General features: G+C 40.0%; 1 non-coding gene across 1 annotated transcript; it reads left to right on the top strand.

Moving 5' to 3' along the window:
• The first annotated feature begins 332,405 nt into the window (after nucleotides 1–332,405).
• On the top strand, nucleotides 332,406–332,477 carry TRNAR-ACG (transfer RNA arginine (anticodon ACG)). The gene has a single exon. It is a non-coding gene; the product is annotated as a tRNA-Arg (tRNA).
• The last annotated feature ends 244,239 nt before the right edge of the window (nucleotides 332,478–576,716 follow it).

The raw sequence follows: 576,716 nt of genomic DNA, 5'->3' as shown, positions 1-576,716 counted from the left end.
TTTAGTGAATGTTGGTCGTCTAAATACTTTTTGAGGCCGTATAAAAGAACAGGAGTTGGCCAGGCCAGATGTACATAGATGGCACTAGGAGTGATAGGGCAAGCTGAACATTAGGATTAGAATATTATAGAATTGCAGGAATCCAGCATCCAATAAATGATACAATCGAACTGTTCAGGATGCATCTTGGGAAAACCACAGCAGAGAGGTGGCATTAAATGAGTCGAGTACATGCTTACATGGGGCTACATAAGACTTGTTAAGAAAAGTGCCCTGTGGAATACAGACACTGAAGGGAATTTCAGTAACAGCATGCAACAAATAAAAGAGGTGGTAAAACTTAATTAGTTTTCCTGGAGAACCATCACAGACCACAGCGAATGAGGAATATTAATGGGACAGAGTTGATTAGAGATGTGCATTTAGATGACAGTAAACTCTGGGTACTGAAAACTGTTTAGAGGGAAGAAAAAAAATGAACAATTTTCTTGCCCTTCTGATGAGTGCTATCTTTCAGGGTAACTGAATAGTCTTTGTCAAAAGGGAAAGATCTATTTGACCAAGGTTCAGATAGAAATACAGTATGACTATTATGAGTTGAAAAGCAAAAACATACTTTGCCATCACTGGCATACAGTGTTAAAACCCTTTGTGGATGGACAGTTATGTGATACCAAAATAAAATCCACCAAAAATCACCTTATGGTTGAAAAAGAGAACTATAATTTTACCATGGAGGAATCAAGCTGCCATTACCTCTATTCAGGGATCAAATTTAGTTTTGGTAATAGTGGGTTGATTATATATTTATTTCAGGTGTCATACAATACAAAGAGTAAACCATTATCCTTCCTATATTTGTGTTAAAGATATTTGTCACCAATCTAATTAAGTTTCTACATTTAACTTTCATTTTACAAGGACTACCAGTGATAAAGTAGTCAGTTCTCAATATCTGCACTTCCTGGTGTCCATATCTTACTTCATTCCCTTCCCTTGAGTATGGCCTGGATTCAGTGACACAGTTCTGTTGAATGGAACTCAACAAAGTGTTGTCATTTCTGAGACTAGTTTACAAAAAGCATCCAGCTTCTCAAGGACCTACTGTATAGTGCAGGGAAATATACTGAGTACTTTATGATAACTTATAAAGGAAGATGATCTAAAGAAGAAGAGATGAATGCTCAAATAAATAATTGAGTCGCTGTACTATACCCACAGAACTAACCCAATATTGAGAATCAAATATATCTAACTAAGGAAAAAGCATCTAGGACCTCCCTGTTGGTCCAGTAGTTAGCAAGCCATCTGCCAATGCTGGGGACATGGGTTCAGTCCTTGGTCTGGGAAGATCCCACAAGCCTTGGAGCAACAAAGCTGTGCATCACAACGATTGAGTCCACGCTCTAGGGCCTGTGCTCAGAAAGAGAAACCTGAGACCCGCAGGAAGAATAGTCCCCACCGCAACTAGAGAAAGCCTGCACGTGGCGATGAAGACCCAGCACAGCCAAAACTAAATAGATACATAAAAATTAAAAAAAAAATCTAGCTGGCTTTTTGCTTGTCCTCTGTTCCTTGCTCTCTCTCACTTTCTCACTCTCATGGAAACAGGTGCCACGGTGCAAGCTGTCATGTAAGGAAGACTACACAATGAGGAACTGAGGCATCTCTCCTGCCAGCAGCCATCCAGGACCTGAGACTCTAAGCCCCGATAGCCCAGGAGGAACTGGATCCCGTCAGCATTCAAGCGTGTGAACTTGAAAGGGATTCCTCCCCCAGTCTAGGCCTGAAGTGACTGCAGTCCCAGATGATAACTCAATTGTAGTCCAATGTGAGACTCTGAGTCAGAAGCAAAGAACCCATAAAAAGAAGTAATACATGTTTGTCATTGGAAAGGCTGAGTCTGGGGATAATTTGTTACACAGCAGCAGATAATTATTACATAAACCAAATAGCATCATGAAGAGGCATTCAGGTAAGTTTAGAAGGTGGGGCATTCTACAAAACAACGGTCATGCTTTCTTCATCAAGGCAGATGCCATCGCCAAAGGGACTGTTGAATACTGGAAGAAGTGTGAGATTCTATTTTCACAGAATAGAAACAAAGACATTCTTGGGACAGAAAAATGTGAATAAGGGTTGGGCATTGAAATATACTGAGGAATTATTAATGGTGTTGTTAATAGTAAGTATACTGTTGTTTTGGCTCTATAAGAAGACATTGTCTTAAACATGTAGGTATAAACATGTAAAGGTGAAATATTGTATTTCCCATTTTGTCCTTTGTACTTCTATATCAAGAGTGGGATACACAGGGATATGTTTCAGTTAACTTGGTTCTTTTCCTTAGAGGGAGTCAGGAAGCACTTGAAACACCCAGTTCCTGGGGAGCCACACATAGTTTTTATCGGCTCATAGTTGCCTTAGTGTTGTGTTAGTCTCTGTTACACAACCAGGTGAATCAGCCACCGTTGTTATCGTTCAGTCGTTCAGTCATGTCTGACTCTGTGCAGCCCCAGGGACTACAGCACGCCCGGCTCCTCTGTCCTCCACTGTCTTCCCAGTTTGCTCAAATTCATGTCCACTGAGTCAGTGATGCTCTCTAACCATCTCATCCTCTGCTGCCCCCGTCTCCTTTTGCCTGCAGTCTTTCCCAGCATCAGCATCTGTTTACACATATCCCCTCCCTCTTGGACTTCCCTTCCACTTCAGCCCAATCTGGGTCACCACAGAGCACCTCACTGAGCTCCCTGTACTGTACAGAAGATTCCCACTAGCTACTGGATTTGCACATGGTGATGTATAAATGCTTAAAGAAATCAACAGATGAAGACATACTTAGCTTAAAGCATCCTTAAAACAATTTAATTCATGAAGTGTAAGTGAGGTGAAAGACATGGCTTTGGTCAGGATAATTAAATGCAGTTCACCACTCTTGGGCTTCCCAGGTGGCTCAGCTGGTAACGAATCCGCCTGCAGTGCGGGAGACTTGGGTTCCACCCCTGGATTGGAAAGATGCCCTGGAGAAGGGGGAGGCTACCCACTCCAGTACTGTGGCATGGAGAATTTCGTGAACTGTATAGTCCATGGAGTCACAGAGTTGGAGCAACTTTCACTTCACTTCGCTTCACCACCCTTGTGTGAAAATGAAGTGTAAGTGTTCAGGTATTCCATCAGCCACACACCTGGACAGCAGCCCCTCTGGTCCAGAGCTCCAGGGTGCCAACGGTCTCAATAACCTGACCCAACAATAGCAGTGACTATTTCCCTAGTGGACTCATCACAACATCTGTCTTGAAGTGAAATTTCCATTCTCGGCACTCACTTGTCAGGATGTCTGAAGCCAGAGAACAGGATTTTCCCAAACTTACCAAGCAATGTTTTTTTTTGACAGTTTGAGGGCCTGTTTGCCAATACATATCATTTGTTAGAATTTAGTTGAAGACTTGCTTTTATTGTTAAAAGTCACCCCATATCCAGGTTTCAGAGGCAGGAACATATGGTTCCCACCTTGCTCTAACATTCCTGGAGGTTACCAGCTGTGAGTGTCTGTGTCACTCCTTGCCCCGTGTATGACTTTCTCTTCTGGTGGGAAAATCGCACTTGCTCAGCTTGTAGAAATCAGGAAGGGCGTGATGGCTTGTACGGCAGATCAAGTGAACTGGAGGTGTGCGTATCAAATCTACAGGGAAACTTCCGGAGCCAGGGTAGGCCTCACATGACATGCTCTATTTTCTCTCCTCTACAAGTGTGCAAGTATGTGACAAGGTGGCGTTTCTATCTGCCTGGGTGCGTCACGAACGAGGAGGAGCAGAGATTCCCTGACAACGCCCAATGGACCTGCGACATGAATGAGACGTAAGCTGTTGTTCTTAGGCACTGAGACTTTAAGTCCACTGCACGACCTGCTGACTCAGCAAACTTTATCTGCCAGGCCTGATGGCTGGTCATGGGTAGAAAAAGTCTTGCAAAACCAGCTCACTGGAAATGGACAGTGAAACTTGGGAATGAATAAACCTGGAATACATGGAAGGACTGGAAGAGCAGAAGACAGGAAGAGTGATCAGCAATGGCTTGTGTCAGATAAACCGCCTCATTCTAATGCTTTAGACACTTTGACTTCCTCTGAAGTTAATTCCACTTGACTAAGAAAATTTGAAGAAATTAACAAGACACACAGACTTCCGTCATCACCTTTATTTGTCGCTAGCCTCTTTGCACATACTTGACTGTCTCTTTTTCCACTATCATGAACTGGCAAGCTAACCTGTGTTGTGCACTAAATCCCACTCTTTTCAGCTTCCTCAAGAACACTCCTCCCAGCTTTGTCCTCTGCCCAGTTTCTCCCATTACAGCTTCATTCTCATCATCGTTTAACATAATTCCTGAATCATATTCTGATACTCCTATAATAGCAAGCCAAATGGGCATTCTTACTGTCTCCTAAGGATGCAAAGCATTGGCATAGTTCTATGCTTTCCATGAGCTGTTAGTCTTCTCTTTGAAAGGTTCAGTAACATCCACCAGCCTCCCACAATACAAATAGCTTGATTCACAAACTACTCACCCTTGAAAAATATGCTCAAATGTCACTATGAAGCTTTCTCTGATTCCCCCAAGTAGAATTAATAACTTTGTTCTTTATTTTCCCAATTTCTCCTTTCATTCAATTATTCACCATCTATTGATTCCCTACTATGTGCCTATCACTGTACAAGATGATAAAGATATGTGGGATTATTTGGGAAGCTAGACACACTAACCACACAACACGGTTATCTTAGTTAAGTTTTGGATCAGATTCCAGATGTAAACTTTTATGGATAATCATGAGAAGTAACATTTGAGCTCTTTTAATATTTATTTTAATTACCTCATTTATCCCCCTTGCCTTCTAGCCTATAAGATAGTGCTAGATAAGAGCCATATAGCCCCTTACACTTTCTTTTGTCAATAGTGTTTTACTGAGTATTGGTTAGGACCAATACTCAGAGTCAAGCAAATGTGATTTCAAATCCTGCTCTCTGACCATTATCTGGCTCTTAATCTCATTAAAACTTGGATTTCTTAGTTATCCAAAGGATTCATAATAGGTGTAAGGATCAAATGCTTATAACACTTTTAACATAGTGCCTGACAAATAGCAGGTCCTCTATAAACATTAGACACTGCTGATGCTAGTATTGTTTTATTGTTAGTATCACCTTTATTTTCCCAATATTAATGTAGTACCTCACATACAGTGGGCTTTCCTGGTGGCTCAGTGGTAAATAATTCACCTGCCAATGCAGGAGATGTGGGTTCAGTCCCTGGGTTGAGAAGATCCCCTGGAGAAGAAAATGGCAACCCACTCCAGGATTCTTGCCTGGGAGATCCCATGGACAGAGGATCCTGGCGGGCTCTAGTCCATGGAGTCTCAAAGAATTGGACACGATTAAATGACTAAACAACCAAACAACAGCAAACCTGGCATACAGCAGGTATTCAGTAAACACGCGGTGAATACATGAATGAATGAGTTCATAAAGGAATGTGCTTACCTGACTCTAGCTATTCTCCACTGCCCCCCTCCCCCACAGAAGGTTATGTTTTAGGCTCCCTTATCAGAAAAAAAAATTAATTTAAAACATGAAAAAAAAATAAGAGGACACCATCCAGGGAGGGAAGCAAAGCAAAGACAGACTTAATGGCCAGTTCTAGCCTTTTCCTAGGGAAAACAACTAGGGGACAGTTTTGATCAGTCCCACATGGCTGTAAGGTATTCATAAAAGCTGTGAAATTCACTCTTTTCTCTTAGAGTTCCTGGAACACAGTTTTCAGAGGAGTTTCCATTGCAGCCACCTTGCAGTTTCTGTTCATGCCTGTTCATTACTCTGAAAACTTCTGATAATAGGGCTTGCTCCAGCCTTTGTTCCTAGACTCTTATTGTGAGTTTTATCAGACTTAGACACTCTGGGATAAACTCAGCGGTTAACTGGCCTGTGACGATGAAGCATCCTCTCAGCGTCAGCTGGAAGGCAGCAAACAGCCAGTCCCACAACTTTAGCAGAAAGGAAAACACTTGCTGATGCCTGGTCAACTCCTGTGAACCCACTCGGCGGGTTCCGTCCACCTTCTCTGACCTTTCTTGACTTGCGATAGAATGAGGGTGGGCCGATTGAATGATCGCTTGAAACTTATTTTCTTCTTTACATTCCAAACACATTGCTAGCCTGTGGCACAGAAAGCTAGCTCTGCAGTTAAGAGGCTGTGTTTCACAGGGTAGAGTTGGAAGCTGGGCTTTCTATTCCCAGCGGTGGGGCCGTGTAATTGGCTCACGCCAGCAGAATTCAAGTGCAAGTGATCTGCTTTCACTTCTAGGAGGAGAGAGTAAGAGGGACCCAGCTGATGAGTTTCAGACATCAGGACGTTCTGGGAAGCCACCTACTTAAGATGACAGAGTCTCCTTCTCTGGCCTGGGTTCCTGAGTGTGTGCTGTGTGCTAAGTCACTTCAGTCTTGTGAGTCCATGGACTATAGCCCACCAGACTGCTTAATCCATGGGATTCTCCAGGCAAGAAGTGCATTGCCATGCCCTGGGCTCCTGAATAACTCCACAACTTCACAGAGTAAACACAGGCAACCCTACCCTCAGAAACCACAGGAACTCATATTTACCTATCACAACAGAAACAGACTACTATGCTAAGTGGGCTTGGGGGAGAGTTGACTGTTCTAAACTATTTCCTTAACTTTAATACAGCCCACCTTGCTATGTTGCAGCATTAAAAATAAAGTTTCAAGGAATCCAAGAAACCAGGGGTTTGATTGTTCCGAAATCCAGCCTTGAGTTGATTAGCAGACAAAACATTTCAGTGGAGTCACTTGGACCAGCGTTTGATGATGACTTCTACTAGTCTTTACTCTGACATTGTACTAGCTAGGGCAGATAACTCTGCTGTTGTTGTTTAGTTGCTAAGTAGCATCTGACACTTCTGCAACCCCATGGACTGTATGTAGCCCACCAGGTTCCTCTGTCCATGAGATTCTCCAAGCATGAATACTGGAGTGGGTTGCTGTGTCCTCCTCCAGGGGATCTTCTCACCCCAGGGATCCAACCCACATCCTTCACCTCTCCTTCATTGGCAGGTGAGTTCTGTACCCCTAGCACCATCTGGGAAGCCCTCAATATCAGCAGCAGTCATCATCAATTATTTTTGCTACCCATTTTACAGATTTCCTTGTTTAATCCCTACACAACCATCTTTTGTGACTTCAGTATCCTCATGTAACTGGAAAGCAAACTGAAAAGTAGGCTCTTTGCCAGGATCACATCACTAGGAGTTAGCAAAGATCGGATCTGTCTCCAGATTTTCCTTCAGGAGTCCATGCTCTTGACTGCCACTATTCATGAAAATCAGCTTATCTGGGAAAGAAAAGCTTAAAACAGATACTTAGGAATTGTCTCTTTCACCTATGACACTATGTGCAATTCTTTTCTTGGTGTCAAACCTGCATTACACTAAGATGAGCTTAAGCTTCAAACATTCCTTCAACCCTGGTTCAGAAATAGCCAATACGGAATAAAGAAGGCTTTTCCAGTGGCTCAGATGGTAAAGAATCTGCCTGCAATATGGGAGACCCAGGTTCAATCTCTGGGTTGGGAAGGTCCCTTGGAGGAGGAAATGGCAACCTATTTAAGTATTCTTGCCTGGAAAATTCCATGGACAGAGGAGCATGGCAGGTTACAGTCCACGGTGTTGCAAAGAGTCAAACAACTAGCACTTTCACACACGTTTCCTCATGGAATAAGGGCCCATTCCTATCTAATCTCAGAAGTTCTGTCTTTAAAAGATATAGCATGAAAATACATAAATAACTCATGTTCCTACTGGAAACAGTTTGCGTGTTGTTTCAGCTATTGCCTGCTCCAGGTGGGGTCATGAAAACTCCAATTTGAGCTCGTCAGCTCTTGAGGAGATGATAGCTTTTGAAGGTACTGATGCTTCAAAGTTTTGTGATTGTTATAAAAACGACAACCATTTAAAAGCAGACTGGAAACAAAATACTGCCATAATTCTCCCACTACCAGCCCCGCAAAAGAAAATAACTCAAGGGAAAAGACATAAACTTTCCATTTTAATCTTGCATTTTGAAAATATTGATTATAAAAAATAGACACTGATGGTGCTAGATGGTAAGTCATTTCATAAACAGCAATGTGGTGAACATATGTTACTTCTTTTATATTCCAATAACTTGACTATTCTTTATTCATTTAAGGTCATAAAAATCTGCTTACCCTTCCCTATTGTCACATTTTACACCTTTCTTTTCTTACTTAAAAATTAAGCAATATTCTATAAAAATAATATGCTGGTCTTTAAAAAATTATATTTCCATGAACTTAAATCTTTCAATTATTTTTAAAGCATATTTTGATAAATGTAATTACCTAATTTAAAAAGTAATTAAAGAAAGAAGGAGAACCTCCTTTCATGATTAAGTAACATGGGAACTTGGAACTTTTTTTTTCTATTTAAAGTATAGTTGACCTATAATACTATGTTAGTTCTCAGTGAACAACATAGGGATTAGATATATTTCATCATGTGGCTCAGTGGTAAAGAAAATCCACCTGCCAGGGGAAGAAATGTGGGTTCGATCCCTGGGTCGGGAAGATCCCCTAGAGAAGGAAATGGCAACCCACTCCAGTATTCTTGCCTGGGAAATCCCATGGACAGAGGAGCTTGGAGGCTATAGACCATAGGGTTGCGAAAGGGCTGTATACAGTTGCCTCTGGTCTCCAGAGCTGTATGCTCTCTGGGTGTCGCCTGTGTGGGCTTTGTGGACCTTTCTGCTGTGGCAGGGCTGACTTCTGGGGGTGCATTGGTAGGCAGGTCTTCCCCCGACTCTGGCCTTGTTGTTTGCCAGACCCTGCCATGTGATGATGGTGCCAGCCATGGGTGGGTGGGCCCTGGCCCTGATGTAATTGGTTATACAGCCCCAGGGCTCCCTGGGCTGGTTCTTGCCTGCTGATGCAGGAGGCTGGGTCATAGTGCAACTAGAAGTGAGTCCTAGGAGTTCCGTGGCTGGTACCACTCATTTGGTCTACAAAGCCAGGTCCTGGGATGGTTGGCTCTGGGCTCCTGGGGTGCTGGGGCTGGTTTGGGCCCATTGGTGGCTGTGGGTGTGTGCTATGTGGCTAGATGCTTGGTCTGGAGGTGGGGGTCCTAGGTTTGGTGCCAGTGAGCCGGTGTGTGGGTTAGCCCATAGCAAGCAGGTTCAAGGGAGGATTCCAGAAGGCTTCTTTTCAGCACCAGCGTCCTCATTGCAAATAAGATCCTGACAATGGTTCCTGCTGGCAGCTATCCCCCCAGGGTTAGTCCAAGTTGCCTCCTGCCTCTCTGGGAGGCTCTCCAAGTTCAGCAAGTGGGTCTGATTCAGGCTTCTTTCAAAAGACTTTCTCTGCAATGGGTTGAGTCTTGAAGCATGAAATTCTGTGTTTATCCTTTAAGTGCAGAGTCCCTGTTTCGTATGGCCCTCTAAGCGCTCCCATACACAAGCCCCACTGACCTTTGAAGCCATATGTTCTGGGGGCTCATCTTCCAGGTACAAGATCCTTGGGCTGGGGAGCCCGATCTGGGGCTTGGACCACTCGGTCCTTGTACAGAACCTCGACAATTGTGATTATCCTCCTGTTTGCGGGAGATCTACCAAGTAGAAAATGGCATCCACTCGAGTATTCTTGCCTGGAAAATTCCACAGACAGAGGAGCCTGGCGGGCTACAGTCCATGGGGCTGCAGAGAGTCAGACATGACTGCATGCATGTTACCACAGAACACGCGTCTTGACTATACGGGCCTCTGTCCTTTTTACTGATCTCACTGTGCTTCCTGCTTCATGTTTTTATTGGTGGGAACACAATTTTCGCTAGTCTTCAAGTCTCATCAATAGTTGCTCTGTGAATAGTTGTGTTTGGTGTGCTTGTGGGAGGCAGTGAACTCCGTGTCTTTTTAAAAAATATTTAATTATTTGTTTGACTGCATTGGGTCAGGGTTGTGGCTCTTGGGATCTTCACTGTGGTGTGAGCTTCTCTGGTTGTGGTGTGCAGGCTCCAGAGAGTGTGGGCTCAGCAGTTACGGTGGGTAAGCTTAGTTGTCCTGCTGCATGTGGGATCTTAGTTCCCTGATCAGGGATGGAACCCACGTTCCTTTCATTGGAAGGCAGATTGTTGACCACTGGATCACCAGGGAAGTCTTTGTTTTTTTCCCTTCCTCCAGAAAAATAGACATAAAGAAGTTTGGAAAGTCTGGGAAGGATATACATGAATATAGCAGCAGGACGTCTCTGAGACGGTGGGAGTAGGTGTAGGCACTCCACCAAGATGACAATGCACAGAAATCCACCTGGGAATGACCGTCCTGGGAAAGCTGCGGTGGGGAGGGAGAGGAAGCAGAGTCAGATCAACTCACAGCCCTGGCGCTTATAACTCTCAAGGGTTTGGGGCATCCCCAAAACTCTCAGAGTTTTACTTCCTTGGCCATCAGGAACCATAAGGAACCACACATGACCTTCTGAGCAGCCCAAAGCGTATCTCTTAAGATTTATTAGACTCCAGTAGCCTTGTTGGATTTAATGTTTAAATTAAATTAAATTTAATTTAATGTTAAAACTCAACATTCAGAAAACTAAAATCATGGCATCCAGTCCCATCACTTCATGGCAAATAGATGGGGAAACAATGGAAACAGTGGTTGACTTTATTTTTTCGGGCTTCAGCATCACTGCAGGTAGTGATTGCAGCCATGAAATTAAAAGACGCTTACTCCTTGGAAGGAAAGTTATGACCAACCTAGCTGCTGCTGCTGCTGTTGTTAAGTCGTGTCAGATGTGTCCGACTCTGTGCGACCCCACAGACAGCAGCCGACCAAGCTCCTCTGTCCCTGGGATTCTCCACGGAAAGATACTGGAGTGGGCCAACCTAGACAACATATTAAAAAGCAGAGAGATTACTTTGCCAACAAAGTTCCATCTAGTCAAGGCTATGGTTTTTCCAGTGGTCATGTATGGATGTGAGAGTTGGGCTGTAAAGAAAGCTAAGCACCAAAGAATTGATGCTTTTGAACTGTAGTGTTGGAGAAGATTCTTGAGAGTCCCTTGGACTGCAAAGAGATCCAACCAGTCCATCCTAAAGGAAATCAGTCCTGGGTGTTCATTGGAAGGACTGATGTTGAAGCTGAAACTCTAATACTTTGGCCACCTGATGCGAAGAGCTGACTCATTGGAAAAGACCCTGATGCTCGGAAAGATTGAGGGCAGGAGGAGAAGGGGACGACAGAAGATGAGATGGTTGGATGGCATCACCGACTCGATGGACATGGGTTTGGGTGGACTCTGGCAGTTAATGATGGACAGGGAGACCTGGCGTGCTGTGGTTCATGGCGTCACAAAGAGTCGGACACGACTGAGGGACTGAACTGAACTGAACTGAGCCTTGTTGGGCTTCCCTAGTGACTCAGATGTAGAGAATCTGCCTGCAATGCAGGAGACCTGGGTTCAATCCTCGGGCAGGGAAGATCCCCTGGAGAAGGAAATGACTACGTGCTCCAGTATTCTTGTTTATAGAATCCCATGGACAGTGGAACCTGGTGAACTCAGTCCATGGGCTCACAAAGAGTGGGACATGACTGAGTGACCAGCACACACACACACACACACACACACACACACGCACACGCACCACACACACACACACACCATACACACACACACACACAATAGCCTTGTTTTATTCAAATAACCCTTGAGTAACAACAACTAGCTGATTCAAGATGCCATTCAAGAAACATTCACAATGTTTCTGTTTCCTCATTCAAAGGATCCTCTTATATTTGTGTTTTGGGCATTTGAGGATTGGGTCTTTCTCATGTTTTTTCTTTTTGGCTTCTTTTTTTCTTTTTGAAAAAGAGAAATGTGTTTGGAACTTGGAAATATGTGTTTGCCCCTCTGTGAACTTCTGACATATTTTAAACAAGAAACAAATGGCATTTTTTTTCAGAGAACTAAATGGGTCTGGATAGCTAAAAATTTATTCTGTAAAATTTTCATTGGTTCCTTAATTTTATCAGATACATAGAGAATCTCCTACTTTAGAGCCTTTAGGGAAGAATGATAATTCTTGAAAAATGATATAAAATTAAAAAGTAATGAAACACAAAGTACGCTAGAAAAAGTGGGTGTGCTGTCATTGCTCTTAAAGGGGCAAGAAAAGAATTAACTTTGACTGTATGGATCACAAAAAAACTCTGGAAAATTCTTCAAGAGATGGGCATACCAGACCATCTGACCTGCCTCCTGAGAAATCTGTATGCAGGTCAAGAAGCAACAGTTAGAGCCAAACATGGAACAGCAGACTGGTTTCAAATTGGGAAAGGAGTATGTCAAGGCTGTATATTGTCATCTTGCTTTTTAAACTTATATGCAGAGTATATCATGTGAAATGCTGGGTTGAATGAAGCACAAGCTGGAATCAAGATTTAAGGGAGAAATATCAATAACCTCAGATATGCAGATGACACCACCATTATGGCAGAAAGCAAAGAACCTCTTTGCTTTCTTGACGAAAGAGAAAGAGGAGAGTGAAAAAACTGGCTTAAAACTCAACATTCAGAAAACTAAGATCTTGGCATCCAGTCCCATCACTTCATGGCAAATAGATGGGGAAATAATGGAAACATGGAGAGACTTTATTTTGGGGGGGCTTCAAAATCACTGCAGATGGTGACTGCAGCCATGAAATTAAAAGATGCTTGTTCCTCAGAAGAAAAGCTATGACCAACCTATGTATGTATGTTAGTCGCTCAGTCGTGTCCGACTCTTTGTGACTCCATGGGCTGTAGCCCCGGGCTTCTCTGTCCATGGAATTCTCTAGGCAAGAATACTGGAGTGGACTGCCATTCCCTTCCCCAGAGGAACTTCCCAACCCAGGAATCAAACCCTGGTTACCTACATCCTAGGTTTCCAACCTAGCCAGCATATTAAAAAGCAGAAAGATTACTTTGCCAACAAAGGTGTGTCTAGTAAAAGCTATGGTTTTTCCAGTAGTCAGTATGGATGTGAGAGCTGGACTCTAAAGAAAGCTGAGCTCTGAAGAATTGATGCTTTTGAACTGCTATGCTGGAGAAGAACTTGAGAGTCCTTTGGACTGCAAGCAGATCCAACCAGTCCATCCTAAAGGACATAAGTCCTGAATATTCATTGGAAGGACAGATGCTGAAGCTGAACCTGCAATACTTTGGCCACCTGATGCGAAGAACTGACTCACTGGAAAAGACCCTGATGCAGGGAAAGATGGAGAGCAGGAGGAGAAGGGGGTGACAGAGGATGAGATGGCTGGATGGCATCACCGACTCGATGGACACGAGGTTGAGTAAGCTCTGGGAGTTGGTGATGGACAGGGAATCCTGGCGTGCTGCAGTCCAAGGGTTCCAGAGTCGGACATGACTGAGCAACTAAACTGAATTGAAGAATTAAAATGAGGTGTAATGTGGTGGGTCTCACCCCTGTAGTGCACTAGTCTAAGACAATAAGGACATAATGTAGCGTTACCCTAAAGCCAACACCTATCTGTGCAGTTTCTTAAGCTACAGCAATCCTTTCAGGATTGTGGCATGCCAAGAAATCTATTTTCAGTGTAGGATTTTCAGTATATCACAGATCCAAGTGTCCTTCCAAGATGGCTCAACCAATCTGCTATCACATGTTAATCGTAGCTCAGAGATTTGAAATATTACTTCCCTTCTGAAATCCCTATCGACACGAATTTCTTGCCATTAGTCTAATAGTAAAAATTGTTAAGGACTGAGTAGAGACAGCTAATGACAAAGACCCGAGGGAGGCTAGCCTAAACCAAAGGTTTCCCTGGTGGCTCAGACAGTAAAGAATCTGCCTGCAATGCAGGAGACCCGGGTTCGATCTGGCTCTGGGTCCAAAAGATCCCCTGGAGAAGGGAATGGCAACCCACTCCAGTAGTCTTGCCTCAACTAAGCACTAAAGTGAGTGTTCGTGTCTCAGCTGTGTCTGACTCTTTGTGATCCCATGGACTGTAGCCTTCCAGGCTGTGTCCATGAAATCCCCAGGCAAGAATATCGGAGTGGGTTGCCATTCCCTTCACCAAGGGATCTTCTTGATCCAGGAATTGAACCTGGGTCTCCCTCATTTGCAGGAGAATTCTTTCCTGTCTGACCCACCAAGAAGGCCCAAGGAGTGACTAGCACTAAGCTAAAGCCAAACAAAGGAATTCATGGCTCCAAATACGCCAAGCTGTCTTCCAATAGGACTGGAGTTCTGCGTTTACTGTTTCTTTTTCTTTTCTTTGCTCTAGGTGGGCTGGGTAGGAAGGCTTTCTCCAGGATGCAGCAAAGCAGCCTCTGGAACCTCAGGCCTAATGGCTTTTGCATCCAGGACCTAGAAGGAGAAAGGGCCTCTTTACTGATTGTTCAACTAACAGATTAGTAGTTGGCTGATTGGCTAGACTTGGTTCAAACACACACCCATGGGCCCCCAGACTTCAGTAGGGATGATGACTCAGGAGGTGAAGTCATCCTTTGTTGCTGACCCTCAAGGTTACTGATGAGAAAAGTTTCCCCAAATGAAGAGAGGTTGTGTTACAGAAAGAATAGTAACAGTGCAGCCAATAAATTACTACTAAGCCTTTACTTGATTCAGGATAAACACTGTAATATACACTTGACGTGCATTATTTCGCAAGGTTCCCAACATTGCAAACATGATTGATATTATCATTATTATTGCTAATATCTTCATTTTGCAAATAAGGGACCTGAAGCTAAGTGGTAGCAGAATTGGAAATTGATTTTATGTCTCTTTTGTTCCTGAGCCCAGATGAAGCTCTATGCTATACAAAATTGCTTGAGCTTTTAATTTCAAAAGTATATCTGGAATTTTTTTTTTCGCTTTCTTCTGAATCAGGAGTTATTCCAAAGACCATTCATCTGGATTCTGCTATTTTGTTCCTCTTTATCTTTCAAAAGATATTTTCCCAAGATCACTAGAAACAAAAGTATAACTTAGCATTTAATTACTATGAAATCTCTTTTTCATTTACTTACTTTGAGTTCTGGGATCTTGTAATAACTTTTCTTTTACTTTCAGGCATAGGAGTAAGCATTAGTTTGCTTTAATCCGGGGATCTGAAAAAGAGTGTCCCGGACTATTGGTTAATTTCCTCTACCAAGATTTTTCTCACTTAGCTGAGAAGACTTGTATAAAATTAAAACCTGCACATTCCACCTCTCCCTGAGCTTTGTAAGTTTCTACAATTAAGCAGTTGTCTTAACACCTGAATAATATCACATGGTCTGCAACTGAAAACTAGTTATATAGACTATGAAGAAAAAAATATAAAAGTTCATTGAACAGAATTTTTTAGGACATGAAACTACAATTATAAATACATGGAATTAAAAGATTAAAATGTATTTTCCCCTGAGAATGGAGACCCATTAAATGAAAGTTTCATGTGTCACTGGGTTTTGTTAGAAAATTTGAATTGCTGGAATGACGTTCGGCCTTCTTTCCCCTAAATATGAAATGAAAACTGATACATTGAAATTTCTCTATTACTCTAGCCATTGACCTGTCAAAAATATTATAGGTTGGTTTACTTCAGAAATTGGCATTAATAGGAAAACAACAAGAAACTTGCTGCTCAAATGCTACTATTTCTGGAGCTAAAATTGCTTCAGCGTTTATTTCGATTTCTAATTTAGAGTATCAGGGGAGAGAGGATTGAAATCAAGCACATCCTCTGGTTCGTAAATGGATTTGCATTCACACTGCTTGGTTCTGGGAGATGTGTGGACACCAGGGTGCCCATTCTGAGCCTATGTTATTTGCATCTTGCAATTCTTCCAGGTGCTTCAGTTCTGTTTTGAGATATATTCTTAACAAGAGAATACTGAGGTGATTTTCATATTTTTTCAAACAACTATCATTATATAGCTCATGATTATGCAATTATTCCATCTCCTAATTTTCTAGCCTTTGAGGAACTGCTTACTTAATTAATAAAGTCCAGTAAAAGTAGCTCAAAAGCAATATTTTCCCAAGTAGCATTTTGACAAAAAAAGAAGGAAAAGGGAGAACAGTTTCTAGTTAACAAAGAAGAAAGAGTACCTTCCAATTTATGAAGGACTTCTGTGTATTTTATCCCATTTTCATATGAATCCTTCCAATATCTTCATGAGGTTGATGATTACATTACTATCTACAGAGATGTTTTTTTTCAACTATAAATGAATGTGAAATACATTGATTTTTCAATAAGTTTTAATTATTAGTAGTAACATGCCAGTTTTTCAGAGAAGGAGACAGATTTTTCAGAAAAAAAAACAAAAATTATCAAGGACATGCAGTAGGGAAGAGACAGAGATGGGTTCAAATGACCTCACATGGGCCTCTGATTCCTCACATCCTTGCTGTTTTCACTGTTAAAAGTGAATCCTGCCTCACAGTGTATAAAATGCTCAGCAGTTTTGTCACATTTATACCTAGCCTCAGTTGAATGATTTTCATAATGTAGGCTGTTTTGGAAACGTTGGGCTGTAGCTCTCAGTTCTAAATACCCATGGGCCTTTCATTCGATACCACACAGTTTACACAGGACCAGTCTAGATGTGTATTCAAATTCGTTCTAGCCAGCTTACTTCCTTTGGCTTGGTCACATCGCTTCTGGTAAACTCTATGCTTGTTGATCTCCTTAAGTTTATCTTGCTCCTTCTGCATTCTCCCACAGCGCTGAGGACGAAGTTAGCCAAAGGGACAAAAGTATGTGTGCTTCAATCCATGCTGCTGCAGTGCATTTTATCTTACTGAAATCAAACAAACTATTAACATAATCCTAGAATGTAACTGTTTTCCTATTTGTAGAGAAAGAAAAAGCAAAAGTGTATTCACTGGTGTTTCAAATGTTCTAGCCGTGTTCATGATACCAAGTCCTAATTATTTTAAATGCAGCAACTGAAAATTCCTATGAAAAGATAGTACAGGTTAATAAAAATGCAACATAAATGTCTAACAGAAATAAATATTGCCCTAAAATGCAAACCATGTATTTCAAGCACAATTTAATCAGAAGAGTAAAACTTATATTGTTTTCAATTAAAAAAAAATTTTACTGTCTCTTTGAAAGGTACCGCTCAGCCTCTAATTAAAACGCACGTTTACCTACATTTTAATATAGCACCTTTTATGAATTTCTTTACTCTGTACAAATTCCAGAGCACTGGTCACAGCTGGCATTGGATTCAGACTCTACATATCAGGCAGACCTGCTCATTGTACCCACTCCTGATGGCTTCCCTCTGTGCCCATCAGAGTAAGAGTCTTGGAAGGAGATGCTCCATCACCTCTCACTTCCTCTTCCTGCTGTCTCTTCTTTTAGAAACATTACCTCCATTCAGGTCTGCGATAATAACAACCAGACAGTATTCTTTAAAATCCTCTCAATTCCAAGCTATTAACGTTTCATTGTCACAAAGGGGGTAAATTGTTTTATAAACCTTTATGAGCCATGCAAATTTAAAGAATAAATTGGAAGATAATCTTTTGGTGATACTCTGGACTTCTGAGTAATAAGACTCTCCAAGTTAAAGCAGGTTGAGATATGTGTGTGTTTGTGAGTGTGTAATTAAATCTGCGGAATCAGATATCAAAATAAAAACAAAGTAATATCCTGACATTCCATGATGTAATAACATTGGATTTCGATGTATACATGTGTCTCAGTGGGCCTCCCAGGTGGTGTCAGTGGTAAAGAACTGGCCTACAATGCAAGACTCATAAGAGACATGGGTTCTATCCTTGGGTTGGGAAGATCCCCTGGAGGAGGAAATGGCAACATGCTCCAGTATTCTTGCCAGGAATATCCCATGCACAGAGGAGCCTCTTGGGCTGCAGTCTCCAAGGAGTCATATGACAGAGTGACTGAACACACATGTTAATTTAAAAAAAAGAAAACCAAACAAAAACAAAAGCACCCAATAACAATTCAAAAAACACATAGGTAAATTCTCTACTTGGAGATCAGAAGAATTCCCAGAAGCAATGGATGAAATCAAACATGATTTATTTGTTGATAAAAGCTTTTTCAGCACATAAGATATGTTGCAGATATGTTAATTTGCAAACTTAGACAACTACTTGGGCTAAAAGGATATTTCTTAAATGAACAAATGAAGGATGGCCATTCCGGTCCAGGCAGGAATGGGACACAGGGAAGGTGACCCCCAAAGAAGGAAGAGGATGAAAGACTGTGATCATCATAGCAGGAAAGGAATGGATTTTGTTTCTGAAACAAAATAGGGAAAGATACACATTTACCCCTTTCTATTTTTGAGGCAGCTTGCAACCTGCCGGTATTATTTTCATTTTGCATATGGTGAAAAGTAAAGCTAACAGATGCCAGCAGGCTTTCCTGACCAGCAAGCTCCAAAGCCTTCTTTCTCTCCACTATATAATCCTGCCTTTGCGTTGATCACTGCCATGCTTGTACCAGTGGTAATTTTATTTGTAATAAATCTACCGCTGCTCAAGCATACATTTTATGCCTTTTAGAAAGTTTTGTCTCAAAGAACTCTGGCTGACAAAAGGGGGCTCCCACAGAGCTTATTCCTGTCTGTGAGCGTGGGTGGCGCCGGTGACCATTGTAATTTATTTTTAAAAGATTTGAGAGAGGCAGGTGTGTGTGTGCTCAGTTGCTCAGTTTGTGTCAGGCTCTTGGAGACCCTGTAGACTCTAGCCTACCAGGCTTCTCCATCCATGGGATTTTTCAGGCAAGAATACTGGAGTGGGTTACCATTTCCACTTCCAGGAGATCTTCCCAACCCAGGGATTGAACCTGTGTCTCCTGCATCGCCTTCATTGGTAGGCGGATTCTTTACCATTGTGCCACCCGGGAAGCCTCCACACTATACTTCATCTTAGGCAAAAGGGTGAGAATGTGTTTTTCAAAAGACTTGGGAGTGGTAGGATGAGCCATTAACACTGTCTCCCCTCTACGTCTTGTCCCTTCCCTATCATCCTGTTCCTCAAAATCCACATGCAGGGCTAAACCCAGTCTCTCTGTTTCTTTTAGGAAATGTGTTAGCTAGATTATTAGACCCCCTCACCTTAGAGATGGAGAACTCCAGATTCTATACAGCCAGGAGACCCCCATTTTATAGCTGAGTAACTGAGGCTGATTGGCAGAGAGCCGCAAAACTAGATTCTAGACTCATTTGAAGGTAAGAATAAGTTATGCAGCCACTCTGGGGAGGCCCAACTTCTGTGATTACCAAACACTCCTCTGGATGCCTCAAAATCCTCTGGGGAGCTTTGGAAAATGCAGATTTTCAGGAAACAACACCTGGAGACTTTGGGGTGGTGTCTTGAAATCAGTTTTGAAAACAGACCAAACCAAAGCAACTCTCCAAATGACTGTGGTTCTTTCCAGGTGATGAACCAATTTCCTAAAGCTACATGGCCACATGGTTTAAAAACTCACAACTAGACCAGCATTTTCCCACTGTGTCCTTACCTCTGAGGCCTCTGATGTGGAAAGGTGCGCTGGACTCTGTTCCATGGGAGGCGGCCTGAAGGACAAGTGCTGGCTCAGCTTGAGGGTAAGGGGCCTGCATGCAGGGCTGGGGCACCTTCTAGCTCTGTGACTTTAGCTCTGGGACTAAACACTTAAAGACTTGGTTTCCTCATCTGTCTTCCCTGGTGGCTCAGATGTTAAAGGGTCTGCCTGCAATGCGGGAGACCCAGGTTCAATCCCTGGGGTGGGAGGATTCCCTGGAGAAGGAAATGGCAACCCACTCCAGTCTTCTTGCCTGGAGAATCCCAAGGACAGAGGAGCCTGATGGGCTACAGGCCACAGAGTCGCAAAGAGCTGGACACGACTGGGCGACTAGCATTCCATTTCAGGTTTTCATTGTAGAGACAGCACTGAGGTCCATCAGAGGCCTCCCTCCCCCAGTGGGCTTGCGGTTTGCATCGATGAGTCTAGGGCCGCACCCGTCACTGGAAGTTCGTCTGCTGTCTTTTTCATGCCAGCTTTGTGATACTCTGGGAAACTGAATCAACAAAATGCTACCACATCAGGAATTTGATTGAGGTCTTAGATTTCGAACATAGGGTCTTCTTAATACTCTTGTCCCAGTGTAATAAAACGCTAATACTCAGAGAGGACTTGGCTGCATTGTTTTAGGGCCTCAGATGGTTTATCACTGATCTTCCATCAGTGACACACACGAAGCCTCTGAAACAACGTCAGCTGGTGGGCTGAGCCCACCTAGTAGAAAACGGCCGTGTGCATCTCATGCTTTTCTGCTCTGTGGAGGGTGTTTAAATACAATCCACTCATTCAGATTCAGTGAGAAGAAATTAAAACCCCCAAATAAAATCAATACTTATCTCCTTTGTGCCTACTCAGTGACTGTAGGCTCTGCTTTTCATGGGTAATAGATTCAAGCACCACTGCTACTGAATGCTGAAATTTATGGACTTCTCCATAGTCATTAATTAATTGTATGCACACACACAAAAATAACCAGGCGGAACACTTAGAAATGAAATTATTGCTGAAGCACTGACTACATCGTTTTTAAGTGATCAGTCATGTGAATAAAATGAATAATTGAATATGCTTTACAAGCAGGCAGTAAGGACAAGCAACCCAACAGGGTTTTAATTCTCTCTGATGAACATGCGTCTTATACAGGGATCTATATCCCTGTATTTTATTCTTATCTACTTTCTAAGCCCTCTCTGTAGCTGCGCATTCTCTGCAAGGGTTTAGAAGAACCCTGTATCATTGTGTGCAGTTTCATAAAGGTTGCTTTCAGATGTCCTTTGCAGTATGTAGCTGGAAATGTAAGTCTGTCTGAAAATCTGCTTAAAATAACAAAAGAAGATGGGTTTAACCATGATGGAAAATATGTTATGTTGTATCTTAGCCTTCCTTATACATGTAAAATAATTTCCATGGAGAACTTTTCCTGAAAAAGGCATGTTTTGTTGGGAATATTATCAGTTGGACCTTTATTGATTTCTGAGAATAATTCTTGAGGGTATTTTGTTACATGTCTGAAACTATGGGAAAAAAAGGGGGGCTGGCCAGATGAAAGAGAGCTGAAATTATATTGCACTTTGAAACCAGCTTTATCTCTGGCTTTCTGTAGTCTTTCCTCTTTCAGCAAACTTCCTATAAAGATCCAGTTAGCACAGAACTGTGGCTTGGCAGACCACACAGCCCTAGTTTTCAACTACTCAACTCTGCCACCATTGCTTGAAAATAGCCATCAGTTCAGTTCAGTTGCTCAGTCGTGTCCGATTCTTTGCGACGCTGTGAACTGCAGCACGCCAGGCCTCCCTATCCATCACCAACTCCTGGAGTCTACCCAAACTCATGTCCATGGAGTTGGTGATGCCATCCAACCATCTCATCCTCTGTCATCCCCTTCTCCTCCTGCCTTCAGTCTTTCCCAGCATCAGGGCCTTTTCCACTGTCTATGAAACCAGTCACAGACAGAGTGTAAACAAATGAGTGTGGCTATGTCCGAATAAAGCTTCATTTATAAAAAATAAATACTGTGCTAGGTTTGATCCATGGGCTGTAGTTTGCTAAGCTCCAACCTCCAGGACTTGGTGATGGACAGGGAAGCCTGCTGTGCTGCTGTCCATGGGGTCTCAAAGAGTCGGACATGACTGAGCAACTGAACTGAACTGAGCCTCTAACCTACAGGCTCCACAGCCTCAGCGAGGCACAGCCAAGGCTGGTAGTGGTTGGCATCCTGGAAGAGCACAGCTGAAGACCTGATGAGGGCCACAGAGAGCTGGAGAGCAGCGTTCTCCAGCTCCTCCTTTTCTATCCTCAGCGTGGTTGTTTTCTTCCAGCTGTGCAGAGTTCAGCTTCAGGGCTGCACAGCTTGTGCTGCCCAGGGGAGGGCATTGGAGAGTTACTTTACATGGCTTGTCATTTGGATTGGGAAATGCTTATCCTAACTCAAGAGCTACAGAGGAACTCCCAATGGAGATGAAGCCAGAGCTCCTATTCCCCAACGTTTTGAAGGTGTTGTTTCTCTTTTATTTCCCTTAAAGTTCAAAATCATTAACTTCAAGGCTGGACCCTCGGGACGAAAAAGACTTAGTTGCCTAACTTATTTTTGTCAAATCTCAAAGAAAAGATAGGGAGGAGCGGGGAGAAGGGCTGATATTCCCCAGGCAAAACCTGACAGGAACAGAAGGAAATGTTTTCTTCAGATGATGATCCAAGGATGTGGTAAGTCCAGATCCGAGGGTAGCTGAGAAAGCATGCCAGAGGCTGAAGCAGAGTGCTTCTGGATTGCACAGATTTGCCAGACCCAAAGCTAATTAGGACCAGACAGAAAGAAGCCTGGCATTCCACAGCCTGGCTAGTCCCCTTAAGGTAATACTTCTTTGAAGTCTGAGAATACCCTGTTGTTTATTTAAGCTTCAGCTTTTTCCAAAGGAATTTGATTGAGCTTAAGCATTAATCAAAATACAAACCACGACTATTAGTAATGAGCCAAAGCCAAGCTTATCCAGATTTTAAAGCATGGAATAAATGTTGCCAGAGGTAGAAGATAAGCCGATTGCTTCACTGGGTACCAGGTTTGGCACAAGTGGAAAACTATTACCTGGCATGTTCCTAGATGAGGACTGAATCCCAGAACAGCTACCAGAAGACACTTGGCCAAATTCCAGCCTTGATCACCCTCTCCCCTATCTAGATTCAAATAAGCATCCTTTCCAGGGACTGGTGATTGTAGGAAAGGCAGATATAACTCCCGATGGTGGATGTGGAAAGAGAGAGCCAGTCTTAAATCTCTGTCCTTAGTGAGACTTGGGGCAGATGGATATGTAACGGAATGAGCTTTAGCAACTCCTTTCCACCCAGAAGTAGCGAAAAAGAGCACAGCGCCCTTCTTCTCTTCTGGGAGCCACCTCCCTCAGTCAGTGACGCCCCCAGTGGCCTCTGTGATTCCAGCCCTGTGCTCCTCTCTCCACCTTCACTTGAACGAGATGCGAGGCAGGCAATCTTTTTCACCCCACCGCAGGCATCGAGAAGGAGATCCTGGAGGGGGGTCATTTAGGACAGAAGAAAATGTGTACTAAATGTGTGTGTATGTGTTGAATGTTTGCAGATATTTCTAAACTTTGGCGCCAGATTTGGGCAATTTCTCAAGTCACTTTTCTCTTGGTTGTAGCCTTCAGGGGAAATTGGATGGGGAAATTTCAAATACTATATACTGTGTGTGTATCCTAAGTCACTTCTGTCGTGTCTGACTCTTTATGACCCTATGAAGTGCAGTCTGCCAAGCTCCTCTGTCCATGGAATTCTCCAGACAAGAGTACTGGAGTGGGTAGCCATTCCTTTCTCCAGAGTATCTTCTGGCCTCAGGGATCAAAGGCTGGTCTCCGGCATTGCAGGCACATTCTTTACCATCTGAGCCACCAGGGAAGCCCGAGTTTACGAGGGAGGCAGCTAACTTATTGATCCGGATCAGATCATGAGACTGAACCAAGCTTTTAGAGTTGTTTATTACCAAACTAGAAAATAAGATGTCAAGGAGGAAGCAGTTTTCCTCTGCCTTCCTAGGTTCTTCCAGCTAGTCTAGGCTCCTCTGTCCATGGAACTCTCCAGGCAAGAATACTGGACTGGATTGCCATTCCCTTCTCCAGAGGATCTTCCTGGCTCAAAGATTGAAACTGGTTCTCTTGCACTGGCAGATTCTTTACCCTCTGAGCCCCAAGGAAAGCCAAAGAATTACATTGATATGAGACAAATTAATTAAAGAAAATCAAACAAAGTTTAAATATCATGTATACATGGGAGAGACCTAGGAAAATTGAGTAACTTTCCAAAATAAAACATCACCTTAAAAACAATCTTCCGCTACAGACAAAAGGGGATTTGGGGGTAGTGGTTTGGGACTTCAAAGGGAAAGAAGGCAGGCGCTCCCATCAATCCAAAGCCATTATACCATAAATTCTGCCTTAAAATCATCCAATCTCAGCCCTTTTATAAACATTTTCTTTTATTTTCCCTCTTGACCCTATCAAGGTAGTGCTTTTTTTTTCTTATTGCAACAAATCTGTAAACATTTGAGGTCTTTAGGGAAGTCATTACCCTGCAAAACAAAAAAAGTTTATATTTGTAAAACTGTTAGGGAACTCGGGTTCAGCTCCTGGCTGCCCAGAAACCAATCCTCAAGAGACAAGTGTTGGTAGAAAGGAAAGTTTGCTTTAATCAGAGGGCTGGCAGTCTGGGGAGGAGGGAGGCTCATGTCACCAAAACCAGCTCTGAAGATTCTGCTCGGTCATGACAGTTTTCAAAGGGAAAAAGAGGAGAGCATCACACTGAGTCACTAAGGCAGGAGGTCAAACTCGGCGTCACTTACCGTTGAATGCAGGCTGGAGGACTCCCCACAGTCCGTCTTCCAATGAGACCTGTCTGCTTTGTCTGCCTGCGGGATTGCTGAGGGAGACCCTGGGGGTAGACAGCACCAGTCCTTTAACCACCGGATTCTTTACTCCTCTTCTCTTAACCTAGGGAAAGAATGAACAGGCTAGGGAAAGTGCTGTGTGCATTTAGCAGAACATAAGTCAAGAATTAGGTGAAATGCTCCCTAGTGACCTTATTTTTATAACGAATATCTAGGGGGGAGAGAAATAGGCAAACAGGAAGAAGGCAAAGGAGTTGCTTACACATCCCTACTCTTAGACATCCTCCTATTTCTATGTGATTAGCAACAAACGCCCATCTTCTGTAGCTTCCTCACGCTGACATAGGGCCCCTTACTCTTAGAGAGGAAGATGTCAACATGAGTGCGTCAGATCTCTTTGCTGATAATTTTGATTGCTCGCTTATGTATAGGGACAGTCTTTATCTGGTAAGTCACGTTGACACTTTGCGACCCCGTGGACTGAAGCCCACCAGGCTCCTCTGTCTGTGGGATTTCCCAGGCAACTGTGGATTTACATTCCCTTCTTTAGGGGATCTTCCCGACCCAGGAATGGAACCCACATCTCCTGCTTTGGCGGGTGGATTCGTTACCACTGAACTGTTAGGAAAGCCCTAGAGGGACAGAACAAGCTACGCTTATTCTGATGCCCACAAAGATGCAGATTATTATGAGAAATGATGCTGATCCCACTCTCTGGAGGCTGGTTCCTGGAACTGCGCTGCTCATAGATCCAGTTCTACTCAAGGTGGCGCAGCTTGCGCCATGATGTAGTCTGGCCATCATGCAGTGAGCCTTTCTCCTCTGGTGGCTGTTAAAGGGTCTGGAAAACAACTCAGGAACTTGCATCAGCCACTGAAAGATTCTGGGACTCTATTGTCCTAATCATTAACTGCTTGAGCTGCTCTTTCATGACTTAGGGAGGCTTGGAAAATATCATATTTTCTATAAACAAGAGTAGACATGGAAGGGCCTTGTACTGAGGGCTCCAGGCAGGATTCTGTCTGGCTTCAAAACCAGCCATTGTTTTGGACATTTATATGGAAGAACGGAACGCACTCTAGCCATAACTGAAAATCCCACCAGTTCTAGGTTTGTCAAATACGTCAGTCATCTTGGGCTTTTCATAGGAAAAGTAAAAGAAAATATAACTACTGAAAAAGAACAAAAATATGTGGTTATTAAGAACGAGTACTGCTATATTTGTATAACTAGGTAGTTAGCTTGAAATGTTTTAACCTAAAAAGGCAGAATGAGAAATCTGAAACAAGGATTTCTCCTTTAATGCTTTCAGTTGAAGAGCAAAGTTACCAACTGCATATATGATGAATCTGCCTCTTCCCTCTGAGGGAATCATTTGGGTAGCTATATTTTCGCTCTACACTTCTTTACATGCCTCTGCCTTCATGCATTAAATTCAGCAATAGAACCTGTGCAACTTTATTGTCGTATGACTTATTACCTGAACTGCCAACTCTTCGGGGGCTGGAAAGATAACAGTGTTGACATCTGCACGGTGGTCTTCATGTTTGGGGTGATAGCAGCTTTAGGGAAGACTAGAGCCAGATGACCTGATTAGCAGGTAATGAGACTATCCAAAGCCTCTCACCTTCTTTTTCAACATGACTTTTTAGAGGTGTGGCGTCGTTGTTTCTATCACTGGCTTCATTTCAAGAATGGCCCCCACACTGCTATTCCCTGAACTGTTGTTCTGCATTGATCATTTCAGCCGGATGCACTGTGAGAATCCTTCCTGTATGTGCTCCTTATTAATGATAATTTTTGTGTTGCAGTTTCCACCTTCCCATCTAACTAATGTCTAACTGTCAAAGTTCTGTTGTTAGGGAGGAAAAATGTTCTCCTGTCCTTCCTGTTTCTTCTGGCTGGTCTAATAATCAAATCACCACATAGCAGATTAACAGAAGAAAAAGAAAAGTTAAACCTGGTAGAAAAAAGCGCTCCAGAAAGAGGCCCAAGAGAGTTGAGCAGTTGAGGCTTAAATGCCATTCTGAGCCGAAAAGAAAATGGTAGGGGCCTTTCCATCAACTTGTGTATAAATCAATAAAAGGGCATAAACACTGGTCTGCAAAATATTCACTTTTTTTTTTTTTTGCCCCTGAACTCAAGTGAAGCTCACATGTATTCTCTTTTTCTTTGCTTTGGGGTTTTCTTTCTTTTTTAAATTTTATGTCAGAGTATAGTTGATTTATAACGTGCCAGTTGTACAACAAAGTGATTTAGTTATACATATATATATATGTATTTTTTCAGATTCTTTTCCCATGTAGGTTACTACAGAGTGTTGAGTAGAGTTCCGTGTGCTATGCAGTAAGTCCTTACCTATTTTACATATAGTAGTTTGCATATGTTAATTACAACCTCCTAATTTATCACTCCCCTTTCACCTTTCCTCTTTGGTAAACACAAATTTGTATTTAAGTCTGTGAGTCTGTTTCAGTTTTTTTTTTTTTTTTTTCTTGTTTTATAATCAAGAGCATTTGTGTCACTCTTTTAGATTCATATATAAGTGATATCATATATTCATCTTTGTCTGTCTGACTGGTAATCTCTAGGTCATTTCATGTTGCTGCAAATGGTGTTATTTCATTTTTTTATATGGCTGTTATTCCATCGTATATATGTACCACATCTCTATCCATTCTTCTGTCGATGAACATTTAGGTTACTTCCAGGTCTTGGTTATTGTAAAATGTTACAATAAACATTGGGGTGTATGTATCTTTTTGAATTATGGCTTTCTCTAGATATATGCCCAGCAGTGGAACTGCTCAATCATATAGTAGATTTATTTTTAGATTTTTGAAGAATCTCCATACTGCCTGTATCAATTTACATTCTTACCAACAGTGCAGAAAGGTTACCTTTTCTCCACACCTTCTCCATCATTCATAGTTTTCAGAGTTTTTGATAATGGCCATTCTGACCAATGTGAGGTGATACCTTAGTGATTTGGACATATTTTCGTGTGATTTTTGACCATCCATGTGTCTCCCTTGGAGAAATGTCTATTTAGATCTTCTGCCTTTTTTTTTTTTTTCTCCTGATTGGGTTTCTTTTTTTGGCATTTATCTCTAACATTGTACATAAAAATAAACGGAAAATGGATTAGCAATCTAAATGTAAGATCAGATACTATAAAACTCTTAGCGTAAAACATAGGCAGAAGGTTCTTAGATATAAATCCCAGCAATATCTTTCTGGATCCACTTCTTAGAGTAATGAAAATAAAATTAGAAAGGGGACAATTAAATATAAAGCTTTTGTACAGCAAAGAAAACCATAAACAGAACAAAACAATAACCCACAGATTGAGAGAGGTTATTTGCAAATGACTCGACTGACAAGGGTTGCTGCTGTTCAGTGCTAAGTCCTGTCCCAACTCTCTGCGACCCCATGGACCACACCACGCCAGGGTTTCCTGTCCTTCACCATCTCCCAGAGTTTGTTCAAACTCATCTCCATTGAGCCGCTGATGCCATCCAACCATCTCATCCTCTGTCGTCCTTTCTCCTCCTGCCCTCAATCTTTCCCAGGATCAGAGTCTTTTCCATTGAGTCAGCTCTTCTCATCAAGTAGCCAAAGTATTGGAGCTTCAGCTTAAGCATCAGTTCTTCCAATGAATATTCAGGGTTGATTTCCTTTAGGATTGACTCGTTTGATCTCTTTGCTGTTGAAGGGACTCTCAAGCATTTTCTCCAATACTACAGTTCAAAAGCATCAATTCTTCAGACTTCTTTATGATCCAACTCTCACATCCATACATGACTGCTGGAAAAACTGTAGCTTTGACTATACCAACCTTTGTTGACAAAGTGATGTCTCTGCTTTTTAACATGCTGTCTAGGTTTGCTATAGCTTTTCTTCCAAGGAGCAAGTGTCTTAATTTCATGGCTGCAGTCACCACCAACCATGATTTTGGAACCCAAGGAAATAAAGCCTATTATTGTTTTCATTGTTTCTCCATCTATTTTCCATGAAGTGATGGGACCAGATGCCATGATCTTCATTTTCTGAATGTTGAGTTTTAAGCCAGTATTATCTCTCTCTTCTTTCACCTTCTTCAAGAGGGCCCTCAGTTTCTTTTTGCTTTCTTCCAGTAAGGTGGTGCCTCTGCATATCTGAGGTTATTGATATTTTTTCCCAGCAATCTTGATTCCAGCTTGAGATTTATCCACCCCAACATTTTGCATGATGTACTCTGTATAGATAAGAAAAATAAACAGGGTGACAATATACAACCTTGACAGTTTATGCAGCTCAACGGCATTGAAACATGTATAATATCATATATGAAACGAATCACCAGTCCAGGTTCAATGCATGATATTGGATGCTTGGGGCTGGTGCACTGAGATGATCCAGAGGGATGGTACTGGGAGGGAGGAGGGGGGAGCTTCAGGATGGGGAACACGTGTATACCTGTGGCAGTTTCATGTTGATGTATGGCAAAACCAATACAATACAATATTGTAAAGTAATTAACCTCCAATTAAAATGAATAAATTTATATTAAAAAAAGAATTTAAATTAAAAAAAAGGAATTTTCTTAACAAAATAGCATGCAGAAATAAGCGATAGTCCAAGGTGTGTCATCTGAATGGAAGAGGGAAGCTGGGCAGTGGGGAGAAAGATCTAACAGTGGAACAATTTGTGAATCATTCAAGAAATATGTATTCATAGGTCAGTTTATCCTTTCATTTTTCATGATGAACATCTAGATATCTTATTGGTGATTATATTATTGGGTTTTGGTCACCAGTGTCTTCCCTTTCTTCTGTTCATGCCATGTATTCATCGATTCCTGGCCCACAGAATATTCTGCTCTCTTCAAAGCAACACTGTTAACAACAAGGAGGCTCAGATGTTCCAGGAGCTGTAAAGGGGGGAGCTGGTCAACCAAAGAAGCAGGACGCCCCAGACAAGGCAGTGGGTGTGTCATCACAGAAGTGGCTGACAGCCCGGGGGCCTGCCCTCCCCTCGTAATGATGTCTCCCTCCTTATCATCTCCATCAGCCCCATCTTCAGCGTGTTTCTATATCAACACCTGCACAGGCCATAGGATAGTAAATGTGTGATGATGAGGTTTCTGTTGTTGTAGTATGTGCTGTGCCATGCTTAGTCACGCAGTCCTGTTTGACTCTTTGCGACCCTGCAGGCTTCTCTACTTATGGGGACTCTCCAGGCAAGAATACTGGAGCTGGTTGTCATGACCTCCTCCAGGGGGTAATACGTGCTATATATGATCAATTTTATGAATGAATTTAAGTTGAAGGTTTTATTAGCTGTTTTATAACAATCCAGAGTAGACCCTATAGCTGTCGTTTCTGTGCAAGAAATAAACACATAGAAGAGGGCGGAACTCAGAGGTCATTGGAAATGGAGTGAAATAAAGCAGAAGACCAGTTTCTTTTGTTAAGCATCACTTGATGTGTTTGTTGGAGAAGGAAATGGCAACCCACTCCAGTGTTCTTGCCTGGAGAATTCCATAGCATAGGAGCCTGGTGGGCTATAGTCCATGGGGCCACACAGAGTCGGACACAACTGAGCGACTGAACAACAGCAATTTGTTTGTATTTGATATTGTGTGTGTGAGAGCATGCAAACACTTAGCCATGACGAGTGGGGTGTAGACTGCAGTTAGCGATTTGGGGAGACACTTGCTCTTCTAGTTGTTAGGGCTTCATAAGAGAGTACCATGGAAATTTATTCTCTCCCAGTTCTGAAGTCTAGGATTCTGAAATCTAGGTGCTAGCAAACCCGTGCACTGTCTGACTGCTTGAGGGGGTAGTCTTTCCCTGCTTTCTGTAGCTTCAGGCGTTTGCCAGCCATCCTCAGCATCCCCGGCGTGTACATTCATCACTCCAGTCACCTAGCTGTTTTCTCCCCGTGTCTCTTCACCTGTGTGTGACTGTCTTTCTGTCCAAGCTTCTTGTTTTATAACACGAGTCATATTAGATTACAGTTCACACTAATAACCTCATTTCTACTCTCTACAGTCCTTCCAAACAAAGTCACGTACTGAGGTATTGGCAATTAGAACTACAATTTATTTTCAAGTGGACACAGGTCAATCTATATCACTTGCATATTGTCTTTTGGAAAGGAAGTCTAGTCTAGAGATAAACTCCCAGTTTTACTGGTTTCACCACTCACTGTCATTTCTTTAGTACCAAATATGCATGCATGCACGCTACATTCTCAAATTCTGCCTGTTTTGTTTCTGGCTGTAGCAAGTAGTATTTTAGGAAGGATAATATGTGGTGGTATTATAGCCAAATTCTTTTCTTGTTTGAATTTTATAAATTTTCCACACACACACACACAAAGCCAGATAATTTTGAGGAATAAATTAGGGTGTCAGCATGATATTTGCTGCCAAAATCATAGCAGGAGAACTTAAAAAAAATCAGAATAGAAAACAGTAGGTTTTTTTAAATTTCTTCATATGATGAAAAGGTTGATACCCTCTAAGGTTAAGTGACTAGATCAAGGTCACACATAGAGAGTCAGAGACAGAAATAAAAGAGAGATTAATGTAGATGAAGAAAATGCCATTGCTTGCAGCCTCCAAGTTCAGTTCAATGATAGGATGCAGGCTCATTTTAAAAATCCTGTTAGAGCTAGACACCACACTCTCCTAAGTGCTGAGTTTAGAAGTCAAGCCCTTCTCCATCCGCACTGTCTCACTGATCAAAGGCTCTTCTCTTCCAGTGTCCTTTGCAAACACCCTGTGCTTCCATTTCAAAACCAAAACCCAAAGCAAAACAAAATATAAACAAAAGCCGGGAGCCTTACCAGGATCAAGAAATAGAAATATCAAAACATGGTTTGAGAAGATTGCTGCTTTCATGTAAAGCATACTTCTTGGCAGATATTTGACTTAGGCTTCCACTAAAACTGGGAGCTCTGAGTAAAGTCATGTGGAGTGTACTACATTCCGTTGGAACATATGAAGCTATGTGGAAACCCTTGCATTTAAGACTTTCTTTGTCCTCATGCTACTCGTGTGATTTTGGAAACACTACTGAGCTTGTCCAAGGTAAAATTAGGGGAAAAAAAAATCATCAATATAATGTGACATTCAGCAAGCATTCAGTAAATGTTTCTGTCTTAATTCATGTTTCTGGAACTACTCCAAGAAATAATTATTTCATAATGATATTTCTCTATGTAGACAGTGTTCAAATAGAACACAGTTAAATTCCAGATTTTGTTGTTATTAGCTGTGTGACCCTAGGCATGTTTCTTTACTCTTTTCATGCCTTTTGGCCTGAAAAAATGGGAAGAAAAATAATCCCTACCTTGCAGAGATATTATGAATGTTATATGTAATAGTCCATGTAAGTGCTTGGTGTGAAATCCCACCATTTAGCATATGTTTCATTTGTGACAGTTACTAATTTCATTGTTATTCTTTTTTTTAATAAAACCTCATTCATTTATTTATTTTTAATGCAATTAAAAATTTTTTAAAAAGAATAAATTTATTTATTTTAATTGGAGGTTAATTGCTTTACAATATTGTATTGGTTTTGCCATACCTCAACATGTATTAACCACAGGTATTTGTTATTCTTATCTACTAATAACACTATATTTAGGGCTTGTCTACTTGGGTTTAAAAATTTTACTTGAGGTGTTATTTATTAAAGCTGTGAATTATTCCAATCACTTTCTTATATTCCATTGACAAAAGACTGAAAGTAGAATCTTAGGAAGTTTCATGATTAAAATTCCAAATAGCTCCTGATTACTTTGAGAAATATTTTGCCTCTATCCTTTACCTTACTTGTATTATCAGGCATCAAGCAGAAATTGGAGAGTGGATTTTTCGATGAATGATGAAGAAGTTTCTATGTCATGTGTATTATTATCCTTGACCTGAGGTGTCCATCTGTTAATTACTATACTGAAGATCCTCAGGGCCTCTCTTTTCCGTCTTTAAAGGAATAAGAATAAATAAGAACAAGGAGAAGGAGAAGAAAGAGATGAAGAAGAATGAGAAGAACTATTACTGTTATCTTATAGGATAATTAAATAATAATATTCTTGCAAATGAATCGCTTACAGTGCAATAAAAACATTAACACTGAGTTGTCTATTCAAAGTACCAAAACTATCCCTCCTTGGTTGGGTAGAAGTGAACCACAGTTAGGACGGAGGAGAAATCAAAGAGAGGAGAAGACAACACACACACACACACACACACACACACACACACACACACGCACACGCATATAAAGGTGTTTAACAATGTGCCAGATACAGTGCTTTCAATCATGTACGCGTTTATTAGTCTGCATACCAGATATTGAGTGTTATGATTACCAGCATTTCACAGCTGGGCAAAATGAAGCACAGGTTAGGGAAAATCAGCGAAGATTACACGGCTGTTCAATAGAGGCTTGAGTCCTGTCTACTTCTTTCAAGATGGTAGGCTCAGCACAAAACTACTTCATCACTTTCCCAACATGTCAAAAGCAAATTCAAGGTAAAAATGAGAAATCACTTTTTTGGTTTTCATATGTTGACAAAATAAAGGCATTTTCTTAGATTGTAGCTCAATATGTAGGTTTGAATGTGTAATTTGGTAATCATTATTAGAATTAAAATGTGTAAATTATTTGATCCAATAGTCTTACCTTTAAGAATATCTATTTTAAAAAAAATTTATGAGCATATATTAATTTAGTTATTTTGATTATAACAAATTTAATTTTATATGACTCAATTATCTCTATTCTTTTTTTCTAATCCATTCTATCTCGTTATCTATTTGATTATGCACTCTACTGTGTCTCTCTACAATTTTTACAAATGAACCAATTAAGCTTAATAGTGAATTAATTATATTATAACTTTCTTCATTTTAATCAAGGATCTTGCAAATTTAATCATCTCTTCAGGTTATTTTGTCTACCTGAGGCAAAAAATGTAGTTTTCTCCCAGTTTACCTTCATTTTCTTTTCTTTTTTTAAAAAAATATCATTGACATTCAGTATTATGTTAGTTTCAGGTATACTATGTAATGATTTAACATTTCAATACACTATAAAATAATCACCACAATAAATCTAGTTACTATCTATCCCTACCCAAAAGTATTACAGTATTATTGATCAGATTCTTTATGTTTTGTATTTTACAGCATTGCTTATTTATTTTATAACTGGAAATTTGTGCCTCTTAATTCTCTTTAACTATTTTACCCTAACCCCCCTGTTCCACTTCCCTTTGGCAACCACCCATTCTCTGTATCTATGAGTCTTTTTATTTTTCTTTTGTGTTTATTTTGTTTTTTAGATTCCACATATAAGTAAGATCATAGAGGTTTCTCCTTCTCTGTCTGTTTCACTAAACATAATATCCTCTTGATCTTTCCATTTTGCTTCAAATGGCAAATTTTGTTTTAAATGGCTGATAATTGTTTTAAATGTCTGTATTTAATATATATTTATAAATTTTATATTATTATATTATATTTATAAATATATATATAGTTAATCAGTCGCTTAAAACATTTTGCCATATATATAGAGAGAGGGAGACAGCATCTTCTCTTTATTCATTCACCTCTTGATGGAGTCCAGGTTTGTGATTACTGTAGCTTTGTAGTATAGTTTCAAATCAGGGAGTATGATATCTCTGGCTTTGTTCTTTTTAAAGATTATTGTGGCTCTTTGTGGTCTTTTGTGGTTTTAGAGTTATATATTCTAGTTCTGTGAAAAATGCATTTATATTTTGATAGGAGTTGCATTGAATCTGTAGATTGCCTTGAGTTATAGCATTTTAACCTTATTAATTCTTTCAGTTCATGAACACAGCATATTTTTTCATCTGTTTGTGCTGTCTGACATTTCTTTCATCACTGTATAACAGTTGTCCGAGAAAAAGTCCTTTATCTCTTTGGTTAAATGTATTCCCAAGACTCTCATTCTTTTTGGTTCAGTTGTAGATGAGGCTGTTTTCTTAATTTCTCTGATAGTTTTTATTAGTGTATAGAAACAACATAGATTTCAGTATATTAATTTTGTATCCTGAAACTTTGTTGATTTACTTCTTATTTCCAATAGTATTATGGTAGTGTCTTTGGGATTTTCTATGTAATAGTATTTGATAACTTGTCACCTGCAAATAGGGACAATTTCACCTCTTCCTTTCCAATTCGAATTCCTTTTATTCCTTTTTCTTATCTAATTGGTGTGACTAGGGCTTCCAACACTGTGTTGAATAGAAGTGAGAGTGGGCATCCTTATCTTTTTCCTCATATTAGAGACAATGCTTTTAGCTTTTCCCCATTAAGTGTGATGTTGGCTGGGTGTTCATATATGTTCTTTATTACTAGTATGTTGAGATATGCTTCTTCTATACCCACTTTGTTGAAAGCTTTTATAGTAAATGGATGTTGAGTTTAGTCAAAAGCTTTTTCTGCATCTATTGAGATGAGTAAACACTTTCAATTCTTCAGTTTGCTAATATAACGTATCATGTTAATAGACGTGTGGCTATTGAATCATCCTTGCAATAGTTGGGCAATTCTTATTCGATCATGATGTAGGGTATAGAAGAATTCAGTGTGCTAATATTTTGTTGAGAATTTTTGCATCTTTATTCATTAGTGTGACATTGGCCTGTTCCATTCTTTTCTGTGTTATCTTTGTCCAGTTTTTGTGAAGATGCAGGACACTCAGGTTCAGTTCCTGAGTCAGGAAGATCCCCTGGAGGAGAACTTGACAACATATTCCAGTATCCTTGCCTGGAAATTCCCATGGACAGAGGTGCCTGCTGGGTTACACTCCATAGCATTGAAACAGTCTTACATGACTGAGCAACTAAGCACACACACATAGCTATATATACATGTGTATATTTACATACATAGGTATAGTTTGTTTCAACGTGAGATTTATTTGAAGAAATGATTCCAGTGTTTTCTAAAAAAATCTTGTTGTTACAGAAATTTTCAAAGCTATCTGAAAGTAGCAAAAATAATACGATTATTTTGTCTTTATTTCATCTCTCCTCTGATCATTTTTCTTTATAAAATTTAATTACAGTTAACTTACAATGTTATGCCAATCTCTGCTGTATAGCAAAATGACTTCATTATAGATATATATACATTTTAAAAATATTCTTTTTCATTACGGTTTATCTCAGATAGATTCCATGCTATATAGTAGGATATGGTTGTTTACACATTCTATTTTTTTAAAATATAAATTTATTTATTTTAATTGGAGGCTATTTACTTTACAATATTGCATTGGTTTTGCCATACATCAACATGAATCCAACATGGGTGTACATGTGTTCCCCATCCTGAACCCCTCTTCTACCTCCCTCCCCATCCCATCCTTCTGGGTCATCCCAGTGCACCAGCCCCGAGCATCCTGTATCATGCATCGAACCTGGACTGGCAATTCGTTTCACAAATTATATTATACACGTTTCAATGCCATTCTCCCAAATCATCCCGCCCTCACCCTCTCCCACAGAGTCCACAAGACTGTTCTATACATCTGTGTCTCTTTTGCTGTCTCTCATACGGGGTGGTTTACGCATTCTAAATGTGATAGTTTTCATCTATACCAAACCTTTCCATACCAAAACTTGACTTTCCTGGAAAAAATTCAAACCTTGTGGCAGAAGCACCCTCAAACTTCGTAAATAAAAGGGTATTACTTAGGATTCTTGGTTTCAATCAAAAATCAACTCTAATTTGAAAACAAGATGATCTATGAAAAAGTTACCAGGAAATTCATGAAATCGATATACCAAATTTGAAAGTGAAAATCACAACATGATTCTTCAACAAGAACTGGGAATCAGGAAACATAGCAGCCTTTTATATCTGAAAGACCCTGGTCAATTGCTATAGCCAATGTGGCATCGGCCTGCGCTGTAAGTGGCTCTCCAGGTGGCTCACTGGTAAAGAATCTGCCTGTCAGTACGGGAGACCCATGAGATGTGTGTTCAGTCCCTGGGTTGCAAAGATTCTCTGGAGGAGGAAATGGCAACTCACTCCAGTATTCTTCCCTGGGAAATTCCATGGACAGAGGAGCCTGGAGGGCTACAATCCATGGGATCGCAAAGAGTCAGACACGACTGAGCACACATACTCTGCCTGGAACACCGGAGCATAAATGACTCCAGTCCTTGTTCCCTCCATCAGAGACTCAGGAATCGAATGTCCCCAGAAAGCTGCCTGCTAGGCCAAGGTTAGGTCATGCCCCAACTGTCTACCTGTATTGGAAAAGAGTGGACGTTCTGAACTTAGTGTCTGAAACTGGAATTTCCATCTCTCATATACAATGGGAAAGGGAAGGTTCTGCAGTAGAAATCAGGGGAGGAGAAAGGATGTTTGGTGGAAAAAAAAAAAATCAGCAACTAAGCATGTAAAGCCTCTGTCGACTACAATTGGTGCTTGCCAAGGGCATTTGCCAGTGACCGAACAATCACAGCAAGAGCATTTGCCATCCGTCTCCTCAAACGAGGGTTTCTCAGGTGGCGCTCGTGGTAAAGAACCTGCTTGCCAATGCAGGTGATGTAAGAGACACGGGTTCCATCCCTGGGTCTGGAGGATCCCCGGGAGGAGAGCATGGCAGCCCACTCCAGTATTCTTGCTTGGAGAATCCCATGGACAGAGGAGCCTGGCAGGCTGCAGTGCATGGGGTCACACAGGACTGAAGTGACAGCGCACCCAAGCATGCATGCATCCTCAGTTGAATCCTATGCAGCTGTAGCTGTTGACTTTTGAAACATGTTGAAGGGAGCTCAGAGTGGAGAATTAGTCACTCTTTGCTCTAGAGGAACTGATGGAAGAGGTCTTTAAAATAGTTGGATATTTTCAGGGACTGATGATGCTATGAAAGTGCTGCACTCAATATGCCAGAAAATTTGGAAAACTCAGCAGTGGCCACAGGACTGGAAAAGGTTGGTGTTCATTCCAATCCCAAAGAAAGGCAATGCCAAAGAATGCTCAAACGACCGCACATGGCACTCATCTCACACGCTAGCAAAGAAATGCTCAAAATTCTTCACATGAGGCTTCAACAGTACGTGAACTGTGAACTTCCAGATGTTCAAGCTGGATTTAGGAAAGGCAAAGGAACCAGAGATCAAATTGCCTACATCTGTTGGATCATAGAAAAAGAGAGTTTTAAAAAACCAACCACTTCTGCTTTATTGACCAAAGCCTTTGACTGTGTGGATCACAACAAACTGTGGGAAATTCTTAAAGAGATAGGAATGCCAGACCACTTTATCTGCCTCCTGAGAAATCTGTATGCAGGTCAAGAACTGTTAGAAACGGACATGGAACAACAGACTGCATCCATATTGGGAAAGGAGTATGTCAAGGCTGTATATTGTCACCCTGCTTATTTAACTTATATGCAGAATGCATCATGCAAAAATGTGGGCTGGATTAAGCACAAGATGGAATCAAGATTTCTGGTAGAAATATCAGTAACCTCAGATATACAGATGATACCACCCTTGTGGCAGAAAGTGAAGAGGGACTGAGGAGTCTCTTGATGAAAGTGAAAGAGGAGACTGAAAAAGCTGGCCTAAAACTCAACATTCAAAAAACAAAGATTATGGCATCCAGTCCCATCACGTCATGACAAATAGATGGGAAAACAATGGAAACAGCTAGAGACTATCTTCTTGGGCTCCAAAATCACTGCAGATGGTGACTGCAGCCACGAAATTAAAAGACGCTTGTTCCTTGGGAAAAAAGTTATGACCAACCTAGACAGCATATTAAAAAGCAGAGACACTACTTTGCCAACAAAGGTCCATCTAGTCAAAGCTATGGTTTTTCCAGTAGTCATATATGGATGTGAGAGTTGGACTGTAAAGAAAGCTGAGCGCCAAAGAATTGATATTTTGAACTGTGGTGTTGGAGAAGACTCTTGAGAGTCCCTTGGACTGCAAGGAGATCTAACCAGTCCATCCTAAAGGAGATAAGCCCTGGGTGTTCATTGGAAGGACTGATGTAGAAGCTGAAACTCCAATACTTTGGCCACCTGATATGAAAACTGACTCATTGGAAAAGATCCTGATGTTGGGATAGATTGAAGGTGGGAGGAGAAGGGACGACACAGGATGAGATGCTGGATTGCATCACTGACTCGATGGACTTGAGCTTGAGTAAGCTCTAGTAGTTGGTGATGGACAGAGAAGCCTGAGACGCTGCAGTCCTTGGTGTCTCAAAGAGTCGGACACTACTGAGTGACTGAACTGAACTGAATCCTTGCACCTCCTCATGTCTAGAAGAGCACTAAGTCCCTGCATGATGACATCAGCTCCTGTAACTAGCAGTAAAATGAGTACTTGATTGCATGGAACTCCCCCTTCACCCAAATCTTATATATTGAACTTCTTCCACTACGTCTCTGAAGCAGTTTCTCAGAGGTATCCAAGGTGCTGTCTCCTGGGCTAGAGTCTTCATGTTATCCTGAATAAAACTCAACTTGCAACTCTCATGTTATGCAATTTTTTAAAATATAAATTTATTTATTTTAATTGGAGGTTAATTACTTTACAATATTATATTGGTTTTGCCATACATCAACGTGAATCCACCACAGGTATACACGTGTTCCCCATCCTGAACCCCACTCCCTCCTCCCTCCCTGTATGCATTTTTTTTTAAGTCAACAACCCTGTTATATTTTTCCCTTCCCTGATTTTCAATTTTCTTATCAACAAGAGACAACCCCCTGCAGAACAGAGGGAGCAATCACAACCTTGGGAACTGAAGCACTATATCCATCTCTGAGAAGTCCACTTGAGTATAACTCATCCTCTCTGTTAGAGTCTTTCTGTGTATCTGGTTTGTGCTTTGCCTTCAGGAACTTAACTTTTCTTCCATCCCCTCCCTGCCTTTCTGAATAACATCTTACTGCCTTTCTTGCTGCACATTTATAATCAATGCCACCTAGATTAGGGGTTTTTAGCTTGGAACGCATGAGTGGATTAAAAGAAGCTGGAAAAAAAAATTGGATAAGATTTTGTGTGCATATTCCTGTAGAGGGGATCCACAGTTCAGAAAAGTTATATTCTCAAAGGGGCGTGTTATGGAAAACAAGGTTCAATGACAAATGAAGCGAGGGCTATTAAAGGCATTGCAATTGCAAATTGCTTGCTAGTAGCAGAATCGAAATATCTAGTTCCCAATATAGTTCAGAAAATTATTTTATATTTGTACCAATTACACATGCATTTTTAAAAGCAAAAACCAAGTCCCATTTCTTTAATTAATCCATCCTTCCTTCTGGCAGTCCCACTGTAAGTCTCAGTTTGACCTCAGTCTCCTTGTTCTAGTGATCCTGGGAGAAAACCAATTGGCCAAGTAGATAACTGGGGCCAAGCCTTCTCTGTGCTCACATACTATGTGGAAAGAGCCTTATACTTATTCTTTCTAGTGTGTTAGCAGCAGGTTTTCAGAAATGCTTGAAGGATTTAAAGGCTTTTATCTTTTAAACACTATTCTAGATTTAAAACATGACTCAGAATATATCTTGAAGTCTAACTGGTGGTGACTTTACCAAGGTTGTCTAGAAAACAGAACCTAAGGCAAGGATGAATGGAGTAATGCTTTATCAGGGAAATGCAAACACAGGGAAGTCAAGTTCAAGAGGAAGGGAAGTGAGCTGCGAAGGGTGTGATGTAAGGTGAAACGCGGTCACGCTGGCCACCACTCCACGGCAAGCTGCGATGAGGAACAGCAAGTCCTTCAGCAGGGGTGCTCTCTGGGCAGACTGGACTTCTCCAAGTATGCTGAAAGTACAAACCATGACACAGTCCGTGGGTGAGAGGAACGTAGGAATGCATTTACCCAGACCCATCCTAGCTCCCATTTCTCAGTGATTAAAGCATGCCACTCGGAGAGGTCGTGCCTCACACCACCATCTGGCCTTCCTGGCAGCTGCTCTCCAGATGACAGCCCCGAGCTCTGCATTTTGGAATGCAGCTTTCATCCCCATCTAGAAGCGATGGGAGGGAACAAACACACACTGTTGGCTGTGTCTTGGCCACACAGCATGGGCCAGCAGGAGGCAATGGCATTCTCAGGGCCAGCCTGGAAGACTCACCCAGGCAGGAAAATGGCTAAGTCCAAGAGGTGATCACAGGCGAGCGGGTCTGATGAAGTGTACTGTCGTGCTTGATAGAAGCAGAATTGCAAGGTTTGTTATTACCCTGAGCTGTCTGTGGGATGTTGAGAAAGGCATTTATTCTCCCTGAGTCTCAGAATTTTCGATAAAATGAGAGACTGGAGGAAATCTTTATGGTTCAAAATTCTATGATTGCATACATCAACAGTGAAACCTTTGAATTTGGAATTTATCACTCATCAAAAAACAAAGTTCCCAGGGTGGATCTGGTGGAAACAACCATTCATATCTTCTGGATTAGACATTTATCTTTAATGTAACCCCTAATATTGGCCTGCTAATTATTAATGAAATATTTTCACAACTTCAAGATTTAAAGAAAAGAAAAAGCACGAAAACATTTAGAAGAGTTGGAAACAATGAACACAGATGTTTCTTTGGCTCTGGAGAAAGATATATAATAGAATATTCAGCTCTTTAGAATACTCTGAGTCAGTTAATTAAATTTTTTAATATTTAGAGTGAAGAATCTAAGCTACTCCATTTTGTTAACAGAAAAACGCCATTTTGTAAGGTTCCGGGAAAAGAGCCTTTGGAAATCCCCTGACCTCACCCCACCACCCACGAGCCAATCGGACCCCAGACCAGAATCTCCTGACTTAACGTTCAGGAACTTGTGGTCTACCTAGGAAATAGGGACCAATCAAAAACCAAACACAACCCTTCAAAAGAAAGTGACCAATCAGATGTTCCCCTACCTAGAAATTCTTTTTTTCATGAACACTCCCTATATGAGCAATGTAACCCAAAACCCGGGGCTCCTCCCTATAGCTGCTGTGTCGGTAACGGTGGGAGCCCCAGCTCGAGCTTGGTAATAAAAACTCTCTTGCTTTTGCATCGGATATCGGCTCCCTGGTGGTCATTGGGAGATTTCTCGACTTGGGCATAACAAGAGGAAGTACATCCAATCATGTTGGATGGAATTTGACACGGAGACAAAAACTAATATCCCCATGGCTTGTCGTAATACATCCATGCTGAAGGGAACTCTGGGCGTGAGGTGCCTAATCTTTACAAAAGTGACTGCTCATATCTTTTGATATTATCAGACATTTATTTCCTGAGGCACTTCCCTGGTGACTCGGCAATAAAGAATCCGCCTCCAATGCAGCAACCACAGGAGACAGGGGTTTGATCCCTGGGTCAGGAAGATACCCTGGAAGAGGGCATGGTGTCAACTACAAATTGGCACATACCAAGAGCTTTGCCAATGACTGAACATCAAAGGCATTTGCCATCTGTCTCTATGGAGACTGAAACCTATTCTGCTATAGCTGTTGACCTTCAACAACCCCTGAGGGAGTTCAGGGTGGAGGGAGGCACTCTGTGCTCCAGGGAATCTGGTAGGACACGTCTTTAGATAAGTTGGATGTTTTTAGGAACAGATTTTATTATCTCAACCCTTGTATCTCCTCATATCTAGAGAAGCACTAAGTCCCTTCCTGGTGACATCAGACCCTCATGACTATCAAAAAATCTTTTGTAAAATGAGTGCTTCAAGGTATTGAACTCCTCCTTCACCAAGACCTTATGTATTGACCTCCCCCCACTGTCACTTTGGAGCAGTCTCTCAGAGCTCTCTGAGTTCCTGCCTCTCGGGCTGCAGTCCTCATTTTGGCCCAAGTAAAACTTAACTCACAACTCTCAAGTTGTATATCTTTTTTGAGTCCGCAATGGCAATCCACTCCAGTATTTTGCCTGGAGAATCCCCAGGGACAGAGGAGCCTGGAGGGCTACAGTCCAAAGGGTCACAAAGAGTTGGACAGGACTGAAGTGACTTAGCATGTGTGCAGATATTTCATGAGAAATGCAAACCAGAGAGGTAACTTAGGAGAAGAATCTTTTATCTTAAATAATCTCATAGGTGGAGAATTTTTAGGTGGGACATAGACAGGGAGGATTTGTCCTCAACAGAATCTCTCACACAAGCTCATGATTCTTAAGAATTCTGGGAGTACACTCAGTCCATGGAATTGTGTTGCTTCCATTTTTTACTTTCCTGTTGCTAGCTTCTTTTTCATGGTAGTGCCTCCCTTTTAATTGGGCTTCATCTGTTGCTATATATCTGCCAGATCTCAAATGCTGTCCCATAATTCTTAGACACCAGTTAAATGGTAACCAATTCATCATTATCTTGGAGGCAATTTAAAGCCTTACAAGTTGGATTTTTGTTCACTGTACACCTGGGGATGGGGTTTCTGTGATGGAGGGTGTATGTCTCCCTCAGAAAGGGAGTACATTGTTATGGTGGAAGGCATAGACTCTGGAATAGGAGGAGGGAATTCCCTGGGGGTTCAGTGGTTAAGGACTCTGTGTTCTCATTGCTGAAGTCCAGGCTCAATCCCTGGTCATGAGATGGGCCTGCAACCAGGGACCCTTTGCTGCAGTGCTGCAGAGCTTGCACCTGGACACACCTCTCCTCGAGCAACAAAATGCAAAGAAACTATATGGTACTAAAAATAACTCCATGCATGCAGCAGTTGGGATAAATTTTGGACCAAAAATACAAAGACAAAAAAAAAAAAAAAATCCAACAAAACCAGTTGCCATTTCTGAAGATCTGGAGCATAAAAGAGTGCTAGAAGCGGAAGCAATGCACTGGGCATGTACCCCCGCCCTCAGCACCATAGAGGGGTGGGCAAAACACCTAAGCCACGCCTCCAGCCTGGCCCCTGGACACACCTCTATCCTCCCGCGTATAAAGACAGCTCTCCATGCACTGGGGGCAGCACACAAGCAAGGATGCCTGTTGTGTGTTCTCTCCCCCTCCTCACCCCAGCTGCAGCAGGGGCCCCTGAAAATCCTTGCCTGAATTTCTTGTCTGGCCTCTAGTCAATCTCTATTGATTGGGGAAGGCTAAGAACCCTGGTTGGTATCAGTTGGGGAACTAAGATCCCACAAGACATATGGCACAGCCAAAATAAAAAGTAGAGAGTCCTTTGGACAGCGAGGAGATCAAACCCATTAATCCTAAAGGAAATCAACCCTGGACATTCATTGGAAGGATTGATACTGAGGCTCCAATACTTTGGCCATCTGATGAGAAGAGCCAACTCATTGGAAAAGACTCTGATGCCAGGAAAGATTGAGGGCAGGAGAAGAGGGTGACAGAGGATGAGATGGTTGGATGGCATCACCGACTCAATGGATGTGAGTTTCAGCAAACTTCAGGAGATAGTGAAGGACAGTGGAACAGTCCATGGGGTTATAAAGAGTTGGACACAACTTAGCAACTGAACAACAACAATTTGTTCATTTACTCATTCATCCAAGAAATGTTTATTGAATTGCTTCTATGTTCTGGGCACTGTTCCAGGTGCTTGGATGCAACAGAAAAAAAAAAAAAAAGACAAAAAAACCTGCTCTTTGAAATTTGCCATTTCAATGGAGGAACTTGCAAAAACAAAGCAAATTGATAAAATTATAGTATGTTAGATTGTATCAAGTGCTAAGGAGACAAAAATATCAAAAAAAAAAAAGGCATAGGAAGGTTGAAACTATAGAGTAGTTTTGGGATGTCAGGAGAAGACCCACATTTTGTGTTATCTAGAATTTATGCAATCCTTTTGCAAATTTTACAGTAACTGACATATCACCATGGGAACTCTGCTGGGGCTTTTGCCAGTTTCTGGAAGGACACTGTGAAAGTGAGGCATCTTAAGCTTTATTCCCTTTGTGGTAAATTGCACATCTGTACCTGACACTTATTACCTGGATGATCTTGGCCAGGTAACTTAACCTCTATAAGAAGTTTTCCCAACTGTGAAATGGAGATAATAAAAGAATTTGTCTGCTTTATTGGAATGTTATAAGGTTCAGACAAGGTAATGCACATAAAGCATTTATCACGGTGTTCAGCAAATAATCAATGCCAAATTCCTAAAATCTTTAACAAATAAATGTGTCCTGTTGGTTTTGCTTGCTTGCTTATTTTGTTTATGTGGCAAGTTTATTAGTGTTCATCTTTTTCTTTTTTTAAGCAACATTCATGTTAGATTAAAATATCTTGATTTAGATAAACTTTTTATTGTTTTCAAGCGTGGTAAGGTGGAAAGAAATGACACGTATTGGACACCTATCTTTCATAGGTATTTCTTTTAACTTCTTGTTTATTGTAGAGCAGAAGCTCAATTTGCTTTTTATTATTATTATTATTTAAATTAATTAAAAAAGTTTTTTAGCCATAGGAAAAAAAATTGGATTCTTTAATTCTCATTCAGTTCCCTGTAAAACAGTAAGTTGCAGAAAATTTCTTCCTCATGAACAGAAAATCACTATGTTTTTAGTCCAAAATATGTTGGGATTCTTTCCTTCTTCAGATGACAGACAGATGGATGTAGCCGAATCTATGAACGAGTGCAACATAAATACAGAAATGATGAACAGAAGACTCATAACCAATACTGGAACAGGGCCCACTTTGAGCCCTGGTAAATCCTCTGTGTAGAATCGCCACATCCCCCCAGTGCCCGCTGAGGTTGCACGGCCTGCGCTCCTTCTTCCACAGCTGGCATTCTTCCTCTGCCAGATCCCGCCACCTGGGCCGCCACTGCTTTGCTGGGAGAGTGCCCTGAGGAGCCTACGTTAGGGCCACTGGGGGTCGGGCCAGGCCTGTTGATGACAGGAGGGTGCAGGGAGCTGAAGTGAACTGTAGAGGAACAGTAGAGACTCGCAGCCAGGGAGTATTATTATCATTATTTTTAATTGGAGTGTGATTGTATTTATTTTTTAAAACTTCCTACAAGCTACGGGAATGTGAAGTACACTTTTTAAAACTCATCTTTTAAACAGAGGCATAGAAGCTCAGAAAGATTAGGTAAATTACTCAGAGTCACTCAGTTCATAAAGGCAGAACTGGGACAGGATCACAGAGAGTATACTTAAAAGTTTGTGCAATTCCCAGGAAGTTTGAACAAATATAGATTTTAGAAGAAATGAATTATTTATAAAGTGAAGGTAGCATTCTTATCAGTCAGTCTTGACCTTAAGGAAATTAATTACCAATACAAGGCATGATGTTTACATATCCATACCTGGCCCATTAAGGGCTCACGAGAAGAGGAAATTGGCAAAGATAAGAGAAGAGCAAAAATTGATTTTCAGCCAGAATTATTGTTTAGCAGGTTTGTAAGTGCAGATAGGCTAAGAGCATTCACTGAAAAGCACTTAGGAAGGAAAGCCATATAATGCCACCCAGGGCTTTTTACAAAATCACCATTCTCCCTTTAGTCTGCAGATCAGTCTGGCAATCTTGCCTTGGGGTCTACAAGCTTTGTGAGGAGACTGTACTCATAGGATCAGCCTGCCCATTGCAAAAAGGCTACACCGCTTACGGCAGCTGGTCCAGTTCTCCTGATTCCCACTGGGGATCCATCTGTCCAATCTCTAATGCCAGCCTTGTCCTGTGGGCGCCACTGGAGCTGGTGCTGACCTTGCTGAGTCCTGGTCTTCCTAATTTGATTGATTAGGCTTGATGTGGAAGGTTGCTCTTCTGAAGTTTGACGGGAGAACACAAGTACAAAATAATATCTCTGAATGGACGCTATCAACACACACTTGGCTGGCAAATCAGATTATTTTGCTTGAATTGTGACCAAAGGGTAAGAAAATATTGACTAAGATTTTCTTGTTTTAAACTAATAAATAAATTTCATTCAAAATTATGAAATAAACTATTCATTTATTTTTAAACTCAACTCTTCCCCATAATTTGCTTTTATGACTTCGTGTCTCTCAAATTCTCGAATCTAACCCAGAACCTGAAATAAATGAGTTAAAACATCATGCCAACAAAAAGGACAAACCATATGGGCTTTGGTTTTATCAATAATAAAATGAGGACAAAAGTGCCCTTACAGTAGCATTGTAATGAAAAACAGATGCTACTCTGTTACAGTGAAGGCATGTTCTGATAATTCCTTTCTTCTCCCTATTCTCTCCATTGCTCCAGCTACTGGGGTTCTTTAAGCTGACTCTCAGGCTTCCCAAGTGGTGCTAGTGATAAAGAACCCACCTGTCAATGCAGGAGACACCAGAGACATGAGTTCTATCCCTGGGTCAGGAAGATCCCCTGGAGGAGGGCATGGCAACCCACTCCAGTATTCTTGCCTGGAGAATCCCATGGACAGAGGAGCCTGGGAAGATACCATCCATAGGGTCACACAGAGTTGGACACCATTGAAGTGACTTACATGCACACACGCAATCTGATTCTTAGACAGACAGATGGCAGTGCCCTCTGCCTTTCATGCTCCTGCACATTCTGGACTGAGAGTTTCATGATTCTGCTAGAAGAGGTTTTTTTGTTTTTGTTTTTAATTTTTATTGGAGTACTGTTGCTTTATAATGTTGTGTTAGTTACCACTGTACAGCAAAGTAAATCAGCTCTGCAAGAGACTTTTTTATTATTATCTTTTTTAGGGGGAAGAGGAAAAAGTCTTGTTTGTTTTCACTCAACAATCCATTAACTGTTGTTCCACGGCTCTCATATAGTCAGTTCTGGATTCTACTCCTTTGCTTTGGTAGGTCTTCTGGGTAAATGACATGCCTAGAAGATTAACCACAGACGCATAAGTATTTGCATAGGGGAAAAGTGGACCGCCTTCTATCATTTAAAAAGAACCTGACCTGGAAGTAGAGTGTGGTGGTTGAGAAATTGGGATACTGGCCAATCAACTAAAATCTAACTCAGAAAATGATCAGTTTGTAGGATGAGTTAACCACATTAGAGATGATATCCAGTATTTGAGTTCACTCGGGTGTTGCTGCTGACAAGACTCTTTTCAAACCAGCATGGCTGACTTCTGCAATGCCCTTCACTTTTGAGAATGGACGGGCTATTTCTTAAAGGTTGTGTGCGCTCTTGCAGATTTACACCTTTTCTGAAAGCTGTCTGCTCTAGTGCTAACCACATAAGTCCTGTGTTTGATAGTTTTTTGGCAAATTAGTCATTGTTTAATTAATATTTGGCAAATTGACTCTCAGTGAAGTAGGTTTTGATGAACTGATGACAATCCAAGAGTTTGCCTTTGACATTGACTTCTGGGTTTTGATAACTAGCAGGACCCTGTGGGGCTCCTGGGCACAAAAGTCTTTCTTTGTCTATTTCTTTAATTATAGGAAATAAGCTTCATTCAGCTTCCATGACCTTCTGTGAGGTCCAACAAGCAGGTTTAAGCAGTTATTAATTAGGGAAGGAAGGGGATGCAAGACTGGGAGGAATAGTCAACAGAAACAGTAGTGCAGCCTTGGGGCAAAGTCCTGGCTTCCCATCAAGGAATCAGGTCAGTTCAGTCGCTCAGTTTATGTCTGACTCTTTGCAACCCCATGAACTGCAGCATGCCAGGTTTCCCTGTCCATCACCAACTCCCAGAGTTTACTTAAACTCATGCCATCCAACAATCTCATCCCCTGTCATCCCCTTCTCCTCCTGCCTTCAATCTTTCCCAGCATCAGGGTCTTTTCAAATGACTCAGTTCTTCACATCAGGTGGCCAAAGTATTGGAGCTTCAGCTTCATCATCAGTCCTTCCAATGAGTATTCAGGACTGATTTCCTTTAGGATGGACTGGTTGGATCTCCTTGCTGTTCAAGGGACTCTCAAGAGTCTTCTCCAACACCACAGTTCAAAAGCATCAATTCTTCGCACTCAATTTTCTTTATAGTCCAACTCTCACATCCATACATGACTACTGGAAAAACCATAGCTTTTACTAGACATACCTTTGTTGGCAAAGTAATGTCTCTGCTTTTCAATATGCTGTCTAGGTTGGTCATAACTTTTCTTTGAGCTATTTGACAGATATTGAAACACCCACCAAGTGGGAGAAGTTAATGGTTAATAACAGCTTGCTGCCCATAGACACATAGACCCCAGACTGGTTGGAACCCAAAGGTTGACTATGCTGACTTTCATTTACCTCATTACCACCTTGTCAGAAGGATGTCCAGGAGCTGATCACAGCTTCTTTGAACCATTATTATTAAGTTTATTACTACCCCATTTCAGGTTGGAATACACAGTTTTAAGAACATTAACCTATTGTGGCTGGATTCAGCTTCCGTTTTGCTCTTTAGGTTCACTATTTGGCAGCTGGGTAACCCTGGCAAGTGAACCTTTATGACTTTTAATCTTTGCATCCATAAAATTGTAATGAAGGAATTATCTGCACACAAATTGCATGAATCAATGAGGTAGCTCATGCAATGGGCTTAACACAGTGAAATACAGAGTACATGCTCACAGTACTGTGAAATATAATTATCTTGCAAGTGTGGCTTCCCAGGTGGTGCTAGTGGTAAAGAATCTGCCTGCTAATGCAGGAGACATAAGAGATATGGGTTCTATCCCTGGGTTGGGAAGATACCCTGGAGAAGGGAATGGTAACCCACTCTATTATTCTTGCCTTGAGAATCAGACAGACAGAGGATCCAGGTGGGCTACAGTCTTTGAGGTTGCAAAGAGTTGGACATGACTGAAGCAACTTAGCACACACATGCAAGTATCAGATCACCACGATCTACTCTCCCCTCCTATTACTGGGGCTAGAGGAAAGTAGGGGTTATATTCCCATTTTTTTGTGCTAACTATGCGCAAGACACTGTAATTAGGAGTTATAAATAGATTACATCACTTTATTTTTTAAAGAATCCTTAACATGGTTGCCATTAAAAATGGGAAAATTCAGTCTGATAAATCTATAAAATTGCTCAAGATTTCACAGATATTTCATGGAGGAGTTGAGATTGGAACTCTTGTCCAATTCTTAAACTCTATTAATGTACCATGTTCTGATTACTATTTATAGGCTCTTGTTTGTTTGCCTTTTAGCAAGTAAACCTGCCCGCTTCATCAGGATCTTTTCCTATGAGTTTTCTCTTCTTCGTTTCAGGTGGCCAGCGTATTGGAGCTTTAGCTTCAGCATCGGTTCTTCCAAAGCATATTCAGGGTTGATTTCCTTTGGAATTGACCCATTTGGTCTTGCAGTCCAAGGGACTCCCAAGAGTCGTCTTCAGTACCACAATTTCAAAGACTGAAGGCCAAAGGAAAAGGGAGTGTCAGAGGATGAGATGGTTAGATAGCATCACTGACTCAAAGGACATGAATCTGAGCAAACTCTGGGAGGTACCGAAGCACAGGGAAGCCTGGAGTGGTGTAGTCCATGGGGTCACAAAGAATTGGACACGACTTAGCAACTGAACAACAACAACAAATAAACCTATCCCCTTACTTTCTATCAATTATTTTTGGTATTTAAACACTGACACTCATTAACCATATCATGTTCTTTTTTTTTTTAAATTAGAGTGAGTTTATTAAATAATACAAATATTTCTCATGTTTGAAAATGTTATTGATATAAAAATGCTTTAGAGTCAAGGTTGTATATGCTTGGAAACAAGTATTCACAGATTAGTATGTGCATGTTGGAAGGAAGGTGTGTGGATGGGGGCATCTATTTGAGACAGCTACAAAGATGACGACGTGGCATCGTCCTATATTTGTGCAGCACAGTCACTGACAGCTCATAGGGCATTTTACTGTATACTTATCTAATTAAATCCTTTGAGGAAGAAAGAGGATAAATTATCAGCCTCACTTTACACATGAGAAAACTGCATCTCAAAGAGGTTAAATGCCTTAATGAAGGTCACACACAAGGTCACACACTTACTTACTACATAGGAACCCTGAGAATAGAACTTATCTTCCCAGGACAATGCTGTAATGCTGGAAGTTAATGAGATTAAGTATCAAGTAGAAAACTTGCTTTTGTGATAGAGGGACCTAGGTGTCTCCCAATATCAATTCTCCCCTTTTCTCTTAGAATTAGAACCTCTGTTGCCTAAGTTTGTGACCCCCAGGACAGTGAAAACATCTCCCAGCTTCCCCTCAGCTGCAGTGTCTTCTTAGAATTTGTCTAATAAGGTAGCTGACACAAACCCCTTGTTGCATTTCTTCCTGGTTTCTTCTTTCTTCCTGAAATAAGAAACTCCATCTTGAACCATGTCCTTGAAGATCACATACGGCAACGTTGGGGAAAAATGATTGAAAGATCCTGAATCCCAGACAACTGGAAAGGCATCATACCAGACATGGAGAGTTCACTTCTGAAGTTCTCTATTAGAAAAATTATAAATTTCCACCACTTTTGTGCTGTTGCTTGGATGAGGTCTCTACCATAACCAAACCTCACCCTGGGTAATATAGCACCTATTAGAGGTTTTGTCCCTGAGGTGACACAAAATAAATCTGAAGATTGGCAGAGAGAGACTGGCAAAAGGAATCAAGACCAGAAGGCCACTCACACTGGTAAGGAAGCACGTGTTAGACAGCTTCCCAGAGTGAGGGGGCACGTGAGAGCTATCGAAACTGCGTTAGAGTGGAGGAGCTGTAGTCAGCAGACAGCTAACGGGCAGATTTCCCACACTGAGGAGATATTTAGAGACTCAAAAAGACACCCCACATCGACTGTGGGACCCTTTCTGCGTAGGGTTCTGTGGCTCTATTCACCCTGGGAAGAAGAGATGCGGAAGTTAGATGGGTTTGGGGAAAGATGCTGCTCATTGTTTACTACTCTCTCTTTCCCTCTTCCCGGGAGTTGCTTGCCTCATTTAAAGAGAGATTTCACATCAGGACACCTGACCTAGAGGCACTACCGTCAGCACTATTTTTAGCTTAGATTTCATGGTTTTCAGAACAACTTTCTGAACCAGCTTAGCTATAGAACATGTCTGCTCTGTTAGGAAACACCCTCTGTTATCTACTTGCACTGAGATACAGAAAACACATTTTTGTTGCACTTCACAGCTTGCAAAACCCTATAAGATACAGTGTCACACTCAAATTTAAAATAATTTTAGATTTACAGAAAAGTTATGACAATAGTTTACATACAGCCCACCCTGAGTTTCCCGTTATTATTATCCTACATGACAACCGTTTGCTATAATCGATGCATCCCTATTAATTCTTATTAACTAAAACCCATATTTTATTCATATTTCCCTAGCTTTTACTTACTGCTGTTTCTCTTTTCCAGGATCTCATCCAGGATACCACATTATATTTAGTCATCAAGTCTTTTTAAACTCCTCTTGGCCGTGACACTTTCTCAGGCTTCCCTCGCTTTTAATGTTCTTCCCAGTCAGGTATGTTGCAGAATGTCCCACAGTTTGGTTTGTCTGTGTAAAGAGACTATTGTGACTATTAAGTCGACTCAGTCTACCATGTCTACATAAGGAGACTGAAGTTATGGATTCGGGGGCAAAGGACCACAGAAGTAAAATGCCATTCTCATCACGTCATATTGTGAGGGAATATACATTCAATCGGAGAAGGCAATGGCACCCCACTCCAGTACTCTTGCTTGCAAAATCTCATGGATGGAGGAGCCTGGTAGGCTGCAGTCTATGGGGTCGCTAAGAGTTGAACATGACTGAGCGACTTCACTTTCCCTTTTCACTTTCATACACTGGAGAAGGAAATGGAAACCCGCTCCAGTGTTCTTGCCTGGAGAATCCCAAGGAAGGGGGAGCCTGATGGGCTGCCGTCTATGGGGTCGCACAGAGTCGGACATGACTGAAGTGACTTAGCAGCAGCAGCAGCATGCATTCAATAGGATGTATCACTGATATGGTTCCCTGGTCACCTGGATGAGGCTGATTTTGTCAAGCTTCTCTACTGTAGTTTTACTCAGATATGACATTTTAATGGTTCTTTTTATAAATTGCTGAAATAAGCTGAGGTACTTATATTGGTAATATGATAGGATAAAGTAGGCAAGGAAAGGAGGTAGAATCTGAAAATGGGTATAAGAATGTAAGAAGAAGCAAGGCAGAGTAAATACACAGACATGCCCACCAGTGCAAGCTGTACCATCACCAGACCTAGATTGTAAATTAACTCTTGGAACAAGAGCATAAAAGTGGAAATATGATGCATTAGGGCATTCGTATTTTCCACAAATTACTGTCCGTAAGTTTGTCCTAGTGCTCAGCTGCCAAAATTTCTGATACTGGTTCCCTCAGAAGGGTAACATGATGCAACAGTCAACATTTTAGCATTCTATATTTCTACCTTGGAGAAAGAAATGACAACTCACTCCAGTACTCTTGCCTGGGAAATCCCACGGACAGAGGAGCCTGGTCACAGGATCGCAAAGAATTAGACACGACTTAGTGGCTGAATAGTAGCAACAATTTCTACCTATCTATATAGCTATTTATCATCGTCATCTATCTAAATATCATTTTCTTGTAAGCTAAATAAATGATAATTAAGCAGAGTGCAATACAAAACATTGGATTCATTCATGTAGCTCTTTACATCTGGCTGATTCAAGGTCAAAATTTGTATTTTTAGTAATGAATAAACTTCTTGTGTTTCAGACAATATACATTACTACTATTCTTTAAATGAGTTTTTGATGGTGATTAGGTATGGCAGAAAGTGAAGAAGAACTAAAGAGCCTCTTGATGAAAGTGAAAGAAGAGAGTGAAAAAGTTGGCTTACAACTCAACATTCAGAAAACGAAGATCATGGCACCCAGTCCCATTACTTCAGGACAAATAGATGGGGAAACAGTGGAAACAGTTACAGACTATTTTGGGGGGGCTCCAAAATCACTGCAGATGGTAACTGAAGCCATGAATTTAAAAGATGCTTTTTCCTTAGAAGAAAAGCTATGACCAACCTAGACAGCATATTAAAAAGCAGAGACATTACTTTACCAACAAAGGTCTGTCTGGTCAAAGCTATGGTTTTTCCATGGTTTTTCCATATGGTTTTCCATGACCCAAATGGTCATGTATGGATGTGAGCGTTGGACTATAAAGAAAGCTGAGGGCCAAAGAACTGATGCTTTTGAACTGTGGTGTTGGAGAAGACTCTTGAGAGGCCCTTGGACTGCAAGGAGATCCAACTAGTCCATCCTAAAGGAGATCAGTCCTGGGTATTCATTGGAAGGACTGATGCTGAAGCTGAAACTCCAATACTTTGGCCACCTGATGTGAAGAATTGACTCATTGGAAAAGACCCGGATGCTGGGAAAGACTGAAGGTGGGAGAAGAAGGGGACAACAGAGGATGAGATGGTTGGATGGCATCACTGACTCAATGGACATGAGTTTGAGCAAGCTCTGGGGGTTGATGATGGACTGGCGTGCTGTAGTCCATGGGGTTGCAAAGAGTTGGACACATCTGAGCGACTGAACTGACTAAACGAGGCATCCAGAAACTCAGGCTATATTTTCTGCAGAGAAGAAATAAACAGAAAAAAAAAAAAGGAAACAAAAACAGAGTGAAGTTATTTCTGTGATACCTTTACATTCTAAAAAGGAAGGCAGCACCTACACTCTCTTATGAAAAGCAGTGGCCCTAACTGGAAGACATGACCATCAGGTGATTTTATAGATTGGAACAGTATCTTAGAAAGGTATATGGATACACCCAGCATTTGGTAAACAGTGCAGCAAGGCCAGGGCTGAAAAACTGATTGTCTTCAGATTTCTCTTGGAGGGATAATGGCATACCATACCAAATCAGCAGATATTATCCTCCTGATTATTTTATTGGTGAATGTCTCATATACACCCTCATTTAAACTTGGTTCTAAAGATAGCATGGCTTCAGAGCCTGTGCTTTGGATCAGCCAGAAACAGGTTTGAATCTGCGACCATTACTTTTCACCATTCTCTTTACTGTCTTAGCTTAGTGGTTAGCCCATAATGAACACTTGGTGTTCATTCATGAGTGAACATTTATGTTCATGAACATTCATGTTTTATCAGTGTCATTATTGTTGTTATTTACATTTCAAGCACTGAAAACAGATGTAGGTTGATTACATCAACAAATTAATAATGAATGAATCAATGAATGAATGAATTCAGACTTTAACATTTTCCAGTCCTTTGCTATTCAGCCAAGTGAAGATGATAATAATAACCATCCATTTGTGGGGAAGACTATATGAGACCCGTCATGTGAAAGCACAGGATACCTCATTTGATGTATACTAAGGTTTATAATGACAAGAACAAACTGTCCAGCTTATCATACCAGCTCCATGGAGTTGAAGCATTATATATAAAATTTTTATCTCTAAGATCTAATCCATTTTAGCATACTTCCATCTTTTAGCCAAATCCTTTGACGAGGCAGAAATGGAGACTGTAAGAGGCATTCCAATTTTGGAAATAGTAGAACATGAAAAAAAACACAAAACAAAACAAGGCAGTTTTCTCAGGGACAAATTTTCCTTGAACAAACAGACCTTGAGGTTTAAGCCCTGAGGTGAAAATCTAATTTTTGCTCTTCCGAGAAGTAGTGGTGTCCTTAAGATCTTGCCCAGTTATCAGCCCACCCCCGGTTACAGCATCAGGCACCAGGGGCACAAAAGTGAAGAACCCCTGAAATTTCTTGTAACAATCACTCCCAAGGGCACCCGAGCACAATACGGCCTGTTTGTGCCAAGCACACGCAAAAGTCGTGCCAAATCTGCAGTTTACATAATGACGGAATAAAGACCACTTAAATCAATGGATATTTGAAATCCACCCTTCCAGTACAATTATTGGAGCAAGCGATGTTAATTATCCCCATTACTTTGCTTCACACCTCCCCACAGTCTGCTCCTTTGACTCCTGAATGCCACTATCTGCTTTGTTCCAAGTGAGCGTGGAGTTCACGTAGTTCATCAGGTGGGTCTGCTCCCCAGCTCTTAGCACCTCACATATAACACTCCAATTAAACTGAGATGAGTAATTACTTAAAGTGACAAACGTAAGAATGCTAATTAACTAAAAAGTTCATTTCAGGGCACTCAGCCTAGAGTCGTGCAAAGTAGAAGGTCATGATTTAATGTATTTGCTTGACTTGTTTTTGTAAAACACTGCTCTTCATTATAATAATGCCAAAAGAGCAAAAGTGTGTTGCATTAACAGAGAAGGAATGATTCTTGGTTACTGAGGAGATCTGTGCTTTTTATGTACAAAGTATGCTAGATCTATAATAGAGAATAAAGCTAATGATCTCACATTTTCCTCCTGTTATAAATATTTCAAATTCATCTTAATGCTACTAATGTACAGGCTTGAAAATCAAGTCAACTGTATTAAAAGAATTCCCTAAAATCTAATTGATTAAAACTCAATAATATAAATACTTATACAATTTTTGTTAAGGTTATACATTTGGAATGAACATATAACCTTATGAATAAAGGTTCTATAAACATCTGTTTTTGTGTGGACATAAGTTTTCAACTCTTCTAAGAAATACTACAGAGCACAGTTGCTGGATGGTGTGGTAACAGTATGTTTAGTTTAGCAAGAAACCTGCATATAGCCTTCCAAAGTTGCTGTACCATTTTATATTCCCACGAGAAATGAATGATACTTTCTGTTGTACCTTATCCTTGTGAATTTAACTCATTATTTCCCATCCTAATTTTGTTCTTCCAGATGGGTTTCGTTCCTGTGGAAATTTGCTTCTCTATCATAACCAGGAAAATTCCGTGGACAGAGGAGCTTGGTGGTCTACAGTCCATGAGGTCACAAAGAGTCGGACAGGACTGAGTGGCTGAGCACAGAAGAGTCATAACCAGATATGCAGGCAGGAAGCCCGGAGTTCAAACTCAGTATCTCTCTTTCCTTTATCCATATGGGCTGAGTCTAAGTTCTAAATAGTTATTGAATTCATGGTCTTTTCTTCGTTCTTACTACCTGAGTTATGGTTCTCACAACAGCTCTGAAGTGGACTGTCTTCCTTCAGATCTACGTCGCCATTCAGTCCTCTGAGAGCCACTAGAATTATAATGGAAATATTTAAATAATATTATGGAGATTTTTAGGCTTCCCAGGAGGCTAGGTGGGTAAAGAACCTGCCTGCAAGGCAGGAGACACCAGAGATAAGGCATCAGTTCCTTGGTCTGGAAGATCCCCTGGAGCAGGGCACAGCAACCGTCTCCAGTATTCTTGCCTGGAAACTCTCATGGACAGAGGATCCTGGCGGGCCACAGTCCATAGGTTGCAGTCAGACACACCTGAAGTGACTGAGCATAGAATGGCACAATATGGAGATTTTACTTCTTTTTAAAGATCAGTTCAGTTGAGTTACTCAGTTGTGTCTGACTGTAGCTCACCAGGCTTCCCTGTCCATCACCAACTCCTGGAGCTTGCTCAAACTCATGTTCATTGAATTGGTGATGCCATCCAGCCATCTCATCTTCTGTCATCCCCTTCTCCTCCCGCCCTCAATCTTTCCCAGCATCAGGGTCTTTTCACGAGTCAGTTCTTTACACCAGGTGGCCAAAGTACTGGAGTTTCGGCTTCAGCATCAGTCCTTTCAATGAATGTTCAGGACTGATTTCCTTTAGGATTGACTAGTTGTATCCCCTTGCTGTCCAGAAGTCCTCTCCAACACCACAGTTCAAAAGAATCAATTCAAAAGCATCAATTCTTCCATGCTCAGTTTTCTTTATAGTCCAACATTCACATCCACACTTGACTACTGGACAAACCATAGCTTTGACTAGATGGACAGTGTGGGCAAAGTAATGTCTTTGCTTTATAATGTGCTATCTAAGTTGGTCATAGCTTTTCTTCCAAGAAGTAGGCATCTTTTAATTTCATGGCTGCAGTCAGCTTCTGCAGTGATTTTGGAGCCCCCCAAAATATAGTCTGCCGTGGTTTCCACTGTTTCCCCATCTATTTCCCATGAAGTGATGGGACTGGATGCCATGATCTTAGTTTTCTGGATGTTGAGCTTTAAGCCAACTTTCTCACTCTTCTCTTTCACTTTCATGGAGAGACTCTTTAGTTCTTCTTTGTTTTCTGCCATAAGGGTGATGTCATCTGCATATCTGAGGTTATTGATATTTCCTGGCAATCTGGATTCCAGCTTGTGATTCATCCAGTCCGGCATTTCACATGATGTACTCTGTATGTAAGTTAAATAGGCAGGCTGACAATATGCAGCTTTGATGTACTCCTTTCCCAACTTGGAATCAGTCTAGGTTCCATGTTCAGTGTTAACTGTTGCTTCTTGACCTGCATAAAGATTTCGCAGAAGGCAGGTCAGGTGGTCTGGTATTCCCATCTCTTCAAGAATTTTCCAGAGTTTCTTGTGGTCCACATAGTCAAAGGCTTTGGCATAGTCAATAAAGCAGAAATAGATGTTTCTGTGGAGCTCTTGTGCTTTTTCAATGATCCAGCGGATGTTGGCAATTTTATCTCTGGTTCCTCTGCCTTTTCTAAATTCAGCTTGAACAACTGGAAGTTCACAGTTCATGTACTATTGAAGCCTGGCTTGGAGAATTTTGAGCATTACTTTTCTAGCATCTGAGATGAGTTCAGTTGTGTAGCAGTTTGAGCATTCTTTGGCGTTGCCTTTCTTTGGGATTGGAATGAAAACAGACCTTTTCCAGTCCTGTGGACACTGCTGAGTTTTCCAAATTTGCTGGCATATTGAGTTTAGCACCTTCACAGTATCATCTTTTAGGATTTGAAATAGCTCAGCTGGAATTCCATCTCCTCCACTAGCTTTGTTTGTAGTGATGCTTCCTAAGGCCCACTTGACTTCACATTCCAGGATGTCTGGCTCTAGGTGAGTGATCACACCATTGTGGTTATCTGGTTCGTGAAGATCTTTTTTATATAGTTCTGTGTATTATTGCTACCTCATCTTAATATATTCTGCTTCTGTTAGGTCCATACCATTTCTGTCCTTTATCGAGCCCATCTTAGCATGAAATGTTCCCTTGGTGTCTCTAATTTTCTTGAAGATATCTCTAGTCTTTCCCATTCTATTGTTTTCCCTCTGCTTCTTTGCACTGATCACTGAGGAAGGCTTTCTTATTTCTCCTTGCTATTCTTTGGAACTCTGCATTCAAATGGCTATATCTTTCCTTTTCTCCTTTGCCTTTTGCTTCTTTAAAAGGAAATACTGCTAAAACAAAACGAAACAAGACATCAAAAACCAAAAAAACCACTGGGCTGGATAACCAAGCATTCTTCTTAGGATTCCAGAATGCGAATCCATATCAGAAATAAAGACAATGACAACATAGTGTATAACGTAATGATGGATTCTCTCTAGAGTCAAACTTCAGTCTATACAGTCACACCTGTTCCTTTTCCTCCCTTTTGTGGTTTTCATGCCTATCAAGAAACTTTCTGGCTTGACATTAAAATTCAATGCCATTACCATTCAGTTATCACGTTAGAATCACTAGTTCTTATGTAGGTGGCAATGCGCCAGATCTTTTTCGGGTATACACACATTTATCTAAAATGGTCTTTAGCTAAAGTAGCTATATTCTTGTATAACTTGAGTCATTGCCTCCCTTACTGGTAATAATAACAATGTTTTTGTGATATTTCAAGAAGTTACCTTGGAGCCATGCTTTAACAGTGCCTCTTCTGTTCTTAGAATACATCTATAATGAATTCCTCCTACAAGAGTGGGTGGCCTTGAAGTGCTTATTATGTAACTGAAAGGATTATGCAAGTTTTTGTTGTTAAATGGGCTATTTTCTTTCTAACACAAGTCAAATACTTTTTGAATCCCTTGCTTGGTATGTGAGCAGTTATGGACATCTAAGTATTATACTAGACAATACCTCATCTCTAGCATATAATGTATCTAAAATTCTACCATTAATAAATATTGCATTTAGATCTTTGGGAGTGATTATCCCTTTCTAGATCTCTTGATATATTTTGTGCTAAGGGATTACATACCTTGAAGCCTAGAATTCTGCAAACCAGCGAAGCTGAGGAAATATTAGTTAAGATAGATGACAATCATTTTAATCAAGAAAGTCGAAGTGTACACACACACAGTGCATATTTGTATATATACACATACATTCATATATATTTAACATCTTTCCTCTCAAGCATATGATTTCACTTACTCTGAATGGAACAAATTTTTAGAGACCATCTTCTAAGGAGAAATTATTCATCTGGACTTCATTTTTGCTTTTTGAAAAAGACCATCTTGGTGAATTTCACATGGGCCAGCTGATAGCATGGTAGTTGTGGTGTCTGTAATCTACTTTAAAATACTTTCACATGGAAAGAGTGATAAAAACCTCTGTGTCAGTTTCAACCTACCTCCTAGGGTCAGTCAGTTGCCTTTATTCAGTATTCATACCCCACTAAAGACCCTCTCCCATGAATTGGAATTAATCTCCCATGCCCAGGAGTAGCTACTTAAAATTCCTTTACATCAGCTAATTCAAAGAGACTTTAATAACTAGCACATGAATGTTAGAAATAAGTCACCTAAGTGAAAATTAGTATTGTTAAAAATATATGGGGGCTTCCCCGATGTCTCGGGCGGTAAAGAAACTGCCTGCGGGAGAAACAGGAGATGCGAGAACGATCCCTGGGTCAGGAAGACCCCCTGGAGAAGGACATGGCAATCCACTCCAGTGTTCTTGCTGGGAAAATTCCGTGGACAGAGGGCCTGGTGGGCTACAGTCCATAAGTCTCAGAGAGTCAGACATGACTGAAGTGACTGAGCATGCGTGCAAAAATATGTGGATTGATAAAACTATATTAGTAAAAGTTCAGGCCTTACATGAACAGATGGGGTATAGAATCTAGCAGACATTTTACTTTTGTCATTGGGAATTGTTCCCTGGCTTGTCCCCTGGATGATCCTGAGTCCTGTCATAGGAGTGGGAGGATCATAGTTGCCTCACTCCAAAAATTGTTAGCTGAATTCTGTGTTTGACCCGGTGATTCGCCATGTATGCAAAGTATTTTGACATCTATAAAGAGAACAGAGAGGTGAAACTTCATCAAGCTACCAAAAGAGATTATATGACCATTTCTGCCTACTAAAAAAAAAAAATGTTGAGATGCTTTGCAGGCTATGGTCTAAGGCTGTATTTCATTGAAACCTAGTAATAGGTTTTGTGAAGAAGTAATTAGCCTATAATTATTGGTGGCTACTAAGATTTACCACACAGAACCTAATAGATGGGTGCAGTCAAATTGGTTCAAACTGGTTCGTGATAAGTCTTTTTAGTGTTGATTATGTGACGTTCTTTAAACAATAACACTCTTGGCCTAAATAGTATTTATTAAATACTTCATTCATTTAATTGTTCAGTTAAAATATTTGATTTAACACTTGAAATTAAACCATACACAAATGTGCTTCCCAGGTGGGGCTAAGGGTAAAGGATCTGCCTGCCAGTGCAGGAGACACATGAGGCTTGGAACAGGAAGATCCCCTGGAGTAGGAAGTGGCAACCCACTCCAGTATCCCTGCCTGGAAAATTCCATGGACAGAGGAGCCTGGCAGGCTACTGTCCATGTGGCCACAAAGAGTCAGACATTACTGAGAAATACACAAATATACAAAGAGACTTTAGTAATTGAAATAGAGTGGTCTTCATTTTCAATTCACAAAATGTCAGAGACATTCTCTTTATCTTTTTGGTGTGGCTGGGTGGAATTCAGACTTTAGTGGACATTTGTGAAGTTGGTTCTTAAAAGGAATTACATGATATAGTGAAGGAAAAGAAAATTGAATTTTGAGTCTGGATACCTAAGCTTTTATACAGGTTCCATCTCCCAAAACTTGGGCAGGGAACATTGCTTACTTTTAATTTCCTCCTTTGTTAATGAAAGAGTAAAACTGACTATTGATTGATTGATTGATTCTTTCTCTTATTCAATTCATCACTGATTCAATAAATTATAACATTAATAATGGTAAATAGTACTCACCAGGTGTTTGTTTTGCACACTTCATATTCATCAATAGATTTCATCATTAAAAGAATCTTAACAAGTAGATAATTTATAACCCACAAAGACATTGAGCCATAAAGACAGTAGGTGGATTTCCCAAGGATTGTGATGGATTTTCCAAGAACTGGCCCAAGCCAACTTAAATGTGCACAGCTCTTAAAGTGGAATCACTCAGTCATGCCCAGCTCTTTGCAACCCCATGGACTGTAGCCTACCGGGCTCCTTTGTTATGGGATTTTCCGGGCAAGAATACCGGAGTGGGTTGCCATTTCCTTCTCCAGGAGATCTTCCTGACCCAGGGTCTGAACCTGGGTTTCTTGTATTATAGGCAGACGCTTTACTCTCTGGGCCACCAGGGAAGTCCTTCAGTTCAGTTCAGTTGCTCAGTCGTGTCCGACTCTTTGCGACCCCATGAACTGCAGCACGCCAGGCCTCCCTGTCCATCACCAACTCCCGGAGTTCATTCAAACTCACGTCCATTGAGTCAGTGATGCCATCCAGCCATCTCATCCTTGGTCGTCCCCTTCTCCTCCTGCCCCCAATCCTTCCCAGCATCAGAGTCTTTTCCAATGAGTCAACTCTTCGCATGAGGTGGCCAAAGTACTGGAGTTTCAGCTTTAGCATCATTCCTTCCAAAGAAATCCCAGGGCTGATCTCCTTCAGAATGGACTGGTTGGATCTCCTTGCAGTCCAACGGACTCTCAGGAGTCTTCTCCAACACCACAGTTCAAAAGCATCAATTCTTCAGTGCTCAGCCTTCTTCACAGTCCAACTCTCACATCCACACATGACTACTGGAAAAACCATAGCCTTGACCAGACGGAGCTTTGTTGGCAAAATAATGTCTCTGCTTTTCAATATGCTGTCTAGGCTGGTCATAACTTTCCTTCCAAGGAGTAAGCATCTTTTAATTTCAGGTTTTTGTTAAATTGTAGTACTGGCCAAAAAGTTCAAGAACTAAAATTTACTTATTCTCTTAATCTCCCTAGTGGTATGTAATGAAAACAGGTTGCTGTGGGCTGAGCTTTGTCTTCTGAAAATTCATCTCAAAAATTCCTACCTCAAGTCCCTCACAATGTAACTGTATGTTGAGATAGGGACTACAAATAAGTCAGCTAGTTAAAATGAGGTCATTAGGGTGGAGTCTATCCCAGCGTGACTGGTGTTCTTATTAGTGGTGGTGGTTTAGTTGCTAAGTCATGTCAGACACTTATGACCCCATGCACTATATCCCACAAAGCTCCTCTGTCCATGGGTTTTCTCAGGCAAGAATGTTGGAGTGGGTTGCTATTTCCTTCTCCAAGCGGTCTTCCCAATCCAGAGACTGAACCCAGGTATCCTGCATTGCAGGTGGTTTCCTGCATTGAAGGCAGATTCTTTACCAACTGAGCCACCAGGGAAACCCAGTGTTCTTATTAGAAGAGGAAATTTGGAAGCAGGTATGTACAGAAGGAAGACAACAAGAGGATGCAGGAGGTGACAGCCACCTTCAAGCCAAGGAGTGAGGACTCAAGAAGAAACCAACCCTGTTAATATCTTGATCTCACACTTCTAGACTCCAGAATTACAGAAAAGTGGGTTGTTCCTTAAGCCATCCAATCTGTAGGACTTTGTTATAGCAGCTCCAGCAAACTAATGCACAAGTCTCAGATCATAGTTTGTTATATATATGTCATAGTTCGGTTCAGTCACTCAGTCGTGTCCGACTCTTTGTGACCTCATGAATCACAGCACGCCAGGCCTCCCTGTCCATCACCAACTCCTGGAGTCCACACAAACCCATGTCCATCGAGTCGGTGATGCCATCCAACCATCTCATCCTCTGTCGTCCCCTTCTCCTCCTGCCCTCAATCTTTACCAGCATCAGGGTCTTTTCCAATGAGTCAACTCTCCTCATCAGGCGGCCAAAGTATTGGAGTTTCAGCTTTAGCATCATTCCTTTCAATGAACACCCAGGACTGATCTCCTTTAGGATGGACTGGTTGTATCCCCTTGCAGTCCAAAGGACTCTCAAGAGTCTTCTTCAACACCACAGTTCAAAAGCATCAATTTTTCGGCGCTCAGCTTTCTTCACAGTCCAAATCTCACATCCATACATGACCACAGGAAAAATCATAGCCTTGACGAGATGGACCTTTGTTGGCAAGGTAATGTATCTGCTTTTTCATATGCTGTCTAGGTTGGTCATAACTTTCCTTCCAAGGAGCAAGTGTCTTTTAATTTCACAAGTCAATTCAATATTTCTTCACATACATTAAAATAATTAATTCCTATGATCTTTCCTATTGACTCAAGCATGTCCCAATCCTTTTACGTTTCCCCACTGTTACTTTTCAGGAATGGTTTCCTGAAGCAAACACCGAAAGAGCACAGAAAGGCTGTATCACACATACAGCCCCAAACTCCAGAGTCTGTAGCTGGCGACCACATGGCCGGGGTGGGGGAGTGGGTTTAGTCGCTCAGTTGTGTCCGACTCTTGTGGCCCCATGGACTGTAGCCCACCAGGCTCCTGTGTCCATGGGATTCTCCAGGCAAGAATACTGGAGTGGGCTGCCATTTCCTTCTCCAGGGGATCTTTCCACCCCAGGGATGGAACCGGGGTCTCCTGTATTCGAGGCAGATTCTTTACCAACTGAGCCTCAAGGGAAGCCCTACCATACGGCTAAGGGATGTAGCCTAATGTTCCATCTCTGAGTATGTGGGTTGCACTGGGTTTTTATATCCTGATCATCAAGAGTGGTGAGTATTCCTAAATTTTTTTTAAGGCAATCTGACTATCCTGAGTGCATTTAATTTCACCCGAGAGGCCATATCTAATTTTCATCATGTTGATTAGCATGTCATTATTTTTAATAATTAAATTGACATACAGTATCAGTAGTCAGCAAAGCATTAGCTATTAATAGAAAATGGGCATAAGAGGAATGTTTCTAGTGGCCACTAGGAAAAGGGTTTTTTCTGAAACAAAGCTAGCTGACTTCTGGACTGTGCATTCATAATAATGTGATGGCTGACTATTTCTCAAATGCACCTTTTTGGATAGCACCTGGGCATTGGTTTAATTTGACTAACATATGCATATGCTGTCTTGTTATATAGGCCAAAGTCTGTAATTTAAAATAAATGAAGCAATTTAAAGTATATGGCAAGTGTCATAGTCTCGTTTCCCTAACTAGCAAGAACCAGAATTGGGATTTGAATTTGTACTCATAACCACTGACACATCAAGCACTTATTATGAGTGGTAATTCACAACAGATATAAAAAATTACAAACATAATTTAACTCTACAGCAAAATTGTGAGGGATGTCTCATAAGATGGATCCTTAGTAGATGTTTGTCCCAAGAGTAGACATGCAGTGCTGATAGTGAAGAGGCAAGGTTATCTTCAGCAAACTAGTGCAATCCCACAGGACCCTCTGTTCAGAAGCAGGTACCATGTTTGTAGTTAAATGCTTAGTGTTGCCATCTTGAAGCCCTTGGTAATTGTATATTGGAAGTTGTGTTTTTTAAGTGAAGGGAGACTAATGGGGTAATGGAGTGTGGCAGGGCACTTGGAGCCTCTGCTTATGTGTGATCCCACCTCTTACCTTTTTTTCAGCTCTTGAGGACCGATTCTCAGTTATGGCTTCCCCAATTTTACCCAATAACCACCGCAGCCCTTAGTCCCTGGCAGAGGTCTGACCATAGGTACTGGGGACCCGGGCTGGGTGTATGCCATCAGTGCCATCTGTAAGACTCTGCAGTCACTCTGAGAGTGGCCTTAGACCTTAGGTGGTATGGCACCGAATAGATCTTCCTTTGGTGGGCTGAGATCATGGGAAAAAAGGAAAAGCTTTTTCCCTGTGTTTTGATCAAAGGGTAAAATTATTTCACTTGCAGTTTTCATTGGTCCTTGAAATTATGTAGCCAATTCTGTGAAGAGGAACAAAAATCAGGTCTTCTAAACTAAAAGAAAGGTCAGTATTCTTTCCAATATTCCCCGCTATAAAATTTCCTAACAAAGAGAGATACTGTCAAATTGTACATCCAGCTCATATCATCCCACTTGGAAAAGGAAAAAAAAAATTAGGTGGGACCAGAGTAGGTTACTAGGTTAATGGTGAATGGATCATCTAGGCAAGAGAATGGAGGCTACAAGGCAGAGGGCATGTCTGGTCATTGTGAGCAGAATTAAAGTACTCTAAAAAGGTTTTAAAATGTTATGAAAACATAAAATATTATGAAGATAAGGTCAGAATAAGCTGTTGTTAGAAATTAACTAAAGTAAATTGGAAAAGAAGAAAGGGCCAAAGAATCACTGCCATTTTCACTCATTCCTTAATTCAATAGGTAGCTGTGGAAACCCTATGATATGTGTTCATAAAAAGATTCACTGGAGCTTTGTTTGGAGTTTGAGGGAGTCAAAGAGGAAAGAGTGCGATTGGATGGCAGGTGCCACCTGTATCCACAGCATTTCCTCTGTGCTGCAGGCAGCAGCAGGTAATTGTGGGTAGCGTGTCCATTCATACAGCAAACACTAAGTATTTCATGCCAGTTCATTCCTGACCAATAGCACTACCCAGAGAGAAAAGACTCATATTATGTTTTGTGACTTTGCATGGAAAGCAGTCAGAAATAAATAATGAGAATTCAAGTGCTATGTTGGGGGCATCCTGCTGGCTGGAGAATTGGAGGAAGGAATCACCAGCACTGCTTGAGAAGGATAAACTCATTGGTCAAGGATTCACCAAGTTTTTCAAGGTACTCGAGGAGTAGCAATGAGCACATGGTTGAGAAGCCACTGAGGGTTTTGCCAGGGTTGTTTGTAATCACTTCCTGATCACTTTCGCTTGGTTGATGGAATACTCACATTCTCTCTAACTTGCTAGCAGTTGGACTGGGCAGTGGAAAATCTTTAGACGTGTTTTAAGAAAGAGAATATTGTGACCAGAATTGCAACCAGGTGGAGGTCAGACAGACTTCAAGTGTTGGAACACTAGAGACAGGGAACCTCGGAAGCACCATTGCAAATGATAATGAAGTCTAACACCCACAATGGCTGCTCAGAAAGGGACTTTATTTGAGACTTCACTAAAGTCAATCATCAATGACAACTTTAGTTTTTAATATAGTATCAATATAACTTCATCAACAACAGAATTCCATTCTTCTACAGCATATTATTCTTTATTAAGCGGCATCCTGCATTGTTCCATTTGATTCCTACAAGCCCTTGGGATAACTGGTAGATGAAATAGCCATTATCATGGTCATTGAGTTCAGGGGATGAAGCTAAGTTAAAGTCTTTCCTGGGTCAGAACCTTAAACTTCTTGATTGTCATGAGACTTTAAAACTTAAGTTTTCACACTTTGTGTGCTAATAATCTGTGAACTATATTATTCTACATTCTGTGTACTATTAAATATTTCAGTATTGTATTCTTGTATGTCTCTCCAAATTCTCAAAAGACACGTTATCTGAAGAAGTCTTTGGGAATTGCGCCTCCTAGTTTCAGTGGTAAAAATTCAAAGATATGATGAGGTATTCCCAATGCCATGAACTCGGCCCTTAACCCAGATTAGATTTTAAAATTAAGTATGAGTATGTTCTTATTAATACTATAGCTATTTTGAGTTTCTCATAGGTAAAATCTTTGTGTTATTTTCTTTTTGGCTGAATAAAGTTTCTCAAGGAATGATTTTTAACTTGATCAGTATTTTAAGCCACTCCCATATACAATAACTTAGGAACAGTACAAGTCTGCGAAAGGAAAAACAACATTGCCCACAGTAGTTCTGTGTGTGAGCAAAAACCATAACTGCAAGGAAAGGGGATTGAGATTGAACCACAAATCCTTGTTCAGAATCCAAATTGTAATTGTTGTTTAGTCGTTAAGTCATGTCCAATTCTTTTATGGCCCCATAGACTGTAGCCCACCAGCCCATGGGGGTTCTCTAGCCAAGAATACCGATGTGGGTTGCCATTCCCTTCCTCAGGAGATCTTCTCCACCCAGGGCTCAAACCCTGGTCTCCTGCTTGACAGGCAGATTCCCTACCACTGAGTCACCTGGGAAGCCACTAAGTATACAAATAGTCTTCCCTAAAACCTCAGCTTAAATGAATTTGGACAAGTTAAGCGAGTCTCCATTTTTCCTTCCTAAAGGAAGTTCATTTCTTTATGTAGTTATCATAAGGCGGTGCACATGGAATTACAGAGCTCCTCACTCTGCTAATTGTTAGTGTGTGTAATGATGCACCTGTTAGTCAAGAAATCCCTTGGATACAAAACTGCTCAGCGAAACAGACACCCTCAAACAGACAGAAAGGCCTTCAGAATATTCTTGGTGAATTGTGCAGGATTTCCTGATTCCTGGTCATTGAAGGCAGTAATAAAGCAGCTGTCACTGACTAGGATGTTGTCAAATAGCCCCACAAAGAACAGAGATGATTACCTGAGTGCTTTGTGCTCGTCTTCCTCTTATAAATCCCTCTTTTGATAAGATTATAATTTGCCTGACTAAATATTTGCTCCAGGCATCAGCTTGACATTAAAGATCTAAAATAGGATAAAAGTGTAATAGGTGTCCAGGAATTCTAGTTTTCTTTCTTCTTCTTCTTTTTTTTTTTTTTTAATGGAGTTTCAGAAGGAAAGCCCTGAAAGAAATGCTGCAAATTCTAGGTTGATTTTTCAATGAACAAAGAAGAATGGAATTGACCTGCTTCTTACAAATGAGTTTATTCTATTTCTATTTAATCTACTTAACAAGTGAACTGGTTTGAACTGGTTTGCAAGGGGTGGGGAAAGAAACTAAAATAACTGAATATTGAGATGATTCACATCTTTTCTGTTTCAGTAATGACACTAGCCTGGGCTTTCAACGATTCTTTGTGTTGTGTGACGTAGGACCGTTGGGAGCGGGAACTGGGTTTGAACGCAGGGAGCCGCGTCACCAGCTGGGAGGCAGGCCGGGTGCTGGTGGGCGCCGGGCAGGGACGGGGCAGCGCGCTCAATAAATAACGATTACGGGCAACGACGGCAGAACAAATATTTGAACACTTCTGAGGGGAAAACCACACACAGAGGTAAATGTTTATTGATACAAAAGAAAAAAAGATAAAATCCAAAGGACGGATTTTAGCACCACAGAAAACAGTGGCGAGCCGAAGACTGAATACTACAACCTCACAAACTGGCCATCACCTCTAATAGGTAGCAGCGAGCGCATTTGACTGACGTTTTGTCTGAGTGAACTGAGGTTTTGTCTTTGCGGACATCAGTGAACTTTGTCGTATTGGGGGATAATGAAAGAATATCCCTAGAGACCAACTCTATTATGTTGTTGTTCCGTCTCTAAGTCGTGTCCGACTCCCTCCGACCCCGAGGACTGCAGCACACCAGGTTTCCCGCTCCTTCACTGTCTCCTGGAGTTTGCCCAACTTTATGTCCACTGAATTGGTGATGCCATCCAACCATCTCATCCTCTGTCATCCCCTCTCTTCCTGCCCTCAATCTTTCCCAGCACCAGGGTCTTTCTCAATGAGTCAACTCTTTGCATCAGGTGGCATTATGAAGGTCCAAATGATAGGAACATTCTCTCCTTTTAGAGGGTATGGAGATTTAAAGGGTTTCCCAATGTTAATAAAGTTCAGTGTCAGACTCACGCTTCCAGGGACATTGACTCTTAGGCCAATAAAAGGTAAAAATGCAAGAATTTTAAAACAAAATTTGTTTATTTATTCGTCTATCTTTAGTTATGGCTACATAGCATGCAGGATCTTAGTTTCCCAGCCAGGAGCTGAACCTGTGCCTCTTACAGTGGAAGCGTGGAGTCTTAACCACTGCATCACAAGGGAATCCTTTCTTATTTTTAAGTTTGCAAGTAATTTAATAGGTAATATTTTTTACTTGTTAAAGCACAGAAGCCTAGAGACATCATAAAATGAATCTTTGAGAGCATAGCATTTTAAAAGAAGCAACTGTCTGCAGTTTTGTGACAAGTATTTAGTACTTATTTATGAATAAGACTATGCTATTTCCAAAATGGCTTTGTCTTGTCTAAGCATATAATGGGGGGAGAAAAAGAGAGACATGTGGAAAAATTCACCTATTTCTAGCAGACTAACTATGTAGAATATTTTAATTCTTTCAACACTTTTATTCGTTTCTGTCTCTCAGATAGTAAATCGTGTTTTTTGCTACTGTGTTCCTCCTGTGGTTTGTATTCTGCACTGTATACTGTAGGTGCTCAATCAATGTTTACGTATGGACTAGGTGGAAGATCTGGGTAAAGAAAGGGGAATTTTCTGGTGGAGCAGTAGTATATGCAAACGCAAAGACCTGGTTCTGCCTCATGAGCATCTCAAGAAATATAGGAGGGGAAAAGGGGGTTTAGGAAGAAGAGTCATCTCCTTCAAGGCCAGCTGTGTTACAGTGAGAACCCTGTGTCCTGGAGGTCTTGGAAATTCAGTTCCAAAGTTCATTTTCTGCAACTCAGGAGTACAAAGAGACTGCAGACATAGGGACAAGCTTTTTCGGTGGTAAAGCCTGCTCAGATTCCTCTGAATTCATTTTAAAATTTATTCCATCTCTTATAAGTATTCCAGAAATTTTCAGTAGATATGTTTATGTGTTTGACTACTAAGTACTATACTAGTCCCCAACTGGGGATATTATTAATATTAAAATACACTGTACATATATATGCCTTACTCTATTTCTAAAGTAAAAATGATTTTGAATTTTTAAACACTTTCTCACTCCGTTTCAGATACGGAATTGTGGACATATTGAAGTTCACAACAGGATCTAGACTTTAAGTAGATTTGGAGAGTTGATTAAAAGACTTGCTCAGGTCAAGCAACTCTTCATCTGGGAACCCAAGGTTTGCATCTAAATCTTTCTGTCTCCAGCCTTGTGAGAATTCCCTCTCTTCAAAGAATTATAGTAACAAAAAAGAAAGAAGTCAACGTATCTCTGATTACATGTTTAGTGTTTGTTAGCCATTGCTCTAATTTCAATTATTCATTTGATCCTTTATAGTCTTATGATATAGATATTATTTTTATCTGAATTTTACAGATGAACAAAAATCCAAAGAAATTAAGCAACTTGTGCACAATCACAAAGTTGGTAATTGGGAGAGTTGAACTGTAAACCCAGGTAGATTTTCTCCATACCAGTGGTCATAGCCCTCATACAGTACACTTAAGACAGGAATATGTCTAGGGTAATAAGCATAAAACAATGCAAAGCTTCTTGAATATATATATATATATAATAAAGAGAATGAGAAGAACACATGTGAAAACAACAAGGATGAGAAATAGCAGAATTTTTTTTTTTTGAACAGAAGGCTGAAGAGACCTTAACTGAATTCCTAAAAAAAGAAAGGCTTAGTGGTTAAAGCCCAGTGAAAGCTGTGTGGATTAGATACACATAACTTTGAAAAGCTTGAAGGTATCTGTTTTGCATAATTGTTTTATACATTATCAAGGGCATGAGTTAGCCGTTCTTTTTTTTCCCCAAAAACCTTATATTAAAAGTTTCAATGAAATATTATTCTGAAAGTACTTTTATAAATTATAAAACCATAAAAACACCAAATAGATATAATTAATACAACATGGAAATGTCTCAGTTAGCCTCGATTTCCCAGAAAACAGAGCCTGAAGCAAGTGTTATGTTCTATTGCTTGGTTAGGGAGTAGGCCTGAGGACAAAGAAAATGAGGCCAGGAATGAGTGAGGGCAGAGGAGGTAGCTGGTTGCTGGATGCTGAGGACTGTCTTCTGGACAGACATCTCAGGGTAGTGGAGTGGGTGGGTGAAGCAGTAATCCGTTGACAACTTCCGGTGGTTACACTTTTACCCTTTGGGAGGTCAAGTGGCTACCATTTCTAGGCTGAGTTTGTGTGGCTGCCAACAGTCTTGTTTGTTGATGCCCACACCTTGGAATCAACAGGAGGGCAGGAGGTTATGCAGCTTGAGCGGGAAGCGAGGTGGGGTCAGTCCTGACGCTAGTTGGAGCTCACGCAGAGCAGGGCGCCCAGCGGGAGCTGGGGCCATGGATGGACGGGAGGCACACAGGATCTGAAGCGGCTGGCGCACGAGACAGGACTGAGTCACGCTTTCATGGGCTACTGCAGCATTTTAAGTGGTGCTTTCCAGACTATGGCCTTTAAAATTACACAGGGTACAAAGTTAGGCCACTTGTCAATGCAGCTGGGAAGGTATTTTGAGACAGAATCATTACCTTCTCTCTTTCAAATAAGTAGCTGCTTGTTCTGTACAACTTTTAACTTTAGGTAAACAACCTTTTTTATTTTCCCCTAAACAAACATGAACTAATAAAACTTTAATAATAAACATTATAAATAAAATGCTTTTAAAAAGATGGATTTTTATTAATCTATCTTTTATTCTTTCTATTCCTTGTTTATTTTCCCTTAAACTTTGTTTCCTTATAGTTTATGAAGTGACTGTTATAAACAAAGGAAAATATATTTTGAAAAGATAAAAAGTACATAAATGGCTACTAATTAGTCCCTTTTTGTTTCAGCACTCTGACATACCAGATTATATCTTTTAAAAGGGCTTATTTTATTTCCTCTGGACCTTAATTTCTTTTATGATCATTTTTCTGTTTGTCACCACATCAAGGGCATTTGAATTAAAGAACAAGGGTCATTTGAGTGCCTGAAAGTAAATATTTAAAATACATCTTATTTCTCCTCCAAAAGAAATTAGAAATTATGGTGAGCGCCAGGAAGTCACTTCCAATCTTTACCATATCTGGATTTCACTGATTCTCTTTGCTTGCCTTTCCCCAGCCTTTCTGGTTCAGTTCAATTCAGTCATTTAGTCATGTCCATCTCTTCACAACCCCATGGACTGCAGCATGCCAGGCCTCCCTGTCCATCACCAACTCTCAGAACTTGCTCAAACTCATGTCCATTGAGTCAGTGATGCCATCCAACCATCTCATCTTCTGTCGTCCCCTTCTCTTCCTGCCCTCAATTTTCCCCAACATCAGGGTCTTTTCCAGTGAGTCAGTTCTTTGCATGAAGTGGTCAAACTATTGGAGTTTCAGCTTCAGCATCAGTCCTTCCAATGAATATTCAGGACTGATTTCCTTTAGGATGGACTGGTTGGATCTCCTTGCAGTCCAAGGGACTCTCAAGAGTCTTCTCCAGCACCACAGTTCAAAAGCATCAATTCTTCAGCGCTCAGCTTTCTTTATAGTCCAAATCTCTCATCCATACATGACCACTGGAAAAACCATAGCTTTGAATTTTGTGGGCAAAGTAATGTCTCTGCTTTTAATATGCTGTCTAGGTTTGTCATAGCATTTCTTCCAAGGAGCAAGCGTGTTTTAATTTCAGGCTATAGTCATCTTCTGCAGAGATTTTTTTTTTTCATCTTTTTTTTCCTACTTTATTTATTTTTAAAAATTTATTCATTTATTTTTTACTTTACAATATTGTATTGGTTTTGCTGTACTTCTACATGAATCCGCCACGGGTATACATGTGTTTCCAATCCTGAACCCCACTCCCACCTCCCTCCCCATTAATTATATAAATAGAAAATAATAGGAGTACATTACTCTGCTAAGGGTAATTCCTTTTTTCCTGCCTTTTGTTATATATAGAAGAAGAAGTGAAGTTGCTCAGTCATGTCTGACTCTTTGTGACCCCATGGACTGTAGCCTACCAGGTTCTTCTGTCCATGGGATTCTCCAGGCAAGAATACCGGAGTGGGTTTCCATTTCCTTCTCCAGGAGATCTTCCCGACCTAGGTATTGAACCCGTGTCTCTCACATTGTAGGCAGATGCTTTACCATCTGAGCCACCAGGGAAGTTTGTTATATATAAGCAAAGTTAAATCATTAGGATACATTTTAAAAATTTATTAATGCTAAGATAGTTTAAAGAATCAAAGTATACACTTCTTGATAAAATTTTCTTAGGAGATTAGAACTCCTATTTTGTAAAGTAATTAACCTCCAATTAAAATAAATGAATTTAAAAAAAAAACTCAGATTGACTAAGAAAAATAAAAAAGAACTCATATTTGGAATCAGATCTAGAAAGGCAGTCCAATGTATATACCACTGCATTAGGTTTGCAATCATTCTGATCACCTTTCCTTATCTGTGCAGCAAGGAAAAATGATTTCTACCTGACTTGGTTGTGGTGAGCATGAGATATTCTTCGTAAAGTGGTTATCACAAGATATATATGATTTATAAAGTTTGAGAATTGGAGAGATTGCCTAGAAAGAAAAGGGCAGAGAGAGAACATCAAGCTCAGGATGGAATCCTGAAGAATAAACATTTTGAGGTAACATGAGAAGCCTTCAGAGATAACACAGGAGGAAAGCCAAGCCAAGAGAGGATATTTCTTGAAAGAGGGAATGGTTAATTGTGTCTCGTGTTGCTGACTGGCATAGCAAGAGGAGTACATTGTAAGAAGTGAAGGGAGATGTTAGGAGGGGTTTCAGTGGAGTATTGAGAACAGAAGGAAGAATGAGAGTTAACTGAAGAGTGAATTGGAGTCAAGTACAGCCTGTGAGCATTGACAAGTTGTTTGAGAGCTTCTGCTATGAAGCGAATGCTGAATAAGTGTGGGAATGAAGACCTAGGGGTTTGATGAGCCTTAAGAGGGTGAGGTGATTGAGGGAGGCAAGAAGGGATGGGATACAGCATAAGTGGAGGTTTTTTTTTTTTTTTTCTCCTTTAAATAGCTGAGATATTTCATCTATTTTAACTGGAGACAGGGAGATAGATTTCTGCATTGTAGTAGAATGAGATGGGAGGATATTGCATCTAACTGCTTCTGTTTTCTCAACAAAATATGAATGATAATCATCAACTGTGTATTACAGGCTGGAATGGGAGTATTATATATAAGATGAGAAAGGTTTGTGGGAACAGAAGAGTAAGACAGTTACATTGGGGAATGAAAATTTGAACTGATAGGGAGGTACCAGTTGATATTTGTTGTACACAAAGTGAAATTCTTCAGATTGATTATGTGATATTTTTCCCCATAACTTCTTTGACCCAACATTGTTATTTATTTACTTTTTGTGATGCTAAAGTAAATGATTTAAGCCTGGATTTATTGTATTGTAAATACAACATACTACTCGTACAACTTTTTGAGATGACATGAATTTTAATGACGTTGTATCAATGATATTGAAGATGCAAACTTTCATGAATATCTATGATATCTATTCTTTTTAATTTGTAGATTGTTAGCTCACATTATTTTGTTCTTTCATCTTGACACTGATCTATTAAAATATCCCATTCAGTGTTCTTCATATGAATGCCCCTTTTTATTCCTAGCACTTTTAAACTATAAGTGGAACAAGATAGTCACTGCACAAAACTTTGGTGCTTTTGTTTAGTGTGGTAAGATTTAAGAAATAAAATATATTTAATTTTTTTGTGAAATACCATGTGATGCAATATATGTAAACAGTGATCAAATTATTTTGCACTCACATTTTATCTCATATTAATATTGTGTGGTTTGTTTCATTTAAAGAAAAATCATTTTCTTTTTGGCTGTGCTGAGTCTTTGTTGCTGCATGGGTTTTTTCTAGGTGTGGTGAGCGGGGGTACTCTGCAGCTGGAGTAGGGGGGCTTCTCACTGAAGGTGGTGTCTTGTTGGGAACACAGGCCTCAGTAGCTTCAGCCCCCAGGCTCTGGAGCACAGGCTCAGTAGGTGTGGAACAAGGACTGAGTTGTTCTGCAGTCCTAGTGAACAGAGCCTGTTCATCTGTGTGGAAGGGACCGTAGCTCATACAGGAAGCTAGACGATGCTTTCAAAGGCTCAAATGACAGGCCATGCTTGACACTGGGAAGAACCAGTGAAATTAAATATTGCAAGAGTGGGGTGGCCCAAAACTGTGCTATGTCCTAACAGATGCCCTCAGTGTTTTCTGAATTGTGCTAGACGATTCCCAGCTGTGAGGTTTTCTGTTTGTTTGTTTTTTTTGAATGATGGAATATGTGGTGTACAGAGCAGTGCCAGGAATGGGGGAGAAGGTCTGACTCTATGACATGGTAGTTAAGAGTCTGGGTTTTGGTGTCAGGCTGAGCTGGGTTAGTACTCCTCCAAATTCACCTACTAAGTAGCTCTTCATCTTGGGCAGCCTATTTAACTCTCCTGAAGCTTTATAACAAGTTGTTGTTTGGGACTTCCCAGGTTGCTCAGTGGTAAAGAATCCACCTAGCCAGTGCAGGAGACACAGGCAACGTGGGTTTGATCCCGAGTCGGGAGTGTCCTCCGGAGTAGGAAATGTTCTTGTGTTCTTGTCTGGGAAATCCTGTGGACAGAGGAGCCTGATAGGCTGCAGTCCATGGGATCAGAGAGAGTATAAATGACTGAGCAACCGAGCACGTACCTGCGCCACCCATCCATGTAGTTGCAAATGTGGTAATGCATTTAAAGTTTTTCATGATCCTCAGCAAGTGGTTATGAGTATAAGGTTGTTATAACTCCCAACTTTATTTAGATGCCTCAAAAGCAAACCTCAAAATTCATCTTAAGTGGTTTTCAAGATTTTGATTCAATTCCTCCCTTCTTATAAGAAATAAAAAAACAACATTATAGCAAAAAGGCAATAATCAGTTTCACAGCATTGAGGGATGATTTTTAATTTACCTTTTCCCACTTGGACTGAGAATGTGTAACATAATGAAAAAGCCTGTAGAACAATTCATTTCCTTTTTGGAAAATAGCAACTACAATGATGCTATTGCTATCCATCCCAGCTTCAACTCTCCTGAAAAATACTTTAAAATGTATTATGAATCCACAGTTTACAGAACATGTATATGAAATCGAGAAATACAAAATTCTTTTAAGTAAACCTCTGCCTTACCATCTGCTATCAATATTTTCTTCTTCCCCAATGAACCTCAGATTTTATTCTAGATGACACTTATATGAAAATATAAAATTATTTTGAAACACAAGCATCCCCCTCCCCCACCTCCACCCTCCTCAAACGTATCCTGAAACCACTCAGTGGATCCCTACTCCACCTAGGGTGGAATCTGAACTTCTTTACCTGGATCCCAAGACTGCACATGGTGACATCCTGTCCACTTTATCAGCCTCTACAGCAGAGGACTGGATACCTAGGAGGTGTTCAGTAGATACCTCAGTTCAATTCAGTCGCTCAGTCATATCTGACTATTTGTGACCCCATGGACAGCAGCACGCCAGTCCCCCCTGTCCATCACCAAATTCTGGAGCTTACCTAAACCCATGTCCATTGAGTCGGTAATACCATCCAGCCATCTCATCCTCTGCCGTCCCCTTCTCCTCCTGCCCTCAATCTTTCCCAGCATCAGGGTCTTTTCTAATGAGTCAGTTCTTCACACCAGGTGGCCAAAGTATTGGAGTTTCAGCCTCAGCATCAGTCCTTCCAATGAACACCCAGGACTGGTCTCCTTTAAGGTGGACTGGTTGGATCTCCTTGCAGTCCAAGGGACTCTCAAGAATCTTCCCCAACACCACAGTTCAAAAGCACCAATTCTTTGGTGCTCAGCTTTCTTTATAGTCCAACTCTCACATCCATATATGACTCTGGAAAAACCATAGCTTTGACAAGATGGACCTTTGTCAGCAAAGTAATGTTTCTGCTTTTTAATATGCTGTCTAGGTTGGTTATAACTTTCCTTCCAAGGAGTAAGCATCTTTTAATTTCATGTCTGCAATCACCATCTGCAGTGATTTTGGAGCCAAAGAAAATAAAGTCTGTCACTGTTTCCATTGTTTCTCCATCTATTTGACATGGAGTGATGGGACTGGATACCATGATCTTAGTTTTCTGAATGTTGAGTTTTAAGCCAGCTTTTTCACTCTCATCTTTCACTTTCATCAAGAGGCTCCTCAGTTCCTCTTTGCTTTCTGCCATAAGGGTGGTGTCATCTGAGTATCCGAGGTTATGGATATTTCTCCTGGCAATCTTGTTTCCATCTTGTGTTTACCCAGAGCAGCATTTCACATGATGTACTCTGCACATAAGTTAAATAAGCAGGGTGACAATATACAGCCTTGACGTACTCCTTTCCCAGTTAGGAACCAGTCTGCTGTTCCATGTCCAGTTCTAACTGTTGTTTCTTGAACTGCATACCGATTTCCCAGGAGGCAGGTAAGGTGGTCTGGTCTTCCCATCTCTTGAAGAATTTTCCACAATTGTGATCCACACAGTCAAAGACTTTGGCGTAATCAACAAAGCAGAAGTAGATGCTTTTTCTATGATCCAATGGATGCTGGCCATTTGATCTCTTCTTCCTCTGTCTTTTCTACATCTGGCTAGAACATTTGGAAGTTCGTGGTTTACATACTACGGAAGCCTGGCTTGGAGAATTTTGAGCTTAGCTTTACTGGCATGTGAGATGAGTGCAATTGGGTGGTAGTCTGAACATTCTTTGGCATTGCCCTTCTTTGGGATTGGAATAAAATATCAGTAGATATCTGGTGTCTGTCCAGTTGTCTTTCTCTTCAAACCCTTCCATGCTGTGCACCCCATTCATAACAAACCCCCTTTGACACTGAACTTCTCAGACATATTTTTGAATCTAAGTTGCAACACGTGCTGTGAGCGCTGCCTTCCCCTCTATTCATTCCCTATTCTACCTTTGGCTCTTTCAACTCTTGGGACTCAGTTTATACGGTATTTCAAGGAAGCGTTCTGCTTTCTGGTCTAGATTAGGTCTTCTATAAATTCCATATAGAATTCCCTACCATTCTCACTGCTGTATTTTATGGCAATTACTGGCTTATCTATCCTCTGACTCTGTTATGCAGCAAAATCCTTGCAAATAGATGTGTAAATTATGTCTTTTTTATTTTGTATTCCTTCCTGCTTTGATATTTAGTCCTTTGCCAACAATGAAGGCTGCCTCTCTTAAGGGTTATTGTTGTTCAGTGGGTCAGGCGTGTGTGGCTCTTTGCGACCCCATGGACTGCAGCACACCAGGCTTCCCTGTCCATCACCAACTCCCAGAGCTTGCTCAAACTCTTGTCCATTGAGTCAGTGATGCCATCCAACCATCTCATCCTCTGTCATCCCCTTTTCCTGCCTCTAGGCAGCTGCTAGAGATAGTAGACAATTCCTGTGAGTGTGCCTTTTATTTGCAAACCCACCATTCCAGGGTCAGTCCCTCACTACTTCCATCAGGCTCTCAAACTCAGGGCAACTATTCCTCTGCACTCACCACCCAAGACTAGGTACCAGAGAGCTAGGATTTGTTCTCATAGTCTGCTGAATATATTTCAACTAACCAATCCTAAACCTACTTACTCTACCTCATCCATTCTGTTTCATGGAAACTATAAACAAAAGTTTGCATCTCTGTTTTCTTCCCAATTCCTCTGCTTCCTGACGGACTCCAATGCTTTCCCTTGTGGCCCTGCATAGCATGGCATGCCCCCTTCTCCTGGGATATGCGAGTATAACAATCTGTCTTTTCAATTGCACTTGTCTCCAGGTCTGTTGGCCTTGTTATGCCCATATATTAATAAAACATATATTAAAACAATAGAGACCAAATTTTTTTGTTCACATCAAATTTTCAGCTCCTATCACGGTATGTGGAATGCACTAAATGCTATATATACCTATTAGTGGGTGAAATGTGAATATTGACAGTGATTTAGTACTATCTTATTGGAATCTGATTCCTGCTGCTTCATTTCTATTAAGTATCTTAAAAAAAAAAAAACAGTGCCTAAGATATTTTGTTTGACAGTAGAATTAAGTTTTTGAGTTTTCTTCAAACTTACCAACATCAAATATTATAACTTGCTTTTAATAAAAATTGTTCCCTAGTTAAAAACTTATTTTTTTCTATTTAGTTTGATGTCTCCTAAGAGCTTCATCCTGTAACAAAACACTTGGTTGTGAATAAAATGTATTTCCTGCTGACATATCTTTCTAAATCCCGCTCATTGTGATTATATCTATATATAATTAAATGTAACTTCAACTGTCTTGTGATCTGACATAGTTGTGGGTGATTTACATGCTCAAATATTTTAGGAGATGAGAAAAAGCAGGGGTGTCTATTTTGGACTTTGGGTTGGCAACACTCACATCTCTGCTGGTCACACCTGCCATATGTTGCCTTCTCTTTCCCAGCAACTGTTCTCAGAAAATGACTTCAAGGCAAGAGACATCACTCCCAACTTCTAGATCAGAGAAGTGCTTGTGTTTGCATATCAATCAGTTTGCTTTTTCCTGAAGCATCTCAATGCTCTGTTTTGGATCAGGGTGTTTTCTTGAGGAAGGTGAAGTGTTCATCCTCCAAGACACGTTTCCAAGTATCCCCAAACAAGTCTCTTTGTTCCTGAGAAAGGTTGGCATGAGAGAAGAGGAGGATTGGTGCTGCTTTGGAAAGCAAAATGAAACTCTGGAAGCCATATTGTAAACAAAATGAAAGCTCCATAGCAACAACCCAATACGATGAGCTAGCTTTGTTTCTACAGGACCAGACACAGAACAGAGGTGAGTGATTAAGGCAGTTAGAAGCAAGGAGAAAAGAGTGATATTAGAGTTACTTTCTCTGCCTTTTTTTTTTTTTTTTGGTTCAAACATTGTCAGTGACCTGATTTTTCACAAACTCAAAGTAAAGCTTTAGTTACAGACTAAGATTTTCCTCAGAATGATTTTCCTTGATCCTTTTCATTTTCTGTATAGCTCTCATTTTCCCATTCTTGTGACTTCTCTTTCGACTCTCTGCTTGGTACTTGTCAATAAGTACAATATAATTTCCCCTAACACTTTGGCTACTCTGAGTAACAATGAGATTGATGTTGTCTGTGCTTTGCACAGTTGACTGTGAAAGAGCTCATACCATGTAACTGAAATCTCAGTTCATTTACCTATAAGATAATAATATTGCACCTCACACATACTCAATGAATCAGGACTATTACTGAGTACTAATAATAATGCAAAAAAAAATCACACCTTGATAGAAACTGATAGTGATCCAGATAAGGTCTTCCACACATTGAGCATTCAGGAGTACTGGAGTGGGGTGCCATTGCCTTCTCCAATTCATTGGTATAAGCAACGTTAAAGAATGAAACATATAAGAATGTAAACATTTTAATAAATCTTTGGAAAGCTAGATGGAAAACTGGAAATTCAAGCTCAAGTTAGAATTTAAGAATCATAAACTTTTCTCCATTTGCTTTCCTTACATATAGCTTTTAAGATTGATATATATAATGTTGGAGGGAAAATGGTTTAGGGAAACTTTTTAAGGGCAGCAAATAGAACAGATCGATAGACTTAGAGATATACAAGATGATTAAAAGGATATAAAAATGTAGTGGAAATGATATGAACTTGAATTATTAAGGAGAAAAAAGAACATTATGGTTTTGTCTGACTTATTAAAACAAAATGAAGCTAGGGGAAGGGGCTGACTGCACTACCACAACTTCTAGGAGATGTAACAAAAATCTTCATACTACAAAAAGGATCAGTAAGTCAAATAGATATAGGTGGTCTAAAGTGGCTTTAAAGTTGAGTAGTCAACGTTCCAAAGAAAAGATGCGGGAAGGACTTTTTAAAAATAAAATTAACGATTTTATTTTTATTTACTTTTTATATGTAACTTTTTTTATTTTTTGGCTGTACTGTGTGACGTTTGGGGTCTTAAGTTTCCTGACCAGGGGTCAATAACATGCTCCCTGAAATGAAAGCATGGACCCTTCACCACTGGACCAGCAGGGAAGGCCCAGAAAGGATTTTTCAAAACCTCTTTTAAATACCTGCTAAAAAGAAGATCAAATAAAAATATCCTAAATATTTTACCCAAAGAGAAACATTCAGAAAGGAAGACCTCTAGTTGTAAAATTGATGCGGATTTTGGATTCCCTAGTAGCACAGCAGTCTGTCAGGACAGCCTCTCAGAACCTACTGATGCTCTTGGATAAAAGGATCTTGTTTGAATTGTTGGGATGGTGGGGATCTGATTGTTGCTGGTGGTGAAGATGTGGCCTCAGTTCAAGATGTTCCAACTCATTTCTACATTGAGAACAGTTGCAGGTGAAATGTTGTTAAACATCTTGGCAGAGTTTGAAGAGCAAACAGATACTAAACAGAGACAATGACAGGAGGAATCTGTCCACTTACTGAACTTGTTTCTTATACTTCTTGAACTTCTTTCATGCGATTATTGTTGAAGAAATTGGGTAAGTGTCCTTTGCTTTAAGGTGTGTGTTCTTGATATTGTTGAATTAGTTCCTCTTGTCTATATGCTTTGTAGCCTGGTGTTTACATATAAACTTGCTTTTAGAAAAAATAAATAAATAAGATATTGTGACTTTATATTCATAACTCATTACTTTCAGAAACACATAATGGTTGAAATTTAAATATCAATGGGCCCAGGTGGATAACAGCCAATAAAAAGTCTCTATTATCATAGAGGTCCCTATTAACTTTGACCTAATTGTTTTGCCATCTGTTTATGACTGTTGACTGAATTAGTTATTTCACCAAGGATGAAAGCAGGATTGTCTCTTTTTTTCTAATTCTAAAATTTTGTTGTGTTATTAGCTGGAATTCTATACAGAAGTTTATTTTTTAATACACTGAAGATTCCTTAGAGTAGAAAGTGGCAACCCACTCCAGTATTCTAGCTTGGAAAATTCCATGGAGAGAGCAAGTTGGTGGCCTAAAGTCCATGGGGTTGCAAAAATCTTTGGACACAACTTAGCAACTGAGCACATGTGCAGACATACATTTAGTTGCCTTGAAATACAGTTCAAACCAGAAAGTAAAAATAAATATCTGTATTATTTTCCTTTAATTCATCAAATTTCAGAGTATTAAGCAGGTACCCTAGCAATCTCCAATAATCAGAGTTTTGTTTCTTTTTCTTCTCTAAAAGAATTTTTTATGAATTTATGAGTTTTAATAAATCACATGTATTTAAATGTTTCCATCATTATTCTTTAATCATGAAAGTTTTAAATGTATAAAAATATGTAGAGAAGACTACAAAGGATATACATTGCCCAGAATCTAGTTTCAACAGTTGACTCATGTTTGACTTTATGTCATTTCTGTAATCCTCACTGCCTCCCCACTGCTCCATTTTAGCAGTTCAGAGGACCACAGCATTTTAACCTACAAATATTTTTATTAGATAAGGCCTCCAACAAAAAATACAACAGTAGCATTATTATCCTACCTAAAACTTAGCTATTGTTCTTTAATAACATCAGATAATTAAATTAGTCTTACATTTCCTAAATTGTCTCATCAGTTCAGTTCAGTTCAGTCTCTCAGCCATGTCTGACTCTTTGCGACCCTGTGAACCACAGCACACCAGGCATCCCTGTCCATCACCAAGTCCCAGAGTTTACTCAAACTTATGTCCATTGAGTCGGTGATGCCATCCAACCATCTCATCCTCTGTCGTCCCCTTCTCCTCCTGCCCTCAATCTTTCCCAGCATCAGGGTCTTTTCCAATGAGTCAGCTCTTTGCATCAGGTGGCCAAGTATTGGAGTTTCAGCTTCAGCAACAGTCCTTCCAATGAACACCCAGGATTGATCTCCTTTAGGATGGACTGGTTGGATCTCCTTGCAGTCCAAGGGACACTCAAAAAAATAAATAAATAAAATAAATAAAAAATAAAAGATCTCAAAAAAAAAAAAAAAAAAGAGTCTTCTCCAACATCACAGTTCAAAAGCATTAATTCTTCTGCACTCAGCTTTCATTATAGTTCAACTCTCACATCCATACATGACCACTGGAAAAACCATAGCCTTGACTAGATGGACCTTTGCTGACAAAGTAATGTCTCTGCTTTTGAATATGCTGTCTAGGTTGGTCATAACTTTCCTTCCAAGGAGAACGCGTCTTTTAATTTCATGGCTGCAATCACGATCTGCAGTGATTTTGGAACCCAGAAAAATAAAGTCAGCCACTGTTTCCCCATCTGTTTCCCATGAAGTGGTGGGACCAGATGCCATGATCTTAGTTTTGTGAATGTTGAGCTTTAAGCCAAATTTTTCACTCTCCTGTTTCACTTTCATCAATAGGCTTTTTAGTTCTCCTTCACTTTCTGCCATAAGGGTGGTGTCATCTGTATACAATGACACCACCCTTATGGCACAAAGTGAAGGAGAACTAAAAAATCAACAATTTCACAATAACTTTAAAATATCTGATGCATATTCAAATTATCCCAATTGTTCCCCAAATATTTACTTAAATCAGTGTGTTTGAACCAGAGTCTTACTAAAATTGACACAATTTGATTTTGTGTTCCTTTTGTCACTTTAAAAAAATTAATTTATTCATTTTAATTGGAGGCTAATTACTTTAAAATATTGTAATTCTTTTTACCATACATTGACATGAATCAGCCATGGGTGTACATGTGTTCCCCCTCCTGAACCCCCCTCCAACCTCCATCCCCATCCCACCTCTCAGGGTTGTCCCAGGTCACCAGCTTTGCATGCCCTGTTTTCTATATTGAACTTGAGCTGGCGATCTATTTCAGATATGGTAAAACGCATGTTTCAATGATGTTCTCTCAAATCATCCCACCCTCGCCTTCTCCCACAGAGTCCAAAAGTCTGTTCTTTATATCTGTGTCTCTTTTGCTGTCTCATATATAGGGTCATCATTACCATCTTTCTAAATTCCACATTATGCATTAATATATTGTATTGGTGTTTTTCTTTCTGACTTACTTCACTCTGTATAATCGGCTCCAGTTTCATCCACCTCATTAGAACTGATTCAAATGCATTCTTTTTTTTTTTTTTTTTAATTTAGTGTCTTTTTTCCTGTCTTGCATACAGGGTCATCATTGCCATCTTTCTAAATTCCTTATATATGTGTTAGTATACTGTATTGGTGTTTTTCTTTCTGGCTTACTTCACTCTGTATAATCGGCTCCAGTTTCATCCATCTCATCAGAACTGATTCAAATGAATTCTTTTTAATGGCTGAGTAATACTCCATTGTGTATATGTACCACAGCTTTCTTATCCATTCATCTGCTGATGGACATCTAGGTTGTTTCCATGTCCTGGCTATTATAAACAGTGCTGCGATGAACATTGGGGTACATGTGTCTCTTTCAATTCTGGTTTCCTCGGTGTGTATGCCCAGCAGTGGGATTGCTGGGTCATAAGGCAGCTCTATTTGCAATTTTTTAAGGAATCTCCACACTGTTCTCCATAGTGGCTGTACTAGTTTGCATTCCCACCAACAGTGTAGGAGGGTTCCCTTTTCTCCACACCCTCTCCAGCATTTATTGCTTGCAGATTTTTGGATCGCAGCCATTCTGACTGGTGTGAAGTGGTACCTCATTGTGGTTTTGATTTGCATTTCTCTGATAATGAGTGATGTTGAGCATCTTTTCATGTGTTTGTAAGCCATCCGTATGTCTTCTTTGGAGAAATGTCTATTTAGTTCTTTGGCCCATTTTTTGATTGGGTCGTTTATTTTTCTGGAATTGAGCTGCATAAGTTGCTTGTATATTTTTGAGATTATTTGTTTGTCAGTTGCTTCATTTGCTATTATTTTCTCCCATTCAGAAGGCTGTCTTTTCACCTTGCTTATATTTTTCTTTGTTGTGCAGAAGCTTTTAATTTTAACTAGATCCCATTTGTTTATTTTTGCTTTTATTTCCAGAATTCTGGGAGGTGGATCATAGAGGATCCTGCTGTGATTTATGTCTGAGAGTGTTTTGCCTATGTTCTCCTCTAGGAGTTTTATAGTTTCTGGTCTTACATTTAGATCTTTAATCCATTTTGAGTTTATTTTTGTGTGCGGTGTTAGAAAGTGATCTAGTTTCATTCTTTTACAAGTGGTTGACCAGTTTTCCCAGCACCACTTGTTAAAGAGATTGTCTTTACTCCATTGTATATTCTTGCCTCCTTTGTCAAAGATCAGGTGTCCATATGTGTGTGGATTTATCTCTGGGCTTTCTATTTTGTTCCATTGATCTATATGTCTGTCTTTGTGCCAGTACCATACTGTTTTGATGACTGTGGCTTTGTAGTAGAGCCTGAAGTCAGGCAAGTTGATTCCTCCAGTTCCATTCTTCTTTCTCAAGATTGCTTTGGCAATTCGAGGTTTTTTGTATTTCCATACAAATCTTGAAATTATTTGTTCTAGTTCTGTGAAAAATATGGCTGGTAGCTTGACAGGGATTGCATTGAATTTGTAAATTGCTTTGTGTAGTATACTCATTTTCACTATATTGATTCTTCCAATCCATGAACATGGTATATTTCTCCATCTATTAGTGTCCTCTTTGATTTCTTTCATCAGTGTTTTATAGTTTTTTATATATAGGTCTTTAGTTTCTTTGGGTAGATATATTCCTAAGTATTTTATTCTTTTCATTGCAATGGTGAATGGAATTGTTTCCTTAATTTCTTTTTCTACTTTCTCATTATTGGTGTATAGGAATGCAAGGGATTTCTGTGTGTTGATTTTATATCCTGCAACTTTACTATATTCATTGATGAGCTCTAGTAATTTTCTGGTGGAGTCTTTAGGGTTTTCCATGTAGAGGATCATGTTATCTGCAAACAGTGAAAGTTTTACTTCTTTTCCAATTTGGATTCCTTTTATTTCTTTTTCTGCTCTGATTGCTGTGGCCAAAACTTCCAGAACTATGTTGAATAGTAGCGGTGAAAGTGGACACCCTTGTCTTGTTCCTGACTTTAGGGGAAATGCTTTCAATTTTTCACCATTGAGGATAATGTTTGCTGTGGGTTTGTCATATATAGCCTTTATTATGTTGAGGTATGTTCCTTCTATTCCTGCTTTCTGGAGAATTTTAATCATAAATGGATGTTGAATTTTGTCAAAGGCCTTCTCTGCATCTATTGAGATAATCATATGGTTTTTATTTTTCAATTTGTTAATGTGGTGAATTACATTGATTGATTTGCGGATATTGAAGAATCCTTGCATCCCTGGGATAAAGCCCACTTGGTCATGGTGTATGATCTTTTTAATGTGTTGTTGGATTCTGATTGCTAGAATTTTGTTGAGGATTTTGGCATCTATGTTCATCAGTGATATTGGCCTGTATTTTTTTTTTTTTGTGACATCTTTGTCAGGTTTTGGTATTAGGGTGACGGTGGCCTCATAGAATGAGTTTGGAAGTTTACCTTCCTCTGCAATTTTCTGGAAGAGTTTGAGTAGGATAGGTGTTAGCTCTTCTCGAAATTTTTGGTAGAATTCAGCTGTGAAGCCGTCTGGACCTGGGCTTTTGTTTCCTGGAAGATTTCTGATTACAGTTTCAATTTCCGTGCTTGTGATGGGTCTGTTAAGATTTTCTATTTCTTCCTGGTTCAGTTTGGGAAAATTGTACTTTTCTTAGAATTTGTCCATTTTTTCCACGTTGTCCATTTTATTGGCATATAATTGCTGATAGTAGTCTCTTATGATCCTTTGTATTTCTGTGTTGTCTGTTGTGATCTCTCCATTTTCATTTCTAATTTTATTGATTTGATTTTTCTCTCTTTGCTTCCTGATGAATCTGGCTAGCGGTTTGTCAATTTTATTTATCCTTTCAAAGAACCAGCTTTTGGCTTTGTTGATTTTTGCTATGGTCTCTTTTGTTTCTTTTGCATTTATTTCTGCCCTAATTTTTAAGATTTCTTTCCTTCTACTAACTCTGGGGTTCTCCAATTCTTCCTTTTCTAGTTGCTTTAGTTGTAGAGTTAGGTTATTTATTTGACTTTTTTCTTGTTTCTTGAGGTATGCCTGTATTGCTATGAACCTTCCTCTTAGCACTGCTTTTATAGTGTCCCACAGGTTTTGGGTTGTTGTGTTTTTATTTTCATTAGTTTCTATGCATATTTTGATTTCTTTTTTGATTTCTTCTGTGACTTGTTGGTTATTCAGAAGTGTGTTGTTCAACCTCCATATGTTGGAATTTTTAATAGTTTTTCTCCTGTAATTGAGATCTAATCTTAATGCATTATGGTCAGAAAAGATGCTTGGAATGATTTAGATTTTTTTGAATTTATCAAGTTTAGATTTATGGCCCAGGATGTGATCTATCCTGGAGAAGGTTCCATAAGCACTTGAAAAAAAGGTGAAATTCATTGTTTTGGGGTGTAATGACCTATAGATATCAATTAGGTCTAATTGATCTAATGTATCATTTAAAGTTTGCGTTTCTTTGTTAATTTTCTGTTTAGTTGATCTGTCCATAGGTGTGAGTGGGGTATTAAAGTCTCCCACTATTATTGTGTTATTGTTGATTTCCCCTTTCATACTTGTTAGCATTTGTCTTACATATTGCGGTGCTCCTATGTTGGGTGCATATATATTTATAATTGCTATATCTTCTTCTTGGATTGATCCTTTGATCATTATGTAGTGGCCTTCTTTGTCTCTTTTCACAGCCTTTGTTTTAAAGTCTATTTTATCGGATATGAGTATTGCCACTCTTGCTTTCTTTTGGTCTCTATTTGCGTGGTATATCTTTTTCCAGCCCTTCACTTTCAGTCTGTATGTGTCTCTTGTTTTGAGGTGGGTCTCTTGTAAGCAGCATATAGAGGCGTCTTGTTTTTGTATCCATTCGGCCAGTCTTTGCCTTTTGGTTGGGGCGTTCAACCCATTTACGTTTAAGGTAATTATTGATAAGTATGATCCCGTTACCATTTACTTTATTGTTTTGGGTTCGGGTTTATACCCCCTTTTTGTGTTTCCTGTCTAGAGAATATCCTTTAGAATTTGTTGGAGAGCTGGTTTGGTGGTACTGAATTCTCTCAGCTTTTGCTTGTCTGTAAAGCTTTTGATTTCTCCTTTGTATTTGAATGAGATCCTTGCTGGGTACAGTAATCTGGGCTGTAGGTTATTGTCTTTCATCACTTTAAGTATGTCTTGCCATTCCCTCCTGGCCTGAAGAGTTTCTATTGAAAGATCAGCTGTTATCCTTATGGGAATCCCCTTGTGTATTATTTGTTGTTTTTCCCTTGCTGCTTTTAATATTTCTTCTTTGTGTTTGATCTTTGTTAATTTGATTAATATGTGTCTTGGGGTGTTTCGCCTTGGGTTTATCCTATTTGGAACTCTCTGTGTTTCTTGGACTTGGGTGATTATTTCCTTCCCCATTTTAGGGAAGTTTTCAACTATTATCTCCTCAAGGATTTTCTCATGATCTTTCTTTCTGTCTTCTTCTTCTGGGACTCCTATAATTCGAATGTTGGAGCGTTTCATATTGTCCTGGAGGTCTCTGAGATTGTCCTCGTTTCTTTTAATTCATTTTTCTTGTTTCCTCTCTGATTCATTTATTTCTACCATTCTATCTTCTATTTCACTAATCCTATCTTCTGCCTCCATTATTCTACTATTTGTTGCCTCCAGAGTGTTTCCGATCTCATTTATTGTGTTATTCATTATATTTTGACTCTTTTTTATTTCTTCTAGGTCCTTGTTAAACCTTTCTTGCATCTTCTCAATCCTTGTCTCTAGGCTATTAATCTGTGATTCCATTTTGATTTCAAGATTTTGGATCATTTTCACTATCAATATTCGGAATTCCTTCTCAGGTAGATTCCCTACTTCTTCCTCTTTTGTTTGGTTTGGTGGGCAACTCTCCTGTTCCTTTACCTGCTGAGTATTCCTCTGTCTCTTCATCTTGGTTATATTGCTGCGTTTGGGGTGGTCTTTTTATATTCTGGTAATTTGTGGAGTTCTCTTTATTATGGAGCTTCCTCACTGTGGGTGGGGTTGTATCAGTGGCTTGTCAAGGTTTCCTGGTTAGGGAGGCTTGTGTTGGAGTTCTGGTGGGTGGAGCTGGGTTTCTTCTCTCTGGAGTGCAGTGGAGTGACCAGTAATGGGTTATGAGACATCAAATGTTTTGGAATAATTTTGAGCTGCCTGTATATTGAAGCTCAGGGGTGTGTTCCTGTGTTGCTGGAGAATTTGCGTGGTATGTCTTGTTTTGGAACTTGTTGGCCCTTGGGTGGAGCTTGGTTTCAGTGTAGGTATGAAGGCATTTGATGAGTTCCTATTGCTTAATGTCCCCTGAATTCAAGAGTTCTCTAATGTTTTCAGGCTTTGGATTTAAGCCTCCTGCTTCTGGTTTTCAGTTTTATTTTTACAGTAGCCTCTAGACTTCTCCATCTATACAGCACCGATGATAAAACATCTAGGTTAAAGATGAAAAGTTTCTCCACATTGAGGGACACTCAGAGAGGTTCACTGAGTTACAAGGAGAAGAGAAGATGGAGGGGGTAGTTAGAGGTAACTGGAATGAGATGCAGTGAGATCAAAAGAGGAGAGAGCAAGCTAGCCAGTAGTCACTTCCTTATGTGCGCTCTATAGTCTGGACCACTCAGAGGTATTTACGGAGTTATACGGGGAAGAGGAGAGGGAGGAAGTAGACAGAGGTGACCAGGAGGATAAGAGAGAGGAATGAGAAGGAGAGAGACAAATCCTGCCAGTAACCAGTTCCTTAGGTGTTCTCCACCGTCTGGAACACACAGAGATTCACAGAGTTGGATAGAGAAGAGATGGGGGAGAAAAGAGACAGAGGCCACCTGGTGGAGAAAAAGGAGAGTCCAAAGGAGGAGATAGTGGTCAAGCCAGTAATCTCGCTCTCAGGTAAACTTGGGTAGTGAAGTTTGGGTTTTTAAATGTACAAGATTGACAACAAAAACCTAAGAGCAAAGATTAAAAATCTAGAGTAGAGGTTGGGTTTTCAAAAATACAATATTAAAGAAAAGAAGCAGAAGGAAAAAGGAAGAAAGAAAAAAAAACAAGAATTATTAAAAAAACAAACAAACAAACAAAACAAAACAAAACAAAAAACCACCAACAACCATCCAAAGGCTATATATGGTGTTTGCCTTAAAAAAAAAAAAAAAAAAAAAGGTCTCTTTTTTTTTTAAATAGTAATAGTAGCTTATAGAAATAAAATTTAGAGGAGAAATAGAAGACTTAACAATTTTAAAAAAAGTTAGAGAAAAAAGAAAAAAAAAGAAGAAAAAAAAAGAAAAAAAAAAAATGAATGATTTTAAAAATAGTAAAAATATATCTGGCCCTTCTCTGATGTTTTGGGCCGTGTGGGATCACTTCCAAGGTGGTTCCCTCTGTTTAACTTCTTCTGTTTGCTGGTTTTTTAGGCTCACTAGTTCAGTCGCGCTGTGGGGAGGGGGAATGCTGCAAACAAATAGCACTGTCGTGTGCACAGTGTCTCAGCCCCGCTTGACCTGTCCCTTCTCTCGGTGCACAAACCGCTCCGGCTCTACGATGCTCAGCCGGGAACCGTCTGGGGCCGGCCCTAGGCTGCGTGCACTTCCCCGGTCCAAGCCGCTCAGGTTTGGCGCTCAGGCAGCCCTCAGAGGCACAGATTCGGCTGAGACTGCGCTTCGTGCCCTTCCCAGGTCCGAGTAGCTCAGGAGTTCGGCAAGCACGATCGCTGTGGCTTGTCACCTTTTCTGCCGCTGCTGCTCAGCTTTCTGGGTGGACCACTGGCGTCCCCTGTGAGGCAGATTGTGAGTGTCCAGCACCCCCAGAAGTCTTAGCAAAGAGGCCTGCTTGCAGTTAGGTAAGTAAAGTCTCTCCGGGTCTGCAATTGCCCCTTTCCAGTCCTTACGGCTCTGGCTGCCTGTCCCCTGTGGGGGATGGTCTGCAGCCGGCTTTTTCCGTTCCGTCCTTTGTTCTGTGCTCGGTCCTGGCGGTGTCTTATGTTCGAGCTTTTCGTGCGGTAGCTATCCCACAGTCTGGTTTGCTAGCACAAGTTCCAAATGCATTCTTTTTAATGGCTGAGTAATATTCCATTGTGTATGTGTACCACAGCTTTCTTATCCATTCATCTGCTGATGGACATCTAGGTTGCTTCCATGTCCTACTATTGTAAGTAGTGCTGTGATGAACATGGGGGTACCTGTATGTCTTTCAATTCTGGTTTCCTCAGTGTGTATGCCCAGCAGTGGGATTGCTGGGTTGTATGGCAGTTCTCTTTCCAATTTTTTAAGGAATCTCCACACTGTTCTCTATAGTGGCTGTACTAGTTTGCATTCCCACCAACAGCGTAAGTGTTGCTTTTCTCCACACCCTCTCCAGCATTTATTGTTTGTATACTTTTTTATAGTCTTTTCTTAATTATTTTTTCCCTTGCAGTCTATTTGTTCAAAAAACTGAGTCATTTGTCCTGAAAAGTTTTCTTGTATAAGGATTTTGGGGTCTATGTCTTCATTGTCTGTTTTTAAATCACCTGTAAATATTTCACTATATAACTTTATATGAGTATTTCTCTTCAAGGTTAAGCTCCAGTAACACAACCACACCTAAGAAAATGTATGGTAATTCTAAAATATCATCAAATATTTAGACATTGCACATATCTTCTTAGTTGTTTATAATCTGTACATTTAAAAAAGCAGACTCCAAATAAGTTATATAAATTACAATACATGATGTGTTTCTCCTTCACATTTTGTCCTGGCATTTATCTTGTTGGAGATTCAAGATTGCTGTCCTTTGAAGTTTCCCATAGTCTCTAAATGGGTCACTGCGTGTCTGTGGTGTTGGTCAACATGTAAACTTGTCGCCTGTATTTCTTATTAATTTCAAGTAGGAATTACGGGTTTGACCAGATTCAAGTGTAATTTTAGTGCTTTTCTTCCTTGCAATAAAGATTCATTGGTAGGATTTTGTACTTATGTTTGGAAGCATATAATGCCTTCTTTCCTCAAGTGCTTAGAGTAAGACTAGAAAAATATCCATAAACAAACCTAAAAGGCAGGAGGAAAATGAGGGCGCAATAAAGTTGACAAGTAATATGTGACCAGACAGAAGACAGGGGTGTCCTAGAATATAAGGGAATGAAAGGAGTGTGCCCAAAAGAGAGGGGAATGGTAGATGCATTTATTTTTATCTTTTTATTCTATCTTATTTTTTTGAAAGTGGCAGAATTTCTTTAATTACTTTCAAAATTTTATTTATTTATTTAGCCACCCTGTGCGGCAGCATGCAGGATCTTAGTTTCCCAATCAGGGACTGAACCTATGCACCCTGCACTAGAAGCATGGGGTCTTAACAACTGGACCAAATCAGGGAAGACCTAGGCAGATAACTTTTAAATGCTTCGGGAAATGCAGGTCATTTGCGACCTTCTGCTTGTACAGGGAAGATGGTTTAACTGCGGTTTTCTTCCTGTGCTCTCTGGGTGTAGAAATCTAATTGGGGATGATTTCAGTTTATCATATCACTGCACATGTTTTAGAAAAGTGGATCCCCTCATGACTGAAATTTTAGTTTAGTCTTTTTAAGTAACTAGCTACGTGGCCTTTGAGAAGATTCTTAGCCCCTCTATGTTTTCTTTATATAAAGAGGGAGTTGGTCAAATTACCTCTCAACTTCTTGGCTCTAAAAGCCTGAAAATCTAAAGTATATTTCTCAAAACAAATGGAAGAAGCATGTCACTGTCCTAGTACCAGATTGCTTGTTCATCCCTTTCTTTCCTGTTTCCTAAATTAAGGGCACTGCTATGTCAGTAAAAGTAAAATGACAAAAACATTTATAGAATGCCAACTGTATGTTCAGAAGCATACTAGTTTTATGGAATTAAATCCATTTTCCAGGCCTGTGCATCCTGATATCTTTAAATACAGATTTAAGAACAAGATATTTAATTAGAAAATGCATTGCAACAAAGTCATCCTATGTATATTCATAGAATGTACATCAGGTTCAATCATACCATGTGTCACTTCCTAACCTTTTGTCATTTGTATTCTTCCCTTTGGCTTTTTTCCTTATCTTCATACTAATATGTTATATCATATTGGTTTCATGATTTCTTTTGACAAGATGTCTTTCTATACTTACATTTATTTTGAAGGAAATCTTTCCTCACTTTAATAAATATACATCAGTGCCACTTTCCCTAATGCATTGTTGTTGTATTACAACAAAGTCATAATACATACCATGCATATATTCATATATAAAATATCTAGAACTTTATGAAAATAAAGCAATATAATTAAATTCTAAACAGATCCTCTTTACCTACTCTCTCTCTCTCTTTTTTTACCAAAGAGATCAGAGCTGAGCCTGATTTTAGCAAGAATCCTCTTAGGCCAGTTTAGAGGGAATTCATCCACCCTTCATAGCCAGTCAAGTTTCCCTTCCTCCACTCTTGATATGTAGCCAAGTTCCCCTTAAGAGGAACAGCTCTCTCTGTTATATTCAAATTTGAGTTCAAGTCTCTCCCTTATTGCAGTAGTTTTGAACTAAATCTTTCTTGTCTATTAAAAAAAATAAGATGAGTAAGTGTTGGAAAAGTAGTGCTTCTAAAAATAATGGTACTATATTTTATCATGACACCAGCTGAGACTTTCTAATATCTTGAGAAGGACTGTGAAGGGAAAATGTACTCACTATGTTCAGTATTAACTAATGCCTGCTCATGTATCACAAAGCACCACCTTTTCTGAATGGTATCTATCCCACGTGTGCTGGGTCCAGTTCATGTACTACCGCAGGTCCACTCAACCCTCTCTTCCCATGGTAGTAAATCCCCAGCACCCTTTGCCTTGAGTTCAGGGACCAGCAATGGCAGAACCTCCCTATGAGGCCAAATTGAAAGTCTGTCAGTGTGCCTGACTCTTTGCAACCCCATGGGCTGTAGCCTGCCAGATTCCTCTGTCCATGGATTTCTCCAGGAGAGAATACTGGAGTGAGTAGCCGTTCTCTTCTCTAGGGGATCTTCCCAACTCAGGGGTGGAACCCAGGTCTCCCACATTGCAGGCGGATTCTTTTCCATCTGAGCCACCAGGGAAGCCCAAGAATACTGGTGTGAGAAGCCTAGCCTTCCTCTGGGGATCTTCCTGACCCAGGGATCGAACCTGGGTCTTTTGCACTTCAGGCAGATCCTTTACCAGCTGAGCAACCCGGGAAGGCCAAAGACTGGGCTAACTAGACCTACAGTAGCCCTGCTTCCCCAGAGTCTGCCGTAAGGGGGCTGACTGCACCATGAGAAAACCGTGAGAGCTAATATCCCATGAGGAAGACTGAATATCAAGAGGCAGCTGGGAAAAAAGAGAAGAATAAGAAGAAAAAAGAAAGATAAAAAGAGAGAAAAAAGGAAGGTAAAGAAGAAAGAAAGGTTTGTTACCAGGTATAGGAGGAAGTTCTGGGTGGTCTGTCTCATAGAGCCAAATAATGTGTTCTGTTTGATTTTGCTGAAAGGTAGAGACCAGCGTGAGAATGTGCCACCTCTGCTTGCTTTTCTTCATGTCTATTCTCAGCTTTTTGCTTTTTTGCCTCACTCTGGCTGCCTTGGGTTCGTACCCCTAAATGGACTGTTTACTCGTTAGATTTGCATCAGCTCTGTTTCAATCTGGAGGAAGACATGGCAACCCACTCCAGTATTCTTTCCCTACATTATTTCCTACTCTTTGGGACTCAAGGAGATTCCATTCAGCTTTGTGAAACTTAATTCAGAGTTTGTGTTGTAGAGATGTCTCCAGTGAATATTTGTTGGTCAATACAATGAAAAGAAAATCAGCATATTTTTCCCTAAAGGTGATTTATGGTCAGTTATGTGCTCCCAATTCTCCATACTACACAGTGAATTCTATAGGAAGAGTCTCTTCACACTCATAACCCTAAAGATTGACACAGTCCCTACCACACAGTGACCACAAATATTTTGAATTAAAAAAATGTTTGTTGAATGAATGGACTCTCAGAGGACTGTCTACCTAAAGCAGTGGAATGTTTCACTCTACGTGTACACATAGATTTGTACACTGTCACTGTGTCGCCACTGTCTTCAGGCACACAGCCATATACCAGAAGAATGACTTGTCTGTAATTTCTTTTAATGCATGTTTGCATAATTTTCATTTTTTTCCTTCAATTGAATTGTTATTGGGGCTGATGAGTAACACGATAGAGATCTATTTATCTGTGCTTCTCTCTAAGAGACAATGTTCTTTCCCCTCAATTCTAATACTAGTCAACTGTCTCCCTTTACAACTTAGTGAACAGATTTGTCCAAGCATCCCCTCTCCCTTCTCCACACCTCTAACACTGGTGTGGAACCTGCTGTAGGGCACCAGGCTTATATGACATTTTTTACAATATTTCAAATGCAAACCCAAGTTTTCACATGATTCATCATGCTATTTGTTTGACAAGAATCTCAAATGCTTGGATAATTTCAACATGTTAGCAATTTGCAGAAACTCTGACTAGGAGATACATCTTTGTATTGAAATAAAAAGTAGAGGCATCATAAACCATTATGAAACTCCGTTAGATTGTCTTTTTACTAAAAATATGGAGTCTGTCCAATGCATGATCTCAGATGATTTGAACCCTGTAAAGATAACATTCATTTTAAAAATGTACTACAGAGAGCTTAGAATAAGCCAAGCATTATTGCATTAGAATATTTTGTTAGAAACCAGGAATGTGAAGATGAGTCAGCCCTGCCCTCATGTAGTTTTCATTATCATAAGGGAAATAGACTTGAAATTTCAATATAGTGAAGCAATCTTTCTCTTATCCATCTGGACTAGGTGTTATGGGAATGCAGGAAGAGAAAATAAGTCAGACTACAGAAGAAGATGAGAGAAGCTTCCTGGAGGTCAACATGATTATGTTAGCCAAGTGAAGAATGGGGTAGATTGGAAACTCAGGCAGAAGGAAAACATGAATAAAGGCCCAGTGGAATGAAATAGCATAATGATAGGGAAACCAGCAGGTGTTTGTCATGGCTGGAGGATAAACACTGAAGAATAAAAATGAGTTAAAGAGAAATTAATTAAAATTAAAATTGCAGGTAAATAATTTGCTTGCAATGCAGGAGACCTGGGTTTGATCCCTGGGTCAGGAAGATCCTCTGGAGAAAGGAATGGCAATCCACTCCAGGGTTCTTGCCTGGAGAATCCCATGGACAGAGGAGACTGGAGGGCTACAGTCTGTGGGGTCACAAAGAGTTGGAAATGACTGAGCAACTAAAACTACATTAAAGAGAAATTTGAGAATCAGTTCATCATGGAAATCCCTGCTTTTCAGGATAAGCAGCATGGACTTTATTTTGAAGGAAAAAGCTGAAATTGTATAAATGTAAGGAGCTATAGATGATAAAGTCAGAAAAGAAGCAAATACACTATGATGGGCCTCTTTTCCCTGCTGAAAATTCTAAACTTCATCCTATGGGAAACACTTAGACATTGAAGGCTTTTAAATAGGTAAACAAGATATGCTTTGTTTTTTATATAGGCAACTCTGATCACATTTTAAAGGAGTGATTTCAGGGAAAAAAAGAGCAGAAATAGGAACACTAGTTAGAAGACTGCTTTAAAAATTCACATGAATTATAGTTTGATTGGGTCCAAATAACATACGGTAGAGATTTAAAAAATGTAACACTAATTATTATTTTAAAAATTATTCTTTACTAAGGAGGTGTGAAAGTGAAAGTCACTCAGTCGTGTCTGACTCTTTGCCACCCCATGGGCTATATAGTACGTGGAATTCTCCAGGCTAGAACACTGGAGTGGGTAGCCTTTCCCTTCTTTAGGGGATCCTCCCAACTAGATATCAAACCCAGGTCTCCGGCATTGCAGGCGGATCCTTTACCAGCTGAGCCACAAGGGAAGCCCAAGAATACTGGAGTGGGTAACCTACCCCTTCTCCAGCGGATCTTCTCGACCCAGGAATTGAACCAGGGTCTCCTGCATTGCAGGTGGATTATTTACTAACTGAGCTATCAGGGAAACTGTGCATCAATTTAATATTATTCACATTATTTTGTTCTCTATAAAATAGATCATCACTCCCCATGCCTCTGTTCCAATATATTTCATCAAAATATAGTTTTTTCATCAAAAAATTCTGCAGTATATCATTTGTTTCCACTAAATAAAATTTAGAATTACGATTCATTTGCATCAGATGAAATTCAGGTGTATTGGGAAATAGTTTTGGATGGAGCTTTGTTTATAATGGCACAATTTATATTGATTGTTTTAAACCATACCTCAGTCTAGGATTCCTCTTAGCATATTTTGAAATTCAATCCATTTCTTAATGGTACTGAGTTTATAATGCAATCAATTATTCCTTAATAAATTCTTCCCTCTGTTATTTTTAAATTAAGAATATTTCTGATAGTGTCAAAAATGAGCAATCCTTTTTGGTATAAGTCAACCAAAGCTTATTTCCATTTTTAATTTGTTAAAATTGATTTCTCTTTCTACAGTTTTTTGGCAGATTAATGGGGAAGCAAAGGGCCCATAACTTCAGTTTTGTTCTTCAGATGATTATTTCAAAGACTCACACTGCTTGGGGACAAAATCTAACTTTCCTAAAATAGGATGTTTTCAAGTGTTACCTTGAATTCCTCTGTAGTTTATAATCTCAGCTTTTGAGAACTGTGTGGCCTCATTCCAGAGACTAACTTACTGTCCCAGCTGAAAACTGTGTGTAGCAATACTGTACCATGGTTGCCAATCATCCGTGCTTTGGCATCAATGTTATTTATTAAGATAAAAATCGTTCTATGAGTCTGTCATTGCATTTTCTGTGAAGATCTCTTGTCATGTACATTAAGCCAGAAAGAAAAGTGTCCAAAAATAGCCTACTGACCTACTTTGAGTAAAGGTATCTAAAAATATGACAAATCCTTGTCAGCCAGATATATGTTCACAGTTGAACCCAGGAAGCTCTTATAAACAATCTGAATAGTTTCAGAATAAATTTTCTCAAGATATTCCAAGGCCAAATCATTGCTATTGTAATTAGAAAAAAACTGTGAAACTCTTGTATATAAGAAGTTAGCCTTCATTTCTAACTATGATATAACAGGCACAATTCTTTTTAAGATGAGGGGAAGCAATCGTTGTTTGCTTCTTATAGGAATACCTCAGCTCTCCCAAAAGATGGCACACATCTTCATCACAGTGTAGAAGCTACGAACCAGTCATGGAAAGGGAAAGGAAATATACTATTCTAAGGAAACAGCTCTAAAAGTATGTACATTAGGGAGGAACAAAATGAATTCTGTTGTATGAATTTTCCTAATTCATAATGGGAATTCCTCATGTCAAAAGCAGTTGCCAAGAAAAGAATTTCCAAAAGAAACTCTTGCCTTGTCACAAATCAATTTCTCAAATGCTTAACTTAGAATGTCTGCTTTGTTCAGTCAGCATAACTGGCAAATGAGGCATGAGCATAAGCCTGATGTCTCATTTGACTTGTGATTCCCATTCCATGAAAGTATCTGGTTATGCCTTTCTGCTTCTGGTGAGAGAAAACTTCATGGAACAGGTGTCATATCATATGCACTTTTGGAGATCCCCACAGCTCCCTTCACAGTTGGGGGAAGGCCATCAAAGTCACAGATCACAAATGCTATCGGATGAATATGTAAATGAATGAATGGGCACTTGTGATATTTACAAATCGAAAAAAAAAAAAAAAAAAAAAAAAACCAACCACACCATAGTTTCAGCATTTTTCTCAGTCATTGTACCTATTAAAACTAAAATTCTTTGATGGGACCTCTTCCTAAATTTTCATAATTATGAATCAAATTCATGAACTATGCAAAATCTAAAATTTTCTGTCTGCTACCATTGTCCTCTCCCGCCACCACCACTCAAAAGTGGCATTTGCCGACTTAACCCTGTGCTATGTTTATGCATAGACAGTAGGAAAAAAAAGAGCAGGAAAATAGATGCTGAGTCTCTGCTGAGGTTCTCCAAGGTTGGATAGAGAGAAAGAAAAATGTAAGGCTTAGGGTTAGCACCAGGGCCTTCCCTGGTGGCTCAGAGGTTAAAGCGTCTGACTCCAATGCAGGAGACCTGGGTTCGACCCCTGGGCCGGGAAGATCCCCTGGAGAAGGAAATGGCAACCCACTCCAGTATTCTTGCCTGGAGAATCTCATGGACAGAGGAGCCTGGTAGGCTACAGTCCACTAGGTCACAAAGAGTTGGACACGACTGAGCAACTTCACTTTCACTTTCACTTAGGGTTAGCAACTTATTACTAATAGTTATAACACCAAATCACATGATTAGTGAATGATATATCTCTAATTTAACTATCTTGCTTTTCAATAATGAAAAGAATGGAAATTGCATACTACCAGGGAAAAAGAGGTGGAGAATGATTATGAAACAGAAGTCACGAATCTGTCTTTATTTAGAGATATCAGAACACATTGTTGTTGTTGTTGTTTTTTTCAAAAGAAAAAATCATACTCTACCCTTACCATGTGCAGGGCATTGAGGTGTCATTTCTACCAACAAACACAGTGACATAATTTGAGAGTATATTTGACTAAGGTTATCTTTTCAATTCAGTCCAGTCACTCAGTTGTGTCTGACTCTTTGTGACCCCATGGACAGCAGCACACCAGGCTTCCCTGTCCATTACCAACACCCAGAGCTTGCTCAAACTTAGGTTCATCTTGGTGATGCCATCCAACCATCTAATCCTCTGTTGTCCCCTTCTCCTGCCTTCAATCTTTCCCAGCATCAGGGTCTTTTCTAATGAGTCAGTTCTTCGCATCAGGTGGCCAAAGTATTGGGAGTTTCAGCTTCAGCATCAGTCCTTCCAATGAACACTCAAGACTGATTTCTTTTAGGATGGACTAGTTGGATCTCCTTGCAGTCCAAGGGACTCTCAAGAGTCTTCTCCAACACCACAGTTCAAAAGCATCAATTGTTTGGTGCTCAGCTTTCTTTATAGTCCAGCTCTCACATCGATACATGACTACTGGAAAAGCCGTAGCTTTGACTAGATGGACCTTTGTTGGCAAGATGATGTCTCTGCTTTTTAATATGCTGTATAGATTGATCATAGCTTTTCTCCCAAGGAGCGTGCATCTTTTAATTGCATGGCTGCAGTCACCATCTGCAGTGATTTTGGAGCCCAAGAAAACAAAGTTTCTCACTGTTTTCATTGTTTCCCCATATATTTGCTGTGAAGTGATGGGACCAGATTCTTCAAGAGATGGGAATATCAGGCCACCTGACCTGCCTCTTGAGAAACCTATATGCAGGTCAGGAAGCAACAGTTAGAACTGGACATGGAACAACAGACTGGTGCCAAATAGGAAAAGGAGGACGTCAAGGCTGTATATTGTCACCCTGCTCATTTAACTTACATGCAGAGTACATCATGAAAAATGCTGGGCTGGAAGAAGCACAAGCTGTAATCAATATTGCCAGGAGAAATATCAATAACCTCAGTATGCAGATGACACCACCCTTATGGCAGAAAGTGAAGAGGAACTAAAAAGCCTCTTGAAGAAAGAGAAAAAGGAGAGTGAAAAAGTTGGCTTAAAGCTCAACATTCAGAAAACAAAGATCATGGCATCCAGTCCCATCACTTCATGGGAAATAGATGGGTAAACAGTGGAAATAATGTTAGACTTTATGTTTTGGGCTTCAAAATCACTGCAGATGGTGACTGCAGCCATGAAATTAAAAGACGCTTACTCCTTTGAGGAAAAGTTATGACCAATGTAGACAGCATATTGAAAAGCAGAGATGTTACTTTGCCAACAAAGGTCTGTCTAGTCAAGGCTATGGTTTTTCCAGTGGTCATGTATGGATGTGACAGTTGGACTGTGAAGAAAGCTAAGTGCTGGAGAATTGATGCTTTTTTAAAAAAATTTAAATTTATTTATTTTAATTGGAGGCTAATTACTTTATAATATTGTATTGGTTTTGCCATACATCAACATGAATCCACCACGGGTGTACACGTGTTCCCGATCCTGAACCCCCCTCCCACCTCCCTCCCCGTACAATCCCTCTGGGTTGGACAATGTGGAAGAACTGATGCTTTTGAACTGTGGTGTTGGAAAAGACTCTTGAGAGTCCCTTGGACTTCAAGGAGATCCAACCAGCCCATTCTAAAGGAGATCAACCCTGGGTGTTTCTTTGGAAGGAATGATGCTAAAGCTGAAACTCCAGTACTTTGGCCCCTCATGCGAAGAGTTGACTCACTGGAAAAGACTCGGATGCTGGGAGGGATTGGGGGAAGGAGGAGAAGGGGACAACAGAGGATGAGATGGCTGGATGGCATCACCAACTCAATGGACGTGAGTCTGAGTGAACTCCGGGAGATGGTGATGGACAGGGAGGCCTGGCGTGCTGCGATTCATGGGGTTGCAGAGTCGGACACGACTGAGCGACTAAACTGAACTGACTGAACTGAACTTATGGGACCAGATGCCATGATCTTAGTTTTATAAATACTGAGTTTTAAGTGAACTTTTTCACTCTCCTCTTTCAACAAGACGCTATTTAGTTCTTCTTTGCTTTCTGCCATAAGGGTGGTGTCATCTGTGTATCTGAGGTTATTGATACTTCTCCTGGCAATCTTGATTCCAGCTTGTGCTTCGTCTATCTTGGCGTTTTGTGTGATGTACTCTGCATATAAGTTAAATAAGCAGGGTGACAATATACAGTCTTGACATGCTCCTTTCCCGATTTGGAACCAGTCTGTTGTCCTTTCAATTCACCTGTGATCTGAATACCTTGTGAGTAACTAGACACTTGGTGAGGGTCATAAGCACCTTGGGAAGATTAATAAACACAGTACAATTAAGAGACTATACCTTACATTAAACCACTACAGTATTGTAATTAGCCTCCAATTAAAATAAATAAATTAATTTAGTTAAGAGAAAGAAAAGAAGTACAAAGTCTATATATAGTACAGACAGTATGAGCAATAGGCAATCAGAAGATTGCCGAGATTACTTGAAGGCCTAAGGAGTGGGAGGAAATTTGGTAATAGATCTCTTTACTTAGATTTGTAAGGATGAGTAGGATATAGTGGGTAGAAAGGCTGTGATGGAGAACATCATAGAAAAAGCTATCAATAGCTTTCACAGACTCAGAGAGGATGGAATGCCACTGAGAATTTGGGGGAGTAAGCAACTGATTACCTGAGGCAGTAATTTCACGTGGTAAATGGGGCCTCAAATCCGTGGAATAGATTTCCAAAATATACCTACTTTAGAAAAAATATTTTAGAAAAGTTCTTTCTCTGTGTGTCTCTTTATCTATCATCTATCTACCCATCCAAGAGTACACTAATATTCCAAGTCTAATGACAGACAGAAAAGGGTTTAAGAAGGAAATGTGAAGGCAGTGGCCTTTAAGGTGTCCTTGAGGGCAAATATTTGTAATTTCTTCTACAAGGTCAGTCATTCAGTCCTGAGATTTCTGTACCCAGGATTTATTCTTAGTCACAGAGAAAGTCCAAGAGGAAGCTGGGTGAAAATAAACACCTCCAAAAAGACATAGATGAATTCTAGTGAAAGCCACATGGTAAAACCAACAGAAAAGCAGCCAAAATTCTAACCCCATGAGGTTGAAAAGCATGTGTGCTTGAGCTCTATTCTAAAAAGCATCCCATGAGAATGCTCTGAATGAAATGATATCCCGTGAAATCATTTCCTGTAGATTAGTTTAGCAAAGTTATAAAAATGATTAAATTTGTTGTCTTTGCCAAGTTAGAAGAAAATTAATGAAGAATTTCGTGTATATACTTTAAAAATTCCCACTTTACCATTAATAAGTAAAAGGAAACCAATGTGAGGACTTTCAACTAAAGGTCCATTAAGAAGACTTCATGTGTTATAACAAGGAGAATCTTGACATCTCCTGACTTATTCCACCAAATCAATGCCAGAAGAAAAGTTCCAGAGCAAGATGGATTATGCAGCCCTCGTGAGCAAAAGCAGCCATCTCAGGGAGGGTGCAGTTTTTGGACTCGAGCTCTCCTGTAGCCCTACTGGCACACCAAGGTGGAAACCTGATGGCCCATGAGAGGAATGCCCAAGTCTCTCTCTCCTCCAGTGAATCAGGGAAATGAGCTCTCTGGCTCAAAAATGAGGACTGAAACCTTTACCTGGAATATTTTTCCTTCTTGTAGAATTCCAACTTGTCAGCAAAATTGACTGAATGAGGACCGACAGGAAAGAAAAGCTCACTCTGTGGTCAAATGAACTGGGGAATAATTTCAGCTCCCCTTGCATTTGACATTGACCAGAGGGATAGGTTACTATTGCTGCCTATGCTTCTTGTTTCCCATTTTGTTTTGGTAGGGGATAACAAAAGATTCAGTGCTTTTTAATTGTGGTTCTGGAGAAGACTCTTGAGAGTCCATTGGACAGCAAGGAGATCAAACCAGTCCATCCTAAAGGAAATCAGTCCTGAATATTCGTTGGAAGGACTGATGCTGAAACTGAAACTCCCATACTTTGGCCACCTGATGCAGAGAGCTGACTCGTTGGAAAAGACCCTGATGCTGGGAAAGATCGAAGGCGGGAGGAGAGAGGGTGGGAGAGGATGACATTGTGAGATGCCGTCACTTGACTCGATGCACATGCAACTGGGCAAAATCCGGGAGAGAGTGAAGGACAGGGAAGCCTAGCGTGCTGCAGTCCATGGGGTCACGAAGAGTCAGACATGACTCAACAGCTGAACAACAACAACAAAAAAGAGAGTCCAAATCTTGAATGCAATGACTGACATATTAAATAACCAAATCTACCTGTATGAGTAAATCTATGTGTGTGTGTGGCGGTGGGTAATATGTGTGTGTGTATGTGTGTGAATAATATTAAAAACCATCATGAAAATCTGTTGGAATTTGCTCTTTGGATTCATCTGGTCATTTTTCAATGAAGATAAATAGAACAACACACATCCAATCTCTGGCCTTACTTTCCACGTAAAGTGTCAGTGTGAAACTGTGGGTCTGGGAGCTCTCTGTCCAGAAGAGATCTCACGATGAACACAATTCAATGAGCAGTCTCATGCGCTGTTACCGAGAATGATGGTTAAGTGTACACGCTGACTTGGCCAAGCCACAATAGCCAGATGTTTGATTATAGTGTAGATGTCATTGTGAGATTATTTTTTGAATACAATTAATGTTTACATCAGTATTCTTTGTGTAAAGCTGATTATCTTCCCTAATATTGGTGGAGTTCATCCAATCAGTTGCAGGTCTTTAAGAAAAGACTGACTTTGCCAGAGGAAGAAGAAATTCTGTGTACAGACCGCCTTTATACTTATGCTGCATCATCAACTTTTCCCTCAGTCTCCAGCCTCCTGGCCTGCCAAGCAGATTTTTGACTTGCCAGCCCCCACAATGGCATAAGCCAGTTCCTTGAAATAAACCTCTCTCTCTATTTTTCCCTTCCTCTTTCTCTCTATGCATGCATCCTGTTTCTTCTGCTTCTGTGGAGAACCCTGACTAATACGCTGAAGGTGGACAGACATTGGTATATGTTTCTGTGTCTGTTGTGCGGTGCAGGGGGAAAAATAGGGCCTGAAGTTTTACTCTTGTCCCTGGATAGTTTGGGCACAGCTATTTTAGACTATAGTAATCATCCCAACTTGAAAGTAGGGTACAAAGTGCTTTTCTGAGCCTCACGTCCATAGATTCCACTTTAATAGTTCGGAGGTGAGGCCTCTGCCCTTCCTATCAAAGACCCTGAGATTGTTCCAATACATTTCTTTCACACAATTTAGTTAGAAACAATGTCCATAAGAGTGTCACTTCCCAAGACAGGTGCTATGGTCTGAATGTTTGGGTCCTCTCAAAATCAACAAGTTGGAATCCTAGTCCCCAGGGTGATATATCAGGAGGTGGGGCTTTGGGTTATGAGTGTGGACAATCTTGAAAGGGTTAGTGCTTTATAGCAGTGTATGCTAAGTCACTCAGTCATGTCCAACTCTTTGCGACCCTGTGGACTATAGCCCACCAGCCTCCTCTGACCATGGGATTTTTCAGGCAGGAATACTGGAGAGGGTTGCTATTTCCTCCTCCGGGGGATCTTCCTGACCCAGGGAATGAACTCGCGTCTCCTGTGTGTCCTGCATTGGCAAGTGAATTCTTTACTACTGAACCAGTCTTATAGAAGAGGCCTCACCAAGTTCCAGCCCCTCCCACCGCTTGAGGATAAAGTGAAAAGTTAGGAATTTATAACCCAGAAGACAGCCTTCACCAGAATCTGAGCATTCTGGCACCCTGATCATGGACTTCTGTTGTTTATAAGCCATCCAGTCTGTGGTATTTTGTTATAGCAGCTCAAACAAACTAAAACAACAAGGTGGGAGATTATACTTTGTTGGAGTAGGGTTTTTGGAACAGAAAAAGATTCTCTGAAGTTTGAAAGAGTAATGGGATGATAGCATGGATTTTTCTTTTTCTCTCAGATTCATATTTATACTTTTTAGGGTTAGAAAAGTTACTTGAGGATAACACAAGTAACATTCTAAATCTCTTGACGCTTGTAGAAACAAGTTGACAATAATTTCATCTGCACAAATTGCTTACATCGTCATCCAGGACAAATTTTCCCATGATTTAGTAATTCTTTCCAAATCATCCATGACAGGTGACCACACAGCTTCAGCCTGAGCAGTTCTAAGAGGGAGAGACTGAGATTTCACAAGCAGCATGTTCTTGTTATGTATTTCTTCTGGAATCATACACTCACTATCTCACCAAATATCTATCAAACAGAATTTCTATCTCAAGCAGTGGGGAAAAAATTAGGATATATGAATTAAACAGTTCTCATTCTTACGGAGTTTGTCACTAAATAAAAATATAAAGTACTTTACACAAACTCATCTAAATCATGATAGAATTCTTGTAATCAGGGCTGTAAAAGTACTGATGCTTTTAAAGTGGTGAACATGCTTAATTTAGTAGTAAAACACTAGCATAGATTTTGAGATAAGACAGACATGGATTACTTGTTATGATCCTGGATGAGTGACTTACTTCTGTAAACTAAAAAATGGGGAGACTCATGGTCCCTGTCTCACATGGAATGGATGGGGATTAACCGGAATAATGCCTGTAAAGCACTCAGACAATGTAGGAGATAAATTGAGTGCTTCATAAATAACTATTAAAATTCATAAGCATATTATCATTTTTAAGTGTTATGGGGAGGAAAGAAATGGGCTTCTATCAAGAGTTTACTACATTCCAAGCAATATGTGCAAGGCATTTTACATCCATAACACAATCAAAGTAAAGCTTCAATAAGACTTTAGAAATAATCAGACACTCTTTTTCCTAGAGTGAAAATGCAATAAATGCATTAGGCTTCCTAGCAGAGTTTCATGAAGGCTAAAACATAACAAAAGTTTTTAACTTACCACAGTTATTTTATCATACAGAATAAAATAGTACTGTCCTTAAATTCATCTTTACAGCATTGATTTCCTACATGTCAGGGTAGCAATGAACAAAGAGCTGTCCCCAGGCTGTGATAAAGCTTTTCATGTTCCCTTTCACTTTTCACTTTCATGCATTGGAGAAGGCAATGGCACCCCACCCTAATACTCTCGACTGGAAAATCCCACGGACGGAGGAGCCTGGTAGGCTGCAGTCCATGGGGTCGGGAAGAGTCAGACACGACTGAGAGACTTGACTTTCACTTTTCACTTTCCTGCATTGGAGAAGGAAATGGCAACCCACTCCAGTGTTCTTGCCTGGAGAATCCCAGGGACAGGGGAGCCTGGTGGGCTGCCGTCTATGGGGTCGCACAGAGCTGAACACAACTGAAGCGACTCAGCAGCAGAAGCAGCAGCCTGCCCCTCCTAGTACTGCTTGTAGCAAAAATATCTCAATTTTGTGTGAACAACGTAGATAGAATATGGACCTATGGAGCTGACTGATGTTAACTGGGTTAAAAAATTCCAGCCTTCACTTTCAACATTAGAGAAACCATCTGCTTGTTAAATTCCCAGCCAGAGACTCTACTCCCTATCTAATAAATATTAATTAAACCGTGCCATATTCAGAGCAAGATCATTTTCATACTTGCACTTTGGTTATTTGATACATAGCCCAAAGAAAATCCCTTGATTCTGTGCATTATTATATAACTCTTAATTTTACATTCATTTATGTAATCATCTAATCATTCAAATATCTATGCAATAAATAATACCAATAGCTTGTTATCTAAAACAGTGTACTGTGTGATGCTGAAAAATGGAGTTGTTCCTTGGATAGCAATACTCATGAAGTTACATAAATAGCAAAACACTTCTGCCATTCATTTGCATGTGTAATGCAAAAATCAAGAGAACCAGACTACTTGGCTCAAAGTCAGATTCCTAAGATCCCTTTGGATCTACTTTTTCTTTGTGTACAAAGGAAAGAAAAGACCTATGTGATATCTACTAATATCTGTTTGAGGGCTTCAAAAGAAAACTTCAGGAAATATTTCAAATCCTCATTTGTTTGTTCAATTTTTAGGTGTTTTCTATTGGTCAGTTCTCGGATGACGCAGTGGCAAATGAAGGAGACTTTTGAAATTAACAGCCTGGAAAGACAGGCAGGAAATAAACAAGGAGATAAGTAAATGAATGCAAATATTTGGTAAGCATTTTGGGCTTCACAGGTGGCTCAGTGGTGAAGAATCTGCCTACAGTGTTGGAAACATTTGGATTTGATCCCTGAGTTGGGAAGATCCCCTGAAGAAGGAAATGATAACCCACTCTAGTATTCTTGCCTGGAAAATCCCATGGATAGAGGAGCCTGGCAAGTTACAGTCCACAGGGTCACAAAAGAGTTGGACACTGCTGAGCAATTAAATAGTAAACAACAAGAAAATTTTTCTAGGGGAAATAAGATTCTATGATAGAAAAATCCAACCTGTATTAGCTGGACAGGTCAGGGAAGCGTCTTTCAGAAGGTGCCATTAAAATCAAGACTTTAAAACTAGAAAGAAGCTAGCATTGTGGGGGACTACTGAGAGAGCTGTACCCGGGGAGGGATGAAGGGTGGTACAGACTGTGGGGTGGAGGGCAGCGGTGAGCAGTGGATACCTGCATGATACTAAAGCAGAGAATGTGTGCAAATGGAAGGAGAAGTTAATGTTGTCTGAAATTTACTGCTGTTGACCCTCCTTTCAACAAGCTCATATTACTTTGCAACTGTGCAGCCCAGCAGCAAAGGACTTCTGATAAGTGAGGATATTTATGTTTAGTTAATTATAAAGGAATGAAAGCTTTCCCTATAGAAGATGTAGGGAATTCAATACTCCTGCCAGCGTGATTGGTCCAACAAGGCATGTCCTTTACCAGGTGACCTCCTGATGTCTTTAGATTTGAATTACTGTCCACGTTTCTAAGATTCAGCCTTGGTTGAGAATTTGTGTTACAGCTCTTTATTGAAACATCATTCTTGGCTTTACTTCATTTTGCTCCAAGGCCACTCACATTGTTTTCATAAGGTCAAAGCCAGTGTAAATGGAACTCTAGCCTGAAGCAACAAAACACAGGGTTTAGATGTGTTTATATTCCAGACCTGTCACAAGTGACTTTCACCCAAAGCCGCCCATTCTCTTTTGTCAGTCAACAACCTCCTCTCTGGGTCGATAACAAGAGCATATCTTGGCTGGAGATACAGCTTCCCATTTTCCTCATGGGTATTTATAGTCACCGCAGGCTTGCATTCAATTCTTGTTTCCTCCAGAAAGAGGATCCCTTCAAACTGAAAAACTTGGCAGTTAGCTCCTGACTTCCTATAAGCCTATCTGTTATTCTGATGACTGGGTTTTGGTTTATAGGTAAAGAGCAGCAGCTACAATGATTAGCTCTTTTATTTCCTTAATGGCATCATGCATTTAATCCAGAAAGTTCTGCATTTCAATCTGATGGATTTGTGCCTACAAACACTGTTGCATAAGCAAATCCTCCCTTGCCCAAAATATTATCCCCTGTATATCTGGATCCCAGCCATCCTCCCTGTAACTTTTCTGGAGTATCTCTTCTCACACAATTATCTCCCAAACTTTAACGACCATAGCTCTTTCAGCCCTGACACTCACTGGGCAATGAGTACTCTTTTTTTCTTCTAAGCATGATTTCTAATAGACCATAAATTCTAAGAATATAAGAGTGCAATCCCCTAGTCTATCTTGCTTAGCATCTTCTTATACTGTATAGATGTTCAATGGGAGACCTACTCAGACCATGTTGCTCTAAAAATTATACACTTCTATAATGAAACTTTCTGTAGAATGTATTGCCACTGACTGAGATCCATGTAAAGATTGTGTAGCTTTGATTCAGACAAGACCTGAGCCTGAAAAGCCTCTGTTTACTAGACCTGACATCTTGACAATGACGTCCATTCCCATGCTCATGACCATCTGAAATCTTTTCTAAACTGGGGTGGATATGCAATTCTTGAGAGTCTATGTGGGAGGCATGAAGCTTCTTCCTACTGGAGAGCTGAAGAAGAGCTAATACTCTCTTCCTCCTGACTCTGGGCCAACAGCCCATGGATTATCAAACACCCTCACCTATCACTCTGGATCCTCAGTAGGTGTCAGTGAGATGAAGGAACAGTTGATGATGATTTCCTTGTCTAGTGTTCAGGGGCAGCTGGGGTGATTGTCCAGAGCTTAGGGGCATGAAAGTGAAAGAAAAGAAAGAAAGTGAAGTCGCTCAGTCGTGTCCGACTCTTTGTGATCCCATGGACTGTAGCCTACTAGGCTCCTCTGTCTATGGGGTTTTCCTGCCAGAGTACTGGAGTGGGTTGCCATTTCCTTCTCCAGAACATCTTCCCAACCCAGGGATTGAACCAGGGTCTCCTGCATTGTAGGCAGACGCTTTACTGTCTGAGCCACCAGGGAAGTTTGGAAAGGTCTCTAGGGGCCTGAGTGCTGAGCAAAGGGGCACGCTTACCCTGTGGGGTAAACTTTGCTTTGGGTCTTACATCTAGACATTTTTGATTTCCATCCACTTTTTAGAGTAAGTTCTCCCAGCTTTCTTGCCAACTGCTTTGCTGTTTAAGTTAACCAGATTTGGCTTCCTGGGCTGGCACTGAAAACATGCCTGTATATCCATTTAGTAAAATGAGATGATCACATCTACCTCCTTTCCATCTAAATGAAATTCTATTTATAAAATACCTAGCAGGCCCCTGCATCACAACAACAAATCAGTTTTGTTATTATTTGCCAGTTTTCATGTCCTTATTCAAAATAGCTACTTTCTAAGCATCAAACTGCTCCTTCAGGAGTCAGCAGATAATTTTCCTTATTGTTTAATCATTTCCTTATAACGCTGCCACCAGCCCTGCTCACGTTTGGCTCGAGCCAGCTCATTTTACGGGAGCCGTTTGGCTGCACTCGCTGCTGGCCAAACACACCTCCTCAGCCCGGTGGGCCTGGGGCTTCACTTCCAGGGCACTGTTGCCACAGTTCTGGCCATGAATATTCATCGTAGCCTAGAAGCAATGCTAATGAAACAGTGAGATCTGGATTACGTGTGACTACCGCAGGAAGTCAGATCAAAGAATTCCCCAAACCCTCATCTGACAGTTACCCGTCTTCCTGCCAATGTTCATGCTGCTTTCTCTGTGCCCCTCAGAGATCATGAGGCGTCTTCTACTTTAAATTTTAGTTATTTGAAATTATTTGTTAATCTGTTTTTAATTGAACTCTAATCTCTTTAGGGTTGAATCTTTAGCTGTATCACATTATAATACATACAGTGATTATAATAAATGATATATTTGCTTGGCTGAATATGTTAATAGTTACTTACAAATTAATGTTGTTGGAAATTACAGAGGATTATGTTGAAATATTGCTGCAATGCTCAGCAGATTTCCTATTATTTCCCTTAATATTATATTGGTCACAAATCTGAATATGTCTCTTTGTGGCCAATAAACAAAATTTAAAGGAAATATTCAAATTCCTAGAAAAATGTATCATATGAAAATTGAATCAAGTTAAAAAAAAAGAATGCCTGGATTCTGGACCTAATCTATGAAGAATAGGCTATATAATAAAGCCAATTAAAGTGCTTAAAAAAGCTAACAAAATATGTGTTTTTGCAGCAAATTAACTGCAAAAGGTAAAAATGACATAAACAAATGAGAGCTTTAATCATGATCGTGTGTAAACATGGACTGATAAAATACATGAATAATTGTCCTTTCTCCCTCAATAACTTCATAGATTTCATTCGATTTCAATAGAAATCGATCATGGTTTTGAGGATAAGCTGAATATAAAAGACATTGAAAAGAACAAACCCCAAGAATCAGTTCAGTTCAGTTGCTCAATTGTGTCCAGCTGTTTGTGACCCCGTGGACTGCAGCACGCCAGGTTTCTCTGTCAATCACCAACTCCCAGAGCTTATTCAAACTCATGTCCACTGAGCTGGTGATGTCATCCAACCATCTCATCCTTTGTTGTCCCCTTCTCCTCCTGCCTTCAGTCTTGCCCAGCATCGTGTCTTCTCCAAAGAGTCAATTCTTCGCATCAGGTAGCCAAAGTATCAGAGCTTCAGCTTCAACATCATTCCTTCCAATGAATATTCAGGACTGATTTACTTTAGGATGGACTGGCTACATCTCCTTGCAGTCCAAACTCTCAAGAGTCTTCTGACACCACAGTTCAAAAGCGTCAATTCTGTGGCAATCAGCTTTCTTTATAGTCCAACTCTCATATCCATACATGACTACTGGAAAAACCATACCTTTGACTAGATGGACCTTTGTTGGCAAAGTCATGTCTCTGCTTTTTAATGTGTTGTCTAGGTTTGTCATAGCTTTTCTTCCAAGGAGCAAGCATCTTTTAATTTTTCATGGCTGCAGTCACCATCTGTTGTGATTTTGGAGCCCAAGAAAATAAAGTCTATCTCTGTTCCCATTGTCAGGGAAAAATAAGATTATCCGTTGCTTAGCCTGAGTTTCTTAAAAATACTGATGACCTAATGTTTTATTAGTGGGTATAGTCCCAGATAAACAAGGGTGAGGGAATAGTAGAAGTGTGGCAGGGAAGAAGTAAAAACATTTAACAAGATCAAGATCAAGATTACTGCATGAGCTACCACTGTCTGGAATGAAACAGCAGGTAAGGGCAAGCCAACATTTGTCCCAGCTTCCCTGATGTATTAATAGCTGATACCACCCAGCATTTGCAGGTGGACACAAAGAAATCTCAAGGTCCCAAGAGCTGGCATGAATAGGAACCTTTACACAGTACCAGAAGGATTATGATTTGGTGTAACCACTTTGGAAAATAATTTTCTGCTATCTTGCAAAGTTGAACATTTGCATATTCCTTTGTGTATCCCTTGACTCCATATGTAGGTATAGAAACACTTATTCTTGGGCATCTAGAACCATGCCAAAGGTTGCTCTTAACAGACACCAACTAAAGCTATAATGAAGAAAATAAGCAGGTTTTTGTTGTTGTTCAGTTGCTCAGTCATGTCTGACTCTTTGAGACCCCATGGGCTGTAGCACGCCAGGCTTCCCTGTCCTTCACCATCTCCCAGACTTTGCTCAAACTCATGTCCGTTGAGTCAGGGATACCATCCAACCATCTCGTCCTCTGTTGTCCCCTTCTTCTGCCTTCAATTTTTCCCAGCATCAGAGTCTTTTCAAATCAATCAGCCTTTCTCATCAGGTGGCCAAAGTATTGGAGCTTGAACTTCAGCATCAGTCCTTCTAATGAATATTCAGAATTGATTTCCTTTAGGACTGACTGGTTTTATCTCTTTGTAGTTCAAGGGACTCTAAGGAGTCTTTTCCAACACCACAGCTCAAAAGCAACAGTTCTTCAGTGTTCAGTTTTGTTTATGGCCCAACTCTCATATCCACACATCAGTTCAGTTTAGTTCAGTCACTCAGTCATGTCCGAATCTTTGCAACCCCATGAATCGCAGCACGCTAGGCCTCCCTGTTCATCACCATCTCCCAGAGTTCACTCAGACTCATGTCCATCGAGTCCATGATGCCATCCAGTCATCTCATCCTTGGTCACATGACTACTAGAAAAACCATAGCTTTGACTATATGGACCGTTGTTAGCAAAGTAATGTCTTTACATTTTAATACATGTCTAGGTTTGTCATAGCTTTTCTTCCAAGGAGCAAGGTTTTTTTAATTTCATGGCTGCAGTCATCATCTGCAGTGATATTGGAGCCCAAGAAAATTAAGTCTGTCACTGTTTCCATTGTTAGGTTGCTTATAATATGGTACCCGTATTATAAGTCTCAAAACAAGGCTGTCATGAGATATATATGGAAATACTATGAACATAAAACAAGTGAATGGCAGATTCTTATTAAGTTTTTTCTCCTCAAGAAAATGAAAAGTGGTGGGATATGGACGTAGCACTCTAGTCTGTATACATGAAAGTAACTGATAGCAGTCTAATTCCACAGAAGAGTGTTGCTTATATGACATTCATTTTGTCACTGTGACTTAATATTGACAAACAGATGTATACACACACACACACACATAGTGTACAAAACACAAACTATTATTATTTTTTAAACAAGAACGTTTCACGATTGTAATGTAGACAATTTGGGTTGTTTGGCAAAGCCCTGCAATGTGCATTAATGATGCTTTATTAAAAATGCAAAACTGAAAACAAACAAACAAAAAACCCCCAAAAACAGTCCCCACAGGGGTACATGTGTCCCCCGTCCTGAGCCCCCTCCCACCTCCCTCCCCATCCCATCCCTCTGGGTCATCCCAGTGAAGCACAAATTATTTAAAAAAAAAAAAAAAAAAACAACTAAAAATAAGAATTGCTTTTCTGAAAGACACTGAAGTGGGCATCTTGTGAAGCATACGATGACATTTTGGTTGTGTCTTTCTAATCCTCCCTGGCCTCCTCCCAGTGTAGACTGCTAAGCCAGGTGTACAATTTGGGCATCACACTTTGAAAAAGATCCCCAGAAAAGGGAAAGACAACTCTTCTCCAGTATTATTGCCTGGAGAATTCCTTGCTACAGTCCTTGGGGTTGCAAAGAGTTGGACATAACTGAACCATTAAAACTAGTGTGATGATAGCTTTTGTATGCTTTGAACTGGTTACTTGGGAAGTCTATATAATAATGCAATTTTATGCCTCTTGTGTTCCCTATCTCAACAGAGTGCAAAAACTCTCCAAGTTGCATGAGGGAGAAACATGGATATTATCCATAACTCTCAAGACACCCTCCCTATGTCACTTGTACTAAATGACAAACTGCTCTAAGACCTATTCAATATGCACTGAATATATTCATTTTTCTCCATCCTCCACGTTACTATTTAAGACAAGATAGCCGTCATAGTTATTCTTCTGTATTATTATAACATAATTGCTCTCATCACCTGGCCCCCCCCTTATGCTACAAACAGAGTAGCAGATGCATATTCCAAAAATCACAAATCTAATCACGTTGCTCTTTTACTGCAAATCTTTCCCGCTGGTCTCAGGATACAATACGACTTCCACAAAGCATAGCACACACGCTTGATTATTTATCTGGCCCTGTGCACTCTCTGGTCTCATATGTCAATATTACTATTTTATTACTGCCCAGATATTAAAAGCTTAGGACTTTCCTCATCTTTCTTTTGCTTGTCAATGTTGTACTCCCTAGAACGCCCTTTTACAAATTTTTGACTGACTGCTCTCTTTCTCTCTTTTCCTTAGAATAACATAACTTCTATTTATCTCCTAACAGTGGCCTTTTTATAGTGGTTAGTATCCTCATCTGTCAGGCGGGAGACTGGGGTTCAATTTCATGGTGGGGAGGTTGGCAGCTTCTTTGAGCTTCCCTGTTGACTCAGAGGGTAAAGCATCTGCCTGCAATGTGGGAGACCTGGGTTTGATCCCTGGGTTGGGAAGATCCTCTGGAGAAGGAAATGGCAACCCACTCCAGTACCCTTGCCCAGAAAATCCCATGGATCGAGGACCCCGGTAGGCTACAGTCCATGTGGTCGCAAAGTGTCGGACGCGACTGAATGACTTCACTTTCACTTCTTATACATCTTTGCTCCATGCAGTGTGTACTTATTCTGATCACATACTTATTTCTGGATTTGGATCTTAGAAGCCCCAAGCACTAGAAAGTGTACAGTTCCATGCTAAATCATCATGTATAATTTAAAAATGAAAATGATGTTGAATCATACCGTAAGTGTATGGGAGTCTAAAAGAGGGTTGATTTCTCCTAGTATGATTATGTCTTGCTTATGTTGAAACATCAACTGCACAATCTAAAAAATTCATGTCCCTCGATTGCTGTGACTCTAATGAAAACTGGTCTTTATATTGAGTAGTTCACTGTGGCATGTATTTACTGTGGTGTTTCAAAATTGCCTTTCTGTATCTCTCCACCTTGAGGATAAGGATTATGCCTTGTTAACTACTAGACCCTCAGTGTCAGCTCCAAGATAGTGTGTCACACTCATCCATTAACAGAAAGGACCAAATGAGTCAATGAGGGGCCGCAGAGCCACTCTTGTTGCCCTGCTTCTGATTACAAAAAGTGGCCTCTTGCACGCCTCTATTCCACTTTACTCTTCTTGGCTACATACTTAATTTACTGGACTGGGTCACCAAACTAAATGAATAGACCATTATTCCGTGGCTGCTTTTTAAATAGTCCTGAGATAGAAGTCTCCTAAATGGCATTTATTTCAGCCATTAATTCAAAAGTGAGTTTGAGTTCTCCAAAACTCACAAGAAGCCATCAGAGATGGGAAAACATCAGATGGCAAATACATCTCACCTTTCCGTTTTGTTTTCCAAATAGAAAATCTAAAGCCATTATTTTTCCATTTGCTAGAAATTAGTTATCTACTGATGCATAATAAATTGCTCCAAACATTAGCAGCTTAAGAAGCTTAAAACAATAGGTACTTTTTCTTTTCTGATCTCCCAGTTGAGTCATGAATCAGGGCAGTTATTTAGATGGTCTTCTCTCAGGATCTCTCATGTAGCAGCAATCAAAGTTTCAGCCAGGGGTGCAGTCATCTGAGATTTAACTGGATCTAGATGATCAATCTCTGAACTCACATGGCTGTTAAGAGAAGGTTATGACTCCTCAGTATCTGTGCCTCTGCCTAGGACTTCTGTCTATGGCCTGGCTCCCCTCAGACGGGTGATGTGAGAGAGGTGAAGGGAAGTGGGGAGCAGGAGGAAAAAGAGAGAATCCATCGCCTTTTATCAATATAATCTTATTTTGGATGTGATGTACCATCACTAATGGTCACATGAACCAGACCTTGATGCAACATGAGAAGGAATCCTACAAAGGGGCGAAGACTAGGGTGTGACATTATTGGGGACCACTGCAGGGGTGCACAGGAAGAATTTTGAGCAAGTATATACGGTGAGCTGACTTACATACACATAATAACCCTACTGGTTGCTTTGTAAAAAATAAAATGGGGACGATCAAGAGTGCAAACAAGTAGATCAAATCCAAGGCTGCTGAAATTGGAGAAGTAGATAATAAATTGTTACTTGAACAAGGGCTGTAGAAATTATGGTGTTAATAAGTGATCAAAGAAAATGAAGTCGTTCAGTCATGTCCGACTCTTTGCAACCCCATGGACTATAGCTTACCAGGCTCCTCCGTCCATGGAATTTTCCAGGCAAGAATACTGGAGTGGGTTGTCATTTCCTTCTCCAGGGGATCTTTCCAACCCAGGGATAAAACCTAGGTCTCCTGCATTGCAGGCAGATGCTTTATCATCTGAGCCACCAGGGAAGTGATAAGTGATCAAGCTATATGCATATTTTGAAGGTATAACCTGATGGAGCAGAAGTGAACTGTGAGAATTAGAGGAATTAAAGGCAGGCTTAAGTTTGGCCTAAGAAACCAAATAGATGGTGGTAACACCAAGAAAGAGAAGACTGGTAGAGGGGCCAATTTGGAGCAAGAGGAATCTAGTATTCTGGATGAAATATATAAAGTTTATGCATCCAAGTAGAGAAGTCAGAGAGGTTGTTGAATTACAAGTGTGGGTTTTAGGAGAAGGGTTGAGGCTGTAGATATAAAAATAGGAGTCATAAAATTATAAATGCAGTCATCGTAGTGAAAACAGCATTTAGAATCATGAGTTGGCTGATATAATCTAGGACAAGAGTGTAGAGAGAGAAAAAGATGAAGATCGAAGAAGTGCAGTACCTATATTTGGAGATAAGGAAAACGTGAAAGATACAATGATGTAGAAGAATTGCACGGGACAGTATTGTTTTAAAAGCCAATGAAAGTGAAAGTCACTCAGTCCGACTGTATGTGACCCCAGGTACTATGCAGTCCATGGAATTCACCAGGCCAGAATAGTGGGGTGGGTAGCAGTTCGTTCCCTTCTCCAGGCGATCTTCCCAACTCAGGGATTGAACCCAGGTCTCCTGCAATGCAGGCAGATTCTTCACAAGCAGAGCCAGCAGGGAAGCCCAAGTAGACTGGAGTGGGTAGCCTATCCCTTCTCCATCATATTTTCCCAAGCCAGGAACTGAACCTAGGTCTTCCACATTGCGGGTGGATTCTTTACCAGCTGAGCTACCAGGGAAGTCCAAGAGAAGACATATTCTCTAAAAGGAGGATGATCAGGTAAGTCACTCACAGCTGATGAGTCCCATAAGATGAAGATGAAATGGACCGCTGGATTTGGGAATGCTGAGGTCACTGCCGAGCTTGTAGTGCAATGAAAGTGGAGTGGTAAGGGCAAAGCCAAAATGGTATGAATTTCAGAGATATTGGTAAGAAAGGAAGAGAAAACAATGAGTGTAGAAACACTGTTGAAACGTTTGTGAAAAATATTGTAATAAGGAAACAAAGCATTTGGGTGGAAACTGAAGGAGGTTGTGTAGGCGAGGAAGAATATCTAAAGGCTGGCGAATATTGTAGCACATTTGAATCTCAATCTAACCAGCTAATTGGGAAACAGATGATGAATAACCAAATCCAACTGTTGTTGTCTGATCTCACAGGTTATATGCAGCTTTCTTTCTTTATTCCTTTCCTGACAACATTATATCTACTTGGAGTGAATTTCTTCATTTTTTTCTACATGAAAAGCATCCATTCCTCAAGATCCAATTCAAAATTTCTATCCAAAAAGAAATGGGCCTGATGTTGTTCTGAAAAATGGGTCTTCAAATATGTTTACATCTTAATCTCCAGAACCTGGAAATGTTACGACAGTGACTTTGCAGAAGTCAAGGATCTTGGGATGAAGAGATTACCCCAGGTGGGTCTAATGTGATTGAAGCCGTCCTGATAAGAAAGTTGCAGAAAGAGTCAGAGAGAAGGAGATATAATGAGGGAAGCAGATGTTGGTGATGCAACTTGAAGAAGGATGTAGGGGCCACCTTCTAAAGAATAGAGTCAGTCACTAGAAGCTGGAAAAGGCACGGAAGTCGGTTCTCCCCTCAGAGCCTCTGGAGGGAATCAACTCTACCAATATCTTGACTTGAGGGCAATGACACTGATTTCAGGTTCTGAACACCAGCAGTGGAAATGAATACATTAATGTTGTCTAATGAAGCCAAATTTGCGTTAATCTGTTCCCACAGTGCTATGAACATGATGCAGATGCCCTCTAGAAGCTCTTCCTCCTTCTGTCCTCCCCATTTCCCCCTATCTCGTGTGGAAATTTACTTTACAACAGCTTTCAGTTCAGCTCAGCTCAGTCGCTCAGTCGTGTCCGACTCTTTGTGACCCCATGGACCACAGCACGGCAGGCCTCCCTGTCCATCACCAATTCCCGGGGTTTACTCAAACTCACGTCCATCAAGTTGGTGATGCCATCCAGCCATCTTATCCTCTGTAATCCCCTTCTCCTCCTGCCCCAATCCCTCCCAGCATCAGGCTCTTTTCCAGTGAGTCAGCTCTTTGCATCAGGTGGCCAAAGTATTGGAGTTTCAGCTCCAGCATTAGTCCTTCCAATGAACACCCAGGACTGATCTCCTTTAGGATAGACTGGTTGGATCTCCTTGCAGTCCAAGGGACTCTCAAAAGTCTTCTCCAACACCACAGTTTGAAAGCATTAATTCTTCAGTGTTCAGCTTTCTTTATAGTCCAACTCTCACGTCCATACATGACTACTGGAAAAACCATAGCCTTGACTAGACAGACCTTTGTTGGCAAGGTAATGTCTACAACAGCTTTACTGACATGCAATTTATATATTATAAAAATGAGCATGTGCAATTAAATGACTATTAGTAAATCTACCAAGTTATGCAATATCACTGTAAACTGGTTTTGGATAATTCTGATCACTCCCAGGTTATTCCCACTCCCAGCCTCAGCCACAGACAATTTCCTGTTCCTGTGGGTTTGCCTTTTCTGGACACTTCATGTACGTGAAATCACACTCTACATTGTCTTCTGTGTCTGGCTTCTTTCACTTACCACAATGGTTCTGAGGTTCATCCATGCTGTGGTATGCATTAGAACTTTGTTCCTTTTTATCACTGAATATTATCCCATTGGGTGGATATGTCACATTTCGTTTGTGCAATTAAATGTGTATGGGCATTTGGGTTGTCTTTCATAATATCTTAATATTCATCTTTTTCATATAACACTTACACCTACTTTACAGCATGTGACATAGTCGTGAATCGTGAACAGGGAAAGACGTGCGTCTGATTCACTTTTATATGCCCGTAGCCTAGTTCTGCCAGATCATCAGTAATTACAGTCTGTGTGTGTGTGCATGCTCAGTCACTCGGTTGTGTCAGACTCTTTATAACCCCATGGGCTGTAGACCGCTAGGATCCTCTGTCCAAGGAATTTTTAGGCAAGAATATTGAGTGGGTTGCCATTTCCTCCTCTAGGAATTGAACCTGTGTCTCTTTCTGTTCCTGCACTGGCAGGTGGATTCTTTACCTGTACACCACCTGTGAAGCCACCAAACTTCTAAACAGGCTCTTTGCATTTTTTGCACTGATTCTAGCCACTTGCACTTTTTTAATGCTGCGCTTACTACTGGCAGATTGTTTAAGTCACAGTCTGCTCAAAACTCACCCTTTAGAATTCCTAGTGCAAAGGCCACATGCTTTGCAGAGGTGAGGTCTAGATATGGATTTTGGGGGGGTTCGGAGAAAGAGCAGTTATTTGAGTAAAATTTTACCTATGTTTATCTTGTTCTTTTGCCAGACAACATTGTATTAATACGTAAAAGTAAAGACGAATGACAGTGAGGACATAAACCTAAATGGAAACCCCTCAGTCTCAATAACTCTAAGCATTTAAGGAAAGGAAAATAAAAGTCTTTGTGAGGTACAGTTAAATTCCTTTGGATGTTTCCAATGTTCTGTTTTGAATCCCAATAATCAGCAGAGAATATTGGCGTATGATTCCTAGGAGCCTTCGATGAATGCCTCTTTTTAAGGATTTAGTTTCTCTTTCATAGCATGTTAGTAATCACTCATGCAGCTATGAAAATCGGATAATGGCCCACAATACATCCTGGAATGAAAAAGAATGCAAAGGGAAATAAAGCGAGAAAACCCACAACACGCAGGCATTATCAATTCAGGCTCAATCAGGCTTCGCAGGTGGAATCAGTCTTAATTCAAAGGGCCGTCTCCTCAGAGATGGAGGCAAGTGATACTTTTCTTTGTGGCCTTTCAGAGCTTTTCATTCCACACAATCATAGCATACACCAACTTTGAAAGGCAGGCTTTCAGAAATATGTAACAGGACGTTGAAATGAGAAAAGGGAAAGAGGCAGAGAGACATTTTATTGAAAAGCATAGTGTAGAGCTTAGCTTAAAACTGGACACTTGGCTTTGATGGGTCTGCTTTTAAAATAGGAAATTGATTTTCAGTTAACCAACTGAAAGAAAAATGCACAGCTACACTCTTTTCTTAATTCTGCAGGCAGTCCTTCCTTCCTAACTGACTTTCCTGGTAAAGGCATTTGAATACTTTGCAAATAGAAAGTGCATAGGGTTTAACATGCTGTGTCCTAAGCAGTTCAGGCTAAGTTTACGTTGGTGTGCCTTCTGTTTTCTCCAGGACTGAAAAAAGAGCACTTTCATTAAGACGGGGTACAGCTCAGTGGAAACTGCATGTGCAGGCAGCTCTTTGAATCGTGACAACGAGTAATAAGTGAATTACATTCTAGTATATGAAATGTGACACGTATGAATTAATTACTGTTACTAAATTGATTTACATTAAATTGCCAGTGATTTGTCATTTTAAATTATCTATGGAAAAAAATTATTTTGGTTTATGGTCCATTTCAAATGAGGAACTTTAAGTAGGCAAGATAAGATAGTATTGTGGAGTGGAAATACCCAGGGGAGGTTCAGCCCTCTCCCTCATCCTGCCACTATGAGGTTTATGACCACAGGGACAACATCTTCCTTCTCAACTTCTTCAGCACCTAGCAGAGTGCCTTACACATACTAGGCCCTCAAAAAATATTTGCTGAGTGTAATTGAATGAACGCTCAGCAGTGTCTGAGTCTTTGCGACCCCATGGAATATAGCCTACCAGTCTCCTCTGTTCACGGGATTTTCCAGGCAATAGTACTGGAGTGGGTTGCCATTTCCTTCTCCAGGGGATCTTCCCGATCCAGGGACTGAACCCAGGTCTCCCGAATTGTAGACAGATGCTTTACCATCTGAGCCACCAGGGAAGTCTAATTGAATGAGCAGTACGTATTAAGTGGTATTTGCTTTCACAAGACCTTTGTTTCTAAATACGTAAAAACAAAGCAAAATAGAACAAAGCTGGGTATGCTTGTTGTTGCTGTCCGCTCTCCCAGTCGCGTCCGACTCATTGTGACCCCTTGGACTGCAGCACACCAGGTCTCCCTGTCCCCCTCACCATCTCCCAAAGCTTGCCCAAGCTCATATTCATTGCATCGATGATGCCATCCAGCCATCTCATCCTCTGATGCCCTCTTCTCCTCCTGCTTTCAATTTTTCCCAGCATCAGGGACTTTTCCAATGAGTCACCTGTTCTCACCAGATGACCAAAATACTGGAGCTTCAGTCTCAGCATCAGTCCTTCTAACAAATATGCAGGGTTCATTTCCTTAAAGATTTACTGGTTTGGCCCCCTTGGTGTCCAAGGGACTCTCACGAGTCTTCTCCGCCATCACAGTTTGAAGGCATCAGTGTTTGAATGCATCACAGTTTGAAGGTGGTACTCCACCTTCTTTACGATACAGGTCTTACAACCATATGTACCACTGGGAAGACCACAGCCTTGACTGTATGGACCTTTGCTGGGTGTGCTATCTAACCCCAATACTCATAACATATAGGGTGGGAAGTCAACTTATTCAATGAACATTTAATAATATTTGAATAAATAGTCATTTTGTCTCTGCTTAAACATTACAATTTACAGGAGATCTATCATCTCATGAGGAAGCCTATGTCATATTTGGTTAGCTTTCTTCCTTTAAAACATCATATCTCATATTGAGCTCAAACATAGCTGCCTTCCCAGGTGGCACTAGTAGTAAAGAACCCACCTACCAGGGCAGGAGATATAAGAGACAAGGGTTTGATCGCTGGGTTGGGAAGATCCCCTAGAGAAGGAAAGGGAACTCACTGCAGTATTCATGCCTGAGAAATTCCATGGACAGAGGAGGCTGGTGGGCTATACAGTCCACGGGGTCCTACAGAGTCAGACAGGACTGAGGCAACTTAGCACGCATAGCTTCCTAACACACACCATCGTCTTTGTGGATAATATATGTAACAAGCTGTTAGATGTAACTCTTCATGTTGTATTGGTATTTTAACAAACACTTCAACAGTCAAGAACAAAATAGTTGGTATACTCTTATCCTAACATGAGATTACCTAGATCATCTATTCAGGACTTTTAGTGGAACTGGCTGCAGACTAGCTCCTCATTCACAACCTAGCAGCACAAACAAGTATTACTAGTGCACTGGCAGAGAGTGAAGAGATTGGACTGAGGATGCATTACTGCACGTTTGCAAAAAATTATGCTTTTTTTTTTTTTTTGCCACTTCAAGTCAAGTTAGTGGGGTTTTCAAAAGAACTGAATGCTTGACATGCTTTCCCTGGAGATTGAAAGACAGAGAATCTGGCATCTACCATTTGTCCGAGAAGTCTAACGGTAGGAAGGTGTGGCTAAAGAACCCGATTTGGAAACAGCAGAGAAAAGGGCTTGCGTTGAGAATGGTACTAGGATTCTGAATGCTGCACTGGCCTCCAGGAAGGCAGATGTGGCCATCACAGCGAAGGGTTTGTTTGTCTCCTGAGAGGGTCTCTTCCTTAGAATAACATCTAGGAATTAGGATGCCTCTAAAATAAAAGGAAACTTCTGGAAACCAAGAACTGGAGAGGACAAAAGAGGCAAGGTGGAAGTGACAAGACCCCCATCACAAGATGCGAAATTGCAATGCATCATGCCCACAACTTTCCAACACCTGATTCCAGTTCTTATCAGTCAGGTGCACTTCTTCTTCCTTGAGCTTCCTTGCCTTCAACACCCAAAGCATCACCTACCAAATACAAGAGAAAGAGGAGCAGAAAATAGAGGTAAAACTGATCACTTTCTGTTTCTCTTCCAGAGATTTCCAACTGAAAATCAGGCCTGATACAGGAAAGGGAAAAACATTTCATTTTGATGACATTTAGAGGTTTTGTGATGTCTGAATCTAGATTTTATTACCAGAAGAAGAAAGAGTCTTCGCAGATTGTCTAACAGTCATTGGTAAAGCTGCCATCCATAGTTAGGAAGGAAGAAGGATAGATTTTAAAAGTGAACTAAAATAAGTAGTAGTGGAAAAGAATAGCTGTTTCCTGATAACATAATAGTAAAGCCAACTCACTCAAAAATATGTTTACACATGGAATATAAAATTCCTTTTCTAGGTCGCCAAAGTTCAAATATTTATTTGTACATAAGACTCTTTTGCTATATGTAAATTTTTATTTCCTTTTGTGAAAGAGGTGACTCACGGAGGCAAGAGTTTAATTAACTGTGCATCAGGAATAAATGTGGAAGACTTCGAAGCGGGCGAAAGAGATTCTTGCACCTTCCTTTGCTTCAGTGCTGGGTGTTGTCTAGTGGGCAGTGCTGGAAATATCTGATTCTACAGCTCTCTTTGCCTTTGATTGTGTGACCAGGTTATTCCACCACTCTGTCAAGAGAAAAGGTAACTACTGAAAACTGGCAGCTATGCAAGTGTTTGCTGTCCATAGTTATTTACAAATAACTGCTACTCATAGAAGTACAGAAAGATCTTTTCTGGTCGGCAAGATAAAACTCTGTAAGTCAGATCCTCATTTGGATGGTTCTAACGTTTACCAGTGCCCTCATTAGTGAGTGGGTTATGCAAAATCTTTGACAACAGTTCATTTTATATTTGTGTGAAAAGCATGCTCATACTCTCGTTTAAAAAATTCCCTCTGACAGAAGGCTGGGGGAGTTGGCAGAAGGTATGCTACTCAGAGGTCTGGATTCTCTGAAAATTGCCCAAAGTAATGAAGTCTACCTAGCTGGGAGCTGAGTAGGGAAACAAAGTTGCTAATTCAGAGTGCAGTCCAGTGACCTACACAAATGCAGTGTTCAGGGCCAGAGGCACTGGGCAGAAGGCTAGCATATCCAAGACAATATTATGGGCACAAGAGTAGGCAGCGGAGAGCAAGCTTTTGTAAAATTCTGGTAAAATTTATGAGAGAGAACCTATCTATCTGTGGCTGGTCCTTATATTCTTACCATGGTATGGCGCTCAAGGAAGCCGACTGTATTAAAGGCAAGTTAATTGGATAGACAGACCCAATGAAAGCTGGTGGATTGCACCGGTTATATCTCATTCATCTTTATAGCCTCAGCTTTTATCTCTTAGACATTTTCATATGATAAATGCTTGCTGTATACAGACATATATATGTATATACATATATATACACACATCATATTGTATGGGAAAACATATATGTATATATATGTATTCCATTTGATAGAATAAAACAAAATAACAAATAACACACACACATACTCGAGAAGTTCTGTTTCCTAATCTCTTACCTTGAAACTGCGGGTTCCTGAGGCGTTTGCTTCTCAAGTTGCTGCAGGCCACACTTTTTTCATGCTTTGCCAAGGCACTACACGGATCATCATTATTCCAGCACGCGTTTCCTGTCAGTTTCCTCTCCAGGTCCACCATGCCAACACTGCATATTTTAATGTTTGTTGTGGTTGCGTGTCTTTCTCTTTTGGCTGATTTCTATATTCATCAGGAGAGACTAGTCATGTTGCAGTTACTAACAAAATGCCAGCGACCACGTGAAACTGTATTTCATTCACATCAATTTAGGGCGGCTCTCTACAGCAACTGACCAATAGGAAGGGGTTCAACATTTGATGCTTTTGAACTGTGGTGCTGGAGAAGACTCTTCACTGATGCTTTTGAACTGTGGTGTTGGAGAAGACTCTTCAGAGTCCCTTGGACTGCAAGGAGATCCAACCAGTCCATTCTAAAGGAGTTCAGCCCTGGGATTTCTTTGGAAGTAATGATGCTAAAGCTGAAACTCCAGTACTTTGGCCATCTCATGAGAAGAGTTGACTGATTGGAAAAAAACTCTGATGCTTGGCGGGATTGGGGGCAGGAGGAGAAGGGGACGACAGAGGATGAGATGGCTGGATGGCATCACTGACTCGATGGACATGAGTCTGAGTGAACTCCGGGAGTTGGTGATGGACAGGGAGGCCTGGTGTGCTGTGATTCATGGGGTCGCAAAGAGTCAGACACGGCTGAGTGACTGAGCTGAACTGGACTGGATCTCGCGTCTCTCCTGTTGCTGCGTGGAGCATTGTCAATGTCACTGCAGCAAGGAGTAAGACTGGAGAATCCTGTTCCATTAAGTCACTCAGTTATGTTCAACTCTGCGATCCCATGGGATGCAGCACACTAGTCTTCCCTGTCCATCACCAACTTCCAGAGTTTACTCAAACTCATGTCCATCAGGTCAGTGATGCCATCCAACCATCTCATCCTCTGCCACGCTCTGCTCCGGCCTTCAGTCTCACCCAGCATCAGGAGCTTTTCCAGTCAGTCAGCTCTTCGCATCAGGAGGCCAAAGTATTGGAGTTTCAGCTTCAACATCAGCCCTTCCAGTGAAAATTCAGGACTGATTTCCTTTAGGATGGATTGGTTTGATGTTGCAGTCCAAGGGACTCTCAAGAGTCTTCTCTAACATCACAGTTCAAAAGCATCGATTCTTCGGTACTCAGCTTTCTTTAGAGTCCAACTCTCATATCTTTACATGACTACTGGAAAAACCATAGCTTTGACTAGATGGACCTTTGTTGGCAAAGTAATGTCCCTGCTTTTGAATATGCTATCTAGATTGGTCATAACTTTCCTTCCAAGGAGCGAGCGGCTTTTAATTTCATGGCTACAGTACCTTGGAGCCCCCCAAAATAAATGTTCTCACTGTTTCCATTGTTTCCCCATTTATTTGCCATGAAGTGATGGAAACAGATGCCATGATCTTAGTTTTCTGAATGTTGAGTTTTAAGCCAATGTTTTTACTCTCCTCTTTCACTTTCATCATGAGGCTCTTTAATTCTTCTTTGCTGTCTGCCATAAGGGTGGTGTTATCTGCATATCTGAGGTTATTGATATTTCTCCCAGCAATCTTGATTCTAGCTTGTGTTTCTTCCAGTCCAGTGTTTCTCATGATGTACTCTGCATATAAGTTAAATAAGCAGGGTGACAATATACTGCCTTGACGTACTCCTTTTCCTATTTGGAACCAGTCTGTTGTTTCATGTCCAGTTCTAACTGTTGCTTTTTGACTTGCATACAGACTTCTCAGAAGGCAGGGCAGGTCGTCTGGTATTCCCATCTCTTGCAGAATTTTCCACAGTTTGTTGTGAGCCACATAGTCAAAGGCTTTGGCATAGTCAATAAAGCAGAAGTAGATGTTTTTCTGGAACTCTCTTGCTTTTTCGATGATCCAGCAGATGTTGGCAATTTGATCTCTGGTTCCTCTGCCTTTTCTACATCCAGCTTGAATGTCTGGAATTTCATGATTCACGTACTGTTGAAGCCTGGCTTGGAGAATTTTGAGCATTATTTGCTAGTGTGTGAGATGAGTGCAATTGTGCGGTAGTTTGAGTATTCTTTGGCATTGCCTTTTTTGGGATTGGAATGAAAATTGACCTTTTCCAGTCCTGTGGCCACTGCTGAGTTTTCCACATTTGCTAGCCTATTGAGTACAGCACTTTCACAGCATCATTTTTTAGGATTTGAAATAGCTCAACTGGAATTCCATCACCTCCACTAGCTTTGTTCATAGTGATGCTTTCTAAGGCCCACTTGACTTCACATTCCAGGATGTCTGGCTCTAGGTGAGTGATCACACCATCGTGATTATCTGGGTCATGAAGCTCTTTTTTGTACAGTTCTTCTGTGTATTCTTGCCACCTCTTCTTAATATCTTCTGCTTCTGTTAGGTCCATACCATTTCTGTCCTTGAGTCCATCTTTGCATGAAACGTTCCCTTGGTATCTCTAATTTTCTCGAGGAGATTTCTAGTCTTTCCCATTCTGTTGTTTTCCTGTATTTCTTTGCATTGACCACCGAGGAAGGCTTTCTTATTTCTCCTTGCTGTTCTTTGGAACTCTGCATTCAAATGGGTATATCTTTCATTTTCTCCTTTGCCTTTTGCTTCACTTCTTTTCTCAGCTATTGTAAGCCCTCCTCAGACAACCATTTTGTTTTTTTGCACTTCTTTTTCTTGGGAATGGTCTTGATCAATGTCTCTTGTAGTGTCATGAACTTCTTTCCATATTTCTTCAGGCACTCTGTCTATCATATCTAATCCCTTGAATCTATTTGTCACTTCCACTGTTTAATCATAAAGGATTTGTTTTAGGTCTAGTGATTTTTCCCTACTTTCTTCAATTTAAGTCTGAGTTTGTCAATAAGGAGTTCATGATCTGAGCCACAGTCAGCTCCTGGTCTTGTGTTTTCTGACTGTATAGAGTTTTCCATTTTTGGCTGCCAAGAATATAATCAATCTGATTTCAGTATTGACCATCTGGTGATGTCCATGTGTAGAGTCTTCTCCTGTGTTGTTGGAAGTGGGTGTTTGCTATGACCAGTGTGTCTCTTGGCTAAAGTCTGTTAGCCTGCTTCATTCTGTACTCCATAGCCAAATTTGCCTATTACTCCAGGTATCTCTTGACTTCCTACTTTCACATTCCAGTCCCCATCATGAAAACGACATCTTTCTGGGGTGTTAGTTCTAGAAGGTTTTGTAGGTCTTTATAGAACCATTGAACTTCAGCTTCTTCAACATTACTGGTCAGGGCATAGACTTGGATTACTGTGATATTGAATGATTTTCCTTGGAAATGAACAGAGATCATTCTGTCTCTTTTGAGATTGCATCCAAGTACTGCATTTCTGTACTGCCAATTATAAGGTATGTCTCATGACTGATTTGAGTAACTTCTTTTATGAGCCCATTACCTCAACTAGACACTTGTTCCACCAAATGGGGAGTCACTAGGACCTATATGTTTAGACTAAAATTTCTTGAGTTTTCAGACCTCTGGGAAGGAGGTGCTACTTATCTCTAGGTGGTATTTTAGGATCTGAATAGAGGGCCTTACAAGGCATGTTATCGAGTTTTGAGGAGGGAGCTCTGTCTGACTTTTTTGGTATGACTTGAGACACAGTGAGGCTGGTTACAGAAGCACCAGAAGAAGCTGGAAGTTGAAGCCAGTGGCCACTAATGGAGCATCACTGATGGAAATGACAAATGCAAAATACATGTACATGTGTACACATTAACAAGGGTGTCCTTTCCCCCCACTTTTCTCCTATATTCTGTTCTTCTGCTGGAAAAATCTAAAAGTAAACCAGTTAGCAACCATGTCTGGCATGCATAGCTTACAGAATTCTAGTTTTAGTTTTGTAAAGGAGAGTCAGTCCAGTTCAGTCGCTCAAGTCATTTTCAACTCTTTGTGACCCCATGGACTGTGGCTAACCAAGCTTCCCTGTCCACAACCAACTTCTGGAGCTTGTTTCAAGTCATGTCCATTGAGTTGGTGAATTTGGGCATCAGAGGCAATAGGTAAGTATACCAGCACAGTCTATACCTTCTTGGCTGCTCAGAAAACTTACATGTCATACTATACATATTTGACTCTTCATACAACAAGATAAACCAGTCAAGTCCTAAAGGAAATCAGTCCTAAATATTCACTGGAAGGACTGATGCTGAAGCTAAAGCTCCAACACTTTGGCCACTTGATATGAAGCCCCAACTCACTGGAAAAGACCCCGATGCTGGGAAAGATTCAAGGCAGGAGAAGAAGGGGACGACTGAGGATGAGATGGTTGGATGGCATCACCGACTCAATGGACATGAGTTTGAGCAAACTCTGCGTGTTGGTGATGGACAGGGAGACCTGGTGCGCTGCAGTCCATGGGACTGCAAAGAGTCGGATGTGACTGAGCAACTGAACTGAACTGAATAACAAAATAAGAGACTTCCTCTGCCAAACAAGATGCAAATCTCTTTGGATACATGGAGACGCTCTCATCACACCTCTAACCAAGGTAGGAACCAAGTCACAAAGTGAGGTCAGTTCAGTTCAGTTCAGTTCAGTCGCTCAGTTGTGTCCGACTCTTTGCGACCCCATGAATCGCAGCACAATTTTTCTTTTAATTCAGTCACAGAATTATTTGGATATTCTTTATCACAAACATTCAATTATGAAGGTATCAGCAACTATTCTTATATAAAATAATATGCAAAAAAATTGAAAAGAGAGGAATTATATTATCTGTGTCAATCAATATAAGGCACCCCCCACAATTTCTATGACAATTATATGCATATAATTGCTATAATTGTCATATTTTTATCATTTCTGTATCTAATTGTCAGGCTATTATGTGTTTATTTCTATTTTTATTGGATACTGTACCCAGTAAATTTACTGGCTTTTACTATACAGTAAAATAGGTACATCACCTTTGTCCTTTGTTTTCAGCTTCCATTTTTGTTGACTTTATATGTGGTAAAATGGCCAAAGCATCAGTCCTAGAGTGTCTAATTCTTATTAGTTTAGTTTTTTATTGGGTTTCTCCAGTTTTTCACTAGCTTTCACTATGGAGACATTGGGATACTAAGAGGCACCCTAGGGAATCCTCTGGACTCTAGACACATATTTTCCCAACCTTTCAGAGTGGTAACAACCCAGCTGTCTCTTGCTAAAAAGGGTCAATCCTTCAGCAAATACTGTAACCTTATTGGTGCCGTGGCATAAGAAACACAAAATTATCAACTGTCAAATTCAATTTTCAACTCAAATGAACTGTTATATCACCTGTTGGCAGCATTCTGCCCTTGAGGACTAAGTGAAGTCAATCCATAGAATCCAAAGATTCTAGAAAAAAAAAAAAAATTTGTAAGGGGATCATTGCTGTATGTGTGTGTTTTGCTTTCCACCACCATCAAGCAATTCTCCAATACTCAGTGGAACTGGCTGCTGCTGCTGCTGCTGCTGCTGCTGCTGCTGCTGCTGCTGCTGCTGCTGCTAAGTTGCTCGGTCGTGTCCGACTCTTAGCGACCCCATGGACTGCAGTCTACCAGGCTCCTCCACCCATGGGATTTTCCAGGCAAGAGTACTGGAGTGGGGTGCCATTGCCTTCTCCGGGAACTGACTGGGTATCCTATAATTTAACAGATAGACCTGGAGATAGTGTCAGATGCTACAGGTAAAGGGTTCAGTCTTACAAGAATATTCTCCACACCCAAACTGAGACACCGGTTGCAAGTCCAGATGGTCACCTGTGCTTCTGATCAGGTGGCTATTGTTGGGGTTTCCATGACCTCCTCCTTAGGTTTGATTAATTTGATTGAGTGTCTCACAGAACTCAGAGCAACATTTCACTTTCTCCATTACCATCTTATTTTCAAAGGCTGTAGTCAAGGAACAGCGAGATGAAAGAGAAGCATAGGGCAAGGTATGTGAGGATGAGCCTTGCTCTCCTGCTTGCTCTGGGCCGACAGCTCTCAGCTCATCTTCATGGCTTCACTAACTCAGAATGTGGAGGTTTCATTACTTAGATGGTAATGTTTAAACCACTGGCAACTAATTCAACTCAAGCCCCTCTCTGGGGATGGAACTGAAAATTCCAACCTTCTAAGCACATGATTAGTTCTCCTGGAAAACCAGTTTCCACCCTTAAATATTATCAAGCTCATTTTCATAAACTCAGTTGTAGTTGAAAAGGGTTTAGAATGAATATCAAGACATATGTATTGCTCTTATCACTTGGGAAATCCCAAGATATTAAGAACTCTGTGCCAAGAATGGGATAAAAACATGTATTTCTTATTGTAAAATCACAGTTATTAAGTAAAAGAGTGAAAGAAGTCACTCCTATTTCCATCCGTTGTTTCTGCTACTTATGAATTCTGGCTGAGAGAGAAATAGCACCATTATTGAGCTTGTTGTTCAGTCACTCATTTGTGTCCGACTCTTTGTGACCCCACGGACTGCAGCACACCAGGCTTCCCTGTCCAACACCAACTCCCAGAGCTTACTCAAACTCATGTCCATCGAGTCGGTGATGCCATCCAACCATCTCATCCTCTGTCATCCCCTTCTCCTCCTGTCTTCAATCTTTCCCAGCATCAGGGTCTTTTCCAATGAGTCAGCTCTTTGTATCAGGCGGCAAAGGATTGGAACTTCAGCTTCAGCATCAGTCCTTCCAACGAATATTCAGGACTGATTTCCTTTAGGATGGACTGGTTTGATCCCCTTATTGTGGTGGTTTATGCAAAAACAAACCTAGATAGCATATTCAACAGCAGAGACATTACTTTGCCGACTAAGGTCCGTCTAGTCAAGGCTATGGTTTTCCAGTGGTCATGAATGGATATGAGAGTTGGACTGTGAAGAAGGCTGAGCATCGAAAAATTGATGCTTTTGAACTGTGGTGTTGGAGAAGACTCTTGAGAGTCCCTTGGACTGCAAGGAGATCCAACCAGTCCATTCTGAAGGAGATCCGCCCTGGGATTTCTTTGGAAGTAATGATGCTAAAGCTGAAACTCCAGTACTTTGGCCACCTCATGTGAAGAGTTTCCTCATTGGAAAAGACTCTGATGCTTGGCGGGATTGGGGGCAGGAGGAGAAGGGGACGACAGAGGATGAGATGGCTGGATGGCATCACTGACTCGATGGACATGAGTCTGAGTGAACTCCGGGAGTTGGTGATGGACAGGGAGGCCTGGTGTGCTGTGATTCATGGGGTCGCAAAGAGTCGGACACGACTGAGCGACTGAACTGAACTGATGCAAACACATAACCCATTCTTTAAAATATTCTGCTAATATTTCAGGGCTTTTTATCCCCATTAGCACTGCATCTAAATCTTCACAAGGCTCTTTCACTATTGTGCCAGTCCAGCTGCTTCTGTGCAAGGAGATACCTTATAGGTAATTAGAATAAACTCTTTGGGCATGAGCCTATTGTCATGCTTCTTTGTTGATGTGAATCCTTATGCTAGAGGCAATGTTGATGGGAATGGCCTGATAATGAGTAAAATAACCTTAGAAGTCTACAGGACAGCAGAAACATTCTAGGCATGGAAAGCAAATGCTTATCCAGAATGCGTGTCTGTGCTCGGTCACGCTCAACTCTGCGACCTCATGAACTGTAGCCCACTGTTCTCCTCTGTCCATGGAGTTTTCTGGGCAAGAATACTGAAACAGGTTGCTATTTTCTCCTCTAGGGGATCTTCCTGATTCGGATTGAGGCCACGTCTCCTGCATATCCTGATTTGGCAGGCAGATTCTTGACTACTGAGTCATTCACTAAAACTCATGGCTAAATTAGCCTTGATGAAGATATGTCAAGATTTCTGATCCTATTATATCCTTATTATTCACTTACTGATATATTGTGGACAATTTTTTTTTCCTTCTGTGTCTTAATTCTATAAATGGGCTTCTCTGGTGGCTCAGATGGTAAAGAAGCTGCCTGCAATGCAGGAGACCTGGCTTGTATCCCTGGGTTGGGAAGATCCCCTGGAGAAAGAAATGGCAACCCACTCCAGTGTTCTTGCTTGGAGAATTCCATGGACAGAGGAGCCTGGTAGGCTACAGTCCTTGGGGTGGCAAAGAGTCAGACACAACTGAGTGACTAACACACACAATTCTATAAAATTTATTGAAAATTTTATTTTTAATGAGCACTTAACTTTTTTCTTTGACATGCTTTCTTTGTGACTAGAGAGCAACATCTTTTTGAGTAAGTTGTAAACTTGCGTCCCAATCAAATGAGTTTTATTTTTGAATTTAGTATAAGACTAAATTATTCTCTTTTTATAGTCTGGGCTTCTAGAGAAACAATAGCCCTGGTAGTCTTAATTATTGGCTGCTGTGTGCCTTTACCTCTTACAGTTTTATTCACTTGTATTGAATTGGGTTTGCAATTTTTATTCTATTTTGCCCCTTTCTTTAGAAACACTATGACTGAGGTTTAACTAAAGTAGCTTCAGGCTGTACTAGGCAAAGTCGAATTAACTTTGCACAGCTTGGAATCTTCAAGTCTTTGGATAATTAGCTATGAACAGCTAGTTCCTGGGGCCTGTGGTCCATGCTATTTTTAAAGGTATTCACGTGTCAAAAGAAAACTCACAGGGTAGATAGAGCCCATGCGTTGCCTTCCACCATTTCATTTTTCCTCAGGCCTTTAAAATAAACTCTGAATCCATCGTCTATGAAAACATTCCCTAAGGAAACTTCTACTAGCAATGGCATTTTGTGTTCTTACATGTAACCAATTTAGACATTTGTATTGATCCACTGGGTATATTTGCTCTGTTTTATTTAGTTTTTCATTGCTGTTGCTATGTTTATTTGCTCCTCCTACTCTTCTCCTAATTTTGGATTCTTTATTTATTCATTTGACTCTTTATTATTATATGAACACTTACATGCTGGGTTTGGCTTAGTAAAAGTGGTATCGGAGCAAAAAACCACTAGCTTCAAAATCATTCCTATTTTCATTGTAGACCTTCATTTACATTATATCAGATGACTAAATGTTTATCAGAAGAAATAAACCTTCAAGAGTGGGCTGTCATATATTAGCAATTTTTATGTAGAAGGGGTATACATTTTGTAAAGGGGAGCCTTCAGTAATTTATCACAGCAGATTTGTAGCTATCTATGTAATGAATAGGCTTTCCTGTCACTCATGTTTGACCTTTATATTTCTCTTCTTATTCATTGTCCTCCTCAATGTATCAGATGGACTTTTTTTTTCATAGTAGTCACTCATACAAAACTTCTCAAATATACACTAACTTATAAAATTTTCTAAAGCTCTTTTTTATTAAAACATACATTGATAGACATTACATTCTTCCTAACTGATTTCCCAGTCTCAAAGCAAGCAAACAAGCAAGATAAGAAAGAAACACAATGTCTTTTAAGTGAATTCTTCCTATATAAGAAGGGAAGGAACAAAACATTATCAGGGCAATTTCAAGACAAGATTATATCTAGAAACAAAGAATGCATGCTATCTGGTGCTGATTTAACAACACAAAAGAAAATTTAAGTGGGAGCGAAGTGTCTGCCCAGATTTCGAACTCATATCTTTAAGGTATTTGCCAACAAAATGTTGATATGCTTTTGGAGGGATAATCTCACTTAGGCAGACTCCCAAGAACCTTGCCTGGCTCATATAGTATGGAATAGAAATGCCTGGCTAAGGCAGACTCTAGAGAGTCCCTTGGACTATAAGGAGATACAACCAGTTCATCCTAAAGGAAATCGGTCCTGAATATTCATTGGAAGGACTGATGCTGAAACAAGCTCCAATCCTTTGGCCACCTAATGCTAAGAGTCAACTCATTGGAAAAGACCCTGATGCTAGGAAAGATTGAGGGTAGGAGAAGAAAGGGATGACAGAGAATGAGATGGTTGGATGGCATCACCGACTCAATAGCCATGAATTTGAGCAAACTCCAGGAGATAGTGAAGGACATGGGAGCCCGTTGTGCTGCAGTCCATGGGGTCACGAGTAGTTGGACATTACTTAGAGACTTAACAGCAACAAAGGCAGTCTAGTAAACCTCTCAAGGAATCTTAGAAGATCAGCTGTCACAGGTTTCCAGCTTAAAGCAGATGACTACCATCCCAGCTACTCTTGAAATCTCTTTCCCTCTCAACGCTGCCAATGGTTATTTCAGGTGGACCTGGAAATTAGACAAAAAGTTTTCTAATGACAGAGAAGAGAAGTCTGAATTATCATATAGATTACTGTGAATTTTCCTATAGATTTTATTTCAGCATTTTGTCACATACTGCTGTATTTCTTTCACTCTTATCGATAGAACTGCAAGCTGATTGGACATACAGCACTTGATTTATGTATCTTTTGACAGCTTCTTCTTTCTCTGCCTTCGATATCTGAGTTATTATGAACTGGTTTGAACTGTTATTGTGGAAAAAAATGGCATTTCAGTTCATTTTCTTCAGTCTAAATAAATGCTCTAAGTGAAGTCGCTCAGTCGTGTCCGACTCTTTGTGACCCCATGGACTGTAGCCTATCAGGCTCCTCCGTCCATGGGATTTTCCAGGCAAGAGTGCTGGAGTGGATTGCCATTTCCTTCTCCAGGGGATCCCAACCCAGGAATCGAACCCAGGTCTCCCACATTGCAGGCAGATGCTTTACCATCTGAGCCACCAGGGAAGCCGAAATGCTCTAAGGGAAGATGTAATTTATCTTTCTCTCTCAAGAACCCATCAGGGACCTCCTGCATATTAAGTACTCAACACACACTCTTTAAATGAAAGGAAAAAACTAAACAAGTGGCTAGATGGATGTACACAGGGATGATAAATAAGTCTAAAACAATACTATTTTGGATTATCAAAGACAGTGATGAAAATAAACTTATGGCAGTGACAATTACAGGGGGCCTAGCCTTCCAGGACCCTGCTATCACTTCTCTTGAATCTTGTCTCCTCTACTTGGAATACAGGCAATTGATGATGGGCTGTGTTTCTCTTAATGTCTGGTTATAATCTTGGCCTTGGTCTATTGGGATTAGAGAAGAGTAGGAAGGATTTAGGTCTTTGCCTCCAACAAAAGGCTCAAGATGAACAGAGAAATACACGTCCATGCTTAAACTGAAACTGTGGAACAGGCAAGGAGCTGCCTCTTTTTGCACAGAGGTGTGGGCTTGGGCAGTTCAGGACGATTTGTAGGAAATAGTGAGTGGGCTTTATCATCAGAATTAGCTGCCATAGCATTGAGCTAGTGGCTTTGCTGCTCTCATTTGGACTTTTTCTTGTAAGTCATGGAGATCCTTTCAGCGTATGTGTGTCTGTGTTACAGGGGGATGGTTACCAATGAATGTTTTGGTCACACGCATGATAGTAGTAGGGTTCACTGATTTTTTTCATGCCATATTTTAAGACAATATATTCACCTTTTAAGACAATATATTCAGAATGCCTAAGCAATTCTGAGATATTGTTAACCCTGGCCAAGTGGCCATGTTAATAAGACTAGAATATTAACCATGATTTTGGCTGCTTATTCATATTAGGTGGCATGCTCAGAGTCACCCTAGAGTCTGGAAAAACTACAAGTTCCATTCTGACTTTGACACACCAAGATGTAGTATTTAATGGATGCATACAGAAAATTTTATGCCAGTGGGCAATACTATAAAATGCCTTTGACAACAATTTTAGTATACACCACCTATTTTCAGCTTTCCTCATTTGTTTTGCTGCTATTTATATAGAGCTGTAATCTCCAACAAGCAGTACTGGCCTCCTACATTATTTATTGTTTCAATATAGGGGACAATTACATATAATTAGCTGGATGACATTACTTGTTTGCTGGTGGAATTTGCTATGAGTGTATTTGCTTCTTCTGGGAGTTGCTTTCCATTTCCTGCGCCACTGCTCTGATGCTGTTTAGAGAGACCTACTTTTTTTTTTTTTTTTTTCCTGTTTATTTATTGCTTCACTGGTCCAAGGCAGGAAGAAAGCATATGAAAACCAGTATGGAACAGCCTGTGAATAAGCATCATGGGAAGCAGAGAGAGTTGAATACCAATTAGGAAACACCCAGATAGGCACAAGGTAAGTTTTCAACACCAGGTTTATTGTAGGTGAAGAAATCAAGATGAATGTGTCAATTCTTTGTGAAATTTATGGAAACCGTCATTTGGTGCCATGGAAGATGTAATTCACCTAGTATCTTCTTTCTCCCCCATGATATGTTCTGCATAACTTGATTTTCTGAATGCTGAAGGTCACTCCCTTGGTATGAAACCTTAAAGTAATTAGCATTCTTTTAAAAGACAGTTTTCTCAACTATATTAATCTCCTTCCTATCTTCTTAGAGTTTACAGAATATAACTGAACCTACTGAAAGTTCTGCAATACATGACCTTAAGCTAGACTATCTCACATGGCCCACTGAAGACGGAGGAACTGTGATAAATGATGCGGTCTTTCTGAGTCCTATTCATATGACAGGCTCCGAGTGCAAGGAAAGCTCTTTAAAAAGTTAGAGCTTAGACATCTGCTGTCAGTGGTCTACTTCAGGCCACAGCTGTCCATCTTGCCATCCTACACGTGCATGCGAGAAATCTTACTTATGTTGAACTCTCCAAAGCGCTTGTCTTGGTTCCCTTTCCATCCTACCCAGATTCCAACCTTTGCTTTTCCTTATCAAAGTTCCTTTAGATTGTAGTCATATTCATTTTTGGCCTCCTGAACTGACTTCTTGACTCAGACACAGTAGTCTCACTGGCCGTCTTTATAAATTGGGGCTCTAGTGCACGTTAAAGGAGCTTATTCCGGTTGCTGATCTTCCTCGTGGCGCTAGAGGTAAGGAACCTGCCTGCCAATGCAGAAAAAATAAGAGACACAGGTTCAGTTCCTGGGCAGATGCCCTAAAGGAGGAAATGGCAGCCCACTGAACAGAGGAGCCTGGTGGGCTACAGTTCCTAGGGTCACAATCAGACATGACTAAAGCAATTTAGTCATCAGCAGCAGCATTCCAATTGCTTAAGATTAGGGTATGATGACTTACCATCCATTCCATGCTTATATAAGCGAGGAGATAGCTTTTTAAAAGATCACAAGGAGCTTATTCCTACTTAAGTGAGTGTGCTTCTTTCTCTTTTCCTCCATTAGGACATTTAGTGCTCTTGATCCCTCCTACTCACAAGATGTCATTTATGAAAGAGTTGGAAGAAGTCACAGAAATTATGCAATCTTACAATCCCATTTTACTCACAGAAAATGTATCCCAGGGAAATAGTCAGCCCAGAGATACAACAAGTATCTGGGATTAGATCCCATAGTTCCTAATTCATGTGGATGCTCTTTCCTCATTTCGTCTTTTTTAAGCCTTTGTCCCCTGATTTCTTGGTTCCTGCTCTTAGACCTCTCCTGCGATGCCTTTGCAGTCTCTCTTCTGAGTCTTACCATTCACACGTACATACACCCATGCACTCATGTCTCTGAGAACCATTCACAAGCAGAGAATCTGCGATGTAGGCTTTGGTGTTAACAAATCTGTTTTTACAGGTTCACTCACTTTTTGCGTCTCCTCTCTTGAACTGGGGGTTTCCCAGTTTTCATGAGTGGGAGAGAAATGTGGATTGCCAGTGCGGAAGAATAAGAGAGGCTGGTTCAATGCCTGGGTTGGGAAGACCCCCAGAAGAGAGCATGGTGACCCACTCCAAGATTCTCACTTGGAGAACACCACAGACAGAGAAGTCTGGTGGGCTACAGTCCATAGGGTGGCAAAGAGTCAGACACAAGTGAAGCAACTTAGCACACACTCCTGCATTGACTACTAGGACTTTACTCAAATGTCCCTGAGATTTAAACACGAATTGTAAGGGAATTCGTTCTTCCACTCTGGTTTTCCCAGGATTCGTCATTGGTAGAACAGTGTGGAGATTCCTTAAAAAATTGCAAATAGAACTACCTTATGACCCAGCAATCCCACTGCTGGGGATACACACCGAGGAAACCAGAATTGAAAGAGACACATGTACCCCAATGTTCATCACAGCACTGTTTATAATAGCCAGGACATGGAAACAACCTAGATGTCCATCAGCAGATGAATGGATAAGAAAGCTGTGGTACATATACACAATGGAGTATTACTCAGCCGTTAAGAAGAATTCATTTGATTCAGTTCTGATGAGATGGATGAAACTGGAGCCGATTATACAGAGTGAAGTAAGCCAGAAAGAAAAACACCAATACAGTATACTAACACATATATATGGAATTTAGAAAGATGGCAATGACGACCCTGTATGCAAGACAGGAAAAAAGACACAGCTGTGTATAATGGACTTTTGGACTCAGAGAGAGAGGGAGAGGGTGGGATGATTTGGGAGAATGGCATTCTATCATGTATACTATCATGTAAGAATTGAATCGCCAGTCTATGTCTGACGCAGGATACAGCATGCTTGGGGCTGGTGCATGGGGATGACCCACAGAGATGTTATGGGGAGGGAGGTGGGAGGGGGGTTCATGTTTGGGAACACATGTAAGAATTAAAGATTTTAAAATTAAAAAAAATTAAAAAAAATAAATAAAAGCCAAAAATAAAATAAAATAAAATAAAAGCTATACATATTGCACAAGTTTAACAAATACCTAATGATAATTGTGGGTTTGCTGTTTTTATCTGCATTGTTTAAATTGTAGCTGCATAGGTGACTATAGGAAATAAGAATGAGTAAGTTGGTTAGTTGTTTGTGACTCTTCCAGTGTTTTAGATCTATTCCTATTTAGGCAGATTAATATTTCCTGGGTGAATTCTTTTTTTTTCCCCCAAAATGTAGAAAAAGGATACACTAAATTCCATCCACTATTCTACTATATTAATTTAATATCTATAATGTCAGTTGGCTAGATATTAAATGGCTAGACATGCTTTTTAAACGTATCAACATATATATTCTGCTAAGTGATCTCCTCAACTTTTCACATCATGAACAAGAAACTCCAAACTACTCAGCATATTTTGATAACCCTCTCAACTACAGAGTTAAAGACAGCTGACTCAAATCCCAGCTTTGCCCGTCGCTAGTTGTATAACCTCAAAAATCTAAATAATGTCTTAGTGACTTCTATTTGTAAAATGTGGGCAGTATTGGTACCTAATTTATTGTGGGATTAACTGAGGAGATGTTGGTAAAACCCTTAGAACAATTTTTGCTTACACATGAGAAAGAACAGCTTTTTATTTCCTTTAATGTTAGACTTCTTTAAGAAGTATGCAATTCTTAACAATAATAAGCTCTGATTAAATTTGATATAAATATGACAAAATGTGCAAAGCACTGTGGGGAGAAAAACACCAAAAATGTGGCCTGGATCTTTAAGAAACTTAAAAGCAAAACTATTTCTATATTTTCCTAATGATTTTGCTTTTTTAAATAGACCTCAGAAAGAGTTGGTTTTATTATTTTGATTTCAGCTTCTCACTAGGACAATATTATTTTTCATCATTAACTTATTACTTTTTCCTTCTTGTTTCTCTTCCAGTTCATGGCCACTTGGCACCATCACAAAATCACTTCTCACAGACACGGCTTAATTTCCTTTTATGATTTCAGTCTGCACACATTTCCCTCAGCCAGGAGTCTTACCTTTGTGTCTGTCTCTGGGAAGCAGAAATGGAGTGTGGATGGCAGAAGATGGGCCTTCACTTCTAACAACCAAATGGCTCAAATGTCCTGTGCTTTTAATGGTAGACCCAGTATTTACCCACTAGCTATTAATGACAGCTATTGGAAGCTAGGGCAAAGCAAAATATTTAATAATATATCTCTCGTGCCCATGAATGCCAGTCTAAAAGCAGAAAGAATTTAAATACTTCGTTCAAGCGCTTATGAGAATGAAAGTAGCATCCGGGGTCTACTGGAGCATGGGGAGCCACCGCCATGCTCAGGTTACTTCAGCTGCTGTCAGTTGTACACGAAAACACCCTAGTGTGCAGCCCCGTCCTGCTGACATTTCCACTAGGTAACTTACCTTTTGCTTCACTCTCTCTGGAAAACCCTCCAGTTATTTTGTGAGATAAACAATATGTGCCTTTTATTCAATGAACTTTTGCTTGAACTTCATGACCTGCTCTGACTAAAGGCAGCGGTCTCACTCCTGTAAAAAAAGAAATGTTTCTAACACCCCTTTGCCTAGCAATTGCTTCTCAATGCTCAGTGTACTTTAGCATTGGGGCAATTCTCTGCATTGGTTTCTCTGATTTTTCCCTTGCAGTGGGTCACAGGCAACCCACATCTGGACGGTTTTAGTGGTAGTGTAACATTGGGATAAGCTCAAGGAGTACAGAGTAGGGCAACCTACATTTCAGTCATGGTTCTGCTAGGTTTATGATTATGAACTGGTGATTTATTCAACCTAAGACTCAGCTTCTCCACATGAAAATGAGAAAAATAATTATGCCTACATTATGTGACTTAGAATAGGGGGATTTAATGAGACAATCTAAGCCACCAGGGAAACCCCAGTTTCTTATATATTCTTGGTACAAGTTCTATTTTGGTCTATGTATTGCATAATAGTGGGGCTTCCCTGGTGGCTCAATTGGTAAAGAGGCTGCCTGCAATGCAAGAGACTGGGGTTTGATCCCTGGGTCAGGAAAATCCCCTGGAGAAGGAAATGGAAAACCAATCCAGTATTCTTACTTGGAAAATCCTGTGGACAGAGGAGCCTGGCAGGCAACAGTCCATGGGGTCACAAGAGTTGCACATGACTTAGCAACTAAACCATTGCCACTATCAATGCATAATATCTTTTATCATGCTGAAGTTTCCTTTTCACTGTCTTAATGTTACTTTTTATTTATTTATTTATTTATTTTTACTTTAAATATTGTATTGGTTTTGCCATACATCAACATGAATCCGATGTAACTTTTTAATATTTGGAAGTTAACATAAAGCAATCTATCCATATTTTAATTTTTGTTAGTATATTTGTGGCATAATTTTAAAAATCTTCCCCACCTTAAGGCTATGAAGATATTTTCCTATTTTCTGGTTTTGCTTTATTTTTTTCTTATTTTGATCTGTGATTCACTGGAATTGATTTTTGTGTTCATTGAGAGGGAGGAGTAAATGTAATTTTTCTCTATCTGGATATCCAATTAACCAACACCACACATAATTTATTTCAAATCAATCTTTTCTCTGCTGCTCTATAGAACTATTTTTTGCATATAATAATTGCTTGTATTTAGAGGGACTGTTTCTCGATACGTTTATCTTTACATTAACACCACACTGTTTTAATTAGTTATCTTTACTAGTTTTCTTATCCAATGTAATGAATCCTAAAGCATTCTTAGAGATTTTCTTTGCTCTTTTGCCTCCTGCATTTCCATAGTTATTTAAGTGTATATATTATGAAAACTTTCAAGCATAGGCAAAAGTAAAAAAATAGCATAGTGAAATCCGATGTAACAATTCCTTAGTTTTATGAATGTTTGGTCATTCTTGTTCTATTTATACCCCATCTGTTCTCTACCACCATTGAATTTTTTGGAAGCTAATTCCATCTGTAACTATTTCCATATGAACCTCTGAGAGAAAAGGAAATGTTTTCTTTTGACATGTATCTACACCAACATGTTATGCTTAAAATTTTCTTTAGCATTATCAAATATTCACTCAACATTCAAGTTTACCTTAATTTTAAAATTTTGTAGTGTGCTTGAATTAAGATCTAATAAAATTGATCTATTTGTAATTGGTTGATGTAAGGTTTTACCAGTGGTAATGTATGGATGTGAGAGTTGGACTGTGAAGAAAGCTGAGCAACAAAGAATTGATGCTTTTGAACTGTGGTGTTGGAGAAGACTCTTGCGAGTCCCTTGGACTGCAAGGAGATCCAACCATTCCATCCTAAAGGAGACCAGTCCTGGGTGTTCATTGGAAGGAATGATGCTGAGGCTGAAACTCCAATACTTTGTCCACCTCATGCGAAGAGTTGACTCACTGGAAAAGACCCTGATGCTGGGAGGGATTGGGGGCAGGAGGAGAAGGGAATGACAAAGGATGAGACTGCTGAATGACATCACCAACTCAATGCCCATGAGTTTGGGTGAACTCCGGGAGTTGATAATGGACAGGGAGGCCTGGCGTGCTGCGATTCTTGGGGTTGCAAAGAGTTAGACACAACTGAGCAACTGAACTGAACTGATGTAAGGTTATAGGACTTAAACTACTTTTAAATAATATCTTCCTCCACCATCACATTTTTCTTTGTGATTTATTTTTAAAAGAAATCTTGTTATTCTCCCTTTAGGATTTTCCACTATTTAAAACAAAGTGTTTTATTTAAGAATAATTTTAAACATGCCAGAGAGTTGTAAAACTGAGAAATTCCTGTATTCCCTTCACCCAGATTTCCTACTTGTAAACATTTACAGTACCATTATTACTCTTTCATTCTCTCTTACTTTTTCTCTTCCCTTCTCTTCATATTTTTCTGAGACTTTTGAGAATAAGTTGCAGACATGATTCCTCTTTATTACAAAATACATTTGTTTACTTGAATACAACATGAAGCAATGATCACATTCAGAAAATGATCATTGATACTACACTATTATCTAGTTGACACACTCTAGTCCAGTTTCACCAAGGGCTTCACTAACATTTCCTATGTTCAGAGACACAATTAAAGAGGATATACTGTATTTAGTTGTTAGGTCTCTTTAGTCTCTTTTCATCTGAAACATGTTTTCAAAATGATTCTTTCTTTCATAATCTTAGTATTTATTTTACAAGAACTGAATTCAAGAATTATGAGAGTTTACTGTACTTTATTGTGTGGATCACAATAAGCTGTGGAAAATTCTGAGAGAGATGGGAATACCAGACCACCTGACCTGCCTCTTGAGAAATCTGTATGCAGGCCAGGAAACAACAGTTAGAACTGGACATGGAACAACAGACTGGTTCCAAATAGGAAAAGGAGGATATCAAGGCTGTATATTGTCACCCTGCTTATTTAACTTCTATGCAGAGTCCATCATGAGAAATGCTGGACTGGAAGAAGCACAAGCTGGAATCAAGATTGGCAGGAGAAATATCAATCACCTCAGACATGCAGATGACACCACCTTTATGGCAGAAAGTGAAGAGGAACTAAAAAGCCTCTTGAAAGTAAAAGAGGAGAGTGAAAAAGTTGGCTTAAAGCTCAACATTCAAAAAATGAAGATCATGGCATCTGGTCCCATCACTTCATGGGAAATAGATGGGGAAAAGTGGAAACAGTGTCAGACTTTATTTTTAAGGGCTCCAAAATCACTGCAGATGGTGACTGCCGCCATGAAATTAAAAGACGCTTACTCCTTGGAAGAAAAGTTATGAGCAACCTAGATAGCATATTGAAAAGCAGAGACATTACTTTGCTGACTAAGGTCCATCTAGTCAAGGCTATGGTTTTTCCTGTGGTCATGTATGGATGTGAGAGGTGGACTGTGAAGAAGGCTGAGCACCGAAGAATTGATACTTTTGAACTGTGGTGTTGGAGAAGACTCTTGAGAGTCCCTTGGACTGCAAGATCCAACCAGTCCATTTTGAAGGAGATCAACCCTGGGATTTCTTTGGAAGGAATGATGCTGAAGCTGAAACTCCAGTACTTTGGCCACCTCATGCGAAGAGTTGACTCATTGGGAAAGAGTCTGATGCTGGGAGGGATTGGGGGCAGGAGGAGAAGGGACGACAGAGGATGAGATTCCTGGATGGCATCACTGACTCGATGGATGTGAGTCTGAGTGAACTCCGGGAGATGGTGATGGACAGGGAGGCCCGGTGAGCTGCAATTCATGGGGTCGCAAAGAGCCGGACATGACTGAGAGACTGAACTGAACTGAACTGAACTGTACTTGCCCCAGTTCATGGATCCGAATAGAAGAGACAGGATTACTGGAGCAGAGAAAATAGACCATATTACTGACAGCACAGGAGGCAGCACTGACGTCATGTTTGTGTCCGTTTCTCTGGTCCGTACGTCTTGTGGGGCAATGGTCCATATGTCTTATGGGGCAGTGCAAAAGGACAATGGTGAATGATGTTTTTGTAAAAGATGAGGGACCCCAAAATTAAGGAAACCAAATCTTTTTAAACAGACTACCAGTAAATCGATCCATTGAACCAAAGGGAAATATAGTATTTATTACATTGAGCACTAAAAAAATCTCTTGCCTGAATCTTGAATGAGACATTGTCACTATCTTCCAAGGCTTTTTTATAAAATATTTTTGAAAATATTATTTACAACAACAACAACAAAAATGTGTGCTTTGCTTGAACACGGTGCAGAATTTCAAGAAACACATATAAATTTGTGTCTCTGAGAAACCCACATCTATCTTCTTGACTGTTTTTGCTCTCAGCAAACCTTCCCATGGGTTTAGGCTACTCTGTTAGCCACTTTGATTTTTATGTAGTTAACAAAGGTTGGCTACAAATCCATTCACTTTGTCTCATACAGTGTTAATTAAGACTACAATCAACAGGGTTCCAAGAAGGAACCCTGCTTGGAAAAACCAGTCTGCAGTATTGCTCTCAACTATGCCAATCAGTGTAACGGGCTGACCCAGCTGCCTAAACAAACCCCTAAAGCCATCAATCTATCTTGCAAAGTCAGATTGAATTTTCCTTACATTTCTTTATTGATTTTTCCACTTGGTTCAAGGCATTAATTGAGGTACCATAGGATGTATTATTTGGAGAAGGCAGTGGTACCCCACTCCAGTACTCTTACTTGGAAAATCTCGTGGATGGAGGAGCCTGGTAGGCTGCAGTCCGTGGAGTCTCTAAGAGTCAGACATGACTGAAGTGATTTAGCAGCAGCAGCAACAGGATGTATTAGCAATTACATAGACTACACCTTGGGCTTCACAGGTGGCTCAGACAGTAAAGAATGCACCTGCAACAAGGGAGACTTGGGTTTGATCCCTGGGTTGGGAAGTTCCCTGGAGAAGAGAATGGCTACCCTTTCCAGTATTCTTGCTGGAGAATTCCATGGACAGAGGAGCTTGGCAGGCTACAGTCCATGGGGGTCATAAAGAGCTGGACACAACAGCAGTCAACACACACAGACGACACCGTAACCCACCAGGAGGAAGTCTAGATGTGTCCTGTCACCCATAACAATGTTGGCCAGTGAGCTGAAGTTGACCTGAACGCCTTTCAGGGGTGATTTCATTGATGGCTTTGTCTAAAATCAACAACAGATTTTTGTACCATTTTTTCCAATTGGATTATTATTCATTGTAGAAGCAATTCCCCAGAGAGTGTTCATAAATAAAAATTCTATTTAAACTTAGACATAAAATATTTAAAAAAATCAATTTGTTGACAGTTATTCCACCAGTCTTTGTACTTGAACATGATTTTACTTCTGTCCAACTTGAAAAGCACATTTGTGTAAATGCATCCCTATTGATATCATTTCACTTGCATATAATTAACCTGCAGAGATTGAGTTTCTCTTTTGATTTTTCTAGCTCTTCTCACATTGAGGGTTTGATGAATAGGACAGCTCTCACAATAATGTTGAGTAAATTAAAAACATGAAAAGATGTCAAACATATCTACATATTCCTATCCTTTTCATTTTGTAAGATGAGCAAGCTTATCTTTGGCATTGCTTGGAGGTAGTTTGGGCAACTCTAAGGTTAAGTTGAGGGTACAAGATAGCTAATCACTGTGATTTGGGGGTCTTAACTTGAAAAAGGTAATATCAAAGCAATTATGAAAGCAGAAAAAAACATGGGATATGTCACAGGTGCATAAAGAACAAGTTTAAGGTAATATTTAAGATAAACAGGTTTTACTTAAGATAAACACTTGCTTTCTTTCCACCAAGCAACAAAGAATTTTAAGGTTTCTAAAGTGAAAATGTTAGTGACTCAGTCCTGTCACTAACATATAGTCTTTGCGACTCCATGGACTGCAGTCTACCAGGCTCCTCTGCCCATGGAATTCTCCAGGCAGGAATACTGGAGTGGGTTGCCTTGCCCTTCTCCAGGGGATCTTCCTCACCAGGGATCGAACCTGGGTCTCTAACAATGCAGGCAAGTTCTTTACTGTCTGAAGTTTCTAGTTTTTCCAGAAATGACTTGTTAAAATACGGTTCAAGAGCATGCAAAAAAAGTCATGAAAATTGTAAAAGCTCTCACCATATAAAAAATGTTTATTATCCAAGGAAAATATACAGAAGACACAAATTAGAAAAAAGAAAAATCTATTTTAATGGAAAGTAAACTGAATTCCAGTTTTACCCATTTTTTTTTTACAACTGCTATAACATTTTTTCCACTGTATTAGCAAGCCAGTTCTTCATCTTACGAATAAAGTCATAAAAACTGAACCAACTTTGCAAAAATTTTACGCATTGTAATGCTTCTTTCAAGCTCATTATTTGCAAGTATTTTAAATCAAGGTGAATAAATGTCACAACTCTTAAAATCTTCTACAACATAACTGTGCTATTTGCTGTCTTTTCTTTTTTACCTACTGCCACAATAACATAATCATTTTATTTTTATTCATTTATTTATTGCAAATTTAAGAAGGAAGTTCCATTCAGACATAATGGCTACAACTTTTAACCAATGTAATTAACTTCTGTTTCCCTACAGAACAGAAAAAATCTGGGAGGCAGGTAAATGACCACTCTGTTGTATTTAAGTACTGATCAGAGTAACCGAACTTCAAGGAAGACTATTTGAAACTCCTGAGCAGAGATATTACGAAAAGGCAAAAATATATGACACTGAAAGATGAACTCCCCAGGTCAGAAGTTGCCCAATATGATACTGGAGAAGAGTGGAGAAATAACTCCAGAAAGAATGAAGAGACAGAGCTGAAGCAAAGACAGTGCCCAGTGGTAGATGTGACTGGTGATGGAAGTAAAGTCCAATGCTCTAAAGAACAATATTGCATAGGAACCTGGAATGTTGGGTCCACAAATCAAGATAAATTTTAAGTAGTCAAACAGGTGATGGCAAGAGTGAAAATCGACATTCTAGGAATCAGAGAACTAAAATGGACTGGAATGGGTGAATTTAACTCAAATGACCATTATATCTACTACTGTGGGCAGGAATCCCTTAGAGGAAATGAAAGTGAAAGTGAAGTCACTCATTCGTGTCAGACTCTTTGCGACCCCATGGACTGTAACCGATCAGGCTCCTCTGTCCATGGGATTTTCCAGGCAATAGCACTGGAATGGATTGCCATTTCCTTCTCCAGCGGATCTTCCAGAACCAGGTCTCCCGCATTGTAGGCAGACACTTTACCATCTGAGCCACTAGGGAAGTACGCAGAGGAAATGAAGTAGCCCTATAGTCAACAAAAGAGTCCAAAATGCAGTACTTGGATACAATTTCAAAAATGACATAATGCTCTCTGTTTGTTTCCAAGGCAAACCATTCAATATCATGGTAATCCAGGTCTATGCCCCAACCAGTAACACCAAAGAGGCTGAAGTTGAAAGGTTCTATGATGACAGACAAGACTATCTAGAGCTAAGACAAAAAAAAAGAAGGAGAGAGGTCATTTTTATCATAGGAAACTGGAATGAAAAGTAGGATGTCAGGAGATATCTGGAGTAACAGACAAGTTTGGCCCTGGAGTACAAATTGAAGCAGGGCAAAGGCTGAGAGTTTTGCCAAGAGAACACACTGGTCATAGCAAACACCTTCTTACAAAAACACAAGAAACGACTCTACACAAGGACATCACCAGACGGTCAAACCAAAATCAGATTGATTATATTCTTTGCAGCCAAAAAAGGAGAAGCTCTATATAGTCAACAAAAACAAGACTGGGAGCTGACTGTGGCTCAGATCATGATCTTCTTATTCCCAAATTCAGACTTGAATTGAAGAAAGTGGGGAAAACCATTAGACCATTCAAGTATGACCTAAACCAAATCCCTTATGATTATACAATGGAAGTGAGAAGTAGATTCAAGGGACTGGATCTGATAGACAGAGTGTTCCAGAAAAACTACATTTAGGAGGCAGGGATCAAGACAGGCGTCAACACCATCCCCAAGAGAAAGATGCAAAAAGGCAAGATGGTTGTCTGAGGAGGCCTTGCAAATAGCTGTGAAAAGAAGAGAAGCTATGGCAAAGAACAAAAAAGAAAGGTGTACCCATCTGAGTGCAGAATTCAAAACAATCACACGGAGAGATATGAAAGCCTTCCTCAGTGATCAGTGCAAAGAAACAGAGGAAAACAATAGAACGGGACAGACTAGAGCTCTCTTCAAGAAAATCAGAGATACCGAGGGAATATTTCATGAAAATATGGGCACAATAAAGGACGGAAACATTATGGACCTAACAGAAGGAGACAATATTAAGAAGAGGTGGCAAGAATACACAGAACTATACAGAAAGATCTTCATGACCCAATAACCAACATGGTGCGATCATTCACCTAGAGCCAGACATCCTGGAATGAGAAGTCAAGTGGGCCTTAAGCAGCATCACTATGAACAAAGCTAGTGGGGGTGATGGAATTCCAGCTGAGCTGTTATAAATCCTAAAGGAGGATGCTGTGAAAGTGCTTCACACAATATGCCAGCAAATTTGGAAAACTCAGCACCGGCCACAGGACTGGAAAAGAAAGGTACAGTTTCAATTTGTACTCCTGCTTCAATTTGTACTCCAGGGCCAAAAGAAAGGCACAGTTTTCATTCTAATTCCAAAGAAAGACAATGTCAAAGAATGTTCAAACTATGGCACAGTTGCATTCATCTCACAAGCTAGCAAAGTAATGATTAAAATTCTCCAAGCCAGGCTTCAACAGTATATGAACCAAGAACCTCCAGATGTTCAAGCTGGATTTAGAAAAGGCCCAGGAACCAGAGATCAAATTGCCAGCATCTTGTGGATCATCAAAAAAGCAAAAGACTTTCAGAAAAACATCTATTTCTGCTTTATTGACTATGACGAAGCCTTTGATTGTGTGGATCACAAAAAACTGTGAAAAATTCTTAAAGAGAGGAGAATACCAGACCACCTGACCTGACTCCTGAGAAATCTGTATGCAGGTCAAAAAGAGACAGTTTAAATTGGACATGGAACAATTGACTTGTTCCAAATTGGGAAAGGAGTAGGTCAAAGCTGTATATTGTCACCTATTTATTTAACTTCTTGCTGGGATAGATGAAGCAAAAGTTGGAATCAAGATTGCTGGGAGAAATATCAATAACTTCAGATACACAGAGGATATGACCCTTATGGAAGAAAGTGAAGTGGAACTAAAGAGGCTCTTGATGAAAGTGATAGAGGAGAGTGAAAAAGCATTGAATGTTAAAACTCAACATTCAAAAAACTAAGTTCATGGCATCCAGTCCCATCACTTCATGGCAAATAGATGGGGAAACAATGGAAACAGTGAGAGACTTTATTTTGGGGGCTCCAATATTACTGCAGATGGTGACTACAGCCATGAAATTAAAAGACACTTGCTCCTTGGAAGAAAAGCTCTGACCAAGCAAGACAGCATATTAAAGAGCAGGGACATTACTTTACCAACAAAGGTCTGTCTAGTCAAAGCTATGGTTTTTCTAGTAGTCATCTGTGGGTGTAAGAGTTGGACTATAAAGAAAGCTGAGTGCCGAAGAATCGATGCTTTTGAACTGTGGTGTTGGAGAAGACTCTTGAGAGTCCCTTGGACAGCAAGGAGATCCAACCAGTCAATCGTAAAGGAAATTGGTCCTGATTATTCATTGGAAGGAGTCATGGTCCATCTCGGGGGCAATGGTTGCTCCTAAGACATATTGTTCCCTTGGGAGCCATGGCAAGATTCATGTGTTTTCCTTCTCATCAAGTCACAGGCTAATCTTTTCCTCAACTCTTACTCCCTGTTTGTTCTGCAGTAACATTCTCACATAGGCATTGTTAACCTATTTCAAGGAATTTTGTGGGGTACAACAACTCAGCTCCTTTCAATCGTTAATGTAGGTAAGAATTACTTGGACATCTTTTGAAAAGGCAGATTCTGATTCAGGATGTCTCGGGTGGGGCCTGAGATTCTACATTTCTAACAAGCTCCAAAATGACACTAATGATGCTGGTCTACAGGTCAAACTTGGAGTAGCAAGGTCCAAAACTAGGTGATCTCCAGAGTCATCTGGGAACTTCTGTGGGATTTATACATTTTCAGTAAAATGCCCAGATCGACTAAACCAGATGTGCTAGCAGCAGAGTCTGGGCGTTCTTACTTTCAAAAGCTCTCCTGTTTGAAATTTAAAAGGGTCTCAGATGATGCTTGAGAAGGCAATGGCACCCCACTCCAGTACTCCTGCCTGGAAAATCCCATGGACAGAGTAGCCTGGTAGGTTATGGTCTGTGGGGTCGCAAAGAGTCGGATACGACTGAGCGACTTCACTTTCCTTTCATCTGTATCACTGAAGCACAGACATTCCTTCTTATTTTAACCTCCCTTGGGAGTTCAGCAATTAGAGAAAAAGATCATTATTTTTCTAGAAGTTTCCTCCCATGGTCCTCTTGCCATCCCTTCCTTCCTCTCTCAGGGTTCTGAACTCCAGCTTGAAATTAAGATGGAATGAAATCCCTTGCTTCCTCCAAGGAAAAATGTCACAACTCTTTCTCACTGTCCCTGGACTTCTATTACCTGGTCTTGACTTTTAAACTTTGGCTCCATTCTGCAGCCTTTTATTTTTCTCATCAGTTGTCCAAGTCCTGGGGAAAGTAGACTACATTCTATGAAGACTGCATGTCTGCACATCTTTAGTATTTTAAACTTTATTTCTATGAAATTCTCTGAAATACTGGTATATTTGGGCCACATGCTAACCTTGTGTTTTTCAGCTTTGCCTTTGTTCCCTTGTATCATGTTTTAATTCCTCTGCCTTTCTGGTATCTTGCTTGCCCTAAGCACATTCTACAAAGGAATCAATGGCTTTATGATTAAAGCTGGGATGGTTTCAGATCTCCCCAGAATATTCCAAATATACACATTTCATCTCACTGCAAGATCTGATATTTTCTCAAATGTTCGGTTACTTATTTCAAGGTCTTTATGGTTTCTTGGTGTGTGCTTGTGCTATCTCTCTCTGCCTAGACTTCCCATTTGCATTGCCTGAAACCTGTATTCACAGCTCAAAACAAAAGACACTTTTCTTTCCCTGCCTGAGAGAAGAAGTAGCAGCTTTCATCAGGCCGAGGATTAATTACTCCTGAGTATGACCAGTGCCTAGCAATGGATTCAGAAGTAAGTGACTGCCATAAATTGTTATCGTTGAGTGATATTTCTATGAGTTGTTCTGAGGCACGTGATGATCACAACTGAATACTAAGTCTTTGGAAAATGTCTCATAAGGTCATCTGGTTACAGCAGTTCTTACGGAAGAGATTTCTGTCTGTATGTCTGTGGATAAATGTCTCAAAAAAATCATTCCCCAGCACGTCTTTGACATGCAGCAAGAAAGTTTAAAAAAAAAAAAGAAAGAAAGAAAAAAACACTATCCTAGTCCATAAAAACTAAATATTCAAAGCTGTCACCAAGAACAAAATGATAACACTTCGGTCTGATCAGTGAACAAAATCATGTGTGACATTGTTTTCCTGCCCTTCTACCCAGAAACGCAAACCCTAACTATGCTTTGGGTAAACTGACAAGTTCTCAAATGGACTTTGCCCCCGCTGGGCAGTGGGAGTGGGTAGAGAGGACGGAAAGCGGAGAAGAGTGACTTGCTTGCTTTTCAATTCATGTTCAGAATGCTTTCCACCATGTGGTGTAGGATTTAGAACATAACATCTTTTCACTTTTTCTTATCTAAAACCCTACCTAACTCTGTTTTAAAGGGCAGTGTAAGAAATCTTGAAACATTTTAATTCCCAGACTGCATTGCCTTTTCCTTTTTATTTTGAAGGATGAAAAGATCTCAGCTAGGAGGCACCTGGAAAATTTTGGAGGATCCCTCACGCAGAACAGTGTTTAATATATTACTCCTTTAACATGCTGGGTGTGCTTTCGTGCCATAGAAAATATTACCTTTGAGAGGTCACCTGTGCTTACTGTTCACACACAGATTTTCAACTGGGCAGCAGCGTTTCATGCTGTTTGGAACTTATAGCCCGCTTCTATATTGTAAAGGGAGGGCTTTGAATATCTAGTGCCAGACCTGCAGAACAGAGCAGAGAATAAGGAGCATGCAGGGGAAAAGTTGGAGAAGGAAATGGCAACCCATTCCAGTATTTTTGTCTGGATAATCCCGTGGACGGAGGAGCCTGGTCGGCTATAGTCCATGGGGTCGCAAGAGTCGGATATGACTCGTCATCAGACTGGGGAGAAAAGAGTGGGCCCAAAGGCAGTCGGCTCCTGTAGCCCTGAGCTGCCTGGATCCTCCTCCTCATCCCTATGTTCTACCAAGCCTGTCTTTGCATTTCTCACCTGTATCCTCTTCTGTCCCCACAGCCACCTCCTTTCATGAAATCTGCCATACAGCCCATTTGTTCTGCTTGCAATTTATCAAAGTGAAGCCCAGCTCTAAGCAGGGCACTCCTGCTTTGCATGGCTTCCATTTACTTCCAACCTGAGGCTGCCTCTCCACCGATTTCAGTGCAAAGAAATCCTCCCTTCCTTGTTCCTCTTATGCTCAGTTGTGCCTGACTCTTTGTGACCCCATGGACTGTGGCCCACCTGGCTCCTCTGTCCATGGAATTCTCCAGGCAAGAATACTGGAGTGGGTTGCTATTTCCTTCTCCAGGGGACCTTCCCAACCCGGGGATGGAACCATGGTCTCCCACATTGCAGGCAGATGCTTTACCATCTGAGCTACTAGGGAAGCCTCTATTCTTCAGTAAAACTCAATGACTCCAGGCACTATGACATGGGCTGCCTTTGGGGTGGCCAATTCTGCAATGATTAATAGTGCCTCTTTCATTTTGAAAGGACTCAACCTTGGAGAATAAACTACATGGTTGCTGCGTATATCCTCTAGATATGATACTACATACTCCAGGAACAGTTTTCTAAAAACAGACTCTCATCTAAACATCCACAGAAATTTATCTATGTTTTTTTCTCATACTATTATTTTATATTCTTTTGTCTTTCCTCTTTTGTGTCTATCTTGTTTGTCTCTAATTGTTACACAATAGGGACTTGATCCTTTAAGATTAGCATCCTTATAAGAAGAGATGCTAGAGAGGTCTCTGTCTCTTGTGTTGTGAAGACACAGCAAGAAGACGTCCGCTTGCAAACTAGAAAGAGGATGCTTTCCAGAACCTGACAGCGCTGGCATACCAACCATATACTTCTAGCCTCCGGAGCTATAAGGAAACAACGTTATCTTAGCCACTCAGCCAGTGGCATTTAGTTATGGCAGCCCAAGATAGCTAATGCAGTAGTCTAGATTAAACTCTTTGTGGGAGAGAATTGGTTTTCTATAAGTGTGTTTACATACTTAAAATATCAACTACATATTTGTTCCTTCGTATAGTAGTAGGCTGACTACACACAGACACATACACACACCACTTCCACACACCATTCACCCACCCATTGACACACACGTGAACACACACACACACACTTACTATTCTGATCAAATTAAACAATTTTCAGGTAGCTTTAGTAAAACTGAAGTATGGTTGATGTACAATGCCCGCTAGCTGCAGGTGTTTAGCACCATGTTTCAGATATGTGTGTATACTCTTTTTCAGATTCTTTCCCCTTATAGGTTGAGTATAGTTCCCTGAGCTATACAGTAGGTCTTCATTGGTTATCTATTTTATATATAGTTGCATATATCTTTTAATCCCAACATCCTAATTTTTCTTTCCTCTGCCACTGGAAACCATAACATCTATGGGTCTATTTCTGTTTCGTAAATAACAGAATGACACATTACATAAGGAATCTTTAAAAAATGCAAATGAACTTACTTAAAACTGTCCTAATTTAATAATTCACTTGAATTTATTGGACTTGATCACCTTATTTGCTGTCTTGAGTGGCTTCCCTAGGGGCTCAGATGGTAAAGAATCTGCCTGCAGTTGTCGGCGATGCAGGAGACCCGGGTTTGATCCTTGGATTGGGAAGATTCCCCGGAGAAAGGAATGGTTAACTACTCCATTATTCTTGCCTGGAGAATTCTATGGACAGAGGATCCTGGCAGGCTGCAGTCCATGGAGTCACACACAACTGAGCGACTAACACTTTCACTTTGCTGTCCTGATGAAGATACGGCTTCTTTTCAAAGCAGTGCCAGTTAAAATTTATATCCTTATGTAGAAGTGTGACATAAGAGACTGAATGGATTAGTTTCTTAAGATATAAATGTAAAGAACATGTATTTATCAGATTCAGTTACATGGATAAAAGAGAAGCATTCTTTTGATTCCCTCCCAACTGTTTCCATTTTTTAATCTTAATGTTTTGAACCTCTGAGGAAGAAAGCTGCTAAGAGACTGGTTCTGCCCCTTTGTTGTGGTTTAGTCATTCAATTGTATCCAACTCATTGCGACCCCATGGACTGTGGCCCACTGAGCTTCTCTGTCCATCAGATTTTCCAGGCGAGAATACTGGAGTGGGTTGTCCTTCTCTGCTCCAGGGGATCTTCCCAACCCAGAGATCAATTCCAGGTGTCCTGCACCTCCTGCATTGACAGGCAGGCTCTTTACCACCGCGCCTCCAGGGAAATCCAGACGTGGCCCTACTCGTCATTAAACCCCTAATGGTTTCTGTTTGTTATAGGCATATTTTAGTCTGGAAAGTGCACGTTAAATTTAGCTTATGCTGTCCCTGGAATGGCAGATGCTTTGCCTCTTGCTGCGTCATTATGGACATTCCATCAAGATTCCACCGCCCAGTGACCACCTGAGACCAAGTCAAGCCACTTTCAGTTCAGTTCAGTCATTCAGTCGTGTCCAACTCTTTGCGACCCCATGAATCGCAGCACGCCAGGCCTCCCTGTCCATCACCAACTCCCAGAGCTCACTCAGATTCATGTCCATCGAGTCAGTGATGCCATCCAGCCATCTCATCCTCGGTCATCCTCTTCTCCTCCTGCCCCCAATCCTTCCCAGCATCAGACTCTTTTCCAATGAGTCAACTCTTCACAAGAGGTGGCCAAAGTACTGGAGCTTCAGCTTTAGCATCATTCCTTCCAAAGAAATCCCAGGGCTGATCTCCTTCAGAATGGACTGGTAGACACCACTAAACTTTTTCAGCATACCTTAGGAACATTAATACCTGGTTAAAAAAAAAAAAAAAAGGAAATATCTTAAGGTGGATCAGATTTCCCAGAAACTAAGCATTTAATTCTCCAGATTTCCCATCAAGTTCTGTCTTCATAGTGATGTTCTCAATTCATGGTTTTTGATTTCATAATAGGAAGATTCAAATACTGGCTTTGTGCATATTCACATTTATACTCCAACTTTTGAACTTGTAATATAATAGAATACTGGCCTAATAATAAAAGATTCAATTTCAATAGATTGCCCATGAGTTACTAATTATTAGTAACTAAGTGCAGCAAAAGTTACTGTTAACACTACAAATTATAATTTATAAAAATTCTTTGATGATTTGGAAAGCAATTGTGTACTACCATAGATAATCTCAAGGTCATGATTTTGAGCATATTTCTTCCTGTGGTATAGACGTGAAGCCATAGTTTTCTTTTAATATGGAGTTTTTCTTAATTCAGCCTATAGAACGTTATAGACATTAATCAGGATTATGCTAAAATGGCATTGCTTTCAAATATCTTTCTATCACTAATGCCTAATATGTTATCTAATTGATGAGGAGAAGAAAGATAGTTTCAGTAGAATAAGAACATTTTCCCCCATGTAATTCTATCTAAATCTGGCATAATGTGAACTATATATCTTTAGTATTACTGCAAAAGATTATAGTAACCTTTTCTTTAAAATGTTCTTTGCATTTTCATGTGGCTTCACACTGCCAGTTCCTTGGACCTGATTCAAAATGTCAAAACTCTCCTTGTATTTCAGTCCTGGACTTAAGATAAATTGTTTCTTAGAGAAACCTTTCTTATAGGTCCTAAAATTTTTCTCTAAGTTTCTAAAAATCAGAGTGTGATTTTAAGTGAAACATAAAGACCATTAGCTTATTGACACAGATTTTATTAATAAATCAGAATGTCAAGGCTATGATTAGGATGAGGTTAAAATTAAATTGCTTAAATTGCAACATACTGTACTTATTACAAAAAAATATTCTAATTTTCAAATTATATTATCACAAAAGAAAAAATTAGGGTTTTTTTTCAGCACACTGTGTTATCTTGGATAAAATTTTATAATTTCCCACAATTTCTTAAAATAGTAGTATCAGTTCAGTTCAGTCACTCAGTCATGTCTGGCTCTTTGTGACCCCATGGAATGCAGCATGGCAGGCTTCTCTGTCTATCACTAACTCCTAGAGTTTACTCAGATTCATGTCCATTGAGTCTATGATGCCATCCAACCATCTCATCCTCTGTCATCCCCTTCTCCTCCTGCCCTCAATCTTGCCCAGCTTCAGGGTCTTTTCCAATGAGTTGGTTCTTCACATCAAGTGGCCAAAGTATTAGACCTTCAGCTTCAGCATCAGTCCTTTCAATGAATATTTAGGGCTTATTTCCTTTAGGATGGACTGGTTGGATCTCCATGCTGTCCCAAGGACTCTCAAGAGTCTTCTCCAACACCTCAATTCAAAAGCATCAATCCTTTGGCGCTCAGCTTTCTTTATGGTCCAACTCTCACATCCATACATGGCCACTTGAAAAACCATAGCCTTGACTAGACAGACTTTTGTTGGCAAAGTAACACCTCTGCTTTTAATGCACTGTCTAGGTTTGTCATTGCCTTTCTCCCAAGGAGCAAGGGTCTTTCAATTTCATGGCTGTAGTCACCATCTGCAGTGACTTTGGAGCCCAAGAAAATAAAGTCTGTCACTGTTTCCATTTCTTCCTATCTATTTGCCATGTAGTGATGGAGCCAGATGACATAATTTTTGTTTTTGAATGTTGAGTTTTAAGCCAGCTTTTTCACTCTCTTCTTTCACTTTTATCAAGAGGCCCCTTAGTTCCTCTGCACTATCTGCCATAAGGGTGGTGTCATCTGCATATCTGAGGTTATTGATATTTCTCCCAGAAATCATGATTCCAGCATGTGCTTCATCCATCATGATGTACTCTGCATATGAGTTAAGTAAGCAGGGTGATTATATATAGCCTTGATGTATTTCTTTCTCAATTTGGAACCAGTCAGTAGTTTGAAGTACAATTCTAACTGTTGCATCCTGACCTGCATGCAGATATCTCAGGAGTCAGGTAACATGGTCTGATATTCCCATCTCTTTCAGAATTTGCCAGTTTGTTGTGACTCACACAGTCAAAAGCTTTGAAGCAGAAGTAGATTTTTTTCTAGTATTCTCTTGCTTTTTCTATTGATCCAGTGAATGTTGGCAATTTGATCTCTGATAACTCTGCTTTTTTTAAATTCAGCTTGAACATCTGGAAGTTCTCGGTTCATGTACTGTTGAAGCAGAGCTTGGAGAATTTTGAGCATTACTTTGCTAGCGTGTGAGATGAGTGCAATTGTGTGGTAGTTTGAACATTTTGGGGCATCACCTTTCTCTGGGATTGGAGTGAAAATTGACCTTTTCCAATCTTGTGGCCACTGCTGTGTTTTCCAAATTTGCTGGCAGGTTGAGTGTAGCACTTCCACAGCATCATCTTTTAGGGTTTAAAATAACGCAGCTGGAATTCCTGAGTGTCCAGGAGTCTCCAGCAGACACGTGGGGCGACAGTGGCTGCCATGGGATCAGGGGCACTGAATGCAGCAGCCCTCACATCAGCCCTTCTGAAGGAGGTTGTCATTACTGCCATGACCCCCACCATGGTTTGTCCTCAGGCCAAACTGCAGGGAGGGAGCACAGCCCCATCCATCAATAAACAATCAGATTAAAGATTTACTGAGCATGGCCCTAGCCATCAGAGCAAGACTCAGATTCCTCCATAACCAGTCCCTCCCGTCAGGAAGTTTCCACAAGCCTCTTCTCCTCATCATCAGAGGGCAGACAGAATGGACACCACAATCACAGAAAACTAACCAATTTGGACCACATGGACCACAGTCTCGTCTAACTCAGTGCAGCCATGAGCCATGCCATGTAGGCCACCCAAGATGGATGGGTCACGGTGGAGAGCTCTGACAAAACGTGGTCCACTGGAGAAGGGAAGGGCAAGCCATTTCAGTATTCTTGCCTTGATAACCCCGTGAAAGGCAAAACACTCATATGAATATGAGCAAAAGAAAAGTTAGTGATATCTTCAGTTATCCTGCTCAAAGGGATAGAATAAGCCCTTATAGAAAAAATGGATTAGTCATTCATAAATGGAAAAATGTGGTTCCAGCCATTGGAAACAGACTCAAGAGAAAAAAATGAATTTCTTGGATTTAAGAACATTTTCACAGAGTCTCTGAATTGACAAGACCACAGATTTCAAAGGTTTCTACAAGAGTCCTTCCTCCAGGTATGGTGACTGGAATGTGTTATTACACTGCAAAGACTCTCCACAGTCTCATTTTTTTTAAGGTGAAAAGTGTATTTACTTCATCTAAGATTTAAAAAAAAGGCTAGCATTTTCTTGGACCAATAATAGTATGGCATCAAAATAGTTTTTTTTTTCTTTTTTTTAAGTCTTAAAGGTAATATGTAAAATGTTGATTACACCATGTTTGCAATCTATGACAAGCTATTTTTCTCCACAATAAAATTTACATTTTGTGACTATTTCATCAAGGTATTTACCAATCCATTCCTCAGTATCAGTAGCAAGAGAAGAGATATTCTAATGTGGGCAATTCAATTTAATCTGTTTTGTCAGACCATGCTTAACATTGGAATAATAGCCCCTGAAATTCTTTTCTCTTAATTTTGTAGAAAGCTTCTTATTTTCCTAGGCAGTGGTGAGTCTGAAATAATGCTCTCAAGGCAGCCTTTTTTTTTTTTTTTTAATAAATGTCTATTCCCATAGGTTAATTAAGGAAATGCTCTTGCAGCAAAAACAGGCAGCAGAGATTACAAATTAATTGCTAAGAAACTTATAGAAAAAATAATGGAGTGAATTAAATTTTCAGAGACCTTCCCTTCAAAGTTTCCAATGATATAGCCATAAAATCATGCAGAAAAAAAAAAAAAGCTTCAGCAGTCACAGTTGATAAGAATAATTTAGTGTATGCCAACCATTAGAATTTTCTACAAATTTCTATAGTGATGGTAAAGGAGGATTAAGAGACAATACTTATAAGAAATATGAAGAATGCCAGAAAGAATGCCATTTGGTCAGGACTCCATTAAAAGATAACACAAGTACCCTGAATGACATCTCCTGAGCTAGACAGTGGGAGGACTCTGTGGTCAGCCCTAAAGTCTAATTTCAAATGCACTTTCAGCATCTCTACTTTTTATGAGAGAAACATGTGTGTTCAAGACTTGAGGTGACTTATCCTGAGGCATTATAGTATTAATGTCTTTACTAACCCAAGACTTTTGTCAAAAATCCAGTAGATCTTTCTCCTTTCATCGGGAGTGAAAAAAAAAAACAAAACAAAAACACATTTTCCGCCCCCTACATTTTGCGTGTTCAGTTTGCAGTGGAGAGCTAAAAACTGATGCCAAAACTGACCTAGTTCCAAAGCTACTGAAGAAGGCAGAAGCTCCCTCTGCAGAAATGGGGCATTGGCCAAAGCCTTTGGTTTCTTGAAATAAAGTTGAAATTTCAGTCATGCTTGAGTAGGAACTGATAACAAATGATGTTTAGCAGGGGAAAGACTGTGTTCTGACATCCCAGAGAGTTTCTACTTTGAAGTAAATGGCTCACATTCAAACCCAACCTTGCCAGTTACAACTATATGAGGCTTGCTTAAATTATTCAGTTTCTTTGAGCCCCAGGTTTAATATTGGTAGAGTCGCGGATCTCTTAAGATTATGGACAAGAACAAAGTGAATGCATTTGTAAAGGACCAGTATGATGTCTGAAGCATAGTAGGCACTCAATCTGTATAAATATTTTCATGTATCTAATCAGGTGTTCATTTAAATCCTGTCTTCAATAGCAGCTGTAGACTGCTTTTATAATTATTAAAGACAGGTATAAAACTTCAAAGCTTATATTTCATGGGAGTTTGGAGGAAAGATTATAAATGTAACTTTGTCTGAAATAAATCGATTTCCTCTCCATCTTAAACTTGTACTTCTTTTGGGATGAAAACAGCCACTCCATGTTTTCTTTTGCTTCAGAAAGAAAACTCAAGCAATATATTCTGCTCTTCTATCATTTCTCATTGCAGAAGCATTAAATTGGAGGTTTGGAAGAGTGCATATCATCCTGTCCTCAAGCTTTGCATCTGATCATTGACTTAAACTACTTTATGACAATATCTGCAGAAACACTTTGCCATTTCATTGTCGGCATATGACCTTTACTCTATTTACTAGGAAAAAACTACTATGACTTGACTGGTTCATAGTGTCTTGTCTGCAACACTCTGATTCAATGAGATGGTATGGGTGACAGTTAATGCCCCTTCAACAACATGTATGAGAACTAGACATGGGCTGTTCCAAGCCACCTCTCGGAGATCTCCATGCTGTCATGTATATCCCACTTATCAATGCCATAATGGGAAGGCACGCTGGGAGGCTTGCCAATACTCAAGGCAGTCAGACAGGATGGGGTATACATTCTTCCATTCTTAATACCCAAATCTCTCTGTGGTTCTATTCCCCCTCTTAGCAAAGAGCTCTGGCTGCAGCTTCCCCAGCATCTAATAGTCTTGGTTCCTCTCTGAGCCTTGTTTCTCTTTTTTAGGTTAAGCCATCTTTTTCTAGCCTGGGTGGTGGTGAAAGATTTTGGTTATGTATTCTTTAAGTTGTACTTTCACTTGAATGTAGTCCAAAGAAACATAATAATTTGATGTTAGTAACAGTTCTACGTGATAAGATTTCCTTGGAACAAACCAAAGCCTTGTGTGTCTTGGACAAAAATATAACAGGGATTATAAGAGGGTGAAAAAGGAATTGAAGGAATCTAAGTGTGATATGTATTGACTAATACTTCAAAATATTAGCCTTTTCCATTTTTCTCACTAGAAAATAAATTAAATGTGTCTTGAATTAGGACAGTTTTATTTCAACTATCAGCAACTGGAAGTCGATTCAGTTCATTCGTTCACTCATGTCCAACTCTTTGGACACTATGGACTGCAGCACGCCAGGCCTCCCTGTCCATCACCAACTCCTGGAGTTCACTCAAACTCATGCCCATTGAGTCGGTAATGACATCCAACCATCTCATCCTCTTTTGTCCCCTTCTCCTCCTGCCTTCATTCTTTTCCAGCATCAGGGTCTTTTCCAATGAGTCAGCTCTTTGCATCAAGTGGCCAAAGTACCGGAGTTTCAGCTTCAGCATCAGTCCTTCCAATGAATATTCAAGACTGATCTCCTTTAAGATGGACTGGTTGGATTGCCTTGCAGTCCAAGGGACTCTCAGAAGTCTTCTCCAACACCACACTTCAAAAGCATCAATTCTTCTACACTCAGCTTTCTTTATAATTCAACTCTCACATCCATATATGACCACTGGAAAAACCATAGCCTTGACTAGACAGACCTTTGTTGGCAAAGTAATGTCTCTGCTTTTTAATATGCTGTCTAGGTTGGTCATAACTCTCCTTCCAAAGAGCAAGTGTTTTTTAATTTCATGGCTGCTGTCACCATCTGCAGTGATTTTGGAGCCCCTCAAAATAAAGTCTGACACTGTTTCCACTGTTTCCCCATCTATTTCCCATGAAGTGATGGGACCGGATGCCATGATCATAGTTTTCTGAATGTTGAGCTTTAAGCCAACTTTTTCACTCTCCTCTTTCACTTTCATCAAGAGGGTTTTTAGTTCTTCTTCACTTTCTGCCATAAGGGTGGTGTCATCTGAATATCTGAGGTTACTGATATTTCTCTCAGCAATCTTGATTCCAGCTTGTTCTTCCTCCAGCCCAGTGTACTCTGCATATAAGTTAAATAAGCAGGGTGACAATATACAGCCTTTTCCTATTTGGAACCAGTATGTTTTTCCATGTCCAGTGTTAACTATTGCTTCCTGACCTGCATACAGATTTCTCAGGAGGCAGGTCAGGTGGTCTGGTATTCCCATCTCTTGAAGAATTTCCCAGTTTATTGTGATCCACACAGTCAAAGCCTTTTATAGTCAATAAAGCAGAAATAGATGTTTTTCTGGAGCTCTCTTTCTGTTTTGATGATCCAGCGGATGTTGGCAATTTGACCTCTAGTTCTTCTGCCTTTTCTGAAACCAGCTTGAACATCTGGAAGTTCACAGTTCATATATTGTTGAAGTCTGGCTTGGAGAATTAAGGTCAGGAGCAGTGGCTGCACTCCAGTAGACCAGCATTGAGGAGACACCCCATGTCCAAGGGCAAAGGAGAAGCCTCAGCAAGATGGTAGGAGGGGTGGATTTGCACTTAGAATCAAACCCCATTCCCACCAGAGGTGCTCAGAGGGCTCAAACAGACCTTGTGTGCACTAGGACATGGGGACCCCACAGAGGCTGAGACAGAACCGTGTTTGAGCGTCTCCTGTGGAGGCATGGGTCAGCAGTGGACTGCCACAGGGGCAGGGGCTCTGGGTGCAGCAGACCTGGGCTTGGCGTAAGCCCTCTTGGAGCAGGTCACCAATAACCCCACCATAGAACTTTCACAGGACTGGGAAATAGACTCTTAGAGGGCACAAACAGATCTTTGTGCCCCAGGACCCAGGAGAAAGGAGCAGTTCAGTTCAGTTCAGTCACTCAGTCGTGTCCGACTCTTTGTGACCCCATGAACCACAGCATGCCAGGCTTATTAACAATATTCCATTGGGCATGAATGTGTGTGTGTGTGTGTGTGTAAAATGTCACATATTTTTATCCATACCTTCATTCATGGATGTAGGTTGTTTCCATGTGTTGGATTTTGTAAGTAATGCTGCAGTGAACGTAGGGACCATTATATCTTTTAATGATTTTAATGATTATATCCTTTAAAAGTTACTGCTTTTGTTCCCTTTGGATAAATACTCTGTGGAGAAGGCAATGGCAACCCACTCCAGTACTCTTGCCTGGAAAATCCCATGGACGGAGGAGCATGGTGGGCTGCCGTCTATGGGGTTGCACAGAGTCGGACATGACTGAAAGACTTCACTTTCACTTTTCACTTTCATACATTAGAGAAGGAAATGGCAACGCACTCCAGTGTTCTTGCCTGGAGAATCCCAGGGACAGGGGAGCCTGGTGGGCTGCCGTCTATGGGGTCGCACCGAGTCGGACATGACTGAAGCGACTTAGCAGCAGTGAAATGACTGAATCATGGAAATCATAGAGTAGTTTTTAGACTTTTGGAGGGACTTCCATACTGTTTTCCATAGTGGCTGCATCAGTTTTCGTGCTCACCAACAGCGCACGTCTTCCCTTTTCTTCGCATCCTTGCAACACTTGTCACCTCTTGCCTTTTTGACAACAGTTTTAATAGGTGCGAGGTGATAGCTTATTGTGGTTTCAATTTGCATTTCCTTGATGATTAATGATTGTGAGCACATTGTTTTATACTTGTTGGTCATCTGTATTTTTTTTTAAATGTCTATTCAGATCTCATGCTTAATCTTTAGCTGGATTGTTTATTCTTTTCCTGTTGAGTTGTATGTGCAGAATATTTAATAAACTTTCAGTAGATGATAATTCTTTAATATTTACAACAACCAGAGAATTCATAGAAGTATCTTAAGTGAAGTAATAAATTTAATCCAAAATCCTATAAATTGCTGTTTCTTTGAAGTTCCCTCAAAACAAAGTTTTCTTGATAATGTTTATATTATAGAAGCTCTTTTTCTATGGTTGTAGCCAGAGTTTCACAAAGTACTTTATGAACTGGTGAGTGTGTTTTAACATTAGTAACATTAGTGATTTTCCTAAAAGTTTTTCGTCTATTTGGACATATGCTTGCAAGATAAGCAATAAACTGCTTTATTTGTAAATGAATAACTCTTCTGAAAGCCAGATTGAAAACACATTTAAACACACAAAATCCTTCACGTCTTCTTTTCTTTCAATTTTTATTTAAATTTGCTTAAATAATGAGTATTTATTCAATGTATATCAGTTTTGAGGCTCATCCAATGGAAATTAGCATTTTAAGTTTAGTGCCTGCATATAGATAATAGACAGAAGTGTATCTGGTGATTTTGCCTTATTACAGTGAAATTCTGATTATTTAGATAATATGTATAAAAGGGAAATTTGCATTTAAGAATTTGAGGTTTAAACTCCTGACTTTGTAATTGAGCATGATTTCCCCATACACATATAACACCAAGTTATAAAGAGAACATCTATGGTTTATGATAATTGCAACTGGGAGACAGTTAAAACCACTTTTATAAAAAGAGCTGTCAAAATCTGCTTGAGCTCCTCTCATGGAAAGCCTTTAAAATCAAGCTCAGAGTGTTTTTCCTTTACTCAGAGTGTAAACGGAGTTAGTATTTATTACAAAAAGCAACTTAAATTGTTGTGTAAAATATTTATGAGTCCAGTCAATGTAGGAAACAATTTCCCGTAATCAAAAACCCCAAGCCATTGACACTAGAATCCATTTGGGCAGAAACCAAGCCTAGGAAGTTGCAGTGACACTTGTAAGTAAGGGAGGAATCCTTGAAGCGATGTAGCTGTGCATGTGTCTCATCCTTTGGAAAATATGGAGCAGGATCTCCACATATTCATTGTTTGAAGATCAATAAGCATATTTGTGATCCTTTGGATTGTAGCCCATCAGTCTCCTCTGGAGAAAATCCACAGGATTTTCCAGGCAAGAATAAGGGGTGAGTCGCCATTTCTTTCTCCAACAAAGTACATGAAATTATTAAATAAGGGACTATTGACCCTGTTTAAATATGTGAATGTGTGAGAATTACAGGGTAAAATCTTCCAAAAATCTGCCCCCTATTAAAAAAGGTGAGAATAGCTGAGGCCAGAGGTAGAAGCCCACCCCCAACTCCCAGGGTAAAGCAATCAGAGACTCACTCCCTGTGAACCTAAACTCCAAGACGAAAACGGCAGAACAATTACGGGAGGAAGCTGGTCCCTGCCCAGACCGTACGTTTTTTATTCTTGAAGCCAGGAGACCTTCCCGACCACACATGCACAGAAAAGCTCCTTGGGGGTCAAAGGTGAGTGATGTCAAGAGATGCTCTACCCACAGGCCTCTTTGGTAGAATCCATCTTGCCTAAGAGATGTGTGTGAACATTTGGGAGGATTCTGAGATATAATAAATGTGACTGTGAACCAGGCAAATCAAAACAATTGGCCAAAGTACACCCAGAAGAAATGTCCTAAATAAGTGGTTTAAGCTGCCACGAGGACACGACTCAGGGGCTCCCCCTCTGAGTCTGCCCGAGTGTCTATCCACGTGCACTGTTCTCGTCTTCCTCTTAATAAACTCTTTACTCACTTCATTACTTTCCATCTTTGTGGAAGCTCTTCTTTGCAAAGCCAAAGGACCAGGGCCTTTGTCACTGACCACTGGTCTAGCGGTTAGGAGTTGGTGTTTTTACCGCTCCCACCAGCCTCAGTCTATGGCTGGGAACCCAGGTCCTGCTCCAACTCGCTGCGAGCTGAGGCCACCTGAGAACATACTGGCTGGCAAAACTGTCCAAATTAAGTTTTTCAGAACTCTGAAAACGAATCAAAGGCTTGAAAAAATCCAAGGAACATCTACTTGAGAAATATAACTGAATCTCAATAAAAACAGTGAGCTTTGCTGTATTTTAACATGCTCCCATCCCTTTCTAAAGTGGTTTTGAAAACAAAAGGCTTTTAATCATGGTAGCCTTGTAAGCAACAGCCTCACAGATGCTGGAGTGGCAGAAGGAACGTTATTTTTCTCATCACTGCCTGACCTGGAGGCTTTGCACGTGCTGGAACAAAAAGCAAAGGCAACGTTGTAAACCACATGCCTGAATCTGAAGGCTTGTACACAGAGGCCCTCAGCAGACTGGAAAGTGTGGGTTTAAAGCATTTAAGGAAATCTCTGATCGATGATTAGCTCATCATTTGCTAATTGAGCAGACACTTCAGTGAACACATATGATAAAGAATTTTGATTTTACAGAATTAATTCAGAAAAGTCAATAAACAAATACGACTGCTACCAACAACAGCAAACTATAACACAAAATACTTCTGGGGGGATGATCGGAGATTTGTATTCGCCACTTTATACTATTTTGAATTTCCATCTTCTAGATAAAAAACATGAGATCAAAAAAAAAGATAAAAACAAGAAAATACAACCTATATACTGGGGGAAATATAATAGTCAACAGAAATTGCCCCTGAGGATTTCACATTGGACTTATCTAAACAGATTTTAAACCAACTATTATAAATATGTTCTAGGAACTAACAAAAGCAACATCTAAGGATAAAAAGAAAAGATTAGAATGATGTCTCACAAAATACAGAGTAGAGAAAAAGAGATAAGAATCACAGAATAAAGGGTCAAATTCAAATTCTGGGATTGAAAATTACAACAACACAAACAAAACTTTCCACACATGATTTTATACACACACACCCACACACCCACACACACACACCCACATATATATATATATGTTTAAGAAGCTTAATAATCTCCAAGTAAGAGAAGCTAAAAAAGTGCACATCTAATATGCAAATGCAAAAGAATAAAGTTGGACACTTGTTTTATAATTTTATATGTAGAAATTTAATTTGAAATTTAGCCAAGACTTAAATGCAAACTCTGAAACTCAGACTTACAGAAGAAAATAGAGAAAACTTCATGACATTGAACTTGGCTATGGCTTATTGACTATGACACCAAAAGCACACGCACAAAGGCATAAATAGACAAATGGGACTACATGGAATTTAAATACTTTTCTGCATCAGAAGATACAATCAACAGAAGGAAAAGACAGCCTGCACATGGGGAGAAAATATTTTCAAATCATATATCTCATAAGAGGGGAAATATTCAGAATATATAAAAGACTCCTATAACTCAACAAATAAAAAATAGAATAACCAAATAAGTGGACAAAGAATTTATTGTCTAAAGTTGATATTCCAAATGTTAACAAGCATTTTAAAATTGCCTAAAGGCTGCAAAAATGACTATACTTGTACTTTCAGGTAAAGACAGCCAATAATAAGACAGCTCAGTAATTCATAAAAATATCAACAAATGGTGTTTAGTGATTTTTATTTTCAAGACTGAGTGTCTGGAAATGTTAGCTAGTTTCCACATGAAGCAGCATGTTCAGCTCTGCATATGTAAACGCAGGAGTGCAATGGTGGCTCGTATGAAAAATAAAGACAACGCCACAAAAGAGTCTGAAATTAAAAAAAAAAAACAGTTATACAAAATATATTTTCAGATCATAGTGAGAAAAATTACAAACCAGTACTGAGAAAACTTGAGAAGTACACAAATATTTGGAAATTAAGCAGTATGTTTCTAAATAATGATCCAAAAATGAAATCATGAGGAAAATTAGAAAATGCTTTGAGATGAAAGAAAATGGTGAAACAATATATTTAAAAAAAACTTCTAGAATGCAGCAAAAATAATGAGAAAATGATAGTTTTAAATGTCTGTATAGGAAATTTCAAGTTAATAACCTTCTGGCTTAAGAAATTAGAAAAAGCAAAGTAAACTCAAAACAGCAAAATGAAGGAAATAAAGATTAGAGCAGAAATTAATGAAAGAAAGAACAGAAAAACATTAAAATTAAATTAATTTTAAAAAATTGGCTTTTTGTGGGGCGGGGGTGGGAGGGGGGGAATTGACCGACTTTTAGCTAAACTGACCCAGAGGAAGAATCAAAGACTGAAATGACTAAAATCAGTAATGAAATGATTTTTGACAAGGGTGCCAGGATAATTCAAATGGAAGAGAAATGGCCCACCATTTTCTACGTGCAAAAGAATGAATTTGAAACACATACAAAATTATTTTGAAATGATTCAAAGATCTAAATGTGAAAGCCAAAATCATAACACTTTTAAAAGAAAACTCAGATGTAAATTTTCATAGCATTGCATTAGGCAGTGATTCTTGCCCACCCACCCCCCACCCCAAGAAGGAGACAGAGTACAGGCAAGAAGAAAGAAAGAAACCGGGATTCGTTAAAATTTAGAACTTTCATGTTTCAAAGCATGCCAGTAAGAAAGTGAATTGAAAACCCACAGAGTAGAAAAAGATAGATTCACAAACTATTTTTCTGGTAAAGTTCTTGTACTCAATATGCAAAGGACACAATCATCGGAGCAAAATAAAAATAACATACTTAAAACATAACCAAAAAATGGGAATACTTTCTAAAGACTATATGCCAGGGATCATTAAGCCCAGGGGAAAATGTTCAAAATCATAAGTCACTAAGAAATTGAAAAATCAAATCAAAACTACAGTGAGATATCACTTTAAATCCACTGTGATAGCTAATCAAAAAAGACCAAAAATGGCAAGTGTTGGAGAGAATATAGAGAACTTGAATCCTTTATACATTTCTGGTGAGAATGTAAAATGCTAAAACTGCTTGGGAAAGTGGTTTTGTAATTCCTCAAAAAGTTATATAGAGAGTGGGAAAGACTAGAGATCTCTTCAAGAAAATTAGAGATACCAAGGGAACATTTCATGCAAAGATGGGCTTGATAAAGGACAGAAATGGTATGGAACTAACAGAAGCAGAAGATATTAAGAAGAGGTGGCAAGAATACACAGAACTGTACAAAAAAAGACCTTCACAACCCAGATAATCACGATGGTGCGATCACTCACCTAGAGCCAGACATCCTGGAATGTGAAGTCAAGTGGGCCTTAGAAAGCATCACTACAAACAAAGATAGTGGAGGTGATGGAATTCCAGTAGAGCTATTTCAAATCCTGAAAGATGATGCTGTGAAAGTGCTGCACTCAACAGGCCAGCAAATTTGGAAAACTCAGCAGTGGCCACAGGACTGGAAAAGGTCAGTTTTCATTCCAATCCCAAAGAAAGGCAATGCCAAAGAATGCTCAAAGAACCACACAATTGCACTCATCTCACACGCTAGTCTTCCCTGGTGGCTCAGATAGTAAACCGTCTCTGCAATGCAGGTGACCTGGGTTCATTCCTTGGGTTGGGAAGATCCCCTGGAGAAGGAAATGGCAGCCCACTCCAGTATTCTTGTCTGGAAAATCCCATGGACGGTGGAGCCTGGTAGGCTACTGTCCATGGGGTCGCAAAGAGTCAGACACGACTGAGCAACTTCACTTTCACTTTCACACACTAGTAAAGTAATGCTCAAAATTCTCCAAGCCAGGCTTCAGCAATACATGAACCATGAACTTCCTGATGTTCAAGCTGGTTTTAGAAAAGGCAGAGGAACCAGAGATCAAATTGCTGACATCTGCTAGATCATGGAAAAAGCAAGAGAGTTCCAGAAAAACATCTATTTCTGCTTTATTGACTATGCCAAAGCCTTTGTGTGGATCACAAGAAACTGTGGAAAATTCTGGAAGAGATGGGAACACCATAACACCTGATCTACCTCTTGAGAAATCTGTATGCAGGTCAGGAAGCAACAGATGGAACTGGACATGGAACAACAGACTGCTTCCAAATAGGAAAAGGAGTACATCAAGGCTGTATATTGTCACCCTGCTTATTTAACTTTTACGTCATGAATATGTCATGAGAAATGCTGGGCTGGAAGAAGCGCAAGCTGGAACCAAGATTGCCGGGAGAAATATCAATCACCTCAGATATGCAAATGACACCACCCTTATGGCAGAAAGTGAAGAGGAAATAAAAAGCCTCTTGATGAGAGTGAAAGAGGAGGGTGAAAAAGTTGGCTTAAAGCTCAACATTCAGAAAATGAAGGTCATGGCATCTGGTCCCATCACTTCATGGGAAATAGATGTGGAAACAGTGTCAGACTTTATTTTTTGGGGCTCCAAAATCACTGCAGATTCATGACTGCAGCCATGAAATTAAAAGATGCTTACTCCTTGGAAGGAAAGTTATGACCAACCTAGACAGCATATTAGAAAGCAGAGACATTACTTTGCCAACAAAGGTCCATCTAGTCAAGGCTATGGTTTTTCCAGTGGTCATGTATGGATGTGAGAGTTGGACTGTGAAGAAAGCTGAGCCCCAAAGAATTGATGCTTTTGAACTGTGGTGTTGGAGAAGACTCTTGAGAGTCCCTTGGACTGCCAGGAGATCCAACCAGTCCATCCTAAAGGAAATCAGTCCTGGGTGTTAATTGGAAGGACTGATGTTGAAGCTGAAACTCCAATACTTTGGCCACCTAATGAGAAGAGTTGACTCAGTGGGAAAGATCCTGATGCTGGGAGGGATTGGGGGCAGGAGGAGAAGGGGTCGACAGAGGATAAGATGGCTGGATGGTATCACCGACTGGATGAACATGAGTTTGGGTAAATTCCAGAAGTTGGTGATGGATATGGAGGCCTGGCATGCTGCAATTCATGGGGTCACAAAGAGTCGGACACAACTGAGTGACCAAAATGAACTGAACTGAACTGAGAGTTACCGTATGAGACAAGAATACGACTTCTGTGTACACAGCTGCAGAGCATTGGAAACATATTTCCACTTGCACATGGATGTTCATAGCATCACTATTCGTCAGAGTTTAAGTATGGACAGGATCTAAATTCAGTTAACATGTAGACAAAATGTAATACAGGCATACAATAGAATATTATTTAGACACAAAAAGAAGTGATGTACTGATACATGATACAACAGGCGCAAACTTTTTAAACATTATGGTAAGGGCCCCACACAAAAGGTTACACATTTTATAACTCCATTTATGGTTCTGGACATTTCAAAATGTCCCAAAAAGGTAAATTAATAGAAATAGAAAATACATTATCATTTTCCCGAGGCTGGATGAAGGTAGGAGTAGTGAGTGTGCAGAGTTTCTTCTTAAAGTGAAGAAAATGTTCTGGAATTAGATATTGGTAATGGTTGTACAACTTGGTGAATATAAAAGCACTGATAATTTACAAATAAAAGATAATGAAATTCATGTGTCCAATAGAAAAATATGTTATGACTTATTTAACGATTAGGGGAAAAAATCAGTAACAAGACTAACTGGCTCAGCAAAAACTACTTCCCTGATAAAATTGTGACATAGCATTTTCCTGAAAATATTAAGATCAGATAGATGATCAAGAAATAATGCCTTGTCATATAATGTAAGTTCATCACATCTTCTAGGTTTCAAATTCCAAGATGTGAGTAGTACTGGCATTTATTTTCTAAAAGTAATTCTTATAATGCAAGTGCAGCCGATTAATAGAAATAATCACAAACATACTACAGCCTCACATACTTGGTTCAGTTCAGTTCAGTTCAGTTCAGTCGCTCAGTCATGTCTGACTCTCCGACCCCATGAACCACAGCACGCCAGGCCTCCCCGTCCATCACCAACTCACAGAGTTCACTCAGACTCATGTCCATCGAGTCGGTGATGCCATCCAGCCATGTTATCCTCGGTCATTCCCTTTTCCTCCTGCCCACAATCCCTCCCAGCATCAGAGTCTTTTCCAATGAGTCAACTCTTCACATGAGCTGGCCAAAGTATTGGAGTTTCAGCTTTAGCATCATTCTTTCCAATGAACACCCAGGACTGATCTCCTTTAGGACTCCTTTAGGATCTCTTTGCAGTCCAAGGGACTCTCAAGAGTCTTCTCCAACACCACAGTTCAAAAGCATCAATTCTTTGGGGCTCAGCTTTCTTCTCAGTCCAACTCTCACATCCATACATGACCACTGGAAAAACCATATCCGTGACGAGAAGGACCTTTGTTGGCAGAGTAATGTCTCTGCTTTTTAATATGCTGTCTAGGTTGGTCATAACCCTCCTTCCAAGGAGTAAGCGTCTTTTAATCTCATAGCTGCAGTCACCATCTGCAGTGATTTTGGAGCCCCAAAAAACAAAGTCTGACACTGTTTCCACTGTTTCCCCATCTATTTCCCATGAAGTGATGGGACCAGATGCCATGATCTTTGTTTTCTGAATGTTGAGCTTTAAGCCAACTTTTTCATTCTCCTCTTTCACTCTCATCAAGAGACTTTTTAGTTCCTCTTCACTTTCTGCCATAAGGGCAGTGTCATCTGCATATCTGAGGTGATTGATATTTCTCCTGGGAATCTTGGTTCCAGCTTGTGCTTCTTCCAGCCCAGCGTTTCTCATGATGTACTCTGCATATATGTTAAATAAGCAGGGTGACAATATACAGCCTTGAAATACTTGGTTATATCTGTGTAATTCAGGGCAGAAGAAAAAAAAAAAAAAACACCTGGGATTAGGCACACAAGGGCAGCAAATTGTCTTATAGGAAACAGATAAAGATGTAAAGGCTTAAGAAGCTATATAAATGGATAAGATTGGCATCACCGACCGGGTCAAAAGAAAGTAAACCTATTCTAGGCTTGAATGTTTGAAAAAGATTACAGTTTGTTTGCTTCTCTATCTTGGAAATTTGGAAAGAAAAGAAAGAAAGAAAGAAAGAATCGACCTGCTCTCCTCTTAGAAAGTGTTGAAGGCAACGGCAACCCACTCCAGTACTCTTGCTTGGAAAATCCCATGGACAGAGGAGCCTGGTGGGCTGCAGTCCATGGGATCACAAAGAGTCAGACACAACTGAGAGACTTCACTTTCACTTTTCAGTTTCATGCATTGGAGAAGGAAATGGCAACCCACTCCAGTGTTCTTGCCTGGAGAATCCCAGGATTGGTGGAGCCTGGTGGGCTGCTGTCTATGGGGTCGCACAGAGTCAGACATGACTGCAGTGACTTAGCAGCAGCAGCAGCAGCCCCTTAGAAAATAACTATTCATCATAAGCTATGACTTAGGATTTGTCTTTGAAAAGGGTATGTTAGCGTTCCTGTAGGTTGTTTTACTTGAATTGATGGCTTTACCTGTCTTTATCTTGTCAGTCAGCTTCTTACTTTGCCTCTCTTTTTATAAACCAATTTGATGTCAGCCTAGGCTGTGTAGTGGACATTATGTTTTTGGACTAATTAATATTCATCTCCACGTCTTTCAGAAGCAGGTCCCTGATATTCCTTTGAAAAACAGAGACTCTCCCAGAGTCTGTGCTCATCAAATCATTGCTAGAGTCTCAACCTTCCATAACCTTGGGTGGGTGAGTGAGGGAAGTATGGCCATCAGACTCTCCAGGAATCAGCTCTGCATCTGGGAGACATAGGGTAGATAAATGGTAGATGCATTCATCTCTTCAGCTGGTCCTCAAGAGGAATGAGGACTGCCCCACTTATTTCTTGTAGGTCCTTAAAACAGGGGGGCTTCCCTGGTTGGCTCAGTTGGTAAAGAATCTGCCTGCATGCAGGAGACTTGGGTTTGATCCCTGGTCGGGAAGATCCCCTGGAGAAAGGATGGCAACCCACTCCAGTATTTTGGCCTGGAGAATTCCATGGACAGAGGAGCCTGGTGGGCTACAGTCCACAGGGTCCCAAAGAGTTGGACAAGACTGAGTGATTAACACTTTCACTAAAACAGGCGCCTGTTTTATACAAGTTCTAGTTCTTCTGTATTTTCTTTGATCTTCTGCACATCTTATCCTCTCAGTAAACTTCTTTTGGCTGAGTTTACCCACACTGTGTTTCTGCTGCTTCAATTACCTTACTCCATCACTTCAATACAGGGTTTGGATACTGCTCACACCATCTAGGCTTATCTATCCATGCAGCGAGAGACTGGGGAGTTATTATACCTTCCTGGGAACACATCTGCAATTGATATTGTTATTTCATGATTGCCTTTCACCGTTGTCCACCTCCTCAGTACACACAGTGAAAAGAGAGGCTAGAAGAGACATCAGACTTTCCTTTTTTCCCCCTTTTATTCCTTGTGGTACATTTCTATCCTTTCACTGGTTTGAAAAACAAAACCCAATTATCTATGTAGGATAGAGGAGTGATGAATATATGTATGTAGTATATATGTATAATATATATTCACTAGTTTCCCATGACAATATAGAACTTAATATAGAAAGTATGTTTCTTTAATTGATTTATTCATTTAAAAATAATGAGCTCATTTTGTCCAGAGTCATCTTGCAGTCCCATTCCTATAATTCTGAGTAATTTCCTGGAAAGTTTTGACAATCAGATTGTCTCTTAAATTTTACCAGTATTATTTTGTTCAGAATGTTCACTATTCAGTATGCAAAGGTTTTACGTTAGTGCAAATGGCATTTCTCTGGGAAGATTTCCTAATAATGGAGAAATCTAGAGGACTTATTCTATCTTATTCTGAAAAATTAAACATCTTCCCTTATGATAAAGAAGTTGTGCCGCATGTATACCATGGAATAGTACACAGCCATAAAAAAGAATGAAATGATGTCCTGTGCAGCAACGTGCAGGGACTTAGAGATTATCATACTGAAGAAAGTCAGAAAGAGACAGACAAATACCAGATGATGGCACTTACATGTTGAATCTAAAATGCGGGACAAATGAGCCTATCTTCAAAACAGAAACAGATTTGCGAACGTAGAAAACAGACTTGCTGTTGCCAAGGCGGGGGTGGGGGGGGGGTGGGGGGGTGCGTTGAGAGCTTGGGGTTAGCAGTTCTAGAGAATGGATAAACAGCAAGGTCCTACTGCACAGCACAGGGAACTGTTCTCTATCCTATGATAAACCATAGTGGAAAAAATACAAAACAGAATGCATACATATGTAAAACCCGATCACTTTGCTCTACAGCAGAAACTAACACAACATTGTAAGTCAACTATATATCAATAAAAATTTTTTAAAAAGTAAAGTAAAAAGCAAACAAACAAAAAAAGTTCCATTAAAGTAAGTTTCAGTAGAAGGCATTGGCACAGAGGGTGTATTTTTTAAAAAATAAAATATAATGGGGAAATAAATAAGATTGTGCAAAGATGACTCTAATTGAGACCAAGATTTTATTGCAGCAGGCCAGAAATTAAGCTATAACATTAATTATGGCAAGTAAAAAAATTGAAGTATGCTATATTATCTAACTGACATTACCTTAACCAAATAAGAATAAGCTCAGCGTGAAAGAAGAATTTCTCCTTGTCTGTGAATTTTCAAAGATATTTTCACATTAACGTTGTATGAGGCAATGGATCACATAATTGACAACGCATTCAGTCTTTCTATGAGTTAGGCATCTTTCAAGAACAAGTGGCAAAAGTAGCTAAGAAACAAAACAAAATTTACTGCCTCCCTTAACTGCAAGTTTTCTTTTTTTCAGACATTATTAGAAAGCAAAGAAAAATAACACCAGAATGTTTTCTTTTCTCCAGAAGATTACAGTTTGGGACAGAGACAGAGTGTGAGTTTTTTTCTCCTACACCAAGCAACCAGGGGGCATCAGCTGTGTGTCCTACAATTTAAGTCAATTTTGACACTACCTACCAGAGAAGCCGATGGCTCCCCACTCCGGTGCTCTTGCCTGGAGAATCCCATGGACGGAGGAGCCTGGTGGGCTGCAGTCCATCAGGTCGCTAAGAGTCGGACAGGACTGAGCGACTTCCCTTTCACTTTTCACTTTCATGCATTGGAGAAGGAAATGGCAACCCACTCCAGTGTTCCTGCCTGGAGAATCCCAGGGACGGGGGAGCCTGGTGGGCTGCCGTCTCTGGGGTCGCACAGAGTCGGACACGACTGAAGCGACTTAGCAGTAGCAGCTAACTGCAAGTCAAAAGGCAGATTGGCTGGATTTATGCCTTGAGCTGGGTAAGCAAGATACATTTCTTCATTCTTTTCCTTCTCTGTGTTGTTTTAATTCCTCTGTCATCACAAATGGCTTCTAGGCATTTCCAGGTTGAAACCCTGGATACAAGTGTCTTTCTAGTAAAAAATCCTCATAAATCTCATTAAGCCAGAAGTGCTAGAGAAGACTCTTGAGAGTCCCTTGGACTGCAAGGAGATCCAACCAGTCCATCCTAAATGAAATCAGTCCTGAATATTCTTTGGAAGGAGTGATGCGAAAGTCAAAACTCCAATCCTTTGGCCACTGATGCGAACAGCTCTTTGGAAAAGACCCTGATGCTGGGAAAGATTGAAGGGGAGGACAGAGGATGAGATGGTTGGATGGCATCACTGACTCAATGGACATCAGTTTGAGCAGGCTCCAGGAGTTGGTGATGGACAGGGAAGCCTGGCGTGGTGCAGTCCATGGGGCCACAAAGAGTCGGACACGACTGAGAGACTGAACTGAATCCTGATTGGATGCTGGTCTCCCTTGTGACCACTCCATCCAGGAGGAGACACTCTCTCTGCAGGGATGCTCCAGCTCCACTTCAGGAATGAGGCAGAAGAAGAGAGAGCCTCCCCATGAGACATGAGGAAATTAGGATGAAGGCAACCCATTTCTGTGCCTCTTACTTTTTAAACTTTGGTAAAGCTTTCTATAATCCCAAATATTTCATGTTACTGTGTATACACACTCATTTTTTTTATTGTTGTTTTTGCAATGAAAATGATGTTGAATTTCCTATCTAGGGCACCATGGCACATCATGACAATACCTGAGAATACATGTATTTAAGGATAGAGACAAAGGGTGTCAGATGAGGGCTTGGGACCATAATCATTTGACAATTTGCACCAAACTTTGGGGAAGGCTTTGGATTTCTGCTGGCCATAGAATGTTCTGGTTTTTGATAGCGGTCAGGGGCCCCCCAGCTGAATTGCAATTTGTACTTATATTTTGAGTCATAGCTATATTGACAAGTGAGGAATATGACAAATATGAGGAATGAGACTTGATAAACTCAAAATACATTTTCTGAACAAGTGAAACTAGTTTGAGGAACTCGAAACATATATCATTCCTCTTTTTTCCTCAGTTGATATTTGAAGTCATAAAAATTAAGTCTGGGTAAAACATAGTAATAAATCATAAAACATATCCACCAATACTTGAATCTTACTATGTAGCACAGTAGCTGTACAGTAAAAGTAGATTTTGTTAAATTGAATCTCGATCAAGTGTAATTACTTATGGAGGTGATACAAGATCATTATTAAAAGCTGGATTTGTCAGTAGGATGCAGGGATTCTAGAAGTTATGACCTCAATATATATGTAAATGTGCAAGTCAAATTCTTAAATGTAGCTATCAGATCTGCCAAAAGTCACAGCTATCTTAAAAAGAATGCTGACTACATTGAATAAAATATTGTGCTTAGGTCTTCTTGTCTTCTGCAGTTATGCAACATGCAACATTATTTTTAATATGTCATTTTCATATTTTCCATTAAATATCTTTTAACCTTTTTTCAGTTGGAATATGTTCCTTTTTATTTTTTTAAAATCAACAGATGATTTGTGATATGCTGAGCGACTGAACTGAACTGAAAAGATACAAATACCAGCTCTTTACTTCACTTTAAACTGGGAGCTCACAGAATGCAGGGTCTGCTTTTGTATTTCTAATGCTTAATTGACGCCGTGGACGTCACAACAGTGCAATAAATGGCTTTGAACTGAACAGAACTAAGAGTAAGCAGCCAGTTGTGCACTCTTGTTCCTTCATACTTCACAACTGAATCATCCCACTTCTTATACATTTTGTTACCTGGTAGTTTCTATATGTCCATAAAAAATAAATACACAATTTATGATTTTTTTAATGGATATTGAACTAATAAAAGTTTTACCTTATTAGACAAATTAGGCCTGGCCTGGGATAGATTTACTAAATGTTTATTGAACGAATTCATTTCAAAGTTACCTTGAATCTGGAACAATCATTGTTTTGTCAAATTCCTAGATACAAACAAGTCAGGCATAAAAGAGATACAACGTATGTAGTTTTTTATCTTTGGTCAAAATTTATGGCATGCCAAAGCAAACACAAACCAAGTCACCTTGCAAGGCCATGAACTGGAGGACTGGATAAACCTTAATTATAATTTGATTTAATCTATGTAAAATTTCTTTGCTAAGATGTCTGCTGAGTTTCATTCATTAGAAGTTAGAGTCCAGAGCAAATAGACTCTATTTTAAGAACAATTTTATTCTACACAAAACCCCAAACCTATCAGCCCAGTGAATTTCCTGGGACAATAAATTATTAAATAACTCACTTTTCCATACTGAGTTTCCTTAATATAATGAGCTTCCATTATATTTGAAAGATTTCATTCTATAAGAAATTGATTTCTATCTCAGTTGTTCTAAATCTTATTTTGATTAAAATGTTTCATCCAGTCTAGTGATCCCCACATATGATGGATCATCAAAAGCGCTGGGAAAGCTTTTTTAAAAGTAAAAAAATCTGTGATCTGTCCCCCAGAGATTCTTTTATAGTAGATTTGGTTGGGCCTCAGGGGTTTCTTCAGATGTGCCAGAGATGTGGGACCATCAAGGTGGGTTCAGAGTACTTGCCCAAGATTGGAGTCAAAGACTGGATTTACGCCTGGATTATTTACAAGCTAACTGAACCAATCGTCATTATTTTCTTTTGGAAAATCTTAGCTTCTGAGTTGTTTGTTTAAATGATGTTAACTCTTTGATCAGGTAAAGGTTCCTGATCCTTCTTCTCAATCTCTAATAATGTGTTTTCTAGCCACACATAAAATGTTGACTTTGCAGCAGAGTCTGCATCCTAGTAAAGTTCCTCTACTTGCTGTACCCAGGAAATTCAGAGTGTATTACAGGGGAAAAAAAAAAAAAAAAAGAACTGCATTTGGAATTATTTACAATGCTCATTTCAGAGTAAAATAAAGCTTACATATAATTTATTTCTGCACAAACAACAAGCTTTGTATTTCTATACTGAAAGGCATGAACTATTAGCAAGCTGGGGATTGGAACATTGTTAGGATATTACAGATGATCCAAATAATCTTGTTTCAAATGCCAAACACCATTATAAGCAGATGTACTGGAGCTATTTTCTAGTGTTTGGCTCGCTTGTATAATGGCCCAAAGGGGCCTCCCCTGATGATCACTGTAATCCATTTTCATCTCAATGAACTTCCACTCAACCACATCAAACTTCCAACCCTGGAAAAGTACTTAATCGTTATTCAAGTTAGGATACCAGTGCCTAGAGCATTTATAAATAAGTACATGCATATCGGCAGAAATCCCATCCTTTACCTTTCATTTAATGTCAACTTGTGATTAAAATAAGAGAAATATCCTCAGTTGCCCAACGCATCAAATTCTGAATTGCTACTTTGCCTCCAGCATCCTTGATTCCTTTCTTGCCTTTCTTTTCACATTGCTGTTGTTCAGTCACTCAGTCATGTCTGCATCTTTGTGACCCCATGGACTGCAGCACGCCAGGCTTCCCTTCCTTCACCATCTCCCAGAGTTTTCTCAAACTCATGCCCGTTGAGTCAGTGATGCCATCCGACCATCTCATCTCTGTGGCCCCCTTCTCCTTCTGCCTTCAGTCTTTCCCAGCATCAGGGTTTTTTCCAACAAGTCAGCTCTTCGTATCAGTTGGCTAAAATACTGGAGCTTCATCTTCAGCATCAGTCCTCCCAATGGCTTGATTTCCTTTAGGATTGACTGGTTTGATCACCTTGGTGTCCAAGGGACTCTCAAAAGTCTTCTCCAGCACTATAGTTTGAAAGCATCAGTTCTTCAGTGCTAGCCTAAATTTCAGATCGTATTTTGAGGGAAAATAATCCAATTCTGAATTCAACTGAATTACTTCAACCTCTGATGGTGGAGAAAGGCTGATTTAATTAAATTCCAAACCCAGTTCTTCATGTGAAATAAGACATTTGGACAAGATTATACTTAAGTTCTTTCCAGTTGTAAAGATTTTTTAATTCCATTTTTTTTCAGATTAATAGAAGTCTTCAGATTGATAGAAGATCTACAGGAATATTTAAATAGAAATAATATTTTTAAAATTCAGGTAAAAAATATAAATTGCTGTTTTATCCTTGGCATAATGACCTTCCTCCACTTGTTTTTCTTTCTTTTACATCTTAGTCTTCATTTAGGTTTTTTTTTTTTTTCCTTTTATTTTATTCAGATATTTTACTTCTGTATAGAAATATGGCCTATTCATAATGTTTGCAGTGGGTTATGAGTAACTCTGCATTTCAAGCATTTGTTGGTGCTACTACTCAAAATTGCTTCCCATATGCATTTCATTATTTTAATATTTCAAATACTAGTACAATTTCAGCAGAAATAAATAAATGAATTTTTTTTTCATTTCACCTTCACTTGTGTAGAGGATTTTACACTGCAGGGAGGCCGGGTAAATTATCCATACCAGCACGAACTAGACTATTTTATGAAACTTATTATTTTCTTTCCAGTTTGCCCTCCTTTAAAATTTCTTCTCCAACAGTTGCTATAATCTCAAGATAAGAAGAAGCAAAGGAGCTACCATATTCTCAATTATGTCCAATAGAGGGTCTTGCATTTAAGGAACACTAAATGCAAGGTTTTTAATAAGTGGATGAGAGAATTTTAAATGATAATAATTAGAATCTCAAGCTTTTAGAAGAAGGAGAGGAAAAATACAGGCGTGAACAGGAAATGTAATTTCCAAGAAATATCATTCTTCTTAGAATGTCTAGTTAAGAAAGGGGTTATCTTCATTTTCTAGAAGTGGTTTGAAAGAGTTTGTACCACATAATAATGTTCAAAACTATCATTACATTCTATAACACCAAAGAGATCAAAGTGGAATGGTATTTCTGTTTTACCTGAGTCATTAAGTGATGGAAATTATGTTTAGAGAAGTTTCAGGAATCAAATATAATACCATGATTCAAATGAGTTGCTTCTCAGGCTGACTTCTCATGTTAATATTCTTTTCCTCTCAAACACTTTTTGCATTTTTATGAAGATTTAAAATTGCAATTCTCAAAAGAGAATAGGCTTATGTATCACGGGAAACTGTTCTTCAGAATCAACCTAAACCATGCAAAACAGGGTGTTAGAAAACGATGTTTTCAATCCCTCTAAACATGAACCATAGTATTTTAAATGATTTGCTAACTGAGGTCAGCTGCCTAACTCACCTCAGAGCTGAGTATTTTGTGTTTTTACTCCAGTGGTGGCATGTGCAATCTAGGCTCCCAAAATCTTTGAAAAAAAAACAGAAGTGTCCCTTCCAGGGGCTTCCCTGGTGGCTCAGCAGTAAAGAATCTGCCTGCAATGCAGGAGCCATAGGAGACACAGGTTCGAGCCCTGGGTCGGGAAGATCCCCTGGAGAGGGGAATGGCTACCCACTCCAGGATCCTTGCCTGGAGAACTCCATGGACAGAGGAGCCTGGGGGGCTACAGTCCATGGGGTTACAAAGAGTCAGGCACAATTGAAGTGACTTAGCACATGCACATTCAGAACGATCGCAATTACTATCTGCTGATGTCCCTTCTCATCCAATAACTCTTAAAATATCAGTCGAGTCTTCCAGAAATAAAATGTAATAGAGATCCGCAATCCTAGTGATGTTAGAATAAACAGCTTCTTTAGTTTGTTATAGACAAAACCTTATGAGTAGCTTATTCTGAGAACAGGGTAATTTAATTGTATTTTCTTGCTCAATAAGAATGGGTTATTCTAAGTTTGGAAGAAACTCGTTGGTGTTTTTCCACTCACTTTAGGGTGGCAGGTATTTAAACTTAGAAGCAGGTTTTACCTCATAAAGCTCCAGACCACTGGGCACATCTACGTGATTCAATAATGTGGTGGGTTTCACATTGCACTGCTTAATTTTGGTCTTATAAAAAGGTCTCTGGGTGATAGCAATCTGCCAAAGCTGTGACTGATTGGTACTGTTCTGGAACTCTGTACAGAGGTGTCAGCCAACGTGAAATGGCACATCTATCAACTCTTTGAGCCAAGCACTGAAATCATATTCTAGATCTTAAAGTGACTGACATTTTGTTATTAGATTCCATTAAAATAGTCTTTTTTTTTTTTCTCTTCAGATAGAACCAGCATACTTTAGAAACAAGTTGGAAACTACCTCTCTTTTCCCCATATAATCACTATTACAATGCAGAGACTACTGACTTAAATCCATGAAATTGTGGTCTTTAAATTTTTTATTCTATGTTTCAACTCATGAATTCATCTTCTCAGTACCTTGAAAGTTGCTCAGTCATGTCGACTCTTTGTGGACCCGTGGGCTGTACAGTCCATGGAATTCTCCAGGTCAGAATACTGGAGTGGGTAGCCTTTCACTTCTCCAGGGGATCTTCCCAACCCAGGGATCCAACCCACGGATCCAACCCAGGTCTCCCGCATTGCAGGCAGATTCTTTACCAGCTGAGCCACTAGGGAAGCCCTCTCAGTACCTTAGGTAGGTGGAAAGAAACCTCATTAGATTCTTCTGCATCTCCAGTCTTACCTAAATGCTGGTTCAGATGCTAGAGAAGTTCATCTGAAATTGATGACATGAACATGACTGGAGGCCTCTTCGACAATCTGATTTCAGTTAAAGAGACAGCCGGAAAGCAGGACAAGAACTGAACGCTAGTTGAGAAGTGGGAGGAACTCTCTCATTGCTGGTGGGAGATTGCGTATTCTAGTAGGAATTAAGAGATCGTTAATGTTACCAAAGCGATTTAGCATGCATGCATGCATTGGATAAGGAAATGGCAACCCACTCCGGTATTCTTGCCTGGAGAATCCCAGGGACAGAGGAGCCTGATGGGCTGCCATCTATGGGGTCGCAGAGTTGGACACGACTGAAGCGACCTAGCAGCAGTAGCAGCAGCAACGTTTCATAAAGAAGAAAGAATTGGTCCGATGTAAGTGAGAAAAGGAACCCAAGAATTTTCATTAGTTGAGTCTTTAAATTTTGCTTTTGGGGAATAGTTGGCCAGCACTATCGAGGTTTTAGATTAGATAATTACCTGTTAGGGTCTGTCCTGCACATTTCAGATGTTTAACAGCATCTCTGACCTCTAGATACAGAAGCACCCCTCTGTTGACTGTGACAACAAAAATATCTCCAGGCTTTGTTAAAATGTGTGTGTTTTGGGGCGGGGGGTGGGATTGGCCCCGCTTAAGCAGAAGCTCTGGGGTTGCGAAAAGTCAGACATGACTGAGCACTGAGAATGTGTGAAACACAAAAGAAGACCCTCTCGAGGGAAAGAGCCCAGGAAGGTCTATTTCCATCGCTATATTCTCCGCTTCAGCTATGTCCAACAAGTTATAAGGTATTAAAAGAGCAAAGAGAAATAACTAGAAGCTAAGAGATGATCAGCACCAGTTCAACAAAAAGAACAATCTGGATAGTCCCCTTTCAGCATTCTTAATGTTTAAAGAGGTCATCATACACTAGATGTGCAGGCATCAAAATCTGCAACGTACGTAGAAATGAAAACATCTTCGAAGTTTCACATACATTTTCTGAGAGTAAAGGTTTAAGCATCTTTAGGGTGCATCCACGCTCAGGGAGCAACACTCCCTAAAATCGGAGGAGTGGTGTTCTCTCACTAGCTATGAGAAACCATTACCCACACAAAGTCAGCCTCCCAAACTCTCTCTCTCTCTCTTTTTTTTTTTTCCTGAATAACTAGTCATCTTTTGAGTCATTAGCTTCCTCATAAAATTGTTAGCAACGCAAACTTATTTTTCAAAAAATCATTAGCTACAGGGCATTGCCTTATAAAAAGCGTGTATCTGTTACTGTATCTCTTTCTGCATAAAAAATGTGTCACACATGCAAAATCATTTATGTGGATAAATAACTTTTTAACTAGACCTACTGTCTCATGGTCAGGTTGATACTAGCTCTTTCATTTCAATGGTGATTTTTATGGCGGGACAATTTCTTAGACATGAAAAATCCGCAAATGAAAGAGAGCAAACATCATTTTTCATCCAGCTAAAAACAACATTTAAGAAAGCAGTTTTGTTCTGTGTAATCTATGGCTCAGAAGCTAACTAGAAGCAGCTGCTCTTCTCTGCCCACATTTTGTCACTGCCTGGGTTCTACTGAGTGAAGATTTTGGCTTTCTTTCTTCCCTTCTCTGACTTTTTAAAGTTCTAAAACAAGTGTCACATTCTCCAGGAGAGAACTTTGAGACGTATTGCCTAACGATTTTCACTTTGTTATAGAAGATACACGTCACACCTATTGTTGGCCTCTGAAATGAGCTATAAAATGCCATCTCTTCCCTTTCCCCCATTACTCAAAGTTCCCACAGTTTTGAAAGAATTTGAAGTAAATGTTGAAAGGTTGGATCATACATCGTATTATCTTTTTTGTTGCTGTTTGGATATAGGAAAGGAGAGTCTGTTAACTCTTGTTACTGATCACTGTGCCCTCTAGTGGGGTCATTATTTCACTGATTCCTCTGAAGTTTATTGATAACATACATTAGTAACAGGGAGGGTTTTTTTTTTTAGCAGCAAATAAAACGAAACCTAAACTGCTGCTGCTGCTGCTAAGTCGCTTCAGTCGTGTCCGACTCTGTGCGACCCCAGAGACGGCAGCCCACCAGGCTCCCCTGTCCCTGGGGTTCTTCAGGCAAGAACACTGGAACTGGTTTAGGATAAAAGGGAACTAATTGGCTCATGTTGCAGAGAAAGCTGGTGGCTAGGGACGTGTCTGGAGGTCGCAGAGTGCATAGAGTTCTTGGTACAGAACGCCAAAATGATTTCTCCAGGAATCAGTCTTTCTAGCCAACTTATTCTTTTGCTTTCAAGTTGGCTTTATTCTCAGATTCCTTGCACCAGTAGAATAGCTGGGCACTTTCACCCTAAGCCATCCCATGTCCTGAGCAGACGGAAATGAAGAAACGGCAGTGGGTCAGCAGTTCCAACAAGAGTCTGCCTGCTTGACTCTGGGCGCGTGCTCATCTCTGAATCAGTCACTGCTGCTGGGGAGAAGGCAGTGCTGTGATTGTCCACGACGGAATTGGGGGAGCACCCCTGGGTTCCTGAGTGGGCTGCGTTCTACATGCAGCACAGGCGCTGAGTGAGTGGAAGACTGGGACTCAGCTGAACGGATAATGGGTGCCGATGGGCAGCGCCATAAACGTCCGCTGCATCTGCTCTCTAGATTATACCGAAATGTTTGTCAAACAAACAAAGCTAGAAAACCAGACGCCATGGGTGCAAACGAAGGCATCCTTGCCCCTAAATTGGAGAAGGCGATGGCACCCCACTCCAGTACTCCTGCCTGGAAAATCCCATGGACGGAGGAGCCCGGTAGGCTGCAGTCCATGCGGTCGCTAAGAGTCGGACATGACTGAGCAACTTCACTTTCACTTTCCACTGTCGTGCATTGGAGAAGGAAATGGCAACCCACTCCAGTGTCCTTGCCTGGAGAATCCCAGGGATGGGGGACCTGGTGGGCTGCCGTCTCTAGGGTCACACGGAGTCGGACATGAGTGAAGTGACTTAGCAGCAGCAGCAGCAGCCCCTAAATTAGAAAACCAATCACATATACAACTGAAAAACAAAAACAAAAACAAAACCAGGCTAGTAAGACTGTCAGGCAGTGTGTCATAGACACTGAAGGAATTCTCTTCCATTATACTCAGATGCTTAGGGAAGATGTTTAATGGAGTACCCTTGGGCATGAATCCTGAGTAGGACTGGACCTGCGGAAACGGAAGGGGTAGCATGAAGGATGCTATGGAAGACTGATTACATTCACTCAGCTTATCAGGAACAATGATCTGTGGTCTTGGGCTTAGCCTTGTTTTTGTAAATAAAGTTTTATTGGAACACAGCCTCACCCACTCATTTACATCATATCTATGTCTGCTTTTATAGATTTGAATAGCTGTGACTGAACTTCTGGTCTGCCAGCCCTAAAAGATTTACTACCTAGTCCTTTACAGAAATACTTTACCAACCACTGAAATATAGGATACATTATAGAAGTGACATTTGGTTAGCCTGGAAAGGTTGTATTGGCATAATACTGAAGAAGGCTATTTGATGTTTAGAGCAATAGAGAAGTGCTGCAAGGTGTTGAGAAGCACATGGTGTGATCAGAACTGGCCTTACTGATGCTAATCCAGGGGAAGTGTCCAGGATGCTCTGGAGGGAGGAGGTGCTTCACCACCAACTTCACAGGAGGCTTGTGAGTGAGGAATCAGGATGATCTATGTAGTAAGGACCTGCAAGACCTGATAAATGTGGAAGGGAGGTTAGAACTGGGATGTACAGTTTGTTGTTTACAGAATGAGCTGACTCATGTTGTTCTCTGATTGTTCTAGTCCTTTATTTATTATCTCGACTAATTTAAATAGAGAAATTACCAGTTATCACATACTCAGTAACACTGAGATAGAATTCATACAAAGTACCATAAATGCCTCACTATTTGTAAATTTTGAATAATTCCTTTTACTTAGCAGTTTTCCAACTCAACAGTAGGAATAGTTGGAAAATTCACTCAACAATCAATTTCCAAGAATTTTCTGAAACGCAACTTAAAAGGATTTATTTTAAAAGGTAAGAGGTAAGTTTCTTTTAGTCTTTTTTTCCTTTCTGTTAAATGGAGAACTCCCAGATCTAACAGGTAAGATTATTTAAAGTATTTCAATCCGTCGCAATTGTCTTTACTGATATTCAAATCATGCCATATGTGGCTAATGTGGAATTCTTTCAGTTGACTCCTGTGTCGTTTGCCACTATTGGGCTTTCCTCATGGCTCAGTTGGTAAAAAATCCACGTGCAATACAAGAGACCCCATTTGATTCTTCGGTTGAGAAGATCCACTGGAGAAGGGATGGGCTACCCACTCCAGTGTTCTGGGGCTTCCCTTGTGGCTCAGCTGGTAACGAATCTGCCTGCAATGCAGGAGACCTGGGTTCTATCCCTGAGTTGGAAAGATCCCCTGGAGAAGGGAAAGGCTTCCCACTCCAGTATTCTGGCCTGGAGAATTCTGTGGGCTGTACAGTCCATGGGATTGTAAAGAGCTGGACACAACTGAGCGACTTTCACTTTCCATAGTCTAATAGCTTCCTTGTTAGTAAAACAGTTTGGTGCTCCTTTCTATCTCAGACCTGGATTTAGGTGTTGCTCCAACAAGCCTTGAGTCCATTTAATGAGCTATACGCTCCTTAGAGATATAATATGAGAAGAAAGTACTTCTTGCGACTGGTCTGCCATTTGCCATTAGTCTTTTTTCATGCATAGTTCTAGAAAGTGTATATTTTTAAAAAGGAAAAGCTTGTAGTAGTTTAACACCAAGACACCCAATTTAATATGTTTTTTACTTAACCTCATCAGTCTTTCTGTGTGTGTGTGTTTGTGCGTTTCTCTCATTCCCAAAGTCACAGTGGTCAAGTGCATCAAGATAATTTTTCATTTATTTCAACCCCCAGTACAGGTGTCATAGGCCAACACTGACACTGCCAACGCCATCAGCGAGATAGTCAGAGGATTATTAAGATGAGTCTGAAGGGTTTTTGCTGTTGTTGTTTGTTTCGTTTTATGTGCTTCTGCATTTAATGCCATCACAGTGTTTGATCAAATTATTGGCTTTAAAGTGGTTTGAAATGTTGTGCAGTTATAACAACCACTTTTTATATGGTTAGCTTCTTTCACTTCACTTTTAAATTTTACAAATTGCTTTTTTGTTAATTTATTTCTATGTATTTGAAACTTAATGGCACCCTACTCCAGCACTCTTGCCTGGAAATTCCCATGGACAGAAGAGCCTGGTGGGCCACAGTCCATGGGGTTGCTAAGAGTCGGACACGACTGAGCGACTTCACTTTCACTTTTCACTTTCATGCATTGGAGAAGGAAATGGCAACCCACTCCAGTGTTCTTGCTTGGAGAATCCCAGGGACGGGGGAGCCTCATGGGCTGCCGTCTCTGGGGTCGCACAGAGTTGGACATGACTGAAGTGACTTAGCAGCAGCAGCAGCAGCAGCAAACTTTTTTAAAATAGATTTCAAATATTTGCCTAGTCAAATATTTCCAAATTCAAATGTTCAAAAGTTGTTATTTTTTTATTTTTTTTAATTTTTATTTTTACTTTACAATACTGGATTGGTTTTGCCATACATTGACATGAATCAGCCACGGGTGTACATGAGTTCCCAACCCTGACCCCCGCTCCCACCACCCTCCCCATGTCATCTCTCTGGATCATCCCAGTGCACCAGCCCCAAGCATCCTGTATCCTGTATCGAACATAGACTGGCAATTCATTTCTTACCTGATAGTATACATGTTTCAATGCCATTCTCCCAAATCATCCCACCCTCTCCCTCTCCCGCAGAGTCTAAAAGTCCGTTCTATACATCTGTGTCTCTTTTGCTGTCTCGCATAGAGGGTCAAAAGTTATATTCAGAAGAGTTAAGCTTGTATAACTGTCTTCAAATTCTTCCCTAGTCTCACTAATTGGTAGCTATTTAATTTTTTTTGTTTTTTTTTTCTTTCATTTTTAAAATAAGTAAATATGTGTATATTCTCTAGAAACTCTGAACTCTCTTATGGGATAAACAGTATCTCACTATATATATACTTTTTTTTTTTCCATTTTGTTTTATTCCCATTTGTTGGTATATCCTGGTGATCACTTCATAGCATTATATAGAATCTATCCTTATTCTTAATTGCAGCTGCATGGTGTTCCATTATGGGGATGGATTAGTTTATTCCAAGGATCATTTATTGGCAGATATTTAGGTTGTTTCTAGTATTTTACCTTGACAAATAATGCTGCACTGAATTCCCTGTTTATATATACTTTCATATTATACCACTGTGTCTCTGCAATATATTACCAGAAGTAGGAATGCTAGATCAAAAGGTAAGTCTACATAATTTTACCAGACATTATCAAATTCCCCTCTATGTGACTGTGCCATTCATCTTTCCTAATAGCAATGTATAAGAGTGATGTGAGTTCCCACAGAGTCCACAAGGAAGTATTATGTGAAACTTTTGTATTTTTGACAATCAAAAAGATAAGAATTATCTAAGTACATTTTTAACTTGTTTGCTGTTTGGTCTCAAAGTTGCGTACAGCCCTTTGAGACCTCCTGGCCTGTAGCCCTCCAGACTCCTCTGTCCGTGGAATTTTCCAGGCAAAAATACTGGAGTGAGTTGCCATGCCCTCCTCCAGGGGATCTTCCCAACCAAGGGCTCAAACCCCTGTCTCGTCTGTCTGCAAGAGGATTCTTCACCGCTGAGCCAGCAGGGAAGCCCAGTTTTAGTGTTAACTTACCTTTCTCTAATTTTGATTTAAGTTGAGGATTTTTTCTATGTTCTCAAACTTTTTTTTTTTTTTCATTTTTCTTTTCTTTTTTTAAAATGGAATCATGTGTTTCTAGGTGGCACTCGTGGTAAAGAAGCCACCTGCCAATTAGGAGACATAAGAGATGTGTGTTCAATCCCTGGGTCAGGAAGGTGCCCTGGAGAAGAGCATGGCAACCCTCTTCGGTATTCTTGCCTGGAAAATCCCACGGACAGAGGGGCCTGGCGGGCTACAGTCCATGGGGTCACAAAGAGTCGGATACAACTGCGGTGATTTATCCTGCCCACACAACGTTCCTATCATGAACTCACTTCCTCTTCTTCTTTTTGACATTTTATTTTATATTGGAGCATAGCCAATTAACAGTGTTGTGATGGTTTCAGGTGTGCAGCAAAGCAACTCAGCCATGCTTCTATATAATACCCTCACAGTGTGGCACCTGCTCTTCCACACGTAATTTGTGACTGATACACGCCCACCTGAACCACTCAAACTGCTTGCAGTTCCTAGAATGACAGGTTTTGCTTCGTGCTTCTCACTTCAGCCTGGACCTTTCCATTTGCTCCACCTCCTCTCCCTTCTAGATGCCCCCTGGGGAATGCCCTCTCACTCTTGCAAATTAGCTCCCTTAAGGGGTCTGAAAGCATTCACGCTGAGCTCTTCAATACACCTGCCTTTGAGGAGTTGCACTCGAGTAGAGCTTGCATGATTTTAAATTTTATATGCCTTCTACATTGTCGTAAACTTAAAATAAGTGTGTATTGCATTTATAACCTAAAATGGGCAAATCAAAGAGAAAACATTCTCGAAACTCCGTTTGAAGACATCCTTATCACTCAATTACAGATTTAGATAACCCATCCTGATTCCAAGTTATTGAAAGTGAAAGTGAGATCACTCAGTCATGTCCAACTCTTCGTGACCCCATGGACTGTAGCCTACCAGGCTTCTCAGTCCATGGGATTTTCCAGGCAAGAGTACTGGAGTGGGTTGTCATTTCCTTCTCCAGGGGATCTTCCCAACCCAGGGATCAAACCCGGGTTTCCCACATTGCAGGCAGACACTTTACCCTCTGAGTCACCAGGGAAACCACGTTATTATCTATTCCTATATCCACCAGTCTTGGTGTACTTGGCTTGCCATAACAAAGTGTCATAGATATCCACTATCCACAGATATCAGATACCGAGATAGCCACAGGCTGGGTAACTTAAAGAAGAGGCATTCAGTTTTTCACAGCGATGGAGGGCAGAGATCTACGATCAGCGTGCTGGCAAGACTGGTTTCGGCTGAAGGCTTTCTTCCTGGCTTTCAGAAAACCACCTTCTCTCTGTGTCCCCCCATGGCCTTTCCTCTGTGTGCTCTGAGAGAGAGTGCTAGCTCTCTGGATCTCTTCCTCTTCTGATAAGGACACCAATCCTATCAGACTAGCACCCTATTAGTATCTACCTGGAGGGGCTTCTCCGGTGGCTTAACAGGACAGAATCTGCCTGTGATACAGAAGACGCAGGAGAGGTGGTCTGTAGGGAAGGTCCCCTGGAAGAGGCCAAGACAACCCCTTCCAGTGTGCTTGCCTGAAGACTCTGATGGGCAGAGGAGACTGGCAGACCACAGTCCACGAGGTCACAAAGAGTCAGACATGACTGAAGGGGCTTACCATACAGGCACGCATAGATATATTAATACTTTAATACTGGAATTTTGATACTGGTAGATAGCTAATTCATGCTTACTAGTGAGGCAACATAATATTTTTAATTTAACTTAACCTTAATTGCCTCCTTGAAGACCGTGTCTTCAAATACAGTCACCTTTAGGGAATTAGGGATTCAACATATGAATTCTAGGGGCACACCGTTCAATCCATAGCATCTTGTAGTATCTGTCTGCCCATGAGTCCTCCCACCTATCTCCCTAGTTATCTACTTAGGTTTGATGCACTGGTTTATTTGTATAAAACTACCTGATCAATTATCAGTTTCTCCTTTCTAAGTTTTTCCTTCCATCAGAGTAGGTGTTGTATCTTGATAACTTGGAATGCCCAAAGTCTAGTATATAAATGTATTTGCTAAATAATGTTTCAGAGGCTGGTCACTGGGCATGTGATTGTGTAAATATCACATATATTTCCTTATTCTTTTCCTGGAGATTCAGATTAAAAAAGGAGAAGCTTTTCCTTGACTGATATCCTGTAGGTACCACAGAAACTTTTTATGTAAAAGCAAGCAACACAAACACAAAAATTAGCAAAGCTTTTTGAAAGTAGTAAGCAATGTTAAGTCTCTACATAATTTTTTTAAGAGTTTATGAATATATGATGATTTTCAGTAACCATTGTTCAGTAACCATTGCCTACTGATTGACTTGGAAGTTTAAATACTTTTAGAAAATTCTCCAACTATATTACTATATTGTAGCTTATAAAATAATCAGTTTTATAGCTTTCATCATGTGGCTTATGTGTTGATAGAAAAAATGTACAGAGAGCTGGAGTCTTTATAATTTGTGAGCAGCTGCAATTTTCTTAATTTTAGTAGACTGTTTACTTGGGCTTTTAAAGCTGATTTTGGATGTGAACAATAGACACAACAGGCTGGTATTTTGCGTGCTGATTTACCGGATGCGATGGGAAGTTGCCTTCTGACCCTGCCTGGTTCATCAGGAGCTGGAAGGGCGGCAGTAATCCATTCAGCACAAAGCTGCCATTTGCACCCACAACATGTGAGAGTCAGGCCTGGAGCTGGAAGGACATCCAGTTGGACTTCCGCCAATAGAACCATCTGGGCAGGAAATAAAGAAGTCAGAATAAGAGGTGATTCCTAGGACAGCCTCGATTTTTCCACTAGTGGAATGACAAAGTTTGGGTTATTCCAGGTTTTCTACAGTGTAGAATGGATGATGAATATGTGTTCTGAGTTGTGGAATCATTTGTGAAATGGAATGTCTGTAAGACCAGTGTTTTGGAAGCAAGTGACTTTGGTCATTGAACCCTTCACCAGAGCTTTACTGTTGAAAGAAAAATGTTCTAAATAAGCATCTTCTCACACGTGACACTCAGGGAACAGCTAATGTCGTTGGCTCATGCCTCTGTCAGAATAGTCCCACTGAAAGGAAAATTACACAGGATTTGAAGGCAGCCTTGGGCTTGGGGGCTTCCCTGGTGGCTCAGGGGTAAAGAATCTGAGCAAGAATCTGGCAAATTTCTGCCAAGCAGGAGATGCTAGTTCAGTCCTTGGGATGAGAAGATCCTCTGGAGAAGGAATTATAACCCATTCCGGTATTGTTGCCAGGGAAACCCCGTGGACTGATGAGCCTGGCAGGCTACATAGTCCACGGGGTCAAGAAAGAGTTGAACCCAACTGGGTGACTCAACAACAACAACAAATTCCTGGGCTCACAAACCATGTCTGCCATCACCAGCCAGGGGTCATTCTGGGCAACTGACAATTTTCTTGAAATAAAAATGGTACAAACGCTTATTTTCGATAGTATCTAATGGATTGAATTAGCTTACATATCTAAACATCACAGCACAGTGCTTTGCAAATCAATAAAGTTACTTTCATCTTTCTTTTATTTATTATTTACACTTCCATATTTAGAGCACTTTTACTTCTAGCAAAGACCGGATAATTTTCTAATGTAGCTAATTTTTTCTATGCCCTTTCATATCTTTGCAAATCTATAAATTTATTAGCATGACACCATATCTACTGCTGGCATGTCTCACTAATTATCTTTCTTGGGATTTTTGCTGGTTGCATTTAATGTCTCTGAGTATTTCTTTTCTTGTCTTTATCTACTCAGCAATTCTGTGAACCTGGCCAGTATTAACTAAACAAATATAATTGCAGAATAGGGGCAAGAGTTCTGCCATTTGCCACCTACGTGAACTTGAACTCAACTTGCTTTACATCTGTATTAACTGTTTTGTTATTATCCTTAACTTAGATCCCCATGATTTTGAGCCTGAGTTTTCATAGCAATCTTTTGGTTTGTTGGACAGATTCTGGTCAACCTGCCTTCAAACCCGCTTTTCCTATAATTCAGGCTGGTTCACCAGCACATGCACTTTACTGCTCAAGAAGGTGATCAGGCATTGCAAAGCCTCTTCCTGCTCAGCACCTGTTTCCACATTGATTCTGTTTCTACTTGGCTTCCAACTCTTGGACTACCCACTTAAAATTGGCAGTTTTAACTAGGTTTTTTTTTTTTTTTTCCTTCCCATTTCTGACTCTAGACTTCAGCTTAGAGGTTCTAGCTGGAGTGTGACCAGCTCTTTCCAGAAGTAACTAGTTCATGGGTCTGAAAACAAGGCAATGTAACATAGGAGTTTGAATCCCAGCCCTATTGCATTTTGCTACATGAGCATCACTAAATGACTTCATTGGCCATATCTAATGTTTCATTTTGTGCATCAACTTGGCTAGGCCACAGTACCCAGATATTTGGCAATGTTTCTGTGAAAGCATTTTTTAGATAGGATTAAGTAACATTTGGGTGTCTGCCTGCAATGTGGGAGACCTGGGTTTGACTCCTGAGTTGGGACTATCCCCTGGAGAAGGGAATGGCAATCCATTCAGTACTCTTGCCTAGAAAATTCCATGGATGGAGGAACCTGGTGAGCTACAGTCCATGAGGTCGCAAAGAGTTGGACAAGACTGCCACGGATTCACTTCACTTCACTTCAAGTAACATTTAAACCAGTAAAATGTCAGTAGAGCAGCTTACCTTTCATAATGTGGGTGGGCCTTATCCAATCAGTTGATGGCATGAAGAGAAAAGACTGTCTTTCTTCAAAGAAGAGGGAATTCTGCCAGCAGAAGATCTTCAAGCTCTAAATGCAAGTCTTCCCTGGGTCTCTAGCTTGCCAGTCTACCCTGCATTTTGGGGGCTTGCCCTCTCCACAATCACGTGTTTGTATTTCTTAAAACAAATCTGTCTCTCTCAGCCACTGTCTCTACATCTGTCTGTTTCTCTCTCACTACACACACACACACACACACACACACACACACACACACACACACACAGACCCTCTTGATTTCATATTGGTTGCTTCTCTAGTGAACATATCATCTTCTTTGGTAAAATGGGAATCATAAGTGTGCCTAACTCCTAGGATTATGGTGATGATTAAGGGACTTAGCACAGCACTTGGCATATAACAAGGGACTAATATGTGCCAGTTAATCTTCTAGTCATTATTTATCATAACTTAGTGCTCTGATTATGCTTTCTCCCTAAACTCGGTTGCCATTCTAAACCACAGCACCTGGAAAACTCCTCCAGGGGTCAATTCAGGTGCTACCTCACTATGAAACCTACCCAGATGCTCCTCAAGTACAGTTGTTTATATCTATGGCACATACTACAGCTTATTGGACCATTGTTTTTCTATCTAAATGTTGTCCTCAAAAAGAGGAGGCAGATGTCTCAAAGCCCTCCAGGTCAGACTTTAATATTTTTATTTCTATCACCAACCCCAAATGCTGGCAATATTTGCTTAAAAAAAAATCCCTGAATAAATATTGGGAGATGTCTCTACTTCCTGTATTAGGAATAGAGGCTTTTTGTCAAATCTGTGTTTCTATGTGTGGAGTCGAAGAGTCATTGATTCTTAAAACATTTATCAAATGCCTGTTGTGGGCAAAGATGGTGCTTCAGTTGCTTCAGTTTCCGTTTTTGGAGGCAAATGGTTTGTGGGTAGAAGTAGGGCAGAAACCAAAATAAGTGAGCCATTTGGAAGACATGAGAAAACATCAAAACCTGGAGGGAAAAGTTATATTTTTCTGCCTGTGTGAATTGGAAGATCATCTTTCATAGGAAATAGCATATATATTTAGCCTTAGAAAGAAAAGGCGAGATTTGGAGGGGAAAGTCATTCTAGATGGAAGGAACAGAGGTCAAAATGCCCAGATATGTTTGAGGAATAATTAGCAGTCTGAACTGGGTATAGCTTAGGGAGGATGGTTTGGTTAGAAAAGCAGGGAAATGACGTGTCGAAAAGGTAAGGATCACGTTATTAAAAGGTGTGAATGCTAGAAGTAGAGCCCAAGGAATTGGAGCTGATGAAAACTTGGCCCAGGTGATTTTCTCAGTGTTTGATAAATGTTTTAGTAAATTCCTACTGTTTACATTTTTAACAGGAACTTTCACCACACTTTGAACCAAGATGCAACAGAAGAAAAACAAATTTTGTTCAATCACCTTCGGACCTCACAAACAGTATTTAACACAGAACAAGACTGCTGTTCTAAGTGTTTAACCTATGTCAATTCACTTATTCCTTAGAAATAAATACTTTCTCATCCTTTATTTTGGGGGCTTCCCTGGTGGCTCAGACGGTAAAGAGTCTTTCTGCAATGTGGGAGACCTGGGTTCGATCCCTGGGTAGGGAAGGTCCCCTGGAGAAGGAAATGGCAGCCCACTCCAGTACTCTTGCCTGGAGAATTCCGTGGACAGAGGAGCCTGGTGGGCTGTGGTCCATGGGGTCACAAAGAGTCAGACACAACTAAGCGACTAACAGTGTCCTTTATTTTACAGATGGAGTTGAAACAACAGAGACATTAAGTACCTTCCACAGCGGGTGAATGATGGAGGTGCCAAATGACACAATTTTGTACTTTGCCACCCAGGATGAGAAGCAGTGAGTGGCGAGGGCACATCTCTTTAAACACTGCAGCTTAAAAATAAGAAAGATCAGATGGAATAAAACATACATCCTTTTTTAAAAAAATATACCTCTTGCTTGAAAACAGCTTTTCTTCCCTTCTCCTCCTCTAAATAGCACATTTCAAAAGCATCTTGGAAGCCACAGAGACAAGTTAAACTCCATATGAGCAATTGCTCCACCATGGGAAAAGTGCCTGCCTGCAATTCTCACAGTCCTCCAGTAAGCCATCCTGAGCAGGTAAATGACTCCCTAGCTCCAAGGAGCCAAAATACTCCTTGCAAGTGATTCTCTTTCTAGAATACAGAAGAGAATTCAATATGTCTTACCAGGTTATTACAGAAGACACCTGCTGTTGTCTAGTTCATTCTATGGCAGCTGACACCAGATTTTAAACACAATAAAGCAAAATAATGCACACCATTATATTTAGTGACAAGCAAATCCTTTCTTGCCCTGTTCTTTTATATTATGCTGCAGGTTTATCTGCCGCTTCTCACCATCTGATTTCAAGGCCATACTTGCTTGCGTATGCTTGACTTGGTCCCAAAGAAAACCAAGGGCTATAAATATTTTAAAAAAAAAACAAAAAAACTTGAAACAAAGAATAAAAAGTTTTGCAACAAAGGCTGTATTTACTTTTTAAGTTTGTGTTCTTAAGGAAACCATATCTTCTTTAAACTTTTCATTTTCAATAGCACTTACTGATGCTGAAGTGTCTTAGTTCAATGAATGAAGCAGACTATAAGCAGAGCATTATAACCATGCTATGCTGTATTGCAATGTTTCTTTCTTTATTCACTCATTCATCACTTATTTCTTTAGGGTCTAATATATGCTATTTTCTGCACTCTCATGAGTTCCTGGAAATTGTGGAATATAGATACATTAATGAGATAGTTTCTGCCTGGAAGGAATTTAAGTCACCTAATGAAAAACTCATAAGCACATGCTTTAACACAAAGGAAACACTGATGATGTCTCAGAAGAAGAATAGTTAACCTTTTTGGAGGCTATAGGAGTGGACTTTTAATAAGGGGAGATAGTCTATGCCTCCAGGTAAACTAAACATTTAGCCAGGTTAAGACAAATGACTCCCTGGGAAGATGTTGAGAACTTTCTCTGAACATTGGACAGTTGTGCCATCGATGTTTATAAAGTCTTTACTTCCTATCATTTCTTTCAATATTGTCTTTGCCCCTGTCTCCCATTCTCACACTGCCCGAGGAGTTGTGACATGAGCATTCTGCTGAGTAAGGACAAGGCTTAAATCAGATGCAAATGTCTCCATGTTTCCTTTCCACTTACACTTGCCATTAACACGCAAATGCGTCTTGTCTCTGATCTCTTTGCAACACTTTCTCCCGAAAGACTTGGCCCTAACCTGGCCTTAGATAATGGAGAGCTGTATTTGTGACATCCAGATCCTTACTGAGCTGCTTGTCCACTCTGTAAGTCAAAAACCAAATGTCCTGGATCATAATTCTTCAGGAAATTGCCCTCCATAAAAATGTATATCAGAGTTTGGGCGATAATGTAATCGTAAACTCTGGGCGTTAGTCAAAGTGCTTAAAGGTAAATTTCCTGGCTGGATTCCCACACCCATGAAAGATGATCATTTTTCAAAATCTGCAGTTTAGCCCTCTGATGCCTTTGGCAGACATGTGACCTTGTGATTTCCTAACAGACTTGTTGTGCGTGTACAAAGCCCAATTATGACATTTCACTAATATATGCATCAGCATTGATTTTTCGGTTTTCCTTAAATGCTTATTTCGGATGAAATCTGTCCAGCCTGCTCAGAGGCTAGAAGCTGAGTTCTGCATTATTCGTAGAAGCTTAAGGTGAAATAAATGCTTGACTTCTACTATATGGCTCAATGCCCCTGTGCCTTATCTATGCATGCCATAAAAACAGCGATAAACATGATATATTTTTATGGCTCTGAATGCTCTATGTGTCAATAAAATATTTTTTAAATTGGATGAAGGCTGCAGTGAACCTGCCTCCCTACTGAAGTACAGAGTCCCAGTGTCCGGGGCCTGATTCCACCTGGATGGCAGAATCATCAATCGTCTGTGATGGAATCAGGTGCCTGGAGCTTGTGGCATATGCAGGGTTTTAGTCCTAATGGTCTCAGAGCTTTTTGCCTGATACACATTGAGAAACGCTTCCCTTGTTTCTCGTTGGGGAAATGGAGCACCGCTATAATCGACCCAATGAGCTAAATGACCTTTCCTTCTTTGAAAGGCCCTGGCATTTCACAAAAGGGAAAGATCCATATATGCAAGAGAAACTGTAGTAAACTTTTCAAAGGCACTTTAAGAGGCTGCTTTGAAATATAATTTAAAGGTGGAGGGGTCCTTGTACAGAAGACATATTGACTGAAGATAAGATGTCTTTCCCACTTTGGAGGCACGGTATCATTCATCCTATAGCAAACAGCAAATAGAGGATGCTATCAATAGCACTGCTTATATCCGCACAGTGCTTTACGTTTGCTAAAGCACGCTATGTTTAGTGTTTGCAGTAACGTCTAGAAGAATGAGTAATGTCTTATTCCATTTTATAGTACATAGAGTTTAATAAACTTCAAAGTAAATACAAAGTACTTAGATTAGAGGGCACTACAAGACCAGAATGGTTCTTTCTGTTGCCCCTCATTATCTCCCTAATATTTCAGAAGGAGTAACAATAAGCCATTCCATAAAGAAAACATTTCGCCTATAGAACAATGAACAAGAAAGTAAACTTTAAACAGTACTCTAATCACAGATACTCCATGCCCTTTCCTCTTCACATATAACAAACAACCAATACCCAGTCATACTTTTCAAATACCTGATGCTGCTAAGTCACTTCAGTCGTGTCCGACTCTGTGTGATCCCATAGACGGCAGCCCACCAGGCTCCCCCATCCCTGGGATTCTCAAGGCAAGAACACTGGAGTGGGCTGCCATTTCCTTCTCCAATACATGAAAGTGAAAAGTGAAAGTGAAGTTGCTCAGTCGTGTCCGACTCTTAGCGACCCCATGGACTGCAGCCTACCAGGCTCCTCCGTCCATGGGATTTTCCAGGCAAGAGTACTGGAGTGTGGTGCCATTGCCTTCTCTGAAATACCTGATGAGGACATTTTTATGTTTAAACTTGCCAGTTTCCAAAATAGGCTAAATAAGAACACTTTCTCTGTGTTGATTATAAAACCTGTATGTTTCCTATTTGCCTTCACCAACTCTCCGTATCTGGGTATTGTTGTTGTGGAGGATTTGATTTAATTTTGTCTTGTTATCCTTGGAGAGTTAACTGACCATAAATGGAATTAATATTTATTTAGTACAATTTATCATCCTTGGTCTAGGCACGTGACATCTATTAAAAGCTCAGAGTCTCCAAACCACTTCCTAAATTGATCTGCTTTCCAAAAGCACCCTCTGATTCACCTTTCACAGGGAAAAGAAATCCTCCAGTTCCCTGGGATAGTGCTCATTAGCATATGGCCCATGTAGACACAGCAAATCTCCTCAGACTTGCTGGTATTTACATACTGATTTGACATGCATTCGAATTTTAAGGCTGGGCACTCTAAAATGTGAGCCCATTGAGCACATGAGCTGGAATCAAACGTGTAATGTTAACATTGCTTTCCTGCTCAATTACATAGCAGTTTGGTTAAAAGTTAAGTTGACACAAACCTGCCAATCCTCATTTTTTTTATGACAACCAAATGTCAAGTACATTGCAAGAGAGCATTGGTATACGACAGATCGATAGGAAATCAGTGCTAATAAGGCCTTTACAGAGGTCCAGGTTACACATCTAGATAAGAATAAATAGAGTTTTGTGAGAAATGAAGTCAGAAAGATTTCAGGTTTTCTGATTCTTCTTAGATAATACGCTGCTTTCATTCTATTGTGCTGCAATGCTCTTCTGAAAGTAAGGCAGTCAAGCCATAGGGTTAGGGGTAGGGTGAGCATCCATCGCACACATGTTCCTAAGCTTCCCTGTACTATGCGCCTGTATGCCCAGTCAGGTCTGACTTTGTGCCAGCCTATGGACTGTAGCCCGCCAGGCTCCTCTCTCCATGGGATTATCCTAGCAAGAATACTGGAGTTGGCTGCCATGCCCTCCTCCAGGGGATCTTCCCAACCCAGGGATCAAACCTGTGTTTCTTGTAGCTCGTGCAGTGGCAGGCAGGTTCTTTACTACTGAGCCACCTGGGAAGCCCACGTTGCAATATATTTAATGCCGCTTACTGATGCACTGTGATGCACGTTTGATTTGCTGCCTTATTGGTAACGAATTCCAGGTATAGAGGAATGAAATGTCTTGGCTCAGGCCCCAGAGAGAGTGAAAAAGTGTGTTAGATCAGCAGTACAGTCAAGGGGTGTTAATTATAGAATTCAAAGTTTTCTTATTTTTGGTCCATGATCTTCCATGGTGGCTGGAGTTTTGACACTTTTCACCTGAAAGAGTGTGCCAGAAATGCTCAGAATGTCTTCAGAGCAACAGAAACACCATTTCAGTCTTAGGGCATGTCATATTCTGAGGAGTCCCTAACTGCAGACTTGATCAAATCATTTGATTTCTCTGAGACTATTTTAATTTTCTCAGGTAACAGATGCAAAACATTAAACATCATGTTTGACACCTGTCAGGAATTTTGGTATATGCTAAACAGTCGAGAGAAGATATGGCAGCAATTATCCTTAACTTGCTTTTCCTCATCATCACTAACCATGGTATACTTGCAAGGAGCTGGACCACTTTGTCAGACTTCAGGATTCACATATGAGTAACTCTGCAATTTTTTATGTGTGACTCTAGAAAAATCTCTTTTTCTCCTAGAATCTCTGTAATTTTATCTAAAATTTGAGGATAAAAATTATCTAGGAGAAATATTCAAGAATAAGTACAGTATAGATCACATTAAAAATCAATAAAAATGAAAGTTATATTTGTTTAACAATGCATACTTATAAATCTATAATTTGTAAATATACATTATATAACCTATTATATGTATATGCTATAATATATAAATGAAATATATATATCATGCATATTATATCACATATTATTATCATCATTGTCTACATGAATGAACACATGTACTTTTGCTAGCAAACTATTACTAGTCATATTTTAAACTGCAGAACAATTAGGAAAGTGATTATGTTCATAGTAGCAGTTCTTTTCATTTTTTTTTCTTTAACCAAAAATGGTAACCTCTGGCGGCTCAGAGGTTAAAGCCTCTAACTCCGATGCGGGAGACCCGGGTTCAATCCCTGGGTCGGGAAGATCCCCTGGAGAAGGAAATGGCAACCCACTCCAGTATTGTTGCCTGGAGAATCTCATGGACAGAGGAGCCTGGTAGGCTACAGTCCACAGGGTCGCAGAGTCAGACACGAGTGAGCGACTTCAATTTCACTTTCATTTTCACTTTCACTTTACCAAAAATGGAGTAAAGAAGAGAGACTAAAAGTTAGTGATTAATGAGCATCAACTTCCAATTGAAAAAGAAAGAAAGAAAAAGACTGAGAAGTTTAACTACCTGGGAGTCATCCCATTTTACCTACATTCTATTCTCAATTCTATTTCCCCTGTAGATTAAAAAAAATGCAAACAGTTCTCTTTTCTGTTATTAACATGGGAGCAGAACTGTACTATTTTGCTCTTCTTATTTGAGACCCACCTCCATGGAAATCATTAGGGATATTAGAGAAAGGATGATACTATTGACCATTACACTTTACATCTCTGTAGTGATATATTCTTTGCAAATCTCATATTCGTCCATTTAGCAAGAACTTCATCGGTTTGGTCTTGTCTTCCATCCCATTTGTTTATACTAATTGGTGAAAAAGACGCTCGGATTTTTTAGTCAGAAGTTTTTGGTTTCCCACAAGCTGTAGTAGTAAGCTTATTTTAAACTTAGCTAACATCAAGCCATTTTAAATTAGGGCTTCTTTTGTGGTCCAGATGGTAAAGAATCTGCCTGCAGTGTGGGAAACCGAAGTCTGATCCCTGGGTCTATAAGATCACCTGGAGAAGGGGATCAAACCATTTTAAACCAGGCATATTTAACTGCAAAATTGTTTTAACAAACTGATTTCCACTTCTCCTTAATGCTTTCATAATAATAATTATAGTAGATAACATACATGGGAACATTTCTTCTATGGCAAAGATTTTAGAAAGTGAAAGTCAAGTCGCTCAGTCACGTTCAACTCTTTGCGATCTCATGGACTGTAGCCTACCAAGCTCTTCCATCCATGGGATTTTCCAGGCAAGAGTATTGGAGTGGGTTGCCATTTCCTTCTCCAGAGGATCTTCTCGACCCAGGGATTGAACCTGGGTCTCCCACATTGTAGGCAGACACTTTACCATCTGAGCCACCAGGGAAATCAGGGAAAGACTTTATAAATTAGGCTTACTACAGATGAGAAAACTGAGGCTCAGAAATACTGAACAACATTCTGAGAATTACTCGGCTGGTGAAGATCAGAAGTTAGATTTGAACTCAAACAATCTACGTTCAGTCTTTCCTGGTAGCTCAGCTGGTAAAGAATCCTTCTGCAATGCAGGAGATCCCAGTTCAATTCCTGGGTCAGGAAGATCTCCTTTAGAAGAGAGAGGCTGCCTACCCCAGTATTCATGGGCTTCCCTGGTGGCTCAGATGGTTAAGAATTCACCTGCAGTGTGGGAGACCTGGGTTTGCAAGATCCCCTGGAGGAGGAAATGGCTACTGACTCCAGCATTCTAGCCTGGAGAATCCCCATGGACAGAGAAGTCTGGTGGGCTACAGTCCATGGGGTCACAGTTGGACAAGACTGAGTGACTCAGTACAGGACACAGCAAGCACAGTCTATGTTCAGAGTTTAAGTTAATAATTTTTATACAGTATGTTATTACCTTGCTCATCAGTCTCATAGCCCCAAACGAACAAACAAACAAAAAAACGTGATGAAGCAGATCACATAAAATACAGAGAAAATGCTTAGGAGATCTGGAATTTAAATCCAAAAATCCTAATTCTTTATATTAAAGATTCTTGACTGGAGGATGAGGACAGAATTAATGACAGATATGATTTTACATAACTGCTTTTTTCTGCTAGCTATGTAAGTACAAACTTCAGCGCTTTCTCACCGCCAATATCCCTCACTGTTGTTTGCCTTGCAAACATATGGAATCGGCAATTAGCAGTTTACAGCCCTGATGTTTCGCTTTCACTGTCATCTGAGCTTTTTCTCAACTTAGTCCCGTGAAAACCTGCCAAGCCTATAACAGGCTTTGAGAGATAGAGCATAGCACTTGGGGAAACAGCTGACAGGATCTCAGATCTGGTCTCTGTGTGTGTATCAGCCTGTTTCCATTCTGTTGCAGTAACTTTCCTGGGTCCACAAATGTAAGTTTGTTTATGTAACTTGGCCAAGCACCCTGGCCACAATAATGTGCCATGTTGTCTTCATGAGGAGATGCTGAAGGCTGCGTGGGCAATTCAGGCACAAGGTAGTAAAGAACTGGTGAGATAGCATCAATGACTCATTGGACGTGAATCTGAGCAAACTCTGGGAGATAGTGAAGGACAGGGGAGCCTGGCGTGCTACAGTCCATGGGGTCACAAAGAATTGGACATGCCTTAGCAACTGAACAACAACAGCAAAAAAAGAGAAATGTACCTTTTGCCCTCAGCTTCTAGGAGGTAATCCATATCATACCTAATAGAAGTGCATTTGTTAAAGGGGGAGGCCTATGCCAGATCTTAGGGTGCAGCCAACAATACCTGAAAATCTTAGAGTGGAGGCAGGAAAGAAACAGAATGATCTATCACATGATTTAGGTCATTCAGTATCAGTTGAACTTGAAACTGAATCCAAGCATGAAGGTAATTAATCAGTCAATCATGCATACACAATGAAGCCCCAGTATAAACTCTGACACGAAGTCTTGAGTGAAATTCCCTGGTGGGTAATAAATGCTCTATGAAAATTTTCACATATCAATGCTGGGAAGAACCCTCCCGGACTCTGCCCTATGTCTGTCTTTGTCTGATTTTAATCTGTATCTATTCCCTATAATAACTCATAACTGTGAGTCTTTGCAGTGAGTTATCAACTGTAAGAGTCATTCTGAGAACTTTTTGAACTTGGAGTTGGTGTCAGAAGTGAGAGCTGCTACTGCTGCTGCTAAGTCGCTTCAGTCGTGTCCGACTCTGTGCGACCCCAGAGACAGCAGCCCATCAGGCTCCCCTGTCCCTGGGATTCTCCAGGCAAGAACACTGGAGTGGGTTGCCATTTCCCTCTCCAATGAAGTGAGAGCAGTCTTGGTAATTTTGACCTCAAATTGTGAAGCTAATTGTAGCAATTTTAGCTAATTGAAGCAAATTTTAGCTAATTGTAGGTAGAAAGGCAATGCCAAAGAATGCTCAAACTACCGCACAATTGCACTCATCTCACATGCTAGCAAGATAATGCTCAAAATTCTCCAAGTCAGGCTTCAATAGTACATGAACAGAGAATTTCTCAGATGTTCAAGCTGGATGTAGGAAAGGCAGAGGAACCAAAGATCAAATTGCCAACATCCGCTGGATCATCAAAAAAGCAAAAGAGTTCCAGAAAAACATCTACTTCTGCTTTGTTGACTATGCCAAAGCCTTTGACTGTGTGGATCACAACAAACTGTAGAAAATTCTGAAAGAGATGGGAATACCAGACCACCTGACCTGCCTTCTGAGAAATCTATATGCAGGTCAAGAAGCAACACTTAGAAATGGACATGGAATAACAGGCTAGTTTCAAATAGGAAAAGGGGTACGTCAAGGCTGTATATTGTCACCCTGCTTATTTAACTTATATGCAGAGAACATCATGAGAAATGCTGGGCTGGATGAATCACACGCTGGAATCAAGATTGCTGGGAGAAATATCAATAACCTCAGATATGCAGATGATACTACCCTTTGGCAGAAAGTGAAGAACTGAAGAGCCTCTTGATGAAAGTGAAAGAGGAGAGTGAAAAAGTTGGCTTAAAACTTAACATTCATAAAACAAAGATCATGGCATCTGATCCCATCACTTCATGGAAAGTAGATGGGGAAACAGTGGAAACAGTGAGAGATGTTTTGGGGCTCCAGAATCACTGCAGATGGTGACGGCAGCCATGAGATTAAAAGACGCTTGCTCTTTGGAAGAAAAGCTATGACCAACCTGCTGCTGCTGCTGGTAAGTCACTTCAGTCGTGTCCGACTCTGTGCGACCCCAGAGACAGCAGCCCACCAGGCTCCCCCATCCCTGGGATTCTCCAGGCAAGAACACTGGAGTGGGTTGCCATTTCCTTCTCCAATGCAGGAAAGTGAAAAGGGAAAGTGAAGTCGCTCAGTCGCTCAGTCGTGTCCGACTCTTAGCGACCCCATGGACTGCAGCCTACCTTGCCATTGCCTTCTAGACAGCATATTATAAAGCAGAGACATTACTTTGTGAACAAAGGTCCATCTAGTCAAGGCTATGCTTTTTCCAGCAGTCATGTATGGGTGAGAGATTTAAAGTATAAAGAAAGCTGAGCACCAAAGAATGGATATTTTTGAACTGTGGTGTTGGAGAAGACTCTTGATTGTCCCTTGGGCTGCAAGGAGATCCAACCAGTCCATCCTAAAGGAAATCAGCCCTGAATATTCACTGGAAGGACTAATGCTGAAGCTGAAGCTCTAATAATTTGGCCACCTGATACAAAGAGCTGATTCATTGGAAAATACTCTGATGCTGGGAAAGATTGAAGTCAGGAGGAAAAGGGGACGACAGAGGATGAGATGGTTGGATGGCTTCATGGACTTGATGGACATGGGTTTGAGCAAGCTTCTGGAGTTGGTGATGGACAGGGAAGCCTGACGTGTTGCATTCCTTGGGGTTGCAAAGAGTTGGACACGACTGAGTGACTGAACTGAACTGAACTGAAGGTAGATATATAGCATCTTCACAGACAAAAGTGTAAAGAGAGACAGACTGATATCTAGATTTGAAATTTTTTGATAATATCTGAATCTTGGATCTCCTCTCTACTCGTTATGTCACTGTGGACAACCTATTTTGACTCTGTAGTTTTCCATCTAATAATATGGGAGCTGATACAACATATCTAGCAGAATTGCTGTGAGGATCGAAAGGGCCTGTTTACAGAAAGTCCCAGCATGATGTGTGACACCTGGCAGGTGCTTCATAAACATTCATAAACACCAGGACCTTCCCTGGTGACTCAGATGGTATAGAATCTGCTTGCAATACTGGAGACTCTAAATTGATTTCTGGGCCAGGAAGATCCTGTGGAGAAGGGAATGGCTACCCATCCACCCCAGCATTCTTGCCTGGGAAATCCCATGGACAGAGGAGCCCAGCTGCCTATAGTCGATGGGTTTGCAAAGGGTCGGACATAACTGAATGACTAACATTTTTCTATCCTTGAGTGAAGAGTCATTTCAGACACAACCTTTGAAGAACTGTAAGAGAGTTTGGGGCAGTGGAAGGATGTTTGAGTTGCAGGTGGTAAATACTTAAGTGTGAAGCAACTTTCCCCTTCTTGCATTCCCCCAGGGAAAGATTTCAGTAGACCTTTTGGAGAACTGCTTTTGAAAGCTGAAGACTAAGGTTCTCAGGATTGGAGTGACCTCCTTGAGGGATCACAGGCTACCCAGTGGAGGCAGCATTTACCTCTAAACATTTATTTCTTCAAAAGACACTTATTAGAATTTTTGATGTGCCAGGTTGAGGTATTATCAGGTAAGAAAATTCCTCTTCTCGTGAAATGAATAGACGTATCACGTAAATGTCACGCAATAATGACTGCTATAAAGAAAAATGAAGCAGGGTGAGAGGATGGATTGTGAGGAGTGCAGTGTTGCTTGATAAAGGGTGGTCAGGGGTTGCATTTCAGGGGAGATGACACTTAACCAGAAGTCTGAGCCTAGTGAGGTGACAGCCTTGTCAATGTCTGGGGAAGAGTGTTTGAGGCAAGGACATTCTACAGTGGGGCATTTCAGAAGAGCAATAGGAGATCAACACAGGCTTCCCTGGTGGCTCAATGGTAAAGAACCGGCCTGCTAATGCAGGAGACGTGGGTTTGATCTCTGGGTTGGGAAGCTCTCCTGGAGAAGGAAATGGCAACCCTCTCCAGTACTTTCACCTGGGAAATCCCACGGACAGAGGAGACTGAAGGGCTACAGTCCATACTCCAAAAAGTCAGATACGATTTAGTCACGAAATAACAGCAGCAAGGAGACCAGCACAGATACAGCATTTAACTTTAGCAAAACTCTCCAGTCAGTTTACAGATTTTAATTTAGTTCTATTTCAATGTAATATTTTAAATTGAACAAAATATTTCTGAAGGAAAATATAACCAAGAAATAAAAGAATTAAAATGATATAAAAGGAAATAAATGATAAAATAAAATAAATAAAATTACAGGGACAATGTAGTAAGAATTCCCCCAATGAGTTGTTACAAAGCATTATGAAGTGACCGTGTAGAATCTATAGTGAGGATTCAAGAATCAGCATCCAGGTTGGTGTAAGACCGCAACCTGGAAATACTCCTTGAGCTGTTAATATGCTAACGAATACCATCACAGAACCACTGGAAACCACTAGTTAAGAGAGAGATTCCTCACGAAATTATATTGGGAAATTTTGCTAATCAGAAAATAAATAAGTTAGGGTATCCTCATGCTTTATGCACCAAAGTTTTTTTTTTCAGTGAGATAATCTTAAATATAAGATTGTAATATATATATGTATGTATATATATATATGTGTGTGTGTATATATATATATATATATGATTGTAATCTATGAAAAGGAGAAGAAATCATGGGTTAGTATTAGGACCATCATGGGATAGGAAACGACTTGCAATATATTTAGTTAAAAGATAACTATAAAATCCCCTGGCGGCTCAGATGGTAAAGATCCATCTGTACCAGGTTAAATCCCTGGGTCAGGAAGATCCCCTGGAGGAGGGCATGGCAACCCAATCCAGTACTCTTGCCTGGAGAATCCCATGGACAGAGGAGCCTGGTGGGCCACAGTCCATGGGGTCACAAAGAGTCGGACAGGACCAAGCGACTAACACTTACAAATATAAAAATGCACATATTTAAATACAATAAATCCCTCCCAAGATTACCTATAATGGATTTTTTTTTTAATCAAATGAGCCCGTAAATGGCCAGTAAAAGGGCCAGTAAAAGGAAAACGGACATTTTTCTGATATCTCAGCATTTCCTTGTACTTTTCAATTTCACTTGTATTCCAACCTTAAACTTGTTCGTGTCATTTGATATTTGCTTTCTAAAAAATAATTTTATTTATTTATTTTGGGCTGCGCTGGATCTTTGTGGCTGCACTGGCTCTTCTCTAGCTTTGGGAAGCAGGGGCCACTCCATTCGCAGGGCCTGGGCTTCTCACTGTGGGGGCTGCTCTTGTGAACCACAGGCTCTAGGGCACTCAGCTTCAGCAGGTGCAGGGTTCCACAGCTGTGGCTCCTGGGCTCTAGAGAACAGGGTCGGTAATTGTGGTCCCTGCGCTTAGCAGCTGCACAGCCTGTGGGATCTTCTCCGATCAGGGATCGAATCTGCATCTCTTGCATTGGCAAGCAGATTCTTTACCACTGAGCAACCAGGAAAGCCCTGATATTTGCCTTTTAACCTAAAAATTAAACTCTTTAGTCATCGAAAGTCTTAAACTTAACATTATGTCCTACTGATCATGTCCAAAAATATTTTAAAGTTGTGCTTCCCCTTGCAAGAAACAGAAACATTTAAACAAGCGTCAGAAAAGAATCATCTTGCTCTGACACCGGAACAAATTCTTTACGACTTGGACACCGTGTCTATCATATTTCTGGAGACCAGAATGGAATCCTCAACCATGGAAGAAGACGTTTGAGAACATTTGCATCCCGCTTTGAAAGTAGGATGTTTTATTTTCCCCTTCATTTCACTCACAATCAGAAACATATGGAATGTTTTATCTGCAGGCTACAAAAGCAAATCAAACAGGCAATCCAGCATGGGAAAGAATTTATTCTTCCTGTGGCTCGGAAGCCCAGCTCTGCGTCCACACTTCCAAGCTCATCACTTTCTCTCCAGAGTCACCAAGGTTAATGGCCATTTCTGTGCCCTGCGTCGCTGCTTCTGTTCTGGGTGGTGTTATCAGAGCCGGTTTCATTTACCCTCCTGATGTTAATTCTTCTGTTGTCTTCTTCCGCTTCTTGGAAATGTGTCGTTTAACCTGATTATAGCCAGTTGCTCTGTCAGGATTACTGCCTGTGTGTTTTTACTGATGAGGTACCTCATTTTTCCTTAAGTCCCCTGGTTCTCTATCCAAAGGCATTCTCTGGTGAGGGGCAATGCATTTCTGTAGGATTTTGATTCTATACCTGGAAGCAGGCAAGTGAGGATGAATCCACTGCCAGTCCCAAGGCATCTATCCTCACTCACACACAGTAAAGTAGGTGCTGAAAGCAGTGTCAGCTGCACCCGACACAGATTTCGCCCACGATTCGAAAGTAGAATGCTCCTCGGAAACGTCGTAATCTGAGATGCCGTAAAGCAGAGAAGACATTACCTTACGACACATCTTGCTGAGGGAGTGGTCCCCACCGTTTTGGGCTCCGGGGACTGGTTTTGTGGAAACATGGACCCAAGGAAGGGTAGTGGTGGATGGCTTCAGGGTGATTCAAGTGCATTGCATTTATCGTGCACTTTATTAGTATTACATTGAAACACAACCAAAATGAAATAATCATACAACTCACCATAATGCGAAGTCACTGGGAGCCCTGAGCTTGTTTCCCTGAGCCCACTGGTAATGTGAGCCATGGGGAGCAGCTGTAAGTACAAACGAAGCTGGCTTGCCCGCTGTTCACTTCCTGCTGTGCAGCCTGTTTCTAACAGCCCATGGACTGGCCCCAGTCCTTTGCTAGAGGATGCACAAAAGATTGAGAAAAAGCACAGATGCTCGCAGGCAGTCCAAAGCTCTGGTGATCTGATGCTGAGATGCCGAGTGTAGTTCCCAGGGAGAGAGCCTGGCGGCACTCCATTCATTGTTCAGGGTGCTTCACTGCATCTCAGAGGGCTCCTTGCAAAAGCAACAGAGCCCACTATTTTTGCTTCTCACTTTTTTTTTTTTTTTTTTTTTTTTGTAAAAGTGAAAATCTTTTTCGAATTTCTAATGGTTAGCAAAAAGCGGGTCTTTTGTAAAAGCGAAGAGGTGTAAAGTGATCTTTCTTCAGTACAGGGATACCTAGAGTATTACCTCTTTCTGGGACCAGAATTTTCTGCAAAAGGACATCATGATTGAATGAAATGAGAAGAGAGAGAAGGTTTTTTAGAATTAGACACAGAACTTGCTGTATCAGTTTCAGCTAGTGGGTTAAATCTAATTACTGTACTTTGACATGTTTTAGAGCTTGAGATCTCTTTTGTTAGCTACATTTCTTAGCTATTCAACAATATTTAGAAAACCTAAATTTTTACAATAAACTTGACACTTTTCCATCCTCCCAGGGACCATGTCTCTCTAGACTTCATTTTTACCTGAAGAATGCTAGAGAACTCCTATCAAAGATCCTCGAAGTCCCTTCTCTACCTTGAAAGTGAAAGTTGCTCAGTTGTGTCCGACTCTTTGCCACCCCCACGGACTATGCAGTCTATGAAATTCTCCAGACCAGAATACTGGAGTGGGTAACGGTTCCCTTCTCCAGGGGATCTTCCCAACCAGGGATCAAACCTGGGTTTCCTGCTTTGTGTGCAGATTCTTTACCAGCTGAAGCCCCTTCTCCACCTTAAAAATATTATATTACCCCAAAGAGGTTCTTTCAAGGTGGACAATGGTGATTGTGAACAAACAATGGTTAAAAAAAAAAAAGATTGATTGCAACATGAAATATCAGCAATTTTAGTCAAGGACTATATCTTGCTTTAGATACTGGCACATTGGATATGCTGAACAATATATACTGGAGGGGGTTGCTATTTCCATCTCTAGGGAAATCTTCCCAACTCAGGGATTGAACCTGCATCTCCTGCATTGGCAGGCAGATTCTTAACCACTGAGCTGCTAGGGAGGCATATATATATATATATACGTTATAGCCAGAGGTGCAGAATGAAGTTCAATTCCATAACCTAAGGGAAATTAAAAACTCTACCCATCAAATCTGCAAAATATACCAGAATATAGAAAAATCAATTGATTGGCATATATATATATGCCAAAATATATATATACATACATATATACATATATACATACATATAACATATATACATACATATATACATATATACATACATATAACATATATACATACATATAAATATATAGTAAAAATATATATTTAATATATAGTATATATAGTATTATATATATATAGTAAAATAATACCTTTGTAGTGGGGGAAACAAAAGATAAGTGATCTGAGCCAAGCAAGAATCTATAGGTGTTTGTTTTGTTTGGTAGACTACAGACAGAAAACCCAATTACTTGCTAAACATTAAAAAGTTTTCACATGTAGGCATGAGTATAAAGCTGCTATTAAATAGACAACTAGGTATCAGAGAATATGGCTGGTAAAAAGGGCTTTCTCTATGACATTAGAATTTCATTGCTTTGAGGAATTTTTAGTTTTGTGATCAAACCCATTCAAGCAGGTGTCAGAGGTTAGAAATTGTTGGGTGGAATATGGTTTAAAGCCCTTTGTAGCCCATTCTGACAGACTGAATCCCTGGTCTTACTCCATATCCTTGCCTTCTATGATACTTACAGAGAATGCTGAATGATTTTTTTTTTTCTCAATGCAAAAAACTTTTAATTTTTTTAAACAAAATTTTCAAATGGCAAATGAACAGAAATTCAAAAGTTGCAAATTTGCAGCTGTAGCCTGTGGGGAGAGGAAAACTCTACCCATCAAATCTGCAAAATATACCAGAATATAGGAAAATCAATTGATTGGCAGCTGTGAGTATTTACCATCTCTCTTTAATTGCTTAAAATCATCGAGTTTGGAGATTTCACTAGACTTGGCAGCAGTTCAAACTGAGGACTGTTCCTCTTTTGGTAGGAGGCTGAGAAGCCTGAAATGTGGATGGTACCTTTAGGAAAAAAGGCAAGAAAAATAAACTAGGGAAGATAATGGAGAAGTCATAGCCAGAGATGCAGAGAGAAGTTCAATTCATAAACTAAGGGAAATTAAAAGAGAAGGGAGTTCAAGAAAGTCGAGAATTGTTATCTTCAAAGGCAGAGAATTTAAATATCCTAGACTGATGCAAGTTAATATATTTAAAAAAATGGTAGTTTAAAAATAAACAACTCATATATGAAACGAATCGCCAGTTTAGGTTCGACGCATGATCCCGGATGCTTGGGGCTGGTGCACTGAGACGACCCAGAGGGATGGTACAGGGAGGGCGGAGGGGGGCGGTTCTGGATGGGGAACACGTGTATACCTACAGCGGATTCATGTTGATGTATGGCAAAACCAATACAATATTGTAAAGTAATTAACCTCCAATTAAAATAAATAAATTTATATTAAAAAATAAACAACTCAGCATTATATAACTGGGAATAAACTTTCAATAGAAGGAAATATACTACTGGACTACTGGGAATTTATCCAAACAATATGTACTTGATACACTAAGTAGGCAGTTAATTTATCAGCAAAACAGGTCATGCTGGGATAATTAAATATTATGAACCATTTCTCATTTTCTTTCCTAAGATGTCCAGTTAGTAACTTTCCTTTTCCTAAATAATATTCCATTAAAAAAAAAAAACTACCAAGAAAAACACAGTTGATACTGTAATTGTGTGATCAGTGGTAAAATTTCTATGATTCTTTTTCTGTGTGAATGTGCTGGTGTATATTTCTGTGATTTGAGGGAGAGAATTCAATATGTATTCACTCAATAAGCATTATGTAGACAGTTATTCTGAACTAGACTCAGAAGCAAAAAATTCAGCTTGAAATTCAGAGATATATTTAATACAGTAGGATATTAGTATCAGTCAGAGTTCCATACAGAGACAGAATTTTTTTCTTAGCATTATATTTTATCATTTCTACAAAGCACATATTTTCACTTTCTTCATCTTTGAAATCTTGAAATGATAAAATTGATGGTATTATTATAGCTTAATTAGATATTGAATTTAGGTGTTATAATTTAATAGGTATACCTATTAAATTAAATACCTAAAAATAGGTATTATTATAATTTAATTATAGTTTAATAATTCTTTCACAATTCAGGGAGGTGAAGGTCATGGAGAACTGCTTCTAAGTGTAAAAAACGGAAGGAAACACAGGAAGCTATATCTGTTTATTCTCAACTGCTTGTAACAGTGAAGGCATCTTAACTAGTAGTAAGTATCAACCTTGTGCTTGTCATCGCCTGCATGTCTGCCTATTGCTGCAAGGGGAAAATGTTTCTTCTTTTCCATCTTTAACATTTCATAGCTTCTCATTGGTTGAGTTGAAATGGAACTCTGTTGGCAAGAGAATTAGCCAGATAGTTTAAAGGTGCTTAGCTCTTACAATAAGGGAATAACTCAAAGGAAAGAGAGTACTGGGGATCTCTGTACAGACACATAAAATAATGAGGAAAGCACTTAAGCAAAGCTGGGGGTAACACTTGGATTACAAATGGCCAGGTATTAGTGGCAAATTGAAGTTTGCAAATTTTGAAATGAATTTCACATTTTATAGATGCTTAACGTGGGTACAATGGCAAATTATATTAATGAGGAGGTTGATTATGAAAGGTTAATTTTTCTGAAATTGCACATATACCAAACATTGTAGTCAAGATTTGAATCCAGATTTTGGAAGATCAATGCCATGATTGTCCCCCTCTACCGTGTTACTTCCACTAGGAAGCCAAGAAAATAGTATTGCCCCATTGAAGATACAAATGCAATATACAGAGTGAAAGTTTTGAAAGTGAAGTCGCTCAGTCGCGTCCAACTTCTTGCGACCCCGTGGACTGTAGCCTACCAGGCTTCTCCGTCCATGGGATTCTCCAGGCAAGAGTACTGGAGTGGGGTGCCACTGCCTTCTCCAGAGGAATCTTCCCGACCCAGGGATCGAACCCAGGTCTCCTGCATTGGAGGCAGACGCTTTAACCTCTGAGCCACCAGGGAAGATACTCATCAAAATAGGAATGATTACAAAGGGACTTGTAGCATTATTCTCTCTTAAGCTTCTGAGATTCGGTGTATGTTGCAAAAATAAGTCATTTTTACTTTTTATAAAAGCTATTTAACGATGTTTAGATTTCTCTACCTCCACTACTTTCTTATAACATCTAAATACTTTAAAATATTTTAGTATTCGAACCCTCATATATTCTTAAATCAAGGTAGATATTTTTTATCATAATACATATATTTTTTCTATTGTATTGCCAGTACCATCCTTTTTTTTTTTTTTTTTTTAAATTGTATTGCTATGACCTGCCTCTTGAGAAACCTATCTGCAGGTCAGAAGCAACAGTTAGAACTGGACATGGGACAATAGACTCTTTTTCCAAATAGGAAAAGGAGTATGTCAAGGCTGTACATTGTCACCCTGCTTATTTAATTTATACACAGAGTACATCATGAGAAACACTGGGCTGGAAGAAGCACAAGCTGGAATCAAGATTGCCAGGAGAAATATCAATAACATCAGATATGCAGATGACACCACCCTTATGGCAGAAAGTGAAGAGGATCTCAAAAGCCTCTTGAAGAAAGTGAAAGTGGAGAGTGAAAAAGTTGGCTTAAAGCCCAACATTCAGAAAACGAAGGTCATGGCATCTGGTACATCACTTCATGGCAAATAGATGGGAAAACAGTGGAAACAGTGGCTGACTTTATTTTTCTGTGGATGGTGATTGCAGCCATGAAATTAAAAGACGCTTACTCCTTGGGAGGAAAGTTATGACCAACCTAGATAGCATATTGAAAAGCAGAGACATTACTTTGCCAACAAATGTCCGTCTAGTCCAGGCTATGGTTTTTCCAGTGGTCATGTATGGATGTGTGAGTTGGACTGTGAAGAAAGCTGAGCACTGAAGAATTGATGCTTTTGAACTGTAGTGTTGGAGAAGACTCTTGAGAATCCCTTGGGCTGCAAGGAGATCCAACCACTCCATTCTGAAGGAGATCAGCCCTGGGTGTTCTTTGGAAGAACTGGTGCTAAAGCTGAAACTCCAGTACTTTGGCCACCTCATGCAAAGAGTTGACTCTTTGGAAAGGACTCTGATGCTGGGAGGGATTGGGGGCAGGAGGAGAAGAGGATGACAGAGTATGAGATGGCTGGATGGCATCACCAACTTGATGGACATGAGTTTGAGTGAACTCTGGGAGTTGGTGATGGACAGGGAGGCCTGGCGCGCAGCAATTCATGGGGTTGCAAAGAGTGGGACATGACTGAGCGACTGAACTGAACTGGACTGATGATAGCTAGTACTATAAATCCATCTCATTAGTCTTGTTTTCCAAACTGTCTGATATATATTCACTTATTTTATTATTTTGGCTAAGTTTAGAAAGTTTTCCAATCCTCCTTCCAAAACACACCTTTAAAATTTTTACTTAGATTCCTTTATCTTCTAAATTAAACTTTCAATTGGAATCATCTCTCTAGGGGTTTTTCAAATTACTTTGTTTATTAGGATTTTTGCTGTTTCCCCCAGTAATTCTCTGTAGATTTTCTCATAATGGTTTTCTTAAACATTCTTTTTGAGCTTACTCTTAAATACTTTGTGATTTGGTTAGTATTGACAATGACAGTTATTCTCCATTAAGCTTTCTATTCCCCACCCCCACCCCCCCCTTGCTGGTATCAGAAGATGTTAGTTTTTAAAAATGTTCATTGCTATCTACCCAAATATTCCAACACACTTTAATACTGTGTTTTTGTCTTATTACACAGTTGTGTAATCTATAATCAATCATAATCGTCCTGTTCTTGAATTTTATCAGTACATTTTTTCCTTTCCCCCTTCCTCTTCTTTTTGTTCCTCTGTCTCATTTTTCTTCTTCTCTTTCCTTACTCCTCCTTTTCCTTTTCGTCTTCTTCTCCTCTTCTTTCCCCCTCCCCCACTCTCCTCCCCTCTGCTTCCTCCTCCTTCTCCTGTGACAGTTACTAGAACTTCAGACATCGATAGGTATTAATGATAGAAAGTGATAGAAGTAGCGGAAGTCTTGCCTCTGATTGTATTGGTCGTGGTTGGTGTTCCATTCAAATGTCAACTCTACCTTGCTGCCCTCTTATACCTGAAACATTCTTTCCACACATACACACTAGATTTTTCACCTCATTGCAGGGTTTACTCAAAGCTCACCCCCATTAGAGTGTAAACTCCATAAAAGACAGGGACTCTCTGCCTTGGATATTCTTTATGTACTCACATCTTAGGTGGAACTGGGTAAATATTTTTTAAATCAAAATCAGTGAGTCGTTGAGAGTAGTGTTAGTTGATTGCTTGAGACGGTTATCTTTAATTTTGTTAAATAAATTCATTGCACGCATCTATGTACCAGATCTGCAAGTAGATTCATCTGTACCACTTTTCTAGATTCCACAGATGGGTGGAATGGAGGGTGGGAGTTAGGTCCAAGAGAAAGGGAACATATGTATCCATAAATCTGATTTACGTTGTTGTACGGCAGAATCTAACACAGCACTTAAAGCCATTATACTTCAATGAAAAATTAAATAAAATAAATTGAAAAGGAACTAAACATACACACACACACAAGAAATTCATTGTATTCCTCATTTACTTAAAGTTTTCTTGGGATTGGACTTTGAGTTTTACTAAATATTTTAGGATCTTATGAAATGAAAATGTAAAAAATTTTGATCTAATGATATAAGACCTATGTTATTAGATATTCTAATATTAAACAACCTTTGTATTCTCATCATAAATACTGCTTGTTTGCATAGTGTATTATTTTTCAGTATCATGCTGAATTTGATTTTTTGGTATTTTATTTGGATTTCACATTTGAACTCAAATGTGAGAGTTTTCTGTAATTTTATTTTTGTTTGTTAGGTATAGGTATCAGAATTATGTGAGGTTTAAAAGCAGCATTTGGAATATTTTCCACATTTTGTTTTCTTAATGTTGTATCAAATTTTATAACTATATTTTTCTAAATTTTATGCTTAACTGATTTTATTACTTACACAGGTTATTTTATACTAGCACTTGGATAGTAGCTGCTTTATTCATATCTTATTAAGAGGGAGTTACTAAAATCCATTGCCCACTCTATCCTTCTTGCCAAAATGTCACAGGTAAGGCCTATTTTCTGCATTCCCTTGTCATTTTATTTACTCTCACCTAAGGAGAAGGGGATGACCAAGGATGAGATGGCTGGATGGCATTACGGACTCAGTGGATGTGAGTCTGAGTGAACTCCGGGAGATGGTGATGAATAGGGAGGCCTGGCGTGCTGTGATTCATGGGGTCACAAAGAGTTGGACATGACTGAGCGACTGAACTGAACTGAACTGAATTGAAGGAAAGTTATGACCAACCTAGATAGCATATTGAAAAGCAGAGACATTACTTTGGCAACAAAGGTCCGTCTAGTCAAAGCCATGGTTTTTCCAGTTGTCATGTATGGATATGAGAGTTGGAATGTGAAGAATGCTGAGCATTGAAGAATTGATGCTTTTGAACTGTGGTGTTGGAGAAGACTCTTGAGAGTCACTTGGACTGTAAGGAGAGCCAACCAGTCCATCCTAAAGGAGATCAGTCCTGGGTGTTCATTGGAAGGACTAATGCTAAAGCTGAAACTCCAATACTTTTGCCACCTCATGCGAAGAGTTGACTCATTGGAAAGGACTCTGATGCTTGGAGGGATTGGGGGCAGGAGGAGAAGGGGACGACAGGATGAGATGGCTGGATGGCATCACTGATTCGATGGACGTGAGTTTGAGTGAACTCCGGGAGTCGGTGATGGACAAGGAGGCCTGGCGTGCTGCAATTCATGGGGTCGCAAAGAGTCGGACACGACTGAGTGACTGAACTGAACTGAACTGAATGACTTCTTTGGTTTTTATTTTCACAAAACTTTGTTTTAGCGTCCAAGAAAATAAAATCTGTCACTGTTTCCAGTGCTTACCCTTCTATTTGCCAAGATTTCATGAATGGGAACAGAGAGGAAAGGTATCCAGAGGGAGAGAACAGCATGACACAGAAGAAGAGTACAGACCATGTACACGGATCAAGAAGAGTGAGACCATGTACATGGATCAAGAGGAAGAGAACAGACCATGTACACAGATCAAGAAGGGTACAGACCATATACACAGATCAAGAAGAAGAGTACAGGCCACATGCACAGATCAAAATGAAGTCAGTGTAAGCAGCTCAGGTGACCTGGTCACCTCAGGTTCTCCTCACTGAGAGGCTGCAAAAATACCTTATCTGGAATTCACTTGGAAGGTGATTTGATAGCAACCACACATCTTAGCCATAGCTAACTTTGAATTTTGCTTCTTTTTTTTTAAAAAAAAACAACATTATTTAGATACCCATGCCCTTAAATGGTGGCTCTAAAGCTTGAGCATGTCTCAGAATCACCTAGAAGGTTTGTTATAATACAGATTCCTGGGTCCTACATAGAGTTTCTGATATAGTTATGAAATGGTGTCTAAGAGTTTGGTTTTGCAGGGTTAGCGACCAAGTTGAGAACCACTGCCTAGAAAAATATTCTTCTGTTCAGTTCAGTTCAGTCACTCAGTTGTGTCTGACCCTTTGCAGCCCCATGGACTGCAGCATGCCAGGCTTCCCTGTCCATTACCAACTCCCAGAACTTGTTCAAACACATGACCATTGAGTCGGTGATGCCATCCAACCATCTCATCTTCTGTCATCCCTTTCTCCTCCTGCCTTCAATCTTTCCCAGCATCAGGGTCTTTTCCAATGAGTTGATTCTTCACATCAGGTGGCCAAAGTATTGGAGTTTCAGCTTCAACATCAGTCCTTCCAATGAATGTTTAGGACTGATTTCCTTTAGGATGGACTGGTTGGATCTCCTTGCAGTCCAAGAGACTCTCAAGAGTCTTTTCCAACACCACACTTCAAGAGCATCAATTCTTCAGCACTCAGCTTTCTTTATAGACCAACTCTCACATCCATACATTACTACTGGAAAATCCATAGCTTTGACTAGACGGATCTTTGTTGGCAGAGTAATGTTTCTGCTTTTGAATATGCTGTCTAGGTTGGTCATAGCTTTTCTTTCAAGGAGTAAGCGTCTTTTAATTTCATGGCTGCAGTCACCATCTGCAGTGATTTTGAAGCCCCCCCAAATTAAATTATGTCACTGTTTCCATTGTTTTCCCATCTATTTGCCATGAAGTGATGGGACCGGATGCCATTATCTTCGTTTTCTGAATGTTGAGTTTTAAGCCAACTTTTTCACTCTCCTCTTTCACTTTCATCAAGAGGCTTTTTAGTTCTTCTTCACTTTCTTCCATAAGGGTGGTGTCATCTGCATATCTGAGGTGATTGATATTTCTCTCAGCAATCTTGATTCAAGCTTGTACTTCATCCAGCCCAGCATTTCTCATGATGTACTCTGTGTATAAATTAAATAAGAAGGGTGACAATATACAGCCTTGACGTACTCCTTTTCCTATTTGGAACCAGTCTGTTGTTCCATGTCCAGTTCTAACTGTTGCTTCTTGACCTGCATACAGGTTTCTCAAGAGGCAGGTCAGGTGGTGTGGTATTCCCACCTCTGTAAGAATTTTCTACAGTTTGTTGTGATCCACAGAGTCACTACTGCTTTAAACTTTCGTCAGGACTCCTGAGCTTGAAATAATGATACTGTGTTACATAGAGTACCTTATATTAAACTACACAAAAGCACATCCACTTGCAGAGGGGGTACACTCGTGACAATGTATACCAGACACATGAACTAACTTATGTGATTGGTGGTGCAAACACAGATTTGCGTTCTGAAAGCTCACTATAAGCTTTGTATGTAGGATACTTACTCAATTTGTAGGTAATATTAGAGACTAATGCTAAGGTAAATAAGAATTTAGTTAATGCTTTTTAAAAATCTATTCAAGTCATATCATATGATACACTTGAATGTACACCTACATCTTAGTCAAATAACATTATTTCAATTTTCCAAAATCAACTACCACTTTATGTTAAGATGAAATTCAATCCTTATGTAAGTTTCTGGTGTGAATCACATAATTCTCACACCTATCCTCCTCCAGACATTTTGTCTTTTAGAATTGTATTTTTGAGTGCGTTATAAGAGGAAAAAAAAATCAAAAGTAACTCTCTTGCCTTCGTACACAAAAGCATCACTTCCAATGGATGTGGCAGCAGATTGTTGACAGTATGAAAATAGAACTAGTAAGTGCAGCTTCCAGATGCCACATACAAAAAATAACACGTGAGCCAACTGAGTGGCCTTTAATTTTAGCTTTAGTCCCGGGAGTTATTCTTTCACGTTTGCTCTTTTCACTATCTTTATAATACCTGCCTCATGGTTCAGTGTTAATACCAGAGAACCTAACTGTCAAGTTGCCCTAAGAGATCAGCGTTCATTCATTTGATTAAAAAGTATCTACAGAATATCTAATATGTGCCAGGCACTATTTTATGTCCTGGGGGTACAGCATTGAAAAGGACACACTCTTGCCATCATGAAACTTATAATCTAGTGAAGAAGCGAACAAGCAATTAAATGCATGTGTACATAAATATGGAGAAGGAAATGGCAACCCACTCCAGTGCTCTTGCCTTGAGAACCCCAGGAACAGAGGAGCCTGGTGAGCTGCCATCTATGGAGTCGCACAGAGTCGGACATGACTGATGCGACTTAGCAGCAGCAGCAGCAGTACATAAATAAATGCATGGCTAAAGTAATTACATACTCTAAGGAGAAAAAATGATCAAGTGACAGAAAACACTGTGATGAGTTACTTTAGATGCTGTGGACAGGAATTGTCCCTCTGTAAAGGTAACGTTCAATCTAAGAAGTAAATGTCAAGAGAAACTCTACCATGCAGATACAGAGAAGACCATTCTAGGACAGAGGAAAAGCGCGAGAGTGAAATTGCCAAAAAATTCCATGAGTTTATGAGGTGCTCTACTTTAACATTGTTGTTGAATTTCTAAGAAACTGCTTTACCAAAAATCAAAATTAAAAATACTAAAAGTAAAAATTAAAAATTACTTCAATGGAGAATAAAAGAAGCGGAGCACTAAAACATTTTGGACCTGCAACAACAGTTATTTTTCTCGAAACAATTACAATGAAGGGGTTTCTAAATCTCTCAGCTGAGATGGCATTCAAAATATTTAACATCAATCAGAATGGATACTAACAGGGATCCTGCTTGGAAGTCAGCTTCCAGGGTATTGCTATAAAACAAACATCTATAAAGTAAACACAGTGTTGGCTGGAGAGCCAGGAATAGTTCTACAAAAGAATATTAGCTTTGCTTTACTTATCATACAGCATTAGAGCTACAACCGTCAGCATCATAGTTCTCATAATTCTTTGTCCCTTGTGTCGCCCATTGCTAATAAAGCACAAAACCATTTAAAAGAGAACTGGGTCCAAAAGATGCCCATCTCCATTTCCACAGTGATAGGCGCTCACCGTAACGGTAGTTCCAGCTGGAAATTCCAAATTGGAATTGAAAATTCTGGATTTTGCAAATTGTACCCTGAAAGTAATCAATTATATTATCACCATTTTGTTACCTAATCTCATTATTTACTCATGCTAGAGAGATTTCTTGAGTCCCTGTGCCAACTAAAAGTTGTCATTGGGCATTACAAGGATGAAGTCACTAACCAGTGGAATCACTAACCTCAACACACTCTGAAAGGGCTTCAGCGCTGAGATCTGTAACGAGGCACTCGCTGGCAGGCCAGGCCTTCAGATAGATATTTGCAGGAGATTTTATGAGCCCAGCTTCATGTATCTTCTCATCTAAAAAAGCAGGAACACCATTAATGGAAACCTGCTCCTTTTGTGACTAGCAGAAACTTTCTGCCAAAATGTATGCTTAACTGCATGTATCTGTCTTCACCAAAATCACGTATAAGCTTGCCATGCCCTCCAGTTCTTCAGAGCTGTCTGAAAGACCATCTCCTGGGCCATAGTGCCTATGTTGCCCCCAAATAAAACTTAACTCATAACTCGCAAGTTGGGCAGTTTTGTTTTGTTTTTTTTCCAGTCGACACTTAACTATGTTCCCTGCTCTGTTCTGGGGTCATGGGAGTGAACAAAACAATAGAATTCCTGCCCTTGTGAAGCATATGTTTTAATGAAGCAGACCAGCAATAAACAAGATGTATAAATGAAGTGTAAAGCATTTAATGTAATAATAATAATTAAAAAAAAAAAAGAAAACAGGCAATGAGAACAAAATGTCAATGAGAGATTAAAATTGGAAGAAGCATGAATTTCTCAGAAGGTGAGTTTAAAACTAAGACCCTCAAGGCGATGAGGAATCAAACTGTACATTTGTTTGTGGTGAGAACTTTCCAAGCAGAAGGAAGGACAAGTGACATGTTATTGAGGCAGGAGTGAGATAAGGAAAAGCTGAATAGGAGATGGCTCAAAAAAGCAAGGAAAAATATCATCCGTGCTTCAGAGGGCAAAAATAAGCCCTAGCTTTTGCTCCAAGTAAAACAGGGAGCCAATGGAGGTTCTGAGCAGAAGAGGACTGGATGAGCAACCCTCCCTAAAAACGTAGCAAAACCCAAAGAACAGAAACAATGTAAAAATAGAAGAAAGCTAAGTGATACTAACAATTCGGTAATCATAATCCGATGATATAACACAGGAGATTTGATTTACCAGGAAAACTGAAATTTCAAAAGATAAATTTTGAGGATTAAAAAAAAAAAATCAAAACACATCTAGGCAGAAAGAGCTGCTTATGCATAGACAAAATCATAGAATGGTTTCAAATTCGTTTTCCAAGAGGAGGAGGCAACAGATGGTGAGATGGTTGGATGGCATCGTTGACTCATGGACATAAGTCTGAGCAAACTCTGGGAGACGGTGAAGGACAGGGAAGCCTGGCATGCTGCAGTCCATGGGGTCGTGCAAATTGGACACAACTAAGTGACTGAACAACAACTCATTTCTAAGTATTAAAAAGATTCTTTTCTTTGAAATTTTTTTATACCAGTAATGCCGATGTAACTTATTTACCAGTTTTTATTCCATTTACTATTTAAACTTTTTTTTTAATTGAATAATGGCGTGCATACAAAAAGTGCCAATACTTCACATGTATAGCTCAAGAAAGAAAGAAAGTGAAGTCACTCAGCTATGTCTGACTTTTTGCGACCCCATGGAATGTAGCCTGCCAGGATCTTCCGTTCATGGGATTTTTCAGGCAAGAATACTGGAGTGGGTTGCCATTTCCTTCTCCAGGGAATTGTCCCAACCCAGGGATCGAACCTGGGTCTTTCACACTGCAGGCACACTGTTTACCTTCTGAGCCACTAGGGAAGCCTTGTACAGCTCTAGGGGATTTTTTTTTTTAAAACTAAACATACCTATGGAAGTGTATTGTATTGAAGAAAAAAACCTTGCCAACAACCAGAAATACCTTCATACTCTGTTTTAGTCACTAGCTACCCCTAAGGTGAAAGTAGCAACTATCTTCATTTCTAACAGCACAATATATTAGTTTTGACAACTCTTACCTGTAATTGTTCAATCTGTGTTTGTTTCATTCGGCCCAGTAGTGCAGGTGTGGAGCTTTGATCATTTTATTAGGTTGCTGAAGGATCACTTCTAATAGCAGCATTGAACCATTAAAATATCACTTCTAATAACATGCTGTGTGTGATACACCTCTGGGAGAATCCATCCTCTTAGAGACTAAAAATTGGGAAAGAAATATATCATCATATTATCTACTACAGTCAGAACCATGCAAACCTGCTTACTGACAAGGACTTCTGAAAATCTTTCTTCAGTCTTCTTTGTCCTCTGACACCTGTCTTAACTAGCCTTTTCCTTTGTTTTCTAAAAAAAAATTATTGGAGTATAGTTGCTTTGTAATGTTGTGTTAGTTTCTGCTGTACAGCAAAGTCAATCAGCTATATGTATATGTACATCCAATACTTTGGCCACCTGATGTGAAGAGCAGACTCAATGGAAAAGACCCTGATGTTAGGAAAGGTTGAAGGCGGGAGGAGAAGGGGACAACAGAGGATGAGATGGTTGGATGGCATCACCGACTCGATGGACACGGGTTTGACTAAACTGCAGGAGATGGTGAGGGACAGGGAAGCAAGGCGTGCTGCAGTCCACGGGGTCACAAAGAGTCAGACATGACTGAGTGACCGAACAACAACAAATACATCTATCCCTTCTTTTGTTGGATTTCCCTGGCATTAGGCCACCACAGAGCCTTTAGAGAGTCCCCGGTGCTATGCAGACCATCCTCACTAGTTACCTGTTTTATGCATAATGCTTATATATGTCAATTTCTAGCTCCCCTTTCCTTTGAATCAAATGGCTGGAGATAAATCTTTCATTGCAATATATCACCCTCTTCTATTCTCTCTTCCTTTTAGCCTCACCTCCTTGACACACCTTGCCCTTTTCCAATGACAGCAGTATGCCAGGATTCCTGTCCTTTACTGTCTCCCAGAGTTTGCTCAAATGAATGTCTTTTGGGTTGGTGGTGCTATCTAACCATCACATCCATTGCCGCCCCCTTTTCCTCCTGCCTTCAATCCTTCCCAGCATCAGGGTCTTTTCCAATGAGCTGGTTCCTCACATCAGGTGACCAAAATATTGGAGTTTTAGCATCAATCCTTCCAAAGAATATTCAGAACTGATTTCCTTAAGGATGGACTGGTTGGATCTCCTTGCAGTCCAAGGGACTCTCAAGAGTCTTCTCCAGCAGCACACTTAAAAAGCATCAAGTCTTTGGTGCTCAGCTTTCTTTCTGGTCCAACTCTCACATCTGTACGTGACTACTGGAAAAACCATAGCTTTGACTATAAGGACTATTGTCGCCAAAGTGATGCCTTTGCCTTTTCATATGCTGTCTAGTTTTGTCAGGGATTTCCTTCCAAGAAGCAACGGTCTTTTGTCCCTGTAGCACCCAGAATGACCTGACACATAACTGATGCCCAACAAATCTTCATTGAAAATAATGAATTGTTTTCATGAGTAATAACGTTTTAAAATAATAAACATTTCAAATGAGAGATTTTTGAGTTTGAAATGTGCTGTCTCTGCCAATGACTAACCACTTGACCGGTCAAATCATTAGCTTTCCCACATCTCAGTATTTCCCTTTGTTGAGATGGGACGTGGAAGTTATTGAAGGTCGTGATTGCAGGAGTGAACACGCAGGGAATACATGAGGATGAGGACTATGGCAAACAGTCCCCCCAAGCGTCTGCCTTCATGAAGCCCCAGGAGATTATTACAAAGGGAAAGCTCGCAACCAGCATTGCTTCTGTATTTCTAGAGCTGCTCAAACTCGATTTCTCTTCAGCGAAACTCTTATGAAATGTTCACAATGACTTATATCAAGAAACAAAAACACCTTTAACTGAAAGACACCACAGTGTAACTTTTTGTTCTTGAGGCTAAGGAAGCACTAGCAATAATTTGACCCATTGATCATTTTCTCTTCCTAAACCAAACTGTATCTTAGGGTGCCGTTCATCACATTTCTCAAGATTTCTTACACATCAGAAGAGGCTTGAAAGTGAATCTTTTTCTATTTCTGAAAGAGTAGGAGCAGCAATCATTCTTTCACACTGTCTTCCTCCCTATGTATATACTTCTGTAAAATGGCACTTTGATATCAGACCATTTTGATATATTCTTTCATATTAATAGCAAAGTGGTCATGACTCAAATTTCATGGACCACTGCCTTTTCCAGAATTTTATATATCAATATCTATGAATATATACTCATAAAGTTAAATTTTCTTATACATTTAAATTAAATTAGCAATCATAAAGTTTATAAAAGAAGCTGACCAAAGAAAAATTGAAAAAAAAAAAAAACCACACTACAATATAGAGCAATAGAAACAATAGGGGAGTGATGGAGCAAACTAATCTGAAAATATTAAAGTGTTCAAAAATGACAGTAAATCTTTTACAAAAATGAGACAATAAATCAAACCCAAGGACAAATAAAGAGCAAAATACTATAGGATATTTGGAATATGAAGCTGTTTTTAAAAATGTTGCTGAATTAAACACTGATATAAAAATATTTTGAATGGGTTAGGGAAGAAAATTTAAATGAACTTTTTATCTTTTATCTCAGTTTTCTGGATAGTGATCCTGTCAATTAAAATTTTTTTCACATATTTGTGTATTTGTGAGTGTATGTGTATTATAGTGAGTTAGTTGCAAAGTCGTATCTGACCCTTTGAGACCCCAGGGACTGTAGCCCACCGGGCTCCTCTGTCCATGGAATTCCTCAGGCAACAATACTGAAGTGGGTAGCTATTCTCTTCTGCAGGGGATCATCCCTACCCAGATATTGAACCTGGGTCTCCTGGATGGCAGGTGGATTCTTTACGATCTGAGCCACCAGGCAAGCCCATGTGTATTATATCCTCTGCCAAATTTACTGCATAATACCGAATGCATTTATCAATAGAGCAAAGTGAAGACCAGTCATAATATCAAACTGTAACTTATCCTGCTATGTTCATGATTTTTATCCTGAGCTTGATTCTCAACTCTGCTTCACTCTGCCCATATGTAGGCTTTCCTTGCAAATTCAGATGAAGGAAGATTTTAAATGAGACCAGATGCTAGTTTCCTGAGCATCTTCTCTTAGATAAATAGCCAGATGCTTCCTCAGCAGGGGAAAATGAGCTGTAGTAGTTGTCGCAGAGATTAGAAGGGACGCCTAACGCAACACCTGCAGGAGCATGTGAGGGTGGACGTGTCTCTGGGGGCAGCCCCCAGGGCAGGCTCAGGCCCTTGCTTGGGCTATCTGAGGTCAGCACAAGTGGCGAGCACGCGCTTGACACCCTGAGAAAACAGAGGCTTCAAAAGAAATGTCAGGATCTGTCCAGGGAATTCATTTGTTGACACAGCTTTGTTGTAGTATTCTGGGGAGAACAAGATAAAACTATGTTGCTCAGAAGTCCTATTTAAAGTTGAAAGCACATTTTAAAAAATTAAAATATCATGTTTGATCAGTTTTTACACTCTCAGACTCATTCAGATATGAAGGAAAGGGCATGTATTCCTGGAAGACTCTATTTTTAGATCGTGAGTAAGGTAGATTTAGGGATGGGGAAGAGGTAGGTTCATAAATGAGAGAGAGGCTGATAAATAGAAGCTGCTTAATAACATTCACTGCTAAGCAGATGACAAAAAATAGCTGAGACCCTCATGTCAAAACCAGCCTCTCATGGGAAGATTATTTGCGAGTATTCCAGACAGAGGGAACGCAGTCCAATATCGTAAAGTGGGAATGTGTCAGCAGCTATTAAAACCTTATAGTCTGTGAAGACCTGGTGGGTGTAGAGTGATGGTTGGAGCAGCTGGTCCTGAAGAGAAGGCAGGAGCAAAGGCACGCGGGGCTTTAGTCCAGGTTGAAAGATACTTTCTTAAATGCCTAGGAAGCCGCCGAAGGTGTTTACATGGGGTGACTGGGGTGATCTGATTGCCATTTTTTAAAGATCACTCTGGCTTATGATGACATGCTTTTCAATATTTTGCATTTATAGTCTTGCCTTTGAATATCTAGGCTCTAATCCAAATCAGCAGACACAAAATGGTGACATGATTAGGAAAGGTCTTTATAGTACCCATTCTGGACCAATCTGTAGCTTTTCTGTGCACATTATCATCGCCCCTGAGCCATAATGGGCCCCAAATTGGAGGCAGCAATCCACCTGAGTCATCATCCAAAACGCTTTATGAAGCCGTCGTCTGTATAAGCCTCTGGACGCTCATTCAATTACTCATAAGCCCCGGCCTTTCTCAGCTTATGAGGAATATCAAAATCACAGGTTTGGATGTGCCTATTAACACCAATTTGACTGATTCTATTTTCACAAAGGGTCTGCAAGAATCCCTCCACACCTTGAATGTAACAAATATGACAATGATACAAAATACAACAATGATACAAATGCAACAATGATATAAACAGTTTTGTAAGTCAAGGAAGGTTTTGTTTTTTTCTAATTTTCTTTTCTCACTTAATTCTATCCTAGCAGTGTCTTGGCAAAAGGCAAATCTCAGTATTTTGCCAGACTCATGTAATTTCAAGCGAGAAAGAAGGGTCATAAACACGGAAATAAGTCTTGAGGGAAACTATATATATATAAACTAAACCACCACAAGTGAAGTGAAGTGAGTAGCTCAGTCGTGTCCGGCTCTTTGCGATCCTACTCTTTGCATCCTCCCAGGCTCCTCTGTCTATGGGATTTTCCAGGCAAGAGTACTGGAGTGGGTTGCCATTTCCTTCTCCAGAAGATCTTCCCAACTCAGGGACTGAACCCGGGTCTCCCACATTGCAGGCGGATGCTTTATCCTCTAAGCCACCATCAACCCTAATTTCGTTATACACGTTCTAAGCTCACCTCCTTCCAAAGCTCATAGCTGGAGAATTGTCTTTCTCCTCAATTTCCCAGAACTTTAAGGAGAGTCTGACCCTCGCCAGAGAAGTTTCTGGACGTTTGTGGTGGAGAAAGGGAGAACGGGCAGATGGAAGGGCTGAGTGTTGTGAGACATAAGTGCTTAGCAAGATACAGATCAAGTTGGCGTAAGTGGGAGAAAGGAGAAAGCAGAAGCAGTCTTTCAGCTGAGGTTGCTGGGATCAAGACAGGGGAATATGAAGATGAGAGGGCCTGAGAGGTGGGGGAGAGGGAGAGGCTGGGCGGAGGGAAGGAGACTTGAGAGAAGTGAGCTGGGAATGATGATTTTGACCAGAATTCTCACTCTCTTTCAGTTTTTCTTCAGACCCACTTGAACACAAACACTTGACTGATGGGATCAGTAATTTCAAAGGGAACAAGTGAACTTTTTTTTTTTTAATTCATTTGGTAAGAAAGAAGGTACAAGAAAATCTGAAAGAGGAAAGAGAGGGAGCTCTATGCAGGAAAGCAGATCAGAATACAGGAGGGAAAGACACACACACATTTAACAGTTAAGGGTTCCATCACTTACCTTTTCCTGCTCTTTTCCTGTACAGAGCTCTTCTAAGCCGTGAAAGAAGCTGTCTGCTCCTCCTCAGTGATATCGGGTAGTTTGCTGGGTATGGAAACGACATGCCACCTGACACAGAAATCAGAAGTGCTTGAGACTCTGGACTAAACTTGCCTGCTCTTCCAGGCTCATCTCCCTTCAAAGCATCTCCAGCTCTTCACATCTCCGTCAGAGGCAGTGGCTTACTCTCCCCAGGCACACACAGGCCTCAGCTTCTTGTTTTCTCACCAGGAATGCCTTTCCTTCCACTTCCCTTAATTTATTAAACAGTGATCTATTTTATGTATTCTTTTTTTGAGGACAAATATTCAATCTTCCACTTCCCAGCACTGCTTTTGTAATTATATGAAAATGTTAACATTTTCAGTATAATATCTTCGGCAAGAATTCCTATAAACATGCAGCCCTTGAGTAATTTTCCTAATCCTCTTATCTTTCTCTGCATCACACATGAAGGCACACACATGTACACACCTACAAAACACGTACACAATTGTACATCCTTTCTCCAGCCTCACACATATATTAACGGTAGCAGATCTTTTAGTTTAAAAAAAATCATGTCTAGAATCCTGTTTTCCATTCTGCCTTGGTCAGTGACAGCTGTGGTCCCAGAAAATTAAAAACATTACATGTTGCCTCAATAGTACAAATGAGTTAGCTACCTTCCAGTATCAAAATCTTAGTAAATCCGCACATTACACACATATATATATACACACACATATGCATACATTTATATATGAATGCACGCATGCATGCTAAGTCCCTTCAGTAATGTCTGACTCTTTGTGACCCTATGGACTGTAGCCCTCCAGGCTCCTCTGTCCATGAGATTGTTCAGGCAAGAATGCTGAAGTGGGTTGCCATGCCCTCCACCATGGAATCTTCCTGACCTGGGGATCAAACCCCTGTCTCTTACACCTCCTGCACTGGCAGATACATTCTTTACCACTAGCGCCACATGAAAAACCCATATATGTGTGTATACATGTACATATACATATATATATATGAAGATTCTCACATATATTATTGTTTATTATATATCTTAAATATGTACAGAATTTAAAGATTGTAATACAGCTTGTTATAGTTATTAACAAGGAAGAGATAGAATGTTCAGTTGAATATGTCTGCAATCACCTAAAACTCAATAATTAACTTTGTCTAAACGTGTAGGCAAAGCATCGCTATGGCTAATCAAATACTATAAGAAATTAACCTGACTCCATGGCAGCAGCTTGACTAGGAAAAGAAAGCTAGTCGGCAGGTGGGGGTAGTGATCACTAAGGAATGATTTTATTTTATTGTTCGGAGAAAGGAAATCCATTCATGTGCCAAATGAAATTCTAAATCACTTCTTCAGTTTACTGTTTAAATGCAGAGTGCTCAAAACATTACTTGATTAAGCACTTAATTTTGTGAAGTAGGATTCTTGAAAGAAAGAAGCTTGATTGTATCAGTGCTACAATGATTTTCATTTATAATACACTAGCAAAAAGGCCAAAGCTCTCCAAAGTGTAAACATGAATACAAAGTGCTTTGAATTATAGAAGAATGACATAAAGTACAGGAAGATTACTCTCAATTATACTCTTTATCAAGGATAACATTTCTGATTCTGACTTTAATAAAATGAAGACAAAGCAGAAGAGGAACTTGAAAGATTTGAATAATAAAAATAATGATGTATCCACTTCCTTGGCTCTATTTTCCCCAGAATTCATGAATAATTCTAAAATCTGAGTAGGGGTCAGTCATCTGTGGCTGACTCCAAAGTAAAGCTTCTACATGGGCTTATAATTATTTACATCAATTGAAATAGATTAAGTATTTTAAACAGCTTAGCACACAGCCCTAGATTAGATTAACCGTTTGGGAATTAATTACTGGATGCTTACTAATCAGTTACCTATTTTTTAAAAAATGGAATTGTAAGAGATATTAACACATGCCATTTTGTTTCATAGATATATTGTGTTAGAAGCAAGATTTGAAAATTTTCCAAAAGTTTTAAAAAACATGTTTCAAGACCTTTATTGTAGCTTTTCAGTACAATTATACTTAGTAAATGAGCTTACTGTTTTCTTTTTGGCCTATTTTTGAGAGAACAAATGAAGCACTTAGTGTCTCTATATGAACCATAAGTGATTGAAAGGAAGAAAAAGAATGATTTTCGTGAGAAGCAATGGAAAAGTGAAAACTCTGTCAAAAATATTTCCAATGAAAGCAATCAGTTACGTTTAGAAACTCAGTGGTTTTTGGCCACTGTTATGAGCTGAGAACACAACACAACACAGCTAATATAAGGAACGTATAACAGTGAAAGTTCATGCCTTTAAATGAAAAGGGACAAACTCCTATTCTTCTAAGTAGGCCAAAAAGACCATTAACATACACACTTTACCTATCCAGAAAGAGTTTCTGAGCAAGATTCTGCAACTCAAACAAGAACATGAGAAATTATGAAAATCAGACTTTGACAAGTATAAATTGTAGCTTATAACATGAAAATCTGAGGTGCAGTGAAGAATACAGTACAAGCAAGTCTTTCAACAACCACCCTCCACTGCTCTTAACATATTTCAAAGAAAAGCCTTCCACCTTTAAGAGACCCCTCTTTCCACTAATGCCCTGATACCAGAAAGCAGCAGCCCCACTAACAGCATTTAACCGGCACATGGAGTGGAGGCTTCTCCTGTGTGTAGATCAACTTCCAGCAAAAACAGGTTAGCACTCGATAACCAGAGCAAGGCTTCTAGCTGAAAAACTACCTGTCAAAGTATGCAAATTTCACTATTTTAATTTTTTTTTAAATTGGGGTGTTTACCTTACAGTATTGTGTTAGTTTCTGCTGTACAATGAAGTGAATCAACTATTTTTTAAAATCAAATTATGGGTTATATTCCTTTTCTGAACTCCAGAAGTCTCAATTTTGTGAAATTTCAGACTTAAAATCTAGAGTATTTCTTTCTGACTTCACTCTGGGTGGCAGATTCTAAGTATATCCATCTCTCTACAACAGAAAAAGGATTTACTGTATATTAACGTATGTATTTTGGAGAAGGCAATGGAACCCCACTCCAGTACTCTTGCCTGAAAATCCCTTAGGCAGAGGAGCCTGGAAGACTGCATTCCATGGGGTCGTTGAGGGTCGGACACGACTGAGTGACTTCAATTTCACTTTTCAGTTGCATGCATTGGAGAAGGAAATGGCAACCCACTCCAGTGTTCTTGCCTTGAGAATCCCGGGGACGGAGGTAGCCTGGTGGGCTGCCGTCTATGGGGTCACACAGAGTTGGATACGACTGACGTGACTTAGCAGCAGCAGCAACGCATATATGTGGAATCTAGAAAAATGGGACAGATGGCCCTATTGGCAGGGCAGGAATGGAGACACAGATGTAGGGGATGGACATGTGAGCACAGGGCCGGAAGGAGGGTGGGATGAATTGGGAGAATAGGACTGATACATATACACCACCATGTGTAAAATAGCTAGCTAGTGGGAGCCTTCAGTACAGCTCAGGGAGGTCAGCTTGATGCCCTGTGATGACCCAGAGGGGTAGGATGGGGAATGGTAGGATGGAGACCCAAGAGGGAGGGGATATATGTATACAAATAGCTGGCTTACTCGGTCGCACAGCAGAAACCAATACAACATTGTAAAGCCACTATGAAAGTGAAATCGCTCAGTCGTGTCCGACTTTTTGTGACCCCATGGACTGTAGCCTACCAAGCTCCTCCGTCCATGGGATTCTCCAGGCAAGAATACTGGAGTGGGTTGCCATTTCCTCCTCCAGGGGATCTTCCTGACCCAGGGATCGAACCCAGGTCTCCCGCGTTGCAGGCAGACGCTTTAACCTCTGAGCCACCAGGGAAACCACTATACCACGATACATTTAAAAATATCCTGAAAAGAGGCAGAATTTGTTTATAAATGAATGCACGCACATTCCGTCTTTTTTTCTGTTTTCTCTATTCCCAATACCCTTTGGTCACCGTCTTCCCCGTGCCTTATCACAAAGGAGGTCTACCTCTCCTCACGGTTTCATATCTTTCTGTTTTACATACATACTGCTCTTTCACTGAAGATGTCATTGGCAGAAAGTAGTCCGTATCTAAGAGAAAACTATGGAATCCTCTTGTGGAAATAAAATTTATGAGCAAAATAAACAACCCTAAAATGCAAGATGAATGTTAAAGTCTGGATATAAAAGTCAATATAAAAATAAGTTATGTCTATCCAAGTTGATGTTACTTTACACAATTAATGTTTTCCTAAAAATGTATATAAACTGCCTAATGCAAAATTTTACAAGAGATTATCTAAATTGTATGTCAACCAGAATCATTTCTTATAAAGAGTGTGAAAACTAGTTACTTAAAGAGTATAAAGTTCATGTTGTCTATAGTTAAGACTCATTCAAAGTTTAAACACCCATGTGCTTTTCTATAATGGGGGTTTGAAATACTTTTATAAGGCAATGCACACCTAGAGAATCAAAATTAAATAGGAAGTTGAGTAATTGTCTGGAAACTCTGCTGATGGTAGGTACCCTATGAGATGAGCTTCCCAGGTGGCACAGTGGTATAGAGCCCGCCTGCCAAAGCAAGAGACACAGGGGATTATGGGTTCGATCCCTGGGTCGGGAAGATCTCCCTGGAGAAGGAAATGGCAACTCACTGCAGTATTCTTGCCTGGAAAGTTCCATGGACAGAGGAGCCTGGTGGGCTACAGTCCATGGGGTCGCACAGAGTTGAACATGACTGAGCGACTGAGCATGCACATCTATTAGCTAATAATTCACTTTCCAGCCTGAGTAACTTCTTTCTTTTTGGAGAGACTGGGGGGTGGGAGCATCAGACGTGGCATTCGAGTGTTGTCCTGTTTATTTTGCCCACAGAGACGCTGAGTTTAGAATGGGCACTCTGTGTTGAGGTTGCCTTACTCTGGACTATGCCATGTGCCAGTTTGTGCTAGCCAAATTTTCTGACAAATAGTCAAAGTGGAATTATTACCAGTAGTTTTAGTCGGGACTCTTATTCACATTTAGCCTGTCTAATCTTTTAGTCACAATTCTTCTTTCCAAATATTGTCCTTTATGTATCTTGCCTCAGAAATGATAATTCATCACTCTTGACATTTTTTCTGAGCATATATTTAATAAAAACCCATATATTTCACTCTAAACTTAAACTTCCAAAACTTCTGATGCTCCGTGAAGTTCATGAGCAATCTCCATTTCCAGAAATAGCAAGGCATCCTTCTGAGATGCTGTTAAAGGCTGTTTTAATATAGCATGTGTTTATTTAAACTCAGTGCCAAATAGCTCCTTGGTGGTGGTTTCTGCCTAGAGCCCAAGGTTGAAGAGCCCACAGAGAACAATTTGAAGTGTGGAAGAGTTTGTTCTGTGACAAGTCTAAAGCCCTCTAGGGAAGAAAGTGCTAGCAATTGCACCTTTCACCTTTCAGGAGGAACAGTTCTGTCTTCATTTCTCATTATTGGGTCATTAGGCTTGTCAAAGTCTAATACATGTTTAAGGTTCCATAGGAACCCAGATATTAACGCCCCATTTCTCCTTCCTGGAATGGAAGAAATGTACCTAGTCATATCTCTTAACATCGAGATGTCAGACAACCTAGCCAGAAAAAGACCAGAATAGAAGTTTATTTTATCATATGGAAATAGCTCATGATTCATTTTTGAAGAAAGAGAAAACAGTCCTTTAAAACTTCAGAAAGAATTGAAAATGGATACGCAGCATAAACAATGTTCCTTGAGTGCCTCTAATGCAATTGCTTGAAAAACCACAAAGAAAAGGAATTTGAATGTATCAGCCACTGAAGACAAATTCATAGTGATCTAAAAATTAAAAGGTTGTTCCACAATGTATCCTTGAAAGGGAGGAAAAAATGTTTTTTTTTTTCTTTTTTCTTTTATTTCTCTTTTATCTATTTAAATACCTGGAGTTGGTTGTGTGATGTATTTAAACATCCTCTCGGAACTGAGCGTCCTGACAGTCGCTCTGGCAGAGCCGCCTGCCTACAGGGACATAGCCCTCCTCTCCTCCTCCCAGCGAATCGCGGCTCTCTGGTGTCCCCAGCAACAGGTGTCTCGTTAGCACCCGGGTGATGCCAGCTCCTGCGGAAGGCTGTGAACTGATTAAACACATCCTCCATTTTTATCTCTTTATGAGTCATTACTTAAAGGCTTTATCACCAGATTGCCACACTTAATTATATGGAGCTGTAATTAAAGATGAGCATTCCTAGGCCTGCCTTTTGAAGTTTTAGTTTAAACTTCAATGACAGGTTATGCCATCTGCTAATTCAAAACTATCTTTAAAAGAGCTGTAGGAGGTGCTTTTTTTGAAGGGGGCACAGCAGGGCAGGGTTTTTATTTTTTCAGACATAAGTTACTGCTTTTGTTTTTGCTTCCTTTAAAGTCGATTAAAAAAAAAAAAAACTTCCACCAGCATGTGAAGACCTTCAGAGTATCACCTGGAATAGGATTAATTAAATAATTAAATGAGACTGCACACAATTTGTTTTTCTAGGATGCAAGAAAGTAGAGATTGCTCACCTTACCAGTTACATTTTAACAGAGACACTATGAAACCTCAGGCAGAATCAGACAACTAACTGAATTCTTCACTCTTCTTGTGTTTTGAAGACATCCATTAACTGGTTGAGGACAATATAGAACAAGTTATCCACCTCATTAAGATTAAAACCAGGAAGATTTTCTTTGACCCATGTTTATTTGTTCTGATCTTTTAAAAATTGTCCGAACTGTATAACCCAGGAGTGAGCTGCAACCCTTGCCCACGCCTCTCATTTGCTAACCCACTGGGTGGGCAGGACCAGAAGGTTTGATTTTATTGTCACCATCATCACTGGCCCTTGGACTTGCCAGAACATTCTTACAATATCACAAATCTTTTAATGTTCTCCAAATTCTTAAAGGATGGTCTCCGTTACCAGTTTTATTAGTGGAGACCATAAGCCTGAAATCCTTCTTGGTCTAACCCCCACCCCATTCCCCACCTAGGACCAATGAGGAAAAATAGTCACCAACTTCCCTCTTGTTCTAGAAAGAATGCCAGATTGCGTAAGCTACATACGTGCACGGTTAGAGGGCAATCACACACAGGCATTGTGAAAAGGAGAGTATGGCTCCCCTTTTGAATATTACATGAGAAGGTGCCTGAAATCTGAGGGTCCCAGGAGAAGGACATTCTAGAAGAGACTTATGCTCTGTAATGAATATACTCACCTCTCAAGCACCCTATTTTTTGAGACTTACAGGCTGAAACCCAATTGACTTTTGAGGGAAAAATTTCGTCTATTATCTTGGGAAGGGATTTCACTTTAGTTTCCTCTAGGGTCAATGGCACCCCCTCCAATACTCTCGCCTGGAGAATCCTAGGGACAGGGGAGCCTGGTGGGCTGCCATTTCTGGGGTCTCACAGAGTCGGACATGACTGAAGAGACTTAGCCGCAGCAGCAGCAGGGTCATTCCAGTCTTGAGAAGTACTCTGCACATCAGCCACATGGAGTTTCTTTTGCCTTTCCCTACATGACTTAGAAAAGGTTTCATGGAGTGATGGTGAAGGACAGGCTGTGGTTCCATAAACAAGGATCCAAGTTGATTCTTTGGTGCAAGTTTTAATTTCCAATCTCCCTTCATGAACTGCAGATCTGCTGATTCTTTTAATAGCTGACCAGCTACTAAACTATATAGTTGACCAGCTATATAGTTGACCAAATGTAAAAGAAAAGAAAAATGAAGACCAACATGAAACTTCTCAACTCTCACTAGATTCAGCAAAAAGGAAATAGGTTGACTTTCACTCATGAGAAGCCTGTGAGTACGTGTTGCTTCAGTGGTGGCTTGATGGAAGGGCTTAAACAGTGTCACCGGGACTTGCAGTCTTCCCCTCCTTTCCTCAGTCCCTTTCAAACTGGTTCACCAATGACTATGTGAACTGAAAGTGGGGGAAATGTTATCAAAGAAAAAAAAATTGTACTGGATGGAATTAAAACGGTAAGGACAACTTTATTCAAGACTTGTGGTACAAGGAAAAGACTGAACTCAACTTCACTCAACCTCATGGTAAGAGAACTTTTACGCCCTAGGGTGTGCTAATGGGAAAGGACTGGAGGAGGTTAATGGGAAGGTTGGCCAGCCACCTGTGTTTGCTGATTGACTTGACAATTACCATGCCTGATGCTGATGGCACAGGTATGGGTTCCTTGCTGCATTCAATTCATTCACATCTTGGAAAGTTTGCAACTTGAAGGTTCATATGTAGGGGACTTACTATTGCATTTCAGAAATGTAGCTTCCAGGTCTTGAGAAAAGTATTCCTTGACTGTAAAGCTGGCAAGAGGCAGGAGATTTACTTCTCCAAAGAGCAGAGAAAGAATTTATAGTTGAAAGTTTTCTAAAGTAAATGCTCTGAGAAAAGGGAGATCAAGGGCCTATTATCAGGAAGAAACCTGGTTCTAGATAATTTAGTCAAACCAAGAGGAACGTCTTGGTGAACACCAAAATGAGACTCAGAGGCTTTGAAAGAACTTATGCTGACAACATAAACCATCAATAGTTAGCCACTGATCTTCTGCAAACTAAATTCATTTTGATTAAAAAAAAATTAGTTGCCCCCAAAAGCCAGACTTTAGCCATGGCATTACAACGATGATTTTGGGTGTCTTACATTCTTTTCTATTTTCATATTGTAGCTAGCAGAATCACCCTCCAAGCTTCCTCTACAATGAAAAGGTAAAGGAGACAACAAGCAAAATTAAAGTTAGTTGGATTTCAGTACCTTTTCTAGACAAGTTCCCATATTTTGGAAAAAACGTGATGCCAACTTTGGACAAAAAGATTTTGATCAAGTTCTCCAAGCTGTAGCACTGAATATTCGATTCCCTGCACCTGCTTCTCAGAGTGCACCTGACCTGAACTGCTTGCAGTGACTCTCCCCTTAGAGGCATTGTCTCTCCTGTCTTCAGAAAGCTGTTTTTCCCTAAACCAATCAGTTCAGTTCAGTTCAGTTCAGTCGTGCAGGCGTGTCCAACTCTTTGCAACCCCATGAATCGCAGCATGCCAGGCCTCCCTGTCCATCACTAACTCCCAGAGTTCATTCAAACTCACGTGCATCAAGTCGGTGATGCCATCCAGCCATCTCATCCTCTGTCGTCCCCTTCTCCTCCTGCCTCCAATCCCTCCCAGCATCAAAGTCTTTCCCAATGAGTCAACTCTTTGCATGAAGTGGCCCAAGTGCTAGAGTTTCGGCTTTAGCATCATTCCTTCCAAAGAACACCCAGGACTGATCTCCTTTCGAATGGACTGGTTATATCTCCTTGCAGTCCATGGGACTCTCAAGAGCCTTCTCCAACACCACAGTTCAAAAGCATCAATTCTTCAGTGCTCAGCCTTCTTCACAGTCCAACTCTCACATCCATACATGACCACAGGAAAAACCATAGCCTTGACTAGACGGACCTTTGTTGGCAAAGTAATGTCTCTGCTCTTCAATATGCTATCTAGGTTCCTCATAACTTTCCTTCCAAGGAGTAAGCGTCTTTTAATTTCATGGCTTCAGTCACCATCTGCAGTGATTTTGGAACCCCCCAAAATAAAGTCTGACACTGTTTCCACTGTTTCTCCATCTATTTCCCATGAAGTTATGGGATCAGATGCCATGATCTTCGTTTTCTGAATGTTGAGCTTTAAGCCAAGTTTTTCACTCTCCTCTTTCACTTTCATCAAGAGGCTTCTTAGTCCCTCTTCACTTTCTGCCATAAGGGTGGTGTCATCTGCATATCTGAGGTTATTGATATTTCTCCCAGCAATCTTGATTCCACCTTGTGCTTCTTCCAGCCCAACGTTTCTCATGATGTACTCTGCATAGAAGTTAAATAAGCAGGGTGACAATATACAGCTTTGACGTACTCCTTTTCCTATTTGTAACCAGTCTGTTATTCCATGTCCAGTTCTAATTGTTGCTTCCTGGTCTGCATATAGGCATCTCAAGAGGCAGGTCAGGTGGTCTGGTATCCCATCTCTTTCAGAATTTTCCACAGTTTATTGTGATCCACACAGTAAAATGCTTTGGCATAGTCAATAAAGCAGAAACAGATGTACTTCTGGAACTCTCTTGCTCCTTTGATGATCCAGCAGATGTTGGTAATTTGATCTCTGGTTCCTCTGCCTTTTCTAAAGCCAGCTTGAACATCTGGAAGTTCACGGTTCACGTACTGCTGCAGCCTGGCTTGGAGACTTTTGAGCATTACTTTACTAGCGTGTGAGATGAGTGCGATTGTGTGGTAGTTTGAGCATTCTTTGGCATTGCCTTTCTTTGGGATTGGAATGAAAACGGACCTTTTCCAGTCTTGTGGCCACTGCTGAGTTTTCCAAATTTGTTGGCATATTGAGTGCAGCACTTTCACAGCTTCATCTTTCAGGATTTGAAATAGCTCAACTGGAATTCCATCACCTCCACTAGCTTTGTTCATAGTGATGCTTTCTAAGGCCCACTTGACTTCACATTCCAGGATGTCTGGCTCTAGGAGAGTGATCACACCATTGTGATTATCTTGGTCATGAAGATCTTTTTTATACAGTTCTTCTGTGTAATCTTGCCACCTCTTCTTAATGTTAGGGACCAAACGATGGGCTCTAGGGCCTGAGTCATGTTTACCAGAAAGAGACAGGATATGCGCTCATCCTGCCTGGCCAATCATGTAACGCCAGCTACTCCTGTAACTGAGACAAAGAACTGCCTGTATATAAGCCGCCATACTCCTTTTTTCAGGGCTCTTGTCAGATTCCCCTGTGCGGGATGAGACTTGGGCCCTAGCGTGCTAGGAATAAACAAACTCCCTTCTTGCCTTTGCATTACTGTGGTGGACTTGCTCTCTCGGTCAGTTCGGAGATATGGACTCGGTGCATAACACTTAATATCTTCTGTTTCTGTTAGGTCTATACTATTTCTGTCCTCTGTCGAGCTCATCTTTGCATGAAATGTTCCCTTGGTATCTCTAATTCTCTTGAAGTGATCTCTAGTCTTTCTCATTCTGTTGTTTTCCTCTATTTCTTTGCATTGATCCCTGAGGAAGGCTTTCTTATCTCTTCTTGCTATTCTTTGGAACTCTGCAATCAGATGCTTATATCTTTCCTTTTCTCCTTTGCTTTTCATTTCTCTTCTTTTCACAGCTATTTGTAAGACCTCCTCAGACAGCCATTTTGCTTTTTTGCCTTTCTTTTCCATGGGGATGGTCTTGATCCCTGTCTCTTGTATAATGTCACGAACCTCATTCCATAGTTCTTCAGGCACTCTATCTATCAGATCTATCCCTTAAATCTATTACTCACTTCCACTGTATAATCATTGCCTTGAGAACCCCATGAACAGTATGAAAAGGCAAAATGATAGGATACCAAAAGGGGAACTCCCCAGGTCAGTATGTGCCCAATATGCTACTGGAGATCAGTGGAGAAATAACTCCAGAAAGAATGAAGGGATGGAGCCAAAGCAAAAACAATACCCAGTTGTGGATGTGACTGGTGATAGAAGCAAGTTCTGATGCTGTAAAGAGCAATATTGCATAGGAACCTGGGATGTCAGGTCCATGAGTCAAGGCAAATTGGAGGTGGTCAAACAAGAGATGGCAAGAGTGAACGTCGACATTCTAGGAATCAGCAAATTAAAATGGACTGGAATGGGTGAATTTAACTCAGATGACCATTATATCTACTACTGTGGACAGAAATCCCTTAGAAGAAATGGAGTAGCCATCATGGTCAACAAAAGAGTCCGAAATGCAGTACTTGGATGCAATCTCAAGAACGACAGAATGATCTCTGTTTGTTTCCAAGGCAAACCATTCAATATCACATTAATCCAAGTCTATGCCCCAACCAGTAATGCTGAAGAAGTTGAAGTTGGACGGTTCTATGAAGACCTACAAGACCTTTTAGAACTAACATCCAAAAAAGATGTCCTTTTTATTATAGGGGACTGGAGTGCAAAAGTAGGGAGAAAAACCTGGAGTAACAGGCAAATTTGACCTTGGAATGCAGAATGAAGCAGGGCAAAGACTAATAGAGTTTTGCCAAGAAAATGCACTGGTCATAGCTCTTCCAACAACACAAGAGAAGACTACACATGGACATCACCAGATGGTCAACACCAAAATCAGATTGATTATATTCTCTGCAGCCAAAGATGGAGAAGCTCTATAAAGTCAACAAAAACAAGACCAGGAGCTGACTGTGGCTCAGATCATGAACTCCTCATTGCCAAATTTAGACTTAATTGAAGAAAGTAAGGAAAACCATTAGACCATTCAGGTATGACCTAAATCAAATCCCATTCAGGTATGACCTAAACCAATCACTTCTCTGCTAACCTGAGCACAAGTCTCAGTCTCATTTTTGGCCTCAGAAAAATGTTGTGACCTATTTATTTAGAGGTGAAGTTGATGTGAAGAAACTTGATTTTCACACTAAAAGGGTTGGCTGCCTTTCCAGCTACAGAATTGGCTATATATATATATATATATATATATATATATATATATACATATATATATTTAATTTCATTAGGTTCTTATAACAATGAGAACAGGATAAAAATTAGTACTTATATAAATTATTCTGCTATATAATTTTTAATGCCTCCTCTCTCTTTTACCCAGGAAATGGCTTTGGCCTTAATTGAATTATTTTGATTTATATTTTCTCTCTGAATAAAAGGTGTGGGATAGGATGTGGTAGAGAGGAATATATTCCACCATTTATTGGAATGTGATTACACAGTTTATTTTGCATTTAAGTAGGACCATTTCATCCTGCTAGATTTGCACTTTACAGTCATCTTTTATGAATTTAATTTTTGTCATGTAGGCTTGGCAAAAGAATTAAGGCAGAGGTTAATCTTATGCAGTCCTAGCACTACTTAATTTTTGCTTCACACACTTGTTTGCAGACCTCAGAGAGAAGTGCAACATTTGTTGCTGTCATTTAGTTGCTAAGTCAAATCCAACTCTTTTGTGACCCCCATGGATGGTAGCCCACCAGGCTCCTCTGTCTGTGGGATTCTCCAGGTAAGAATGCTGGAATGGGTTGCCATTTCCTTCTCCAGGGCATCTTCCTGATTCAGGGATTGAACCCACATTTCCTTCACTTGCAGGTAGATTTTTTTAGCACTGAGCCACCGTGGAAGTTCAAAGTGCAATTTAAGATTTAAAAAAATAAAGAAAAAAAAGGCTACTTAGAAAAAAGAAAATGTGAGTACAAGTAAGTGTTGGTTAGAATGAAGGGGAAAATATGGGAAAGAAAATCATATTACTCATAAGAAAGTATTACATACATTTTGGGGGAAAAAATAGAGAAATTACTCAAAGGTGGAATAGTGATGAGAAAAATGTGATAACGCCCCAATTGTAGGTGAAAATAGAGAAAAAGTGATTTTTGTGTGCTTAGAAAAAGGGAACTCATAAAACTTTGCATCAGAATTTGTCCTTCTTAGGTGGGTTTATAATTTTTAGCCATGCTTGCATATAGTATATAATAACTCAACTGCTCACCATTTTTCCTGAACCATAATTAGTGTCCAATATACCAAGGAATTGGTGTATTGAGGGGAGGGAATGCACCTCTGATTTTTAAGCTTTGTTAATAAATTTTAATAATGCCAAATCTCATCTTTTAGGGCACCGTTATGATGCTTTAGTTTGCAATGGAAATGGCAGAGTTTGATGCCTCAGAAAATAAAGGAAGTGTGCTTTTTATAGCATGCAATTTCTTTAAGGAACATTTATTATTCACGGTGTTCTTGAGATAAATGCTGAGGATATCCAACTCCCTGGTACTGGCTGCAAATAATCCCCACTCCCTGCCCACACTTGGGAACTTTTTTTTCCAAGGAAATTCTATGAAGAAACAGTATGGCAACTCAAAATCTCATGTTTATCCATTAAGAATTTATGTAAAAAGGAAACATTCTGAGGAATTTATACTGCCAGTAGTTAATCCAAATGTGGATGGCATGGAGCCATTAGGAACCTCTCAGGATCTTAGAGGACAGTCCTTTCGGCCCTAGTAATGCAGGGCACTAGTGGGAGATGATTCCCATTTAATCTGAAACTCCTTTTTAATTCTCAGCACTTCTAGTTTAAATGTTTAATGTAACATCTTTATTGTGCCTGCTTTGCAGCAACTTCCTCCCCCCGCCCAATGAGAGTTCATTTGTCCATATTTTTTTTCTTTTTCTAATCTGTTTTTTTTTAATTTTTATTTTACTTTATTTTACTTTACAATACTGTATTGGTTTTGCCATACATTGACATGAATCCACCACGGGTGTATACAAGCTCCCAATCCTGAATCCCCCTCCCACCTCCCACCCTATATCATCTCTCTGGGTCATCCCCATGCACCAGCCCCAAGCATCCTGTATCCTGTATCGAACATAGACTGGCACTTCGTTTCTTACATGATAGTATACATGTTTCAATGCCATTCTCCCAAATCATCCCACCCTCTCCCTCCTCCCTGTATGCGAGACAGCAAAAGAGACACAGATGTATTTGTCCATATTTTAGTTTAAAAGTTGGGGATAATCGAGCATCTATATTTTTCAAATGGTTAGTAGAGAGTTTCAAGTATGATATTGATATAGAATTTATATATATATATATATATTTATATTTATATTTTTAACTAGTAAAAAAAATAGCACAACAACTTTCCCAACGTTGAAGAATTTCAACGTTGGAAGGACCACTGATACTGAAGCTGAAGCTCCAGTACTTTGGCCACCTGATGTGAAAAGCCAACTCATTGGAAAAGAACCAGATGCTGGGAAAGAATGAAGGCAAGAGGAGAAGGGGACAACAGAGGATGAGATGGTCGGATGGCATCGCTGATTCAGTGGACATGAGTTTGAGCAAGCTCCAGGAGTTGGTGAAGGACAGGGAGCCTCGGCGTGCTGCAGTCCATGGGTCACAAAGAGTCAGATACTACTGAGCAGCTAAACCACAACAATGAAATGTCTGTCGTATCAGTACAATTCTACAAAGAATTTTCTGTTTAGTTTTCTTTTTTTCAGACATTATTAGAAAGCAAAGATAAATAACACCAGAATGTTTTCTTTTCTCCAAAAGATTACAGTTTGGGACAGAGACAGAGTGTGAGTGTTTTTTTTTCTCCTACACCAAGCAACCAGGGGGCATCAGCTGTGTGTCCTACAGTTTAAGTCAATTTTGACCCTACCTACCAGAGAAGGCGATGGCACCCACTCCAGTGCTCTTGCCTGGAGAATCCCATGGATGGAGGAGCCTGGTGGGCTGCGGTCCATGGGGTCGCTAAGAGTCGGACACGACTGAGCGACTTCCCTTTCACTTTTCACTTTCATGCATTGGAGAAGGAAATGGCAACCCACTCCAGTGTTCTTGCCTGGAGAATCTCAGAGACAGGGGAGCCTGGTGGGCTGCCGTCTATGGAATTGAACAGAGTCGGACACGACTGAAGTGACTTAGAAGCAGCAGCAGACACTACCTACCTGGAGACACTGTCAGATTTCACAGTTAAAGGGCTCAGCCCCAAGTTGCCAACTGCAAGTAGTAAGTTCCCAGGTTACCTGCATCTTCTGTCAGACTCAGCTACAAGTTGGAGGTTCCTGTGACTTCCTCCTCTTTGGATTTGATTATGTGCTTGAACTGCTCACAGAACTCAAGGAAACACCTGTTAGTTTATAAGTTTATTAAAGAATCTATAAAGGATACAGATAAGTCACCAGATGAAGGGATACACAGGGTGATGAATGGGAGGGTCCTTATCACAGGAGCATCTCCCCTCATGGAATTGGGGTGTGTCAATCATCCTTTTTGTATGTGGATTTGTTCACCAACTTGAGAAGTCCCCAAACCCCACGCTATCAGCATCTGTAACTCCTGTTCATTTGTAAACTCCAGTTCTTCTCCTCCTTGCTTCTCTAGAGTACAGGGGACGGGGCTAAAATTTTCAAGATTCTCTCATGGCTCGGTCTTGATTGGGGTGAGCAAACCTCATCCATCCAAAAGCCACCTAGAAACCCACCCCAGAGTCATTTCGTTAGAACAAAAGACACTTCTGTCACCTAAGAAACACCAGGTGATGTAGGAGCCCTGTGTCAACAACTCTGTTCTGGAAACCAGGGGCAGAGACCAATACATATATTTTCTGTTAATTCACAGGTGGGCAAACAAACAAAAATAAGCACAATACAGTTAAAAAAAAAAAAACAAGCAATTATCATTATACTGATTGTTTTGGAGATAACAATAAATTCTCATAAATATTAAAAAATAAAACCAAAAGGCAAAGACTCCAGAGAGCAGACAGATAAAGGAGGAAAACTGAATGTGATGGGAGAGGATGGATCTGGTGAGTTTCACATTTTCATAGTTTCTACCTGGACAGCAGATCCAGCCTGCCCTGTGAGGGTAGCCAAACTCCCATGGAAAACTCATTTTGTGGTGGGAATGGAAAAAAAAAAGACAGATTCAAGACAACCACAGACCCTGAAAAGTAAGGATGGAAATGCTTGCAAGGAGTGAGCCTGAGCAGAGGAGACCTGTGATCCTAACTTCAGAAGCAAAACTAAGAAAACTCAGAAAAAAACCCACAAAACTAAATTGTTCATCAATATGGAAATAAATGAATAAATTCTGGTAGATTTCAAATAGGAATCTTATGCAGCACTTAAGAGACAGTGACTTTAAAAGTTTCAAAAGTATAATATCAAAGTGAAAAATGTCAATTACAGAATGCTATTACTACAGACTGAATATTTGTCCTCACCATTCCCCCCAAAATTCGTATGTTGAGATTCTAACTCCCAATATGATGACATTAAGAGGCGGGGCTTTTGGGAAGTGTTTAGGTCACAAGGGTAGACCCCTCAGGAGAGAGATTAGTGCCCTTAAAACAGACCCCAGGGGCTTCCCAGGTGGCTCAAGTGGTTAAAATATCTGCCTGCCGATGCAGGAGACATAGGAGATGCAGGTTCTATGATTCCTGGATTGGGAAGACTCCCTGGAGTAGGAAATGGCAACCCACTCCAATATTCTTGCCTGGAAAATTCCATGGACAGAGGAGCCTGGTGGGTTACAGTCGATAAGGTCAAAAAAGAGTCAGATACAACTGAGACACTGGGTACACACACACACAGCAGAGAACACAGAGACCTCTCTCATCCCTTTCATCTTGTAATGGCGCAGCAAGAAGGTGACGTTTTTTTGAACCAGGAAGCAAGCCCTCTCCAGCTTTCATCAGATATCAAATCTTCCAACCCATCCATCTTTACCTTCCCCAAATTCAGATTTGTCAGAAATAAATTTCTGTGTTTTATAAACTATCCTTTCTATGATATTGTTATAACAGCCAGAATAAACTAAGACAGATATCTATAATATATTGTCTTTCACATGCAATTTTAAAATCAAAACAGACTATAGTATATATAGTATGCATCTATAAATGTATGTAGGCACATATATAAAATATATATGAAAAGATATATACTGAATTAGGCTTGTGCTTACCAGTTTGGGAGAGAAGAAAAATTGGGGAGGATAAAATAAGCAAAAAGCTAATTTCAATTTACATGTAAGAGTATAATTTTATCTTAAAATTTTCAAAGGAGAAAAATAATACCTGTAAATTTGCCAGTAGAAGCTGGATATTTATCTCGTCAAAAGTGAGAAAAGATAGGCGTATGGTTTCATAGAATTTTGTGGTGTCAGGTAAATAAATAGTTGCTATATTTACTTGTAATGTTAGAAAATCATTTTTCAATAGATACAGCATTATTGTGAAAAATTAATTTGAAGTGTTTTGCAAAACTCATTTAAAATTTTAGTTCTGATGTAGTAAATGTGCAACTTCTCATTTCTTCTTCTAAAAAAATCCATAGGTGATTGGTGATGCTTGTAGCGGAAATGAATGCAACAGATCGAGTTTACCATGTTATGGAGTTGATATTAAGAACATTTATCTTAAAAGTAACCTTTTGCTGCTTACCCAATGAACTGCTAATCTGAGAAAAATCTGATTAGTTCCATCCAGAGTTGGATTCAATTTAGTGGAGACAACATTTGCTTCCAACTGAATAGGCAGAACTGTTTCTCTCTTTTCCCACTTATCTTCTCTCAATCATTCTTTATGGGTTCAGGAGCAAATTTAATCACTTAAATGTAACTGATCTTAAAATTAATGACAAGCATGGCCAGAACTTCTACTGTGGAATAGGTCATATCCCCTTCTATAATATTGACTTCACTGCTTATCAGTTCCTTTTACCTCTCATATGTTTGGAGAAAGATGAATAATTGTGACACCATTGCAATCCTACAAGCAAACATACAGATAATGGGAAATAAGGTTGCATAGAATTAGCTTAAAATATGCAAAATACAACTGGAGACAGATTAATAAGATATAAAAGACTTTCTAAAGACTATTTCTTCTCATAGGGGAAAAAAAAAAAAAAAGCCCAAACTCACTTCTACCTGAAAAGCAAGCTTTCTATTTGTCAGGAACACAGAGAGGAGTTGTAAGCATCTTTCAGACATTCATTTTAGAAACTTAGTTCACCCTCGACAGACTAATTGCTTGTTCACCGAAGAAAAATCCCAACAACAGTTAACGATCCCCTTTAGTTAAACAATCCTTCTTCTGGTGATGTCAGCTATGCTGGTGTTGGAAAGAGCTTCTGAAAAATGTTTTGCACTTAAAAGGCACTTTCTCTCTGATGGAAACATCGATTTGTCCCCATTAAAAAATAGTAAAATAAATGCACATTAACAGACATTTAAAGAGTGGCTGCAGTTTTCCTATTTATTCAGCTAGTAAGTTTCAACCTTGGTTGCTTTCTTTATATTTTCTATTTTAACTATGCATCATTAGATATCAGTGTATCAAAGACCTAGCAGTGCCACCATACAGATGTTTTTCTTTGTTTGCATTTGGTCTTGAGATATTTGCTTTCTGAAGGACTATAAAACAAACAAACAAAAAAACAAGTCAGCTTGTAGGGCACCGTCAAGAGAATATGAGTTAAACAAGTAACCTGTGTGGTTCCTGACACTTTGAGTTTAATGTAACACAAATCCACCCTTCCCTCAGGGTAAGAGTGATTGCAGCTTCAGATATTACTTAGAGTAAATACATGTTTAACTTTGTGGTCAGAGCTCATGTGAAATTTTGCAGAGGTTGCATTTTAAGGGTTAGTCATCACATTGAAAGCATCTAGAAAGAGAGTAACAAGGAAGGTGAAGTGTCTAGAATCCACATGCTATTTGTATCTCTTGACGAATCTTGACAGAGTTACTGTGAAGCAAGAGAGGGTTAACACTAGACAGGTTTGTTTGCTCCACATTACTGGGAAATGATCGTGCGCTAACAAAGATGGCAACTGTACTATTTCAGCTAGTGGAGTTAGAACCAAAGGATGAATGCTCCAGCAAAGCAATTTTTAAAGCAATGTAACAAAGAATTTCCTTATAGTCTAAAGATGCAATTGTTGATGAGAATATGAACTCACTGCTCCTGATTTTCCTTATGACTCTAGAAAAAAAAAAAATCTCTGAGAAAGAGATGCACCTAATGCTTTCACGCATTGAAAGAATGAAGGTTTTACTTACATCTCTTTGAATTTGTGACATCTGATTTCTCTTCCTGGTGCTAGAGCCCAAGTCAGGCTTTCTGAAGTAGTCTGATGCAATCTCCATAATAGTTTCCTTAGAGACGAGGTTGGTATGATTAGATAAGTAAAGAAATATTTAACATTTCTCAGAGATCCAGTGGAAACAGACAACATGCTAATCTGAACTGAATTCTGAACCTAAATGTCAGATAGAGGCCTTACTGGCTTTTAACTTAGTATTCAGAGGTGATACTAACTGGCACCAATTTCAGTCAATTTCGGGACCTTGGTTGCTTTGTGTATATACACAAGAATAAAAACAGGACAAATATTCTTAGAGAGACTTCCTCAAAAAGTGATGTTTTACTGTGACATGGCTCTTTGTTTTAGGAATAGAATCCCCCATTACACCTTTCTGGCACTTATTTCATAGCACATATTACCAACTATTTGTTTCGTTAGTTCATATGGTTTGTAGTTTACTGGTTGAGTATTTTGCATAAAGTGTTAAATGCTGGCACACCAGATAACATGTTTGGGAAGATCTTTTCTTTCATAATGAATCTGTAGTGGTATGTGTTGGGAGTGAGTAAGAAGCAATAAGTAAGTTAAAAGAGAAGGAATAAGACAATTCCTGATTCTAAGAAGTGCTGCTTAAAAAAACCAGACTATAAAATAATAGCACAAGTCACAAAATTGATTGTGTTTGCTGATTTAGAACAAGAGGGATTTCTAGCTCTGGGGAGTATATTAGTCAGGATTCTCAAGGTAAGCAAAACTACTACACAGAATGTGTGTTGTGGGTGGAGGAAGACAGATTGAGAGCTAAGGTTGAGGTCCAAGTCCACAGGTTATCAGAATGGATATCCAGAGAAAATCCGACATTGCAGTTCATGTCTGAAGGCCATCTACTACAGAATTGCCTTCTTCCTGTAGAAAAGTCAGTCTTTGGGCTTTTAAGACCTTCAACTCATTGAACTAAACCTCACCCACGTTATGAAGTGCAATCTACTTTAACTCAAAGTCTACTGACTTAAGTGTTAATTTCATTTAAAAACATCCTCAAAGAAATATCCAGAATAACACCTGGGCACAATGACCCAGCCAAATTGACACATAAAGTTAAGCTTCACAGGAGGCAACATTTAAGTTAAAACATGAATGCAAAAGATACAAGGGCAAAGAATTTCAGAAAATTTGAAGAATAGGTACAAAAAAAAAAAAGAGTTTTATGTTTGAGAAGCAGAAAGAAAGCCAGCAGGACTGTACTGTAGTGAAAAAGGGGAAAGTGATTGAGAAAGTGGGAGAATTAGGAGCAAGTTATGCACGGTGACATTTGAAAACCTTGACTATTAGGATTACCTGGGGAGCTTAAAAAAAAAAAAAGCTTCTGGGAGTATAAACAAGGCATCAGAAATTTCCCTATGTGATGTTCCCAATGTGCACAACACACTGAGAACATGTGTAAACCGAATGCTTAATTTTATTCCAATGAAAGATGACGTTACTGGTAAGTTTTAAGAAGGGGTGGTGCATGATATGTTCCATATTTAAAAAAAAAAGTAATTGATGAATTTTGATTCCAAGAGTGGCTAGACTCTGCTTCTGATAACAATCACAAAACTGAACAAAAGTACTGAAAAACAAATAAATCAGTGGCAATGGAGAGCAATCTATAGCAGTCAGAAAATAGGGGTAATCTGATACTGTAAAAAGAAAGTGCATGGATGATTATGTATATGATTTGTTTCCCAAGGGCACTTCCCAGAGTGTGCAGTACAGGTTAGCTAGAACTAAAGGGTAACTCCTTAACTCCAAAGAAGGCAGAAGAAGAGGATGGGGGATAACAGTGTGGATACATGCAAACCGAATAGCAGCATGCTAAAGCTAAACCCAACTGTTTTGTTTAGTCACTAAGTCATGTCTGTCTTTTTGGTGATCCCATGGACTGTAGCCTGCCAGTCTCCCCTGTCTATGGGATTTCCCAGGCAAGAATACTAGACGGCTGTCATTTCCTTCTCCAAAATCCTACTATACAAATAAGTATATTAAAAATAAATAAATTACTCAATTAAAAAAAGTTTCCATCAGACTAGGGAAGAAAAGAAAAAAGTCAATATTTGTTGTCAGTTCAGTTCAGTCGCTCAGTCGTGTCTGACTCTTTGCGACCCCATGAATCGCAGCACGCCAGGCCTCCCTGTCCATCACCAACTCCTGGAGTTCACTCAGACTCACGTCCATCGAGTCCGTGATGCCATCTAGCCATCTCATCCCCTGTCATCTCCTTCTCCTCCTGCCCCCAATCCCTCCCAGCATCAGAGTCTTTTCCAATGAGTCAGCTCTTCGCATGAGGTGGCCAAAGTACTGGAGTTTCAGCTTCAGCATCATTCCTTCCAAAGAAATCCCAGGGCTGATCTCCTTCAGAATGGACTGGTTGGATCTCCTTGCAGTCCAAGGGACTCTCAAGAGCCTTCTCCAACACCACAGTTTTAAAGCAACAGTTCTTTGGTGCTCAGCCTTCTTCACAGTCCAACTCTCACATCCATACATGACTACTGGAAAAACCATAGCCTTGACTAGGCAGACCTTTGTTGGCAAAGTAATGTCTCTGTTTTTCAATATGCTATCTAGGTTGGCCATAACTTTTCTTCCAAGGAGTAAGTGTCTTTCAATTTCATGGCTGCAATCACCATCTGCAGTGGTTTTGGAGCCCCCCAAAATAAAGTCTGACACTGTTTCCACTGTTTCCCCATTTATTTCCCATGAAGTGATGGGACTGGATGCCACGATCTTCGTTTTCTGAATGTTGAGCTTTAAGCCAACTTTTTCACTCTCCTCTTTCACTTTCATCAAGAGGCTTTTTAGCTCCTCTTCACTTTCTGCCATAAGGGTGGTGTCATCTGCATATCTGAAGTGATTGGTATTTCTCCCAGCAATCTTGATTCCAGCTTGTGTTTCTTCAGTCCAGCATTTCTCACGATGTACTCTGCATATAAGTTAAATATGCAGGGTGACAATATACAGCCTTGATGTACTCCTTTTCCTATTTGGAACCAGTCTGTTGTTCCATGTGCAGTTCTAACTGTTGCTTCCTGGCCTGCATACAGATTTCTCAGGAGGCAGGTCAGGTGGTCTGGTATTCCCATCTCTCTCAGAATTTTCCACTATTTATTGTGATCCACACAGTCAAAGATTTGTTGTCAGTCATACACAATTTAAAAATCTAGTGACAAATTAAAAATTAAAAAAAAATGCAAAACGATATTATTCAAAACATAAACATAAGGAAATTATGTGGCTTCATCAATATGTTAGCAGATTACAAAGTAAGTGTATTATCAGACATGAAAGAGATTTCATAATGAGAAATAATTTATCAGGAAGGTATAATGATCATAATTATGTAAGACAAAAACATAGCTTTAAAGTACTTTTTTAATGGGTAGAACTATAGAGAGTGACAAATTCACATACATAGCTGGAGATTTTAATACCCTTCTCTTAATACTTGTAAAGCAGCACACAACAAATTAATCTGAATATGTAAAACATCTGCTGGTACTTTTAGATGGTCTATCAAAATGGCAGGTCTGCTAATTTTATTACAGTAGATAAAAGGCTATGGGACTTAAGATCATGCTTTGAGTTCTAGCTGTGCCATCAAAAAGTGCAACTTTGGGCAAATTTGTTAATGGCATAATTTTCTTCTATTTAAAGTTGTGATAATAAGTATATTCACAATGTGGGATAGCTGGGACGACCAAAGGAAGTGTCGAGGATGAATTGCAGCATAGGTAGTTGTGAGAGATATAAATGCTATATGATATAGCATGTCTGCGTGCGTGCTGAGTCACTTCCATCACATCCTACTCTCTGAGAGCCTCTGGACTGCAGCCTGCCAGGCTCCTCTGTCCATAGGATTCTCCAGGCAAGAGTGCTGGAGTGGGTTGCCATATTGGATTGGGTTGCCATGCCCTCCTCCAGGGAATCTTCCGGACCCAGGGATCGAACCAGCATCTCTTATGTATCCTGCATTGGCAGGTAGGTTCTTTACCACTAGCGCCACCTAGGAAGCCCGTGATACAGAATATGTAAGTGATACATATATGTATAAGATATATAGTTATTTATTATCCCAATGGAATATTCAACATTTCTACCAGACTGTACTTTCACAGCAGTCTTGTTAAGTCATTAGCCCGAAGATGACTACAAGGTCTCCTTGAATTTTAGTTTGTAATAGCAGATGGGAAAGTCCAGAAAGCTTGCACCTTAAGTGGAAAAATTTAGCAAAACCTGTGAAAACCTGAGGAGGAGCGGTTTCCAAAAGGCTGTCCTGTGAAACGCCGCACACCATGCTGTGTAGAGGATCATCTGCTTGGTAGACTGGCCTTGGTTTGTAGACTGGCCCAAGCACAAACAGATTGCCTCTGCCTTGGAGCAGTCATCAAAGATTTCATCGGAATTTATTCTTCACTGACGGCACCAAGGCAGCAGGCCCTATGTTAGGAGAGTCCCATAAACTCCCGCAACCTTTCTGCCAAGGCGGAAGACGGATGAGGCCAGACTGCTGCCCTGTGACTGCGCTGAGAAACAAGTCAGAGTGAGGTCTCAGCCAGCACTCGGCGGGTGTGCATCCATGATCCAGTGTCGAGTCACTTCCTCCAGCCCAGGTGGTGGACGGCTCTAGGTTTGTACAGCTGAGTCGGATCATGCAGGCCTGGGGAGTGTCTCAAAGATGGAGAGGGTTTCATGGGATGTATCATGAACATAGATGCCAAGGCAGCTGCTGCTGCCTGGGGCTCCAAGCCACACCGCATAGCACCGGCACTCCACGAGACACAGTTGGTGGTGACCGTCTCCCTTGGAGCCTGCGTGATCCTTAGGACTCCCCCAGCTCTTTCAGCAACACACAGCTAGGCCGAGTACAAACACACTGGATCCACGTTAGTAGTCCTGAATTTGAGTTTTTGTTGCTTGTAGTTACCTTGTGAACTTGTACAGTGTTCTTTATCTCCTTGTTCTATAAAACTGGGGAATATTATGACTTATGTGTTAGAAATAATTTGAAGATTGTATGATCTAATTTGTAGAATATCTATCATGCAGTCTGGCATACCTTAGGTATTCAGAAACAGTTAATCCCATTCTGCTTATCCTCTCTATGGTCTAAACTAATATAAACCACACATATATTTTAAATTTGCTTATAGTCACGTTAAAAAAGTAAAAAGAAACAAAATTAATCTCAATGATACATTTTATTTAGCATAAGAAATCTACAATACTACCTTTTCAGTAAGTAATTGATATAAAAGTATAAGTGAAATGATTTTGTATTTAAGTTGACTAAAATTAAATAGAATTTAAAAATTCAGTTCCTTGACCTGACTCTGCATACTTTAAGTGCTCAGTATTTACATGTGGCCATGGAGTTGGACAGAAAAGGTCTAGAAGAACATTCATTGTGAGGGAATAATGGCCAGAAGTAGGGAGAATCAAGTTAGATTGACTTGACAGTCACTAAGATAGGAAATATGAGTTTATCAAAAAATGGTGTTGAGTGTGTACATGGAATTGTTGTTCAGTTGCTCAGTCGTGTCCAGCTCTTTGTGACCCCATGGACTGGAGCATTCCAGGCCTCCCTGTCCATCATCATCTCCTGGAGCTTGCTCAAACTCATGTTCATTGAATTGGTGATACCATCCAGCCATCTCATCCTCTGTCATACCCTTCTCCTCCTCCCTTCGATCTTCCTAGCATCAGGGTATTTTCTAATGAGTCAGCTTTTCGCATCGGACAGCCAAAGTATTAGAACTTCAGTCACCCCATGACTCTTTGCGACCCTATGGACTGTAGCCTCTGTCCATGGAGTTCTCCAGGCAAGAACACTGAAGTGAGTACCCATTCTTCTCCAGGGGATCTTCCCAATCCAGGGATCAAACCTGGGTCTCCAGCATTGCAGGCAGATTCTTTACCATCTAAGCCACCAGGGAAGCCCCTGAACATGGAATATAGGCTTATTATTTTGTACAGTAGGGAAGTAAGAATGATTTTGAGGGGTTTGGATTAGAGATTAGGTGTTCAATTGTGTACATGCTGAGTTACAGTTGATATCAAGAGACCTTGGTAGAGACACGTAGAAAATAGATGGACATGTCTACTTAATGTGTCTACTCATGCTTTGCTTAGAAAGCCTAAGCAGAGAGGACTCTATCAGTAAAGGTGTAGACGTCAGGTTATGGATGAGTCCTCCAAAAGAGAAGGAGATTTAGAGGAAAGGAGGATTGAGGAACTTTGGTTTGCCAGCATTTAGACAGTGAAAGGAAAGGGAACCAACCCAAAAGCGACACAAGAAGGCAGAAAAGCAGAAGAATCAAGCTGATGTAAAGTCACGGAGGCCTCGAGTGAAGTGACTTTCTGAGAAGCAGTGAGGCGGTTTGCCAGGGGTCCCAGAGAGAGATGAAGGGAGACGCGGCTCACCCCTGACTCCCGCATCATCCCCCTACACCTCCTCCAGGAGGAGGCAGTGTCTGTCCTGCCTGCTCCGGGTCACATGTCAGCCTCAGCATCAAAGCAGCCAGCCTCCAATCTGCTCCACCAGCCAAGTGCGCCTAAAAGGACAGCCTGTCACTCTTCCTCCTGCGTGTCTTGCACATCCCTTGGGGAACTTGGTTTTCTCATTTGATTTCTTCACCCAATAAATTTGCATTTATTCAGCTCCTCCTCCCTGGTGCTCAGCTCTGGGAGCACAGTCATGAACAAGGTCCTTTATTCTCTAAGAGATCTGGCATTGCACGAGACTGTCTCAGCTACAACTGCCTACTTGATCATTTCCAAACCAGTGTTTGTAAAGGAAACAACTTTATTTTTCCTATCTCTGGTGGGGTTCTTTTTCTGCTTGGTATAGAAGGCATTCCTTGCTTCTCAGAAGTCTCTTAGCTTCAGTTCAGTTCAGTTCAGTCGCTCAGTCTTGTCCGACTCTTTGCAAACCCATGAATCGCAGCACGCCAGGCCTCCTTGTCCATCACCAACTCCCGGAGTTCACTCAGACTCACGTCCATCGAGTCCGTGATGCCATCCAGCCATCTTATCCTCGGTCGTCCCCTTCTTCTCCTGCCCCCAATCCCTCCCAGCATCAGAGTCTTTTCCAATGAGTCAACTCTGCGCATGAGGTGGCCAAAGTACTGGAGTTTCAGCTTTAGCATCATTCCTTCCAAAGAAATCCCAGGGCTGATCTCCTTCAGAATGGACTGGTTGGATCTCCTTGCAGTCCAAGGGACTCTCAAGAGTCTTCTCCAACACCACAGTTCAAAAGCATCAATTCTTTGGCGCTCAGCCTTCTTCACAGTCCAACTCTCACATCCATACATGACTACTGGAAAAACCATAGCCTTGACTAGACGGACCTTAGTCGGCAAAGTAATGTCTCTGCTTTTGAACATACTATCTAGATTGGTCATAACTTTTCTTCCAAGGAGTAAGCGTCTTTTAATTTCATAGCGGCAGTCACCATCTGCAGTGATGTTGGAACCCCCAAAATAAAGTCTGACACTGTTTCCACTGTTTCCCCTTCTATTTCCCATGAAGTGATGGGACTGGATGCCATGATCTTCGTTTTCTGAATGTTGAGCTTTAAGCCAACTTTTCACTCTCCTCTTTCCCTTTCATCAAGAGGCTTTTTAGTTCCTCTTCACTTTCTGCCATAAGGGTGGTGTCATCTGCATATCAGGTGAATGATATTTCTCCCGGCAATCTTGATTCCAGCTTGTGTTTCTTCCAGTCCAGCGTTTCTCATGATGTACTCTGCATATAAGTTAAATAAGCAGGGTGACAATATACAGCCTTGACATACTCCTTTTCCTATTTGGAACCAGTCCGTTGTTCCATGTCCAGTTCTAACTGTTGCTTCCTGATCTGCATACAGATTTCTCAAGAGGCAGAGTGCCTGATTTTATCCTCTGGCATTTTGAGGCTTACTATCTTTTTATGTTCATTGATATTGGTTTTTAAACCAGTAATGACATTTCCTTTCAAAAACACATTATTTTAAAATAAATATATTTAAAGTTAAAATGCAAATTGGTTAAAAAAATCAAGTAAATAATAGTTTCAGAAAAAATTATTTCTGAGTTTGGAAAGTCCTGAATCGGAGAATGATAAATGCATATCATCAGTATCAATGAGGCTGCATAGAGTAGACTCTACATTCTCCAAATATAAACAAATTTATATATGGTTATATATAAATATAAACCTTGATTTTAGCTATTTAATATACTCTGCTATATTCTGAAAAGGGGCTTCCCTGGTGGCTCAGACCATAAAGAATCTGCCTGCAATGCAGGGGTCCCAGGTTCGATCCCTGGGTTGGAAAGATCCCCTGGAGGAGGAAATGGCTACCCACTCCAGTATTCTTGCCTGAAGAACTCCATGGACAGAGGAGCCTGGCCAGCTACAATCCATGGGGTTGCAAAGAGTTGGACATCACAGAGTGACTCACACTTTCACTTTTTCACTTTTCATGCTCCAAAGAAGCAACATTTATGTCAAGAACTGGGAGGTATCTGAGATTTTACCCTATTTGCAAGTGAATAGGCTATTTTCATGGTTGTATAGAAGATAGTTTATTATTCAATAGCAATAGCAGTAGTCAGAACATGAATATTTTGTACCAGTTTTCCAAACCTCATTTCCCATTGGGTAATACAAAGAAGAACCACATGATACACATACATAGAGAGGGTTGTATTTCAGGAAAGGAGCCTTAACCTTAGAGAACCCCAAACTTTTATAACGGGCAAAAGCACACTTCCTTATGTTGTTGAGGGACACATTGTCTTTATTATATTGAACTTAGCCATGCCTGCTCTTTGCTCCATGGGGAGACAGTATATCTTTGTCTTCACTAAACAAACATTCATGACAAGATAGTGCACAGCACAGAGTAGTGGGTGCCTCCCTTCAAAAGACACAGAGAAGTGTGACAAACCCATGAAGAATTGCCCCCCAACAATCAGTGTTTTAGCATATTCCTTAAGAATCCTTTAAAAAGCCATTTTGGTCATTGTAATATATGATGTTTTGCAAATTGTTGACTCAGTCCACAAGCTGAAAAACACTCAACACTCTTTCATTTTGGGACACACGTATTTATAGAAACCGTGATTAAGGAGACTTGAAATGAGTTCTTTCATTAAAACGAGTATAACTTGAACAACCAGACATATTAGAAGCACAGGAACCTGGGGACATCCACTAATGAATGCAACTTATTGGAGATAAAACTTGTCTGTTTTCTAACAATAATTTGGAAAAATGCATTCACAAATTTGATGTTGTTTTTTTTTTTTACAACTTTTGCATATCTGAATACCATATCCTAGGATTCTATTATATACTGTAATAACACTAATTATGTGCTGGCAGAGGTAGGAGTTTTGCAATTATGCTAAAATCTTACAATGTAAAGAAACTTCAGTCAAGCACAGTATAGAATGATTTTGCTAATTACTCCTGATAATTTCTGTTTTGTTTCCTTTAAATACATATTGCATATGCCACACTTTTCTGGAAAAGGCCATTTCTCTTTGATTACTAGCAAAATTTCAGAAATGTTTCATTGGCAAATTGCAAAATGCTAAACACCTTTATTATAAGCCAAGGTCCTGTTTCACAATGTAAAATTTACCTCTTTAAGTCTGCATTTTCAGGCAAAAGTTGAATCTATTTTTGAAAACAGAAATCATTTGGTAGGCAAAATGTAGAGTGACTAATTTGGAGGAAATGCAATTATGTGATTGCATTGATTGTATGAAAGGGTCATTAGGGTCATGATTGTATGACCCCTTCTATGTGAGTTTACTTTCTTCAATGTTCAACATAGTCTTTAGAGGCAAATTTTGAGAAAACAATTTGTTTATCAAAATCAAATATAAATGATTTATTTAAGCAAGACTGTGGATGATTGTGAATGGATATACATCTTTTTCAAAACAGTTCTCTTCTAGTCTTACTTGAGAATGGACAATAATTCAACACTGGAGGAAGAGAATTATCCTTTGAGGACAGGGATCTTAGTGTGACTCAGCTCATCAGAAATGATGCATTTTTTGTACTTAAATTTTATACTTTTAAATAAAGATTTTTATCATGAATTTTGCATAAGAATTTAATTAGGACTATACCTTATATTAGTTAATTTTTAATGCTGTCTTTTCAAATTCTTTCTTTGTTGATTTTCCTTTTTCTTCTATTTCTCTTCTAGCTTTTTAATATTCTTATCATGTAACTATCCTGAATGTATCCTTGTATATCTTTCTTTGTGCTCAGATAATAACACTTAACCTATATATGAAAAGCCTCATCATATTTTATAAAATGGATCACAGTACAACAAATGTATTATTATATTTTACATTTATTACTTAATATTCTTAGAAATCCCTTCCATTAACTATGCAATTTCTAATTCTTTTCTTTTTAATGGATGAATAATATGGCATGGCTGCCCCATAATTTATTTTGCATTTCCTTAGTAATGAGCAAGTGTTCTGTTTCTAGATATTTTTGCCACTATCAACAATGCTATAATAAACTTTTTTTGAATATGCACAATTATATACTAGTGCTTTGAGTTAATCTTTGAGAATAATTAAAGATTAATGCTTTGAGAATAATCCTATGAGTTGATTTCTAGGATTTGGACTTCCAGGATGAAAGATATTTACATTCTAAGGTTTTTAATAAAGGTCGTTAGGTTGCTTTCAAAAAAAGGTGATGAATATTCTCATTTCATTCAACAATGAACTCCAGTAACATTTTAACTTTACTCCTATCAGCTACAGTTTGTTTTCTTTTTGTTGCTGTTGTTTTGACTCTTTGTAAACTTGAATATTCTAGCATGGGGAACCACAGAGTCAGGAAAGAACTTATCACTTCTCACAACCCAGGGAAGTTCCTTAATACACTGAACCTATTCAACAAGAAACCCTGGTGAGTATACCAGGTTGATATCATGTTCTATCCATGTCTCACTCTCCCCAGCTATGTGGCTCAGCAGTAAAGAATCTCCCTACCAAGCGAAAGATGCAGGAGGTTCGGGTTCAATCCCTGGGGCGAGAAGATCCCCTGGAGAAGAAAATGGTAACCCGTTCCCATATTCTTGCTTGGGGAATCCCATGGACAGAGGAGCCTGGCAGGCTACAGTCCATGGCGTCACACAGAGTTAGTCTTGACTGAGAACGTCACACCATCCAGACCCCAGGCTTGGCATCCTTTTCTCCCCTACAGTCATTTCATTTTCAAGGTCAGACTTGCTCTGGTCTCTGCTTTGTTTCAGCCCTTCCTTTCCTTTTCTACCCACTTCGCCCACTACTATGAAACTATCTATAGGGGTGCTTTTCTCAAAGATAAACTTGTAACTTCACCCCCCACCCCCAACTACTCTTCAGAAGTCCAGAAGTCGTGACAAGCTGATGATTTCTGTGTATCCCTGGGGAGAAGAGTTTAGCCACTAATTCTGATACCGCTGAATTTCAAGTTCGAAAGTCAATTGCCCAGGACATTATCTCCTGTTGAAACTTCCGCAAGAATTATTAGAGGGTGAGTGAATATCAGGGGGTACTTTCCGTTAAGACTCATCTCAAAAGTAGTGCATGATATCAGCTAAGCACAAATGTATACTCAGAGCAGATTTTAGAAATTCGTATTTAAACACAAATTAAGGAAAGCCAATAAATGTCAAACAAATGGCATGTGAATACAGAAACCTGTCATGGGTTAGCAGAAATAACTGAAAAGCAGTGATAACATTATAATCGGGATGTCGACAAAGATAAGTGCCAGTTATCCAGGTGAGAGGAAGCAAGATGACAGGTGGCAAAAACATTCGAGCGCCTAAATGCCATGTGGTGACGAGTGCTTTCTGACATCTTTACCTAGGATCAGGGGTGAAACTCTGTTCACGGTATTTCATAACATTCTAAATACCATGGGCATACTTTCTCTTGTTCTCCAACTCTTTTCTGCATATTTATCATTTCTGCTCAAGTGGTTTGCATTTCTTAAAGGACTAGGAACTCTGTTGTCTGTTCTGTGTTTACCTCTCACAGTGAAAGGTGCACAGCAATGACTTAAAACTGTTGGTTCCTTAAGATGTTGACACAGTGGACCTTGGAGGAAGAAGAAAGTGGGAATTATAATGGAAAATGGGCCTATTAATAACCTGGCATTGCTACGGGTTACCACTGAGCTGAGAGCTCTACGTGGTGGCAATTAGGAATTCACCCTCTTGGCCCAGCCTTCTTGGATTAACACCCCCTTCTGGCTGGATGCTCTGGAGCAGTAAATCAACCTAATCCTGCCTCATTCCCTTCATGTAGGAAAGAGTTAATTGATTCATCTACCTCATAGCTTTATGGTGAGATTTAAAGGAATTTATAGTTATAGAAGACATACCAAACTTACTGTTTGATATACAGTAAGTGTTCAAGAATTGGTCATGGTTATAACTAACATGTTTGTGGATGCGATCATGAGTCACATGACACAGAAATAGAAGCTCAGAATTTCTTAGTACATCAGTATCTTTGGCCTGGATATGGTTTAGCATAGAGATAAAAAGAGCAAACCTTTGATCAGATAGATTCGGGCTCAGATTCTGGTACCTTCACTTTAATGACTCCCCCCAGGAAAGAGATGATCCATACACACTAGGAACTGAGGAGAGTATAAGAAAGACACATCTGAAAAGTGTCATCAGGGTTAACATGAGCCGAGGAGGGTTAGCATTGGATCTGATAGATGGATGGATGTTTGTAACATTGTACTGGAGGTGGTGATCAAAAACATCCCCAAGAAGAAGAAATGCAAAAAGGCAGAATGGCTGTCTGAGGAGGCCTTACAAATAGCTGAGAAAAGAGAAGCAAAAGGCAAAAGAGAAAAGGAAAGATATACCCATTTGAATGCAGAGTTCCAAAGAAGAGCAAGGAGAGATAAGAAAGCCTTCCTAAGTGATCAATGCAAAGAAATAGAGGAAAACAACAGAATGGGAAAGACTAGAGATCTCTTCAAGAAAATTAGAGATACCAAGGGAACATTTCATGCAAAGATGGGCACAATAAAGGACAGAAATGGTATGGACTTAACAGAATAAGAAGATATTAAGAAGAGGTGACAAGAATATAAAGAAGAAATATACAAAAAAAAAAAAAAATCCACTACCCAGATATGTGTGATCACCCATGGTGTATAATGGCATAATCATTCATCTAGAGCCAGATATCCTGGAATGCGAAGTCAAGTGGGCCTTAGGAAGCATCACCACAAACAAAGCTAGTGGAGGTGATGGGATTCCAGTTGAGCTACTTCAAATCCTACATGATGATGCTGTGAAAGTGCTGCTCTCAATATGCCAGCAAATTTGGAAAACTCAGCAGTGGCCACAGGACTGGAAAAGGTCAGCATTCATTCTAATCCCAAAGAAAGGCAATGTCTAACAATGTTCAAACTATCACGCAATTGCACTCATTTCACATATTAGCAAAGTAGTGCTCAAAATTCTCCAGATAGGCTTTAACAGTACGTGAATCAAGAACTTCCAGATATTCAAGCTGGATTTTAAAAAGGCAGAGAAACCAGAGCTCAAATTGCCAACATCTAGTAGATCATAGAAAAAGCAAGAGAATTCCAGAAAAATATCTATTTCTATCCATTGACCATCCTAAAGCCTTTGTCTGTGAGGATCACAATAAACTGTGGAAAATTCTTAAAGAGATAGAAATACCAGGCCACCTGACCTGCCTCCTGAGAAATCTGTATGCAGGCCAGGAAGCAAGAGTTAGAACTGGACATGAAATAATGGACTGATTCAAAATTATGATAAGAGTACATCAAGGCTGCATCTTGTCTCCCTTGCTTATTTAACTAATATGCAGAGTATATCATGAGAAATGCTGGGCTGGATGAAGCACAAGCTGGAATCAAGATTTCCAGGAGAAATATCAATAACCTCAGATATGCAGATGACACCATTCTAATGGCAAAAAGTGAAGAGGAACTAAACAACCTCTTGATGAAAGTGAAAAAGGAGAGTGAAAAAGTTGGCTTAAAACTCAACATTCAGAAAACTGAGATCACGGCATCTGTTCCCATCACTTCATGGCAAATAGATGGGGAAATAATGGAAACAGTGACAGACTTTTTTGCTTGGGCTCCAAAATCACTGCAGGTGGTGACTGCAGCCGTGAAATTAAAAGACACTTGCTCCTTGGAAGAAAACCTTTGACCAACCTAGACAGCATGTTAAAAAGCAGAGACATTAATTTGCTGGCAAAAGTCCATCTAGTCAAAACTTGTTTTTCTGTTAGTCATGTGTGGACATGAGAGCTGGACATAAAGAAAGGTGAACGCAGAAGAACTGATGCTTTTTTAAGTTTTTTTAAATTAGAGGCTAATTACTTTACAATATTTGAACTTTGGTGTTGGAGAAGACACTTGAGAGTCCCTTGAACCGCAAGGATATCAAACCAGTCAGTCCTAAAAGAAATGAGTCCTGAATACTCATTGGAAGAACTGATGCTGAAGCTGAAGCTCCAATACTTTGGCCGCCTGATGGTGATGAACTGACTTCATTGAAAAAGACTGATTCTGGGAAAGATTGAAAGCAGGAAGAGAAGGGGATGACAGAGGATGAGATGGTTGGATGGCTTCATCTACTTGATGGATATCAGTTTGAGCAAGCTTCGGGAGTTGGTGATCGACAGGGAAGCCTGGTGTTCTGCAGTCGATGGGGTCACAAACAGTGGGACATGACTCAGCAACTAAATTGAACTGAACTGAAAGGCGAGTTAGTAAGCACCAAGTGTTTGAAAGCCTGGGACTGCTTCAGTTCCTGGCTGAATGGGCAAAACGAAGAATTGGTCACTGAATCAGAGAAAAGGAGTTCTGCAAGGAGTTCCTACAAAAGTTGTAGTAGAGTCCCACTACGACTCTAGTAAGACACCACTCTCCTCCCTATTTCAAACTCATCCCTTGTTGGAGAAACCCGTGGGAAGCCAGAGAGGGCGAAGAAGCCTTTAGATGGGATCCTTACCAGCCCTCCCCCAGGGGCTGCGATGGCGGAGAATTGACCTACAAGGACAGACTCTCCAGCTCCTTGCTGAACCCTTCTTAGCCCCACCTGCCTGCGCTCTCTGTGCTCCTATCAGCGCCTCAACCTTAAACACTGTCTCTTCGAAAATTTCAAGATTGGCTCCAGAATTAAATATTGCCGGACTTATTGGTATGCATCTCTCCCTTGGTTCTAAAGGAGGGACCATCTGCATTTCAAACAGGTAGGATTTTATTAAGCAGGCGCTATTTGTTAGGTCAGTTACAGCTTAGTTCAAAAGCAGCAGCAGGCAGCGAGCTCCCAAGACACGAGTGCAGCCCTACCCTCTAAAGGCCCCACGTCCTCTTGGCCCTGCCTTTCTGGCTCCTTCTCCTGGAGCCCGATTTGCTACACTGTATGCAAAATAGATGATGGCACCAGCATGCATCTGACTGGCTACACCCAGACCAATCAGAGAAGAGGGTGTGTTTTCCCAGGTTAGGCCCTAAGCTAGTAGGGGTTGGTTGGTACCCCCCTTTCACCGGATTTGTTACACCCAGGACCAGAGGTTCTCTCTGAGGTCTCCTCAACCTCCCCTTTTCTGGGCTTTTTCTCCCTCAGTATGGTTCTGCTATCTTGGACTCCTTTAAAAAAAAAATTTTTTTTTTCTAACTACCAGACACAATGATTAATATCCTTTGAATCTCCTAAAAAATACATAATCAGGGTTTGACACTCTTGAGAAAATAATGTTAAATTTAAGCATAGCATTTGAGTTACAAGTAATTAATGACATCTATGTTAAGAACAGTATTCCCTCAAACATATTTCACTGAATATTTAAAATGCTGTGTAAAATGCAAGCAAACAAGAAAGGCACAAATAAAGCAAGGAAGCAAATGAATCAATCAAAATATTTGTGGTGAAATGGTTAAGACTTTGTGTTTCCACTGTCAAGGGCATGGGGTTGATACCTAGACAGGGAACTAAAGTCCTGCATGTCATGCTGCCAAAAAAAAAAAAAAAAAAGAAAGAAAGAAAATTAACTGAATAAAAATGAAAATATAAAACATCAGCTTAAAAAATTATGATACTGTATTGGTGTTTTTCTTTCTGGCTTACTTCACTCTGTATAATCGGCTCCAGTTTCATCCACCTCATTAGAACAGATTCAAATGTATTCTTTATAATATCATATAAGAAACGAATCGCCAGTCTAGGTTCAATGCAGGATACAGGATGCTTGGGGTTGGTACAAGGGGATAACCCAGAGGGATGGTATGGGGAGGGAGGTGGGACGGGGGTTCAGGAGTGGGAACTTATGTACACCCATGGCAGATTCATGTTGATGTATGGCAAAACCAATACAGTATTGCAAAGTAAAAGTAATAATAATAATAAATAACATTAAAAAATTATGATAAAAGCAATATATTTTTTAAAAAGTTTGCTTCCTTTTTTGTTCTATGAAAAGTGCAGACATTTTATCTCTACTTTTCCTCAGTTACTCTTGACTCTGTAAGTTTTTCTTTTTTTTTCCAATTTCCTTCCACTCACATGTATCCTGATAGTTCTCTCCTCATGCTGGAAGTTAGGACTGAAGAGTCATTACTTAGCTTTATGTAGCTTCTTGGTGCGTGATCAGGTTGGTAATGTAGCTCTAACAAAACCTGTTTTACTAGGTTATTCTTCAAGTTGGTTACATAGCCTAAGTCTCCCAGTGTAATTTATCTTGAAATTAATTTTTTCCACCAAAAATGAAACTGTATAAAAATACACTTTGTACATTTAGAGTAATATAGAGCATTATCTTGCATTTTGTAATTTTGGATGAAATAAAACATGCTATATAAAACATAGTCACTGTATCAGCTTCTTTGGCAAGCAGTTATTTTTACCAAGTGTCTATTACCTATATGTTGATACTTGCAGGTTTTGTTAGAGCTACATTACCAACCTGATCATGCACCAAGAAGCTACATAGAGCTAAGTAATGGCTCTTCAGTCTTAACTTCCAGCATGAGGAGAGAACTATCAGGATACATGTGAGTGGAGGGAAAGACACAATTAAAAACCAAACTTGCAGAGTCAAGAGTAACTGAGGAAAAGTAGAAATAAAATTTCTGCATTTTTCATAGAACAAAAAAGGAAGCAAACTTTTTAAAAAATATATTGCTTTTATCATAATTTTTTAAGCTGATTTTTTTTTTAAAAGCTGATGTTTTATATTTTCATTTTTATTCAGTTAATTTCCTTTCTCTTTTTTTTTGGCAACATGACTTGCAGGACTTTAGTTCCCTGTCTAGGTATCAATCTCATGCCCTTGAAAGTGGAAACACAAAATCTTAACCACTTAGATCCAACAAGTAGTCTCATGTCCAAGGACAACATGACTACGTGAGAGGGAGGAGGAGTGGAGAGGTTATTTTCAGGTAAATGTCATTTATTCAGCCGATCAACTCATTTAAAAAAAATGACGGGAGAACCTTCAACATGGCACGATTTTTCTAGATTCTGAGATATTACAAGGAGTAATTGGGCTTCCCAGATGGCTAGGTGGTCAAGAGTCAGCCTGCACTGCAGGAGACACAGGTTTGATTCCTAGGTGGGGAAGATCCCCTGGAGAAGGCAATGGCAACCCACTCCAGTCTTCTTGCCTGGAGAATTCCATGGACAGAGGAAGCTGGTTGCTACAGTCCATGGGGTCCCAAAGAATCAGACACAACTTAGCAACTACACACACAGACACAGTTGGATAATATCCTTGATCTGAGGGAGTTCATATTACCTGGGGTGAGTTGGAATACCACAATGAACAGCAGTGTGTCTCATCTGTTGCAAAAGGTGCTGAGGAATGCTGAGAGGTTGAACTGATAGGAGAGGAAAGGCCTCTATTGGGTAGGGTCCTCAGAGAAAACCTCTCTGGGGACATTGTCGACAGCAGAGGCCTCAGTTAAATGAGAGATTGTGTGACCACGAGAGGCAGAAGTGCCTTAAAAACTGAGGGAAAGAAATCAAGATCTGAGTGGGAACCTGTCTAGATTAATCTAGAAACACAGGGAGGCCAAAAGGTACTTTTTTTCATTTGCTTTCAGTGAAATTCTGCAGGTGTTCAACCAACTGAAATTAGAATATTTTTGGCAGGGATTGATGTTATGTGATATTCCCAATCATGAATAGCATTCTTTCTCTGTCCATTTTGCCTCAGACATCTTCTCCCATATCTGGTCACGGCTTAATGCTTAGCCAGGATTCAAACCACAGGCCACTAGTGATGTGTACATTCTTCTTGTCTTTCTGCTCATCTAACCTATATGTGTGTGTGTGCTAAGTCGCTTCAGCTTTGTCCAGCTCTTTGCAATCCTATAGACCATACCCTGCCAGATGCCTCTGTCCCTGGGCTTCTCCAGACAAGAATGCTGGGGTGGGTGGCCATGTCCTCCTCCAGGGGGTCTTCCCACCCAGGGACTGAACCTTCATCTCTTGTCTGACCTCAGTTGGCAGGGGGGTTCTTTACCAGTAGCACCACCTCACCTCTACATCTAGTACCCAAACGTAGTCTTTGACCTTTCCCAGAGGTTCTCTAGTTTCATTAGAAGTAGGAACTAAAATATTACTTTTTTTCTTTGCAAATGATGGGTAATAGTCAATTTTAAGGGTGATTCTCACTCAGCACCCCTCCTTAGACACATAACCAGGTCGTGTGTCTTTGCAGCAGTTCCTCACTTTGGATGGAGCAATGTGCCTGTCCCTTTGACTCTGTACTCATCCATGTGACCTTTTTTGGCCAAAGAGATATTAGCCAATGTACCACAAATACTTAAATAACTCATGTGTGGTCGAGCTTGCCTGCCCTCTCTTGTGCCTCTGTCATGAACATATGCTGGGTCTAAACTTCTGGAGGAAAAGGAACACTCGAGATGGGCTTGAGTTGTTCATGTCACCCCTGCCAACAACAGCTTTGATGAGTCAGCTACCAGCTCACCCATTTCATTCAAGTGAGCCCAGCCCAAGATCAGCAGAGCTGCCTAGACGGCCACTCAGACAAGTGAATTATGAAGGCGAGTTGTTCTAGACCACGGAGATTTCTGTGGTTAACTGTTACACATTGGTCTCTTGGTAACAGGTACATGGCACTCTGAACTACGCAAAGCAGATCTTTGTTTACACCATACTCTACTAAAACATGCTGTAGTCGAGTGTGTGTTAGGTTGTACTCGAACAACCTAACACACACGTGGAATCAAGAAAAATGGTACACATGAGCCTATTTGCAAAGGAGAAATAGAAATACAGAGAACAGACACATGGACGCCAAGGGGAGAAAGGGGCAGGGGGATGAATTGGGAAATTGGGGTTCGCGTATATACCCGCTATGTGTAAAGTGGGTGACTAACGAGAACGCGAGTATAGCTCAGGGGACTCTACACAGTGCTCTATGCTGACCTAACCGGAAGGAAATCCACAAAGGCAGGGATGTCCCTTGTGTCTCAGCTAGCAAAGAATCCGCCTGCAATGTGGGAGACCTGGGTTCTATCCCTGGATTGGGAAGATCCCCTGGAGAAAGGAAAGGCTATCCACTCCAGTATTCTGGTCTGGAGAATTCCATGGGCGGTATAGTCATTGGGGTCGCAAAGAATCGGACATGATTGAGCGACTTTCACTTTCACATATGTATACATAGAGCTGATTCACTTTGCTGGATAGTTCAGTTCAATTCAGTTCAGTCGCTCAGTCGTGTCTGACTCTTTGTGACCCCATGAATCACAGCACACCAGGCCTCCCTGTCCATCACCAACTCCCGCAGTTCACTCAGACTCACGTCCATCGAGTCAGTGATGCCATCCAGCCATCTCATCCTCTGTTGTCCCCTTCTCCTCCTGCCCCCAATCCTTCCCAGCATCAGAGTCTTTTCCAATGAGTCAACTCTTCACATGAGGTGGCCAAAGAACTGGAGCTTCAGCTTCAGCATCATTCCTTCCAAAGAAATCCCGGGGTTGATCTCCTTCAGAATGGACTGGTTGGATCTCCTTGCAGTCCAAGGGACTCTCAAGAGTCTTCTCCAATACCACAGTTCAAAAACGTCAGTTCTTCAGCGCTCTGCCTTCTTCACAGTCCAACTTTCACATCCATACATGACCACTGGGAAAGCCATAGCCTTGACTAGATGGACCTTAGTCAGCAAAGTAATGTCTCTGCTTTTGAATATACTGTCTAGGTTGGTCATAACTTTTCTTCCAAGGAGTAAGCGTCTTTTAATTTCATAGCGGCAGTCACCATCTGCAGTGATTTTGGAACCCCCCAAAACAAAGTCTGACACTGTTTCCACTGTTTCCCCATCTATTTCCCATGAAGTGATGGGACCAGATGCCATGATCTTCGTTTTCTGAATGTTGAGCTTTAAGCCAACTTTTTCACTCTCCTCTTTCACTTTCATCAAGAGGCTTTTTAGCTCCTCTTCACTTTCTGCCATAAGGGTGGTGTCATCTGCATATCTGAGCTTATTGATATTTCTCCCGGCAATTTTGATTCCAGCTTGTTTCGCCCAGTCCAGTGTTTCTCATGATGTACTCTGCATAGAAGTTAAATAAGCAGGATGACAATATACAGCCTTGATGTACTCCTTTTCCTATTTGGAACCAGTCTGTTGTTCCATGTCCAGTTCTAACTGTTGCTTCCTGACCTGCATACAGATTTCTCAAGAGGCAGATTAGGTGGTCTGGTATTCCCATCTCTTTCAGAATTTTCCACAGTTTATTGTGATCCACACAGTCAAAGGCTTTGGCATAGTCCATAAAGCAGACATAGATGTTTTTCTGGAACTCTCTTGCTTTTTCCATGATCCAGCATGTGTCGGCAATTTGATCTCTGGTTCCTCTGTCTTTTCTAAAACCAGCTTGAACATTTGGGAGTTCATGGTTCACGTATTGCTGAAGCCTGGCTTGGAGAATTTTGAGCATTACTTTACTAGCACGTGAGATGAGTGCAACTGTGTGGTAGTTTGAGCATTCTTTGGCATTGCCTTTCTTTGGAATTGGAATGAAAACTGACCTTTTCCAGTCCTGTGGCCACTGCTGAGTTTTCCAAATTTGCTGGCATATTGAGTGCAACACTTTCACAGCATCATCTTTCAGGATTTGAAATAGCTCAACTGGAATTCCATCACCTCCACTAGCTTTGTTCGTAGCTGTGTTTTCCAAGGCCCACTTGACTTCACATTCCAGAATGTCTGGCTCTAGATGAGTGATCACACCATCATGATTATCTGGGTTGTGAAGATCTTTTTTGTACAGTTCTTCTGTGTATTCTTGCCACCTCTTCTTAATATCTTCTGCTTCTGTTAGGTCCATACTATTTCTGTCCTCTGTCGAGCCCATCTTTGCATGAAATGTTCCCTTGGTATCTCTAATTTTCTTGAAGAGATCTCTAGTCTTTCCCATTCTGTTGTTTTCCTCTATTTCTTTGCATTGATTGCTGAAGAAGGCCTTCTTATCTCTTCTTGCTATTCTCTGGAACTCTGCATTCAGATGCTTATATCTTTCCTTTTCTCCTTTGCTTTTTGCTTCTCTTCTCACAGCTATTTGTAAGGCCTCCCCAGACAGCCATTTTGCTTTTTTGCATTTCTTTCCCATGGGGATGGTCTTGATCCCTGTCTCCTGTACAATGTCACAAACCTCATTCCATAGTTCATCAGGCACTCTATCTATCAGATCTAGGCCCTTAAATCTATTTCTCACTTCCACTGTTTAATCATAAGGGATTTGATTTAGGTCATACCTGAATGGTCTAGCAGTTTTCCCTACTTTCTTCAATTTGAGTCTGAATTTGGTAATAAAGAGCTCATGATCTGAGCCACAGTCAGCTCCTGGTCTTTTTTTTGTTGACTTTATAGAGCTTCTCCATCTTTGGCTGCAAAGAATATAATCAATTTGATTTTGGTGTTGACCATCTGATGATGTCCATGTGTAGAGTCTTCTCTTGTGTTGTTGGAAGAGGGTGTTTGCTATGACCAGTGCATTTCCTTGGCAAAACTCTATTAGTCTTTGCCCTGCTTCATTCTGCATTCCAAGGCCAAATTTGCCTGTTACTCCAGGTAACAGTAGTGTATAGTAGAAACTAACAAAACATTGTAAAGTAACTATCAGTTCAGTTCAGTCAGTCAGTCATGTCCGACTCTTTGCGATACAATGGACAGCCACACGCCAGACTTCCCTGTTCATCACTAACTCCCCGAGTTTACTCAAACTTATGCCCATCGAGTCAGTGATGCCATCCAACTATCTAACCCTCTGTCATCCCCTTCTCCTCCTGCCTTCAATCTTTCCCAGCATCAGGGTCTTTTCCAGTGAGTCAATTCTTCGCAACAAGTCACCAAAGTATTGGAGCTTCAGCTTCAGCATCAGTCCTTCCAATGAATATTCAAGATCTCCTTGCAGTCTGAGGGACTCTCAAGAGTCTTCTCCAACATCACAGTTCAAAAGCATCAATAAAATTAACTATATCAATAAAAGTAATTATACTCCAATAAAAATTTTTAAAAATAAAGTAACATTCTTAAAATGAATTTTGTAAACTTTAAAAAGGAAGTGCTTTTATAGTTGCTACAGCTGCCAGTGTTACCTCTTTGCTGCGTGAAAATCCCTGGAATAATTTAATACAATGTAATAATTTATTTATCTGGTGCACACACTTGTGACAGTCTCTGGTTTCTTGGGCACAGCCTCCAGCTCAGAAAAGAGGATAAAAGACCTCTAATGTGCAAGGAGATCCAACCAATCCATTCTGGAGATCAGCCCTGGGATTTCTTTGGAACAAATGATGCTAAAGCTGAAACTCCAGTACTTTGGCCACCTCATGAGAAGAGTTAACTCATTGGAAAAGACTGTGATGCTGGGAGGGATTGGGGGCAGGAGAAGGGGACAACAGAGGATGAGATGGCTGGATGGCATCACCGACTCGATGGACGTGAGTCTGAGTGAACTCCGGGTTAGTGATGATGGACAGGGTGATGGACAGGATTAGTTTGTGATGGACAAGGAGGCCTGGCATTCTGCAATTCATGGGGTCGCAAAGAGTCAGACATGACTGAGCGACTGAACTGAACTGAACTGAATGTCTTGAATCTGTATAAAAAGCTATTATATGTTTGTTAGCCATCCATATGTCTTCTTTGGAGAAATGTCTATTTAGTTCTTTGGCCCAACATCACTCATTATCAGAGAAATGCAAATGAAGACCATAATGAGATACCATTTCATACCAGTCAGAATGGCTGTGATCCAAAAGTCTACAAGAAATAAATGCTGGAGAGGGTGTGGAGAAAAGGGAACCCTCTTACACTGTTGGTGGGAATGCAAACTAGTACAGCCACTATGGAGAACACTGTGGAGATTCCTTACAAAACTGCAAACAGAACTGCCATATGACCCAGCAATCCCACTGCTGGGCATACACACCGAGGAAACCAGAATTGAAAGAGACAGGTGTACCCCAATGTTCATTGCAGCATGGTTTATAATAGCCAGGACATGGAAGCAACCTAGATGTCCATCAGCAGACGAATGGATAAGAAAGCCGTGATATATATACACAATGGAGTATTACTCAGCCATTAAAAGAATACATTTGAATCAGTTCTAACGAGGTGGATGAAACTGGAGCCGATTATACAGAGTGAAGTAATTCAGAAAGAAAAACACCAGTACAGTATACTAATGCATATATACGGAATTTAGAAAGATGGTAACAATAACCCTGTATGCGAGATAGCAAAAGAGACACAGATGTATAGAACAGTCTTTTGGACTCTGTGGGAGAGGGCGAGGGTGGGATGATTTGGAAGAATGGCATTGAAACATGTATACTATCATGTAAGAAACTAATCACCAGTCTAGGTTCGATACAGAATACAGGATGCCTGGGGCTGGTGCACTGGGATGACCCAGAGAGATGATATGGGGAGGGTGGTGGGAGGGGGGTTCAGGATTGGGAACTCATGTACACCCGTGGCGGATTCATGTCAATGTATGGCAAAACCAATACAGTATTGTAAAGTAAAAAAAAAATAAAAAATAAAGAGCAAAAAAAAAAAAGATATCTAACAACAACAACAACAAAAGCTATTATATCTACAGAAGCTCTTAATAATTATTAAGTATGTTTTGAGTATTTTGACTGTCTGGCACCATGTGTAGAAGATATTATACACATATTGTTCATAACCAAATGGAGAGGTGAGCCTTGGGTATAAAATATGAGAAGGGAAAAATAGAATTATATTCAAACTATACATATCAAAGAAACGAAAGAATTGGGACTGTCTTGGTAGTTAAGAAGTGTTTTTAAATGGTGTCGGATTTGTTTTTGTTCAAATGCCATTTTTGAAAACTTGGTAAGATTCCTCTTAAATTCAGAACTTCCATTTTATATTGAAAACCTTACATCATGGTTATTCCTGACCTGTGAAAAAGAACAATCGCTCTATAGAAGAGAAGAAAGTGAGTATGAAATATGTAGAAAACAGAAGCAAAATTTACCCTTTTATTTGAATAAATGATCATCCTTTGCATTTGTTGGCCATTCCTTTCCTTGTGGCAATAACCACCCCTCTATTTCCTATGAGAAAATAAACTTAAGTGAAGATGTTTGCCATGCCCAGAAGAAAGACTGTGCATTTTAAAAATGCAATCTACCTGGAAAATGTCTGATCCTCTGCTAACTCTAGGCCTTTGAAGTTGAGAGTCTTGTGTTTTAAAGGGAGTCTAGTTTCTCTCTTCAAGGAGATCTTAGTTCAGAGAGGCTGTCATTGGCTCTGTTCTATGCTTCTTTGCAGTCAAATGAAACCATACCTGAAAAAGGATGATTCCCTCTCCTCCCACGGGTGCACAGGCGTGCCTGTGAGAATCAAATTACTGATTTAAGGCAGGGGAAATGACTCAAAGCCAGAAACCAGAATGAATGTTGCTGTTCTGTCCCGTGATCCTCAATGAAAGCAACTACAAGCCCAGCCCTCTGGAGTCGGAAGGAGTTTCTCCAGAACTCTGCTTACTTGATGGAGGGGAGAAAATTTTCCCCAACATCCGACTCAGATGCTCAGCCTACATTTGTCTACACTGATAGCCTCTGTGGCTAGTTTTCCAAAATAAAGGCCAAGCATTTCCGAGCCAAGTGATGCCTCTCCCTGAAAATGCTATGTGCTGCAGTTTCTTGTTTAGGCGGCATTTGCTTTTGCTCAGTCACTATATCATGTCCAAACCCTTTCCACCTCATGGGCTGCAGCATGCCAGGCTTCCCTGTCCTGCATTATCTCCCATAGTTTGCTCAAATCCGTGTCCATTATGTCGGTAATGCCATCCAAGCACCACATCTTCTGTTGCCCCCTTTTCTACCTGCCCTCAATCTTCCCCAGCATCAGGGTCTGTTCCAATGAGTCAGCTCAATGGGTGACTGATGGGTGCAGTTTCAATGGCACCCATCAGGTGCCAAAGTATTGGAGTTTCAGCATCCGTTCTTCAAATGGATATTCAGGGCTGATTTCCTTTGGGAATGTGTGGTTTGATCTCCTTGTTGTCCAAGGCGTCTTGTCCAAGGGACCCTCAAGGGTGTTCTCCAGCATTTCAACTTGAAAACATCAATTTTTTGATGCTCAACCTCCATTAGGGTCCAACTCTAAAATCCATGTATGACTACTGGAAAACCATAGCTTTGACTACATTGACTTTTGTTGGCAAAGTGATGTTTCTGCTTTTTAACACTCTGTTTAGGATTTAGTTAGTATGGTTAATGGCTAAAATTGAAGTTTTTGGAACCACACTTCCAGGGTTTAAATTTTAACTTTATATCACCTGGGCCTTCTTGAGGGAGCTTCACACTTCTCTATAATTAACTTTCCTCATCTGTCAAATTAGTGTATTAAAGGCATGCACCTCAAAGTTTTCTCGTGAGGATTGAATTTCTTAGCATTTTTAAAGCAACTAGAACAGTACCTGGTACTTGGCCAGTGTTATACAAGTGTTAACTTTTACTACAATGTTGACAAGTCATTTTATGTTACTATTTTGCACTGACTTACTGCTATCAAATGAGAAAGTAATGCCAGTTTTTAGAGTCTGTTTCCTCATCTAGAAAATAGGGTTGTTACAGCACACAAAGCTAAGACCCTTGCTCTGTAATTTTAGGATGCACAAATATGAATATATGTGCTTTAGGACTTTATATTAATAGTTTCGAAGTGTTTATATAACATTGTAACTGTGTGTGATCATCATTTTCCCTTTAATGTGGTATATTAAAGATTTCAGACATTCATAAATATTTATTGAGCACTAGTATATGTCTGGAGAAAGCAGTGGCAACCCACTCCAGTACTCTTGCCTGGAAAACCCCAGGGACAGAGGAGCCCGGTAGGCTGCAGTCCATGGGGTCACGAAGAGTCGGACATGACTGGAGTGACTTAGCCACCACTGCTGCAGTATATGTCAGATATTGTACTAGAAGCTGGGGCTTTAGCAATATTCAAATATCCTTTTATTCATGGTATTTCCATCTAGTAGTTTTTTCTTGGTCTGCAGCAGTGTCAGTTACTTGATGGAATGTTCAATAAGTAACTATTTGACTAGGATCCCAATTCTGGCAGTATATTTAAATTATTTGGGGGTAATTTAATAAACAATGAAGTTTTATAGAGATCCCAAAATGCGAAACTTAAGAGTCTTACATGTCACATTAAATTGCTAAATGTTGTCCTTTTCCCCAAAAGTGATGAACAAATCCATAACTTTAAAATCAAAGAGCTGAGTTTATGCTTGAACTCTTGAAGAATATTAAATACTTTTATTAATTTTAAAAAATGAGACAACAAGAACTCCATGTGCAAACATCCAAAATGCAGGCCAGCTTGTTTAAAACAAAATGCATGTTTCAACTTCAGTACAAATTTATTGTTATATAGACAGATAATCTGTGTATTTTAAACGATAGATTTAAAATTCTGATTTACAAATTGCTCTCCTTGTATTGCTCTCATATTTCTGTGTATGACACAGAGGAAGACCACAAGCAATGCTCAAACCACCACACAATTGCACTCATTTCTCATGCTAGCAAGGTAATGCTCAAAATCCTTCAAACTATTCTTCAACAATATGTGAACTGAGAACTTCCAGATGAACAGGCTGGATTTAGAAAAGACAGAGGAACAAGAGATCAAATTTCCAACGTCCATTGGATCATAGAAAAAGCAAGGGAATTTTAGAAAAAGCATCTACTTCTGCTTCATTGCCTATGCTAAAGCTTTTGAGTTTGTGGATCACAACAAACTGGAAAATTCTTAAAGAGATGGGAATATCAGAACACCTTACCTGCCTCCTGAGAAACCTCTATGCAGGTCAAGAAGCAACAATTAAAACTGGACATGGAACAATGGACTGGTTCAAAATCGGTAAAGTAATATGTCAAGGCTATATATTGTCACCCTGTTTATTTAAATTATATGCAGAGTACATCACACAAAATGCCGGGCTGGATGAATCATAAGCTGAAATCAAGATTGGTGGGAGAAATATTAATAGCCTCAGATATGCAGATGATGCCACTCTAATGGCAGAAAGTGAAGAGGAGCTAAAGAACCTCTTGACGAATGTGAAACAGGAGAGTGAAAAAGCTGGCTTAAAGCTCAACATTCATAAAACTAAGATCCTGGTAGCCAGTCCCATCACTTCATAGCAAATAGATGGGGAAAAAGTCAACATGGTGACAGATTTCTTTTCTTGGGCTCAAAAATCACTGTGGACAGTGACTGCAGCTATGAAATTAAAATATGCCTGTTCCTTGGAAGAAAAGCTATGACAAACCCAGACACCATATTGAAAAGCAGAGAAATCCCTCTGCCTACAAAGGTCCATACAGCCAACGCCATCGTTTTAACAGTAGTCATGTGTTAATGTGAGAGTTGGATGGTAATGAAGGCTGAGTGTCAAAGAACTGGTGCTTTCAAGTTGTGGTGCTGGAGAAGACTCTTGAGAGTCCCTTGGACTACAAAGAGATCAAACCAGTCAATCCTAAAATAAGTCAATTCTGAATATTCATTGGAAGGACTGATGCTGAAGCTCCAATACTTTGGCCACCAAATGGAAAAATCTGACTTATAGGGAAAGACCCAGATCCTGGGGAAAATTGAGAGTAGGAGGTGAAAGTGTCAACAGAAGATGTGGTGGTTGGATGGCATGACTGACTCAATGGACATGAATTTGGGCAAACTCCGAGAGATAGTGAAGGTTAGGGAAGCCCGGTGAGCTGCAGTCCATGGAGTCGCGAAGAATCCGACAGACTGAGGGACTTAATAACAACAATAACAAGCTAAACTAGAGTTTAGTTCTTAGCTGGCTTTATTTTAGAGGCACCCTTGAAACTGTTGAATTTGAAATAACTTTTGGTATCTAAAAATGTGTGGTTAAGCTATACAGTATTGCTGATGTTTTTTTGATTTAAAGAAAGAACATTTTTTTGTAGTTCAACCTAATATTATATGCTAATGTCTTAAATGATAGTCTAATTGAGCTTCATAGTGTTGGAAAGATTCTCTATCTGTGCTGCTCAATGCAATAGCCACTAGTCACCAGTGAAATGTGATTGATTAGAGTTGCAGAAGGGCTGATTTTCTAAATTCTATTTTATTTCAATCAATTGAAATTTAGTTAACATATAACTTTCGCTGCCTTAGGATCCAGAAAAGTTTAAAGACCGAACTCAGAGAATGACCCACATCAGTATGGACTAGAAATTTTTGTAGACACAGTGAATGAACTTGTATATTCCTTTTAGCAATCTTGTCAAAAACTAGCATCCTTGTCTTACTTTATTATTGTTTCTTTTTTAAAATTGATTTTTATTGGAGTATAATTGCTTTACAGTGTTGTGTTAATTTCTACTGTACATCAAAGTGAGCCAACTGTGCGTATACATATATCTCCCTTGGATATCACTCCCATTTCATAGATGAGGAACCTGGAGGCAAAGAATATGTCACTTTCTCTGGCTCATCTGCATCTGATGAGGGGTAGACAGACATGGAGTGAAAGTCAGTGAAGGTCAGATCATCGGAAACAGAGTAAGAAACAATCATGGGCAGAAGGCAGTGACATGTCTTTATCTGAAGCTTTGAGAGAGCACTGTAGTGATGATTTGTTAAATGAGTTGTAAGGATTAACAGGCAGAGTAACGACCCTTCACCCCCCAAAAATATCCATGCCCTGATGTCCAAAACCTGTGAATAAGTTACCTTCCATAGTAAAGGATATTCTGCAGGGATGACTAAGGATTTTGAGATTAGGAGATTATCCAGGTAAGTCCAATATAATCACAAGAGTGCTTCTAAGCAGCAGAAGAAGGTGGAAAGGAGAGAACCAGAGAGATGGAAGATGAAAAAGGCTCATCCCTATGTTTCTGGCTTTGAAGGCAAAGAATGCGGTTGGTGTCCAGAAGCTAAAGAAGGCAAGGAAATTGATTCGCTCCTAGATCCTCAAAGGAAATGTAGTTCCAGTAACATCTTGATTTTCATCCACTGAGGCTCTTTTCTGACCTCTGACTTCCAGACCTATAAGGCAATACTTTTTTGTTATTTTTAAGCCACAGATTTGAAGTGATTTGTTGTACCACCAATAGGGAAAAAAAATATAGAAAGTAACTAGACTAGAAGTGGGAAAATGAGTTACAGGTTGTTTTAATAAAAGAAGAGAAGAGGTACAAGTGGCCTGAATTCACCAGGGGTATTGGAGAGAAAAGACTCGATGTGAGAAAATCAGAGTTCGTGGAAACACAATCAAGAGCCTGGGTTTAGATAAAAAGTTCTGGTTTAGACAAAAAGCTGGAGTCAAGATTGCTGGGAGAAATATCAATAACATCAGCTATGCAGCTGACACCACCTTCATGATAGAAAGTGAGGAAGAACCAAAGAGCCTCTTGATGAAAGTGAAAGAGGAGAGTGAAAAGGTTGGCTTAAAGCTCAACATTCAGAAAACAAAGATCATGGCATCTGGTCCCATCACTTCATGGCAAACAGATGGAGAAACAGTGGAAACAGTGGCAGACTTTATTTTGCGGGGTTCCAAAATCACTGCAGATGGTGACTGCAGCCATGAAATTAAGAGACACTTACTCCTTGGAAGAAAAGTTATGACAAACTTAGACAGCATATTGAAAAGCAGAGGCAATACTTTGCCAACAAAGGTCTGTCTAGTCAAGGCTATGGTTTTTCCAGTGGTCATGTATGGATGTGAGAATTGGACTATAAAGAAAGCTGAACGCCAAATAATTGATGCTTTTGAACTGTGTTGTTGGAGAAGATTCTTGAGAGTCACTTGGACTGCAAGGAAATCCAACCAGTCCATCCTAAAGGAGATCAGTCCTGGGTATTCATTGGAAGGACTGATGTTGAAGCTGAAACTCCAATACTTTGGCCACCTGATGTGAAGAGCTGACTCGTTTGAAAAGACCCTGATGCTGGGTAAGATTGAAGGCAGGAGGAGAAGGGGACGACAGAGGATGAGATGATTGGATGACATCACCGACTCAATGGACATGAGTCTGAGTAAACCCCGGGAGTTGGTTATGGACAGGGAGGCTGCAGTGCATGGGATCCCAAAGAGTCAGACACAACTGAGCGACTGAACTGAACTGAGACAAAAAGATGGACCACAAGTCCTCAAGGCAAGGGCTTTTCTCAAAGGTTTTCTCAAAGGCTTCAGTTCATTTCAGTCACTCAGTCATGTCCGACTCTTTGCGACCCCATGGGCTGTAGGATGCCAGGCCTCCCTATCCATCACCCACTCCCCTGGAGTTTACCCAAACTCATGTCCATACCTCAAAGGCTTACTCCTTTTCAAAAATCTATATGGTAACATCATATGTATGTTGAGAGAAGAGCTGACAGTTAGACTCTCCAAATCCAACTCACAAGGGAATTCAGACAGCCGCCCACTCTTGGCCCAACTTACCCACTCTTGGCTTTATGCTGCATGCCCCATATAAAGCAACAGCTGCTGGCTGCATCAACATTGCTGTCTTATGAAAATTATGGGGGGTATAATTTTTTACATGGCTTGGCAACACATTTCCGTCCAGGTGTTTGAGAAACGCAGCCCATAACTATGCCAAAGCAAGAGCAGATGAGAAGTTCAGTCAAGGAAAACCAGATTGCTTTTTGTCAAGAGAGTCTGCTGAGAGAGAGAGCCAGGAATGGTGGAAAGATCATAAGCTTTGTAGAAAATGCTGAATTTGCCTTATGATTCTGCCACTTACTAGTTCTGAGATATTGTACAAGGGAATTTTAAGCTTGCTGAGCCTCATTTTAGCATTTGCTCAGCACAGGTACAATCTGATCTAGCTTGTAGGATTGCTGCATGGAGGAAAGGAGCTTATAAATATAATATGTGGGAGGGCAGTGGAGGTTTAGTAAATGCTGTACACTATGTATACAAAAAGGACCCTAGAAAAGTAGAAATTAAGCAGGCAATCATATTTTTCAAGCATATGTCTTCTCTGTCTTAAAAAATGAAAATGGTTTTTATTGGTCCAAAATAGATGGCTTGTTTGCAATAGAATAAAATGGGTCACAAAGACAGATAGGCATGATCTCTAGAATTTAGAAGTAATAAGTTGGGCTCATATACAGATGGCAAAAATAACTTTCACATCTAGTGTTTCTTCTGTTTTCCATACCAGGATAATGTATCTGATATTTCATTATTTTACTGCTTTTTTATAGACTAATTAATTTACAGTGGAATGTTGTGGCGGTTATTGGAGGAGGGGAATTTTTGTACAGGATGTAGGGAGGTGAGGGAGAATGACAAGGAGGGCAGAAAGGAAAGAGAAAGAAAGGAAAATGTTGGCAACAAGGAAAGAAAAAAGGTAGGAAGGGGAGAAAGAAGTGAAAGGGACAAGAAAATAACTAGGGAGGAAAAAATATGCTAGAAAGTAATAAAAAAGTTTGGGTAGAAAAGGAAGTTATGAAAAAGTAAGATGCATAATTATTTATTCTGCCTTTTTACCATGCTTGAAGTTAAATAACACATATAACATGTTAATTCATTCATCTGCTCACTTATTCATGCAGTGGCTATTTATTGAGTTCGTTAGAACCTAGGAACATAGAATTGTAGAAGATGGACTTAACCCTTATCATCACGGAATGTACAGCAAAGAGAACTATATCAGACCAAAACTTAACTGATTGAATTCTTTCAGCAGCCTAATAATAACATAGATATTACTATTTTTACTGTTTTACAGCAGTGGAAACTTCACTAGTCAGTGACTGAGCAAGATTGGCAACCTGGTTTATCGGGTTTCAAGTTAAGTTTTTCTATGGCTGCAGGAATCCATGCTCACTTGAAGTAAAAGAAGCAATTCATTTTGTCTGTGCTGTGTGGATGTAAGATTTTGAAAGTTCACCCATTTTATTAAAATATATATATACATATTTTTTAATACTGAAAGCATTTTGTATTGAGGTACAGTCTATTCACAGCATTGTGATAGTTTCAGGTGAGCAGTGGAGGGACTCACCCAGACATTTACGTGTATCCGTTCTCCCCCAAATGCTCCTCCCATCCAGGCTGGCACATATTTTAAAATTTTATTTTGTTTTTAATTAGAAGATAATTGCTTTACAGCATTGTGATGATTTCTGCCATACGTCAACATGAACGAGTCACAGGTACAGGGATACTGCTCCTCCCTGAGCTTCCATCCACCTTCCTCCCCGCCCCACCCCTCGAGGCTGTCACAGAGCACCTGCTTCCGGTTCCCTGCTTCATACAGCAATTCCCCACTGGCTATCTGCTTTACATACCGTGTGTATACGCTTCAGTGCTAAACTCTCTGAAATCATCCCACCCCCTTCCCCCACTCAGTCCAAAAGCCTGTCCTTTATCTCTGCATCTCTCCTGCAAATAGATTCATCAGTACCATCTTACTAGTTTCCATATATGTGCATTAATACACGATGTTTGTCTTTCTCTTTCTGACCTCAGTTCTAATGAGGTGGATGAACCTAGAACCTGTTAGAGTTACCCCATTTTTGACTAATGTAAAGAAGGTATTCAGTCATTTTTCATGGTCAGTCATGTTCCATGTGTCTTTTCTTAAGAAGCAACAAGAGGAATTTGTCCACCAAAGCAATAAAATAACTTTAGAAAGAGAAGGGTGTGAAACGCAGGAAAAAGGAGAAATAATGCAAGAGAGATGCGAATGCAAAGGGAATCTTAGAGAGGGCAGAATGGAGATTCAGCATGAGAGCTATTTCAGTTCAGTTCAATTGCCCTGTCATGTCTGACTCTTTGCAACCCCTGGACTGCAGTGCAAGAGAGCTATTTAGCTAGCTCTTATTGGAGGAAGTCAGAAAACTTCTTCTCAGTCTGCTTCTGGAAGGTCTCGTGGAATCCTTGATGTGGTTGAGTGTATTGAAAGAAGTATCCTGTGAATAGGGGAGAGCTTAATTGTAAGTGCATCAAACATTATGCATATTATGAACCAAAAACATTCATAGCTCCAGGAGAAACAGGAACACTGTGTAGAGAAGAAAAGACATTTATCAATTGTCTTGCTTCACTTAGGGTAACATTTATATAATAATAGCAACAGCAATGATAACAGTAATTCAAACAAGTTATGTGATGGGATTTTTGAGAATATGGTGGAATAAGAATACATGTGCAGTGTGGGTGGAAAGAGCTATGAGGTACAGGGGAAATAACTAAATTTTACATTCCTTAGTAAAAATCTCAGGTGCTAAAGGTAAAGAATCAGCCTTCCTGTGGAGGGAACACAAGAGATATGGGTTCAATCCCTGGGTTCGAAAGATCCCCTGTAGTCAGAAATGGCAACCCACTTCAGTGTTCTTGCCTGGAAATTTCCATGGACAGAGAAGCCTTGTGGGCTTCAGTCCATGGGGCTGCAAAGAGTCAGACGTGGCTGAGCAACTGAGCACATAGTGAAAGTCAAGAGATGTTGACTGAAACTAAAAAATTCAATAAATAATAAGAAATCAAGCATGTTATTAAAACACTTAATAGGGGTAGATCCCAAAGAATCAGAAAGAATAGAAAAGGATTATTCTTAGGAGCAAGAAATGGGTTTGAGGAGATAAGATAGAGGATTAGCTGTTTGTTAATTGTCATTGCTGTTTATATTTTTAAAACTTTGCGTGGATGTATGTTTAATATTTTTAATATAAATTAATTAAAAATTAAAGTCTGGCAGAACTCTTGGGAAAATAGGAAAGATACTTGTAAGAGTGAGTGTTTAGGCCTCATTCAGTATGTGACTGTGGTTCTATCTTATAGGTGAGGACGTTTAGATTCAGGGAGGGCTGAGGAGGGTGATTGATGAGGAGAAAGATAAAGGCATGGCATGGTAAAATTCATATTTATCACAGCACAAGCTGCTCTCCATTTCTGCATATTCTGCATTTGTGGATTCAACAAAAATTTTGAAAAAAAAAAAAAAAACAATTCCAGAAAGTTTCAAAACATAAAACTTGAATTTACCATTTGCAGGCAACTATTTACATAGTAAATGAAGAATCTGCCTGTAATGCAGGAGACCCATGTTTGATCCCTGGGTTGGGAAGAGTCCCTGGAGAAGGACATGCCAGCCCACTCTTGTATTTTTGCCTGGAGAATTCCATGGACTGAGGAGCCTGGAGGACTACAGTCCACAAGGTCACAAAGAGTTTGACACAGCTGAGAACAAGCACACACATTTGCATAGCATTTGCATTATTAAGCATTAAAGTATCTAGAGATGATCTAAAGTGTATGGGAGGATACGCATAGGTAATATGAAAAAGCATGCTGTTTTATATAAAGGTCTTGGGTATCCACAGATTTTGGCATCCAAAGAGAATCAGAAACCAATCCCCCACTGATACTGAGTATTACTTAAGAAACATCAAGTAAGGTTCAAATATAAATAAATGTTTATTTTTAAAAGTGAACAAACAGGGACTTGCTGGAACCACAGGAAATTACACGTAATTTGACATTTTATGTCATTTTTCATAGTTTTCTTGCTCGTCACAATAAGGGTTTTCTTTTAATTCTTGCAGCAGCCCTGTGAGGCTGGCAGGGCATGGACGACTGCGGCGATGTTACCTGCGAGCAGGGAGTGTGTGAGAGCTGAAGTCATCACTGAGAAGAGTTAGAAAGCACAGAGAGATCAGTGTCATTACCCTCATCATTGAAGATTTTTCTGTTTGTACCATGTGCTTGAAATCTAATGTTATTTTTCTAAGCAGTTTCTTGCTTTTGTATTGTGATACTGCGACATAGTAAGAAAGAAATATTTGGTCTTTGTCCCCAGCTCCTGACTCGGAGTCCAAAGTCGCTTGGAGTTTCCTAGGTGATAGGAGAATCTTTTGCTCTAATGAGGGGACTCTTAGTCTCCGGAACAGCTCTGGGTGGGGGTAGACATCTGAATGTAACCAGTCCTGAGAGCAATATTTGGTGGTGGTGGTGGTATTGTGGCTCAGTGGTGTCTGACTCTTGCAACCTCATGGACCATAGCCTGCCAGGCTCTTCTGTCCGTAGGATTTTCAAGCAAGAATACTGGAGTGGGCTGCCATTTCTCCTTCTCCAGAGAACAGCACTTAACCTCCCTGAATCTGAATGTTCTCACCTCTAAATAAAACCGTGGTCACCTCTCTTTGGTGGCTAAAGAGTTAAACAATTCGGTGTATGGAAAAAAGTTAGCAATGCCTGGCTCACTATATATGACAAATTAATGCTAGTTATTGACTTGAAATACATAAAATAATACTATGAACAAATAATAAATTAATAGCCTAATGAAAGGCAGTAGGAATAGCATTACTAAAATTGCAATCACTGCAACGGCAGAATAGAAATAGTGTTCTTTAAAGAGAGTGTGATCATGCATTTCCCACCTGGCATACGTCACATAAAAGCACTCCATAGTTCCTCAAGCAGTTAAATAATGACTCTTCTGCACCATTTTCATAGTTCTTTATTCTGACATTGTAGGATCATCACATTAACATGAACATGCTTATGTATGTAATTATGCATGTGCTATAATTATGTTTATACCATAAGTAAGGCTTCCCTGGTGGCTCAGATAGTAAAGAATCTGTTTGCTATGCAGGAGACCCGGGTTGAAGATCCCCTGGAGGAGGGATGGCAACCCACTCCAGTACTCTTGCCTGGAGAATTCCGTGGAAGAGAAGCCTGGCAGGCTGCAGTCCGTGGGGTCACAAAGAATCAGGCACAAGAGTGGCTAACACACACACCAGACCGTAATTATGTGTCCCTTGAAACTCTGGAAGGCAGAGCTTGCGTTGTGTCCATTTTTGGATTCCCAAAATTTGAAAAGTTTCTAATATCTAGCAGGTACTAATAGTTCTTAATAAATTGGGGCTTCCTTGGTGGTCCGGTGGCTAAGACTCCAAGCTCCCAATGCAGGGGGCCAAGGTTTGATACCTGGTCCGGGAATTATATCTCACAAGCTGTGACTAAAAGATCATGTATGACACGACTAAGAACTCGTGCAGCCAAATAAATTAAAATTTAAAAATATTAATAAATGGTTTAATTTATGTATGGTAGGCTTTCTTATAATCTGCCTCTCATTTGTGTTAGATACAGGCAAAACTCTGAGAGGATGAGCCAGTATTCAACTTCTGCTGAATGCAAAATGAATCTAGCATTGAGGTTAGGTGAGCCATTTCCTGGCTTCCAAGGTGGCATAAGTGCTAAAGAATCTGCTTGCCAGTGCAGGAGACGCAGGAGACACAAGTTTGATCCCTGGGTCAGGAAGATCCAATAGCAGAGGAAATGGCAACTTACTTCAGTATTCTTGCCTGGAAAATTCCCAGGGACAGAGGAGCCTGGCGGGCTACAGTCCATAGTATCTCAAAGAGTCAGACACAGCTGGGCATGTAGGCACTCAGCACACTGAGCCGTTTCCATGCTTATAGAACTGATTTGTAAGTGAAGTTGCTCAGTCGTGTCTGACTCTTTGCGACCCCATGGACTGTAGCCTACCAGGCTCCTCGCTCCATGGGATTCTCCAGGCAAGAGTACTGGAGTGGGTTGCCATTTCCTTCTCCAGGGCATCTTCCCTACCCAGGGATTGAACCCTGGTCTCCAGCATTCCAGGCAGACACTTTAACCTCTGAGCCACCAGGGAAGTCAAGTGACCACTAATAGAAAACCAGGGAAATATAGCACTTATTTTAAATATTTTGTAGCAGTGAGAGGGAGTGCGGCTCCATCAATGAGTGTAACCTGACTAGGGGATACTTCACACCAATTATCTTCATTGCTTCTTTGTTTCTGGGATGCAGATTCCATATGGCACAAGTTCAAATGTGAAGCTAATATAACTTGACATTCCATCTTACCACTTAGCCTGGAGTTGGTAAAATGTCCAACTTTTCTGACAAAATTTTCACTTACTGAAAGCAAGATTCTGGGTCTTTATTCCTATTGAAAATTGATTAATTCATTTATTGTACTTGTGCCCAGAATACAGCTTATTTTTAGAATAGCTCATGAATGAATAATTTGAACATATGCTTACATTTTAATCCTTGAATATTGATATACTTTTCATGGAAGCAGGTGCAATTTATGCTGCACGTTCGAGCAATGTAATAAAGCCAAGAAGATGCTATAGAAACAATTAGTCTTTTTACTGATCAAAATATACTCAATATCAATGTCTGTATTATCAAGAAGCCAATCTGAATTTTCACTTAGAGTTATAGACAGACCACTGCTAGAATTTAAATGTGCCGTAGCCTAGTTTTCCCCCCGTTAGCCAGAGATACAGACTGAATTCAGAGAGTTTACATAAAAGCTAGAAATTAGAAATATGTTACTAGTTGTACTTAGGTTCTTTAATACCATGATAAAAACATATATGTACATATAATAAGATATATTAAATATATACATGACAAGGAGTTTTTATATTAATAGATATGTTAACGTTAATATTTGAAATAATTGCAATGGGCACACATTTTTTTTGTACAATGTCAGAAGTTTTGCATACATTCTGTTAATCTCCATAAAAAATATGCAAGGAAGGTGTGCAGTTTTTAATTCTGTAAATGAGATAACTGAGATTCAGAGAGATCACAAGATTTAATTCAGCCAGGAACAGAGATAGGATTCAAATACCGATTTGAATTCTTAGGCCAGTTGATTTGAATTCTTAAAGTGGTCTGCTTCATAACGCTGCTTTTGGTTTATTGCTTTTTGTGTTGTATTGGAGCATAGCTGATTGACAAGGTTGTGATTGTTTCAGGCTCACAGCAGAGCGACTCAGCCACACATACACATGTATCCATTCTCCCCCAAACTCCCCTCCTATCCAGGCCGCCACATGACAGCGAGCAGAGCTCCCTGTGCTCCACAGTAGGTCCTTGCTGGTTATCCACTTTAAACATAAAACCCTGCTTTTTCTTCTTTCTTTGTTCCTTTTTATGTACAATATAAGTGGTAAATAATAAACACATTGAAATCCATATACGGCGCTTCCTGTATCTCCCCCACTTCTGACTGTCTCCTCCTCCTCTTTTAAACGAAATGAAGGAAAAGGAGGAATCAAAGAACATGGAGGAAGGGGAGAAGAAAGACCCCGTCTTTGCAGACGTGACTGAAATCGGTTTCTCCGTTCGCAGGTGGTCCTCTCCCAGTGGTGTTCCCACCCAGGGGAGGCTGAAAGTGGATGCAGCAAGAGGAGAAGAAAGGTGGGAGAAGCAGGCGGGGAGGAGGAGAAGAATGAAGACAGAATTAAGTACAGCGTGGAGCAATGAAGAACTCAGAATTGCAGCCCATTTTCTTCCTGATTAATCTTTTGAAGTGTCTTTTAGAACTTTAATAAATTCTATATTATGTGTACATGAAGTGAAGGTTTCCTAGGGATTGTACCCTTCACAGAAAAAAGAAAGACAAGTTTTTGGTTCAAGTAAAATTGGAATTCCTGACATTAAAAAAAAAAATCATGGGATGTTTAGTTGACTTGAAGTCAGCAGTTGCTTCCAACTGTACACTGAGCCTAGCATTTTTTCTAATGTATATATCACAAGCTTTCTAGCTATAGAAAATATTACCCAGCAGCATCAAGGAGGGCTTGGTATGTCCACAGAACCCGTGTGGGTGCAGAGTGGTCTGGTCTCCTTTTTGCAAACATGCCAACTAGGATATCTAGAAGCAAGCTCTTCTAGAGACGCAACTTGCCAAAGACAAGACTCAAGTTTTAATTCCTACTCTTAGTCTGTGGCCAGAACTTGGGTCTATCCCTAGTGCATTTTATTTATTTTTTAAATATTTATTTATTAGGCAGGGTCTGGTCTTAGTTGTGGTACATGGGCTCAGCGGCCCAGCAGAACGTGGGATCTTAGTGTGCCAGGGATGGAACCCACGTCCATGGCTTTGCAAGGTGGTTTCTTAACCACTGGACCACAAGGGAATTCCTGCCCCCAGTATGTTTCAAAATAATTGTTCTCTAGCCCACGGATCATCTGTTATGATGCTATCTGGAAGAATTTCAAGATGCTGATGCCTTCATATTTGAAGAGCAAGATATCTAGAAAGACTGAAAAGCGTAAGTCAGATGTACGGGGGTGGGGTGGTCAGGTATCCGGGTAGCCCCAGGAGCCTGAGGCCACTGTTTCACTTACAGTCAGATGAATCTGGATGCAGCTCAGAGCGGGTCCATCCAAAAGCTGATTTGGCAAGAAGAAAACAGCATGATTCTGTCTCAAGTATTTTAAAGTGTGAGGAATGAGAAATGAATTGGACATGGCATAATAATTTCATTTAGGAAAGGTTGCTGAATGTCGAGGAAAGTCTGATCTTGTTAAGTGTTCCCTGTCATTCTCCAGCCGATGATATTCCTCATTAAAGTCATCAGTGTGATTATGTGCCTGTTCCTCTCTGAGATTCTAAATTTTGGTCTCTTGACCCCTGTAGGGGAGGATAGTTAGAAACTGCAGCTGCTAAAAGAAAGAGGAAAAAAAAAAAAGGCAAACAATTTTTATTTTGCCGGTGACTTACAAGTTTCACCTTATTTTAGTTATGAATGCTTATGAATATGTTTACTAACATCATTAAAACTCATTTAAAGATATTATTATTGAAAATTTAAGTGGTGATTAAAAAAAATAAAGCCAGCTAGAAGTTTATGGAATCTACCCGGTGCCAATTCTCCTTGGCCTATCACTCTGTGTCTGCCTCTCTGCAGCAAGCCTGGCAAACACTCCTGGCCAGGGTTAGGTGACAAGCTGGCCAGTGCCATATGCAGTGAAAGCAATTTATTTAGTGATATCCCGGAAGGTTTTTCTCTAGGAACAGCTCTGAGCGTGAGTCAGGAGAAGAAAAGAAACTCAGTTTAGTGCCTACCACTCACTCCGAGGACTTCCCTGGCGGCTCAGCTGGTAAAGAATCCGCCTGCAACGTGGGAGACCTGGGTTCCATCCCTGGGTTGGGAGGATTTGCCAGAGAAAGGAATGGCAACCCACTCCAGTATTCTTGCTTGGAGAATTCCATGGACAGAGGGGCCTGGCGGGTTACTGTCCAAGGGGTTACAAAGAGTCGGAAATGACTGAGTGACCTTCACTTCTCTTCATCCATTCCTTGAAGCTTTCCAAAGACATTCACAGTGGAAATTTCACCCCAGTTTTTTTTTTCTTTCAATGCATTCTCACTCAGTCTTATCTTATTGTATTGAGAGTGTATTAGTAATCGTTCTCCAGAGAAAAAGAACTAATAGGGTGTCACATTTCCTTTTCCAGGGGATCTTCCTGACCCAAGGGTGGAACACAGGTCTCCTGCACTTCAGGCAGATTCTTTACCTCCTGAGCCATAAGGTAAGCCTGGCAAGAGACAGAGAGAATGAGGTTTATTATAAGAAATTGGTCCAAGCAGTTATGAAGGTAGAGAATTCCCATGATCTGCATTCTATAAGTTGGAGACCCAAGAAAGCCAGTCGTATAAATTCCAGTCAAGCTGACACATAAAATTAACTATCACAGAAGCTTTAGAAGGAATTCTATCACACCTTGTTTTTAAGTTAATCTTAGATTTCTTCCAAGAAGTGTTAGTGACCAACAGACGTCTGAATGGGGGATCAGTAAGAACAGAGGAAGCCCTTCTTTCAGTTTACATCACAGATGGTTCAGTTCAGCTCAGTTCAGTTCAGTCGCTCAGTCGCGTCTGACTCTTTGCGACCCCATGAATTGCAGCACGCCAGGCCTCCCTGTCCATCACCAACTCCAGGAGTTCACTCAGACTCATGTCCATCAAGCCCGTGATGCCATCCAGCCATCTCATCCTGGGTCGTCCCCTTCTCCTCCTGCCCCCAATACCTGCCAGCATCAGAGTCTTTTCCAATGAGTCAACTCTTCTCATGAGGTGGCCAGAGTACTGGAGTACTCAGCTTTAGCATCATTCCTTCTAAAGAACACCCAGGGCTGATCTCCTTCAGAATGGACTGGTTGGATCCCCTTGCAGATGGTAGTTTTCAATTTTATTTTCTTCCAAAGAAAGATGAGGGCTGATGTTGTCCATGGAGGGGTGGGCAAGGTTATCACTCTTATACAGGAAGACCGAGGGTCCAGAAGAAGTACACAGGTTTTCGTGGTCCCTTCTTATCCCACGCGAGAATGCATATGGGAACACTTTGAATGAGATTCTGTTAAAGTTCATTATGATGGTTTTAGAGTAACTGAATGTCAACAAACAGAATTCTTAATACTGTTAGGGATTATCAATTTAGTCACACCTCACGACCTAACCTAACACAAGTATGCCTTGAAACTGGAGTTGGGAATCACTGAATAGCTTTGATTTTTGTAAACTCATGATCCAATTGCACCTTCATCAAAGATACTGCCAAAGTGAATAGGAGTTAAGCACAGTGGAATCAGGGTCATGTTTCAGAACAGTGAAGAGTAGAATTAAATCTTTCCCAAATGCACAGCCCCTAGTGATAATACATGGATGTATCTGGAATGTCTGCAGAGCTGCTCTGTATTTGATTATAAGGTCTTCAAAGACATACTACTGGCCAGCTTTATGAATCTGGCAAGTTATTTAAACATTCTCAGCATCAGTGTTCTTTTCCTAAAGTTGGGCTGCTCCTATTTTTGGTGGGATTTTTTAGCAATAAAAGAGATGATCTAGATAAAATCTTTCGTATAGTCCGTAGCATAGCTAGCTCTATTTCTGGCCTAGCTCATTTTCCATGAAGTATTTGTTCATAGACATGATGTCTATGGTATCACCAATGAGGCACCACTTGAAGAAATGACATGGGAATTCTGGAAGGGAGCGCTTATTACGTGGCAACACTCGTGCAAGCTTGCTTTACACATCATCAGACCTAACCCTCATCATGACTCTCCCCAATAGATTTACTTTTTCTTGTTTTACTATGAAGACGCTGAGCCTTCTGCAATTGAAATAATTGATCAAGAATGTGACATAGGCGGGATCTGAACCCAGAGTCATGCAAACTCAAAGTGTATGCTCCTATTGCAATACTAAGAAAATGAAGCAATTTCAGCCTGACCATTGTCAGGGAACTTCTGGCAATGCGCAGATGAGTGTCCCTAAGAAAAGGATTATTATCACGTTTTATTCTGAACCACCTTGCTGAAAAATAACAAAACACTCTGATAGGTAAAATCGCAGAAGAAGATATGGATTGTATTCTTAGTGAAAACATAGGTTTCAAAAAATCCCTGTCTTTGAAAAGAAAGGGCTAATAGAAATAAGCTCCTGATGTACTCAGAAACGGCAATAAACCTGCGAGTCACAGTCTTGGTTGGTGGGAGAGCCCGGAGGCCCCCAACACACCAATGTTGACTTAACAGAGTTCACTAAATCAACAGGACCTGTGAATTCAGGGCTCAGAGCACAGCACACACAACAGAAGGGTGGCTTTCAAGTCCTTCTCCATCCCTCCGCTAAAAGGACCTTGATTAAGTGTGAGCAAAAGGGAGTACAATGCTAATGAAATGCAAACAAAGCAACCATTTTTATTCTGTTTGGGAGGAGGCGAAGTGGGGCAGACAAGCCCAAATCTCAAACCCAGTCCTGCTCCCTCCCTACCGAAAGCTCAAGAAATGAAAAGATGGCTTTGTTGACAGGCCTGCCCCCTCCCCCGCCTTGGCAGTGGCTTGTTCCAGAAGGAAATGAGGGATGGTGTGCACACCCAGTGTAAACACTCTCATTCACGTGAGCTCCTAGGGCTAGGAGTTAATGTATTTCTAACTTCAAAATAGACTTAGTCACCATATTTCAAAGGGTCCCCATTGCAGTGCCTATAAAAATTTCATCTCGTTAGCTCTTCCCCTCTCTCATTACCTTCCTGTAGTATATTTTAGCTCCATCCATGATTTAGGGAATGTTTCTCATCAACACCACTTTCGGTCCAGCAGATTTTGTCAAGTGGATGGAGAATCACATTTATTCCATGAAAGTGATGGAAGGGGAGTGGATAGAGCTATAGATTTTTCTCTTCCTGACTCCATGTGCTGGGTATTACATAGTAATGAGATGCGGCTCAGTTTTGGTCAGATCACATAAAATATTTCACATTAAAGTTTCAAAATTAGGAATGCTTTTCATTTTTAACATGCTAAGCACAGTTTTTGTGGCTTGGCTAGCTTTGTAGCTTTGATTTCACATTTCGTATTTTTACCGCTGTGTGAGTATCCATTCTCCTTAAAAAATAAAAAAATTTGAAAAAGGCCAAACAAAATGTCAAATATGCTGACTTAGGGGCTAGAAAGCAATACTCCATCCCTTTGTATGCTGTGGAAAATTGCTGCTTTCCATAAGAAATTTAATTATTTTCTCTATAGTCATCCAGACAGATGAAACTAGATGGAATAAAGCTCATTCAGACAACTTTGCTATTGTGTTAATAATTTGATTAAAATTAACACAAGCAAGGACCTAGGTTTTAATTTACTGACAGTGAGATTTAATTTTTCTGTTTGAGACTTACCATTTTCAAGATCCAGGTCCAACATACCTTTGTGACATGAAGATTAAAGACACGGAAAACTGCCATCATTTTCTCCTTCGTTCTTACAGGACTGCTATAACTCAGGAGACATTCACTCTCTATTCAAGTACAATGCTAATGGCTTATAGCTTCAGAGATTAAGAATGGTTGGGAAAAATATTACTCCCAGTGCTCCATTTGTGTGTCAAGGAAGGCAGGAAAATAAATTTATTCTAAAGTAAGCAAACTTACTTTCATCTCTTCTCCTTATGCCTTAGTCTTGTAACATTTGCTTTAGACTAAGGAACACTTTGTCACCAAATTGCTTACATGTTAAAATATTATCTTCAGACTCACAGAAGACTGCAAGCTATAAAATGCTTATTTACTGCTATTACACTGTAGGATAAGAATTAATACGAAACAACATGATGAGGGAAGAGAGACAGAACTCAGGCTTGAACCTCTACTCTTTGCATCTTTACTCACAGCCTGATAATGTCATCCAGTTTCATGGGTTTCAATTGCATCTATGTGATGACAGCCCTCAAATTAATATCTATAGCCAAGACCTTACACTTGAACTTGAGACTCATATATCCCACTGCTCCTTGACATCACCACTGGGATAACAAACAGGCGTATCAAATTTACATGTTGAAATTGGCTTCACCCCTTAAACTTGTTTTTTTCTGCAGTCTTTTCCATCTTAGTAAATGGGAGCTCTAGCTCTTCAATAACTCAGATTAAAACATCTTGGCTTCCTTGCGTCTTTCACTTCCCTCACTTTCCACTTTTAATTTAGCAGCAAACGCTATGGGCTACACTTTAAAGGTAAATTCAAAAATACATCAACGTCTCATCACCTCCGCTGTGACCACCTTGGGCCAAGCCGCCATCACCTTCTGCATGCATTGCTGCCGACCATCTTACCTGGGCGCTCTGCTTCCACCCTTGGTCTTTTCTCAAAAAAGATCCAATATGCTTCTCCTAAAGCATGGTTAATGAGGTTATGGCTTTGCTCAAAGCGTTCCCCTGGCTTCCCAAATGTTTAGAGAAAACATGCAAGTTCTTTTATTTTCTACAAGGCCCTGCATCATCCAATTTCTTCCACCTCTCTCCTTTTCAACCGCACCAGCTACTGTGTGATCTCTTGCACATGCTGAATACAACTTAATAAACTAGCTTTTAGCACTTCTTCTGGTTTACTAGTGCCTGGTTAGTAAGCATTATTTTGAGTGAATGAATGAAGGAAAAACCAAAGAGAAATCAGGGAAGTTTTTAGAATATTTCATTTGTTCTTAGTCCTCAGTATCTTTTCAGTTGTTATTCTTTAATTTGGGTGTTTCTGATATCATAGTGGACAGATTGAATTTTATGGTAGTTTCAATCAATATTTACTCAGTGACTGCTGTGTACAAGGGATGATATGTATTGGCCCTCAGATATACAAAGTTTCAGCCTGTGTGCTCACTTGACCTAGGAACTAGAATCTTGTATCTGCATTCTATTTGTACCCTATTCATATATGATACATGAGAGAAATACCTGCTGTGTATCTGATTATGCACCTAGGACCAACTTATTTTAAACAGAAATGAATACCAGAATCCAATGGCTGTTGGCAGTACCAAAATTGATTTTGTTTATTCCCTGGTTTGACTTAGCTACCAACATTGAAAACTAGGGGATTGAAGTGGAAGAGAGTTGTACAAAAATGCATGTTTCCATTTTCTCTCGAAAATCCGCAAACCTGGCAATCTTGAGCCTCTGTGCAGCATTCAGCTGTAAATGAATAGCAGTTGCTCACCTTCAATGAAGGTTCTTGGCTCCAAATTGTCAAAGGGGTTCACAGCCCAAGGGGGGAGAAAAACATGATGCAATAGCAATTTTCCTTTTGCATAGCCATTTGCATTTTATAAAACTTTCATATATTGTGTTTCATGGTATCCTAAAGACTGAATATCCTAAAGAGGGAATATTGTTATCTCCAGTTTTACAGCTAAAGGAGCTGAGTCTGAAAGCGTTTAATGACTTGCCTTAACGACTCAGCTTATAAGGAACTGTCCCCAACATCCCCTTCTTCATCATCGTGACGATTCACACAATAGATTGCTTACTATGAGCCAAACACTGTCTTAAGCATCTTTTACGTGTAGATGCATTCATCTTCCCAGCAATTCTGAGACAGTCATTGACTTTCTTCTCATCTTCCAGTGAGGGGACGAATGACTGGTAACTGCAGTAACATTCCCAGGCTTTCAAAACTGGTAGTGACCGGGCCAGAATGTGAATTCGGACAGTGACGTTCACATCCCAGTTTTAACCACTGGACCATAGTATCATGTTTAACAGAGCCAGTGGCTGTCTAGCTTCAAAGACACCCCACTCTTGACACAGACTGTGGAGGGCACAGTGACAGGCTGAGCCAACCGTGTGTGTTAGCCACTCAGTAGTGCTTGACTCTGTGACCCCCATGGACTGGAGCCCACCAGGCTCCTCTGTCTGTGGGATCTCCAGGCAAGAGGACTGGAGCGGGTTGCCATGCCCTTTTCCAGGGAATCTTCCCAACCCAGAAATTGCACCCACATCTTTTATGTCTCTGGATTGGCAAGTGGGTTCTTTACCATCTGAGCCGCCAGGGGACCCTCGAAACAGATGTGGATTCCCGTAAACTCAGCCAGCCGTGCACTCATTCTCGTCTGACTCTTTGTGACTTTATGGATTATAGCCCGCCAGGCTCCTCTGTCCGGGGACTTCCCATGCAAGAATACTGGTGTGGGTTGCCATTCCCTTCTCCAGGGGCTCTTCCTGACCCAGGGATTCAACCTGTGTTTCTTTCATCTCCTGCACTGGCAGGCGAGTTCTTTACCCGCTGAGTCACCACAAACATTAGTGGAGAAAAGAGGCTCCTGGAGATAGTGGGAAGTATCGTAGTGTCTTTCTCCCTAGGCACTGTGAATCTGCAGAGATTCATTCCGCCCTATGCCCCTACTACACCCCCTGCCCCCCCCGCCCCCCCTCCCCCGCCACAAGTTGATCATGCAGTCTGCCTTAGGGATATTCTCCTGTAAATAAAAGGAAGTGTCTCTTCATGGACATTCATTCAATTAGAATGCTTTTTTTTTTTTTTTTTTTCACCTCTGAATCCCTAGTGCATATTGCTCTGCCAGGTACCCTGTAGAGTTCTGCTTACACAATGATTTCCGCACTGGCTTGGAAATTGACTAACTTTCCCAAAACCTTCTTACATTATTTTTTAAATTTTTGATTTGACCAAATTGAATGCTGTTAAAATAGACATAAAATAAGAAGTGGATGTCATGGTCAAGGTAAAAACGAAATTGGTGCTAGGTGACTTCATATTCTGGCACATGTAGGAAGACAAAATATGCTCCCGGGTAACACCTTCTTTCTTAGGATGGACGTGTCTGCTAACAGATGCATCCTTGATGACATCTCTCAGACCACAGTTTAGCTGCAGTGAGACCTTGTTTCCAGTAGGTTGCCTTGCTGTTATGAAGGAAGTTATCAGAATCTGAATGAAAGTCAGTATATCATTTTTACAAGCAAAATGAGCAATATAGTATTCCAACTGCTTGATAGGAAATAATGATTCTGACTTCCACCTCCCACATCCATTCAGTAAGATTTCTTTTTGAAGGCTATCAAAGGGGCAGAGGTAAATTTTAATTGGCATCAGTTCAGTTCAGTTCAGTCAGTTCAGTCGCTCAGTTGTGTCCGACTCTTTGCAAGCCCATGAATCGCAACATGCCAGGCCTCCCTGTCCATCACCAACTCCCGGAGTTCACTCAGACTCATGTCCATTGAGTCCGTAATGCCACCCAGCCATCTCATCCTCTGTCATCCCCTTCTCCTCCTGCCCCCAATCCCTCCCAGCATCAGAGGCTTTTCCAATGAGTCAACTCTTCGCATGAGGTGGCCAAAGTACTGGAGTTTCAGCTTCAGCATCATTCCTTCCAAAGAAATCCCAGGGCTGATCTCCTTCAGAATGGACTGGTTGGATCTCCTTGCAGTCCAAGGGACTCTCAAGAGTCTTCTCTGACACCACAGCTCAAAAGCATCAATTCTTCGGTGCTCAGCCTTCTTCACAGTCCAACTCTCACATCCATACATGACCACAGGAAAAACCATAGCCTTGACTAGACGGACCTTAGTCGGCAAAGTAATGTCTCTGCCTTTGAATATACTAATTGGCATAATTCCCCCTAAAACTCAACTGGAGGAATAAGTCTGTCTTGGGCTCAATTCCTTTACATTGCTTAGGGAGTCAGGATCATTAACAATATTATAATTAAACCAATATTCAAACTGGGTCACCTTAATTTATGTTAATTTATTTATTTTGGTTTTTCATGCTTTTACTCAAATCATGGTCAAGAAGTGAGCCAAAACCTAGTCCCTATAACTTTTGCTTCTCCTTTATCTTCTCATCTCTGTTCATTTCAACTGGGAAAAGAATAATCTCATGAGTATTCTGTGAGAACTTCTCCAAATTTTACATTTTCTCACTAGTTCCATGTTATCTTGGATCTGCCTGCAATGCAGGATACCCTGGTTTGATTCTTGGGTTGGGAAGATCCCCTGGAGAAGGGAAAGGCTACCCACTCCAGTATTCTGGCCTGGAGAATTCCATGGACTGTATAGTCCATGGGGTCGCAAAGAGTAGGACACGACTGAGAGACTTTCACTTTCAATGATAAATAAAACATTAAGAAATCTTCTCCACAAAAAACACCAAAAATATATTGAATACATAATGTATATGAATGAGGATTTCTGAGTTCTTCCAGCTGTCTCCTGAATCCTCATTTCCACTCCTGGAAAACTCATACTGAGTGTGAGCCATTGCATTGCTATGATTATACTGACATTTTTGGTTGTTACTTTATTAGTTTCCTGGGGATATAGTGACAATGTGCCACAATCTGGATGACTTCAAATAATAGAAATTAATTCTCTTACAGTTCTGAAGTCTGGAAATCCAAAATCAGTTTCTCGCTCTCTCTCTCAAGAATCTAGGGGCGAATCCTGCCTGGCTTCTTCCTAGCTTCTGGTGGAGCTTGATAACCCCTGATGTTTCTTGACCTACAGATTCTGAGTTCAGCCTTCAGCGTCTCAGGGCCTTCTTCCTTCTCTATGCATGTCGCAGCATCTCTTTCCCCTTTCTGAGACGACACCAGTCATTGGTTTTAGGGTCCACCCTAAAAAGTGACTTCATTTTAACTAACTATATCAACAAAGACTATTCCAGGTAAGATCACATTTTGAGGTTCTGAGCACCGTTATAGCAGGTAGAAGGAAAAGGGTATACTAAATTCAAGCCTGAAATGGCGAGTAGTTTACCTGTAGCGTGAAGTTTTATGCTGGTCAGACTAGGAGGCTCCTGTGTTTCTTGCTTGTTGTGGCTATTGTGTTAGAAGCTGAATTTCCTCCACTGTCCTTCTGTTTGTCTCTTTTCATTTTGAGGTTTTTCTTTTTTTTTTTTTTTTTAACATATTTCTTAAATAGGATCTGATATTTTCAGCTCTTTGAGCTGTAGTTATTTGTTATCATACAGCACTCCTATTGATATGATATAAGAATGGTTTTAGGGAAGAAGAAGCATTCTACGTTCTTATGATTAGTTTTCAGGCTTTCAGGGAACCTGAGTTGGGTAATTCCTTTCCTCCATACTGAAGGCTGGAGGAGCCTTCATCCAACTCCAGCAGCTGGATCTTTCTAACTCCCCCTGTGGAAGGTTAGAGGGGCCTGGAGTTAAAACCCCCTTTGCCCTCCACCCCCACCCCACCACACCCCCACGCCTGTTTGTTAGGCTTTGGTAAAATCCCAGGTCAGTTAAACTCTGGTAAAATAGGTTCCCTTCAGGACAGTTCTAGTTGAGTAAAATAGAAAGCTCTGGGTATATTTGAAAATGGTTATTTCTCCCTCTTTTCTTGATAGAAGAATGAGGGTTTTCTACACCATAAGGATCTGGTAGGATTTGCTAGAGATGAAACTCACAAGTGTGCCCTTTCCCGGTGCTCTGTCCCATTAGAGTTCTTAATTCTCTTCAGTAAACTACACAAAGCATCTAACAGTTTTTCAATTACGGTTTAAACTTTTCCAAGAATGTTGGCAATGGCTGTGGGATCCTTCTGGTAAGCTGTGATTTTCTGTATCTTCCTCTCTGTCTCTCATTTTCAAAATATCACTTTGCCCTGTGACCTCAATGGGTTTCAGAAGAGTTGTTGAATTTCAGTTTGTTTGCCTTTTATCCTTCTGTCAGGACAGGAGAATGATGTCTGAGGTCTACACGTTGGACTGGAAACCCCAGAGGGCTGAGACAGAGACTGTGTTAGTAGCAGTCAGTCCATGCTGACTCCGTGCCAGACTTCCTGATCACCGTAATAAGCCAGCAGCATGTTATTATCGAGCATCCCAGTTGTAGAACTTGAAGCCAGAGTAGGTTGTACAACTTGTTCAAGAGATGAAACTGGGCCTGGAAATCAAATCATCATGTGCAAATCATAACTACCATGTTATACCATGATCATCAAAAAGGTGTGTCTCTTGTCTCTACTTGGGAGACTCAGAGTAAGTCTTCTGTCTTCATAGGGATGGGAGCTGAATACGCAATAAAGTGCATGCACAGTGTAACCTGAGTAGATCAAATGTGCCATCAGGAACTTTAGTTACCGTTTTCAACACAACTGTCCTCCGTGAGCCCTCACGGAGCACGTTCCATGAACATCCTGACCCTCTGGGTCCATCACGCTCCCCAAGCCACAGCGGGGCTGGAGAAAGAAAGCAGTTGTAGCTGACAACTGGAAACCTCCTTGAAGATACTTAGAATCAGAGCGATTACATTGGTACAATTGAATCAGCAGGTGTCTGTGTATAGAAGCGTCCTATGAGCTTATTCTGAAGAGCCACATTCTCCCCTACTCTTTTTCTTACCATCTGGGCCCAGAACACAGGTCACAACAATTCATCTGGGTCTTAGATTTCACAAAGGAAATATCAGGCAATTTCTCAAGTTGTTTTTCAGTCTAAATGTCTAAGTATTAACCAAAAGCAAACAAAAAGGGTAAGAAGGGGAAGAGGGTGGCATTAAGTGATCTGTATAGTACAATGTACACTTTGAAATCTTTTTCTATTTGCTGGGAAAACTAAATCATGCCAAGGCATTAATTACTAAAGTTTTCTGTTCAATATGTCTAAACCCAGGCTATCCACCTGATTCTTTCTTCACCTAACAGTGGATTTTACATCATTTTTACCCTGTTAACCATAGCTGATATTTATTATTTTCTTCTTAAAACAAACTCAAAACTCTCTCTATATTAAAAAAAAAAAATAATCAATGTCCCCTGAGGTAGTTTTTCCAGTAGTCACGTGTGGATGTGAGAGTTGGACTATAAACAAAGCTGAGCACTGCAGAACTGATGCTTTTGAACTGTGGTGAGAGAGAGTCCCAGGAGATCCAACCAGTCCATCCTAAAGGAGATCAGTCCTGGGTGTTCACTGGAAGGACTGATGTTGAAGCTGAAACTCCAATACTTTGGCCACCTGATGGGAAGAGCTGACACATTTGAAAAGACCCTGATGCTGGGAAAGATTGAAGGCAGGAGGAGAAGGGGATGATAGTGGATGAGATAGTTGGATGGCATCACCAACTCTATGGGCATGAGTTTGGGTGGACTCCGGGAGTTGGTGATGGACAGGGAGGCCTGGTGTGTGCAGTCCATGGAGTCCCAAAGAGTTGGACACGACTGAGTGACTGAACTAAAATGAACTGAAGGTAGTTTTCTGGTGTCATAGAGAAGATTGGGGTCAAAAGAGAATATTCTACTTTGAGAAGCCTTCCCTTCTAATGCCTTGTTATGCAGAAATCGAAGCATATGGGACTCAAGGACTCCCTTGAGACAAAAAGGCTGCAGACCACCATTCCTTTCCTTCTTGAGCTCTATGATTAATAGAGACTATCTAAAGACTGACACGGTCTTAAGTGAATTTGATGAACAACGAAAGACACTGATCTCCATGGCATTCTTTCTCATGAGCAAACTTAATAGCAAATGACTGAGTCACTTGAATTGTTGACCCAAGCTGTACATCCAAGCCTAATAATCACGAGGAATTGCTGATTCTCTTAACCCAGCCATTTGGTATTATGGATGCACTTTGTCATTACTGTCAGCAGATATAAATTTTAAATGCTGTACCATAGTAAAGGGAGCAGAAGCTTAGGAAGTAGCCCATGTGGTATCAGCAAGGGACAGAGTCTTCTCCTTGCTGCCCCTCCATTCCCCAAGAGACTCCAGCAGAGGCGTGAGTAGAGCATGACTGTACCTAAGGCCAGCCTGCTTCATCAGTGATGCTCATGGCAAAGACGGAAGATTTTCCAGTTCTACCCATGGTTGGTCCAGTTGATTCTCTCTAGGTATCTCCACAATAAAGTCCTTGTCATTGGCCAAAGCTCTTTAGTTATGACACGTAGGTTCTTCCACAGTGGTGACAGGACCATCTAGGAGTCTTGGTCTAAAGAAATCTGCTTCTGATGGGGGTCTTACTGTGTTGAGTCTCCAGGTAGATACCCTGATTTTTACTCAAAGGTGAATCCAGATCATGACTGAATTGTATAAACATGCACCTTAAGGAATGCAACTGATCTAGAGAAAAAAAAAAATATTTTGTGTCCAGAAGGAACATTGGAGAAGGCAATGACACCCCACTCCAGTATTGTTGTCTGGAAAATCCCATGGACGGAGGAGCCTGGTAGGCTGCAGTCCATGGGGTTGCGAAGGGTCGGACACGACTGAGCGACTTCACTTTCATTTTTCACTTTCATGCATTGGAGAAGGAAATGGCAACCCACTCCAGTATTCTTGCCTGGAGAATCCCAGGGGCGGTGGAGCCTGGTGGGCTGCAGTCCATGGGGTCGCATAGAGTCGGACACGACTGAAGCAACTTAGCAGCAGTAGCAGTAGGAACATTAAATATACATAATATATAATTATAATTATATATATTAAAAGACTTGTGATTTAATTCACACCCCAGACCAATAAAGTGGGGCATGCTATTAACAGTTATGTTGTTCACCATTATGTCTTTCAGTCTTGTTGCCATGGAGTGTAAGAGTCTATCATTAGTTTTGTGGTTAATAATATTAAATATAGAGAATAAAAGGATGCATTCTGGGATCAGAACACCTGGAGTAAAGTGCTGGCTCCACCACTTTCTAGCTTTATGACCTCAGGTGTATGTTAGTCTCTTTGCTCCTTCATCTCCAAAATGTGAAGAAATAATAGTGTATATTTCAGAGTCATTTCAAGAACTAAACAAGCTCAGTAAAAGTACTTAGAACTGTCCCAAGGAAGAGATTAACTCTTAGTATTCTTATGTATGAGCATCTTTCATAAACAAAAACAAACTTCTTAAGGAGTAATTGCGCCTTAGAATTGCCATTGTGGGTAAATGTGCCTCTAAATCTTTCATCAACAGAGAAGCGCTGGCTGGTTGAGAACACTTTTCTACTTAATGTGAGGGCCTTATGTTACTGGATGAATCTGTTCTTTTACTAGGAAAGCAACTGATGGCCTTGGCCTGGGTCAGTCAGGTTCTGAAGTTCACACCATCTTGGATTTTCTAGAGACAGAAGCAAGTGTTCTTCCCTGTTGCCCTGTGCCTGCCCAGCATCTGTTAATTGAGAGAGGGGTGGATGCATCAGATACCTAGTCAGCCCTGAGCACAGATGAGAGTCCCCCAGAGAAGTTTTAAAAACCTATTTTCTTTGGAGCCAGGCCTTCTAAACCTGACTTCATTTTTCCAGCTGCATCTAAATGACAGTGTGTGTTGTGTGTGTGTGTGTGTGTGTGTGTGTGTGTGTGTGCGTGTGTGTGTTTCTTCAGACTTTCTCCCCCTTTCCTCAGAAGAGCAGAGGGGCCAAAGCTCACATTTTTCACTTTGTCTTACAGAGAGGTGTTTGCGAAAGGATTATTTTCCTTTGGCTCTTTACTGGACCCACTTAAAAAAAATTTTTTTTTATGATGATGGCTTTTCCCAAGGCCTCTTCTAAGATGGCAAATTGAGTTAAATTTCAGGAGCTGTACAGATGCGGTTACAAAGGAGTAGCAGGATGTCAAGGGCTGAACTTCAGACAGACCTCACCTAGGGAACAGCAGCATTAAGCTAATCAACTTCACCAAGACCCCTGACATCAGCATGTTCTTCTAACAGCAAGCTAAGAAAACCATCAGAACTGTAGAGGAAATATACAGCCATCTGAATATAAAAATCAACAGTTGTTTCCATGCAACCGAGTTTTTGAGCTCTTTCTTCAGCGATAAGGAAATAGAAAACATAGGAAAAGAGAATAAATATTGTGATAAGATAAATGGTAATTCCTTAATAAAAAGCAATTCATAATCACCCATTTTTCTTCAAAAAGCAAAATGAGAAAGATAATGTTTTAGGACTTTAAAAAATCTCTTTGTTAAACAGCCAATTTTGTGTAAACATCTGTTAATATGAGCTTTTATCATGCAAAATCCCAAGGTTTCTTTGGTCCATTATCTACAAGTTAGAAATAAAAATCACATGTCATTGAAACCAAACATCTGTTTTTAGGGAACTGCTCTGTAAAACTCCAGAACTGCTATTGCCTTGTATTTTAAACAATCTTAAAATCTCTTGTATGGCATAACACTTATCTATTCATTCTTCAAATATTCTTTGACTGACTATTAAGTGATCCTCGTCAATGACCTAGCTAGAACTGGAAAAACACATGCTCCTGACCCTTAAAGAGTTTCAGGACTGGAGGGAAAAGAACGATTGCTTATGACAGAAGTTGCTAACTACTTAGCTTACTCTGCTTTACCATTAATTAGCTCACTGATGGCAAGATTAATGTACTATTCTTTATATTCTCCCTGGCACCTAGTGTGGGTAGCAAAGTATAGACGTTCAACTCACATTGATTAGCACAGTGTTAAAGAAATGAGTCTACTTGACAATTATCCTTTTCTTCAAAGATATGTGTAACTATAAGAAAGAAAGAAGAGATCATGATCTGAAGCCAGGTTTTTATCTCTTCCGCTTCTTTACAACTTTATCCACGCACCTGGTAAAGGCAGTCTTCCCCTATTCCAGTAGATTCCATGACTTTGTCTCACTATTCTTAGATCCTGTCCACACTCTAGATCATAGATAGAGTCTCAAAGCAGTAGTTAGTTAGCTTCTTCAGTCAAGGACAAGAATTTAAGCTTGAACTTGGCATAGAAAGAAAGAAAGTGAAGTTGCTCAGTCGTGTCTGACTCTTTGCAACCCCATGGAATGTAGCCTACCAGGCTCCTCCATCCATGGGATTTTCCACGCAAGAACACTGGAGTGGGTTGCCATTTCCTTCTCCAGGAGATCTTCCTGACCCAGGGATGGAACCCAGGTCTCCCGCATTGTAGGCAGATGCCTTACCGTCTGAGCCAGTGTAGGGTTAAATATTTCCGTCTCTCAGAACTGGTTCACAGAAGGGGTCTCTCCCTTCCTGTTCTTGCTCACCTCCCGCCTTTCTTTCTTTTACTGCTGCTAAGGTCTCTCTGAGTACGAGTGTGCTGCTCAGGGGTCAGTGGAGGGCGGTAAGGGTGCCCATCCTGTCTGGGTCTCATAGACTAGTAATGGGGTTGGTTGCCTTCTCTCATGGTGACTTCGTGGAATCTTCGATTGTTCCCTTTCTCATTCTTGAATTTTGACGGTATACCTCCTGATGCTTCTCCATCATTGCTCAATGAGCGTGTGGGTAAAAAGGAGTGGGACCTTCATCTTACTTCAAGTGGACTTTCGCTTGTAGGGCCTGACAGTGTAAGAAGAAAGACTAGGTTCTATGACTGGGGTTTTTGAATTAACTGGAATAAAGACAGATTAGTAGGAGAAAAAGAGCATACACACTTTATTGCTTCAATATTTTTATGTGGCATAAGGGGCTTCACGAGAAGAAGTAAAAACCTCAAGTGAGTGACTAGATTCAACATTTTATATATCATTTTGGCAAAGAGTTATGAATTGTGGCAACATGACGAGATGAAGGACAAAGGGATTTGGATCTAGGGGTGGTAAATTATAGGAGAATTTCTAGAAAATGTGTGAGGGAAGGTGATGGAAAATCAAGTTATTTTGGCAAGGTTTGTTTGTAAAGACTCATCTCAGCAACCACTCCCCATCTCTGGTTTAGCGTTTTTCTCTTCCAGGTACAGGGAAGGGATATGTCTCATGGGAATGCATGCCCTGGTTTTAGATAGAGATGGGGAGAACGGAGAAACAACCTACATCTGCAGTTTTTCAATTTCTTTCTGCTCAAAATAATGTTCAAAGTGGCATATTCAGGGTGGCATATTTTGTTCAGGGGACAGGAGTTTCAAGACCACAGCTCTTGCCTGGGATGGTCTCCAACTCACCTTACAGGGCACCACTAAGTTTCAGAGCAGAACCCGGTCCACAGTATGGTGTGGCTTTCTCATAAGACCTGCTCTATGACTTGTGCATTTCCTCAGCGCAGGAAGTACTTTGTGGATCTTCCTGAGTTCCTTTTGAAACTTTCTTTTCCCATACTAAACCACTGTTTCCATTGTTTCCCCACCTATTTGCCACGAGATGATGGGACTGGATGCCATGATCTTCATGTTGAGTTTTAAGCCATCTTTTCTCTCTCCTCTTTCACCTTCATCAGGAGGCTCTAATTTAAATGGAAACAGAGACAGACTTTATTTTCTTGGGTTCTGAAATCACTGCAGATGGTGAGTGCAGCTCATTGGGAGAAAAGCTATGACAAACATAGACAGCATATTAGAAAGTGGAGAGGTCCATATAATCAAAGCTATGGTTTTTCCAGTAGTCATGTATGGTTGTGAGACTTGGACTATGAAGAAGGCTGAGCACCGAAGAACTGATGCTTTTGAACTGTGGTGTTGGAGAAGATTCTTGAGAGTCCCTTGGACTGCAAGGAGATCCAACCAGTCCATCCTAAAGAAAATCAATCCTGAATATTCATTGGAAAAACTGATGCCAAAGCTGAAACTCCAATACTTTGGCCACCTGAAGTGAAGAACTGACATATTTGAAAATACCCTGATGCTGGGAAAGATTGAAGGCAGGAGAAGAAGGGGCGACAGAGGATGAGATGGTTCAGTGGCATCACAGACTCAATGGACATGAGTTTAAGCAAGCTCCAGGAGTTTGTGATGGACAAGGAAGCCTGGTGTGCTGCAGTCCATGGGGTTGCAAAGAGTTGGACATGACTGAGAGACTGAACAACAACTAAATACACACACACACACACACACACACACACACACACACACACACCCTGGACTTAGGGCTAGAAAGTAGCAAGCCTCCCCTTTGTTATGAAGGAGAAATACTCACAGCACAATGATAGTTCTCTGCAAATAAATCTCTCTCCTAACTTCCAGATCCCTTCTGTATCCTTTATCACATGGAGGGATCCCAGTTTGGTGGGACTATTTCTACCGCCCACTTATTTTCATATCAACAAAACTTCTTCCTGTGTCTCAGAGTGGTCCAGGTCTTAGAGCCCAACTGTGGTATCAATGCAAAGTTCACCAGTTCCCTGATTTGCTTCCTCTAAGAGTCATTGTGTGTGAAAAAAAAAAAAAAAAAAATTGGTCTTGTATGTCTGTAAGAAAGAATTATCTAAATGATATTTACTGCTTGCAACCTGCTCTAGTATGACAATAAAGAGTAATATCAATTAGTTTCTCAAGGTCCTTGAAAATAGTGATTATAGAAAATGTCTGGGGCTTGATGATAATGGCCTATGGAGAAACAATACAAGCAGTCCTTCCCATTCATGGGCTGAGAATCTTTCATTCAGAGCTGGTGTAGGTAAATTATTGTCTATGAGCCAAATATAACCAGTGCTTTTGAATAAAGGTTTTTCAAACACACACATATTCATTTTCTCATGTATTGTCTATGGATTATTTTATGCTGCAATGCCACGGTTGAGTAGTTGCAACAAAGAACATGTGCATGCCTGTGTGTTAAGTCACTGCAGTCATGTCAGACTCTGTGAGACCCTATGGGCTGCAGCCTGCCAGGCTCCTCTGTCCTTGGGATTCTCCAGGCAAGAATACTGGAGTGGGTTGCCATGCCCCTCCCCGGGGGACCTTCCCAACTCAGGGATGGAACTGGAGTCTCCTGCATTGCATGCGGACTTTTCCAGTGTCTGGGCCACTAAGAAAGACCCAAAGACCATGTAACCTAAAACATTTACTGTTATCAGCCTGTAGAGAAAATATTGTGACCTCCAATGTAAAAGGACTCCCAAGTTGATTACTGTATTAAATATACAGAAACCACATCTGTGTGAGTGGTCCTTCTTCCAGATGCTAAATTAAGGATAACACCCTATTCGGTTTTAATGGTACTGCTGAGCAAAAGAAATCTACTGCTGCTTCTGTCCTGCGTTCTGTTTCACTTTTTTTTTTTTTTTTTTTTTTGCAGCATTTCTAGATTACTTTGAGTAGCAACTTTTCTTGAAACTGTGGATATATTTTCTACTTATTTGTTCATTTAACAGATATTGTTTGAAGACCTGCCATAAGATAGGTACTGGGTGAAATGTTAGGGATCTATCATGAAGCGGATCTGGTGACTTATTCACTGAGTCTCTTGGAATCTACAGGGGAGGTAGGTCAGCAGTTTTAGAACCCTGGAGAGACAACCAGGACAGAGCCAAGCATAGGGCTGTTAGGATGTTAGCCTAGGATATAGTCAAGGATGTTAGCAGGCTGATGAAAGAAGCACCTAATGCAGCTCTATGGAGCTGCACAGGTGCCATGGAAGAAAGCCTGCCAGAAGGAGCAGCGTCAAAGATGAGAACCTTTGGCTGAGTAGAGGTGAGATAACCGTAAGGGAACTAGGAGAAAGGAAAGTTATTTCCAGGCAGGAGGAACAAAAACCCAAAGGCCTGGAAGAAGGCATGCCACAGTGCATTTGATAAGTAGAACCTGCACTGTTTCCCAAACTTCTTCACTTAATGAAAATCACAGAAAATGCTAACATTTTAATTCCACTGTTATCACTCAGAGTTCTTCCGAAACAATAGAACCAATAGGACACAGTTACATATATATATATATATATATATAGATAGATAGATAGATAGATAGATAGATATAAATATAGATATAGACACATCTATAGATACAGATGGGCTTCCATGGAAGCTCAGCTAGTAAAAATCCACCTGTAATGCAGGAGACCCCATTTCCTGGGTAGGGAAGAACCCCTGGAGAAGGAATAGGCTGCCCACTCCAGTATTTTGGGGCTTCTCTGGTGGCTCAGATGGTAAAGTACCTGTCTGCTTTACCTGGGTGGGAAACCTGGGTTCTGTGGGAAACCTGGGTTTGATCACTGGTTGTGAAGATCCCCTGGAGGAGGGCATGGGAATCCATTCCAGTATTCTTGCCTGGAGAAGCCCTATGGACCGAGGAGCCTGGCAGGCTACAGTCCTTAGGGTCACAAAGAGTCAGACACAACTAAGCAACTAAGCACAGCATAGATATAGAAAGAGATTATTATAAAGGACTGGCTCATGTGATTGTGAAGGCTGACAAGTCATTTGTAGAGTGGGCTGGAAGGCTAGACACCTAGGAGAGCCAATAGGCTGAAGTTCCAGCCTGAAAGCTGGTAGGTAGGAGGCCCAGGAGAGCCAATGTTTTAGCTTGAATATGTAAGCAGTCTTCTATATAATCAGGAAGAACTGATGTTGCAATGAAGTCCAAAGCCAGTCTGCTAGAGAATTCTCCGCCAGTCTTTCTGATCTATTCAAGGCTTCAACTGATTGAATAAGGCTTATCTACATTTCAATATACTTTACTCAAAGTCCACTGATTTAAGTGTTCATCTCCCACAAAAATACCCTTACAGAAACACCTGTATTTTACTAAATATCTCAGCACCGTGTAGTCCAGTCAGGTTGATACATACAAGTAATCCTTAGCCATCTTGGAACAATTAAAAGCCGCTGTCTCTAGCCCAAACCATTAGCCTGAGTCTTGGGTCTCTCAGGTTAGGAGAGTGTCTGTATTTCAGCACATCTCTAACCCCTTTGTCACATTACAAAGGGGCTTATAATAAGACTTGTTGAATGATTCGAATTACATCAGGAGAAAAATGCAGACTCATTGAAGGGTTTTGTGTTTTGAACTTTTATGGTTTGTTTTGCAAGAGAGCATGACGATAGGCACATTTAGTTGCAGAAAGGGAAACCATCACCGAGGAAATGCATTTTTTAAGCATCTCCCCTTCCTCCCGAAAAAGTGTTTCCCGCACTAAGACAGTGTGCTTGCTACTCTCAAGCGTGCTTCACTACCCTACCTTTCTAAAATAAGAGAAAACGGAAGCATATTTATTGGGGACTATAGGCTTGCAATTTTGAAGAATAGTATCTTACTAAACTTAACTGTCACTCAGTCAGGTAGATATTATTATCTCTCTCTCTCTCTTTTTTTTTCCAGCAACGAGGAAGGAAGCTCAGAATGTTTAAATAATTATTTAGAATTATCAACACAAAGCTGGGAGGGTGTAGAACCAAGGTCTGAAGGCGTGATTGCAGACATGAGTGCATTAACCAGGCAGAGATAAAGGCAAGTGTGTTCCATGGAAAGTAAGCTGCACTGTCCAGAACCAGCGGTGAGAGTAAGGAAGCACTTTGTGTTCAGGGGATGAGGAGGAGTTTGCTTACTAACAAATTTAGACTGGTGCTTTCCACAGTTTATGCCAGATATTGATGGATATTATGTAACTGGATTTCATGTTCAAATATATTTTGAAAGTGAGGCGAGGGAAGTCAAATAAATCTGCTATTTTAAAAAATTCAGGAGCACAGTGAGAATCTTAAATGCATTTTGAGCCTCTAAAATATGAAGTCTATGGTACTGCAGCAACTTGTTTGACTCCCAGGCTCTAGTGTGGTGTATCCCTGGGGCACATTTCAAAGATAGCTGCTGCTGAGTTCAGGGAGACAGCAGAGTCTGATCTGCCATTTACTGACTCTCTTGGGTCAGGGAAAGTGAAATATTATTTGGTTACCTTACTATGATCAATTACTCACAAATAATAAGAATATATGATTTCTATATTTGAAAAATTTTATAGTATTTTATTATAAAATGTTTCAAATATTTGAAATTATTTTTTAAAAACTACAAAATGGTTGAACTTCATGCTGTTTGTGTTACCACACAGCTTAATCTTTTCCATGCTTGCTTTAGGGCAAACAGGTGGCTCACTGGTAAGGAATCCACCTGCCAGTGGGGGAGATGCAGGAGTGTGGTTTTGATACATGGATTGGAAAGATATCCTGGAGAAGGGAATGGCAACCTGCTCCAATACTCTTGTCTGGAAAATTCCTTGGCCAGAGGAGCCTGGCAGGCTATGGTCCATGAAGTCACAAATAGTCAGACATGACTTGGTGACTAAATAATAAAAAAACAACATGCTTGCTTCATTTTATAGCTATCCATGTATCTTTTATTTACAGCTATCCATTTATCTTTATTTTGTCTATCTTTGTATCCATGTGTTATTCAGTCTATCCAGCTAGTTTTTTATTTACTTTTTTATTTTTAGGAGGAAATATGGTGGGCAGAGATAACAATATGTTTAAGTTTGATCATATTGAATTTGAGATGGGTATCAAATACCCAGATGTTGAAATTCAGTAGCCAGAGGTAAACACAAATCAGAAAGAAGTAGTTCTTGCCAGAGCTAGAGGCTGGAGACTGGAACCACAGGAAAAGAGAGCATTTGCAAAGGTAATATATAAAGATACTGAAAACACAGTTGGAAGTGTGACCATAAGGATAACCCATATTTACAGGGTAACTGCAGAGGAAAGAATAGAGAATTGCATTATCAGTTTAGGCCAAATGCTATTTAAAGATATTGGTAGCTTAACACAATAGATGTTAAAGTCTTCCGTATCATACAGCTCAGTGTGCATCAGTAGACTCTGCTTAACACAGTTAGACAGTTCTTTCTTCCTGTGGGTCACTGCTCTTTTCCTCACATTCAATTGCTGGAACTCAGTACACGATCATATACAATTTGCAGGGAGGCCGATCACTGTGATATAAGTGTGTTTCTGGGAGGAAGAGATGCACGTAGACATGATGGGGTTCCAGAAATCTGTGCCACAAGAGGCGATAGAGAGCATGGAAGAAGGAGACTCAGTCTTGTCACAGGCAAGAGAGCTCTAAGATACACGTTTCATGGCTTTATGTTCAAACTGCATCTTCAGTGAGACTTTGACATTTCAGTTATTGCTGACCCTGATAAAAGGAGTTTCACTGTAGTGGCTGAGAATTTGGGTCAGGGATTAAGGAATGAAGGGGAGAAGTAAAGAGAGCAGGTACAGTTAAAACACACACACACACACACACACACACACACACAGTTGCATTGAATGAAGGGAAATAAATGGAAATATAGCTTTGACAAATCAGCAGCAATATTTTTTTTCTTTCTTTTTTAAGGGTGGGAAGTGGTAAAGAACCTGCTTGTCAATGCAGGAGACATAAGATACTCAGGTTTGATCCCTGAGTTGGAAAGATCCCCTGGAGGAAGGCATGGCCACCCACTCCAGGATTCCTGCCTGGAGAATCCCCATGGACAGAGGAGCCTGGTGGAAGGGTAGCAGAGCTGGACACGACTGATTCGACCTAGCATACACACACACAAGGGTGGGGAGTGCATATTTTTAAGAATGAGGGAAAGGACAGAGTGGAGATAGAAAAGTTAAAATGTAGGAGAAAGAGAGAAAATTTGCATGGCACATTTCCAATGTGAGGCTCTTTAAGCTCTAGGTCAAGGAACTAATTTTCAAAGGTGAAAGACAACTTTTTTTCAGAGATATTTGAAAGCCCATATGTGAACAGATATCTAAAATAAAGAGAGAAAAGTCATTGTTCCCCAAATGCATTTGGAGTGTCAGAGAGAGAGACTCCATCTTGATGAACTCAGTGTTTCTGGAACTCTGAAAGGGAAAGGGAAAGGGAAAGTCATTCAGTCATGTCCGACTCTTTGCAACCTCATGGACTGTACCCATGGGTCATGTTCAATTTCTGTGAAAGGGGCCAGTGAAGAATGAAGGAAAGTTAGAAGTATCTGGAAGAGCCTCGCTGGAGATGAATAAGAAAGAAATTTTAAAAAGTATTGAGATGCCAGAGAACTTAGACATTATAAGATAGATGGTCCTGGAACCTTCTTTCCCAAGAGGAAATTTACCTGTTCTTCCCCTCCTGTTTACACATCTATCTAGTTGTAATGAATAAGTTGCATGTGTTTTGACCACACATAAAGCCTTACATATGCTGAGAATGGGTTCCTACCGAAAATAGAAGAGGGAATTTCAGAGTTAGTTTTAAGCAACATATTTTACCTTTCTTTCCTAAAGTTGTGCAGGAGAAAAGCCCTGCTTTAGACATGCAAACAGATACCCTCATTCACACACACACAAAGAATTGGATGGGTGATGATTAAATTCTCTATGAATCAACATTCTGAGGACAGCCAGGGTTTAATGGTCATATAGGGATTCGTTTCAGTGGCCTTTCTCTACTTAGGGATGTTAGGCAGTTAGAATAGGAAAATGGAGTTCAGAATGGTGGTGGCTAAAAGACAAGGAAGGGAAAAGCCTGCAAAAATAGAACAAAGTAAGGTCCGAGGACTGGAGTGAGGACTTCAGGAAAAACAAGCAGCCCTCCTGGCTAGCCCAGTTTACACAGGGCAGGTCCAGGGGAGGAGGAAAAACATATAAAAAAGAGCCAAAATTGGGCTGGGGGCCTCTCTTCTCTTCAGGTCTTTTGGGTCAGCATGCCTTCATGCCTATAGGATGTATTCTCCTTTACTTTCTAAATAAAACTGAGCTGTAAAACTGGTCCATCTGAGGACTGTGATACTGGTTCCTCCCCTGCTTCGAATTTTTGTTGCGATGAGACAGAATCGAGGAAATTACAAACTCCCCCAACAGGGGGAAAAAAAAAAAAAGATATGTTTTGGAGCTCAAAAGTGTCCCTTTTCAAAAGAACAGTAAAACCCAAGGCACAAGTGATTGATTTGAATGTAGGTACGTTTCTTCTTCAGAATTGGGAAAATTCAAATTGCTCAATTTTGATCATTGATCCAGCTATCCCTTTAAGCATTTATTTATATAGTTAGTCAGTGTCTTTGGAAAGCTTTCTAGATGCCGAGTAACATGCTGTATGCTTTGGATGGAAATTGGCATAAAGCCCGACGCCTGCCCTGGAGGTAGTCGTGCTCAGCCTGGGAAGAAGACAGGGAAGCAGCTGCAGTCTGTGTAGCGTGAGCCAGCAGCCCCTGCGGGGCTCGCTAAGTGCTCAGGTCTCCCAGGGGAAAGGCAGGCGCAGCCCCCTGGAAAAGTCCTGCAAGGGGGCGTGGACTTGAAATGCAGGCAGATGTTCACTAGACCTTCCTTGTTGTTCAGGAAATACAGTGACTATTCATGCAGCATCATAGTTTAGGCAATATCTCTGTCATTTGCTTCCCTTGTGGCTCAGCTTGTAAAGAATCCGCCCACAATGTGGGAGACTTCCCGGGTTGGGAAGATCCCCTGGAGAAGGGAAAGGCTGCCCACTCCAGTACTCTGGCCTGGAGAATTCCGTGGACTGTATAGTCCATGGGGTCACAAAGAGTCAGACACGACTGAGCGACTTTCATTCACTTCACTTCACTTCTGTCATTTCTGCAAGGATGACTTTTGAGAGTTTGTCGTTTTCCTTCTTTTTAAACTTTTTATTTTGGAGTTGATCAACAATGTCGTTTTATTTTCCAGTGTACAACAAAGTGATTCAGTATACATATACATGCATCTTCTCATTTTAAAATTCTTTTCCCATTTAGGTTGTTACGTAATATTGAGCAGAATTCCCTGTGTTATACAGTAGGTCCTTGCTGATTATCCATTTTAAATAAAGTGTGCCCACTAACTAGTTTTCTTTTAAACTGAAGTATAGTTGTTTTACACTGGTGTGTTAGTTTCTGTTGTACAGCAAAGTGGATCAGCCACACATACCTTCCCTTCATCAGAACTTTCTGCAGAAAACCCATACTCAAATGAAACCAGCCAAACAAAAAGTTGGCCTTCCTTTTCATTTTACATGTGGTCTTCCTTTTCCTAATAACCAGCTGCAATATAAATATTAGTCTTGTGGCCACAGAGCCACAGTAATCTGGAATCTTGGTAATGAATTTATGAAGCACCTATCACCTTAAAAGAAGGCTCTGGAAGTGAGATAAAGATGAAAAGATGATGTCCAGAATGAAAAGGGCTCCACCACAGGATATAGGGGAATCAAGAAAGTGTGCAGTGAGTGGCTGAAAAACTCTGTGGTTAAAGGTCTCATCAGTCACAAGGTAAGAAGTCACACAGAGGACCAACGGGAAAATTAGGACATTAAAAAAAAAAAAAGTGACCAAAGTTATGGAAACAGTATAATAACCAAAAGAATGTGCTTTGCAGGTGAAATAGGAGAGGTGCTATCAGAGTCCTTATGGTCAGGGCAGCTAAGCCCGGTCAGCCAGGATGCTGACGTCTGGATACCCAGAACGGACTGCACCCTTGACCTCTGCTCTGTGAATCTGGTGTCCCAAGGAGAGAAGCCTTCTCAACGACTGCTCTCAAATTCATGGCAATTGAACAGGAAGAAATTTTTCTTGGCATTCTCTAATATTTTCTCACTTTCTGGCAGATTTTTCCACCAGCCGAACAGAAATTGAAAGGAACAGAGGAAGTCTCACATGCAGTTTGATTTTACAGATGTCTACTTATACATGACCTTGGAGGAAAAAAGTCTCCAACATGGGAGCCACAGGTAAGGGATATATTTCAGCCAACTTACTTTCCCTGGGAGAGGGGACGCTTTATCTCTGCACCCTAAACTATGCATGTGTGTGTGTGTGTGTGTGTGTGTGTGTGTGTGTGTGTCTGTGTTGAGGGGGGGGGAGTAGGAGGAGTGTGTTTCATTGCAAATGTTCTCCACAATGACTCATTAAATATTTGCTGACTGTAAAACAAATATTTGGTGATCATATATATTGCAAAAGGGTATTTCAGAGAAGAAATGGATATAGCTGCTAAACAAATATATACACAAATAAAGTGTGACAGTTTTTTTCTTTTCTGCTCCAGCTATAAAAACTGTTAGGCATCCACACACCCAGCAACTATCTTCCCCTCTTCCCATGAGAACCTTGAGGGCTAAATAAAACATCTTGCTCCCAGAGTTAAGGTGCTATGAGCCAAATAGCCCTCTGATAGAGTGGCTTGCAGCTATGAAACTCCATCCCCACAGGCATTAGAATAACAATTTGCAGAATTGCCAGGGATAAATCTTGGGTGGAACCGAGGTGTTCACGTCTGAGCTGCAGCCGCAGAGCCTCAGCCCTCGCAGCAGTACACGTTGATGCTCTGTGACGGATGCTACCAATTACCTCTCAAAGTCCCTGGCATCTCTGGTTGGGATCAGTGGTGCTTTTTATTTCCCAGTGTGTTTCAGACCACTTCCTATACAAAGACCGCAAATGGATAATTATGGAAATAGATATGATTTGAGAGCTGGAAGGGATCCTAGAAATAATAGGAAGCTAGGTCCTCACTTTGCAAACGAGTAATTGAAGCCCAGAAAGGAGGGTTGCTCCATCCAGCATCACGCAGCCTGATTTTGGCCAAGCCAGGGACAGAGCATACGTGTGCTGATATCTGGTCCATGCTTGTTTCTATTTTCTTTTCTTTCCTTCAACCAGCAATGGCTCCTACTCACCAAAGAAACTGAAACTCCATTTGGTACGTGGCTCTTAAAGATCTGCTGAAACCTGCCTATTTCTCTAACTTTTCCCGCCTGTGTTTTACCTTCCCACTTCCATCACCTTCCTTCACCAAGTGCTTTTATTTTGAGCCACTTCCAACTTCCCAAGGTTCTCTTAATACGCTGTGAATGTCTCACCTGCAATAGGTGGAATTCCTCTCTGTTCAGCTTTTAATATCTTGGCTCCTCCACAAAACCTTGCCTACTTCCTGAAATTGAAGGTGAAAGTCACACAGTCATGTCCTTTGCGATCCCATGGACTATATAATCCATGGAATTCTCCGGGCCAGAATATTGGAGTGGATAGACTTGCCCTTCTCCAGGGGATCTTCCCAACCCAGATATCAAACCCAGATCCTTTCTTCAGATTCTTTACCAGCTGAGCCGCAGGGGAAGTCCTGCCTACTTCCTACTTCAGAGTAAATTGCTTCCTCGCCAGAGTCTCGATAAATATCTCAAAGTATCTATTCAATAGTAGCAGTTGAAACAATTTTTAATAAGTGTTAGTTTTTTTTTCTTAATGATCAAGATTTTGTCTTACTTATTTCTGTATTCTCTCTCCAATTTTTCCCTCACCTAGCATTTGGCACAGACCCTAAAACAGGGCAGAGTTTCAGTCAATGTTAAACCAGGAAAAAAATGAGCAACCCAACTGATCCTATTGACAAAATGGAATGTCAGTGACTAAGACATTCTTATAACCTGTAGCTGGTAATGGCCATAGAGAAAGCTCTGATGTCCGTAGTGGCAGATTATACAAAGTTCGAGCTTTAACGACCAAATGATAAATTTGCTATCCTTTTTTCTGTTAGTAGCACAGACTTTAGAACCAGGTGTTTTGGTTCAGAGCCCAATTCTGCTACTTACTAGCTAGCCTGTGATAAGTTCATAAATTACTTGCCTTTTATGAGTCTCAGTTGCATTTCCTGTAAATTGACAATAACAATGGTATTTCTTAGGGACTTTATAAAGATTAAACGAATATGTATATGTCGAGTATGTATATAAATGTTCACTCAGAAAGGACATTTGGCAAGTTCTGCAGAAAAATGATTTTTTTGTCTCCTTTTCCTCATGCCTCTTTTTACTCTTAATATAATAGCAGTTACACTAAGCTTAATGACTGGGCTTAATCTATTAGGATGAGAGAGAAGCCAAACAAACAAAAGAGATACCTTTAAGAATTTGTAGGTTTCTAATTCTTTAGGTTATAATGCAATACTATAGTTATTTATCATGTTGCTCAAGTTATTCCAAGCAGAAGCTTTTAGCAATCACTAATTGAAATCAATTATACAAGTAAAGTGTTAAAAGTGGAGCCTACATATACGGTTGTTCCTGCTCCGGCAGACAAGGCTCGCCTGGTCAGCCTGCTCTTTAGACCAAGCTACACGCAGTTCCTGTTGTTGTTCAGTTGCTCAGTCATGTACAACTCTTTTCAACCCCATGGACTGTAGCATATCAGGTTTCTGTGTCCTTCACAATCTCCCGGAGCTCACTCAAACTCATGTCCATTGAGTCAGTGTTGCCATCCAACCATCTCATCCTCTGTTGTCCCCTTCTCCTCCTGCTCTCAATTTTTCCCAACATTAGGGTCTTTTCCAGTGAGTCAGCTCTTTGTATCAGATGGCCAAAGTATTGGGGTTTCAGCTTCTACATCGGTCTTTCCAATGAATATTCTGAGTTGATTTCTGGATATTTCTGATTGATTGGTTCGATCTCCTTGCAGTCCAAGGGACTCTCAAGAGTCTTCTCCAGCACCACAGCTCAGAAGCATCAAGTCTTTGGTGCTCATCCTTCTTTATGGTCCAACTCTCACATCCATATGTGACGACTGGGAAACCCATAGCTAGACTATGTGGACCTTTGTCATCATTTTGCATTTCTTCTATTTAAAGGTGTGGACTGCTGCTGCTGCTGCTAAGTTGCTTCAGTCGTGTCCGACTCTGTACGACCCCGTAGGCAGCAGCCCACCAGGCTCTGCCGTCCCTGGGATTCTACAGGCAAGAACACTGGAGTGGGTTGCCATTTCCTTCTCCAGCGCATGAAAGTGAAAAGTGAAAGTGAAGTCACTGAGTTGTGTCCAACTCTCAGCGACCCCATGGACTGCAGCCCACCAGGCTTCTCTGTCCATGGGATTTTCCAGGCAAGAGCACTGGAGTGGGGTGCCATTGCCTTCTTCAAAGTATGGACAGTATTATGAAATTTATAAATAATGCAGAGGAAAATGAAGAAAATAAATTGATTCTTGCTCCCTAGGGCTAAAAAGATACTCAAGTTCCCACCCCTTCTCTAAAAGCTGAGGTTGAGTAGATGTGTGAGTGCACTGATTCCATCCAGATATAACATTAAGTGAGAGCACATGCTGTGGACTACACAATTATGACATGCCCAAGCAGAAGTCTTTGTGGTTAGATGAGACTCTGTTTCTCTTTGATGAATAGAAGGAGGCACCTGGAATTGTAAGTAAAAGTGGTTTGTCCTTACAAGCGTATCCATTTAATTTGCCAGATTGGGTATATAAGTGCAGATAGGACAGTAGTGGAGTCCAGAAAAGAGATTCTTTCATGGGTCTGCTAGATAACCGGCATTCAGCAATCAGCCCTCTATGCCGAGGGCTCATTATGCACATAGAGCAGCAGCTATTGAGAATGACCTTTGCCAGGGGTCAGTTCATCTGCTGACACAGATCAACAGAGGCAAGAAACAACTCAGAGCACGAGGCCAATATGCGCACAAGTGTTTCTGTGGCATGTACACAATTCAAACAAAGGAGACGCAGGGTTTCTGGAACAAATCATTTCCATCCCCAACTCTCACTTCACTGAACTTGATCCATTACACACACAGGGTTCCAAAACACTCTATAAAGATGACATAACTCATTTTAATTAGTGCTTGCTAAAAGCTTCTGTTTGGAATAAATTGAGCAACACAATAAATACCTATAGTATTAGATTATAACCTACAGACTTAGAGAACTACAAATTCACCTTGATAGAAATGTCTAGCTGAATAAATAAACGAAGGAAAAGCAGCCACTCTTCCTTACTGGAGAATTTCAATGAACAACTATGGAAAAATTGAAGATGTTAGGAAACCCCCATTGGAATGCCATGGTCATAATTTCCAATGACAAGAGCCACTAATGGATACTCACGTGAGTAAGAAAATTTAAGCAGAAAAAGGAGTATTTGCATAGTCAAATACTTTGAGTAGTCTCAAAGTATCGTTTTCAAAATATTCATGAATTACAAAGAAAAATGAAATGTTTACCGAGGGAATTACAGCCCACACCATCTTAACAAAGTAATCAAAGTTAAAATCATTGCTACTACATATTTGCATTGTCAACTCCTTGCTGCCATGCACTGAGAAGTGCATAGCACTTCTGTATTATCCTTTTCGATACTGCATTTGTTGTTCAATGGCTGAGTTGTGTTCGACTCTTTGTGACCCCAGGGACTGCAGCATGCCAAGCTTCCCTGTCTTTTGCTATCTCCCGGAGTTTGCTCAAACTCATATCCATTGAATCGGTGATGCCATCAAACCATCTCCTGCCCTCAATCTTACCCAGCATCAGGGTATTTTTCAATGAATTAGCTGTTTGCATCAGGTGGCCAAAGTATTGGCGCTTCAGCCTCAGCATCAGGCCTTCCAATGAATACTCAGAGTTGATTTCCTGTAGGATTGACTGGTTTGATCTCCTCTCAGTCCAAAGGACACTCAAGAATCTTCTCCATCACCACAATTCAAATGTACCAATTCTTTGGGGCTCAGCTTTCTTTATGGTCCAACTCTCACATCCGTACATGACTACTGGAAAAACCATAGCTTTGACGAGACAGACCACATCATCTCAATCAAATTGTGAGAAAACATCAGACAAACCCAAACCAAGGAACACTGCACAAAATAACTGATTGGTACTCTTCAAAAGTGTGATGGTCATAAAAGGCCAAGAAAGACTGAAGGCTTGTCACAGACTACAGGGAATGTGAAGACTCAATACAGTGTTGCACTTGGATTCAATCCTGGAACAAAAAGAAGGCATCAAGAAAAAGTGATAGAACTCAAGTGAGTTCTGTGCTTTCATTAATAGTGTTTTCCCAAGTTAATTTCATAGTTTTGACAAAACGTTCCATGGTTATGTAAGATGCTAACATGACCGGAGCTGAATGTGCAGTCTATACAGTTCTCTATACTGCTTTGAAAACGCTCCTGCAAGTTTAAAGTGGTCTAAAAATTAATGGTTAAAATGAAAGTTTTCTGAAAGGGGCCATTTTCCATTTGTCATGCAATGTGTTTTCTTCCCTATTTTGGGGCTGAATATCAGAAAGCTGTTAGTCTTATTATTGTGCAGCTACTATTGCCTTTCAAATTTATAGTCACTGAGGCAAAAAAAAAAAAAAAGTCAATACCAAAAACTTGGTGAATCGTATTTTCCGCTCTCCTACCCTAGCTAAGATAGCTTTTCATACAGGAACTAAGAATGTTTTAGCTTTTCTTTTCCAAGGAAGAAGGCATTGAAACAAATATTGGAGCCATAGATAAAAGGAGATGGGGTAGAGAACAGCAAGGTATTTGAAATAGGGCTCAAACTAGGCAATAATAGAGAATAAAGGCTTCAGGTATCCCTGAGAGTCTGTGTGAGAGTCTGAGCTGGTGTTTCCCAAAGAGCATGCAACTGAGCAATAATCCTGCAAAATGTCTGGCAAGAAGCGTTCCATTACAAATAACTTTGGGAGGCCCCTACATATTCCATTTCTTTGATGATCAGAAGGCATATTTGTAATAGCCTATTTTCTCTTCGAGGGGCAGAAGGCATATTGCTAATTGAAAGCTATAGGAAATCTTGCAGCTAGAAGGAAAATTATTTAATTTTGCTTATACTACTGAATCTTAAACATTTGAAATAAGAATTTTTTCATATGATACCTATCAACATTATGAATAATGAGTGTTTCACAAAATTTAGAGAATGCCATTCTAGCACAAAATTTCCTCCAACAGCTCCACATATGAAGAAGCAAAACTGGAAATGAGAGACGTGATGGAGAGCAGTATGGCCTTTTCTCTTCCTCCTCTTTCTTTGAATGAAAAAAAATAAAGTACAGATTTTAATATCCTGTGGAAAAGGAAGCTGGAGATTAAATACGGAGGGAAAAGGTAGGCAGTAAAATGAAATTTCATGGTCTAGGAGCATTAAAATGTTATTGAAAAATTTAATTTTTTTCTTTTTCTCTCTTCTTTTTGCAGTAAGCAGTAAGAACTGTAATCCCCTTAGCATTCTGGAGTCACACATTAGGACAGAAATAATTCAATTTGGAACATAGGAAGTATGTATATATAGGAATATTTTATTAAGCTACAGAACATGAAATTAATTGTACTTCTTCCAATATTTTGGTTTAAATTGCACCCACTTTCAGTGTTCTAAACACTATTGCTGCTGCTTTTTTTTTATTGTACCTTTCCTTATTCAAAATGACATAAAATATGCACACTTAATATATTTGATATATTGAGAGCAACTTGAATATGAACCACTATTTCATGTGCATGTACGAACACATCGATCAAGGTTAAAAAGAAGATATTTTGCTAGAATACAATAAGTATGCATCTAAGCTGACTACAGGGAAATTTTATTTCCTTTCTTTCTAATCATTTTCAAGTGGTAGAAACATGACTATTTATGATTCTAATGAAAGTCTCTTAGTTTTCTGGCATTTTAGAGATTATTTCAGCTTTGCTTAAATTTCACCTATTTGAAGAAAGAGGAAATAAATACAAGTTATTAATGATGTGAATTACATTGTCATGGCAACAGATTTTTCCAGGTACTCTACGCTCATACAACCATTAACCCCTAGTTTCTATTTAATATTCAAGAGAAATCATTTTTGGAAGAAAAAAAATTGCCCGTCATCAAAAAGGACAAGACCCTCCGTGTAAATTCGGATTATTTGCTCTAAATGAAAATAGCTTTCCAGTCCTAAAATGATTACAATTTGCATTTTTCATATTTTCTTCTTGGTTGTCTTTTATTATAATGGGAAATTTATCACTGAAATAAAAATTCACTATCCTGGATGAAGGATTAACTTGAGACTTGTGACAAAGACAGTTGTACATAAAAGTCTGTGTTCCTGTGTGCATAGTTTGGCTGGAAGTAGCCACAGTATAGGGATGTCCCCAGCCTGCCATGCACTGAGGTGGGGCCAAGTGTTTAATTCTTTTCTGTGGAATATTAGAGAAGGTGATATATTTCATTTCCATGCCAAGGTGGAAAATGAGCTAGATATGATTCCTCCATATTGCTTGCCCTTCCTCTGGAGGATGCAAAGAACATTGAGGTCTTAGTCAACTAAGAAGAAGGCACAAAATGGAAATAATTTGCATCCTCAAAGCACTTGGAGGACAGCCCTCACTGACCAAGAATACCTGCACAGATAAATTAGAGAAATAACTTCTATTGAGTCTAGCCATGGACTTTTTGATGCAACATTTTTAATACTAGATTGCAACCCAACCTATTATAATGCTTTGCTAGTTAACTGGTACGGAGAAGGCAATGGCACCCCACTCCAGTACTCTTGCCTGGAAAGTACCATGGATGGAGGAGCTTTGTGGGCTGCGGTCCATGGAGTCACACAGAGTCAGACATGACTGAAGTGACTTAGCAGCAGCAGCAGCAGTTAACTGGTACAGTAATTCATTAAACGCACTTGGAAATGTTAGTCGTTTGAGTGCATTTATCTATTAAAATAAATAGATTTTATTGTACTTGATGGATGACTGAAATGGATGACTATTGTTCTCTGCCATTTTAATTTTCTAATTCTCAGGCAGTTTTAGATTCGGTGATTTTAGGTTCAGTACCAAATTAATTAAAATCTTGGTCCCAAAGCAAGCCTCACAAATTTTACTTATACTATACTAACCATTGTCAAGGGGACAAAAACACTACGGGCTAAAATTTCTTACAAAGAAAAGCAACTTAGAAAATGAGTAATTTTCGAACAAAATTTCTCAATCCTTGAGCAAGAATTTATGTTCATTATAGGAAATTCAGTCCCTTTTCCAGTCTTTCTGTATTTTCATTACTTTGTAACTGATATCTGTCCTATTGATCAGCTCACATTATTTCAGTTCTTTCTGAGTCAACATTGAATAAAATATTGAATAACCCAGATAACATCACCAATTGGGTAGCATCACTGATTCAGTGGAGACGAACTTGAATGAACTCCGGGAGATGGCCCCTAGGGACAGGGAGGCCTGGTGTGCTGCTGTTCATGGGGACAGAGTCAGGCATGACTTATTGACTGAACAACAACAAGGCCAGAAAGGAACTGAGGAAAGAATTATGTGATGTGACGTTGGAAAATTTCCACAAACTTAACCCTGATTGGTTGTTCAAACCATCACTTCCACACATTGCTCTACTATTGGGCATCCCCTTCTACCTTCACCTGGAAGCTGACATGGGGCCCAGCAACCTCAGGGTCCTTCCATGAGTATTTCAGAGGGTTCATGGATCTTTATCCCTTTTCAGCTCCAACCAGTGACATTCAGCACCTAATTCATATTTAAATATTAACATGATTTCTCCAATATTCAATGTTTTTGTGTGTGTTGCAAAACTGTTTAACAGGTTCTATGCTTCTTTTGAGATCATTCTCAAACTCCCGGGTCAGTAGCACTGTGCTGGCCATGTAATGAGGACAAAGCATAATTTCTGGCTGCTATTCTAACCTCAGGTAACAAGTATTTTGCCATATTTGTTGTTTTTGGAGCTTGCTTTGCATATGTAATATTGTATTAGTTTGCTGGGGCTGCCACACAAAATATCCCAGACCAGGTGGCTTCCAATTCCCAGGTGGTGCTAGAGGTAAAGAACCTGCCTGCCAATGCAGGAGACTGTAAATAGATGCAAGTTCGATCCCTGGGTAGAGAAGGTCCCCTGGAGGAGGACACGGCGACCCACTCTAGTATTCTTGCCTGGAGAATCCCATGGACAGAGGAGCCTGGCAGGCTATGGTCCATAGAGTTACAAAGAGTCAGACACAACTGAGCCCCTTAGCACCCAGCACGCACGGGTGGCTTCACCAATAGGCATTTATTTTCTCACAGTTCTGGGAGCTGGGAGTCTAAGCTTCTCAGCAGATTTGGTTTCTTCTGGGCCCTCTCTCCATGGCTTGCTTGCAGATGGCTACCTTCTGGCAGCATCCTCACGTGGCCTTTCCTCTGCGCTAGCGCATCACTTTGTCCCTCTGTATGTCCTGATCTCATTTTCTTACAAGGACACCATTCAGGTCAGGTTAGGGCTTATCCTAAAGGCCTTATTTTCATTTATTCACCCTTTAGAGGCCCTATCTCTGAACTGTCACCTTCTGAGGTCCTGGGTTTAAGGATTCAGCATATGGATTTGGGAAGGACACGATTCAGCCCAAAACGAAAATCTTGAGGATTAGGGTTTTCAACGAACATCAGTGTTGCCCATGGGAAGTTTTCAAATCATATGCATCACGATTTAATATGCAAACCCCTGCCTCTTCATTCTGGATACTGTGAATACAAATCATTCAGGGTATGGCTTGGGAAACTTTATTTTAAATAAATGTCAATGATGAGTCTTAGGTACATTTTTTAGAGCTGGAATACAACTCGTTTAAAACATGAGAGTTTTCTTTATAGTCTGAGCAAAGGGTGGGGGCAGGGCAGAGATTCATTTGCTCTTTGGTTACTGAGTCATTTACACTCACATCTAAATATGGCTAGGATGACCACACTGTCACTCACTCAAGCTTAACCCTCTCTCCATTCTAATTGACAGTTTCTTGGAGAGGCCATTGCCTGTGGGTTGTTGCTATGGTAACCCAGAGAGGCCCACAAGGTGGGTTTAGAGGATAGCTAAGACTCTAGTAGAGTCTGTGCTGGATGGGATCTGAAGAGACCCCCTGACTTGCTAGCAAGTCAGATGATCAAGTCTTTGCAGAACTCTACCGCAGAGGTGATGAGAGCGTTTTCTGGCCAATACTGTATCATCAGGCAAGGGAAACAAGAGTGACTAGAGGGAAATCAAAATACTTCTCCTCCCTTAAGCCCCACCAATCATGCAACAAAAAGTAGTACCAACCAATTCTTGATTTCCAGGACTTGAGGGACTTAAGGTAGGTTGGTAGGAAAATGGTCCCTGATTGTTTGGAAGACTGACTGGCTGGGTTCAATATGCCTTTAGGCTTGTCTTCAGTTTGGTCTTTTCTCACAAGTCTAGGAATCACAGTAAAAGGAGTATTAAAGAAGGAAGGAATCTTTCTCTCCCCGTCTACCGGATGCCTACAGTAGAGTCAAATTTGTCGCCATTAGTTAAAAAAAAAAAAAAAATTCCACTCACCACTTTTCATCATGATGACTTCGGGGTCACTGCTCATGGATTCTGAGGGGCAGTGCCAATCCTCTCACTGGTGGTTGTGGTGGTGGAGGGGTTTGGAGTAAATAAAGGTTGACTTTTAAATTTTTTATGAAGTGAAGTGAAGTCGCTCAGTCGTGTCTGACTCTTTGCAACCCCAAGGACTGTAGCCTATCAAGCTCCTCCATCCATGGGATTTTCCAGGCAAGAGTGCTGGAGTGGGTTGCCATTTCCTTCTCCACGGGATCTTTCCAACCCAGGAATCGAACCCAGGTCTCCCGCATTGTGGGCAGACACTTTACCGGCTGAGCCACGAGGGAAGCCCAGTCTTAAGTTCAAGGCAAAGTTGAAAAAGAAGTACAGAGATCTGCCCTGTACTTGGAGCCGCAGCACAGGCACAGCCTTCCTCTTTTCCAAGAGTCCCAACCACCAAGGTGGCGCATTGTCACAGTTGAGGAACGCACAGTGGCCCATTACCGTCACCCAGAGTCCATAGTTTGCATTAAGGTTCCCTCTTTCCAACACTTTTGTTGGAGTATAGTTGATCTTCAATGTATTAGTTTCTGTGTGTGGGTGTTTGCTCCTTTTCTCAGCCATGTCCAACTCTTTGCAATGCCATGGACTGTAGCCCACCAGGCTCCTCTGTTAACCACGGAATTTTCCAGATAAGAATACTGTAGTGGGTTGCCATTTCCTACTCCAAGGGATCTTCCCAGCCCAGAGACTGAACCTGTGTCTCTGGCATCTCCTGCACTGGCAGTGGGGTTCTTTACCACTGAGCGCCCTGGGAAGCCTCTCTATTAGTTTCTGCTAAACAGTAAAGAGAATCGGTTAGACATATACATGTATCCACTCTTTCTAGATTCTTTTTCCATACAGGCCATAACAGACTACTGGGTAGAGTTCCCTGTGCTATACAGTAGGTCCTTATTAGTTATCTATTTTACATTCAGTAGTGTGTATATGAGGATTTATTCTCGATGCTGTATGTTCTATGCATTTAGACAAATGCATAGTGACATGCATCCTTAATTATATTATCACACAGATTATCTTCTCTGCTGTATAAATCCTTGTGTGCTTTACATATTAATCTCCCATCAACCTCTGGCAACTTTGAACTTTTTTCCTATAGTTTTGCCTTTTCCACAATGTTGCATAGTTGGAATCATATATAAATATATATTATATGAAAGTGAAAGTCATTCAATCATGTCTGACTCTTTGTGATGCCCATGAACTCCAGCCCACCAGGCTCCTCTGCCCATGGGATTCTCCAGGCGAGAATAAGGGAGTGTGTTGCCATTCCCCTCCTCCAGGGGATATTCCCAACCCAGAGATGGAACCCGGGTCTCCCGTCCTGCAGGTGGGCTTTTTTACCATCTGAGCCACCAGGCTGACTATCATGCATTAATAGTACATAATGTCTTGAGAGCCCCTTGGACTGCAAGGAGATCCAGCCAGTCCATCCTAAAGGAGATCAGTCCTGGGTGTTCATTGGAAGGACTGATGCTGAGACTGCAACTCCAATACTTTGACCACCTCATTTGAAGAGTTGACTCATTGGAAAAGACTCTGATGCTGGGAGGGATTGGGGGCAGGAGGAGAAGGGGACGACCGAGGATGAGATGGCTGGATGGCATCACTGACTCGATGGACGTGAGTCTGAGTGAACTCCGGGAGTTGGTGATGGACAGGGAGGCCTGGCGTGCTGCGCTTCTTGGGGTCGCAAAGAGTCAGACAGTACTGAGCGACTGAGCTGAACCGAACTGAATGTTTTCAGAATGAACTTTTTAAAATTATGTAAAATATACATTTGTGGCACATGAAAATTTCCCATCTCAATTATTAATATTATTGTCATTGTTATTATTACAAGTTATACTGAGGAAGCCACCAGTTGTTGGGGAACAGCTCTTAGGTTGCAGTAAACACAGGGAATATTGCTTCAGAAAGCAGTATTGATGGGATACCTGAATGAGAGCTCTGATTCATTCTGCCAGAATTCTCAAGGAAGTCATCCCATGATAGGCAAAGATCTTCTTTATTTTACTGGGGAAGAAGTGGTAACAGTAGAGATACATAAATGTTTGGATATTTCTAAGTTTCACTGAACTTTTCAAAAAAAAAAAAAATTAACAGATTACCATTCCAATTCCTGTAAAGGCGATAGCAAACTACAGTGTTCCCACAATAGGATGAGGTACCTGCCAACATTTTATTATATCTCAGTAAGCTGAGTGCAGAAGATGCTTGGGGCTGGTGCACTGAGATGACCCAGAGGGATGGTACGGGGAGGGAGGAGATGGGGGGTTCAGGATGGGGAACACGTGTATACCTGTGGCGGATTCACGTTGATGTATGGCAAAACCAATACAATATTGTAAAGTAATTAGCCTCCAATTAAAATAAATAAATTTATATTTAAAAAAGAAAGAAATTTAGATGATGCTTAGAAGGGCTAGAGTCTGGCTTGTTCCAACTCTGTGAATTGTGAGGATCATGCTTGTATGACTCAGCACACCCTAAGCCTGAAAAGAGTACCTACTTGTTTATATGTTTAAACTTGATCTTAATTATCTGATGAACACATATGTACTAATTAATGTGACACAGAGTTAGCATTAGAATTTAAAGGCATCTGATGGAGAAAAAGAGGGGTCACTAAGGGCTAAGTCATTCTGATGCCAAATTCTTGCTGAGGTCTTAGAGATGGCTCCTTAATCGGATTTCCTGAAAACAGAGCCTGAAACAGAAGCTAATATTTGGGTAGTTTATTTGGGAAGATGACCCCAGGGGCAGAAAATACTGGATAATGAGAGTCCAATGAAGAAGAAGTAAAAGTAAAAGGAAGGTGTTATCCATCTCATGGGCTACCGGCCCTTGAGTCTGCCTGAGCCTCCTGAGAAGGCTTCAGAGATGCAGTTCAGGACATCCCGTAAGGAATCAAAGAGGGAAACACCTATCTGCTTCTTCTTACTGCATTGGTTAAAAAATGGCCCCTGGGCATTGACCTCCATCCCCAAACACACACACACACACACACACACACACACACACACACACATTTTAGCTGTCAAGGTATAAGAGCAGCCCTGAACAGCAAGTAAAAGCTACTTCGCTGGCTTCAGGCAGAGGATGTACCTGCCGGAAGAGAAGCCATTGGAAGCTTAGGAGAAATTGGCCCCTGCAGCCATGAATGGACTAAAGTTAGATAAAGATGCTTTTGACATGGCACAGGACAGGGCTCTGATACAGAGAAGATTCCTTATATGACTCTATATATACATTTATCCCTATTTTGTACCAAGTTTCCTATTAAGCATAGTGCATGTGGACATTCCATGGTAGAAGTGCCTTCTTAGGAAAAACTCCTTGACTTCAATGAGCAACTCAGGGAAAACTGATATATTTGAAGCAAGTTAGAGACTGGAAAAGGTCAGTTTTCATTCCAATCCCAAAGAAAGGCAATGCCAAAGAATGCTCAAACTACCACACAATTGCACTCATCTCACACACTAGTAAAGTAATGCTCAAATTTCTCCAAGCAAGGCTTCAGCAATACGTGAACCGTGAACTTCCAGATGTTCATGCTGGTTTTAGAAAGGGTAGAGGAACCAGAGTTCAAATTGCCAACATCCACTGGATCATCAAAAAAGTAAGAGCGTTCCAGAAAAATATCTATTTCTGCTTTATTGACTATGCCAAAGCCTTTGACTGTGGATCACAATAAACTGTGGAAAATTCTGAAAGAGATGGGAATACCAGACCACCTGACCTGCCTCTTGAGAAACCTATATGCAGGTCAGGAAGCAACAGTTAGAACTGGACATGGAACAGCAGACTGGTTCCAAATAGGAAAAGGAGTACGTCAAGGCTGTATATATTGTCACCCTGCTTATTTAACCTCTATGCAGAGTCCATCATGAGAAATGCTGGGCTGGAAGAAGCACAGGCTGGAATCAAGATTGCCGGGAGAAATATCAATAACCTCAGATATGCAGATGATACCACCCTTATGGCAGAAAGTGAAGAGGAACTAAAAAGCCTCTTGATGAAAGTGAAAGAGGAGAGTGAAAAAGTTGGCTTAAAGCTCAACATTCAGAAAATGAAGATCATGGCATCTGGTCCCATCACTTCATGTCAAATAGATGGGGAAACAGTGGAAACAGTGTCAGACTTTATTTTTTTGGGCTCCAAAATCACTGCAGATGGTGACTGCAGCCATGAAATGAAAAGACTCTTACTCCTTGGAAGGACAGTTATGACCAACCTAGATAGCCTATTGAAAAGCAGAGACATTACTTTGCCAACAAAGGTCCGTCTAGTTAAGGTTATGGTTTTTCCTGTGGTCATGTATGGCTGTGAGAGTTGGACTGTGAAGAAAGCTGAGTGCTGAAGAATTGATGCTTTTGAACTGTGGTGTTGGAGAGACTCTTGAGAGTCCCTTGGACTGCAAGGAGAGCCAACTAGTCCATTCTAAAGGAGATCAGTCCTGGGTGTTCATTGGAAGGACTGATGTTAAAGCTGAAACTCCAGTACTTTGGCCACCTCATTTGAAGAGTTGACTCATTGGAAAAGACTGATGCTGGGAGGGATTGGGGGCAAGAGGAGAAGGGGATGACAGAGGATGAGATAGATGGCTGGATGGCATCAATGACTCGATGGACATGAGTCTGAGTGAACTCCGGGAGTTGGTGATGGACAGGGAGGACTGGCGTGCTGCGATTCATGGGGTCGCAAAGAGTTGGACACGAATGAGCAACTGAACTGAACTGAACTGAGAGACTTTTAAAGGCAATTCCAGTGCCAGAAATCCTGACTTAGGCTAAAGCAGTCACTGAAGACTCTTGGAGAGGAGGTACTTCGCTCGTTCTGGAAGGTGAGTGGTTCTTATCACTTTGCTGATTTCCAATGTTAATCTGGTAGCAATAGCAATGATTGATCTCTATGTGTTTACAGGAATTTATAGTTTACACATTGCTTTCACATACATGAACACACTTTAAGAACATTTTAAGAAGTGTTAGCCACTTCATATATAAAAGGCAACTAAAAAGTGAAGTGAGGTGAAGTCATTCAGTCATGTCCAACTCTTTGCGACCCCGTGGACTATAGCCTGCCAGTCTCCTCCATCCATGGGATTTTCCAGGCAAGAGTACTGGAGTGGGTTGCCATTTCCTTCTGCAGAGGATCTTCCCGACCCAGGGGTTGAACCCATGTCTCCTGCATTGTAGGAAAATTCTCTACTGTATGGGCCACCAGGGAAGTCAAGGCAACTAAGGCTTAGTGGAATTAAGTGATTTAGTAATCCCGCATTCAGTAACTAGGAGAGGCAGCACTAGCAGTAGGGCCTCTGACTTCCAAGCCGGTGACCTTTCCAGGACAGAATCACATGGGATAGGCCTGGGCACGAGTCACAGTCATAACTCTGATTCAGCAACGTTCGCACAGTGAAATGCACGCAGACTGAATCGGATGGAGTAAAACTCGCTCCAAGGAAAAACCACGCTAGTGTTTTCCGAACCAGTCCCTGGTGGCTCAGTGGGTAAAGCGTCTGCCTACGATGCAGGAGACCCGGGTTCAATCCCTGGGTCGGGAAGATCCCCTGGAGAAGGAAATGGCAACCCACTCCAGTACTCTTGCCTGGAAAATCCCATGGACTGAGAAGCCTGGCAGGCTACAGTCCATGGGGTCGCAAAGAGTCGGACACGACTGAGCGCCTTTCCCTTCCACAGTCCTAGGAATATAATAAATTCTCAGATAATATCAGTAATCATTGCTATTCTAATTCCATAGGTATAAGTAAAGCAAGTTCTAAATGCCTGGGGGATGAACTTAAAGAAGATGCCTCTAGCTAAAAATAAGGAGGATTAGGCAGATATAGGCTCTTAATTGGCAAGGATAGATATGCTTTCTACTTCTGCGGTAGATAGCTGGAGAGAAGCCATTTCTAATCCTTTAACATGAGTGATGTAGGTATTCTAGGTTTTAATACACAGGGGCAGTTTTCAGCTTCTCAGTCTTTTTCACTATTTATTGTTTCTAATAACTGTTTATTGTTCCTAATAGGCTCAAAGCATTCTACGTCTGGCTGCGAGGGCACAAGGCCACTATTCTTAAGTCATGATTGACAGTCCAGCTAAGGAAATAAGCCTTGAGCACATGCACTTTTAATCCAAGGCGGTAAGACAGTGCTGGGAGAGACTTTCAGACAACATGTGTTAACAGCGGGGGTGACACAGGATGATTAGCAACTGCTTTGTGTCTTTCCACTGGGATGTCCCTGGAAGCCACCTGTGGTGACAACTGCAGCTGGTCTCCTTGGCAGGCCCCTAGCAGAACCTGTAGCACTGCCCTGTCTCTTGAATTTTGCATGTTTTAAGAAATGCTATCTAGGCCATGATCAACTTTTGGCCTTCTTTCCTCCAGGCATTGCCCCAGGGCGCTTTGCACAGGGTCCCACACTGACTTTTAAACCCAGGGTCAGAAGACTGATGAAGGAAGAATATTTTGCAAAAAACCTGTATAGAGCAGATATCTTGTCAAAATCTGGATTGGGTATTTCTGGCAAAATAAAAATCTGTGAATAAATACGGGTACATATTTCAAAGGAGTGTTCTGAATATTCTTTCCTTACTTAGTAGTTGTAAATACTAAGCATGATTCCAATTTATAGGAAAGAAAGATGGCATATGAAGATAAAGAAGATGATTTTACTACTGGCTAGAGAATACAGGATCCCAAAGGGTAAATGATTTATGACTTTCAAATTTATTTCAAGTGACCAACATAAATTTACCTTAATATTTAATTTTTATTCTTGCTTAAAAGATTTGCTGATAATAGCCAACCAATAAAAACATTTTTAAAAAGGTGACTATTCTAATATTACTTTAAACTTGGAGTTTTGACTTATCTTTCCCTCACTTTTGACTCACATGTCTTCAAATCAAATAAAAATCTAACTATTAAGTATGGAGAAATAAAGCAAGGTAATATTGACCAGATATTCTCCGAAAATCCCTTGAGTTAGTAACTGTCAGGAAACACCTGATTCCTGCATGGACAGTGTGGGCGAGCCTAGTCCTTCAGGTTCATTCTGACCGGGAATTTACTGCCAGCCTGTAGATGGCAGTACACTTACATTCCATTGCCAGCGTCTAATCTTTCTCCTTCCAGTCTGTTCTGCTAGTTTTCTTGTTTATAGCAAATCATTGGAGAGGGAAATGGCAACCCATCCCAATATTCTTGTCTTGAAAATCCCATGGACAGAACAGCCAGGCCAGGCTACAGTTCACAGAGTCACAAAGAGTCGGACTTAGCAGCTAAACCTAACAAATCATATAATGAAGAGAAAAATTCATGACTTTCCTGGGAGACAATTTAAGAGACTACTGGAAAATTAAAGGGAAGCAAAAGAAAAATGAAAAAGAAAAATGCTTAAGGTAAAGATTGGCAAAGGACATTTTCACAGTCATAACTTGTTTTTTGTATTAGTCTTACTGAGGGGTAATGTGGGAACTGCTTTTTTATTAGACCATCTGACATGGTATGTTCTTTAGCACTGTCTAAGCTGAAAGATGGTGCCCTGTAGTATAGTTTAATGGTGTGTCATGCTGCCAATAAAGACATTTCCCTTAAGCAAGTAAGCTGGAATTGAGATATTTATGAGGAGGCATAACCAATACATCTAAAGGAATAGCTAGCAATGACCAATTAGCCACAATGTTAAGTTTCAATGGGTAAGAACCATCCGCTGAATGTTCTGGTGCCGTGGTCTTATTATCTGTTGCCCTGTCTGAGGAATCATTACTGCTAAGGAGAGATTTAATTCAATTTATTGATGGCAAGGCCATTAAACCTTTGATATCAGTTGTATTACGTGCATCAGACTTCTTAGCTAAAAATGGATTTTTTATGGGGAATAATAGAAGATAATGAAGATAGAAACAATTACTGAGACTAGGGTTCAGCGATTATCAGCACACCAATATTTGCATTTTAGGCCCCAAGGAACGACACAGAGGACATCTGCCTGATTAGCAGGACTTCATGAGCCAGAAGAGATTTTGCTTTGCATTACTTATTTTTTAACAAAATGTCATGGGCGCTAGGCTCATTTGCTTTTTTAAGCCACCTGTCTCCTGGAATAAACAGGTGTGTTGTGCAGGTAATGTTCTCAGTGTAAATAAGCACCGACCAAAGAAAGGGCATAAGAGAAATACATTTACAACAGAGAAGTTAAATTACTGACAGCTTGGCCATTAGCGACTAAGTGTTGGGTCTGCAATACCTTTTTGTGTTAGCATCTGTTGAGGTTAAAAATTTGAGCTTTAAATGCGATGGTAGGACTACTCAGATATCAACCTTCTAAACTGGCATTTTTGAATGATTATCTATTAGATGAGAATCGTCACACTTTTATTATATCCAAATGCAGACCTGCCATGCTTTTATTTATGATACTTTTTCAAGTGAACTTTAAATTGACTAAACGCTCCCCGCCCCCCGCCATGTTTTATTAGAGGCAAGGATGTCAGGAAAATCACAGATGAACCATATTTTTTAATAATATAAGAAGTATATCGTTTAACATTTACAAAATGTTTCTGTGTTTAAAAAAGCTTCTGATATGCTACCTGTGGGACTTCCCAGCTGGCTCAGTGGTGAAGAATTCGCCTGCCAATGCAGGAGACACAAGAGACAGGGGTTGGATCCCTGGGTTAGGAAGATGCCCTGAAGAAGGGAATGACACCCTACTCAAGCATTCTTGCCTGGGAAAATCCATGGACAGAAGAGCAGTCCATGGGGTCGCTACGAGCTGGACGGGACTCAGCAACTGAACACACACGTCCTGCACGTACCGGATATATGTTGGCCATTATTATTATTTCTAAACTTACTAAATCTGACTAATGCTATCAACTAGAACAGAATCATTACTAAAGCACTGCTAAGTACTTTGAAAATTGCAGTCACTTAATAAATTATCTTGGAATATTTGCTGATTGAAGTAGGGGGATTTTGGAAAGGGAATGGAGCTTACTTACAGAGCATCTCCTGTGAATCAAGGCTCTTTACTTGTTATTGGGAAATCAGAGAAGCATTATAAAACAGAACTAATAATATATTTTACAGATGATGCCACTGGGAGATAAATTTACTTTCATGAAGACGCAGAGATGGAAAGGAAGACATCCAGTTTCCAGTCCTCTGATCTGTCCTGATGGTGCACAGCAGTGTCTCAGACAGAAAACTCTCACGCCTCCAGAGACTAAGAAAGTGACACACTCGTGCATTAGACCAGATGGAGGAAAGTGCTTGGTGATCCTGGGCTCCGAAGGCAGGTAAATAATTAGGGAGCAGTCAGTCCTCAGGTGAACTGGAGAGGGGACGTCCTATCTGAACATTATTCCTGCCACCCGGCTCCAGAAATGCTGGCAGTGTTCTTAGACCATCTCGTTTCTCATAAGAAGCCAGAAATCCAGGATTGTTTGTTCCTTTGTTTTTCTCTGAAATCTCCCAGTTTTTCAATTTTGGCAACTAATTTGAAAGCAGACAAAAATTAAATGAAAAGCATTATCTAATGGTCATAGAGCCACTTCTTTTCAACTTCTGCTTTAGAGGGCGCTCCTGACCTACTGCCATTTCCAAAGTGAAAGGCATGTTTGCATGAAAACAGAACATGGACATATTCGGCCCACTTGACTAAGGAATGGTTGGTTTTTAAAAAGGAAGAAAAAGTCAAATAAGTTTGCATTGTGATAAAAAGTAATTCTCCTTGAGCCCACTTCCTTTGACTTCTTATTTCATTCCTTGAGCTATTTTTCTTATCTCTTTATAGTTCTGAGAGGGTGATAGGGATCCTAACTTCTCTAGGTCTGGGTTTAGGCATCACATTAGCCAATGAATGATGAACAGATTTCTGAGACTTATACATGTTTCAAGCAGTATGGAAAGAGCGTGGGCTAGAAGATGAGAGAGCATTTTTTTGTTTGTTTTGTTTCTTTTCACCAGGAAGTCCCTTTTCTTGTATGAACTCCTATTTTCTCTGATGTAAAACTGAAGACTTGATTTCAGCATGACTGAACAAAATGATTGGTGAAATTGGTAAAGAATTTTAGTACCTTCTTTTCACCACCAGTTAAATTCATTTACTTGTCTGATTTCGAAGAAAGGGTCAGTGTTTAGGTCATAGTGATTAAGGACATGTTTGTTTCTGTTGATTCTCTGACTGATTTGGTCAATACTGAAAATCCACTTAATTTCAATCAACCTTTGAGGATCACCGTTAGAATAAATAGTGAAGGGTCACCCACAAAATACATTTTACTTAATTCAAATTTGATTTCCTATTATGTCTAATGGTTATATCTAGGACGGTTGTTCACCACCACTTTACAAGTTCTTGTAGTGTTTCCTTCAAGGGATCCTGTATTTGGGAGATTCTGTCAACCAAACAAATAGGTACAGGAAAGGCATAAGCAAACCTCTAATTTTGCATTAATCAAGACAAATAAACCTGAGCATGCAATAAAAGCAGCAATTTTCAAATGATATTAAATTGCCTTGTTTAGTTAGATGCTTGATATTTAGCTAACCTGAGCTTTTTGTTTGTTTTTTTTCATTTTAATTAGTAAGCGCATGCTTTCCTTAGATAATAACTGGAAGCCTCCTGTTGCTATCATAATTAACATCTAGGTATCCAGGGATCATAAAATGAGAATAACTTCTGTGATCCACAATTTAGACATTAAACTCTGTATATAACTCTTTTGTCCTCAGAAATACTTCTGGATACCATTAGTAAGTCCCATCCTTTCAGGAGATTTTTGTAGATGAGTTGATGCTGTGTATTCATGATTATTTTTTCCCATTATTTGATGTGGGCAGTGAAAGCCTACATTTTTAAGAACACATATTTCGGGAAGGGTGGTCTTCAGCATGAGCTCTAGGCAGGAGAAAATGGGAAGAGTGATTATATATCACTTCCTGACTTGGCCCCAAATTCCCTATGAGATTCTTTGGCTTAATATCTCTTTTCACCCTCTGGCAAGCCAGATGCAGAAAATCCATCTGTGGTTCCGAGGGCCACAAATGTCGTTTAGGAAAAAGACCTCCCTTCCTCTGAGTCTATAGGCTGCTTTGGGTGGTGTCAGGTGTGTGCTATACAACTGTACTGTGTTAAGATCCTGAGCTTTTAGGATTTCCTGTGTCAATACCTGGGTGTTATTCATCCTTTATCCTGATGAATTTTTGTCATCTTTCCATTCATTCTGCCCTTCCTCACGGGTTTGAAAGGGAACTTTTTTTTTTTCAAGTCAACCCTTGACCAGTTAACAGTCACATGATAACATTGCTGATGCTCAGAGTCTGAGTCTGGGAAGAAGGGCTGTGTGTATATCCCCATGTTCCAGTTTAATGGTTCTGAGACATTAAGATGAAACCACTTTGGCCAAAGTCATGAACCTAATAGTGAATGAAGTTGGGACCCACATTCAAGTCTGTTGCCTCCAAATCTTGGCCCTTTTCTCCTAAGATTATTCTATCAATTGTGGATGCTAAAGTCTTAGATCCTTAAGGCTGCATGTGATCAACTAATCAATGCCAATAGAAGATTAACATCTTCCTACCAACCACTGGAAAATAAACTCAAGCTTTGCATTTAACCTTCTAGACATATTGCTGAATTTTCATCCCCTTTATTTTTAATCTAATTAGAATAGTTTTATTTATTTACTTTTTAGGATTCAAATATGATTTTTAAATCAATTTTTTTTATTGATTTGCAATGTTGAGTTAGTTTCTGGCTGTAGAGTAAAGTGAATGAGCCATACATATATGTTGACCCGGGTCTCTTGCATTGCAGGCAAATTCTTTACCATTTCAGTCAACAGGGAAGCCCATTTATACATATGCCCACTCTCTGCTAGACTCCATTCCTACATAGCTCATTACAGAGCACCAAATATAGCTCCCTGTGCTACACAGCAGGTTCTTATTAGCTATCTTTTATATCTAGTAGAGTGTATATGGGCTTCCCTGGCGTCTCAGAGGTAAAAAATCTGCCTGCCAATGCAGGAGATTGGGTTCGCTTCCTGGGTCAAGAATATCCCCTGGAGAAGGAAATGGCAACACGCTCCAGATGGCTTGTCTAGGAAATCACATGGGCAGAGGAGCCTGGTAGGCTACAGTTCACGGGGTGGCGAAGAGTCAGACACAATTTAGTGACTGAGCAACAACAGCAACGACAATAACAGCAACGTGTGCATACAGGACAGTACTCCTATCATATGTCATGAGCTACACTCACTCATGGTGACAGCGGGGAAGTGGGAGTGGCAAGTGCAAGCACATCAGGAGCGGTGTTTTGCATCACACTGTTACACACCTGCTTTTGTTTTATGGAAGACCGTCCTGAGCCTTATCAACCTTCTTTATCCATTTGAAAATAGTCTCAAATGTTTGGAAAATAATTTTTTTTTCAAAACATAGAGTAAAGATATAAGGGGACGAAAAGGATGAGATGGTTGGATGGCATCACCAACTCGATGGACAAAAGTTTGAGTAAACTCTGGGAGTTGGTGATGGACAGGGAGGCCTGGCGTGCTGCAGTCCATGGGGTCACAAAGAGTCAGACACAATTGAGCAGCTGAACTGAACTGAAGTGAAGGACATAAGACATATCAGTGTCAAAAATTGGCTATGCAAAGAATACCTTATTTTTATGACAAGTGAACCCATTTCTTTGAATATTTATATTAAGATTCATTCTTCAGTGTTTCCGTCTGAATCTATGCTAGCAAATCCATCAGATAAAGGATATATTGTGTCTCTATCTGGTACCTCGTACGTGATACAAGATGAGAAATTGTTTTCTGAACAAATAAATGGATGAATATATCAATGAAATAATGGTCCTCAGCCTGGAAGCCCTCATCATAAACTAGCAGAGAGAGTCAAGGGAATGTTTTAGAATCTGGCAGTAACTGGACACTATTCTAGAATGCTGCTGCTCTAGGTTGAGCAGGTCACCATGTTTCTTTCCTTTCGCCTAGGTTTGGATCAGATGAGTGTGCCATGCTGGATGTCTCATGTGGTGCAGAAACTCTGATTGACACTTATATGTCTAATCACAAATGAGGACACGGATTAGCTGTTACACAATCGGTGTTGTTGAAGAGGCAAGAGTTTTTCAGACGTGACTGATGGAAAAGCAGTAAACTGTATTACTATTGGCGGTTGAACATGCTGTATTCAACATTAAAACAATAAACAATCAAGCAAAATGAGAAATAGTGTCTCCATCCCTTCCCTGTAAATAGGTTCATCAATTCCATGTATCTAGATTCTGTATAAATGAGTTAATAGACTATGTTTGTTTTTCTCTTTGACATGTAGACACAGTAGGGGAGGGAGAGAGTTGGACGAATAGAAAAAGAAGCATCAATATAGACACACTATAAGGTGTAAGACGGAGAGCTGGTAAGAAGTTGCTGTGGAGCAAGAGGGCCCAGTCTGGTGCTCTGTGATGGCCTGGAGGGATGGGATGTGGGGAGAGAAGGGGTTTTGGAGGAAGGAGACGTATGTATAATTATGGCTGATTTCCATTGCTATATGGCAGAAACCAACACAATATTGTAAAAATTAAAAATAAAATAATAATAAAAAGTAAGAAATACTACCTCATTTAACATATATCAAATAAATGCTAAAAAAAACCCACTACTGTCTATATGTCTCGATTAGTACCTCATTAAAAAGGCATGAAAGCGAGGAAATTTATGGTTAATCCAGGAGAACACATACCTACTTTGATTTAGTCTGGGACTTGATTCAAAATCTTTATTAGTGTTGCCAGATATTATTCTGTTCTAGTTTCTAGGGACTTTCTACTACTGTTACATTTAAAAGGCAATCCTATAAAACAATCAGAGATTTTCTCCACTAAGGGTGAAATAAGAAGTCACACTTCCAATCAGTCCCTAATTCAACCTGAATTAAGCTTATCAACCACTGTATCTTAGAGTTGGTAAAAGCTTTCTCTGTTTTTTTTCCTGAATTATGCATCCCACTGGGATCTGTAAAGCTTGGTTTAAATCTGGAAATCTCACAAAAACAGAATCTCATGAAATTTTCAAGGCTCTATGCCTTGATCAGCTTGAAAGTACGCTGGCACAGCCAGCATCGGCTCCAGCCAAGTCATGGATGTGCGGAGGGGCCCAGCAGTACAGAACGCACAGCGACTTTAGAAAGTTAAGTTCAAAGTGTTTTTGAAACTTCCCAGAAGTGGTGCCATAATTTCTGGGCAGTGGCTCAGGTATGAAAGTTCTTATTTCAGATGAATTTCTCCAGTAATTTCTGTACAGCAATTCTAAATGGAAAGGAAGCAAAGCTCTTTTTTTCTTCTCAGGGTCATGCAAGAGTATTATTCTCTCCAATATAAATATTACCTTGCAGTTCTCATTCACTGAAAAAATAAGGTATCAGAAATTAAATTTTATCTATCTCTTTAATGAAGGAAATCAAGAATTATTAGGGCCCTCATTTCATTATATTCTGTATGACACACTTTATAAATGTTATTCCCTTTAATCCTCATGACAACTTTTTAATGCAAATATTCTTACTCTGATGTCACTGAATGTGAAAGTGTTAGTGGCTCAGTAGTGTCCGACTCTGCAACTCCATGGACTGTAAGCTGCCAGGCTTCTCTGTCCATGGGATTCTCCCGACAAGAATCCTGGAGTGGGTTGCCATTCCTTTCTCCAGATGTCACTGAAGAGGCTGTTTACCGAAGGTCCACAGATCAACGAGTGCCAGAGCTGAGTTTTGGGGGGAGGATATGAAACCCCACTCAGATATGAAACCCCAAACTCTCGACAGTATACTAAGAATTTTCTCTGCAGATAGCGTTAGAATTTTGTTATGCAATATACTTTGAAATATCTTCCTAACTTTTAGTTTATTTCTGAAATATGCATACAATTCCATTCATTATGAGTGATGACAATGGCTCAAAATCCGCTTACTCCATGTTCACCAGACTCAGGGTACTGCATGTTAATAATCAAAAGTTGAATGACTGTCTAAGCTTGTGTTAGGTAAAGACGACCAGGACACCAAAAGACTGTCTAACGGGCTTTAATGGCGAAGGCTCCCGGAAGGGGTTCCCGGACCCAAACGGGGACTGACGGTGTTAGAAGTTTGTTTATATATGCACGCTGCGAGGGATGGGCAGGTTAATGGATGGGGGCTTTGGATAAGTTGCTGGCTGAGGTGTTGCGGGCTGATAGGTCCTTCTACGGCGCGGAGGTGGGGCAGCTTTAGCTGGCCAACTGTGCTGTCATTGGTCCCCGGGATCCAGGAGGCTCCCTCCGTTAGGGGGTAGAAGGGGCGGCTCATCATGGCAACCTGCGAAGTGTGCTGTCATTGGTTCCCGGGATCTGGGAGGATCCTTCCGTTAGGGACCTTCTCAGCGGTGGGAGGGAGAGGAGGGGCGGCCCATCATGGCCCCCAGGGTCGACCTTACACCTTGTAATTTCTAAATGACTTTATGAGTCTTATCAGAAATAGAAAGGAAATAATTCTATTTACTATTCACTATTCTATAATACTCTGATCATTGATAGCAAATGAATTTTTTGTGTCTTTTTTTTCCCCTTTCTTTTTGTCTTCTTGGCCCCCTTTCAGAGCTTCCTTCAGGTCATTTAACAGAAAATGAAGCTTAAAGCCAATAAAAATAAAGTTGGGGGGGGGTTGTTGAACTCACAGAAATAAAAGAATGGATGCTCACAGCAGGTGGAATGGAAGGTAATGACCAAATATCTGTGAGAATCAATACCATTCCACCTCTGTGTCCCCTGCCCAGGAAAACGCAACACCCCCACACCACTGTATACTCCTGGAGAGGTAGATTAATCCCCATTGCCCTTAGGCTCATGATGGGTGACTCTAGGAGAGGGGATCCCACTCACGGAGCATGAAACTTGCTGGAAGTGAAGTTAATTTCTAATCACCTCCTGATGCTGTGAGTTACAATCAAATTGCTGGAGGTCCCATGGGAGCCCAGTAACACAAGGGCCCATCTAAATTGAAAACAATACCAAAAAACAGAGACTCTCAGAGTTGGATGTACCCTTAGGGACTATCGGATCCAAATTCTATCATTTAAAACTGAGACCAGGAAGGTTAAGTAACTTTTCCAAATTCACAAAACTCGTAAGTGACTGAGCTGGTATTAAAAAAAAAAAAAAAAAAAAAAATCCATGGCTATGATGTCAAAGAACCAGCTTTTTAATGACTAGGTCATTTGGCTTTGAGCAATGAATTTCTTTGGGATTCCATCTGGTTACCTAGAAAACGGAGATGATGACACCCAACTCACAGTACATTGGAGAGGAGTGTGCAGCCCCGTGTGAGCGTGGAGCTGAGCGCCTCTGCACGGGGCCAGCTCTGTAACTCTCTACCGACGTCTGCAGCAGCAACAGTGGTCACAGCCACAGTTCAGTTGTAGCGGAATTTGAGAGAGAAACCACGCTTGGAATTCAGGCATTATTGCTCAGCTGAATGCCCTTTCCAATAAACCGTGTTTTAATTTCTTCAAACAAAACTCATTATTTGTGGAAGATTGTTTGGATGGTTTGGCAATATGCAATTAGGACTTACTGGTTTTATTAGAAGCTTACAGATAATATTTTCCTATGCATGATTTGTGACTGCCTTTTCAGGAAAAAAAAATAGAAAAAGAATGTAACATACACATTTGGATTTAATTTTTATATCTTTAGATGACTAAACATATTATCTTCTGCAAGCCATTTTGATCTTAGGAACCTTAAATTCCTCATATTTAAGATAGGGATAAAATGCTTCCTCCCCCAAAGTAAAGGATTGTTGTAAGGACTAACATTTTAACACGAATGTGGACATGCTGTTTAATCCTAATATGCTTCACTTTCTACTTCAAATGCAAGGATGTCACCTGCTAGCTGTCTGGCAGAGTGGCTACCTCTAATAACACATGACTCACGGGACGTTGGGCAATTCCACTATAGGGCCTTAGACTCAGTGTCTGCATACACTATGTGGGGTTATTTTTGAAATAAAAATGAAGTATATAGAATGACTGGCACATAGTCCACCTAAGAAATTATGTACATTATAATTATTTTTGGTAGACCTCAGACGAAAGAGGCTTCCCTGGTGGCTCAGACTGTAAAGAGTCTGCCTGCAATGCAAGAGACCTGGATTCGATCCCTGGGTCGGGAAGATCCCATGGAGAAGGAAATGGCAACCAACTCCAGTATTCTTGCCTGGAGAATCTCCATGGACAGAGGAGCCTGGTGGGTGACAGTCCACCGGTCACAAAGAGTCGGACACGACTGAGGGACTACCACACACAGTCCCAGAAGAAAGAGTCACAAAATCTTCAGTTATATGAGACCTAACCCTCTGAATCGCATGCAGTGAAGAGTAAAATTACCCTTTTCTCCTCCCTCATTTCTCTCTAGTGCCGAAAATTGTTTTCCAGCCTCAGAAGCATCAATAAATGTGATTCTGAATTTTGAACGAAACACATTTGGAATTTTTGCAAATGTATGACAATTGATATGCTGGTTAGACTACTCTGTTTGAAGCAATCTGCTTTTTATAATAAGAACCTGGGGGCATCTCATGCCTCCTGGTGAAGGACGTGAGAATGTCTCTGGCCAGGCTAGTCCCGATGATAAAAGCAGCAGCTGAACAGACGCCCTGGAGGCAGGTAGCTATCACTGTCACATCAGCTAATACTGGCAGGATGACGTCCATCCACACAGACAACTTTACTGATATCTCCAGCCAAAAATCTAATTAACTTTGCTGATTCTTCCTCAGTATAGCAGGCAGAGGAATAGGTAGGATGGCAGTCATCCGAAACCTCAGACTTTGAAAGTCAATGTGCTAGAGCTCGAAGAGAGACTGCGAGGCAATTTAAATACTCAAGGCTCCTTATGAATGAAGTTGTCAGTTCTTGAGGTTTACCTCCTGTGTGTGCGTATGTGTGTGCGCTCCAGATGAGTGCTTGCTGCGGCAGGCACAGAGATGTCCTTCTCCTTCCCCCATCAGGGAAGGACTTGCTACCCTGCCGGAAGGGCGTGTTGTCAAGAAATATCTCTATATTCTCAGCAATTTCAGGGTCTGCCTCAGCTCCTGTGAAAGTGAAAAGCACTCAGTCGTGTCTGACTCTTTGCAAACACATGGAATTCTCGAGGTTAGAATACTGGAGTGGGTAGCCTTTCCTTTCTCCAGGGGATCTTCCCAACCCAGGTCTCTCTCATTGCAGGTGGATTTGTTACCAGCTGAGCCACAAGGGAAGCCCAAAATACTGGAGTGGGTACCCTGTCCCTTCTCCAGAGGATCTTCCAGACCCAGGGATTGAACCTGGGTCTCCTGCATTGCAGGCAGATTCTTTACCAGCTGAGCTACCAGGGGAGCCCCTGTGAGCTGCCTTTTCCAAGCTCACATCCTTCCAGGACAGTGAGAGTCCACAGCTGAGCCAGGAAGAGCTTTAGCATCTTCTTCTGGAGCTGCCCACTAGATTAACCCCAGGCTGTGTCAGCCTGCCTTGGAGTTTTTTTTCCTATTTCCCATGTTTCTTCTGTCCTGTTCTTTCCACAGATACTGATCCATCATTAATGCTGACACATGAGACTCCATTTCATCTGCTCCCGGAGAACTTAACAGGCAGCATAGTGTATTGAGGGTGATCCAAGTCAGCAGGAGACAAAAGGGGCATTTGAGCTAAGTCACTTTCAGCTCAGCTGGTGATGAAGGACCTAGCATGGTAGGAGGCTGAACACAGGTTGCCTCTGCCATGAAGTGGCCTTCCGATGGTAAATCCTGACCAGTGGTGAGTTGAGAGGATATATAGATAGAAGGGAATGTGCCGCTGGACATGAAATATCAGATAGTTGAGATGGAAATGAGAAAAAAGCAGCCATAAGAATAAGAAATTAGAGGCTCATTACTAAACACCACTGGATGTTCTACATAAAGGAAGAATTGAGGAAATAACAGAACTTGAAAGTCAGGTACACTACAGACTTGGAATGCATGCAGAAAAAGTCTCCTTTCTTCTAGCAGGAAAAAACAAAACAAAACAAACAAAACAAGGATCAAGCCTAATCTTTACTAGTCAAATTATTTTAACTTCAGAAAGAAAGAATTAAACGCCCAAATAGGACAAATAAGTTATGTCAAGGTTAGGGCCTTATTTGAAAATAGAAACCAAAAATCTGAAACCTTGACACTTGAAGACATCTGAATGGACATATACTCAAAGATCTTGATTCTCTAGTCTCCTTGGGAAAAAACAAAACAAAACAAAACATGCAAGGCCTGCCGTGTTCATAACAATTATAAGGGCTAAGTGGTCATGTACGGATGTGAGAGTCAGACATAAACAAGACTGAGCACCAAAAAAATTGATGCTTTTGAACTGTGGTGCTGGAGAAAACTCTTGAGAGTCTCGTGGACTGCAAGGAGATCAAGCCAGTCCATTCTAAAGGAAATCAACCCGAATATTCATTGGAAGGACTGATGCGGAAGCTGAAGCTCCAATACTTTGGCCACCTGATGTAAAGAGCAAAATAACTGGAAAAGACCCTGATGCTGGGAAAGATTGAAGGCTGGAGGAGCAGGAGGTGACAGAAGATGAACTGGTTGGATGGCATCACTGACTCAGTGGACAGGAATCTGAGCAAACTCCAGGAGATAGTGAAGTACAGAGAAGCCTGGCATGTGGCACTCCATGGGTTGCAGGGTCAGACTATGTAATTTTTAGTTTTATTATAGCCATATTAAAACCTAAAAGGAAACAAATGAAATGAACTTTAATCTATTTATTTAATACAATATATTAAAATAGTATAATTTCCATATGTAATTAATAAAAATATTAATATGATACTTTTCATTCTTTATTTTTACTGAGTTTTTGAGATCCAAAGTATACATTTTATAATTTCAGCATACGTCTATTTGGACTAGCCATGTTTCAAACGCTGAAAGTACACAACTGCATAAGTGCAATAGCCACTATCATATTGGACATTATGTCTATCTTCTCCACTAACTGAAGGGGCTGCTTCTTTTCCAAATAAGGAATAGTCTTACTATATTTCTGCTAAGATAGCAACCCCCCAAATGAGTTTTTGAGATACAGTGAATAATTATAACTTCAGTACATTGGATCCCTACCAAGATAAAGTTTATAAGTTTAAAAAATCATAAATGTTGCCAATAACAATTTAAAATGCTTAGTTTATAACCAGATGATGCATTCACATGAATTAAAATTTGTACATAACAGAGTATACCAAAAATGTTTCTTTCCTACCCCAGTCTCCAGTTTACCTCACCAACGTAATTTTCTAGTTTATTCTTCCAGAAATATTTTTTGTTACCTATTTTAATAGCTTCAAAGTTCAGGTAAGGAACATCTTGCTATGTTTACAGTTCTGGTTGGAAATAATATGGACCAGTTTATGTAAAGAACTATTTAGGACATTTCCATATAGGTCTTAATAAGAATGTCCTAAATAGTATATATATTTTTTAAACTAAATAAGCCTTACCAGTTCTCTCTGGGCTTCCACAGTCAAGCTGTTCCTCCCATATAATGCAGTAGTAAGACTGTATGATAAATTTGGAACTGCAAACTAATAGTAATATGCACCATAAGTGTATGTACTTATTTTTTAATACTTTGAAGTAATCTAGCAGAAGATAAAATGCATTTTATTTATATTATACACTGGTTGCTTACAGTCCTGTGTGCATGCCTGCTTAAGAACAGTAGCTTCAAAGTTGCAATATAGTCAGAGAAGGTAAGGAATGCAGGAGACCCTGGTTCAATTCATGGGTCAGGAAGATCCGCTGGAGATAGGATAGGCTGCCCGCTCCAGTATTCTTGGGTTTCCCTTGTGGCTCAACTGGTAAAGAATCCACCTGCAATGCAGGAGATCTGGGTTCAATCCATGGGTTGGGAAGATCCCCTGGAGAAGAGAAACACTATCCACTCAAGTATTCTGGCCTGGAGAATCCCATGAACTGTATACGTATATGTATATGTACATGTATATGTATATATACACACACACATATATAAATTTACATAATAAACACACACACACACATATATATATATATAAATGAATTTCTAGAAATCCTAATTGAATCTATCTTTGCTACACTGGCTGTAAATATGAACTAGCTATTAAATTAGCTGAGAGAGAGAGCTTCATTTAAAAATTCTGCAAACATATTTCCTTCAGAACCTGACACCTGATTATACTGCGTTCTTTCTAAAACTCACATCTATTGGCAGCAGGGTAGAGAACAGCTGCCGCATTTATTTGCTGGCAAAGTAAATCTTTGTATTGTAGATCCTCTTTTTAGCATCAAGATTGTATCCTAGACTATCCTAACAAAACGCTCTAGTTGAGCGCATGTCAGAGAGATCAGATTTATGCCTCTCGTGACAGCCGTAACTTGGCCACAATGCATGTAATTAAGGTATCAATTTAACAGCCTGTATAATAACCCAGTTCTATAAACACGCAGGAAGCAGTGAGTTACGACAGTTATGGGTCCTCCCTCCAGTGTTGGATTTCCTCTCTGTCCAAGGTCCATTGTCAGGGCCAGACCGTGGTCCTTGTGGGGTGTGGAGTGACGGCTGTCTGCTGGTCTTCCTCTCCTCTCCCTGGTCCCTCCGTTAGCCTTCTTCCCTGACCTTCCATGTCTAGCTCCCTTGTTGCACAGCACGGTGACATTCGATGCCTCTCTTTGAAAATGATCTCGCAGTGCCTTGGGCTCTTCAGAGAGAAGGTAACATACCCACAAAGCCACACCAAGGCTTTTATTGAAGAGATAAGTCATCTGCGGCCTGCACACCATTAAGCCTAGTCAGCCTTTCTCTAGAGGGCACCTAATTCTGAGCTGGAGCTTTCCCTTAGGAGAATTTCAGGCAGCATACCGTGAAGTGAGACTAAAAGGTGATATTGGGTAAACTGTCCATGAACTGACAAGAGTTCAGACTATGAAAAGAATTTATGAACTTTTTGTACAATACGAAGCTACTCAGGGCTGCACAGTGCCAGATACCTGTTGATGTATGACAAAACCAATACAATATTAAAGTAATTAACCTCCAATTAAAATAAATAAATTTATGTTAAAAAAAACTGTATGAGGGGATATATGTATGAAGACGCACTCCATTACACAGCAGAAACACAACATTGTAAAGCAATTATATTAAAAAACAAAATGTATTACATATATAATGGGCAAACAGCAAGGTCATGCTGCATAGCCCAAGGAACTATATTCAGTATCCTGTGATAAAGAACCATGGAAAAAAATATGAAAAAGAATGCATTAATATATGTGTGTACGCTCTGCTGTGCACACACAGAAATTCATGCAGCATTGTTTATCAACTATACTTCAATAAAATCAATTTCTTACAGACTTTATATGAATGGAAAAAGCTATTAGGAAATGTGACCTCTTTTCACAGATATTATTAGAACATTCTAGTTTTATTCTAGAGAAGCTAGTCTATCATTGGGCTCCTTCTGTTTCTCCTTGTTTATCCGTATGTGCTGCTCGGCAAACATGGTGTTTATGTCCTTGTTAAGCCTTAACTTAATCTCTGTCTCTATTGAACTTGCCTCCACAGCACATGGTTAATCTATATCACCTTTCTCTCTGGCCTGAAGAATTTCTCCCAGGAAAGAACATCCAGATTGATCCCATTTGTTTTTTGCTGCTTAAAGATCAGCATGAATGAGTGGAGAAAGGTGAAGACAAGCAGGAAGGGCAGGGTAGGGAAAACAAATGCTATTCTATTTTTAGCTTTTCCTCTGAAAGATTTCATCTTGATGGCACGCTGAGGGAAGAGAATCAGCAGCTAGCTTCTTGCAAAATTCTTTGAGCTGCTTTGGGAATTCTTAAAGAGAATTTTGAGGCTTTCAGAAATGTATTTTTAGTGAGAACCCCCAAATGTTTTCCTAAAAAAACAATATAACTTCAATAAAATGTGGGATTCATATCCCAGGGAGCCACTTGGACAAGGGACTAACCTAGGATTTCAGTTTCAGCATTTGTAAAAATAATGATAATAATAAAAATGGTCTCATGTTGTTCTTTTGAGGATTCAAGTAAATACGTGTGCAGAACATCAAAAATTCCCCCCTTAATTATTAGCGTACCATTAGTTAAAAATGATGGTATTCATTATTGTTTTATGATCGGAATAAGTTCATTGAGAATTGGAGGAAAAATCACCTATTTATACATTGACTCTTTGTGAGTTGGAATGGGTTAAGCGACCAGGTGTCATGGAAGACAATATTCACTCGTACTCTTGGAAGGAAAATAATGCAACTGTTTGGTACTTCAAAATTTCTGATATTTAAGACAATAAGACAATAAGCTATGAGCTCCATTCATCTAGTTGATTGGGTTATCTTTCTTTCATTTGGAATCACTTCTACACATGTGCCAACTTGTCTTCACAACAATGCAGTAACCCCCTCAGAGCAGAGTGGGTTGCATTTTAAATAAAGAAGTAGCTTCTGCTTCTGCTGTAAATGTGATCCCAGAATGGAAATGAGAATTTATATCTTCTGGTCCCATGACCAACATCAATCCACCAAACTCTTTATTTCACAACCTTGAAAAGCAGAACAAAACCATGCTCATTTGAAGTGTGTATAACTGATCTCCAAGAAGATCTCCAAAGTAGAAGCGAACTGAACGCCAGCTTTAGAAAGTCAAAATGAAAGTAGGTGATGTGTAAAAATGATGCTAGCCTTGGAGCAAAGAGAGCTTCCGTCTGAGACAGGATGGATCATGTGCCGGGGGCTGAGAAGCTTCGTGTTGCTACAAGGTATTCTGCAGGCCCTAAGACTGAATGCCAAGAGCCCCTTCCATTGGGATCATGAATAAAGCTGTGTGGCACCTTTGATAAGACTGTTACCCTTGGAGCTGAACCAAATTCCATTTGGGAAGCTGTATTTCCCATCTATTTTTCAATGACTCCATATAATTCCATCTTGCCTTAAGTTACTCTGCCATTAATCATTTATCTCATTTCCTCTCATACTTTAGAAACTATAATAATAAAAACTCATCACATAATGGCTAATACACTGTGCCAAGCTACAACAAAACAAAGGAGCCATTAACAGTGAAAAAATCTTAAAAAAAATTCTCACTAGCACCCTCGAATCATGGAGGGAAAGAAAAAAGACAACGTTGTCCTATCTTACAAGAGAAAATATGCAGAAAAAAATCGGGGTCAAGGACTGAAATTGACCTGGCTGATAATCAATCAATAGCCTAATTAATTATTGATTATATATTTGCATAACTATTAAAGTGTCCTTTATAACTGATGGTTTAAACATTTTCCCACTTACATTTGAGGACTTTTAACTCCTGCAAATCTATTTGTAGAATTTTTCTTTTCACCTTGGTTGTTTGGCCACTGTTATTGATAAGGCATAAGAAGTGACTTTCAGTGTCATTTATAACTCAAAAATACCTGCTGACATTAAATCCATAACAAGAGCTGAGTCATCAGCCACATGGAAATGTTCTTTGGTTAGACTTCAGCATGGGGCACTGAGCTCAGAGATGGATTTCAGAGGACATCAAGGGTTGCCCATTTTCTTATACTTTCTTTAGTTTTCTTATATTTGAACCTGCCAATTTTAAAATCCTTGCACTTACTTGCTCTTAATAATTACAAAATGACATTTAAATAGATCAATATATCATCATGTTTTGTCAGTGAATGAAGATAATTTCTTAGAAGCAAGTCACCATCAAGTTTTTGCGGTCACACAGAGTTTGGGGCAGGGGTCACATTGCCGTCTATGGCATAACAGCATTATGGCCAAATTCCTCTCCAACCTGTGCAGAATCATGTCCATTGAGGGTTCATGGATCGTGTCTTTTTTGCACAGCCTGAGAGAAGCAGTGGAAGGCAGGAAAGGACCATGTGCTTTGATGTCACACTTTCTTATTTGGGGGCGTCCCTTGTGGCTCAGCTGGTAAAGAATCCGCCTGCAATGCTGAAGACCTGGGTTCGATCCCGGGGTTGGGAAGATCCCCTGGAGGAGGGAAAGGCTATCCATTTCCGTATTCTGGCCTGGAGAATTCCATGGACTGTATAGTCCATGGGGTCACAGAGAGTTAGACATGACTGAGCTACGTTCACTCTCACTTTTGTTATTTTGCCTCCAGAGATGCTGTGTGAATTTGGGGACAGATTTCTTACCCTCATCTTCTTAATACACATTTTGTGAAACAAATATCCCTTCAAGTATTTCAGAACACTTCTGTTTTTTTTTTTTTCAAATTATCTCTTTCTGTCCCATTTGCTTTTTTATTTTTTATTTTTTCAAATGTGCTTACTAAGCTCTTCTGAGCTTGGCTTTCTGCAGTCTGAGAAGCAAGTGGTCCAAAAAGAATACTTATTTCTGTCCTAGACTCTTCTGTGCTCCTGAACCAACAACAATAACAATCAAAGAAAAATAAAACAAGTTAAAAAAAATCTTGAGATTCCTTTATGATCAATGTGTGTCCATTGGAATAACTGTGGCCCGAGTAAACCCTACTCAAACTTACCCAGGAGGTAGTGATAGCACTTATGGATGAAAGAAGAGTTGTGGACAAGTGTACAAGTGTCATGAACTCTCCGGGTCCCAGTTTGATATGATTCCTTTTCACTGGTAAGCACTAGAAATATGATAAGTTCATCCACTGTTTGGGGCTAAAAATAAGTCCTGAACATTGCATTGCAAAGTAGATAACACATATCCTGCTTATCTTCATTCATGGAGCATTAGATTTCACGCATTTCTGGTGAAAGATAAACCCAGCATGCTTATGGATTTTATTTTCTCTAAGCAGACCTAAATGGTTTTATGAGGTCTGTCATTGGAAACCAATAAGAAAGAGCGAGAGAAAGAAATCGACCTGCTGCCACAGGAGAGCCCTGAAATATTAGATCATTCCCGGAATGCAGAGACCATTGAGCAGGCAAACCCACTCTCTGCTAAGCTCTGATGGAGGCAAGAGTGACAGCTATTTATTAGGACAGAAAACAGGGTATGTACTTTCAAGATCAGCAACATGATGTAAATATTGACTCGCCTCAATTTTTAAGCTGATGAAAGGGTGTTTGTAATGTTAAACTCTCCTTTAGCAAATCGGTCCTGTCAACACAGGATGATGGGAGGGGTGGATATTGACATGAAATGAGAAAGGATTTGCCGACAGAGTATTTGTATTTTTTCCCCCCTCATTTTAAACATACAGAGATACTTTATAAGTCCCCGTGGAGGAGTAGAGAGCCAGGATCTCAATTTCTGGAGCAGTATGACAGAAAAGTCCCTTACTGTCTCTCAGTTAAGCTAGGACCTTACTAAATCATGTTCAACCCAGAGAAGGATCACTGTGCTAATATTTTAGCATTACGATGCCCATTTAACTTCCCCCAAATGAACAGGTTTATCTTTTTCCCTCCTTTGTACTCCTCCTGGAAATTTTCAAATTTGATGTTTGAGAAAATTACAGGAAACTTGGAAGACAGCTGTGTCCTGCTTTTGCAAATCTATCCCTCTGAATGGCTACAATAAAATCATTCCTTGTGGTAGAAAGGGTTTCCGCTGGGGTTAGCAAAGGAAATTTATTTGTTTTCCTGGATAATTTTACTGACTCATGAGGGCCTCAGATGTCCACTTACCTCAGAGTCTCCATCTTCTTATCTTTAAAAGTGCAAAGCATTTCCCTGACACTTTCCTTAAGTCATTGTTTTCAGGCTTGATTTAGAAGCTCACAGAGAGGTTAGCAGGCTTTAAAAGGGAAGCTGCTAGAAGCTTTAGGGTTTCCTGTATTCAGGTTCTCCTGCCACTCTGCTCTGATGAACACCATGGGGACTTAAGGGCAAATCCAAAGTGGTACCGTTTCAGGTCAATTTCCAAGATAAATGAATTGTGTAACACAGTCAATCAAATCCAAGCACTTTCTTTTGTCAAAAGGTACGTACAAATGAGACTCAGTTTATAGTCTCAACATTTTGTGTCTGCACACCTGTATGTCCCAAGTGTGATTCATAGCCAAGCAAATCCTGGATTTAGAGGTAAGAACCCCCCACCTCTTTTTTTTTGGCACCGACCAGCCCTTGGAGGCTGTCCAGCTTCAGGGGGAAGACACATGGCTACAGTGTTGCTTTGGGGTAGCACATCTGATCATTACCAAGCGATGACTCATCATCTGGCCAGAGGTTATGGGCAAAAGATCACCGAAGCAATATTTCTTGGCAATTCCTTCTACCTTCTGATCCGTTTAGTAAAACATGTGTGGCCTTCATCCCTGACTCTGCATATACCTCTGGCAATCCAAAATTGTTCAAGTTTGGGCAGTTTGTCAACTCTAAGTTGAGGGACTGGGAAAGGGGAAATTCACAGGGCATCTATGAGAGATGATAGAAGGTCTGTACGATGGTTAGGTAATAGACACACCTGCGATTAAATTCTGGCTCCGTCATTTGACAGCCTTGAGCAAATTTTCTAACGTTTCCGAACCTTAGTTTAAAAGTCTCCCCTCTCATTCTGTTTTTCTCTCCTGTTCTTTCTCTTTCTCCATCTATCTCTATCTCTCCCTGTATCTCTATCCAGCTCTAGCTCTATTTCTATCTGTCATCTCAGCTTCTGTGGCGTTAATAGGATTTTCAGATTTTCCATGATGCAATAATTCCACAACAACAGACTTCACGCTACTACCGGAGTCAGCGAATGTGGATTTGGGACAAGATGTGCCCAAACGGCTCCGGGGAGCTGGTGTCAGCGGGCCCTAGAATGCCGTTGGGTGTAAACCATTCGATATAGTGCCAGACCAATGGAAGCCTGGTTCGATCACGCAGAGGAGGAGGTGAAGGGAAGAACATGCAGGTGCCTTTGCAACAATTATGACAAACAGGAGGGACATAGCCCTAGAACCTGACAGGAGGGAGCATCTGTTTTCAGAACAATGAGAAAGCAGTGTATCTCTCCTGCGATCAGGACCAGGCTCTTACCAATGCAAAGTGTTAGTTGTGTCTGACTCTCTGCAATCCCATCAACTGTAGCCCGCCAAGCTCCTCTGTCCGTGGAATTCTCCAAGCAAGAACACTGGAGTAGGCTGCCATTCCCTTCTCCGGGAGATTGAGCTTACATCTCCTGGATTGCAGGCAGATTCTTTCCCATCGGAGCCACCAGGGATGCAAAGGCTGGGCGATTTGTAAGAAGTTGGGTAGAGTCTAGGTGGTGTGCAGATGGTGAACATTGTCTCTGGCTTTCTTAAGGACTGATCCAATTTTCAGAAAAGTGAGAGGTTTTAGTTTAAATCTCTGGTTCATGAGCTATTGGAGAACACTAATTTTAAGTCATGTGATGGAACGACAGGTGAGAGATGGAGTCCAAGTCTCAGTGGGGTAGCAAAGAGCTTAGTTTACCTTTCCAAGGCACCACTTAAAGGACAGTGAATATTTCATTCAGTCTTGAAAACGGATAGAAATTTGATGAGGCATCTGGGGCCAAGATAATTTTAGCTTGCAAAGGTATGGAAAAGGCAAAGACTGTTGCTTGTTTGGGAATCTTTCTTGCCATCACCTTTGTGTAGATGGATGCAGAGTATGAGTGAAGAGCACCCTCATGTGACCACAGAGGGCTAGGAGAGGGCAGGTCCTCAGGGGTGCTGTATGTCTAGTGCAGAATCTTGTCTTTTATCTTTTAAAAATGGCCGCACACTGGCAAGTAACACCATCACATCACTCATGTGAGACCTCAGGACACCTTATGGGTGGAGAAGTGATGTTTAGCCCCATACATCTAAAACTGCCCAAACAGTGTTCCCCATATAACTCTTCTTGCACCTAATTCTCAGGCTGATCATCACGTCCACAGAGAAACTCCCTTCATTGACATATTTGCCTGTTTTTCTTTTCCATACAGCTTCCACTAAGAGCAATTTCCTGTTTTATAAATATGCATCCCAGTTTCAGGAATAAAGACTATACCATATTTGTTCTTTATATCAATTTAATTCTGACCTTAAATATCCATCCTGCTAGGATGATGAGAAATTTAAGCACCATCATTTTAGAAGCTTTTTGCCCCAAGAGCTCTGGAAAATTTCTGTGATGAAACAGCACAGGGCATCAGGAAGTTTCTTCACATCATGTGACACCCCTTTTCCCATCCTATTCTGCACCATGCTAAGGGCATGGAGACTTTTGGGGAAAACAAGCCCCAATCTTTCCACTCCTTCCACACAGGCCTTCCTCATTTAGGTCCTACCACTACCTGGGACACTTTTTGAGAATATGGCTGTTAAGGGAAGACTTGGTTCCCTTCCAAGGATCTAGGGGTCACCTGCCTCTTCTGTTTGAAATAAGATAGAAAGAAAAACCCAGAGGGGAAACACATAATTATTTCTTTTAATTTAGTCATATTATTCATTTGTATTGTTTTGGATGTTTTCTCCCATGCTAGTGGACCTTGGAGGAGCAAATTTTCCTTCTTTCTTGGTCTCCAAGCTACTAGTATTCAGTTGGATTTTTATTAATATGTGTTAAAGAATTTAATTTATTCTAACCCACTAAATAATTTTTTAACTAGCATTTTGCCAAATGAAGAAACATTTGATGCTTAACAAGTACCTTACAACTGAAGGAGTTGAATGCTATTAAAATAGTCTGGCTGGTCCCACATATAATAACATATGGGAGTGTTATTATAAGCATAGCAAGGCAAAACCTGACGTGCAGAGAGCTCTAACTTACTTTTCTTTTTTCTTCTAAATAAGATGGTAAGGTCCCTAAATCATACATATAATGAATTCTTTGGGTTATCTAGCTCCCAGGAAGGTTGATTTTTTTTTTTTTTTCCTCTTTACCTCCTTTAAGCAAAATACTGCATTGATTCAAAAAAAAAAAGACACCAAAATAAAGTTTTTAAACTCTCCTCTTTTATTGAATTTTCCATATAAGTGTGAATGATTAAAGATACTGATTTTTTTCCTTCCCACAAATTGATAGCCTTAAAATGGTCATTAACTGGAAGTTATATGGGTGAATAGCTAGTCAATAAAGGGTAGCTTCACTTGTGACAAGCAGGAAAGTTCACAGCATAAATCCCATGAAACTGACCAATGCACTTGGAGATCAGAGTCTTAAGTTAGAACATTTTTATATTTATTCATACTCTGACATATTTTAGCACAGAAAAAATCACCTTTCCCCCTGCCTTGGAATAATCCAGAGAAGGCTACTCATTTTATAAGTCTGCTTATAGGATCTTGATTGTCAGTATTTCCCTACGAAACCATTCATAGGGGCTTCTGTAACCATCACACCAAATTAATTATATCTGACTGTTCAGCAATCATCCATACCAACCTCTTTTCTATAGTGATGTCTATTTAATTAGCATGTAGCTACTATTTTCTTCTGTAGATAAATGTAGTGTAATAAAAAAGAATAAACATTCGGGATTTGAGAAACTCAGTATTACCAGCAGAAGAACTTTAGCAAATTTCCACATCCCTCAGGCTTTGCTTTCTCTAAAATAATAACACTTGCTCTTGGGGTAGTTTTTAAGATCAAAAAATTCAGATGCAGTCATCTTAAAATTACTCTTGACAGAATCCTAATGATTTTTAAAAAGAAGGGATTCTGGAGGCCTCTTTAAGTCTCTGGAGGGTATGTGTTTTGTCTTTGTTTTAACTGACTCATCTCCACCATAATATCTCTAGCTTGTATTTGGTGTAAATTGGAATGATCTTCTGTAGCACATTTTGTTTAGAGCAAGATTCTGCTCTAAAATGCTTTTTGAATATTACTAAATAACTGCGTGCAAAATATGTGTAAAGATTAAAAATGTTATATCATTTAATATGCGCTGTAAAGTAGGTTCCACTAATAGCAGTAAATAATAAATTTAAGAAAAAAATTGTAAGTTATGGGTGTAAGAGTATTCAGGTTCTTTTGATCTGGCTGCCCAAATTTTATAGTTCTTACTTTTTCTTTAAAGTCTTCAGCCACGTGGCTTACTACTAATTGTTATGTTTGATCAAATGTGATTTATGCTTGCACATGTTTCAGCACTGATTTTTGGAGACTGAGTAACACCATCCAGGGCCTGGCTGATCAGCTAATTAGAGTGTTGCATTTGCTCATATAATGATGATATGAAATACTCCCTTAAAGAAAAATAAACCTGGAAATCAATAGTACATTATAAAACTAATTCTCAATATTCTGTATGACACTTAGCTCATGTATTCAATTATCAAGCATGTTGAGTTTGCAGATTCTGATGTTGTTTATAGATTGTATATGCACACTTTTCAGTTTTAATACAATCCTATGATATTTCCAAATTCTCAGATCTTGTTTGCTTTGGAAAAGTCACAGTCACCATTGGGATGTATGGATACGGACTTTGTACTCCCTGGAGTATTTTTGCCAAGATTCTGAGTATTCAAATACCGCAGAAGAGGCAATAAGGTATATACTGAAAAGAGTGTAGAGTTTTAATAAGAGAGGGACATCAAATAAAACTGTTTTGGACTGGGAGTTGGCTATTTCAGAAAAAAACCTGAGTTGTTCTGTAGAAGATTTTGACTTTTGAACAGGTCTTCATTTCTGTATGAATGAGGCAGGTATCATTGCTGCTACAAACTTTTTTGATCCGAGAGATTGATATTACATGTAAGCATTTAATACTTAGAAGTTGAGTACTTAGTACAGAATTTAGTACTCTTACAGTTTTTAGCTTGCTTTAGTCTCACGTTTCCTTTCCTTAAATGTAATCAGGGGAGATAGTTACTTCAACTAAAACAGATTGGAAGAAACACCAAACAGATGTCACTTAACTCCTACGGTAGAACACAGGATTGGAGAAACATTTCACAGTTATTGTAAGTCAACAGCTGAACACCAGTCAAAATTTCAGTCCCCAGAATTACGGGGGCATTGTTTTGCAAAGAAAGGGGACCCAGGAACCAAGGACGGGTATGATGATTCCAAATTTTGAACTAGGATAAAAATTCTGTGTGAGGTCAGGTACTATCTTCACCCTTTTTGAATGATTATATTACTGTTTTGCAGGGGAGTTCTGTTTTGTCTTCATCCTTTTTTAAGTGTTTAAATTATGTTGCTATTTTATATGGAAATTTTGTGAAGTAGAACTCAATCAAACAGAAACAGAGAGGACGCAGAGGAGTGAGGGGAGTGAAGTAGAAGAAGCAGAAAGAAAGAAGAGCAGCTCGTGAATAGAGACCATGGCAAGAATAACCAGGATTTGGGGAAAAGATGGGAAATGGTCATGGAGGAAAATTCTGTTTCTTGGTGGTCATTTAGGGAACAACTAGAGCCATGGGAAAACGTTTCCATTTTGGGATAGTCTGACAACTCGAAGAAAAGACTTAAACATAGATACGAGGTGCAGCCACGGATTTACAAGCAAACTCACGTATTTAAAGTGGCGATTCTCATGTTCCTGACTATAAAGACGAGAAAGCTGAGGTCTGAGAAGTTAACTGTCTCTGGAGGTTACATAACCAATACAAGCCAGAACCAGCCCTCCAAATCCTGTCTTCTTCCTGCTTCTTACGCTGCCTTGCCTGCTGGTGTCCTGACTCTCCAGACTCTGCCCTTTCCCCTCTTAGATGAAATCACATGAATCAGTGTGTTTAGTATAGAACAATATTTGAGCACTCCTCTAGAAATCCTTTAGAAATCTGGACTTCCCTGGTGGCTCAGATGGTAAAGTGTCTGCTTACAATGCAGGAGACCCGGGTTCAATCCCTGGGTTGGGAAGATCTCCTGGAGGAAGAAATGGCAACCCGCTCTAGTACTCTTGCCTGGAAAATCCCATGGACAGAGGAGCCTGGTAGGCTCCAGTCCATGGGGGTTGCAAAGAGTTGGACATGACTGAGCAACTTCACTAGAAATCATAATCGGAAAAAAAAAAAAAAAAAAGAATAACCCACAGCAGGGACAGAGTATATACTCCACTTGTAACCTGAGGAAAACACTGTCTCCATCTTATAAACATCCTGCGCTTTGTGAAGCAGGACAGCAGCTGTCCATCGTCTTCATGGTCAACTCCACATACCACAGGGACGGCCTGTCATAAGTTGGGGGCCACTAGCTGGAGGGGGCTTCACAAGAGAGTTTTGTTAGGGACTGGACCAGAGACTGGTGGATGGTTGTTTCTCAAAACCTTATTGTTTCACTTTGCATAAATATTGATTATTCTGTATATATGTGCTTCTACTGATTATATGGGCTACATCACAGGCACTTTCTGTAGACTAGAAAAAATGCCCTTTAAAATGAGTTTATTTGCTTCTTCCTCACTAAGGAGAAATCTTTTTTCTTCAATGAATTCAATAAAGTTATTTCCAGAAAACAGAATTTGAAAGGGCTTTCCTTAATTCTACCTTCCTTTATAGCATGATCAGAATCTAAAATCCTGAGTATCAAGGACAATTTTCTGTTTTAACCTAGAAACCTAAAAACTAATGAATTATTATTCATTTGGTTGGATATATATCCTTAATATTTTCTAAGCAAGCATATGTTAAAAAGTCAGAGTAACCTTACAATTAATTGATTTAATGGAAGACTTTTTGGCACAATAATTGCTTTATCTATACTTGTTATGACTCTCAAAAGCAAGAAGTTCTATTATTAAATACTATTCCCACTTCTGCAAAGAAAAAAATTCCTTAATTGATATTTTAAGGTTTGGCAATGATATCTCTATTTGTAAGATCCTCCCTCATTTCACACAGGGTTTCTTTCAGTTTTAATGAAACTAGCTAACTATAATTTATATATCACTCTGGATCACTGCAATTCACATTATCCATGATTCTAGCATTACATTAAAAATCAAAATATTGTGTAATATATTTAGAAGGCTATGAGAGAACTTCAGTCTTTGAACTCAAGTGCAACTCTTCATTTTGATCTGAAAGAGTGGTTTCTATTTACTCAGGTTTTAGAGGGGAAGTATCTTGAAAAAAAAAAAAAATGTGCCTCACACTGTCTTTCCTGCTGCCCATAACTCACTCTTCATCCTTAGCTCATAAATCAGGGCTTTCACCTTTCTCAGCTGCTGAAAGCAAATCCACACCTTCATAAATGCATTTTCTATTGATCCAGTGCTTATGAAAACCTCTACTTTTTTAAACTCAGGTCTACCATTCATACCCAACTCCCAGATAAATCTCAATTTCAAACTGAGATGAGCGAACCTGGTTCAAATATATTTTGAAAACAGAATCTCTCTTCATAGAAAATGGTTTGGATTTGAAGGAAAGACCAGCCTTGGAAAAAAAGCCCTGTGTTTCACCAAGACTACGGAGTGATATTTTACACCGTATATTTTATGGGGACCATTTGGTCAGGAAAAAGGAAAGAAAAGAAAGTTGTTCTGTTGGAATTTAAGTGAGCTCACCGAGAGCCAGGAGTTCATGGGGAGATGCAAGAGCGTGAGGAGACTTTTGTCTGGAGAGATGGGGCAAGTCAATGACCTTGCGGAGTGTCAGAGTGATGGACTGCCTGATGAGAAGAGACTGGGGAAGGACAGGGGAAAGGGCCTTGAATTTAAGCTGAGCAGCAACGGGACAGGTGACAGCTGCAGGTTCTTTATGTGAGGGATGATGTCACGAAGTGGCGTGTCATGAAGTTCTGTACCAGGAGCCAGTGAGAGATGGTTTGGGATAAGGTCATAACTAACCGATTCTTGCAAGAGCTGTTGAGTTCTGGAGCGAGAACACAGTCATGGAAAGCAACCTTTAGCATGTCCTGCTGTCTCTCCAGTTCTTCCATAGACTATCCCTTTTTGATAGAGGAAATAAAATAGAAACACTAGCCCTCAAACATAAGGCATTTCTCCACTCAGTGGAATTCAGGATTGAATTAACTTTTCCCCTACCTTAAAGGAGATAGAATAACTCAAAGATCTCCATGAGAACAGGAATGGACTGTCTTGCACAGGAGCTATCTTTAGTACCCAACATAGTCCCTGGCAAGCATTAGATGTTCTCAGGGTTACAGGGAAGAACTGACTCCATGTTCGACCTGTTTCTTTCACTCTGACCTTTCCTTCCTCTCACTTTTGTTCACTAAAAAGAAGCTGTCCATACAGAATGGGCTGCTTCAGAGAACCTTGCCTCTCTGCTTGAATGTTAAATCAAAATGCCTTTGTTCAGGATCATGTCCATCTGTGGATGGCTACAGGAAAGAAGAAATTAAAACATATCCTCCCCAAGGCTTGCTGTTCTAGGAGATATTTGTAAAATTAATGGCTTTTAAAGTTTACCTCCGCATCTCCCTCACTCTCTGTTCTATAAAAGAACCTGACATCCAGACCCAGATAAGATGGGTATTTTTGAGGTGTCTGCCATCTTTTCAATCATCAGACTTTCTGAATAAAGTCATATTCCTTGCCTTAACACTCAGTGCAGTTCAGCTGCTCAGTTGTGTCCGACTCTGTGACCCCATGGACTGCAGCACGCCAGGCTTCCCTGCCCATCATCAACTCCCGGAGCTTATTCAAACTCATGTCCATTGAGTCGGTGATGCCATCCAACCATTTTCATCTGTTGGTAAATTGGCAACTAAACAAAATGGTAGCAACAGTGCAATTTATTGAATGAATGAATTAATGAAAATATTTTTTGTTAGGGAGAATAACTGGGAGGTTAGTTTTATGGTCAATAGACAATTTGTGGAAAGCCAATATCTAGGAAATAGCCAGAATGAATTAAAGAATGGTGTAGTAGACTTGTGTGAAGTCATTTGTGTTATTGCATACTCCAGGATGGGATTGAGGACAAAGGATTCTGATTGATACAGGGACACTCCTGTGTTCATGCCTGGGGAGACAGCATATGGTCTGAATTTTTCTGTAAATTGAAACCTATTGCTTTTCCACCTTGTTTAAGGTGGTATGCCACAGTTTTATAAAGACTAAGGGATGATTTCTTTCCTAGTCTAAGTTGAACTGTATCAATAGGAAAGCCAAAAGTTTCATTGCGAAGAGGCAAAGTTTCATCTTTGCCTATGACTTGCCATCTTTCAAATGCTGAAACTGAAAATTTTAACAAAACCTGTCAAAATTAAAATCTTTTGGAGAATCTGGTTGAAAAATTCTGAGTATCTATAAAAAGGTATAATTTGTTCACAAGATAGTTTATCTAAATCAGCAAAACTATTAACACAGAGACATATGCATTCACACAAAGAATTCCTAATCTTTTTTTAAAAAAATGCTTTTCGGGTAACATTGCCTTGCTCCATAAATCTCAGCTGTATTATCAGTAGATTTATTCCTCCAACTGAAAACTATCTATTAAAGCAACTTGTGTAGGAAATACCAATCCTTCCAACTGATTATCTTTTTGGTTAGTTTATTGGTCATCTTTTACTTGGCATTCAAGTGTGTCACACATGTAACCTGAGTTTTACTATTTTGAGTCTTATAATAGGCAGAAGGTAAGTCTCTTCTAACTTCCTTATATTCACCTTTGGCTTGCATGCATACCTGAATTTTGGCCTTTGAAAGAGAATCTACATCTTTGTATGTAATTGAGCCACAAGTGATGAACTAATGTAAATTAAAATGTATTTTAACAATTTAAGACTAATTAATCCCTTCTAAATGTAAAAACTTGAATCTTTTTTGAACGTAACTAATAATTTGTCTTTTCTAGTTCAAAGCCCTTCACAAAAAAATATTTTAGAGAGCTAAGGAACCAGAGATCAAATTGCCAGCATCTGCTGGATCATCGAGAAAGCAAGAGAGTTCCAGAAAAACGTCTATTGCTGCTTTATTGACCATGCCAAAGCCTTTGACTGTGTGGATCACAATAAACTGTGGAAAATTCTGAAAGAGATGGGAATACCAGACCACCTAACCTGCCTCTTGAGAAACCTATAAGCAGGTCAGGAAGCAACAGTTAGAACTGGACATGGAACAACAGGCTGGTTCCAAATAAGAAAAGGAGTACGTCAAGGCTGTATATTGTCCCCCTGGGTATTTAACTTCTATGCAGAATACATCATGAGAAACGCTGGGCTGGAAGAAGCACAAGCTGGAATCAAGTTTGCCGGGAGAAATATCAATCACCTCAGATATGCAAATGGCACCACCCTTATGGCAGAAAGTGAAGAGGAACTAAAAAGCCTCTTGATGAAAGTGAAAGAGGAGAGTGAAAAGGTTGGCTTAAAGCTCAACATTCAGAAAATGAAGATCATGGCATCCGGTCCCATCACTTCATGGGAAATAGATGGGGAAACAGTGGAAACAGTGTCAAACTTTATGTTTTTGGGCTCCAAAATCACTGCAGATGGTGATTGCAGCTATGAAATTAAATGACACTTACTCCTTGGAAGGAAAGTTATGACCAACCTAGATAGTATATTCAAAAGCAGAGACATTACTTTGCCAACAAAGGTCCGTCTAGTCAAGACTATGGTTTTTCCTGTGGTCATGTATGGATGTGAGAGTTGGACTGTGAAAAAGGCTGAGCACTGAAGAATTGATGCTTTTGAACTGTGGTGTTGGAGAAGACTCTTGAGAGTCCCTTGGACTGCAAGGAGATCCAACCAGTCCATTCTGAAGGAGATCAGCTCTGGGATTTCTTTGGAAGGAATGATAGTGAAGCTGAAACTCCAATACTTTGGCCACCTCGTAAGAAGAGTTGACGCATTGGAAAAGACTCTGATGCTGGGAGGGATTGGGGGAAGGAGGAGAAGGGGACGACAGAGGATGAGATGGCTGGATGGCATCACTGACTCGATGGACGTGAGTCTGAGTGAACTCCAGGAGTTGGTGATGGACAGGGAGGCCTGGCGTGCTGCGATTCATGGGTTCGCAAAGAGTCGGACACAACTGAGTGACTGAACTGAACTGAACTGAAACTATACAGAAGGAGGTGCAAAAATTAAATATTCTCTTTATTCTTCCATTATTTTGTCTTTGGGAACAAAAAAAATCTACTTGCAAAATTTACGTACCAAAAAACACTCAAATAAACAATCGAACAGGCAAGATTTTCTTTCTTTGCCAGAAGTAAAATGTGTTTCTCAATGTCTCATTGTGATACTGAATTTATTTAATTCTTCAATAGATCTAGTGATTTTTGTTTCATACATATAAGGCTATTTTATAAAGTATATGCATTTAATTTTCCTGTCAAACTTCTCTTGGTTATTTCTACATCAAGCAGACAGATCAATAATAGCACAGAATTTAACAATACAATAAAACATTTTGATATAATGGTCATATACCAGTACTGCAAAGAAAAATGGATACAATATATGGATACATATATATGTATGGCACCTTTGCTGTCCACCTAAAACTATCACAACATTGTTAATCAGCTATACTCCAACATAAAATAAAATGTTTAAAGAAAAGAAAAATTAGAACAGACATTGTTTTCAATGATTATATCAGATTTTACCCTCTTTTCAATTATATGATCCCTTACCTGTTAGAGCTTCATTAGTTCTAATTGTATCATGTCTCCAGGTAGATTATGTTCTGTTCAGTCCAGTCACTCAGTCATGTGTGACTCTTTGCGACCCCATGTACTGCAGCATGCCAGGCCTCCCTGTCCATCACTGACTCCTGGAGTTTACTCAATCTCATGTCCGTTGAGTAGGTGATGCTATCCAACCATGTCATCATCTGTAATGCCCTTCTCTTCCTGCCTTCAATCTTTCCGAGCATCAGAGTCTTTTCAAATGAGTCAGTTCTTCATATCAGGTGGCCAAAGTATTGGAGTTTTAGCTTTATGATCAGTCCTTCCAATGAATACTCAGGACTGATTTCCTTTAGGATGGACTGGTTGGATTTTCTTGCAGTCCAAAGGACTCTCAAATCTTCCCCAACACCACAGTTCAAAAGCATCAATTCTTTGGTGCTCAGACTTCTTCACAGTCCAAATCTCACATCCATACATGACCACTGGAAAAACCATAGCCTTGACTAGATGGACCTTTGTTGGCAAATTAATGGCTCTGCTTTTTAATATGCTGTCTAGGTTGGTCATAGCTTTTCTTCCAAGGTGCAAGTGTCTTTTAATTTCATGGCTGCAGTCATCATCTGCAGTGATTTTAGAGCCCACCCCCCAATAAAAATGTCTGCCACTGTTTCCATTGTTTCCCCATCTATTTCCCATGAAGTGATGGGACCAGATGCCATGATCTTAATTTTTTGAATGTTGAGCTTTAAGCCAACTTTTTCACACTCTTCTTTCATTTTCATCAAGAAGCTCTTTAGTTCTTCTTTGCTTTCTGCCATCAGAGAAGGCAATGGCACCCCACTCCAGTACTCTTCTTGCCTGGAAAATCCCATGGGTGGAGGAGCCTGGTAGGCTGCAGTCCATGGGGTCACTAAGAGTCGAACACGACTGAGCGACTTCACTTTCACTTTTCATTTTCATACACTGGAGAAGGAAATGGCAACCCACTCCAGTATTCTTGCCTGGAAAATCCAGGGACAGCAGAGCCTGGTGGGCTGCCGTCTGTGGGGTAGCATAGAGTCGGACACGACTGAAGTGACTTAGCAGCAGCAGCTTTCTCCCATAAAGTTAGTGTCATTTGCATATCTTGGGTTATTAATATTTTTCCCAGCAATCATGATTCCTGCTTGCGCTTCATCCAGCCCAGCATTTGTCATGATGTACTCTGCATATAAGTTAATAAACAGGGTGACAATTGAGTATGCACCCCTGCTCCAATATTGGGACTGGTCCATGACTTGTCCAAAAGAATGTGAGAAAATCAGGTACAATACAACAGGGAAGGAGCAATCATTTGTTTGTGTGCTGTGGTTTAGCCTCAGATGTTTCTATTCTTTGCTGTGAGGACAGCATGTCCCAGGCAGGTGTGGCAGGTGTTACTTCTTCCCGACAGGTCCTGGAAAGAGGAGACACGTGCAGTTCAGAGGAGCCCAGTAGAACTGAACACGATTGGATCTGATGGTCAGCTCTCATGTAATATGAGTTAAGAGAAAAAGGTTTTGTTGTTGCATGGCAAGCAACAGGAAAAGAAGAATATTTGCTAATATAACAAAAGTTGGCAGACACAAAAACACTGAACATTTGCTTACATTGACTCTGAACTAGGATATAAAGTAATTCTTAACAAATTTAAAGAATTTTCTCTGACCTCAATGCAATTAATTCAGGTAATTTTTAAATAATTCCTATCTATGTGTCTATCTATTTATGGTATCTTCTTTGTAACTTGGAAATAACATTAATACATAATGCATGGGTCCAGGAAGAAAACAATGGAAATTTTATTTTAATATGTGGAAATTAAGTACATAATGAAAACTGAAGGGACATAGCTAAAGGTTAAGTTCAGTAGCTCAATCGTGTCCAACTTTTATGACCTATGAACTGCAGCACACTAGGCCTCCCTGTCCATCACCAACTCCCAGAGTTTACTCAAACTCATGCCCATTGAGTCAGTGATGCCATCCAACCATCTCAGCCTCTATCGTACCCTTCTCCTCCCACCTTCAATCTTTCCCAGCATCAGGGTCTTGTCAAATGAGTCAGCTCTGCATCAGATGGCCAAAGTATTGGAATTTCAACTTCAACATCAGTCCTTCCAATGAGTATTCTAAAAGTGTACCTGAGAGAAATTTTCAGTCTTAAATGTTTACATGAGAAAATAAGAGAGGAAAAACATAAATTGTTTCTCAGTTTAAAATACAGAAAAGTAACAACAGAATAACTGGTACAAAGAAAATACAAGCTAAATCAATTAAGAAACAAAGAATCCATAATCAAAAATTTGGATTTTGGAAATACTTAATAAAATAGACAAAGCTCTAGCACAAAGCTTTAGGGCAAACAAAAACTAAAAATAAAATAAAATTTTAAAAAAAGACCAAAGTGGGGGAAAGGGGGAAAAAAAAAAGCCTGTGTGTGTTAGTGGTGTCCGACTCTTTGCCACTCCTGCCAGGCTCCTCTGTCCATGGAATTCTCCAAGCAAGAATATTGCAATGGGTTGCCATGCGTTTCTCCAGGGGATTTTCTTGACCTAGGGATCAAACCTAGGTCTCTTGCACTGCAGGCAGATTATTTACCATTTGAGCTACCCAGGAAGCCCAAATGCTTAGTAAAATAGACAAAACTCTGAAACAATTGAGGAAAAAATAAGACCAAAAAAACCCACTTAGTATTATGAATAAAAAGAGGCTATCATAAAGATAAAACAAATTTTTTAGAAACAAGAGAGAATTCTCTTAAGTTTTCTGAAATACAATTTGGAATACTTATATCCTACTGAGACCAACTGAAGAAGAAATGGAAATCACAAGTAAGCTCGGAAATTTGAGTAGTTATTTCAAAAATTATCCCATCCAGCATAGATGAATTAATAAATGAATTTGAAAAAATAAACACAAAAATTCTTTGAGAAGAGAAAATTTTCCTGTTCATTACATGTGAATAGCATATCTTAATGCCCAATCCAATGAGGAATAATATAAGAAGGACAACTTTAAGATTTTATTTGTTCACATTTAAGATTAAGGCACAAAGTCTAAAAATACAGTCTAAAAATACAGGCAGTCCAAACTTAATAAAAGAAAAAAAAAAACACATTTGATCTATCTTAGAAATGCAAGGATATTTTGTGTACGTATCTATATCTTTCTCTATATCTATACTATAAATCTATAAATGTGTATGGTATGAGTTTAACATATAGAAGTCAATTATATATCAACACTCTGTCCAAAAAAATGAAGAATTCAATTTGTAAAGAGAGATCAATTTCAGCATTTACAAATATATTTACATATATATGTACACAGGGATTATATATATATATATATATATATATACAAAAGTATAAAAGTTTTAGACAAAAGCTGTATGAACTCTGTCAGTTGCTTGTAAAAATTATAAAATTATATACAAACTCATTTGAATGAACTAATGAAGAAAGAGCATAACTCATGTTCATAGATAGCAAGTCTTGACATCAAAAAGATACCTGTTTGCACCCCTTTGCTATAATGACTTAATATAATATTAATCAAAATCAATAAAGAATTTATTGAATGCTGCTGTTGTAGTTCAGCTGCTGAGTCGAATCTGACTCTGCAGCCCCATGGACTGCAGCATGCCAGACTTCCTTGGCCTCCACTATCTCCCAAGTTCATGTCCAACTATGAATGGTCCATTCAACAAATCCATTCAAACTATGAATACAAATTTGTTATTCTAAAAAGTGACAAAACAGTAACCAAACATAGAATTTGAAAAAGTATCATTTACAATGACTTTTCAAATAAAAAGAAAGTCTAGAGATAACTCTTTGAGCTATTTTGATATAAAATTAAATCATTATAAAGTGACTCTAGGATCACTACCTAGGAGACTCTTAAAAATCCTGGGAATAATAAAGCATAAGCACCATATTCATGAGCAAGAAGAATAAACAACATAGAGTGTCATAGTCCCCCAGTTTGTTCATAGTTATACTACTGTTGTAATCGAAACAACCTGGGCTTCCCAGTTGGCACTAATGGTAAAAGAACCTGTCTACCAGTGCAGGAGGTGTAAGAGACGTGGGTTCGATCCTTGGGTTGGGAAGATCCTCTGGAGGAGGAAATGGTAACCCAGTCCAGAATTCTTGCCTGGAGAATCCCAAAGCAGAGGAGCCTGGCAGGCTACAGTCCATAGGGTCTCAAAGTGTTGGACACAACTGAAGTGACTTAACACTCGCGCATGTGCAGGTGTATGTGTGCATGTGTAAAACTGATAAGTGATTTAAAATATCATATGGAAAGGCAGACAACTAATAGCTGAAACTCTCTAGAAGAAGAATACGGGAAGAGGAACTATGACATCTGTATTGTTATTGTAATTCAACTAGGAGATTATTGGAGCAAAGGCAAATACATGCACATAAACAAAAGACACAAATACAAAGAGAGCCGCAGCAACTCGACACTTAATTTGAGGGAAAGATGGTGTTTCAGAGTAAGTGAGAAAGCACTTGTTTTAGTTAACATCTGGGAAAAAACTGTTATCCAGGGTCAGGGAGGATAAAAAATATTGACCACTACTTTGCACCTTATCACCCAAGTCAGTCTCATATGGACTACAGATGCAATTACAAAAAAGAACATCAAATGCATAGTATAAAACTATATACAACTTTAGATTATAATACAAAATGATCTCGTGGTTTGAGATAGAGAAAGATTATGAAATAGTACAGAAATATACCAACCACAAGAGAAAAAAATTAATGAATTTGACTATGTATTTAGAGTTCCTGTTTGTGTGAAAAAAGGAAGGGCAGTGGACAATGAGAGCAAGTGACCACCTTTCAGTTCAGTTCAGTTCAGTCGCTCAGTCGTGTCCGACTCTTTGTAACCCCATGAATCGCAGCACGCCAGGCCTCCCTGTCCATCACCAACTCCCGGAGTTCACTCAGACTCAAGTCCATCGAGTCAGTGGTGCCATCCAGCCATCTCATCCTCTGTCGTCCCCTTCTCCTCCTGCCCCCAATCCCTCCTAGCATCAGGGTCTTTTCCAATGAGTTTAAAAAAAGTTTAAAAAAAGAGAAAACTTACAGTGGAAGAAGAGATTTACTATAAATTTAACCAAGAGACAGGAATTTAAAACAAAATAATTCTAAGCTAATAAAGTAAAGAGCAACGACAGAGGATGATATGGCTTGATGGCATCACTGACTGGATGGACGTAATTCTGAGTGAACTCCGGGAGTTGGTGATGGACAGGGAGGCCTGGTGTGTTGCAATTCATGGGGTTGCAAAGAGTCAGACATGACTGAGTGACTGAACTGAACTGAGGGAAAAATGGGCATTAACTATAGAAATGATATGTGACCAATAATCATATAATCATATGGAAATTAACTCAGCATTATTAGTGACCATCATGATCTACCACTACTCATCCACTAGAATAGCAAAATATTAACAAAAACAAAACAAAAAGTTGACTATCAGATATTGGTAAAAGTGTGCAGCAGCAAGAACTTTCATATAGTTCTTACAGATATTCAAATTGACCTCCTCAGTTCAGCATTTATCTATTACATTTTACGTTATGTATTCCTTATGACCCATAAATTTCAGTCCTATACTCTAGAGAAATGTGTGTATGTATTTCCAGGAAGATATTTGCAATAATCCATTGAGATGTTATTCTTAATTGTTTCAAACTAGAAACAACTCACATTCCTGTAAAACAAATTAGTTGTGTGGCATATATTCATGCAATGGAATACTACATAGAAATAAAAATGAATAAACAATACTGGCATGTAACAACATGGATTAATTTTTCAAAACATAATGTTACTCAAAAGAAGCAAGACAGAAAATGCTATCTATCTCCACTAATACAATATTTAAAAGCAATCAAAAATTAAACTGCATTGCTAAGATGTGTATCCTGAAATGATAAAATATGAAAGCATAACAGGTAAGTGATTATCAATGAAAGTAGGATTGTTTACATTCAGGGAATAGGAGATAGTGATTGAGAAGAGGCAATTGGGAGACCTCTGGGGAGAAGGCCATGTTCCTTTTCTTAGTATTACCATTATAATATTTTATTCAACTGCTCATTTATATTTTATACACTCTTCTGTAAGTGTGTTATATTTCACAGCAAAATGCTGTTTTAGAAAATGTGTACAGACTTGCAAATTGGGAAGAAGATCCAAAATATTTTTGAAAAAGCTGATTTAGGAGCTGCTGCTGCTGCTGCTAAGTCGCTTCAGTCGTGTCCCACTCTGTGCGACCCCATAGACGGCAGCCCACCAGGCTCCGCCATCCCTGGGATTCTCCAGGCAAGGACACTGGAGTGGGTTGCCATTTCCTTCTCCAGTGCATGAAAGTGAAAAGTGAAAGTGAAGTTGCTCAGTTGTGTCCGACTCTTAGCGACCCCGCAGACTGCAGCCTACCAGGCTCCTCCACCCATGGGATTTTCCAGGCAAGAGTACTGAAGTGGGGTGCCATTGCCTTCTCCCTGATTTAGGAGGGGCAGCTGCAAAAACTTATGACAAAGTACCAGTAATCAAAATGATGTGGTATTTATGAAGAGAAAAAAAATTGACCAACTGAATAAAATAGAGAACTCAGAGACAGACTCATAATAAGAATATATACATAAAGAAATAGCATAGCAAATTACTGAGGAAAAATGTTTTGTTCAACAAATCTAGATAAAACATTTATTATGCTTATATTGAAAATCAAATCTCTAGCTAACATTAGGCACAAAACCAATTACAGATGTATTAAGCATTGAAATACCTAAAGAAAATTATGAAACTTATAAAAATAATAGATGAATATCTTTCTCATCTCCAGATAAGTAAAAATCTCTTAAACAAACACAAAGTCTGGGCCATATCTACAAAAACTATATTAAAATTAAATCAACAGTTCATCAAAAGATACCATTAAAATTGTGGAAAGATAACCTAAAAACCAGAAGAAAATAATTGCAGCAAATTTAATCAACAAAGGATTATCACATATCAATACAGAAGAGGTGAACAGTAGTAGGCTTGAATGTGTATTTAATAACTGTAAGAAGAAATATCAGTCTCACTCCTATCCAGGAAAATGCACATTAAGGACATAGTGATAAGCCATTCGACAATTATTTGATTGGAAAAAGTTAAGAAGCAGGGTCAAAAAGCTATGCCACACCATTGTTGGTCAAAGTGGCATTTTCTTAATAGATTTGAATATTCACGTAACCTTTGACTTGCCAAGTTCAGGTCTAAGTATACACTCAAGATGAATTTTAGCTTATATACATAAATGTATTAAAATACAGAAATGTATTTTAAGAAAATTTTGTAGTCTTTCTATTCATCATAGATAATGAGCAACTAAATGACTTTTAATGAGAAAGAGATTTAACAGTATAAGCTTCCCCTAGGTGATAATGAAGCAACAAATAGATTTCCATCATAGTTTGGAAAGCCCTAGGTAGATCCAGTTTCCCTCTCCTTACAGATAAGCCTGGCTCTTCAGAAAGTTTTGGAAAATCTAGGTCATATTTAAAAGAAAAGGAGGATTTTTCCCAATTTCTGGGTATTCAGTATGGCTTGTTATATTTTCACAGCTTTGGCACAGAGGAATAAAAATATTTGCATCTTTGATAGGTAAGCAACGTCAGTCTTTCCTAGAGGCTTAATATATTGTGGCTCAGAGCATGTACACGTGTTGGCGATGACATATGCTAAAATGGGCCAAATGTTTATAATCCCTGAACCTCAATTTTTCTAAAATGAGGATAAAAGCACTATTCCACTGGAATTTTGTGGGGCAAAATAAGGTATTATATATTCTGCTGCTGCTGTTAAGTTGCTTCAGTTGTGTCCGACTCTGCGTGACCCCACAGACGGCAGCCCATCAGGCTCCCCGGTCCCTGGGATTCTCCAGGCAAGAACACTGGAGTGGGTTGCCATTTCCTTCTCCAGATATTATATATGGCACATAGGTAAACAACAGTTTCTCTACTGAATATTTGTGACTCATTTGAAAAGACCCTGATGTGGGAAAAATTGAGGGCAGGAGGAGAAGGGAACGACAGAGAATGAGATGGTTAGATGGCATCACTGACAAAATGGACATGGGTTTGGGTAAACTTTGGGAGTTGGTGATGGACAGGGAGGCCTGGCATGCTGCAGTTCATGGTTTTGCAAAGAGTCGGACACGAGTGAGCGACTGAACTGAACTGAACTGTACTTCTCTGTATCCTTTCCTCCCATTCAAGATTAGAAGGTTACAATGGGGGACAGATGTTTGTGGGTGTGTACCTCCCCAGATTACACCTGCTGGTGGAATTGATTGGTCCGTAGTTTGGACGTGTGCTCCAAGCAAGTCAGTTATACTCCTTACCTGAAACTGACCCACAACCACAAGCAAGAAAGATGAACTTAATTCTGCTGCACCTGTTAGATCTGTGATCCTGAGGGTCCTGGTTGTCTCATCAAAAGAATGAGACCTACATAAAGTAAGCCAAACTGAAAACGGGTGGGTGTGTGCTCGGGAAGACGGTGAAAGACTTTGCGGTCGTTTCAATTTTGTATTCTAGCTGTGCCTGAAACTATATCTAGTCTTGGAATTATCAGTTATGTCATCAAATAAGTGTCCAAACTTTCACATTGCTTTATCTTATTACATTGGGGTTCTGTCACTGACAATTGGAAGTTCTGACTGATACAATCAGTATCCATGAACCATCCTGGGGCTTCCTTGGAACCCTGTTGCAATCTTCAGCCACATCTTCATGTAATTAGGTTTTGTGGGGAAAAAAAAAATCCTTTGCCTGATTCTGATGGTCATTTCTTCTCTTGATCATAATAAGAATTGATAAGATAAGGAATAAAAGAAGAAAATAAAAGTAAAACTTTAGTCTGTGAACTACTTCAAATTTAAAAATAAGGTTGGACATTATGTTGCTCTTCTCAAGCATGATCAGAATGCTCCTTTTACGTAAACATGGCCTCGTAAATGGGGGATATGGTGCTTATATGTTGTACTATATAGAAACTTGCCAAGCTTGGTATAAATATCTACTTTGTCACAGACTTGTAATCCTGGTAAAACTAGTTAACATCTTAATGGTTCCATTTCTGTTTTGGTAAAATGTGGAACTTAATAATATAATACAGCTCCTAAAGTTGTTATATGAAATAATTGAGAAAATGCCTGTACATAGTTTAGCTAATTTCTGGTACAGACAATACCCTCAAATGGAAACTATTAGCACTGTTTTTCCAAAGGACATTAACCCATCTGGTTTTACCAACTCTCTCTCTCTCTCTCTTTAACAAGGAGTTGTGTCCCTGCTTTGGGAAATTACCTGTGTTCATGTATACAAATTACCAAAAAACACATTCTGACTCTTTCTTCTTGTTCTCATCATAACTATATACCCCATCTCTTCTATAGTTTGTCTGTTGCTTTTAAGCTGGTTTACTTGATCACATGCATCTAACTTAATGTAGGTTTAAAAATGGAATCCAAGCCAGCTGTACTGATGTGGAGTCTATAAGCATAATTATTTTTAGGAGACCCTGTAGAGGTTAACATCATTATTTTGAATATGAATCACATACAGAACACTTTATTTTTGCAAAGAGCTTTGGCACTGTTTCATAATTTAAAGTCAAAAGTGACTCAGTGGGGGATGTGTCACCCATTACAGATGGGGAAAGAAAAGCCAAAGGGAGTTAAACAATTGCAGAGCAAGTTCATCATTAACCAAGTATCTGGACGTGGGTTCCGTAAATACTTAGGTCTGCCTGAGACTGACTCAACCAGAGCAGCGAAAATTCACACAACTGGATATCATTAGTTTGTCTGTTTCTCTCTCTCTTTTTTTTTTAACTCTCTAAATAAACATTTTGAGGATGGATTTAATTAGCAGAAACAATCCATGTTAATGGTGGTACAACAGTAACTTACTTGACAGCAGTTCATAGGTTTAAGAAATTAATTAAAGAAATTGGGTCATATTGATTTGATAATGATATTTTAAATTATTTGAACTAATTTTTTTCAGTGTTCTGTTCTTCATCCATTAGTCAACCATGGCTATCCCAAAATCATTTTATAATCATGGCTTTCATTATTTACTCCTCATCTGCCTGTAACTGCCATCAGTTGACCATAGGAAGAGCAGTCCTATCTAACAAATCATGAAATCACAGATTACAACCTGTTTTATGACACCTTATTTGCTTAAACCACACATTCAGAAGAGAGAAAGTCTCATAAAATTTAAAGGCTGGATTTTTGAAAAAAATATCCAGTGTTTCTTCATATGTTAATTTGAGGTAAATTAGAAAACTCTCCAAATAGATCAAGTATCTTTAGGAGCCAAAAAAAATATTGCTCACAAAGAAACCTTTCTCAAAAAAATGAGAATTAACTGCTTCCCATTAATATAACCTGAGTGAAGGTTTATGTTTCTTTCATGAAATGTTATCACTTACCTGAAAGTCACATGAGAGAAAATGAGGTTCCTCACAAATATTTACTTTACTGCTTACAAACAAGAGAAAACCAATCCCAACTGCATTATGTAGAAGAGCGATGATGCTAAAAAGCTCAACTGGAGGAGACCTCCCTGGTGGTCCAGTGGTTGAGACCGCACCTTCCAGCACCAGGGCTGAGGGTTTGACCTCTGATCTGGGGGTTAAGATCCGACATGCCTCTCGGCCAAGAAACTGAAACACAAAACAGAAGCGATATTGTAACAAGTTCAATAAAGACTTTAAAAAATGGTGCACATTAAAAAACAATTAAAAAAAAGCTTAGGTATAAGCTCCATAATGAACTTGATCCAGGAGTCCAAATGATATCAAGTTTTGGCCTCTTTCCATTTTTTTTCCCTCTCCTCACATGATGAATTCAGGCTCACATTCTTTTGGTTCTAGTTCATTAAAAGAAAGAGAGAGAGAACTTATATTTCTCTAATCATTGAAACATAAAGCTTTAGGTCTGATTTTTGTTTATAATTAAGTTTTGGACAGAGTTGAATCACTTAGCAACCCCTAATCTATTTTGCTCACTGACTTATTTCATTCAATAGAGAAATAAGACTTTTTTTTCAGAAATAAACTTCTTCTGAATTCTAGAAAAATTATGAAGTATGGACCCTTCTTATAATAAAATTTCTATTAACACTTGAATTTCTAAACATTTTGTGGAACAAACAGCTCATAAAATATGCCAACTGAAAGAATCTGTTCCAGAAGACAGCTGGCTCCTCTACTTAACTGACTTTTAAAATGTTTTTTCTTTTTTCTTTTAAGATTTATAACATTCTTGCAGTGTGTCTCAAGATTCTGCGTTACATGATATCTGAGAGACGCTTTCTATCTAGTACACCACAAGTTAATTCGAGGAAGCCAAATTAAATCATCCCAATGATTCAGTAATTTCCCAAGAAGACCTTCAGACCCCAAATTAAAAGGAGTCAACCTCAGCGCTTAATTGTTTTTACAGATTTTTTTTTTCTTTATTGATTTTAATTAAGGTCTTTCTTGTCTGTGAGCTAGGAGGACTTTCACTGTCTATTGAAATAACTTTATTTGAAATCAGGTTGACCAGAAAGTCACACAGACCTAATAATTTTGCAGACCTAATAATTTTGCAGGAGAAGGTTCCTCTGAAATATTGGGAAACAAGAATCTGCCTTCCCTTTTCAGTGACAGTTACAAGTGGATATTGATTTCTGTTAAATGTCTCTTCAGTACCTAAGAGGCAGCAGCCATTCTAGGGAATACGGGATCTAAGAGCTCAAAACTGCAGTCATAACTTTGGAGAAGGAAAATCTTTCTGGGAAGCTGACCTTTCAGTTTCTCTGTAAGAACTAATTTCACAATTCTTCAAATCAGTTCAACTTTCATATTCAGGAAAAGAGTCCACAACCTTTTTCACCTGCAGAAACAGTCAACCTGGATCATCTCCTGTCTTCAGGGACTTCTAGAGGATAAAAATATGCTCACTGTAGTAGTCTGTGGAGCAGGTCGCCATTTCCTTCTCCAGGGGATCTTCCTGACCCAGGGATTGAACCCTCATCTTTCGGGTCTCTTGTGTTGGCAGGCAGATTCTTTACTGCTAGCGCCACCTGGGAAGCCCATTCTGTCTAAAGTGGAGGATTTGTGGTTCGAGAGATTAGACTTCACACCGCTGGCCCAAGACTCCCTAGTGCGTGGTGCTGGATAATTACGTATCACCCTCAAACATCAGTGTTCACATCTGTGGAATGGGGAAAACAATATTCTCTATCTTAGGTTTGTATATATGATGCCATTTTCATTATCTGGAGATGAAATTCGTAGAAACAATGCTTAATGATATGTAAACATCATTGCGCAATATCTGTAATGTTATAATTTTGCACAAAAGGAAAGGGAGAGGGTGACTACTTTTAACTTGCATGACTAGGGTGAAGCGGGTAAGGCATTTCTCTAAAGCGTACCAATTAAAAGAATATTAGAAAACTCAGTAACCAAGATAATATTTCGATGCAATATTTTATAAAACTAAAAATTAATATAATATCCACAAGAAACCAAATATCAAAATGTTTAATAAGGATATATTTTAGAGTGATATCCACATGATGTTGGCATAAGATATACATCAAATTTTCCTTCCTTTAACATCTGAAGTTCAGCATCTTTCTACAAACAAAAAAGCTGCAATGAACATTGGGGTGCATGTGTCTTTTTAAATTATGCTATTCTCTAGGTATATTCCTAGTAGCAGGATTACTGGGTCATATGGTAGTTCTATTTTTAGTTTTCTAAGGAAGCTCTGTATTGCTCTCCATAGTGGCTGTGCCAATTTACATTCCTACCAGCAATGTAGGAGGGTTCCCTTTTCTCCATATCATCCTCAGCATTAAATGTTTGTAGAATTTTTAATGATGGCCATTCTGAACAGCATGAGGTGATAGCTCATTGTAGTTTTGATTTACCTTTCTCTAATAATTAATGATGCTGAGCATCTTTTCATGTGTCTTTTGGCCATCTGTATGTCTTCTTTGGAAAATGTTTAGATCTTAATTGACCTTACCACCAAAAAATGATAATTACGTGACATGATGGAGGTGTTAGCTAACGCTACAGTAGTGATCATATTTCAACATATAAATGCACCAAATCAATACATTGGGCACCTCAAATTTCAGTTCAGTTCAGTTCAGTCGTTCAGTCATGTCCGACTGTTTGAGACCCCATGAATCGCAGCACGCCAGGCCTCCCTGTCCATCACCAACTCCCAGAGTTCACTCAGACTCACGTCCATCGAGTCAGTGATGCCATCCAGCCATCTCACCCTCGGTCGTCCCCTTCTCCTCCTGCCCCCAATCCCTCCCTGCATCAGAGTCTATTCCAATGAGTCAACTCTTCAAATGAGGTGGCCAAAGTACTGGAGTTTCAGCTTCAGCATCATTCCTTCCAAAGAACACCCAGGACCGATCTCCTTCAGAATGGACTGGTTGGATCTCCTTGCAGTTCAAGGGACTCTCAAGAGTCTTCTCCAACACCACAGTCCAAAAGCATCAATTCTTCGGCACTCAGCTGTCTTCACAGTCCAACTCTCACATCCATACATTACCACTGGAAAAACCATAGCCTTGACTAGACAGACCTTTGTTGGCAAAGTAATGTCTCTGCTTTTGAATATGCTATCTAGGTTGGCCATAACTTTCCTTCCAAGGAGTAAGCGTCTGTTAATTTACACAACCTCACATTTACACAACATTATATCTCAGTTTTATCTCAATCTTAAAAGAAGAAAATAATAATAAAAAGATGTCAGAAGGGGAATAAAAAAGATATGGTTTAATCCTAAGTTTTTCTAGCGTCAAGACTCACTGGCCTTGCTGTCCTCCCTGATCTGTGGAAAAGGTTTCACAGAGAAAACCAAAACCCAACACAGTATTTGAAGTAAGGACAAAGGAGTTCTTGGCAGGTAAATAAAAGGGGAATAGAAAGTCCATTGGACACTGGGAACAGATTGCACACTGTGAGTCTAAGAACTACTATCAAATCCATAATAGTAAAACTGTGTTATAGAAATTAGAAAATTAAGAAGGTACAGGTGGGAGAGACAACCAGATAATGCCAAGGGTCTTATATGGCGTACTGAGTGTCAAGATTTTATTTGGTGAGATAAATAGACAAAAGTCTTTGATTCTCTTCATTTTAGATACTTCGACCTAAAGTGATTAAAGTCCCTTTGCCTTATTTCTGAGATCCTTAGTGTGATTTTTTTTTATTGTTTTAAAAATTATGTTTATTTGTTTTTTTAAACATCATAAAGACAATGGAGTAATAGAACTGTGCTTGCATATAATTATCAATCAATAAATGCTATTGGTATTATCATCAATATCATGCTATTATTGTTTTCTCAGAAGATCTTTCCTCTATACCTTTCATATTAAATGTAAGACCACCATAAAGATCACCTAAGTGATCCAGAGGGAGGTAACAGACTCTGGGAATCACCCTGTGTGTTCTTCCCTCTAGTCTCCTTGACCTGTATTTTATATTTTCCACAGAAACTCCTTCAGTCACATCCAAAAACCATCAGTTATTAAAATTATGACTTCCAGAATCTGAGCTTCTGCTTTACTTATATCCTGCCAATTGTTCTGCAGACCACTGAACATCACTTGTATAAATGGTCACATCCCTAAAAAGTGTTTACCCTTTAATCCTGAGAGATTTACTTTATGTTTAAAAATATTTTTATATTTTATACTGAAAGAGGAATGTGCAGTTAACATTTCATGACAATGGCAAATGGATAAATATCTGTTTAAACCTTGGATTAAATGGGAAGGAGACTCTCTTCACTTCACGCCACCTTGGGATGAAGGGCATTTTTAGGATACTTTGTATATGGAAATGTAAGACTCTATTGTGCAGCTGGCCCAACAGCTTCAATCACTAGGGGAACTGAGATACATAGACTTATTATGTAACGTAGATGTAAGTGGTGCTTTATTTTTATGCCTTTGTTCTAGGAGGTGTTATAAACTGAATCCGTAACTTCAGGGACTCATCGAGTGACTCAGCTGAGCCATACTTACTGCTCATGTGAAATATTGACCAAATCTGATAGCATTTAATGACGCATACTGAGGTTATTTTCCGAGGCACACATGTGGTCAGAAAAATCCCCACAGCATGGTGCCATGGCTATGGAACAGACAGTAACCAGGTACTGTCTGAGATCTTCAGAATACAGCTCTTACTGTTAAGAGATCAATTCATGTAATCAACAACAGTGAAGAAGTGAGAGTTAAAACTAGCCAAGTGGCAGAGGTAAAAGTCTGAGTCATTACACATATACTTAGTCCTTTTTCTTTGAGGGTTTTGCTTTGATCAATTTATCTCAAAGTGGCATCTCATTCAACTTTTGTAATTACCTGATTCTGCACAGATATCTTTCCTTATAGGAATACAAAGTTTTGAACAAATTACATTTTCTGCTTTAATAAGTACTTATTTAGTTGCTAGGTCATATCCAACTCTTTTGCAATCCCAGGAACTGTAGCCCACCAGGTTCCTCTGTCCATGGGATTCTCCAGGCAAGAATACTGGAGTGGCTTTCCTTCTTCACAGTATCTTCCCCACCCCAGGATCTAACCCATGTGTCTATCCTATATTGCAGGTGGATTCTTAACCACTGAGACATCTAGGAATCCTGGAATAAGGATAAGGGACATTAAACAACTTTCCCATGATCTCAAGACAAGTCTCTGTAATGGCAATCAAAACTTTCAGGCTTCTCATAGTAACTTTGTATCTGTGAATTTTATATGTTAGAGACATTTTCCAGGGCAGTTGAGAAACAAATAGAAGAGAGACATATGCTCAAGAGCTTGTTTTATAGTAAGAGACCTTGGTCCAGTTAGTAAGCGCATTTACCTGCGGTGGAGTTAACAGGACTGGGGAATGGCTTGCCAAGGATATCAGGAGAGGATGGACAAAGAGAAGGAAACCAACTGGACTTCTCCAACTGTTAAAGGCAACTATCATTAAATTTGCAAAAGGATGACAAACATAACCATAGTAAAAAATAGTGTTAATTAGCTGGTAGTTAACTAAGATCATTGTATCCAGTACCATTACTTCATGACAAAAAGATGGGGAAACAATTGAAACAGTGACAGACTTTACTTTCTTGGGCTAAAAATCACTGCAGCAATTAAATTAAGACATCTTCTCCTTGGAAGAAAAGCTATGACCAACCTAGACAGCATATGAAAAGCAGAGACATTACTTTACCAACAAAGGTCCATTTATGGACCTTTAAGTCAAGGCTTAAGTCAAAGCTATGGTTTTTCCAGTAGTCATGTATGGATGTGAGAGTTGGTCTACAAAGAAAGCTGAGTGCTGAAAAATTGATGCTTTTGAACTGTGGTGTTAGAGAAGACTCTTGAGAGTCCCTTGGATTGCAAGGAGATCAAACCAGTCCATCCTAAAGGAAATCAGTCCTGAATATTCATTGGAAGGACTGATACTGAAAATGAAGCTTCAATACTTTGGCCACCTTATACAAAGAACTGACTCATTGAAAAGACCCTGATGCTGGGAAAGATTGAAGGTGGGATAAGAAGGGGATGACAGAGGATGAGATGGCTGGATGGCATCACCAACTCTATGAATATGAATTTAAGGATGCTTGGAGAGCTGGTGATGGCTAGGGAAGCCTGGGATGCTGCAATCCATGGGTTCACAAAGAGTCAGACAAGACTGAGTGACTGAACTGAACTCAACTGGGGTAAGATTGGCAAATTTAGATTATGCCAGGATGTCCTGAATACTAACAGAGTATCCAGAATTCTGCTTGCAAAAATACATCCCACTCTGAATGGTCTTTGAGGTAGAAACATACAAAATAAGGCAAAGGAAGGCAAACAAAATTAATTTCAAGCCTTAATTCCTTGTAAGGAATTTTGGTTGCCTCGATTGCATAGTAGAAATATAAATACTTCAAATTCACTTATGCATGTATCTCAGGATATAGTTAATTTGCTGAGTGTTTTTGGACTAGCCTGTGGTTTCAAATTAAAAAGCATTAAAGATACAACATATAGGACTGAATTCTAGGGAAATATAATCCAGAATGTCTAATATAGAGCCTAGGTAAGTTTCCACTTTTCTTAAGCTCCCTGGTAGTTTTGATTTCTAACTTTGGCAACCATTGCATAGACCCTTTAATCGAGTACAGTGATTCTATTTCTAACATAAATGGCCTAATCCACATAGCAGGACTCCTAGTGGATGTCCCTGTAACATATGTATCATGTGTATCGCTGATATGAGCTGAGAAATGTGAGTGTGCATCTGTGGTTTGCCCTGGAGGAAAGGCCATCTGTCAATCCACTGACTTCTCCCGGAGGAGGACTTCTGTTTTGAACAACCCTTTATACTAGGATCAATTAACAATGACAACACTAATCAAAATACAAGGGGAATATAGATACTGTAACTGAGGAATCCATTAAGACCACTGAGGCTTCAGAGGGAAGAAGTGATTTTCACTTGTAAGAAGAAATAAAGGTTCACGTGCAGAAGAGATATTCTGCAATGCAGTGAGAGAGGAATGGAAGCAGCGTGAGAGAGATACATACAGGAGCTTAGTTCATTGTGGGAGGCAGTGATCCCTTAAATAAGCAGGGTGTGCTTTCAGAACTTATAATGAAGTTCACCTTTAGACAGTTAACAGAACTGGGAATTAACTTACTTTGGGAAGGAGGTATCCTGTGAGTTCAGCCTTTAAAGATGGCATGTGTGAGAGAGAATGGAGTCTAAATTCTGTACTACAAATAGAGAGACTGCAGATGGTCAAATATCTTATCCACAAAATAGAATTCTAGAATTAAAGCTTCCCAAGCATTTTCCATTAATTCTATCACTTAATATAAATCGCCCTTAATGAGTTTTAAAATTAGAAATATTGAAGGGGAAAATACGTTCTTCTATTGGTAGTGCAATTGGAGGCTTTGGAAAATACTCAGATTGCACAGTATTAATTTACTTTCATTGTCCAAAAATCAACAATATCTTTGTTACTCTCATCGTGCAATTCTTAAAAGCAAAATATGATGCAAGGCTTTCGTGTTCACGTTACTTGTCATTGTTGTTCAGTCACTAAGTCGTGTCCGAGCCTTTGTGACCCCATGAACTGCAGCACACCAGGCTTCCCTGTCCTTCACTAGCAACCAGAGTTTGCTCAGACTTATGTCTATTGAGTCAGTGATGCCATCCAACCATCTCATCCTGTCGCCCTCTTTTCCTCTTGCCCCCAATCTTTTCCAGCATCTAAATACTTTGTAAAATACCCCCCTGCCTCACTTTCCCCTTTGGACACATTTCCCGTTTTTCAGGCCCTCTTTATGACACGTGCCCAGAAGCACTCTGACCTTCATTGCTCCTCTTGCACTGTTTAGATAACATTTTGAAGAAACATGGTAAGTTTTCCTGAATGAAGATATGCAAAGAAAGCTCATTCATATCTTTGTTTAATGTTTAAAACAAAAGCAGACTTTAGAATTCCCTTTGCAAAGAGGCGGCCCAGAAAACTTGGACCTTTTGTCTAGAAGGGTACTAAATTTCTCATGTACAAAACTGAACACCGAATGAAGGGTCTGTATTCTCCCAGGAGTCTATTTCATTGCTCAGGAGCTACTGAAGAGCACCCTATATCTGTTATGAATACCCTCCCCATACAGTTCTAATGATTATACAAAACCTCTAGAAATCCCTAAGATTTTAGCTATCGTTCTATTTCTACTCTCCAAACGAATTTGAGTCTTTCAAAGTTATCCCTCATACTTTATGAAGTCTCCCTTCTTCGCCTCATGTTCTCTGGAACCCTTTACGTCCATCATCTTTTTCTTCTTTATTTTATTTAACACTTAGTTTTCTATTCTCTTCCTTGCTGATTTTTTTTAAACCTCTGCTTGACGAGCCAGAGATTAAATTTCAAATTATTCCATCCTTCTTCCCATCTTTCTAGAACTTCATTATAAACTGAATCACTACAAGCCATGGGGAAACCATGTCAACCTATTTTTCCTCCTCAGGTTGATGGGTCTTGTGTTTCCATTGTGCGCGCTCAGGCGCTCAGTCGTGTCCAACCCCACGGACTGCGGTCCTGCATGCTCCTCTCTCCACGGGTCTTCCCAGGGAAGAATGCTGGAGTGGACTGCCGTTTTCCTCTCCAGGGGATCTTCCAGACCCAGGGATTGAACCCTCTTCTCTTGTGTCTCCTGAATTGGCAGGGAGGTTCTGTGTCAACTGCACCACCTGGGGAGCCCATGACTTAAGCCCTTTATGCAATGCCCACCTAACTCACTTTCCCTTTTGGACACATTTCCTATTATTCAGGTCTTCTTCATGACACCTGCCCCAAAGCACTTGACCATTGCTCTTCCTGCAGTGTTACGATTCCGACAGCTCTTGTATTTTACCAAACTCCGTAATTCCGGTGTTCCGTGCCCTGTATGTATGTAACTTTTTATAATTTGTGTGGCAGGTATTGTCTTCCCCAATTATCAGACAGAACAACTGAGGCTAGTTGAGCTGATCCCAATTTTTAGGATAAGATGGAGTAGGCAACATTTGGATTCAGGTGTTCTAACTTCAAGCCCTAAACATTTACTTTGATGCCAAAATATTGTATAAATATCATCCATTCCGGGTCCTATTTTCATTTTTATTAATTTCAAATTAGAAGAAAAGTTATCTAGCAGAAGTTATCGTGTCCTATACATATTCTAGAAAAGGAATACTAAAAGTACAGCACGTTCCCCACTACTTCCATTAACTGTTTAATTGAATGGAACGGCAACCCACTCCATTATTCTTGCCTGGAGAGTTCTATGGAAAGAGGAGCCTGGCACGTCACAGTGCATGGAGTTGCAAAGAGTCAGACATGACTGAAAGACTATCACTTACTATACATTATCATTTCATCTTTCTTATATGATGCAGACTCTATTTCATCTCATTTTCCCAATATAAGTTTTGTTTCTATTCTTTAGTCTCAGAAGAGGAAAGCATACAAATATTTCCCTAAATATAATGAGAAAGATAAATACTTTCTGCTTGGCTTAAAAGGATGGCCTCTGAGCCAATCCTTCACGATAATCTCATCTGGAAAGTCACTGGGAAGATGAGACCAGTAGATGGCTCTCTAATTCCTGAGTTACAAAGGAGAATGAAGCTAACACACTTGCCTACTGGAGAACAGATCTGATTCGACTGCACCGATGACAGGAATAAGCTTCATGCCCACTTGCTGAAATGGGACACTTTCTGCTGTTTTGTCACGTCCCTTAAAATGAGAAAGCTCTTCTTGACCCTCCTCGTCCTTGACGAGTTCCAGAGATAGTTGAAGGCATCAGCACCAGCATGAAAGACAATTTGTTCAGCTCTGGATGGAACACTGGCTTCATCAATGCAGAGCAGGTTCTTCCCCAGGATTTCAGTCTATCAGGAGCATTGGGACTAACAGCGAAAAACGGATACAGCTCTGTTGGTCAGGTGGCAGCCAGTTGCCTGTCACAGTGTGACATCTGATGTCACTGCAGAAATGTAGGACCTGTTTATTTTTACTAAGATGGAGATGGAAGGCAAGAAGTTTAGAAACCTGAGATACAGGGGGGGAAAAGCAACAATATTTCAATTTCTTCTTAAAAGGGTAATGTCTACTCAGTTTTCAGAGCTTCTCCCATGTCTGCTGATTTTTTTTTTTTATATAACCAGCTTAAGATAATCAAAAGGCCATAAAGGCATATTAGAGGTGGTATATTTTATTCCCCCTCAATAGCACTATGCTTTTGGTGTCTTGAAAGGAAAAAGTTTAAACGCAAAGGAAATAGTGTTTTTAAAGTATTGGCCAAACTATATTGCAGTCCTAAAAAGAAAGGAAGAAAAATCACGTCTCTGCATATGCAAGGATGTGTCTGTATGAACATGTTTGTGTACATACATGGTTCTAAGCCTTTAACGGGTGATTTGTTTCCTGGTTCAGAGGTCATTACAGCGCTACTACATGTGGTACATTTCCGCCGCTCCTTTACGGAGTCAACTTTTGAAAAGCCTCCAAACAGTCCTGCTGCTGCTGGTGCTGCTAAGTCGCTTCAGTCGTGTCCGACTCTGTGCGACCCCATAGACGGCAGCCCACCAGGCTCCCCCGTCCCTGGGATTCTCCAGGCAAGAACACTGGAGTGGGTTGCCATTTCCTTCTCCAAAACAGTCCTAGCAGAAGATAAATATGTGTCCTGTCAGAACTTACTTCTTCATGTTTTGAGATGTCGTTCATTCCAATATCACTTCTCTCAGTTAAGACAGGGGAAGCCCAAGATGCTGTCTTTGGAAAAACCTGCATGATCAGGTTAGGAATTCCTGAACGTGGTCTCTAATGGGTGGACTGTGAAACTTCTGCCTAGCTTCCACTCTCACAGTTACTTTATGTAATGTTGAAAGGCTCTGAACACATATGACTTGAATGAAAGCAGCATTATACATATTTGAGGTTTGGAGTGACACAGCCAACTAACCATCCATGCAGATAATTTCAGTGGCTAGGGCACAGCAGTGCTATTTAACATAGCTCACCAACCTCATAAGGTTTGAATATGATATGAATGATCACAATAAGCCATTCTCAATTGTTTCTGTGCAATTTGAGGTTCCTGAATATTCCAGGTCTCTCTAGGATAAAGGAATCTGATCTGAAACAGGAATGGACACCACAGGATATCAAGAGTCTGCATTTTAACCAGAGCTCATGTAGCCTAGCCTCTCTTGACTGAAATTCCAAAAGCCCACATCTTGGATTCAGCTTCCTTAACCACTGAGATTATGAGCATTGAAATCAGCCACTGTGTGCATCAATTTGTCAAATTTCAAATCCATGAAATATGAAAATGAATAGTATTTATCTTTAAAAATTCATAATAAGCATCATAATTTTACAAAGCTTTTAACTCTTTGGAAGAAAGGACATTTCTATTTTCCTTCTTTTTATACTGTTACTTTTCACTATTTTATTTTTATCATTTTCATTGAAGTGAGTGGGTAAGCCCAGACTCTCCAGTCTTCTGATTATTTATACAGCAGGGGATTTGATGAACACCCCTTGTGTTTCTGGAATACTCTGTGTCATGTAGATAAAGTGGACTTTCCTCAAGTTTGAACAGTTCTAGGGACTTAGTGCGGATAGAAAATACTCTAAATAGATGACAAAGTGGATTATTCTTCCTTTTGACTTGGAGCATACCTGGGAAAGCAAGGAACTAAGGAGGGTGACAGGAGAGATAGAGTGAGAAAAAAATCTCATATTTGTTCATCTTCTATTTATAGAACAACTGAAAATGAAAACAGTGCTTACGATTTGCTTACAATGCCTGACAATACTTTTAGTTACTCCCATTATTGAAAATTATACCCCTTGTAGGAGCAGTCCTATCAGGTGATGCTGAGCTAGCATAACATCATTGGTGGAAATACCTTTCTACGTATCCTGGAACTGATGACTAAACCTGGAGGCCCAGGACATATATCAGTCCATATCCTAAAGAGGGAGATGCCCTATCTCCCTCGGGGTTAGTAAGCAAAGGCTCTGTGCCCTAACCTTCGCTCCATCCTTTGCCCTCCTAGAGCTGATAAGGTTGAGAATAGAGGGAATCTCTTATAAATCAACTATACATCAATATTTCTTTTTAAGCTTGAGAAAATAATAGGGGGGCGGGGTTTCAGATTTGAGAGGCACTGAGCTGAGAATACTAGGGCTTTCCCTCTGACCCCTACAGGCAACAGCTAAGCATCGCCGTGTCTAGTGAGGGCGGTGTGCATGTATGCTTAGTTGCTTAGTCGTGCCCAGCTCTTTGAGACCCCAAGGACTGCAGCACCCAGGCTCCTCTGTCCGTGGGGATTCCCCAGGCAAGAGTACTGGAGTGTGTGGCCACGCCCTCCTCCAGGGGAATCTTCCCAGCCCAGGGACTGAAGCCAAGTCTCCCTCACTGCAGGTAGATTCTTTACAGCATGAGCCACCTGGGAAGCCCATACCTACTGAGGGCAACACCAAAAGGGCCACTTCACAGACGTGGAGGGTGCTGGCAAGTGTTATCTCCTTCCCATAGGGGGTATCCCTTTTGGTAGTAAACTTTTTATTTTTTTTCTGCAGCAAAGTGATCTAGGGAACAGAGATCTTAGGAGGAGATGCCTGATCACAGAGAGGGGGCCACAGTGAAAATTCCAGTATTTTCACATTTTGTGCTGTCAAAACTGTCTGTGTATTCTATGTGACCCAACAGATACAGTAGAAGATAGTTTAGCCACTGACCCACCCATATGGTAACTCAGCCATATGGCTGGACTGACCACATCACCAAAATGCTACGAGTGATCGCACAGAAAAACAGGAAGCTAGGGATAGGTGGGGTGAGGGGAACTCTGCCATATAGAGTGTCACCCAAGAGCTTGCTTAAATACATTCATTCTTGGCGTCCAAGACGGAGCTGACATGAGATACAAAAAGCAAGGTGAGAGACGTGCTTCTCTGTTGCCTGTGCTGGGTCTTCACGCTGCACACGGGCTTTCTCCGGCTGCAGTACCACGGGCTTCTCATTGTGGTTGTGGAGCAACCCATTGTCGAGGAGCATGGGCTCTAGGATGTGTGGGCTTCAGTATTTATCGGCGTTCAGGATTAGTTGCCCTGAGGCCTGGGGGCTCTTCCTAGACCAGGGATCGAAGTTGTGTGTCCTGCATTGGCAGGTGGATTCTTTACCACTGAGCCACTTGGGAATCCTGAGATGTGAGTATTGAATTAAACTAGTCTCCATTCTTAGTAGCTCAACACTATAGAGAAACTATGAGACTGGCCCAAGAAATCAATAACGATCCAAAAAAACACAAAGAAGAGGAAGAAGGGGAGATTCCATTGTAGATAGTGGTAAAGAAAAATTTTACAAAAGTATTTCAGGCTTTCCTCTCCACCTCCTATTCCCACCATGTACAAGGCATGCAACGAACCAGTATATGAGGAGTTAGCCAGGCCATGACCCTTAAAAGCACATAAGTAATGGGGACACTAACTCCTCATTTATTTTGATGTCTCAATGTCCTGTTCCCTGCTCTAAATGTCAATGTCTCATTAATGTACATGAGTGTTTTTAGATGTTTGCAATGATAAAATGACTGGCTTAACATGATACCAACTAGCATACTGATTTTATATCCTATTTTGCTTAAATATTATTTTTGCTTCTAGGCAACTCATAAATTGAGAACAGATTTTTGCCAAGGCAGTGAGTGACTGAGCCTAGTGATGTCACTTGCTCATGTGATTCCTGTTACAACCTTCAGAGATTTCACAGCTGAGTATTCCCCACCATCTTCCTCAGCTGGTCTCTGAGCCCAGCGTTTTAGTATCTCCCTCTCTCTTTTTCCAGAGAAGGCATTGGCACCCCACTCCAGTACTCTTGCCTGGAAAATCCCATGGACGGAGGAGCCTGGTAGCCTGTAGTCCATGGGGTCGCGAAGAGTCAGACACGACTTCATTTTCACTTTCACTTTTCACTTTCATGCATTGGAGAAGGAAATGGCAACCCACTCCAGTGTTCTTGCCTGGAGAATCCCAGGGACGGGGGAGCTTGGTGGGCTGCCGTCTATGGGGTCGCACAGAGTCAGACACGACTGAAGCGACTTAGCAGCAGCAGCAGCAGCAGCAGCAGCAGTAGCTCTCTCTCTCTGGCAAACCAGTTTGAAAAGAATCGGGACTCCTGGGGTGAGGTGGAGAGGTGGAAGACAGAGAATTACTATTAAATAAATTAGAAATTGTTGAGAAAGGAGATTTTTACTGCAATGTGATTGCACTTACCACTGGAATGTCTTTAAAGGGTGTATTTAAGAATGCATTTTTGCTTCACATGTATGTCAACATGTGGCCTGTCCCCTGTCACTCTTAAATGAGGGGAGGGAAGGAAAAGAGCAAGGGAAGGTCTGAAAGCAGGTGACAAGCACTATAAAGGCATCTGACTGTCTTCCCCAGTCAGCAAGCAGTGGACGAGAAAACGGCCACACAGAGGATGTCCACCTCCAGCCTTCCTGTTGACGGCACATTTTTACCCAGCTTGCTACTCCCACAGAGAAAGTACGCCAGCCCTCACACACGAATAATTTGGTTAAACATGATCAGTCAGACTGCTCGTTTTCGGCAAATAGGAGACATGTCATTCTCTCCGACTGAGACGTGGCTTATTTGCTTGTTCTCCCTTAAAAAAAAAAAGAAAAGAAAACAGAACAACAACAACAACAAAACTAACATGCGATTCATATACTTCAAATTTATTTTTGTTTATGGTGTGCACATGTGCTCTACATTATTTAAAACCCTCATCTTAGAAACCTAGCCCTCACAATATAATTTTTGACAGTAATATTGGGTGAGAAGGTAGTCATTTCCCATTTCGAATGTTGTGGAGATTCTTATAAGGAACATGAAACCGACTCTTCTTTAGTGCTGAGGAAATTAACCACACATTTTGGAGTTCTGAAAAGAATGGGCTAATGATAACCAATCAGATTTGTGCGCGAATTACATGTGATCTGTGTAGGCAGATACAACTGAAAAGATACTGTGAAAGTCAAGAATTTTAGCTGAATTCATAACACAAATAAATACATATTTTCAAATACAAGACCCTTAAAATAAACATAGAGTTTTAGCCAAGCAGGACCAAAGTTTTCACAAGGCCCATCTAACTTGAAACTTTATTTTTATGGTTTTCTCACACAATATGGAAACCACGCTCCATTCTCCTGAGCCATGCCTTCTTCCTCTGGATCTGTAATTTTCAATGACTACACCTCTGCATTCAATAAGAAGGTAGGTGAGAAATGGCAGACAGTGTTGGCTAGAACGTCTTCTGTAAGGCTTCTTTATAGTGTGCGGTCTGCATTGCTATCAGGAAAATGAAGAACAAGCAGAATTCTGTAAACAGTTTAACCAACTAATACTTCCGTCTTCAGAAACCTGCAGTGGTACATATTGTAGAGATGTGGGAGTCATGTAGATATGCACACATTTGAAGTTCCAAATAAAAAAAATAAAATACAATTCACCTTCAAATTATTTTTCTCCCAGCATGACTAGATGGTAGTGTTTCTGGGGTGAAAGGCCATGTAGATTTTCTCACATTCCAACTCGGTCTGACCTTTAGGTTGATACATTTCTAAGGATACATTTATTTTATATATAACTCGATATGTTATTTTTTGTGTGAATTATTTAAAAAACATATTCCTGGAAACTTTTTTCTTTTATTATACCATAACCAGAAATTACTTCTTCAAAGCTAAATAACGTAGACAATTTACTTAGAAAGTGAAAGATACATAATAAAACAGTGAGTAGCATATAAACATTTTAGCACCAGATTTCTGCTACTTGTTAGTGGCTAAGCTAAGCTTTTTTAGCTTTGTTATGCCTTAGTTTGGTTAATTATGTAATGGATAATAAGTATACCTAAATAATATATATATATAATTATTATACTAATAATTATACCTAAACCAGTCAATCATAAATAAATCAACCCTGAATATTCACTGGAAGGATTGATGCTAAAGCTGAAGCTTCAATACTTTGGTCACCTGATATAAAGACCTGACTCACTGGAAAAAACTCTGATGCTGAGAAACGTTGAGAACAGGAGGAGAAGGGGGCAACAGAAGATAAGATGGTTGGATGGCATCATCGACTCAATGGACATGAGCTTGAGCAAACTCTGGGAGACAGTGAAGGACAAGGAAGCCTGGTGTGCTGTAGTCCGGGGGTTTACAAAGTGTCAGACACGACTGAGCTACTGAACAACATCAATGAGGATGAAAGAGGAATAAATAGGACTAAAAGGCTGTTAAGAGGAATAAATGATTAGTATTTGTAAAGAATTTATAACTATACTTGGCACATAGGAAGAGCTACGAAAGTGCTTGCCAAACCATTAAATAATGCATTTAGCAAATATTTATTGAATGGCTAAATTGGTTGCTTTGTAAAATAAGTACTCTTAAAAGGAGGAAATAAATTGTAGTATTCAGTCAATACACTTTGATAATGCGTAATTTTCTCTGATATAACCTAACTCTTTCAGCCACATATATAGGCACAAGCCCCTCTGAGTAATGTTTGGTCCAGAGGGCTCTCCAAAGACAATGAGCACTACCACAAAATGCTTATTGCTGTGACACACTTCTCAGCTTCTTAACCTTCATACAGATATGATTAAAACTGCAACACCAAAGTATAATATTTCTGTTTGCATAAATTGCATAAATACGTTCTCTGAGACCAGAACATCATCCAAATACATTTCTTCATTGGGAATGCTGTTTGTAGAGTAAACGACTCATGTTATCACTGTTGTTATTGTTATGGGCATTTATTCACTCTAGAGTGCAGTTTCATTGTTAGAAAAATAAGGTTCTCAACATAGTCACCAAACAAAAATTTCTCTCGTCTACATATTAAGCGAGCATTTTTAACTAGCTGATAATTATCTTCATATTTTCCCCTGGTTTCCTCTAAAGGTATTGTGGCTTAAAAATATACTAAGACCACTGTCATTGATGTAAAGAACTTTAAATGCAAAAAAGCTATTTTATGTCATGAAAAAAAGGAATGGTGAAGAGGAAGCCTCTTTTGGAAATTTAAGGGAAGCCAATATAAGAAAGTATGTGAAACTAATCATATTGGCTTTTGGAGCATGGCATTTTGGACTTGGATTCCAGTGTTATGAACTATGAGAACTTGGGCTCTGTTCTATTATTTCCCCATCTGTAAAATGGCAATGAAAACATCCACCATGTAGGAATATTAAGGGGATTAAGAACTGCTTGGTGTAGGGACTGGCACATAGTCAAGGAGCATTCTTACTTTAGATAGCTGTTAAATTAATCAAGACAGCCAATCACATGTTATAAGCCCCATGAGGACAAGTACCACGTACCCCACCAAGCACACTGAGTACCCAATAAAATAATCATTGATTGGCAGGCAGAGCAAACATCTGCTTCTAAAAAGATTACAGAATAAATCAACTCGATGTATAGGTAGTTCATGAAACACTGAGCTGGCTTGAGCGGTATTACCGCTGAAGTCCAGAACTGCTGAGCGTCAGTGTTATTCACTGGATAGAGACATTTGCCTTCATTTTGATTAACATTTCAGTATTAATTTGAGGTGACCTGGAAAGAAAGACAAAAACTGATGGATATCAATTTGTAACAGTATACAAATCATGATGGATGATAGGATCTTGAAAACTCTTCCTTGAATGTGTTAACTAATAAAATCTGTTTTAATATTTGAGGCATTTCCTGAACTTCAGTTAGTATAAACAATTTTTAAATTATATAATTTGATTTTTTTTCTTCCTTAAATAAATTTCATATCACGGAAGTCAGGACTGTTTTAGAAATCTCTATACATGGTTTATTTGGAGTTGCATGAAGCTCAATGTGGTTGAGCAGAGTCCTGCTTTAATAGATGCCTCCTGTAGAGGAAAAGCTGTTTGTTTTATATAAAGGGAATAAATTTGCTATTTTCTGCCCTATCCATTTGCAGAGCTGGACATAACTTGAACATAATGTATGTGTTTCCTTTTTTATTCTCTAACAAGCTGTTGTACCAGAGAGTGAGTCACGGTAAGAAAGCCTGGCTTACCCTGAAGGAACATTATTTAGAAATCTAGAAGGCTTAGACTGAGGATATGAAATGGCCAATTGTGAAAAAAGTTCTCTTATTTATATATTTTTTACTTTGTTAAAATTATGCCAAGTAACATTTATAAATCTTTGATTGTGACTAAATACAGGAGTGTAACTGAATACAGGTATCACATATTACCATAGTTTTCTCTTTCTGATTATTTCTTGGGAGATTATAATGCAGGGAATAAAGCTGGGAAATGGGGACTTCTATGATACTTCATCTTATTAACTCTTTTTGGATCTCACTCTTAGAATTAAATCCATATTATTATTTATTTAATTTTAGAAAAGCAAACTAAACAAAGCTTCATAGGACATTGTATTGGTCTATTTACGCATTTTTTCAATGTCTCACTTTCTTCAGCATATCAGAGTGCAGCCTGCCCATCATTAGAAGCTCTATTCGGTTTGACTGCTATTTAAACAATGTTAGGCAATAAAATGTGCGTTTAGAGAAAAATGATAATCAGTACAGACTGTAAATATTTAAACTGAAAATTAGACTTCAGAACCACTGATCGGTATCTCTGAGAACTGTATCTGAGAAGTTTATTGATAAAATTTTTGGTAGAAATTTTGAAGAAAGAAATTTTCATATAAATCTTACAAATTATAAACAGTAATTTAACAATAAGAAAAATAAGCAGCTTGATGAAAAAAAAAAATTGAGCAAAAGGCCTGAACAGAGATTGCAGCAAAGATGTACAGATCGTCAAGCAAGCTTATGAAAGTATGCATGACATCATATGGGAATTTGCATCAAGGACAGGAAAATTAAAAGAAAATAAAACAAAGAGATACCACTACATGGCAATTAGAACAACTGGAATTTGGAACATTGCCAACACTATGCGCTGGTGTGGGTGCAGAGCAACGGGAATGATCAGTCATTGCTGGTGGCAATTCAAAATGGTATAGCTGCTTTGGAAGACATTTCAGTGACTTCTTATGAAACCAAACATACTCTTACCACATGATCCCGCAATAAGCCTCCTTAGCACTTATCTAAACGAGCTGAAAACTTACGTCCACACACATGTCTTCTTTATTCATAACTGTCAAAACTTGGAAACAGCTAAGATGCACTTTCGCAGGTGAAGGGATAAATTAATAATGGTACATCCAAACAATTAGTGCCATATTGATTAGCACTACAAAATAAATGAGTTATCAAGCCCTGAAAAGACATGGAGGGTATTTAAATGCATATTACAAAGTGAAAGGAGCCAATCTGAGAAGGCTGTGTGCTGTATAAATTCAAGTATAAGCTGTACTGGAAAAGGCAAAACCTTGGAGACAGTGAAGGGATCAGCGGCTGCGAGGGGCTGGAGATGAGGGCAGGATGAACAGGTGGAACACGCAAAGTTTGGGGGCCAATGAAACTGCTTTGTATGATGCTACAGTGATGGATACATGTAATTAAATGGTTTTCAAAATCCGTAACATATACAGAACCAAGAATGGAACCTAATGTGAATGACAGAGTTTGGGTGATTATGACCTGTCACTGGAAGTTTCATCTGTTACAACAGTGTACCGCTCTGGTAAGAGATGTTGATATCAGGAGAGGCTGTGATTGTGTGGGAGTAGGAAGCACATGGAAAATCTCTGCACCTTCCACACTTTTCTTTGTGAACCTAGAACTGTTCTAAAAATAGTCTACCTGAGAAAATTATTGAGGCTCAATCTAAAATAAGTTATAGAAGAGATAAGGAAAATTCTGAACATTTCACTAGATGTTTGAGGCTCTTAAAGCTCTTGCAAATATTTATAATAATCTTTAAGTCTGCCTAATCAATGCAATTTAAATATTCATTCACATCCTGATTTTATTCACCAAATATTTATTGATGCCTGTCTGTGATGAATCAAGAGATTGTGTCTGCCCTAACTGACAGTGCTGGGGGAGAAACATGCCATTAAGTAATCATAAAGGAGTGTCACGAGATTGATTTTAAATGCATATATCATTATGAAGGCATAATGGAAAAATATGCACATCTTCCATAATCGAGAAGTCAGGGAATTTTATCTGGAGGCTGTGACACAGGTGAATTGTGACTCATAAGATGCAACAGCCACGGAAAAGATATGGCCATGACAATCTTACTTCTGAGGGAGTGACTCTCAGGTAACAAAAGCCCTTGATTTGGCTCTGTATTATTTAGTGCAGTTTTAATGTGTGTGTGTGTGTTTTATTTCTAGAATAATCCTTCACAGAAGCAGTGATGAAGCCAGAAATGAGAAATGAAGTGAGAAACTTTTGTAAATTCTCTACTGCACAACCAGGCAAGAGAGACTGAGTGACTTGGTCTCTTTTAGTAGTTTTAATTCGGAGAAAGCAATGGCAACCCACTCCAGTACTCTTGCTTGGAAAATCCCATGGACAGAGGAGCCTGGTGGGCGGAAGTCTATGGGGTTGTGCAGAGTCAGACGCAACTTCACTTTCACTTTTCACTTTCATGCATTGGAGAAGGAAATGGCAACACACTCCAGTGTTCTTGCCTGAAGAATCCCAGGGACCAGGGAGTCTGGTGGGCTGCCGTCTATAGGGTCGCACAGAGTCAGACACGACTGAAGCAACTTAGCAGCAGCAGCAGTAGTTTTAACTGGACTTAGGCTTTTTACGGAAGCATATGGAGGCAACCATTCATAGGCACAGAGCTTGCAAAGCATTTAGAATAATTGTATTAAAATCACCTAAACACAGATACTGCTTCTTGGACCAATGTCTAGTCTGAACTTCATCGAAACACTCAATGAATGATCATCCAAAGTGGGGAAGGTCCAGATGGTGGCTTAGAATTTCCTTTGAACTCTGGAAGGGGTGCCTTAAAAATATCCAAGTTATCTTTTCCAACATTTGAGTTGGATTACTTTCATTACTATGAGTGAAATGGCTAAGGTGGGATTGGGGAATAGCATTGTGTTCTACTTGCTCAGATGCCATGCTTGACCCAAATACTCTCCTTCACTTCTGTAATATCTAGACCCAAGATGTCTTTTAAAATATTCACGCCTAATATCAATAACCTCAGATATGCAGATGACAACACCCTTATGGCAGAAAGTGAAGAAGAACTAAAGAGCCTCTTTATGAAAGTGAAAGAGGAGAGTGAAAAAGTTGGCTTAAAGCTCAACATTCAGAAAACGAAGATCATGGCATCTGGTTCCATCACTTCATGGGAAATAGATGGGGAAACAGTGGTTGACTTTATTTTTCTGGGCTCCAAAATCACTGCAGATGGTGACTGCAGCCATGAACTTAAAAGATGCTTACTCTTTGGAAAGAAAGTTATGACCAACCTAGATGGCATATTCAAAAGCAGAGACGTTACTTTGCCAACTAACGTCCGTCTAGTCAAGGCTATGGTTTTTCCAGTGGTCATGTATGGATGTGAGAGTTGGACTGTGAAGAAAGCTGAGCACCAAAGAATTGATGCTTTTGAACTGTGGTGTTGGATAAGACTCTTTTTTAAAAAAAAATTTTTAAATACAGATTTATTTATTTTAATTGGAGGTTAGTTACAATATTGTATTGGTTTTGCCATACATCAACATGAATCCACCACAGGTATACATGTGTTCCCCATCCTGAACCCCCCTCTCTCCTCCCTCCCTTGGACTGCAAGGAGATCCAACCAGTCCATCCTAAGGGAGATCAGTCCTGGGTGTTCATTGGTAGGACTGATGCTGAAGCTGAAACTCCAATACTTTGGCCACCTGATGCAAAGAGCTGACTCATTTAAAAAGACCCTGATGCTGGGAAAGATTTAGGGTGGGAGGAAAAGGGGACGACAGAGGATAAGATAGTTGGATGGTGTCACTGACTCAATGGACATGAGTTTGGGTGAACTCCAGGAGTTGGTGATGGACAGGGAGGGCTGGTGTGCATGGGGTTGCAGAGTTGAACACGACTCAGTGACTGAACTGAACTGAACTGAACATTGATCAATCCTGAATATTCATTGGAAGTACTGGTGCTGAATCTGAAACTCCAATACTTTGACCACCTTATGTGAAGAAGTAACTCATTTGAAAAGACCTTGATGCTGGGAAGATTGCAGGCAGGAAGGGAAGGGGACAACAGAGGATGAGATGGTTGGATGGCATCACTGATTCCATGGACATGAGTTTGATTTGGTGATGGACAGGGAAGCATGGCATGCTGTGGTCCATGAGGTTGAAAAGCACTGGACGTGACTTAGTGACTGAACTGGACTGAACTGAACTGAACTGAACACTGACATCTCCACTTCTCCCAAATCTTCCCTTTTCTCTGAGACATACCTCATTTGCTGATGCCAGGGAAACTGAACTTTCTCATAGCAAGTCTGATCCTTCATGAGCAATATATAAAAGAAGAACTTTCTGGTTTATTTTATTTCATTTGATTTTTAGTTCTTTTGAAATACGGAAACATTCTCTTCTCCACTCCATTATTTCCATCTTTTATGTGTGTAGCCATAAGTGTTTGGATTATAATAGAAAATGGCAGATAAATATACTATTATAAAAGTTTTGCATAATTAGTTTAAGTATAATGCATTCTCTTTTGAAAATGTCCATACTTAGTGTGAGTGCATCATGCTGCCAGGATATTTTTCCCCTCCCCTCTGGGGTTGCAGTTCTGTTTTGCATCTCATCTCAGACACATAATTGGTTGTAGCAGGTATATTATAGTGGTCTCACAGCCCACATCACCCAAATCTTCTTTAAACATCATTTCAGCAAAGTAAACCCAGGAAATTCTGTTCACCTTACTTAAATGCTTGTAACTTTAGTATTTTTACAATTCTTTCAGGCTCAGCACAGATGGGATTTTTCAAATGAAAACCAGATGAATGTAAACAGCAGTCTCACCATCAAAACCTAAAGGTAGAAAGACGCAGGCCCTGCTCTGTGCTGTAACAATATCCACGTCTGCAATGGAAGTATGTTTCCAATAACGGTGCAGTTACCTTTCATTAGAGACTCAAATCAGCATTTTATTTTTCCTTTTATAATTTGACAGGGTAAAAGGAGAAGTGGGCTTTCAAATCTCTAATCCGCGTCAACCCGAGATGAAAGTTTTTAGCACTCTGCCTCTGTGGGGGTATTTGGATTTGTAGTTCATTTTACAAATCCTGTTTAACATATAATTAAATAATAATGTAAATACGTGACATAATCTCCCCTGGCTACAAACTTTCACTGACCCTGGTGATTTCCTTCCCTTGGGGTTTTAAATTTGATTTCTATTGCTCTCCTTTGCTGAAACCTACAGTCAGGCCTCTTCAGTTGCCATCTGCCAAATAGTCATTTAATGTGTATCCTCTTTAAAATTTATTTGCAATAATTCTCATTAGAGCAAAAAGAGTCCTTGATTAGAAAGGAGGCATCTTAACTCTCTTGCCAGTTTATTTTGGATTTTTATTTTAACTGTATATACACCTAGATCTTCTACAAAGCAGCCTCCAAAATCGATGGACTTCAAAATCATTTGAGAAGTTTTAGAGCTTTGGAATTCCTTCTCCAGCTGATTCTTTTAGCTGATCCAGAATTGGGACCTAAGCATTTGCAGTTTTAAAATATTTCTTTATCTAATATACAGCCCCAGGTTTAGAATCACTGACCTAGGACCTAAACTCTCCATTCTTAAAAGGCTTTGTTCTTGTGTTGCCAATTTGTGGGACTTTCTTATATTTGTAGCAAAGTCTAGAAATTAGTCAGGACTGGAAGGAGAGTGAATTCTCTTTTAGACACCTACGCAGGTCTCCAGGGAAGTCCTCAGAAGTAATAAATAACTTTAATCTCATATGCTGATTCTAATGAGGGACATGTGAAATGAAGACATATTTGCTCTAAAATTACAGTGCCTTATTTCATCTCTCATCAGCATTTGGTACAAACTTTCTGAAAATCAGAGGCTTGTTTGCCTTGATACTATTAATCTCATACAGTGGAACAGTTCAAGCTTTGACATGGCAAATATTTAAAAACAATAAAGTTATGGGTTAAACTAGTGAACACCTACAGAGTGGATAATCTCTGTGGGGGTCTCTATAGTTCCCTTTCAGATGTTCTTCCTTCTCACTGTACATGGAGAAATAAATGACTGAGTTCTGAATCAGTTAGCCAGGCAAGATTGACATGGATGGTACAGATATTGTTTTATATCATTTCAGAACATTTAAGCAGAAAGAAAACATGGTTCCTGAATCTAGAAATATTGTTACACATCCTCAGGTTTTCTTCAATGGCTATTATTTCTCTTAATGGGCTTTCACTCTAATAGTAGAAAAAGACTATATTCTTCATGCTAGAAAGTCATGTTTTATTATTCGTAAGATGGCTGATTTTTTTTTGCTACAAAAAATAGGAGTCTTCTTTAATTAATACAGATGCTAAAATTTTCAGGAACAATACATAGAAAAATTTTTTATTTTTCTAAGATCCCAATAAAATAATATGCAACTAAATATTGTTGTTGTTGTCTAGTTGCTAAGTTGTGTCCAACACTTTTGCAACCCCTGGACTGTAGCCCACCAGGTTCTTCTGTCCTTGGGATTCTCCAGGCAAGAATACTGAGTGAGTTGCCATTTCATTCTCCAGGGGATCTTCCCAACCCAGGGATTGAACCTATGTTTCCCATCAATACAACTGAACCCACTGTATTGCACGTGAATTCTTTAATGCTGAGCCACTGGGGAAGAGCAACTAAATATTGCATTTTGTAGTTCTAGTAAGTTAATCTTCAAAATGATTTCCCTTTCTCTTTTCCCTGTATTATTTCTTTATCTTAAAATTTTTTTAAAAAAAGCAAAGTAATAAATATATTTAGTTTGGAGGGCTTTAATATATTTTATTTTAAAAGGAACTTGAAAAGAGCAAAGAGGTATTTGCTGTATAAAGTCAGATGTAGGAAACTTGTGCCTGTGAGCACTAGAGTTCCTGTGAATAGCTCTGATGCAAATACGAGGCTAAGAAGTTCAGATATGTTCTAGGGAAACAGTATGATTGAAAGAGAAATTAACAGTTAGAAGTAAACTATGGGAGTATAATGTGTTTAATGTACCATGACTAAAGGACGGACTGCTGGAGAGATCTGAAGCCAATGGAGGGGTGTAAATAACCTAGAGAAGAAAATACAGCTTCACCTTGAAAGGGTCCCTGGTGGAGCTTGATTGTTAAAGTCACCATAGTGTCATACTGGAAAACAGAAAACACGTCAAGGAAAATCTCTGACAGAGAATGAAAAGGAAGTGAAATAAGAGGACCTTTGGAAAAATTACAGTGGTAATCTCCTCTTAGGTTTCAGAAGAAATCATTCATAGAACATGTGTTTCTACCAAGGAGAAAACGCTCAGGGGTCAAGGACATAGGATTTAGGGCTAGAGACCCCCAGTGTGAATTCTTGATCTATCATTTACTGTATAACATAAGACATATTACGATCTTGCTTATAAAATTGCATTTACAATATATTGTTTTCATAGGTGTCATGGTAACAAAAGGCTATTAGTCTATCTAAGTGCTTTGACATTTTTAGCGGTGCTTTCAAATACAGGTAGAACCTTATAACACAAAACGAGACTCTGGATTTTGACAAGATTCCCAAGTTGACTTGAAATTCCTGTGCACATTCAGTTTGGGCATGCGCTGGTCCAAAGAAGGTGGGGACTGCAGTGGGAGACACCCGTAATCTTGGGAACAGTCAACTTTAATTTAGGCTGATAATGCTTGAGCAAAATGCCTAAAATCTCTGACTCTTCTCTCTTCTCATCTATAAATCTGTGAGAGGAAACCATTTTGGAGGTTCCCTGAAGTGTGTGTGTGTGTGATTTGTGTGTACAACAGTCAATCACGAGGGACATTTCAAATTAATTTTTACTGATAGGAATTAACTTCTCTGGCTTGATGGCATCACCAACTGGATGGACATGAGTTTGGGTAAACTCCGGGAGTTGGTGATGGACAGGGAGGCCTGACATGCTGTGATTCATGGGGTCGTAAAGAGTTGGACATGACTGAGCGACTGAACTGAACTGAACTGAGTAATTCACGTGTCACTATAAATGTATTTAGAACATTTCTACAGTATTAGTCTATTCTCTTGCCATGCTTCCTCTGAAAGGAGAAGAGGTGGAAATTGCCTTTACCCAACAACTTATATGCACATGTTCCATAAAATGTGAGTTGTGTGAAGTGCCATTGATCAAAAGTATAATAGCAGGAAAAAGAAAAAAAAATAAATGCCTGAGAGCTTTTGAAGTGGGCTGTGTTTTAATTGTCCTTAAGCTTTGGGGAAAAAAAAAAAATCTACTGAGTAGCAGCAGAACTTACAAAATTCTAGGATAACTAAACATTCTAATTTCAACTGTTTTCTTCTCAGACATCATTTTTAAAAATCCTCATTCTTTTTCTATCCTAGGTTCCTTTAAGTTTGCAATGAATTCATGTTTTATAATTATCAACAGGACCTTGTCCTTCACAATAACTGCCATCCATGTGTACGTAGTGGCATAAAGGAAACAAGGCATTTATCAGCTAACCTCTTATTGCCATAGACTGGCCAAGCACACATATGGCAGCTGGGTGTGTGGTCTGTGTAGGCACATTCAGAGAATGTGCTGGTGCTGGCAAAAATCTAAAACTGAGATAAGGAAATGAGACATTATGGAAGCTGTTCTTAAGAATCCAGTTTGGCTTAAATAAGCTCTTAGACTATACCAGATTAGGTAGATTGCATAGATGCACTATGTCTCATCAAGAAATGTTCCCTAGACCATGATACCCAGTCAATAATGGTGACAAGTTGAATTAAGCTTGCTCCTGCTGCATCAAGGGTTCATTTCTTTCCAGCCCAGGCCCACTTCTCATTTGTAATCCAGCCTCTGGTTTCCATTAGCTGTCTGATATGACCTAAGGGGTGACACTTACTCCTTGGAAGAAAAGTTATGACCAGCTTAGATAGCATATTCAAAAGCAGGGACATTACTTTGCCTACTGAGGTCTGTCTAGTCAAGGCTATGGTTTTTCCAGTGGTCATATATGGATGTGAGAGTTGGACTGTGAAGAAGGCTGAGAGCTGAAGAATTGATGTGTTGGAGAAGACTCTTGAGAGTCCCTTGGACTGCAAGGAGATCCAACCAGTCCATTCTGAAGGAGATCAGCCCTGGGATTTCTTTGGAAGGAATGATGCTAAAGCTGAAACTCCAGTACTTTGGCCACTTCATGCGAAGAGTTGACTCATTGGAAAAGACTCTGATGTTGGGAGGGATTGGGAGCAGGAGGAGAAGGGGACAACAGAGGATGAGATGGCTGGATGGCATCACTGACTCGATGGACTTGAGTCTGAGTGAATTCCAGGAGTTGGTGATGGACAGGGAGGCCTGGCATGATGTGATTCATGGGGTCGCAAAGAGTCAGACATGACTGAGCGACTGAACTGAACGGAACTGAAGGGGTCTGAACACAGAGTCTGATTTGTATTACTAATCTTTATGTTTTCCATTTTTTTCTGGGCATCCCTAACCAAACCAAGCTAACTTTCATTCAGACTAGCTACAGATTTCCAACCACTCAAAATATGGGTATTCAGACAATTCTGAGACAGCATAATGAGGAATAATTTTCATACTATGCTAAACTTTACCTGACTAAAGTGCATAATTCAGTGATAACCCAGTATATGTACAGAGTTGTCCAATCATCATATAATATAATTGTAGAACATTTTTATCATTTCTCCCAAGTAGCCTTGTACCTGTTAGCAATCACTTCCCACACCATCTCCGCACAGACCTAACGTACCTTGTGTATAGAAGGCACTCTAGACGACCACCAATGTACCTGCTGTCTCTATAGATTTGTTGATAATTTTTGAATAATGATTTAACCAGTCCTGAAAAGGCTTCTTTTTTCTCTGCAAATCCCTAGGCACATGATCTCTAACTTCTCCGTCTAAAGTTATTTACTTTGCATTAGGGTTTGAAATGTTAACAACTAGACATTTATTTTACTGTCTATTCCTCAAAGTCCAATTAGTCATTCTCAAATTATATAGACTCACTGAATTTTGTTCTCTGATGGATTTCCTTCTATCTTTTATCAAGAAGGGGAACGACACACTAGCAGAATCAAGAGCGTATGGAATATTGATGACTTCGCTTCCTCTAACCTCTGAAAGTAGTTTGTTTTTAATCCTATGCACCTCTGAGACTGAAAGGAAATGAAGAGCCAATCTTGTTCTTTTTTCCCCTCTTATTTAAAAACTGTTTTATTTATTTGAAAGAATGTGTATAGGTAATATAGCATAAAATATAAATACTAATTATAAAATGAATAGGTAGCTATGATCAACCAGAGCTATCATCAACTTTAAGAAAACAGAACATTACTTAAAATGCTGGCGTCTCCTATGTGCACGTCCTGGTTCCTAAATCACCCTTTCCTTTTTATATAAGTAATTTTTAATGCTCGTGAACATCATATGAATTGGATCATACTGCATATATGTACTCTTCTACAAGTTGTCTATTTTTTCTTCAACATTATACTTGACAAAGGACCTGTCAACCTTGGGTTTTAATGGGCCAGGTTCATCTGTTATATTCCATGATAGGATTGGTCACTAAGGAGATATCCTTCTCTAGTCATACACCTTTCCAACCTTGCAGATTATAATTACATATTTATCCTTTTTCTTGCCACAGGTGGGAATGGCAGTGACATAGAACTATATCATTTCAACAGTTTAAATGACCACAGCTCATGACTTGAGTACAAGAACAGTTTAGAATGATTGCGTTCATGCATACTCAGTCACTTCAGTCATGTCTGACTCTTTGCAACCCCAGGGACTGTAGCCCTCCAGGCTCCTCTGTCCATAGGATTCTCCAGGCAAGAACACTGCCATGGGTTGCCGTGCCCTCCTCCAGGGGATCTTCCTGACCCAGGGGTCAGACTCGCCTCTTGTCAGTCTCCTGCTTCAGCAGACAGGTGTTTTTACAACTAGCGCCACCTGGGAAGCCCTTGAAATGATTACTTTGACTCTAATAATGAATAAAATTCTATTGTGTGCCCACTGCTGTATGCACAAACACATGTGGGGGTTATTTGATGAAAAATAATAGAAACTAATTGAAGCAAATAGGGGATGATTTATCAAAAAGAGACTGACTAGTAGAATTGATGGATAAAGTAACAAAACACATCTTGGAGTGGGCAAACGCAAGGGCAACCCTGGAAGTCCTGAAGTGAGAAATTAATGGAGGGTACCTTTAGGGTGCAGTCATCATTCATGTCAATGTATGGCAAAACCAATACAGTATTGTAAAGTAAAAATAAAATAAAATAAAAAAACTCAAAACAGTCTGTGTAGTATCTGCTAATGCGTCAAATTCCAGGGAGAGAGTACCTGATTAGCCTAGCTTGGGTCACATTCCCAACTCTCAGTTAGAGCTGGTTGAAGCACTTGGATCGACTACTTCGAAGACTATATTCAAATACAGGTGATGGCATTACTGAAAGCAAAAATGAAATGCTGTAATTGGAATTAGAGGATACGAATATCAGACAGTTAATAACCTACACGCTATTTGTTTTGTCAATTTTTACATATTATTTACTCTGATTTGGGCACTGTTCCAATCACTTTACAACTAGTTACTCATTAAAGCCTCATAATAATCTTAAGTGGAAGATACTGTGATCATCAAACTATTCATGGGGTTCTCAAGTTAAGAATACTGTAAGTGGTTTGCCACTTCTCCAGGGAACTGCATGTTGTCAGAACTCTCCACCATGACCCGTCCATCTTGGGTCGCCCTACATGGCATGGCTCACAGTTTCATTGAGTTAGACAAGGCTGTGATCCACGTGATAATTCTCCAGGCCAGAATACTGGAGTTGGTAGTCTTTCCCTTCTCCAGGGGATCGTCCCAACCCAGGGACTGAACACAGGACTCCTGCATTGCAGGCATATTCCTTACCAGCTGAGCCACAAAAGAAGCCCAAGAACACTGGAGTGGGTAGCCTAGCCCTTCTCCAGTGGATCTTCCCAACCAAGAAATTGAACTGGGGTCTCCTGCATTGCAGGTGTTTCTTTACCAGCTGAGCTATCAGGAGAGCCCTGTGATCAGCTTTAATTCATGGCAAATTGATGGGGAAACAATGGAAACAATGACAGATTTTATTTCCTTGAGCTCCAAAATCACTGCAAAGAGTGACTGCAGTTATGAAAGTAAAGACGCTTGCTCCTTGGAAGAAAAGCTATGACAAACCTAGACAGTATATTAAAAAGCAGAGACATCACTTTGCCTACAAAGGTTAGTATAGTCAAAGCTATGGTTTTTCCAGTAGTCATGTATGGATGTGAGAGTTGGACCACAAAAAACACTGAACATTGAAGAACTGAGGCTTTTGAACTGCAGTGTTGGAGAAGACTCTTGAGAGTCCCTTGGACTGCAAGGAGATCCAACCAGCCCATCCTACAGTCCTGAATATTCATTGGAAGGACTGATCCTGAAGCTGAAACTCATACTTTGGCCACCTGATGTGAAGAACTGACTCATTTGAAAAGACCCTGATGCTGGGAAAGATTGAAGGCAGGAGAAGAATGGGACAGCAGAGGATGAGATGGTTGGATGGCATCACTGACTCGATGGACATGAGTTTGAGCAAGCTCTGTGAGATGGTAAAGGACAGGGAAGCCTGGCATGCTGCAGCGCATGGGGCTGTAAAGAGTTAAACACAACTGAGTGACTGAACAACAGCTATGATAATCAACACGATTTTATAGGTCCAGGATTGTGAAATAACTTCTCTCAACTTACACAGCTGATGAGAGAATGCAGTCAGATTTGAACACAGTGCATCTCCCAAGGCCCTGCTCTTAATATAACAATGTTGCCTCTTCCAAAGCATAATGATTTACATATATTTCATTGTTTTTCATAGAAATGCTGTAAATTGAACACCTATTTTAGAAATAAGAACATTTAGGGAACTTAGTATTTGGCTAAGACAGCATGATTCCAGCACCCACATGCTTTTCACTATACTGCCTTTTCTTGCTTTTTGTATAGCAGTGGGTATTCACATTGTATTAATGACTTCAAACATCTGCAAGATTCCTAAAGCTGACTTCATATTTCCTTGCTGTATTTTTCCCTAAAAAAAGTTTGAAGGCTGTCTTTTCCTTTTATTAATACAACTATGTGCATTTCTTTCAATAAGAAGAAAAATATCAAATCTTTGAGGAAGACTGTGTGAAAAAGACAGACTGTGAAAGCTGAATCAAGACACCATTTGTGCCTCATGTCTCCTTTTCCGGATTTTCCTGTTTCTAAAAAGCAGCATTTCTCTCGTCTGAACATGCTAGGGTTTCATTCCCAATCTGATTAGCCAGATCACGGGTGGATGAGTCTGTCCAAGACCTGAGAGGGTTTCTTCTTTTCCTGTGTGAATGGAAATGTGTTGTTTTTGTTCAGTCACTAAGTCATGTCCGACGCTTTGCGACCCCATGGACTGCAGCATGCCAGGCTCCTCTGTCTTCCACTGTCTCCTGGAGTTTCCTCAAACTCATGTCCATTGAGCCAGAATGCAAATAGAATAGGCTAATTTTGCATTTTGTTTATATCACGTAAGTTTAAAGTCTCAGTGCAGACATTAAGTCCTTTTCTGAATATTTTCAGCCTCCAGGCATCTTTTTTAGGACTTTTTTCTTCAAAAGAAATTGTATCTTAAAATAACACAACAGTGCAGGATTTGAGGAGAGGATTCCATTATCTTCTGCTTTTGGTCAGATCTAGTCCACGGGGCAGAACCCTAACTGATGGCTGCTGCTCTCAGCGCCCTTTCCTAGAAGGTGTGGCCTCCTGTCCAGCAAGAACATGAAACAGCTGTGCTGACCATTCATTCTTCAAGGACTGAAATGACATGTGACAGGTTGAGTGGCGTCCCAAGTAGAGACAGACAGGGCTATGGATAAATCCAGGGATCCTGGTTTCATGGGTTCTCTTCTCCCTCCAACTAAGCTGATACTGCACAGTGATTAAGCACAGGAGAAGAAGAGAGGCTGCCTGAGTCCAGATTCAGGTTCTAACACACTCTAGCTGGGTGACCTGGGGGCAGGTCAACTATTTCTGGGCTTAGGTACCTCCACAGGGTTGCTGTGAGGGTTAGATGAGACCATCCATGCTATAATCAGGAAGTAATTGCTGTACCAGGCATCACTAGAGTATCAGTGGGAGAGGTGAAAGAATCAGCAAGATACAGTGCACAGCAACTCTTGGAAATATGCAGTTTAATGTTCATATGCTGAACTGAGTTTCTTAACAAATAAAGCATTATTTTAAAAATTGCTGAAAAGCATCTGTAGAACAACTAATGCCATTTCTCTTGATGTCGTCAGCAGAGAACCTTTGATATAGAGGTCTGGTGAAAGCTGCAGGTAATAGGATGAAAATAAAATGCAAGGTATGGCCCAGTAAATAGATGGAGTGCCAGTATTAAATATATTCTTAACTTTCTTTTGGGTTTCCCTGGTAGCTCAGAAGTAAAGAATCTGCCTGGAATGCAGAAGATGCAGGTTCAATCCCTGGGTCGGGAAGATCTTTTGGAGAAGTAAATGGCAACCCACTCCAGTATTCTTGCCTGGTAAAGCCCATGGACAGAGGAGCCTGACAGGCTACAGTCCACAGGGTCGGAAAGGAATCGGACACTACTTATCAACTAAATTACAATAACCTCATCTTTTTAGCTGTGGCACTGTCACTGCTGAATTTCTCTCAGTGGAATCAAGCTAGATATGTGTGAAGTAGAGGGGAAATATGATGTCTATCAGTTCAGTTCAGTTCAATTCAGTTCAGTCGCACAGCCGTATCCAACTCTTTGTGACTCCATGAATCTCAGCACACCAGGCCTCCCTGTCCAGAGTTCACTCAGACTCATGTCCATCGACTCAGTGATGCCATCCAGCCATCTCATCCTCTGTGGTCCCCTTCTCTTCCTGCCCCCAATCCCTCCCAGCATCAGAGTCTTTTCCAATAAGTTAACTCTTCGCATGAGGTGGCCAAAGTACTGGAGTTTCAGCTTTAGCATCATTCCTTCCAAAGAGATGTCTACACCAGTGTGCAATGTGTAAGTATTATTGCTTATTTGCTTCTTCATTTCAATTGAAACAGTTGGATGTTTTGAATGCATTTGACATTGGAGAGTGTTCACCAGTGCTGTTTTTGAGTTCTCCGATTCTAACTCTGTTTCCTTAAATGTAATCAGTAGAGTAATATTCCCTTGGTTTGTTGTGACTTGGGAGTTCTAGTGAAAGACACCAACTCAGTTTATTATTCAGAGCAAGTACAAAGTTTGTTCGGGAATGAACTGAAGTGTCTTCCCACTCTTACTAGTTTGAATAATTTCCTTCTCAGTCAGTCACTTAGAGGATGTAACTAAGACCTCCATAATTCTTTGGTGATAAAGGAATGCTACCTTTTTTTTCCTTTTAAAATTTTTTTTTAATTTAAATTTATTTATTTTAACTGGAGGCTAATTACTTTACAATATTGTATTGGTTTTGCCATACATCAACATGAATCTGCCACGGGTATACACATGTGGATTCGGAGGTGGGAGGGGTTTCAGGATGGAGAACACGTGTATACCCGTGGAATGCTACCATTTTAAAATATCCCCTAAGTCTTAATTTAACTGTTTGTCAATCTGGTGTCTTGCTGTGCATAAGACTGATGCTATCTGCATAATATCCCCTCTTTCAAGTATGAAGTTCTAAGGGCCTCTTCTACAACATAATGAGTGAAATATTATTTTTATGGTTTCCAGCCAAGATTGAAAGCAGCAGTGCTAAACACCACAGAACATAGCTTGCAAGATTTCCAGAACAGTCTTGGCAACCAAACTGCCTGGGGAACTTGGATATGAACTTGAATACCAGCTTGACTGTGTTTCCCTTAAGCAAATGAAAACTTGGAGTTCTATCCTTCAACCACAGCGATAAATAAATCTAGAGCTTCCAATTCTGTGACATTTTTAAACAGGACAAAGACAATGGCCCAACGGCCATAAGAATAATCAGATTGGTCTTTGGGAAAAGACTGATAATAAAGTAAAAACGGCTGCATCACAAAGATGCTTTCCATCTCTTCCTCTGTCCCCACCTAATTCACTGTTATACAACTTCTAGATTGATTTTCCCATACCATAGTCATTTCCCTCACCTCTTTAAATTGCTTCAATTGCTTCCCCATGTCTATTAAGTAAAATTGGCATTCCAGACCCTTTGCCCTCTGACTCCAAGTCACATTCTGACTTCTATATCTCACCAAACTCTCCTTCACACTTTAATCTTCATCAAGCCTAAGACTGCTTGTGAGTGTAAAAAAATATTTCTTGTAATCATTTTTAATGAGATATCTATCACTTTGCACATCAAACACAATCCCTTCTCAGACACTTAAGCCAAAGCCTCCTTCAAAATATGGGGTCCCAAATGCAAAACTCTTCAGAATCCAGCCCCAATGAGTAAAAGGTAAAAGAAAAGCAGGATGGTTATCTTAGAGGGGTTTCCTTGGTGGCTCAGGCAGTAATGAATCTGCCCGCAATGCAGGAGACCTGGGTTCAATCGCTGGGTCAGGAAGAACCCCTGGAGAAGGAATGGCTGCCAACTCTAGTATGCTTGACTGGAGAATTCCATGGACAGAGGAGCCTGGTGGGGTACATGCCATAGCATAGCAAAGAGTTGAACACGATCGAGAGATAAACAGTATCTTAGTTAGCTTGGGTTGCTATAGCAAATAAATACCATAAACTTGGTGGCTTACACAATAGAAGTGTATTTCCTACAGTTCTGGAGGCTAGAAGTTCAAGATCAAGAGCCAGCATGGATGGGTTCTCGTCAAATCCTTCTTCCTGGCTTGTTGATAGCCTCCTTACTGTATCCTCATGTGGCAGATAGACAGCTTTGGTCTCTTGGACATGAGTGTTAAGTTGTTTCAGTTGCATCCAGCTCTTTGTGAGCCTATAGACTGTAGCGCGCCAGGCTTCTCTGTCCATGGGATTCTCCAGGCAAGAATACTGGAGTGGGCTGCCATTTCTTCCTCCAGGGGATCTTCCCAACCGAGGGATCAGACCTACATCTCCTGCAGCTCCTGCTTTGCAGGCAGATTCTTTACCGCTGAGCCACCCGGGAAGCCCTCTGGTCTCTTAATCTTCTGTTAAAGCTATTGGTCACTTTATGGGATCTCCTAATCACCTCCCAAAGATCCTACCTTCAATTACTATTACTTAGGGGGACTGAGATTGAAACATATGGAATTCAAAGGAACACATGCATTCATTCAGTCTATAGTGATGGTAAATGATAACTGATATAGTTTTGGTGACAGAAGCTGATAGGAAATGTTGAGGATGATGGCAAATAAGAGAGTGCATGACCCGTGCAAGGTGCTTCCCATCGTCTAGCAACTGCTCTCATGTATGAATGTCAGCTCAACTGATTGTTTTTTTTTTAATTAAAACGATACTTTTTTTTTTTAATCTAGAAGCTTTATTGTACTTTGCTTTTACAGTTCACAATGCATTCCACAGACTTAGAGTTCAGTACAAATTAAACAAAAATTATATAAATCATCATTTTATAATTCCTTATGTAATGATGTTTGATATTTGCAAGCAACATTTTTGTAACCAAGAGAATTCCCCAACAGTCCAGGAGTTAAGACTTCACATTTCCAATGCAAGGGATAAAGGTTAGGTCCCTGGTTGGGAACTAAGATGCCACAGGCTGTACGGCATGGCCAAAAGATCAAAATGAAAGAAAGGAAGAAAGGAACAAAGAAAGAAAGAGAAAAACGACCTTGTTTAACTCTTTATTTTTAGAGCAGCTTTAAGTCCACAGTAAAACTGAGAATGACATGGAACAACAGACTGGTTCCAAATAGGAACAGGAGGACATCAAGGCTGTATACTGTCACCTTGCTATTTAATTTATATGCAGAGTACATCATGAGAAACGCTGGACTGGAAGAAGCACAGGCTGGAATCAAGATTGCCGGGAGAAATATCAATCACCTCAGATATGCAGATAACACCACCCTTATGGCAGAAAGTGAAGAGGAACTAAAAAGCCTCCTGATGAAAGTGAAAGAGGAGAGTGAAAAAGTTGGCTTAAAGCTCAACATTCAGAAAATGAAGATCATGGCATCTGGTCCCATCACTTCATGGGAAATAGGTGGGGAACAGTGGAAACAGTGTCAGACTTTATTTTTGGGGGCTCCAAAATCACTGCAGATGGTGATTGCAGCCATGAAATTAAAAGACACTTACTTCTTGGAAGAAAAGTTATGACCAACCTAGATAGCATATTCAAAAGCGGAGACATTATTTTGCCAACAAAGTTCTGTCTAGTCAAGGCTGTGGTTTGTCCAGTGGTCATGTATAGATGTGAGAGTTGGACTGTGAAGAAGGCTGAGTGCCAAAGAATTGATGCTTTAGAACTGTGGTGTTGGAGAAGACTCTTGAGAGTCCCTTGGACTGAAAGGAGATCCAACCAGTCCATTCTGAAGGAGATCAGCCCTGGGATTTCTTTGGAGGGAATGATGCTGAAGCTGAAACTCCAGTACTTTTGCCACCTCATGAGAAGAACTGACTCATTGGAAAAGACCCTGATGCTGGGAGGGATTCGAGGCAAGAGGAGAAGGGGACGACAGAGGATGAGATGGCTCGATGGCATCACTGACTCGATGGACGTGAGTTTGCCTGAACTCCGGGAGTTGGTGATGGACACGACTGAGCGACTGAGCTAAAAACTGAGAAGCCACAGAAATCCCCCAAATACTGTCTGTCCCAAAACATGAGCATCATTCTCCGTTAGTAACAATCTCCACAAGAGTGGCACATTTGTAACAAGTGATGAAATTTGTTGTTTTTCAGTTACTCAGTCATGTCTGACTCATTGTGACCCATGGACTGCAACATGTCAGGCTTCCCTGACCCTCACTATCTCCTGGAGCTTGCTCAAACTCTTGCCCATTCAGTCAGTGATGCCATCCAACCATCTCATCCTCTGTCATCCCCTTCTCCTCCGGCCTTCAGTCTTTCCCAGCATCAGGGTATTTTCCAATGAGTAAGTTCTTCACATTAGGTGGCCAAAGTGTTGGAGTTTCGGCTTCAACATCAGTCCTTCCAAAGAATACACAGGACTGATGTCCTTTAGGATTGACTGGCTGGAGCTCCATGAAGTCCAATTGTCTCTCAAGAGTCTGCTCCAACACCTCAGTTCAAAATCATCAATTCTTTGGCCCTCAGCTTTCTTTGTAGTACAAATCTCACATCTATACATGACTAATGGAAAAGCAATAGCTTTGACTAGATGGACATTTGTTGGCAAAGTAATGTCTCTACTTTTTAATATGCTGTCTAGGTTGGTCATAATTTTTCTTCCAAGGAGCAAGTATCTTTTAATTTTATGGCTGCAGTCACCATCTGCAGTGATTTTGGAGCCCCTCAAAATAAAGTCTCTCACTATTTCTGTTGTTTCCCCATCTCTTTGCCATGAACTGATGGGACCTGATGCCATGATCTTAGTTTTCTGAATGCTGAGTTTTAAGCCAAGTTTTTCATGCTCCTCTTTCAGTTTCATCAAGAGGTTCTTTAGTTCTTCTTCACTTTCTGCCAGATGGGTAGTGTCATTTGCATATCTGAGGTTATTTATATTTCTTCCGGCAAACTTGTTTCAAGCTTGTGTTTCATCCAGCCCAGCATTTCGCATGATTTTCTCTACATATAAGTTAAATAAGCAGGGTGACAATATACAGCCTTGATGTACTCCTTTCCTTATTTGGAAACAGCCTGTTGTTCCATGTCCAGTTCTATCTGTTCCTTCTTGACTTACAAACAGATTTCTCAGGAGGCAGGTCAGGTGGTCTGGTATTCCCATCTCTTGGAGAATTTTCCACAGTTTGCTGTGATCCACACAGTCAAAGGCTTTAGTGTAATCAATAAAGCGGAAATAGATGGTTTTCTGGAACTCTTGCTTTTTCGATGATCCAGCAGATGTTGCCAATTTGATCTCTAGTTCTTCTGCCTTTTCTATATCCAGCTTGAACATTTGGAAGTTCTCAGTTCACATACTAGTGAAGCCAAGCTAGGCTTGGAGAATCTTAAGCATTACTTTGCTGGTGCATGAGATGAGTGTAAGTGCAGGGTATATTGAACATTCTCTGGCATTGTCTTTCTATGGGCTCCCCTCATAGCTCAGTCGGTAAAGTATCCCCCTGCAATGCTGGAGACCCTGGTTCAATTCCTGGGTGGGGAAGATCCCCTGAAGGAAGGATAGACTATCCATTTCAGTATTATTGGGCTTCCCCTGTGGCTCAGCTGGTAAAGAATCCACCTGCAATGAGGGAAACCTGGGTTCAATCTCTAGTTTGGGAAGGCAGTTGTATAGCCCACAGGGTTGCAAAGAGTCAGACACAACTGAGTGACTTTCACTTTTCACTTTCTTCGGGACAGGAATGAAAACAGACCTTTTCTGGTCCTGTGGTCACTGCTGTTTTCCTAATTTGCTGGCATATTGACTGCAGCATTTTAACAGTATCATCTTTTAGGATTTGAAGTAGCTCAGCTAGGAGCTGAGAAGTTCCTCTTCTCTGTAGAGATGCTATTCATGCCTTCCAACTGAGGATTATGAATGATCTGATCTTCATCACATGCTAAACACAGAGACTGGCACACAGCAGGTATTTAGGGACATTTAGCTCTTACTTTGGAGAAGGCAATGGCACCCCACTCCAGTACTCTTGCCTGGAAAATCCCATGGATGGAGGAGCCTGGTAGGCTGTAGTCCATGGGGTCGCGAAGAGTCAGACACAACTGAACGACTTCCCTTTCACTTTTCACTTTCATGCATTGGAGAAGGAAATGGCAACCCACTCTAGTGTTCTTGCCTGGAGAATTCCAGGGACGGGGGAGCCTGGCAGGCTGCCATCTATGGGGTCGCACAGAGTCGAACACAGCTGAAGCGACTTAGCAGCAGCAGCAGCTTTTACTTTGCTGATTTTAATGCTTATGACAACACTGCTTTGGAAGAATTCATTTTTCTACTTTTATCTAATCAGATAAATTTGTCGAGAAAAAGGGTATATAGTATATGCGGTTTTTGTATGTATGTATTTACCAAAGGCTATATTTTCAATGATTTTTAAAATTGATTATGAGCATAGATGTGATTTTTCTGATGCTTTATTGACTATATTTCAGTAGTTGCAGATTTGAATGCTTAATTTTAGATTTTCTGACATTATTTTTGATCTAATTGATATAATTGGTAATCTATCAAAGAGGGAACATTTTTTTACCCTCTACAACAGTTTTTGATGAGTGAAGGTGGTACTCTGGGCAGTAATTGCAACCTAGAAATGTCTAACTCCAAGGCTCTTCAACCCAATGTGTTTTTCTTCCATAGATAGGATTTGTATAACACAATATACTCTTTTTTTTTTTAATCTGTAAACCCACTATTCTGTAAAATTTATGGCACTTTTGTGAATATTTTGCTGTTACACATGAAGAACATTTTTTTGGCAGTAATTATACAATTTGCATTTTTTAAAAGTAAATTGCAATCACAAAAAAATTATCATACAAATTGCTGTGTGTATAATATGGTATCTGCACAACGTAGGGTTTACTTCTCTGGTGTGCTTACTGGATCTATCTTAGGAAAACAGTAGAGGAAGGAGAAAAAGAAAACTATTGCCAAAGAAAGGAAACAGACATAGGCAACCTCTTAGAATATTTTTTCTCTAAAATTTGAAGAGAGAGAGTGCTTTTTCACATTGTGATTGGGAAACAATTTCTTGCCTGCTTTCAGTTTTATAGCTTCTTCCCTCTTTTGTTCCCTCTATGTTAATGTATTTGTTTAAAAGTATTTGTGTTACTCACTGTTTCTGGGAAATATTAACATCATCCGTTTAATCTTGATATCTTTAAAGGCAACTGGAGAGAAAACAAAAATGATGTTCGTTTCTAGACTAAAATGTGGGTAACCAGAGAGGTTAAAATTCCCTACCGAGAGTTAAATAAAGACAAACCACCAGAACAAAAACAAACATAGAAAGGCAACATAAAGCGCTGATCACTTTTTTATTCCCTGCTTGATTTTATCTGCAGATTTTGCATTTTATTCATGGAAAATTGCTTTACATTCTATTTAGTTGTATACAGAGGCTATTTATCCCCATTAGTGTATTTTGTGGCTAAGTTTTGACCATCTGAAATATAATTATTTTGTGCATAGCCAATTGAATTAGTCATGCACTTGGTCTTAGCTGGTTATTTAAAAGTGTTGAAAGCACCAGAGTGACTTTTTTGAGCTATTGTTTTCACTTAAAGAGATTAAGTAATTTTTATTTGGAATGGATTTATTTTGAATTATTAGCATGCTATAATCAGTTCTATGTATAGTTTTAGACAACATTGTTTCTTCTGGCTGAAATTCATTAAAAAAACCAAAACAAAACAAGATTGTCATTTAAGTCTGATTTTGAATCCCAGGTTGACTTGAAAAGGTTTTCAGCACCCAGGAGAGGAATTTTCCAAAAGATCATTCACATTTTTGAGACTGACTTTAGGGAAGCACCAGATTATGAAAAAGGTTTTCCTAGAAGCATACAACATTATTTGTACTTCATGATGTAAGGTAATATACTGAATACATATTTTACTTTGAAAATTTTACTCATTAAAGTGAACCCTGGATATTGCTTCCTGGACTAGAAGTGGAGGAATGAGTTTACAAGGTACTGAATTTGATTAAAACCAAGTCCCATGAAGTATAGAAACTACGATTTATTTTTTTTTTTTTATGTTTGTGGTTGAGAATATGGTCAGAATTTTTCTTCTGTGATTCTTCAAAGTCTCCATTCCCTATTATCACTAGGAGTTAAAAGTGAACAAGCATGAAGGAAAAGGAAGTATTGGAAAAGTTTCAGGTGGATTCTAATATCAGCTTGATGCATATTTAATTCTGAAAAAAGAAAACAGCCTCTAGGGGTATACGTGTGAAACGCTCACCATTCCACAGTGGCAATGATTTTTTCATGCATGTGTATGAGTTTCCCTGAATTGACTGGAATGCAATACCTACAAGGTTAATTAGATGTGCTGAAAATGTAAATGTTCGGCAGCCTCAGAATGCCTAGTCAATTCAGGTCTCACCCAGGCCACTATACTATCTTTTCAGCTACATTGTTTTCTAAGGTGTGGAGTTCATTTATGAGTACCACCCTATGAACTTTTTCAATGTAATAAAAGTGTATTTGAGATGCATGGTCAGTCAACATTTAACATAAAATCTTAAACCTCTGGTTTTGAAAAGAACAATGTGGATTAGCAAGAGTTGTTTTTTATAACACTAATACAATTGCTTGTCCAAAGAGACAAAGAAGAGAATTACTGTTGGTATTCTGGTCAAAAGCTGAGCTGATCCATCATAAAAATTGAAATTACTTTAGAGAATGGATGGGTTTTGACTTATCTATGGTCTTAGTGCGGGGAATGAAGTCACAGAGAAGATGCATTGATCATAAAGCAAATCAATATGGATGCACAGTTAAAGAAAAGCATTTTATATTTGAGTCAATTGAAATACAAAAGGAACTATTCCCACAAAGAAGGATGAAGCATTACTGCTTATGAATTTTTATTTTCCCTATTCTTTATTAATATGTTTTTAGCTTGTTCAGTTTGAGAATTACAGGATATTACACTGCAAATATTTGTTCTTTTTCATCTTACTATTTTATTAATATTTATCTGATCTCAGTGTTCAGTATAATGTCTGCTCTAGAATTTGGAGTTAAGGATAGGGTTTATTCTGTTTCCAGAATTTTCATACAGAAAAAAAAAAAAGGATATTAGAAACAGCTTTTTGCATCCTCGAATTTAAACTAGAGTGGGTACCTGCTGCTGCTGTTGCTAAGTCGCTTCAGTCGTGTCCAATTCTGGGCAGTCCCATAGACGGCAGCCCGCCAGGCTCCCCAGTCCCTGGGATTCTCCAGGCAAAAACACTGGAGTGGGTTGCCATTTCCTTCTCCAATGCCGGAAAGTGAAAAGTGAAAGTGAAGTCGCTCAGTCGTGTCCGACTCTTCGCGACCCCATGGACTGCAGCCCACCAGGCTCCTCCATCCATGGGATTTTCCAGGCAAGAGTACTGGAGTGGGGTGCCGTTGCCTTCTCTGGAGTGGGTACCTAATAACCATTAAATGTTCTTCTGGAGAAATATTACAATTGGTCCATGAAGCGACTCTAAAAGTGACCACTCTAGAGAAAGTCCCTCAAAGATATTAGTTGCTGGGTTGCTAACCTCCAGGGAGGAACAAAACTGTTATTGTACGATCCTGGTTCCTTTAGAGAGCATATTACCAAAATATTGGAAATGTCATTAAAATCACTGAGAAAAAAAAAAAAAAACCTTTCAAAACATGATGGAATAATTTATTTTTAATTAGAGAAAAATTAAAGATTAGTGGTGTCATTATGGAGGAGTGAAGTTAAAGCAACATCTTTTTTTAATGCCCAAAGTATAATTCTGCTTATTTAACTTATATGCAGAGTACATCATGAGAAACGCTGGGTTGGAGGAAGCACAAGCTGGAACCAAGATTGCCAGGAGAAATATTAATAACCCCAGACATGCAGATGACACCACCCTTCTGGCAGAAAGTGAAGAACTAAAGAGCCTCTTGATGAAACTGAAAGAGGAGAGTGAAAAAGCTGGCTCAAAGCTCAATATTCAGAAAACTAAGATCATGGCAACCGGTCCCATCATTTCATGGCAAATGGATGAGGAAACAGTGGCCGACTTTATTTTTCTGGGCTCCAAAATCACTGCAGATGGTGATTGCAGCCATGAAATTAAAAGATGTTTACTCCTTGGAAGGAAAGTTATGACCAACCTAGATAGCATATTCAAAAGCAGAGACATTACTTAGCCAACAAAGGTCCATCTAGTCAAGGCTATGGTTTTTCCAGTAGTCATGTATGGATGTGAGAGTTGGACTATAAAGAAAGCTGAGCCTGAAGAATTGATGCTTTTGAGCTGTGGTGTTGGAGAAGACTCTTGAGAGTCCATTGGACTGCAAGGAGATCGAACTAGTCCATCCTAAAGGAGATCTGTCCTGGGTGTTCATTGGAAGGACTGATGCTGAAGCTGAAACTCCAATCCTTTGGCCAACAGATGTGAAGAGCTGACTCATTTGAAAAGACCTTGGTGCTGGGAAAGATTGAGGGCAGGAGGAGAAGGGGACAACAGAGGATGAGATGGTTAAATGGCATCACTGACTCAATGGACATGGGCTTGGGTGGACTCAGGGAGTTGCTGATGGACAGGGAGGCCTGGCGTGCTGCAGTTCATGGGGTCTGATACTGAACTGATAATCCTGCTTGGGATGAACATGTGCACACTGCTATATTTAAAATAGATAAGCAACAAGGACCTTCTGTATAGCACATGGAACTTTGCTCAATGTTGTGTGGCAGCCTGGAGGGGAGGGGAGCTTATGGGAGAATGGATACATGTACATGTATGACTGATGCCCTTTGCTGTCCACCTGAAAATATCACAACATTGTTAATCAGCTACACTTCAGTATAAAATAAAAAGTTATATTTTAAGTATAATCACATTATGGTTTCCATCATCATCCAATCTAACAAGTTACCAAATGTTTTGTTTTTTCATTATTGTTCCATAATTTATGAATATCCTCATGCTTTGCTTTAAGGATACCTTTGGAAAACTCATGAAACAAAGCTATCAGAGTTGCATGGTTTTATTTATAAGGGTCAATTACAATGTTTTTCAGTATGTCTATAATTCCATCAATGATAGAGGCTTTGAACCACATATTCCAGTTCAAGTTTCTCTTTGTATAAACTTTGTGATCATGATTGCAATCTGTCTGATCTTCATCATCAATATTACAAATAAAATCACTTAAATGTGTACCTACTTCTTGGGAGAACCAACAAATTAATCCATGAATCAGAACCTTGAAAACCATGTAAGGTTTTACACATTTGTAAGAGGCATGATGCTAAAGCTGAAACTCCAATACTTTGGCCACCTCATGCGAAGAGTTGACTCATTGGAAAAGACTCTGATGCTGGGAGGGATTGGGAGCAGGAGGAGAAGGGGACGACAGAGGATGAAATGGCTGGATGGCATCATCGACTTGATGGACATGAGTTTGAGGGAGTTGGTGATGGACAGGGAGACGTGGCGTGCTGCGATTCATGGGGTCGCGAAGAGTCGGACACGACTGAGCGACTGAACTGTAAGAGGCTTCTAAGTAAATAAGTGTTAGTTGCTCAGTTGTGCCTGACTCTTTGTGACCCCATGGACTGTAACCCGCCAGGCTCCTCTGCCTTGGGATTCTCCAGGCAAGAATACCAGAGTGTGTTGCCATTCCCTTCTCCAGGGGATCTTCCCCCCACAAGGACTGAACCTGGATCTCCTGCATTGCAGGTGGTTTCTTTACCAACTGAGACACCAGGGAAGCCCCTTTACTGCTATAATTACCTATAAAACAGTTATTCCAACTGGTTAGAACTGAATATTCCTGAAACCAACAAATTAGGTTCCTTTTCCTAGAGAAATGGTTTGTTTATGAGCAACCTAGGAAATTTCTCTGAATCTCTGCTCAACTCCAATGTTTATATTGTTGTCATCTGCTGGTATCAGGTATGAAAATGCTGAACATTCAGTGCAAACGTTTTGACCTACTTGAAAGAGCTCGGGGTATATACCCTATTGACAGTTATTCAACAGCATCAGCTTTTCTGTAAACCTCAGCATCTTTCGGAATGGAGTGCTAAGTTCCTAGCATTGGACAGAGTCTAGATTGACTAGGCTTATAGTTTAATACTGTGATTTTGATTTCAGGCAGATTTAAATCAAACCATCCAACACAGACATACACACACACACACACACACACACACACACACACACACACACACACACACCTGAGGAAGATATGAGTTATATACAGCCCTCATTTCAGAGCTTTTCATGAGCCTGTATTTAGAATTTACAACTTCCTCCTCAACTAGCCAGCCTGTTTTATTTTCATTTATTTTCAATCAGGATCTCAGCCTATTGCTACTCTTTGTTGAGTGAGGTGATCCAAATCTTTGTTTTAGATTTCTTGTTGGCCCCATCTGTGGGGAGTTGCTATAGAATTTCACTAACTTTTTAGCACTGAATGAGATAGTTCTGGAACGTTATAAGCCTTGGGTTGTACCCATGTTACCTCCTGTCCCCGCTATATGGAAGCAATCCTATCTCACTCTGATGGTTGGGATCAATCATGCCAGGCAACACTGTTAAGCCCTTTTTGTTCAGTTCAGCTGCTGGCATGAAATCCCAAATTGGCCAGTGGTAATTTAGCTTCTGTATGCAGGTCAGGAAGCAACAGTTAGAACTGGACATGGAACAACGGACTGGTTCCAAATAGGAAAAAGGAGTACATCAAGGCTGTATATTGTCACCTTGCTTATTTAACTTATATGCAGAGTCCATCATGAGAAATGCTGGACTGGATGAAGAACAAGCTGGAATCAAGATTGCCGGGAGAAATATCAATAACCTCAGATAAGCAGATGACACCACCCTTATGGCAGAAAGTGAAGAGGAACTCAAAAGCCTCTTGACGAAAGTGAAAGAGGAGAGTGAAAAAGTTGGCTTAAAGCTCAACATTCAGAAAACGAAGATCATGGCATATGGTCCCATCACTTCCTGGGAAATAGATGGGGAAACAGTGGAAACAGTGTCAGACTTTATTTTGGGGGGGCTCTAAAATCACTGCAGATGGTGACTGCAGCCATGAAATTAAAAAGACACTTGCTCCTTGGAAGAAAAGTTATGACCAACCTAGATAGTATATTCAAAAGCAGAGATATTACTTTGCCCACTAAGATCTGTCTGGTCAAGGCTATGTTTTTCCAGTAGTCATGTATGGATGTGAGAGTTGGACTGTGAAGAAAGCTGAGTGCCAAAGAATTGATGCTTTTGAACTGTGGTGTTGGAGAAGACTCTTGAGGGTCCCTTGGACTGCAAGGAGATCAACCAGTCCATTCTGAAGGAGATCAGCCCTGGGATTTCTTTGGAAGGAATGATGCTAAAGCTGAAACTCCAGTACTTTGGCCACCTCATGAGAAGAGTTGACTCGTTGGAAAAGACCTCTGATGCTGGGAGGGATTGGGGGCAGGAGGAGAAGGGGACGACCGAGGATGAGATGGCTGGATGGCATCACTGACTTGATGGATGTGAGTCTGAAGTGAACTCTGGGAGTTGGTGATGGACAAGGAGGCCTGGCGTGCTGCAATTCATGAGGTTGCAAAGAGTCGGACATGACTGAGTGACTGAACTGAACTGAATTTAACTTCTAATTTTCTAGAACAAGGCACTGCTCTGTCCACTGGGATGGTTTTCTCCCTGTGTGATAAAACGTCTGAACTGAAAGTCCAGAGTCATGGGGACAGGAAGCAGATATTTTGAGTAGATGATTTTGTAACAGGAAGAGGTTATACCCCCACTTCTTTTTTTTTTTAATTTTTATTTTTACTTTATTTTACTTTACAATACTGTATTGGTTTTGCCATACATTGGACATGAATCCACCATGGGTGTACATGTGTTCCCAAACATGAACCCCCCTCCCACCTCCCTCCCCATAACATCTCTCTGGGTCATCACCATGCACCAGCCCCAAGCATGCTGTATCCTGCATCGGACAGACCGGCGATTCGATTCTTACATGATAGTACACATGTTTCAATGCCATTCTCCCAAATCATCCCACCCTCTCCCTCTCCCTCTGAGTCCAAAAGTCCACTATACACATCTGTGTCTTTTTTGCTGTCTTGCATAAAGGGTCATCATTGCCATCTTTCTAAATTCCATATATATGTGTTAGCATACTGTATTGGTGTTTTTCTTTCTGGCTTACTTCACTCTATATAATCGGCTCCAGTTTCATCCATCTCATTAGAACTGATTCAAATGTATTCTTTTTAATGGCTGAGTAATACTCCATTGTGTATAGTTACCACGGCTTTCTTATCCACTCATCTGCTGATGGACATCTAGGTTGTTTCCATGTCCTGGCTATTATAAACAGTGCTGCAATGAAGATTGGGGTACATGTGTCTCTTTCAATTATGGTTTCCTCGGTGTGTATGCCCAGCAGTGGGATTGCTGGGTCATATGGCAGTTCTATTTGCAATTTTTTAAGGAATCTCCACACTGTTCTCCATAGTGGCTGTACTAGTTTGCATTCCCACCAACAGTGTAGGAGGGTTCCCTTTTCTCCACACCCTCTCCAGCATTTATTGCTTGTAGATTTTTGGATCGCAGACATTCTGACTGGTGTGAAGTGGTACCTCATTGTGGTTTTGATTTGCATTTCTCTGATAATGAGTGATGTTGAGCATCTTTTCATGTGTTTGTTAGCCATCTGTATGTCTTCTTTGGAGAAATGTCTATTTAGTTCTTTGGCCCATTTTTTGATTGGGTCGTTTATTTTTCTGGAATTGAGTTGCATAAGTTGCTTGTATATTTTTGAGATTAGTTGTGTGTCAGTTGCTTCATTTGCTAATATTTTCTCCCATTCAGAAGGCTGTCTTTTCACCTTGCTAATATTTTCCTTTGTTGTGCAGAAGCTTTTAATTTTAATTAGATCCCATTTGTTTATTTTTGCTTTTATTTCCAGAATTCTGGGAGGTGGATCATAGAGGATCCTGCTGTGATTTATGTCGGAGAGTGTTTTGCCTATGTTCTCCTCTAGGAGTTTTATAGTTTCTGGTTACATTTAGATCTTTAATCCATTTTGAGTTTATTTTTGTGTGTGGTGTTAGAAAGTGATCTAGTTTCATTCTTTTACAAGTGGTTGACCAGTTTTCCCAGCACCACTTGTTAAAGAGATTGTCTTTAATCCATTGTATATTCTTGCCTCCTTTGTCAAAGATCAGGTGTCCATATGTGTGTGGATTTATCTCTGGGCTTTCTATTTTGTTCCATTGATCTATATTTCTGTCTTTGTGCCAAAACCATACTGTCTTGATGACTGTAGCTTTGTAGTAGAGCCTGAAGTCAGGCAAGTTGATTCCTCCAGTTCCATTCTTCTTTCTCAAGATTGCTTTGGCTATTCAGGTTTTTTGTATTTCCATACAAATCTTGAAATTATTTGTTCTAGTTCTGTGAAAAATGGTAGCTTGATAGGGATTGCATTGAATTTGTAAATTGCTTTGGGTAGTATACTCATTTTCACTATATTGATTCTTCTGATCCATGAACATGGTATATTTCTCCATCTATTAGTGTCCTCTTTGATTTCTTTCATCAGTGTTTTATAGTTTTCTATATATAGGTCTTTAGTTTCTTTAGGTAGATATATTCCTAAGTATTTTATTCTTTTTGTTGCAATGGTGAATGAAATTGTTTCCTTAATTTCTTTTTCTACTTTCTCATTAATATTTATAGGAATGCAAGGAATTTCTGAGTGTTGATTTTATATCCTGCAACTTTACTATATTCATTGATTAGCTCTAGTAATTTTCTGGTGGAGTCTTTAGGGTTTTCTATGTAGAGGATCATGTCATCTGCAAACAGTGCAAGTTTTACATCTTGTTTTCCAATTTGGATTCCTTTTATTTCTTTTTCTGCTCTGATTGCTGTGGCCAAAACTTCCAGAAGTATGTTGAATAGTAGCGGTGAAAGTGGGCACCCTTGTCTTGTTCCTGACTTTAGGGGAAATGCTTTCAATTTTTCACCATTGAGGATAATGTTTGCTGTGGGTTTGTCATATATAGCTTTTATTATGTTGAGGGCTGTTCCTTCTATTCCTGCTTTCTGGAGAGTTTTAATCATAAATGGATGTTGAATTTTGTCAAAGGCCTTCTCTGCACCTATTGAGATAATCATATGGCTTTTATTTTTCAATTAGTTAATGTGGTGAATTACATTGATTGACTTGCGGATATTGAAGAATCCTTGCATCCCTGGGATAAAGCCCACTTGATCATGGTGTATGATCTTTTTAATGTGTTGTTGGATTCTGATTGCTAGAATTTTGTTGAGGATTTTGCAGCTATGTTCATCAGTGATATTGGCCTGTAGTTTTCTTTTTTTGTAGTATCTTTGTCAGGTTTTGGTATTAGGGTGATGGTGGCCTCATAGAATGAGTTTGGAAGTTTACCTTCCTCTGCAATTTTCTGGAAGAGTTTGAGTAGGATAGGTGTTAGCTCTTCTCGAAATTTTTGGTAGAATTCAGCTGTGAAGCCGTCTGGACCTGGGCTTTTGTTTCCTGGAAGATTTCTGATTACAGTTTCAATTTCCGTGCTTGTGATGTGTCTGTTAAGATTTTCTATTTCTTCCTGGTTCAGTTTTGGAAAATTGTACTTTTCTAAGAATTTGTCCATTTCTTCCAAGTTGTCCATTTTATTGGCATATAATTGCTGATAGTATTCTCTTTTGATCCTTTGTATTTCTGTGTTGTCTGTTGTGATCTCTCCATTTTCATTTCTAATTTTATTGATTTGATTTTTCTCTCTTTGCTTGATGAGTCTGGCTAATGGTTTTTCTGTTTTATTTATTCTTTCAAAGAACCAGCTTTTGGGTTTGTTGATTTTTGCTATGGTCTCTTTTGTTTCTTTTGCATTTATTTCTGCCCTAATTTTTAAGATTTCTTTCCTTCTACTAACTCTGGGGTTCTCCAATTCTTCCTTTTCTAGTTGCTTTAGGTGTAGAGTTAGGTTATTTACTTGACTTTTTTCTTGTTTCTTGAGGTATGCCTGTATTGCTATGAACTTTCCTCTTAGCACTGCTTTTATAGTGTCCCACAGGTTTTGGGTTGTTATGTTTTCATTTTCATTAGTTTCTATGCATATTTTGATTTCTTTTTTGATTTCTTCTGTGACTTGTTGGTTATTCAGAAGTGTGTTGTTCAACCTCCATATGTTGGAATTTTTAATAGTTTTTCTCCTGTAATTGAGATCTAATCTTAAAGCATTACGGTCAGAAAAGATGCTTGGAGTGATTTCGATTTTTTTAATTTATCAAGTTTAGATTTATGGCCCAGGATGTGATCTATCCTGGAGAAGGTTCCATGAGCACTTGAGAAAAAGGTGAAATTCATTGTTTTGGGGTGAAATGTCCTATAGATATCAATTAGGTCTAACTGGTCTGATGTATCATTTAAAGTTTGTGTTTCTTTGTTAATTTTCTATTTAGTTGATCTGTCCATAGGTGTGAGTGGGGTATTAAAGTCTCCTACTATTATTGTGTTATTGTTGATTTCCCCCTTCATGCTTGTTGGCATTTGTCTTACATATTGCAGTGCTCCTATATTGGGTGCATATATATTTATAATTGTTATATCTTCTTCTTGGATTGATCCTTTGATCATTATGTAGTGGCCTTCTTTGTCTCTTTTCACAGCCTTTGTTTTAAAGTCTATTTTATCGGATATGAGTATTGCCACTCCTGCTTTCTTTTGGTCTCTATTTGCATGGTATATCTTTTTCCAGCCCTTCACTTTCAGTCTGTATGTGTCCCTTGTTTTGAGGTGGGTCTCTTGTAAGCAGCATATAGAGGGGTCTTGTTTTTGTATCCATTCGGCCAGTCTTTGCCTTTTGGTTGGGGCGTTCAACCCATTTACGTTTAGGGTAATTATTGATAAGTATGATCCCATTACCATTTACTTTATTGTTTTGGGTTCAAGTTTATACACCCTTTTAGTGTTTCCTGTCTAGAGAAAATCCTTTAGAATTTGTTGGAGGCTGGTTTGGTGGTGCTGAATTCTCTCAGCTTTTGCTTGTCTGTAAAGCTTTTGATTTCTCCTTCATATTTGAATGAGATCCTTGCTGGGTACAGTAATCTGGGATGTAGGTTATTGTCTTTCATCACTTTAAGTATGTCTTGCCATTCCCTCCTGGCCTGAAGAGTTTCTATTGAAAGATCAGCTGTTATCCTTATGGGAATCCCCTTGTGTGTTATTTGTTGTTTTTCCCTTGCTGCTTTTAATATTTGTTCTTTGTGTTTGATCTTTGTTAATTTGATTAATATGTGTCTTGGGGTGTTTCACCTTGGGTTTATCCTATTTGGAACTCTCTGTGTTTCTTGGACTTGGGTGATTATTTCCTTCCCCATTTTAGGGAAGTTTTCAACTATTATCTCCTCAAGGATTTTCTCATGATCTTTCTTTTTGTTTTCTTCTTCTGGGACTCCTATAATTCGAATGTTGGAGCATTTCATGTTGTCCTGGAGGTCTCTGAGATTGTCCTCGTTTCTTTTAATTTGTTTTTCTTTTTTCCTCTCTGATTCATTTATTTCTACCATTCTATCTTCTATTTCACTTATCCTATCTTCTGTCTCCATTATTCTACTATTTGTTGCCTCCAGAGTGTTTCTGATATCATTTATTGTGTTATTCATTATATATTGACTCTTTTTTATTTCTTCTAGGTCCTTGTTAAACCTTTCTTGCATCTTCTCAATCCTTGTCTCTAGGGTATTTATCTGTGATTCCATTTTGATTTCAAGATTTTGGATCATTTTCACTATCAAAATTCGGAATTCTTTCTCAGGTAGATTCCCTACCTCTTCTTCTTTTGTTTGGTTTGGTGGGCAACTCTCCTGTTCCTTTACCTGCTGAGTATTCCTCTGTCTCTTTATCTTGGTTATATTGCTGCGTTTGGGGTGGCCTTTTTATATTCTGGAAATTTGTGGAGTTCTCTTTATTATGGAGCTTCCTCACTGTGGGTGGGGTTCTATCAGTGGCTCGTCAAGGATTCCTGGTTAGGGAGGCCTGTGTTGGAGTTCTGGTGGGTGGGGCTGGGTTTCTTCTCTCTGGAGTGCAGTGAAGTGACCAGTAATGGGTTATGAGACGTCAAAGGTTTTGGAGTAACTTTGAGCTGCCTGTATATTGAAGCTCAGGGGAGTGTTCCTGTGTTGCTGGAGAATTTGCGTGGTATGTCTTGTTCTGGAACTTGTTGGCCCTTGGGTGGAGCTTGGTTTCAGTGTAGGTATGGAGGCATTTGATGAGCTCCTATTGCCTAATGTTCCCTGAATTCAGGAGTTCTCTGATGTTCTCAGGCTTTGGACTTAAGCCTCCTGCTTCTGGTTTTCAGTTTTATTTTTACAGTAGCCTCAAGACTTCTCCATCTATACAGCACCGATGATAAAACATCTAGGTTAAAGATGAAAAGTTTCTCCACATTGAGGGACACCCAGAGAGGTTCACTGAGTTACAAGGAAAAGATAAGAGGGAGAGGGTAGTTAGAGGTGACTGGAATGAGATGTGTATACCCCCGCTTCTATCACTCAGTTCCTGGATTTATGAATACTGGATGCAGGAGAAACCATACCATAAATCAGTTGTGGTTCAAAGCATATTATCTTTATCTCGAGGTGCTTACATGCTAAGTCTCTTCAGTCGTTTCTGACTGTGAGATCCCATGGACTGTAGCACACCAGGCTCCTCTCTCCATGAGGTTCTCCAGGCAAGAATACTACAGTGGGTTGTCATGCCCTCCTCCAGGGGATTCTCCCAACCCAGGGATCAAAACCTATGTCTCTTATATCTCCTGCAATGGCAGGTGGTTTATTTACCACTAGTGCCACCCAGGAAGCCATCTCGAGGTGACATCTGACAATTGTCATCTCGAGGTGACATCTGACAACTGTACCATAACACAAACATGAAGCATTCTGTATGGTCAGGTGCTTCTGAGTTATTAACAAATGACCTACAACAATAATGTGCCTCAATACATTACCTGTATTTATTCATTCCTTTATGTGTTTGCATGCTTCCTTGTTAAATGTTAAAGGGAATTCCTAAGCCAACAACAAAGTTGAGTGGTACTATAACTAAATGGTGTCCCCTCAAAATTATGCTGAAGCCTTAACCATAAAAGTGACTATATTTAGAGACAAGGTCTTTAGGTTAAGGTTAAATGCACTAATAATGGTGTGACCTTAATCTTATAAAATTGATATCTTTATAAAAATACAGAGACCAGAACTCTCTGTCTCTTTCTAAGTTGTGTAAAGATCTAGCAAGAAGGTGACAATCTGCAAGTTAGGAAGATAGCTATCAATAGAAACTGAATCTTGATGGTCAATGGTCTTGAACTTTTCAGTCTGTAGAATGATGTGAAAACCAAATTCTGTTGTTTAGGGTACCAAGTCATAGTATTAATATTTTGTTATGTCCAGGAGACTAATAGGAGTGTCTATTCTTATCATTTTAAAATATGTAGAGACTTTCCTGGTTGTCCAGTAGTTAAGAATCTGCTTTATAATACAGTGGATGCTGACCAGTTCCCCAACCAGTTCAGTCCCTGGTCAGGGAAGTAAGATCCCACATGCCAGAGAGCCACTGAACCCTCATGCCACAACTAAAGAATCCCTGTGGGGCAATGACGACCTTATGTGCTGCACCAAGACCCAATACAGCCAAATAAATAACTAGTTAATCAGTAAAGCAGAAAAAGCAATGGAGAAGGCGATGGCACCCCACTCCAGTACTCTTGCCTGGAAAACCCCATGGACGGAGGAGCCTGGTAGGCTGCAGTCCATGGGGTCGCTAAGAGTCGGATACTACTGAGCGACTTCCCTTTCACTTTTCACTTTCATGCATTGGAGAAGGAAATGGCAACCCACTCCAGTGTTCTTGCCTGGAGAGTCCCAGGGACGGGGGAACCTGGTGGGCTGCCGTCTATGGGGTTGCACAGAGTCGGACACGACTGAATTGACTTAGCAGCAGAAAAAGCAAAACCAAACTGAGAACATGACTCTTAGTAAGGGTAAATTACTGCCTCCACCGTGGTGGCAAAAGGCCAAATGCCAAAAGGTGATTGTCTGGTTTCCTGGCATACATTGTCATATTGAGTCTCAGTTTGGGCACTGGTCCTAGAAAGTATATCAGTTAGCCATAGCACTGGATAAGTGAGATCAAAGTAAGTAAGTAAGTGAAGTCACTCAGTCGTGTCCAACTCTGCGACCCCGTGGACTGTAGCCTACCAGGCTTCTCCGTCCATGGGATTCTCCAGGCAAGAATACTAGAGTGGGTTACCATTTCCTTCTCCAGGGGATCTTCCTGACCCAGGGATCGAACCTGGGTCTCCCACATTGGAGGCAGATGCTTTAACCTCTGAGCCATCAGGGAAGATCAAAGTAGCTGAGCCCAAATATTCTATACGTTCTTAAAACTACTTTGACTAACTTATTTGTTCACGATCTCATTAAGTACTTTGCAGGGTCACTGGAAAAAACACTAGCTGATATCATTACAAAAGTAATTTTGTGACTTTGTTTACCAAGAACCTCCTTTGAAGTGGGGGCATTTTTGTGAAAATTTCCATAGAACACAGATTTTCCTACACTCGGAGTCAATTCTAAGAGCTCCATCTACATAATTCTTTCTAACTCTCATATTAGCAACCATCCAGTCAGGTTTCTTCTAAGACTCTGACCATTTTATTGAAACCATGAATCAAAAATATCCATATCTCAAAACTTTAAATATTTTCAAGCAAGGCTGGGACTTGCTTCAGTGAACTGGCAAGAGTGTCACTTCTGCTGCCAAAGACGTCTAAGAGTGGATTGAGTTTTGGTATTCACAGTCCTCTGATTCCACATATAAGCCAATTTTATGAAGCATATAGGTTCATTTTTTCCATATCCCTAAATGTCCTTGGAGAGGCTGTGAATTCAATTATCATCATAATTTGGCAACCCACAGAAGTAAACTCTGTGTCTTGGATTTGGCCCTTAGTCCAGTGGCTCTAAGAGATAAGGAAATGTTTCAGAGAAAGCATAGGAAACTTCTGCTTTGCTGTCTGAATTTGAACAACCATAACAACATCAACAAGAATAACAAGGCGATTTAAAGTTACAAATTATTTTGCTAATATTTCGAATCCCACTAGAGTAAATCACTCTACTCTGCAGTCTTGAATTTTGTTTCTGATTTTTGGCTCTCTAAACATTCTTTTCAGTGGGTGCTTCTTTCGAAGGAGCACTGATAATAACATAATCGATTTGTCATTCGCTATTGCACCCCACTCCAGCACTCTTGCCTGGAAAATCCCATGGATGGAGGAGCCTGGTAGGCTGCAGTCCATGGGGTCACAAAGAGTCAGACATGACTGAGCGCCTTCACTTTCAGCATTGGAGAAGGAAATGGCAACCCACTCCAGTGTTCTTGCCTGGAGAATCCCAGGGACGGAGGAGCCTGGTGGGCTGCCGTCTATGTGGTTGCACACAGTCGGACATGACTGAAGTGACTTAGCAGCACCATTGCATATCAAGGCCTACAGATACCCATCCATTAATGCTCATTAGAATTTATTTTGTCATTGCCTTTAGTCTCAACTAAATATCAATAACCTCAGATATGAAGATGACACCACACTATGGCAGAAAGCAAAGAACTAAAGAGCCTCTTGATGAAAGTGAAAGAGGAGAGTAAAAAAGGTGGCTTAAAACACAACATTCAGAAAATTAAGATCATGGCATCCAGTCCCATCACTTCATGAACAATAGATGGAGAAACAATGGAAACAGTGACAGACTTTATTTTCTTGGGCTCCAAAATCACTGCAGATGGTGACTGCAGCTGTGAAGTTCAAAGACGCTTGCTCCTTGCAAGAAAAGTTATGACCAAATTAGACAGCATATTAAATAGCAGAGACTTTACTTTGCCAACAAAGGTCCATCTAGTCAAAGCTACGGTTTTTCCAGTAGTCATGTATGGATGTGAGAGGTGGACTATAAAGAAAGCTGAGCATCGAAGAATTGATGGTTTTGAACTGTGGTGTTGGAGAAGACCCTAGAGAGTCCCTTGGACTGCAAGAAGATCCAACCAGTCCATCCTAAAGGAGATCAGTTCTGGGTGTTCACTGGAAGGACTGATGTTGAAGCTAAACTCCCATACTTTGGCCACCTGATGGAAGAGTTGACTCATTGGAAAAGACCCTGATTCTGGGAAAGATTGAGGGCAGGAGGAGAAGGGTATGACCGAGGATGAGATGATTGGATGGCATCACCGACTCGATGGACATGAGTTTGAGTAAACTCCAGGGGTTGGTGATGGACAGGGAGGCCTGGTGTTCTGCAGTCCATGGGGTGGCAAAGAGCTGGACACGACTGAATGACTGAAATGAACTGAACTTAGTCTCAACTGACTCTAAATAACATACCCTGGATTCTCCTTATTTTTCTGAATATCTTTCACTTACAATAATTCCTGCTGCCAAGCCCTGTGATTAACTTATTGGATGCATTAAACAGATTAAGGCCTTAATTAAAGGACACGGGACATTAAAAGAACATTCAGGAAGGCTACAGAATCAGATAAGGGAAATAAGCAGGGATGGGGTGAGTTAGGTCATAGCCAAGGTCACAGGAGTACCATGCTGCCAGCTGGCCTGGTGCTGATAATGCCAATTACGAGCTACCAAATTTGCATTGCTTCCATCACCCCACTGTCCCTAGAAATTTGTTCTCATTTTTGACACTCTGGTCCCAGAATGCCAACGTCACTGCTGCATTATCTCTGTTATTTAGCAAATATCTAGTGAAAAACCTGCAAAGGGGTTACCTGCTTAGCAAGAGGGACTGGAAGACACTGTCAGCTGCAAGAGACACTGTGTTTTGCCCTATCATTAACCCGCATGGTTTATTTCTCATGTCACCCATATAACTAAGTCATGTTTGACTCTTTGCAAAGTGATAAACTACAACATGCCAGGCTCCTCTCTCCTTCACCATCTTCCTGAGTTTGGTCAAATTCATGTCCGTTGAGTCAGTGAGGCTCTCTAGCCATCTCATCCTCTGTCATCCCCTTCTCCTTTTGCCCTCAATCTTTCCCAGCATCAGGGTCTTTTCCAGTGAGTCAGTTCTTCACATCAGGTGGCCAAAGTATTAGAGCTTCAGCTTCAGCATCAGTCCCTGCATTGAATATTCAAGGTTGGTTTCCTTTAGGATTGACTGGTTTGATCTCCTTTCAGTCCAAGGGACTCTCAAGAATCTTCGCCAGCACTACAATTCAAAAACATCAATTCTTTGGTGCTCGTCCTTCTTTTTGGTCCATATCTTGCATCTGTACATGACTAATGGAAAAACCATAGCTTTGATTATGTGAACCTTTGTTGACAAAATCATGTATTTATATGTTAATATTCTGTCTAGGTATGTCATAGCTTTCCTTCCAAGGAGCAAGTGTCTTTTATTTTGTAGCTGCAGTTGCTATCCACTGTGATTTTGGAGCCAAAGAAAAGAAAATCTGTCAAGGCTTCTACTTTTTTCCCTTTTATTTGCCAAGAAATTATGGGACCAGATGCCATGATCTTGGTATTTTTAATGCTGAGTTTCAAGTCAACTTTTTCAATGCCCTCTCTCACCCTCATCAAGAGGCTTTTTTTAGTTCCTCTTCACTTTCTGCATTTGTTTTATGGACATATAGAACTGATTGGTTAACAGAGCACTCATTCCTGTCTCCTTTTACTTCATCATTTCCTCTAAGTATTTTCAGTCCAAGGTTCTTTTTGAATTAGAAGTTGTCATTTGAAATCTTTTCAGCCAATGAGACATATATTGAATTATGCTGATGGATTTCTGGGGATGTTTCTGCTTTTCCTGATAATAATGGTAGTTCCAAGTGAGGTCCCTGCCTTGCTTTGAATGTAGGCATAGGCCCTGCAGTTGTAGCAATCATTTTGGACTGTCACAAGAATAGAAAAATTACAGAGATGCAAACACTGATAATATTGAACCAGTGACTCAATGCCAGAAAAAACAAAAGTATAGACTTCTTGCAATGTAAGAAAAATAAACCCTATTTTCTTAGTTCTTTGAACTCAGGTTTCCTATTACTTGAAGCTGAACACATTTTAACAAGTACAGTGGAGAATTCCCCAGATGCTGAACCACTAAAAATAAATAAATGTCATTTCTATTTCAAACACTGAATATAGTTAAATGGGTACTGACTTACCCAAGTTTACATCTGAAATTGTTATTAGGAATATTTACAAATTTGGGTCAATAGTGTGTTAGTTGATGACAACTTCTTCCAAATACCTTTAGAAATCTAATCCATAACATACATACTTTTCCTTTTAAACTCATGTAGGTTCATATGGAAAATTGTGTATATTTTTAAAATACTTTTCATTTCATGATCAAACACAAGCAGTGCTTCATGTTTTCCCCCAGCAAGTAAGTAGATAAGATTAAGTGTAACTAACAGATCTTTTAACATTAAGTAATATCTAACAGATGATGATAGCAATCTACCTCTCTGACACACAGCTAAGATAATCACAATTCAAGACTCTGACAATAATAAATCTGTGTAAAAATTACAACGTTCAAGTGCCACAAGGCAAGCTTAATATATTTACATGCTGAATTTTTGACACCATTGCCAAACCGGTTGCAGTCGAAATTACTTCTGGGAGCAGATAGCTAACAGAGATGAGGCCAGGTATAAAGATGTGTGTGTACATTGAGACAGTGGCTGTACCTAAAGGGAATCAAAAGCAGAAATTCCACCAGAGAAGAAGTCAGTCAGCTCCAGCCCACGTGCCCATGCATGAATGCAATGCACCAGTCAGCTCTTCCAATTGTCCACAGAAGCTGAACTCTCCAGATTCCTAGGTCAGTTTTTAATGTTTTTCAATTTTACTCAATTAAACTTAATCATTTTATCAAAATCTTTATGTGGATTTTGGGTCAATAACTTATGACTTGACCTCATGGAAACATCCTGACTAGTGTCCTTGTCTTTTAAAGCTAGGGAAAGTTATATTATTTAAAACAATGTATACATACAGAGGATAATAAACATAAATAAATATTTTAAAATATTTAATAAAAATGTTTTGCCTTTAGGAATTTCCTGGAAGAAGTAATTACTAAGGAAAGCAGGCTGGCTTTGCTATTACTAGTATATTAACTGGTATATTATGTATAAACTTAACACATTTTCAGAACAACTTTTTACTTACTTCCAACTAATAAAGTACTAATGATATTATATTTGCTCATTGTTTTTATTATTAGAGTAGTGTTAGTAACAAACTCCAAGTCCTAATGTTATGTAATAACAAATTATTTTTGTATTTCTGTTATATCTACTTGACCGAAAGTCGGGGATGAGTATTTCATTTATACTGTCATCCAGGACCAAGTCTAACAAAGTCTCCACAATTTTCAACATGTGACTTTCCTGGAAATTTTTATTTACTCCAAAGGAGCAAGATTGATTGTACTGTCGTTCATTCACTCCGTGCTCTCTTATTTAGAATTGAACCACAATATCTCAGCTGGGATATAAGAAGGATTTTAAAATATATACAATGATTGGACTGCGGCTTTAAAGCAATAAGCTTACATAAAAGTAAGGCAACGTGAATTGTCAGTGAATATTTTGCCATCACTGACACACAGTTTTAGATTATATTGACTACATATTTTTATTTCCACTGGCATTCTTACCCTATCCTTTTGGCTATATTGGCAATTAATTTATATAATTCAATAAAAATGTCTTTTCACTAGTTGCTGCTGTTGCTAAGTCACTTCAGTCGTGTCCAATTCTGTCCGACCCCATAGATGGCAGCCCACCAGGCTCTCCCATCCCTGGTTATACTGTGGTAATTTTGCTGAATTATAATATTTATATACATTGGTTATATGTCATTTTCCCAAACATGTCCCACTCAATTCATTTGATTCAATTGGCTTTACCAATATTTTATTGATTACCTACTATGTTCCAAGTATTGTGATGGTTTCAAGAGAAAAAGAAATGTGTGGAAACACCTGGGATTTTTGCAGTTGTGGTGGAATATATATGCATTGATCTCTATGATCACTTCAAATACCACTAAAATGAGAGCGACTAAGACTAAACTATATATACTAAGACATAAAGCATGGAGGGAGGTAACAGTGAATTCTTTTGGAAGAGTGAAAAACATGTAGAGACGTGGTCACTGACAATGTGCCTCAGAAGACAAACATAAGTCACTGCGTAGAGTGGGACTCCAAGTCATACAGATTGTGAAAATGTGGAACTTGAAAGTACAATCATTTCAGAAGATGAGGGAAATGCCTCACAATAACAGCAGGGGACAATGTAAAAATCTACAAGAAATAGACCCTCCCAAAGGTAACCTTCATTTTGCGCCCTTTCCCCCCAAGTCATGTATCCACCTCTGGAAATATGTTTATACACACACATAAACACACACAGAGAATGAAAGATCTTTCAAATTCAAGGACACAAGGAAAACAGAGGCATGAAGAAAATGAGGATTCAGAGAAAACTCACCAACCACCAGATAATGACAACTGATACCCTTTTATCTTAATGTGTTCTCACAATTCCTGCAGCAAGTTCACCTTTTATTCAACAGTAGAGTAGCAGATTCATTCTTGGAGAGGCGGAAGAACCAAGGGAGAAAAATCACAGGTAATTTTGTCTTGAGTATTCCATATGAAAAGTATGAAAATTCAGGATCTTCCTACAATGAGGGTCACCAGTTAATATACCTTAGTGAAGTCGCTCAGTCGTGTCTGACTCTTTGCAACTCAGGGACTGTAGCCTGCCAGGCTCCTTCATCCATGGGTTTTTCCAGGCAAGAGTATTGGAGTGGGTTGCCATTTCCTCCTCCAGGGGATCTTCCCAGCCCAAGGATCGAACCCAGGTCTTCTGTATTGCAGGCAGACACTTTACCATCTGAGCCACCAGGAAAATCCAAATATGCTTTACACCCGGACAGAGTTCTAAAAACAGTCAAGCCTCCTAAGACATGAAAGACAAAATCCAACGTTAACTGACATGATAAAGCAACCTCATAGGAAACAGAAGCCAGGGAGTAGAAGGACAGTTCAATTAAACTATAAGGGGTATCCTGAGAGGTATAAGAGAATAGAGTGTTGCTTTGTTTTGCTTTTATTTTTGACCATGCTTGTGTGCAAAGCATGTGGAGTCTTAGTTCCCCAACCAAGGACTGAACCCACACCTCCGACCCTGGAACCATAGAGTCTTAATCACTGGACCATCAGGAAAGTGCCTGCTGTTTCTGTTTAAATAAAAAAGGATCACTTAATGTCTTTATGTCTAATTTGTGAAATGATCTCATAGTGTACTTGTGAAGATTACACTAATGAGCCTGTGTCTTACATGCATGCTAAATAGCTTCAGTCATGTCCAGCTCTTTGTGACCCTATGGACTGTAGCCTGCCAGGCTCCTCTGTCCATGAGATTCTCCAGACAAGAATAAGGGAGTGGGTTGCCATGACCTCCTCTGGGGGATCTTCCCAGTGCAAGGCTAGAACACACATCTCCTGTGCTTCCTGCAGTGGTACACAGGTTCTTTACTACTAGCACCTCCTGATTAATGAAGCTGATCAATGAGTGTATACTAGAATAATGACAGGCATATAAAAATGAAGCATAAATGCTATCTATCATTTCGAAAGGAAAAGTGTGAACGACTTTTTGTAGCTCAAAAAAAATGTTTACAATTTTTAAGACTGAGGACAGTGCTCAAATTAAATTAATTTTACAATCTGAGAATGAAATTAAGAAAACAATTCTATTTATAATAGCATCAGAGTATTAAAATATTTCCAAAAATATTAAACAATGGAAACATAGAACTTGTACACCAAAAAGCAGAAAACATTGCTGAAAGAAATTAAGTAATTAAACAAATGGAAAAAATATCCATGCCCATAGCTTGGAAGATACAACATGGCTAAGATGGAAAAAGTTTCCAAATTGCTCAACAATACCTATCAAAATTTGTTTCTTTTTTTTTTTCATAAACTTACTAACCAATAGTAAAATTCAAACAAATGAAAGTGGTCTAGAATTAAAAAAATGATATTGAAGAGAAAAGAACAAAGTTGGGGGACTCAGACTTACGATTTGAAAGCTAACTGTAGATATACTGTGTACTTTATAACTGTAGATATACAGTGATCAAGAGAGTGTGATACTGGAAGAAGAACAAGCTAAAAAGATGATTGAACTAGAACCGGCAACATACCTATAAATCCTATATTTACTGTCAATTGGTTTTTGACCAGGGTGCTGAGACAATTCAGTGAGGGAAAGAATAATATTTTCAACAAATGTTGCTAGGACAACTAGACATTGACATGTGAAGGAGAGAAGTGGAGCCCCTACCTAATTTTATATATGTCTCATATAAAGATGAACTCAAAATAGACATTAAATTGAGCATAAAAGGTAAACTATGAAATTCTTAGAAGCATAAGAGGAAATCTTCATGGCATTCATTCAGGAAATATTTTTTATGACACTAAACATGCAAATAACAACAAAAGAATGAGATAAATTTGATAAATTGGAATCAGAAGCATTTCAAAAATTTGTGCTGCTAAAGATACCATCAGGAAAATAAAATGACAGGTCATAACAATGAAGAAAAACTTTGCATGTCATATTTTATCGGAAAACTACTTCTAGAATATATAGATGACACGTATGAGTCAATGATAAGAAGACAACTTAATTTAAAGATGGACAAAGGACCTGAACAGATATTTCACCAAAAAAGATATTCAAATGGCTACAAATCACATGAAAAGATACTCAAAGGTATTAGTCACTGCATGCTGACTGCTTAGGCGCTGCAGTCGTGTACGACTCTTTTTGACCTCATGGACTATAGCCCACCAGAGTCCTCTGTCCATGGGATTCTCCAGGCAAGAGTACTGGAGTGGGTTGCCATGCCCTCCTCCAGATAATCATCCTGACCCAGGGAGAGAACACACAACTCTTGCGTCTCCTGCATTGCAGGCAGTTTCTTTACCCATTGAGCCATCTGGGAAGCCCTGGGGAATGCAAATCAAAACCATAATGAGATACCTTATCATTATCACATACGGTTCGACAATAACAAGTGATGTGGAGAATGGGGAGCAATTAGAACATGCATACATTGTTGTGGGTGAGACTGCAAAATGTTGCAGCAACTATGAAAACCAGCTTGACAGTTCTAAAACTGTTAAATACAGATTTATCAATTCTAGGTACATGCCCAAGATAATGAAGACATATATATTAAAAAGGTGTATGGTAATGTACATAGGAAAATTATTCCTAGTAGCAAAAGTGTGGAAACAACTCAAATGAACATCAACTTGATGAATGGGTAAATCAAATACAATATATCCATTCAATGGAATATTATTTGGCAGTGAGAAGAAATAAAGGATGCATGCTACAATATGAATAAACCATGAAAACATTATTGTTGAATGAAAGGAGCTGTGCAGAAAAGTTCACAATTGTGTGATTCTGTTATTTAAAATATCTGTAATAGAAAATTCCATTGAGAAAAGAGGATAGAATTGTGCTTTTCAGAAACTTGGAGCAGAGGATAATGGAGAGTGAATGCTAATGAGTGTAGTTTTCTTGCATGGTAGCGAAGATGTTTTAACATTAGGTAGCAACGATGGTTGCACAAATCTGTGAATATAGAAAAAAACACTGGGGTGTAGAGTGCACACTTAAAGGAGTGAATTTTATGGTATGTAAGTTATAGCACAATAAAGTTGATGTAATAAAATAGTTTACAAATTAGATTAATCTTATTAGTATGGGGAAAAAAAAAAAAAACAACAATGCCAAGACATCATGAAACAGAAGAGACACAGAGAGAGAGGAAGAAAGGGGGCAGTGAAGAATCTGAAGAAGAAAGAATCCTGAGTACAAGTAAGGAATTATGGATGACTGGTGATTTGAATTAAAGGCACAGTAATGTTCTTAGAAGACTCAGACCTTACATTATGCAAGGACTTTTATCCGGTGTGTATTCACCATAGAGTATAAATAAATTGATGGTGAAAGAGTGGGTCTAGATGCTAGAAATTAAGAGATGGATGGAACTTTACTAGATACAAAAAAGGCCTTTGATATAATCATGTTGAGACATCTCATGAGTGGTGTGGACAACATGAAGCCCCATGATGTATATTCTGGTTCTGAGCTAACTTGTGAATTCATGAATGTGACAGTTTTCATCCAGATTCTGTATTTGCTCTTTAATTCCATTTGTGTGTATATCACATAAACCAGTCAGCAGTAACATAGAAATTAATCACCAGCTCCAAATAATTTGTTAAAATTAGAATACACTTGAGCAACTCAAATACCTCTCTGAAATGCAAAAATCATATTCAATATTAATACTGTTCTTTTTGTATTTATTATCTTATTACTTTTGGTGGTAGTATGATGGCATAAAATGATTTATTAGCTGCAGTCCCCTCTGCTTGTTTCCTTTGATTCCATCATCTTCCCCCTGACTTACAACTTTATTTGTTATTTTTCTATCATTTCAATTTGAATGATTAGATTTACTTCACTGCAAGTCTGCAGGGTCACTCATGAAGTAAATCCTTCAAGGGATTATTATAGGCTCATTGTTCTACAATCACACTATTAATCTACACTTTTCCTACAAAAAGCACGTTTTAAAAAGTGTCATATGACATTTACAATATCTATTACTTATCTCCAGGTTAAATTGTGATCTGTGCTCATCTGATTACCTCTAATTCTAGCTATTTAAGTATGTTTTCTTCAGATTAATCTGGAAGACTAGACTTTAGGTAACTAACCAAGTAAATGAAGCAAAATATAGTTTTAAATTAAATAGTGTTAATATCACATATGTAACATTTCTTTTTCCTTCTCCTCTTCCTCTTTCTCCTCTTCTTCCCCACCCTCCTTTTTCTTCCTTCTTCAACTATATCTTAAAAGAGGTAAATGGGCCTCATTTCATGTGTGAAGGCACTTATAAACATTCTCTTTATACGATAGTCTCTTCAACTGAACTTCAGAGTTTTCCCTAAGAAAAACACCGAGATGCTTTTCATGAAACACAGTCAGTTCTACTAAGATGCTGATACTGTTGGTTTTGTTGATGGTATCCCGCTTCTCTCTGGAGTGTATTCCTAAACATGACATAGATTCATCAGAGATGTTTTTCTGTAATAGTTCACGTGATATTTGCCCTCTGGATTCAGTAATCGATTCCATCATTAATGAATAAATACAATCAAACAGAGAAGAATAAAATGCTCTTGAAAGACATTCAGGTGAACATTGTCTGAAGTGGTGGACACTAGTTAGCACAAATGCTTATACAAGCTTGTCATGTGCCAGACAGCATTCTAATGTTTTTATGAACCTTTACTCAGTGATTTTGCAAATCCTTGCTCACATAACCTTCAAAATAAATCTTCAAGGGAGATATTAATATTGCCATAACAGTTTGGCACATGAAGAAACTGAGGCCTGTAGGAGATGAATTAAATAGCTGTTAAGTGGCGAATGGAGGGTGCTCTGCTGTCCCTAAAACGGATACCCATGCGCGTCCTTTGGTGGATGCTGGGTTGTCTCTCTAGAAGGCCTGTCCAGCTGCACATTCCTCTCAGAAATGGGTCAGTGATCAGAAGAGATGGGCAAGAACTGAGGACACTTCCTGCCTTTATGCTAGGCGCAAACACGTCTTCCAGGAGAAGGTTTCTCAGATAAACATACCCTGCTCTCCCGCTCGGGCGAAACTAATTGAGCTTTCCCAGATCCTTCCTCAAAGTCAATGATTATTCTATTAACAAGCAGCAAAATTATAAGAAAGATTTTGCTCTTGAATAACTCAGTCATAAGTCTAAGAATGTTGGAGAACAAAATAACATTTTTTCATGATACGAAGCACAGAGACTCTGGGATCCTCAAGTGTAAGGATTATTGACTTATCAATATTTGTGTCCTAGGTTAAAGATGTAACAAAGTGAATGGCATATAAAAAATATGAGATAAATAGTTGGTGATGGATTGCCTGATGTAAAGAAGCAAAAAAAGGAAGAAAGAAGAAAGAAAAGAAGGAATTACCAAAATCTGTGGTTTAAAAGTTTTTTTCTTATCGCATCCCAATTAAAGGGAACAGTTAATTTTCTATCTTATTTTAGAATTTTTTAGTATTCCTTGGCATTTTCAAATGCACACTTCACCGTATAGGTACTAACACTTCCTTATACTTCGAAATCATGTTCTTGTCTAGACTCAGTACTACCAAAAGCATTTCAAATCCACTTCATGCATTCAGTTTCACAGCATTTCCTATTTTGACATTTACTAATTTGGAATGTCTTTCACCATATGCTCAGCTGATAAAGAATCCGCCTGCAAGGCAGGAGACCTGGGTTTGATCCCTGGGTTGGGAAGATCCCCAGGAGAAGGGAAAGGCTACCCACTGCGGTATTCTGGCCTGGAGAATTCCATGGACTGTATAGTCCATGAGGTCGCAAAGAGTCAGACATGACTGAGTGACTTGTACTTCACCATGCTGGGAACTGCTTAATAGTAACAGAATATTAGGGCTTCCCAGGTGGCTCAGTGCTAAATAATCTGCCTGCTTGTACGGAGATGCAGGAGATGTGGGTTCGATTCCTGGATTCAAAAGATCCCCTGGAGGAGGGCATGGCAACTCACTCCAGTATTCTTGCCTGGAAAATCCCATGGACAGAGGAGCCTGGCGGGCTACAGTCCACGGGGTCGTGAAAAGTTGAACATGACTGAGTGACTGGGCGTGCACACAACAGGATATCGACTATCCTTACTATCTTACTCTAGGGAGAAAATCAAGGTAAAGTATTGAAACTCTCTTTATATTCTTTCCTGGAAAAAAAAAATTGAAAGTATAAAAATCAGCAGACACCTCCTAAGAAAAACAGAAAGCAGATAAGGATTTCCACTCTTTTCATAGTCTTCACAAATGTGTATATGAGGCACTTAATTTGTGGTCTCAATATTTTGATCTAATTCCCTGTATTTGCATCTCTGGCGCCTGGAATGTCATTGCCCACTGAATAACCTCAGCAAAACCACATGCCGCAAGCTGTCTGCAGACTCGGCAGAATGTGAAAGCCATCAGTGGATCCTGCCTCAGACACTGGCAGCGTATGTAATGCTCTTGAGAAAGCAATTATTTCATCATTTAATTCATCATCTTCTTCCTGTTGCATAGAATCCCTCAACCTTCACAATTTAGAGTGATTCTTGTCACCTGAGACTCGCCCATACAAGACCTAGTCACTTTATTCTTTTGATTTTTATTTTATACTGGTATAGAGTTAACAATGTCGTGGTATTTTCAGGTGTCCAGCATGGTAATTCAGTGTTTTATACATACATATATATATATATAAAATACATATGTCTATTGTTCAAATTCTTTCTCCATTTAGGTTATCACAGAGTATTGAGAAGTGTTCTCTGGGCTATGGAGTAGGTCCTTTTTGGTTATTTATTTATTTAGAAAATGATTTACTTTAACTGGAAGCTAATTGCTTGACCACATATTGGCAGTTTATGCCACACATGGACATGAATCAGCCACAGGTACACGTGTGTCCCCCGATCCTGAATCCCCCTCCCATCCTCCTCCCCACCCCAACCCTCTGGGTTGTCCCAGACCACCGGCTTTGAGTGCCCTGCTTCATGCGTCGAACTTGCACTGGTCATCTATTTTACATACAGTATAAGAGTGTGAGTTTGGGATTGCCAAACCCCAGTGATTTTAAAGCTTATCAGTTGGGGTGTTTAGTTTATATTGCACACCACACCAGACAGAGTCACATACAGTCACACACATGCTTCATTATCATGTATACATGGCCAAAGGGAACATGCTGAAGCCTGAAAGATAAGAATCCATATTGAATTCATTCAATAATGAAAATGCTTATAATGCCATTGAATATCATTTACCAATAGTCTATAATAAAGTTCCTTACAGTTAAATTTCTTTCTTTTATTTCTTTGTATCTTTCCTTTATGCTGTGACCTGTTGCTTATACCTCTCCCAACTCAGTACTTGCTGCCTAACTACCAGCCTACTTGGAGAGGACGAAAACAGAACAGAGCCACACTATAGTTAATTTTCACCAACAAAATGTTTCAACCTGGCATATGTATGAAATGATACATTTTATCTGTACATATTTCTGTGTTACAATTAGTTTGTAAAAGATATCTGAAGCCACTTTTCATACAGTTTTTTTTTCAATATGCATCAACTTACATTTACTATACAAAACAGAGAAATGATTCAAACATAATCCAAAGTTTAGACAAAGTCTAAGAGTTTGATGCCAGTGACAACTGAGTCTTTTTAAAGACGAGTGGAAAAACTTTATAAGATCTCCCTCCTTCCATCTCTTCCTAAATGTTCTCTGCCAGGGACTGAGCTATTTAATGGTAATATAATAATGAACTATGTGGATAGGACTTGGTTTCCATGTAGTTTACTGTTTAGTGAAAGAAGGAAATTTAGAATTGCAGAGGAGTGCACTATCAAGCTAACGTTGAACAAAGTCAGAGAGTAAAGAATAGGTATAAGACAAGAGAGAAATCTTGGACATGCTTCATGCTGCTCTGGTGGCATGAATGCCTTTGCACCTGAACAGTCAGAAAATAGCTTCACAGAAATCATTGACTGCGAAACTGGGAATCATAATCGAGCCTCATTATCCATCATCACAGGCCAAGTTCATCTTGCTGCTGTCACGTATGTCACTGTGGGGATAATTGTTTTACTAAGTGTGCAGCATCTGATCAGAGATGAAAGAGAAGTTGGAAAAATCAGTTTATCACTTATTGGTATGGTTCTTCCTTGACCCAAAGAATCCCCTCGAGTACTAGGATAATGGCTGTCTTTGAGCCTTAGGAGAAGAATTTCGTGAAGAATATCTTAAAGATTCTCTGGTTAAGAAATATAGGTGATGTATGGCAAAACCAATACAATATTGCAAAGTAATTAGCCTCCAATTAAAAAAAAAGCAATGTGGGAAGGCCAGATAATTGATCATGCAAGAACAGCTCTCTGATCACATGCCATATAATTTTCAATCCTACCTGTCACAAAGACTCTATCTTACCTGCCATTCTACTTGAACAAGTCTTTTCAGAGCCTTAGAACTTGACACTGAGCTAGACTCCACTGGTTTCCAAGGACATTATAGCGAGTTTGCTAATGGGACCTCTTTAATCAAGCTGCACCCAAGCCATTTGTCCAAGAACACAATGTCTAGACTATATGTATATATATGTTTATATATATATATATATGTACACACATATAAGGGAAAAAAAAGGCTTAGATAATAACATTGGGGATTATGTTGTTGGTTAATTCAGATGAAGTCTATTTTCATGCAGTAATAAAGTTTTAATAAGAGAATTGTCACTTGTGAAACTTTTACCTGATAATAGAAAGTATCCAATATGTATTATCTTACTAAATTCCTAAAACACTCTTTACAATAGGCTATTTTATCCATGTTTTACAGTTATGGAGACTAGAAGCTCAGAGAGTTTTGCCTCTGAGGAATGCAGCTAGCAGCTAATAGTCTTAGGGTGTAAATTCATACTGGTAATTACAAGGTCCATTTTCTTATTACTACACAAAGCTGCCTCCTTGAAGAGGTATTTGAGATATATATATTTTTTTCATCAAGGAAGATATGATCTAACAATAGGAAAAGGACCTGTAATTGAATGTAAATCAGCTTGCATTTACCGAATACCTCTGTGGACAGCATACTACGAAGTTTGTAAAAATAATTACAGGACAGTCCCTGCACTTAAGGACAGCTTCTTAAACATCAGAGCCACAGTGAGCTATCACCTTGTGCCTGTCATTCCATCACTAAGTCATGTTCAACTCTGCAACTCCAAGAACTGCAGCAGGCCTGGCTTCCTTGTCCATCACCATATCCTGGGGTTTACTCAGACTCATGTCCATTGAGTCAGTGATGCCATCCAACCATCTTATCCTCTGATACCCTCTTCTCCTCTTGCCTTCAATCTTTCCCAGAAACAGGGATTTTTCCAGAGTCAGCTCTTTGCATCAGGTAACCAAAGTATTGGAGCTTCAGCATCAATCTTTCCAATGAATACTCAGAGTTAATCTCCTTTAGGATTGACTGGTTTGATCTTGCTACCATCCAAGGGACTCTCAGGAGTCTTCTCCAATACCACAGTTTGGAAGCATCAATTCTTCGGTACTCAGTCTTTTTTGTGGCCCACTTTCACACCCATGCATGACTATCCATACATAGCTTTGACTAGACAGAGCTTTTTCTGCAAAATAATGTCTCTGCTTTTTAATTCGCTGTCTCACTTTGTCATAGATTTTCTTCCAATGAGCAAGCATTTTGTTTAATTTCGTGGTTGCAGTGACTGCAGTGATTTTGGAGCCCAAGAAAATAAAGTCTGCCACTGTTTCTATTCTTTCCCCATCTACTGGCCATGAAGTGATGGGACTGGATGCCATTATCTTAGTTTTTTAATGTTGAGTTTAAAGCCAGCTTTTCACTCTCCTCTTTCACCCTCATCAAAGGTTCTTTAGCTCCTCTTCACTTTCTGGCTTCCCTGGTGGCTCAAAGGTTAAAGCGTCTGCCTCCAATACGGGAGACCTGGGTTCGATCCCTGGGTTGGGAAGATGCCCTGGAGAAGGAAATGGCAACCCACTCCAGTATTCTTGCCTGGAGAATCCCATGGATGGAGGAGCCTGGTAGGCTACAGTCCATGGGGTCGCAAAGAGTCGGACACGACTGAGCGACTTCACTTTCACTTTTCACTTTCACTTTCTGTCATTAAAATGTTCTCATTGGCATATATGAGACTGTAGATGTTTCTCCCAGCAATCTTGATTTCAGCTTATGCTTTGTCAAGTCCAGCATTTCACATGATGCACTCTGTATGTAAGTTAAATAAGCAGGGTGACAATATACAGCCTTTAGGTACTCCTTTTCCAATTTTAAAGCACTCTGTTGTTCCATATCCATTTCTAACCATTGTTTCTTGTCCAGCATATAGGTTTCTCAGGAGACAGGTAAGGTGGTCTGGTATTCTCACCTTTTTAAGAATTTCCCAGTTTGTTGTGATACACATAGCCAAAAGGATAAGTAACAATAAATGTTGGTGAAAATGTGAAAAAAATGGAGCCCTTATACACTTCACGGCAAATAGATGGGGAATCAGTGGAAACAGTGACAGACTTTATTTCTCTGGGTTCCAAAATCACTGCAGATGGTGACTGCAGCCATGAAATTAAAAGACGCTTGCTCCTTGGAAGGAAAGTTATGACCAACCTAGATAGCATATTCACAAGCAGAGACATTACTTTGCCAACAAAGGTCTATCTAGTCAAGGGTATGGTTTTTCCAGTGGTCATGTATGGATGTGAGTGTTGGACTGTGAAGAAAGCCGAGCGCCGAAGAATTGATGCTTTAGAACTGTGGTGTTGGAGAAGACTCTTGAGAGTCCCTTGGACTGCAAGGAGACCCAACCAGCCCATCCTAGAGGAGATCAGTCCTGGGGGTGTTCATTGGTAGGACTAATGTTAAAACTGAAACTCCAATACTTTGGCCATCTGATGCAAAGAGCTGACTCATTTGAAAAGACCCTGATGCTGGGAAAGATTTAGGACAGGAGGAGAAGGGAACGATAGAGGATGAGATGGCTGGATGGCATCACCGACTCGATGGGCAAGACTTTGAGTAAACTCCAGGAGTTGGTGATGGACAGGGTGGCCTGCTATGCTGCAATCCATGGGGTCACAAAGAGTCAGACACGACTGAGTGAATGAACTGTACAGCCACTAAGGAAAATGATTTGGAAATTCCTTAAAAAAATAAAAATAGAGATACTGTATGATTCATTAATCCTACTTCTGGGTATATATGTGAAGAAAACAAAATTCTTAAATTGAAACAATATCTACATCCCCACATTTACTGTAGCACTATTCATAGAGGCCAGGATTTGGCAACATCTTATATGTTCATCAATAGACAAGAAAGAGACAACAAATAGATAATGAAAATGTGATCATATATATATTTAATATGTTGTGTGCTTGCTTAGTTGCTCAGTCTTATCCAACTCTAAGACCCCATGGACGGGAGCCTGCCAAGCTTCTCTGTGCATAGGACTCTCCAGGCAAGACTACTGGTGTGGATAGCCATTCCCTGCTCCTAGGGATTATTCCTGACCCAGGGATAGAATCCAGGTTTCTTGTATTGCAGATATAGATTCTTCACTGTCTGAACCACCAGGGAAACCCAATATATTATGCAGGTATGTGCATATATAATATATTCATATGTATATATGTATTATATAGGTGTGTGCAAATATAATAAAATGTATATGGATGTGTGTTTATGACTATATATATAAATGTGCATATATAAATATATATGTGTAGGGCTTCCCTGGTGCTTCAGTTGGTAAAAAATCTGTCTGCAATGCAGGAAATCCTGGTATGATCCCTGGGTTGAGAAGATCCTATGGAGAAGAGATTGACTACCCACTCCAGTATTGTTGCTTGAAGAATCCCATGGATAGAGGAGCCTGGTGGGCTACAGTCCAACAGGATCACAAAGAGTAGGACACAACTGAAATGACTTAAACTTTCACATATATGTATTATTCAATCAATAATATGTATTATTCAGTTATTCAATAAAAAAGAAGGCAATACTGTCATTTGTACCAGCATGGATGAACCTTGAGTGTGTTAAGTGGAATGACAAATACAGAAAGACAAATATTCTATGATCTCGTTTATATCTGGAATCTAAAAAAGTTGAACTCAGATTGGTTGTTTCCAGGGTCTGGGGGATACGGGATGGGGAAGTGAGAAGATGTTGGTCAAAGGGTACAAATTCTCAATTATAAACTGAACACATTCTGGGGATCTAATGTGCAGCATGTACTGAATGATGTAGCTGAACTTTGCTAAGAGAACATTTCACACACTAGCAAAGTAATGCTCAAAGTTTCCTAAGCTAGGCTTCAACAGTACATGAACCATGAACTTCCAGATTTTCAAGCTGAATATGGAAAAGGCCATGTAACCAGAGATTAAATTGCCAGCATCCATTGGATCATAGAAAAAGCAAGAGAGTTACAGAAAAAACATCTAATTCTGCTTCATCGACTATGACAAATACTTTAACTGTGTGGATCACAACAAACTGTGGAAAATTCTTCAAGAGATGGGAATACCAGACCACCTTATCTGCCTTCTGTGAAACCTATATGCAGGTCAAGAAGCAACAGTTAGAAATGTACATGGGACAATGGACTGGTTCCAAGTTGGGAAAGGAGTACGTCAAGGCTGTGTATTGTTACCCTGCTTATTTAACTCATATGCAGAGTACTTCATGAGAAATGCTGGGCTGGATGGATGAAGCACAGGCTGGAATCAAGATTGCTGGGAGAAATATCAATAACCTCTGATATGCAGACGACACCACCCTTATGGAGGAAAGTGAAGAACTAAAGAACCTCTTGATGAAAGTGAAAGAGGAGAGTGAAAAAGTTGGCTTAAAGCTCAAGATTCAGAAAACTAAGATTATGGCATCCGGTCCCATCACTTCATGACAAATAGATGGGGAAACAATAAAAACAGTGACAGACTTTATTTCCTTAGTCTCTGCAAATGTTGACTGCAGTCTTGAAATCAAAAAACTTGGAAGGAAAGCTATGACAAACCTAGACAGCATATTAAAAAGCAGAGACATTACTTTGCTGACAAAGGTCCATATAATCAAATTACAGTTTTCCCGTGGTCATGTATACATGTGAGAGTTGGACCATAAGGAAGGCTGAGTGCTGGGCCATAAAGAAGGCTGAGAGCTGAAGCATTAATGCTTTTGAACTGTGGTGTTGGAGAAGACTCTTGAGAGTCCCTTGGACTGCAAGGAGATCCAACCAGTCCACCCTAAAGGAAATCAGTCCTGAATATTCATTGGAAGGGCTGATTCTATAGCTGAAGCTCCAGTACTTTGGCCACCTGATGTGTAGAGTCAGTTCATTAGAAAAGACCCTGAAGCTGTGAAAGACTGAGGGTGGGAGAAGAAGGGGACAACAGAGGATGAGATGGTTGGATGGCATCACCAACTCAATGGACATGAGTGTGAGCAAACTCCGGGAGATGGTGAAGGACAGGGAAGCCAGGTGTCGTAAAGAAGAGGACACAATTGAGTGACTGAACCGCAACAGGAGAACATTTGCTTAAATGTTCTCACCACATACTTGAAAAAACGGCAAATCTGTGAGGTGATGAAAGTGTTAACTAGCTTTACCAAAGTAATCATTTCACAACGTGTTTATTATCATGTTGCACATCTTAAATTTACATAATATTATTTGTCAATTATATATTCATAAATCTGGAAAAAATATTTTTTTAATAAGGAAAGCTTAGGAAAAATGAGAACTGAGAGACCACAGAACCCTTAATTTTTCTGATAGGCCTCCACTCACCAGAACAGGTAAATTCCTTACCAAGTCATCTGGTTCCTTATTGGTAAGGTCATGGTCAGAAGCTCGTGGTAGGAGTGATGGTCAGGGCAGTCAGACTCAGCCTCATGGATGACTGACACGTCTACAGGACCGTTTTCTCAGAACTGCATGTGGGGTTTAGCATTCTGTGATGTCTTGAAATATTTCACAAATATTATCTTTGGATCAGTGCAAACCTGGGCTTCCTGTGTGCCTCAGTGGTGAACAGCTCACCTGCCAAAGCAGGAGACGCAGCTTCCATCCCCGGGTCGGGAAGATCTCCTGAGAAGGAGTGGTGACCCACTCCACTATTCTTGCTTGTGAAATCCCACGGGCAGAGGAGACTGGCAAGCTACAGTCAAGGGAGTGCAAAAGTGTCAACACCACTTCACAAGTAAACACCAACAACAAGATCACACCTGCCTCTCTAGCAAACCACTTCTGTTCCCCAACATGACCAGGCTGCTGGCCGACACCTGGCTTCTCATCTCTGTTATTGACATTTCATTTGTTTGGAGAGAATGACTGCTGCATGTGAGCTTTTTCTCTCTCCTCTCGCCACCAAAATGCTCATTTGTGGAGGAACAGGTTTCAGTCTCAGAATGATTACTCTGCACTTGGCAGGTGGGGATTGCAACGCCAGTTACGTTAATGATTTCTGAGGTGACGCTGAGGCCTCTGAGGATGCTTGGCAGAGCAGCTAGCAGGAATCTAATGAGCATCACAGCATGACCCGGGCCTCTGAAAAGGGGGTGTTGTGAAGAATGGAGGAGAGAAATAAATGGGAGACCTCAGCTTCTGGTATGAATATCAGTGAAGGCCCTTAACGGAGTCTAGAAAACAAAATTAATCACCTTTAATGATTGGGGTGTGGGCAAATATTTGATTTAATTCTGCTTATAAATATTTCCTACAGAATGATGCAGGGCATCACAGAGGGTTGAGAAGCATGATCTGAACTGGATTTCATATTGAGAGGGGCAGAGTGGCGGAAGTCACAACTATTATAGGAATAATTGGGGAAGGCATTCTTTTTCTGTTGCACTTGTAGTAATCTTGGCTAAAAAAAAAATAGAGAATTCTGCTGTGAAAAATGTACCTTGGAAATCATGATCTTAAGCACTGGAGATAGTCAATTAAATTGGCAAATTAAAATATGCTTACAGATGCACTAACCTAATATCAAGTTTTTAGTAAGAATGGGCAATGAAAACACACAATTTCATAGTCACTGGGCTCTGACATGGAATGTTAATCATCCAGGTAAAATAATAAGAAAATAATAAGTTAAATGTTGAATAAGCTGACAGGAAAAAAAGTTTGGGGGGGGAATCATTTTTTTAATTATTTTATAAGATTTAACAGGAGAAAGAGACATCAGAAAAAATACACATAGAAAGTCATTCTGAAGTAGGGAGAAACAAATAAGCAAATAAAACATGTTACTGGTTATTAGATGTCATGATTTGAAGAACTAATTCTTTAGTTAAATATCTCCCTGACCTTTTATCAAATCAGTTAATTTTCTTTTCCCTCAATAGTCTCATATTTAACCTGAGTGTATTTCCCCAGTCCCTCAACTGAGAAATTAATCAAGATTAATGCTTTAAAATCTACAAGTTTAAATTTATTATAGTCTTAATACAGAATAACAGATGGTGAATTATACAGGGGAGTGACTCCCAGAATAACTCACCAAGCAAGGATTCTGAGCCCTCTCCAGTCGTGCAGACCGTTTCAGCAAAAGCCAGAAGCTGTTCGGGGAGAGGAGTAAATCTGACCCTCCATTCCATTGACACTTCATAACCATGAGGACTAGGGAAGCCACTTAACTTCTTTCTGCTTTATTTTTATTACCTGTTTTTAAAAGGTGATAATGAGTAACATTAGTCTGAAATATTATAAAGTGTAGGAGAATTTGTAAACTAAAAAGTACTTTGGAATGGAGTTTACTTTAAACTTTATTTTTGTGCCTTACTTTCACAAAAGTAAGCCGTGCAATGTCAAGGAAATCTAATAATTTAACAACAAGAAGAAAATGAGTGAGGTCAGAGTGGAGTCACTCCTTTCAAGGAGCAGTGTGGGAAATGCTTTCTGCTTGGAGGAACTTAAATAATCGCACTGAGACTCAATAACACCCAGAGTATCTCTTCTACTATCCGCTGCTGAAGTGTACCAAAGTACATCAAAATGAAATGTCCATTTGTACCACTTATTTGCGAAACAAAAATAGAGTCACAGATGTAGAAAACAAACTTACGGTTACCAGACAGGAAATTAAATTTGGAGATTGGGACAGACATATACACACCACCGTATATAAAGTGGGTAACTAATAAGAACCCTCTGTACAGCACAGGCAACTCTTCTAAATAATCTGTAATAGCATATACGGGAAAAGGCTCTAAAAAAGAATGAACATATGTATATGTAGAATTGATTCATGGCAGAAACTAGTGCAACCTTTTAAATCAATTATACTCCAATAATTATTCTTTAAGAATAATAAACAATAAATAAATCAACTTCATTAAAAAATGAAGTTCCCATATCAAACACTATCCCGAAGTTAAGAGGCAGATGGTGGTATCATCTGTACTCATCTACTTGACAAAAATTGGTGAACAGGAGAATATAACCTAGAGATACATGGTCACCAAAAACTGCCCACACATCTCATTGCTCAGTCCCCGGGACAGCGGACATGGAACCTCAGGTAGACAAAACATCAGAGTGGTTCTCTTCCACCAAAACGGCTTCTCCTGAAGTCAGGTAGAAGAAACGTAATTCACCTCCAAGGTGGTCATTTAAATATCATGTCAGCTGATGTGAAGTCACTTAAAGATCAATTCCTATAATTGACATATTTATCTCAAACTTTTACTGTATAATATTACAATAAATGTCTGTCCCTCTGTGTTGTATATCACTAAGTCATGTCTGACTCTTTGAAACCCCGTGGACTGCAGTGTGTCAGGCTTCCATGTCCACTAAGATACTCTTTTCTCAATTAATCTGAATGTAACAGGTATCCAGAATGTTATAAATTATCTGTGCTTTACCTTATTAAAATACAGATTCCTGGGCCTCTTTCCAGAGATTCAGATGCTGCCAACAACAGCTTTGGGCATGTATTTTAAGAAACAACTCAGAGGATTTCTTTGACTAGATAAGTTGGAATAAACTTCTGCTAAATATTGGAAAACAGAGACAAAGAAGATTTGATCTCATCCTTGGAGGACCCACTAAGTCTAGAGAGTGAGACATGCAAATATATGTTTAATAAATTACATCTGGAGGTAGTATAGGTGTTCAAGAAACAGACAACTGCAAAGGAGATATTAATTTATTCAAAGGGAACAAATGACTGTATTTACACAGAAGAAATGACCATTTCACTTGTGGCAATTATTTTAACTTTCTCTTGGATTGGTTATGACTTATCTTTTTAGATTCAGGATTTGATTCTTCCAACTTATGAACATTTCAAGAGCACTTCTGCTTCATTTTAAATCCTTTTTTATCTGACTAATTGTATCTCACTAGGAAGTCATCAAGTAACATTTGTATATACTGACTTTCAGTTCAGTTCAGTTCAGTCGCTCAGTCGTGTCCAACTCTTTGCGACCCCATGAATCGCAGCATGCCAGGCCTCCCTGTCCATCACCATCTCCCGGAGTTCACTCACACTCATGTCCATAGAGTTGCCATGATGCGATCCAGCCATCCTATCCTCGGTCATCCCCTTCTCCTACTGCCCCCAAACCCTCCCAGCATCAGAGTCTTTACAATGAGTCAAATCTTCACATGAGGTAGACAAAGTACTGGAGCTTCAGCTTTAGCATCATTCCCTCCAAAGAAATCCCAGAGCTGATCTTCAGAATGGACTGGTTGGATCTCCTTACAGTCCAAGGGACTCTCAAGAGTCTTCTCCAACACCACAGTTCAAAAGCATCAATTCTTCAGCGCTCAGCCTTCTTCACAGTCCAACTCTCACATCCATACATGACTACAGGGAAAACCATATCCTTGACTAGACAGACCTTAGTGGGCCAAGTAATGTCTCTGCTTTTGAATATGCTGTCTAGGTTGGTCATAACTTTTCTTCCAAGGAGTAAGCATCTTTTAATTTCATGGCTGCAATCACCATCTGCAGTGATTTTGGAGCCCCAGAAAAATAAAGTCTGACACTGTTTCCACTGTTTCCCCATCTATTTCCCATGAAGTGATGGGACCAGATGCCATGATCTTCGTTTTCTGAATGTTGAGCTTTAAGCCAACATTTTCACTTTCCTCTTTCACTTTCATCAAGAGGCTTTTTAGCTCCTCTTCACTTTCTGCCATAAGGGTGGTGTCATCTGCATATCTGAGGTTATTGATATTTCTCCCGGCAATCTTGATTCCAGCTTGTGTTTCTTCCAGTCCAGCATTTCTCATGATGTACTCTGCATAGAAGTTAAATAAGCAGGGTGATAATATACAGCCTTGACGTACTCCTTTTCCTATTTGGAACTAGTCTGTTGTTCCATGTCCAGTTCTAACTGTTGCTTCCTGACCTGCATACAGATTTCTCAAGAGGCAGGTCAGGTGGTCTGGTATTCGCATCTCTCTCAAAATTTTCCACAGTTTATTGTGATCCACACAGTCAAAGGCTTTGGCATAGTCAATAAAGCAGAAATAGATGTTTTTCTGGAACTCTCTTGCTTTTTCCATGATCCGGCGGATGTTGGCAATTTGATCTCTGGTTCCTCTGCCTTTTCTAAAACCAGCTTGAACATCAGGAAGTTCACGGTTCACGTATTGCTGAAGCCTGGCTTGGAGAATTTTGAGCATTACTTTACTAGCATGTGAGATGAGTGCAATTGTGCGGTAGTTTGAGCATTCTTTAGCATTGCCTTTCTTTGGGATTGGAATGAAAACTGACCTTTTCCAGTCCTGGGGCCACTGCTGAGTTCTCCAAATTGGTTGGCATATTGAGTGCAGCACTTTCACAGCATCATCTTTCAGGATTTGAAAGAGCTCAACTGGAATTCCTCACCTCCACTAGCTTTGTTCTTAGTGATGCTTTCTAAGGCCCACTTGACTTCACATTCCAGGATGTCTGGCTCTAGATGAGTGATCACATCATCATGATTATCTTGGTTGTGAAGATCTTTTTTGTACAATTCTTCCATGTATTCTTGCCACCTCTTCTTAATATCTTCTGCTTCTGCTAGGTCCATACCACTTCTGTCCTTTATCCAGCCCATCTTTGCATGAAATGTTCCCTTGGTATCTCTAATTTTTGAAAGAGATCTCTAGTCTTTCCCATTCTGTTGTTTTCCTCTATTTCTTTGCATTGATTGCTGAAGAAGGCTTTCTTATCTCTTCTTGCTACTCTTTGGAATTCTGCATTCAGATGCTTATATCTTTCCTTTTCTCCTTTGCTTTTTGCGTCTCTCCTTTTCACAGCTATTTGTAAGGCCTCCCCAGACAGCCATTTTGCTTTTTTGCATTTCTTTTCCATGGGGATGGTCTTGATCCCTGTCTCCTGTACAATGTCACGAACCTCATCCCATAGTTCATCAGGCACTCTATCTATCAGATCTAGGCCCTTAAATCTATTTCTCACTTCCACTGTATAATCATAAGGGATTTGATTTAGGTCATACCTGAACGGTCTAGCGGTTTTCCCTAGTTCCTTCAATTTAAGTCTGAATTTGGTAATAAGGAGTTCATGATATAAGCCACAGTCAGCTCCTGGTCTTGTTTTTGTTGACTGTATAGAGCTTCTCCATCTTTGGCTGTATAGAATATAATCAGTCTGATTTCAGTGTTGACCATCTGGTGATGTCCATGTGTGGAGTCTTCTGTTGTGTTGTTGGAAGAGGGTGTTTGCTATGACCAGTGCATTTTCTTGGCAAAACTCTATTAGTCTTTGCCCTGCTTCATTCCGCATTCCAAGGCCAAATTTGCCTGTTACTCCAGGTGTTTCTTGACTTCCTACTTTTGCATTCCAGTCCCCTATAATGAAAAGGACATCTTTTTTGGGTGTTAGTTCTCAAAGGTCTTGTAGGTCTTCATAAAACCGTTTAACTTCAGCTTCTTCAGCATTACTGGTTGGGGCATAGACTTGGATAACTGTGATATTGAATGGTTTGCCTTGGAGACGAACAGAGATCATTCTGTCGTTTTTGAGATTGCATCCAAGTACTGCATTTTGGACTCTTTTGTTGACCATGATGGCTACTCCATTTCTTCTGAGAGATTCCTGCCTGCAGTAGTAGATATAATGGTCATATGAGTTAAATTCACCCATTCCAGTCCATTTTAGTTTGCTGATTCCTAGAATGTCGACGTTCACCCTTGCCATCTCTTGTTTGATCACTTCCAATTTGCCTTGATTCATGGACCTATCATTCCAGGTTCCTATGCAATATTGCTCTTTACAGCATCAGATCTTGCTTCTATCACCAGTCACATGCACAACTGGGTATTGTTTTTGTTTTGGCTCCATCCCTTCATTCTTTCTGGAGTTACTTCTCCACTGATCTCCAGTAGCATATTGGGCACCTAATGACCTGGGGAGTTCCTCTTTTGGTATCCTATCATTTTGCCTTTTCATGCTGTTCATAGGGTTCTCAAGGCAAGAATACTGAAGTGGCTTGCCATTCCCTTCTCCAGTGGACCACGTTCTGTCAGACCTCTCTACCATGACCTGCCCATCTTCTGATCATTTCTAGGTTACATTTGCTTGTAATTGTATAAATCTATTCAAGGAAATCAGTATGTATCCAAATCCATTAGTGTTTAGTGGAATAATACCTTGAGGATGCAAGGGAAAGAACAATACCATTTTGCTACATTCTCAGCATTAAATACTTTAATGCCTTCAGTTCAGTTCAGTCGCTCAGTCGTGTCTGACTCTTTGCGACCCCATGAATTGCAGCACGCCAGGCCTCCCTGTCCATCACCATCTCCCGAAGTTCACTCAAACTCATGTCCATAGAGTCGGTGATGCCATCTAGCCATCTCATCCTCTGTCATCCCCTTTTCCTCCTGTTCCCAATCCGTCCCATGATCATTCTTTTCCAATGAGTCAATTCTTCCCATGAGGTGGCCAAAGTAACTAGAGTTTCAGCTATAGCATCATTCCTTCCAAAGAACACCCAGGACTGATCTCCTTTAGAATGGACTGGTTGAATCTCCTTGCAGTCCAAGGGACCCTCAAGAGTCTTCTCCAACACCACAGTTCAAAAGCATCAATTATTTGGTGCTCAGCCTTCTTCACAGTCCAACTCTCACATCCATACATGACCACTGGAAAAACCATAGCCTTGACTAGATGGACCTTAGTTGGCAAAGTAATGTCTCTGCTTTCAATATGCTATTGAGGTTGGTCATATCTTTTCTTCCAAGGAGTAAGCGTCTTTTAATTTCATGGCTGCAATCACCATCTGCTGTGATTTTGGAGCCCCCCAAAATAAAGTCTGACACTGTTTTCACAATTTCCCCATCTATTTCCCATGAAATGGCGGGAGCAGATGCCATGATCTTCATTTTCTGAATGTTGAGCTTTAAGCCAACCTTTTCACTTTCCTCTTTCACTTTCATCAAGAGGCTTTTTAGTTCCTCTTCCCTTTCTACCATAAGGGTGGTGTCATTTGCATATCTGAGGTGATTGATATTTCTCCCGGCAATCTTGATTCCAGCTTGTACTTCTTCCAGCCCAGCATTTCTCATGATGTACTCTGCATACAAGTTAAATAAGCCCGGTGATAATATACAGCCTTGACGTACTCCTTTTCCTATTTGGAACCAGTCTGTTGTTCTATGTCCAGTTCTAACTGTAGTTTTGACCAAAAAAAATAAAAAATAATAATAATAAATAGAGTTTTCTTTTCTAATTTGCAGGCTTTCAAGCACTTGTGGGAATAAATTCTATTAGCTTATTTGGCCATCTGTATTCTTTATTTTATATATTTTATATTCATGGCTGTTACAATTTTTGAAATAGGGAAACTAGCTAGAAGATTTTCTAACTTTATTTTAGGACCCATAAAATTCTGAAAAACCCTGGAGAACTATCTTATGCCCTCAAATGCATGATATTTGTGGGTGCAGAAACAGGTAATGCATTCCATTTGTAGTTTAAGAAAATAGTATAGCTGAGGTTAGTCTCAGTGATATCATACTCTTTGTTATCCCATGGACTGTAGCCCACCAGGCTCCTCTGTCCATGAGAATTCTCCAGGTAAGAATACTGGAGTGGGTTGCCATGCCTTTCTCCAGGACATCTTCCCAATATAGGGGTCTAATCCAGGTCTCCTGCATTGCAAGAAGATTTTTTACCGTCTGAGTCACCAGGGAAACCCCAGAATACTGGAGTGGGTAGCCTATCCCTCCTCCAGGGAATCTTCCCAACCCAGGAATCAAACCGGGGTCTCCGGCATTGCAGGTGGATTCTTTACCAGCTGAGCTACCAGAGTAGCCCATTATAGCAGGCTAATAAAGTGCAAACACTTTCCCCCATTGTTCCTTTATTATTCATATTTTCATGTCAGGAGATTTTGTAAAGTCCACAGTAATGGTGCAATTAACTATACATTGGTCTGTGAAATCACTTTTTGATTTTTCAACCTGTCAACTTGTGCTTTGGCCGCCTATAGCAGGACCTTGCAGCATGTATATGGTCTTGTCACAGGTGAATGCAGACATCTCTAAGGTTAGGCTCAGGAAATGGAGTCTTCAATGAGTAAAGGAGGAAAGTCTGAGAGGAGATGCAAAAAGCAAAAGCTGTTAATGCTTGGAGTGCATAAAGGGAGCTTGTCCCTCTCCGCTGGTTTCACCGCCTCCTTCTGCAGTGATCAATTATGTGCCGGGCGGACTGCATTGGTTGCAATCCATGTAAGACAATGCGAGCATTCAGCTCTTGAACTAGGAACGCTTTCTGACAACCAGTCTTCAGTTTATGAAAAACAGAGTGCTCATAAAGAATCCTGAACTAAAGAACACATTATGAAGTGGTGATGCTCAGAATTCATAATTTCCATTTTATTCTTTATGACACTTTTAGCATATCAGATCTTCTAAAGAAATTGCTATTAGCTGATGACCTTGGAGAATCATAGAATTTTGGAGAAAGAAGGAAGTCTAGAGTTATTTTGTATAATTCTCTCACTTTGAAATATGAGGTAAACATGACTGGGATTGACATACACACTATGATATATAAAATAGATAACTAATAAGGACCTACTGGGTAGCCCAGGGAGCTCTACTCGACCAATACTCTGTAATGATATTTATGGAAAAATAATCTAAAAAAAAGGTGGATACATGTATATGTATAACTGATTCGCCCTGCTGTACCCTTGAAACCAGTGTAACATTATAAATCAACTATACCCTAATAAAAATCTTTAAAATGTGAAAGATGGGATGATGGTTCGGGGTGGCACCACAAGGTAGATGCAGCTATTGACACAAATATTTCTAATTTCCGACACGGCGTTATTTCTACCTCACTGCATTTACTGTGGTTCTGGGATGCATACATTAAATTAACAACTATTGCCACTTCCCTTATGGTCCAGTGATTAACACTTCCCTTTCCAATGCCAGGGGTGCAAGTCTGATCCTTAGTCAGGGAGTTAAGTTCCCACATGCTTGCAGACAAAAAAACAAAGCATAAAACAGAAGCAGTATTGAAACAAATTCAATAAAGACTTACAAAATCCACATCAAAAATATTAAAAACAATAGCTATTGCTGAACAAATATTATGTGGTACAAAAACAAACAAAAAAAATGACTAAGGCTCCATCTTCTTTTAATCTAATTTCCTTAAAAAAAGTGAAGTCTACAACCAGACATTATAAGGTAGTGAAAAATATCACGCTTTTCTGATGTTTAACTAGGCCACTAAATAATCACTGAGAAGAAAACGTTGCACTTTTTCCTGAAATGGACTGCTGGGCCAAAATGCAGGTCCAAGCAAATGTCTGCAGATTACTTTTGCACAGAAAGGTAATGTAATACATGCTTGAAGACATTAGTTTTTAGAAATGTCAATCCATTCTCTCTTTCACAAAAGCTATAAAGCATCTTCCATAATCCAGGCACTTCATAAGTAAGCAACTGATTTTCCTAAAGGGAATTTACTCATTTTTCTGTTTTTCTCATCCAGATGGAACCCCAGGTAGCAGTGCCTACCAGGAAGAATCATTTTGCACCTTTATTTCCCATTCTTGGTGTGAAAGAGCCAATACTTATTTCCTTTTAACAAAAGTGACCAAAGTGTATACAGGGAGCTCCCTACGCTCCAGGGGTCTTTACCGGAGTGAGCTGCCCACTCATAACTCAGACTGGCTTAGGAAACTGACCTCACCTTCCATCATCACGCACTTCCAGTTGCCTATGCAATGAAGTGTGACAAAAGTTTTAGAGCATGTGAAAACATATTTTATGACGGGGTCATTAATTTCTCCTGCTGGCTCTGTGATGTCCTCCATATGTTATGTGTCCTTCTCTGCTAAGGTCTTTCCTGATAAGGACTTCTGCTTTTATAGGGTGGAGCTCTGGTGGGCATGCTTTTCCTTGGCAGAGACAAGCATCATTCCAACATTGTATCTGTGCATGGAAGAGTGGAATGTTATGGAAGCGCCTGCTGCAGTCGTGCGCTTGCTCTTACTTTCCAGAGGTATCTGCCAAACCCTGGATTTTAAGACCCTAGTCAATGAATTTCAGAGCATTACTATCAAAAATTCATTCTAGTATCTGAAAGTAAAAAGGAAAAGGCTCCATTACTCTTACAAAAGGGTCTAAGAAAATATTCATGGGCTAAAAGTCATGTGACTATATAGTTTGCCATTTATTTCCTATGTCAGACAAATAAAATTTGCACACTAATGTGGTAAACTGAAGCAAAAAATACGTGAACTTCAAATATGTTTTTAAATATATATACCATATATGTTAGTATATAATGATATCATTTTAAATGAATTTTAATCATAGCGTTTGTAAATACTCTCAACTTATACCTTATTTATTCTATTGAATAGTAACAAGTAGCACATTGTAGTCTAGGATTTACTCAGATAGAGAGTGGGGTGGGTGGGCAGAAGGTGAATAACTATCGTTTGTACTTACAGTAGTTCCATATCTGGCATATTAAACCTTAATAAATATGTGATGAATAAACATTCATTGTAGATCAATAAAATAGATACAATGTTCTCTAATAATTTGTGTAAGCTATAATACAGATAAATTTTGTATTATATACAGATATTCACAAAGGGCATGGAGTATTCAGAGGATGGTAACTGAGCCCGTACACCATACCAGAAGGGAAATTTTGTGCTAATACATGAAAGAAGAGTAAGGATTTTTGAAGGAAGGGTGGTGCATGGAGTTGATAATCCCAAATATTTGTGAATCAAAGAGATAACTCCACTCTTTTACCAAGGTCAGTTTCTTGGTTCTGAGTGTTTACTCTAGTTATATAAGATGGTAACATTTGAGGAGGTTGGATGAAGGACATATGGGATATGGAATTTGGGGGGACTTTTTCTATAAGCGTAATATAGCTCTAAATATATGTTTAATAAAGGATGGAAAAAAAAAGACTTCGTGTTATTAGTCATGATAGGCAGAATCCTAAAATGTTCCCTAAGATTTCCCACACATGGAAAAGACATGTATAATCCATGGGACTCTACATATGGTGGCTTTAACTCACACGACAGACCATGTTATTTGGCACAGTTGATCTTAACATCTACGTTCCAGATGTTCAAGCTGGTTTTAGAAAAGGCAGAGGAACCAGAGATCAAATTGCTAACATCCTTTGAATCATTGAAAAAGCAAAAGGTCCAGAAAAACATTACTTCTGCCTTATTGACTATGCCAAAGCCTTTGACTGTGTGGACCACAAAATACTCTGGAAAATTCTGAAAGAGATGGGAATACCAGACCACCTGACCTGCCTCCTGAGAAATCTGTATGCAGGTCAGGAAGCAACAGTTAGAACTGGACATGGAAAAACAGACGGGTTCCAAATAGGAAAAGGAGTACATCAAAGCTATATATTGTCACCGGACTTAATTAATTTATATGCAAAGTACATCATGAGAAATGCTGGGCTGTAATGAAGCATAAACTGGAATCAAGATTGCCAGGAGAAATATCAGTCACCTCAGATATGCAGGTGGCACTCCCACTATGGCAGAAAGTAAAGAAGAACTAAAGAGCCTCCTGAAAGTGAAAGAGGAGAGTGAAAAATTAACTTAAAGCTCAACGTTCAGAAAACTAAGATCATGGCATCTGGTCCCATCACTTCATGGCGAATAGAGGAAGAAACAGTGGAAACAGTGGCTGACTTTATTTTGGGGGCTCCAAAATCACTGCAGATGGTGACTGCAGCCATGAAATTAAAAGATGCTTGCTCCTTGGAAGAAAACCTATTACCAACCCAGACAGCATATTAAAAAGCAGAGACATTACTTTGCCAGCAAAGGTCCATCTAGTCAAGGCTATGGTTTTTCCAGTGTTCATGTATGGATGTGGGAGTTGGAGTATAAAGAAAGATGAGCACTGAAGAATGGATGCTTTTGAACTGTGGTGTTGGAGAAGACTCTTGAGAGTCCCTTGGACTGCAGGGAGATGCAACCAGTCCATTCTAAAGGAAATCAGTCCTGAGTATTCATCGGAAGGACTGATGTTGAAGCTGAAACTGCAATACTTTGGCCACCTGATGCAAAGAACTGACTCATTGGAAAAGACCCTGATGCTGGGAAAGATTGAAGGCAGGAGGAGAAGAGGATGACAGAGGATGAGATGGTTGGATGGCATCACCTACTCAATGCAGATGAGTTTGAGTAAACTCTGGGAGTTGATGATGAAAAGGGAGGCCTGGCCTGTTGCGCTCCATGGGGTTTCAAAGAGTTGGTCGTAACTGAGTAACTGAACTGAACTGATCTTAACATAAAGAGATTATCTGGGTGGACCTGGCTTAATCAGATGAGCCTATGAAAAGCAGTGAGCTTTTTCTGGCTATTTATATGAACTGAACTGATGTGAAAAAAGTCCAGAGATTAAAAATATGAGAGAGGGATTTTATGCATTTTTCCTATCTTGAAGATAGAGGGGACCACCTGTCAAGTTGGAGCCGAAAGCAATAGCCAGCAACGGAATGAAGATCTCAGGGTTACAACCATGAGAACTGAACTCTAGCAAAGCATGAAAGAGCTTGGAAGTGCATTTGTGTCCAAAGACTCTAGGTAAGAATTCAGCTGAAGGAACCCCTTAATTTTGCACTATTCTGGACAGAGAATAGAGACATTCTGCACTAAACTTTTCACTTAAGTTTACAGTTGTGTGTTCTACAACAAGAGAAAATCTAGCTTCACCTAAATAGAATGGCAAGTTTTTTCAGAGAAAACATTACTCCTCAAAGTTATTACCTCTCTCTGAAACCCACAATAATGCCCCTTGATGAATACAACAAATAACCAATGGCATCAAACATTCAATCCACAGTTACTCAGCCTGTTAAAATGGCTGACTGTCTGACGTCCTGCTTCAGGTAAAGTTTGTTCAGCAACTATATCTTATTGCCCTTGGTAATGTGACGATTTTGGTTTTGAGAAAGAAGGGGTTAAAAAAATACCTTCTAAGACCTCAAAGCATTTGTGTCTTGAAAGTAATCTCCAAAGCAATGAGAGTCTAAGGGACAGACACCAAAGTATTATCATTGGTGAAACTAGGAAAGGTCTAATCCCCATATCATAGTATAAGAATATGGATATTACAGGAAGGAGTCTTGAATCCAGTGGCAGAACTGTTGATAGCTAAGGTCAATGTGCTCATAGAGAGAGGATGATGAACTTCAACTCTCAGAAATAGAAGCACCAGACACTAAGAAAGGTAGGCTGGTACAGAAGACCAAAACAGGATAATATAAAATTGAGGCAAAGAACAATCAGACCCTTCTATCCCCAGCTCCACCCATCTAGTTGGGCAATTAGGCTCCCACTCCAGATACATTCACTAGATCAATTCAGACTCTCTGAACTCAGAACCACCGCACATGAAGAAGTTGAGCTGCCCAACTGAATACAGAAGGTTGTTAACCCTGTGCAAGAAGATTGCTACCCTGTGGAGAAGGAAATGGTAACCCACTCCAGTACTCTTGCCTGGAAAATTCCATGGACTGAGGAGCCTGATAGGCTACAGTCCATGGCGTCGCAAAGAGTCAGACACAACTGAGCGACTTCACTTTCACTTTCACCCTGTGCAAGAAGGTGGAAGGTTTTTCTCCACAAAGACTGAGCAGTTCCAGACAAAGTTATAATGTTCAATTCAGTTCAGTTCAGTCGCTCAGTCACGTCCAACTCTTTGCGACCCCATGGACCTCAGCACGCCAGGCCTCCCTGTCCATTACCAATTCCCAGAGTTTACTCAAACTCAAGTCTGTTGAGTCAGTGATGCCATCCAATCATCTCATCCTCTGTTGTCCCCTTCTTCTCTTGCCTTCAATCTTTCCCAGCATCAGGGTTCAAGGAGTCAGTTCTTCACATCAGGTGGCCAAAGTATTGGAGCTTCAGCATCAGTTCTTCCAATACATATTCAGGACTGATCTCCTTTAGGACTGACTGGTTGGGTCTCCTTGCAGTCCAAGGGACTCCCAAGAGTCTTCTCCAACACCACAGTTTAAAACCATCAATTCTTCGATGCTCAGTGAAGCGTCATTATAAGCTATAATGTAGTATTTTGCATTTTCTAAAGAAAATCCAGCTAAACACCTGACTACCCCACCAGTCAAAAGTGTCAGCCAAATTAGTATTTTTGTTTTATACTCTGAGACAAATGCACACAAAAATATCAGCAGGGTGCTTGAAGAAAGGCTCCAGTAAGAATTCAGAGTTCAATACAAAGAGACAGAGAATGGTATCTCAGAGGTAATGAAGAGAACAGAAGGAAATTTCAATATACTGTCATTGATACTCTCCGAGAGATAAGAAGACATATTTCATTTATAAGAATGAGAAGCTAATAAAATTGAAAAATAAGAAATAGTTCTTTTAAATTTAAAACATGATGACCTTTGAAAAATAAAAATTTGGAAAATAGAAAGGCAGGCTTTCCTGAGACCAAAGACAGATGATGTAAGTAAAAAAGTGATAAGATAAAATAGAGGACTGATCCAACCAATAGAGTTTCAGGAATAGAGAAGAATAGCAAGAGAGGCAAGGAAATGTTATATTATAGAAAAAGAAATTTCCCCAAGCTCTTTGGGACCCCATGGACTGTGGCCCTCCAGGCTCTGTCCATAGAGTTCTCCAGGCAAGAATACTGGAGTGGGTTGCCATTTCCTTCTCTAGATCTTCCCAACCCAGAGTTTGAACCCGAGTCGCCTGCAGATTCTTTACCACCTGAGCCACCAGGGAAGCAAAAACAGAAGGACATGTATTTCTAAATTGAAAGGATCCATCAGGTACTCATCACAAGGTGCATGTGTGCACACACACACACACACACACACACACTCGTGTGCACACACACACACACACACACAATAACTATAAGGACATAGCCATATAACTTTAAAAGACCAGAGGTAAAAATTCTAAATTATTCTGGAGTTTCAGGAAAATGCCAAATATCCTATTAGGGACTGGAATCAAAGAGAAAACTTCTCAAATAAGACACTGAAAGAAAGAGTCCAGTGGACCATGGCTTCTGAAATCATGAAGGGAAACGATATCAATCTGGAAAGGTACATGCGACCAGGAAGTGGGGACCCATCTGCTCAAAAACCAGCGAGGAGGCAAGACTGGTGGAAAGGAGAGTTTGCTTTATTTTAATCACTGGCAAACCAGGTGGGCAGGGAAGCAGGGAATTTCTGCGCAAAGGCTAAGTACCTCGCACAACCAGTGGGCAAGAACTTTCATAGCTGGAGGGAGAGAGCTACCTGCAGAAACAGCACAGTCAGCTCTGACCATCATCTTGAAATTGGTCATCGGTGATCTGATCAGTATCATCATGATTGATTTAAGTACAGTTAATCTTTACTTCCAGGGACTGTTTGTTCCCATTTCCTTGAGGTGAAACCTTGGAATTGTGGCAGCTCATGTCAATTGCACTCATCTCACACGCTAGTAAAGTAATGCTCAAAAGTCTCCAGGCCAGGCTTCAGCAATACGTGAACCATGAACTTCCAGATGTTCAAGCTGGTTTTAGAAAAGGCAGAGGAACCAGAGATCAAAAGCCAACATTCACTGGATCATCGAAAAAGAAAGAGAGTTCCAGAAAAACATCTATTTCTGCTTTATTGACTATGCCAAAGCCTTTGACTGTGTGGATCACAATAAACTGTGGAAAATTCTGAGAGAGATGGGAATACCAGACCACCTAACCTGCCTCTTGAGAAACCTATATGCAGGTCAGGAAGCAACAGTTAGAACTGGACATGGAACAGCAGACTGGTTCCAAATAGGAAAGGAGTACATCAAGGCTGTATATTGTCACCCTGCTTATTTAACTTTTATGCAGAGTACATCATGAGAAACACTGGACTGGAAGAAGCACAAGCTGGAATCAAGATTGCCGGGAGAAATATCAATAACCTCAGATATGCAGATGACACCACCCTTATGGCAGAAAGTGAAGAGGAACTAAAAAGCCTCTTGATGAAAGTGAAAGAGGAGGGTGAAAAATTTGGCCTAAAGCTCAACATTCAGAAAACGAAGATCATGGCCTATGGTCCCATCACTCCATGGGAAATAGATGGGGAAACAGTGTCAGACTTTATTTTGGGGGGCTCCAAAATCACAGCAGATGGTGATTGCAGCCATGAAATTAAAAGCCACTTACTCCTTGGAAGAAAAGTTATGACCAACCTAGAAAGCATATTGAAAAGCAGAGACATTACTTTGCCAACAAACGTCCTTCTATTCAAGGCTATGGCTTTTCCTGTGGTCATGTATGGATGTGAGAGTTGGACTGTGAAGAAAGCTGAGTGCTGAAGAATTGATGGTTTTGAACTGTTGTGTTGGAGAAGACTCTTGAGAGTCCCTTGGACAGCAAGGATATCCAACCAGTCTATTCTAAAGGAGATCAGCTCTGGGTGTTCTTTGGAAGGAATGATGCTGAAGCTGAAACTCCAGTACTTTGGCCACCTCATGTGAAGATTTGAGTCATTGGAAAAGACTCTGATGCTGGGAGGGACTGGGCGCAGGAGGGAAAGGGGACGACCGAGGATGAGATGACTGGATGGCATCACTGACTTGATGGATTGAGTTTGAGTGAAGTCCGGGAGATGGTGATGGACAGGGAGGCCTGGCGTGCTGTGATTCATGGGGTCGCAAAGAGTCGGACACGACTGAGGGACTGAACTGAACTGATGTCATGGCGACTCTGGCCTTCACAAAGTTAACTTATTCCACCTTGTGGGGTCCCAGCATCTATAACACGGCTCGCAGGATATGGCTCAGAATACTGTCTCTAGCCCATGAAGAGGAGCTAAAGGTCCTTGACTATGCTAAACTTTTATTATTTGTTATCATTATTTAGTTTTCTTGGAGTGTTTTCCTTTGCTTTCACATTTTCTCACTTCTCTGATTGAACTTATTATTTGCCCATTTCTACAGACAAAGGCAGGCAGAGGATGGGTGTGTGAGTGTGTGTGTGTGCAGGAGGGACTGTAGGGCCCCTGCCCATTTCATACAGACCAATAAGTTACCACCGTGAGGGAGCAGTTGAGGTGCTTTTCTGACTCGGTGTGTGTATGAGTTTATTCTGTCATGTCCAGCTCTTCGGGACATGCGGACTATAGCCCACCACACTCCTCTGTCCATGGAATTTTCCAGGCAAGAATACTGGAGTAGGTTGCCATTTCCTCCTCCAGGCAACCTTCCCAAACCAGGGATAGAACCCACGACTCCTGTGTCTCCTGCATTGCAGGTAGATTCTTTACCGCTGAGCCATTTAGGAAACTTGGTCTCAAATAATATATCTCTTGCATTCATACCCTTTCTCCCTCCCCCAAGAAGCTACTGATAGATGTGCTTCAGCAACATGAAGAGCATCTGGGACCTAGGAAAAGTAGCATCTGATCCAGGGAAAAGGCAGAGAAGTTCCAGCACAGCACATTAGAAATCCATTAATTTTGACGGCAGAGCTTCAAAAAAAATCTGCCCACAGTGTGGGAAACCCGGGTTGAATCCCAGGATAGAGAGGGTCCCCTGGAGAAGAAAATGGCAGCCCACTCCACTTTCTTACCTGGAGAATTCCATGCACAGAGCATCCTGGTGCGCTATAGTCCATGGGGTTGCAAAGAGTCAGACATGACTGGGAGACTAAGATAGATGATATTGACTGCAGCAGGTGGATGGAGACCCCCAGGAGGATGCTCCCCAGCAAAATGCAGAAAAGCCAGTACCCTGCTAACTTTTACAGAGTTAAAACAATACAGAAGGTAACATGAAGCAAAGCAAAACAACACCAGAACTGAACAAGAAAGAAAAATATACTTTTTCCTCACTACCTGACTTAAGAATGAGACATAATTACAGTCATCAGATCGAACAGAGATTTTTAATTATATGTAGAAGAAGCGGGAGTGGCGGGAGGTGTGCAGAGGGCTAACATCCTCACACAGCAGCACAGGGAGCTGATAGCTAACGTCTAAATAATTGAATCAAGAAACAGCAGCATAAACACATTATTCAGAGATGTGTTAAGTAACAAAGGACAAAGCTAAAATTGCATAGAACTGTTGCCTCTGGAGAGTGGGACTGCGGACTAGAGAGATGCGAAGCAGACAGTTGGTATTTTTGTCGTCGTTGTTTGTTTCCGTATAGTGAGGCTTTTAAGATGTGTTTTGCTTTTTAAAATCAAGCACATGATAGCATTTTAAAAATTGTGAAAATAAACCATTAAATAAAAGACCATGCATTTCACTTTGTGAAAACTAAAGCTGAATCAATGGGTACTGAGCACAGTATCATGAGGTTCTTTGATCTGCCACGGCTCTGCACCCCCGTCTCAGTCACACATGTCAGCAGACACAAGAAAAGTTCATATTTGTTCCTCTCTAGCGCAGTGCATGTTGACGTGGAAAGACCGAGGTGCAGGATTCAGTCTCACGTGTTCCGACTGAGATGCCACTGATCTACGGCTAAGTCCCAAGAGGGAAAGTCTCGCCTAGTTTCCTCATCTACAAAGTAGAGGCAATAATACCCACCACTTAAATTTGTAGTGAAAATCAAATTAATGTTACATAAAAAGTGTCTAGAGAGTTACTTGCTGTTTGTTAGCATTTGGCAAAACTGGCCTAGCAGCAGTTTTCATCTGTAACCCACGTGTTTCTATCACCAACTTGACCTTGAAAGTGTTACTTTCCTCAGTGTTTGGAATTACTAAGGCTTAAATCAATCAACTGATTCAATCATTTGTCAACTCAGTCTGTTGTTAGATCAATGAATAGGTCTTTTGCTTATTTATATTAAGTTTGTAGCATGTCAGTTTCTGTTTTGGTTGATTTTTCTGTTTTTTATTGCATTCATCGACAAGTCAGCAGGATGACTTGGGAAAGTTAGCAAACACAAGCTAGGCTCAGGCATGCTCCAATAGATTATAAATTAATCACTGTATGTCAGTATCCATAGTACATTTTATAATATATGTACTTTTCAATGTATCTTTCAAACTAAACATTTTTTTCCAGCAAAATGCCTTTTAGAATGGAAGAATTATTTTCAGTAAGAATTATCTTCACAATGTGTATTGTATTAGTCGTTTGCTTATGAGAAGCTGCTTCTAAGTGCATTTGTCATCAAGAATTCTATTTCACTGAATAAACAGACCATTTTAGAAAACACAGTGATTCATTATTCAACCAGGTATTTCTCTGAACTCAAGTGGCTTTGAACTGATTTATGGGCCCTCACCCCAAAATTTGTATGTTGAAGGCTTAATCAATAATGTGACCAAATTTGGAGATTTGGGCCTTTAGAGAGGTAATTAGGATGAAATTAGGTCATAAAGGTGGTGTTCTAATTTGATAAGAGCAATGTCCTTATAAGATGAGGCACAGGTGTTAGTTCTCTGTGTGTGTGTCATGTGAGGACACTGAAAAATAATCCATCTGCAAGCCAGGAATAGGATCTTCACCAAAAACTTAATATGCAGGTATAATGCACAGCATCCTGACTTCAGTAAATAACACTGAACTGTATATTTGAAAGTTGCTAAGAGTAGATTTTAGATGCTTTCATCACAAGGGAAAATAAATGGCACTGTGTTTGCCAATAGATGTTAGCTAGACTTATTGCAGTGATTATTTTGTAATATATACTACAAAATATTATGATGATGATAATTTTGTACATATATTGAATCATTATGTTGTCTATGCCTGAAACTTACATAGTGTTTACTATGTAAAGTGTTATACTTCAATTATATCTCAAAACAATGATAACAAATAAACAATGTTCTGGCACCTTGAGCTTGGATTTTCAGTTTCTAGAATGGTGACAAGATATATTTCTCTTATTTAAGCCATTCCAGTCTGTAAAATTCTGTTATGACATCCTGAGCTGACTAATACACTTATCTCTCCGTTGGCTAGTAACCTCCTCTAATGTGAGGAGAAACCTTTCTTTGGCATCTTAGGTGCTTACTCTCTGCATGACACATAATAAGCACTTTATAAGAACTTTCTGAATGAGTTGCCCGGATATGTTACAGCATGGAAAACTTCTTTAAGAGAACCTTATTTTGCTGCTCCTCTTTGGATCTTAAACAGACTGCTTGGACAAGCTTATCTCCTTCTCTTCCTGTGTTTCTCAGGGCCCCTTCCCTTGCAGTGGACAGACACAGTGCGCACTGGTTTAGGTAACAGAGAAGTTGCACGTTTTGTGAATCAAGTGGAGCAGGATTCAGGCGATCAAACGATGTTGACTGTTAACTCTCCTGATGATACGCAATGTTTCTGCTGGTTTTATTCTCTAATGGATGTTTATGGCAAAATGGCTGTTAGCATATTTATGTCCTACCAGCCTAGCAAAATGTCAGTAAAAAATAATAAAACAAACACCTGTTCTAAGCACTTTGACACACTAACTCATTTAATAATATCTATGAAGTAGGCACTATTGTTACCCACATTTTGTAGCTTGGAATCTGAACGCAGAGGTTAAAAAATTTGCCCATGAGGACAGAAACTTTGGAGGTGGGCAATCTGGTTTGGAGGCTCTGCTCATAGTCACTAGTCTGTGATTCTTCTTTTTCATATGCTTATTTATCACTTTCTCATTATTTTCAATGAAAAATCTGAAACTTATTTGCTGATTTGGGTCACAAGACCGTTGCGTGGTCAGTCACTCCAGTCAGAGTAGTTAGAATGGACAGCAGTAGCTTGAGTATGCTGCCTGGCCATAACTGGGCTGAGTGGCCATCCTGGATACAAAATATTCATAATAAAGTAGGGAGATTTCCAAAAGAAAACAAGTGCTCTGTGTTTTAAATTAAAAAAAAAAAATAATGTGGAGCAGGAAAAAAACAATGACTTTCTACTATATCTTCTCTCCTGTTCTTCCTCCTTCCTCGTAGAAGGGAAACAAAATAAAAAAAAATGAAGAGACAGGTTATTTCAGTTCTATTCTTCTTTGTGGCACCCTTACGTGTAAAAAGAGAAATCTCATCAAACATGAGAAATGTACAGATTATATTTGGAATAGAGTAGTACCTTACATACCATCACTTATCATAATCTAGGCAGAGTACAAATATATTTCACTTTTCTTGCTTTTATTGGCTGACTTTTCTAGTTTTTCCCAAAACCATGAGAATATAGATTTACTTAATGCAAATATATGTCATCATAAAATAGTACAAGCTATATCATTCTATAGAGAAAATGTACAGTTATATATAAATATATACATATGTATTACATGAATACTATGCTATTAAATGAGACTACTGGATAAATATGAATTTTATCCCCATCTCATTCCAAAAGGGCTAAGTGTATACCATCTTCCATGAGAACCATTGGCCATATTCTAGATCTGAATTCCATAAACATAGTTGGGTAGTAAATTACAATAACTCCTAATGATAATAATTCCCTGTGCTGCTGCCGCTGCTAAGTCACTTCAGTCGTGTCCGACTCTGTGTGACCCCATAGACGGCAGCCCACCAGGCTCCCCCGTCCCTGGGATTCTCCAGGCAAGAACACTGGAGTGGGTTGCCATTTCCTTCTCCAATGCATGAAAGTGAAAAGTGAAAGTGAAGTCGCTCAGTCGTGTCCGACTCTTAGTGACCCCATGGGCTGCTGCAGCCTACCAGGCTCCTCTGTCCATGGGATTCTCCAGGCAAGAACACTGGAATGGGATGCCATTGCCTTCTCCAATAATCCCCTGTATTTCAGTAAAAATGTTTTTAACTTTTTTAAGTACATCACTACACCTCATAAAACAACTAATTTAAAGAAGGATTAGCAGAATATAGGGTTTCCAGAGCTGTGATTTAATAATCAAAACAAAGCCATTTCAGTGCTTGGTTGAGGGTAGATAAGTTGTGGGAAAAAGTGTTTCAGAAAGAACGTAACACGGACTAGGTTGTGCACATATCAATGTTTACTAAAAGCTGAATTAACTCAGTGAGTGACCCTGTTTGATCAAAAGCAAGTCAAAATTTAAAGGTCCAGAAGTCAAGAAGAAAGGGCTAAGTCTCTGAGGTCAGAAAGTATAAAAATTAATCGAGTCCCATAAATTTAATTCAGGGTTTAATACCAGAGGATAACCTTTTTGTCTTCCTTCCTGGAAAGCTTCATCCTTTGAGATGGTGTGGATCTATGCATTTCTTAAAATCAGCAACAGTTGATTAAGGAATTGAGATTCTGTCACACATAGCATTAGAGTTTGTTTTACCAGGCAAGATTTGGCTCAAATGTAAAAGCAGTGATGGAAGGCAAGATGCAACAGAAAGGCATCAGACAAGTAAACAAAAACAAGCAAACAAATACTAAATGGGAGGAATCCAGGTTAAAAAATTGGTGGTCATATTAGGTAAAATAACAGCAGCTTTTACGTATGGTTAGAATGTAGTTGGGGTAGAAGATGCCAGTCCTTTTCAGATGGGAGAGCAATTGAATTTAAGTGAAAATGTAAAATGAAGGTTAGAAACAATAAGAGATTTATTGGACCGTGGAGTTGAAAGAAGGAATACTAGAAAAGCACATTTTATTGGGACTGTCATGACTGCTTGTACAAGTTTACTATATTACTTTTTTTAAAAAAGAAAGGGAAGGTTCAATCTCTGAAAAGTTGCAGTAGACATGACTTCTAATTTTTCCTGCTAAGATTACAAATACAAACCCTGGACGTTACATGTAAAACCGACTTGAGACAGTGGGAGAAGCAGAAGGTGGGATAGACATGTATACTTATGGCTGATTCTTGTTGATGTATGGGAGAAACCAACACCATACTGTAAGCAAGTATCCTCCAATTAAAAAAACAAAAACAAAAAAACAACTCTGAACGGTGGAGACGAAAAGGCAGAAGAACATCTAAAGACTTGAGGAGCCAAGGAAGGACATGATGGTGAGTTATATTCCCCACACTTAGAGCTGAAATATCTGGCATCCTAGAAATACTGAGTAAAGGTGAAAATGTTTCCCCGAAGCTTGCTCTCTCTAATCAAATGACCAGGGAAGAGGTAGCCTTAACAAATATCTTAGATGAAAATCATTCCACTCTAACCAAACACCACAAAAATGTTTTTGTTTTTTCCCTTCAATACCCACATCAACAAAGACTGACTGAGAAGCCCAGATGTCCATCCTAGGAAGTTGTAACATAGTCCTTCAACTTCTTTGATTAGGTGGTACCAGAAAAGGCCAAGTAGGGAGCCACGGCTTGCTTTTCCACCAGCCGGTAATGAGCCTCTACTCCTCGGCAGTGCCAATGGAGAATGCATGGGGCGCCTGAATTTTTATGCTGATTGGTCAGTGGTGAGACTTTTCCTTATCCACTTCATTAGGCTGGTGTCAGAGGAGGCTTAATGAACAGTCAAGATTTTGACCATCAGCCACAGTAGTAAGCTACCACCCATGATGTCAGTGTAAGCTATGTGGGCAAGAGTATGAAACATTCAACCCCTCCTACCCAGAGATTTAACATGGGAGCCCTCCCTAGTGGGAGTCAGAACTCCTACCCCTACTCAGCAGTCACAGTAAGAGTGGAGAAACCGGACTTCCAGCCACAAGTGGCAAAAATTAGCAATGATTCCCTCCCTGGGGAACACTTTCAGGGAAAGCCAGCTAAAACATAAGGGTTAAACGAGATCCAGTGTCTCAAAACATGGTACAAAAGAGTCCAAATTCTGATAGAAAAAAATCTAGTTATGTGAAGAGCCTCAAACTGAACATAACTGATAGCAAGCTCAAACTAAATGAAATAAGACAATCAAGAAATAACAAAAATGTGACAGAGATGCTAGTACTACCTGAAAAAACAACAACAAAGCTCGTGATAAAAGCATTCAACAAAATTCAACATCTATTCATGATTAAAAAAAAAACAAACCTTTCATCAACCCTCTCAGGTATAGAGGGAACACATCTCGATATAATAAAGGCAATCTATGACATATCCAGAGAAGGCAATGGCACCCCACTCCAGTACTCTTGCCTGGAAAATCCATGGATGGGGGAGCCTGGTAGGCTGCAGTCCATGGGGTCGCGAACAGTCAGACACGACTGAGAGACTTTACTTTCACTTTTCACTTTCATGCATTGGAGAAGGAAATGGCAACCCACTCCAGTGTTCTTGTCTGGAGAATCCCAGGGATGGGGGAGCCTGGTGGGCTGCCATCTATGGGGTCGCACAGAGTTGGACACGACTGAAGTGACTTAGCAGCAGCAGCAGCAGCATGACATATCCATGGCTAACTTTACACTCTCTGTTGAAAAGCTAAAAGCTTTTCCTCTAAAATTAGGAATAAGACAACTATGCCCACTCTTGTCACTTGTATTTAACACAGTATCTGAAGTCCTAAGCATAGCATTCAAGAAAGAAAAAGAAATAAATGTCATATAGATTGGAAGGGAAGAAGTAAAACTCACTATTTCCAGAAGACATGATTCTCTATAAAGAAAGCTCTAAAGTCTCCAGTAAAATACCACTAGAACTAACAACTGAATTCATTAAAGTTGCAGGACACAAGATCAATATACAGAAGCCTGTTACTTTTCTACACACTAGTGATACAGAATCAGAAATAAAAATTAAAGAAACAATTTCATTTACAATCACATCAAAAGAGAATAAAATGCCTAGGAACAAACTTAACCAAGGAGGTGAAATACCTATATATTGAAAACTTTGAAACACTGATGCAGGAAATTTGAAAATGATACAAAGACATGAAAAGAAATCTTTTGCTCTTGAACTGGAATAATTAATATTTTAAAAATAGCCATACTACCCAAAAACAGCATGATAGGGGCACAAACACGGATACATAGATCAATTAAGTAGAAAAGAGAGCCTGGAAATAAACCCACACACTTAAGGGCAATTAACCTTTGACAAAGGTGGCAAGAATACACAATGGGGAAAAGTCAGTCTCTCTAATAAGTGCTGCTGGGAAAACTGGGCAACTACATGTTAAAGAATGAGACTAAAAGATTTCCTCACACCACACACAAAAATAAACTCAAAATGGATTGAAGGCCTAAATTTAAGACCCAAAGCCTAAAACTCCTAGAAGAGAATACAGGCACAGCAATCTTTGGCATAAAGGCAAAAATAAACAAATGGGACCTAATTCCATTTAAAAGATTTTGCACTTAGGAAACCTTGGACAAAAAGTGAAAAGACAGCCTCCTGAATGGAGGAAAACATTTGTGAATGATACGACCAATAAGAGGTTAATATCTAAAATGTTAAAACAGCTCATATGACTTAATATTAAAAAAATAAAAAAAAAATTAAAAGATGGGCAAAAGACCTGAAGTGATATTTTCCCAAGGAGACATATAGATGGCTAGCAGGCACAAGAAAAGATATTCAATATTGTTAATTATTTAGAGAAACGCAAATCAAAACCACAATGAGATATCACCTCACAATTGTTAGAATGGCCAGCATCCAAAAGTCTACAAGTAACAAATGTTTGAAAGGATGTGGGATAAAGGGAACACTTGTACACTGTTGATGGGAAAGTAAATTGGTTCAGCCATATGCAAAACAATACAGAGGTTCCTCAAAAACACAAAAACAGAACTAACACATAATCCAGCAATTTCCTGCTAGATAGATATCTGAAGACAATGAAAACACTAATCTCAAAAGATACATACAATGCCAGTGTTTACAGTAGCATTATTTACAACTAAGATATGGAAGCAACCTAAGCATCCATTAACAGAGGAATGGAAAAATATGTGATACATAGTCATGTGTATATATGTGTATATATACACGCCATGAGCAACTGAACTAAACTGAACTGAACTGAATATAGCCTATCTAAGTGGTCACATACCTGTGATTTCATTTATGCAGCATTTCTGAAATGACAAATTCATTTTTTAAAGTGTCAACCGTTTTAATGGTTGCCAGGAGCTAAGGGAGATGGGACAAAGGTGGAAGAGAAGTTGGTTAAGCTAAGAAAGGGAAACATGATTGAGTGTCATGAAGGAATTAGTCTATACCTTGGCTATATCAAGGCCTGTATTCTGGCTTAGATATTGTATTATAGCTTTGCAATATATTATTATTGAGGGAAACTAGAACTTCATATATTATTTTTTATTACTCCATGTGAAACTACAATTTTCTCAAAATAAAAAGTTTAATTAAAATAAGAAAGAGGAAGGGGAAAGTATGAAGATGCTTGTTTCCTTGCAAATGTGCTTGATTTTCTTGTGCATGAATAAGATATTGTAACAAGTACTTCAGCTTTGTATTTTTTGAGAATTCATGGTGTTTCTTAACCTTCATTGTTGACTTGTATATTTTTACTATAATGTTAGTTAAGTAGTACAAGCGTAAACAAAGTGTCTCAACTAATTTACTTACAGCTTATAAGAAGCTGTAAAGTCAAAAGAATTTATAAATTAAGTGCTAACACAGCTAAACAAATAATAAAATCCAAATTAACATCATTAGTTTACTGTGACAGATGATGTTCTTTTTTTGACACTAAATCAACGGTTGCGATGTTAATATGGCTCTGACTTCCAGAAGGGAATATATTTTCCTTTATTTCAGTGCACTGTTGCTTCTGAGCACTGCATGGCATCTCAGTTTTTCCGCCCGTACTCTCACTTTTAATGTAACACATAGCTTTTGTTCACATGGTGCACTTTAGTCTTGCTTAAGCTTGTTTTGGTTTGAATTCCTCATTTATATGTTATATGTGTCTCTGGTTCCTTTTTCTTAAGTCAACATGAATGTTTGGGTAAGCCATTATTTTGTGCCAACGCTATCACACATACAAGTGTCTTGTCAGGTTCTGAAATTAGGTAGAGGCTATGCTGATAATCTGATATGCCATATTTGGTACTATTGATTTCTGGACTGTCTTTTTAAGAAGCATTATTTTGTGCTTCAGTGAACTCAAAAGAACCTCACCAAATGTGTGTAGCTTTTAATTAGCTTTAGATTTCTCTGTTCATCTAATCAAAGGATGATGAAATTCTACTGCTAAAGAAAAAAAGAAAATAAATACAGTGTGAGTCAGTACAAACTCACTAAACTACACATATTATCTGCCAAAGTGTGTGATGAATAGAAAACTATACAAAGCCAAGAAACAGAATGAGGCATTACTTGCTTTGTTTTAAATGTTAGGTTTTCTTCCAAAATTTATGTTTATATCACTGTAGGCTAAACAACTGCTGAGAAAATTTTTGTTTTACAGATCTACATAAATACCATTCTATATAATTTCAGAAAAGTTTCTCCTAAAATTTCTATATCTTGTTGCACAGAATTCAATTTATTATTATTATTATTATTATTTTGATGTATAGAAATTTTGGAAGCAAATTCTTTAAGACAATGAAACCGTTTTCTACAATAGAAATTAGGCAACTATATACTGAGCTAATGGTGAGTTCTTATTTACATATATACATGTCATAGTTGGCTGGAATCTTCAGTCAACCTATACTAGCTCATCTTGTTAAAATAGGTATAATTGGAGGCAATTGGATCATAGTTAGAACAGTTGCTGCATTTGAGGTTTTGGTCTCTGGTGATATTTTTTTATTTTTATTTTTATTAGCATATAACATTTCTATAGGAAAAGTTACTTAAATACCACTCAGAAAAGGAGAACATTTTCATATTAAAAATAAAATTGACTTCATCATTTCCTCCTTGATATTGAGAATAAAGAATTTTAAGTACATATGTATATATATGTATATTTAAAATATGTATTTACATAATATACTTGAAGTTAAGTTATATTTATGAATATATATTAACATTTTTGCATTTAATATTTAATTAATGTGAATAACACATTAATATAAATTAATTTGCTATACATTAACATTTAAACAGTGCAGATATTGCTCTTAGTAGCCCTGTTGTGCTCAGTCATGGCTGAGTCTTTGTGACCTCATGGACTGTAGCCCTCCAGGTTCCTCCATCCATGGATTCTCCAGGCAGGAATACTGGAGTGGGTTGCCATTTCCTTCTCTGGTTCTTTGTAGAGACTTGCTTCATTCATTGCCTGTATTTTTTCATTTCTTCTTCTCCTGGTCCTTCTTTTTTATTATCTTTTTTTTTTTGGAAGATTTCATAGCTACACTTGCATGGCAACATGCAAAGTTTATACTTGAAAACTGGCTCTATGGAAACTAAATATTAGCCTTGGACACTACAGAGCAATATGGGTAACCATTATCTGCTGACTAGGGTATAACTACACTCTCATTTTCATGGGGACTATTTAAAATATCAAGACACAAATATGATAAACAGAAGATAGACTGAAAAAAATACATGAGAAAATCTTGAGGCAAGCAATGGTTAGGCATGCTCAAAAACATTAAAAACCAAACTAAAAAAAGGATGATTCTCCAAATAAACCAAGTAGAAAGTGGAATAACATGAAGGTGTAGAGTTGGTATATGGCCATTGCCTATAAGACTTTTAAGACATGGTAAGGACTTTTAATGTTACTCTAAATTGACAAACTATTGACATGTTGGAAATTTGTTTTCTTCATTGGAGAACTAGAAGACAATAAGAAAACAACTGGCAAGGTCAACTAAAGGCTATTACAATAACCCAAGTTAACAGGTTATCTTGGCTTGAATAGACTTGTGGCAGAGAAAAAGAGGATGGGTAAATTTAAAATATTAAAAGTATATTTGGAAATCTAGCTAAGGTTCTGTAGGTTGGATGTAGAGGGCGTTAGTTAAAAACTAAAAATGATGACGATGATGGTGACGATGGCTATGATGACGACGGCAGCAACGCTGAGGGTGACATTTATGATGATGATGACAGGTAGCACTTATTTTCTCTAGGGAGAGCACTACGTATAACACTGCTAATAAATTCATTTAGTCCTTATAATAAGCTCAATATAAAGGATTGCTATCACTTATTTCCATTTTGTAAGATTTTATTTCCATTTTGGAATGTTTCATAGCTTCATTTCCAATGGAAAGAATGGAAACAGTGACAAGCTTTATTTTCTTGGGCTCCAAAATCACTGCAGATGGTGACTGCAGCCATGAAATTAAAAGACACTTGCTCCTTGGAAGAAAGCCTATGACAAACCTAGACATATTAAAAAACAGAGACACTACCTTGCTGACAAAGGTCCATCTAGTCAAAGTTACGGTTTTTCCCGTAGTCATGTATGGATGTGAGAGTTGGACAATAAAGAAAGCTGAGCACCAAAGAATTGATGCTTTTGAACTGTGGTGTTGGAGAAGACTCTTGAGAGTCCCTTGGACTGCAAGGAGATCCACCCAATCCATTCTAAAGGAGACCAGTCCTGAGTATTTATTGGAAGGACTGATGCTGAGGCTGAAACTCCAATATTTTGGCCACCTAATGCAAAGAGCTGACTCATTAGAAAAAACACTGATTCTGGGAAAGATTGAAGGCAGGAGGAGAACAGGACAGCAGAGAATGAGATGGTTGGATGGCATCACTGACTCAGTGGACGTGAGTTTGAGCAAACTCTAGGAGTTGATGATGGACAGGGAGGCCTGACGTGCTGCAGTCCTTGGGGTTGCAAAGAGTCAGACACAACTGAGCGACTGAACTGAACTGAACAGATGGACTTAATGTTTCTGCTTTCCCACAATTCATATGTTGAATCTCTTATTCCCTATGTGAAAATATTTAGAAGTAGGGCCTTTGGGAGTAATTTGGTCATAAGAGTGAAGCTGTCACGAATGAGATCATTGCTGATAAATAACAAGATTTGTGAAAGAGGTGATCTCTCTAAAGAGGTGACCTCTCTCCTTGCCTTGGGAGGACCGTCATCTACACACTAGGAAGAAAACTGTCACCAGAAATTGACCATGATGGCACCCAGATATTGAACTCTCCAGACTCTGGAAATTATACAAAACAAATTTTTGTTGTTTGAGCCGCACTGTCTATAGTATTTTGTTGTGCTCAGTTGCTAAGCTGTGTCCAACTCTTCATGACCCCACGGATTGAAGTCCATCAGGCTTCTTTGTCCATGGGGTTTCCCATCAAGAATACTGGAGCAGGTTGCCATCTCCTTCTCCAGGGAACCTTCCTGGCCCAGGGATTGAACCCGTGTCTCCTATGACTCATTCACTGGCAGGTGGATTCTTTACCACTCCGCCACCAAGGAAGCGCCTGTGGTACTTTGCTAAAGCAGCCCAAACTGACTGAAGTGAAAGAGGAAGCTGTTACACAGAGCAGTGCGGAGTCACTATTTTCTACTGACTATCTGTGTCCCCTTCACATTCACACATTGAAACCGAACCCTCGATGTGATGGTGTTTAGGACTTGGGCCTTAGAAAGGCGATTGGATCATAACAGTGGAGCCCACATGAACGGTTTTAGTGACTGTAAAAACGAGGACCCAGAGAGCTCCCACATCCCTTCTGTTGTGTGAGGACACCTCAAAAAGATGACAGTCTATTAAGCATGAAATGGGCCTCATGTGTGTGCTCAGTGGCTGAGTCGTGTCCGACTCCACCACCCCATGGCCGGTAGCCCGCCAGACTCCTCTGTCCACGGGGTTCCCAGGCAAGACTACTGGAGTGTGCTGCCCTTTCCTTCTCTAGAGCATCTTCCTCCCGACCCAGGGATCGAACCTGCATCTCCCGAGTCTCCTGCATTGGCAAGTGGATTCTGTACACCAGGTATCAAATCTGCTGGCACCTAGACCTTGGACTACTCAAACTCCAAACTTTGAAAAATAAAGTTCAATATTGTATTATATTGTAAAGTAAAATAAATAAATTAATTAATTAATAAAATGATTTTCAAAAAAAAAGAGAAAGGAAGTTCTGTTGTTCACACCCCGCCCCCAGTGCATTGTATTTGTTACAGTGGCCCAGGCGGAGTTAGGCACTCAGCTATCAGAATAGGACAGAGCCAAGAGTTAGACCACAGATGGTCCGGTCACTGAATCTTATGGAGATCAAAGTTTCATAGCTTGAGCAACCAAGCAGTGGCAAAGCCACCTAGAATGGTGGAGAGATCAAGGAATTACAATAGAGGTGAAACGTTGAATCGCGGGCAGTATTCTAGCCGAGAAAAGTCTGAAATTGCAACTTGATGGTTTGACATGCAGAAGAGAGTTCTGATCAGGTGACTGCATATGAGTCCTAAATTTATGTCTGAATGTATATGTGCTAGTTAAAGTCATAGAAATGGGTGACACTACATGGTGTATATATAGCACAGGAACAACAATCGTGTGTGTGTGTGTGTGTGTGTGTGTGTTAGTCACTCAGTCGTGTCTGACTCTTTGCAACCCCACGACCTGTGCCCCACCAGACTTCTCTGTCCATGGAATTCTCCAGGCAAGAATACTGGAGTGGACTGCAATTCCCTTCTCCAGGGGATCTTCCCGACCCAGGGATTGAATCCTGGTCTCCGCATCACAGGCAGATTCTTTACTGTTTGAATAAAAAATACGTGTGACTAAAATTGAGAAATATGCTTATTTAGAGGTAAAAATCTTCTGAAAAACAGAAAAAACGGCTGGGCGAGAACGGCCAGTTCAGCAGACAGAAAACTGGGAAGTGAGAGCGTCAGAGGCCAAGATAAGACTGTTTTGAGAAATGGGAAGTATGTTGAATGCTGACAAATAATTTCAGTAGACGGACATACCTGAAGGATTTGGCAGCATGAAAGAAAGAGGGAGGCAGCACCTTGATTGGAGTACGACTGAAGAGAGAATAACAGGTGAGCATATGGAGACTGCCATATTTCCTCCAAGTTTAATTATTTTGTAGTAACAGAAACTGGCTGGTAGGTGACCTAGGGGAGGGGTAGGGTCAAAGACTGTTGCAGTTTTACTTTTCTCTGTGGGAGACATTAGAGCACACTTTGTACATGCACATGACAAAAAGAAGACAAAGTGATAGCGATGCAATCAGTTATTTATTCAGCCTGAACTCTGTGTCTTGCAGGATAGTAAGTGACTCAGAAAACATTTCAGCTCCAAGCCCCATATCACTGTGGTGAGGCAAACACATCACTCTTTTTCACAGATGAGATCCTAGAGAGAGTTGGATCATTAACAGGTGGATGGTCACCCGGGAAATGAGAAATGGATGCATAATGGTGGTGTACGTGAATCCAGGACCTGTTTCCAGGAATGACAGACTTTTCTCCATTCCTTTCAGACTCTCCTTAGCATTCTACAATCCAACTAATTTGCAGAGATTTGGTGGAACATCATGAATATCTGTTAACTGCCAGCACTCTGCCAAGTTAAAATTCCGTTTGCTGTCAAACAAAAAGTCAAGCCCAAGGATAATAAAGATGAAAATATACTATAAACTACAGATTTTTATTGACTGCTTTATAAATGGGTTACGTAAATATATAATTTTGAGATATGGTCTCAATGGTATAATACAGAAAATGTTTTTAATGTCCAGTCTATTGAGTTCTGTGTTGTGATGAAATCTTTATTTTTATTTTATTCCCATCCCCTCCATCCAGAGTTTCAGGATAAAGAGCTTCCTAAGAACAGGAAATGACACATACCTTTAGGTGCCTCTGCACACTACAAAAAAATCTAAGATCATTTCCATTCTTAGCTGTTACTGCAAAGCTATTTTTAAAGGTTATTTCTTGGAGCTGGCAAAGAAGGAATGATGATACAAAACAAATACAGCTAATTTCATAATTTTTACCACCAAAAGAGCTTTTAAGAAAATTCCATTTTACTGACTTTCAAAATTTAGAAGTCGTCTTCCTCTTAATCTTAGAACTAGGGTCCTTTTAATGTAATCACTTCATATGACAAAAAGTTTTGCTTGTATAGTTTTAATAATTATATAATTCCTCTAACTCTGCTTGCTTTTAAAAAGTCATTTTTGCTTTGTGTAATGTAGATTTTTTGTGGTCTTGTAAATAACTGAAGGGAAGGAGGTAGAGGATTCTTCTCAGTTCCTGTATCACATGAGTTATCAGCAAGAAGTGCTGTCTTCCTTAGCATCAGCAGATTGCACATACACAGTTCCGCCTTTGCAGGCAGTTTTCATAAGGTTCTAGTTGAAGATGTAAGAACTCCAGTGATGGAGCTGTCCTTCAGATGATGCTGATTTGATGGAAGTCAAAAGTACCATCTATACTGGAAGAAAAGCAAATTTCTCATAGCTAAGATTTCAATCTCACTTTCCACAGTTTGAAGCATGGTTAACTCTTAAGGATGCTGTTGTAGAGGTTCAGATCTTTTAAAAACACTTATTGTTAATTCTCTTTTAGGGAAAATAGGGTTCTCACACATTTTAAACTAGAAGCCCAAACCAGCTCAAAGTGCCCCCATTGAATCAATAGGAAATCAAACATTTTCAAGGTCTTATGAAGCCTGAAGGGGAACTTATACTTTGAATGTGAGATTTCCTTTTCTTAAGGAAGGATTCAAGTTTAGATTTTCAGGAGATCCGTGGAGAAATCATATTGGTGGTTTAACTTAACAAAAGGGTGTACTTCATCTGTGTAACTGTATACCATCCTTAACTAACTTATTCACATTTCTGCTTTGGCCAAACTTTGAGAACCATGCTAAAATAACAGAACCTAGAAGTCATGGTTTTATTCATAGTATATCCAAATTTGACTATAAATTATATAAAAGAAAAAAAATTATAGTACAGTCATAAAGTCATCTCTATTATAAATGACTTGAGAAGTAGTTCAAAAAACAAAATTAATTTTACAAATATCAACTTTTAAAAAATATGTTTATAAAAGATAATCTTTGTTTATAATTAACACTTTAGTTTTCTACATAAAATGCTATTTCTTATGAATATTTCCTTTTCCATAAAATATGTTTTTCATAAATTTATTCTGAAAGTATTAAGAAGCCTGTGCTAATTAACTCATTTATTTACCTCCTTCCATCTAAGAGAGTTGGTTTCAACAGGATATTAAAAAATGCATAGCAAAATTGTGTTCCCAGTGGATACTCAGTACTATAATTCATTAACTCACACTTTGATGGAATCTATGAGTGATTTGTTAGGAGAACTGGTGAATTTAGCTTGGAAAAAGAAACGACTCATTCCTTGCCTTTTCTTATATCTGCTCATACAAGTTTTATGGCAAAGTAAAAGCCTGGTATCTTTAATGTGTTCATGAAGAAATACACTTCCTCCTTTCCTAGGCTTTTTCAAGATTTAATATTCCCTTTGTAGAGAAATTAAAGCTGGTTGAGATGAAGTAGAACCAAGCTATATCTCCACAATTTTATATCCTACATAGAGTTCTAAAGGTATATTTAATCGCTTTTCTTGTTCAAACCATACCATGCTTTTAGCTCACAAATGCATTTCTACTGGCTGTTGGAGAGAGAGGAATGTTTGATGGGTTGGTTACCTCTCTTTTCATTTCTATTCCTGTTAAGTATGTAAAACCCCTGAGGGTTAAAAATACCTAAGGCATTTACATGTGCTTGATCACCAAATAAAAAGTGATGGAAGAGAGAAAAAGATTTTATTTCCTGGGAAAGTAAATGATTCAGTGCTAATACAGTTAGAAATGGTACATTACTTATTACAGATGTTAAAAATGCAAGCAATTCAAGGGGACACCTCTAGAAAAGAATCCACTGACAGGGTTGATCAGAAAAAATGGCCTTTGTACTATTTGACTGCTGATATTTTACTGTGAGATAAAACATTCTTCAGAGAAAAACACACAGGTGCACAGGTGCAGACACACAGACACACACCAAGCAACCTACTTTCATGTGAAAGATATGATCTGAAACAGAGTTCTTTAAATAAACCAGGCTTGTTCCAAGCCCAGTGTAGGCAAAGTTGTTAAGGAAAATGCTTCTGGCAGGAAAGTAATATGCCCTTTGCTTTTAGATGCATTTGCACATTCACAGCACCAGAAACGTGTCAGGAAATCTCCTCCTCACAGACAATAGGTTTTTCTGCAGTCGGGATTTAGTGCTAGTCCCAGAATCATCAGTGAACCTACTCTATTTAATATGCACATCAATAATGGAATATTTTGACAATTACTTGAATTATAACTTAAATCTGTCTATGGAACAATTTCCCAGTGACTTCAGGATACAAAAAATGTGTGCTGTTCTCGGAGGAATTTCTGACTCCAGCTCATCTCCTGAAGTGTGACAATCAATACTCATCTCCTCTTCTTCAGACTTCACACTGCTGCTCAATGGGCAGTTAACCTTGTAGCTCTGATGGGCTGTCTCAGATGAACATGAATATAAAAATGACAGACTGTAATCTGCATTTCTCATGAGAATCTAATATATTACGAGGGCAAGCGCATGACCTCTGGTGCTCAGCCTCCATCCCCAGCCACTGCAAGTGAGTGCTTGATGTCCACGGGGCAGGATTCAGTTTGTCCATCTCTGTTACACTTTCACTGGTCCGCGTGGGTAGCTATCGATGTCTTGGTTTGAATTTTAGTGGCTAAAGCTTGTTTTGTAGATATTCTTATGAGCAACTTGGAAAACCCTGCTGCCACGGTGGCGTCTATTTTCCAAAAGGCATGTATTATATGGACCTTTGCTTATTTTCATAACCCTGCTTCATACACATGGCTTCCTTTCTGGTAGGAATATCTCCCTGCTGTTCCTCTCCTCCTGTCAAACTCTTCCTCAAATTTCCAAACCTAGGGAAACTTTCGAGAAACTTCTCTGACTCTCTTGAGTTGAATCAGTCCCTCCTTATTCTCTGATTTCTCTTCATCATCACACTTTTATTTTCTCCTTCACCATATTTTCTGAAATATAGGAGCAAATGCTTTGGAGTAGGAGGAAGTTTGAATTTTATTCTCCCTCATCCATGTTCTACCTGGCTGGCTGGGCTTCTGACCCAAGTTTTTAATTTCTCAGCCTATCTTACACTGGGAAAAAATGAGGTTTATCTGTATAGAATCACATAGGTATGATTTTGGCATAGGGTTAGGGTTATCATGTTGTTTTTTTAATTGCGTTTGGGTCCAACACATAGGAGGCACTCCACAAATATTCACTGAAAGAGTAAATACATCCTTCTTTTATCTTTTCCAATCTTTTCCAGTTATACTAGAAGCCAAGCATTATTCTAGATGCTGGGGATACACAGTGACCATGCTGGCCAGAACTCTTAACCTTACGGTGCTTTCATTCCAGTGGTGAATATGAAAATATTTATTAAGCAAATAAATGTACACTAATGGTCAGTTTCCTTCCTACACATTTAAGGAAATTATTCAGGCTAACAAGATGGAGAGAACTTTGAGTTGTGGGTGTGGAGAGCAGTAGGGTTCTAAAGCAGCAAAGCTGGCTACCTATGTTTGATCTGAGACAATAAGGAACTGAAAGGCTACGGGGAAAAGATAGGAAATAAAGTTTTAAGAAGAGGAGAGAGCAAGTACAAAGACCTAGCATGGAGAGCTTAAGTGACAGAGAAAAGTCCAGTGGGATGCACTCCAGTGAGCTAGTGGGAGCACGTGTAGAGGTGAGAAGCTTAAAGGGGGTCAGGCAATGTGGGTCAGACCCTAGAAAGAATCCAGGCAACACCAGAAACGTGTTTTGCTAACTTGGAAAATGTACCATGTTATCAGGATTTGTCTTGTGAACTGAAAGCTTTCCCTCGAAATTTTAGAAATTAGCTCGTGTTTTCTAAAGGAGAAACAGTTGGCAAAGAAGAATTGCCATCCATAAACAGCCTATGCTCTGAAGTTCATTCTCCCAGCACTACTTTGGAGAGATGCTATTCAAAGATTAAGATCTGAGCTTTTACTCAGCCACTTGCTGGTAAATAACTTGATGTCTCCGAACTTCAGTCCTCTCATCCTTAGGAAGCTAAATGATAGTGCCTCTCATAGGGCATCCGTAACACTGGTAGCGTGGTGCAGGAAAAGTACAGGACTAAGTAGCTGCTGCGTGGAAGCCACCTGGTAAAACTTAGTCGATAAGACTAATTATTGGGTGGTCACCTGATAAGATGACTTATTAACTTGTGAGCTTGCTATAAATGTGAGTGCTATTTGTTTCCTGGAAAAATGTAGCACATCATACCTCAGTTCTTCTCTTCAATGTGTGTGCGCTCAGTCATGTCCAACTCTCTGGGACCCCATGCTCTGTAGCCAGCCAGGCTCCTTTGTCCATGGAATTTTCCAGGCAAGAATACTGGAGTGGGTTGAAATTTCCTCCGCCGGGGGATCTTCCCAACCCAGGGATCAAACCTGCATCTCCTGTGTCTCCTGCATTGGCAGGTGGCTTCTTTACCACTGCACCACCTGGGAATCCCATCCCCTGTGATCCAACTACCTGCTGGATATTCCACTATATTCCAGGTAAAAATCTATCCTAGGGCATATTACACTGCTGTACTTCCTTATCTATGTGCCTGTTCCATAGCCATCCCCCAGCAGGACAATTAACACCATGTGACTGGGGACCTTCTTTTATATATTATTTCATTTCCTGTATCCAAAATAATGCCTAGCTTATCTAGCAGGCACTCCTTCTTCTATGCTAATTTACTACTGATTGTGAAGAAAAAAATCGTTAAGCTGGCTTATTAAATAAGTGTTAGTCACTCAGTCGTGCTGGAGTCTCTGCGTCCCCATGAATTGAAGCCCACCAGGCTCCTCTGTCCATGAGATTTTCCCGTCAAAGATACTGGATTGGGTTGCCATTTCCTTCTCCAGGGGATCTTCCCAACCCAGGGATCGAACTCAGGGTTAGCCTTCACTGCAGGCAGATTCTTTACCTACTGAGCTACAAGGGAATTTGGCTTACTATTCCCTTGCAAAGCGGAGTTACAGTAGACCGTAGCAAAACTGGGCATTAGTACAAGGAAATGAAGTCCTTCTGTTAAAGTTGTTCTCAGATATATCAGTGGCCTCCAAAGGAGTGACTCTTCAAACCTGCATCGGATCACCATTTGCTCATGAGATTCTAGAGATGATGTGAGCGTCACATAGATAATTGGAGAAGTTTTCTTAAAGGTTATTTCTAACCTTGGGATTGTTTCACTCGGATGTTTCTCATGGCAGCCTGCACTAAGTAAAGGGCTGGGTTTAGAATAAAGGAATAATATGATTTCCGGGAATAGTACCGGCATCCCCGCTGGTTCAGTGGTGAAGTACCCGCCTGCAATACAGGAGATGGAGGAGACACGGGTTTGATCCCTGCGTCTGGCAAGATCCCCTGGAGGAGGTCCTGACAACCCCCTCTAGAATTCTTGCAGGGTATATGCCATGAACAGAGGAGCCTGGCGGGCTATAGTTCATGGGGTCGCAGAGAGTCATGCCTGACTGAAGCAACTGAGCACGTACTGGGCAGAGTGGATGAACGCTATTCATGATGTGCAAAGAAAAAACCTCCCCTGTAATTGTCTGACATGTGACGGTTTCCAGAGCAGGAGACCTCTGCTCAACTCCTGGGTCGGGAAGATCTGCTGGAGAAGCGATAGGCGACCCACGTCAGTATTCTTGAGATTCCCTGGTGGCTCAGCTGGTAAAGAATCTTCCTGCAATGTGGGAGACTTGGGTTCGATCCCTGGGTCGGGAAGATCCGCTGGAGAAGGGAAAGGCAGCCCATTCCAGTATTCTGGTCCAGAGAATTCCATGGACTGTACAGAATTCCATGGGTCACAAAGAGTTGGACACAACTGAGCAACTTTGACAACTGTTTTGGACAGCATCAAGCCTTCTCTTGTTTAACTTTTGATAGTGCTGTGAGCGTACTATTTGGTGAAACTTGTTTAGTAAATGCTATTTTCTAATTCACCTGGTAATGAGTCAAAGCAGAGTACAAGATAACCACATTACCATTGCCCAGTTCGCACGGAAAACAAAAGCTTGTTGACTGACAGACAGTTACGGTGCAAGTCAATGATAAAATGATTGAAACATCTGTCTTTATCCTTCCAGCTCCTTGTTCTATCAAATAAATGAGGCTATACTTTATCGATGCCACGTTTATATTTGGGAGAGCATGCGGATGACATTGCCTGATGTTAGCTTCTACAAATATTATTAGAAAATAACCAGCTGTGTTTGGAATCTGATGAAGCTATTTATTATTTTAAATTCCTGGAAGGAAAGCGAGATGCCTGTGTGTTTTGTCTGTGTGGTACGACCTCACCAAAACACATGATGTGTATATGTCAAAACTCAGTGAGGGAGGGAAATTCCTCACAACTTCAAATGTTCAGGAGGCCTTTTGCTTATTTCCAATACTATCCCATTCAGTTAACACAGCCTAAATTATTTCTAAAACATTACCTCAGCAGTTTGTGGCCACATTCTTTTATGTCTGCCCACCTTTTAAACACTTAGTTTATACTTACTTTCCCCTGGTTAACTTCATCTGGCAGATAGCAAAACTTTGTCCCCCAAAACAGTGAAATAAACGTCACTGTTTCAGCAATTAACTGATATATACAGTATATTTAAGACTGTGTTTAAGGCACTCTGCCTAAGGTATTATAGGTATAATTTTCTTATAATTAAAATGTCTTTCTTTCATTAGCTCACTCGACTAGCACTGCATATTAAACATTATTTACAGAGAGGCACCTAATTACATTCATTTCTTCTCATTTCTTTACTGCCGTTAATTCATTATATAAGGTCCAGCATACTGTTCTAGTCCGGCTTTCTGACCATGTTCATAAATTTTTCTTATCTCTTACCATGGTTTATTGGTGAGCAAGTACATAAATGTTGAATCCACATTTTAGTGCCCTCAGGTATTTTCAAAACTTGTCTGATTACACTTTCTCTTCATAAAGTAAATAATTTTTTATTGTTGAAAATGCTCGCTTTATCTAGACAATAGAATTTTTTTGTAACACCTGGGCATAATAACTAATGAAGATCTGGATAGGAAATAGGAGGAATTAATCTTTCTTCTGTAGTGTTTGTTTGCACCAGGGTTTTAATAGGTTATTTTAATTATTCTTCAAAACAGTTTCAGGAAGAAGGAATCAGTAATTAATGCATGAAGAAGACAATTAAAGACGTAAAATAACTTGTTCAATCTCGCATCTAGTAAGTTTCAGAGGGGAGCGTTCAGTCTGGCTTGGTGTGCCTTAAAGTCTGTGCCCTTCACAGCACTCTGTATCTACTGCCCCTGCTCTGCAGGAATTACCATTTTGGACAGGCGGTTTGAGTTACATATAATCTGGAGAAATTGCCTCTACAGTTATACATAGCAAGAAAAAATACCATTTAGATAAATTTCTGTGGGGAAAAAAAAAATTAGAAGCGAAGTGCTACTTATGAAAAAGCTTTAACAAATCAATTAAAATTAAAACTAAAGCAATTAATTTCCTTCCAGATGAAAAAATCAATCCTAGAGTTTGAAACAAATTAATTGGTTCAAAATTGTTGGAAAATAGTGATTGATTCTAATTATTATCTATATTATATCTTAATTGTTGGGATGAATGGAAGTATACTATTGATTATTGTAAAATAAGAGCTGAGATTGAATACACTACCAGTGTTCTCACCACTGGATTAAAAAGATCTTCTAACGGCTCTGCCTTTTTGAATAACAGCAATTACATCTTGAATATTCTTCTTCATTTGTAAAGTTACACATATGCTTCAAGAATGTTTTGCTTGCCAAGTCACTTCTGTCATGTCCAACTCTTTGTGATCCTATTGACTGTAACTTGCCAGGCTCCTCTGACCATGGGGATTCTCCAGGCAAGAATGCTGGAGTGGATGCTTTGCCCTCCTCCAGGGCATCTTCCCAACCCAGGATTGAAGCTGGCTCTCCTGTGTTGCAAGCAGATTCTTTACCATGATCGCCACAGCCCCAAGAATGTTTCAAATTGGCATAAATATAGGATTTCAATGGAATATAAGATTTACAAAGAATCTTATTACAAAAGGTGATGCTGAGTTCCTAGCCCTTTAATGTGCTTTCGTAGAAACCATGAAGGCTTTGCGTGAAAGAGACCAGAGGAATGTGGCATATGGCATAGCCTAAACTATAGACTCGTTAAGGGATATCAGCTGATGCTTATGTCTTATAATTGACATTATTTCCCAAAACCCCATTTCCAAATGTGCTCCCTATCGTGTCTAAAATACCTTCATTATTATAATATGACTGTATGTGTAACATTGCTCTCTTTTTAAAAAAATCTTCTCCAAAAATGCTTAGACTTCAGTAATGGAGATTGCACATTAAATAACCCTCTTGACAGGGTGAAGTGGTATGCTTGCTCAGTGCTGACATTCTTCTATCCTGGTCTGTACCCCACCAGGTTCTTCTATCCATGGAACTTTCCAGGCAAGAATACTGAAGTGAGTTGCCATGCCCTTCTCCAGGGGATCTTCCCAAGCCAGGGATCAAACCCATGTCTCTTGCATCTCCTGTGTTGGCAGCTGGCTTCTTTCCCATTGGCATAACCTAGGAAGCCTCTTGACAGGATACCCTGCCAATATAGGAAGGAAATAAAGTATTTTGTGATGAGAAACAGACAATACCAATAGCAAACTTTGTCTTTCTACCCCCTTGTATCTAAACAGAGTCTCAAATTTAGCTGGAAACCACATCCATGAGCCCAGCTTCACAGCTTATTCAGTATTTTGAAATAGAAAATACACATTGAAAGACTTATCATGAAGAGGCCATGAGTTTTTAATTCAAAGTGTAATTAAGGAATTTTACTTCCTTGTCAATCAATATTAAATGATTTCATAGGTTTCTCCTAATGACATCTTGTCTCTCAATGGACGCTGCCTTATCACTTGCTAACAATGTCACCTATATCCCTCTCTCTTGGCTTCTTTCAGCAGACTTTCACTGATCATCTATTATAAGCCAGACTATTTCTAGACAATTAGATTACAAAGATGGATTTGTCATTTCTTCTGCCTTTAAGCAGTTCAAATGACCAAAAGGATGGCAGACATGGGACATGGACTCATGTCTACTTCCTAAATAACTGCATCTTAAAAGCGAGAACCAGTCAAAGCTTTTTTTTTTTTTTTCCTTTTCACTGTTTTTAATTTTTCAAGAGTATGGAATCTAGGGAAGGGGGAGGATTACACTAAAATCTAACAATTTAAATCACAGATGTTGTTGTTTAAGCTGTCTTAAAATAGTTCCTTTTTCTTTGAATGTAAATTTACCTGGAGGAAAGCCCCAGGTATCTTTGTTTTGCAAAAGATACAAAAAGAAATTTTCTTATTCTGTGAGTGCAAAACAGTTAGTCACCGTCTTACTCCTGGAATAGATGTCATATACCATATGTGGATATCTTAGGTTTACAAATGAATTGCATTGTTTGGTAAATTAAATTGGATGTATCTTCCAGAAGAAAATAAGAAATAATTTTTTTCCCCCATGCTTCTTTGGAAAGAAATATTACTTTCTTGTGCTTGATTTAGAACAAAATTCTTATCTTTGTAAACTGGATTTTTCTTATGAATTTGTATGTAGCTTGTTTCGAGCAGTTGTCTGCAAATGAGAAGCTGCGTTAGAAGGATCTTAGGAAAATGATGAAAGTCATTCTCGGTTTCAACCATGAAGAGACTATGAAGAGGAACAAGAGTGGGTGGACTCTCGAAGTTAAACCACTGTAACCTGATGCAATGATGTCCTTTAGGCCAGAAGGTGATACCCCAATCCCGCGAATTGGGGGAAATAGCATTTCTCGTAGTCAGTAAACATGGGGCAGGGAATAAGGACATAAAAATCAAGGAGCAGAATCTTAAACTACCAGGCCGGGGGAACACACTCTTATGCTATCATGCCGGTTCAAGGTTCACCAAGCCCAGATGGTCGCGTGATGATGGTGATGGATAAAACAAAAACTTAGAACTTCAGCAAGTAAAACGAATAAAGTGCTGGACCCATCAAGAATTGATGGACTGTTTTTTTTCAACTGGAGGGTGATTGCTCTGTCATGTTGTGTTGGTTTCCGCTATACTACAGTGTGAATCAGCTGTATGTATACATATATCGCCCCACCTTGAGCCTCCTTGCCACGCCCCCATCCCAGCCCTCTAGGTCGTCGCCAGGCTGAGCTTCCTGGGCTATGCAGCTATCTGTTTCACCCCGGCAGTGTCGACTGTGTCACAGCGGCTCTTCCAATGTGTCCTCTCCCCTTCTTCGCACTCTGTGTTCACAAGTTCGCTCTCTTCGTCTGCAGAATGACGGACTTCCGACTGACAAATGGCACGGTCCTGTCATCACTGAATGATCCTAGGGATTAAGAGCTCCATTGAGTGCACTCACAACAGACAAATCAATATTTTATGCAACTATGGATGCACGGTCAGGGTTTTGATGTCTATAAAATCCCTTTGTTTCTAGAGTTCCCGTGTGTGTAGCATGGTGGCGTCACCAGCGCACACTCCTGCCACACAATAAGCAAGAGATGCCAAGTTTGTTCCCCAAGAACCTGCCACGAGGGGGCAGCAGGCATTTGCTTAACTTATTTATTTAACTTCAAACCAAGCCGTTCTCTAAGGTTCCAAAACCCATACCAAAAGTAACACAGTAGAGGTGTAGTGATTCGTTCTCCTGTGGATGTCATTCTGAATTTGTCTTTTAGGAAACTATAAGCACTCCAAACAGGACTTACTGAAAGACGACATGACATTTGAGGAAACGATGACTTTTAAAAAAAGAGGAAACAGTGATAGGAAACACCCGGATATGGTCCAGTGCTGTAAGACTCCACAAACTGTGATGAAGAAACCGGATTATAATGCATCATAATGGTCTTGTCTTGTCACGGGTTATGGAAGCAGCCATTTCTCTATTTATTCAATAGTTCTTTACAAACCATGTTTATAATTTTGCAAATGATTCAGTCTATATAGGAGAGAACTATTTGAACTCAAGGCCTTAAATTCCCAATCTATGAAGAAGAAAAAAATAAATAATATGGTCATTGACAGCTTCTCCATATCCTGCCCCGGTGGCTCAGTGGAAAAGGACATGCCTGCCAATGCAGGAGACACAGGTTGGTTCCTGCTCAGAAAGACCCTCTAGGGCTTCCCTGATAGCTCAGTTGGTAAAGAATCCACCTTCAATGCAGGAGACCCCGGTTTGATTCCTGGGTCGGGAAGATCCCCTGGAGAAGGGAAAGGCTACACACTCCAGTATCCTGGCTTGGAGAATTCCATGGACTGTATAGTCATGGGGTCACAAAAAATCAGACATGACTGAGTGACTTTCACTTTCAGAAAGATCCCCTGGAGAAGTAAATGGCAACCTGCCCCAGTATTCTTGCCTGGAAAATTACATGGACAGAGGCTCTTGGCATGCTATGGTCCATGGAGTCACAAAAGTAGGACATGACTTAGAGACTAAGCCCCTACCACCAGCATATCCTGCACGTCCCTGAATCCTATTATTTCTCTCCATAAGTGAACCTGAATTTTACTCTCCCCCTCTAGTTGCTACTCCGTAAATTTAAGCCAGTCGTCTCTCCCTGCGTTGCTGCAATAGCCTCCCAATATCCCCCACGCTCCTGGGTCTATACTCAAGCTTTTCCTTTTGCTAGAGTTGTTCTTCCTAGACCCCAAATCTCAGTTTTCAGCTCCTGTCTTACCTTTTATGTACTCATCTGCTAAGTGATATCATGCTGTCTAATGGCTTTAGAGATATATATGGGTCTCTACTGTCCCTGAGTTGTAATATCTATTTAGTCTTCAGATTCATTTGAACGCTGAGGAAGCATCTTCAGCCTAAAAGGTTCAAAAGGGATCTCTTGATTTCTCAAGTTCCCATCAGCCTCTCCAGTCTTCTCCATATCTGTAAATGGCATCATCCCAACTCTGCTTTTCATACTAAAATCATGCCTCTCTTTGCCCAATTCATATCCCATCCATTACCAAGTCCTGCCAGTCTGTCTCCAAAATATTTTCTGAACCCATCAACTTCTTAACCCTCCATCACCACCATGACCAATTTTTGTAAGAGTCTCACATTCAAGGCTACGATTACTTCCTTTTCTCTTCTTTGCCTCCACTGTGGTAAAAAGAAGTCAATTCACTCAGAAAGCAAGTGATTTTTCATTTTTTAAGTCAAATTCTGTCACTTCTCTGCCTGATGCTCTCCAATAATTTTCTCCTATAAAAAACAATAAAATGCAAGCCCCTGGCCATGATCTTTCAGGTTCTGTGTGATATGAACGCTGTCTTTCTGACCTTGCCTCTTGCCATCTTCCCACTTAGTCTTTCCCCCTCTGCTTCTGCTTGCCTTCCATACAGTCCTCATACGACTGAGTCTTCCCACCTTGGGGCCATTTACTTGATCTTCTGTCCACTTGAAAGCTTTTCCCCAGGTTTTTGCTTGACTCACTTTTCCCATTCATTCTCACTTCAAGTCTCTGCTCAGGGAGGCCTCTGCAACTCAAAACGTGATGCACTAGAACCTCTTGGGATAGTTTTGTTATAAGGGTGGCTCCTAATAAAACATGATCCCTGGAACTCACACACTTTTGTAGCCACCTCTGCTGGAACTGGGCTATCTCTGGGGCTCAATTTAATTGATAGAACAAATAGAAATGTCGCTTCAATATTTCTGGGCCTAAGCCTTTAGGTAATCCCAAGAGCTTCCACTTTTGTATTCACTGAAGCCACGCCAGAAATCTGACTGCACTGCAGAGCAGAACATGTAGAGTAGGCCCGTGGAGATGTTCAGTCGCTCGGCTGAGTCCGAGTCTATGTGATCTTACACGCTGCAGCACTCCAGGCTTTCTTGTCTTTCATCAACTCCTGGAGTTGATTCAAACTCATGTTCATTGAGTCAGTGATGCCATCCAACCATCTCATCCTCTGGCATCCCCTTCTCCCCTTGCCTTCAGTCTTTCCCAGCATCAGGGTCTCTTCCAGTGAGTTGGCTCTTCTCCTCAGGTGACCAAAGCATTGGAGCTTCAGCTTCAGAATCAGTCCTCCCAATAAATATTCAAGATTGAGTTCCTTTAGGGTTGACTAGTTTGATCTTCTTGCTATTCAAGGAACTCTTCAAGAGTCTTCTTCAGCACCATAGTTCAAAAGCATCCCAAACAGAAAGGGAGAAGAGCCCAGTTATCCAGCTGAACCCAGCTCGCAGCCAACTAGCCTGCTGAATGAAGTGTGCCATCTCCTGCAGGGCTAGCAGAACCACGCAGCTGAGCCCAGCTCAAGCCCCTGAATTATGAGCAACTAAAACATGTTTCTGTTTTTGGCCCCTAAATTTTAGGAATATTTGTTCACAGCAATAGACGTGATGAAGCTGATGACTCCCATCATTCACTATGCCTGTTCCCTGATATTTTTTTTCATGCTTTGCATCAGTATTTAACATGTTACCGTGTGTGTATGTCTGTGTGAGTGTGTGTGTGTGTGTGTGTGTGTGTGTGTGTGTGTGTGTGTGTGTGTGTATGTTATTTGGGCTTCTCAGGTGGCTCACTGGTAAATAGTTCACCTGCCAAGTAAGAGACCTGGGTTTGATCCCTGGGTCAAGAAGATCTCCTAGAGAAGGAAATGGAAACCCATTCCAGTATTCTCACCTGAGAATTCCTACAGACAGAGGAGCCTGTTGGGCTACAGTCCTTGCCAACAGTTGGACGTGACCTAGCAACTAAACAGTAGCAGCGATACTCTTATTTATATCCTCCAATATACCATAAACTCTAAAACAGCAGATTATGTTTTGTTCACCACTGTATCCCCAGCATGTTATCAAATGAATTACTTAATCAATCAGTTTCTCCCATGAAGTTGAATTGCCTTGTCTTGCTGTTTTAGGAAATGTTTCTGTCTTCCCTTATACAATTCCATGCTCTATTAGAGACAGGTATTCACCAAGGTTGTAGAGATACTCTGTTCCTTCTGAGAAATAAATTAATGCATTCATTATAGAATTTAAAGATCCACAGAAAGTTAGAAATGGGAGGAATATCAGAAAAAAAATCCAGTTCAGGATGTGTTTTGTTTGTGTGGCTATAGAACTCTTTATTACATGAACTCTCCCATGTAATACCAGAAGATAAGTCAGTAAAAGTATATCTACAATGTAAACAGAATATTTTCTTTATCCTTTCACAAGCACTTTCAGAAGTGCTTCTTTAAAACATAAGGCAACAAGAAACACAGTAGGATAACCACTATCTCTTTTCAAACACTGCTTTGATAAATGAGAACACACGGAAGGAGGAGTAGCTGAAAACGAATGAGTCAGAGGGACTAGAATCAGCTCTTCTGAATTCAATTCACTTTGGGTGCCCTAATTCTCAAGAGCAGTCTTTCTGTCAGACTTTGGTTTAGGAATAGAAGACAGGTATATTTCAAATTAAAGCAGAGCTAATTAAACTAATGAGAGAGCACCTAACTGATGTTACTACTAGAATTTAAGCAATGGTTGTACAAACTAGCTTAACACGCAGGTAACATGTGATCCGGGCTACCCTGGTGGCTCAGCCGGTAAAGAATCCACCTGCAATGCAGGAGACCCTGGTTCGATCCCTGGGTTGGGAAGATCTGGAGAAGGGAACGCTACCCACTCCAGTATCCTTGGGCTTCTCCGGTGGCTCAGACAGTAAAGAATCCTCGTGCAGTGCAGAAGACTTGGGTTCGATCCCTGAGTTGGGAAGATCCCCTAGAGGAGGGCATGGAAACCCACACCAATGCTCTTGGCTGGATAATCACTGCGGTCAGAGGAGACGCGGGGGCAGTCTATGGGGTTGCAGAAAGTCGAACACCATGGTGCAGCTAAGTACGCACGTACCAGTGGTGATCAGCCCAATAGTTCTTGTTCCTTCACTCCGATGTGTCCAGCTCTTTGTGACCCCATGGACTACAGCATGCCAGGCTTTCTTCTCCTCCGTGATCCCCCAGATTTTGCTAAAACCCAAGTCCATTGAGTGAGTGATGCGAGCAATTAGATTGATGGCCAAATCTGCACCTGTCAATCCGCGTAACAGACAGACGTAGGAGTCATTTGTTCACCCAAGAATGTAAAAAGAAAAAAATATAGTAGTAGTGATATTGAATTAACATATCCAGAAATAGCCTAGATATCATCAAAAGATCAGTTCAGTCACTCAGTCATATCCGACTCTTCACCACCCCATGAATCACAGCACGCCACACCTTCCAGTCCATCACCATCTCCCAGAGTTCACTCAGACTCATATCCATCAAGTCCCTGATGCCATCCAGCCATCTCATCCTTGGTCGTCCCCTTCTCCTCCTGCTCCCAATCCCTCCCAGCATCAGACGCTTTTCGAATGAGTCAACTCTTCGCATGAGGTGGCCAAAGTACTGGAGTTTCAGCTTTAGCATCATTCCTTCCAAAGAAATCCCAGGGCTGATCTCCTTCAGAATGGACTGGTTGGATCTCCTTGCAGTCCAAGGGACTCTCAAGAGTCTTTTCCAACACCGCAGTTCAAGCGCATCAATTCTTCGGTGCTCAGCTTTCTTCACAGTCCAACTCTCAACATCCATACATGAACACAGGAAAAACCATAGCCTTGACTAGACAGACCTTAGTCGGCAAAGTAATTTCTCTACTTTTGAATATACTATCTAGGTTGATCATAACTTTTCTTCCAAAGAGTAAGCATCTTTTAATTTCATGGCTGCAGTCACCATCTGCAGTGATTTTGGAGCCCAAAAAATAAAGTCTGACACTGTTTCCACTGTTTCCCCATTTATTTGCCATGAAGTGATGGGACCAGATGCCATGATCTTTGTTTTCTGAATGTTGAGCTTGAAGCCAGCTTTTTCACTCTCCTCTTTCACTTTCATCAAGAGGCTTTTGAGTTCCTCTTCACTTTCTGCCATAAGAGTGGTGTCATCTGGATATCGGAGGTTATTGATATTTTTCCTGGCAATCTTGATTCCAGCTTGTGTTTCTTCCAGTCCAGCATTTCTCATGATGTACTCTGCATATGAGTTAAATAAGCAGGGTGACAATATTCAGCCTTGATGTACACCTTTTCCTATTTGGAACCAGTCTGTTGTTGTTCCATGTCCAGTTCTAACTGTTGTTTCCTGGCCTGCATACAGATTTCTCAAGAGGCAGGTCAGGTGGTCTGGTATTCCCATCTCTTTCAGAATTTTCCACAGCTTATTGTGATCCACACAGTCAAAAGCTTTGGCATAGTCAATAAGGCAGAAATAGATGTTTTTCTGGAACTCTCTTGCTTTTTCCATGATCCAGCGGATGTTGGCAATTTGATCTCTGGTTCCTCTGCCTTTTCTAAAACCAGCTTGAACATCAGGAATTTCATGGTTCATGTATTGCTGAAGCCTGAGTTGGAGAATTTTGAGCATTACTTTACTAGCATGTGAGATGAGTGCAATTGTGCGGTAGTTTGAGCATTCTTTGGCATTGCCTTTCTTTGGCATTGGAATGAAAACTGACCTTTTCCAGTCCTGTGGCCACTGCTGAGTTTTCCCAATTTGCTGGCATATTGAGTGCAACACTTTCACAGCATCATCTTTTAGGATTTGAAACAGCTCCACTGGAATGCCAGCACCTCCACTAGCTTTGTTTGTAGTGATGCTTTCGAAGGCCCACCTGACTTCACATTCCCAGATGTCTGGCTCTAGATTAGTGATCACATCATCATGATTATCTGGGTCATGAAGATCTTTTTTGTACAGTTCTTCCATGTATTCTTGCCACCTCTTCTTAATATCTTCTGCTTCTGTTAGGTCCATACCATTTCTGTCCTTTATCGAGCCCATCTTTGTATGAAATATTCCCTTGGTATCTCTAATTTTCTTGAAGAGATCTCTAGTCTTTCTCATTCTGTTCTTTTCCTCTATTTCTTTGCATTGATTGCTGAAGAAGGCTTTCTTATCTCTTCTTGCTATTCTTTGGAACTCTGCATTCAGATGCTTTTATCTTTCTTTTTCTCCTTTGCTTTTCACCTCTCTTTTTTTCACAGCTATTTGTAAGGCCTCCCCAGACAGCCATTTTGCTTTTTTGCATTTCTTTTCCATGGGAATGGTCTTGATCCCTGTCTCCTGTACAATGTCACGAACCTCATTCCATAGTTCATCGGGCACTCTATCTATCAGATCTAGGCCCTTAAATCTATTTCTCACTTCTACTGTATAATCATAAGGGATTTGATTTAGGTCATACCTGAATGGTCTAGCTTTGTGGCCAAATATAGGCTAGAAAAAAAAAATCATTTAAGAGAAGAAATAGTCAGCATAAGGTAGTTTCATTAACATTTACATTTTACTATGGTTTAATTTTTTTTCATGTTTCTAAAAATCCAAAGGCTCATTGAAAGATCGTCTTAACATGATGACTTTTATGTTTGTAAACTGAAATGTAAAATGTCTTTACAAACTTTTCTGAAACTATGTACATCTAAAATTTCTTTCTCCTGAATTTCCAAATGGCGATATTCTGAAGAGCAGTGGTAATTCCTTTTTCTTGCTTATTTTCACTAAACAAATGTGTAGGCCTGAACTTGAAGGGCCATTAAAATACGTCATTCTATTGTTCCACTTCATATGAGAAAAGGGAGGTCTAAAGAGGCTGAATGACTTGCCAAATATAAACAAGAACACTTAGGCCAGATTTAGGGGGGCGAGTTCAGGTAATTTCCTTTGAATGCTGAAAGGTCTTATCCCACTCACCTATGTATACATGCAAGGATGGATTTTACAGTGTGTAAATCTTGACATAGGATGCCTTTGCCCAAGCTGGTCTCATGGTTGGAGTATTCACCTTCTTCAACTTCAGTTAGTCAATTACCTTTTCTTCTTTACACTATAAAATTTAGACCTGATCTCCAGTGACAGTTTCTCTGGATAATTGCCACAGCACTCTCTGAAAAGGATGGTTTTCCCAAATATCCTTGCAGAGGGCTCTCTTTCTTTTGCACTTACTGTTATAATTTTCATTAATTTGTGTCATTATTTGATTTGTGTCTCTTGCTGATACCATGCAAAAACCTTTGAGGGAAGAGACCATATTTAAGCTTGGATCTATATTTCTAAAGGCATGTCAAATGCCTGCACTTAGTTGTAGCTCTATTAATCACGAATGGTGAGAGTGATTTAATGAAAAACGAGAGGTAGTTTTCATATGGAGCCAACCTGAGAATCTTCTTATATTACATTCTTAATTAGTTAATAAAATCTTGATAATGAGCACCCGTATATCTCAAATATTCTACTAAGGAAGTTACCGAGCACTGTAAACACGTAATAAGTGAGACAGTACCCTGAAGGACTAGATTCACAGAGGCACAGTCTGCCTATGAAGAGAGGACCAAGTGAGTTAGGCAGTATCTATACAAGGCCTCCCAGGTGGTGCTAGTGATAAAGAACCCACTTGCCAATGCTGGAGAAATAAGAGGTGCAAGTTCAGTCCCTGAGTCAGGAAGATCCCCTGGAGAAGGCCATGGCAACCTGCTCCCGTATTCTTGCCTGGAGAATCCCATGGAGAGAGGAGCCTGGTGGACTATGACCCATAGGGTCACAAAGAGTTGGACACAAATGAAGCGACTTAGCACAGCACATAGGTAGCTAGAAGTGGTGTTCAGAGATCCCTGACATGTCACGGACTGGAATCCCCACAGGGACCAGGGACTTAATTGGGCAAAAGGTTTGTGAACCAAAAGATCAAAGTAAAGAGCCTAGTCTATGAACCTGTATTCAGAAGTATGCTATAAATCTGGAAACCAGGCATCAAAACAGACATTAAGTAGCCCACCAAAAGCTCAAATCAGGCCAGTATTATTTACCCAATGTTGTTTTACAAAGACAAGGAGGTCTTTCCAGCTGCCACAGTAGCCCTGGGGCCAACAGAGGAGTATTATTAACAATGTATTTAAACTAAGGATGCTAAGCGTCCAGCAAAAGCACAGGACAGTTTTTTTACAACAAAATAGTTCCTTGCAGTGAATGCCAAGAGCACTCTGTTGGAGAAATGCTGTGCATCAAGGATTCCGTGACTGCTGGTCTTATCTCTTGCTCCTCTGTGTTTCCCAGCAGCAAGCTCATTGCCTGACCTACAGTGAATGCGTGGGCTTCCCTGGTGGCTCGGACGGTAAAGAATCCACCTGCAATATGGGAGACCTGGGTTCAGTCCCTGGGTTGGGAAGATCCCCTGGAAGAGGGCATGGCAACCCACTCCAGTATTCTTGCCTGGAGAATCCCCCTGGACAGAGGAGCCTGGTGAGATACAGTCCATGGGGCTGCAAAAAGCTGGACCTAACTGAGCAATTAAGCACAGTGAGTGCATACTGGAGGGCTTCAGTGACTTGCCAATGAGCTAGATAGGAAGATAGGAATGCAAAATGTATGACTTTATATTGATTCAATGAGTGAGAGAAGAGACAGTTTCGCATCCAGGCAGTTATGGGTAAAGGCAGTCCGTGCTCAGTTATCAAAAAAAAAAAAAAGTGATCAGAAGTGATAAGTAACAGAGAGCTGAGTGGAAACCTCAATGGGAAAGGACAATAAAACTTAACACCAACGTCTTACTAACTACCCAGACTGGAAATGGATTTAATGGGTAATTCCCATTTTCCAAGTGACTGCTCTAGAAGCCGGCAAAACTGCAGATGGATCCTGAGAAAATTGAAGGTGTTTTTTTATTCATGCATTTGTGGAAAGGAGTCAAGGATTTGAAATTATAGGAGGAAAGGAGAGATTCATTCATAGGGGAAAATCACCTTCCCTGGGTTTTCAAAAGACCCACTAAAGTAACCATCGTCCTCTATGATGATGAAGACATTCTTTGTGTCAGACTCAGTGCAACAGTTGTGAAGCAGCAAGGGTAATCATATTGATTCTGAAGGAATGTGTGGTTAATTTTTCACAAGGCGTGTATCCCTCAAAAATCAATAACTTTCTGCGGTATCTTTATTCCTCTAAATAAACCGTGTCTGTCAGAGAAACTTGATTCTTAAGCTCAGTTGGATTCATAAAATATTCACAGACTCATTGCACAAAAGAAATGTAACCTTTCTCTAGGAGTGGTAAGTGTTTAACCTCAAAGTAGGACAAAGACTCTTTCCTTTTTGAGGTACTTATGTCCTTGGACAGGCATTAGTAGGGACCAAAATGTCTGTGATGCAAATGCTTCCTTTAAGCGTTGGTTCCCTTCCCCAAGGAAAAGAAGCTTCAGTAGAAGATATGAAGTACATGCTTAGAAAGCAGAGTCTAAGAAAATATCTTTTAGAAAAATCTAGGATTATGAGTGGCTGTTAGAAATGCATCCATTTCACTATTCTTTTATTCACCAGGATGACTGTTCAGTAATAAATATTTGGAAGAAATAAAATTGTGTTTTGAGAATAGTATTAAAACGTTATCCAGTAACAGAACTTAAAGAACTCACTGAGTGATCTCTGCTCTTTCATTTACATTTGCATAGGAAGAAGGAAATGCCCAGAGAGCTTAAGTGTTCTTCCTAAGGTCACACTGTAAATTTTCATTCATTAAATTGGAGATGCCTCTGAAAAGAAATGAATGAACTCCTATTTATCAAGGACAAGGAATGTGCAAAGTTGAAAACTGTGATAATGTCTGAGTTGGAACAAGCACATAATAATGTGAGAATTCCAATAATAGAAACAAGAAAGAGAATAGGAAAGTGACCATTGAGAAGATGTATTTGCCACACTAGAAAAGCTTCCCACATTTGATTTAATATCACTGAGGAATCACTTACTGATAAATCAGCTATAATATTTGAGATGTAGGATTGATCATTGCTACTCAGGTTATTTGTATGCCATGGTTTTTAAATTCTTTGATATACAAAAACCCAACACAGATGTAAACACAACGGTAAAACACGCATACCCTATTTACTCCCTTCCCTCCTGTTTTACGCTCTTGTTGTGAGCCCCATCTGGGCCCCCGATGTTGCCTCTACAATCCATTAGCGGGACAACCAGAAAACAGATGGCCCTTTGGAGGAAATATTATATAATATCCAATCCCTCTAGAGATTCAGGCCTGCGTCTTCCGTGTTTCCTACAACATGTGCGATAATAGCACCTTTCAGTGGATCCGCTAGGGCGGGTGACAGGCACACAATGCCTGCTACAAGTCTGGCTGTTGGTGGCATCCCTTCAAGGGCAAGCGGGCTTCCAGGGACAAGTTTACCACTTTGAGAGTTAGCCCTGCAGGCCATTGGGGCCCAAACCCTTACCACCCTTCTCCTAAAGCTGGGACTATACCTCCAGATCAAACCTCCACTCCAATTTATGTAACATCTGGTCTGTGGCTTCTTGTCATTTTATCCTTAAGCCACTTTGCCCCAACTCCTACAACCAGAGCTCTGCCCTGTCTGCAGGCAACATCACTCCACACAGCCCATCATAGATAACCCACTCCTTTATCATCACTTTTGTTAAACAAAAGACCTAGAGTAGGTCTATGGCAATGAAATGTTTACATCTGTAAAGAAATAAAGTTGCAGTGCAGGAGACCCCAGTTTGATTCCTGGAACAGGAAGATCCACTGGAGAAGGGAGAGGCTACCCACTCCAGTATTGTTGGGCTTCCCTTGTGGCTCAGACTGTAAAGAATCCACCTGTGATGCGGGAGTTCAGTTCAGTTCAGTCACTCAGTCGTGTGCGACTCTTTGCGAACCCATGAATCGCAGCACACCAGGCCTCCCTGTCCATCACCATCTCCCGGAGTTCACTCAGACTCACGCCCATCGAGTCCCTGATGCCATCTAGCCATCTCATCCCCTTCTCCTCCTGCCCTCAATCCCTCCCAGCATCAGAGTCTTTTCCAATGAGTCAACTCTTCTCATGAGGTGGCCAAAGTACTGGAGTTTCAGCTTCAGCATCATTCCTTCCAAAGAAATCCCAGGGCTGATCTCCTTCAGAATGGACTGGTTGGATCTCCTTGCAGTCCAAGGGACTCTCAAGAGTCTTCTCCAACACCACAGTTCAAAAGCATCAATTCTTCGGTGCTCAGCTTCCTTCACAGTCCAACTCTCACATCCATACATGACCACAGGAAAAACCATAGCCTTGACTAGACGGACCTTAGTCGGCAAAGTAATATCTCTGCTTTTGATTATACTATCTAGGTTGGTCATAACTTTTCTTCCAAGGAGTAAGCGTCTTTTAATTTCATTGCTACAGTCACCATCTGCAGTGATTTTAGAGCCCCAAAAAATAAAGTCTGACACTGTTTCCACTGTTTCCCCATCTATTTCCCATGAAGTGATGGGACCAGATGCCATGATCTTTCTTTTCTTTAAGTGAGCTTTAAGCTAACTTTTTCACTCTCCTCTTTCACTTTCATCAAGGGGCTTTTTAGCTCCTCTTCACTTTCTGCCATAAGGGTGGTGTCATCTGCATATCTGAGGTTATTGATATTTCTCCTGGCAATCTTGATTCCAGCTTGTGTTTCTTCCAGTCCAGCGTTTCTCATGATGTACTCTGCATATGAGTTAAATAAGCAGGGTGACAATATACAGCCTTGACGTACACCTTTTCCTTTTTGGAACCAGTCTGTTGTTCCATGTCCAGTTCTAACTGTTGCTTCCTGACCTGCATACAGATTTCTCAAGAGGCAGGTCAGGTGGTCTGATATTCCCATCTTTCTCAGAATTTTCCACAGTTTATTGTGATCCACACAGTCAAAGGCTCTGGCATAGTCAATAAAGCAGAAATAGATGTTTTTTCTGGAACTCTCTTGCATTTTCCATGATCCAGCAGATGTTGGCAATTTGATCTCTGGTTCCTCTGCCTTTCTAAAACCAGCTTGAACATCAGGAAGTTCACAGTTCACATATTGCTGAAGCCTGGCTTGGAGAATTTTGAGCATTACTTCACTAGCATGTGAGATGGGTGCAATTGTGCAGTAGTTTGAGCATTCTCTGGCATTGCCTTTCTTTGGGATTGGAATGAAAACTGGCCTTTCCAGTCCTGTGGCCACTGCTGAGTTTTCCAAATTTGTTGGCATATTGCATGCAGCACTTTCACAGCATCATTTTTCAGGATTTGAAATAGCTCCACTGGAATTCCATCACCTCCACTAGCTTTGTTCGTACTGATGCTTTCTACGGCCCGCTTGACTTCATATTCCAGGATGTCTGGCTCTAGATGAGTGATCACGTCATCATGATTATCTGGGTCGTGAAGATCTTTTTTGTACAGTTCTTCCGTGTATTCTTGCCACCTCTTGTTAATATCTTCTGCTTCTGCTAGGTCCATACCACTTCTGTCCTTTATCCAGCCCATCTTTGCATGAAATGTTTCCTTGGTATCTCTAATTTTCTAGAAGAGATCTCTAGACTTTCCCATTCTGTTCTTTTCCTCTATTTCTTTGCATTGATCGCTGAAGAAGGCTTCCTTATCTCTTCTTGCTATTCTTTGGAACTCTGCATTCAGATGCTTATATCTTTCCTTTTCTCCTTTGCTTTTTGCGTCTCTCCTTTTCACAGCTATTTGTAAGGCCTCCCCAGACAGCCATTTTGCTTTTTTGCATTTCTTTTCCATGGGGATGGTCTTGATGACTGTCTCCTGTACAATGTCACGAACCTCATTCCATAGTTCATCAGGCACTCTATCTGTCAAATCTAGGCCGTTAAATCTATTTCTCACTTCCACTGTATAATCATAAGGGATTTGATTTAGATCATACTTGAATGGTCTAGCGGTTTTCCCTACTTTCTTCAATTTGAGTCTGAATTTGGTAATAAGGAGTTCATGATCTGAGCCACAGTCAGCTCCCAGTCTTGTTTTTGTTGACTGTATAGAGCTTCTCCATCTTTGGCTGCAAAGAATACAATCAATCTGATTTTGGTGTTGACCATCCGGTGATGTCCATGTGTAGAGTCTTCTCTTGTGTTGTTGGAAGAGTGTGTTTGCTATGACCAGTGCATTTTCTTGGCAAAACTCTATTAGCCTTTGCCCTGCTTCATTCTGCATTCCAAGGCCAAATCTGCCTGTTACTCCAGGTGTTTCTTGATTTCCTATTTTTGCATTCCAGTCCCCTATAATGAAAAGGACATCTTTTTTGGGTGTTAGTTCTGAAAGGTCTTGTAAGTCTTCATAGAACTGTTCAACTTCAGCTTCTTCAGCATTACTGGTTGGGGCATAGACTTGGATAACTGTGATATTGAATGGTTTGCCTTGGAGATGAACAGAGATCATTCTGTCGTTTTGGAGATTGCATCCAAGTACTGCATTTCGGACTCTTTTGTTGACCATGATGGCTACTCCATTTCTTCTGAGGGATTCCTGCCCGCAGTAGTAGATATTATGGTCATCTGAGTTAAATTCACCCATTCCAGTCCATTTTAGTTTGCTGATTCCTAGAATGTCAACGTTCACCCTTGCCATCTCTTGTTTGATCACTTCCAATTTGCCTTGATTCATGGCCCTGACATTCCAGGTTCCTATGCAATATTGCTCTTTACGGCATCGGACCTTGCTTCTATCACCAGTCACATCCACAACTGGGTATTGTTTTTGCTTTGGCTCCATCCCTTCATTTTTTCTGGAGTTATTTCTCTTCTGATCTCCAGTAGCATATTAGACACCTAATGACCTGGGGAGTTCCTCTTTTGCTATCCTATCATTTTGCCTTTTCATACTGTTCATGGGGTTCTCAAGGTAAGAATACTAAAGTGGCTTGCCATTCCCTTCTCCAGTGGACCACATTCTGTCAGACCTCTTCACCTTGACCTGCCCATCTTGGGTGCCCCGCAGGCATGGCTTAGTTTCATTGAGTTCGACAAGGCTGTGGTCCTAGTGTGATTAGACTGACTAGTTTTCTGTGAGTATGTTTTCAGTGTGTCAGCCCTCTGATGCCCTCTTGCAACACCTACCATCTTACTTGGGTTTCTCTTACCTTGGGTGAGGTGTATCTCTTCACGGCTGCTCCAACAAAGCACAGCCGCTGCTTCTTACCTTGGATGAGGGGTATCTCCTCACCACTGCCCTTCCTGACCTTCAATGTGGGATGGCTCCTTTAGGCCCTGCTGCACCCACGCAGCCACCGCTCCTTGGATGTGTGATTGCTCCTCCCGGCCGCCGCCCCTGATCTTGGATATGGGGTAACTCCTCTTGGCCGTTCCTGTGCCATCACATCCTGGCACTTTCGGCCACTGCCCCTGACCTAGAACGTGAGGTAACTGCTCTTGGCCACCACCCTTCGGGCATGGGGTCCTCCTGGCTTCTGCCCCTGACCTCGGACATAGGGCAGCTCCTTCAGCTGCAGTTGGTGCGCAGGCCGCAGTGCCGTGATGCGGGAGATTTGGGTTCAATCCCTGGGTTGGAAAGATCCCCTGGAGAAAGGAATGGTTGCCCACTCCTGTTCTGGCCTGGGTTGCAAAGAGTCAGACAGGACTGACCAACTTTCCCGCACTCACTCACAGTCCATTTATTGACAAGGAAGGTAAACATCATTCCAAATAGTTAAAGAGAACCCAAAGCCCTCAAACCAATCCAGGGATTAACTAAGCACTTATTCTGGGAACATGAACACAGAAGCTCCTGTAGGCCCTCCTAAGCCTTTCCTTCTTTCCTCAGCCCTGTGGCTGTGGGTGTGCATGCTTGTGACTCAGAATATGTGAGTGTGTGCACACATCTGCTTGTATGTGTGTAGAAACATCTCAAAGTAGAACAGAAATACTTCAGGCCACATCAAATGATGCTTACAAAAAGGTAACTTTGATTTGGGTAACCTTAGCTTCCTTTGCTTTGTGGAAAACTTGAGGATTAAAAAAGTTGAATGTTACTAAAATCAATTAGGTTTTATTCTGGCTTCCAACTGAAACTCTGCCTCATTAAACAGAGCTGGCCTTCGCTTTATAGTCTGATATGTGACCAAGAACAGACTCTATGGTTTGGTCCTTCCAGATGACGCTGTTCAGCTTCCTTCACTCTGACTTTTAGAGGTAATGGGGCAAACTCTGGGAGGTGGTGAGGGACAGGGAGGCCTGCCGTGCTGCAGTCCATGGGGTCACGAAGAGTCAGACGTGACTGAGCGACTGAACAATGGACAACAACAGTAAGGGGAAAGAGCATCACTGTTTCCATCCCAGTTATGCCAACAGCTACAAGGAAAAACTGAAAGCAAGACCCACTTAGCTTCTGCAGTTTACCAGAGCTAGCTATAAAAATTACCTTTATCTAAGTCTAACAGGAGGTGACTTTTAATCAAGAAGTGGGCTCAGATTTTATTCTTTGTCCAATTTAATTAAAAAAAAAGAGGTTCCTTAAGGGATATCTGAATAGATGTTGAAGACCTAAACCACAAAGAGTTCTTATTTATTTAAAACACATTAGATGCTTTATACGCATGTTGGCACCGAAAGAGACAATCCCAACTGTATTTGGTACTAACTTCTATTTCTTGTTTTCAGTACCTGGCAAAATTATTATCCAGGTATCCTTAAAGAAGAAAGGAAAGCATCCCGTTTAACTCTGTTTTCTTTGGGAGCTCCTTTTACATATCCCATGTTGTCAGTACCCCAAGTGAGTATGCAGTGGGAAGAATGGGAACTGTTCTTGTGTCAGTGTTTAGAATCGCTGAGACTGAAGCCCTCTCCATCTTCCAGTCTTTAAACAGAGTGCCAACTGTTATTTCAGAGACTTCTCTGAGATTGTGCTTAATTATCTAATTATTTGTATCATTAATGACATATATTTAACATTTCAGTGACTGATCATTTATCTGTCCTTTCTTGTATTATTTAGCACTGACACATTCATTTGTGGTTCTCAGTTTCTCTGTGATCTAAACATTTCATGATGTGTTATAGGTTGTGCAGCAGAGAGGTGCTATTTTATGCTCTAGATGTTGGTGAGAATTAGGGGCTTCCAGGTTGAGTCTAAGAGTTTCCCTCGTGGCTCAGATGGTAGGGAATCTGCCTGCAATGCAGGAGACCTGGGTTCAATTCCTGGGTTGGGAAGATCCCCTGGAGAAGGGAATGGCAATCTACTGCAATATTTTTGCCTAGAAAATTCCATGGATAGAGTGGCCTCGTGGGCTACAGTCCATGGAGTCACAAAGAGTCAGACAGAACTCAACACCGAACACACACACACATATGCACACAGGTTGAGTCTAATTTCTAAATGTGCCATCAATACAAAGGTTCAGGGACTCTTAAACATGTTCTGCAGTTGAAATGTTACTCTTTAATCAGTTGGTGGTAAACATCATCAGACTGTACCAAATCCAGAAACTACTTTCTGTTTCTTGTTATCAACAGATTTATTAGACTATTTGAGGCTAGATGCTGCAGCAAGCAAACTCTTGAAACTGAAGAGATTGGATCCTTGGGTCAGGAAGGTACCCTTGAGAAGACAATGGTTACCCACTCCAGTATTCTTGCCTGTAAAATTCCATGCACAGATTTTGGCTAGAATATAAATAAAAGGTGTAGTGGTTTTTGTTCTTGACTGGAGGATTCTCCCAATCTCAACCATATTTGAATTGTAACAAACTCTAGTTGAGTATAATGAATTACAAATTTAGACTGAACTTAAACTTATTCTTAATATCTGACACTGAAATATAGAACAGCCAGTTAGCAAATTGTGTAGTATCCAATTGACTCAAAAGCATGAGGGATTAAATGTTACATTGGTTTACTCAGGTAAGTTACTTGGTTTACTTGGTAGTAGAGGGGGAAGTTAGTTCACACTTAACTTTGCAAATTTCTGTCATTGTGTTTTAGTGTATTCATCTGAAAAAAAGCAACTCACATATCAAAGTACTTATTTTAACTTGTTTCACAGAAATTTATGAGGAGCAAATGAATGGAAGTGTTGACAAAACTTTGGAAAATGTAAATTGCTAGGTAAATAGAAAATACTATATTTTGATAATACCATGAGCATTCTCTAACTTTACCTTTCACTATTGTATATAATCTCTTGACCAAATTAAAAAGAATGCTATCTGTTAGAATTGTAGTTTAGATCTCAAATACCTTTAAGTTCAAATTCAATATATTTTTATGAAGAAGAGGCAATTCTCAGTTTCTAATTCATATTTTATTATAAAAATGCCAAAAGAAGTTTAATAATTCATAATCAAACTTTTAATTTAGAAAATAAACTAGTTAAAAATGATTTTTCCACTGCTACAAACATATATTTTCTGTACATAATCATGTTGGTGGGAAAGTACATCATTTTTTAAATTTTATTTTATGGTTTTTTAATTGCAGTGTAGTTGATATGCAATATTATATTAGTTTCAGATGTACATACAGTCATTTACTATTTTTACAGATTATATTCCATTAATAGGAAGCAACACTAGGAACAAAGCTAGTGGAGGTGATGGAATTCTGGTTGAGCTATCTCATTTTTTAAAATATAAATTTATTTATTTTAATTGGAGGTTGATTACCTTACAATATTGTATTGGAAGTACATCGTTTTTAAAGACTGTTCATGTTGGGGAAATAAATCCTTAAAAATGCATAACTCACTAAAATAATTTATTTTATTAGAAGAAAATTTATATAGCTATCTTCTTTTAATGGATTCTTTCCCACTATGGTATATCTCTTTTTTCTTTCTTTCTTTCTTTTTTTTAAATAGCATTCTCAGGAAAAGTAAGGGTGTTGTTATAACTATCTGAATACCTCAACAACAACAACAGTGAAAATTATTCCATTTAGGATTCCTGAATTGTTGCTGCAGTTTTTTTTTCTTTTCTTTTTTTCCTCACTTCTGAAAACTCCAGATGCCTAAAAGTCAATTCTATTTTACTGTACATTTCATTCCTCATGAAAATGCAAAATCTTTAGTCAGTATTTAAAAGATGATATGGGCAGTGAAGTCTCACACAGAAAATAAACTTACTCTGGTGATTTTGAGTAGAAACAACTGATTTTTTTGCATTCTAAATGTAGTGAGTCATATAGTCTTAAGATAAAAAGTTGCTTTGACTCTGTTTTCTGCTAAGGAGGGTAGCCTCACATACAGCTACACATTGGATATGCAACAATTTTTCTAGCAATTCTTTTAAACATGTAAATGGTTTTAAATACTTCAGTTAGTGTTGTTCAGTCCCTCAGTCATGTCTGACTCTTTGCAACACCATGGACTGCAGCACACCAAGCTTCCCTATCCTTCACTATCTCCCAGAGTTTGCTCAAACTCATGTCCATTGAATCAGTGATGCCATCCAACCATCTCAACCTCTGCCACGCTCTTCTCTTTTACCTTCAATTTTCCCAGCATCAGGGTCTTTTCTAATGAGTTGGCTTTTTGTATCAGGTGGCCATAGCATTTGAGCTTCAGCATCAGTCCTTCCAATACATAATCAGGGTTGATTTCCTGAAGGATTACTGGTTTAATCTTGCTGTCCAAGAGACTTTCAAGAGTCTCCTCAGGCACCACAATTCAAAAGCATTGATTCTTTAGCACTCGGTCTTTTTTATGGTCCAAATCTCACATCCACACATGACAAACTGGAAAACTGGAAAAAACATAGTTTAACTATATGGACCTTCATCAGCAAAGTGATGAGTCTTTTTTTTTTAAATACACTGACTAGATTTGTTATAGCTTTTCTTCCAAGGAGCAAGTGTCTTTTAATTTTATGGCTGCAGTCACCATCTACAGTGATTTTGGAGCCCAAGGAAACAAAATCTGTCACCGTTTCCACCTTTGTCCCATCTATTTGCCATGAGGTGATGAGATTAGATGCCATGAACTTGGTGTTTTGAACGTTGAGCTTTAAGCCAGCTTTTTCACTCTTCTCTTTTACCCTCATTAATAGACTTGTTAGTTCTTCTTCACTTTCTGCCATTAAAATGGTGTCATCTGTATATCTGAGGTTGTTGATATTTCTCCTAGAACTCTTGGGCTAGATGAAGCACAAGCTGGAATCAAGATTGCTGCAAGAACTATCAATAACCTCAGATACCATACTGCATAGATGATACCACCCTATGGCAGAATATGAAGAAAAATGAAAGAGCCTCTTGATGAAAGTGAAAGAGAGTGAAAAAGTTGACTTAAAGCTCAAGATTCAGAAAACTAAGATCATGGCATCTGGTCCTATCATTTCATGGCAAATAGATGGGGAAACAGTGGAAACAGTGTGAGACTATTTTTTTGGGCTCCAAAATCACTACAGATGTTGACGGCAGGCATGAAATTAGAAGACACTTACTCCTTGGAAGAAAAGTTATGATTAACCTAGACAGCATATTAAAAAGCAGAGACATTACTTTGCCAACAAAAGTCTGTCTAGTCAAGGCTATGGTTTTTCCAGTAGTTATGGATGGCTATGAGAGTTGGACTATAAAGAAAGCTGAGCACCAAAGAATGGATGCTTTTGAACTGTGGTGTTGGAGAAGACTCTTGAGAGTCCCTTGGACTCCAAGGAGATCCAACCAGTCCATCCTAAAGGAGATCAGCCATGGGTGTTCATTGGAAGGACTGATGTTGAAGCTGAAACTCCAGTACTTTGGCCACCTCATGTGAAAAGACCCTGATGCTGGGAAAGATTGAGGGCAGGAGGAGAAGGGGACGACAGAGGATGACATGGTTGGATGGCATCACCGACTCAATGGTTTGTGTAGTCTCTGGGAGTTGGTGATGGACAGGAAGGCCTGGCACGCTGCAGCTCATGGGACACGACTGAGCGAATGAACAGAACTCAATCTTGATTCCAGCTTGTGCTTCATCCAACCCAGCATTTTGCATGATATAGTCTTCATGCAAGTTAAGTAAATGGAGTGCCAGTATTCAGCTTTGACATACTCCTTTCCTGATTTTGAATCAGTACATTGTCCCATGTCTGGTTCTAGTTGTTGCATCTTGACCTATATACAAGTTTCTCAGGTGACAGTTAAGACGGTTTGGTATTCTCATCTCTTTAAGAATTTTCTGTGAATCACCAGAATAATTGAGTCATCAGAATGAATCACAGTGAATCAGCAACCATATGTATAGACTGTTATTAAACTTTGACATTTATGTCCAACTAATCTTTCTTCTACACATGACTTTGGGTCATTAAGGAGTATAAAACAATAGGAGCCTAATATAATATTGCAATTATCTTGTATTCAATAGTCACGTACTGACTTCTTTCTTTCATGAGAAACCAAGAGAGTAATAGATGTATGTCCCGATCTCACACAGTCCAGGCAGGGTCATGGTGCACAGGGCATCTTGTTTGCTTGCCTGCTTCAGGTGGTTATCTTGCTTCTCCACCGCTGTACAGTCCCAGTCTTAAGGGGCTATAAGGTGAGCTAGGTCACTTGGAGCTGGAGGAGATCTGAAAATGAAGTGTCACATTTTTTGTTGATTATGGTGGTGGTCTTTGTCTTCTCAGAAACACTTCCTTTAATGAGTAGAGCATTAAGTGGAAAAAATTCAAGTCTCTGGTTTCCTAAGTATTCATCCATATTTGGATTGGCAAAGCAAATATTTTGTCACTTAAGCTCCAACATAGGCTTTCCAGACACACTTGGCAGAAGAAAATGATCTTATCAACCACTCCCTAGACTGCTAGTAATTCTTTTCTTTGTAATGTCTTTGTGTTAATAAATATACCTTCTCCATGAAAAGATTAGCAGATTTCTCAGATTAAAAGCAGCCACAAAGCTTTCACTGCACAACCCATCTGAGAGTTGTGGTCTATGAACCATTCACTAAAATCTGGGAAGGGTATGTAACTCCTTTCACCATAAGAACACATCAGAAGGGATGAGCTAGTTTCTTAGCCTGGCATTGAGACTTTTCTTCTTTCTCTTGAACCATTCCCCATTGGGCTCCTGAATTATGACGCAAGTGGTTCTCCTCCCTTCTGGAGAGAGTGTGTTGAAACGTCTGAGATTACGTGGAGAGAGAGTAAAACCCAGTTAAACCCAGTCTTCCAGCTATTCCTCCAAGCCAGAGGCATTAAGAATGTGAGTAAAGCTGTGGTAAACCCTTTAGACTAACAGAGGCCCCAGGTGAATATTACCAGTGATCAGTCTCTGATACCATGCAATAAGTGAATTTCTCAGCTGAACACTTTCCTTATCCATTAAATCATAAGACATAGTAAAAATAGTTTCTCTTTAAGCATTTGGGGAGCATTTACTGCAAAACAGGATATAACCTAACGATAAGAACAGTGAATAGTCTGTCTTTATTTTCTTTGAGCTTCTAATGTTTAGAGTCTGGCATATGTTGGGGGTTTAAGAGTTATTTACTGTGTGGATATATAAGGGATAAAGACATAGGTTCTTGAAGGATGGAAAGATGCATTTAAGCATGATGCATTTGTTGAGTGCCCAGATGGAAAGTATCTTAGTCCCAGAGTTGGGCGAGTGAGGAAGTAGGAGATATCGAGACGTTCATCTTGTAAGGGGTTAAGTTCTAAGGCTGACACATAAGGCATCTCCTCAAAACTTATTCTTCACATAGTTTAAGATGCTTGTGATAAAACAGACTGCGTGGTTTTGTGCATTCCAAAAGAAGGTGGGTTAAATTTACATGCTATTTGAGAAATGCAATTGTTTAAACTGGTGAATCCTATTTTGTGCTGAGAAATGTTCAAACATGAGAAACATAGAACCTGAGACTAAAACAATAGTAGATGATGCCTCCCATCTCGTACTGGCCCCAAACAGCGCCATTACGCTCAGCACTCCAGATTTAACCGGCACAACCCCAGCGGCTGCCATTCACACTCACAATGACGTGACTAGCTTCTTGAGGACTGATGCATTGTGCAGCCTATACCACTGGACATTGTTGTCTTTCTCTAGACAACAGTCTCTCTAGGCATGATGCAAGTAACCCTTCAGATATTTGCATTTGTCTCTTTTCATGCAGCCATGTTCCCCTTTTGTCTTATTGTTTATATTATTTTTTATCAAAGACAATTTAGCTGATTATGTTACCTCACTGAACTACAGAGCACTTTAGGGGACCAACGCCAAAGGTGTGGGAAAATCTTGGTAAGATTCAGCTCTTCCTACAGTACTAACCAATGAATGGCAGGAAGAAGCTGTACTCAGGCTTTGCCTCTGTCCTTTCATTAAGCAGTTTGCCCAGGTCACCAGCTATCTGCTCTCTGTCAATTGCACTGGTTACATTCCGGTCCTCACCTCATTGAGCACTCACTGGGACACAGCTTCCCACCCCTTTTTATTTGTAAACCACACACTCTTGGCCTTTTTCCTTCATGGCTGCTCTTTCATGGTCTCCTATGACAGTTCAACTGACCCTAGTCTTCAAAGAAGACAGAAATCAATCCTCAGATCTCTCATTTAACCTCATGGCTTCAAGTTCTGTGCATCCCAAGTTTACCTCCATTTTGCACCTTTTCTCTGAGTTTTAGACTCAGAGAAAAGGGCCTTACTGGACACCTCCACTTATATGTCTAATGAGCATCTCAAGCTCGCCATATTGAAAATCCGATTTGGGATAGTCCTTTCTTCCCCAAACAGCTTTTCCTGCATTTAATAGCAATTTCATTTCTGAATTGTTCAGGACAGCCTGACTTATAGCCTTCTTGACTCCTTTTTTGCATATTCACATTCAATTCATAAATTCTGGTCTATTTTCAAAACATATTCAAATGTTTGCTACTTCTCATCACTTCCGTCACAAGCATCACGGTTCCAGCAGCCATCATCTCTGAGCTGGATGTATTGCTTCCAGCCCCTGACTGGTCCCCTGCCTTCCACCCTAGCATCTACTGTCAGCACGGTAGCCCAAACAATTCCGTTAAATTCATCTGTTCTTCTATTCAAAATCTTTGATGACTTCCTGTCTACTTGCTGTTCTTCTGTTCCTATCTCTAATAATTTTCTCCTTTCTTGCTCTATTCTAAACATGGTGGCCTCCTTGCCTTTTCCAGAATAGCCCAGATGTGTTGCTGCTTGAGTGCATTTGCAGGTACTATTCTCTGGTTCGTAATTTTCACAGAATTTGCAGGGCTCTCACCTCCTTCCTTTTAAGTCATTGCTCAAAATTATCTTCTGCAAGGCCCTCACTTGCCACTCTAGTTCAAATCCAACCGTCGCAGGATCTCTGCTTTACCGCCACTCCTGCCTCAATTCAATTTATTCGGTAACATGTATCACCTTCTGAGAAGCAGTGCAGTGCTCTTCTTTGTTTTGCTTATAGTCTATTTCCTCTGCGTAGAATGTAAGCTGCATAAAAGTGGGGGTTTCATCTATTTACATTTGCTAATGTGTCTCTAACTTAGAATGGAACTTGGCACACAGTAGGTTTTCTGCATATAATTATTGAATTAGTTAATGGTTAAGACAGAGTGATACTGTTCTAGGGTGTCAAAATAATGAAATAAAATGAGAGTTTAAGTGGTCCAAGATTCTAAGAAAATCATCAGGAATTAAAGATAGATATTGAATCAAATTATATAGGAACATAAGCACATATCCATAAAATTGATGCACAAAAATATTTGAGTTTTGCTTTTGATTCTTTTTTCAGGGATTCTTATAAGATAAAAAGTAGTCTCTTTAGAATTGAAGCAATGTTTATAGATGAGAACACATGATTTCAAATACCTAAGTTGAGGTGTTTCTTACTGAGGAATCAACAGTATCTCCTATATTGTATGAGAATAGTTGGACATACAGACAGAATCTTACATAGCTAGTATAGTTATCTTTTTAAATTTATTTTTTAAATTGGAACTTTGTTGCTTTACAATGTGTTAGTTTCTGCTGTGCAATTCAGTGAGTCAGCTATCTGTGTACATATATCCCCTCTCTCGGACCCGCCCCCCCCCCCCCCCATCCCATCCCTCTAGGTCATCACAGAGCTGAGCTTCCTGCGCTTTATGGCAGCCTCCCACTAGCTATCTATTGTCTATTATATGCATCATAGTGTATGTCAATCCTAATCTTCCAAATTATCCCATCCTCCCCCACCACCTTGATCTTAAATCAGAAATTATTTAAGATTTGCTCAAATCTATTAATCAGTTGCTTATTAAACACTTATTATGTGTCCAGTACGGTGTTAGAAGTTGAATATTCTGTGGTGAATACATCATTCTTTAAAGCTGAACAAAGAAGGGAGACACATACGTAACTCTGTACAATAAAACACAAACGCCGTAAGACGTGCAGAATATGACGGGAGCACAGAAGCGGGAGCTGCCGCAGTTTTCACGGTGAGATGAGGTTCATGCTGAGGCTTAAAGGATGAGCAGGAGTCCTCCTTTCGGAGGCAAGTCTAGGGAATGCATGCATATAAACACAGAAAATGTGCAGGGTGTTTGGGGATAGGAAATGCATTTATTTCGAGTCTGGCAGGTAAGATTTTAGGGGAAAAAAACAAATTGACAGATGTAAAATTAGAGCAGAGGGAATTGCTCCTTCTTTTAAAGACACTGCTTCATTTTTACCTTTACCAGGAACCGGTGCGATCCTAGACGTCACTGGAGACACTGCTAAATGAGGACAAAAACTCAGCGTAGCACTGCCCTAAAGCAGCTGATGTTCTAATGAAGAAACAAGTATAGATAGTTATAATCCAGTGTGTGTGATGACTGCTGGAAACACACACACACACCTGAAGACATTCTGTGTTGTGTCAGTTGCTCAGCTGTGTCTGACTCTTGCGATCCCATGGACTATCCTGCCAGGCTCCTCTGTCCATGAAATTCTCCAGGCGAGAATACTGCTAGGAACTGCAATAACAGCCACGCTCACTGGAGTGTACCATGCCTGAGCTGAATGGATGTCTTCTAGATAAGAGTGGTGTGTGTGTGTGTGTGTGTGTAGTGGACATCGCATATGTCCTGATACCACAGACTCTAAGCTGAGAGAAAATGAGCTGGAAGGACTTCACTGGGTTCGGCTTGGATCAGTGGGAGGCGGTGAGTGAGACTGGGGTGGAGAAGAGTAAGGCTGGACTGTGAAATCCCTGCTGTACCATCCTGAACGCCTAAAGGAGTGCTCCTCTGTCTATGGGAATCGCTGGGGTTTTTAGGTAAGAGATCATCAGAGCCAGATATGCTCAGTGGAGAGTCTCTGTTTGTAGAAGAGAAACAGACTTGGGAAGAGCAGTTAACTGGGTTTCAGGGGACAAGATGGTAGTAAGACAAGGACTGAAATGTTTTACTAGCTCTATCAGAAAAACGTTTGCAGCCGACTAGTGAAGCGATATAACCTGTGTCTTATAGAGAGTGTGAAAAACATTAGATCTTATACAGGGCCCAGGGTCATAAAATGATCACGTATTTTAGAAAGATAAATCCAGGAGGATGAATCAGTGTGGTGTGGATATAACACAGGCTGGGACCTGGGACCCTTTGCTGAAGCGCTTGCTGCCAGACAAATGCTTCCTCATTTCAAATATATCAGCAAAATACAAAGACTCAAAGGACAAAAAAAAAAAAAAAAGCTGTGCATATGCACGGGGCAAATTATGGACAATAAGATACAAAAAGACCAAAAAACCCAAAAAAAAAAAAAAAAAACCTCAACTGCCACTTTCAAAGAGCCAAGAGCAAAATCATGGTGCTGAGGGCAAAACCAGGAGATTGAGTATGCACCCTGCACTCAACACCAGCAAAGGGTGGGCAAAACACGCAAAGCACCCCTCCAACCCAACCCTGGACCTGCCCTCACTCTCACCACAAATAGAGCCAGCCCTCCACCTCCCTCGGGGAGCTGCAAGGGAACCTCTTCCTTGTTTTCTCTCCCAGCTGTGCAGAAGGGGCCTCAATAAAGCCATGTCCTAGTTTCCTTTTCACTCTACTTTTTCACTTTCACTAAGAGGCTGTTTAGTTCTTCTTCCCTTTCTGCCATAGGGATGGTGTCATCTGCGTATCTGAGGTGATTCATATTTCTCCCAGCAATCTTAATTTCATCTTGTGCTTTATCCAGCCCGGCATTTTGCGTGATGTACTCTGCACATGAGTTAAATAAGCAGGGTGACAATATACAGCCTTGACTACTCCATTCCCAATTTGGAGCCAGTCTGTTGTCCCATGTCTGGTTCTAACTGTTGTTTCTTGACTGCATATAGGTTTCTCAGGAGGCAGGTCAGGTATTCTGGTACTCCCATCTCTTGGAGAATTTTCCACAGTTTGTTGTGGTGAGGGGACTGACAAGTGCCAAATGGCATTTCTGTGAAGGCGTCAGCAATGAGATGAACAGACAATATAAACAGTTGGTGTTCCATGACTACATGGAAAATAAGACAAGTTTGTGGTTTTGGGCCTAAAAGGGAATGTGTCCCAACACAATCATTCAGATTTCTGATAACATTAAAAATAACTCCAAACCTAGCCAGACTCCTGCGATCACATCCTTTGTTTGTGGAACAGCTTCTTTTTTAAAGTAGAAATGATAGAAGAAAATTTGAAAGTATTTAATAGAAGAAACTTATGATGTAGGGAAGAAAAAGAAATACAATGGCAAGGCTGTATTGAAATCTCAACCTTAAGATTGAAAGAAACGGAAATTATTCTGAGACTGATATGGTTCTGAGGTGGGGGTGGGGGGGGGAGAGAAAAAAAAAAAAGATGTTTCCAAGATAGATTTTATAAAGTTTCATCAAAATAAAATTGAGAAGGTAATCTAGTTCCGTAGTTGTCTTTCGGGCACCTTCTAGTGCCGTTCAGTAGATATATCACCATCCAGGGTCTGTAATTCTGATGACAAGAACTACACGGGGAAGAATTTGCAGTCTTGTCCATCAAGAAGCTGGGAGTTGGAGTAGCCGTGGGCATGGGCTGGTGGTGACACTGGTAAAACCTTTGCAAGTGCAAGGTGCAAGGTGAGAGGAGAACCGAGTTGCTTAGTGACACTCTGCCAGCTCAGGGGTCAATCTCAGCCGCGAGGAAGACTGCCTGACAGCTGCGCTCTGGGGATAAGCCAGTGCTAGAAAGCCAGAGAGCTCCCAAGAAAGCAGCCTGAAAGCTGGGTGAATGGGTCAGGAAGATGGTTACCAAAGCATAGAAACGAATAACCCCAGAGCTGTTCACCAGGAAACGCAGCATAAACAATTCCATCTGTAGTCTTTCTATGGAAGAAATCATCAGCCATTAACCCATTAGTTCTCCTCTGAATGGTTATGACACGGAAAGAGCTGGAAAATGAAGGAAATCATATTTTTAACAGTAAATATCCAGACTGGATCTGTAAGGATAAGCATTCAAAAGAGCTGTTTTTGATTCAAACTCTCTGATGTTTAGTACTGTGCCACCTTGGACAGGTCAGTAACTGCCTTGTCTCAATTCTCTCATCTTTGAAATGGGGGGAAATGTGCCTAACTCATGAGTCAGTTATGAAAACTCTACAAATTGCCTGAGAGTTTGTGGAATAGTCAAGTAATGGGAATATTCATATGGTAATATTAAAGTAATATTAAGGGAAGAGGAAAAGTTTGGTTGTCCTGAGTGCAGAAAATAAGAGAATGGTGATATCAAGAAAAAGAAGGAGCTTGATGACAATAAAATCAAAGACTTGATTTAAGTTCAATGATAACCTATCTTCCTAAGTTATCTTCTTATCTGGGCTTTCCTGATAGCTCAGCTGGACTTCCCTGGTGGCTCAGATGGTAAAGAATCTGTCTACAATGCGGGAGACCTGGGTTCCATCCTGGGGTCAGGAAGATCCGCTGGAGAAGGAAATGGCAATCCACTCCAGTACTATAGCCTGGAAAATCCCATGGACAGAGGAGCCTGGTAGGCTACAGTCCATGGGGTCGCAAAGAGTTGGACACGACTGAGCGACTTCACTTTTCTTTCCTTTCCTTTCCAGTTGGTAAAAAATCTGCCTGCAATGCAGGAGACCCTGGTTTGATTTCTGGGTTGGGAAGATATGCTGGAGAAGGGATAGGCTACCCACACTTTCACTTCCTTTATCTTCTGGTTAACACTGCAGCATAACAGACACTTCTGATCTAAACCTTCAGTGGCACTAATTTGTTAAAGTGGGTCATCTCCAACAATAAGTAAAGGATAAACATGAAAAATCAATACCTTGTAGAACTGATACACAGGCCTAACTATGAGCAAAAACATATAAAAATTTTATTATTGCATATGTTCAGTTCAGTTCAGTCTCTCAGTTGTGTCTAACTCTTTGTGACCCCATGAATTGCAGCACACCAGGCCTCCCTGTCCATCACCAACTCCCGGAGTTTACTCAAACTCACGTCCATCGGGTCGGTGAAGTCATCCAGCTATCTCATCCTCTGTCGTCCCCTTCTCCTCCTGCCCTCAATCCCTCCCAGCATCAGGGACTTTTCCAATGAGTCAACTCTTTGCATGAGGTGGCCAAAGTACTGGAGTTTCAGCTTTAGCATCATTCCTTCCAAAAAACCTCTAGGACCGATCTCCTTTAGAAGGGACTGGTTGGATCTCCTTGCAGTCCAAGGGACTCTCAAGAGTCTTCTCCAACACCACAGTTCAAAAGCATCAATTCTTCGGTGCTCAGCCTTCTTCACAGTCCAACTCTCACATCCGTACATGACCACTGGAAAAACCATAGCCTTGACTGACCTTTGTTGGCAAAGTGATGTCTCTGCTTTTGAATATGCTGTCTGGGTTGGTCATACCTTTCCTTCCAAGGAGTAAGCGTCTTTTAATTTCATGGCTGCAATCACCATCTGCAGTGATTTTGGAGCCCCAAAAAATAAAGTCTGACACTGTCTCCACTGTTTCCCCATCTATTTCCCATGAAGTGATGGGACCAGATGCCACAATCTTAGTTAAGTGGCAGAAGTGCGCTGGGTGTGATGGACCTCACAGTAGCGTGGCCGAGAGGAGCTACCCCACATCCGAGATCAGGGGCAGTGGCCGAGAGGAGCAACCCCACGTCCAAGGAGCGGTGGCTGTGCGTGTGCAGGAGGGCTGAGAAGAGCTACTCCACGTTCAAGGTCAAGAAGGGCAGCAGTGAGGAGATACCCCTCGTCCAAGGTAAGGAGCAGTGGCTGCACTTTGCTGGAGCAGCTGTGAAGAGATACCCCACGTCCAAGGTAGGAGAAACCCAAGTAAGATGGTAGGTGTTGTGAGAGGGCATCAGAGGACAGACACACTGAAACCACAATCACAGAAAACTAGTCAATCTAATCTCACAGACCACAGCCTTGTCTAACTGAATGAAACTAAGCCATGCCATGTGGGGCCACCCAAGACGGGAGGGTCATTGCATATGTAGTGGTGACTTATTCAGTCACATGGAATGGCTTTAAAGCATTCATGATTAGTGACTTCCCTGGTGGTCTAGTGGCTAAAACTCCTTGCCCCAATGCAGGGGGCCAGGTTCAATCCCCCATCTGGGAACTAGACACCACTTACCCCGACGAAGATTGAAGTTCCTGCTTGCTGCAGCTAAGGCATGGTGCAGCCAAATAAACACACACATGCTAAAAAAATAAAACATTCATGATTGTATTATTCAAAGCAATGGGATATATTCCTGAGTCTTCGCATCACTGTAATTGAAACTTTCCAGTTCACTAAATCTCTTGTGTTTTATTTGTTGTATATCTTTAAATATTTTTAATTGGTTGTGATTGTGCATGCGAAAAATAGAGGTCATTTTTGAAATGTCATGGACATATTTAGGAGACCATTGTGTATTTAATTTGTAAATGGTCAGATTTATGCTCAAATTCGCGATTTACTTGGGAAACATCAGGAAATTTGAGACGAAAATAGGCACATATAAGTTTGGACTCTGAAACAAGTACTGCTATAGCACTCTCTCTCTCATTGTATGTATGTACACGCATAATATAAGTGTATATCTAGCTTCATACATCTATATGCACGTGTATATATACTTATGTGTTTTATATTTATTTCCATTACACTCCTACATGGTGTTTTTGTTTGTTTGTTTTTGGTTTTTTTTCAGCCTTTGGAATCATAGATACCATTGCTGCTTAAAAATTTCTGGGCAGAAAATGTACCTAGTTATGTGTTAGCTAGTATTTTCCACGATTTGGGTAAATAATCTATATTTGGATGATGAATGCTCCAAAGGTTGAGAAACACCGGAAAGAATTTTAGCACAAGTGTGCACAGGGGAAGGACTGGGTGATAATATTACTAAACAACTCAAATCTCTATTTTTAATCTATTTTTAACATCTGCTTTCTTTTCTCTTTTAACCCAGACTTCTTGGTCACATATTGTTCTTTCGAGGAACATGGATTATCTCTGAATTCTTTTGTACACAGTTTGCCTTTAGTTCAGATGAAATTAAGTTACTCTTTAGAAAATTTGAATGGTATTAAACAACCTGTCCATGCATTTTGAATTCCAAAGCTATCTAGAACTTGGGGTAAGAAAAAGTATTTACAAGTTTCCTATTGATTTTCCAAGTTGGAATTCATTTTAAGCACTAATATAAAACCCAGTTCAATTTCAGTAGGATGCATAAAGTTAGATTAGCTGTGAGATTATGTAGCAAATGCAGAAAATTTAAAAGACTGCAATTTTCTATGCCCTATTTCAAAATGCACTTCTGCAAATAATAGCCAGATGAATTATATTTAAGAGACAAAGAAAAGCACAGACACCAGTTAGTGTTTGACAGCAAACTTGATTCATTTCATGTTGTTGAAGATAGTTAATGACATTGAAAGACTTATTTCAACTTCAAGATTTTTGTTTCCCATTCTGAATTCATATTCAGTACTCAGAAATATTTTACTAAATGAGGAATGTTGTCAAATTTAAGTATGGAAAGAATTTAGAAGGAGATAATTTGAAGCAGATCTGTTGAGAAAAATCATTTGCATAAACTTCTTAAAGAGGCCATATCTTGAGCACATCAATTTTTCCAAGTTTTAGTTAGCTAACCTGGGACAACATTGTGAAGGCCAAGCTTCAATCTTTGAACAAAGGTCAGCTTTTTACTTGAATATCTGACTAATTTGAAGCTATTAATGCTCAGCGAAGTTATATTTTTCTTCAATGGTTTAGAGGAGGGTTGAAAATTGAATTACTAAACTGGGGAAAATATAAATAGAAACATGTGGCACAAAATTTATCCTTCTTAATGTGGGTTTATGAGAGGTACCACATTATTACATGTGACTTGCAACTATTTCTTGAAGACTGATCCATCCAAGCTGTATATTCGCAAAAGAAATCCATGACAGGAGGTACAGCATTCAGTGAATGATACATTCTGTAATGATAAAGTCTTGTAGATCACAGGAAAGCATGCTTAGGGGAGAAAGCAAAGATGCATAATCATGAACCTTTGCTGTAATTAAATCCCTGATGGCACATTTTAGCTCCATTTATCATGTAAAATATTTCTATGATTCACTGCAAATTGTCTGTGATTTATAGATAGGTTCTTTCTTCTGGTACTGTTCATTGACTTTGCACTTAACAGAATCATAAAATGTTCACCAAGACACGCTAATCTCCCATCTGCAATGCCCTAGTTGATTTCACAAGCCTTTATAACACCTGTATAAAATTCATCTCAGTGACTCCATTCCCAGGGAATAAGCATCAGATTAGATCCCCTGATAAACGCATCAATAGTCATTATTCACTTCTATTATTTTCTTAACTTCCAGAATAAAATAACAGTGCATTTGACAATCAAATTCCTGACTTCTATTTACACCAATATTTTCATTTCAAGTCATGAGATGCAATTTTACACTCTACACAGAGTAGTAGTCAGTTGACTGTATTCTGTGTGGTGAAAAATAAATACCACCTTTTCAGAATATGAGATCATGATCATGGAGGGTAGATAGAGTGTATTGTTTTTTGCTATAATAAACCCTGAAGCATTGCCCTTGATCCTTTACATTTGGGCTTGGATATTTATATACACTTCCTGTAAATGTATGAATAGTTACTAAGCAGGAAATAAAATACTTGCCGAAGGTTGTGAACAAGTACATCTTCAAGGGTCACATAACGTTAAGAATCACGACAGTCAGATGAAAAAGCTTTAGGGTCACAACATTCACACTTTTAATAAAATGGCAATACAATTGCGATTTTAAACTGTAGACAGGTTGGGGAAATGATCCTAGAAATTGTTATCATTTTGCTTATGTAAAATAAATCTAAACTTGCATGGTGAAACGTTTTCACAGCATACTTTTACAGGAATGAATTTAAAACTCATATTTTTGATATTTGCTTCAGGTAACTGTGTTTCAATGGGCCTTTTATTTGTGCTCTGTTGTGTCCCAAATCCATGCAGTCACTAAACATGTTATCATGCAATTCTAGCATACAGAAGAACTATAAGGAAAGTTGTGTGTGTGTGTGTGTGTGTGTGTGTGTGTGTGTGTGTGTGTGTTTTGGTCATGTAGAGAAAAAAGGAAGAGTATATCCAATAACATAATCAATATTGATTTTATTAATGTCCAATTTTAATAGACATTGTCATTATCAGCAAGAGAACATCCTTTATTCTCCTCATGGGCTTGGAATCTTTTACCGCAATATCTCAAGCTGTCTGTCGGTGAAATAGCTGTGCAGCTTTCATTAACTACAGAGCCGCCAGGCTGGCATTTTCAAATTGAATCCATGGGAAATAATTACATTTTAATATTCCTAGTGCAGTGTGTCAGGTTTACCATCTTAGCATTGTAAAATTTACAAAAAAAAACAAAAACAAAAAACTGTCCTCAAGTACTCTATTCTACAATAACGCAGAAGTATTTTTACACTATGTCATTCAACGTTCCAGTTATTTTCTTGTGGAAACCTCCTTAATACCTCCTTCACATTGGTGTGCTACAGAATATGCACTTCACCATTTGATGGTGGTGTGGTTTCTTTATTTAATTTTTTTAAAATTTGCATTAGGCATTCCTTTATCTCAATATATTTCTAGATAAGAGCATTCTGGAGCCAGACCAATAATGATGTCTGTTCCCAAGATCTCTGTCCTTGGTTTTTGGCCTAACAGACATTACTGCTCTCGATTTGGATATTGCAACTCTTAGATTTCATGTTGTATATGACAGAAATGATTTCTTTTCCACTCAACACCAACCCTACTCCAACCCTTATGTGTTCTAAGCACCTATCACCTTCCCAGTGGCAAGTCATCCTTGGCCTGCATTTATCACTCCATTACACACCCTTTGCATCACTGACTGCTGCATCTTTAATTTCTGAGGTTTCCTGTGTTCACTCTCTTCCAATCCCTCCATGTGCTGCTAGTCTTTTAATTATGACTCTTTTACTGGCCATGTTGCAATAATATCCTATATATTCTCCCTGCCTCCATCCTGGTTGCTCTTAAATTCATTTTTAATTCTTCAGCCATTGTGGACTTCAAAATGGGTGGTTGGTGAGCATCAGCCAATGGGGCAAATCCAGCCAGTTACTTGTTTTGGTAAGTAAGATTTTATGGCAACACAGCTATGATCGTTTGTGTTGACCTCTTATCCATGTAGCCTTTATGTTACATAGTCAAGCAAATGGTCCAAGGAGTCTAAAGTATTTACTATCTGCCTCTGATAGAACTCCTGCACTAACTCATCTAGTTCTCCAGTTTAAAGGATCTCAAAGGTCTTCCAACTTCCTGAGAATAGAAATACCACATCAACCTTCAGGTTTATCTCTCAACACTGCCTTATTCAAACCCTACATCCCAACCACACCACATCCAATAATCCTTGATGCATAAACCCTAGTCTCCTGCCATCATATCTCTGGTAAACTACTTCTCATCTTAAACAGCTTGATAATCAGTACTTCCATTTATGAACAATTTTGCTTCACCTTGGAAATCTGAGGTCTGCACCCCTCATACATAGGCTTGGAGTTTTCTGCTCTTGCCACCATCAAAGCATACATTCATTGCAATATATTGATCTATTACTTTGCCTCCCCACTGAACCACCTCTCAAAATATTAATATAGCTTGGTCCATAGCATGAACTCACCATTGTTTACTAACTAAATGACTAAGTGCCGTATGTGAAAAGCCAAAGGCAAAAGAGAAAGGGAAAGATATACCCAACTGAATTCAAAGTTCCAGAGAATAGCAAGGAGAAATAAGAAGGCTTTCTTAAATGAACAATTCAAAAAAAAAAAACAAAAAACAAAAAACAAAAGCAAAAATAGAGGAAAACAATAGAATGGGAACGACTAGATATCTATTCAAGAGAAGTAAAGATATCAAGGAAGCATATCATGCAAGAATGGATACAATAAAGGACAGAAATGACATGGACCTAACAGAAGCAGAATAGATAAAGAAGAGGTGGCAAGAATACACAAAAGAACTATTCAAAAAAGGTTTTAATGATGTAGATAACCACGATGGTGTGGTTACCCATCTAGAGCCAGACATCCTGGAGTGTGAAGTCAAGTAGGCCTTAGGAAGCATTCCTAGGAACAAAACTAGTGGAGGTGATGGAATTCCAGTTGAGCTATTTCAAATCCTAAAAGATGATGCTGTTAAAGTGTTTCACTCAATATGTCAGCAAATTTGAAAAACTCAGCAGTGGCCACAGGACTGGAAAAGGTCAGTTTTCATTCCAATCTTAAAGAAGGACAATGGCAAAGAATGTTTAGTATGGTCGTTGACTAAAAAAGAGGTACAAGTTGAGTGTTGCAAGTTACGTTTTACTTGGGGCAAAATGAGGACTGCAGCCTAAGAGGCAGCATCTCACATGGCTCTGAGAGACTGCTCCAAAGTGCCAGCAGGGGGCGGGGGGCGGGCGGTGGCGGGCGGAGGTCAATATATAAGATTCTGGTCTGGTGAAGCGGGACTCCAATACCATGAAGCACTCATTTTGCAAAGAGGTTTTTCGATAGTCATGAGGGTCTGATGTCACCATGAAGGGACTTAGTGCTTCTCCAGATATGAGGAGATGCAAGAACTGAGATATAAAATCTGTTCCTAAAAATATCCAGCTCTCTAAAGACCTGCTTTTATCAACTATGCCAAAGCCTTTGACTATGTGGATCACAATAAACTGTGGAAAATTATGAAGGAGATGGGAATACCAGACCACCTGACCTGCCTCTTGAGAAACCTGTATGCAGGTCAGGAAGCAACAGTTAGAACTGGACCTAGAACAACAGACTGGTTCAAAATAGGAAAAGGAGTAGGTCAAGGCTGTATATTGTCACCCTGCTTATTTAACTTCTATGCAGAGTCCATCATAAGAAACGCTGGACTGGATGAAGCACAAGCTGGAATCAAGATTGCCGGGAGAAATATCAATAACTTTAGATATGCAGATGACACCACCCTTATGGCAGAAAGTGAAGAACTAAAGAGCCTCTTGATGAAAGTGAAAGAGGAGAGTGAAAAAGCTGGCTTAAAGCTCAACATTCAGAAAACGAAGATCATGGCATCTGGTCCCATCACTTCATGGCAAATAGATGGGGAAACAGTGGAACAGTGGCAGACTTTATTTTGCGGGGCTCCAAAATCACTGCAGAAGGTGACTGCAGCCATGAAATTAAAAGATGCTTGCTCCTTGGAAGAAAAGTTATGGCCAACCAGGACAGCTTATTAAAAAGCAGAGATATTACTTTGCCAACAAAGGTCCTTCTAGTCAAAGCAATGGTTTTTCCAGTATTCATATATGGATGTGAGATTTGGACTATAAAGAAAGCTGAGTGTCAAAGAATTGATGCTTTTGAACTGTGGTGTTGAAGAAGACTCTTGAGAGTCCCTTGGACTGCAAGGAGATCCAACCAGTCCACCCTAAAGGAAATCAGTCCTGAATATTCATTGGAAGGACTGATGTTGAAGCTGAAATTCCAATACTTTGGCCACCTGATGCGAAGAACTAACTGATTTGAAAGAACCTAATGCTGGGAATGATTGAAGATGGGAGGAGAAGGGGATGACAGAGGATGAGATGGTTGGGTGGCATCACTGACTCATTGGAAATGATCTTCAGTAAACTCCAGGAGTTGTGATGGTCAGGGAGGCCTGGCGTGCTGCAGTCCATGGGGTTGCAAAGAGTTGGACATGAATGAGTGACTGAACTGGAGTGCCTCACTCCACCCTGAACTCCCTGAGGCATTGTGGAACATTAACAGCTATGGCAGCATGGAGTTCAATTTCCGTAGAGGCAGATGGCAAGTGTCTTTTTTGTTCAGTCATTGTCAAAGCTCTTCGTAAGTTCCAATTTGCAGCTGACAGGTAGCACAAATTTCACACACTAGCAAGGTCATTTTGAAAATCCTTTAAGCTGGGCTTTAGCAATATGTGAACTGAGAACTCTCAGATGTTCAAGTGGTTTTTGAAGAGGTAGAGAAACCAGTTCTCCACTAAGACCCGTCTGTCTTGGGTGGCCCTACATGGCATGACTTAGTTTCATTGAGTTAGACAAAGCTGTGGTCCATGTGATCAGATTGGCTAGTTTTCTGTAATTGTGGTTTTAGTCTGTCTGTCCTCTGATGCCTTCTTTCAGGGCCTACTGTCTTACTGGGGTTTCTCTTACCTTGCACGTTGGGTATCTCTTCACGTTGCTCCAGCAAAGCACAGCCACTGATCCTGACCATGGACGTGGGGTATCTCCTCTCAGCCACTCACCGCTCCAGCACTGCTCAGCCACCCAAGACGATTGGGTCATGGTGGAGAGTTCTGACAAAATGTGGTCCACTGGAGAAGGGAATGGCAAACCACTTCAGTATTCTTACCTTGAGAACCCCATGAACAGTATGAAAAGGCAAAAAGACAGGACACTGAAAGATGAACTCCCAAGGTCGGTAGGTGCACAGTATGATACTGGAGATCAGTGGAGAAGTAACTCCAGAAAGAATGAAGGGAGAGAGTCAAAGCAAAATAATACCCAGTTGTGGATGTGACTAGTGATAGAAGCAAGGTCCAATGCTGTAAAAAGCAATATTGCATAGGAACCTGGAATGTTAGGTCCATGAATCAAGGCAAATTGGAAGGGGTCAAACGGGAGTGAATGTTGACAGTCTAGGAATCACTGAACTAAACTGGACTGGAATGGATGAATTTAACTCAGATGACCATTATATCTACTACTAGGTGCAAGAATCCCTTAGAAGAAATGGAGTAGCCATCATAGTCAACAGAAGAGTCCAAAATGCAGTACTTGGATGCAATCTTAAAAACAACAGAATGATCTCTGTTCGTTTCCAAGGCAAACCATTCAATATCACTGTAATCCAAGTCTATGCCCCAACCAGTAATGCTGAAGAAGCTGAAGTTGAATGGTTCTATGAAGAACCACAAGACCTTTTAGAACTAACACCCAAAAAAGGTGTCCTTTTCATTATAGGGGACTGGAATGCAAAAGTAGGAAGTTAAGAAATACCTGGAGTAACAGGAAAATTTGACCTTGGAGTACAGAATGAAGCAGGGCAAAGGCTAATAGAGTCTTCTCAAAAGAATGCACTGGTCATAGCAAACACCCTCTTCCAACAACACAAGAGAAGACTCTACACATGGACCTCACCAGATGGTCAACACCAAAATCAGATTGATTGTATTCTTTGCAGCCAAGGATGGAGAATCTCTAAACAGTCAACCAAAACAAGACCATGAGCTGACTGTGGCTCAGTTCATGAACTCCTTATTGCCAAATTCAGACTTAAATTGAAGAAAGTAGGGAAAACCACTAGGCCATTCAGGTATGACCTAAATCAAATTCCTCATGATTATACAGTGGAAGTGAGAAATAGATTTAAGGGACTAGATCTGGTAGACAGATTGCCTGATGAAATATGGAAAGAGGTCCATGACATTGTACAGGAGACAGGGATTAAGACCATCTCCAAGGAAAAAGAAATGCAAAAAAGCAAAATGGCTGTCTGGGGAGGCCTTACAAATAGCTGTGAATAGAAGAGAAATGAAAAGCAAAGGAGAAAGGAAAGATATACCCATCTGAATGCAGAGTTCCAAAGAATAGCAAGGAGAGATAAGAAAGCCTTCCTCAGTGATCAGTGCAAAGATAGAGGAAAACAACAGAATGGGAAAGACTAGAGATCTCTTCAAGAAAATTAGAGATAACATGGGAACATTTCATGCAAAGATGTGTTTAATAAAGGACAGAAATGATATGGAGAAGCAGGAGATATTAAGAAGAGGTGGCAAGAATAAACAGAACTGTACAAAAAAGATCTTCATGACCCAGATAATCATGATGGAGTGATTACTCACCTAAAGCCAGACATCCTGGAATGTGAAGCCAAGTGAGCCTTAGGAAGCATCATTACAAACAAAGCTAGTGGAAGTGTTGAAATTCCAGTTGAGTTGTTTCAAATCCTGAAAGATGATGCTGTGAAAGGCTGCACTCAATATGCCAGCAAATTTGGAAAACTCAACAGTGGCCACGGAACTGGAAAAGGTCCGTTTTCATTCCAATCCCAAGGAAAGGCAATGCCAAAGAATGCTCAAACTACCGCACAATTGCACTCATCTCACATGCTAGTAAAGTAATGCTCAAAATTCTCCAAGCCCAGGCTTCAGCAATATGTGAAATGTGAAATTCCAGATTTTCAAGCTGATTTTAGAAAAGGCAGAGGAACTAGAGATTAAATTGCCAACATCCGCTGGACCATCAAAAAAGCAAGAGAGTTTCAGAAAAACATCTATTTCTGCTTTATTGACTATGCCAAAGCCTTTGACTGTGTAGATCTCAATAAACTGTGGAAAATTCTGAAAGCGATGGGAATACCAGACCACCTGACTTGCCTCTTGTGAAATTTGTATGCAGATCAGGAAGCAACAGTTAGAACTGGACATGGAACAACAGACTGGTTCCAAATAGGAAAAAGAGTACATCAAGGCTGTATATTGTCACCCTGCTTATTCAACTTTTATGCAGAGTACATCATGAGAAACGCTGGGCTGGAAGAAACACAAGCTGTAATCAAGATTGCTGGGAGAAACATCAATAACTTCATATATCCAGACGACATCACCCTTATGACAGAAAGTGAAGAAGAACTAAACAACCTCTTGATGAAAGTGAAAGAGGAGAGTGAAAAAGTTGACTTAAATCTCGACATTCAGAAAACTAAATCATGGCATCTGGTCCCATCACTTCATGGAAAATAGATGGGGAAACAGTGGAAACAGTGGCAGACTTTATTTTCCTAGATTCCAAAATCATTGCAGAAGGTGACTGCAGTCATGAAATTAAAAAAAAAAACACACTTGCTCCTTGGAAGGAAATTTATGATAAACCTAGATAGCATATTAAAAAGCAGAGATATTACTTTGCTGACAGAGCTCCATTTAGTCAAAGCTATTGTTTTTCCAGTGGTCATGTATGGATGTGAGTGTTGGACCTTAAAGAAAGTTGATGTAAGCATTGGACCTTAATGAATGCTGAGCACTGAAGAATTGATGCTTTTGAACTCTGGTGTTGGAGAAGACTCTTGAGAGTTCCTTGGACTGCAAGGAGATCCAACCAGTCCATCCTAAAGGAAATCAGTCCTGAATATTCATTGGAAGGACTGATGGTGATGCTGAAACTCCAATACTTTGGCCACCTGATGCAAAGAACTCTCTCACTGGAAAAGACCCTGATGTTGGGAAAGATTGAAGGCAGGAGGAGAAGGGCATGACAGACGATGAGATGGTTCTATGGCATCTCTCACTCGATGGACATGAATTTGAGCAGGTTCCGGTATTTGGTGATGGACAGGGAGGCCTGGCATGCTGCAGTCCACTAGGTTGCAAAGAGTTGGACATGAATGAATGACTGAATTTTTGTGGGGCCTCCCTGGTGGATCAGATGGCAAGGCATCTGTCTTCAATGCAGGACACCTGGGTTCGAGGTCTGGGTTGAGAATATTCCCTGGTGGAAGGCATGACAACCCACTCTACTGTTCTTGCCTGGAGCCTGGTTGGCTATAGTCCGTGAAGTTGCAAAGAGTAGCCTGAGCACTAAGCACAGCACAACCTTGGGGAACTTTTCTGATCCCTTTAATCTTGCCTGATATCTTGGCTGCTTCTCTCTTGATTAGCAACTCTGGAAACCGCCCTTTGGAACTCAGGGAAGGTCATAATGGCTGGAGTCTTGCCAGGGAGAAACAGGAGACAGAAAGGCATTTGTGCCTGGGAGCCCCGCAGGGCCTCACTCACTTTCAAACCTTTCCTATAGTAAATCTTAACAATATATATTTTATAAGTTCTTAGTTGGACTTCCCTGATTGTCCACTGAGCCACCTGGCTCAGCGGTAAAGAATCTGCTTGTAATGAAGGAGATGTAGGGGTCATGGGTGTGACCTCTGGGTCTGAAAGACAGCCTGGAGAAGGAAATGGCACTCCAGTGGGTATTCTTGCCTGGAGAATCGTATGGACTGAGGAGCCTGGTGGGTATATTCCATAGTGTCGTGCAGAGTCGGACATGGCTGATGCAAGCTGAGCATGAATGCATGGTGGTCCGGTGGTTAAGACTCCACACGTCCACTGTGGGGGCACAGATTTGATATCTGGTCAGGGAACTAATATTTTACATAGTGCAGACAAGAAACAAGCAAAATAAAATATCTTAGTTCCAGTGTGTTAAAAACACTCTGTTATCATAAGGTGCAGATCTGCTTTAGGCTTCTTAAGAAAATGCAATAACAAATAATATTGTATAATATTTGAAAAATACCTTATACTTTATAAATTGTTTTCCAATACGGTTTTTCATTGAATCCATTCTTAGACACAGCTGTGCTGCCAACCCTCTCTGTGCAGTTGGACATAGCCTGCAGTTTTGGGGAAAGACATACAAATGACTCAGAAAAATTGATACCATGGATCTTGTAACACACGAACTAAGGGCATGGATTATAATCACCATATGTTGTAATGAAAGTTAGTTTTCAAATTCAGTAGCATTAAATTCACTTATTTGCTAGAATTTTATCCCAGGGCCCATTTTCTTTTAGTTCTACCTGTAATTCAGTCCCCTGCTGTTTTTAGACATGTTTCATTCTTCTACTTGAAGGAAGAAAAATCATTGTTTTACTCTATTACTTTCCTTGACTACTGCTATGTTTTTCTATAAGATGTGACTCTTTGAAAATAAAAATGGTTGTTCTCCCTTTATGAATATACATTTTAATTTTTAATTTTTTCTCTCAGTCTGGACATGAAATGGTACTTGATTTCAGTTGAGAAACACCAGTAGCACATGAATATGAAGATGTTTGCTTTTGATGATTAATAATATTTACTCTTGTGCATTAATTTAAATAACCTTTAGTTCAGGGTGTATCCTTATGAAGAAAATAAGTTTTTGTTACACTAGACCGTTGGTTTATAAAATGTGGAAGATACAATGATTATCTTATTTCTAAGCTGCCTGGAAATAATCATTCCAGTACCCTAACAATAAATATTCTGATTCACCAATGTCTAATGTTGGATCTAGTAACCTATTTTTAACAAATACTGTGGTAATTGTGATACAGGTGGTCCAAGGCCACTCGTTGAGAAAATTGATTAAAAATAAAGTTTTTCTGAAAACAAATATGTTTGCATAGCAGTAGGTTTAGAGTGTATATATGACATTATTTGAATTTCTAACTTCAGAAAATTAGCACAGCTCATCTCTAGCAATGAGAAAGAGATGTACCAGGCACAGAGGCCAGCTAGCCTTACCAAAAAGATGGTTAATTAGTTCAGTAGAGGCTGATTCTTCCCCCAACATGTCTCACAAGATACAAAACTCATGATGAGAATACTTAGTGGGTCAGCTCAGTTCTTACTTCTCTCATCCTAAGTAAATATTATATTTCAGTTATGATGTGTTTCCAATACACAAATACCCTATGTTTATTTAGGCCAAATGGAAAGGAAAGAAAATTCAAATAAACAAGCAAACAAAATTACATGTCACTTCTAATGCCTCCATCTAAAGCAAACAACACTAATTTTTTATATGTTTTCTGATGTACAAATACTCACTGAAATTATTTGTAAAGATAGGTTAACAGATTGTCCCTGTTCCCTGAAGAGCATCTATTTTCACAATTTTGATTTGTGGTGTTAGTAAAGAACTGTTTTGGTGGCAGTGACAATATGTCCACTTAAACAAGTTTAAGCTAAAGGAAAGTTGTTGGGTCACACAATAGGGAAAATAGGCTTGCTTCAAGAACAGCGGATTCAAGGCTTCCAGAATGCTCATAGCTTGCCCTTTCTCCATCACACTCTGTTGGTAGAAAGGGGGTTTTTCTTTTCATTGGCTTGAATCCCAGGGAAGGTCTTTCATTGCAATTCTGACTCCACTTTCTAGTTCCAGAGAGAGGCAGGTGTTGGAGCAGAGTCTCATGATCATGGCCTGGGAGTCTTATTGAAGATACTGGGAAGTGTTCTGTTTTTATGTTTTTTGGAAGATATTGCCTGTGCTATTGCCTGAGATGTTGCTAAATCTGGTGCCTTTAGGGAGTTCTTTATATATCTATGTGTGTGTGTGTGTGTGTGTGTACATGTATGTATATATGTGTGTGTATGTGTGTGTATACAGTTATTTCATAACTGTCAGTCGAATGATACTTTCTAAATTATTTTTGTATAAATTTTAACATATTTTTCCCTGAAAATTGGCCATTCTATTTAATTTTTAACAATTTAGTTTGAACGCTTATTCGTAATCATGTTCTTAAAGTTATATCTAAATCTGTGCATTGGGGTCAATGCAGTTTGACCTAATGACCTCTTGTTTAGTACATAGCAAGTGCCAGGGTTTCTAAGCACTTAATGTTAATTGATTACATTTTCACTACAAACTTATGAAATAATTTATCTCAGTATTCCTATTTTACAGGTGAAAACAACTGAGGCACAGAGAAATTAAGTAACTTGCTTAAACTCACACAGCTAGAAAGTGAAGGAGCCAGGAACGAAAATGAGTTTTGACCCAAGAATGCTTTAAGCATGCTACAGTATGCTAAAAGGAAAATTATTTTAAGGAAATAATTGAAGAATGCAATAAAAGTCATATACACATGTGTGTATATATGTAGGCATCTATGTATGTATATGCATACATAGTGTGCACATATATGTTTATGCATATATAGATATACATATAGAAACAGAAAGAGAGACACACACACGTCAGTGGATTTTTTTTTTCTCAAACTCTTCCCAGAAATAGTTTTGTTTCCCTAAACTTCTGAAGACCGCCTCTACTTCTTCAAACAGTCCTTGTCTTTTCCCAAGTGATGCTAATTCCACAATAACAACAACAACAAATTAAAATAAAACAAGAGGAAGAAAAGAATGAAGCGGGGGATCTGCTTCACTTAAACAAAGAAAGGTGCTTTGATTGTTAGCACCCTAGGCGGCAGCAGTTAGGAGCTCAGTGACCTTAAGTGCCACAGAGCCATTAAAAGTAATGAGGTGTGAGCTCGAGCCGATGACGGATGAAAAGGCAATGTCTTCTCAGGGGCTTGTGCTGGAACATCCAACATTAATGCATTCGTATCAGTAGATGAAACATGTCGAATACTAAGCCTTATTTGCATAATGGATGAAGCTTGGGAGGCAGTTCCAGATGGCTGATGAACACCTTGAGTCAAAAGGAGAACTTCTTTTTGAGAGCCTCTGTATCCATGGGTCTAGCATATTAAGATGCAGGTAATTAAAATATTCGAGCAAGTGTAGGAGACTGTGGACTGCTAGGTGATGCGCTTCTCTGAGGTCTGAAATAATATTGGGACCCTTCCCTAGAGAACCCGAACATGCCCTGCAAGGGTCTTGTCTGGACTGGTGAGCTCCATCTCTTAAATAACCCTCATCTCCTAAGAAAACAGATAATAAATGTGTTGTGTAAACTTTGAACAAACTGATTCAAATCTCAAAACAGATGTCCAAAAGGCTTATTTGACTGTGTTTTGTGCAATTTGTGAATTGTGCCAGTATTTGAATAAAAATCATATAGTGCATTCGACTTACTATACACAGTCTGGCTTATGGCGGGGAAGCCCTTTCTTGGAAGAAAATGTGGGCTTGATTTAATTCTTATATATTTGTATCTCAGCTTCTCTCTAAAATCATCAAACATTGTGCATGCGTGTGTGTGTGTGTGTGTGTGTGTGTGTGTATGAGAGAGAGACATGTTAGTTCTTTAGGTCTTTCTATAATAGTTGTGATTAATTTCCTTATTAAAATTTAAATACAAAAAGTATATACATATCAGTGTAATATATTCTAATACCAAGCATTATGCAAATTCTGAGGTCACCACTGATCAGGGACACCTGTGGACAAAACCACCAAGTGTGTAGTTCTGTACTTTCCCCAATTGCCTCCGGGCTGGCTCTTGTCCACCATGGCAGCCTGCCCAAACCCACCGTCAACACCCATTCACCCTGTGCCTCCTCCTACCCTTAAACAACTTAATGTCATATTAAATAGCATTCACTTCACCTTCAAAAGTTTACCTCGCCCAGGCTGTCTTAGTTAATTTATGACATTGCTATCCCGATAGTTAACTAAATTCAGTTTGAATCCTTATGCATTTCCTGCTTTGGCACGCTTTAAAGGTAATAATATTATTTTCAGTTTGTCACTAGCGATGTGAAGTACAGCCTACTTTCAGAATTCAAATCATCTTGATGTTTTCAAACCTACAGGGATTCTGTCCCCTTCATCTCACAAATAAAGAAATTAAGAATGCTATGATCTTTAACTGTTTCAGCTTTTCAATGACCTTATTTCCCTCACCCTCATGGGTGGGGTATTATTTCATAATTGGACCATCTTTTTGCCTATGATGTGTCTGTCCTGATTTGATCATGATTCTTTGCAGCCTTCAGCTGGCTTGCCCTTAGTGGTAGCTATCCCTGCTTTGCTGGAGCCCTGCTGAGTGCCTGACTGATGTGGTTAAATTGTTTCAAATGAGGAATAAGGCAAGTAACATAATTTAAGTTACATATCTCAGCTTGAGAAATGAAACACAATAAAACAATTATAAGAAATTTTAGACACATAGTCATTCCATGTGGCAAACCAGGTCATAAGCAGGATATTCTATGTTCTAGTATGTATACAACTGTAAGGAGATGACACCAGTCAATGCTAAAGGAAATCAACCCTGAATATTCATTGGAAGGGTTGATGCTGAAGCTCCAAAACTTTGGCTGCCTGATATGAAGAATCAATTCGTTGGAAAATCTTACCCTGATGCTGGGAAAGATTGAAGGCAAAAGGAGAAGAGGGCAGCAGAGGATGAGATGGTTAGATAGCATCACCGCCTCAATGGACATGAACTTAAGCAAATTCTGGGAGATAGTTAAGGACAGGGAAACCTGGCAGGCTGCAATCCATGGGGTTGCCAAGAGCTGGACACAACTTAGGGATGGAACAGCAACAACAAATGCAAGATACTGTGAAGACCGTCATCTCCTCCTGAGAATAAGAGGTCCATTCCTTTCCAGGTAATTTCAACCTTGAGGAAGCACTCTGATCAAACATATATTTGAATGTTCACCTAAGCAGATTAGGGATGGAAATTTATGTTACAAAACACCTACAACTCATTCCTGAACTGATATAATAATACTTTGCACCCACATCATATATTATTGAAGCCTCTGTCCTCTGGCTTTGGAATACCTGACTGCAAAAGCTACCAGATCATAAAATGTCCTCTGCAAGCCATATGGCTTATCATTTTAAACTACCATAATGTAGCAGCTGGTGACCAGACCATATTGCTCTTGTGCTATAGACCCAGGAACAGAACTCAGATCTTCTCACTCCAAGTCCAGTTACTGACTTTTCCACACTCAATTTATGAAATTTGGAAGAGACTCAACTCCCATGACATAGTACCCCATTGTGGGAAATGAACTTGTACCCGGAAACAGCTACATTCCTTGTGGAATTTTTCAGACAAAGGATATACAAACAGGGTTAATACATATAATGTGGGTTTTTCTTATGCTATATTGAGAGAATATATCAATACTAGATTTGTGCGGCCCCATGGACTGTAGCCTCCCAGCCTAGTCTGCCCATGGAATTTTATAGGCAAGGATACTGGCGTGGGTTGCCATTTCCTTCTCCAAGGGATCTTCCCAACCCAGGTATCAAACCTGTATCTCCTGCGTTTCCTGCATTGACAGGCAGATTCTTCACCACTAGTGCCACCAGGAAGCCCGAAATATGCAGTTAGCTAGAACAATTTTAAAACAGTTTATAATCATGTTCATCAATGATTGTTCAAGAAAAAAAAATACTCTTGTTCCTGTACTCTTAGACCATATTTCACCACTTATTTCAAATGTGTTGGTTTTTCCATATATCAGGCAATTCTGGGACTCCAGCTCTGTGTCCTACAATTTAACTCAGTTCTGACACTATCTACCTGGAATTAGCCTCAGATCCCATGGGTTAAGGGTCAGTTCCACAAGACTGCCTTCACTACAGAGGCCAGTTGCCAGTCCAGATTATTTCTTCTGGCCCACTGGCTGTAAATTGGAGGTTCCCATTACCACCTCATTTTTTGTTTTATTTTGTTTCTAAGAATGTCACAGTCACAGTGCAAAGGAATATGTATATTGAGATGGCAGGAATTTATGGCCATTAAGAACTATACTGAACTAATAATGCATTGAATGGGTAAATGTTTAATTTTTATTTCGGATATGAACATGGCTGTAGTCCCTGACCTCTGATCTTGACTCTGGCTACTCCCTGACAGTGTGTTACTGCTGGAAGCTAATATCGGATTCCTAATGAGAGATTTCCTAAAAGACTGTTTATTATGTGGTCAGCCCACTTTACTAATCCTTGTAAACAATGGGAACTTGAATAGCTTATTGCTGTTCTTGTTCTCCGTGGCCTTTTCTAGACTGATATGTAGGAACAGATCTGATTTTGAAATTTGGCTTTATCATGTATCCATTATATGACTTTGAGCAGGTTATTTAAATTGTCTAAAACACCTGTTTTGTCAGATCTGTGGGATTACATGTGGTATAATGCATTAACGTTCCCAGTACGTAGTAGTGAGCTGATAAATGTCAGTTTCCCTTCTTCTGTGTCACTAGAGAGCAAAGGACATCTAATACAAGAGAAGGACTATAGATTTATAAGCAATGGTCAACCACGATAGTCTGTAAACTAGGAAGTTACAAAATAAAAAAGGGATCAGAGAATTGAATCCTCTGCTGTGTGACTCCTGCATTCTGGTATATTCTTCTATATTACTCTGCATTATATATCTGTATATATACACACACATATATAAGACATATGGGTTTCCCTGGTGGCTCAAATGGTGAAGAATAAGGTTTGATTCTGTATAAAGGTAAGAAGTCCTGCATTTTAACTTGAATTCAAGTGTATTATTAGGATATGAGTGAATGGAATTATGAAAGGTCATTTTGTGGGATCTCTATTTTAGGAATTATATTTGTAGAAACAGAATATACCTAAATTTCTTAAGGAAAATGACAGTATTTATTTGTATTTAACATAATAGCCAGATGAAATGCCTAACATAGCCTTACATCCAACACTAGGTACAAATAGATGGATTAAATTTTATAGAATAGTTCTTTAAGCAGATCGACATCTGATTTTATGCGATTAGCAATCAATATTAAAAATGTTCACTAAGAAATATATATGTTTAAAAAACATTATTTAAAACATTGATGTTTTAAGGTTGTTTAAAAGGAAATAATTCCCCTCAAAATATCATTAAATATTAACATATTCAGAAATATATTTAATAGAAGAATTGCAAGACTTGTACACTAAAAATCACAAAACATTACTGAGGGAAATGGTCCCTTATGACAAAAACTATTCAGCTTGAAATGTCAATGGTTGAGAAACACAGCTCCAGGTGGCGGTTTGTAGAGCTAAGACCTGAATAATAAGGAGCCGGTCATGCAAATATCTAAGAGAAGAGTAATTCAGGTAAAGGGAATGAAAATCACAGAAGTTCGGAGATGGAAGGGGAGCTCAGCACCAATAAATGACAGAAAGATTGCTCGTCTGGCTGGAGTGCAACGAGCGCCGAGACTGAAGGATCAGATAATGTCAAGGAAGAAGGCGGAGCCGGAGTCAGAATATCTTCACATATCAGAGAGAGTCATGGAAGGAATTTTAATGTGGCTGAGTGGATATTCAAAGGGTTGCATGAAGTCAGATCCACAGAGCAGTCACAACTTGGAGGCTTGCCAGCGCGGCTCTGGCCTTGGCTTGGTCCCCTTAGCAAGTTTATCATTGAATTGGATGAGGACAAAGGAGGCCTGTTATCAAGTCTGGGGCTGACAACAAGCTCAGAGAGATAACTAATACACGGGATGACAGAATTAGGATTCAAAAGCATCTTGACAAGCTGAAGCAGTGGATGGAGGCTAAGAAGATGACATTTAATAAAGATAAATGTGATATTCTGTGCTTGGGTCAGAAAGCAGATGGTTCAAAAGAGTAAGGGAGACACAAGCCTGAACAGCAGAATGGGTTAAAGCGTGAGAGGCATTTCACCAGCTCTGAGACTAATGTGAGCCAGCAGGTTGATGGAGTCACTGCTGAAGTTGATATGAACCTCGGATGCATTCATCCAAGTATCGTATCCACATCCAAGAAGACGTCACTCCATATCTCAAGCCCAGCAGACAGATCATACTTCCAGAAGGAGGCTGACAAGCCGAGGTAGGATAAAAAGCCAGAAATTAAAGAGGAAGAGGGGTCTTGAAATTATTCAATAGCTCACTCGTAAAAGGATTACCCAAGATTCACATGCTGGAAGATTCTTTAGGAGCAATTAGGTTTATATGTGTCAACTTAAAAAAGTATTCATGACGTAAAAGTCAAGAGTTGTGTCGTATTTGGTGGGAATTTTCAGGACTTAGGGCTCAGGAGGCAACACCTCTAGTACTTCTGAGAGAACTGCTCTGAGAAGTCAGGGAAGGAAACCAGGTTATATAGGAGTCTTTTCAGACAGGTCAGGTAGTCTGAACACTAAAATATTATTGTTGATTAAAGGAAAACCTGATGTCAAAAGTTAATGATTTAGCACTTTTCTATGGATGGGAAGATGCAAGAGTCTGGGCTCCCTGAAATCATTCCCTTGACATGCACCTCAGCTATCAGAGCTGGTACCCTCTGTCTTCACATCCTCAGTTTCCTCAGGGCTCATCACAGGCTTCCCTGGGGGCTCAGAGGGTAAAGCGTCTGCCAGCAATGCGGGGGAGCCAGGTTCGATCCCTGGGTCAGGAAGATCCCTTTGAGAAGGAAACAGCAACCCACTCTGGTACTCTTGCCTGGAAAATCCCGTGGGCAGAGAAGCCTGGTGGGCTACAGTCCATGGGGTCCCAAAGAGTTGGAAACGACTGAGCTCCTTCCCTCTCACTTTCACCACAGGGAGTGGCCGTCGTCCACGGCTGTCAGATGATAGGTGTTCTTTCCTTCCTGAATCCCCTCAGGGTCACCTGCTCGCTTTGGAGGGCTGCGGTCAGTGTTGACTGTGACAGCCTTATGTACTGATATGGTAGGAAGTATTCTGTTTCTTGTACGAATACAAGAAGTTTGAAATTAAATGCGTAGAAGGAAGATATAAGTGGACATTTTGAGTGACTCAATGGACATGAGTTTGAGTAAACTCAGGGAGTTGGTGGTGGACAGGGAGGACTGGCGTGCTGCAGTCCATGGGGTGGCAAAGAGTCCGGCAAGACTGAATAGCTGAACTGAACCGAACTGATTGGAAAAGAATTAACTGCAGTAATGGTTGCTCCGAAGTTCAATGGGCTACTTTTCAAAATGGTGAGTTTTTGAGGAGTTCTAGCAAATCCATGCCCAAGCACTCAACGATTGGTGAGGCTCCTTTAAATTTCTAAGATTTCATTATTCAGCAATTTGGTTACAAAGTTGAACTGCCTTTATTTATTTATTTTTTACTATTTTTAGCTTAGTCTTTTTTACCCATACACGGGGAAATGCATTTTGTAAAAAAAAAAAAAAACAAAACCAAGATAGTTAAATGCAGGCAAACAGATGCAGCAAATTGATCCCTAAATTGTTTTATTTCAACCACACTTCGCTTTGTTATATTGTTTGCTGTCGATGTCAAGTCTATTGTGGTTTGGACAGAAATGTCTATTTTCTGAGAGATCTCTTTTAAGTGGGGCTAAGGCCTCTCATCCACCTTCTGGTTCTATTCTAAACACTAGGTGTTTAAAGAAGTTGACTTGAAATTAGTGTTGTATATCACAGAATCCAACATCTGATCTGGAAAGAATGAGTTTGCTTCTTTCTCTAGTAGAAAAGACCTTCATGGGTCACTTGCAAGAGAATCACTTGGGAGCCACAATTCTCTTTAACTTACAGGGAAATGCTAGGGCCATGGGTGTGAATTAAACATCCTAGCTTGTTTAGTCATCTATTAGCAGCTGCAGTCACCAGTGTGTCTTTGTAGAAGGTTAAAAAAACACAGAAACCTGTAGAGTTGAAATTAACTTCAAGAGAGTTTGGTCTTCTTTCATATTAGTTTTTATTTTTTTCATTATTGTGCCCATCAAGACTTTTAGCTTAAGAAAACAAACAGCAAAATTGACTTCAATAGCTACAAAAAGATTGATTATAATAATATTCTTCTCATTTAAAGGGCAGGAAAGTAAGACAGGCTAATGGCAATCTTTGTAGCTAATTTAAATCTAGTCTTGGCTGTTTTCACTTTATGCTGAATTTACTTAACATTTCTGCGGCCACAGAGTTTTGTTTTTGGCGTTGATCTTCTAGAACTTTTCCATTCTGATGCACTAATATATTTCTAATAGTATATTTCTGCTGTTTTCTTTTTTTTGTTAATTTCATGACTAAAATGTTCACATAAGTTTTGTTTCTTGAGTGGATCTTAGGAACATGCTATTTATTTTTAAGTCAATAAAAACTCTATCATAATAAATTGCTTGAGTGAAATTAGGTATTTTCCTCACACTGCTGCTGCTGCTGCTGCTAAGTCGTTTCAGTCATATCCAACTCTGTGCGACCCCATAGATGGCAGTCCACCAGGCTCCCCCGTCCCTGGGATTCTCCAGGCAAGAACACTGGAGTGGATTGCCATTTCTTCCTCCAATGCATGAAAGTGAAAGTGAAAGTGAAGTCACTCAGTCATGTCCGACTGTTTGCAACCCCATGGATTGCAGCCCACCAGCCTCCTTTGTCCATGGGATTTTCCAGGCAAGAGTACTGGAGTGGGGTGCCATTGCCTTCTCCTTCCTCACACTAACTACCAATAATTATATTGGCTAGATTTTCGCAAAAGTGGCATGAAGCCTGATATATCTCATCACATATTTTTCAACAATAATATGATGGCCCTAATTAATCAATTTTTACTTAATCAATTATGTGTCTCTTCCAATTTCTCTTTCAGAAAGGAAAAATAAGACGTGATCCTAAAATTAAATGAGTATAATCAGGATTGATCACATAATTGAATTTATAGTTTCAACATTTACACCTTTTGGAAAAGCCTTGTATGAATGCTTCTTGAACTTTCCAACTTTTTCACTGTAATAAAGTGTTCTTCCTCTATGTATGTTGATGGCACAAAGGTGATGAAAAAAATATAATCTAGGCTTCATTCTCAATGGCAATTAACATGAATCAGAACAGTTACATAAAGTAGAATCACCACTGTACATAAGAATCATAATTGGAAGTGAAAATCTTTAAAAATAAATCCATGGAAAATTACAAATACATGTTTCCAGGTTTGTAATGACACTGCTTTATATTTCAAAATTCTTTAAAGGTCTTGCTAATTATGGATCTATTCTCTAAGTTCTTGGTGGTGGTGATTTAGTCACTAAGTCATGTCAGATTCTTGTGACCCCATGGACTATAACCTGCCAGGCTCCTCTGTCCATGGGATTTTCCAGGCAAGAGTCCTGGAGTGGGCTGTCGTTTCCTTCTCCAGGAGATCTTCCTGACCCAGGGATAGAACCTCGGTCTCCTGCACTGGCAGGCAGATTCTTTACTGGTGAGCCACGAGGGAAGCCCAATTATCTAAGAGGAGATGTTACTAAAGTTTTACTAAAAATCAAGGTGTTAGGAGGGCTATGATACTCCCTCCAAGGGCAGCAAGGAGGGATCTCTCCCAGGCCTCCTGGATATCAATAGTGCTCTGATCCACTGCAACACCTCTCAGTTTTCACATTTTTGTTCGCTTGTTTGTTTGGTTGGTTTGGTTTTCTAGTAAGGACAGCAGATATATTGTGTTAAGAGCCCAACTTGTCTGCATATGACTCTTCTTAATTTAATAATTATATCTGTAACAATGCTATTTTCAAATAAAATCACATTCTGAGAGTTAAGACTCCACATATGAATCTTTCAGGAAACATGATTCACTCCATAGCACTAAATTTCCACTCGGGTAAGTCTTCTTGAGTCTTCTTGAGTCTGGCATGGGAAAGCAGGCAGCGGGCTATGGGAGAGAAAGGAAATACATGTTCTTGGTATAAAGCAGCATCATAGGGGGACTCTCAGTCTCTCTTCCTTCTTTTGTTCTTTGCAGCTGTGATGCTTGAATTTACCGGAGTTGCCTTACAGACGTGAAGATGACTATCACTCCAAAAGGCTAAGCAAAATATGGAAAGTTTGGCCATTAAGCCAACGTTGGGATGTCTGATTTTCAGACTTCCGTTATATAAGAAAAGCATACAAACCATTTTAGCTCCTTCTATTTGTGTGTTGATATAAGTCTTTCTGTCCCCTCTTCCTGAGACCATCAACCTCCCTGCTCTTTTACCTAGAACCTTAGTTCCCTTTGGATGTATCTGCTGTCCCTCCCAGTATGTACCCAGCGTGTACCTCACAGATAAGCTGTTATTAAGTACTAGTCCCTTTCGCTCCTTTGCCTCTGTGTCAGTCTTAACTTAGCACCATTAGTTATACTCCATTTCTTGTCTTTGAATTGTAGAGCATCCTATAATTGAATCCTTACAATATGGTGTTGTTCAGTCGCCAAGCTGTGCCCAGCTCTTTGCGACCCCATCGACTTCTCGCCTCTTACAATACATTCCTTAGTTAAAGTCCAATGTGTGGAACAGAAGTGTCTCTGGGTATTTTGAGCAGAAACTGACTTAATACAGGGATTCAGTTGTCCATCTGAGCAGTCAGACGGACACCACTGAAACCACATGAAGGACACACCACTATAGTTACATGGTCAGATTCTGGAGGTCAGGAAGCTTGTCCTGACCCATACTCACAGAGCCAGTGTCTAGACCTTGGAATGCTTATCCAAACCCCGCGATTGTTTTCAACATCACAGTTCTCCTTATCAGAAGAAAAAGCAACAGGAAGACCACCTGAAGTTCATCAATACTTCCCAGCTTTCAAGATCCTGCTTCTATCAGGCACAAATCTGGCTAATGTGCAGAACCAGCTGGAGGGTGTCTGGGAAGGAATCCTTTCAGTTTTCCTGAACTCTTAGCACAAGAAGCCTTTTTTATTTTTAATTTAAATGTATTGATTTTAATTGGAGGCTAATCACTTTTAGAAGAGGATGCCCATTGACTGAAGCCGTCACAGTGACAGCACAGGGAGGATGTATGTATTCTTTCAGTCCTGAGGGGGATTAAAAAAAATAGTCATATGGATACTCAAGAAGCTGGAGTTCCAGTAGGGATAAGATGCAGGGCATAACTTAAAACAAACAAACAAAACCTCACAGTGGCAACCTGAAGAGAAGTAGAACGAGGTTGAGAATGTACGCCCAAGGGTGAAAAAGGATCCTGGGACTGCAAAAAGAGGAACGGAAAAGAGAGAGAGGATTCAAATCATAGATCGTCTGAGAAAAGAAAAGCTCAAAACTTTGAGTTTCATTCAGTAGGATATAGACTTATCTAGTACTCATTGTTTATGCTTTCCTTGAACCAGGACTTTTCCTATTGGTCTCCTCCAACTCCTCCTGCTTCATACACACTTTAAAATATGCAGTTTCTTTGGGACTAGTCCTGTGCCCTCTGCTCTCTGTGTGTATTATTTCTTTTTTAAAAATTAATTTATTTTAATTGGAGGCTAATTACTTTACGATATTATAGTGGTTTTGCCATACACTGACATGAATCTGCCACGGGTGTACATGTGTTCCCCATCCTGAACCCCCGTATCATTTCTTAACTGAGCTCATCCATTCCATGGCTCAAATCCTGCCTCTATACTTCTAACCTTCAAGTTTATATTTTTAGCTGTGATGGTTAATTTTATGTGTCAGTTTTATTGGGCCACTGATTGCCCAATCATTCAATCAAATAAAACTCTAGCTGTGTCTATCAGGGCATTTCTGGATGAATCTACCAATTATTGGAATTGGTAGAATAAACGAAACAGATTGCTCTCTCCAATGCGTCTCATCTTATCTGTTGAAGGTCTCTATGGATCAAAAGGCAGAGTGGAAAACAATTCCTTCTGCCTGATTACCTTTGAGTTGGGATATCACCTATTTCCTGCCTTCAGTCTCAAAGTGAAGCATCAGTTCCTCTTGGGTCCTGAGCCTGCTGGCTTTTGGTCTGAAATACACCCCTGACTCTTGTGGTTCTCAGGCTTTTAAATTGGGACTCAAACCACACATCACGCTCCCAGTTCTCCAATTTGTGGACTTCAGGCCTTAAGATTGGTCAGCCTCCATAATCATAGGAGCCAATTTCCTATACTGAATACCTTTCTCCCTCGTCCATCTTTTTCTCTCTCTTATTGGTTCTTTATCTCTGGAGAACTCTGACTAATATACTAACATTGATCCCTAGAAAAAAAGCTCTAGAACCAATATTAACCTACTTGACATATTTAAATTGATCAACCAAGTTGCTCAAGTCAGAAACCTGGGACATGTCCTCAGTTTCTCTAAACCCATATCCAGTTCTGCAGGAAATTCAATACAGTTTGACTTGTAAATATTTGTCAAACCTTTCCATGTCTCTTTCATGCTGCACCTCCTCGCCCATCACCGCCTTTCACTGCACTGCTGCAAGCATCTTACTGATGTCTCATCTTCCAGTTTTGTCTAGGGCCAGTCCATCCACTCCCCATAAATTAAAATCAAGCACTTCACATACTCAAAACCCTGAAGACATAGCATTGCTCAGAATCAAGCGCAAGCATAGGATCTGACACGTACCTTCAGTACCTTCTCTTCACTCTGCTCTTGTTTTAACTCAGCCCCATTAGCATACCATGGACTAGTAACACACTTAATTTTCTTTATATTTCAAGACGTCCACTCACATCATTCCCTTTCACTCTTTGCCACACTGTTGGAATGCTTGGATCCTTCTCATCCTTCAACTTCACTATGAAAGCCATTCTATTATTTTTGAAGGATTTCTTAGTATCATCTGTATCTATACCACCTCATTCATTTTCTTTAGATCACATCACACATTGGGATGGATACTGGTTTTTTGTTTTCTTATTTTTGGTCTGTCTCCATCCAACTTGACTGCAAATACCACCAAGCTAGGGGCTTTTCATGTCTCTTTCACTCTGTACTCTCAATACCCAGAACCCTGCACTTCACATGTGCATGTGTGTGTGCGTGTGTGTGTGTGTGTGCGTGTGTGTGTGTGTGTGTGTGTGTGTGTGCATACACTCAGTTGTTCAGTCATATCTGACTTTTTGTGATTCCGTGGGCTGTAGCCCACCAGGCTCCTCTGTCCATGGAATTTTGGACACAAGAATCCTGGAGCGGGTTGTCATTTCCTCCTCCAGGGGATTCTTCCTGACCAGAAAGATTGAACCTGTGTCTCTTGCGTGAACCTGTGTCTCTTGCGTCGTCAGGCAGACTCTTTACCCCTGAGCCACCTGGGAAGCCCACTTCATACATAGTGGGTTCTTAATAAATATTTTGGGAGTAAGGAAATAGTTGTTCTTGGTCCTTCTCTCTTAACCTTTTCTTATTTCTATTTTCTCATGCTGTTGCTTTATCACTCGTGTCCTCAGCTCCCCTTTGCTTCCCTCCTTCCATCCAACAGTACTACATTGAAGATTATTAGTCACATAAAAACCAGACCTGGGATTTTAAGCTTCTGACTTTGTGGCATTGAATAGGCTGTTCTCAGCTGCATGGCACCCGGAACGATCTACAGTAGCCTTTGGAGAAGACCCTCTTCTAATCACCCCAGATTATAAACATCATTGGCTATGTTGCCTCCCAAAGTTATGGCAAAACAAAATCTCATTTCTGTTAATAGTCAGTGCCCCCTCATTCTCTCATAATTAGTCACTGTGGAGTTTGAGAAAGGTCATTTGGTTGAAATATGAAGCTGCAATTTGTTCACAGGGAAAAATTGGCAGAGGAAATTATCTTTCCACAATTCATTAGCCCAGGTCACAATTACTGTAGGCATTCTGAGTGTGTGTTGTAGACAGTTTAGCACAGCCCTAACCACAATGTATGCTTGGCCCTGGGAAACACACTCACTAACTTGCTACTAATGGGAACCACCCAGAGGCTGTATCTCTCCAATACCAAAACATTGATTAAAAAAGTAAAAACTCCTTCACTTACAAATGTGGCCCTTGTGAAGTCAAACACATCATATTTGCAAACAGCTGAATTATTAGTAAAAATAGCCTGCAAAGTCTGTGAAGCTGCTAGAATACAGGCAAGATCTTTAATCTCACTTTTGTTTTATTCTTAATGATCATTCAAATCAAAGAAATATGTATATTTCTTTTAATTCTATCTAGGAAACTTTTGCAACAAAGCTGCCTTTGCAATGCCTTTGTTTTGCCAAACAACAAAGACAACAGCCAAGTTCCCAGATTTTAAGACTCAAAGAGGACACTGTTTTACTTCACTACACTTTGTGCAGTTGCATAATTCTATTCTCATGCATTTTTGGTAAGAAGGTTCTAAATTTGTATACCATTTATGACTATTTTGAATGTCTGCTCAAAAGGGAATATTGCATTTCTAAACCAATTGATTTCTACTGGAACTTAACAACAGTCCAACTAAGAAGTTAAAAGGCACAAAGTTATTGCCATCTGGTTTAACACCATTTCACTCCTGAATGTAAGAAAAGAAGTAGATTTTTAAAGTCTATGTATATTTACCATTTTGTTTTTATTTTCCAAGCTGCTGAACTGCCAAACTGTTAGAACATTGCTTATTTAAAAATTGTTAGCCTGCACGTATCACTAACACAGTAAGGTTACATTCCTTTGACATATTTACCTTCAATATGCATGGTGTAATGCATATTTGAATTTTAGAGAATTAAAAACTGAACTTAACAAATAAATCAGAACAGAGTTAATGAATAAATAAGGTTGGCTGCACTTTGGAGAAGAAGAACCTTTGCTTGAATTATGATTCCTAAATGCCATAAATATGCACTGACAGTTATTGCAATGATAAAGGAGGAATAAATACTAAATGCCCAAATTTTAAAGAGGAAGATAATTGAGGAAAAGGTTAATGCACAGTTTAGTAACAAAACTGTTCTTATTTCTATTTTCTCATATGGTTGCTTTATTATCCGTGTTCTCTGGGCATCTTTGCTTGAAAAGAGATAATTCTCAAAAAAAATGTACAAAATCAAGAGTAATAGATGATAAATCAAGCCAGCATCTTGGTTTTTCATATTCCTCTTCCTCCGTTAAGGCATATAACTTTGTCTGCATCTTCCTTTAAAATGAAATACTAGAAAAAAGATTTTTCTCTGGTGGCAATCCTCAGTCACTACTCACTTTTATAACTTTAAGATATAGGCTTAAGATATGGCGGGACTCGAGCAACTTGTGTTGATAGGAAATGGATGCAAAGTAGAATAGGCAGGAGGCTGATCAGAGAAACCCGGGGTGAAGGTGGCTGACGTTCAAGTATGTTTGCCGGAAACTTAAGTGAAGCATCAGTGAATGTGTGTATCGTCACACAATTCTCAGTGTCTTAGAGGAATAGTATAGGGTGGATTCAAAGGCCAAAAACACATGCAATATGAGTGAATTAGAAAAAGAGACCACGGCTGCATCTGTCCTGTGGCAATTCTATCTAGCAGAGTTTCCTGGGATGAGTGGCCTCTTCTAATATTCACATTGTCCACTGTTATAGCTCCTAGACTGCATGTAGCCATTGGACACTTAAACTTTTATTTCATTTAAGCTCATTTCCTTTGAGACTTTACAGCCATGTGTGACTGGTGATATCATGTTGGATAGAACGGTTATAGGGCATGATAACAAAGTCAATAAAGGGTATGAAGACAATGTCAGCATTTTCAATGAGAGAGAAAATAAAATTCAATAAAAGCCTTATATGGTAGATCCTGATGAGATCTACCATGATCCGCCTACTAATTGAACAGTTATTTAGTGAGCTGCAAGATGCGCCAAGCTCCACACTGCCATCACTATGCTCATTTCACCTCTGGCTTGAGTCCCCAAAATTTATGTTTATCCAGGATTTAGGAAAGCCAAGACAAATAAACAAATAAAGCAGCACTATATCTGGCAGTAATAATTCATTTAATTCATTTTAAACACATCCTTCTCTTCTTCATCTTTTCCAAGGACTGGTCTTGACTGTGTTAAGGACTCAAGTGGGGCATGGTTATGTTCCTCCAGCTAGGAGATGTGGGTGCCACTCTCTGCGGAGTCCTATATTCCTTCAAAACTAAGAGTTGCTACAGAGCCAGCGTCATTGCTTATTGTCCTTCTATGGGCTCTACATCTTGCTGATTTAGACAAATACTTGGTGACCCCATCAAACTCTCCCCGACCTTCCCTCTTGGCCTCCTCAATGACAATTTTCTCACATCTAGTTTATTTTAGGACCTGTTCTCATGGCCATATTGCAATTTTTTTTTTCTCATTCAGAATTAGTCCACCTATCAGGCCTTCTGTAATCTATTTTCTTAGCATGAGCATGAGCTGGTAACAAGGATTCCTTGAATCACTCCAAGGGGCCTGGTAGCATGCTAGGAGTAAGGATATGGTGATGTATGAGACCACATACACACTTTCATATCACCTGACTTTCAGTGAGTGGGGCAAGTGATAAACCTTAGGGTACTGAGAGATTAATGCAATAGAAGTTCCTCCTTGCTTATATGTGTACGCGTAGAGACTCACATCCCCTCTAAGATTCACAGAGGCAGTCCCCGTGAGCAGGTGACATTTGAGCTGAAGTTTGAATAATAAGAAAAAATCAGCAAGAAAAACTCTTGGGGAAGACTGTTCCAGGCAGAGGAGATAATTGGAACAAGACTTAAGGTTGGGAATGTACTTGGTGCTTTCAGGGGACAGACAGAAATCCAGTGTGACCTGAGTCCAGTAATATTGATAGAGGTGGGTGTTTCTGATTAATTTCTCTCAACTTCAGGTTCTTTCCTACTTCATCCAGACACAAAACAGACTGCTGCTTCCTGTAGGATTGGCTGGTTTGATCTCTCTGAAGTCCAAGGGACTCTCAAGAGTCTTCTCCAATACTCAAAAGCATGAAATCTTCAACACTGCCAGCTACAGCTTGGTTTCCATCATTTTATTAAAACTGAAGAAATCAACAGAACTAACAGTCTTGAAGTTACTAACAGCTTCTCTGGGTCAAGAAACACTGCTGCCCACTTCCTCCTTCTTCCATTTCTTTCCTTCTTTGTTGCTCTTTTCAGCTTTTCTCCCCTTTTCATTGACTTTTAGGTTGCCATTTTCTTCTCCATTCTTCCTTCCTACCTTTCATTAATTCTTGCTCTTGAACTCCTATCAATATTTCAATAGCAAGTTCATATATGTTTCTCCAGTAAATGTTCTTTTATTCCCTGGTGGGAATTAAATACTTCACTTCCCCCGTCTCCTGTTCTCTTGATGTTGTACTGCTCATTGCATTATCGTTCTGTACTCGCCTGTACATCTACATGTCCCACTAAACGGAAGAGCACGCACATGCGAAAGGCCTGTTTCATTCATCTTTGTCCTCCCCAAAGTACCTGCTGAATATACAATTCTTCCCATGCTCTAGTCGTGTCCGACTCTTTGCGACCCCATCGACTGTAACCTGCCAGGTTCCTCTGTCCATGGGGTTTCCCAGACTAGAAAACTGGAGTGCGTTGCCATTTTCTTCTCCAGGGGCATCTTCCTGACCCAGGGATCAAACCTGTGTCTCTTGAGTCTCCTGCATTGCAAGCGGATTCTTTACCACTTGGCCACCTGGGAAACCAACCTACTGAATATGTAGATCATAATAAAGTATTTAACGTGTGTCTCCAACTCAATGGACATGAGTTTGAGTAAACTTCAGGAGTTGGTGATGGACAAGGAGGCCTGGCATGCTGCAGTCCATGGGGTCGCAGAGTTGGACATGACTAAATGACTGAACTGAACTGAATTTGTGTCTCCAACGAATTAAATATCCATAATACCTTATCAAAACTCCTCACAGTTTCAACTAAAGCTTTCTAAAATATTCCATACTACCCAAATCCCTGTTTCTTCACAGCTTATTTATTTGCATCACATAATTTAGCGTTCCATTCAATGTAATATTGAGGTTTTTTTTTTTCTTTTAACTAATTGTGTGTATACTACATATAATTGGGTTCTATCCCTGGATAGGGGAGAGCAACAAACTCCAGTATTCTTGCCTGGACAACACCATGGAAAAAGGAGCCAGTGAGCCACAGTCCACGGGGTCGTAAAGAGTTGGACACGGCTGAGTGACTAACACACAGACACACATATAATTGTGTAGGAATCCCACCAGTTAGACAATCATCTTCTTCATTTTGGACATTATATCTTATATTTTTCATCCATGGTTTCCAACATAGTGTGGGATAGACTTTTAAAAAATAACAGTTATATGCGAAATTTAAAAATTATCACAAGGTATTGTTTCCTAATATTTTTTTCTTGAGCTTAGAGAAATTTGCTTAAAACAAATAGTGTCATAATAATTGAAATCCAAAGACTAGAACGGGAGCTGTGGCTTCCCTTCTCATAAGTATAGACATTTGGGATTGGCTTTTGTTTTAAGATTCCACATTGAACATAAAGTGAGCTTCTTCTATTTCATTACTATGGTAACAGTGACGTTGCTTATATAATAATTATTTTCTCATGGTCTAAAAGCAGACAGTTGATCTGCTTCATCAAAATCTAGGAATTTGATTGCTAAATATAAATATTTCACATATATGCATTAATATACAATATTTGTTTTTCTCATTCAGACTTATTTCACTCTATATATGAAATTTAGAAAAAATGGCACAGATTAACCTATTGGCAGGACAGGGATAGCAATGCAAAGACAGAGAAGTAACACGTGGACACGGCAGGGGAAGGGGAGGTGGGGTGAACTGGAAGATTAGGGTTGACGTTTATCCACTGCCATGGTTAAAATAGACAGCTAGTGGGAAGCCACTTTACAGCTCAGGGGGCTCAGCTTGGAGCTCTGTGATGACCTGGAGGAGTAAGACGGGGGTGGAAGGGAGACTCCAGAAGGGACTTCATGTATATGTGTGTATATATGCAGATATATAATCATTTTGTTGTACAACAGAAGCTAATGAAACATTGCAAAGCAGTTATACTCTGATTTAAATATATAGATAGATATTTCAACCCAATGACTAATCCAATTGAAAGGAATTTATTACTCGTATTTATGCTCAGGAAGGAACAGATTGTTTTGGTATTTCTGGACTTTCTGCAAGCAAATAGGCTTATTTTTAAACACTTTATCCTGAGGTAAACTAGGAGCCCAGTGGATTTGGGACTATGTATTACATTAAGAAAAAGCCAAAATGAATTATTACTTAAACAGGCAGTCCAGGTGATACCAGTGGTAAAGAATCCGCCTGCCAGTGCACAAGACATAAGAAACATGGGTTCCATGCTGGATTGGGAAGACCCCCCTGGAGCAGGGCATGGCAACTCCCTCCAGTAATCTCGCCTGGAGAATCCCACGGACAGAGCAGCCTGGTGGGCTACAGTTCACACAGTTGCAAAAAAGCAACTTAGCACATGCACAGACAATTGGCAAAACACAGGTCAGGAAAATAATCTCAGGAATAGGATAATATAAAATCTTAAACTCTCAATACGTTCTTTCGCAATAGGGAAAGAAGAAAAAGATTTTAAAAAGAACACATAATAGGGATGGGATTTTTAATATGTTTATTTTAAGTGGAAAAAATAGTATTATAAGTTCAGGGGGGAAAATTAAAGAAAATAACAGTGTATAAGATTACTTCCCCCTCATCACCTCCCACATACCCATTCTGCCAAGAAGTCAGTGTTAAAATTATAAGTGTATCTTTCCAAATGTATTCTATTGAAAGATGTTGACATAAATGTATAGTCATCAAGATATCATCAATGCGGATGTCATATGTGAAGAGTTTGTCTGCCTGTGTGTTTGTGCATGTGTGCATATACGTGAATAAGAGAAAGGGATACTAAGAAATTTGAAGAGAAAGAAACAGAATCAGAACCGATTTGTTTAGAAGAGAATACAAACTAATGTTTTGAAACAAAATTTCGTAAATTCATATTTGTAGAATACATTTCTTAGATAGCCCTCATTTGAGGAAATGCTCAGTGAGCCTTTTTTTAATATATATAAATTTATTTATTTTAATTGGAGGCTAGTTACTTTACAATACGGTATTGGTTTTGCCATACATCAACATGAATCCACCACAGGTATACACGTATTCCCATCCTGAACCCCCCTCCCTCCTCCCTCCCCGTACCATCCCTCTGGGTTGTCCCAGTGCACCAGCCCCAAGCATCTAGTATCATGCATTGAACCTGGACTGGCGATTCATTTCATATATAATATTATACATGTTTCAATGCCATTCTCCCAAATCATCCCACCCTCTCCCTCTCCCACAGAGTCCAAAAGACTGTTCTATACATCTGTGTCTCTTTTGTTGTATTGCATACAGGGTTTGGAACATTTTGGTTGAGAAAATTCTATAGACACAGACTGTAAATAACAATAGAAGCAGTGAACTACATTGTCCTACAAAAAAGTGCCAGTGAATACTCAGGCTTCTTCTCCCAATTTTACATAGCCCTGCTGGGTGCAGCAAGTATGGACACAACCGCAATATCCAACCATGAGCGGATAAGGAAATATATATACATACATACAGACAGACAGAATATAATACAACAGAATATTATTCAACCTTTAAAAAGAAGAAAATCCTGCCAGATACAACAACGTTGATGAGCCTGGGTAGGTCATTATTCTAAAAACAGCTAGCTACATGAGGACAAACACTGAAAGTTTCCACGTATATAAGGTCTCTAAATAGTCAAACTCATGAACCAGAGAGTAGAATGGTTGTTTCCAAGGGTTAAGATGTGAAGGATTTCGGGAGTTCCTGTTCAACAGGTACAAAATTTCCAATTATGAAAGATGAAGTTCAAGAGATCTGCTAGACAAATTTTTTCTTATAATTATTGAAACTGTATTGCATGCAAAATTTTGTTAAGGTAAATCTCATATTAAGTATTTTTATCACAGTAATAATAATAATAAACTAGTCGAATGTCACTGGAAGTTTGGGCTTGAAAACTGGGAGGCAGGAGTGGGTGGGGAAGAGCGTTGAGGATGAAAAGAAGGGGACAAAACTGATGACAAACTTATGCTTATGCCCAGGAAAACTTGCTGTGTGGGAGGGTTTTGATTCAGCATAGAATTCTCAGCCTTAAACAATCACTTCCATCAAGTTTAGTTGTATTTTTCCTCCATAGTCTCAAATTGTTGGTAAGGAAAATGAGAAATAAGGCAGTCCCACCGTGTGGTCAAGAGGTGCACCTATACGAGCCAGTGGAGAGGATAAATAGAGTTTGATTTAAGCAGGACACCAGAGGACATTCATTCACGTTGTTCTCCTTCATTTCTTCCTCCTTGACTTTGGATTTAGCCAAAGTAAAAGTTGCTCAGTCACATCACACTCTTTGCAACCCCATGGACTATACACTCCATGGAATTCTCCAGGCCAGAATACTGGAGTGGGTAGCTGTTCCCTTCTCCAGGGGATCTTCCCAACCCAGGGATTAAACCCAGGTCTCCTGCATTGCAGGCAGATTCTTTACCAGCGGAGCCAGCAGGGAAGCCCAAGAATACAGGAGTGGATAACCTATCCCCTCTCCAGCGGATCTTCCCGACCAGGAATCAAACTGGGGTCTCCTGCATTGCAGGTGATTCTTTACCAGCTGAGCTATGAGGGAAGCCCCTCAGAGCTGGGTTTAGCCAAAGAACATGTATTTCTGAAACAGAAAAGATAACTACGAAGGCCCAGATTACCAGAGCCAAAGATAATAGAACTCTGACCCTGCTACTGATCAAGGAATAAGAGAAGGTACAAATGACAAATATTTGGAAAGAAAAAGGGGTACTCGCAAGAGCTACATTAAGAAGATAATAACAGGATGCTAAGAAATATGATACAAAAATAAACTTGACAACTTGGATGAAAAAAACTTCTTGCAAAGCATAGTTTGCCAAACCTAACACATAAGAAAGAACATCTGAATAAATGTATGTGTATTAAAAGAAATTGACTTCCACTTATAGCCAGGGAGTAGCAAGAGCTAAAATACTTTCCCACCATAAAACAACTAGAAAATTGAACAAAATCATTTTAAATGACTCATTTTCAGATTTTAGCAAACAACCAAGATCTTCACTCTGTGTGCACTAAGTTTGCTGTAGGATGCTGAGAGAAGAAACCCAAAGAAGGAGAGCATAGCAAAAATCCTGGATTTCTGTATGTAGGCATAATCAGAACCCAGGTACAGACTGAGGAACTCCCCGCCCCTCCAGAGATCCCCCGAAAGATGACTGAGATTTAGTGATGTCTTCTAACCCTCTAGAGCAGAGGTCCCCAAACTTTTTGCACCAGTGCCCAGTTTCATGCAAGACTATTTTCCTACGGATCAGGGTGGGGGAATAGTTTGCAGATGATTCAAGCACGTTGCATTTATCGTGGATGTTACTCCTATCATTACTGCCTCAGCTCCTCCTCAGATCATCGGGCATTAGGTCCCGGATGTTAGGGACCCCTGCTTTAGAGGGCATCTTCAGACTAGTTGTTATAAGAAGTAAGTCTGCTTCCCTCTTCCATGGGTGCTAATTGCTAAGATTACTGAGGAAAATCTGAAGGCATAAAAGTCTCCTCAATTGTTCACCATAACTTGACTCTCAAACCCCAGATAAAAGTCAGTTACTCAAATTCGCATTTCATCCACAAGAACCTTTTACCACTCACCTTCAAGTGATCTTAGAGCTCAGAGAAATTACAAGCAAATATTGCTTATGCTTTTTGGCCTGCCACAAGCTCTCCAGTTACTCTAGACACTTATATATATATATGAAAAGAAACCCATTCAGTTTTCTTCTTCATATTAAACATTTCACTTATTTTTATTATTTTAATGAAAGTCATATACTCACATACCTTGCAGGATGAATGAAGATGAAGTAAGCAGCATATGGTGATGAGCAGAAATTAAACAGCGCATTGTGAAGTGCTCTGAGCTATTAGTTTTGAGCTATAAGTGCAAATTATTATTATTGCTGGACCATATTCTGCCAAATGTTTTTGCTGTAATGTGTGTATTAATGGAAGGGTACAATGTATTGCCACTAAGGGCAAAGCGGCTAACTGTATGCTTTGGGATATTCATTATAAAAACCAAAGCTGGTATGGCTCTGTCACTGACATTATTTTGAAAATGCATATTCTGGGGCTTTTCTGGAGGCTCAGTGGTAAAGAATCAGCCTGCCCAAGAAGGAGACACCAGTCTGACCCATGACCCAGGAAGATCCCTCATGCCACGCAGCAACTAAGCCCATGGACCCCAGCTGTTACGCCTGCACTCTAGAATCTGGGGGCTACAGCTCTGAAGCCCACGCGCCCTAGAGCCAGCGCTCTGCAACAGAGACACTCCTGCAATGAGACACCAGAGCACCGCAAGGAAGAATAGTCCTGCTCGCTGCAACTGGAGAAGAACCCAAGCAGCAACGAAGACCCAGCACAGCCCTAAATAAACAAACAGATAAGACTGTTAAATGCACACACACACACACACACACACACACACGCACACACACACATGCACACACATGCACACACGCACACACGTGCACACATATGCACACACACATGCACACTGAGTTTTAAAAAAATGCACATTCTAAAAATCTTTCTCCTGATTTATAATCTAGAATTATATCTCTAACAGTTACACGATTGGGTTTTATTTTAAATACATTGCTAACAAAAGTTGCAGACATTTTTCTCAAGATTCTAAATAGTTTCATTTCCAATTGCATTAACTTTCTGCCACTCTGTGTGCATGTGTGGGCGTGTGTGTGTGTGTGTGTGTGTATGTGTGTGTGTGTGATAGATGACTATGGCTGCATACCTAGGGACTTAATGTTGTTCTCAGGTGATAGAAATTTTTTTAAGAGAGTATTAAGGGGAGAGTGTCAGGGAAAAACCAGGCACTGCATGAAATACAGGCAATCAAAGCAGAAGACAAACTTGTCAGCTCTTGGGAGATTTCACAGCACAGTGGGGGAAATGAATCAGGAGGCTAATGACCACAGTCAGCTGAAAATCACTGGGTAGTATAGGCATGGACTGTAGAAACACAGAAAAGCTAATAACCATTTATGTAAGGCTTGACCCAGAGGGTGGTGTGGAGCTAGACCTTGAAGGAAATAGGAAGAGGAGAGCCAGAAATAAAACAGAATGTATGAAAATTTTCTGTTAGACTCAGAAAAACATGGGGTTTTATAGACAATAGAATAAAATGACATTTTCATGAAACTAGAAATTAGAGCGCCTTGAATGTCCAGTTCATGTTCTCTGACCTTTATGTTGGGAAGTTGCTCCAGAGATTTCAAATAAGGACCAACATACTCCAGCTTAATTTGACAGGAAAAAAAAAAAAAAAAAGGAAAATAGAGGTAGAAGGAAATAGTTAATTTCTAGCCTTCCAAGTAGACTTTTCTTAATGAAGAGTGAACACGGAGAATTCACTAAGGCAGAGCCGATCAATCGAGCAAAAGAAGTCAATGATGGTAAACGCACCAAGACAAATTTCATAAACTCAACAAGCAACAGATCTCATGCGAACACTGGGTGACCTGTATGGGCAATTATTCTTCTGGAGCAGAATGAGCCTGCAATGCGGCTCACAGCCAAGACTGTGGCTTTCCTGCTCGTCACTTCTGTGAACAGATCACTTCACTTCAATTGCCGAGACTGATCATTCCCCTTCCACTTCAGCATTTCCGTAATATGTTCTAGGCATCAACCATGAATTTAGGGAACTTTTCTTTTGATCTTTATATGCGTTGTTCTCCAAGTGTAGAAACACAGAGCTCAAATAACTGCACTATTACACTGACTGCTTGTTATAAATCACGTGAACGGGTCACTGGGAACTGTCACAAAGCCAGCTCAGTGATTTCATCTTAACTTGGAGCACTCATCTTCAAAGATGTTAAAAATTTAAATACGCTGCAATGTGAAACTTTTTCCAACATTGTGAAGGGTTAGACTAATACATTGTTAGAAAGAAACATAATGGCTGTAAGATAGAGCACCTATCACTGATGGGTAAGATTGAAGTCAGGAGATGGACTAGATGGCAAAAGAAGGGATCTGGCACTGTGACCACATTTCTTAATTTGGCTTCTGTAGTGATTCATACCTGCAAAGAACTATCACCAGTGTTCTTGAGTTATACTTACTCTTCTTCTGACATATCTTATTGCATGCTAGTTTTAACAAAATATTTTGCCAAAGTTATCAGGTATTTCTATATCTGTTTGGACCATAGATTTATATCATGTTCTGACACCAGGAGCCAGAATTAGGATATTATTCAATGTGACAGAAATGCATACCTATTAACATATCATGAATATGTGATTTTTAAATGTAAAATGCCTACACAGGTAAGGTTTTGTTTTCAAATGGCAGCTTTAAAATGCAATAGCTGGGTTTGGGAATTACTGAGGTGGGATTTGAAGCAACTTAGGGCATAAAAGTCTTGCAAATTATGGTGGAGAAATGGTAATGAACATTGAGCTGGAAATATAAATGTTAATTTGCTTTGTGAATACAAGGAGGACAATGAAATTGCCCCCTCTCATCATGGTTTTCAAAGACGTTTAAAGGAAACTTTTGTTGGAGAGGAGCGGCGAACGCCCCAGATTCTGCTACCAGGACTTGAGGACATAAAAAGGTAGGCTAGTGGGAGGATAGTAACATGATCTATGATATCTGGAAACTATTTCTTTTATGCTGAATTCTGAACTTCAAACAAGTGGGCTGCTGCTGCTGCTAAGTCGCCTCAGTCGTGTCCAACTCTGTGAGACCCCATAGACGGCAGCCTACCAGGCTCCTCTGTCTCTGGGATTCTCCAGGCAAGAACACTGGAGTGGGTTGCCATGCAAACAAGTGGAGGCCAGTGTAATTAGCCTTTTAGCTCTGATAACAGGAAACAACAACTAGGACACAGCATGAAATTGAAGCATGCAGGTGGAGAACAAGCCCAGTGAAAGAAGAAGGAACTCTTTTCCAGAAACACCATGGCCTAACCTATAATTCCCAACATACCCTTGACTAAGAGGGTAGAGCGTCTGCCTGTAATGCGGGAGACCTGCATTTGATCCCTGGGTCGGGAAGATCCCATGGAGAAGGAAATGGCAACCCACTCCAGTACTCTTGCCTGGAGAATCCCTTGGATGGAGGAGACTGGTAGGCTACAGTCCACGGGGTCGTAAAGAGTCGAACATGACTGAGCGACTTCACTTTCACTTTCAAGGATTTTTCAACATTTTAATGAAGAAGAACTTCCAAATAATATTATACTACAGAATAGTTACAGAACAATATGCTCATAATTATTTATGTCAGGTTTAGCCATTGTAAATTTGTTGTTTTCTTATCTATATCATGCTATTGCTTATTTGTTGATGTTATGTTTTCCCCAACCAGTATATATAAGCCCCATGAGGACTATGTCAATTTATCATCTCCAAATCCCTAAAACCTAAAGAGTATCTAGCAATAACCAGCCTTGATGAATATTTATGAATGACTAAATCACTCAGTCTGGCGTGCTGCACTTCATGGGGTCGCAAAAAGTTGGACATGACTGAGCGACTGAACTGAATTGAACTGAACTGAAATCAGTATATGTTTTAAATTTGGGATAAAATACAAATTTGCCATTCTATTTTCAATTTGATCAACAAATACTATGTTTTTTTCCACTGGTTAAGCAGTATAATAAGTACTTTTAAAGTGTCATACAAATCCTTATAACTGCCCATTTTAGTGATAAATAAATAGAGACTGAGAGGTTAAGTGGCCTGCCCAGAAACTACAAATCCATTATATAGATTGTTTGAAGGTCAAATCTGTGTGTGCATTATGTGCATTTAATTCTCTTTTAAGAAAAATAAATGAATTTTTGTACTAAGCACATCATTTCTTATTTGGTGAAATAGAGTTTCTTGACCTGGAATTAACAAATCAAATGGATAGTCCTTTAAATCTTTGCATCTTAGTTTGATATACCAAGTAAAGAAGTTTCTTATGAAATGCTGCCTGTTTAGGAGAAGTCCTTATATGCCCAATCCCATGGACACTGATCTGCTTAGAACTGTCACATAACTATATCCACAGGTAGCCTGTACTCTAACTTTCGCTGAGACTCTGAAATGGGGGCTTTAAAATCTGTCTATATTCCTAACGGAATTAACGATTCCAGCCTCAGATTTGGCTACAGTCTACCCTCTAGCAGCTTGTTTATTATTTGAGATTACTTTTGTGTATCTCTGTATCCTCCCAATAAATGGTATATAAATTATCTTAGTGCCAGGAATACATTTTCTATCATCCCTCTATCACTACATCCCTAACATAGGACACCATAGTTTGCATACTATGGGTCCGTAGTAAAGAACTTTTTTTTAATCTTATTTATTTATTTATTTTTTGACTGCATTGTACAGTATGTAGGATGTTAGTTCCCTGACCAGGAATTGAACCCATGTCCCCTGCACTTCCCAGGGGAAGTAGAGCATAGAGTCTTACTCACTAGGCCACAAGGGAAGTGCCCAAGGACTCTCGCTTTTAGAGTGATGTCTTGTGGAACCTCTCCCTTTCGCTTGCCTTGAAGCTGATCCACCATCAGTTCATCAATAACTGTTGGTAGGAACCACAGTGACTCACACTGGAATATATTAGTGAGTCCTAAGCATTGCCAGAGGTTGCAGGGTAAATAATTACAGGATTTAACTTCAAGCATTGCTGCCTAACATTACTTCTCTGTTTAGCCTTCTCAGCTGTTACTTTCCTCTCATGTAGTTATCAGATTTTTAGTGAGTTGACAGAAATTATCCTGTGCCAAGAGAAGATGAAGTCACAATAATTAGACCATATTTATTTGACCATAAATACATACAATGATATCACTATAATCATAGAGTTATCCAATATTATGGCCCCTATTTTCAACCATTTGTATTTTTATTTTTAATCTGTTCTGAATTAGTGACACTGCTATTTAATCTTTTCTAGTATAAAAGGCCCCAGAAGTTATAGATTAGAAAAGTTGAATATTTTTCTTTGAAGGAATATTTTTCTCGAGCTAAACCAACATTCTCAAAAATATTAATCATTAAAAGATTTTTACATGGGCATCTGCCCAAGATAAAATTATAGACATTTAAAGATAGGATATTTTTTAAACAAATACCAATACTATTTTTTCAGGGCGTCAAAACCACAGTGATTCATCCATGGCTGGAAATTCAGACCCTGCTAACTTAAACAGACTGTGGAATGAACCTTCAGAGATAGGTCTATAGAAACTCCTTGCCTTGCAAGGCCCCAAATTCTTTCAGGAAAGAGGCTTGCTTTTAGAGATGTCTGGTTTTAAGTTCAGTTCAGTTCAGTCCAGTCACTCAGTCGTGCCCGACTCTTTGCGACCCCGTGAATTGCAGCATGCCAGGCCTCCCTGTCCATCACCGACCCGCGAAGTTCACTCAAACTCACATCCATCAAGTCGGTGATGCCATCCAGCCATCTCATCCTCTGTCATCCCCTTCTTCTCCTGCCCCCAATCCCTCCCAGCATCAGAGTCTTTTTCAATGAGTCAACTCTTCATATGAGGTGGCCAAAGTACTGGAGTTTCAGCTTTAGCATCATTCCTTTCAAAGAACACCCAGGGCTGATCTCCTTCAGAATGGACTGGTTGGATCTCCTTGCAGTCCAAGGGACTCTCAAGAGTCTTCTCCAACACCACAGTTCAAAAGCATCAATTCTTCAGTGCTCAGCTTTCTTCACAGTCCAACTCTCACATCCATACATGACCACTGGAAAAACCTAGCCTTGACTAGATGGACTTTTGCTGGAAATGTAATGTCTCTGCTTTTGAATATGCTATCTAGGTTGGTCATAACTTTCCTTCCAAGGAGTAAATATCTTTTAATTTCATGGCTGCAGTCACCATCTGCAGTGATTTTGGAGCCCCCAAAATAAAGTCTGACATTATTTCCATTGTTTCCCCATCTATTTCCCATAAAGTGATGGGATCAGATGCCATGATCTTCATTTTCTGAATGTTGAGCTTTAAGTCAACTTTTTCACTCTCCTCTTTCACTTTCATCAAGAGGCTTTGTAGTTCCTCTTCACTTTCTGCCATAAGGGTGATGTCATCTGCATATCTGAGGTTATTGATATTTCTCCCGGCAATCTTGGTTCTAGCTTGTGCTTTTTCCAGCCCAGCGTTTCTCATGATGTACTCTGCATATAAGTTAAATAAGCAGGGTGACAACATACAGCCTTGACCTACTCCTTTTCCTATTTGGAACCATGTCCTGTTCTAATTGTTGCTTCCTGACCTGCATATAGGTTTCTCAAGAGGCAGGTCAGGTGGTCTGGTATTCCCATCTCTTTCAGAATTGTCCACAGTTTATTGTGATCCACACAGTCAAAGGCTTTGGCATAGTCAATAAAGCAGAAATAGATGTTTTTCTGGAACTCTCTTGTTTCTTGATGATCCAGCGATGTTGGCAGTTTGATCTCTGGTTCCTCTGCCTTTTCTAAAACCAGCTTGGACATCTGGAAGTTCACAGTTAGGGTGTAATCAAGCATTGTACCACAGTTGTCTCTAACGTGCACACCAAACTGACCTGAATAAGAGATAGAATGCTGAGTCTAAGGAGCATTTATTTTTCTTTTATCAAGTAATGCATTTAATAGGAAGCTAAAATGGATTCTTTGTTTCTTTGTCTGAGGCCCCAAAGGACAAAAGTAAAACATTTGTGCTAAATACCTTACCTCCCTAGGTGAGACACCGACTTACTTGAGGAGGGTTTACCAAAATGATGAGCAAAGTCTGGTTCTTTGAACTTTGTGTAATCAATACTAACGAAAATAAACCCTGAATAGACGTTGGAAGGACTGATGCTGAGGCTAAAGCTCCAATACTTTGGCTACCTGATGCGAAGAGCTGACTCATTGGAAAAGATCCTGATGCTGGGAAAGATTGAATGCAGGAGGAGAAGGGGGCGACAGAGGGTGAGATGGCTGGATGCCATCACTGACTTGAAGGACGTGAATTTGAGAAAACTCCAAGAGATGATGAAAGACAGGGAAGCCTGTCCTGCTTCAGTCCATGGGGTCACAAAGAGCTGGACATGACTTAGCAACTGACTAAGTCTTCCCTGGGACTTCCCTGGTGGCTCAGAGGGTACAGTGTCAGCCGACAATGCAGTTTTTCCCATAGTCATGTATGGATGTGAGAGTTGGACTACAAAGAAAGTGAAAGTGAAAGTCGTGTCCGACTCTTTGCGACCCCATGGACTGTAGCCTACCAGGCTCCTCTGTACATGGGATTTTCCAGGCAATAGTACTGGAGTGGATTGCCATTTCCTTCTCCAGGGGATCTTCCCAACCCAGGGATCGAACCCAAGTCTCCTGCATTGTAGACAGATGCTTTACCATCTAAGCCACCAGGAAAGTCCACAAAGAAAGCTGAGAACCAAAGAATTGATGCTTTTGAAGTGTGCTGTTGGAGAAGACTCTTGAGGGTCCCTTGGACTGCACGGAGATCCAACCAGTCCATCTTAAAGGAGATCAGTCATTTGTTCATTGGAAGGACTGATGTTGAAGCTGAAACTCCAATACTTTGGCCACCTGATGCAAAGTGCTGATTCATTTGAAAATACCCTGATGCTGGGAAAGATTAAGGGTTGGAGGAGAAGGGGACGACAGAAGATGAAATGGCTGGATGGCGTCACTGACTCAATGGACATGAATTTGAGTAAACTCTGGGAATTGGTGATGGACAGGGAGGCCTGGCGTGATGTGGTTCATGGGGTCACAAAGAGCTGGACACGACTGAGCAACTGAATTGGACTGAACTGAACAATGCAGGAGACCTGAGTTCCATCCCTGGGTTGGGAAGATCCCCTGGAGAAGGAAAGGCAACCCACTCCAGTATTCTTGCCTGGAAAATCCCATGGACGGAGGAATCTCATAGGCATAGTCCATGGGGTCTCAAAGAGTCAGACACAACTGAGCGACTTCACTTTCACTTTCTAGCAACTGAACAACATTCTAGAGAATGTTAGAGGACTGAGAATGAGAAATCAAGGCAAACACACTTTGCAGTCAACTGTAGGAGTACTGGACCCTTTCCTCATTCTTGAGGAAAAGAGAGTTCATCCTTGTTTAATTGCTTCTGAGTGGGGTTTCAAGGACCACATGGAGAACTTGGTATGAGTTACCCAAAGTTTTTTATACACAGTGGACTACCCGGCTCTGCCTCTAGCCTGAGAATCATAAAGGCTGAAGACTGCGGGCATGGGCCTTGTATTAATCAAGCATTAAGACTCCTGAACTGGGCCAACTTTAAACAGCAACTAAGATCATGGCAAGGATGAGTGTGTCCTGAGCACCGGGACCTATGTTAAAGAGAGCAGACTTGGCACCATCTTCATATATCCTTGGTTTAAGAGAGTGGACCCTAACAGAGAGTCTGTATGGATGAACTGCCAGGTACCTAGATGCTGAGCATTGCAGCATTAGGTAGTCAGTTGGTGGTGTCATAGGAATTGGAACTAGACATTTCTAGCAAGATAATGTACTTGCACCCATTGGAAGAAGTGAAGTGAAAGTCACTCAGTCGTGTCCGACTCTTTGTGACCCCATGGACTGTACAGTCCACGGGATTCTCCAAGCCAGAATACTAGAGTGGGTAGCCTTACCCTTCTCCGGGGGATCTTCCCAACTCAGGGAGTCTTATTCAATGAGTCAGTAAGACCCACTGGAGACTTATTCAATCAATAAAAAGGATGTGGTGGCTAGAAACCTACCTGTATGTTGTCGACCCACTTGTGTTTGTGCTTCTTTCTTGTGAGGAAGAAAGAGCAGATATACCTACAACCTGAACCCTTTCTTATCTTTACTGCAACCGTTAGCAAGTGTTCTAACATTCATGAAGATAACCAGTTATTTTGGTCTTCTGAAGGACCAAATGCCTGAGGAAAGCAGTAGCCAAGTATAACTTATTCAAGACTGTTTTTAGGGGGAAAAAAAGGAGAGCAGTACTTAAGAGGTGAGAGCTCTCTGCCTTGCTGCTCTGAATGAGAGATTTCTGGAAATTCCTAAAGATTTGTTATTTATGATTATCATCCAAATCTGAAACTGCAGCATCAACAAGGAAAGTTCTAATTACAAATGTTGTTCTTCCTTTGATATCCACTGAATCCTCTGCAGGCTTCCTCCTTGAAGTAGTTCTAGGAGACTCATCCTATTTACAAGTAAACCTCCCTGAATTTCTCCTTTTTTTTCAAATTCAGTTCAGTTGCTCAGTTGTATCCTACTCTTTGCTACCCCATGTACCGCAGCACACCAGGCCTCCCTGTCCATCACCAAATCCCAGAGTCCACCCAAACCCATGTCCATTGTGTCAGTGATGCTATCCAAACATCCCATCCTCTGTCGTCCCCTTCGCCTCCTGCCCTCAATTTTTCCCAGCATCAGGGTCTTTTCAAATGAGTCAGCTCTTCTCAGTGCAGTTCAGTTCAGTTCAGTTGAGTTCAGTCACTCAGTTGTGTCTGACTCTTTGCGACCCCATGAATCGCAGCACGCCAGGCCTCCCTGATCATCACCATCTCCCGGAGTTCACTCAGACTCACGTCCATCATGTCGGTAATGCCATCCAGCCATCTCATCCTTGGTTGTCCCCTTCTCCTCCTGCCCCCAATCCCTCCCAGCATCAGAGTTTTTTCCAATGAGTCAACTCTTCGCATGAGGTGGCCAAAGTACTGGAGTTTCAGCTTTAGCATCAGTCCTTCCAATGAATACCCAGGACTGATCTCCTTCAGAATGGACTGGTTGGATCTCCTTGCAGTCCAAGGGGCTCTCAAGAGTCTTCTCCAACACCACAGTTCAAAAGCATCAATTCTTCGGCGCTCAGCCTTCTTCATGGTCCAACTCTCACATCCATACATGACCACAGGAAAAACCATAGCCTTAACTAGACGGACCTTAGTCAGCAAAGTAATATCTCTGCTTTTGAATATGCTATCTAGGTTGGTCATAACTTTTCTTCCAAGGAGTAAACATCTTTTAATTTCATTGCTGCAGTCACCATCTGCAGTGATTCTGGAGCCCCAAAAAATAAAGTCTGACACTGTTTCCCCTGTTTCCCCATCTATTTCCCATGGAGGGATGGGACCGGATGCCATGATCTTCGTTTTCTGAATGTTGAGCTTTAAGCCAACTTTTTCGCTCTCCTCTTTCACTTTCATCAAGAGGCTTTTTAGTTCCTCTTCACTTCCTGCCATAAGGGTGGTCTCATCTGCGTATCCGAGGTTATTGATATTTTTGCCAGGAATCTTGATTCCAGCTTGTTTCTTCCAGCCCAGCATTTCTCATGATGTGCTCTGCATACGAGTTAAATAAGCAGGATGATAATATACAGCCTTGACACACTCCTTTTCCTATTTGGAACCAGTCTGTTGTTCCATGGCCAGTTCTAACTGTTGCGTCCTGACCTGCGTACAGATTTCTCAAGAGGTAGGTCAGGTGGTCTGGTATTCCCATCTCTCTCAGAATTTTCCACAGTTTATTGTGATCCACACAGTCAAAGGCTTTGGCAGAGTCAATAAAGCAGAAATAGATGTTTTTCTGGAACTCTCTTGCTTTTTCCATGATCCAGCAGATGTTGGCAATTTGATCTCTGGTTCCTCTGCCTTTTCGAAAACCAGCTTGAACATCTGGAAGTTCATAATCCACCTACTGTTGAAGAGTCACTTGGAGAATTTTGAGCATTACTTTACTAGCATGTGAGATAAGTGCAATTGTGCGGTAGTTTGAGCAGTCTTTGGCATTGCCTTTCTTTGGAATTGGAATGAAAACTGACCTTTTCCAGTCCTGTGGCCACTGCTGAGTTTTCCAAATTTGCTGGCATATTGAGTGCAGCACTTTCACAGCATCATCTTTCAGGATTTGAAACAGCTCAATTGGAATTCCATCACCTCCACTAGCTTTGTTCATAGTGATGCTTTCTAAGGCCCACTTGACTTTACATTCCAGGATGTTTGGCTCTAGATTAGTGATCACATCGTCATGACTAAATGGGTCGTGAAGATCTTTTTTGTACAGTTCTTCCGTGTATTCTTGCCACCTCTTGTTAATATCTTCTGCTTCTGTTAGGTCCAGACCATTTCTGTCCGTTATCGAGCCCATCCTTGCATGAAATGTTCCCTTGGTATCTCTAATTTTCTTGAAGAGATCTCTATTCTTTCCCAATCTGTTGTTTTCCTCTATTTCTTTGCATTGATCGCTGAAGAAGGCTTCCTTATCTCTTCTTGCTATTCTTTGGAACTCTGCATTTAGATGCCTATATCTTTCCTTTTCTCGTTTGCTTTTCGCCTCTCTTCTTATCACAGCTATCTGTAAGGCCTCCCCAGACAGCCATTTTGCTTTTTTGCATTTCTTTTCCATAGGGATGATCTTGATCCGTGCTTCCTGTACAATGTCACAAACTTCATTCCATAGTTCATCAGGCACTCTATCTGTCAGATCTAGGCCCTGAAATCTATTTCTCACTTCCATTGTATAATCATAAGGGATTTGATTTAGGTCATACCTGAATGGTCTAGCGGTTTTCCCTACTTTCTTTAATTTGAGTCTGAATTTGGTAATAAGGAGTTCATGATCTGAGCCACAGTCAGCTCCCGGTCTTGTTTTTGTTGACTGTATAGAGCTTCTCCATCTTTGGCTGCAAAGAATATAATCAATCTGATTTCGGTGTTGACCATCTGTGATGTCCATGTGTAAAGTCTTCTCTTGTGTTGTTGGAAGAGTGTGTTTGCTATGACCAGTGTATTTTCTTGGCAAAACTCTATTAGTCTTTGCCCTGCTTCATTCCGTGTTCCAAGGCCAAATTTGCCTGTTACTCCAGGTGTTTCTTGACTTCCTACTTTTGCATTCCAGTCCCTTATAATGAAAAGGACATCTTTTTTGGGTGTTAGTTCTAAAAGGTCTTGTAGTTCTTCATAAAACCGTTCAACTTCAGTTTCTTCAGCATTACTGGTTGGGGCATAGATTTATATAACTGTGATATTGAATGGTTTGCCTTGGAGATGAACAGAGATCATTCTGTCGTTTTTGAGATTGCATCCAAGTACTGTATTTCGGACTCTTTTGTGGACCATGATGGCTACTCCATTTCTTCTGAGGGATTCCTGCCCGCAGTAGTAGATATTATGGTCATCTGAGTTAAATTCACCTATTCCAGTCCATTTTAGTTTGCTGATTCCTAGAATGTCAATGTTCACCCTTGCCATCTCTTGTTTGACCACTTCCAATTTGCCTTGATTCATGGCCCTGACATTCCAGGTTCCTATGCAATATTGCTCTTTACAGCATTGGATCTTGCTTCTATCACCAGTCACATCCACAGCTGGGTATTGTTTTTGTTTTGGCTCCATCCCTTCATTCTTTCTGGAGTTACTTCTCTACTGATCTCCAGTAGCATATTGGGCACCTAATGACCTGGGGAGTTCCTCATGAGCTGGCAAAAGTATTGGAGTTTCAGTTTCAGCATCAGTCCTTCAAATGAACACCCAGGACTGATCTCCTTTAGGATGGACTGGTTGGATCTCCTTGCAGTCCAAGGGATTTTCCAGAGTTTTCTCAAATTCATATACTCAAATACTTTATTTGTTGCCAATAATAAAAAGAATATATGGTCCTCAAAGGTCTTTTATCAAATATAGGAAAGTATCAATATAAGAATAAATTAAAACATAACTCCGCTACCTAGGAAGAGCCCATACGAAATTCTCTACGTTTGACTGTTTTCATCTGCAAAGCAGCCCTTTCACACTGTTTAATTCAACTTTCATGCACACACATTTTTATGATTGGATTAATATGCCATAGACATTATGTGTATTGTGATAATCTATAGCGAACAGTGTTATACTTTACATATTACACATAGATACTGAGATGCTGACTTAACTGACATTTTGGTTGATGTTAGGCTTCCCTCTGGCTCAGTGGTAAAGAATTTACCTGCCAATAAAGGAGATGTAAGTTTGATATCTAGATTGGGAAGATCCCCTGTAGAAGGAAATAGCAGCCTACTCCAGTATTCTTGCCCAGAGAATTCCGTGGACATTGAGCCTTGTGGGCTACAGTCTTTGGAGTTGCAAGGAGTCAGAGACAATTGAGTGCACGCACACACACACATACACATGTTTGAAGTTGCTTAGATGTCTACATATACATGTATCTGTAGGATTTATATTTAATAATCTGTTTAATTAAACTACAATGAATATTCTAGAATTATGAAGTGCTAGAGTTGGAAGGGAGCTTAGAGATTTATACAAATTTTTCAAATTTTCAAATTGTTTGTCATCATTTTATGTTTCTTTTTAAAATGCATTTAAGTCCAGAAACATTTAAGAGTTATCATATTTGGCATTCTGTGCTTAACAAAAGTCTTATTTAATCTAAAACATTAGACTTGGTGCTTTTAAATCCTACCATCGCAACAGCACAAAACCCAATATTCTTGATATTTGTAATTTTCAGCTGACAAAATAAACAAGGAGTTGAGGGATTTTGGTCCAAAGGTCTCATTTCCATTTTCAGTTTTGTGCACTTAAGATATTTTTTCTTCAAACTACATATATACAGTTGCAGACATAAATGGCTTCAAAATAAATAACTATCACTAGAGTTTCATCTGTTGCAATATCAAATGAGAATTCTGTTGAATTTATTATGCATTCTCACGGGTACTTAGGCAGGATGCCAAAAATCTATTATTTTATGGTAGCTTTACTACTAAATTCTGTATATTTGAGCAGGTATCTTAATCTCTTTGGTACCTATTTGAAGTACAACAGCAAATGTGCACTAAAATGATTTCCAAAGATAATTTTGGCTGACAAATAATTGGAACTTTGACTTACATATGGATATATGAGCTTATATGGATACTGTATAGTCCTTCCATACCTTGAGGGTGTTTTGTAAGAATTGAGATGATGTGGCTACAGTGTTTAGGATAATGTCTCATTTTATAAAGACTATAAGGATGGATGTTTTTATTTTAATTCTACATAACATATTTTTCAGGAAAATCTCTAAATCGAACTTAAAGTAACTGGCAAATGAAATGAGAAGCTAAATATTTATGAAAAAAAATCACATTCCATTGCTTAAAGAAGTTTGCTGGCTTCATTTTACTTCTCTCAACTCCTATTCAACAAACACTTTGCTCATCATTGACCAACAGTAGCCTATATTCCTCTTTGTGTTACTACTGAGCACTGTCAGGCTACTTCCAACAGTTTGGAAGTTGCAGAGAATTGTTTATGAAGAGCTGATGACCACAGCATGCTATCATCAGAGACTGGCTACAGTACATGCAAAAGAATGGATTATTTGTAAAAAGAGGGTAAGAGAAAACCTAAAAAGATGTTGGATGAACAAGAGTATAGACATAATGTCCAAATAGTAGGCAAGTTTTGGCATGCTTCTGAGCCATTTCAATTTCTTCCTGCATATCAGAAGCCCTACTAAATAGAAGGGACTTGAATTTTAAAGCAATATTCTAGGTTGAGGCTTCTAAATATTTAAAAAAAGATCAACTCCCTGGAACTCTTGAACTCTTAAAAAAAAAAACTAAACATAGACATGGAACAATAGACTGGTTCCAAATTGGGAAAGGAGTACATTAAGGCTGTATAGTGTCATCCTGCTTATTTAACTTACATGAAATGTGAAATGCCAGGCTGGAAGAAGCACAAGTTGTAATAAAGATTGCTGGGAGAAATATCAATAACTTCAGATATGCAGATGACACCACCCCTATGGCAGAAAGCAAAGAAGAACTGAAAAGCCTCTTGAAGAAAGTGAAAGAGGAGAGTGAAAAAGTTGGCTTAAAACTCAACATTCAAAACATTAAGATCATGGCCCCAAGATCATTAAGATCTGGTCCCATCACTTCATGGTAAATAGACGGGGAAACAGTGGAAACAGTGAGACTTTATTTACTTGGGTTCCAAAACACTGTAGATGGTGACTGCAGCCATGAAATTAAAAGATGCATGCTCCTTGGAAGAAAAGCTATCACCAACCTAGACTGCATATTAAAAAGAAGAGAGATTACTTTGCTGACAAAGGTCCATCTAGTCAGAGATATGGTTTTTCCAGTAGTCATGTATGGATGTGAAAATTGGACTATAAAGAAAGCTGAGCACCAAAGAACTGATGCTTTTGAACTGTGGTGTTGGAGAAGACTCCTGAGAGTCCCTTGGACTACAAGGAGATCTAACTAGTCCATCCTAAAGGAAATCAGTCCTGAATATTCCTTGGAAGGACTGATGCTGAAGCTGAAACTCCAATACTCTGGCCACCTGATGTGAAGAACTAACTCATTGGAAAAGACCCTGATGCTGGGAAAGATTGAAGGCTGGAAGAGAAGGGGATAGCAGAGGATGAGATGGTTGCATGGCATCACCGACTCAATGGACATGAGTTTGAGTAAATTCAAGGAGTTGATGATGGACAGGGAGGGCCTGGTGTGCTGCAGTCCATGGGGTCGCAAAGAGTTGGACACTGCTGAGCGACTGAAGTGAACTGAAAGCTACAGTGAACAAGCAGACCATTTGTAGAAAATTTTATATTACAGCTCAAATTTCCAAATTCCTACCTCAACTATTTCCAGTTCAAACCGCCCGTTTTTCAGTTCTCAGTTGATAATTCTAGAATCCTGAGAAGGAAAATGCCACCTCCTCAGTTTGAGTTGTTTTTTTTTTTTG

This window comes from Budorcas taxicolor, chromosome 10 (assembly GCF_023091745.1).
Source record: "Budorcas taxicolor isolate Tak-1 chromosome 10, Takin1.1, whole genome shotgun sequence".
NCBI classification, from domain to species: Eukaryota; Metazoa; Chordata; class Mammalia; order Artiodactyla; family Bovidae; genus Budorcas; species Budorcas taxicolor.
The sequence above is the reverse complement of the archived record's forward strand: the minus strand, read 5'-3'. Positions and strand labels throughout refer to the sequence as shown.